General features: G+C 42.5%; 13 protein-coding genes and 4 non-coding genes across 37 annotated transcripts; 11 read left to right on the plus strand and 6 right to left on the minus strand.

Moving 5' to 3' along the window:
* Positions 1–12,494: 12,494 nt before the first annotated feature.
* Positions 12,495–37,381, minus strand: SEMA3G (semaphorin 3G). The gene is made up of 16 exons (XM_036739195.1): positions 37,140–37,381; positions 30,936–31,096; positions 30,461–30,523; positions 28,680–28,799; positions 28,048–28,138; positions 27,333–27,449; positions 26,926–27,071; positions 26,407–26,521; positions 26,240–26,309; positions 25,607–25,751; positions 24,770–25,001; positions 24,064–24,155; positions 20,807–20,848; positions 19,534–19,762; positions 18,744–18,883; positions 12,495–16,410 (listed from the first exon to the last, which is right to left on the minus strand). Exons 1-16 carry the CDS (start codon positions 37,240–37,242, stop codon positions 15,967–15,969), a joined length of 2,310 nt encoding a protein of 769 aa, XP_036595090.1. The 5' UTR covers positions 37,243–37,381; the 3' UTR covers positions 12,495–15,966.
* A 6,198-nt stretch (positions 37,382–43,579) lies between these two features.
* Positions 43,580–50,070, minus strand: TNNC1 (troponin C1, slow skeletal and cardiac type). The gene is made up of 6 exons (XM_036737589.1): positions 49,862–50,070; positions 46,626–46,656; positions 45,407–45,553; positions 44,575–44,689; positions 44,278–44,414; positions 43,580–44,055 (listed from the first exon to the last, which is right to left on the minus strand). The coding sequence occupies exons 1-6, from the start codon at positions 49,883–49,885 to the stop codon at positions 44,024–44,026; spliced, it is 486 nt and encodes a 161-aa protein (XP_036593484.1). The 5' UTR covers positions 49,886–50,070; the 3' UTR covers positions 43,580–44,023.
* Positions 50,071–59,349: 9,279 nt separating this feature from the next.
* NISCH (nischarin) lies at positions 59,350–108,467 on the plus strand. Of its 4 annotated transcripts, XR_005009110.1 has the most exons (22): positions 59,369–59,655; positions 64,516–64,599; positions 65,444–65,626; positions 79,237–79,285; positions 80,303–80,466; positions 80,975–81,070; positions 82,429–82,524; positions 84,799–84,951; positions 86,749–86,817; positions 87,499–87,684; positions 87,862–87,990; positions 90,770–90,883; positions 91,370–91,478; positions 95,437–95,558; positions 96,481–96,533; positions 97,449–97,492; positions 97,582–98,735; positions 102,673–102,847; positions 103,385–103,538; positions 104,442–104,570; positions 105,173–105,334; positions 107,135–108,467. XR_005009110.1 is itself a non-coding variant. In XM_036737866.1 (21 exons), exons 1-21 carry the CDS (start codon positions 59,557–59,559, stop codon positions 107,764–107,766), a joined length of 4,245 nt encoding a protein of 1,414 aa, XP_036593761.1. In that variant the 5' UTR covers positions 59,350–59,556; the 3' UTR covers positions 107,767–108,467. The 4 variants fall into 4 exon arrangements, 2 of the variants coding, with proteins under 2 accessions (XP_036593761.1, XP_036593762.1); XM_036737866.1 differs by having other exon boundaries at positions 59,350–59,655; positions 97,449–98,735; XR_005009111.1 differs by lacking the exon at positions 96,481–96,533 and having other exon boundaries at positions 59,370–59,655.
* An 11,514-nt stretch (positions 108,468–119,981) lies between these two features.
* Positions 119,982–181,822, plus strand: STAB1 (stabilin 1). 2 transcript variants are annotated; one of them, XM_036737776.1, is made up of 69 exons: positions 119,982–120,142; positions 124,798–124,931; positions 125,354–125,469; positions 125,830–125,915; positions 126,070–126,139; positions 126,844–126,939; positions 127,326–127,445; positions 128,016–128,212; positions 128,483–128,622; positions 133,264–133,391; positions 133,646–133,728; positions 134,617–134,754; positions 135,559–135,708; positions 137,239–137,301; positions 139,609–139,722; positions 140,269–140,322; positions 140,462–140,542; positions 141,216–141,374; positions 141,510–141,572; positions 143,341–143,436; positions 145,319–145,405; positions 145,942–146,053; positions 147,544–147,730; positions 147,891–147,984; positions 148,332–148,490; positions 149,451–149,549; positions 150,828–150,926; positions 151,105–151,152; positions 151,434–151,564; positions 152,095–152,206; positions 152,559–152,636; positions 152,816–152,917; positions 153,743–153,850; positions 154,300–154,434; positions 154,750–154,878; positions 155,046–155,102; positions 161,457–161,540; positions 161,970–162,165; positions 162,577–162,672; positions 162,835–162,880; positions 163,021–163,082; positions 163,316–163,441; positions 163,801–163,874; positions 164,173–164,247; positions 164,599–164,718; positions 165,283–165,330; positions 165,846–165,923; positions 166,097–166,243; positions 166,778–166,918; positions 167,482–167,541; positions 168,172–168,348; positions 168,563–168,649; positions 169,246–169,392; positions 170,505–170,570; positions 170,726–170,906; positions 172,100–172,249; positions 172,829–172,933; positions 175,441–175,548; positions 176,085–176,278; positions 176,553–176,697; positions 176,791–176,924; positions 177,150–177,315; positions 177,433–177,542; positions 177,725–177,844; positions 178,052–178,198; positions 179,349–179,456; positions 180,056–180,196; positions 180,408–180,521; positions 180,813–181,822. In XM_036737776.1, exons 1-69 carry the CDS (start codon positions 120,062–120,064, stop codon positions 180,867–180,869), a joined length of 7,716 nt encoding a protein of 2,571 aa, XP_036593671.1. In that variant the 5' UTR covers positions 119,982–120,061; the 3' UTR covers positions 180,870–181,822. The 2 variants fall into 2 exon arrangements, with proteins under 2 accessions (XP_036593671.1, XP_036593672.1); XM_036737777.1 differs by having other exon boundaries at positions 179,352–179,456.
* A 268-nt stretch (positions 181,823–182,090) lies between these two features.
* On the minus strand, positions 182,091–208,930 carry NT5DC2 (5'-nucleotidase domain containing 2). Its single transcript, XM_036739634.1, has 14 exons — positions 208,537–208,930; positions 203,957–204,141; positions 203,512–203,586; positions 200,345–200,400; positions 199,350–199,443; positions 196,316–196,444; positions 195,649–195,709; positions 194,992–195,094; positions 194,200–194,301; positions 192,868–192,949; positions 184,107–184,193; positions 183,706–183,846; positions 183,202–183,266; positions 182,091–182,430 (listed from the first exon to the last, which is right to left on the minus strand). The coding sequence occupies exons 1-14, from the start codon at positions 208,928–208,930 to the stop codon at positions 182,169–182,171; spliced, it is 1,836 nt and encodes a 611-aa protein (XP_036595529.1). The 3' UTR covers positions 182,091–182,168.
* Positions 208,931–212,096: 3,166 nt separating this feature from the next.
* On the plus strand, positions 212,097–219,672 carry SMIM4 (small integral membrane protein 4). The gene is made up of 3 exons (XM_036738778.1): positions 212,097–212,201; positions 216,771–216,962; positions 219,263–219,672. Exons 2-3 carry the CDS (start codon positions 216,812–216,814, stop codon positions 219,325–219,327), a joined length of 216 nt encoding a protein of 71 aa, XP_036594673.1. The 5' UTR covers positions 212,097–212,201; positions 216,771–216,811; the 3' UTR covers positions 219,328–219,672.
* Positions 219,673–240,465: 20,793 nt separating this feature from the next.
* On the minus strand, positions 240,466–362,119 carry PBRM1 (polybromo 1). 13 transcript variants are annotated; one of them, XM_036737780.1, is made up of 33 exons: positions 360,974–361,030; positions 359,869–359,886; positions 356,462–356,614; positions 355,839–355,936; positions 352,714–352,861; positions 349,654–349,797; positions 340,950–341,066; positions 335,585–335,653; positions 333,756–333,854; positions 332,160–332,245; positions 331,428–331,523; positions 328,527–328,618; positions 321,840–322,053; positions 315,731–315,872; positions 313,817–313,914; positions 311,672–311,716; positions 306,343–306,619; positions 298,098–298,203; positions 292,819–293,461; positions 285,686–285,897; positions 271,470–271,655; positions 270,546–270,703; positions 269,189–269,455; positions 263,018–263,163; positions 260,153–260,310; positions 257,863–258,046; positions 256,663–256,873; positions 255,699–255,900; positions 252,425–252,589; positions 248,759–248,914; positions 245,021–245,091; positions 244,667–244,883; positions 240,466–243,385 (listed from the first exon to the last, which is right to left on the minus strand). In XM_036737780.1, exons 3-33 carry the CDS (start codon positions 356,597–356,599, stop codon positions 243,213–243,215), a joined length of 5,118 nt encoding a protein of 1,705 aa, XP_036593675.1. In that variant the 5' UTR covers positions 356,600–356,614; positions 359,869–359,886; positions 360,974–361,030; the 3' UTR covers positions 240,466–243,212. The 13 variants fall into 13 exon arrangements, with proteins under 13 accessions (XP_036593675.1, XP_036593676.1, XP_036593677.1 ...); XM_036737781.1 differs by having other exon boundaries at positions 359,812–359,886; positions 360,974–361,012; XM_036737782.1 differs by lacking the exons at positions 359,869–359,886; positions 360,974–361,030 and adding an exon at positions 361,938–362,100 and having other exon boundaries at positions 356,462–356,611.
* A 239-nt stretch (positions 362,120–362,358) lies between these two features.
* On the plus strand, positions 362,359–375,889 carry GNL3 (G protein nucleolar 3). Its single transcript, XM_036738606.1, has 15 exons — positions 362,359–362,423; positions 363,421–363,479; positions 363,962–364,099; positions 364,258–364,368; positions 366,823–366,906; positions 367,814–367,949; positions 368,567–368,673; positions 369,522–369,642; positions 370,607–370,694; positions 371,101–371,275; positions 371,667–371,809; positions 371,900–372,036; positions 372,113–372,294; positions 374,778–374,847; positions 374,934–375,889. The coding sequence occupies exons 1-15, from the start codon at positions 362,411–362,413 to the stop codon at positions 375,032–375,034; spliced, it is 1,665 nt and encodes a 554-aa protein (XP_036594501.1). The 5' UTR covers positions 362,359–362,410; the 3' UTR covers positions 375,035–375,889.
* On the plus strand, positions 367,998–368,073 carry LOC118832441. The gene has a single exon (XR_005009203.1). It is a non-coding gene; the product is annotated as a small nucleolar RNA SNORD19 (small nucleolar RNA).
* LOC118832449 lies at positions 368,733–368,812 on the plus strand. Its single transcript, XR_005009207.1, has one exon. It is a non-coding gene; the product is annotated as a small nucleolar RNA SNORD19B (small nucleolar RNA).
* Positions 370,362–370,433, plus strand: LOC118832442. The gene has a single exon (XR_005009204.1). It is a non-coding gene; the product is annotated as a small nucleolar RNA SNORD19 (small nucleolar RNA).
* On the plus strand, positions 370,952–371,028 carry LOC118832443. The gene has a single exon (XR_005009205.1). It is a non-coding gene; the product is annotated as a small nucleolar RNA SNORD69 (small nucleolar RNA).
* GLT8D1 (glycosyltransferase 8 domain containing 1) lies at positions 375,463–398,852 on the minus strand. Of its 3 annotated transcripts, none has more exons than XM_036738608.1 (11): positions 398,704–398,852; positions 397,701–397,762; positions 381,434–381,487; positions 381,249–381,347; positions 380,416–380,629; positions 378,467–378,584; positions 378,099–378,183; positions 377,807–377,919; positions 376,569–376,735; positions 376,357–376,469; positions 375,463–376,250 (listed from the first exon to the last, which is right to left on the minus strand). In XM_036738608.1, the coding sequence occupies exons 3-11, from the start codon at positions 381,447–381,449 to the stop codon at positions 376,060–376,062; spliced, it is 1,116 nt and encodes a 371-aa protein (XP_036594503.1). In that variant the 5' UTR covers positions 381,450–381,487; positions 397,701–397,762; positions 398,704–398,852; the 3' UTR covers positions 375,463–376,059. The 3 variants fall into 3 exon arrangements, with proteins under 3 accessions (XP_036594503.1, XP_036594502.1, XP_036594504.1); XM_036738607.1 differs by lacking the exon at positions 398,704–398,852 and adding an exon at positions 398,444–398,548; XM_036738609.1 differs by lacking the exon at positions 398,704–398,852 and adding an exon at positions 398,165–398,356 and having other exon boundaries at positions 375,906–376,250.
* Positions 398,836–403,144, plus strand: SPCS1 (signal peptidase complex subunit 1). Its single transcript, XM_036738610.1, has 4 exons — positions 398,836–399,323; positions 399,897–399,956; positions 400,029–400,115; positions 402,661–403,144. The coding sequence occupies exons 1-4, from the start codon at positions 399,039–399,041 to the stop codon at positions 402,784–402,786; spliced, it is 558 nt and encodes a 185-aa protein (XP_036594505.1). The 5' UTR covers positions 398,836–399,038; the 3' UTR covers positions 402,787–403,144.
* Positions 403,145–405,304: 2,160 nt separating this feature from the next.
* NEK4 (NIMA related kinase 4) lies at positions 405,305–437,359 on the minus strand. 2 transcript variants are annotated; one of them, XM_036738611.1, is made up of 16 exons: positions 437,085–437,359; positions 430,482–430,748; positions 427,484–427,681; positions 427,201–427,308; positions 426,222–426,376; positions 425,094–425,235; positions 424,451–424,846; positions 423,546–423,599; positions 421,870–421,983; positions 419,277–419,426; positions 418,594–418,660; positions 417,743–417,861; positions 413,858–413,946; positions 409,308–409,513; positions 406,880–407,013; positions 405,305–406,374 (listed from the first exon to the last, which is right to left on the minus strand). In XM_036738611.1, exons 1-16 carry the CDS (start codon positions 437,175–437,177, stop codon positions 406,282–406,284), a joined length of 2,385 nt encoding a protein of 794 aa, XP_036594506.1. In that variant the 5' UTR covers positions 437,178–437,359; the 3' UTR covers positions 405,305–406,281. The 2 variants fall into 2 exon arrangements, with proteins under 2 accessions (XP_036594506.1, XP_036594507.1); XM_036738612.1 differs by having other exon boundaries at positions 405,314–406,374; positions 406,880–407,010; positions 437,085–437,341.
* Positions 437,360–449,251: 11,892 nt separating this feature from the next.
* ITIH1 (inter-alpha-trypsin inhibitor heavy chain 1) lies at positions 449,252–484,499 on the plus strand. 2 transcript variants are annotated; one of them, XM_036739725.1, is made up of 22 exons: positions 449,252–449,394; positions 449,910–449,930; positions 450,289–450,455; positions 451,352–451,456; positions 451,828–451,990; positions 454,459–454,569; positions 460,141–460,266; positions 460,349–460,465; positions 461,914–462,082; positions 462,209–462,334; positions 462,760–462,941; positions 463,738–463,923; positions 465,680–465,819; positions 466,647–466,807; positions 467,010–467,021; positions 468,226–468,246; positions 469,447–469,530; positions 471,125–471,238; positions 471,377–471,578; positions 472,058–472,230; positions 473,274–473,385; positions 479,377–479,505. In XM_036739725.1, the coding sequence occupies exons 1-22, from the start codon at positions 449,305–449,307 to the stop codon at positions 479,408–479,410; spliced, it is 2,616 nt and encodes an 871-aa protein (XP_036595620.1). In that variant the 5' UTR covers positions 449,252–449,304; the 3' UTR covers positions 479,411–479,505. The 2 variants fall into 2 exon arrangements, with proteins under 2 accessions (XP_036595620.1, XP_036595618.1); XM_036739723.1 differs by lacking the exon at positions 479,377–479,505 and adding an exon at positions 484,080–484,499 and having other exon boundaries at positions 449,253–449,394.
* A 7,650-nt stretch (positions 484,500–492,149) lies between these two features.
* Positions 492,150–522,569, plus strand: ITIH3 (inter-alpha-trypsin inhibitor heavy chain 3). Its single transcript, XM_036738684.1, has 22 exons — positions 492,150–492,273; positions 493,672–493,692; positions 495,350–495,516; positions 497,372–497,476; positions 499,590–499,752; positions 501,086–501,196; positions 501,827–501,952; positions 502,964–503,080; positions 505,997–506,165; positions 509,398–509,523; positions 510,001–510,182; positions 511,172–511,357; positions 511,800–511,939; positions 514,091–514,245; positions 514,717–514,719; positions 516,175–516,201; positions 516,453–516,500; positions 518,867–518,980; positions 519,665–519,869; positions 520,711–520,883; positions 521,893–522,004; positions 522,358–522,569. Exons 1-22 carry the CDS (start codon positions 492,181–492,183, stop codon positions 522,506–522,508), a joined length of 2,694 nt encoding a protein of 897 aa, XP_036594579.1. The 5' UTR covers positions 492,150–492,180; the 3' UTR covers positions 522,509–522,569.
* Positions 522,570–528,212: the final 5,643 nt, after the last annotated feature.

A 528,212-nucleotide genomic window follows, 5' to 3' on the forward strand; every position in this document is an offset into this window, starting at 1 on the left:
GGAGCCTGAGAGGAAGGCTCCTGACTCCTCAAACACTAGCTTCTGTACTTAGGTCGTCAGAAAGCTACGTTAATGGTTCAGGCCTTCATTCCTACGTCAGTTAAATCTCAAGTCTAAGTTTCAATACCTTTTAAGGAAAAAGTAGCCTGTCCTGCATGGCCCCAATCTAGGAAAAGCTAGTTCAGCCTGTATGGCAAGGCCTTGTGAATTATTGCTCCTAAATTCCAGTATTCGTATCAACACCACATTTATATCAGTGAAACGTAAAACAGAAACAACATATCACATAGCGGGTCATATTCTCTACAACACATTGAATATATTGTTGTTAAATACAAAACGTACATTAGATATATTTCATCCATGGGCTTCTAGCCGCATAAATAACCATTTCTTCCATGTTTCTGATATGTAATGCTTAGTTGCTAGCTAAATAAGAAGGAAGGAAACAAGCATATATTAAGCACGTACTATTGATCCTTACAACAACCCTGGGAGATAGGTGTTATTACTTTCCCTCTTTTATAGTTGAGAAAACCAAAGCCTGGTGCACATACCTAGCAAGTGTCTGAGGCCACATTTGAACTCAGGTCTTCCTGACTCCAGACCCTTTTTCTCAGCTATTCATGGCATCTTCTCAAAAATTGACTATTTGTTAAAAACCTCACAACCAAATGCAGAAAAGCAGAAATACTATGCATCCTTTTCAGACCATAATGCAATAAAAATTACATTCAGTAAAGGGCCCTGGAAGCATAGATCAAAAAGTAATTGGAAGCTAAATAAGAATGAATGGGTAACAGAGCAAATTATAAACAATTTGAAGATAATAACAATGAGGCAACATAGCCAAAATTTGTAGGATTCAGCCAAAATAGTACGTAGGGGAAAAAAATGTTTATCAATTAAAAAAAAAAAAGCAGATCAATGAATTGCACATGCAACTAAAAACAGAAAAACTAGAAAAATAACAAATTCAGAATCCCCAATTAAATACCAAAATAGAAATCCTGAAAGTCAAAGGAGAGATTGATAAAATTGAAAGCTAAAAAATAATTGAACTAATAAAATGAGTTGTTTATATTTTTTAAAAAATATGATAGGTAAACTATTGATTAATTTTTAAAAAGAAAGAAAACAAAATTACCCTTACCAAAAATGAAAAGGGTGAATGCACTACCAATGAACATGAAATCAGAGCAATTATGAGGAGCTGTTTTCCCAACCATATGCCAGTAAAACTGACAATCTAAGTGAAATATGTGAATATTTACAAAAATACAAATTGCTCGGATTAGCAGAAGAGGAAATAAAATAAATAACCCCATCTTAGAAAAAGAAATTGGACAAGCCATCAATGATCTCCATAAGAAAAAATCCTCAGGGCCAAATGGATTTATAAATGAATTTCACCAAAAATTCTAATACTATATCAACTATTTGGAAAAATAAAGGAATCCTACAAAATTCCTTCTATGACACAAAGGGTTTTGACACCTAAACCAATGGGAGCAAAAACAAGAAGAAAACCATAGACCAATTTCCCTAATGTTGGTTTGCTAATGTTAATGAATGTTGATACAAAAATTTAAAATAAAATACTAGCAAGAAGATTACAGCAATGTGTCACAAAGATCATACACTATGACCCAGTAGGATTTATACCCAGAATGCAGGGCTGCTTCAATATTAATAAAACTATTAGCATATTGGCCATATCAATAAGAAAAACAACAAAATAATATCAATAAATGCAGAAAAAACTTTTGACTAGAAATCATAGGAGTAAATAGAGCCTTTCTTAAAATAATAAGTAGTTTTTATCTAAAACCAAGAGCAAGCATTTTCTGTAATGGAGATAAATGAGAAGCATTTGCAGCAAGATCCAAAGTGAAGTAAGGATGTCCATTTTCATCACTATTATTCAATATTGTGCTGGAAATGCTAGCAGTAAGACAAGAAAAAGAAATTAGAGTAATAGAAATAGGCAACAAAGAGGCAAAACTGATATATTGAGAGAACCCTAGAGAATAAACCAAAAAACTAGTTGAAATAATTAACAATTTTACCAGAGTTTCAGGATATAACATAAATCCACATAAATCATCGGCATTTCTACATGTTATCCACAAAACCCAGCAGGAAGTGATAGAGAAATTCCATTTAAATAACTGCAGACATTATAAAATACTTCCAAGTCTACCTGCCAAGGCAAACCCAGAGTCTCTATGAATACAATTACAAAACATTTTTGACCCAAAGACAGATCTAAACAATTGGAGAAGTATTAATTGCTCATGGATAGACTGAGCCAATATAATAAAAATGACAATTCTACCTAAATTAATTTATTTATTCAGCACCATACCAATCAAACTACCAAAGAATTATTTTATAGAGCTAGAAATAACAATTCATCTGGAAGAATAAAAGGTCAATTATCAAGGAAAAAAATGTGAAGAAAGGTAGCCTAGTAGTATCAGATTTCAAACTATATTACAAAGTGGTAATCATCAAAATAATCTGGTACTGGCCAAGAAACAGAGTGGTGGATCAACGGAATAGATGAAATAGTGGAATAGATTGATTATATTTATAGCGGTGAATTACTATGATAAATGAAAAGATCCAAGATTTTAATTATTCAGTGCCATACCAAATTAAACTAGTGAAGGATTACTTTGTAGAACTAGAAAATATATGATAATATGTATAAAAGTATACTGAAATGGGCACATAGTTTAAACCTAAGAGGTGGTATTATAAGCAAATTAGGGGAGCATAGAAAGATTTACCTGTCAGATCCATAGATATGGGAAGAGTTTATGACTAAAGAAGAGAAAGAGAGGATCACGGGAAGTAAAATGGATAATTTTTATTTCATTAAAAAGGCTCTGCACAAAGAAAACCAATGCAGACGAGATTAGAAGGAAATCAGGAAATGGCAAGGGTGGGAAGATTTACAGCAAATTTTTCTGATCAAGACCCCATTTCTCAAATCTGTAGGGAACTAAGCCAAATTTATAAAAATAACAGCCATTCCTGAATGGATAATTTGCTAAAGGATATGAACAGGCAGTTTTCAGAAGAAGAAATTGAAGCTACCAATAGTCACCTGAAAAATGCTCTAAATCAATATTGATTAGAGAAATGAAAATTAAAATAACTCAGACATGACAGAAGAGGAAAATGACAAATGCTGGAGGGAGGTGGAAAAATAGGTACACTAATGTATTGTTGATGGAGTTGTGAACTGGTCCAGCCATTCTGGGGAATAATTTGGAACTATGACCACAGGTCTGTCAAACTCTACATACACTTTGACCCAGCAATACCACTACTCGGTCTGTATCGAAAGAGATCAAATAAAGAGGAAAAAGACCTACGTACAAAAATATTTATAGCAGCCTTTTTTTGTGGTGGCAAAGAATTGGAAATGGAGGAGATACCTATCAATTAGGGAATGACTAAAGTTCTATTCTATGGTTGTGATGGAATACAATTGTGCTATAAGAAATGATGAGGGGGGATGGTTTCAGAAAAAGATGGGAAGACCTATATAAACTGATGCAAAGTGAAGTGATCAGAACCAGGGGAACATCGGACAATAGTAACAGCCATATTATAACAGCGATTTTCTGTGAAAGATTTAGCTATTCTAATCAATATAATGATCCAGTCCAAGGACCCATGATTCAGGACCCATGATGGAAAAAAGCTGTCTATATCCTAAGAGAGAATTGATGAACTCGGAATGCAGATTGAAGCATGCTTTTTTTTTCCACTTAAATTTTCATACTTTTTTTTTTGCAACATGGCTAATATGGACATATGTTTGCATAACTTCATATGCATAGTCCATATATTGGTTGCCTTCTAAATGAGTGGGGAAAAAACTGGAGGGAGGGAGAGAATTGGGAACTCAAAATTTCTAAACAAATGTTAAAAATAAAGCATAACTATGAAAGAATGGAAAGAAAGAAATTCAGCACTGCTACCAGATGAGTCCTTGCCTCAGCTATGGCTGGGCTGGGTCCTTCATGGCTTTGTTGCTAAAACCCCACATGGACTTAACTCTTGAACCCCCAAGTTCCTAAACTCCCACATTCCTGGATGGCTCTCTCCTGACCTTTTAAAATTCACAAGGGATATAGTCTCCAATTTCCTTGACCTAAAATGGAAGAACAAATGCTAAAGCAGGCAAACAATGAAAGTTCCTATTCATGGGACCATGTCAACCTTTGCGTGGTTGCCAGAAGTAGAATTTGCCAGAATATCTATTCTATTTATCCTAGAAGCAATATGTATGTGTGTGTGTGTGTGTGTGTGTGTGTGTGTGTGTGTGTGTGTAATTTTCTTTGAGTGGTAGTAGCTTCTGGGCTTCTCACAATTCCAGATTGTGTTGTTAGCATATACCACTCCACCTCTCATTTCTGTGCTTTTGTAGTAGTTGTCCGCTGTGCCTGGAATGTGCTCCCTCCTTTCCACCTCTTGAAATCTCTGGCTGCCTCAAGACTCAGCTCAAGCACCAGCTTCTTCATGAAGGCTCCATTAGTTCCCCTCACTGCTAATGCCTTCCTCCACCAGAGGTTATCTTTTATCTGTTTTGTATATCTTTTCTATGTACTTATATATGTACATGTTTCTCCTGTTAAAATGTAAGCTCCCTCAGGACAGGAACTGTTTTGCTTTGTGTCCTTATATCCGCAACCTGTCAGTGCTCCGGGCAACTCCCTGTCACCAAAAATTGCAGAAAAGGTATCAACATATATTAGGTAGAGGGAGTTTACTCACCTGGAGTTTCCTGATAAAATCACAGGTCCAGGCCCTATCAATATCCATCTACCCCTCTATTCCCATCACCTAGCACAGTGCCAGGCACATAATAAGTACTTATTAAAACAATTGGTTGGTTGATTGATTAGCAGAGTTTACTTATTTATGGAAAAATAGGCTTCTGTATTTGTCCTGTGCAGGTAAGCTCAATAAGAATGATAGTCACATATTCCTTATTTTTAACATACATGTTGAATTCCAGCAATCTGCCCTAATTAAATGATTGCAAGAGTGTGAGACAATGGAAAATCTACCACAAGGGCTAGTATTTACTATCAGGTAGCCCAAATGTTCCAGGACATGAGTCCTTACCAGCTGTGTTAACTTTTCATCATTTTTCAGGTTGAGAGTGAGCCTTAGTCAAATAGAAGGTGAATAGAGGTCTTTAAGGGTTAGGAGTTGGGAGTTTTGGAAACTTTTTGTCCTTTTTTTTTTTTTTTAAATTAATCCCAGTTTTACTATTCAAGACATAAAACACTGAGAGGGATTCCTAGATATTCAGTAATACTGTACCAATATAGGAAATGGGTCCAATTGGATTGGCCGTAGAAGGCCTTTATAATGATATCAAGGATTGTATGATTTTATGGGGTATTATCACACAGTCATCACTGGGGAAGTCTTCCTTGTGAATACGTGTCTAGTCAGTTGTATTGGATTAATTGATTTAATATAAGAAAGAACTTCTTAACAATTGGAGTTGTCTGACACTGCCACTTAACTGAGATGTTCCAGTAGAAACTGAGTGATCCTGGGGCTGCTCCGTAAAGTAAGCTCTGAAGGCCCTTCCAACTCTTGGTATAAATGTGCAGCAGCATTGTTCTGATGCCAGACACTAGAGGGCACTGTTATCATGTGGCAAATGAGTCCAACCTCAATGAATCTGTGATCTCATCAATGTAGATATTTTGTCTTGAATTTGGTCCCTTCTCATTTTGTGCACCTTTGGTTCATGTCCTCCTTTAAATCATCCTGAGGAAAAAGAGGGGTCACAAATTGTGTACGCTATAGGATGGGTAAATGTGACTATATTCCCTGACGTTTCATCTCCTGCATTTGAAGAAGCTTATGCCTCACTTGGCATATAATGTTATGTTTTCACTGCTGTTGGATTTGTCAGAAGCAATTACATGTCTGTTATTGTCTTAAAAAGCAAATAGGTTAGAGAGTAGGACGTGGAGCAGAATGGGGCTCTACTCAATGCAAATCCATTTCGTGACCATAGACGAGCCTTTTCCCTAGGCAGTCACCTGCAAAATATGTCATCACCAACTCAGAAATACAAATAATAATCATCTCTCCCCCATATCTCATATTTACATAGCTATTGATAGCTTTCAAAGCTCTGTGCCCTACACTTAAAACAGCCCAAAGTAGGCAGGCAACTGCTGTTACCTTTGTTTAATGGGTGAGTTAACAGAGCCTTAGCAAGGTGATACCAACCCTACCTGAGAGGGCCTGCACCCCCACTCACAGACAGAGAAAGAGTACTTGATAGATCTGGGGAGGGCCCTGGCTGTGTCCTGACCCCTCCTCTTCCTCTAGGTTTGCTGTATCATGCTGCCTCGGGTCCTACCCATTACAAGTCAATAGATACTTATTAAATGCCTGCTATGTGCAAGGGAACTCCATGTCACATAATGAAAACAGGTAGAACATTACTATGACAATTTTCTTGCCGTTGATCTTATGGAAGCATTCTATCAATTATGCCTATTCCATCATGCTGAATTTAGGAGCTGGCAGCAGCACCCGTACAAGTCTCGCCAAAATTAATCCTTGGATATTCAGGTCCAAACTTGGCATGTTGGCAGCCTTAGCTACATTTGGTAAGAGTCTCATTGTGACTAACAGTCTCAGAGCTGAGTACATTTTGCCCAGAGGGCAGCATTGTCGTTGGAGGCCTTTCTCTTCATTCTAACCATGGGCTACAGAATGTAAGGTTTTCAAAGTGGAAAAAGGAAAAAAAAAAAAAACAGATATCCCCCGAGGCCCAGGGGTCCCAGAGCAGCATGACAATGTGTGGGGTGGGTGGAAAAAATGAGACTTGGCAGTCTCTGCCAACTTGTCTCTGGCCAAGACTGGCTTCTGGTCCCCACCCCAAACACGCCCCTGATAAACAGGAAAGGAGCCATGATATACAGTGAAGATCCCTCTGAGCTCAGTGTCTGAGACATCTTCTGCCATCAAAGCCGTCTCCTGTCCTTAGAGGAGGCAGCTGGGGAGACACCGGGCCCAGTCAAACAATCCCCCATTGTGCTCTCCCCGGCCTCAACCGCAGTGAGCTCCCTGGAAAGCCGGAGGGTTTGTAAATAACTTCTGTTGGCGCGGCCTGGGCTTTGTGTTTGTAGGTTATTTTTTCTTTCCGTAACAATGTCCTTCCCAGCCTAGCCTGCAGTTCACAGTATTGTCTGCAGCCCTTGGGCTACAGGAAACAGAACCAGATTCTTATCAGCCAGGGAGGGAGGTTTAGAGTCAACAAATGAGATCACGTCCATAAAGTCAGCTACTGCTCTATCATTCTCCAGTTTTTTCTCCGCCATTAGCTCAGAGACACTTGGCCTCAAAGGGAATGGACTTTGAGTAGCCCTATTAAACCTCCTAGCAAAGGTGCTTCAGACCTGGCATGCTCCAAACAGAGAAAAAAAATGTTAAATCTAGTTGTGTGGTGGCTTCCATTCCACCGATTCCCAAAGTGACTCTTTAGCAACTCCCCCTCCTCTTTCCTCTGTTTATCCCCTTGTAAAATGAGGATCCTAATGTTAGTAAGCACTGGAATGGGATATGTATAAAGAATAGAGCCATCCCTTCTGGCCCAAAATATGGACAATTGGAGCATGTTGAGTCAGACTCCAAAATTCATTTCCAAGTGAACAAAGGAAACATTAAGTGGGTTCCCTAATGTTGGTAGTATAATGGAATTGAAGGATATGGACAAAGTAAGAGGTCCCAGTGTGAGGGCAAAAAGTGCAGTATGAGTGCGATGTCTCCCTGGAGACAGCAGCATTTCCCTTTCTCAGTAGAGACTTTTTAATCTCTCCATAGGAGAAAAAAAAAAAAAACCTGTTCAGAGGAACCAAATGCTTTTCCTTAACAAAGTCCAAAAGGAAAACTAAATGACTTCAAGTGGATGCTACCCCTTAAGGGTCTTTTAAGGTAGTGAGAAGGCAGAGTGACATATAATTTGGTGAGAGGGAAGCAGGCCACAAGGGCAGTGCCCTGGTTGGGGATGTGGCTCAGGAACCGGCAGATGGATGGGACCGTTAGGCTAGATTCAAGAACAGTTGTGAACCCCTCATCACCGCATTTGTTTCCAACATTGGCCCCAAGGGCTCTCAATGGATTTTACCTGCTTCCTGCCATAGGACAGGAGCACCTGTAGCCGTAGGTCACAGGTCAATTGGGTCAGGAAAAGAGGCCCAAGGAAGGAGAACAATGAATGCCTGAGTCAGATGGGAGTCTTGGCACTTTCCCCACAATGCAGGCCATTTCTGAACAGCTGTCTCTTCTTTCCAAGAAGGAATGCCCCAGAAAAAGCTTCCCAACCACTGGAATGCTCCCTCCCACCTGCTGCTTCTGTCTATCTTCTATAATCTGACTTCTCACCTCAGGCAGGAGTACCCCAGACTAACATGGGTGAACAGTGCCTCATATACCCCAGATTTCAGAGGATAAAAAGTGGGGAGAGGGATCTTGGGAAAGCTAAAAGAAGTTGAAGAATTCCTTCTCTTCAAATTCTGCTCCCTAATCCGAGAAACATCAGTTAAAATGAAGAGAAACCTGTAGGTTTGGGGTGAGTCCCAGCACCACAAAGGGGACAGTGCCAAAGGGAATAGGTGGAAGACCAGGAAATGTCTTGAATACTACATGCCAGGGGCAGAGGTAGGGGGCTGCTTTGGAGGACACAGAAGGCCAGAGAGGTGAGGACCAAGGAAGTAAATATATTGCTCGGTCCTCCCGGAACCAAAATTAAGGATACAGCTCTGATGGTTTTTAGATAAGGATAGGGAAGGGACATAGAGCAGCACAGAAAACAGAAGATGAGAGTAAAAGACAAGTCACTGACACAGTTTATGTTTAAATCTATGTGGTGTAAAAGGAAGGGAACATGCTCACAAGGAAAATCAAGAGACAAAAAAATGTAGTATAGAGAATATCAGAGCCGGAAGGGACCTTAGAGGTGGTCCGGGCTAACTCTGATGAGGTCTAAGAGCCACCAGGTCCTGCTCAAATGAATTCAACTCAAGCTTCCTCACAGCCAAAGAAAAACAAAGTTTATTAAAGGCTCACCAAATTGGGTTGAGTCTTAAGAAATCTCACCATTTGTGACACTAGTTTTCAGAAGCAGGCCAGACTCAATCTGAGGTAGATCTGAGCACCTTCATAGAGGCAAGATGAAACTTATATACACAAAGATCATGGGAGGGATCTAGGGTGGTCCTGGGGTGATGGGAGGAGGAGTTTAGGGAGGGTCTTGAGGAGGAACTTGATGGGACTGGGGTGAGGTCAGACTCCAGGAACCAAGAGAATGGATAAGGGTGAGAAGTAGCTGAAGGCTACCTGGAGATAACAGACAATGTAGGGCTAGGCTAGTTTAAGGGTTGCAGATTTGGGTTTAGACATTTTGGTAGGATCAAGGGTGAAAACTAGCCAGACAATGGAGGGCTAGGCTAGGTTAAGAGTAACCTACAGATTTGGGCCTAGCCATAAAGAAAGGCTTATAGCCTCAGTCAAATGTTTCATTGAGTGGGAAAATTCAAGGAGAGTTCAAGGGGGCTCCCAGAGGCTCTAAACCCCATCAACTCCCTTATTTTACAAATGGAGAAACAGAGGTTAAATGATTCTCCCTTGGTCACCTGGCAGAAATGGAGCACAGTCTGGAATAGCACATATGGTAAGAGGAAGTGTAACATCGTGTATCAAGCCAACTGGAAGGCCTGGCTTCAAGTCTCACCTCTGACACACACTGGCTGTGTGATCCTGGGCAAGTCCTTTGTTCTAGGCTACAGACAAGGTGCTGACTGCATTGGTAAAGAGAATTTCCCCACCCTGAGCTCCATCACAGGGCCAGTCCTTATCCCTATCCCCGTTGGCAGAATTGGTGGCTCAGATCCAGTGTTCTTTCTGTACTGCTTACCACATTGGTGGAGAAATTTGAAAAGTACCAAAGTAGTGCAGCCATATGGGAAAATGATGCTGAGCTGAAATTAAAAGGTGAAAAGGGATAGAGGAAACAGTAATCCTAGGCCTCAGCTCTGACTGTATAAGTAGCTAGTAGAGTTGAGAAATTAAGCCTTGCTCAAAGAATGGCAGGGTAGGATTCCCAATAGAAGCCTTGAATGACCTACACGGTAGCAATTTAGTCTTCTTGTCCCTGTTTGACCCTCCTTCCTCACTGAATCAGATGTACAGTGCTTATTCCTGCAGTCCCAGTGGGGCCAGACATGTACATTTGGAAATAAGTCCTACCTAGGCTCCAGAGGAAAGAGGACCCCAGGTGCCATTGTGATAACTGGCCTGCCATTCAAGACCCTCTGTGACATAATGATGGGGGTATAGAAAAATCTGGAAAACCTTCCTTCCCCCTAACTTTCCCTGAACACTCCCACATGGTCAAATCTCTGGCATTCACCTGAGGCATTGACTTATCCCAGTAATTCAACAGGCCTTTCATTATGGCCTGTGCCCCATCTCCCAATTCTCTGTTACCTCCAACCTAGTCCAGCCCTTCATCGTCTGTTACCTCCAGATTGCTGCTTCTCACCGTTGATTGCATCTAGACCCCATTCTCCTTTGGCCTGTGGTCCAGGTCCCTGGCATTTGTCTAGGGTACCTGGCCCTTCTGTTACCTCCCAGTCACTCCAGACTACTTGTCCACTCCCATCCACATCTTCCCACTCCCTGACCATTGTATATAAGATCCATCTTCCCTCAGATTCCTCAAGAGTCTGGCCACTGGTGCTGATTTTTAGAATCATGCTAACCCTGAGATGAGTTCTAATAAAACTTGTTTTTGGCTGAAAGAAAGCTTGGCTTGAATTCATTCGAGGCAAGACCTGCATGTCACTATTTCAGGGTCTAGCACCCCTAAACCTCAACAACGACACCTCTCTCTCCCACCTTAACTTCCTCCATTCCCTTATAGGAATGTTCCAATCCAATTAGACAGGTCGACTTGTATTGTTCCTGAGCATGCATCCAAGATTCTGCCTCAGGTCTGCTGTTTCCAATGCCTACAGTTGCCTCTCTAATTTCTTTCCTTCAAAGCCCAGCTCAAGGTCACATCTCCTTGAATTGTGCGACTCACTGAGCATGCCACTCGTTTGGCACTGAGTGTTTGCTGCATTGTGTTGCTATCTTTTCAGGTGGTCCTCCTGTCTCCCTTCTTACCAGGGGCTGAACATCATGCTTCTGCACACCCAGCACAGCCCTTGGACAGAGTAGGTGCCCAGTGAATACGGGGTGATAGCAGAACACAGCGGCTGACTTGAAGGATGGGTCATTCGGAGAGGAAAAAGGAAAAAGAAGGAAAGGCTTTTCTATAAGACGCTGTGCTGAGCATTTTACAGTCATTATGCCCTGCGAGGTAAGTGTATTTTACAGATGAAGAAACTGAGGCAAATGGGGTGACTTGCCCAGGATCACATAGCTATTAGGTGTCAGAGGCTGAATTTGAATTTATATCTTCCTAACTCCAGGCCCTGTATTCTATCCACTGTGCCACCTAGCGGCTCTCCTAGGAACATGTTTTATTTACCCTCTGTCGATTTAGTTAGGGGCATTTATTGACGATCCATTACGTCAAATCGCTATCGTGGGAAGTACTGTGGCCAACACATTTTCCTGGTAGAATGAAGAGCTGCCTAAAGTCACTTCTGCAGAGATGATGACAGACCCTCCAGGAGAGCTGAGTCCTCCTTTAAGAGGCTATCTTTAGTGATGGAGCCCAGCCCCTAGCCCTTTAGACAAACAAGTGTTCTAGGCCTACCTATGTTAGTGGGGGTGTTTCTTTTCTCTCAGTTGCTAGAAAATTCTTTATCTCCTGCCCCCCCCCCCCCCCCCGCCACTAACCTACCTTTGTAGAAAACATGCATGATCCTGACTGGTATATGGGAGTTCCAGGAGCAAAGGGGGTATTGCTGTGAAGTCCTGGGTGATATGAGTCAGTGCCCGTGGCAAGGAGGGGGATCTCTGACAAGAACAACATTGCTTTGTTGATTGAGATGAAAAGCAGGTAGCTGGGCCAGGTGGTGCTATTGCAAATGTCAGGGATTATTGTGAAAGAATCTTGGGACCAAAAAGCCTAGCTCCTCCACCCTTGCAAGCATTTCTTTGAATTCTGGCCCATCCAGAGGTTCCAAGATCAGTCTCACAGATACACAGGATAGATTTTCCCAGTTTAATGAACAGTCTTAGATTCCTTGCAAACCTGGAACCACTCTTCACAGCCTCCCCTGTCCTAGGCTAGAGCACACAGCTCTCCATCCACAGGCCACTGAAATGGGGAGAGTGGCCCTCATAGAACAATATATGCAAAGAAACAAATATAAATACTATTAACCTCCTCCCCAACCCCAGAGGTTTAGCATGGCAGTCTTCCATAGGTGTCCTTCTGGAAGATTAAATAAGTTGTATCATAAAAAAAACAGGAAACATACTCCAATGGCAAAGAGCATATTCTATATATATGGTCCATCCCAACATAGAAAAATAAAATTCAAATATGTGGCATATTTACCGAACTTATTCACAAGTGAAACAATACGGTATATTTAAAGAAACAGGCTTCCAAACCAAGATTTGGTAAAAAAGACTGGTATTTTACCACTTTTTAAGTGTTAAATTTTCAGTCTACCTCCCCTCTGCTATATATGCTGTCCTCTGGCCTGACTATTGTAGGTGCTTAATAAATGCTTCTGGCCTTGACTCACCTCTCTAAAGGATGAGATGAATATGGAATTTGTTGAAGGCTGAGGTCCTACTCATCCTGTGGTTATTCATTGGTGGTTGAAATAGCCTTAGCTATAGCTCCACTCTCTCATCCTTGCCTCTCTTTGGGGTAATAGCATCTTCTACCTTATACTTTCTCTTTTCCCCTTTTCATGCCTTCTCTGTCTCCTACATTCACAGCAGGAAGGGGAAAGTAATCTAATTGACTCTGCTCTGGTCTCCTCCCTTTCAGGTTGCTTCACTCTGAAATCCAAGGGGAGACAGAAGGTGCAGATGCAATCTGCATATGGGTTTCAGAGAAAGGAGCAAACCTCCCCCCACCCCACTACCTTTTTTTTTCCAAATAGGAGGAAATGTGGGACTCATGGCTCTTCTTTTTCCCTTTTCTACATCACTGACTAATTTGTTCATCCTCAGAATAAGAACAGACTTTTCAATTTAATCCTCCCCCACTCCCCAACCGTAGGGCTGAATTACTCCTTGGATGGCTCTTTGTAGCATTTGTCCCGGACACAGACATCTTATTCCAGGATTTAGACTTCCTAACTTTTCCCTCTAAATTTGCATCTTTTAGAAAAAAACCCTATTTAAGCTGGCTCTCACACCCAAAGTCATCTTCAGAACCCCGTCCAGCAGAAAATGAGAGACCCAGGATAACAGCCTTCTCCCAAAGCTCCTGAGAAGACTCTTTGGACTCTCGTTCTTGGAGAGGGCTTCTTTTTCTATCATTACCCCACTATGGGTCTCACACTCTTTTCCTCTGAGATTCTGGGCCCTCTATATTCCTCTGGCTCTCTGCCTGCCAGTTCAGACTGTGTAATCTGTGACACTGAATTTGAACTTTTGCCTTGACAGATGGAAACCCAGTATGAGGGACCAGGCCCCAGGCTCTAGGAGAGAGGTCATATGCAAGTCAGAGATTGATCCTTTCTCTAGTCCACCCTAGTTCCATGCATATGCCTAGACTTGAGCCCCAGGTTACATGCTCAGATGCCAGGTCAAGGATTGGCTCCCACTTGTTCTCAGCTACCCCTTCCTCTGTTACACCCAATGATGTTTTTCTCATTTTCCCAGAAAAAAGGATGGAAAACCAAAATCTCCCTTCCCTCTACTCTATCCCTACCCTGACACCTCTGGATCTTTCTGCCAAGAATTCCTGACCCTCTCCATGTGGAGTGGAGAATGGAGAACCTGAATATTCTGAGTTTATACTAGCCATTGCCATAGAGAGCAAAGCTAGAGCCTAGAGGAGTCCTAGTGCCAGGCAGCAGGGAGCGCTGAAGGAGGGAGCAGGAATTTGCCACCAGGAAACCAGGAAATCCCAGGAGTAGGAGGGGAGCACCCCTGGGCAGCTTGGAGATTTTTCAATCCATCGTGCCTACCCTACAGACAACAGTTTTGCCATAATCATCTGTTTGCACATCCCCAAGAAAGCTACTTCCCAAGGCAGCCCACTCTCCAGTTGGGTCAGTCTCTTATCGAATTCAAAATCTGACATCCATCTCCCTGGCGCTTCCACCTATTGATCCTAATTCCACCCTCTGGAGCTGCATAGAATAAGTGTAATCCTTTTTCCATATGACAGTTCTTGAGATATTTAAAAACAATGTCCATGCTGCTTCTCTCCCTTGCCCCCCCCCCCAGTCCCTGCCCCCAAGTCTCCAGGTTAAAAATCTCCATTTCCTTCGGCTATTCTTCCTACAACAAGATTCTTCCTTGGCACATGCTCCACTTTGTTCATGCCCTCTCTAAAGTATAACAGCCAGAGCTGAAAACAGTATTCCAGATGCCGACTAACCAGGGCAAAGTGTTATTACATTCCTTGATCTCCTTTTTTCTGGGCACTTGAATTCTATTAATGTAACCCCATATTGTGTTAGCTTTTTTTTTTTTTTTTTTGGTAATACTGATGACTCAGTGAGAACAGGACTGACTGGGTCTTTCTTCTGCCGCCTAAAACTTGTCTCTTGTTGGCATCCAAATGGTGTCCCAATGATCAGAGGGAAAATAGGACTAAGTGCCTCAGATCAACCAGTTGCTTCGTTCTAATGGGATTCCCCAAGGGGCAAAGAAGGGGGGGTCTGGAGAGCAGTGTGGGGTCCCCAGTCTCTAGCTTTGAAGCCTAGATTGCTAGGGTGTTGTCTCATCTCTTCCACGAGCCTCAGCTATGAGAGAAGATGGATAAAAAGGCCAGTGGTAGTAGAAGCAAAGGGATGTAATAGTGTGGTACAGTAGAAAAGGCTGCGGGCTTCGGATTCAAAGGATCTTGGTTCAGACCCTGACTTTGTCACTTGCTTTTATAATTTTGAGCAATTCACTTAATCTCTGGGCCTCAGTTTCCTCACATATAAAATGAGGGATTGGATTAGATGGTCTTTAAGGGCCCTTTCAGCTCTAAATCTATGATATGTCTGATACTGAATCAAAACAAATTTCTCTACTCCCCCTCCCCCTCCCCTATCTTCCAGGCTGGTCTCTGCTGCCCCACCACCCACCTTGAGGAAGATTTGATTCTGTTAGTAGAAATTCCGCCATGAGTTTTCCTATGTTAAACAGGAATGGAAACGTTTGGTCTTGGGCCAGATCACTCTTTTTGATCTTGGCCTCTTTCCCCAGACATTGAGCCCTAGGAGAATCTCAGTGTCTCTTATCCCACCTGCCACCACCTTGACATGAGACTGGTGCCTCTGGCCCAGGTACCCTAACAGTTGTTCAGAATGGCTATTGTTTTACAGGCTGAGAAAGAAAAACAGAACCGCCCTCTTCTTTGGGCACAGCTGGAAATGTGTTTGGGAAACCAGACCCCACCTCCCAAGGAGAACAAAGGGCAGTGGAATATGAACAGGCCTCTTGGGACTTGGCGGTCCCTGGCGACACTGGCAGGAAGGGGTGCGGGCTATGGCACAGAGGTTTAAGGAAAGGGGCCTCCCAGTCCTCATCAGAAGCCTGGGGATCTGCAGGCCGGAACCCAGGACCTGGATTCCTGCCTGTTAGGCCCTGGGAGGCCAGAGATTTAATTCCCTGCTAAAGATAGGGTGCTAGACAAGATGGTCAGTCTGTGCTCCGGCCACCTCTGCCCCAGCTATACGCGTAGGGGAGGCAGAAAGCAGGGCAGCCGTGAAGTTTCCCTGTGGGGGAGCCGGGCAGTGCTGCTCCCCATCCCAGCTATCTCCTCCTCTTCTATGTAGCCTCCACCTCTCGGGGGGTCCGATTGCGTTCCCCCTGTGCTCGGTTCTTTGCCTTCTTTCCCAGCTCGGTTCCCAACCAGCTCTTGCCCTTGCTGTGCTTCCCCTTGTGTCGGTAACGGTCACTGCACCACACACGCTCACAGTACTCCTCTACCCGGGGCAGATTGGCATAGCCGATGAGCTGGAGGATGTCTTTGTACCATGTGCGGGATGGGACTGAGGCAGAATTCCTGGGGATAGACTCCTCTTCCCCATGCTCCCGGGGGAATAGGCCCTCCAGCTGTTCCACTCCTATCACCTCCAGTGCCAGCCTGGCCACAGTCTGGGCAAACCCATGCTCCAGGGTCTTACATGAGTAAGTGCCCGCATCAAGGCGATTAAGCCTCCGGAATATCAGCCCATGCTCTGTTTGTAGGATGCGTTCATCTGTCTTCACCTGTTGGGAACAGGATCAGGGAGAAGGGTGGAAAAGCAGGATTTTTGCCTATACAAATACTAGATGTCCTTCCAAATTCACCTCTGGTCCCACTGGCTCCATGAAACCCCTCCCCAACTACTCTAAACTCACACCCATCTATTGCTACTCTTCCTCACAATTCCTATCACACTTTAAGTTGCAGATTAATATTTAGCTCATTAATTATTCAAATTATTCATTAATTAAATATTTAGTTAATTCATATTTCCTAGTCATTTAAGATATTTTAGGCTTCTTTCTCCAACTCCATGGCCTAGCGTAGAGCTAATCCACAGCAGGTGTTCATACTTTTAGCTTTCCCATGAGACAGAGAAAACTCCTGCCCCAGTGACCTGACAGCCCCTGTGGTACCCTTACATAATTGCCTGAGGTACTTCCCAGACTTTGTAAGAACCATGTTTGTGCAAAGGAAGATCCTGCCTTTACAAAGGCCTCATCCAGCCCCATCTCTCAATCTTCTTCCCAAAGCTGAGCTTTCTAACTTCCACTTCTCACCCTCTGCTACCACTCCCTATAAATTCCTCACGGTGCCCTATTTGCCAGCTGGCGCATCTCTAGCCCTCCCCCAGTCCCCAAGCCCAGAGGTTCCCTTTTCTGTAATCAATCTGTCCTCTCCTCCCCCAGACCCTGTGAGAGCAGGATCAGCTAGTTCTGGAATTGCTCCTTCATCCCACCCACGCCTGCCCCTCTGAGCACCAGACTGAAGCCGACTCAGGGGCCAGCAGGCTCTTCCGGATCTGCAGGGAGGGAAGAGGGGGTCAGGACAGACAGCTGGACTCCTGGCAGGAAGCATCAGGACCAGGCAATGGAAAAAGGACAGGACCTGGAAGTCAGGGACCCAGGCCTAGTACAGAAGGGGGATGGGTGGGAGCACCTAGTGTGTAGAGGCATAGCAAGGGTGAGGAGGACCCTGTCAAAGGTCCCAAGCCTTGACAGAGAGAAGGGAAAACCTGCTGGTGTGATGAAGGCACTATACCCAAGAGGCCAGACCATGAAGTTTGAGTATCTAGGAAGGGGGTTCTCAACCTGGGGGTCTGTGAACTTGTTTTTATTTAATAGCTGTATTTTGGACTAATCGGTTTATGTCTAAATCCTATGTATTTTACTCTAAGCATTTAAAAAGATTATTCAGAGAAGGCATTTATAGACTTCACCAGACTGCCAAAGGGGATCATGACTCAAAAAAGGTTAAAAACTCCCTTAGCTAGGGGGTGCTTGCTCCTGTCCCCAGGAGAAAAACCTCCTTGGCCCACTCCTCCCCCTGACACACACACACACACACACACACACACACACACACAAACACACACACACACAAACACAAACACACACACACACACACACACACACACACACACACACAAGCTCTAAGTTCCATCCTACCTCCACACCTTTACCCACACCCTTCCCCCTCAACAGGGACTCCATTCCCTTTCTACCTCTTCAAATCTTTCAGGACTCAACTCAGGTCATACCTCAGTAAAACTTTCCCTGATGACTGTTTCAGTCTACACTGATTTCCTTTTAAAATTAACTTTACAATGCTTAACAGCCTATCCCACATATTTCCATACTTAATTCTTTGGCTGTTCTGTAATTGTAAAAATATTGCCTTTCCTAAGAAGTTTTTCTTTGAGGGAAAGTATGTTTTCTTCTCTTATTTTTCCACATAGGGCTGAACACATAGAAGGAGATTAGTAATTCATCCATCCATCCATCCATTAAGCATCTACTGTGTGCCAAGCACAGTGCTAGGCACAGGGTATACAAAGACAAAAATCAGCCTCTGCCCTCAGGGAGCTAACATTCCATTGAAGGAAAACAGTATGTATGCATTTGAGCAAAGACAGAGTAGATACACAGTAAAAGCAATTTTGAGGGGTGAAAATCAGCAACCCAGGGAGAAGGAAGGGCTCTCAAAAATGCCTCCTGTAGAAAATGGCACTTGAGCTGAGTTTGAAAGGTATTTGAGGGATTCTGAGGGGTGAAGGAAGGTGTGTATTTAGGCACAGATCACAGCACAGTACAAAAGTATGGAGGGAAGATGTTCGGTACTTGAGAGACAGCAAGTAAGCTATTTTGGTGGGCTGTCATGTAATGTGTGGTAAGGGGGTGTGATGTGTAACAAGCCTAGAGTGGTAGGTAGATCCTGAATAGTAATAGCATGTATTTCTTTGATGGAACAGGGTTACCCTGCCCTGGAGGAGGAAAGAAAGGGGGAGACACAGAAAGAGAGAGAGAAAGGGAAGAGGAGACAGAGAGGTGGATGGTTGGGTTGAAGCCATGCTCACCTGGTCTGGCTGTTCATCCTTGGGTCTCTGCACGAACCAGTGCACAGTGGCCTGGGGTGACTTGGGCCGGCATTCCAAGAAGGTGCTGTTGTGTTCTGTGCCATACACCACAGTGGCCTCCATGCTCCCCATGACATCCCCTGGAAAGAGGCAACTGGGAGACTCAGCCTGACCCCCTAAAGATCCCAACCTAAGCCCTTCCTTCTTGGCCTTCAGCCTATGGGATGAATTAAGAGCGCCCACCTTGCCCTCCCTTTGGAGATGGGCTTGGAAGTTAGAAGTGATGGGAGCTCTTTATACTTTCCAGATCCCTTTCACACTCATTCTCTCATTATCCCCTTAAATACCTCTGTGATTCAGGCAAGGTGGCTGGCTGGTATCATTCCCATTACAGAAGTGGGGAGAATGAGGCCAGCCCACATACAAGTAACTTGCTCAGGGCCACATAGTGGCCGAGCTGGGACTGTACACCTGAGTCTCTCTCCATTTCCTAGGACTCTAAGCTCCTTGAGAGCAGAGACTGTGTCCATTTTGTTTTTATATTACCAGGGCTTAGCTTGGCACCTAGCACATAGTAGGTGTTTTTTAAAAATGCATTAATGAACAGTGCTGAAGAGGAAAGAGAACTACAACCTCAGGCTGGGATGTCAGGCCCTCTTCTGTATCTCTAAGTAACAATCTCGGTTAGATTTGGGTGGAGGGAGCAGGAAGTCCACCCCCAGGAGATTCCCAGAGGAAGCTGAAGTGGATCCCTGCCCACCTCCAGGCCCTCACACATGTGTATACTCACCACTGGGGCTCTGGCCCAGGCACTGCAATGCTGGGTTGCCATGCCGGATATCTTGCCGTCGGAATCGCCGTTTATTAGAACTGGGCTGATATCGAGTGCAGGTATTGCCATCCCAAGCACAGTATGGATCTCGGGCCAGGCAGCACTCTGCACAGGCATTGCCGTACGTCTCACACTGATGCAGCCGAAGCTGGGCCACACCCAGCGGGGAACCCACATACAGCATTTGCTAGATGGAGATCAGACAGGGGGAGCAGAGGAGTCAGTCTGGTACCCAATCCAGAGCCAGGGTTCCTTAAAGTCATTAAACACTTTGACCTCAAAGGGCAATGGAGCTAGGAGACTCTGTCACGGAGGGTTAGGGAGGCAGGAGAGGTTATGGTGCTTCTGAGAGTCCATCCTCCTCCAAGAAGTCTTTCCAGATTGACCAAATAGAAACCAATGGTTCTCTCATCCCATCCTGATTGCTTTTAACTTTTTTTGCTACTTCCCACTAAAGACACATGCCCTCATCCTTCCTCCAAAATGACAGTGAGCCTATAAGCTGCCTTACAGACAGATGCCACTTTAAACAAACCTGACATGGGAAAATCCAGATTTATACAAATTATGAATTGAAGCAGGGAGAAAAGGGAATTCTTTGTGTGAGACAATGCTATGGAATGGAAAGTGTACCGGATTTGGAGTCAAAGAGACTGTATTCTTGGGCATATCACTTTCCTTATCTCGGTCTCAATTTACTCATCGATAAAAATAAGTAAGTTGGCCTGTACAATTTCTTGGCTTCCTTCTTATTCTAAATCCCATGGGTGTGATTTGTGGTATAGCTCTTTATGTAAGGTCCCCTAATGCCCTTAAAATATAGTTTGATAGACATGAATTTTAAGGACCTGCTTCCTCTCTGAAGCCTTCTCAAAGCTCTGAAGGATCTCTGCCCTCTCTCTCCCAACTCCAACTTGTCCGGGCCACACAACCCAGCACTTGGTTATATATGGTACTTTAGTTCTTCAAAGGTTTCCTGTGTATGAGTCTCTTCTTCCCAACTAGACTGTGGGCTCCAAGGGGGGCAACACAGCCTGTCAAAAGCTCAACATGATGTGAATTTTGGAAGAAAGAAAGAAAAGATAGAAGAGCTCAAGAGAAGGGGGGAAGGCTAAGCCAAGGGAGAGGAGGAAGGAGCCAGAAAGGAGGAAAAGGAGGAAGGAAGAAGAGGAAGGAGGAAAAGAAGGGGCAAGATGAAAAGAGACAGAGAAGGAAAAAACGTTCCTCTTACCCGTTTGACAGAGATCTCCATCTCGATGATGGGTGTGGGTACCTAGGGGCAGAGTGGGAGTTCAGTTTTGGGACGGAGTCTCCACCCTCCCCTTTACTCCATTTCCTTAGTCCCCTAACCCAACCACGCAAGCTATCCCACAGGGCTCTTCTTCAAAAGCTGGCTCCCAGCCTGGATTCAAATGACCACTTCTGGCTTTTACAAGGGTTCTTCCTCCTCCAAGAGCCAAGCTCTTGAAGTGAAGGCCAAGCAGCCTTCTCCAGCTGTTGGAGAAAAGTATTTAGGAGAAAAGTCTCCATTGCCAGCCAACCTCCTCCTTGCTGGACCCTGATTAGTCTTAGGCTAAGGGCCACTCCCTCCCTCCCTCTCTCTCTCTCTCTCTCTCTCTCTCTCTCTCTCTCTCTCTCTCTCTCTCTCTCCTCCTCCCCTTTCTTTCCTCCTCCAGGACAGGGTAACTCTGTTCCATCACACTCTAGCTCTCATCTCCCTTAGCTAAAAACTTGGAGGCTGGTCATCTCTCCAAGTCCCTAACTCCTCCATTCTTAATTAGCTTGTTCTAACCTACCACTCTGCCCCCAATGTACACCCCCCCACCTTTTCTTATAAGCACATGTCCAAACCACCCCCCAATACAGACTGCTCAAAAACACCATAATAGTATAATATCTTTCACTGAATTATCATCTGTGTCCAGCTCCCTAACTGTGGCTATTCCCTAAGGCTCTATCCTTAGCCCTTTCCTCTCTCTCTACACTCTCCCAGGAGGCTCATCAGCAACCATGACTTTAGTCACCATTTCTATGCAGATATCTCCTAAACATACTTTCCATACATTCCTGATATCTCTACCTGGATATTCCATGAGTATACCAAACTCAGCACTTCCAAAATGATCTCATTATCTTCCCCCACTAATTTATCCCTCTAGCAAACCTCTGTTTTTGTTGAGCACTCATCCTTCCAGTCACCCAGGTTCACATGCTCAGAGTCATGGTCGACTCTTCACTCTCCTTCATTTGCCAAATACAAGTCAGTTGCCAAGCCTGTGCCAATCCTACCTCCACAACATCCCTCACATACATGCCTGGAGCTAGATATCCCACCCTCCCCCTCCATGCTCTCCCTAGGTCGTCCCCCATGACAGCTCTAGAATACACTCCCTTCTCGACTCTGTCTCTGAGATACTACCTCCTACCCACCTTGCCTGATGGTGTCCGTCGTTAGTGCTCTCAACCACCTTAAATTATCTTCTATTTATTTATCTATATGTTGGATATCCCAATAAAGCAGAAACTACTTGAAGGCAGAAGCTAGATTCCTTTGTGTCTTTTCATCACTAAGGACTAACATAACACCTCACACTTTGTGGTGTTATTCAGTTGTTTTCAATTGTGTCCGACTCTCCATGACCTCATTTGGGGTTTTCTTGGCAAAGATATTAGACTGGTTTGCCATTTCTTTCTCCAGCTCATTTGACAGGTGAGGAAACTGGGGCAAACAGGGTTAAGTGACTTACCCAGAGTCACTCAGTAAGTGTCTGAGGTCAAATTTGAACTCTCTTCTTTCTGACCCCACTGTGCCACTTAACTACCCATAGTCTTCAGCTTATCAAAATTTTTCTTAAATGGTGCCACCCAGAGCTAGACATAATACCCCAAGTGTGTCCTGAGCATGTTAAGATACAATGGGCCTAGCCCTGGGCATCATGCCTAAGGCCACAGTCACTCTTGGCTGCCATAACATCCTGTTGACTATTATTAAGCTCCCAGTTCCCGAAAATCCTTGTGACTTTTCCAGATAAACCTCTATCTAGCCACACACGAGGTGGGCAAATGGATAAGGGTGCCCAGCCTAGAGTCAAGAAGACCTGAGTTCAAGTCCAGCCTCAGACACTAGATATGTGACCCTGGACAAACAACTTAACTCTGCCTCAGTTTCCTCATCTGTAAAATGAGCTGGAAAAGGACATGGCAAACCACTCCAGCATCTTTGCCAAGAAAACCCCAAATGGGGTCACAAAGAGTCAGACACAACTAAACAGCAACAACAAAGCTACAAGCTAGAAATGATTTGATCTGATAGGAAATAAAGTTGATTTTTTGAACTGGGAAAGTCACTTGAGGTCTCTAGGTCTCAATTTGCTGGTCTGTAAAATGAAGGAGTAAGATTGCCCTCCAAGGTCCCCTTTCCAGTCTTAAATGTAAGAGTCTATGATGAATTTACATTTATCCCTATTAAATTTCATCTTATTATATTTGGGCCATCATTTTATCATGTCAAGGTCTTTTTGGATCTTTACTGATATCCAGCGTGATAGCTATCTTTCCTAGCTTTGTGTCATCTTCAAATCTGATAAAGCAGCCCTTTATTCAAGTCACTGGACCACGACAAGATCCCTGGGGCACTCAGCTACAGACCTCCTTCCAAGTTGATACCAAACTATTAATGACTATTCCTGGGTTCTAGTCATCCAACCTGCTATCATCTAAACTCATCTCTCCATCAGAGACTTTATCAAATGTTTTCCTAAAGCTTAGATAGACTGTATCAACAGCATACCTTTGACCCACCAGGAGTTAGGAACACCTGTGTTCAAATCCAGCTTCAAACTCTTACTCTCTTTATGACCCTGGGCAAATCACTTAACCTCTATCAGACTCTATTTCCTCATCTGTAAGATAAGGATAATAATAGCACCTAACTGGGGGGGGGGGAGAGAAGAGGGGGGCCTGTTGTGAGAACAAAATGAGATAATGATTATCAAGTGCTTTGCAAACCTCTAAGCCCTATATAAATGCTAGCTATTGTTATCACCCTGTTTTTAAAAGGAAATGAGGTTAATGTGGCATGACCTGTTCTTGATAAACTCAGGCAGCCTCTTTGTGATAGCCACTTCCATTTCTAAAAGTTCCCTAACCATCCCTTTAATGATGTTTCTAGACTACTTTCCCCTCCTCTTTCTTCATCTTTCTTTCAAGGGATGCATTGTTGGGTGACATAAAACCAAAATATATTGATACAAATAAGATTTTTAAAAATATTCTAGAATTTCACTAGAAATCAAAGCCAAGCCCTCTGGCCTTTAGTTTGTAAATTCCACTATCTTCCCATTAGAAAAAAAAAATGGCACATTTGTTTTTCTCTAGGCAGCCTAGATGCCCTATAAGCTATCTTCCAGCTCTTCCATTTTGCAATGATCCTGAGCATCGTGTCCCCAGCACCCTGCCTCGGCTAACCCTACCCTGTCCACAGCTCACCTTAAACACCTGCAGCTCTTCCAGGATTGCCTCCTCAGGCTCCACAGATTTTCCAGTCTGGAAAGCTATGACCTTGAGTACAGAACCCACATCTAAGAAGCAAGAAGATGAGAGTGAAAGGAGGGAACAGGATGAGGAAGTAACAGGATAGAAAAAAGGTTCAAAGTTTCTAAGAGCCTCAGCACGGGCCTCCCCACCCAGAACTGTAGAGGACCAGACTATGCTGAGGGCATAGTCACTGTGGTACTTAAACCATCCTTTTTGGACCATTTGACTCTTTGGAGCAGTTCTTTGGTGGAGCGAGTCTGGCTCTGGGTCTGTCCTGCTACTCCTCACCGGTCTCCCCCTCTTGCCGGTCCCACAAGCTAATGTTCTCATGCTCATCTCAGAGGAAGAGAAGGGATCTGAGAGAGCAGGGGAAGGGATCCTGGGCTGGGCACCGGGTAACATGGATTTTGGATCCTCGTTCAGTCATCGACTTGGGATAAAGCACCCTCTGAGGTCCCTCCAGGTCTGGCTGTCTTCAATATATTCATTCATAGTGAGACACTGGAGATTTGATGTGCTTTTACAGCAATAGTAGGCCAAAGGAATAACTTGCCAATAGTAGGATTTTAGGCAACAGAAGAGATATGATCAGTAACACCTGTTCTGGTGGAAAGGGAAAGTCCACATAGCCAGGGAGCAGGGGTCTCAACCCACCTACCTGTGCCCAGGAAGATGACATCGTAGGCCCCATCCTCAGCCTCTACTCGGTCTACCACAATCTGGAGAAGTCGATAGGGCAGGTGAGTCTTGACAAGGATGGGACGACCATGCCGGGGCAGCACAGGTTGGAACATGAGTGGGTGGGCCCGGGTGAACTGCAGCACATCATCTGGGTAGTCCTTGGTGCTGCCAAAGGGCCGGCCAGGCTGGGTTGTGGTCTTACTGGGGCACTATGGAGCCAAGGGTCGGAAGAACAGGTGGTGGAACCAGAAAGCAAATGGACAGGAGCCAAGGAAGGGGAGGGCAGAGAGAACAGAAGAAAAAAATGAGAAGACTTCTCTCCCCAAGGCCCCATCCCACACTCCTTATCTCCCCAACTCTCTCCCTGACATAAACTTCCCCCCAACCCTGAGGTTCTTTCCCTCCCCTCTCCCTTAAGCATGGGTGTTGGGAAAGCAATATGACAGATAGCTAGCCTTCTCCTTCAAAGTCAGCTGACTGCCTCTAGGGAGTGTGAACCCCAGGCTCTGTTGAGGAGTAGGGTTAGGGTGGGGCAGGGTTTGCAGCCTAGGACTGTCTCCAGGGAGTGCAAGACCTAGGGCCATACTGGGAGGGTTGAGAGTCCAAGACAAGTACTAGAAAGTAGGAAGCCTGGGACTATAGCTAAGATTGTTTGGGGCCCATGGCCAGCCTCCAAGAGTGCAGGTACAATTTGCCATCCCCCAGTGACAGCTTTGTTAGAGTGGGGAGGGCCGTCACCCCCTCAGCCCTCCTTTCTTTTCACTTCCCTCTCCCTTCTCATCCTCCCTCTCTTTGCCCATAGACTTCAACTTACCACCCCTGGCCGAGGGAAGGGCACCTTGCCCCCATAGGGTCCCCATTGGTGCTGAGGACCATCCCTGTGGGCAAAGGGTCCATTGAAAACCTCCCAGATGTCAGCCATGTGGTACACACAGACAGCAAAGCCCTGGAATACAGCACTACCGAAGAAATACACCAATGGGTCAGTCAGGTGGTCACTCCTGAAGCTTGAGTAGAGAGGGTACTTACTGAGGATGTGGAAGGGTCATAAGAGATGGAAGATGCGAATTCCTGAGGTGGAAGAGCAGAAGCTAAGAAGGCTGCAGTCTTAGGGGCTCAGAGAGAGATGATAAACTAATCAACAAGCATTTAATGCTTACTATATGACAGAGACAGAGAAGCCTTTGTAAAGGAGAAAGACTACTGGATTTGGACTTCAACCCCAGGACACAGGAGGAAGCTGAGACCAGTCACTAACCTGTCTGAGCCTCCATTTCTCTGTCTTTAAAATGAAAGGTTGGACAAGGTAATGGAAGGCACTCCAAGGTCACCTCTAGGTCTACATCTTATGATTCAGAGAGACACACAGAGAAGGACGAAGGAACAGAGATAGACCAAGAAAAAAGATCAGGGTGCAGAGATGAGAGGAGAAGGGCCAGCGTCTTACCTGAGTGTGCTGAACAGCGCATAGATCTCTGGACTCTTTCCATCCTTGGGCCACAGCAGGAACACATCCTCTGGGAGATGAACATAGCTGGATCACAATCCTAACTGAACCCTTTCCAGACCAACCCACCAAGCCAGCTTCCTCCAGGCCTCTGCCCTCCAGCTTACCCAGTTGGTCAAAGTAGGTGTCAGCACCCCCAGGGGTAGGCACGGAACAGATGAGCCTGGCCTTCAGAAATGTGCTCCATTTGTTAACCAGCACCCTCTGGCCCCCAGCATCATTCTGGGAAGAGGGAGACAGTATTACTCCAGAAGTGGGTCCCAGGCCAGTTTGCCTAGAGCCCTTGAGGATGGAGATGGAGTAGGCAGGGTCATCCTAGGGATGGACTCCTCAGACAAGCTGGTATGATGGAGGGGCAAAGCCCAGTCTATCCCATGCCCTTAGCCCATGTTGCAGGGACAAATGATGGGAACTCAGGAGGCAGCTCAGAAACGTAGGCTCTTTTCCTGACCCCAGCCTTGATGCCTGCATCTTCATTTGTCCTTTTGAAACTGGAGGGAGGGGAAAAAAACTTGCCCATACTCCTGGGAAGAGGAAGCCAACATGGGTAGAAGTTAGGGCCTATGGCTTCCTAGGCTTTACCTCATTAATTCCTACCCACCGAACACCCCCAGCCTGGCTCTCACCACACAGATGCGGCCCACACGGCTGATGATAGCTTGGCCAGAGCCCCCATCGGGAAGAGCAACTGCCTCCGAGAAGAAAAAGTAGACCTTATCATTGTCCCGGTCAGCATTGTCGGGGATAAGGGCAGCAGCCACAAACTTGGGGTCTGCAGGGGAGAGGGCAGAGAGTTTGTAGGGGAAGAAGAGTTCTCAGGGACCAGTACTGAGTGTGATAGATATCTGCTAGAGAGGCATGGAGAACCTGGCTGAGCCCACCCCCAGAACCGAAGGTCTAAAATCCTGAGAATGGGTGGGAGGTGGGCTTCTTCCACTCCTATTTCTCCCCTTCCCCCAAAAACTCTAGTCCTTCCTCCTCTGGCCAGTCCCCAAGAGAGCTCTGTTGTTGAGCTATCCACAAAGGGGCTCACCATGCAGGAGGCTCTGGTCAGTGTCAGAGCGAAGGGCAGGTCGGGCACCACCACTGCGGAAGATTACAGCTTCTCGGCCCAGGAAGTCAGCAGTGAGGCCTGTGTACAGCTCTCCACCTGGGAAAGATGGAAAGTCAGGGGTGGGGGCACTGGGAGCCAAGGAAGGTGTGGCAAGGGGAAGGGCTTCCAAATCTGCTTCTCTACCTTGCCCTCCCCTCTCTGGATCAGCCCCATTGTTCCCCACGCACCCAGGCACTGTCCACAGCTACTCCTTAAGGATCCCCAACCTATCGGCTCTGTCCATGCCAATGACCTTCCCATTGTCCACTTCTGGACTCTGGCTCAGATCATGTCCCCAGGCTGGGTCCACTAAGTATATTCCCCTCCCCCATATTACCCCCCCAGCCTTTTCCCTCCCCCAGCTTTTCATTTCTGTGCCCAGGGACTACAGAGGAGATAGAAATAGAACCAGACCCTGTCCTCAGGGAGCTCACAGTATAGTTACATACAAGACTTAAGCAGCAAACAGAAGCAGCTAGTTAAGAGATCCCACCTAAGTGTCCCCAGAATGGCCCTGAACCCAGGGCACTTTTCCTTTTGTCCCACATTACCCAGCACTCCTTCCCTTTTCCCCCAAACGTCCATCCCTTGCTTCTGCTGTAACCTCTCCACTCAGGTTGTACCCACACCCCCATTTCCACCAACAGTCACCCACCAACAAAGGTGCTGGAAAAGGGTCGGTCAGGCTCATGTGGGCAGCGTCCCCTCCCACCCTCCACACTGGCCCGGTCCAGGTTGAACACGTGCTAAGGGGTGGCAAAGAGAATGGGTAGGGATGGTTACTGTGAAGAACCCCAGCCTGGTTCCCACATCCCACCCATCTCTCCCCATCTTCCCTACAATCCTCTCTCCCTCCCTGCTCTTCTTCCCTTAGAACAGAAAAGCCCAGCTAGCTCCTGGTCCCCTGCCATAATCAGCCAGAAAGGTCACCAGGGTTCAGGCTGATTGCGTGAAATCAGAGGGATGCTTGGAGTGGGGTCAAGGGGAGGATTGTGTTAGATCTCTCCCTACTCATCCACCACCCCCTCTCTAGGCACAAAGCCTTCCCTTCAGGGTCACCACCAACACACTCCCTCATGCCCCAGGGCTGGGTACTTCCCTTCATCTTCTGCTTAATGGAGAGCCTTCAAGTAAGGTCAAACTCTGAAGCCAGGGGAAAGGAGGCGTGGGGAATGCCATTCCTCTATGACCCCTGCCCTTTCGGGGCTTCATGGCCAGCAGAGTTCCCAGCATAAAGCCACTCAGTGCCGTTGCCCCTAGGCCTGGAGCCAGGTGCTCCCTGCTCACCTCCCCTCGATGGCCTACAGTGATGAGAGCACACATAGGCTGGAAGGCTCCGGTGCCGCAGGCCAGCAGATGGGTTCTGTTGTAAGGGTGCAGCACTCGAACATAGTTGGCACATTCAGTCTGGAGGGGAAAACAACAGAAGGATGAGGCCCAAGGAGGGGCATGGAAGTCATTGTCCATCCCCTCAACTCAAGTCAGCATAGGAAGAAGGCCAAGTGTCCAGAGGCTCAGCTCCTTCAGATCCACTGGTGCTCAGTCGCTCCCTGACTGGTTGCTGTTATGGAATGACCTAGTTGAGGAATTTTATTGGTTCTCTACTTCCTACAGGTCGAAGTACTGGCTCCTTAGCCTAGTATTCAAGGCCTTCTTCAGTCTGGCCTCCAAATCTACCTCTCCAGGCTTCTTTCTCACCCCTTCATAACTACCATGCAGTCAAACTGGATTGTTTTCCGTGCCCTGCATACATCCTACACCAGTATGGTATAGTAGATAGGGCACTGGGATTAGGGTCAGGAAGACTTAGGTTCAGATCCCGCCTTTGATACTTATTAGCAGAATGACCCTGAGTAAGTCACTTAACCATTCTGTGTCTCAGTTTCCTCACCTGTAAAAATTTGTGGTTTGGACTCAGCCTACAAAGTCCTTTTCATATCCAGAGCTATGACCTTATGGCCTTTGCTCACATTGTTCCCTTTGCCTAGAATTCTGTCCTTCCATTCTTGGCACAATCCTACCCTTCCTTCAAGGCCCAGCTCAGCTGTCACCTCCTCCATGAAGCCTTTCCTGATTCTCCCAGACCCTTCTGAATTCTCTCTTTCTGAAACTCTACAATACTTTGTCCCTACCTCTGTTATGGCCCTTATCACCCCCTGCCTTATGTCAGTTATAGGTCCTTGTTCCCCACCCCACCCCCCAGACTTGGAGCTCCATGAGAACAAAGATTAGGTTTTGTTTGTTTTTGTCTCAAGCCCAGCCCTTCGCATGGGCTCCTACCCATGATATGGACTTTGTGAATGTTGTTGGGGGCAGGTGCATGGTTGTGTGTGTTGGACTGGGCTTAGGATCATGCCCGCTCCAAAGAGCCTCTCTGTTGTCCTTAGATAGACATCTAGAGTAGTTCACTGGCCTTTGCCTGGCCTGGGGCAGGCACAATCCCCTACACTCTCTAAGTTCCTCCAGATTGCCCTTCCCTCCTCCATCGCTCTCTCCCTGCCTAGTCTGGCCCATTGTCTTCCTTGCCCAGGCAGGAAGGAAGTTAGGTCTCCTATTGCTCTGAGCTGCTGGTTCCTGAATTGGCTAAGAAAAGGGGGAACAGGGGCTCTGGTGAGGTCCTTCCTCACCCCTCATGGAGGCCTGGTCCAGAGACCAACAGCACCCCTATCTGAGGGGCAGTGTGATCAAGAGTCAGGCAGTAATCCCTTTGCTAATTGGTTGAAAGCCAGGCTTCAGTCTACACCCCACCCTACTCCCCAACACACACACCTGTGCTGTGATTGGCCAAGAGCCAAGCATCTATATCATTTGGGTAATTTTTTAAAAAATGCATGCTGGAGTTCGCATCTCCTCCACCACTGTTCCATAGTTTGGGATTCTGGGTCCTCCTTGGGACTTCAGAGCAGCAAGTGAATCTCCCTTGTATCCCTTTCCAGAAAGGCAAACTAAGGCAGGGCTTTAACTGGTGCCCCAGTGACCTTAGAATCAGGCTGTACCATCTCTGGGAACCAAGAGCTAAGAGAACTGGCATTGTAAGAGTCCTGACAATGTGCTTCACCATCACTTACCGAGGGATCCCTGCCTTTCAGGATACAGTCCTCTTTCTGGCCAGGTGGAGGAGGCCATAAGATCTGTGAACACATACAATATTGGGCTATGGGCTGAGGGAAGGGAAGGAAGAACCAGGGGGAACTCCCTTTCTAACATTTGGGAAAGGAATAGTAGGAACTTGGGAACTCACGTCATGCTTGGTGGGCAGGGGTGGAGTGGCAGGGAGAGAATGGATGGGAAGCCCTCCATCTGATCCTAAGCTTCCTGTATGAATTCAAGAATATTCTATCCCCTTTTTGGGGCCTGTTTCCCCATTTGTAAAATGAGAATGTGGGACTAGATGGTCTCTAAGGTGCCTCCCAATAAATCAACAAGCATTTATTAAGCACCTACTATGTGCCAGGCACTCTAATATTCTCCAATTCTGTGGATATTCACAGGGGAAAGGATGGCTCTTTTGACCCAGCCCTAGAGCTCAGGCTCCTGACTCACCTCCTTGGGGTTAGGCCCTGCCTGGTCCAATCGCAGGGAGTAGAGGGTGTCCCGTCCACCCAGAAAGAGCCGGTCCCGATACTCATCCAGGTACAGAGCCCTTAGATCCAATTTACCCCGAGGGCCCAGGAAGAGGGTAGAGCGGTTAGTAGCCAGGAGGTCTGTAGAGCAGATACAGGGAAAGGGGACATTACACCCAGTCCGGACCCTCTTCCCAGCCTTTCCCTTCAGTATCAGATTGCCTGGCTCCTCATCCTCCTGGCAGAGCTGTAACTAGACATTTTCTTACCTGCAGCACAAAGGACAGACTGCATATGCAGACAGCCCAGACCATCCCCTACCTTGCCTCACCTGCCAGCCCTCAGCCCAATCCCTTGCCCTGTTCTAGGATCCACCTTCTTCCCAGCCCCCATGGGGACTCCCGAGATGGTGCACTCCAGACTAGCTCAGTAAAGCGAAGTGCCTCCCACGTCAGCATCCTGGGCAAAAGGCCCAACTGTCCCACCCTAATTTTGGCCTTATCCTTCTTCTTCCCTACCCCTTCTACTCCCACTTTTCTCTTGGGAAGGAAAGACAGTTTATTTGTGGCAGGGAGTCAGACTAGACAAGCCAGAATCACTTATTCCACACTGGAATCTGCTGAATGGGGGTGTGGGCAAGAAGTCACAAGCCTGAAGGTACCGAGCACCTATGAGCATACAGACATCCCACGTGAGCACCCAAGGCAAACAGGGCAGTGTGATCTTGCCATTGCCACAGGGACCTGCCCTCTCTACTCTCTCCATACTCACCTCCAGGCCAAAAAAAAAAAAAAAAAGCACAGTTCCTGCCTTTGCTCCCAGGCTCTGGCACACTTCACACTCAGCCTGGTCTCCATTTATCACCTTGACACGCTCACTATTCATTACTCAGCTCTCTTCCTGATGGGCCTAGATGCCACCAAGGAATTGCAATCACCTTCTTCCTAGCGGTCCAGCTATCAGTGAGAGTTGGGGAGGGAATCAAACACACACACACACACACACACACACACACACACACACACACACACGTGCTGCATCTCCCTCCAACTCTCAATCAATTGCCCTGTGGGCCCAGTCATCATCCCGGTGACTTCTCAGTCCAAAACACCCCTGCCAGGCCACCGCTCCCCCAGTTACCAAGTCAGTTCCTTGAGGGCAGACACCATCTTTGCTTATCCCCAGTGCTTCCTACAGGGCCTTGCATTCAGTAAGTGCTTAATAAAAAGCTTTTTATTCTTTAATTCCCTTCTGGCTCCAAGGCTTGCTTCCTAATCTCCCAACACTCAACATGAGGACAGAGCAGGAGCCCAAAACCCCAAGCTCATTACAAAAAACATCAAGGCAAAGAAGCCCCAAAATGTGTGAGCTATAAGGGCCTTCGGAGACCCTCAAGTCTAGATGTTCAGAGGAGAGGATTGAGGCTCAGAGATCTAGAAGAGACCTCAGAGACCGTGTAGTCCAGACTCTTCCCCCCATTTAACATGATGAAACTGAGACCCAGAGAGGTGTCCATGGCCACAGAGGTAACGGCAGAGGCAGAATTTGAACCCAAGTCCTCTGACTCCGAAGCCAATGCCATTCCCACTGCACAATCTCTGGGCCTGTGACTTTCTGAGAGATGATGAGGCATTCTCTATTCAATTTTTAATGTGATGAGAAAACTAACTGTATGCATGAGGTATCTGTCATCTCCTGACTTTGAGTAGAGGGAAGATTTATAGTAAGCCAAGACTGACAATGTGCCGTGGTCACTTTTCTCAGCTGCCTCTTCCTTGTGCTGGTGACTGAGTAGCTTTATTTTTCCAAAGGTCTAATTTCCTTCCCCATCTTTGCATTTATTTCTTTTGCCTTCTGAATAAACCACAGGAAAAAAACAACAACAACAACACTTTTTGGTTAAGTCTGGAGGCCATGGAGATAGAGGACGGAAGAGACAAAGGGACAGGATGACAAAAGGAACAGAGGCCAGACCAAGGTACCTAGTTCTTGTGGCCACAGCAAGAGAAGGGTCCAGGTGTGGCCAGTCCATACAGACAGGGGGCCAAACAAGCCTGAAGCCTCAAGGAGCTGGGGTCCAAAGAGCAGGGACGTTTAGTAAGGTAGGGGAGGTGAATGCTCTCCGACCGAAGGCTGTGGATGCATGTGCTTTTCTTTGACAAGGCAAAACACCTACCCTGTGCTACCCAGGAAACTCATACTCACCTACAAGGCCTGAGCCCAGGGCTAGATTCTTTAGTGGTGTCCAGGATCACAGCCCTAGATTTCCTAGCTCCTAGTACAGGGCACATTCAATGAATAAACACTGATTAATTACCTACTGTATGCAGAACACTGCGGTAAGGACTGAGGAAGATATAAAGTTTCAATCAGATATATGGGTCAAGGGGACCTGGACTTGAGTGCTGATGCACTCTCTCTCTCTCTCTCTCTCTCTCTCTCTCTCTCTCTCTCTCTCTCTCACTCACACACACACACACACACACACACACACACACACACACACACACACACACTGGCAGGAGCAGGCTATGTGTTCTGGACATCAGGGTCCAGAGGGGTTTCCTGCCCAGTTGCTCAATGTCTCCCTCCTGACTTCCCTCCTCCTCCTCCACCTTGGCTCCTGTCTCTGGCCCCATCTCCCTCCAGGGACCAGGGGGAGGCATTGGCAATAGGGTCCCCTACCTCTGCATTTCTTACTTCCTCCGCCCCTTCCATCCAGCAACTTGTCCCACCAAACATCTGGAAAAACTTCCCTGCCTGCCAGTATCATTCTGTCTTGGGAGCAGCAATTTCACGTGTCATCTGCAGCTCCAGAGAGTAGTTCCCCATGCAGCCCAAATTCCCAATCCCACCCTCGCCCTTCCTCTCCATTTCCCACTCCCTGCCCCCACAAACATCACCCCTCCCACCATGTCCCCAGCCTCTCTCCTATACCATACCCCAGCCTCTCCTTCATGTCATAGGCCAGCCTCTTCTCCGGATCTCACTCCTTTATCACACCCCAGTCTTTATCTCATGTCAAACCTCTGCCTCCTCTTCAATTTATGATCTGCTCTGTCACATCCCAATCTGTAGTCCATCCCAATTCCTGGCCTCTCCCCTATATCACTTCCCTAAATTTTGTCTCTCATCAGAAAAGAAAAAAAGAATCAGAGAAAGCCAGGACCGGTCTCCAGAAAACATCAGAGTCAATAATATGGGCCCTGGGGGAGGCCAGGACGACTGAGCCAAGGCTGGAGTCCGGATGAGGTCTGGCAGCTGATGAAAGATTCAGGGGAGAGAGCAGCTGGACGGCGCACGGTCACAGCAGGAGCCACGACGGTTTGGCCAGCTGCAATCACAGACGGGGCCCCAGCACACCTGGTCACTTATACAGCCCAGGGGCCTTCTCCCGTTCAGAATGCTTCGAAAACCCTGGCAAGCCCTGACTCAGCTCATAGAAATCACTCTCCTTACCTCACGGAAGGGGAGGGAAGCTATAAACGATCTTTTGTTACACTCTTAGCATTCTGTCTCAGTCTCAGCTCCCATTGATAGCAGGGACCATGCCTTACCCTCAGATGGGGAGCTCTCTGAGGGCAGCCCCATTGGTCCCCCTCACAGCAAGTACTCAGTGATTTATGGAACTTGGAGCTGGAAAGGCTCTCATGGGCCTGACATTAGACATCCCCTTCAATAAACTCCAGTGGCTCCCTGTCACCTCCAGGATCAAATATAATACCCTTTGTTTGGCAATCTGGCCCCTTCTTATCTTTCTAGTCTTCTGGAATTTTATTCCTCTCTTTGGATTCTCCCAATCAGGACCACTGGCCTTCTTACCCATCTGACTGTTCCCTGGCTGTCCCCTCTGCAGCCTAGTGACATGTCAGGCTTCCTCAAAGACTCTACTCAAATCCCCCCTTCTCAAAGAGGCCTTTCCCATTACTCCCAATGCTGGTGCCTCTCCTGAGAGCGCCTTCCATAGTTATCTTATATGCCCTCTTGGCAATAAAGTCCCCTAGCTCTACATGCTTTATTCCTCCTGATCCTTCTATCCAGCAACTTATCCCTCTGAACATCTGGAAAAACACAGAGGTTTGCACATTGCTCTGTGTTTATTGCCTTTCTTTGTATTTCTAGGGTGTGGTGTAGCAGTCTCCAGGCCACATGTGGCCTCCTAGGTCTTCAAGTGCGGCCCTTTGGCTGAATCCAAACTTCACAGAACAAATCCCCTTAATAAAAGGATTTGTTCTGTAAAACTTGGACTCAGATTCAGAATTTGAACCCAGCACCTAATTTTAAATCCAGGGCTCTTTTACCTTACTGAGGGCAGCATAGAGTCTGAAGAAGCCCGTCTCTCCTTTCCTTGTTCATCCATAGCTCCCAAAGTAGTACGCAGCAAAAGCTCTATCAAAGTCAATTACACCTAAATCCTGGGACCCTGCCTGGGCCTGGGCCCTGTGCCAGCCAGTTTGCTCTCAGAAGAAAGGAGAATGTGGTCTGGGCTTATCTCAGAGTCTCCAGGGGCCCTGGGCCCCAGATAAGTCTCTGGGGGATGGGGGGAGGAATGACCGTGCCCTTGGGAAGGCCAGAGACTGGCACTATTATTGGCTCTTGCTTCTGGTTCTGCAACCTCAGGTCTGGCTGTACTGGACACACAGGATTTTAAACTCTTCTGGGCTCCTAGTGGCCAGGACAGGAGCCAAGGCTTCTGTGGGCAAGCCCCTTCCTGTCTTTGGGCCTTTTTCTTCACCTCTAAAATAAAATTCAACTTAGATGGTTTTTGAGGTCTCTTTTCTCTCTGACATGCTAAGAGTATATAAAAGCCAACTGACAGCTACTTCATCCAGACCTTCCAGGAATTTATGTGGAAAATAAGCCATTTTCTTATCCTCCCAGATCAAGAGAATCCTGTTTGGCTGCCGCTCCATAAGAGACTTAGGGTTACATTGGTTACAGAGCATCCTGGGACTAAAGGGACTCAGAAGGAGGCTAGTGAAACCCCTTCCCAGAGAACCTGGCCCAGAAGGAAGGGGATGCTCAGAGGCAGGATGGGAGCTGGAAGGGTCTCTCCAGGTAGGCATTGCAGGGGAAGGCACCAATAATTCTCTCCATGGGCTCTTCTAGGTTGTGGAAGAGTCTGGGCTCCAGGAAGTACCCAAGCTGGGCTTGGGATCCATTTCTGACTTGCTGAAGGCAATATGCTCCCATCCACCCTTTCGCTCAGCCCTGAGGGGCTTCTGAAAGCCCCGTTTGGATGGCTTCCTGCCATCTACAAGCACAAATGTCCTTTGGAGAGCAGAATATCGTGTCTCTAGGCAGCTGGATTCCTGCTCCCTCCCTACACGTCTAAAAGCCTCAGCTACAGACACCCCAACTCAAGGAGTGTTTGCATAGCCTAAGCTGATAAGCGTCTGGGCCCTCCAGCTCTGGGTGACAACGTCAGTCCCTTAGCGGGCTATTAAACTGGAAAGCCTGGTGTATTTGGCTAACAAAGAACCTGGGTTCAAACTCCATCTCTTCTACTGTCTGCGTAACCTTGGTTGGTCATTTCACCTTCAGCCTCAGTTCCCTCATCTGTAATTAATCTGACCATTAAACAGCCTGCTCGCCTATTGTATGGAAATTATTTCATAAACCTTCAAGTGTTTAGAGAAATGGGGGTGGGGTGTCACTACTCTTAGGGACTTTCAAATGCAATTTATTAACTTAAATACTTTTGTGGGAGTTTTTGAAATGGCCGGTAAATAAAAGGCTTTGCTGCCGACAACTTACAGAATATAAAGCTACGAATTTGATCCAAACGGCATTTTGTTGGGTTTCCCAAGTGTGTGTGTCCTTGGAGGGTTTGAGTACAGGATCATATCGTTAGAGCTGGAAGGGACCTTAGACATCCTCTCATTTTACAGATGAGGAAACCAAGGCCCAGAGGGGAAGTGACTGGACCAAGGTCACACAGAAATTAAGTGGCAGAGTCCGAATTTGAACTGGGGTCTTCTGAGTGCACTTTCCACTGTACTGCTGCCCAGAAGGGGTTTGAGTGCCTGAGGTTGTGGGTATCTGGGAGATGAGAGCGCATCCCTGAGGTGGTGGATACTCAGGGGAAGCGGGGTGTAGCAGGGGGCTGTCCCGGAGATGTGGCTGCTCAAGCGGGCAGGCATATGTACCTGAGTGGATGTTGGTCCGCAGAACCCGGTCTTACCTCGGTAGGAAAGTTGTAACCGGGGCACGCTGCTCTTGCCAGCTCCCAGGGTGACCAGCAGACTCCCCAGCAGCCACTGGGCAGCCAGCAGTAGGTGGACCATCCTGCCCTGAGGAGCGGTCTGTCCTGATGCTGCTGGGCTCCCTGCCTCTGGTCCTGGCCCAACCACAGGGAGCCCCGGGAGCTGAGCTGAGCCGAGCTTGCTTGGAGGTCTGAGTCTGCTGCCTCCCTCCCAGACAGCGAGTCGGCTTTCGGCTTGGGAGGAGCTGCTTTGGCAAGCAACAGCAGCCCCTTTATAAAGCATTCTTGGCCCCACCCAGCTTCTCTGAGGAGCTTGTGGGGAGGGGACTGAAGGAAGCGCTGGGAAGGGACCTGGGAGACAAATTGTCTTTGCGCTGACCACTTTGGAAGTGCCAGCAATCCTAACTATTGTTTTATACCACCTTAGGTCAGGAGCAGTACCATGGGAAGAGCCCTGGGCTGGGACGCAGAAGACCTGGATTCCAGTGCTAACTGTATTAGGAAAGGCCCGGGCAACCTTGAACAAGTCCCTTCCCCTACCTGGGTCTCAGTTTCCCTACCTCTGAAATGAGGTGGGGATCTGGATTTGATCTCAAAGGTCCTTTCCAGTTCTTGCGTTCAGAGTCCTATTTTTTCCTGAGTTTTCTAATTGTCCCCTATGAAAGTTTGACTTTGAGCTCCCTCCCTAAGCTCCCCAGGCACAGGGCCTGGAACCTGCTTCTTTTCTGCCTTCCTGCAGCTGGGAGGAGGAAGGTAGGGACAGGCAGGGATCCCCTTTGCTGCCCACATCTATCTATCAATGCAGTAAGGAGGAGCTCACATAGAGCAGAGACAGACTGACCATAGAGAGATCAAGGGCCAGGACAAAACTACCCAGGGCCCCTGAGAGAGCCTCTAGGCCTGACTCCCACCTCTCCTGTACCTCTCATATCTCCTGTAATCTTTTATCCCCAGAGAGAGTTAAAATGGAGGGGTTCATAGCCAGATGGCTCCGAGGTAGGTGTCAAAGAGCCTATTCCCCAGCCCAGCACCCAGAAACATCCCAGTTCCCCACTTAGCCAATCAATGAACCAAAAAAAATGCACTATCATTTCTCTAGGAGGGATGCAGGATCGGGTAGTCACCTTGTTTCTTTGTCCTTCATTCTCGAAGAGGACCATGACACCAGGGAGGTGATGGCCTGACATGCAAGTGAATTGGATTTAAGTGAGCAGGGCCACGCAAAGTCGCTGTCCTCCCTTTCTAGTGAGAGATGAGAGAGGGGGGTCCTGGGACTCTGGTGACTACAATGAAGACATGTCTCAGGGCACAGAGTCCTAGGTTGGGAGTCAGGACACCTGGACTTGATCTAGACCTAGCTCGGTTGATGCAATGTGATCTTAAGCCCCTTTCTCCCTCTTAGCCTCAGTTTCCCTATCTGCCCGATTAGGGGATAGAATTAGATAATCACTAAACTCTTTGAACTCTGAAACTCAGTATTCTGCGAGAATATTCATTGAGGAGGAGGCTAAGATCTGGAATAAGGAGTGGGGCAGGATCCTCTCTGTGTTCCCAACAAAGGCCTGCCCTGACTCTGGTCAGAAAACAGACAACAGCAAGCCTGGGTGCTAGAGAGAGACATAGCCCTAGATTATGCCGAGAGACTCCCCCCACCACCACACACACACAGAAACCTCCCTCACAGAGATCATCCATGAGGACCCAGCCCAACTGGAGAGACCCCCTACGCAGAACCTTCTGCACCAGACCTACTCACCAAGGCCCCCAACCTATCCCAGAGTTCCCTGCTCCCCCCAAAAAACACCCCCAAGCCACCTCTCACCATTCCCCTAAAGATCAATCGACTCTCCTCCACCCCCTTTCCCCACCCCCAGGCCCAGCCTCCAGCTGGTTCCGGAACTCTCACATTAGCAACTCAGCCTCCCCAGGATCCTTCTGAAAAATTAGAAGCTGGAGCCTTGTGGAGGATGGGAAAGAAGGAAGGGGCTGCGTACCATCTCTGGCACTCCCTTTTCCAAACACTTTGCACTGCTATTTGGTTTCCACCCCTCCACTCCCTCACCCCTACCCCCTTCCCGGCGTCTCAGTCGCCCAAGGGGATGGGAAATAATGGGTCCTCTCTGTTTGGCTGAGCTTCTTCTCCACCCACTCCCCCACACAGAGTAGGTCCAAATCCCGGAATCTTAGGATATCTGAGGGGGGTAGGGCAGGGAGAAACATTTTAGAGGTCATTTCATAGATGGAAGAACTGAGGTCTAGAAAGGGGAAGAGCCAGACAGCGAGTCCGGACGAGGTTCCAGATCTCTTGATTGTTCTTTGTCTTACACCCCTTGATGTCCCACTCCCCCACCTCCTGATGCACAGAGCTCTCACTCCCTTCCATCCCCCATCCCAACATATAGGAAGTGGTCAACTCCAGCCCTCAGCAGCCCCTGTCTCCAAAGGTCTCTGGAGCTGGTGGGGTTCAGAAAGAACAAGCAGCCAAGAGATGAGTCCTTGAGTCTTCATCTTTCCTTCTAGGCCACTTTTGCCCTTGGCCAGTAGGGTCAGCCCTGGCACGTGGCTGCCAGCATTAGGAAAGAGACCCCACAGCCTCCCCTACTCTACACTTCCTAGATTAGGGCTGTCCCAAAGTGAAATGGGCACTTCCTCTGAGGGGAGTGGGTTCCCTGTGACTCAAGGTCTTCATGCAGAGGCTATCAGGACCACTTGTCAAGGAGACCACAAGAGGTACTCAGCGCCCACTGGAGTCCCTTCAAGCATTGAAAGTTCAGCCCCTTCCCAGAAAAAGGGGCTGAACTACCGCTCTCATTGCTGGGAGCAGTGTCCAAGGCTCTCAGGCCTACTGGTCCCTTCCCTCCTAATACCGAAGGCCCTGTGGTAGACTGTCTCTTGGTAGAGTGTCCCTTCTCCTTATCCTTCTGAGCCGGGGATTCAGGACAGTAATGGAGGGTTGGGGATTAGGAGCAATGAGATATTCGGTTCACAATGAAACTTGAGTGTGAAAACCTGGGGAAAATCTGGGAGCCAAGAAAATGGATTTCTTGTCCTGAATCTGCTGGGTCTCAGTTTTCCGATCTGCAGTGAGAGGCTCAGGCAAATTGGTCTCTAAAGCCCCTTCTAGCTCTAAAATTCTCTAAAATTGAAACTTCCCTTTCCCTCCTGAGGCTTCATAATGTCAGTAGCGCCACCCACCTCCAAAATACCCATACACACACCCACACTGCCACCCACCTAAAAAACAACCACACACACAGTAGACGCTCATTAAAGAAAGGCTTGATGTGGGTTTTAGCCAAACAATGGGGTTCTGGCTCCACCAAGTGGTCATTATGAAGAGTGTAGGGGACCCAAGTTTATCCGAGCCCTGGCTTCCACTCTGACCACCGAGGACAACGGCATGTGTGTACAGGTGTATGTATTTGCATCTGATGTCCATATATGTATAGGAATCCCTTGTGTGTGTATTGTGTCCTGCACACAGGATCCACACATACATATTGGTTGTGGTTCGTTCATGAGTGTGTGTGTGTGTGTGTGTGTGTGTGTGTGTGTGTGTGTATGCACGCGCCGGCGCAGTGTGTGCGAGTTTGATGAGGTAAAAGGGTTATTGCTGTGTGAATGCTTTGGACAGCGGCCTCTCTAAGCCCAAAGTATAGGATAGACATCAAAAATTCGCCTCCGAATGCTTGGGCACAAGCCATTCTTCTTTGTTCTCTGCCCATTTCCCTGAGTCTCCTTTGTGTCTTCTGATAGCACCAGCAGTCTCAAGTCCAGGTCCACAGGGGACTCAGAAAACACTGTGTGACTTGAATTAGAGGGAGTTGATTTGGCCCAGGGTCTAAAACTGGGGCCGAAGGCTGGAAGTTACAGGGAGGCAGATCATGGCTCATAAGTAAAGGAGGACTTTCTTAAAAATCACAGTTGTCCGGTAATAATGGAATAGACTTCCCAGGTAGAGCGAGCTCTCAATCACGGGAAATATTCAAGCAGGTGGACGTCATCTTTTGGATAGGGAGTTGGGCTAGAGGATGTGCTCCAAGGACATTTTGATATTTTCAGCGCTGAGATTTTAGGATTCCATGTTTCTGCGAATTAACATAAACCCTGAAGTAGAACTGATAGTGGTGGTGGAGGGGAGGAATCTGGAAAGGAAGAGCTGGAAGGTGGGGGTGGGAAGTCTAGGCATCAGCTCCTCTCTGCCCAGCCCTAAGATGCCTGACTGGGTCCAGCTGTCTTCCAATTCCTCCAGGCTCCCCCCCACTCCAGTTCAAGAATGCCAACACTGAAGGGGCAGGGCTTCAAGGAGGGGAGGGACAGAGACAGCTGGCATTCCTGGGGCCTTGAGAAATAATGGTGGTGGAAGCAGCTGGCTGAGAGTCTAGGGAGGAGCTGGGGGGCAGGTGTCTCAAACAACTTCAGATGCTCTTCCTCTTCCCTCACCCCTCACCAGGGTCCCGTTAGGATACACCTTCCTATCTATTCTTTCTGTGCATCCACAATACCCCCCACGCATACAGGAGGCTGGCAGGACGGGCACCATTGCCCCCGTTGTTCTGAGTGGGAAAAGGGGGGAGTAGGGCTTGCCAAGGTCACAGTAAGGGCTACAACTGAACCCAAATCTCCTGACTCCCAATCCAAGGCTCTTTCCCTAAAACAGAACAGACTCTTGCTTCTGTAGGGTACCTCTTGTCACCCCAGAATCCTTCTTGAACCTCCCTTCCCACCTATGACTGAATCTCTCTTTTTTTAGACACTTCATGGTTTCCAAAATGCACTAGTCACTGTCCCTGGTTCCTGGGTGTATCATAGGAAGGGTACTGGGCAGAAGAAAAGCCCCCAGGGTGGGAGGAATTAGTCTTTTCCCCCACTTACATTTGGACCTGGTCCAATGGAAAGGGCTCTCAGTTGAGAGTCAAGAGATCTGTTTTCTAGTCCAGACTCTGCTACTAACTTGGGATGAGACCATTGGCAAATCTTTCTCTTCTCTAGGCCTCAGTTTCCTCCCCTGTATAAAGAGTGTATTGGGCAAGTGAACAATGGGGCTTCTCCAGCACTGCTCCTGGATCATAGCCTTAGAGCCTGTATAGCCCAATCCATTTTAGAGATGAGCAAAATGAGACCCAAGGAGGTTTAGTGAATGTTCATGGTCACACGGTTAGTTAAGGACCAGAGGCAGGATTTGAATGTAGGTCCTCTGACCCCAAATTTCCCCCAAACCTGACCTCAAACCTTTTTCTGTCCTAGGATATACTGTGACTCTAAGATGTCCTCCAGGTGAGGTGGGATCCATGAGAGTGAATATCAGGTCAGAACCCAAGGCGAAGCTAAGAGGGCACTTTCTGATGTGGAAGCTTTAATCAGCTGAAACTTCAAAAGCCAGCTTGGTGTGTTTAGTTGATGCCAAGCTGGATTATTCAAGGGCTTGTTGTTCATCTATCAACATAAAATTAAGTGGCTCAGGGAATAGAGCACAGGCTTGGAGTCAAGAAGACCTGAGTTCAAATGCAGCCTCAGATATTTCCTAGCTGCGTGACCCTGAGCAAGTCACTTCACCCTGTTTGCCTCAGTTTCCTCATCTGTAAAATGAGCTGGAGAAGGAAATGGCAAACCAGCCCAGTATCTTTGCCAAGAAATCCCCAAATGGGGTCACAAAGAGTCATACACGACTGAACAACTGCAACAAAATAGAATTACATCCTGAAATTCATCAGAATGAAGCAAAATTTTGCACTTGAACCAGCTCACTGGACAAGCAAGATAATCACAGATTTAGAGCCAGAAGGAACTTTAGAGGTCATTGAGTCCCACTCCTGACTTCACAGATGAGGGAACTGAGGCTCAGAGAGTTTGAGTGACATGCCTAAGGTCACACAGGTAGGGAGTCGCCAAATTGGGATTCGACCCAAGGCCCTCTTAATTCCAAATCCAGCCCACTGCCTCCTGTGTGCAAAGGCCAAGAAGGAGAGAGGAGGATGGCTCAGGAGAGCAGGCAGGCAGGGCTACACTGGGATCCCAGTGTTGAGATCCAAAGAGGAAAAATGCCCCTGCTCTCCTGGATGCTGGAGGTGGATGGAAGTGGACAAGGGTAAACTCAGGGCTAGGGAGGGAGGGGAATGAGGTTTCTTGTTTGGTCATTGAAACACAGGATCCAAGCATTCGCTACCATGTAGTCTACTCCCCTCATTTCGGAGACAAGGAAGCAGAGGCCAAGAGAGGCTATGCCGAATTTGCCCAAGGTTAAAGGGGAAAAGTGGCAGAGGCTGGCCATGCTTCTGGGTTTGGGGGTTGGAAAGCAGGGCTTTCCAGGACACCAGGAATGGTGTTCCATCCAGCTCAGGCACAGGTCTCCACCTTTTGTCTTCATCACAATGATTCCCTCAACCCCAAGCTTCCCCAAGAACTCTCCAAGGCCCTGGTGAGAATGCCAGGCCTCCTGGAAAACCACTTTATTTGCATTATTCCAGGAATCTCACTCATCCAAAGCGGGACATTCTCCAAGCTTGGGAAAGGAAAGATAGCAGGGATGGGGAAGGGGAAGGAAGGGATCTCAGTGCAATGATAGCTGAAGGGCTAGCTTTGGGCTCTGTGGCTCAGTGGTTCCAGCCATGGTAGAGTTCAGAGTGGCAGACAGCATGTCCTCAAGGGCACAGGCATGGGGAAGAGGTGCCTGAGGCTGGCGGGTACTGCCTGTTGGTTTCTCCATTCTTGGGCAGCAACATGGAGAGCCCACTATCCCACAGTCCCTCTGGCTGGCCTGGCCACTGACCTTGTGCTCAGGGGTATGCCAGGTGCCAGGCCAGATGGGGGAGGGGAGAAAAGCAAGGGAAGGGTGCACGTACATGGCTCCATCAGCGTCTCGTCTATTCCACCCCCTTCATGAATTCCAAGAACTCTGCCCAGAGAGAAGAAAAAGGAGGTTGGGTTAGAAAGGGCCAGTCAGGGGAGAAGGCAGCAGGACTAATGGGAGTCTGGAGCTTGGAGATGGAGAGAGGGAGGGAAGGGAAGAGGGTTAGGGAACAGGGACAGTTTGGGGTAGGAGGAAATGACCCATGGGACTCCTGGTTGGGACAGGAGTCCCTGGGACAGGGAAGGCCTGGGCACTGCCCCGTCTCACCATCATAGTCAATCTTGCCGTCATTGTTCTTGTCCCCATCCTTCATGAGCTCCTCGATGTCATCCTCCGTGATGGTCTCCCCGGTGGCCTGAAGCATTATCTTGAGCTCCTCCAAGTCTATGTAGCCATCTGCATTCCTGTGTCAAAAGGGTAGAGAGAAGAACACTCAAAGATGGGCTCCTCTCTATCCACCTCCTCACCGCCTTCCCAGGGACCCCACCCACCTCAGCCAAAGAGAGAGAGGCAGGACGCCCTGGACAGCACCAGCCATCCTTCAGCCTGGGCAAGGACACTCACTTGTCAAACATTCGGAAAAGGTCAGATAGCTCCTCCTCAGATTTCCCTTTGCTGTCATCCTTCATACATCGAACCATCATGACCAGGAACTCATCAAAATCCACTGTGCCACTGCCTAGGTATGGGAAGTCAAGGGGAGGCTGCGGTCACTCTGGAAGGAATGCCCAGTGGCTCTTTCCTTGGTGCCATGGGAGCCAGAGCTGGGGCTCCCTGGAAAGTATATCTTTTAGTGGGTAAGAAGTTAAGAGAAGCCTGAATTCCTGAATACTCAGCCTCGGGGGCTTACAGTTCCATCCTGTAGGGGCTGGCGGGGAACTTAGAAGTCATTTAGTCCATTGTCCCTGTTTTCAGTTGGAGAAACTGAGTCCAAGAGAGAGGTCTTATATTGCCCATAATCACATTAGTAAATAGAAGAATCAGGATTTGAATCCAAGTCCTCTGACTACAACTTTCATTTTTATAAATAGGGAAACCCCAAAAGAATTAAGAACTGGTTCATTTTTACTCAGAGTCAAGGGCAGAACCAGGATCTGACCCTATCAAGGCCTCTTGACTCCCAGGACTCTTTCTACAATCACTTCTTAATTCACACCATTGGCCTTCTTGAGACAAGACTGTCTCGCCTCTCTTGCCACCTGGGCCACTAATTCTAACAGCCTCACGTGAGGGCCACACAGGACAGGGGACTACGTAACCATGAGGGGATGGTAGAATAGGAGGGTGGAAGGTATTTTCAGGACTTCCAACTATCCCACCCTCCCCCTCCCCATCAGAGCACTCTCTCACTTCAAAGGGAGGCCCAGGGGATCAGGGTATGGGGAGAGGGCCTTACCATCCTCATCCACCTCATCGATCATCTCCTGCAGCTCCTCCGGAGTGGGGTTCTGGCCCAGCATACGCATCACCTTGCCCAGCTCCTTGGTGCTGATGCAGCCATCTTCAGCGCCCAAAACGAAGATGTCAAAGGCAGCCTTGAACTCTGCAAGGGGGAGATGGGAAGGACAGGGGGGCAAGGGATGATCTCAGAAAATCAAGATATATTCAAACTGGAAAAGCCCTCAAGGACAGAGTCCACCAACCTCATTGTACAGAGGGGGAAACTGAGGCCCAGAGAAGGAAAAGGACTAGCCCAAGGTCATCTAGATAGTGACAGAATAATAGAATTTAGAGCTAGGTGGGACCTTAAAGGATCATTGGTCACCAACTGGTGGACCATGGGCCCAAGCTATCTTTCTAGGCTTATTATATATTCATCCCCTTCACGCACACTATGGTCCAGTTAAACTGACTTTTTTGCTATTTGTCACATGTGGCCTTCCGTCACTCACCTCCAAACCTTTGCATAGGCTGTACCCCATGCCTGGAATGCAGTCCCTCCTCACTTCAAAGCTTGGCTCCAATGCTACCCTGAGGTCTTTCCTTAGCAGCACTCCTCCCCTTGCTGCTAGAGCCTTCCCCCTTTAGTCACTTTGTAATTACCATGTGTGGGGCAGCCCTGTCCAGAGTAAGGAAGACAACCTCAGACAATTTCTAGCTGTATGACCCTGGGCAAGTCACTTAACCTTGTTTGCCTCAGTTTCCTCATCTGTAAAATGAGCTGGAGAAGGAAATGGCAAACCACTTCAAGTATCTTTGCCAAGAAAACCCCAAATGGGGTCATGAAGAGCCAGACACAACTGCACAACAGCAAAAATTACTGTGTCTACATTCTGTATCTATTTCTACCTGTACGTGTTGTCTCTCCCAATAGAAAATATTAAACTCGTTTCGGGCAGAGGTGATTTACTGAGTGCCTGCTTGGTACCTAGCAAATGGCTCTCAGCTTGTTGACTGGGTGATTGATTGAGGTAGCGCAGAGTCATGGCAAAGGGTCCCCAAGTCCAGATTCATACCAAGTCTGTAGGTTATTCTTTGTCAAATGTCTCTTTAGTTGCTGTTGTGACTAATCAAATTCACGTTCATTTAAAAGCATGGATTTTCTCACTTAACAGAACCTGAGGGCCCAACCACTCTATCAGGTGGTAGGGGGAGCAGAGAAGGGGGCCACTCACCATTTTTCTGTTCTTCCGTCAGTTGTTCTACCTAAGGAAAAGGGGAAATGGGAATGAACACAGACCCGTGGGTCCATCGGGTCTTGCAGTGGGGAGGTCCTTCAGCCAAGGTCACCTCTGCTGGCCTGGCTCAGACAGTGGGTGAGTAACAATAGTCCTCTGGCCCCCTGCCCTCCCAGCTAGGCCATGTCCTGGTGAAATCCAACCTCTGCTCTCCCCACCCCCACCCCTGCCCCCACCTGCCTCCTACCACCCGCCAGGCAGCTGCCCGACCTCTTATTGTGGGGACAATAAAACCAGATCCTCCCCGACAGCAGAGGCCAGCCTGGGCAGGGGCTGGGGAGCGGGGGAGGTAACCGAGTTGGGCTCCCCCTCCCCCACGCCACCCCCGCCCCAGCCCTGAAACCAAACCCTGGGGTAGTGATGGACACTATTTTTAACAGTGGACAAAGCTAAACCTGGCGATTGTTTCCTGAAGCTAGGGGCTCTGGCATGTGAGGGAGGGCTGTTATCTGTGCACTTGTCCCAGTGGCGCCTACAGAGCCAAAATTAGCTCGGAGGTCCCTGGAGCCTTTTATGGACATGGGGTGGAAGGGACTGGCTCCCCTTTCCAGGACACCCTAAAGACCCTTCTCTCCAGCCTGGCATGACCCCAGCAGCTTGCTCGAGGGCTATGTCTCAGCAGGGATGGTCACTGTGGACCGAGGGGAGGGTCTTTAATAGGGCCTAGGCAGCAAGCTCTCCCCTCCCCAGCCTACCCCCAATGAGTATCCTCTTCCCTGGCTGGAGCTGAGATGTTCTGAGGCACCCCAGCTGCAGTTCATCCTGGGGCAAGTAAATTGTAAGGGGTCTTTATTGTACCCCCAAAGGAGAGAGAGGAAGAGGGTTAGGGAGAGGCATAGTTTGGGGTTTCCAGAGGCACTGCTTCTGGCTGTACCTAGGAGAGGGCAAGGAGGATGGTTCAGTCCCCTCTCCCATTCCCCTAGCAGGAAAGTCATGGGCAGAGGTGGGAATGGCATTTAAGGCCCCTGTGTCTTTGTGGCCCTCTGTCCTTACACCTCCCTCTTTGCTAAATCTGGGACACTCTGACTCCCTCAAGCCAATCCTGTCAGGGCAGGGACCCGGGAAACTCCAGTTCTCTCAATTCTCTCCCTGCTGGCCCTCAGTCTTCATATTGATGGGGCTCACTCCTGTTCCCCACAATCTTGGACTGCAAACCCTGCTGACCAACTCAGGACCTGGATTCTCCCATTTCTTCTGCTCACTTACAAGCAAAGAGCTATAGAGGAAAGCCCTACCCACCAGTTCAAGGGCCTCCTTGCTTGGCAGCACAGCTCATGTTTCTCCTGTCTCCCCTTCACAGTCCCCTCAGCCTTACTCCTACCCCATGCTTGTGTGGGAGGGAGTCAATGTGAGAGTGAGAAGGAAAAGGAATATGTGTAAGAGAGAGGGAATGAGCAGACGAGACAAAGAAGGAAACAGAGACACAAAGAGAGAGAAGAGAGAAAAGAAGAGAGAGAGAGAAGAAAGGGGAGAGAGGAGAGAGGAGAGAGAGAGAGAGGGAGGGAGGGAGGGAGAGAGAGTCAGTCAAGGGGAAAGAAAGGATGAAAGAGGAGAGAGAAAGACAGAGAAAAACAGAGAGTGACAGACAGAGTGAAAGGAGAGAAAGAGAGAGGAAAACAGATGGAGAGTGACAGTGACAGTAAGTGAGTGAGAGAGAGAGAGAGAGGGAGTGAGAGAGAGAGCAGAGAAAAGGAGAGACAGAGACAGAGAGGGAGAGAGAAGAGAGAAAAGGAGAGGGAGAGAGAGAGAGAGAGAGAGAGAGAGAGAGAGAGAGAGAGAGAGAGAGAGAAGAGAAAGACAGAGGAAAACAGAGAGTGACAGTGACAGTGAGTGAGTGAGAGAGAGAGAGAGAGAGAAGGGAAACGGGGTGGGGTTTGTCTCCAGGCCAGGTCTCAGATGCCAGTTAAAAGAATTCAATGCTGTGTAAGGGTTGGGCATCTCGTCTCTGCCCCTAAGCTCCCCCCCTCCCCCATCACTTATCCCTTCTACCCCCCAGACTCTGGGGCTGCTCCGTTGCTAAGCTCTGCTCTTTGTCCTCATCATCTTCCAGATTCCTTCTCCTCCTGGCCCCTCTTCACCTTTCTATCCATTTCATCTCCATGCTTCTGGGACCTTAAGATTTAGAACTGGAAGAGACCCCTCAGGCTAGGCTATCTAGTCTAACTGCCTCAGATGAAAAATCTGAGACCCAGAAAGTTAAGTGACTTGCCCAAGGTTGGGTCATCTGGGTAATTAAGTGGCAGAAGGGGGATTTCAAGCACCTTTCCTGTGCCTGCCCCTCATCTCTGCCCTGATTTCTTGTCTTCCTTCTTTAGCTTCCCTTCATCCCTGTCCCTTCATCTGCTTTCTGCCCCGTTTCCTCTCTTCCACCATTACCTCCTTGCTTTCTCATCTCTTCCCCAATCCCCACAGTCCTGCCAACACTGGAGACATCTGATCTACCCACAGGAAGGAGCCTGTGGCATGAATGGGGTCACCTCCAGAATACAGGGAGGGTCCTTAGGAATTAGGGCTATAGGTCTGGGGGCTCAGTCCAGCAAAAGGAGATAACAGGATGCCCTTGGAGCCTGCTGCTGGGGAGCTCCAGGCCAAAGACTACATTAGTAAGATCATAAGATTCAGAGCTAAAAGGTACACTTTGAGGTCATCTGATTCATCTCCCCATTTTACAGAAGAGAAAACTGAGGTGACCTAGAAAGATTTTCCCAAAGGCATACAACTAATAAGTAGCAGAATCCAAATTCAAGCATAGGACCTGAGACTACAACCCAGTGCTCTCTCTAATACAACAGTTACCTCCAAGGCACCTTGGACCTGAATGTCCTGAAGGGGGTCACCAGTAAGTTTATGCTTGCTTATTCTGAGGCACTGCTGTTGGAGCTAAGCCCTCACCCCCACCCAACCTATAGGAGTGGTCCCAGGGGAAGGGCTTCCTCTGTGTAATGAACACAAAGTCTCCCCAACCAGCTGAACCTCTTCCCAGGAAAATCAGCCCTGGAGCCAGCCCACTGACCAGGAGGGCTGAGGATGCTCCTTCTCTGGGAAATGTGCCCACTGAACAGGTGCCCACCCCCCAGGTTAAGATGGCACATCCTTGGGGATGGGATGGGGTGAGGGGGCCTTGTAGGGCAGGGAAAGCCTGGGACCTCTAGAGATGCTAAGGAATCACTCACCGCTGCTTTATAGATATCATCCATGGTGAGGTGATGACTGTGGTCCGCCTGTGGGAGAAGGCCAGTGGCAGCTCACACAAAGCAGGATACTTGTGTGAGGCTGCTATCCTGCCCTGGGTTATATAGCACCCGGTGTGTCAATCAGCATTCTTCTCTCTCCAGTTAGAAAAGGGGTGGGGAGATGCATGGACGCTGGAAGCCTTCTGGCCCTGGGGGTGGGGGTGCAAGAATAGGACTGTCACCTCTGCCACTGTCCCTTCAGGGGCTTATGAGTCACAGGGAGTTTTATCTAGGTCCTGCCTCATAGGCATCCTGTGTCTAGATATAGGGCAAGACTAGGGAGAAGAAAGGCAGAGATTGGGGGGCCTAAAGAGGCAACGAATTTAGTGGGAAAAACCCTTCAGTTAACCCTGCATTTCACCTTGGCTATTTACTGTTTAGGGGCCTTTGGACAAGTCCCTTCCCACTTGCCAGGCATCTGTCTGTTCATCGGCAAAAGGAGATTGGCTCGAATGCCCTTCTCAGCCCTGGATCTATGATCTTCTCATCCTTATAGGTTGTATTGAGATGTGTGTTTGTTGGGGAGGTGTTAGCTATCGTTCCCTTCCCCCATCTCATCTCTGTTCCCCTCACTCTTAGTTAATAGGTCTGACCGCTTCACACTTCCCATCCCATCTGGTAACTCCAGGACCTCTCTACTACTTCCAGAATCTAATACAAAATTTTGTCTGTTTTAAACCCTTCCTAAGCTGGCTCCTTCCTACCTTTCCAGCCTTCTCCCTTTCTCCCCACCAGAGTACCCTGTACTCTTTGAGCCTCCTTGCGGCTGCTCACACAACATTCCCCATCTCCCAAGCCCAGACACTCTCACTGGCCGTCTCCCATGCCTGGAATTCTCTCCCCCTTATCACAATCTCTTGGCTTCCCTGACTTCTTTGTCCTGCCCCAAATCCCACTTTCTGCAAAAAGCCTTTCCTAGTTCCCCTTTTGTAAGGTGCTTAGCACAGCGCCTGGAACGCAGTAGGAGCTATGTAAATGCCTATTCCCTCCTCCTTCCCTTCCCTTTTCCCCTCTGAGATTACCTCCAATTTAACCTGAGTATCTGTTTGTATGACTTGTTTCCCTCTTTAGACTGTGAGTTCACCGATAGCATGGACTGTGTTTACCTTTCCTTGTATCCCCAGCTTGGCACAGTGCCAAGCACACAGTAGGCAATTAATAAATGCTTGCTTGATTCCTGGGTTCATTCTCACAAGCTGCTGCTGTTTCTGAAATTCTTATTAATACAACAAACATTTGCAACATGTCTATTAGGTACAGGACGCTGACTGCCAGGGTACAAAGACAAAACCCAAAACGGTCCCTGCCCTCAAGGAGCATACTTTATCCTGTGGGAGGGAGGGGGTAGAGACAACATGTACATGGAGAAGGAGAAGTAAAAACAGTGTATTCAAAGGAATACGGCATGATTTCAGGAGTTAGAGCTCAGACCAAGGAGTGGGGGCCAGGAGCTGGGATTTCTACATCACTATCTCTCCCGAACATGGCCAAGCATAGGATTGCCTATGTACTCTGTGGGGAGAGAGAAGGGGAAGAGGGAAGAGGTGGCGGGGAGGAGAAAGGGAGGTTCAAAAAAGGCTGCAGTTTGGTTAAAGGCACAACCATCCTCTTGGTCACCGTCTCCAAGGTTCCTAACCCGAGTTATCTAGGACTCCTCTCTCCCTCACTCCCCTGTCCCATCGGTTACCAAGCCCCTTTGTTCCTCCATTTTCATACTCACCACTCTAGTTCAGACCCTCTTGGCTATTATAATAGCCTCTTGATGGGTCTCCTCTTACTTTCAGACTCTCCCCTTCTTCAATCCATCCTCCATACAGCAGCCAGAATAATTTTCCTAAGGTACAGATCAGATCATCACACTCCTTTAGCCAAAAACCTTCATTGGCTCCCTAGTACCCATACGGTATAAACTCCTTAGTCTGGCATTTAAAGTCATCTTCAATTTGGCTCCCACTCACCCTGAAACCTGATGCTCCATCCCACCTGCCTCTGTTTATTTGACCAAGTCATTCTCCATGCCTGGAATGCACTTCCGTGGGCAAATCACTGAATTCCTCTGGGCTTACCGGCTGTGGGTCTACAATCCTCCTATCTCTGCCTCTCAGAATCCTTGTCTTCCTCCAAGGTTCAGCTTCAGTGCCACTTCCTCCACAATGACTCCTGTGACCTACCCCCCCACTTGTTAATATTCTTTTTCTCCTTTTTCCTTATGCTACCCTTCTATACCCATTGTATGCCCCTCAGTAGAAAGTAAGCTATTTTATTTTTATCTTTGCGTGCCTAGTTCCAGTACTGTGCCTGGAAGGTAGGAAGTGACCATATGAAAATATGCTCCAGATCATTAGTGCTTAGAGGAATGTAAATTAAAATAACTCCAAGATTTTACTTCTTGTTGCTGTTTAGTCATTTCCGTCAAGTCTGACTCTTCATGACCCCCTTTTGGGGGTTTTCTTGGCAGAGATACTAGTTTGACATTTCCTCCTCCAGCTCATTTTACAGATGAGGGAACTGAGGCAAACAGGGTTAAGTGACTTGCCCAGGGTCACACAGCTAGTAAGTGTCTGAGGTCAGATTTCAAATCAGGTCTTCAAGGCCTGGCACTCTACCCACTGCACCACCCAGCTGCCTCTGTAAGATTTCACTTAGAAACTTGGTAATAATGACAAAGAAGGGGCACTCAATGTCAACGTTGGAGTAGCTGTGTGAAGACTGGCACACTAATGCACTCTTGGTAGAACTATGAAACAGTCCAACCATTCTTTTTTAGTTCAATTTGCAATTTTCATTTTGCAACCAAAGAATTTGAACTATTCATATCCTTTGAGCCACTGGTAGGCATGTAGCCCCAAGGAGGCTAAAGGAAAAAAGAACAAAGGTTCGATACATAGGAGCACAGTGCTGGTGAATGTTTAAAAACCATCTGGGGTGGGGGGAATGGGGCATGTGCAAGATACACTTTTAAATTTAATGTACTTTATTTTAAAAATCTATTTTTAACATAAAACTTTGAGTTCTAAATTCTCTTCCTCCCTTGCTCTCCTTTCCCCAATTAGAAGGCAAGTGATATGATATCAATTATACATTTGGAATCATGCAAAACACATTTTTATATTAGCCATATTGCAAAAAAGATATGAGAAAATTGTACTTCAATTTGAACTTCATCAGTGCTCTCTCTGGAGGTGGAGAGCAGTTTTTCATCATGAGTCCTCTGGAACTGTCTTGGATCATTGTATTGATCGAAGCAACCACGTCTTTCACAGTTGACCGTCATCACAACGTTGCTGTTACTGTGCACAATGATCCCTGGTTCTTCTCACTTTACTTTGTATCAGTTCCTATAGGTCTTGCCATGTTTTTTTGAAACCACCCAATTAATCATTTCTTATAGCACATACTACTTTATCACAATCATATGCCGTAATTTATTCAGCCATTCCCTAATTGATGAGCATCCCCTAAATTTTGAATTCTTCGCCGCCACAAAAAGAGTTGCTGTATTTTTGTACATATAGGTCCTTTTCCTTTGTTGTTGAGGTACAGACCTAGTAGCAATATTGCTGGATCAAAGGGTATGTACAGTTTTATAGCCCTTTGGGCAGAATTCCAGATTTTTCTCCAGAATGGTTGCACATCTCTTTTATGTGAGAAAAATTTCCCCACTCTACTTCTCCCTTCCCCCTTCTCCCAGTGTATCACCCTTTCTCACCCTGCCTTTTTTTTTTTTTGGAGATCATCCCAACATAATTGACACACCCCTCCCCTCTGTCTATGTAGATTCCCTCTAACTCAGTGGTGGGATTCAGCATGTTTGCACCCGGTTCAGTAGAACTGGTACCTAATTTTAGGTTTAGTTCCTCGAACTAGTTGTTGGCGAGGGTGGGGCCTGTGCCTACCACATCAGCAGAAGGGTCAGCGCATCAGCTGGGTTCCATGGAGAACCAATTGTTAATTCATTTGAATCCCACCACTGTTATTAACTGCCCCAATAATGATAAACTTGTTAAAAGTTACATGTATTATCTTCCCATATAGGAATGTAAACAATTTAACTTTGAGTGCCTCATAATCACTCTTTCATAACTACCTTTTTATGTTTCTCTTAAGTTTGGTGTTTGAATGTCAAATTTTCTATTCAGCTCTGGTCTTTTCATCAGGAATGCTTAGAAGTCCTCTATTTCATTAAATATCCATTCTTTCCGTGAAGGATTATATTCACTTTTGCTGGGTAGGTTATTCTTGGTTGTAATCCCAATTCCTAGACCTTCTGGGATATCATAGTCTAAGCTCTCCACTCCTTTAACATGGTAGCTGCTAAATCTTGTGTGATCATGACTGTGGCTCCAGGATGTCTGAATTGTTTCTTTCTGGATACTTGCAGTATTTCCTCCTGAATGTTTGACTATAATATTCCTGGGAGTTTTCATTCTGAGATCTCTCAGGTGATAGGTGGATTCTTTCCATTTCTATTTTGCCCACTGGATGTAAGCTATCAGGCCAGGTTTCCTTGATAATTTCTTGAAATACAATGTTTTGTCTCTTTTTAAAAATCATGGCTTTTTTGGTAGTCCAATAATTCTTAAATGATCTCTCCTCAATTTATTTTCCAGGTCAGTTGTTTTTCCAATGAGGTATTTCACACTTTCTTCCATATTTTTTCATTCTTTTGACCTTGTTGTATTACTTGATGTCCCATGGAGTGTCATGCAGTCAAGATACCACTTGCCCAATTCTAATTTTTAAGGAATGATTTTCTTCAGTGACCTTTTGTATCTCTTTTTCTATTTGGCCAATTCTGTTCTTTAAGGAGTTCTTTTTTTCAGTGAATTTTTGTGCTTCTTTTTACCAAGATGTTAATTCTCTTTTCATAATTTTCTTCCATCTCTCTCATTTCCTATTTTTTCCTCTTACACTCTTCTCTTTAAGTCTTCTAGGAATTTTTGTTGGGCTTGTGTCCAATTAACAGTTTTCTTTGAGGCTTCCTTGTAGAAGTTTTTGTGTTATCATCTTCTCAGTTTGTCTTGGCTTTCTCTACCACTATAGTAGCTTTTTATGGTCAAGCTCTTTTTTTTTTTTGCTGATTGCTCATTTTCCCAGTCTATTTCTTGACTTTGAACTTTATGTTAAAATTGGACTCTGTTCATGTTGTGGTGGGGAGACACTGTGCCAAGCTTTAGGCTTTTTTGTGCTGTTTTCAGAGCTAGTTCAAGGGGTGTACAAGTTTTTGGTGCTTCCAAGGTGGTGTGACTCAGGGAGAGGTGTGGTCACTGCTCTCCTGGTTTGAGCTCTGGTCTCCACCCAGGAAAGGTCCCTGCTCCCCCTGCAGCTATAAGCAGTAGTGTTCCTCTCTACCTTGGAAATGTGACCAGTACCTCTGAAGTTGCAAATCTACTCTCCTCTCTGCTTTGGAACTGAAACAAGGCTCCCTTATGAAAAACCGCCAGTGCTCCTCTCCACCCTAGAACTGTGACCCAGAATTGCATATGAGTAATAAAATTGCCAATCGGTGCCAACTGTACCCACTGCCAGCAACCATTCCCTAGTGATCTCTTTCTGGCCAGTTGTCCAAACCCCTTTACTGCCTCTGGGTTGAGAGCTCCTGAAGCTGCTGCTGTTGCTGCCCCCATGTGCCTGTGTTCAGGACAGGCCTGCACCCAGGAGTCACCCAGACCTCTCCTGCCCACCTCCTAGTTTTCTTACATCAGAAAAATCTCTCATCCTGACCTTTTATTGGCTCTGCTGCTCTAAAATTTGATTTGAGGCATTAAAGTTATATGGAAGTGAATGTTGAGAAGTTCAGCTAGATTGCTCGTTCTAATCTGCCATCTTGTCTCTGTCCCTAATCTATATCATTAACATGTTTTAAAGTCTAGATAATCAAGAATTTAACAATAAATTAAATCCTGATTTATGGTGTTTGCCTATTTCTGAGGTGTAAATGCACAACAATGAAAATTTAACAATCTGAAGCAAACTCTGAATAACTGAAAAACCAATGGAGGTCTTGAGTAAAATATCAAAACATATTCAGTCCTTCATGGTGGAAAGGTGGGGGACTACTAGAACAGAATAGTGTATACACTGTCAGACGCAATTTCTGTATATGATTTTTTTGCTTAATCTTCTTCCTTTTGTCATAAGGGAAAGAAATATGGGAAAATAACTGTGACAGAAAGACAAAGGGCATCAGTAAGTTTTCTTTCTTTCTTTTGCAGGCCTAGGACCTTCTCTCGAGGAGCTTACAAGTGTGAGGGTAAAAAGAGAAGGAACAGGCCTAGTCTTTAGTGGGGCTGCTAGAGCCAGTCAAGAGACAACTATAATATGAAGCAGAGTGTGATAGGTGAATAATAGAAGTACAGGCATACTTCTCTAGGGATTTAAAGGAGAGATCACTACTAGTCTTTAGGGAGGAAGCCTTCATGGAGGTGGCAGTACTTGAGCTGGGCTTTGAAGGATGGGTAAGAATTGACTGGTTAAGACATTCCATATGGATCCAAGTCAGAGAGAGAAAGAAGTCAGCGAGGAGTACAGTGTAAAGGAATAAGTAACAGGAGATGAGGCTAAGGAGATCTGTTGGGAACAGTGGTGGGTGGAAGGGCCTTAAATAACATGTTAATAAATCTAGACTTTTAGCTTGTTTTTTTCTGGGACAGTTATGCTGTGAGTTTTGAATTATTAACTACAATTACATTTTAGGATCAACTGTCATTTGAATTTTAGAGTACTAGTTACCTGAATTTTCTCTATTTCTGTAAGTCAATCAATAAGCATTTATTAAGTGCTTATTATGTGGCAGGCTGAGCAGTGAGGACACAAAATAAGACAAAAATCCAGTCCTTGCTCTCAAGGGGTGCCTGCAGGAATAGGGGAGGCCCCAGGCAAAGAGTTATACATTCAAAATATGCATATAGTGTAAACAGGAGGTAATCTCATAGGGAAATATTTGAAGTTAATTCTGACTCAGCTCTCAGGAGACCGCTTTTAAGGTTCAGACCCCTATTTCAAACCCTAAATTCAGTCATGAGGATGTCTTTAGCAGGGTATGAAAGAAGGCTGAGATCACACCAAGTTTTCATTTCAAAGAGGCAATGCTAGGACCTATACTATCTGCTCTTAAAAGGCCAGAAGGTGGAGGAATTAACATGTTATAATAACTGACATTTCTATACTGCTTTAAGATTTGATAAGTACACACATACATAGGTACTGTCATCACTCCCACTCTACAAAGGAGGAAACTGAAGCCTAGGGACCTTAAGTGACTGGCCCAGGGTCCTGTGTAGTATGCAAACATTTGAGGTGGTTTATAATGAGTGGGAACCATGCCTGGCCCCTGGGTACAAGTCTTCCCTCTTCTACTTACTGGCTTTAGGTCTGGCCATACCATGGGATCCCAGGATCATAGACCCAGAGTTGGAAGGGGCTTCAAAGGCAGTCTAAGCTAGCCCAACTCCCCCATTTTACAGAGAAGGAAACTGGTACCTAGGGAGGTTAAGCAATTTGCCTAAGGTCACATGGGTAGAGCAAACATTAGAGGCAACATTTGAACCCAGTGTCTTCCGAGTCAATAATCTTTCTTGATTAACCAGAGGCAGTGTACCATAACAGGGAGAGTGCTGGACCTGGAGTCAGGAAGTTCAGGCATTTTTCGGTTGTGTCTAACTTTGTTGCCCCATTTAGGGTTTTCTTGGCAAGAATACTGGAGTGGTTTGCCATTTCCTTCTCCAGCTCATTTTACAGACGGAGAAACTAAGGGAAACAGGGTTGAGTGACTTGCCCAAGGTCACACAGCTACTAAGCGTCTGAGGCTGGATTTGAACTCACAAAGAGGTCTTCCTGACTCCAGGCCCAGAATGCTATCCATTACACTATTTAGCTGCCTTGCCTGGCATGTGGGCAAGTGCTTATGTTGGAAATGGCAAACCACTCCAGTGTCTTTGCCAAGAAAGCCCCAAAGGAAGTCACCAAGAGTTGGATGTGAGTGAAACTGAAGAGGTGAGGGAACAATGTTTTTAGAGATGCTCGAGACTCCAAAATACCAACACACCAGGTCCTGCTCGAATGAATTCGACTCAAGCCTTCTCACAGCCAAAGAGAGGCAAAGTTTATTACAGCTTCGCCATATTGGGTTGTCTTAAGAAATCTCACCCTTTGTGACGCTTGTTGGGCCAGATTCCATCTGAGGTAGGTGGAATCGGAGCACCTCCATGGAGGCACGATGAAACTTACATACACAAAGATTGTGGGAGGGATCTAGGGTGGAACTGGGATGATGGGAGGAGAAGTTTAAGGAGGGTCTTGATGGGACTGGGGTGAGATCAGACTCCAGGGACCAAGAGAATGGATTAAAGGTGGGAACTAGCAGAAGGCTACCTGGAGATAACAATGTAGGGCTAGGCTAGTTTAAGGGTAACAGATTTAGGCATAGACACTTTGATAGGATCAAGGGTGGAAACTAGCCAGACAATGGAGGGCTAGGCTAGGTTAAGAGTAACCTCATCCAGTGGGAAGATTCAAGGGGAGTTCAAGGGGGCTCCCACAATCTAAACCTCATCAAAACGAGTCAACAACCACAAAATGTGCCTGGCGCTGGCACCGGGGATACTAAAAGATGCCTTCAAGGAGCTTGCAATCTAAGGAGCAAAAGCTGTTTGACCACTGGGCCAGGGGTATTGCGTGTGTGGAGACCCCCTTCTGGCTCTCAGGTTCTATGATTCTGGGAGCTGAGAATCAAGAGAACCTGGGCTGGGAAGAACAAGATGCAATGAGGCAGTGCTTGGGAATTGGGAGAGCTGAATTCGAATTCCAGCTCTGACACTTAACAAATTCATTACCTGGGCAGGGCACAACACCCTCATAGCTTCTGTACCCTCATGTATCAAGTGGGAACAAATCTACTTGTCCTATCTCCCTCCCTGGGTTTTTGTAGGGGGAAAGTCTTTGAAACCCGAAAGTGCTATAGAAAAATGATTATTATTATGAATAAGGAAGACAAAATAATCAGTTTTTTTAGGTTTGGAGGTATTAAAAAGGTTCTTTTATTGAGTTTTATTACGGCTTAAAAACTTCCCTCAGCGTGCTTCGGAACAGCACCGGGGAAACCCTTGGGCTTCAAAGCCCCTGCCAGACCTGCTGGGATTCTAAGTGGTTTCCTCTCATTATGCCTCAGTTTCCCCAACTGTAAAAAGCGCTGAAATTTCTGGTTTGGAAGGCATGAATTAACGCCAGTAGTAGGTCGGTGGCTGCTCTGGGAGGCACGGGCTGAAAGGGAGAGACGGGGTTCAGACGGTAATTGAGAATCCTTTTAGTCAGACAATCCACCTTTAAGAGCAGGGAGAACCACCGGGCGCATGCGAGACGAGGCAAAGGGGAAAGGCTCCACCACGGCCCCGCCCCACTCGTGTGCGCGTCCAATAGCTGTCAATAAAGTTGGGCGGGGCCTCCTTCGCGAGCCGGATGCAAACAAATATGGCGGCGGAAGCCGCGGCCGGAGCCGGGTTGCAGGCCTGGGGTGGCGCCGGCGACCTCCGCGGACTCCGGGGCTGCGGCGGGGGCCGGACCGGTGGCTGCGGCAGAGTCACCGGGGGAAGGAGGCGTCAGTGACCCCCCCCCTCCAAGGGCGGGCTCCGCGGGCCATGGCGGCGGCCGCCAGGGGCTTTGGGCCTGAGGAGGAGGAGGCCGAGCCAGCCAAAGAGGCGCGGATCCCGGGCTCCGAGCTGGTGGAGAACTACACGGTGAGGAGCCGCGGAGGCGGGGGCGGAGGGCCGGGTCCTCGATCAGCCAGAAGGTCAGGGGGACATCGAGAAGGGCGAAAATGGGACCCTGCCTTTCCGCAGCTCCGCATCGTCGGAGACAGGCGATCGGAGCACCTTAGCAGCAAGGGACGCGGAAGGACCCTGAGAGGAGGCCTGCGAGCCGCCGCTGGGACACGCATGCGCGTCTAGGGGCCGGGGGCGGGAAAGGGGGGAGGGGGGACGTTAAAATTGTTAATTTCGATAGTGCTCGGAAACTGATGAAAGACTCTGCCTTGGGAGGAAACTGAGGATGGTGGAGTGGGGCTCTTGGGAGGCGGGGGAATGGTCTGAATCCTCGAGGGGGTCAAGCATTTATTAAGCTCCTGCTGTGTACTAGGTACTGAGCCGTGGAGGATGCAAGAAAGGCACATGACGATCCCTGTTTTCTTGGAGCTCACTGCCTAATGGGAGGGGGGGAGAGAACGAGAGAAATGCAAGTATGCGCCGACAAGATCTAGGCGGGGTAGGCTGGGGAAGTAAACCAAGGAAAGGCATTTATTTAGGCAACATAGAGTAAGGTGTGCCCCCACCTCCACCCCACCCCCCAAAGCACCTGTGAGGTGGAAACCCTAGGTAGGAGACCGGGTTTTCACAGCCTCGAAATCACCTATCTGGGCCTAATGGTTTGGAGTTGTCGCCACCCTGGCTTCCTGACTCATTGGGTGATGGAGAGTATAAGCAAATGGAGCTTAGGCTATAAGCAGATTTTTCTCTAAATCTCATTCTTTAAACTCTCTAGCCCCTAGCCTACAGTTTAAAGCCTTTGGGACTGTTTTATCCTGAGGGCATTAATTCCTGGCCTCTCCTCCCTCCCAGGGTTCTTTAAACTGATTTTCTTTTAAACCGAGGAAGAGATCTGGAAGGCTCTAATGTGATTTCGAGGTGTGGCAGCAGCTCATTTTCATAGATGCAAGAATACTTAAAATTCATCTGCACTGATTAGGAAAGCTGCCTGGTAGAGTCTGTAGAGTTATCAGAGCTTAAATATTTGAGTTAATCATCTTCTTTCCTGGCTCTTGGATGAATCATGAAACAGCAGCCAACAAGCTTCTATCTGGTACTTTGCTATAACAGGTGGGAGATACAAAAAAAGACAAAAACTGCCTCTTCCCTAATCTCTAAGATGTTTAACTTGCTTTTCTATTTGTAAAATAGATCATAGGGTCTTTGTTTTGGACCTGGAATAACCCTAGGGCCTATCTAGACCAACCTCCTTTTACAGTTGAGGAAACGGGGTACAAAGAGGTTAGGAACCATTATTAACCTCCTTGTGGTTACACAATGTATGTGACTGAGACAGGATTTGAACTCAGTCTTCTTACTCCAGAGCCAGTGCTAGAAATTTGACCTGATTGTGTATGAAGAGTAATTTCTCATGTTTGATAGCTCAATTTTAAATCACTCTGAAGGCATTATGACTCAATTTTACTCAAAAACTTCCCAAGTGGTCTTGGTTTTATCGAGCAATACTTGTAGGCAACTTCGTTTGTGTCTCTGCAGCAAAGACCTCAGACATCAGTATAGATCAAGCTTCTTGCCTGTATGCCAGAGGATGTGGAGCAAAGACCCCAGTCTTTGATGATATTTAGAGGGGATATGGATTGACCCGTACAAGATAGTCTTTGCCTCATGTATTCCTGCTAGGTCAGTTGCAACCTGACTCAATACTGCTGTGTAGGGACTTTTCTGAAGAGGGCTGATGCTTAAACCAGAGCTTTGGCGTTTGTGTTGAGCTTACATATTAAGCTTGCCACACTGTCCCTGAAAGCAGAATGTTAGACCTTGGTCCTCTCAGGGAAGGAAACATTAACTGATTGCATGCCTTTGCCACCCTTACCTCACCTGCCACTGACCCGTCAGAATCCTGGCGTGACCTTTCTTCTGTCTGCAGAAGATCCTTTAAATATTACTTTGCGTATAATGTCCTTATAGCAGCAAAAGTTACAGGTATCGATATGTGATAATAACAGTAGCTAACATTTGTAACACTATGGGCTCCGCTGGGCAAGGCAGATTTTATTATATCTCAACTCCAGTCCCACCATTAAAAGAAAAATCTTATGTTTCCAGATTTGCTGTGACGCAAGAATAAACTGGCTGTATCACACCTCTTCTCTAGGTCTCCATTTCTTCATGGGTCTGACTTTAAAACACTTTACCCGTATCATCTTATCTGATCCTCCCAACACTGTGTAGCAGAAAGGAAGAAAGGAAGGAAACAGGCCTTTATTGAGGTCCTACTGTGTGCCAGGGACTGTGCTGGATACTTCACCGATGTCGAATTTGATCCTCCCGACGACCCCAAACAATAGATGCTGTTATTACCCCCATGTTACAGTTGAGGAAGCTGAGGCAGGTAGAATTTAAGTGACTGGCCCAGGTTCACACCCCCGAGCAGCGTCTGAGGTTGAAATTGGAGTTCAGGTCTTCTCAGCTGCAGGTACAGTTCTCTATCCCCCGCCCCACCAGCTGTTTCTAAACGAGAGGTTTGAATTAGATCTCTTAGACTGTATCGCATTGAACTTTAATAATCACAATAGCTTATACTTAAGGCTTATAAAGCACTTTGCCAAATTCTCTTTTGGGCCTGACACCAAACAGCCTTTTAAAAATACTTTGAAAACTACTACAGGCATTATTATCTCTTTTTCACATAGGAGAGGAACCTGAGGCTTAGGAATTAAGTGGCTTTTCCACGGCCACATAGCTAGGGTTAGAGACAGAATTTGAGTTTAGATCCCACCTAACTTTTGAGTCTAGTATTTTTTCCATTACACCAAGCTACTTTCCTGTCTTTAAAGTTGGAAGGGACCTAATTGCCTCAAGAAGGAAAGCCAGTATGAAGAAATGCAACATTCCAATTGAGATAAGAATATCAACCAGGCCTACTTCCTTTTGACAAGTGTTATTTTTTTAAGTAAACTTATTTATTCTTAGCATTCTTTTTTTTTAATTTTGAGTTCTGAATGCTCTCTTGCCTTTCCCCACCCATTGGATGGCAAGCAGTATGATATCAGTTATACATATGAAATCATGTAGAACATTTCCATATTAAATGTGTGGTAAAAAAAAATCAAGAAAAACAAAGTGAGAAAAAAGTAAGTTTCAGTCAGCTCCCAGAATTCATCAGTTCTCTCTCTAGAGGTGATAGCATTTTTCATGGTGAGTCCTTCAGAATTGTATTGTATCATTGTCTTGATGAGAGAGTTAAGTCTTCCTTTGTTGCAATATTGCTGTTACTATGTACAGTGTTCTCCTGGTTCTGCTCACTTCACTTTGCATCTGTATGTATAAGTCTTTCCAGGTTTTTCTGAAACCATCCTGCTTGTCATTTCTTATGGCACAATAGTATTCCATCACAATTTGTTTAGCCATTTCCCAATAGATGAGCATCTCCTCAGTTTTCAGTTCTTTGCTACAACAGAAAGAGCTGCTATAAATGTTTTTTGCACAAGTAGGTCCTTTTCCTTTTTCTTTGATTTCTTTGGAATACAGGCCTAGTAGTGGTATTGCTGGGTCAAAGGGTATGCAGAATTTGCTAGCCCTTTGGGTGAAGTTCCAGATTGTTCTCCTGAATGGTTGGACCTGTTCACAACGCCACCAACAGTGCATCAGTGTCCCAGTTTTTCCACATTCCCTTCAGCATTTGTCATTTTCCTTTTCTATCATGTTAGCCAGTCTTACAGATGTAAAGTGGTACCAGGGAGATAAAGGATGCAATGAAATCAGTATTGTGCTTTGAAATTCTATGGTAGGCAAATGACTAGTGTAAAATTAAAAGGTATAATTGCTATTTTTAAAGAGAGATAAGTGATAGGTTGAGGGAAGGGTACAGAGAGCCTTTAATGCCAGACTTAGACCTTGGACTTTATAGCCCAAGTAGAAGAGGGCTATTGAAGATGTTTTGTCTAGATAGTGATGTGACAGAGTCAGAGCTGGGCTTTAGGAAGGTTATGCTTGCTTATGTATTAGATGAATTGGTTTGAGTCAAAGTGGCTGATCGGCAAGAAAGCCTCCAAATGTGATATTTGTTTTCGGGGGCTGGGGAACTGACCAGGGCATATTCAGTTGTGGGTTGTGGAATCAAGTTGACAAGTATTTATTAAGCACCATGTGTTAGGCACTGTGCTAAGAGCTAGAGATACAAATACAAGCAAAACCAAGCAGTCTCTCCCCTCAAGGAGCTTACACTCTAATGGGTAAGACTACATATAAAAAGGAGCTGAAAAGGAATGGGGACATAGTCACCTTGAGACCATGGTGAAGTCTGGAGAATAAAGTTTAGCTGGTCTGGGCCCTTCCTCGCAATGGAGAATGAAGGATTGTTCGACTCCCCGGTTTTCCCTGACTAAACCTCCCTCCCTTTTCTTGTAACATAGGCTTGGTTTTCACGACTCTGTTATTATTCTATTTTAGAAAAGTAGAATAAATAAAATGTATATGTCTTTATCATTTTATATGTGCATGTTGTATGTAATTTATATATTTATTCAATGTACATATAAATGTGTCTATATATGTATGTGTATATATACATATACGTGTGTTTGTGTGTATGTATAATACGAAATTTAGTAATGGAAAGAAGTAGAAAAGCAGGCTGTACAGAAGCCATGTAACAACTCAGAAATCTAGGTAGATGTGCCTAGGCTATAAGTCATTTAGTCCTGGTTTGGTCTTGTTATTCTCTTCTATGGAATTGTCATCTCCAGGAGGGATTGTTGAATGTTACACCTGTTGCTCTGACCTGGATTTGGTGGAGAGATCTCTCCTTTATGTTATTGTTGATTTCCTTTTTAGGTCTATATTATCCAAGTTACTGTTGGCAGCCATCAATGGACAGTCAAACATCGTTACAGTGACTTCCACGATCTACATGAAAAGGTAACATCTCCAGAAGGTGGGAGCTTTGTTTTCTTGGATTGTACACTATTTGAGCAACTTTTCCTTGTGTTCTTTTGTGAGGAGGAAAGCATCTTTAAAAGTCTAGAGTTTATTTCTCTCTCCTTTTTTTAAGTGAAGAAAGCAACATGCATTAATCTTACTAAAGAAAAGCTACAATTAACTGGCTCCCTAAAGGTTGATCCCAGAATTTTAAAAAAAATGCTTTAGTGCTTTGAAATTTTATTTAGTTCATCTAGAGTGTATACGGACTCTTTTGAGTTCTTCACTGGATACTTAACCCCCTGTTTCTCCCCAAGGATGATCTCTGTCATTAAAGTGGGCTGGACAGAAATAACGTGGAGGGTCTGGACTTTTTGTTCTGATGTGTGGATCTCAGTCACTCAGGCTTTACCCCTGTATGCCTCAGTGTCTGCTTTTGCCCGGTACCTAGTGGTAGGAGTTTTTGGATCTTGCTGTAGTTTTTCTTCAGAGAAATCCCTTCAGCTGGGTTACTTTCCATCTAAATGTTTTAAAGGAAGCCCCAGTGCTTCAGTTCTGGAAGTTCCTGTGGGAGGTTGGGGCTGAGTTGTTTGATGTTGCTTTTGTAACTATACCTGAAGCTTCCCAATGGTGTTCCTATCCTGAAATGTGCCCGTGTTTTTAGTGATGTAGTCTATAGAATCACATTTGGGTGCTCCGATTCCCAGTGCCATAGTTCGGTCATCAGTTACACAGCATGGATGAGGGACTATGAAAGATTGGGTGATTGCTTTGCTTCAAGCTTTCGGCCCTTTTTGAGAGAACCAAAGCGATTTGATGTTAATCTCGGTGTGTTCTATTATAGCTTATTGCTGAAAAGAAGATTGATAAGAACCTACTTCCTCCTAAAAAGATAATTGGAAAAAATTCCAAAAGTCTGGTGGAAAAAAGACAAAAAGATTTGGAAGTCTATCTGCAAACACTTCTTACAAAGTTCCCTGTTGCTGCACCTAAAGTGTTGTCACACTTTTTACATTTTCACTTGTATGTAAGTATCTTTCTTACGGGATTATGGATGAGGGAGAGAAGCATCTGGTGTGAACAGTGCGGGTTGGACTAGATCTTTGAGGTCCCTCGTAACTCCTAAATTCTGTGGTTCTGTGATCTTGTTTACTTGGCATAACTCCAGGTAGCAAAGAGGTATATGCCAAATCTCACATGCTGTGGAAAGATATGTTGGCTTAACCTGTCTGGTTAGAATGATTGAGCAACGTTAAGTCTGATTTTTGAGTGTGGGCAGCAGAGATTTCTTATAATATTTGTTTCAAATTAAACAGATTTATTAAAACCACCCTTAGGATTTCCCTCGCACCACAAAGCATTCTGTGTAATTGAAGAGTGCAGCTATCCAAGCCAAGAGAATTTCTGAAAGGAGCAGAGATGTGTTTTTGAAATCTCTTTCAAATAGCTCACTTGATTTTGTTAACCTAAAAATTTAAGTGATCCTCTTAATGGGACTGATGCCTGATTTAAAACATTAATGATTCATTGTTATGGTATTGATTGCCAGACTTTTAAGGGTCAGAGAGAGCTTCCAGATGGCCTTGGTTGCATAATGATTCAGTCGTTATTTGTGCTTAGTAGTCAGAATTGAGGGATCGTTGTCAGACTCAGAGCTATTGAGATGGTGCGGGAAGAACATGAATGTTCTTTTCAGATGGAGTGGTTTTCATAGAGCTACTTCTACAAATCTAAAGGCTTCTAGAGTTACATAGGCTTTATGTTAAGAAACTATAACCATTGCTTCTCCTGGTTCATTGTTTGGAAAAAAAAATAATTGTCATTTCAATAAATCAAGTGTTTCAGAATCTTAAGCAACCACCCCACACCTCTTGTGCTTATGAGGCTTTTTGTTTTGTTTTAAAATTTTATATATTTTTCTGACTACATGCAAAAAGCTATTTTTTTAATTCATTTAAAAAAAATTTTTGAGTTCCAAATTCTTTCTCTTCTTTCCCTCCCCTTCCCTGAAAAGGCAAGCATTTTGATATAGATTGTACATGTGCAGTCATGCAAAACATTTTCATAGTATCCTTGTTGGAAAAGAAAATTCAGATCAAAAAAAAAACCCCAATAAAAAATAAAGAAAAAAAAGTATGCTTGGATCTGCATCCAGACTCCATCAGTTTTTTTTCTGGAGGTAGATAGCATTTTTCATCATGAGTCCTTCAGAATTGTCTTGGATCATTGTATTGCTGAAAATAGCTAATTCATTCACAGTTGATAATTGTTGCAATGTTACTATTACCGTGTACAGTGTTCTCCTGCTTCTGCTCACTTCACTTTGTATCAGTTCATGTAAGTCTTTCCAGATTTTTCAGAAACCATCCTGCTCATCATTTTTTATAGCACAGTAGTATTCCATCACGATCGTATACCATGCCTTGTTTAACCATTTTCCAATAGATAGGCACCCCCTCAATTTCCAGTTCTTTGCCACCACAGGAAGAGCTGCTATATCTGTTTTTTGGTACAAATGGGTCCTTTTCCTTTTTCTTTGGTCTCTTTGGGATGCAAGCCTGGTAGTAGTATTGCTGGGTCAAAGGGTATGCAGAGTTTGATAGCCCATTGGGTATAATTCCAAATGGTTCTCCAGAATGGCTAGCCAGTTCCCTACTCCATCAACAGTGTCCCAGTTTTTCCACACCCCTTCCAGCATTTGTCATTTTCCTTTTCTGTGATGTTAGCCAATATGATAGATGTGAGATGATACCTCAGAGTTGTTTTAATTTGCATTTTTCCAATTAATAGTGATTTAGAATTATGAGTTATTTTAAAAGCAATTTAGCAGTACACCGTCTTAGTTATAAATACAGACTATTGTTCTTGGAAACAGAAGGAAACTTGCTGATATTCTTTTGCTGGCAAAACTCGTATTTGAATTTTTTTATTTTTAATTTTATATTTGAAAGATGGCAGCTGTCAGCAGTTGAAATACACATATGTATATGTATTTATATAAATATATATAGCTTAGGACCAGTACAGCACATTTTTTATTACTCATAGCCTGTGGTTAACTAGTTTCCTGTTGTGAAATTTTCAGACTTCTTCTTTGAAGTAGGGTGAAGATTATAATTCCCTTATGAAAGTGCTTAACATTCATTGGTTAGTATGACATAAAAATTGATCTGGTACTTTAGGGGACAAACTTAAAAGTTATTAAATTGAAGATAATTAAAAATCAGTATAATAGATAAACAAAAATAGTTGGTTTTTCATTTTAACTCCAGCACTTATAGTGCCTGGCGCATGGTAAGCACTAAATAAATGCTTGTTGATTGATCGAAGGCTATATTATAAGAATGGACAGAACAAAACTGAGGAAAGCCTGTGACTTTGTAATCTCAGATAACACATGTCGTGCCCTACTTGATCTTTTGAGATCTCTCCTTCACTTGCTTTTATCCCTGCAATGTCCACGTGAGAAGAGTGCACATTAGCTTGGTCTGGGCCATTCTCTGCTGCTTGTAAAACATGGTTCTGTGAATGCATACGTTTCTTATTAACGTTTCACTCTTTGAATGAACCTCCATGGTCAGGCTGCGTTGACACCATCTTTGAGATCCCAGGTTTCCTTCTGTGCTACAGTGAGGCATTGAAATGGGACTCTAAGGGAGATCTGACTATGTGTCCCTAGACATTTTTAAAAATTAGTGTTTTTTTTTAAATTCTGAACTTTCAAATAGAATAAGCATTTGTATATACATAATAGAACAAAAAATAAGATTGTATGTGAAACCAAAATCTCTGTGTGGCCTGTTTTTATTTTGAAGTATATAATAATAATGCTGCTTTTAGAACTATCCTCAAGTAACCTTCTTTCTGGCCTTTCTCCTGTTCTTTTGTATTTTTTTTTTAAAAGGACATTCATATAGTGCTTTTAAAGTTCGCAAAGCACTTTACATGTTATCTCATTTGAGCCTCACGATGACCCTGTAGGTAGGGGTTGTTATCTTAATTTTACAAGAAACTGTAGTAAAAATTTTAAATGATTTGCCCAAGGTCACTCAGCAAGTAAGTGACTGAGGCAGGATCTGAATTCAGGACTTCGTATCTCCCAAGTTCAGTACACTATCCACTATGCTCCCAAGCTGCAGAATGACCTCAAAAAATGCCTCAGTGACCCTCTTTATTTTTTGTTACGCTGACTCCCTTTGCTCTCCCATCCCCCTCTGCTTCTTCTATTGGAGGAAAAAAGGGAAAACAAAACTCTCATAATAAATATACATGATCAAGCAAAACAAATTCCTAAATCAGCTGTGTCTGGAAATGAATATCTCATTCGATATTTTGAGTCCGTCAACTGTCAAGAGGGTGGGTTAAGTGAGCTTTGTAATCAGTCCTCTAGAAATGTGTTTGGTAATTACATTGATCAAAGTTCCCCAATCCTCACTGATTCATGTTTCTATATAATGTTATTATATAAATTGCCTTCCTGGTTCTACTCAATCACTCAGTAACTGTTCCCCTCTCAAGTTTCTCTGAAATTGACCATTTCCTCCTTTTTTATGGTACAGTAGTATTCCATTATATTCATGTACCATTATTTGTTTAGCCATACCCCAGTTCATGGGCCTCCCCATGATTTCCAGTTCTTTGTGACTACAGCAAGAGCTGCTATAAATATTTTTGTACATAATGCTTCATTTTCCGTGGTTTGATTTCTTTGGGAACCTATTTAGACTTGAACCTCAAACTTGTTTTTAATACTCGTTATTAAATATTTGTTCGGTATTTTGTACTAAGGATCAGTTCTTTGGAGAGATTTACTTCACCTGGCCAGTCAGTGCCAGTATAGCAGTTAACTAGAATGTTGCCTTCTGGTTGATAGAACCACACAGTTATGAGGAGGAAAACTTGATCCAGCGAGTTCAGTAACCCCTAATGTGAAAAAGTCATGCGGCCAAATGACTGTATTGGCCGCCCTGGGCTGGTTCATCTTAGTACAGGAACCAAGCACAGCCCTTTCCTTACTAAACAGCGCATAATGAAATTCATTTCTTTTCACATCCTCTCTTTACATATCTCCAAATCAGTCATCAGGTATTGTCTCCTTGGTGCCAGGGACTGGGCTCGACACAACAAATGGCACCCTGAGTGCTCACAAAGAGCATACCTTTCCACTTTACCTCCCATCTGTTATCTCTATCTTATATATGCCCTTCAATTTACATGATATCTCCTCCATTTGAATGTCTTCTTCTTGAGAGCAGGAACTCTTTTTGCCTTTCTTAGCCACTGAGCCACACTTTTTGTCACTTAGGAGAGTACCTGGCAAGTGATAAATGCTAAGTAAATGTTTGTTAACTTGGCTGATTGACTAGGCTCTCAGGATGCAGATACAGTGAATGAAACAGTCCTGACTCATGGACTCATGGGGAGCAGACATTCTAACCAAGAAGCAACCAAGGATAGAAAATAAATACAAGGTGTTTTGACAGGGAGGGCACTAGCAGTTGGGATCAGGAAAGGTTTCATCCAGAGGTGGTGCTCGAACTGTATATGGATGAAAAATGAGGACTCTGTGAGTTGGAGGATAAGGATACATTTCTAGCTTGGGGGCCAACTATTGAAAAGGTATGGAGATGAGAAAGAATTAGGTGACAGAGTGAGAAGGCCATTTTGATTGAATCACAGAGGGACAGAAGGGAACAATGAGGCTGAAAAAATAGTTTGAAACAAGGTTGTGAAGGGCTTTCAGAGCTAAACAAAGGAGTTTATTTTCAATGCTATAGGTGATAGGAAGCCACTAGATTTTGAGTAGGAGAATGACAGGGTCACGTTAACACTTAGGGCAACTCACACTTTTGCAAAGGATGGACTGAAGTGGGAGAGATTTGGGGCACTAAGATGGTAGTTGTGTGAATAGAGAGAAAGAAGGGGTTAGGTGCAGGAGATGTCGAGGTAGAAAAAGCAAAATTTGGCAACCGATTGGATATATGTAAGGTGAGAGAGAGTGAGGGGTCAAAGATAACAGCAAGGTTACAAACCTGGAGGATGAGAAGAATGATGGTGCCTTTGACAAAAATAGGAAGATTTGGAAGATGTGTAGGTTTCAGGGGAGTAGGGGAGAAAATGTGGATTCTTTTTTTGATGTATGGAGTTTGAGATGTCCCTGGGACATCCAGTTTGAAATGTCCAGTAGGCAATTGATGATTGAAGCTTAGAGGAGAGACTGGGGCTAGAGATGGGAAACTGGGAGTCATCTTTATAGAGGTGATAGTTAAACCCATGGGACTGAGGTAGAGCCAGATGGCAGAGTAGCAAAAAGGAATACAGCTGATTTCTACCCTACAACTCCTCCAGACAGATCTAGAAAATGTACCAGATTAGGTATCTCATAATTGGGGTGTGCAAATAGAAGTCTGTGCAAATAGGGGGAGTGGGTGACACTTGAACCTCACCTGCTTCTGCACTGGTCAAAGGAGGGAAAAATACACACACGTATATAGTTGGGCCTAGAAATAATCTCACTTAACAAGGAAATAGAAGAGGTGGGGAACCTGCAGCTTTGAGGCCACATGTGGCCCTTTGACTGAATCCAAACTTCACAGAAATCCCCTTAATAAAAGGATTTGTCCTGTAAAACTCAAGGACGTATTTAACAGGAGGAAAAGAAAAGAAAGGGAGGGATGAGAGGGTGAAGCAAACTAAGGAATTAGACCAAAGTAAGCAAAACAAACTCTAAGGATGTTATATATTTATCTGTCTGCTTATATCAGCTTTTTTGTGGTACCAAATAATTGGAAAAAGAGGGGGTGCCTACCAGTAGGACAATGGATGAGAAAGTTGTAGTATATAAATGTGGTAGAATATTAATGTGCTGTAAGAAATGATGAAAGAGGGTGGCTTCAGAGAAAACTGGGAAGACCTGTATGAATTGATGCAGAGTGAAGTGAGGAGAACCAAGAGAGCAATTTATACAATAATAATATCATAAAGACAAACAACTTTCAAACACTTAGGTACTCTGATCAGTATAATGACCAACCACCATTCCAGTGGACTTATGATGAGACATGCTGCCCACCTCTTCATAGGGACGTGATGGACTCAGAGTACAGATTGAGACTTTTTTTTTTTTGGACGTGGCCAATGCAGGAATATTTTTTGCTTGTCCGCACACTTTTGGTAACAGGGTTCATTCTTCTTTCTGATTTGGGAAGAGAAGATGAAAGGGAGAGAAGGCACATTGAAAAAATAAAATTTAATTAAAAAAAAAAACCAGCAGCAAGGAATGATGCACAGGCAGACAGCTCACCAATGTGGAGGATCCAGTCCTCACCTACCCACCACTGGAGCCATACCCAGAGAAGTACTGTGATTTCCCCAGACTTAGCAGGTGTCTGGGAGAAAGGGCACTCATTGGCTATTTGCTGTAGGTTTGGTTAATTCCTACGGGCTTGAGTACAAGTCTTAGACATTTCTGTTAACTTGCAAATAAAATTCTATTACGTTGAGAGAGAGAGATCAACAAGCATTTATTAGGTACCGACTATGTACTGGCCAATATCCTAAGTGCTTGAGATACAAAAGAAAGGCCAAAAATGGTCCCTGCCCTGAAAGGAGCCCACAGTCTCACAACTGTGGACAAATAGGGTATAAAGGGCGGATGGGAGAACATTGAATTGCTTGGTCCAAGAGGATTGAACTAAGATTAACATCCAAAAGTCAAAAAGAGGCTTAATGTAAGGAAACACTTCTCCACAGTGAAGGCTGTCCAGAAAAGCGGCTGGATGACCACTTGTCAGGTGTGCTACATAGGGTATTCTTATTCGTAAATCTGGCACCGAGTGGCACCTCAGAAGCCCTTATTTTATAGGGAAGGAGACAGAGGCCTAGGCAGATTAAGTGACATAATTCAGTTTGAACCAGATGGCATCTTAGTTCCCTTCCAGTTCTAATGTTCTGTGATTATCTGAAATGTCCCTGTCAGTTGGACACTACAGGTATTTTAATCCCCATTTTACAGATGAGAAAGCTGGGGCTTAGAGTTTAGGTCACTTGCACAGGTTTGAGTGGATGGTAAGTACCTGAGCTAGGTCTGAACTCATGTCTTCCTGATTCCAGGTCTAATATTCTATTTACTATGTTATGCTGATTTTCATTCTAAGAGACGTTCACTGAGCAGTTGTCCATTGTCCCAAGTGATCCATTACAATTTCATTCCTACTAACAGAAGCTTTATAAGATCTGTAAGGAGGCTGCATCTGCATAGTTGTTATCCACTAATTATCAGCCCCCCATAAGCACCTTCCTGATGCTGGTTTTGAAATCCAGCAGGGAGCTGGAAGCAATGTTTGGAATGCCCTTATTCATCCTATTCAGTGTGTTCACCGGATGGTACATCATAGTCAGGTAATAACTCTCGGATTTAGTGGGAAAACCGTGAGATCTGATGAAGTTGTATAGAGAGAAAAGAGGAACGCTCCCGTTTGGAGAGTATGATAGGAATGAAAAGCCGGGAGAGGAGATTGAGAATGAGCAGTCACATGGATAGAAAGAACCACAAGGGAGTGGTGAGACGAAGATTTGAAGAAGAGAGTACGCAGCAGGAAGAGGGTGGTTAACACTATCAAAACTATGAGAACTGAGAAAACGTCCATTAAGAGGTCATTGGTAACTTTGGAGAAAGCAGTTTGAGTCAGGTGATAAGTCAGAAGCCAGAGGAAGTGGGGGCAGCAAGCATAGACTCCTTGAAGTTTTGCTGAACAAATATATAACAATAGCTCGAGTGGATAGGGGCTCGTGTAGGGAGGTTTTTGGTTGTTTTGTTTTGTTTTTGAACAAGGAAGGAGATGAGCAAGGTTGAAGGTAATAGGGAGAAATTGAAGATTATATAGAGAAGTGGTGCTTGAGATTGTCATCTGTTGGAAAAGATAGGAGGGATGGGATCAAGGGTACATGTAGAGGAGTTAGCCTTCTCAGGAGAAAGTCTGTCTTATTGTCAGAACCTGAGGAAAGGAAGAGAGGGTGGGAGGGTGATGTCAAGAGATGGGATCAATTTTCCCCATAAATGAAGAGGCAAAGCCATCAGCTGGTGGGGAGGGGATGGAAGGAGTGAGAAGCTTGAGAGAACAGATTTTGGAGAAGTTTATGGGATCCAGAGAAAGAGCTTTGGAGTCTGAATGCAGATGGAAGCATCCTGTTTGCCCTCCTCTACTTTTGTTGTTTTGTTTCTTCTTTCTTGTGGTTCCTCCCATTATTTCTAATTCTTCTTTACATCATGACTAATGTGAAAATATGTTTAAGTAGAGCCTTTATCAGATTGCATATGCTGTTTGGGGGAGGGGAGAGGAGAGGGAGGGAGAGAAAATTTAAAACTCAAAATCTTATGGAAGTGAATGTTGAAAACTAAAACTAAATTATATTTCAAAAAATTTTTGAAAAGAAAAGTTTGTGGGGATTGAGACAAGGAATCAGGGAAGAATGTAAGGATTTTCTTGCTGCAGTGAAGGCCCAGTTGAAGTTGGATAATAGGAATTTCTGCTGTTCCCGATCATTATAATTGTATAACTTATACTGCTGTTCAGCAGCACCGTGATTCGATGAGCAGAGGTGAATGGTGGGGGTATTTGAGGACTGCACTGAGACTTGGCAAAGCATGAGGGATGATGAGGGCTCAAGGGATCTGAGAGTAGAGTACAGTTAAGACAGGTGAGCTCGCTGACTCTAGAGTCAAGGCTGGAGAGAACAGAGGTAAGTCAGAGCAGAGGTCATTAAAGTGCTGGGGCTGGAGGTTTCCAGGTCAGCTAAAGGAATGTTTGTGGATGTGATCTGTCCATAGAGTGTGGGGCCAAGGGGGAGTAAGAGAGCTTGGAACATAAGGAGACTGGGAGCCTGGAAGGTTTGAGAGCCCAGGGAGGGTCAGCGGGGGTGTAGAAGTCCTTGAGCCAGAGGCTGAACTGTGGGAGAAAGCCAGGAGGATGGCCTGAGGATTAGAACATGGCTGTCAGCGTAATCTGAGTGGGCTGGAAAGTTTGGGTGCTGTGAACTTCAAAGCAGAAGTTGTTGAGTGATTGAAAGCTTTAAAAAGCCCAGAGGAGCTGAAGAGGAGTGGTCAGAATAGAAGGGGGACGTGGGTGGGGTGGGATGGGGGAGGATGGTAGTAACAGGTCTGGAGATGTGGATTGGGAGCTAGTCTTGTGTGCCTGGTAGTTGACTAATACAGGTTTAGATGGAGAGTAAAGGTGAGAACTTTGTGCCTGTTAATATATCTTCTCCCAATAAAAAGGTTCAAGTCTCTTTTTAAACTCTGCTGGCTGTCTACAAAATTCGATGTCTTCCTGATAATTATGTCTAAATCATGCATGTATTAGGAGGCAGGCATGGTATAATAGTAGATAGGGGGTTAGGCCTCAAGAATCTTGCCCTTGATAAATATTGATTGTGCGCACATCATTTAACTCTCAGCCTCAGTTTCCTTATCTGTAAAATGGGCATCATGGTGCCTGCCTCACAGGGCTACTGTAAGGATCAGATTAGATAATATATGTAAATCAGTTTGCCAACTATACATGTGTCAGTTCTAGCTGTTATTTTTGGTTTTGTTGTTATTTCAGGGCCACGCAGGCCATTGCTCTTAAGAAGGTAGTGTCCACACCTGAAGTTCCTGACACCATCAAAATCTCAGTTCCGAACAAAAAAAATTATCTTTGCATGCAAACATTTCCTGTAAAAATTATCAGCTAAAAACAAAACCAAACCAAAAACCCAGCCAGGCTTGTTGTTTCCAAACTGCTCTTGAACAATAGGGCTCTAAATGCAGAAGATGATGAAGCCTTTGCCCTGGTAGTAGGGTCTATCATGCTTGCTTTTTTTAACTAAAGGAAAGGCATTATCTTAGTTATGATTACTAAGATTAAATACAAAGCTCGAATTATTTGAAGTAAAACATTAAAACCTTTGGTGTCACAGAACCTTTTCTGGGCAATGGGACATTCATTATTTATTTCTTCCTTCTAGAAAGTTCTGTGAAAAGATATTAAAGTTCACTTTGTCTTATCAGAAGCAAAAATTCTTTGTTCAGAAATAATATTGTCTCTTATCTTTAAAAAAAAATTTTTTCCTAATGCTATCTTCCCAGTGTATGACTAGAATATTGATTCCTCTTTGCATTTCCCTTCTGACTCCTGCATTTTTGAGGACTGCAGCTGTTTGCTAGTCACGAGACTGTTCAGAAATAACTATCTTGGAAAGAATTTTTAGTGTGGCAAACATCCTGCCAGCTTCTCATTGGGAGCTTTTCTGTCTTGTCTTCATATGCAAAACTCTTTTAAAGAAGATGATGGCTCTGCCATTAACTTGAGTCACCTTGATCCAGCGGAAATAGCCAGGTATCTTGGAATCAGAGGACCTGGGTTCAAATTCGCCCTGCCACCTGTGGGACTTTAGGCACTTGAGTTTGTTAAACTGAAGCTTCCTCATTTGTAAAACGGAAGTAGGAAACTAGCCAGCCTCCCTCAAAGCTCTAAATCTTTAATCCATGTGATCATTTAACTGCCTGCGGAGACTTGACAAGCTTACGATGGCCTCTCTGGACCCTTACGTATAAAATGAAGGTGTTATATTAGATAGTGTCTGAGGCCCCTTTCACTTCTAAAGTCCTATGATATGGCTAGCCCCTCTGCTTCTTTTTTTTAAAAATTTAGTTAGATTTTTTATTTTTAGTTTACAACACTTATACATGTTCTTGAGTTTCAAGTTTTCTTTCCTTCCCTCCCCTCCCTCCTGCCCCCCACACGGCATGTAGTCCCATATAGATTCTACATAAACATTCTCAGTAAACTTATTTACACAATAGTCAGGTTTCAGAGAAGAATTATGACCAATGGAATGAATTATGAGAGAGAAGAAACAAAACCAAAAAAGAAGACAGCAGGTAGTGTGCCTCAATCTGCATTCAGACTCCATAGTTCTTTCTCTGGATGTAGATCGCTCTCTCCATCATGAGTCCTTTGGAGCTGTCTTTGAGCCTTGTATTGCCGAGGAGGGCCAAGTCTATCAAAGTTAGTCATCACAGAATCAGTATGTCTGTGGTTGTGTATAATGTTCCCCTGGTTCTGCTCCTCTCACTCAGCATCATATCATGTAGGTCTTTCCAGGTTATCATGAAGTCCGTATCTTCCCCATTTCTCATAGTACAATAGTATTCCACTACATTCATATACCACAACTTGTCAGCCATTCTCCAATTGATGGGCTTCTCCTTAATTTCCAATTCTTTGCCACCACAAAAAGAGCTGCTATAAATATTTTTGTACATACAGGTCCTTTTCCCACTTGTGTGATCTCTTTGGGATACAGCTGTTGGAGCATTATTGCTGGGTCAAAGGGTATGCACATTTTTATAGCCCTTTGGGCATAGTTCCACATTGTTCTCTAAAATGGCTGGATCTGTTCACAACTCCACCAACAATGCATTAATGTTCCAATTTTCCCACATCCTCTCCAGCATTTATCATTCTCCTGTTTTGTCATGTTGGACAATCTGACAGGAGAGATGTGGTACCTAAGAGTTGTTTTGATTTGCATTTCTCTAATCAATATTGATTTAGAGCATTTTTTCATATGCCTATAGATATCTTTAATTTCTTCCTCTGAAAACTGCCTGTTCATATCCTTTGACCATTTCTCAATTGGGGAATGGCTTTTATTCCTATAAATTTGGCTCAGTGCTCTGTATATTTTAGATATGAGGCTTTTATCAGAGACGTTGGTTGTAAAGATTTTCTGCTTCCCTCCTAATCTTTGTTGCATTGGCTTTGTTTATACAAAAACTTCAGTTTAACATAATCAAAATTATCCATTTTGTATTTTGTAATGTTCTCTATCTCTTGTTTGGTCATGAATTCTTCCATTTCCCATAGATCTGATAGGTAAACTATTCCTTGCTCTCCCAAACTGCTTATAGTATCAGCCTTTATTCCTAAATCATGAACCCATTTTGACTTTATTTTGGTATATGGTGTAAGATATGGGTCTATGCCCAGTTTCTGCCCTACCATTTTCCATTTTGTGAAATAGTGAATTCTTAGCCCAGAAGCTGGATTCTTTGGGTTTATCAAAGAGTAGATTGCTATAGTTGTTGACTTCTGCGTCTTGTGTACCTAAGCTATTCCACTGATCTACCACTCTGTTTCTTAGCCAGTACCAAGTAGTTTTGAGGACTGCTGCTTTATAGTACAGTTTGATATCTGGTATGGCTAGGTCACCTTCCCTAGCATTTCTTTTCATTAATTCCCTAGATATTCTTGACTTTTTATTCTTCCAGATGAATTTTGTTATTATTTTATCCAGCTCTGTAAAATAATTTTTTGGTAGTTCGATTGGTATGGCACTGAATAAGTAAATTAATTTAATTAAATGAAATGAGAGCTGTGAAGGAAAGAATGGGAAAGGTGGGAAACATAACCCAAGATATGGCCTTCATGAAGATTAGAATGGACCAAACAGAAAGCAATAATTTTGTGAGACAAGAAATGTCAAAACAAAATCAGATGATTGAAAAAGTACAAGTTATAAAGAAACCATTCTCTTTCTGGGAATACGTGTAAATAGCCATGTTTCTGAATTGTTTGACATTCTATTAATGACCCCTGAGGAGCCCTGACAACCCAGTGATTCTAAAGTTGAAGCATCTCGGCAGGCTAAAGCCTAGCGTGTTATATTTGACACATTTCCTTTTACTATACCTCTCCTTCATTATTTCAAAAATCAATATAAATAGAGGAATCCCAGCTCTAGAAGGAAGATTTTTAGAATTAAGCATTATTAACAATGATTTCCAAATTGGGAAAAATGAATCTCAGGAATGCTGATGAGACTGACCCTTCAAGAAAGTATGTGAACTTTTTAGGCTTGTCCTGGTCAGGTGTGGGGAGCAGTGGTTCTCTACTTAGTGCGGTTATGGTGAAGTGCTGGCTTGAAGCCAGGAAAGGCTCTGATAATTAACTGTGTCACAATGGACAAGTCAGTTAAACTTCTCTGAGCCTCAGTTGCTCTATCTGTAAAATAGGGATATTACTGTCTGTAGCACCTATCCTACAGGGAGGATTAAGTGAGAATGTATGTAACCTTTAAAGTGGCAAGCTATTATTGGGGAAACATGCATGTTTCCTTGCAAAAGGTACAAGAATCTACCCTGTTGGTGCCCCTGTTCCTCAGCCCCCTCCCCCTAACCTTCTGGAGCATTGTATTGTTTTGCAGTGGTAGGTAACAGCTTCCTTGCTGGGCCCGCTTTCTTAGAGGTAGTAGCCCCTGGAGTTACTGTGGTTGCTGAATTGTTGCTCTTAGGGGATTTCATTTTTACCCTTTGTCTTTCAAGCAAATTTTGCAGGTTTCCATAACACCATCTGTCTTAACCTTCATTGTTTATAAGTAAGTATTTCTTACAGCTTTAAGACCTTGGCCTTAATTTTGCTTAATTTTCTAAAGTGTCAGAATTTCAACAATTTAGGGAGTTTGCAAGTATTCATTCATCTGCCAGTTTGGGAATGTCGAAAGCCAGGTGAATATTAAATTAACTAAATCTGTTTTAAATGTGGTGCGGTCCTCCCTCTTACCATCACCACCCCCTTTTTTCTTTTTTTGCAGGAAATAAATGGCATCACTGCTGCTCTAGCCGAGGAGCTCTATCACAAAGGTAAGGAAGGACTGAAAAATGTTTTAACTGGCCCTCGTAGTTGATGCATTCTTTTCTCCTAGGTTACTTTTCTTTTACCTCAGATGAGTTTCTGGACCCTGGTGACACCAGCTAAAGATCCAGTCTCCCTGAAATGAATCATTTCCCCAGAATGTTTGGACACAATTTGTGTGTTTTATCTGTACTCTACTTCTGTGGGATTCATTCCTAAATTTTTACCTTTTATGAGTTATTATTACCCATTCTTTGAAAGACAGCATTGTATAGTGAATGAATAGCCGGCTTTGGAATCAGAAGGACCCAGGTTCAAGTTCTGACCAACACAGACTGGCTTGTGTGACCATGGGCAACTCTCTAAGAACTATGGACCAAGGGGAATTAAAAATGAAAGACTGAGTTGCAGAGAAAGAGCCAGCTTGTATGGGTAGAAGGAGTTTCTTCATCCTGGAATTGCCCTATCAGTGACATCAAAGGTCCAGGACCTTTCACTATCTGTCTTCCCTTTATCAGAGCTGTGAGTGTGCTTCCAAGTTTAATTTGTGCTGTTAATGTGTGTGTCGTTTGATGGAGGGTGGTGGTGGTGTTCAGTCATTTCAGTCTAACTCTTCATGACCCCATTTGGGGTTTACTTGGCAGAGAAACTGGAGTGGTTTGCCGTTTCCTTCTCTCATTTTACAGGTGAAGAAACTGAGGCAAACATGATTAAGTAACTTTCCCAGAGTCACAGCTAGAAAGTGAGGCTAGATTTGAACTCAGGTCCTTCTGACTCCAGGGCCAGCACTTTATTCACTGGTTGTGTACAAGCAGTAAAACATAATTCCTTTGTGGATTGTAGGACTTCCTGGGCCTTACTGCGCTTGTCTCTTGTAGCTATACTTGGAAGGCATCTTTTGACAGCAACTTCCTGAGCCTCTGGTAGGGAACAGAGCAGCCAAGCAACTTGGGTGCTGCAGACTGTGCAGGTTGGTTAAAACACTTTTTCGGATAGGAACTAACTTCCTTGTTGTTGGTTTTCAGGTGAACAGCTCTTAGTGGCTGGAGAGGTTTTTGCCATTAGGCCATTACAGTTATATGCCATCACTCAGCAGCTTCGGCAAGGAAAACCCACCTGTGCTAATGGAGATGCCCAGACCGATCTGGGTCACATTCTGGACTTTACCTGTAGACTCCGATACCTGAAGGTAACTCTTAAGCCCCTCTTATGGACCATCTCCCTGTGACCTGTTTGTAAGGAGTTGGGTAATGCTGTGACTATTTAACTAGGTAATAATTTATTCTTATTATTTTGTGGTGAGATGGAGATTGCTCATGGAAGATGAACTTTTCAGCATCCTTGAACATTTTCTTACTTTTTTTCCAAGCTGATAAACTTTCTATTGGGTTTTAGAAACACAGGTTGTGCTGAGATGCTTGTGTACTGCCCCTGCTGAGCACCAGGTGGCAGCTGGAGCTCACAGTTGACCTCTGGCCTTCCTTAGCTCAGTTGGTTTATTGTATTTTTATTAAACACACAGACTTGTCTCATTTTTCATTGTGAAATGAACACTTCACAACAGAGCTCAACCAAAGCTGGTGTCAGCTTTGTTTGGAAGTCCTATGCCATTTGGCAGCTAACATAAACACTGATGACATGAACAGTTGTGGAGGATCCTATAAAGCATCATGCCTAATGAAATTCTTAATTCTAAGGTATCTGGCACAGGAGGACCTTTTGGGACCAGCAACATTCAGGAGCATCTCTTGCCTTTTGATTTGTCAATATTTAAGTCTCTTCATCAGATAGAGGTAAGATCTAATTATCTTTATTTTGGTTGTCTTTGACACAACGTAGTTTTTTACATCAAGTAGCAGACCTTGATCAGAAGGTATTTCTTGCTTTCAGTTGACAAATACGTTTTGTTAGGTATTTAACATCTTTTTTACTCTTCCCCTTGCCCCTAGCCGAGGGGTTCATGAAAGCAAAGTGTTTGTCTCAATTAACACAGGGAAAGTGAACCTGAAATTCAGCAAGTTAAGAGTAGACAAGCACGTAGCTCCTTCTGGTGCTTTGCCTATGAGGGATTTGTACACTTTTATACCATGAGCATGAAGATTGAAAAACTGAAGGGACAAACAGCGAAGATTCCTGAGGACAGATGATGGAGCCAGCTTTCTTACCTGCTTCCTGACAGAAGTGATGGACTCACTTTGCCCAGTGATGTGTACATTTTTAGGATATAGCTAATGCAGGATTTGTTTTGATGAACTTGGGTTCTTTTTTTTCTTCAAATAGAAGGAGGTGGGAGAGAGGAAATGCTTGTTAATTGAAAAAAAAAAGTTTTTTGTTTAAAGAAAAGCTGAAGGATTTTAGCCCTCCCTAAGTCAGGTTTTCACAGCTTGTCCTCTTTATTTTGTGTGAAATTTTTGATGGGATAGCGATTTCTACCATTTTGAATTGTTCACATTTATGCTTTGAGAGTTGACACTTAATAGAAGTACTTCATGTTAATATTGAATTACATAGTTTTCAGTACTTATTTGTCTAAGAAAGTCCTTTGTAAAAACTATGTAAATGTGTGAACTCCTTTATGTTCTAGCTTAGAAAATTATATTTACAAAGAAATAACAGACTAACCATGGACCAAAAACTGTGTTTGTTTCAGAGACCTGTAAGAATGGTTTATCTGTTGTGAAACATAGTTCTTCCAGGCCTGAATATTGTGTCAGGCACTCATACCTAGGTGGAAACAGGCGGCCTGACCCAGGTTTGCCAAAGTAAAGATTGTTATGAGTATCATCAGATGGGCAAGTTTGAACAGAGTGTGGCTCTGGCTACGGAGTTCTCTTCCCTCTTGTATCATCACTCAAGGGCATACTACATGAATCCAGGTGTTCTTTCAGTCATCAGTATGATTAAAAGGGTTTTTGCACTCAATCTTGTTTCTGATGGTTGGTGGTACTTTGTTAACCCCTGAGACACAGGTGCCCTCACCTTACTGTTAAATATGAGAATGGGAAGGACATCGTTGAGTTTTTAGAAAACGTTCACTTGGTGCTTAAGTCTTTGCAGAGGTGACTCAGGTCTTGATTTGGCTTCCTGCCTTCCTAGCACTGTTTATCGTAAGGGAAATTGAATTTATGAATTATGTTGTCTCTTTAAACAGATAAGTCACTGTGATGCAAAGCATATCAAAGGGCTGATTTCATCCAAACATACCTTAGCCACATTGAGTGTCCGTTTCTCAGCAACCTCAATGAAAGTAAGTTTATGCCCTTTCCTGTCCTGAAACATCACCAAAGGAATCTCTGGTCTGTTCATTCAAAGTTAAATTCAGCTGGTGCTCCATGAGAAAGTTTAAGGTTGTGGTTCAGGCAGCTGTTGTTAACAGCTCTGTTTTATTGGTGGTTGAAATAAGTGCCCTTTCCCTGTCTCTGATCTGTGCATTTAGTTTAGTGGAAAGAGCACTACACTAAGAATTTCAAGGCTTGAAAGTCCTGCCAATAATTAGTAATATGACATTGGGTGAGTCACAACTAGCTTCAGCTGGTTAATTTCTAAAAGTCTTCCCTAGCTCCCAAATTCTAGGTCAGGGCTGTCCAAAATTTGGTGGGGGGGTGGGGCAAGCATAGAAATTTACATAAATGCTTTAGTAAATGAAGCTGAGCTACCACTAACATGGCAAATCAGAATATATTGTCCATTGTTTCAATAAAAACCTAAGGTTGAACAGCCCCATTCTAGGTTACAGTGATTATATTGGTCAGTCTAACTTAAATTATTTCTCCCTAGAACTGCTTCACCATGGATATTAATTTAAATCAGTGGGTGGTATTAATAAGATACTTAATGAAATTGTGTAGTTTTTCTTTTTCAAGTGAAAAGTCTATATTGGTATTTTGTAATCATGTAACTTTAGCTTGAACCAGATTATTAAAACTAAATACTGCTAGGACTTTTCTTAGTATAATGAGATGTCTTTAAGTAAATTGGGTTATAAATGTTGTCATCAGCTTAAAAACAGCCTTAAATTACAATGTTCATTTCTCATTCTTCGTGGATTTTAAGGGAGGCTCAAGGTGGAACAAATGAGGTCATAAGATGTGAAAACTTGAAAAAGGACCAAGTATTAGACAAATGCCAAGGATATTGGCTATTAAGGGGACTCTGTTCTGACTTAGCAGGACAGGTATTTTAAGTGAATTTATAAGGTTTCTCTTCTTTTAAACTTTGAATTGGCTTATTAATTTATGAGTCCTTCTCCAGGTATAAAAAAGGTATCTTTGCTGTACCAGATTTGGGGCATGTGTGAAAAATCTTTCATTGGAGTTATATACGGAAAAGACTGCCTTTGTGTAGCAGGCAGAGGAACGCATTGTAGTGAGACCTAGATTCTAAGATTCTAGAGTCTGCCTGTGTTGACTCAAACAAGTCTCACCTTCCTATGGTAAGGAAGAGTTAGATTAGATCAGAGGTTCTGAACAATTTTTGTGTCATGAACTCCTTTGGCAGTCTGGTGAAACCTATGGACCCCTTCTCACAATCATGTTTTTAAGTGTATACACATAGATTAAAAAGGAAACCAATTATATTGAAATACAGTTTTCAGAATATTAAAAAAAACAACAAGCAAAGTTACAGATCTCGGGCTAAGAACCCTTAGATTAGGTAGATTTCCAAGATTAGACTAGTTTCCGAGGTCCCTTCCAGCTGTAAATCTTTTGAGTCTAAGTTGGGTAACTATTAGATGGTCCATCTTGCTTTATTTTGCTTTCTTCCTTTTCTGTCTCAGATTTCAAATTGTTACAAAAGAAATCTTGCTTTGCTTTCTGTAAGCATTAGAAAAGCCTTAGTGACCTTGCTTTTGTGTATTAAAGATTTTTCCTCTGTAATTAAGGATTATTCCTCTGTTCCATTGGTTTTAGGATCCAAATAAAGCCAGTACTCTCACCTTGTCTCCAAATTAGCTTTTGTTTAACTTCCGAAGTCTAAGGGGGAAGTGGTGAAGTGCAAACAAGGCTTTTATCCTATAATGGTGAATAGAGGGTTTTTGATGAAAGGTATGTCATCTACCCACTGAGCACTTGCTAAAAGGCCATGCTGCTCCAAGAGGCCATGATGCCACCAGTCACTGTAGAGTAAACTTTAGTCAGTTTGAGCCAGAGGAAGCTGTTGATACATAGCAACAAGGCCCAAAAGATTTCTTTTGTAATGATTTGAGATTTGAGACAGAAAAGGAAAAAACACAAAATAAGGCAAGATGGAACAGTCTAATCGTTGTTCATGTATTTTTAAATGCCACCCTTGTTAAACTTCACAAATAGGTTTTTTAAAAGCTTCTCAATTTATCAAGATGGCATTAGAACAAATAATTTGAAGTTTTGTTCTATTGGGAACTTCTCTCTATGCATTAGAATTTATAGAAGTCTTTTTTTTATAGAAGTCTTTAAAATTTTTTAGTGATTGTCAAAATGATGAGTTTTAAAGGGAAGCATTAACTACACATTCATAGATATTTGAAACTGTTTTTACACAGGAAGTCATTGTTCCCGAAGCATCAGAATTTGATGAGTGGGAGCCAGAGGGTGCACATCCTGATTGCCCCGTCACTGCAGTTATTCCAACATGGAGAGCATTAACCACTCTAGATATGAGTCACAATAGCATCTCACAAATTGATGATTCTGTGGTAAGAATTTTGAAATCTCCATTTAAGTCCTCAAGAGTAGGCCTTGCACAGAGTTAGATAAATCAGTAAATATTTCTTAAATAAATGGATGAATTTTGAAGAAGTTGGGTCTTTGGGAATTTTTCTGGTTTCCCAAAATTATAAAGCACATAAACTAATCAGACCTTAAGACTCCATATGTTGTTTGTATAAGTGAGAATGTATTTTAGAATGAAATAAAGTAATTTTTAAAAATATCCTTTATTTATACCCATGCCCTTACATTTCAGTCATTTTGTACACACCCTTCCAGATAGAGCCTTTCTAATACAGTGACTATAACTGACAGTTATAATATTCTATCTTAGTAGGACCCCCATACCTCCACCACAAAGGGGAAGTTATATTTCATTATCTGTTCTCTGGCTTTCATTGGTTTCTTTTAGTTACTCAGGGTTTAACTTCTCTTTAGTGATTTTTCATTTGCAATGTTATAGTCATGTGTCATTAACTTGGTTCACTTTTTTTTTTTTTGCTCTGCATCATTTCACACAAATCTTTCTTTAAATTCCTCATTCGTCACTTCTTATTGCATAATATCGTTCATGCATATACAGATTTTGAGTTTTTTTCCCCCTAATTCCCCAATCAGCAGACACTTTGTTTTCACCTTTATTGCTAGCACAGAGAGCAAACTATGAATTCTTTGGTATATACTAGACCTTTGCTTTTGTCTTTGGCCTCCTTGGGTATTTGCCCAGTAGTGAGATCCACTAGGTTAGAGAATGTGGACAGTTTAGTCATTTGACATGATTACAAGCTGAAAATCAGAACATTTGGGGGCACTTCTTCCTAGTTCTACCAACAGGGAATCGCTGTGTCTGTCTTCCTACAGCCCTTCTAAAAATCTCTCTTCCCATGTTTTGTCACCCATGTCAATTTGTATGGCATAAGGTGAAACCTCAGACTTGTTTTAGTTTTCATGAAAAGAACCAGTATTTTATCAGCACCTACTGTGTATATGTCCCAGTGCTTTTCACTGTAGAAATAACCCAAATGGTGAAGTTCTTCTACATTGATTCCAAGGATTGGATTGAGGGTAGAGGAGAGAAGTTCATTTGGTCTTGAGTGGATTATAAATCTCAAAGCTATAGAACCTACATTATCTAGAATAAATCTGAGTGTCAGCTTCCCCAGCTGTAAAATGAATTTTGAATTAAGTGATCCTTGAAGTTCTTTCCAGTTCCAGTACTCTATGTTTCTAACTATGAAGGTTAATTTCATAGGAGTGTTGGTCCCTAGCATCAGTGATTTGGAACAAGGCTTAGTTTTAGTGATGAAGAATGAGAATCGAGAAGCCTGTAGCTTCTAGGGACAAGTTAGCATGATTTGGAACTCAGTTATCCTGCTTATCCTTAAAGAGTTCTGTTGTAGTCTTGAAGTGACCAGTCTTCATCTGTGTCTTCTCTCTGCTCAATCAGAAAATAGGCTGGAAAGGTAAAGAAGCAATTATAAACAAGGTGGTTTGTCCTCAGCACTTCATGAGGGAAGTAGCAACCATGTGTGTATGTTAGAAGAAAAGCGAAGAGGGTTTGCTCTCCCATGGCAATGTCAAAATCCTCAGAAGAGGATTTTTTAAATGTACAGAATTTCTCAAGTCTTATTTCCCTTAAAACTCCTAAGGATCATAAGCAGTATCAAAGATAAGATCAATGAAAAATAATTTATGTGAAAGTACTTTACAAACTGTAAGTTGCTATGCAAATATGAACAGTTATCATGAGTATATTGCTAGTGACCATTTTTTTTCTTCCTCAGAGACTTATTCCAAAGATTGAATTCTTAGATCTGAGTCACAACGGAGTGATGGTAGTAGAAAATCTCCAGGTAATTTCTTTGAAGAAATAATTCCTCTTGTAGAAAATCTATTTTAATTTATGTTTCAAAAAACAAAGTTTAAGCATTAAAACCCTCAAGCAACAAAGAATAATTAAGGTGTACTACAGTTCTTTAGAGTTTACAGTCTTCTTTCCTCTGGGTTGTAAGGATCAAGGATTAAGATCAAGTGAAATGATTAATGTGGAAGTGCTTTATGGGAGTCCTGTGTAAAGCTAATTTAATACTTGTAGTAATTGTTCACTCTGGCATAGCAAGAACTCAGAGCTTTTGGCTAGGAGCTCAGAGCACAGATTTGCTCTGCAGACATAGACATCTGGGCTGGGGGCACTTGCTTATTTCTAGGACTGGAGGAATTGAAAGGAGAATACACATCTGAATAAACATTCTTTGTAGTCTAAATAAATAAAATGCCACACACATATGTAGGTGCTGTTGTAATGTAAAACATTGTGGTTTTTTTAAAGTTGTATCTCAGAAGACTAGAACTTATTACAGAGAAAGCTTAATTTAAAAATTTACTTAATCAAAAGGATTACTACATTGCAAGCATTCTTAAATAGGTGGTTTCCTTAATTATGAAGATGACTTTATATTTTATTTTAAAGTAACCTTCACTCGTGTTGAATTGATATGGCTCTTCTTCCTCTGTTCTGTTCTCATGGCCCATAGCACCTGTACAATCTCATTCATTTGGATCTGTCGTACAACAAACTCACATCTTTAGAAGGCGTTCATACCAAACTAGGGAACATCAAGACTCTGAATTTAGCAGGGAACCTCCTGGAAAGTCTGAGTGGATTAAACAAGCTGTATTCTCTAGTCAACTTGGACCTCAGTAGCAATAAAATTGAACAGGTGATAACTTCTTTTACAGTAGTTGCTATGCTCAAGTGATATCTCATTGTTGGTAGTGGTGGGGAGTTTAGAAAAGTTTCCTTTTCTTTCAAAAAGCACAATTTAACTGTCTTTCCGAAGTAGCATTTGCCTCGTTAAATTTCGGAGCCAAAAGGTTTTAACGCTTTCCTCTTTCAGATCGAGGAGATAAAAAACATAGGAAGCCTCCCTTGCTTGGAAGAAGTGGTATTATCCAGCAATCCTCTGAGCATCATCCCTGATTACAGGACCAAAGTACTAGCTCAGTTTGGGGACAGGGCGTCTGAGGTAAGTAAACCACTCTGGGAAACTTCGAAGTCAGTGGGGCTGAGCTGCTGCAGGTTCTTGGATCCTTAGAGCCCAAGGGAATTGCTACATGTTCATGTTTTCATTTAATATCCATTTTGAGTGTCTATACCAAGCACTCTGAACTAGGAGAAATAACGGATCCAAATGTGTTGTCCCTGCCCTCCCTGAGCTTGCAGCTGATAGGGAGGATAGAATATGAGAGGAGAGAGCACGGTGCTAAGGAGAAGTCTCAGTTCCTGCCTTTGGGAAATCCAAAAGCTGTCCTTTGGGCTTTTAGATGGTTTTTCCCAGTTCAGAGAAAGTGCCCAACTTTTAGTTTTGAGAAGTCGGCTGTTTTCTTCCGGTGTCTTCTTGCCTAAGCTGATAGCTGTGTTAGGAAAACAGCTGAAATGTGTTTTTGAGAAGCATTCTTCAGGCTGCTTTTTGCCAGCAATGCCAGAACTGAAAGGGACCTCTGGGGCTTCCATATGAGGCCTCAACCCAAATTGAGACACACAATTTTGACACTAACTTTTTTCCATTAATTCTTGACAGTATTGGAAAAAATGTTTAAAATAATGATAAAGTGTGACAACAAATAATAAGCAAGCATGATTTGATGAGCTTCACTTAGCCTTTAAAAAATCCCAAGTGACTTTTTGCTCATAAATTTCAGATTATATACTTATTTCTATTTTTGTGCCTACAAGACATTTCCGTTTGGGTATCCTGTCATCTCAGACTCAGCATAAAAACCTATCTTCTATCTTTACTCCAGTCCCTTTCCAACTTTCCCTCTCTCCATCAATTCTCTTAGGAATAGGTGTTTGTAGGCATCCTGTATCTGGTTTATCAAAAAACCTTTTAGATTCTTCTTCCTAAATATTTTATACATTTGTCTATGCCTGGGTGTGGTCCCATTGTTGAAAATCATTCTGTGTATTGTCTGCTGAGTAAAGTTCTTTATCCTTAGCCTAACATTCAAGACCATTTGCATGCTCTTTTCCAAGTCGAAGCCAAACTAGGGTACGCACACCCCTCCTTTCCCACCTCTGTGCCTTTACAAAAATCATTATTGATACCCTTTGTTTCTGCCATATCTATATGTCTCAGCGTATCCCTCCTTCCTTTCCCTTCCAAGAGTAATCTCTTATAACAAAGAATAAAAGAGTGAGGAGGATAAAAACAGTTCAGCAAACTAACCAACATATCCAGTCTGACTTCGTACGCAGCGTTTCATAGCCCCGGTTCTCCAAGTCTGCCAAGAAGTGGAGGACGGTGGCTTCTCTCTCTTCTTTGGGGCCTGCTTGGGTCATTAGGATTGCATGGCATTGTGTGGTGGTGTTTACTTCCTTTTGTATCATATGTGGTTGTCCCTTCTTCCAAGAATCATCATTTCTGAGAACACAGGAACAGTCCATTACGTTCCTGAGCCCCAAGTGTAGCTATGCCCCAGTGCTGGGTATCTGCCTTGTCTCCAGCTCATTGCTATGGCACGCCTCTGTGGTGCCTTTGTCCTACTTTCTCTGACTGAGACTTTCTCTGCCTGCCTTCCTTTCTCTGTGTGTTCCCTCACCCTAACACACCAAATCCTGTCAAGAAAGCCAAGGAAACCTTCCCAGGTTATTCCAGTTACCTTTGGATGTCACACAGTATTTGGATTTCAGTTCTCCACTGCAGTTTACCGGTGCTTAAAAGCCCTATAGAAGTGTGAAGTGTGTCTTCCCCAGTGCCAAACATTTTGTTGTCTCTATACTAGGCATTTAATAGATATTGATTGAATAAATCTTTCCATTCTGCTGCTTCTCCCTTAGTAATTTATGGGCCCTCATCCCTAATTGGTCTCCCTGCCCCCCGCCCATCCTAAACACACTTGCCAACCTAAGCCTCCTAAAACACTGCTGCTTTCTATTAAGTCTCCTGATTCCCTAGAGCATAAAGTGTAAAGTCATCTTCCTGGCATTCTTCCTCCCTACCTCCAGCTTGATTCCCATTACTCTCCACATCAGTCAGCCTAGATCCTCTTTGTGTTTTATGTACACCCTCCTCAGGCATCTCTTACCTTTAGCCACACCCTTCCCCTTCTCCATCTGCCTGGAATTCACTTCCCTTTTGCCTTCCAAATCGTACCCGTGTCTGTTGTTCATGAAGCCTTTCCATATCTCTCAAAACTGGGGCCTTCTCCAAGTAAATATGACTCTGGTAGTCTGAACTGTATAATGGAGCAAAGCTGTCATGTGTGTGTGTGTGTGTGTGTGTGTGTGTGTGTGTAAGTCTATAAGATATTAAGTCTTCCTGTGTACCAGTTACTGTACTAAGCATTGGGATTACAAATATAAGTCAAAAGGGCAATACAGCTCCTGTCTGGGAGGGGTCACAATGAAGATAGGGGGGAGTCAGGAGGGAGTCGGGAGTAGAGCCTCGGAAGAAGCCATCATGGGACTGACCTGGCCCTCCTCAGATGAAGACAACATAACCGAGGGCGAAACAAGGTTACCTGGAAGAGTTGATTTCATGGGAATCAGCAGAAATGTTTCTGTGAGGTTTGGATGGTTATAATATGTTAATGATATTATTGTCAATACTGTCTGGTTTAAAGTGTGACCATATGGTTAGATAGATATAGGGCCGGGAGGGTCTTCTTATTTGGTGTTCTTCATGGAGCCAAACAGAGTCTAGTGGTTGATTAAAGACTTGTTTAGTTTTTATTAGCATAGTACATGCATGGGACAGCCCTGAGGACTTTCACAAAATTGTTTTTCCTGTGGATTTTATTTAGGTCTGCTTGGATAATATCATTACTACAGAGAAGGAGCTTGATACTGTAGAGGTATTGAAAGCCATTCAGAAAGCAAAGGAAGCTAAGTACAAACTGAATAATTCTGATAAAAAGGTGAGTTCTATGCTGGGGGCATTCTTGTGGGGGGATGATATGGGCATGAGGGGGGCCCAAGAATATTCTGTGGCCCTGGTTTGCTATATTATCTTAGTTAATGCTGCTTACATGGCCAAGGACAAGTAATTAGTTTTGTAAAACATGAACCAATGGCTCTTCTCAGGTCTGTTCCATTCTGTTTACCTGCTCAGGAAGGACTTGAAAATTGCTTGGTGTTTTGTGCAGTTACCTCCCCACTCCCTTTGCTTGTTTTATGTCTGTTCTTCCCAATCTTTCTTTTCCCTCCTTCCCCCGTGAAATTACCAGATGGGAAAAAAGACTTTGGCATTGACCTGCACAGCTAACTTGCAAGTGTTGTTTGGTCTTTGGAAAGAGGGAAGACAGATTATGACCAAGACACCTCCACTAAAGTAGTGCTTGCAGTCCTTGGTGGTGCTAGGTGGCTTCTCCTTGTCTTTAACCCCCGCCTGCTTTCTTTATTAGATCAGTGAGGATTCCCGGCTCACTGCTGCCAGCTCCAAATCAAACTGTTCTTCTCTCCCTGTTCGTCCCTCTTCTCCCTCTCTGCCTCGGCCTCTCGGCCCCAGCCAAGGTAATCATGTATGTATCGTGCTAACGAGCAGGGCGGCTTCTGGGTACTGCTTCTCTAGGCTGTATTGGAGAGATAGATGGAGCAAGCAGTTATTGAGCACCTACTGTATGACCAGGCACTGTGCTAAGCGCTAAGGATATAAATATAAGCAAACACAACAGCCCCTCTGGCAGCTTACATTCTAATGGGGAAAAACACATAAAAGGGGGAGAGAAAGGCATACATGCAGCAGCATATTGTAGAGATAACTGGGAAGTGGCACCTTATGAAGTAAGGTGGAGACTGACCTGTCCAAGCTGGGTGACCTGGGGGCAGGACCCAAGATTGCTGGGAGCAGTGGGGTGTGGGGGAATAGGGAATGATGGTTAGCGGGTAGGAAACATGGTGAGAAGATGGCCAAAAACGTTGCTTAGTCCCCAGCAAGCTAAGGTGAAAGCTGGATATTAGTGTCCATGAAGGTTCTGCTCCAGTGGAAGGGAATGAGAGTCAGTAAGGTGAAGAAAACCTCAGTGAACTAAATGCCCTCATTAGTACCTGTCATTCCACAGTCACCCCTTCCAGGAGGGTGAGGAACACAGTGGGAGAGAATAGAGAGCATTTATGTCCTCAGATCAATTCCCCCATCTAGCTGGGACCCTGGAGGCCTGCTCTGTGAAGGAGTTCTGATCACTCAGCTGCAGAGGTCTCTGCATCACCCCGGGACCTGAAGCTGTCCTCTACTCCTGGGGTGTCAAATAGAAGACATCCCTGCTGGCCACACACTGACTTAGAAAACCACCAATTAATGTTATCTGTGGTGTTTGTGTTTGTATTGATTTTGTTAAACATTTCCCCAATTACATTTTAATCTGGTTTAGGCCATACTGGGGAGTTTTGCTGAGACTGAGAGTTTGACACCTCTGCTTTACAGAACTAAGTATTAATCTATAATTATTGAGAGTCAGCCAACGCAGTAATCATTTGTTCATTGATTTACCAGGCTGAGAGTTCTGACTGTATAATTGATGAAAAAGACAAACTTTTCCATTGCCACATATGTGCTTACCTCCATTCTGACTTACAGTTTTAAACTTCTGCATTTGTAAGACCAACAATATCCCTCTAAACTAGTGATCATCCTTTAGTTTTGTTAAAACAATTTGGTGTCATGGAGAAAGAGCACAGACCCTGCTGTGAAACCCTGGGCAAATAATTTCACTTCTTTGAGACGTGGAAAAATGGGGTAATCATGGGACAATAATCCAGCATTACAGGGCCCTTCTGAGAATGAAATGAAACGATGCATGAGAAAGCACTTTGTAGATTGTGGGGTTGGGTTTTTTTTTTTTGATTGAACTTGAGGTTTCATCTTGAACTTTTCCTGCCTTTACATATAAGCACCTCCTCTGCAGCTCATCTCCTTAGAGAGTTGCCCGCAGTTGCTGGGACAGCCAGTTTGTGGTGGAGGTAGGGCTTAAGCCCGTGTGGTCCCAAATCTGAGGGCAGCTGTCCTGCTGCCCTGGTAAAGCACACGGTGTCACAAACTGTGGGAGATGATCGCTGTCATCACTGTGCTATGGAGTTTTTGAAATAATTTTTCAGGTAAATCCCCTCAGACTTGAAATATATTCTAGAATTGAGTAAATTGAGTAGATTCCATGAGAATTTCTACTGGATTAGCAGCGTAACAGTGGGAAGACTCCAGTGGAAAAAAACCATGAGGGAAATTAGTTCCAGAGAGAAGCTCTCTTATAAACAGGAAAGAAAGCAGTCCATTTCTCTTTATCGTCATTGTTGATCTGTCTATGGATGGGTCATAATTTGGCTTGTTATGGAACAGAACCCCACTGAATGACCTTGTAGCCAAGTCTGGTTGGTCACTGGTTGGCAGCTTGTCAGTGTGGGGACGCTCATCCCCCTTGTCCCTACCCTGGGACCTGGACATAGATCACTCTTGGCCCTGGCAGAGAGTTGCCTGTTAGCTCAAACCATCTCTCACTCTTTTTATGATCTCCAGATGGTAGAGGAAAAATACATTGACTTTCCTTGCTCTCAGGAATTTCATAAGGTTTTCTCAGTTGAAGTTTTTTCTTGAGTTATCATTCCCAATATGTTATTTGTGTAGATAACAAAAAGTCAGTTATCCTTATCTGCTTTACCCAATCTCTGAACTGTGCTTCAGTCCCGAGAAAATGCTGACTTCTTTTTCTTACTGAACTATGAGTGTCTAAATTTGCGTATGTTCAGGGAACAGTTCCAACCCCTCACTGGTTTTAGCTGACTCTGCATTAAAAGCCAATTTTTTCTCATTTATGAATAGCACCTAAAAACAGCAAGTTTCAAGAACTTTACCAAAATGAGTTGCTGGTTTAAATTTAACAAACAAAATACTGACACCAGAATGGTTATTTTTCTTAGCTAGATATTAGAACTTACTTTCAGACTTTTCCCCTGGGTCTAGGGGTGTCTAATGCTTGATCTCAACATCCTACAGTAGCTGTAAAAAGTTGTTTATTACAGTCCACTCATGCACATATATTTATATCCTACATGTAATCGTAACTTTTCTGTGCATGCTCCTGAGAATTCTTGGTATCAAGTACATTTTGAATAAGCCAAAGAAGTCCATAATAGTGGCTTTGGAGGTTGGACCTGTTATTATTTCTAAATTATTGCAAACTGTTGATTAGGCCTATACATGGAGGGAGTGGAAGTTTGTCACTCTTTGGCACGTATTCTCTAGGGAGCCGTTCCCATGTTCCATGGCAATACAAAGTGATCACAATAGTGGGAAGAATTGAGAAATGGCTGTGTTACGGGGGCATTCTATAAATGGAGGCTTACGGCTTTTCTTTTTGCTATATTTATAACCTTTTTGTTTCAGAGCGTGAAAACTAGGTATGGATAAAAATCAGTGACTAGCTCAGCCTTCATTTGGTTAAGGAAAATGTCTCCTGATAGGATGCCGTATTCCAAGTGATTTATCTTGATGCGTAACTTGACTAATGTAGGATTTTTTATAGATAGTGCGGGATGTGAAGATCAGATATTAGGCACTGGGAGGCAGCTCCTGGGAAATGCTCTCTGAAAGGAGGCTCTCTCACGTTCCAGGTACACTTTCTAAGAAGACGTGGGCATTCTGGTGCTTAATTGTAATTAAAATTGACAACTCGTTTTTGTCAAGTTCTTATAACTTGCTATGCTTAGAAGCGTGCTAGGTATCTTTGCTTTACTCTCAGCTAATCTAGAAAATGCCAGGAATAAAATAAAGTTTCCGGTTGTGCTGCTTTTATAAATGAGCCTCTGTGGCTTTTGAAAACACCATCTGTTTCCATGATACATAAATCAAAAGTAAATGTCACTAGGAAGCTGCTGTGGCTACTGGAAAGGCTGGTATAAAATGTTGTGAAGAAAACAGAACCACAAATGGCAGGAGCCCTCTGAGGCTCTGGAGCTCTGCCGACCACTGAGGACTAGGACAGTCACATACTCTTGTCCTTTTTTTTCAGATGAGCACTGCTGTCATTTAATGAAGGAGATTGGGGTGGGGATGGGGGAGGGCAGTGTACACTTGTGCTAGGAGTCTCACTAAAGCTTGAGTTCCCGAAGTTTTGATAACTGAATTGTATTGATTAATTTGTGAACAGCAAATTGGATAGTCTAAGAATTGCCCTCTTAGTCCTGAAACCGGAAAGGTTGTGGGTAAAATGATTAACTTATCTACTGAAAGGCAACAGTTATCTTGTTTGAAAAATTTGTCATTAAATTCGTCTTAAATATGAAGACAGTGCTGATTAGGCATGAGAATGATTAGATCTGTTAGTGGTGCAAAATCTCTTCTAATGGATTTTAATAACCTGTCACTACCAGATGTTTGATTTGGTGTTAGGGTTATGTCCTCCGTATTATAGATAAATAACTGGATAATAGTTTTTAATTTACTCTAATGATAATTAATCACCTTTTGTGTTTATTTTAGAAATAATACATAGAAAAGCAGCCCTAGAGAGCAACTTCTCACCACCTGCTAGTGTGACTCCTAACAATCACTTGCTTACCCAGAGCTACTCAGAACCCTCAGTGTCTACACATAAAGGACAGGTAATGTGATGTTTGTTATTGGTGTAAGTGAACTCATTTTTAAAATATGAGATAATTTTGGAAGCAGAAACTGGTTTAGCTCCCAGCTGATCTCCAGGTAACCTCTTAACCACTTCCATTGTCTCTTTGAGTCTCACGTTCTTTCCCACACAGGTTTCTGTGGTAAGCACTTGAAGACTAATAAACTGTTGGCATTTCAATCTTAGAATAAGGGTCTCGCTGGGAGTTTACTGTTAACTTCTGTTCTTAAGAGTTAATGTTAGATGAGGAAGCTTCCATTGACTCAGCTAGAAATTAGCATTAATGGAGTCATTTCATGGGGAAAATATTCTCAGAAGTTTCCTTTGTAGAATGTTTCTAGAGTGTAGCCTGCGAGGACCAGAAACAAGACATCTCCACTTAGAGTTGGACATGTAGTGGTGTTTCTATCTCTGGCATTGTTGTGTCAAGTCTCCAAGTCATAGCGTGGCATAATTATTGTGTAACATTACACTTCTGCTTTGCTGCTGATATGGTTCCTGTGTTCAGGAAAAAAAGAGATGGTAGCAAAATCCTGTCCTTTTCTGTCCATGCCCTTGACACTCCTTGTATGTTACTTACTCTGTGATTCATCCTTCTCTTAAAATTTAACAAAAGCAGTTCTGTGGGATATATGCATATCCTCTTTGTCACCAGACATTTCTCTGACCACTATAGGCTGGAGCTATGCCAGATTTCTAGACTAGACCTTTCTTTCTGAAAGGTCACAAACAAAAGATAAGATGGGAGTACCAAGTAGAACAGATGCATGAATGCAGTCATAGTAAGTGATTCAGAGAGAACCTTGAGCAGTGCTGGAGCCTTGGACTCAAAGGTGACAGAATTGAATGAAGAGGGATTGCTTTTAGTATGTCGTTGACCCCTGCCTTCCTTCTTTTTTCAGGCAGCTTCTATAATGGACTCAAGGAAAAACCCTGAGACTGACAGTCCCACATGGTGAGGGGTGGTAATAAACTCAGGGTTCGGGTTGGGTGGCCCTGATTAAGTATTACTGGGTACCTAAGCACCAGTGACCAGTTGCATTTGTTTTTTAACAAATAAAAAATAGGGTTTCCCAAAGAATTTTCAGTTTTCCCTTTAAGTAAACCCAAATGAAAGTAACTATGCCTTTTCACAAGTTTCCCAAACTTGTTGACTACTAGCAGTCACTTAAAATGGAATGTCAGAGTATAAAAAGCCATAAACCAGTGCCCCCTCTGTGGCAATGCTGTTTAAAGATTAAAGATTTCATCCTTAAAATGAATCCCCTAAAAAATAAATAAAAAAATAAATAAATGATGAATTTTTAAAAAAAAATGAATTTCCTAAAACTGAATGTGTGGGATGTTTGCCAGACCAGAACCATAGTGGATCCCAAATGTGTGTACAGCTTGCATTGGTTCTTTTAATCTGTCATTAGCTCCTTTTTTTCTGGAGGTCTCCATTCTTTTCTGTAGTGGTCATTGAAATGCTAATTTTCACTTGCTTAATGTTTCTATAGTTTTTAGTGCTTTATATCTTTCCCTCTTTGAACAGTTCATCTTAACAGATCATGATAAAATTTCTTAAAGACATGTCAAGAAGTCTCGAATGGAGACAGGTATCATAGGGCTGGTTAAGATAATAGAAATATTGGCTAGTGTCCTTTGGGGATAACAAACTTAATTGAAAGCCATGGCCTTTAATTTATCAGCACTGCTACTTCAGAAGAATGGCTCCTTTGTTGTCATGGGAACACGCTTTGGATAGTTTGGGCTGGTTTGAAAAACTGTTAGATACTGGGGCCGTGGATTTTATGGGGTCCCCAGCTGTACAGGGAGGTCTCAGTTTTCAAATATGCTGCTCTTAACCGAGAGTTTTTTCCTTTTAAAGTTTGGGCCACCCAGAGGATGAAGGTGCTGTGCTGCCTGACCCAGGTAACATCATCATTTTGCCATTCACTTGCATAGCCTACACAACCACCAACCAGGATTTCATCCAGCACCTTTCTGCTGTGATAAGGCAGGTGGTGCAGAGACAGCCGCTTTCCTGGACTGAAGCAGCCAGCAGAAGGGGCCCTGGGAGTGACTGCAGAGACATTGATACGGAAGGCGGCTATTTTGAAATGGGACTTCCTAAGGGAGAGCCAGCTCTGGAGTGGAGCGCTGCCCCTGATGGAGGCCCATCGACCGAGCACCTGCACATACGCAAAGTCCTCTGGAGCTTCTCCATTCAGGTTCACAAAGGAATCCGGCAATTTGCAGGCTGTTTAGTTCTGACTGACAGTGCAGTCGCTGTCTTTGAGATTCCTCAGGAGGCATCCAAAGAAAACAGTCAGCACATCCTTTCTGCCTTGAAGCTAGTGTTGTGCTTTCCATATGGGGACCTTACAGAGTTTGGCTTCCTCATGCCAGAAGTGTGCTTAGTGCTAAAGGTGAGAACCAGTGGCCACTGCTTGTGTCTTATTTCAGATGCCTCACATCTCCAAGAGTTTCATTCTTGTTTACACACCTGCTGTTCTCCGAAGCATACACCTGTGGTAGGTAGCTCCATGCTATATTGTGTCAAGACAAGCTTGCAGGAATTTATTTACCAGCTCATGGGATTTTACCACATTTCCTCAGATGACAGTGAGATCAAGGGTTGTTTTCCTGCATATCTTGTTTATGGTGATAAAAGTGACATTTGGCCGACCTTGGGCCACTCTGAGGGAGAGACAGAATGGTCTCAGCACGGCCTGCAGCCTCCATTTTGTGGGTCATCTGAACCAGGGCAGCCAGCAGTTCATCCGTGCTGGATATTTCTAACACCTCAACACTTGAACATAGTAAAGGCAGATTTCAGTGCTTTGTCAGAAAAAGGGAGATACTCCAGTGACACCAGAAAAATCTTCAAACTGAGCCGGATTCCTCTGGCCTCAGTTCTGTTGCACCCAACCCGCCATTCCGCTCAGCCTCAAGGTTCTTTCTCCGATGGCCATGTGCTTGAACTGCTGGTTGGATACAGATTTGTCACTGCAGTATTTGTCCTACCTCATGAAAAATTCCATTTTTTGAGAATCTACAACCTCTTGAGGACTTTCCTACAGGATGTGAAGACTATAGTTATCTTCAAAGCTTCCAAAAATTTGGAAATGGCAAGAAACCACCTGTTGGACTCCAATAATCTGCAGGCAGCGAGGTAATGACTTCCAGAACTCAATAGATGGTGCATAGTTCAATATTTACACCTTACCGACCCACTGCAAGCCCACCATTGTTACTCTTTGTTGTATAATAGCTTTATAACCCTTCCCCATAAACCAGGGTTGTGAGATAGATCATTAGGCGGCCTCACTAACATTGGTTTAGTTGTTTCTTCCAATGTATAAACAAGTCACAAATGGAGTGTGTGTGTATGTGATGGAGTATGGTTTGGAAAGTCACAAATTGTAATGGGTGTGAATTTTCACAAGTCTGAATTTTAATCATTCATTTGTCACATGGCTGAACACATACCATTAGCATCATTTTTAAAAGATATTTTATTAGAAATTTATTAGAAATCTTAATAGGGAGCATCAATATAAACACTAGAACTTTCTATTTCAGTTAATTTCAGTTCATAAAGCATCATGCAACTCTTTCTGTCTGTCCCTCTAAGTCATCCTTAGCTTTCTTTGCCTCTCCATTCTTACTTATCTTTCTTGATGGTCTGTAGCATAGGCTTCATTCTTTCAGTTACGTTTTTCTCTTACCCCTCCTCCCTCCCAAGTATTCTATATACAATGGTTTTTGCAGGTCTCTCTTCCTCAAATTTGTCATTCTCTCTCATGGTGTTGTGTTCCATGATTGATTTGGCAGCTGCCCTGTTTTCATTCCATTAGTTTTCTTCCAGTTTGTTTTTAAAATTTATTTATTTGTGAAAATAAAATAATCTTGCTACAAAAATCTTGGACAGCTAGCTCCTTTTTTGTTTGTTTATCCTTGATGGAATTTTCAGAGTATAAATCCCTACTCTGGAATTATTTTGTCAGAGGTATTTTTTTTTAAATAACTTATACTAAAGTGGGTGCTATCAGATTGTACTCCGAAAAGATTCTATAAGTTTGAAACGCCACCAGCAATAAATGTATGTGTTTCTCGCAAACCCTGCCAGCATTGAGTTCCATCACATTCAATGATTTTGGCCAATTTAAGGATGCGAGGTATTACCTCAGAATTGCATTGACAGGAGTATGAATGAAGCTCATAGTCCATGAACTTGCTGATTCTTCTTTTATTTCTTACTCTGATTTCTGCCTCTGTTCTGACCTCTTAGCATGATGCTAATGATAGTGAGGTCCAAGTTACTTTAGAACTTACATAAAAGATCCCTTTGTGCATAGATAGCAGCCATGATCCTTCTTACCAAAATACTCATTAAATGGTGTCAAAGCGCCCAATATGAAGGGCTGGTCACTGGCCATCCCTCCAAGAAAAAGAGAAGCATGGTTACCATCCTTGTACTCCACATGGGCTCCAGTCTCCTCCGTTTTAATTATCCATGACTGAGATGTCAGATGATGGAAAACACAGAGAAGTTATGGGATTGAGCAACAAACAGCCTTCCCCAAAGCTAGTAGGCAAAGTCTTTGAGAGGAAGATTGTTCTTTAGTCAGAACCTTGCTTCTGGTATTGAGTCTCTTAGCCTAAATCTAGAGGCTGTGCTTGATGTAGCAACAGCCATTTATCAGGCACCTGCTGCATGCAGAGCTCCAGGCTGGCTACTGTGGGTACAAAGGAACTAAAAAGCCCAGTCGTTTCTCTCTGGCAGTTTAGATAATTCAGATTAAGATCCGAAAGGGATTTCAGATCATCTCGTCCAGCTCTCATCTTACAGACAAGAAAACTGAGACCCACGGAGATTGTATAGGAAGCAGAGTAGCTGTTATTTGTCCCAAGTCCGTCTAACTCTAAATCATTCCCTGTAGCACACTGTCTAGAGGCGTGCATCTGTTCAGAACTGATGATCTGTGACTGTGAGAGAACCATGCATCCACCATTATTGATACCTTTGGAATTCAGCCAGTTTAGAAGTGAACATACATTGCTGCTGTAGAAGAATCTCAAATCTCCTTCTCTGGGAAAGCCTGGAAGGTGTCTTACTTAAGGACTCTTTTAGAGTAATTTGGGGGCGGGGGAGGAAGAGCCTTTGTTGGAGGATGGCTGCACAGGTTGAAAGGAATCGTAGAAAACCTAGGCCCAAAGTAGAGAAAAGACTTGTCCAGAGTCTCACAGCTATTGGCAAAAACCTAGATTGCAGCAGTTTGTCCTGACTAGCCACCCAAATCTGAACTCCTCATCCCTCATGTCAAGTTACCAGATTTCTTAATTCTTCCTTCAAGTTGTCTTTGCGATTTATATTTTTGTTTCCACTCTTCTTTTACCAGCACCAGAGTGCAAGCTCTCCTTTCCTCTTGCCTAGAGTGTTGCTTCAGCTTCCTCACTGCTCTTCCCTTTCTAGTCCATCCTCCATAAAGAGACCAGATTAGTCATCCAGAAGTACGCCCCCCTACTTGAAAAGAGCCTTCAGGGATTGTTGCCTTTAATATAGTCTAACTGCTTCAGTCTGGCATTCAAACTCCTATTCACTTTTTAGTCTCGTGGTACCCAACTTCTCAGCTTAGCTTCTGCTGCTCTTCCCGTGGCTGTCTATGTAAAATACACATTCCCAGTGTTATACTTTTTCTCTGACCCAGTCTTGCACCTGAAATGTCTCCTGTTCTCCTTCCCCATAAAAGTCCTACAAGCATATTTAAAAGCCTCATATATCATAGGAGCAGCTAGGTGGCATAGTAGATAGAGCACCAGCCTTGGAGTCAGAAGGACCCGAGTTAAATCCACCCACAGACATGAGATGTTTGACCGATACTAGCTGTGTGACCCTGGGCAAGTCACTTAACCCTGATTGCCTTGCCAAAAAATAAAATCCTATTCATCCTTCAGGGAAGTTAAAGTCCTACTTTTTCCAGTAAATTATCTTTGTTCTTGTCCACTTATTGCCTATATCCCCTCATTTTGCCATTTAATCGCCCTGTACACTTCACTCTTTGATATCTTGGCCCCACCTTCTCTGCCAATTTGTAAGACCTCTGAGAGTGATGCCTCTTTATACATCCTCATTTTTCCTCCTTAGTGCTTTGCCCGGGACTTTGTTGGGAGATCCATCTTCTCTGTTGACTTGGTAGCCCGTGGATATGTGCTACAGTGGTTTTCTCTGCTAATTGCAAACTCTTTGCCCACCAGATACAGGAAAGAAAGAATGTAAGAAAAATTGCTGTAAACTGAGATGATTAATTTGGGGGTAGGTGGCGCAGTGGATAAAGTGTCAGGCCTGAAGTCAGAAAGATTCATCTTCCTGAGTTCAGATCCAGCCCCACCCTGTTTGCCTCAGTTTCCTCATCTGTAAAATGAGCTGGAGAAGGAACTGGCAAACTACTCCAGTATCTCTGCCAAGAAAACTCCCTATAGGGTCACGAAAAGTCAGACATGACTGAAAAAAATGAACAATTGAGATTGAAAAGTTTTATAAGAACCTCAGGAGGCTAGTTAATAATGCGGTTTTTGAAAATTTATATATGCGTTTTAAAGATACTAAATGAACTACAAAGTGGAGGACCGTAGGATCTTAAAGAAGATTCATTTGCTGACCATCAGCCAGTCTTGGGGATCCTGCTGCCTGTGGAGGTCCAGGCAAGACAAGCTTTTTTGTCCTCTCACACCAAATTCCTGTGAAGTGTTCTGAGGTCAGAGCAGTTTAGCTTAGAACCCTCTGACACTGCATTCCTCACATTTCTAAAGTTGGCTTTATAACTCTAAGGCTCTCAGCTGGAAACATTTTTTTCTGATAGTCCATGGTTCATTTTATCCCCTTTCATTGTGTTGTGGCCTTTTCCTTCTCATGAACAGAATCCCCTTCGGCACTTACCCACTCTTACTGTCTGTCCTTAAACTTTGGTTTCCCTGGGAAGCTGGCCTAGGGTTCTTACACAGAAAACCGGGGTCTGGTCCACCTAAAAATCCCTCATTCAATTTGCATATGCTTCATGATTCAGGGCTCAGTTTCATCTAATGTGACCTTTTTTGAATCTTTGTAGCTTTTCCAAGCCTCATTTGACTCTCTCCTCCCTGTACCCGAGTGAATTTCTGATGCAGAAAATGACGGAAGACAACCAAATTCCTTTTTACCTGCCGGTTTCCTCATCTCTTCAGTATGTGGCTGGATTAAGGGGAAGTGCGATTGTTGAATTTTTCCATAACAATGTTGCTGAGGTATTGTGCCCCAATTATTGGTCTTTGGCTTTTCATCTTGGTTGCATTCTGTCTTTGTTTTCCAAGGCTTAGGGCCAGGCTAAGACTTTAATGATTTTCTTTGAGTCAAATTTCAGAAGTTGTCGGTGAAGGCTGAGATGAAGAGCTTTGTTATTTTTAAAAATCAAAACTACAGCTGTTCTTTGCAGTTTTATAAAGTGCTGCTTTACTTCCTCCCGCTTCCTTCCCCTACCCCTAAAAACCTAAAAGAATATCTTTCTAATGTAGAATTTCAGACAGTGGGGCTAGCTAATAGGAAGTTATTTGGGGACATCATTTCCCATCTACATGAAAAATGTGCCTGGGATAACTAATCTGCTTAAATAAGACGACCAACCTTGACTCCCTTAATTGTTTGCCATTGGTTCTATTTTCAGGTAATACCTCTCTCAGTGGCCCTGGAGGTTTGGGGTAGGGGTGGAATGCTGTCAGGAAAAGAGATGGCAAATTAGGAGCACCTACAGTGAGTGCAAATCCACAAGACTTTTTTCTTTTCAGGTTGAAAATGAAGAGCTGAGGCACCTCATGTGGTCATCAGTTTTATTCTACAAAACCCCAGATGTGGAAGTCACTGCCTGCGTGTTACTGACAACCAAAGCTGTGTACTTCCTGCTAGATGACTCCATCCGGCACCATTGTGAGCCTTTGCTAGGTAAGAAACGGTGAGGGGCCATTTGGATGTCACCATCACAGAGATGGAGATACTGGGAATCCATAGGGTGCCCGTTTTCCTTTTCTTTTCATTTAGCTGTCCACACTTAAAAAGTCCTAGCCCAGCTCTCCAGATAGGGTGATCCTTGACTGAAACCTAGCCTTACCTGTTTTTCACATGCCCAGAGCAGAATGTGTTACAGCAATGTTATATCTCCCCCTGAGGATTATTGACCCTGAGCACGTGGTCTAAAGCCTTTTTACTTATTGTACTATTCAGTTGATTGTTTTTGAATTGATTGGTGACTTCCAGCCATTGACTGGGCCATTGTGACCTTGAAAACTTGATGTGAAAACTTCTTTTCCTCTTAAAGATTAGACCAGCTGATGCCTTCATTCTGCATGGGTGCTTGATCCAGGCTTTTCTCTCTGGGGGTGCTGGCTTGTTAGAGCTGGATTCAAAGCCTTGTGGGACAGAGGTCACACATACTGCTGCTGAGCGCAGAGCTCAAGGGCATCTTTGGTCAAAGCTGGTCTCATGGTGTAGAGCACAGGCAGCTAGTCTTGACTCTGCTGCCTCCAGTTGTCCTCTTGGCCTGATTTTCCAAGGTGCAATCATCATGCAAGAGTTCATTTGACTCTTAGCAAAAGGACTTTTTTTATTCCAGTTCTCAGGGGCTTGAGTTGTGTTCCCTTCTGTGCAGTTTGTAGGGCACTGAAAATGTACTTTGCTCCTGAACATGGCTTTTCCAAAAGGTAAATGTGTTGTTCTCCAAGGCACATAGACTGTTTGGTAGGTGAGTTTGAAAAAGGTCCTTATCCACGTACACCGGCCCACCCTCCTCAAAAATCTGAACTCCTTCTCCAAGAATGACTAATGTTTGTGATTTTTTTTTATGCACAGATTTCTGGAATCAGAGGAACTCTGATTATGACAATAGCCCCTTCCATCTGTCCCAGTGCTTTGTTCTAAAGCTCAATGACCTACAGTCAGTTAACGTAGGACTCTTTGACCAGTATTTTCGGGTTACTGGTGAGTGACATTTCTGCTGTGTTTATTTCTAACAAACAAATAGGTCTATTCTGGCTTCTTATGTATAACCTTATTATTATTATTAACATGTACATTATTTCTTTGTGCACATATGGATACTCTCAGCCAAGTAGCTGGGGAGGGAGGAAATGGCCATGAACTTTTGGAAACAACAGAGGTTGCTGAATCTGCCCTTTTGACCATAGTCAAAAGTCAAGAATTTCACTAGCGACCTGTCAGCAAGGAACCAAGTAAACAGAATGATAAACAGACAGACGGAATGAGCCTCGGAGTTCCCTCTCAGTAGCATGCAGGATGTTTCTGGCTCACACTTCCTAAATATATTTTAAAGAGAGAAAGCTCAGCTATTTCACTAGGCCTTCCTAACCCGTTCCAAAATATGTGTGTCAGCCTTTCCTGCCTTCAAAACTGCTGCCAGTCTCGACACTTCATATCCGAGTTGTGTAGGCTATCTCATCCTGTTGTTTGATCCCCAAAGGCTCCCTCCTAAACATGCTGCACAGGAAAGAGCTCAGGGCCTTTTGGGCAGGGGAATAGGGCTGGGCATTTGCAAATCAAGTAGCATGGACTTGTTTCCTCAGGCTCTTCGGCAGATCACATCGTAACTTGTCTGACTCGAGACAGTTACTGTACTCATGCCTTCATTCAGCACCTCATGGCTGTCCTCTCCTTGCTGGCCCGAACACCTTCCCCAGAACCAGTTGACAAGGATTTTTACTCTGAATTTGGAAACAAAAATACAGGTAAAGAAAAACTTGTATCTCCTCTTTTCCTTGAGGAAGTTAGCTTGGTGGGCTGATCTTCCTCACTTCCCTGTTTGGCATATGCATGATGTTTTGGAAAAGAAGAACAGACATGAGCTGGCAAAGACATGGGTTTGGATCCTGCCTCTTGATACTTACAAGCTGTGTGACCATGAGGAAGTTATTTAATTTCAATGAGTCTGTTTCCCCATCTGCAAACTAGGACTGATTAACCATAAAGTTAACTGTTATTCCTAGGGCCTTTGTTCCTGCTCTGCAAAGCTTCCCAATCAGCCCCTGTATGTTGGATCCCCTCTCACATCCCGCTCAAATGCCACAAACTTTCCTTCACTACTCTAGTCCTCCCTGATCTCTCTAGCCTTTGGGCTCCACACACTATCTTGGTATGTCAAGAATTTGTGATTTTTGTCAGTGTGGAAACTTTCCACCAATGCAGTTTATATCTCATCCATAACTTACATTGCAAGAATTTTCAGGGTCCTTGTTAGCCACCATACAAATAAACCATAAACTAGCACAAATAGGTAAAATGGAATTTATGCGTGACACACACCATCAGTAGGTGAGGGACCTCTCTCTCTCTCTCTCTCTCTCTCTCTCTCTCTCTCTCTCTCTCTCTCTCTCTCTCTCTCTCTCGCGCGCGCGCGCGCGCACACACACACGTTGAGGTTTAGTCTCTGCCCACCTAGGCCAAACACTGTTGTGGTTTCATGATGTGTTGTGATGGAACCGTGTCAAAGAATTCAGAATCAGACCACCTCTGATCCAAGTATGGGCATTTATTGAGATTGACGCCTCTCATGGAGCGGGCTAACTTCCAAGAGGAACCAGCTGCTTCAGAGAAAGCAAGATGGACTTTTATAGGGTAAAGATGCTATTACATTACAGAAGTTTACATGGAATATAGGAATAGGATTAATATTAAAAAGGCAGGAGGAGTTTGTTAAGGGATTAGTTAATGGAGGAAGGGTCCTAGCCTCAGTGGGACTGCGCAGGCACTATTGTAGGGTGGCCCCTTATACGGTTTGGTAGTCAAGCATTCTGGTCATGCTGCCCTCCAATTGGCTAGCTGTTGTGGTCCTGTCTGGTCAAGACAGAGGATGTAAGTGTGATTGCACACCTGTTTCACGGAAAAGGTTTCTGTTTTTGTGGGAACTAAGAGTTCAGGGACACACCTGTTGTTCTAGTGATCAGTGAGGCATAAGTTAGGATATTGAGGGGGGCCTAGGTAGGTACAGGGGGAATGAAGTTTAACATTTACTTTCAGCACTTAATATGAAATTCAGAGACATTAAGTGACTTACCCAGGGTCACACAACAAATGTAAAAGGCAGCATTTGAGCCTATGTCTTAATTAGCATTAGCCAACAGTACTTGAGTTCCTGCTGTGTGTTATGACTGTTTCAGAGTTGCCAAGTTTGTTTTTCTGCTAGATTCTAAGATTTCAGAGGTTTGGTTATTGTTTCTCCTTCAGTGCTCCCCATGTGATAGGAATTCAGTAAATGTTGATTGAATGAGCTAATGACTAAAGCCTCATTCCAAGGGCTATGGGTCACTCGGCCTTAGGAGTCATTGGTAATGAGGATTACTGATCAGTCCTGTGGAGTAGGGTTGGATTAGTTCATTTTATAGGTGGGAAATTGAAGTTCAGAGAAGCTGGCTTGCTCCACATCAGATCTAGGATGGGAACCCGGGTCTCCTGTCTCCCAAGTTCAATGTTTTTTCCACTAAGCCACAACCGAGAATCACCGGGTTGCAATGTGCCATTTGTCTTTGCAGGAAAGATGGACAACTATGAATTGATCCACTCTAGCAGAGTAAAATTTATTTACCCTAATGAGGAAGAGATTGGAGACTTGGCTTTCATTGTCGCTGAGAAGATGGATGACTTGGTAGATCGCCCTGCTCTGAATATCCTCCTCTATGTTTTGGCATTCCAAGTGAATCCTGGGGAAGGCACTTCTTCAGCCAGCAGTTCACTCCAGCCAAAGACACTCATTCTGACCAGTTCAGGTTTATTCCTTTTCGATGAGGACCATGTCAGTTATCCACTGCCTGAGTTTGCCAAGGAGCCACCAAAGAAAGACAAATACCGGTTTGCTGATGGCCGGAGGATCCGGGACCTGGACCGGGTCCTCATGGGCTACCAGATGTACCCACAGGCCCTCACCTTCGTGTTTGATGATGTACAAAACCAAGATTTAATGCAGAACCTGACCCTGGATCACTTTGGAGACACTCTGGTTACTGCCCAGGGAGCCCCCAAACCCAGGGGACGTGATGGGGGCAGGGAAGTGCAGTGGTACATCTTCATCCCAAGTGCTGAGAGCCGAGAGAAGCTCATCTCGATGCTCGCCAGACAGTGGGAAACACTGTGTGGACGGGAGCTGCCCCTTGAGCTCACAGGGTAAGAGACTTAGCCATTGGACAGTGAATAGGACGAGGACTGGGAAATCCAAGCCCATCCAGCCTTTGGCCTCCCTAGAACACTGAGCTCCATGGAATTGCATCTTCTTAGGTGTTCACTGGGTGGGGGCTTGGCTTTTTTTTGTTAACCTCTTCTAGAGATTTTTATGCTGAATATGTAAATGTTTTATGCTCTGCATCCTGGAAACCTGTATGAATTGAAAGGAGTCTAAACACTATGACATAGTGCTGTCTAGGGCTGTCTCTATTTCCACATTTGTTTCCTGTATATATATCAGTCAACCCAAACTATTCCACTGTAAATAATGGTGAGAGAAGCACTCGTGATGTCAAAAAGTGCAGTGTTGTGTGTGTGTGAGCTGTCTTTTATTGGCTGTGCTGCTAAACATTTAAGTTAATATGATTTACAGACACTTTTACATTTGTCTTTTTATGAAGTGTCAAAATTGTTTTTTATTTTGCTGCTAATCATGAACCTCATAGCAAAATTTACATGAAGGTGCCCCAAGTGTGGGGACACCGCTTTGGTGGAGGGGTGGCGCGTTCTCACTGCCCACAGGAGCGTGAATGACAAGTGGGGGTCATGACTGGCTGCGTGGGACACCTGGGCCACCCACCCTCCAAGCACCAAGTGTTGCTCTCATTGCCTCCTTTCACAATACCAATAAAGTGGAATTTGACACAGTCTTGTTTTCTTGGGTCACAGTGCTTCAGGGAGAGTCCGGCATATCTCATGAGGGAGAGCTGCGCTCTAAATGAGCCTCTGATTCCCTGGGGAGGGCAGGCCCATCCCCTCTGAACTTGAGTATCTATATAACTAGTCACCTAGAACAGTCTAGAAAGGGGCCCAGAATGGACTAGAAAAGCTCAAGAACAGCCCCTCTTCTGCACGTCCTCTCATTGCACCCTTGCTCCATCTCTTCATTTAAAATGTAGGGCAGTTCTCACTTTCCTAAGTGGACTGTTCTGGAGGCCTCTACTGAAAATGATTTTCATATAATGTGAATTTTGCCCATAGACGTGGCGGAGGGAGGCAGGAAAGGGGCTGTGTGTCCATGGACGAAAGGGGCCAGCGCACAGGTCAAGCACCCAGGACAGAGAAGCGAGATCAGGAGGAGGAACACGTGGGGACTGGAGACAAAGGTGGTCACTTGGTGCTGGGGGTCTCAAGCCAAGCCCCTGATCCAGCAGTGGTCTCTCCAAGTGTCTGTTTTTGCTTGTTTTTCCAGGATTTTTTTTTTTTTTTGGTGATGGGGTGGGAGGCCATGGAGCCGTAAGCAGAGGGGCAGGAGCAAAGTGAGAGAGAGCATAATATGGTATGGTAAAGTTAACATGGTGTTTTTAGGGAATGTAGATTTCTTCCAGAATTCTTTATAAAGTCAAAATTGCATGATATAAATTTATGTAAAGTGCAAATTAACTGTACTTGGAGTACTTCAAAGATTCATGACTTCATCAGTACTGGCATACCTTCCCTGAGGCAGTTCATAGCCCCTCTTCCATCCCCTAGCACAGGGACTCTTAACTTTGGTTCCATGAACAATCTGTATCTCAATACAATTTGTTGCCTTTGCAATCCTCTGCATTTTATTTAAAAATATTCTGAGGAGGGGTCTATGCCACAAAAAAATTGACCCCCTTCCCTGGGAAATTATTTTATAAGTTGCTTCGAGTCCAGCCACGCTGTTCTGAAGACATCTTCCATGGCCTCGTACTTAAAGCCTTTCCAGCTTAGATGGTCCAAGAGTCATAGCATCTCAGAGTTAGAAGTCATTAGTCTGTGTGAGCCTGAGCTCCACTGTCATAGCCTCTGAAAGTCCAGGGCTGTCGCCTCCATGCCACAACAAGGTGAACTTCCATGTGGGTTTACAAAGGGTCAGGGCTTTATAAGCCAAACCATGACTGTTTTTCACTAAGAGCCTACCCATCCTCCAATCTGACCTGGCCTGATATGGGACTTTCCCTCAAGATTCAGGAAAGTCTCTCCTAAAGCTGGAAGAACTTCTGTCCATATGCTTTGAGCAAGAAGAAATTTCATCCAGGCCTCTCCCTCTGCCATCTGCTGCTCGCTACCTATGTGACTTCAGAAAGTCCTTCGAACTCTCAGGTTCTTCCTCAGAAAAATGAGAGAATGGTACAGATGGCGTAGATGGCTTTGTTCCCTTCAAGCTCCAGATCTGTGCTCCTCGGCTGTCTCAGTCTGTGCCACATCCCAGAGACGGAAAGATGGGCACATTGATGCATTATGCTGAAACTGCGACTCACTGGATCATTCTGGAAAGCAACTTTGAGTTAACAAGAGTGATTCAAATATCCATACACTGGCACCCATTGATTCTACTGCTGGGTGCATACCTCAAGGAGGTCAATGGCAACAGAGCGTCCCATATGCAACAAAATATTTATAGCAGCATTTTTTGTGGTTAGTAAGAATCTGGAAACAAAGCAGAAGCCTATCACCTGGGGAATAGCTAAACTAATTGTGCAGAGAAATATTAGAGCCCAGGAGCAGCTAGGTAGAACTGGATAGAAGGCCGGGGCTGGACTCATTATGTCCTAATTCAAATCCAGCCTCAGACATTTCCTAGCTGTGTGACTCTGGGCAAGTTATTTGCCTTTGCTTCAATTTCCTCAACTGTTAAATAGCACCTTCCTCCCAGGGTGGTTGTGAGGGTCAAATGAGAGAATATTTGTAAAGCACTTGGCACATAGGAGCTTGATAAATGCTCTTTCCTTTCCTCAGCCCATCATAGGAAAAAAAAATGATGAAATGATAGAGATGCATGAAAAGGTTTATATGAAAAGAAGGCAAAGCCAAGAAAATACACACAAAATGACAATAGAAATGGAAAGTGACAACAATGGCCAAGCTTGGCCCCAGTGGAAAGATAGAAGAAAATTCCTCCTTCCATTCTTTGTAGACATTGGGTACCCTGGGTGTGGAATACTGCATATAACCAGCTTTTCTCATATGTTGATTGGTTTTGCTTTTTCTTCCTCTTTTTTTTTAAATAAGAGGGTGATAACGATTATCTCAATAGATGCAGAAAAAGCTTTTGACAAAATACAACACCCATTCCCATTAAAAACACTAGAGAGCTTAGGAATCAAGAGTTTTCCTTAAAATACGTAGCATCTATCCAAAAGCAAGCATATGTAATGCTAATAAGCTGGAACCATTTCCGATAAGATCGGGGTAAAACAAGGATGTCCATTATCACCGCTGTTATTCAGTATTGTACTAGGAAATTTAGCTTTGGCTATAAGAGAAACTGAAGGAATAGGTAATGAAGAAACAAAACTGTCACTTTGCAGATGATACGATGGTGTACTTAGAGAATCAACTCAAAAATACTTGAAATAGTAACTTTAGCAAAGTTTCAGGATATAAAATAAACCCACATAAATCATTAGCGTCTGTATATATTACTAACAAAGCCCAACAGCAAGAGATAGAGAAATTCCATTTAAAGTAACTGCAGTATTTGGGAGTCTACCAGCCAAGACAAACCCAGAAACTGTCTGAGCACAATTACAAAACACTTTCTACACAACGAGCTAAAAAATCGGAGAAATAATTAGCTGCTCATGGGTAGGCCAAGCTAATATAATAAAAATGACAGTTCTACCTAAATTAATTTACTTATTCAGTGCCATACCAATTAAACTATCAAAAAATTATGGAGCTAGAAGAAATAACAAAGTTAATCTGGAAGAACAAAAGGTCCAGGATATCAAGGGAATTAATGAAAAGAAATGCAAGGGAAGGTGGCCTAGCCATACCAGATCTAAAACTGTATTATAAAGCAGCAATCCTCAAAACTGTTTGGCACTGGCTAAGAAATAGAGTGGTAGATCAGTGAAATGGGGTAGGTACACAAGACGCAGTAGTCAATGACTATAGTAATCTAATGTTCGATAAACCCAAAGACTCCAGCTTCTGGGATAAGAACTCACTGTCTGACAAAAACTGCCGGAAAAACTGGAAAACAGTATGGCAGAAACTAGGCATAGGCCAACATCTTACACCACATACCAAGATAAGGTCAAAATGGGTACATCATTTAGACATAAAAGGTGAAACTATAAGCAAATTAGAAGTGCAAGGAATAGTTTACCTGTGAGATCAGTGGAGAAGGGAAGAGTTAAGAGATAGAGAACATTATAAAATGCAAAATGGATAATTCTGATTACATTAAAAAGTTTTTGCACAAACAAAACCAATGCAACCAAGATTAGAAGAGAAGCAGAGAGTTGGGAAACAATTTTTACAGCCATTGTCTCTGATAAATACTTCATTTCTAAAATATAGAGAGAACTGATTCAAATCTATAAGAATATAAAAGTCATTCCCCAATTGATAAACAGTCAAAAGGATGTGAACAGTTTTCTAATGAAGAAATTGAAGTTTTCTATAGTCATGAAAAAATGTTCTAAATCACTATTGATTAGAGAAATGCAAATTAAAAGAACTCTGAGGTACTACATCACACCGATCAGTTTGGCTAACATGACAAAACAGAAAAATGATAAATGTTGGAGATGTGGGAAAATTGGAACACTAATGTATTATTGGTGGAGTTGTGAACTGATCCAACCATTCTGGAAAGCAACTTGGAACTATGCCCAAAGGGCTATAAAACTATTTGATCCAGCAATACCTCTGCTAGGTCTGTATCCCAAAAAAGGTCATAAAAAGGGGAAAAGGACCCACTTGTACAAAAATATTTATAGTGTCTCTTTTTGTGGTAATTGGAAATTGAAGGGATGCCCATCAGCTGGGGAATGGTTGAACAAGTTGTGGTATATGAATGTAATGGAATACTGTTGTTCCATAAGAAATGTTGAGCAGGTGGACTTCAGAAAACCTGGAAAGACTTGCATGAACTGATGCTGAGTGAAGTGAGCAGAACCAGGAGAACACTGTACACAGTAACAGCCACATTGTGCGATGAGCAACTTTGATAGACTTAGCTCTTCTGAGCAATGCAAGGATCCAAGAGAATTCCAAAAGACTCATGGCGGTAAAAAAATGGTATCGATCCAGAGAAAGAACTATGGAGCTGAATGAAGTGTACTATTTTCTCTCTCTTTCTTTCTCATGGTTTTCCCCTATGTTCTGATTCTTCTTGCACAACATGACTTATGTGGAAATATGTTTAATATGATCATACATGTATAGCCTATGTCGGATTACATACCATCTTGAGGAGGGGGGGAAATTTAGAACTCAAAATATTATAAAAGCAAATGTTGAAAACTAAAAATTAATTAAAAAATAAAATAAGAGGGTGTTCTGGGAGGTGGTGTGGAAAGGAACACAGTGGAGAATGTAGGTTAAAAAAAATTTTTAAATTTGAAAAAAAAAAAAAAAAAAGCAGCCTTCCCCCGGGGTACATATGAGGAGGAGTCTGTAGTGATTTTTAAGCACATTGTCCAAAACAATTCCCCATCTCTAACCCACCCCTGGCCAGTTGCATTCTTCTTTAAGGCCCAGCTCAGAACCTACCTCTGTTGATCAGGTGTTCCCTCATCTACCCCATTCCCAAAGCAGGAAATTATCTCTAACTCCCAAACTAGGACTTTGTGCCTCTTCTATGTGCTTACTGCATTTTGCTTGGTAATGTGGTTATTTCTGTCTATAAGCTTTAGTCTCCCTGTTAACCTCTTAGGGTCCCAAGGGCAAAGGACGCCCTATTACTCATCTCCTTTTCCCACTTAGGCCCCTGAATGTAAGAGATAACAGTAAATATTTGTTGAATGAACTTTAGTTTTAAAATGAACAAAAATGTTAACTTCCTGTTGCAAGAACTAAGTACCACGTATTCAGATGCTGTAAGGAGGGCCTGTAATCACAGAGGGCTTTATAGGGAGATAATGTTCCCGGGGTGGACGGGGAAGTAGGGGGGAAGAACCTCAACCTACTTTTCTTGATTCTGTATTCACATTTTAGCAGGCCTTTCCCCCAAAAGAATGACTAACAGTGATAATACCAAGAACTGCAGCATAGGACCCTCATGTTTTAAGCGAGAGAGTGCATTTTGCTGTGGAAATAACCCAGGGAATAGGGATTCTGGTTCAGGCCACTAACTTCCTATGTGATATTCGAGAAGTCTCTTCCTTCTAGAGGCCCTCAGCTTCCCCTCTGGAAAATAACCGGGCTGGATAAGATGACCTCTAATATCCCGCCCAGCTCTGACTTTTGGACTGAGTTGCTATGATAGCAAGCCATGTGAACAGCAAACTCAGGGTCTCACCTTGCTGAGGCTGTGGTCATGTTTGTCATTCCTGGCTTGGCCCAATGGGCCAGCTCTAGTCCCTGAAAGCATTCCATCCTGAGCACGAATCGGGACACAGGCTGCTGAGGCTGGCCTCCTGGCCTTATTAGCCCATATGTACCAGTAAACTGGGCACCAGGCAGAAGTCCATCTTTTGCTGGGGAAGAGGAGGGGATATCTGTATAGCTCATCCCACTCTGCACAGAAACAGGCCATTTCAATAGCAGGAAATGACCCCAGGCCCTGCGTGGGGGAGGCTGGTGATGACCAAGAATTTTCCCCAAGGCCCAGCATGAGCTGAGGCCAGTTGGGAGACTGAAGTGGGAGGTGAGAAACAGATTGGAACCCTTCCCCATTCCTCTTGCTTTTGGGACAAAGAGCAGTTCAAGCTTAGGATGCTGACTCTGGGGACTCGGAGCAGTGAAAGTGGAGGAGGGAATGGGGTCTGTGGTCCAAGGGGCCTTGAGAGTGACTCAGGATGATGTTTGAGAGGTTGCACTGACCCCAAGACAAAGAATGAACATGACCACCCTGCTCCTGCCCCTCCCCCCCAGCCCCCACTCTCATAAGCATAAATACTTTAGGCTTTGGTCTAGGAAACCATGTTCCTCTGAGGCTAGGGTTGCTCAGAGTCCCTCTTCAGCTACTAGAGAGGAGTGAAAAAGAGATTATTCAGAGTTTCCCTTTTCCCAACCAAATTCCCTTCCTTTTCCTTCTGTGGTACCAGATTTCAGGGTGAGGATTTGCTTATCCCCTAATCAAAGGAAAAACTTCCTAAAAAATAGAGCTGCCTCAAAGAGGACTGGGTTAGTTACCTTGGGGGGTAATAATAGTACGACAGACATTTGCTTTACAAGCATGACCTAATTTGAACCTCCCAACAGCCCTGGGAGGTAGCTCACAGCGTGGTTGCCATTTTACGGGATAAGGAAATGGATGCTTCAGTGCTCTTTCCCCTACATCGGGGGTTCTGACTGTCTTTGCCGGCATGGACCCCTTCGGCAGTCTGGTGAAGCCTGTGGACCCCTTCTCAGAATTACGTTTTTAAATGCATAAAACAAAATGCACAGGATTAAAAAGGAAACCAATTCTACTGGAATACATTTTCAAAATATTAAAAAGGAGGGGTTTACTGTGGGCATGTGGGGGGATTGGGATGTGTGTGCATGCATATGTGTGTATGTGTGCGTGCATACATGTGTGCGTGTGTGTGTGTGTGTGTGTGTGTGTGTGTGTACTTCCTTGGGTTAGGACGGAGTTGAATCACCGGCTTACTGAACCCCAAAGAGCTATCTAGACTAGATCCTCTAGATTAGACTATCTAGAATAGACCATCCTTGAGCAGGTGGGCAGATATCCTGTAAGATATGGGTAACAAGGAGTCATCCGTGAGGAATTTACTGTCCCCTCTAGCAGTGCTTTCAGCAGTGGACAACTCTAGTCGTTGGGAGGTTTCTTTATATCAAGCCCAAACTTACCCTTCTACCCTGTGGAGCTGATTTATAAAGTATCCATCCATAGGCACTGGGCTTAACCGTAAGCAGCTGCCTCCTGGTATACCAGCTTCTCTTGGAGATCAGCCAGGGGATCTTTGCCTTTGGTCCTGGGGTTTTCAATACTCTGCCAGTCTTCCTTGATCTCTGAATCCCAACCTGAGGCCCCAGGCTCTCTGGGCTTCTTGACCCCCCTCTTCCAGGGCTCAGAGATCTGTTGTTCCCAATCCCTAATCACCTTTCCCCTTCTGCTGCTGCCACTCCAACTGGGCCCTTCCCGACTCCGCCCCTTCTCCACCCTCACTGTCTTTATGTTCTCTGGTCTAGACCTCACCAGCACATTGTCTAGGGTTTAATCACAAGCATCTCCAGGCACTTCTGTTTGGATGATAATGTTCATTATTGCCAAGTCCTGGGGCACTACAGGGCCTCCTCAATGAGATTCATATTGGCTCAAAAAAAGACCTTGCAATCTACACAGAAAAAACCAAACAGGTGAAAAACAAACGTTGCCCAGAGTTGGATGTCAATGGATTTGATGGATGTCAGTGACTTAATGGAGTCAGACTGTCTATAATTATGTCTGGACAGTCACTCCAGCTGAGCTGAGAATGAAATAGAACAGTTCTTCATCTATTTTTTTGTGCCATGGACCCCTTGGGCAGTATGGAGAAACCTATGGACCTCTTCTCAGAATCATGTTTTTAAATGTGTAAAATAAAATGCACAGCATTACAAAGGAAACCAATTCTACTGAAATGCAGTTATCAAAATTTTTTTTAAAGTTTTTTAAAAAGTTCATGGATCCCAAGTTAAGAACCCTTGGAAAAGGAAGAAGAGATTGGAGTGGAGGGCATTTAGGAAATCCTATGGTGCCTGCCATGGTCCCAAGCTGCCTCCCAACATATGAACCCATCTTTTCAACACCAGAATTCTCCCAGTAATGCTGTATGGTCTAAAACCATTAAACGTCAAAATCACTTAAGGATCCCAATCAAGGGTGACCCAGAGGTTAAGGTCAAGGTGCCCAGCATGAGTAAGAAGGCTGCCATATATCAGCAATGATGGGTTACATAAGAAATGGCATGAAAGACCTCATCAGGTCCCATAGGACCAGAAGAGGGTGTGGGCCAGTCATGTAAGGAAAGTGCCCTACTACTCCCTCACCTCAAAAATCAGAAAGTCAATAGGCAACTCCCAAATTTCACAAAAGTCCATCTCTTTCATCATACAACAAGAAGAATCCCAATCCCTCCTTCCATGACATCCCTTCAGATATTTGAAGTAAGTATTTGTTAAAGGCAATGCCCCTAAGTGCTAGGGATAAAAAGAAGGCAAAAGACAGTCCCAGCTCTCAAGGATCTCTTGCTCTAATGGGGACAACAGCATGCAAAGAACTATGTTCAGATAAGCTTTATGTAGGAAAAATTGGAAATAATCAACAGAGAGAAAGCGCTAGAATTAAGAAGGATCTGAAAGGCCTTCCTATAGGTAGGAAGATTTTAGCTGGGACTTGAAGGAAGCCAGAGAAGCTAGGAGGCAGAAATGAGGAGGAAGAGCATTCCAGACATGGGGGACAGCCAGAGAAAATGCCCAGAGCCTGGAGAAGAAATGGCAAGAGGGCCACTGTCAGATGGTAGAGGACACGGCAGGGAGGAGTAGAGTGGGGGTGGGGGAAGGTTTAGGATAAGAAGATTAGAAAGGTACAGGGGAGGCTAGCTTATGAAGGGCTGTGAACACTAAAAAGAATATAGTTGATTCTGAAGGTATAGGGAGCCATTGGAGTTTATTGAGTAGGAGCTGACACTATCAGACCTGCATTTTAGGAAGATCACTCCGACAGCTGAGTGGAAGAGAAAATGGAGTCAAGGAAGACTTTAAGGCAGGCAGACCCACCAGCAGGCTACTGTAATAATCCAGGTGGGAGGTGATGAGAGCCCAACCAGAGAGTGGTGGCAGTGTCAGAGGAGAGAAGCGAGTGTATCTGAGAGATGTCACAAGGGTAAAAATCGACAGGCCTCGACAATAGACTGTATATGATGGATGAGAAAAAAGGAGGCATTGAGGTTAACACTTAGGTCATGAGCCTGGATGACTGGGAAGTTGGTAGTGTAATAAAGAAGTTAGGAAGAGGGGAGGGTTTGGAGGGAAAGACAATGGCTTCAGCTTTGGACATGTTGCGTTTAAGCTTCCTATGGGACATCCAATTTGAGATACACAATATGTAGGTGGAGATGTGGGATGGAGCGGGGCAGAGAGATCGGGCTGGACAAGTAGGTCATCAATCCCTTCTGAATCTTCACTTCTCCTGGCTAATGGCCAGTACCTTCCATGGATCTCTGGATGGAAGGGTTTCCACTTTTCTTCTCATCCTGGAGTTTCTCTGGAAATTTCTCTGGAAATACTCCAGTTTGCTAGCAACCTTCCCAACATATGCCATCCAATACATAAGACAGATGGGACCATCATCACCTCCTTCATTCTGTGAACTTGATTGACACAATCTAATATGAAACCATCACACCCTTTAGAGCTGGATGGGACCATGGGCATCATTTAGAGACAAGAAAACAGCCAAGAGAAAATTTGACACCGATCAAAATTTTCAGTCCACCAAACCCCCCAGGGGGTTTTAATTTTAATTAAAAAAAATGTAGAACTTCACATTTATCCCTCATATACTTCCTCATGTCCGCCCCCGCTCCCTTCCTCTCCCCAGTCAGTCTGGTCTGTCTCAAACTTTTTCGAATCCTGATTCTGTTAACCTTTGGTTAACATCGAATGTCAACACTTGAGAGATCATCCTCTATTTAAAGATATAGGGAGGGGAAGGGGCTTGATCATATTCGTAAAAGCCAGTCAGTGAGAGAACTGGAAATGGAACCCAGGGGTTTAACTTCCACCCTAGAGCTCTTCTCCTTGCCCTGTTGCAGCACCTGTAAAATCCCTGCCTCACCCTCCCCCCACCTGATCAGATAAGCCTTGGAGTCAGAGCCCTGGGTTCAAATCCCAAAACCAGAAACTGCAGCCGTGTAACCTTGAGTTACTGAAGCTCTCTTTATCTCTGTTTAATTATCTGTAAAATAAGGGTATTGGACGAGATGGCCAGTTCTTTCCAGCTTGAAAATCTCTGTCGCTAGGCAGTCCAGTGGATAGAGTGCTGGACTTGTCACCAGGAAGAGCCGAGTTCATCTCCTGCTTCTGATGCTTCCTAGCTATATGACCCTGGGCTGATCACTCACCTACACTTAGCCTCAGTTCCCTCAAATGAGGATAATAATATAGCCACTACCTCCTAGAGTTGTGAGAATAAAAGGAGGCATTTGTAAAGCGTTTTGTAACAGTGAATTAATATATAAATTCTAGGTAGTAGCAGCAGCAGCAGCAGCAGTAGGCATTAGCAGTATAGTATAGTATAGGTTAGGCTAGGCTAGGCTAGGATAGTAGTAGTGGTATCTAGTATTTTGATTCGGTATTAGATACTAGTATTTAGTAGTCTCTAGTGTCTAGAGTTTAGTATCCTAAATTCTTTGTTATGAGGGATAACTTTCTGGGATAGGAGAGGGGGAGGTGAAGGGAAATTGGGAAATCTAGGCTATATAAAAACCAAAGATATCAATTAAAAATCTATTTTTAAATAGCTATAGTATATATATATACATATATATATATTTATATGTGTATATATATATATATATATATATTTTTTAAATAGTCCTACAACTCCCAATAAAATGTTAGCTAAGGTGGTGCAGTGGATAGACCACTGAGCCTGGAGTCAGGAAGACCTGTGTTCAAATCTGGCCTTGGACATGTACTAGCTGTGTGACGCTGGGCAAGTCACTTAACCCCATTTGCCTCAGTTTCCTCATCTAAAATGAGCTGGAGAAGTCAAGCATCTTTGCCAAGAAAACTCCCAGTGGGTCATGAAGAGTCACACATGACTGAAACGAGTGAACAACAAGTGTCGCCTCCCAGAGACATTTGTACTCGACAGAGGACTCTAGATGGCCCAGATGAATGACCACTCTACTGGTGGCATTTCAGGCGCTCGCTGTTCGGTCGTTGGAGGGGCAGAGGAGGTGATGCTGGAGAAATGGGGGGTGGGCTTCCTGTTGCTTCAGAACACAGTGCTCCTGCACCCCCTGGTATCACCCCTGGGGGCCGGGCCAGGCTGACTACTAAGGGCTCAGCCTCCGGACCTGCCAAGGGCCTGAGCAGTCTGTTCCTGGTGGTCAGTGGCCGAGGTTTTCCTTCCGCCTGTTTGCGGCTGATATGTAAGAGGAAATCCTGATGGGTTCCTGTTTGGGGTGAACTGGCTGGGCGTTTGTGTGTGTGTGTGTGTGTGTGTGTGTGTGTGTGTGTGTGTGTGTGTGTGATTTTTAAGGCAGGCAGCTTCCCCCTATCCCCATTCTGGATCATCTGTGTCCTAGACAGTCTCCGGAGGTTCCACTGCCCACAATCTTTCCCCCCATTCTGAAGCTGCTGAGTCCCTGCAGTGTTTGGCGATGCTTGGCCCTGGCAGGCCACGTCTCCTCTGGCTCCTGGCTCTCTGGCTGGCTGGTGTGGGCCAGGGGAAGGGAGAAAAGGTGGGTTGGGTCCGGCTGGGGCTGGGATAAAGACTGGGGCCAGTATGGGTGGTGGTGTAGAATTGATAGAGTTTCAACGATTTGGGGTCAGACTCAATGTCCTTTGGATGGAACAGAGACTAGAGAAAATGCCAGGCACTGGGAATTGTCTTTGGGAGCTTGAGGTGAATCAGGAGGGGACCAAAAGGTGGCAGCGCCTAGATGTGTTGTGGGGGGTGGTGTTGAATACAGTACCGGTCACTATTGGGCTCCTTTTCTGTTTCTCTTTGTCTCTGTCTGTCTGTCTTCTCCCTCCTTCTCTCCATGTCTCCATACATGAATTTTTGTGCATCTCTGTCTGTCTGGATGTAACTAGATCTTTGTGTTCATCTGGCTGCTGCTCTCTGTGACTACATGACTGAGACCTGTGTTTCTCTCTGTCTCCCTGACTCTAGATCTCTCAATTCCAATTCAATAAACATATATTAAGCACCTATTGTGTGCTCGTTAACAGGGATAAAATGGTAAAAAAAAACAACCCATCCCCCACCTACATGAAGCTTCCATTCCAAGAGGGGAGATCTGATCCAGAAATAAGCAAGCTGTAAAATAGGACGTGATCACTGGGGCGAGGGAGAGAGCCAGACAAATGGTGGCGGAAAATCTGCAGACAGACCGATCGCTTTTTCTCACTGTTTCCTCATGTCTTTGTCTCTCTGTGTCCTTATATCTCTGTCTCTCTGTCTCTGTCTCCATCCGTATCGCTCTCTCCCTTTCTCCACCTAAATCTGTATCTCTGCCTCTATGTCACTCTAAACTCGTATCAGCATCTTCTGCCAGTCTCTCTGTGTGTCTCTCTCTCTGCCTCAGGCTGCCTAGCCTAAGTGTGAGTATGCCCACAGGTTTATGAAGCCCCCCAGGCCTGTCAGCTATCCCCTCTTACTAGACACATTCCTGTCCCCTTAGAGTCCCCAGCATTGATGGGGCATCTACTGATTGGGGATAAACTAAGAAATTCTTATTGGTCACTGTTCTGTCTGGGCATGTGACTGTGTCAGCATCCTCCCTCCCTCCCTCTTCTGTCTCTCTCTGTTTCTCTGTCTCTCTCTCTCTGTCTCTCTGTCTCTCAGTCTCTGTCTCTCTCTGTCTCTCTTTATCTCTGTCTCTGTCTGTGTCCCTCTCTGTCTCTCTTTGTCTTTTTGTCTGTCTGTCTGTATCTCTCTATCCCCCTCTGTCTCTGTATGTCTTTCTGTGTCTCTCTCTTTATCTCTGTCTCTCTGTCTCTGTCTCTGTCCCTCTCTGTCTCTCTCTGTCCCCCTCTCTGTCTGTCTTTCTGTCTGTCTTCCTGTCCCTGTCTCTCCAAGAAGACCTCAGTAATCCCCTCTGTCAGCCGCAGCGTTCCCCCCGACCTCTGTCACGTTTGAGTTGCACCTCTATGTCACACTCTGGAATGTTCTATCATTTGTTTTTTTGTTTTTGTCTTAGCCACCGGACTGTGAATTCTGTGAAAGTAATATCCTTGTTATGCCTCCCCTAATACCTTGTGCAGCGTTTTGCACATAGGTGCTGAATATATGTTTGTTGAATAGATGAAAGGATAAAAGAAAGAAAGGATGGATGCATGAATGAATGAGTTTGTTGAATGGCCTGTCAAGTGGCTGTTTCTTTCTCCCCCTGAATCTATGCAGCTCTGTCCCTGATTCTGGGTCTATGTGTCTCTCTTTGTCCCTCTGTCTCTTTCTCTGAGCCATGGGATGTCTCTGTCCCTCTGTGTCTGAGTCTCTGTTTCTACGTGAGGCCCAAATCTCAGTTTCCCTATCTGGGGTCAGTGCGGGGGAGATGCAAAGCTTCCTGGATGAGAGTTGACCCCAGTATAGCTGGCTTAGGGATGGAATTCGAGTCTCCTTAAGAGAACAGCACAGGACAATAATAATGATTTCACATTTCTGCTCCAAAGTCCTTTCCCATCTGTCATATCCTAAAAGCCTTAAGCACCTTGTGGGATAGGCAGGCCAGCCAAGTGGGTTTATCCCTATGTGACATAGGCATTGTCATCCCTAATGGTCATAGACAAGAGAAGCTGGGGCCCAGAAGGGACAAGGGAGACTCGTCGGAGTCATTGGAAGAGCCAATACTAGCACCCTAAGTCTCCAGATTCTTGCAGCCCAGGAGGAACAGACTCAGGTCCTGCCCTCGGAGAACTCTCACGCTAGAGATGGGGGCAGCGGGAATCTGTTGGGGAAGGTATGGAAAAAGCAAGAAGCAAATACACAGAATTCGGTCAGAGATCAAAATGAGGCAGGACAGAGCTCATTAGGCACAACTAGGGCTTCAGTAGATTGAGAGGAGCATCATCGGCATGGGCTTGGGGATGCTGTAACTAGAGCTGGGCAGCTGGGACTTTGTCCCAGAACACCTGAATGTGGGAAGTGTTTTCTCCCTTTAGTGGATCTCCAGTCCACTGTCCCCCACCCTGAGGTCCTCTGTTCCCACTTCACTCAGCACCACCCTAAGTTTCTTGCCTTTCCCCTGGGGTCTGCCATCCCCTACTACCCTGGACCTGCCTGTCCGCCCTATTCTCCTTCCCCCTAGGAGTTGAGGATTGAGGGCCAGGCATATATTAACTATGTTACAGGGACTGGGGCCATACCCTCTGGGGGACAGGCTACCCCATTTCCTGATGAGACTACACCTGCCTGGGACCAACAGTCCTCTTCACTTCCTCTCTCACTGATTTTACTCCAAACAAATGTCATGGCCACTAGCCTTTGGGTGACCTAGAAGGATCCCTTCCCTCTACTACTACCACCACTTTACCGAATGTGCTTCAAGTGCTGGGATTCCTAGTTATGGTTCTGGATTCAGATAGGGTTAGTCAAAAAAGGCTTCCTGAAAAAGGTGGAGATAGGTCCCAGAAGTGTCAAACTCTCAGCCGGCAAGCTACATGGAGCCCCAAAACTCCCAAGTATGAACTGATCCAGATTATAATGTAGATTGAGAAATGGTTAGTAAAATAAACAAAGATACAACACAACATAGATAGTGTTAATCTGTGGTTTTCTAAGCCAATAGGCTATTGGAGTTTGACACCACTGGCCATATTTTGAAGGCAGGAAAATGAGTAGATTGAGGGAGCAAAAAGGGTCCAAGCAGAGAAGCTGGCGACCTTAGGGCGTCTTGCTGTATGCTCTTGGCCCCAAGATTTCTTTTTATATCTACCCTTGCCTCCCAAGTTTTCCTGAGTTAAAAAGTTAAAGGAACTCACTCTGACCCTGGGATAGTCTCTTTTACCGCCCCCCTTCCCCATCTGCCTTTCTTTTACAATAGTTGGCTGGAGGAGGGGGGAGGTATTAAGGGGAGGACAGCTGTTGCCACATCCCTTCTAGGAATAGGCCTGGAGATCTTTTCCCTAGCACAAGACTTACCCAAATCGAGGACTCAGCTCTCTCCCCAGGGTGGGGCTTCCTTAATCAGTCACCACAAGGCTACAAACCAAAAATCACATGCCTGTGTAGTCAGAGCTCACACAAGCCCCTCTGAACTCACACTTGGCCTCATGGTCTAACCTCCAGTGGATGCACCTGCACGCAGACACAGACACACACACGGACCCTCATATTCTTATTGGCCCTTTAGGTCATAGGTTCAACAGAGACCTCGTAGGTCATCTTAGGCCAATGGTGTCAAGCTCCAATAGAAATGGAGCCATTCAACTCCATAAAGATCTCCACCAGCTGCATATTGACTTAGAAAACCACATACTAACATTATCTATGTTCCATTGGCATTTTAATTTATTTTTTGCTAATATTTTCCAATTATATTTTCGTCTTGTATGGGCTGCATTCTGGAGTATTCCAAGTCTGACACCTATAATCTAGTCCAATAAAATGAAGGCCCATGTAGGGCAGGAGGAGGAATTAGGGGAAGCAGTCAGTCTATCCTCATACAAGGGAACTCAGACCCAGAGACATTAAGTGAATTGTCCCAAGAGCCACACAGATGACAAGCGGCAGAGCCAGGATTCAAATCCAGATCTGCTGACTTCAAACTCAGTACTCTCTCCCTGCTATGAAGGCTGTTTGCTTCTTACTAGGAACTTTATTTATAATTAGATCACAAGTGAGCAATGCTATTTTGGTTAGGTTACCCGGTCTAAACAGCCTGGTTTCGTCCACACTTATGGCTAATTGAAAAAGAGTCCAATGATGTTCCATTCAATCACACACATATTTACAAAAATGGTATTATATTAAAGCAGTAACATAATAATATTAAATAATATCTGGGGCTATTTGGAAAATTCTAAATTTAGTCACCGTTACCTTTAAATGACATCATAGTCTAAAGAGGAAACATTTTTAGAGCAAAATTTAAAGAAACAAATGCATAGCTTCTTACGGGGAATGGGGAAAGGCATAATGAAAGTAGTGAAAAGAGACCTATATTGAGGGTCAGGACACCCGGGTTCTCATCCTTTCTCTGCCCCTGACATTACTCTGTGACTTGAAACAAGTCCTTTTCCCTCTTTAGGCCTCAGCTCCCACTCTGTAAAATGAGGTTGTTTCAATAGATGGTCTCTAAATGGCCCCCAATGGTTCTGACTCCTAGGTGGAAATGTGAGGGGGCACTGGGCTCTTAGACCCCTCACTCCCCACTCTCTACCTCCTGTATAGGTCCAGTCCAAATACTGTAATACGAAGACCAAGTTCCTCACAAGTTCTCAATGTACCTCATGTGCGGCTTTTAAGAATCAGGCCTGCCCAGCAGGCTGGACCAAGAATTGGCAGAAAGATCCTCAGGAATGCAGGTATTAGCCTAACCTTGTTATCCCCGCTTCCCCACCAAACACCAAAAACCCTGTGGCTGGGAAGTGCCAGGCAGGACAGAGAGGAAATTGCCAGGGGCAGTGTATGGTCGGGAGGGTCTTAAGGAAAAATTAGAGAAAGACATGGCTGGCAGGGTGGAGAAAAAGGAACAATTATCTGGAGGTGGGGATCTATCTGCCCAAGAGGAAGATAGGATGGAAATCGAGGCTGAAAGCCTCAGATGAATAGGATAAGTTTTGCGGAGACATCAAAAGCCCCAATGGACAGAGAAGAGTATCCTTTCCTCCATATCCTCTCTAAAGTGGGTTCTGAATGCCCGAGGTTTCAGGCCTCCACTGCTTGTTACCCCCAGGAAGGGGGCCTTAGGGCAGGACCTCCGTTACTGACCCCTTTCTTGTCTCAGTTACACTGTGACTCTGGGAGAGAACGACATCTTGATGACTGGCTGCAGCCAGGCCTGCTGGAAAGAGGTGGAAGAAAAGGCTTGCTGTCCCGGGTACTGGGGCTCTAAGTGCTATGGTATGGGGCAGGGACCAGTGGGAACATTGCCAACTTTTTACCTTGGGGGTGGGCCCCAGACCTACCAGCTCAGTTCCCCTACAACAACAGGACCGTGACCACATAAGGCCAAGGCCATCTTACAACTGGCTCCTCTTCCAGCAGAGTCCTCTGACTGGGTCTTATGGTGGGGGTCTCATGACCTCCAGGTACTTTCAACCCCCCCCCCTCCAGGAGGAAGAGAGGGGTGGCTGGACCCTTGGCACCCACTGAAGCCCAAAGGTGTCCCTCTCCCTGGCTCATCTCCGTTAGAGTGACAGGGGGCCTGGCATCTTCTAGGGCTGGAGCCTGAGCCCTACTGAGCCTGCTGATTCTTCACAGAGTGTCCTGGGGGAGCCAGTAAACCCTGTAATGGTCACGGTACCTGCCTGGATGGGATTGGTCAGAATGGGACATGTGTGTGTGAGGTGAGAGGTTGTGGGATGGGCACTGAGGGGAGGACAGGAGTGGCTGATCAGCCCCTAGGATGGGACCATGGTGAAGCAAGAATGGAAGGATGGGAGCCCTGGGGAAACAAAGGGAGGACCTCTCAACTAGCCATTGGTCTACCTCTCTCCTCAGGAAGGATATGGTGGCTTTGCCTGCCAGCAGTGCAAAGATGGGAGCTTATTTGGTCCTGACTGCAAGTCAGGTAAGAGAGCAGGGGTCAGAGAGAACAGAAGGTGTCAAAGAGATACAGACCAAGTGACAGAGACTGAGGCAGGGATGGGGGAGAGAAAGACAGAAAGACAGAGACAAGCATGCAGACCAAGAAAAAGCACTGGACACAGACAGACATACTCAGAGATACAGAGAAAAAGACAGAGACAGAGAGAGACATAGAGAGAGACAGAATTAGAGATAGATAAACAGAGGCCCACAGAAAGTGACAGAGAAGCAGAGACAGAGACAGAGACAGAGACAGAGAGACAGAGACAGACAAAGCTAGAGACACATAAACAGAGGCCCACAGAGATTGACAGAGAGGCAGAGGCAGAGACAGGGATCAAAAGAAAGACAAAATCCAAGATCCATATAAAAAGACAGAGGGAAAGGAGATGAAAGTAAAAGATAGGAAGAAAAACACAGAGAGACTTCTCCTCCCGCCAAGCCCTATTTAGTTTGTCTTTGCCTAGTCACACACCTCTAACCCACCTATGATCCCTTGGCAGAAGGTCTTTCCCTCTTTCCCTGCTAGCCGCCCCCCCCCCCATGGCCCTACCAGGTCCTAATGGGGATGGAGTCCTGTGTTCCTATTTTCACAGAGTGCAGAGTCCCTAGTTGTCCCTGGCGGGGGTAGGTGTGTGTGAAGTGACAAGGCCTGATCCCAGGGAGATGGCATTCTCTTCCTTACAGTGTGTGCCTGTGTCCATGGGGTGTGCAAGAGTGGACCCCAAGGTGATGGCAGCTGTCTCTGCTTTGCTGGTTACACTGGCCCCCGGTGTGACCAGGGTGAGTGGCCTGGGCCAGGAGGAACTCAGGAGGCATTTTCAGGGCAGGGGGGTGGCCACAGGCATGGAGGGGAACAGAATGGGGAGGGGACAGAGTGGAGACCATGGGTCAGGTCTCAGTGATTCACACGTAGCCTAATTCTTGCCTGCCTAACAGGCCCCCACCAGAACCTTGGGGCTAGAAGGTTGCTTAGAGACCACTAAGTCCAACCTCCCCCTCCCTGTCCCCACTCCCTACTCCCATTTGCAGAGAAAAATTGAGGTTCAGAGGAAGGAGATGTTTTGCCCAAGTTGACACAATGAGTCAGTGTTGGAGTTAGGACTAGGCCCCAGGACTCCTGACCCACCCTTCTACTATTCTGCCCTGTTCTTCTGCTCTGCTTCCAGAAGTGCCTGCCTGCAAGGACCTGGCCTGCCCAAAGAACTCACAGTGTGTGGTTGCAGACACTGGGGTACCCAGCTGCAAGTGCCTACCAGGCTACCGGCTCCAGGGTAGCAAATGCCGAGGTGAGTCCCTAGACCTTCCCAAGGGAAGCCCTTGCTCCTCAAAAAAGGAGCAACCCCCCAATTCTCTACACCCCAACATGGGCCCAACTCTCACCTATGTATGCGCAAATAGGGAAATTTGACTTCAGTGCCCTCAGCCTCTCCTTTCTGCACCCTCCCTTTCCTTTCTCATATTCCTGTTCTCAGTTCCCTCTTCAACTGAAAAAGAATCCTAATTTACCGTTAGCGTGTCTCCAATTAGGCATTGGCCTGATTTTCTTGAAAGACACCATCTTCATTAAAGGGATTCACGGACTCAGCAACTGGCCAGGGAAGGGAAGGACCCTGAAATCATATCCCTATGTCATAGCCTCTCCTATAGGGATGACCAAGGACTCCAACCAGCCAACCAGAGGATGGAGAATTCATTCATTCACCCATGCATGCATGCATCCATCCATCAAATGTATATTAAGTGCCTACAAACCTGCTGCTGATACCCCAACTGGCCTCCCCACTGTGTTCAAGACAGGCTAACTCCATCTTCCTTTCCTAATAATCATGGCCCCTCTTCTTCTTCAAATCTTTCAGCCCAAGATTCCTGTTTTTCCTTTTCCTGCTCTCCTTTTGCTACATGCTCAGTCCTGGAGGATGGAGACCTTGAATGTCAGTGCAAGGCTGGTTATCATGGTGATGGGAAGTTCTGCCAACCCCTGGACCCCTGCACTTCCAACTATGGTGGCTGCCCCAGTGACACCACCCTATGCCTATATGTGGGGCCAGGCAAGGTGACCAAGGGCTCCCAGCCAGGGATACTGGATGAAGGCAAAGCTGGGAGGGAGGGGGCTCGTCCTTCCTCTCCATGCTGGAATGGCTCTAGGGTGCCAGACTGGCCTACATTCTGTATCTGGGACTCAGGCTCCAGAGTCCTATGGGAGCCAGCCTGGGGTGGGGGTGGGGAGAGCTGAAGAAGGGGCTGAGGGAGCCTTGGCTCCTTCCCTTGCCCCACTCCGAGCCACAGCCAACAGAAGGTTTCTGCTCCTCCCCTGGCTCCCCAGTCCACCTGCATCTGTCAACCAGGCCTAGTCAAGATTGGCTTCAACATCTCCGAAGGTTGCATGCCTGCCATCACCCCCTGCCGTCACTTCTTCTGTGACAGTTCAGCCACTTGCCAGGTCGATGAGCAGGGGAAGGCCAGGTAAGTATATGACAGTGAGAGTGAGCATATGGGACCGTGGGATTTGGGCATGCCTCTGTGTGTGAGCATGAGGGAATGCATGGGGGTGAGTGGTAGCATCTTAGTTAATGGTTACGATGGTGTGATTCTGAAAGCTGAAGAGTCTGTGCAAGCATGTGATCAGTTCTCTGTACGAGAATAAATGAGAAGCAGCCTCACCTAGGGGAAGGAGCACCAGTCAGAGGGTTAGAACCTTGGATCAAATCTGAGCTCTCCCCTTATGGTCCCAGCGACCTTGTAGAAGTCACTTAACCCCTATGAGCCTCATTTTTTTTATTTGCAAAATAAAGTGGCAGAAAAAAACTTTGTATTATATACAATCTCAGGTCCCTTCCAGCTCTAGGGCCTAGGACCGTGGGTAAGGCCTGCATGTGTGAAGGTCTGAACTAAGATGCCTAAGTCAATTTTATTTCATCTCGCCAAACAATTGAGCATTACTGAGTTCTGGAGATACAAAAATGAAAAAAAAAATAGGATTACTGGTGAATGGGAAGAGGGCAGAGAGGGATGGACCCAATATGGTACATCATAAATAAGTATACAGGCAGCCAAGGGGCCACAGTGGGTAGAGTATCGGGCCTGGAGTTAAGGAGTTTGTATTTTAGAATAGGTAGCCTGGTGTGGCAGAATGGCAGGCTTGAAGTCAGGAGAATCTGGGTTTGAATCCTGCTACTCACTAGTTGTGTAACCCTGGGCACACCACTGAAGTTCTCTCAGCCTCAGTATTCTCCTCTTTAAAATGGGGATGATAATAGCACCTACCCTACAGGATTGTTACAAGGATCCAATGAGATAATATGTGTGAAGAAAAGCTTTTCAAGGATGATGTGTAAATGTTAGCAATTATCATTATAATTCTTATCATTATCCTAGTGTCAGCAGGGAACCAGAGGTTTTGATCAGAGGAGTTGCACAATCAGATCTTAGGAAGGCCATGTTGGTAGTTGAATATAGATTGAAATAGGATAGACTGAAAAAGAGGAGAGAGTGAAGTTAAGGAGATGAGATAGAGGTTTACAACATAAATTGTTCACAATAGTAGTCCAGGGAAGAGACGGTGATGGTCATTGAGTAGAAGGGGATGGGTGTGAGAGGTGTTGCAGACTTACAAGACTTCCAACTGATTAGATATTAGGAGGAAGGGAGAGAAAAGAGTCAAAGATGACCTTGGAATTTCGACCCTGAATGGCTAGGAGGAGGAAGGTACCATCAACAGAATAAGGAAAGGGCAGATTAAGAGGAGACATCAGTGAGTTCTGCTTTGGGTGAGATATTCATGTGGGTCAGGAGGTCTAAGGAGAGATTAGAGCAGAGATAGATTTGGGAGCCATCTGCATTGAGGTGGTAATGTAAACCAATGGAGTGGAAGAGATAGACAGTGTCAATAAATAGGTTCTCTTTCTAGAAAAGATATAGGGGGTAGGGACAGGCCTTGGGGAAACCCCTCCCCATGCAGCATACATAGAAGACAGGAGTAGGATGAACCAGAAAAGGCAATTGAGACAGATCAGACAGATAGGAGGAGAACCAGTAGTGTCCACGATCATGGCAGTCCAAAGAGAAGAGAAAATATTCAGAAGAAGGAGGTAGTCAAGAGTAGTAAATGCTTACAGAGAAGGCAAGGAAGCCCAGGATCAGAAGAGCCTAGACAAGTTGGCAATGAAGACCTAACTGGTGACCTTTGAGAGACCAGTGTCAGCAAAATAGTCATAATGAAAAGTAATTTGAAAGGAGCTGAGGGGTGAGTGAGGGGGTGATGAGGAAGCAAGGACATCAAGTATAGACTGGAAATTCAGCTTTTCCTAGAAGAGGAAGAGAGAAAGAGGATGAAATGTGAGAGGGGTGGGTGACGGGGTCAAGAGGAAGTTTTTTAGATTGGGAAAGACCAGAGCATGTTTGTGGTTTGAGAGGAATGGGCCAGTAAAGGGATGCAGGAGAGAGGGGGACTGATTGACTCAGTAGGATCATGGAGGGAAGTGGGACAGATGAAATTGAAGGCATAGATGAGATGAAGGAAAGGTCCCCCTCATCCTCTGAGACAAACTCTATGTTTTAGCCAAATAGGCCTGTTGTCCTTCCTCAAACCCAATATCCCATCTCCCATCTCCACCTTTGTGCTGGGTGTCCCCCATGTTTGCAATGTTTTCCCTCATCACTTTGGCCTCCTGGATTTCCTGGCTTTCCTCAAGTTTTGGCTCAAGCCCTACCTTCTTCAGGAGGCTTTTCCTGCTCCCCCTAGCTACTGGTGCCTTCCCCTCTGAGAGTACCTTCCATCGACATGGTATCCATCTTGGATGTGCCTTGTAGCTTGCATGTTGTTTTCTCCATTAGGATGTGAGTTTCTTTAGGACAGGGACTATGCTGTTCTGCCTTCTTTTGTTTACTAAGTGCTTAGTTTGGTGCCTGGCACACAGTAAGTGTTTAATAAATGCTTGTAGACTGACCATCACTTGAAAGGAGTATTAGACTTCTTCTGCATGGCCCCAGAAGGCACAATCAGGAGCAATGGGTAGAAGTTGTAGAGGCAGATTTTGGCTAACAGAAGAAAAGCAATTGGAGCCATCCAAAATTGGAATGAGTCTCAGCAGGTAGAGACCCCATCACTGGAGTTCTTCACACAGAGGCTGGATGCTCACTTGTCAAGGATATCACTTGCTCAATTGTGGATCAGACTGGATGCGCTGAAGATCCTTATAAATCTGAGGCTGTGATTGTGAAGAGAGACAAGGAGACTGGGAAATAGGGGTGGGGAAACGCTGGCCATTCAAGGCCAACTGAGCCAATGGAGTTATGGCCCAATCTGGGCTGGGGAGGCAGCTGCTTGTTCAGATGTGCTTGTACGAGCATCAGGAACCAGCTAGCATTTATCAGGTGCTCTGTTCTGGTAGACTTTGAGGTTCCCAAGGATGATCCTCTTCCTTGCTGTGTCTTCCAGCTTCTTGATGATAAAGTAGCATTTGTGAAGTGCCTAGATAAAAAAGATGAAAATGAAGCTTTCCCGACCCCTGAGGAATTTATATTCTACTGAGGGAGACAATATGTATACATGTGTGTGTGTATAATATATATCTACACACACCATATGTATGCGTGTGTATGTATGTGTATGTAGAGAGGATATATAAAAAATAAAACAAGACCTTCTGACAGAGAAATGATGCACATGAAACACAGAAAGAGACAGGACATGGCCACTGTATCTATTTGTTTTGACAACTCTTGTTTGTTGCAAAGTAGTCTTTCTTCCTTTCTTCCTTCCTTCCTTCTTTTCTTTCTTTTTCTTTCTTTCTTTCTTTTTCTTTCTTTCTTTCTTTCTTTCTTTCTTTCTTTCTTTCTTTCTTTCTTTCTTTCTTATTCCTTCCTTCCTTCCTTCCTTCCTTCCTTCCTTCCTTCCTTCCTTCCTTCCTTTCTTTCTCTAGGTTTCAATGATGGGGAGGAGCAGGGAGAAGGAGGATCAGCAATAGTTATGCCAAAATAAGAAGACCATTGAAACAATTTTTAAAAACACAAAAGAAAACAGGAGGGAGTTCAGAAGGAAACACCGATGAGCAGGACAACTTTGAAAGTGATATATAGAATTGGTTACATATTTTTGTTTAAGCATGTGGTATGAAACAGAAACTCAAGAGTTTCATGTGGAATCCTCTTCTTTGTGGTCTCCTGTGTGTATGGAAATGCTCTTTTGGGGTGTTTAAGTTTCGAATTTAAAAAAAAATTAAACCCTATGAAATAAATACAAGACAGTGTTGGGAGGGGGCAGCTAGGAAGGGCCTGGAGTGGGGGAAAGGGGGGAGGAGAAGATCAGGAAAGGCTTCATGTAGATTAGGAGCTGGTGCTTGGGCTGAGCCTTGATGGCAACAAGAGATTCTAGGAATGGAGATGAGAAGCCAGTTCAAAGGGAGATGGAGCACTGGGGGCACAGAACAGCCCAAAAGTCAGTTTGGCTGAATTGTAGAGCGTGAGAAGGTGTGCGATGCATAAATAAGTCTGGAACGGTAGATTGGCGCCAGGTTCTGAAGGGCTTTACATTTCGAGCAGAGGATCTTATATTTGGTTCGATATGTGATAGGGAGCCGCCACTGAGGTTTATTGAGTAGGGGAGTGAGAAGGTCAGACCTGACCTTGAAGGGAATCACTTTGACATCTATGTGGAAGATCCCCTGGAGAAGGGAAAAATGAGGCAGGCGACCAGGATAGAAACTCCCTGAGGGCAGAGTCTGGGTCTTCTCTTCTTCATTGTAGCTTAGCACAGTGTTCTTCACAAAGGAACCCTCTATTGAGGTCTCTTGACCTGAATCTAACCAGGGAGACAAGACCTGAGTACTAGACAATAAGAAAGGTCGAAGCTAAGGAACTCTAGGTGTCAGAGAAGGGAAGACCAGTCTGGACTAGGCTGGGGAGAGTTCCCAGAAGAGGAGAGATCTGACCTGGGCCTTGCAGGCTGGGAGGAGGAATTTGAGTAGGTAGAAGCAGGAAACGGAGGAGAGCTAAGGGACAAGAGGGGTCAGAGAATGATTAAGGGACTGATCCAGAGCTAGGGGCAGCATTTTGTTAAAGCTGATTTCATATCCCCCACCATCCCCCACCCCCACCACCCACCAGGTGTGTCTGCGACAAAGGGGAGATCGGAGATGGACGCTCCTGTTACGGACACTTTCTCAGAGAGCTGGAGAGATTGAATAGCCGGCGCCCGAACCTGAGGAAGTTAACTACAGCCTTGTCCATGCTGGGTAATACCCCTCCTAAACTGACCTGAGGAGCCTGACTCCTGTTGAGGGAAGGGTCCAAATCCAGGACTCTGACTTCATTAGATGAGGGAACAGGTCTGGGTGTAGGGAGAGGAGAATGAGAAATGCAAGCAGAGCCAGGTTGTTGGAAGCCAATTTACAGGCAGAGAATAGAAACCAAGGCAGAGTGCTTGGAAGGGGAGAAAGGGTTGCCCACCCAGGCTGCGGGACCTCCTGACATCCTCCCACTTTGGCAGGTAAAGGCTGTGGGGAGATTCTGTCCAAGTCTGGGCCTTTCACAGTGCTGGTCCCATCCTTGTACCTGTCTGGGAGTTTGAATGTGAGTGCTACTGGCCCTCTGGGCCCCAGGGCACTATGCTGAGCCTTCGTGTTCTTCTGGGCCCCTCTTTCAACTGCTTCTTCCTTCCCTTATCTCTCAGAGGGGTCCAGAGTATGAACCTCTTCTTCCCTATACCCATCAGTCCAGGGACCTGAGCAATATTCCCATACCTGACATATACCATGGAGCAAAGACACTGAATGCTGGCAAATTTCCCTCCCCAGAGTTGTGCAATCTTAGCACAGTGTTCTTTTTTCTTTCCCTTCCTTCTTCACCAATAGACTTCCTGAGGAAAGTGCAGGGCTGGGAGGGGGGCAATATCCTGCCCCCCACCTCTCGGTCGTAATTCCTAACCCCCTCCTGAGAAGGCCAAGCTTTCCTGGAAATTCCCTTCCCCTCAGAGGGTGTCCATGCCTTCTGACAAAATCCTTTTTCCTTTCCTGGTGGTTTCTGAGGGCTGAGCCAGGAGAAATGAATTGCAGGGACTCCTCCAAAGCCTACATTTGGGCCAGGAACCAAAGTTCTTTCTTCCCCTGTTCCACTGGGGTTCTGGTCTCCAATCTCTTCATGGGATCATCGATCTGGAGCCAGAAAAGACTTTGAGGCTACCTAGTCCAACACCCTCATTTTACAGATGAGAAAACTGAGACCCAAAGAGTTTAAGTGACCCGTCCAAGGTCACCCAGGTAGCAAGTGTGAGAGGTGGAACCTCGAGCCAGGTCCACCCACCCCAAAGCCAGTATTTTTCCTGCTGTACTATGTTGACCCCCAGTCTTCCCATGGAGCCCCAGGGACACTGGGCCTCCAAATATATCCCTATCTCATTGTGGTCACCAAGTCTTCTTTTCTAATAGCCCTCCTAAAATCCTCTTTTTGTCTTCCATGAAGGAATCATTATCAAGATCGATATGCAAACTATACATCATTCCTGGACAGCACCTTATAAAAGATCGCCTCTCGGTCCCCTCCAAGACATTGTGGACATTGGCTGGAGAGTCAGTGACCTTTACTAGCGACAAGTATCTAGTAAGGAGGCCCCAGAGGACCAAGAAGTCTCCCCATTTTTTCTGAGCCCCACTGTACGCTCAGTCCTTGGCTTAATGCCACAGGGGATAGAAAAGGTGGGGAAGAGAAAGAACATGAATAGCCCTGGGAAACTGGCAATATGAAGGAGACGCGGGAGAAGCAGATCTGAGTCTTGCCTTCAGGAAGCTCTGCAGCCTGAGTGGGTCAAAGCTAAGGACTAAATTTGGAGATTTTGACCATAGGCACTTCTGAAGATGTTTGGAGGTGGGGTGGCTCCCTGGGAAGGCTTTGGGAAGATGGTAGGGCTTGGGTGCATCCTTCAGGGATTGCATAGAGATGTGGAAAACTACTCTGGGCTCCAGCTGGCGCCAGCAGAGTGTCAGAAGTGGTCATCAGCCCAGTGTGTTGGCAGGGGGAGGTGGAGAAGAGGCTTGGCCAGATTGCAGTGGAGGAGACTTATTAGATAGCAGAAGGAATGGATATCTGTCAGATAGACAGGATAGGGTCTCGAATGCCAAGCAGAGGAATGTGGGCTTGAATGTTGTAGTCTATGGGGACTGGGCTTGGGAACAAAAGTCCCTTGTGGTGTCTTTGCTAGGTTCTTGAGTCTCTAGGCTAGCAGATGCTAGAGACTAGGCATTGTGGGTAAGTTATACCACTTATTCTGGCCAAAGATATCCAGGGATCTGGGGGCCTTCTGAAAGGCAGGCTGGGTGGCTGGCTTTCACTGTGGGGAGGAGCTCAGGAGTCACAGCAGGGCCCTGGCTAGAGGCAAGAGGGATTTGATGCCTGATGCTTTCACAGAACTCTGGGAGAGCATACAAATACAAAGACCAACCAGGTTCGACATACAACATCATTCAGCAGAACTTGCCTGCATCCAATGGCATTTTCCATCTTGTCAGCAGCATCCGCAAGCAGCCCCCTTCATCCTTCATCCCAGGAGACCCAGAGGTGAGCCAAACCTGCCCTCTTCTCAAAGTAAACTCATCTGGGGAGGGGGATGGGGGAGAGAGTATTCTAGCCCCTGCACAGGATCATTCCTGTGCTGAAAGCAGCCAGGGGAAGGGGTCTGTGGCTCCCCCCATGAGAGAGCCTGGCCTGGTGGGATTACTTGCAAAAGAGCCTTGAATGCCAGGCAGAGGCTGCTGAGAGAACCCAGGCAGGGGAAGGAGGCGCTGGTCAGAGAAGTAAGCATTTTTTGTGATGATTTGTGTTCATGGGTTCCCGACATGCCCTCTCTGGCCCAGGGATCCAAGGGTCTTAGCGGAGGTTGGCTGAGGCAGAATGGAGTGGACCCTTAATAGAGGACCCAAGCCTTACTTCCTAGGAGCCAGGGTGAGGATGCGCTCCCCTCAGCAAACCCTAGAGGACAGAGATCCCGCTTCCTTTCCTATCTAAGCAGTTATGAAAGGTAGTCTGTGTGACCACCCACATCTCCTTATGCCTGGGCATATGCCTGTAGTGCCTGCAAGTGAGTACACATCTCTGTGTAGAACAGAATCTGGAACCAAAGGGGAAAGCTTCATCCAGAGCCCAAGTCATCTGTATCCCTAACTTCTCAGAGGCTCCATGAAGCCTATTGTCCATCTGGAGCTCTGGGTGGGGACAAACCCTCACCAAATACTCTAACCGATTTGCTAGGCAGTCCCTGAGTTTGCTTGGGAACCAGGCCCAACAGTGACCTTTGACCCTTGACCCCATGAGTGAAGATTTCTGGATTCATAAGGCAGAGAGGTAGGAAAGAGAGAATATGAGAACTGAAGGAAGGCAGGTATTTTCCGCTCTTGATGGATTTCTAGATTTCTTTTCACTAGACCCTCCCAAGAGGTTACTTCACCCACGAGATCCTTTGATGCCCTCACAATGACTTTGGCCTGAGAAGGACCCATAGCTCTCCCTATAAGTAATGGTGTATCTCTGGTCCCAAGGGGCCAGTGAAGGGGCAGAGGGAATATTGATTTCAAGTCCTAAATTTCTGCCCCTTAGGTCCTAAGGGCTGTCAGGGGTGGCAGGAAAACTAGAGTAAGCTTCCCCCTCTTGGATGTGGGAACAGGGACCTGAGTCCCCAGGGTCTGATTAGGCAAAGATTCTAGCTCCATTGTTGCCTACAATCAAGTTTAAATACATTGGGTTGATGATGCCTCTCTCTATCCTGGGACTCAGGAGAGATTAGGCCAAAGCTAAGTGAAATCAGAGAGGGAATAATGAATGTTCTCCCCAAGGCTGGTCAGACTGTGAGGAAGGATTGAAGGGCCTTCCTCATAAGCAGAAGGATTGGGATTGAACAGCCCTCTCCAAAAGTGGCCAGACCTTCTGGCCAGGAGCCCTCAACCTTCAAGCATCACCCAAGGGCTGATTCAGGCCCTAAGCGAGGAGGGTTCTCTTTGTGAGTGGCCAAACATAGAAAAAGGGGAGGTGTTCTCTCTCCAGACTACTCCAAAGCCCACCCAACCCAAGTATCTATTCAATATGTCCTTACAGAAATCCATCGGAAAGATCCTGGCTTCCATGGATGTCTTCAGTCGGTTTGAAACCATCCTGGAGGTGAGCAGATGATAGAGGGCCTCAGAAGAGGCAGCTATAGTTTCTGATTTGACAATCTAGATGGTCCCCTTCTACCCTGTTCCCCCAGATGGCTTCCAGTGCAGGCTCCATGGTCTTGGACTGTGCCTCCTTTCCTTTTAAGAAGCTCCTATTTATCAGAACTCTTGCCATCCGTTATCTTAATTCATTATTCTTAAAACAGCCCTGGGAGGGAGGCAAAACAAAGATTCTTATGTCCTTTGTACAGAGAAGGAAACTGAGACCCACAGAATGGAAGCAATTTATCCAGAGTCACAGAGAGAGACTATGGATGAACTGTGATTCAGGCTCAACTGTAACTGAGTCTGAGGTGTCTGAGCCTTCCATAGATAACCTCTTACAGTATCAGCATTGGAAAGGCCCTCCAGGATTATTTCATTTTACCCCTTTGTTTTGCACATGGGAATATTTGTGGCCCAGGAGGGGGAAGGAATGTACTAAAGTTATAATAAGAGCAAAACTGAGTCTAGGACCTGGTTTTCCTGACTTCAGGCCTTAAGATAACTCTTTAAAAAAATTAAATCTTTTGTTTTTATATCACCTTCATTTCAGAATATATCACTCCCTCCTACACAGCTAGCTATCCTTTGTAATAAGGAAGGAAAAAAAGAAAGAGAAGCAACCAAGCAAAGCTAACCCATATCAATTGAGTCTGCCAGTATACCCAATATTTCGTTCTCTTAGTCCCCCGCCTCAGCAAGGAAGGGAGAGAAGGTACATTTTTTCCATTTTTGAGCTTTCTCTCTGTCTCTGTCTCTCTTCTCTTGCCTTCTCTTCTTTCTCTCTGTCTCTGTCTCTCTTCTCTCTCTCTCTCTCTGTCTCTCTCTGTCTCTCTCTCTCTCTTCTCTCTCTCTGTCTGTCTCTCTCTCTCTTCTCTCTGTCTCTGTGTCTCTGTCTCTCTCTGTCTCTGTCTCTGTCTCTCTCTCTCTCTCTCTCTCTTCTCTCTGTCTCTCTGTCTCTCTGTCTCTCTCCTCTGTCTCTTCTCTTTTTCTCTCTCTCTCCTCTGTCTCTCTGTCTCTCTGTCTCTGTCTCTCTCTCTCTCTGTCTCTCTCTCTCTCTCTCTCTCTCTCTCTGTCTCTCTCTCTCTCTCTCTTCAGAACTAACTCACACTGCTTTTTTTCTCCTTTCTGAGCCACAGTGTCCTCATCTATAAAATGGCAGTCGGTCGTCTGTACAGCCTACCTGACAGGCCTGTTAATAAAGAAAGACCTACATAAAGTATTGCGCTACTTACTATCATTGTCTCATGGCCTTCCTTTCCTCTCTCAGCGTCCTCTGCTGAGGTGATGGCCAGGACTTCTACAGCAGCAGCCCGTCCGTTCTCGATTTGATCCTATCTGCTACTGTCTCTTCCCTGGTCTTTTTTTTTTAATTTATTTTTTATTTTTAGTTTACCACACTCAGTTCCACAAGTTTTTGAGTTCCAAATTTTCCCCCCCTCCCTCTTCTCCCCCCACCCCCATGACATGTAATCCGATATAGGTTCTACTTAGACCTTCACACAAAACTTATTTTCACAACGGTTAAGTTGTAAAGAAGAATTATATCTTCCGTGGTCTTGTTTCAAATGAAACACAAACCTGTCTGAGTCTCCCCTCTCACAAAAACAAAACAAATTCCCTTGACTTTCTTCCCCTGTCAAGATTCTTTTTTTGTTTTATATTTATAGTAAAGCCCTAAACCAGGGGTGGGGAACCTGCGGGACCACACTTGAGGACCCAGAGGGCCACATGTGGCCTCAAGGCTGCAGGTTCCTACCTCTGCCTAAACACAGTGCTTGATACATACATAGTAGGTGCCTAATAAACGTTTGTTCCTTTGTTAATGGGACCTGGAATTTCATTAGACAAGGGAACTTCCGGGGATAGGAAAAAGTGGACTTTGGGATCAGGAAGTGCTGGTACTAGCCAAGGATCCTGGACCAATTATCTGAGCCTCAGTCCCCTCGTTTGTAAGATAAGGAGTTGAATTCCTCAACTTCTAAGGTTCCTTCCAGCTTTATGTCTTTGACCGTGTGAACCCCTTCCTGTACCAGAACAGATCAGGAAATCGGGGTCCAGAGCTGGGAAGTGACATACGCAATCAAGTTTGTGGAGCTAGTAAATGTCAGAGTCTGGATTTGAACCCAGGACTTTCCCTTAGGCCATCAAGAATATAAGCTGCGTGTGGGCAGGGCCTGTGTCTTTTTCCACTTGAGTATCACTAGCACGGAAGCACAGGACTTGGGTATAAGAGGCAGATGCTTAATAATTGAATTGTTGATTCCAGAACTGTGGCCTCCCTTCCATCCTTGAAGGCCCAGGGCCCTTCACTGTATTTGCCCCCAGCAACGCTGCTGTGGACAGCCTGAGAGACGGGAGGCTCATTTACCTTTTCACTGAGGTGAGAGGGTGGGGCCTGAGGAAGGGGGTGAGTCTTTGAGAACTGAAGGAAGGCAGGTATTTTCCCCTCTTGATGTATTTCTAGATCATCCACGAGACCCTTTGATGCCCTCACAATGACTTTGGCCTTAAAAGGAGCCATAGCCCTCCCTATAAGTAATGGTGTATCTCTGGTCCCAAGGGGACCTCCCAATACTGCCTGACCCATCCCACCCTCAGGGCCATACCTCCTCCCTCCTCCCAACCTGGCTGCAACTGCCTGGCTCAGTCCATCTTTTGGGCTCCTCTAACCCCACTCACCCCAGTGAGTTTAAAATCAGCTTTATGGGAGAAGTTCTGCATTCACACCAAGCACTTTCTCCTCCATCAATGCCATTTCTGACACTCCCACCCTATCCCAGCTCACCCCCCAAATTCTGTTTCTATGCTCTCTCCCCTCATTATCCTGCCCTCCCCCAAAGACCAGCAGCTCCCTGAGGTCAGGGACAAGTCTTAACCCTTAAACCATTAGATCAAGCAAGGACTGACTGCTCCCTTTTATCCCCAGGGCATCTCTAAACTGCAGGAACTGGTGAAGTATCATATTTACAGCAACGCTGGGGTAAGACCTCGGACATACCCGTCTCCTCACTCACAGTTTCTCCCCAAGATTCCTTTGGCCCCAAACCTTTTTCAGGGCCTGCCTCCTCCAGGAAGCCTTTCTGATTAGCTCCACCCACCTCTGCTTTTTCACTCTTCAGCTGACTGTGGACAAGCTTATATCCTTGAAGCTAATCCAAACCATGGCCAACCAGGTCCTGCTCACGAACATCACAGAGGAGGTGAGCGTGGGGGCCGACTCTCCCACTGCAGACGCAAACCTGCCATATCTGTTTTATGGTTGTCCGCAGACCCCTTGGCCCTTCTGTCAGGGATGAGAGCATCAGGCTGCCTCTGATGAGGGATGTCTGTAAGCTTCTCAAGGGACAGGATGGTTCTTCCCCCTTCTTTATGTGCCTGGCACATAATGGAGATACTTGTTGGCTGACTGCTTTATCACCTCTGTTACACATGGGCAGATTTATGGACTCCTGGGGTGGCAGAGCTGGAAGGCACCTTAGAGAAAGTCAAGTCCCGCCTTCCCATTTTAAATTCAAAGAAATTGAGGTCCGTGGGGGCAAGGCTGTCCACCTGGCTTGTTCGAGGTCACACAGCAAGTAGGTAGTAGAACCAACATTGGAACCCAGGCCTTGTGACTCCCGCTTGAACTCTTTTTACTGTACCTTATAGGTCAATAATTCAAATAGAATACACAGTGAGGGAGCCCCAGGGACCATCCTCTTATGTATTGGGAAACTGAGGTGCAGAGAGGGAAAGGGACTTGGCCAGGGTCATCCAGTGAGGCAATGGCAGGGACTAGGCCCAGGTGAGCTCACAGGTCTTACAGTACCATTTTTCCTGGGGCCAGTGTAGGGGACATGGTAAATGGGAAGACATGGGAGATTTCTATCCTAGGGGCGCATCCTCTTGGGCTCTCCTGGAATCCCCTTGAAGAGCGTGGATATTGTGGCATCCAATGGAATCATCCACCTGCTGGATGGCATTCTGTTGCCTCCGTCCATCCTGCCCATCCTGCCTCATCGATGCAATGAGAACCAGTACAAGATTGTGACGGTGAGTACTTCCCAAAGGGGACCACCGGCTACCAACCATCCCCAGGAAAATGGCCTTGGCAAAGAGGAGAGCACTGCTACATAATGCTGGGCCTCAGCTGCTGAGAGCCATAACGATTGACCCTTCTCTTCCCAGGGCACCTGTGTAGATTGCCAGGCCCAGAATGCCAGTGTATGTCCCCCCAATAGCCAAGAGCTGGTGAGTGTTGTGCTGTGCGGTTCAAGAGGCTTCTCCTAGGAATACGTCTAGTGGGGCATGAGGGAGAAGGAAACCTAAATAAAGATTATATGATTATATATATATGGGGGGAGAGGTGGGAATGAAAGAAAATAGATGTTTAGTAATGGAAAAAAAATTAATATTAAATTTTTTAAAAGAAAGTCTGAAGCAAAGCCTGGGCCTGAATTTCTATGGTCATTGAAAATCATCCTCTGCTTGTGAAGGACCTAGCCTGGGTTTTAGGCCTCATTGATCTGCACTCATCTTCCAAAGGTGCAAGCTCCCTTCTCTTTTCTCTCCATTTACATGAGGATAATTGAGGGTCTGTTGGAGATGGAGTTCTAAGCCCACAGAGACAAGCAGGTTCAAGGGCTGGGAAAGTCCAGGGGTCTTGGGGTTGAGAAGAGTTTTACAGGGTAGTAAAAGGTGAAAACCTCCCCTGATCCCTGAACCCCAGCTCAAGGCCCCAAGATCCCCTCTGTCCTTTTCTCTCTTCATGCCCTCGGACCAAACCAGGGCGTTTGCTAGGAATATTTATGAGGAAAAATAATCCATAAGTTCAGAAATAACTCACTGGGGAAGGGAATTACCCAGCCCTCACTTGAATAGTGTATGAGTGACTCCTGAGCTGTGGGGGAGAGGTCTGGGTATGGCACACTCTGCTTTTGCTACCTTGTAGTCCCCAAACAAGATGGGAATCTCCTGCCTCAGAATCTCCCCCCAATCCTGCAAATGATAATAATGATAATAATAAGAAGAGAAATAATGAGGATTGTCAGGCAACCTCTCTGCCTATTGATTTCTTTGTAGCTACAGAATTGTGACCAGAGAGTAGAAGTTTGAGATAGCAGCAGCTGTCTCTGGCTGCCCCAGAGGCAGGATGTCCTAGTGGATAGAGAGCCAGCCTCAAAACCAAAAGGATCTGCATTGAATCCTGCCTTTGACACCTACTGACTGTGTGACCCTAGGCACTTAGGCTCTCTGTGCTCTAGGCAAAAAGTGTGAAACACGATGCCTGTGCATCCCACGTGGACCACAGCACTCCCAAGGGTAGCCAGAACCAGATTCAAATGTGCTTGGGAAATATTTAACAAAATGAATAAAAATATACTGCAACATACATAATGTTAATATGTGGTTTTCTAAGTCAATATGCACCCACAGGGATCTCTATTTATTTTCTATTTGAGTTTGATGCCACTGGCCTAGAACACTGACAAGTGACTTCCCTGCCATCACACAACCAGCATGTGTCAAAGATGGGACCTGAACCTAGGTCTCCTTGACTCTATGCACTATGCCAGGATGCCTCCCAATAAAGGGAATTATAGCAGTCATGATGATTGTAACTCCAGACCCAAAGAACATTGGTATGGAACTTTCCTGATTGGTGGAGATCAATACCCACTCCTTCATGAGGAGCAGGGGTATTGCTGACAAAAATTGAAGAGTTCGCCTCTCTCCTCTCTCTCGCTCTCACCAATTACACACCTGTCAGGACAGAGTCCCATACCAATGGGCTTTGGGATTGGGTTATCTAATGTTAACGATACTAGTGAAAATTTACAGAGCACTTTATAGTTTACAAAGTGTTAGGCTGCAAACCCAGAAAGGTCAAACTACTCGTCCTAGGTCACACCGTAAGTCAGTATGGGAAGAAGGGGATCAGGATGGAGAAGTCTGGTTCAACAGCGATTCACAGCTATCCCTCCCAAAACTCCCACTTCCTTTTACTTCCTCCTCCTAGAACATTTTTCCCAAGGAGTGTGTTTACATCCATGACCCAGATGGCCTGAATGTGATGAAGAAGGGCTGTGCTCGATACTGCAACCAGACTGTTGTGGTGAGTGAATCACAAGAAATTTGGGACGGGAGGACCTGGGATTGAGAACTAGGACTGGGCATGTGGAGTTGCAGATGAAATTGATGGCCCTGTTTTGTGTAGGACGCCCCCTATAAGACTAAGGAAACCAAGGAGTGGCTTGCTTTGAGTGAGCCAATCAGGAGCAAGGCCTCCACTCTCCTGATGAGGGAGAAAAGATGGTAGACAGTGAATTCTAGCCCTGATTGACAGTTGGTTTGAAATGACATTTTAAGTGAGGCTTATTCTCCTCCCACATTCTTCTGTCAGGGCAGAAGGAGTGGAGGGCAAATGGAAATACAGGATGGAGAAAGACCAGATGGGATGAATAAAGGGCATGAGACAGAGAAGGCAGAAGGGACAGAGTGAGGGGGTGAGCGGAGGGCATGCGATGGAGAAGACAGGACAGAGAGGTAGTGTATTAGAGATGAGAGGCTTTGGGATGCAGCCTGAACAGGACTGAAAGGTTGGAATGGAAGACATAGGATGGAGGGGATTAAATAATCCTAGGGATTTTATTAACAATTTTAGATGGCCCATACCATACACATTAACTAACAAAGCTCAGTCCTGGACTCTCTTCTTCCTCTAGACTATCTCGGTGATCTCTTCAGCTCTCTGGTGTTTAATGATCCTTTCTATGGGTTCAGTGATCATTTCTAGGCAGAAGACTCCCAGATTTATATGTACGTCTCTAACCCCTCTCTTGAATCTCCAGTCTTGCAACATCACCTGCCTTTTGGACCACTCAAAGTGGATGTCCCATAAGCATTTCAAAACCAACATTTCCAAAACAGAGATTATTATCTTCACCCCACCCCACACCTTTTCCTCTTTCAGACTGTTCCTCTACTATGCCTCTAGTATTGCTTGTTCACAATGTTGGAGTAATCCTTGACTCTTCTCTTGTGTTTTCCCCACATATCCATTCCATTGCCAGATCTTGTCATTTCTACCTTTATGATGTTTCTTATGTGCATCCCCTTCTCTCCACTCATATAGCTCCTACCTTGGTGCAAGCCCTCATCACCTTATGCTTGGACTATTGCAGGAGCCTACTGGTGGGTCTTTCTGCCTAAAGTCTCTCTGTACTCCAATTCATTCTCCACCCATCTGACAAGTAAACACATCATCCTTCTGCTCAATAAGCCCCCAGTGGCTCTTGAAAGCCTTTAGGACCCAATATCAAACATTTTGTTTGGCGTTGAGAGTCCTCATACCTGACTGCTCCAAACACATTTGATGATTCAGCCATTCTGACTTCCCACTCTTCCTCACTGTCCGTCTCCTCACTCTATGCCTCTTCAAAGGCTGTCCGCCATTCTCACCTCAGCCTCCTGGCTTCCCTGGCTTCCTTCAAGACTCAGTTTAATGCCCACCTTCTTCAGCAGGCCATTCCTGGGTGGTTTCACTCCAGACCCTGCTGAAGTCTTCCCGCTCTGAGATCACTTTCTATTTACACTATATGGATCTTGTATATATACTTACTCGCTTCCCAACCAACAAGCAACATTTATTAAAGGCTTACTCTATGCCAGGCACTGTTGTGAGCTCTGTGAGGACCGCAGTAGTGGGTTTTGCATTTCTTTGTTTTGCCTTTCTTTGTACTTCACGGTGCCTGATGCAGAATAGGCATTTAATAAATGCTTGTTGGCTGATGAACTAACCTTGGAGAACATCCAACCCAAGCCCTCCTTTGTAAATAGAAAAACTGAAGCTCAGAACAGGAAGGGGACTTCTCCAAGACCACACAGTGAATTAGTGTCAGAGTTGGAAATGGAATAGGGCTAGGAGGCAAGGCCAGTTACTCCAAAGGCTTATTCTGCTCCCTAGCCCTGAAGACTGGAAATCTTCTCTCTTACAGAAGCTTGGCTGTTGTAAAGGCTTCTTTGGCCCTGACTGTTCCCAGTGTCCTGGGGGGTTCTCAAATCCTTGCTACGGCAAAGGCAACGTGAGTTTCAACCATTCCCTAACAGGGAGCAATAACTAGGACGCGGCTGCTGTGGCTTTGGCTCAGGGTGTCGTCATCTGGTGGGGGGCAGGCATGTTTTTTTTCTTACCCTAGTCCTTTCAGTCAAGAGCTAAGTGGTGCCACCTGCTGAAGGTCTCATCCCTCTTTTGAGGTTCATCTTCCCCAACTACTAAGTTTGACCCTGGGTGTCAGAATTCCTACTTGCAGCTTTCCTTCTCCCTTTCAATAACCCTAATCCAGCTCTCTGACAGTCTTGCCTAACCCCCCATTCCAGGGGATGGATGGGATATTCTTAGTTCTCTGATGATGTCATACACAGCTGGCACAGCAGTTCACTATCCTCACTGCCTGGCCCCACGGATCCCTCTTGGGACAGGAGTGGAGCAGGACAGGAGGACGGAGGTTTGAACTGGAGGGGAAGGAACAGGTTGGAGATGGTCGATGGGGAGAGGAATCAACAAAAGGCCTGAGGGGCTGGGGGGCAGCCCCAGACTGAGCCTGGCTCCCCTTCTCAGTGCAGTGATGGTATCCAGGGCAATGGGGCCTGTATATGCCAAAAAGCCTACAAGGGCATCGCCTGCCACATCTGTGCAGATCCCAACCGGCATGGAGAGCAATGTGAGGAAGGTCAGAGCCCCCTGCCCAGGGTCCAGAGTCCATCCCTTCCCCCACCAAAGGAGCGGGGTCCCCTGGCAGACAGAAGGGCCAGGAAAAGCTGGGAGGGTCAAGAGACTTGGAGTTAGTCTGAAGCAGCATTTTGTAGGAGAGATACTGACAAGCTAGAGTACTCACGGGAGGGCAGCACTGCTGGGGATGAGATCAATTTATCAATAATCAATCCACACTGATTAAGCTGGGGATATAAAGAAGGACACAATACATGCCCTGCCCTCCAGAAGCTCATAGTCTAATAGCACATAAAAAGAGGCTCATGGTCTAATGCAGGGAAAGAGCTTAGGGGGATGTGGTGAAGTCACACTGGGCTGGGACATGATCTGAGGAGGTGTGAGTTTCTGGCTTGGTTTCATCTTGCAGAATGATGTTTCTGGAGATAATGAAGTCTGGGAAAGAAGCTGGGTGGGGAATGAGGAGAATTCACGGCTGCTCTCCTTAAATGGTGGAGGGTTAGGGTGGGGGGGGGGGTTGGGCGGAGATCCTAGATGTCTACCTCCCACCCTCTCCAAGCAGAGGGAGGCGGGGTACTGAGGAGGTGTGAGTTGGTTTGTGGAGTGGATGAAGTTCCAGGAAAGTAGCCAGGTGGGATCTGATGAGCACTTTTATCATAAATGCATCCTCTAAAGGAGTCAGAGATGTTTAGCCTAGAGGAAGGGAGGTTTAGCCAAGACGCCATGGCTGTCCTTGAGTATTTGAAGGACTGTTGTGGGCTCAGACCTCTCCTGCTGTGGCCAGGAGGGAAGAATTAGGAGCAACTGATGGGAGCTGTCAAGAAGCAGATTTCAGCTGGATAGGAAGGAAAGCCAACCATGTCTTAGAATTTTCCAAAGATGCCTTGAGCAGTAGTGAGATCCCCATCACTGGAGGTGGCTTAGCGGAGGGTGGATGGCCATTTGTCAGGGCTGCTGTAGAGGGGGTTCAGTGACAGGTTGGCCTAGGTGCCCACTAAGGAGCCTTCCAACTCAGAGTCTTGACTCTTTGGCTTAAGGTGAAGCAGAGAGGATTTTAGTCAGACACTAACTTCCTGCCAGTGTGTGTGTGTGAGTGTATGTATGGGGTGGGGGTAGATGACACAATGGAATGGGGGGCTTGAAATCTCCAGCCCATGAAGTCAAAGATCATGTGTGACTCAAACACATGCACATGTTCACGCAAACACATCTACACATACCTATTTGAATTGGAGAGAGAAGCTAGACAGGAAGACCTCAGGAATAGGCAACCAGACGCCAAATGGGCACGTCAGTTCCCCTGCTTCCTCCTTCCCTCTGGTCTTGAATTCCTCACTCATCCAAGGGTCTTAGGGTGGGATAACAGGGGGAGTCATCCATTGGGGGCTGGGGGATGGAGGATGGGGGAGGGGACAAGCGTGGGGTGGGGGGAGTTTCTTGCTCATGGCCCCCTTCCCTTTCTCCACCTTTCTTGCCTCCGCTCCCTTCTAGAGTGTGGATGTGTCCATGGTATCTGTGACAACCGGCCAGGCAGTGGGGGCATATGTCAAAGGGACACGTGCACCAAGGGCTTTACTGGCCCCTTCTGCAATGAGTCCTCAGCCGACTGTGGCCCCACCGGCCTGGCCCAGCATTGCCACCCCCGTGCCCGCTGTGTTACCCTCGAAGGCCGTGCCATGTGAGTCCTACCCTGTCCCTGAGCCCACGCTAGCTTTTCCATCATCTGTCCTCCCCCCATCTCTCCCACCAGCTATGTGACCTTGTGACCTTGCATAGCCTCTGCCCCCAACCAGGGTCTCTCCTGAGCCTTGAACCCTCTGCTCTCTTACTCACCTCAGGTGTGTCTGTCCCCCTGGCTTCGAGGGTGATGGCTTCTCCTGTGAGGTCAGGCATCCCTGTGACCAACCAGATCGAGGCGGTTGCTCTGAGAATGTTAGTGACCTTCCTGTCCCCCTTTCCTCAGGGCATTCCCAGCCTCTCCCTGCTGAACTCACGAGTCTGGACCTCAGACCTGTAGGGGACACAAAGACTCTAAGAGATGGGGGAGGGCTGCCCCGAAGAGAATGCCTACAAAGATGGGGAGGGATGGATGTCAACATCCAGATAGAAGAGAGAGGCTAGTCCTACCCAGAGGGAGCTGTGTGTGGGTCAAACTTTTAAGTTAGGGAAAGACCTGGGCTGCCAAGGCCCCTGGGTTTTGGTTTGTGCACAGGCTCCAGTGGGGTTGTGGAGGTGGCATTCTCTGCAGCTCTGAGAAGGGCTCCCCATGGCTCCCCTAGGCCCAGTGTATCAAGGGCGTTTCAGAGCCCCAGCGATGCGTATGCAACAAGGGCTGGAAAGGAGATGGCAAAGTCTGTGTTGCCATTAACCCATGCGAGCTGGAGACTCGGGGTGGCTGCCATGTGGAGGCCCACTGCAACTATATTGGCCCGGGACAGGTAGGGACCCTGGAAAGATGACTGCCCAATATCCTGCCCACTATCAATTGACCATCCCCAGAAAGTCACACCACAGGATAGGGCTTAGAGCCCTGGGCTCCTGCTGTCCATCAGCTTGAAGACTATAATAGTAGAGAATACCAGGATGCAGTGTTGAAGATAGAATAGTAGAACAGAGAATGTTCTAATAGGCCTCAGAACACAGAATGACAGAGCTGGGGAGGAGCCTGGAACACAGAATGTCAGAGCTAGGAGGGAGCTTAGAAGACAGAATGGCAGAGCTGGGAGGGAGCTTAGAACACAGAATGGCAGATCTGGGAGGGAGCCTGGAACACAGAATGTCAGAGCTGGGAGGGAGCTTAGAACACAGAATGTCAGAGCTGGGAGGGAGCCTGGAACACAGAATGTCAGAGCTGAATGGGAGCTTAGAACACAGAATGGCAGAGCTGGGAGGGAGCCTGGAGCATAGAATGGCAGAGCTGGGAGGGAGCCTGGAACGTAGAGTGGCAGAGCTGAGAGGGACATTCGAGCTGATCTAGTCCAGCCCCCTCATTTTACAGAAGAAACAGAAGCCCAAAGCAGAGAATAGACTTATCCAAGTTCCCATAGGTCAGTGGCAGAGCCCAGGTCCTCTGCCTCCCTCCCAGCTCTGGGTTCTTCTCCACAATGCAGCTTTCTCCCTCAGTCTAGCTGGGAAGCTAGGGCTCCCAACTATAAACCATTACTGTGAAGCACCAGACAGTAGACCAGAATAAAGAGCTAAATTAGTCCAGAGAATTGGGAGGTAACTATGATCAAGGGAGCATCCTTGAAAAAGGTGAAAGAGAAAGCTTTGGACAAGAAAAGGGAGAAGGAAGAGAGAGTCTCCATCACCACATCGCAGAGGCGAGGAAGAGGGAAGGAGGTTCTTTTGGGGGAGAGGAGGTCCACCCTGATTGGTGTTTACTGCTACCCCTCTAGAGTTCCTGTACCTGCAAGCCAGGCTTCGCAGGGGATGGTTACGAGTGTAGCCTCATCAACCCATGTCTGATGGCCCACAATGGCGGGTGCCATGTGCTGGTGAGTAGAAGGGACCTGAGGCCTGGAGGCCTGTCCCTGCCACCCTGGCTCTTGGGTAGGGTTGGGGTTAGTTAAGTTCAGTGACCAGGGCAGGGCTCTAGGACATCCATTCTATCTTTGTGAAACCCTTCCTGCGTGTAGGATCCTGTCTGCCAGCCCGTGTCCTTGCCTTTTGGAAGTGTTTTCCAGCCAACATGAGTCTCCCTCTGCTGTGTCTACCTGTGTCTGCCTGTGTGCCTGTCACTGTGTGCCTCAGTTTCTCCATCCTTTGCTGTCAGTCTGTATCTATCTCTGTGAGTCTGTGCATCTCAGTGTCAGTCTATAATGTCTTGGTGTCTCTGGTGCAAGGAATGAGGCCAACACCCACAGAGGACTTTAAGGTTGGCCAATCACTCTGATCTCGTGCCACGGCATGTACAATGACGTTGAGACAGACGCTACGGGTGTTGTGATCACCCTTCCCCCCTGTTATAGATGGGAGGCTCAGAGACACAAAACAAAGCCTCTGTCCATGTCAAAGGCAGGCTTCTAACCCAGCTCTTTCCTGATCCCAAGTCCTGGGATTTTTACATTATGTCACACAGCCTCTCTAAGGTTGGAGAGTGCATTTGTCAGACTTGCAGATGACGTCAAGGTGGGCACCAACATATTGGACAACTAGATCAGAATCCCGAAAGATCTCCAGCACTCCACCTGTGCCATCATGCCTCCTTGGTCAGGGGACCATAGGACCTTCAAGGTCACCTAGTCCAACCCCTTCATTTTACAGATGAGGAAACCGAGGCCCAGATAGATGAGGGGATTGGCCCAAGATCACACAGGCAGTAAATGAATCCAGGTCCTCTAACCCCCAAATCAGCACTCTTTCTACCACACGTTGCCTCTTTGTTTACTGAGACTCAGTTTCTTCATCTGTATGATAGGAATAATAACAATTAATTAATAAGTATTATATTATATATAAATCATACAATATTAATATGTTATATAATAATACAATTGATTAATTATTAATAATTAATTAATAAGCTATTATAACTAGCTACAGCACTTGGTTTACAATGAGGAAACTGCTTTGCAATCCTTCAAGTGGTAAAGAAAGGCGAGTTACTCTTATTGCATAGAAGCTACTCCTGAGTCTGGTATAAGTGGGATGGAAGGAGATCCCCTTCCAACTCTGAAATTCGACTGGGATGTGAATCTTTGATCGTACCTCTGTTTCTCTCTGTCTGCCTTTGAATCTCTGTGTCTCTTCATCTCGGGTCTCTGTGTCCCTAGGCCACATGCCGGCCCCGCGGGGATGGAGGACAGCCGCTCTGTTTGTGCCCGGATGGCTATGGCGGAGATGGCTTCACCTGCTATGGGACCGTCATGGAGGTGAGTGGACCTCCCCTTCTCCTTCCCTTGCCCATCTAGATTAGCCTTGGTGGGGGTTATCTTCCCTGATGGGGGAGGGTATTTGAGACCTTGGACCTGGGTGAAGGGAGGGTCAGAGCTGCTCTTCCCTACCCCCATCGCAAGCTCCAGCCACAGACCATCCCTGCCCTCTCTCTAGGAGCTAAAGAGAAATGACCATTTTGCTGAGTTCTATCAATGGATTAAGGTAGGATGGTGTGGGGAAGGGATCTTTTGAGCCCAGTTCAGCTCACTGGAGTAAATTCCAGGATACGATCTGTGTCAGGTCCAGGAACCTGCAGCTTGGATACTCACTTGTGATCTGGCTTTGCCCAGAACCTGGGTTGGAGGGAGACCTTAGGGACTTCCTCTAATTTTCTACGTGTAATGTACACCTTCAACTCGGCTGGCTATGGCTCTCATGGGGAGGCTGCAATGTGGCCTCAGCATCTACCTCTCTGGTGACCTCCCCATGTTCTCTGGTTCCAGAGAGCTGGCTTTGCCCTCCCTACCAGGGGCAATTTTACAGCCTTGGTGCCATCAGAATCTGCTATCCGGAGTCTGAGCCCTGAAGACAAGGCTTTTTGGCTGCAGCAACAACAGTTGCTTCACCTGCTCAGGTACGAGGGGAGGGGCTGCCTCACTTGGTCTAAGGATCACAGATCACAGCACTATAGCCTTAGAGATGGAAGGCACCTTAGAGGTCATCCATTTTATAGATGAGGAAAATGAGGCAAAGAACCTTCCCAAAGATCATACAAGTGGTGACAGGCAGATTCAAACCCTTGTCTTCTCATCCCAAATTCAGCACAGGGAAGTGGTAACCAGGTCTAAAGCATTGGATGTGGACTAATCCCCCAGAGATGTCTGAATTACCCTTCTACCTCTACTACCCTTCTACCCTCTTCCTCCCCCCCCCCAGTTTCCTTTCCCCTTGAGAGATGGAGGGCTAGGGATTCTCAGACTCCTGCCTTGGGGTACTTAGCTTCTGGCTTTATCTCTCCAATGAGTTTCTTCTCCAGTTTCTAACTCTCCCAGTCTTTGTCTTTGCCCTTTCTCTATCCCCGAGGAAGCACAGGCCCTCTTAACTTTTTGATACTCCCTCTGATGGCCTTTGTTGCTGTTTCCTCCCTAATTCCCCCCCATGCAGGGCTCACTTCCTCCCAGGGGCTCTTACCACTAGGCAGCTGTCTGGCCTCTTTGGACAGGAGGTGACCACCCTGAATCCACCCACACGTTGGGAGATCAGCAACAGTAGTGGGGTAAGACTTGGGCCCATTTGGCTGATTCATACCATGTTTCCCCTTCACATTCCCCAGGATTCTGAGGTGGAGAGGTGGGGTGAACCTGGAAGGAGGGCTAAGACAGGCCAGAACTCCACAGGGGGCCACAAATGGGGAGCCCTGTGGTGTGCCCTCAGAAGGAGAAGAGGAAGACCAGAGCTCAGGGTCATTGCCCCATCCTCTTTCTGTGGGTGGGCTCAGTCACTGTACTCAGAGCCCCATGGGACATAACTGAGATCCCAGGCCTTGGTGTATGGGCATCCATATATGTTTCTGCCTCTTTCTCTCTGATTCCGTGTCTGTCTAAGCTCTTTTCAATGGCTTTTATCAGGAAATCACCATTCAGAATGTGAGCATGGCGGTAGCTGATATCCTTGCCACCAATGGAGTCCTACATATTCTCAATAAGGTCTGTTCCTCTACCCCTACTCGAGCCTCCCTTGAGGATGGCCCAGGTCATGTGTTGCCAACATCGGCAGGGCTCGTTCTGATCCCCAAGTTCCTGCCCCCCAAACTGCCCAGCTATGATTCCTGAGCTAGGGGGTCCCAAGTCCAGGGCACAGCCAGCTCAGGCTTTTTGGTCCTCAGGTACTACTGCCATCTCGGATGGATGCTCCCCCTCCCCGGCTCAGCCTGAGGCAGCAGCTGGATGCCATCCCCTCCTTCAGCATCTTTAAGGAATTGTTATTGGTAAGTTGTGCCCGGAGTGAGCATGGGGGTGAGAGGGGAGGTTTGAAGATGACCTAAGTGAATAGGGAAATGAGAAAAGGGGAAGAGCCTTGGAGCTGGAGTCAGGAAATGGATTGGAATCACAGCTTGGCTTGAAAGCAGAAGTTTCTAACCTGGGGCTCATGAATCAAAAAACAAATTTTATAATTGTACTTCAGTATAATTGGTTTCCTTTGTAACTCTATGCATTTTATATTATGCATTTAAAAACATCATTTACCAAACTGCCAAAGGGGTCCATGAAATAAAAAAAGTTAAGAAGCTTTGCTTTCGAGTGAGAAAATTGGACCAGATAGTCTCTAATGTTCCTTCCAGTGCTAAGCCTATGATCCTTCATCTATGTTGTCTAGGAGGCTTTTGACCCTCAGAAATACCCAAGAGGTTTTGACTTCCGGGGGCTTCCTTCTTCCCTCCCACGCCTGTGAGCTCTGATCTCTAGGTCCTAGGGGATGTAGTGAGCAGACATTTTCGAGGAACATTGATGGATGTGGGGACAAGAAGGAGGTTTAAAAGCCATGAACCCATAGGACCCAAATTAGGGAGTCAGAAGACCTAGATTCCAGTGTATTCTTAGGCCAATTATTTCTCGTCTGTGAGCCTCAGTTTACCCAGCCATCCAATGGAGAAATGAGTCAGGCAGTGTCTTAGACTCCTCCCAGTCTGATCTGTCTGGGATTCTTAGCCCATCGCTGGATAGAGGGTTTTCAGAAGAGGACAAGGGAAGGCTTTGCCTGGTCTCCCCTCCACTGGCGGTGCTGAGCTTAGCCTCTGCCTTCTTCTCCCCAGCAATACCAGCTACTGGCCCAGATCGAGGCTGCTGCTGCCTATACCCTCTTTGTGCCCACAAATAGCTCAGTGGAGGAGTACTGCCTGAAAGCCAATCTGAGTACTCTGGTGAGTGAGTAAGCTGGACTGAGGTAGGAGGGACTCAGAACTCAGGGCCTGGGGCCATGAGGGTGGAGGGACACACCAGTCTGCACTACCACTGTCAGAGAAAACTCCAGGTAGGGATGGGTAAAAGCATGTGTCTGTACCAGTAAGCATAACCTATGGCTGCCTCAATTACCCCGTCTGTAAAACGTGAATGATATTTACAACCTTGTGAGGATCAAATGAGATAACATAAAATGCTATATAAACACTAGCTATCATTATTATGCCTGGAATTTATCTGCTTATATGTGAATATAATATGCACCTTAGCAGGATACTCGTATACACAGTCCTGCTTTGTTGGGGCACAAGGCTGAGCTGAGAGGCTGAGGACAGGGGTGGGACATCCCCACATCCCTCTGGGTCACGTGCTCTGAGCCCCGCTGCCTGTCCCCCGCTTCCTCTCCCAGGACCTAGAAACTGTGATGCGCCACGTGCTCCTTTTCGAGGCTCTCACCCCGGATGCCATGCGGACCGGGATGCACCGAAATTCCCTCCTGGGCGCCTCGTACGAGCTAATCTTCTACGTCAGGCAGGGGGACCTGGTGAGTACGATATTCCTGAGGGAGGGCCTCGAGACCCCGCCCACGTGAGGCCCCGCCCAGTGGAGGCCGGCCACACCTCCAACAGAAGCCACACTCTTACGACCACCTGCTCCGCCTCCTCTCCGCGGTGGGTAAAGAAGCCCAATGGCCTCCATAGAGACTTGTAGGTTCCGTGCATCTAGTGATGGGAACCCTGCTTCAAACAGGCTCTCCTGCCACCTGTCCTTGGACCTCCCTCAAATAGAATCGGGGATGGAGAGGGGTAAATGCGACGCCAGACTGCAGCCTTTCTCTCTCTTTTCCTCTCTCCCGTAGCCCCTGGTGAACCAGGTCCCCGTGGTGGGTCCCACGCTGAAGCCCCAGGGTGGTGTTGTGCTGGGCTTGGGAGGGGTACTGGCCGAGAGGTCCAACATTTGTCCTCGCTCTCACGAGGCTGCAGTCAGGGTGAGGACTGGGGTTTGGGGACGGGCGGGGCTCTGGAGAGGGCGGCGGGACTTGCCCACACCTGGAGGTGAGGGTGGTGCTTGTGCTGTGCAGAATTTCATCTCAGGCGGGAGCTGTCCATGGCCTGACTCCTGTATCTTTCATTCCTCTTATCCTGGGGCGTACAGAAGAAATGCGGCAGCTGTGAACGGAGAAACCGCTGTCCTTCTGGCTACAGGACCCAGGTGATTGATGGGGAGGTGGGAAGGTGTCCTCCTCTCTGTCTTATTCTTTCATTCAATGTTCTAAGTGTGTCTGTCTTTGTGTTTGTCTGTCTCTCCCTCTCTGCCTTCCTAATCCTCTTCCTTTCCCCTTCTCTCTCCCCTCTCCCTCTCCCCTCCCTCTCTCCTTCTCTTTCTCCCCCTCTCTCCCTTCCTCCCTCCTTCTCTCCCTCCCCTTCTCCCTCCCAATACCATTGAACATTTGCTGTGTCCAGATTTGTGCTAGATAAATATTCGGGACAAGGAGGGGATAAATGAGGAACTTCTGAGTCAGGCCATCAAAAAACATTTATTTATGTCCCAGGCTCTGTGCTAAGCACTGGGGATACAGAAAAAAAAGGTGAAAACACAGTCCATGCCCTCAAGGATCTCACATTTTAATGGGTTAGAGGAGGCCAAACTGAGAATCAGAAGCCAAGGCTTTAGGCTCTCAGAGCTGAGAGACACCTCAGGGGTCTCTAATCTAGCACTTCCCCAATCCCAACCCCAGCCTGCCTCAATACTGTAAAGCAGCCTCCCTAACAGAGGTCACCTAGCCTTTGGTGGCACACTCAAAATGATAGGCAACTCACTACTTTATAAGGCAGCCTGCTTCCTTGTAGAACCAACTACAACAGAACCAACTCCCAAGTGCACTTCCCATTCCCTCTCTGGGTGTTAGTTTCCCCCTCTGTACAGTAGGGATGAGGGGTTGATCTTGATGGTCTTTGAGAGTTCTGTTCCCCTCCAAACACCCTGGAAAATCATTATCATCATCATCCTCGTCCTCATCATCGTAACTGACACCATTTTAAGGCTCACAAAGTGTTTTAATACATTATCTTTTTTATCCCCCCAACGTCATGTGAGGTTGTAAGTGTAGTGATGGTCCTTTTTCACACAGAGGAGAGATGATTTGTTTAAGGTTAAGGTTATGTTAGGAGGTGCCATTACTTAGACAGGGACCCAGGTCTTCTGACATATAGTTAGTCTTCTTTCCAACACAGCATTTTGCCTTGTGGACATGGAAAATAAAGGCTAGCATAATGGAACATCTGTTAGAGTGGTTTATGAAGTGAATGAATGTAGGGTCTTGAATGCCAAGCTAATAAGTAAACATTTTATGCTGTATACACTTTGAAACCACTGAACAGGTTTGTTTTTTTAAAAATCATTCTGAATTCAACGAACACCAAATCAAAGGAACAGTTCCATTTACAAAGTAGCACCAAAAAAGGGGATTTTATATGAAACTATAAATCTCTGTTCCTTCCAGCTTTTCTTTTTGGATTATCACTGAAAATTTTTGAGTAAGGAAGTGACATAGTCAGATCTGTGTGGCAGCTAGGTGGCTCAGTGGATAGAGTGCTGGGCTGGGAGTCAGGAAAACTTGAGTTCAAATCCAGCCTCAGATACTAGCTGTGTGACCCTGGGCAAATCGCTTAACCCTGTTTGCCTCAGTTTCCTCATTTGTAAAATGAGCTGGAGAAAGAAATGGCAGAGCAGTCCAGTATCTTTGCCAAGAAAACCCCAAATGGGGTCATGAAGAGTTGGATGCATCTGAAATGACTCGACAACACAAAAAAAGTGTGTTAAGAAAATAATTTGATTAGTTCTATGAAGTGTCGATTGAAGAGGGAAGAGACAGAATACATGAAGACCTGGAACAAACTGGAGAGGACTCGAAATCTATGAAGTCAAGCTCCTGAGAAGTTCCCTCTTTCTCTGGCTCTAGATGGCACTAAAGAGCAGCAAACCCAGCCAGCTCTTCTCACAGTTAGCAAGATCAGCAGTTAGACATCAAAATCAAAGGACCAGGAATTTTGGGCAGGTGTCCAGATAAGCAGAATGCCACACCCCTTTTTGGTTACCTCCTCTGTTTCTGCCTCTCTGCACAGTAACAACAACAACTCATTAATATAGTGCTTTAAGGTCACACAGCATGGAAGTGTCCGAGGCAGGATGTGAACCCAGAGCTTTCTTTTTTTTCCCTTCAATTTTATTTTATTTTTAATTCCAAATTCCGTCCCTTCCCTCACTTTGTTGAGAAGGTCAGAAAAAAAAATAATAATAATAAAACCTTTACAAAATATGATGTCATACAAATAAATTTCCATATTAGCCATGTTTTCTTTTTTAAAAAAGCAAGAAAAAGAAATAGAAGAAAATATGCTCCCATCTGCATTCTGAGTTCATCAGGAGGTTGAGGGCATATTTCATCATAAGTCCTTTTGAATTGTGGTGGGTCATTGCATTGATCAGAGTTACTGAGTCTTTCACAATCGATCATCCTTACAATGTTGCTGTTACAACGTTCTCCTGGTTCTGCTCACTTCACTTTGCATCAGTTCTTACAAGTCTTCCCGGGTTTCTCTGAAATCATTCTCTTCATCATTTCTTTTTTTTCTGTTTTTTTAAATTTATTTAATATATTTAGTTTTCACCATTGATTTTCACAAAAGTTTGAATTACAAATTTTTTCCCCATTTCTACCCTCCCCCCACTCCAAGATGGCATATATTCTGGTTGCCCTGTTCCCCAGTCAGCCCTCCCATCTGTTACCCCACTCCCCTCCCATCCCCCTTTCCCTTCTTCTCTTGTAGGGCAAGATAAATTTCTGTGCCCCATTGCCTGTGTATCTTATTTCCTAGTGGCATGCAAAAACTTTTTGTTGTTGTTGTTGTTTTTGAATGTCTGTTTTTAAAAACTTTGAGTTCCAAATTCTCTCCCCTCTTCCCTCCCCACCCACCCTCCCTAAGAAGGCAAGCAATTCAACATAGGCCACATGCGTATCATTATGTAAAACCCTTCCACAATACTCATGTTGTGAAAGATTAACTATGTTTTGCTCCTTCCTAACCTATCCCCCTTTATTGAATTTTCTCCCTTGACCCTGTCCCTTTTCAAAAGTGTTTGTTTTTGATTACCTCCTCCCCCCGTCTGCCCTCCCTTCTATCATCCCCCCTTTTTATCTTCTTCCTCCTTCTTTCCTGTGGGGTAAGATACCCAATTGACTGTGTATGGTATTCCTCCCTCAGGTCAAATTCCATGAGAGCAAGATTTACTCATTCCCCCTCACCTGCCCCCTCTTCCCTTCCTACAGAACCACTTTTTCTTGCCACTTTTATATGAGATAATTTACCCCATTCTATCTCTCCCTTTCTCTCTCTCTCTCAATATATTCCTCTCTTATCCCTTAAATTGATTTTAGTTTTTTAGATATCATCCTTCATATTCAACTCACCCTGTGCCCTTTGTGTGTGTATATATATATATAATATATACCTACATATATACATACATAGACACACACATATGTATATATATGTATACACACACACACACACATATATATATGCATATTCCTTTCAGCTACTATGATATTGAGGCCTCATGAATCATACATATCATCTTTCTATGTAGGAATGTAAACAAAACAGTTCAACTTTAGTAAGTCCCTTATGATTTCTCTTTCTTGTTTACCTTTTCATGCTTCTCTTGATTCTTGTGTTTGAAAGTCAAATTTTCTATTCAGCTCTGGTCTTTTCACTGAGAAAGCTTGAAAGTCCTCTATTTTATTGAAAATCCATATTTTGCCTTATTTGGAGCATGATACTCAGTTTTGCTGGGTAGGTGATTCTTGGTTTTAATCCTAGCTCTATTGACCTCCAGGATATCGTATTCCAAGCCCTTTGGTCCCTTAATGTGGAAGCTGCCAGATCCTGTGTTATCCTGATTGTTTTTCCACAATATTCAAATTGTTTCTTTCTGGCTGCTTGCAGTATTTTCTCCTTGACCTGGGAGCTCTGAAATTTGGCGACAATGTTCCTAGGAGTTTTCTTTTTGGGATCTATTTGAGGAGGCGATAGGTGGATTCTTTCAATTTCTATTTTACCCTCTGGCTCTAGAATATCAGGGCAATTCTCCTTGATAATTTCTTGAAAGATGATATCTAGGCTCTTTTTTTATCATGGCTTTCAGGTAGTCCAATAATTTTTAAATTATCTCTCCTGGATCTATTTTCTAGGTCAGTGGTTTTTCCAATGAGATATTTCACATTTTCTTCCATTTTTTCATTCCTTTGGTCCTGTTTTATAATATCTTGATTTCTCATCAAGTCACTATCTTCCACTTGCTCCAATCTCATTTTTAAGGTAGTATTTTCTTCAGTGGTCTTTTGGACCTCCTTTTCTATTTGGCTAATTCTGCCTTTCAAGGCATTCTTCTCCTCATTGGCTTTTTGGAGCTCTTTTGCCATTTGAGTTTGTCTATTTTTTAAAGTGTTGTTTTCTTCAATATATTTTTCAGTATTTTTTTGGGTCTCCTTTAGCAAGTCATTGACTTGTTTTTCATGGTTTTCTTGCATCATTCTCATTTCTCTTCCCAATTTTTCCTCTACTTCTATAACTTGCTTTTCCAACTCCTTTTTGAGCTCTTCCATGGCCTGAGACCAGTTCATGCTTTTCTTGGAGGCTTTTGGTGTAGGCTCTTGCACTTTGTTGACTTCTTCAGGCCATATGTTTTGGTCTTCTTTGTCACCAAAGAAAGATTCCAAAGTCTGAGACTGAATCTGGGTGTGTTCGCTGCCTGGCCATGTTCCCAGCCAACTTACTTGACCCTTGAGTTTTTCATCGGGGTATGACTGCTTGTAGAGCAAAGAGTACTTTGTTCCAAGCTTGAGGGGATGTGCCGTTGATTTCAGAGTTATTTCTGTATAGCCAGCTCTGCCACCCCAGCACTCCTCCTTCCTCAAGAACTACCAACCCAGACCTGATGCAAATCTTCAACAGGCTCTTCACTCCTGCTCTGATCCGCCACTTAATTCCTCCCACCACATGGGCCTGGGGCCGGAAGTAACTGCAGCTGTAGTTCTGTAGCTGCACCTCCACCGCTGCCCCTGGGGTGGTGGCTGAACGGGGACCCCCAAAAGCTTTTCCCACTAATCTTCTCTGTTGTCTTTGGTGTTTGTGGGTTGAGAAGTCTGGTAACTGCCACAGCTCACTGATTCAGGGTGCTAGGGCCTGTTCTCCCTGGCTCCTGGTCTGGTTGGTCCTGCTGCCTCCCACGCTGAGCTCTGCTCCCCTCCACTCCGTGTTCGATAGACCTCATCCAGCAACCATTCAGGCTGTCCTGGGCTGGAGCCCTGCTTCCCTCTGCTATTTTCTGGGTTCTACAGTTCTAGAATTTGTTCAGAGCCATTTTTTATAGGTTTTTGGAGGGATGTGGTGGGGAGCTCACGCAAGTCCCTGCTTTCCAGCTGCCATCTTGCCTCCACCCCCCCATCATTTCTTATAACACAAAAACATCCCATCCTATTCATAACTTATTCAGCCTTTCCCCAACTGATGGGCATCCCTTCAGTTTCCAATTCTTTGCAACCACAAAAAGAGCTGTTTTAAATATTTTTTTTACACACATCAGTCCTTTTCCTCTTTCTTTGGTCTCTTTGGGGATATAGACATAGGAACAGTATTGCTGGGTCAAAGGGCATGCAGTTTAATAGCTTTTTGGTCCCCAAATCTTTCTAACTCTAGGACTAGGGCTATATTTCCTGTGATATCTGCCTCTCTCTTTTGTCATACTTTCTGTCACTTTCATGTTTAGCTCATAAGATTTAAAGCTGAAAGGGACTTTAAAGATAAAATTTAGTCATTTTACAACTGAAGAAAGGGTTCTTTCAGTCTCACTTTAACTCTGTCCTGGCTTAATTCTCATTCTCTCTCTCTCTCTCTCTCTCTCTCTCTCTCTCTCTCTCTCTCTCTCTCTCTCTCTCTCTCTCTCTCTCTCTCTGTGTGTGTGTGTGTGTGTGTCTCCCCTGAATATCTTTTCCTATCAATTTACCCCAATCTTTCTATCTTAGTTTGTCTTAGTTTTTCTGTCTCAGTTGATCACTGTTTCTGTTCATCTTGCCATTGTTTCTGTCTATATCTCTTTCTATCTGGATTTGTCTGCTATTTTTTGGTCTTTATCTCTATATCTCTCTCCCTGCTTATCTCTGTTTCTGTCTCTGTCTCTCTCTGTCTCTGTCTGTCTGTCTCCGTCTCTGTGTGTGTGTGTCTGTCTGTCTCTGTCTTTCTCTCTCTCAGTGTCTTAGTTTCTTTAGCCTGGTATACATCCTACCCTCTGTCTCCTCTGTATCTGTCTGTCTGTCTGTCTCTCTCTCTCTGTTTCTGTCTGTCTGTCTCTCTCTGTGTCTGTCTGTGTCTGTCTCTCTCTCTCTCTCAGTGTCTTAGTTTCTTTAGCCTGGTATACATCCTACCCTCTGTCTCTTTCTGTTTCTGTTTATATAGAAGTCCCCATCCAAGCTGCATCTCATCCCTCCCATTTTGATATTTCTAGAAAAGCCCCCGAGAAAGCTGTATCTACTTGGCTAATGAAATTCGGGTCACAGGCTGCTTCTACACATGTGTCAAGAAAATAGAGGTTTGTCTCAAGATCTCCCTCAGTGCTGTGATCCAAGAGGGGAAAGGGTAGTGGCTGGGGCTGGACTTGAGGAGAGGAATAATATATATTAATAAAAGACCCACAGGAATAGCCTAGGTCAGGTCTGGGTTTACCCCTTCCAGAGTCTAGTTCCTAGGAGGTAGAATTGTCACTGCCAGAGGAGCTAAGGGGTGACTGAAGACAGGGTGACTTACCCCCATTCCAGGGGCTTGGAACCTCTATCATAAGCCCTGGGCTGAGAGTGAGAAGGCCAGGGTTCCATTACAAGCCTTCGTTATTTTTGGTTGTTTTAACTAACTCTGTCTCTGTTCCCTGCTCTGAGTGAATTGAATGGGCTTGATGACCTGAGGCTTTGCCATTGGCCTCCAATATTCCTATTATAACATACCCACCCATGTTTACCTCTAGATCCCTGACTGCTGCCCTGGCTACTTTGGAACCCTTTGTGAGCCCTGCCCTGGGGGTCCAGGTGGTAACTGTTCGGGTCATGGGCAGTGTCAGGATGGCCTTCTGGGTAATGGAGAGTGTCGCTGTCATGAAGGCTTCCATGGCACTGCTTGTGAAGGATGTGAGCTAGGGCGCTATGGGCCTGACTGTGCTGGAGGTAAGGGTCTACAAAGGGGCCAGCCTGGGCAAGGTTCCTCCCTTCCTGGGCCCAGTTTCTCCATCTATGTCTTGGGAAGAAGATTCATACCATGACCACAGAAGGGTAGGGTAGTGTGTGTGTGTGTGTGTGTGTGTGTGTGTGTGTGGCATGTAAGTCAGATCCTTATCTGCTGAGGAGGGTGGGGCAGGCCCACGGGGCTCATAGTCTAATCCCAAACAGTTTGAATGGTATTCCTCAGTTGATCGTGGGGAAAGTTCTTGGCAGGTTAGGAAGGGAGAGGGGAGAATGGAGGCATTGGAAGGGGCTTCCTACCCTGATCCTAAAAGCACAAGGCAAGAGGAATGGTGGCCTTCATTTGAGTGGGGGTATCGGTAAGCACCAAATTACTCTCCTTTCTTCTTCCCCCAGTTTGTAACTGTGGCCATGGAATGTGCCAGGATGGGCTGCTTGGGAATGGGAGCTGTAGCTGCAATGTGGGCTGGAAAGGCCCCCGCTGTGACCAAGGTGAGGGACAGGGGCAGGGAAAGGCTTGGGAATGGGAGGTAGCCCGTGGAGTCCCAGATGACTAGGGTTGTGGGGAAGAAGCCTCTCCATGGCTTCATCTTGGGCTCCCGCCCCCATCCTGACTTTGAGCTGACATGTAACATTGTCCTAATTTCCTCCCAGAGAACACTGCTTCATCGTGTCCAGAAAAATGTGACCCGTTTGCCAAGTGAGTGATCCCTGATGAGTGAGGCTTCCGGCTTGTCAGGAGGACTGTGTGGGGTAGCCCTGGGTCCCATCTTGGAGGTCTCCCCTTGACCCTGAGGTGGGGGCACAGGACTGACTGAGGCTGTGTCTTTTTCCTAACAGCTGCATCAACGCCTCCTGTGTCTGTTCCGCTGGATACACTGGCAATGGCACCAGCTGCTCAGGTCCTTGGGATACCCCCAAGCAGCATTCCCCCAACCCCTAGAGACTCTTCAGTAGATAGTTCCCTGCCATCACCCTTCCCAGCTTTCTCAGATATAACCAAGGCTGTCCCACAGCTCCTGGCCTAAAAGAAATCTCAACCCCAACCTGTCCCCAGCTCACCCTTCTCTCCCCATCCCTGATCACTGTTCCTGTCCCCTAATGACTTCTCTTTCCCCTCCCTGCGCATCTGAAGAAGTAGACCCTTGTGCCCAGGATCATGGGGGCTGCTCCCCTCATGCCAATTGCACCCAGGTGGCCCCTGGACAGAGGACGTGCACCTGCAAGGAAGGCTATGCTGGAGATGGGGAGCTGTGTCTGGGTGAGAAGCCTGGGCAAGAAATGGGCTAAGACTGAAGCAGAGAGGGATTGAGGTTAGACATAAGAAGGGACTTCCTGGTGGGAGGGGTGGGAAGCACCAAAAGTAGAGAAGGGCCATCAAAGGAGATTGGGCTGTCTCCTCTCCTCGGGAAAAACAAGTGAGAGAGAGAAAGAAAGAAACATAAAGACTGAAGGGGACAGAAAAACAGACGAAGACAGTTCCCTAGACGCTTGGAGGCTGGACAGCTCCCCATGGGAGATAGTGTGAATTCTGGCAATCTTTCCCCTCCCCTGCCTTCACTTTCCCCTTTCCCTGTTCACCCTTTGATTCACTCACTACCTTTGCTTTCCTCCCCTTAGAAATCAACAGATGCCTGATTAAAAATGGTGGCTGCCATGCCAAGGCTGAGTGTGTCCCTACAGGGCCCAGCCAGGTCAGTGACCTGAAGTCTGCTGGGGCTTGAGATATCAATCAGCATGGGGAGTTGAGATCACCCAGTCTCTGCCTCTTCAAGCACCCTAGATTTCCATCTTCCCTCTGGATCTTGGGATTGGGGTGTGGTGAAAAAAATCTACTTTCCTTAGATCAGACTCTCCCTGGGTGGCAGGAAGGTGTTTCCCTCACAGAGTAGGGGCTCCTTGAGGGCAGGATTAGTGTGTTTCCCTCAGACAGGAACCCTCAACTCAAATAGTAACACTATGTTTGTGGGGGGTGGCGGTGTTGGGGTTTAGGTAGCCTGTAACTGTGGACTCGGTTACACTGGGGATGGAATCCAGAGCTGTGTCCCCATCAACCTCTGCACAAAGGTGTGTCCTCATAATACTACAGCTTTATTCTGGAGACCTTTCCATTCTATACAAAGGGAGACTGAGGTTGGGAGAGGGACAGTTAGCAATAGGGCCCAGATGCCATACTCCTCACGTGTACCTGGAAGATTTCCAGACAATGTGAAGGGAGGAGGATGAGAGGGTTCCTTCTCCAGGACTCCAGAATCCAGTAGCCCTGATACTGTTTGGGGCAAACCAGGGGTTTGGTGGGAGATGGGGGCACTGTCCTGGGGCTGGTCTCCATGCCTTGGCCCCAGCTTCCCCAGGTTAGAGGGAAGATGGCTTTGGAAGGTATGCCTCCCCTGACCATTCCACTCTTTTCTCCTCCAGGATAATGGAGGCTGCAGCCCCTACGCTTTGTGTAACAACACAGGTCCTGGACAGAGGACCTGCACTTGTGGCATCACAACCATCGGCGATGGCTTTACCTGCCGGACCAGGATAAGCCTGGTGAGGCACCTTCTTGCTGGGTCTTTGAGCCCCTCATAGACCCTGGGAGATCTCTACCTGGGCCTAAGTCTAGGGATTTCTGCTCCAAACTGAGCTCTGGGATTCCTTGCCTTGTCCCAAGCCCTCTGCTCCACTTCTTTTACTGAAGAGTCCACCCCGTACACCAGTACTGCTTTTCCCCATCACTCACATTATACCCAGGGGAGACAGCAAAGTACACTAGACACAGAGACTTGAAATCAGGAGGACCTAGGTTCAAATCCTGCCTCAGACTCTTAACTAGCTGGAAAGTCACCTCATTTCTTGGGGTCTCAGTTTCCTCATTTGTAAAATGAGATCATTGGACTGACTTCCTGCACTAAGGCTTTGATCCTATGCCACTGCCACATTCTACTAGCCTGAGTCCCACATCTTTCCTCATAAATTGTCAGCCCTAAGCTTAGGACAGACCTTGGACTGGGAACAGGCAGAGAACTAAGCCCTTGGGTATTTGGGGTGTAGAAGTGAAAAACCCCAAAGTCATCTGTGCGCTCCCCTCCCCTCATGCCCTCACTGCCTCCCCAGGAGCTCCTCCGGGACAAGGACGCGGCCTTTTTCAGCCACTACTTTATGGTAAGCAGCGAACTGAGCTTCTCCCCCTCAATGAGGCAACCATCTTCTAGCCCATCTTCTCTCCCTGCCAGGCACTCAGCAGGTTCCATGTCTTCCCCTCAGACCTACGGCTCCTTGAAGGCCAAAGTTCTTTCTCTCCTCCCTCTGTTCACCTCTCCACTGGAGGCTTCCTGAAGACAGGGCCCTCTTTTTCCCTTGGACCATGGACTCCCCAAGTTCAGGGTTGTGACTTCCTAGAGTTCATCCCTTGAGCTTTACTAGGAAGATCTCTGGGCTGGGAGTGAGGACACTTGGGTTCTAGTTCCTCTCTGCCCCTGACTCTGCCCTTCCCCTCTCTGCACTGCCGTTGCCCCATTTGTAAAATCAGGGTGTGTCATACATGCATTTACATGGTGATTGTGCTCCAAAGGTCTCTCTGTCCCCTCTGGGTTCTGGATCCCAAGCTGGGCCAATGGTACAGAACTCACGGCCTCCAGTTTCCATGACCCCCATGGTCTTACATCTCTCCCTCACAGGAATATCAGGAATTGAAGGGAGACGGGCCCTTCACAGTCTTTGTCCCTAAAGAAGATTTAATGAAGAACTTTACCCGGGTAACTCTAAGAGGAGACACCCCCCTGGGCAGGGCTAAGCTGAGCTGGGGAGGGTGAGGCAGAAGCCTGGGTAAGGCTTGGGGAATAAATGAAAAAATCTGGGGGGAGAGAACGGCTGGACATCTGTCTCAAGGATGGATGGGCCAGACCTAACCTTCTTTCTCCATCTCCAGAGAGAGCTGGCCACCTTCAGCATCCATCGGCAGCTCTTGTTCCGATACCACACGGTGGGGTGTAGGCGCCTGCTGACCCAGGACCTACTGGAGGCAGGATATGTGACCACCCTGTCTGGCCACAAGCTCCATTTCACCCAGCATGAGGTGAGGGGGCCTGAGGGAGGAGAGCCTGGGAGGAGAGGGAAGTCTCTGGAAGATAGAGGAAGAGATTGGCTTTGAAGCAGTGAAACCTGAGGCTGGAAGTCAGGAACACTAGAGTCTAGGCCTGGCTCAGCCATCAGCATAACCTTAACCGAATCTTCTTTGGAGACCTCAGCTTCCCCATCAGTAGAATAAAGGGATTGTTCTAGAATCAAGAGTTCACTTGGGGCCCATGAAATTGTGTTTTCAAAAATACAATCAGTTTTCTTTGTAATCTTACACATTTTATTTTATGCACTTAAAAACATGATTCTGGGAAGGGGTCCATAGGCTTCACCAGACTACCCAAGGGGCCCATGTTATAAAAAAGTTAATGTCTTCTGGCCCAGATGATATTTAAGGTCCTTTTCAGCTTTGACACTTTATGTCCTTTACATGAAATCAAGACTCCTCTCTGACGGTAAACAGGGTTTCCAGAGTGGGAAGTGGGGGGTAAGTCTAAAACCACCAGCACTGTGTCTCTCTTGCCCCTTGCAGGGACGCGTCTATATCAATGAGCATGCCCAGGTGGTGGCTGAAGACCAGCTTGGGGTGAACGGTGTCCTCCATTTCATTGACAAACTGCTACTGCCCCCAGAGGTTGTGCACTGGACCAACAGCTCTTCACTGCCTCCCAAGGTATGGAGGGATACCTGGGGAGGGTGGATAAGGGAGCCAGAGGTAATGAAGGTGGGAGGGGGGGCGGTTCTGGGGAAAGCCCAGACCTAGAAGCAGTCTTCTACTTATGGACCAATGAGTTTCTTGCCATCTTGGCCTCTTTCCTCCTCTGGGAAAAAAAAAATGGGTGTTGCCTCAGTCAAAATGAGACCTGGGAAAGACCTTAGCTTAAAAAGGCCATCTGCGTCCAGGGCCATCTCCAGTTGTCCTGATCTATATCTTGCCACTGGACCAAGATGGCTGCGGAGGAGAAAATGAGGTTGGTGACTTTGCACAGTCCTGCCTCATTTAAATCCACTTCACTTGCAGGTAGTGAGTGACATCACCTCCCTGATGTCATGGTCTCTTCAAGAACGAAGGACAAACAACAAAATAGGGACATTAGAACTCATAGCCTCCAGCCTGCCTCCTGCAGTGTCTGTGTTTTGTAACTTGCAGAGGTCTATAGAAACGTGAACGCTTGTTGTTTTACTTGTTTTTGTGGTTTCTTTTTTCACGACTTTGGGGGCTCCATTCATTTCCAGCAAAATATCACAGAAGCAGCTGAGAGCTGGGGCTACACCATCTTTAGCAAACTTCTGACGGTAATTGTCTGTGTGAGCTCATGTCTGTCTGTCTGTTCTAAACCAGGTGTCTGCATGGGTGTACAGATAAGCCTTCGTGCGTCAGTCTGCATGTCTAGGAATGTCCACGGTATATACATACCTGGGTGTGTATATGCACATGTAGATCTCTCTGTGTCTCAGTCACTCAAGCATTGATTAAGCATCTATTATGTGCTGGCCACTGTGCTAAACTCTTGAGGCATGAAACAGGCCCTGCCTTGAAAGAGGAGTGGACATTCTAACAGGACTCATGTGTGTGTGTGTGTGTGTGTGTGTGTGTGTGTGTGTGTGTGTACACATTTGTTTGAGCCAGATGTGCTTATGGGGGATTGAGGGGTCTGAGCCTGAGCCAAGAGAGTTTGCCTTCCTGGGCCCCCAAAATCCCATGCTTCCCCCTTCTCCCCACTCCCAACTGATGCTGCCCAATCCACTTCCCTCTGGTCATCATGCTCCAGGGGAAGGGAGGGTCCTGGGCCTCCTTGGGTCATCTCCCCATTGTTCAGAACTTTCTCCTTATATCTGTCCTTGGCAGCTGGGTTTAGTGGGTGTCTGGGTCTGGGGTCATAGCCTTGTCCTTCCCATTCTGACTAGGGTTAGGGCCTTTTTCAGACAGCCAGGGTGCTTCCAATGTTCCATGATAAGACTGACCAGCCCTTCACTGTTCTGTGGCCCACGGATGAAGCCTTGAAAGCCCTCTCCCCTGAGCGCCAGGCCTGGCTCTACCATGAGGACCATCGGAAGAAGTTGGCAGCCATCTTGAGGGGCCATGTGATCCGCAATGTCAAAGTGAGAATGGGCAGCACTGGCTACCTCCTTTCTTCCTTAAGCCTTAGCAAAACCTTACTCTTGGAGATCCCATAGGATTTTTCAGTGTTCTAAAATGACATCCTAGGGGATCTGTCTGTGCCATGGGCTAGAATGCCTAGGGCCATCTCCCTTCAGGTTTCTAGCCTACATCCCTTGTGGCTTTTGCTGAATTTTCCCCTCTGTCCTCCCTCAGGCTCTGGCCTCTGACATACCCAGCCTGGGTGAACTCAGAACAATGCATGGCTCCCCCATCTCCTTCTCTTGTAGCAAGACTCTGCCGGTAAGTCAAGAAGGTAGAATGGGATGGGGACAGAACCTAGCCAGGATGCCCCAGAAATCACAGGGTCCCCTGTCTTCAGCAGTATCCCTTAGACCCGCCTGCCTCCTCAGCAACAGTGGGGCAAGGAGAGACCGAACCCAAAGGAAAAGAACAAAGGGAAACCAAAGGGAAAGACCAGGGAGCTTACAGTCTGGAGGAAGTGGGATTTCCACCTAGGAATTAGAAAGGACTGGATAAGATGGAGCGCCAAGTTGGAGTGTGCTGGAGTAGGTGCATAGGAAGTTTGGAGGCAGGGATCCCTGAAGACTGGGAGAGGACAAAGAAGGCTTCCTGGTGAAGGTGGAATGAATCTATCATCTTGCAGCAGATGCCTCTAATATAATTTTTAAAGGAATTATTATGGTCTTTTGAATAGCATTGAAACATAGACCATCATTCAAAAAGCCCCCCACCAAACTCTTAGGAACATTTAGGGAGTTGTAGGCATAAGAGTTTTTCAAAGGACCTTTGAAGTTGGGCAGGATTTGGATATGGAGGGGAGAAAACATCAACTGGGTGAAGTGGGCACATTTCCATTCCATCCTTCCCTGCTCCAGGGTGACCTCTTGGTTGGTGAAGGGGAAGCTCGGATTGTGCAGCGACACATGGAGTTCCTGGGGGGCATTGCCTATGGCATCAACCAGCTCCTGGAGCCAGCAGGGCTGGGGTCCCGCTGTGACCACTATGTCAAGGAACAGTTGTCGGTCAGAAGAGCCAGGAGCTGATCAGGGGGTCGGAGGCAGGGTTCGGGGAGGGTGTGATGTTTATGGTGATTTGGAAGAGGACCTGCTGGAGGGATCCCTGTTGGTATATGGAGGGATACCAGATTTCGAGCCAGGAGGGATCTTTGAGATCAACTAGTCATCTTACAGATGCGGTCCAAGAAGGGACCTGCCTAAAGTCACATAGGTAATAAGTAGGAAGGCTAGGATTTGAATCCAGATTCCCTGATTATAAATCCAGTGTTATCCCCAATGTAAGTGTGTGTGAGAACAGTAAGATGGGATGGGTTTGTGTCAGGAAGGAAGTATTCTTTGAGACTTGGAGGGAACAGAGAAGAAGCAAAAGTGACTCCTATCAGGGTCAGAAATGGGGGTGGGTGGACAGGCCAGGTGAGGTCCTTGAGGATGGAGCTCGGGATCCAAGGAGGAAGCTTGCAGCTAGTTACCTCTGACCATCCTCTTTCTGGGACCTGTAGGTGTATTGTAAATTTTTATTTTCCCCTGTAAATAGCCTCTTTCCCTGAGGCTAGAGCCTGGAAGGAGCCAGAGAAAAAATGTCCAGAAAAAACATGGGCCGGGGGGGGGGGAGGTGGTGGTCGGGAAGGGGGGCATGAAGGAGACTGGGGCAGGCTGGGAGTGGTGAGGTTATTGAGATGGCCCAGGCTCACTCAGATCAGCAGAAGCAAAAGAGGGAATGGGAAGTGGTTGCAAGGAGAGGGATGCCAAAGGTGCACACAGGAGACTGAGCTGAGGTCTTTTGGTTTGTGGGGATTTCAGCTCTGTCCCTCACAGGTTCCTTCTCAGGGGAGACTGTAGTGAAAAGAGCCCTGAATTTGTATTCCAAAGCCCTGCATCCAGATCCTGGTTCTATTGCTTGTTATCTTTGTGACCTAACATCTCCGAGTCTCAGCTTCCCTCTTTGTTAAGTGAGAGAGTCAGGCTAAATGATCTCCAAGGTCCCTCTAAGTTCTAATAATCCCACAAGTACACAAGGGTGCCTGAAGGGTTGGGGCAAGTTGGTGCGTAGGGTGGAGGTGGGGAACAGGAAGCCAGGAAGGGGTCACTGAGAGGATGTGCCCATCTCTCTTCTTTAGACGTTCAGACAGTACTGTGGCTCATGCGTCATGCTGCCCCCTTGCCCCATGGGCTACAAGGATGAGGTGAAGAAAGAGGTGGATGTGGTGGGGGGAGGGGACTGGTTGATATCCAGGACGTGTGGCATGGTGGATTGGGGAGTCTCAAGAGCAGACCCAATCCCTCTACCACACTCCTCCTCCGGCTACCCTGGTGTGACTCTTTCCTGGCTGGTTCCTAGGGTGACATCGAGTACTGCTTGAGGGACAGCCCTTTGAGGAGACCTTTCTTTCTGAGATACAGCTCCTACGATCCATTTTTATTCTCCCGATTGTCTCAGAAACCCGGCTGCCGCCGCCGTTGCTTTACAGTCACCTGGAAACCAGCTTGTTGCCGGGGACACTATGGCATCGACTGCCAAGGTCAGAGGCCTCCACCCCACCCTTCTTGATTTTCCTCTGCCCTGACATCTTCAGCTCCTCAAGCTCAGACCCTCCCTGGACCTTCCCAAACCCTAAATCAGTGTCTAGCTAGAGAGAGAGAGAGATGGGGGGGCAGGGAGAGAGAGAGAGAGACAGACAGACAGACACAGACAGAGAGAGACAGTGAGACAGAGAGAGATGGAGACAGAGAGAGAGAGACAAAGAGAGACAGAGACATAAAGAGAGACAGAGAGAGATAGAGAGACAGAGAGAGACAAAGACAAAGAGGCAGAGCGATACAGAGAGAGAGAGAGGAGTGTGTGTGTATGTGTGTATGTGTGTGTGCTGGAGGAAGAGGTAGAGCTCTCTGTACAATAAGTGACCAAGGAGAACTGAGAAGCTCAGTTGGACATGGAGGGGAGAAAACATCTTAGAGAGGGGAGACAGTGGGGGTCAGGGCCAGTGGGGGCCTCCCAGAAAAGGTGCCAGGGAGAAAGGAATGCTCTGGGCTCCCCATTGCTCTCATCAGTCACTGCCTCTTGCAGCCCCTGCCCCTCCTCCCTGTTCTTGTCCTGGGCCTGTGAAGTCTGGATTTCTGGCTGGCCTGGGTGTGTTTCTTGGCACTATCTGAGGCTCAGGGTAAAGGCCGGATGATTCGGGGTTAGGCTTAGACAAAATCTGGGGCAGGGGGAATCCTGTGTGCCATCCAGAATCATCTTCCTCCTCATACTCTCTGAGTGTGAGGCCCACTCGTCCTGAAGTCTTCCCACCTCCACATCTACATTCTGCCCTGCTCCATTTTTTGGAAGAATGTTCCTACCCTAAGCTGGTGGTGAGAGTGAAAAGATCCCTGGCTTTGCAGTTGAGGGATCAGGATTAAAATCCCGGTTCTTCGACTCCCTGGCTGGGTACAGCTCCTCTCCTCAAACTCCTTCCCATCTGTACAATGGTCTCTAAGTTCCATCGTCATCATAGCTAACATCTATGTAGCACCTACCACGGCCCTGTGCAACGTGCTTTACAAACATCATCTCACTGTAACCTCACAACAACTTTGGGAGGTAGGAACCTATTTTACAGATGAGGAAACTGAGGCAAATGAAGTGACTTCCTCGGGGCCCCAACTTCTTGGGAATCCTGGAAGGGACTGCAGGGACCCTGGGGTTCCAGGGCTGGTGTCTCTTTGCTTGCAGTGTGCCCAGGGGGGCCAGAAAACCCATGTAATGGCAACGGAGTATGCAGTGATGGAGTGACAGGGACAGGGGCCTGTAGATGCAACAAGGGCTTCAACGGGACGGCCTGTGAGCTCTGTGCTGCAGGGGCATTTGGCCCTCATTGTCAAGGTGAGCCCCCTCCCCAACCTGCATCCTCCTTTCACTCAGCTCCCCTGAAGAGTCTGTTGTTTGCAAGAACAAATCCCCCAAATCAGAAATAGTCTTAGAAAGAAAATTTTTAGGTCATTCAGTAGAGAAGAGTGTGCTGCAAAGGAGGTGTGGCTCCCTTTTGTCTGGGCTCTGGAAGGTTTACATTATGTAGGATTTAGACAAGGGTACCTCTGCACGAACTGCCAAAGAGGGCAGCTTGAAAGTAAGGTAGATTGAGATGGGTATCAGTAAATATAAACATTCAACAAAACTTGGGCAAAGCCAAAATACAAGGGGAACCCAAAACAAGACCTGGGTGAGTGGACCCAAAGCATAAATGTTCTGGAGAGATCCAGGACCTGGGGGAACCCGAAATTCCTCGTGGCCATCTCTGGCATGCCTGAAGAGTTATGAAAGTCAGGATGACATTCTGGGTTCAAACAATCTCTAGTCACACAAAGTTAGATTTAAACGGTACAACAGATAAGGTTTTCTGACAATAACATATTTCCCAAGTCCATCCCCTGTCCCTGACTCTCCCTCCCTGTGTTCCCCTAGCTTGTCGATGCACAGACCATGGCCAATGTGATGATGGCATCTCAGGTTCTGGTTTTTGCTTCTGCGATGAAGGTTGGAGTGGACAGTACTGTGAGACAAAGCTGGGTGAGTGTTCCTTTTTTTTTAATTCTTTTTTTTTTTGGAAGGGGGAAGGCAGGGCAATTGGGGTTAAGTGACTTGCCCAAGGTCACTGGGTGAGTATCCTATGCATGTGTGTGTCCATGTGCTTATGAGCACTCGTTCCTTATGGAGGCACAGTGGATAGAATCCTGGGCCTGGAGTCACAATGGTCCGAGGCTAAATCCAGCCCCAGACACCAGCTGGGTGATCCTGGGAAAGTCACTTAATCTCAGCTTGCCTCAGCTGCCTCCACTGTAAGATGGTTCTAGTAATAGTACCTATCCCCCAGGGTTCTTGTGAGCCTCAGATGAGATAACATTTGTAAGATGCTTAGCACGGTGCCTGGCACATAGCACGCAAATGCTGATTTCCTTCCTGCTCCATAGACACATTCACCGACACATGCCTACATGTCTCTGACAACACTTGCACACATCTACAGATTAACTGTACATGCGTGCATGCTTTCAGACCCTTAGTGTGTTTATACACAAGTGATCATGCCTGAAGCTTGGAAACCTACTTTCTGTCTTTCCCCAGGAATGCTGTGGCACCCTTCAATGGGGGTATTACCCTCCCCCAAACTTCCTGGTGAATTATGGGGAGTGGGAAACAGATGAGGGGAAGGTGATCTTAGGCCCTTGGTGGCTCCTTCAGGCTACAGCCAAGGTCCTAGGGGTATGTGTAGATTATACATTCTGCCCCAGGCAGTGGCCACAGTTCCTTGACACTGGTTCCCCAAATCCTGCGTCCATTCAGCATTTATTAAATGTTTGGTTCAAGCAGGACCTTGTACTCGGTGCAGGGTCTACAAAGATAAATAGAACACAGATACTACTCTCAGGGGATCTGAACTTTATTAGGGAAAGAAAACATACACACACACAAACAGATACAGCATAAAGGAGAGTGGGAGACATACAGAGGTAAAAATCCCCAATTAAACACCAAAATAGAAATCCTGGACATCTAAGGAGGGATTAACAAAATTGAAAGTAAAAAAAATTGAACTTGTATAGGAGCTGTTTTTATGAAAATGAAACAATATAACAGATAAACCATTAGTCCATTTGATCAAGAAGAAAACTAAATTACCGGTATCAAAAAACAAAAAGGGTGAATGCATCACCAATGAAGATGAAATTAAAGCAATTATTAGGAGCTACTTTGCCTGATTATATGCCAATAAAACTGGCAATCTGAACGAAAGGGATGAATATTTACAAAAATATAAATTGCTTAAATTAACAGAAGAGGAAATAGAATATTTATTAACCCCATATTAGTAAAAGAAATTGAACAAGCCATTAATGAACTCCTTAAGAAAAAAATTCCCAGGAACAGATGTATTTACAAGCAAATTCTACCAAACATTTAAAGAACAATTAATTCCAATACTATATAAATGATTTGAAAAAAAAAATAGGTAAAGGAGTTCTACAAGTTCCTTCTAAGACACAAATAGGATTTTGATACCTAAACCAAGGAGAGAAAAAATAGAGAAAGAAAATTTTAGACCAATTTTCCAATATTAATGCAAAAAATTTTAAACAAAATGCTAGCAGGGAGATTACAATAATATATCATAAAGATCATGAACTGTGACCAGGATTTATACCAGGAATGCAGGGCTGGTTCAGCCTTAGGAAAACCAGCAGCAGAATTGACCATGTCAATAACAAAAACAACAAAAATTACATGATTATCTCAATAGATGCAGAAAAAGCTTTTGGCAAAATACAGCACCCATTCCTATTAAAAACACTAGAAAGCATAGGAATAAATGAAGCCTTTCTTAAAATGATAAGGAGTATCTAAAACCAAGAGGACACATTATCTGTAATGGAGATAAATGAGAAGTACAAAGGATTGAGACAGGCAAAGGTTTGTCCAGTTTGGCTTCCTCTGTTGCTAAATCTTTGCCCATCTCTGGCCTGGTTTTAGACCCTTTTTCTCACCTCAACAACCTTCATGGCTTCTGAGCTGGCCTTACTCTGTTTCTGCCACTGCTTCCTCATCTTAGTGTCCTGGTACCAGCTCTCATTCCCTCTATTCTTTCTTTCTCTTCTTCCCCTCGAGCGTGCACACACACACACATACACCCCTCCAGGCCCTATAATAGATATAATAAGGCTGGGTTTTATTCACAAGGAAAAAGGGTTTTATTGCTATCAATACAGAGCTGCCCTGGTGAGAATAAGATTCTCCCCAGTCTAGAGTATCAGTGCCTGATGGTGCCTAGGCTGGACCAGTGATTCCCCAGAACCCAGAGAAGATTCAATCTAGCAATCATTCCATTCCCAAAGCTTCTGCATTAGACATTCCCTTCTAGGAGGGAATCAGGATCAGGATCAGGAGTCTTGGGGGCAGAGGCCATGGTGAAGGTACAGGGATGGTGACTCAAACTGTTTGGGCAGTAGAAGCAAGGAGGGATCTGGGAAACAGGGACCCAGGTCACTGACCCTACCTCTGATGGGGGTGGGGTGGGGCAGATATTCAGCCTGTGTGCTCCCCACCCTGCGATCTCCATGCCGTATGTCGAGAAGACAACACCTGTGAATGCAACCTGGACTATGAGGGGGATGGCCACAAATGCACAGGTAGGTGGGACCCTTCCCCAGTTGTGGCCCTTGGAGTGGGGGAGGAGTCATGTCACTCCACCCCTGGCTTACATCAGACCTTGCCACCAGGAAGCAGCAACCAGGCTTGGAGACAAAGAGGAAGAAGAGACCAATGTCCTTCCCATAGGGAATCCATAGTTTGGGCAAGATAGAGGAAGGGTTGGCCTAGGCCCTGCCCTTGGGGAACTCACATTATGACTGAGGGAAGTTTCATACCCAGGACCAGCACATGACCAGATTATACATTTAGAGGCTGTTCCAAAAGTCACAGTGCACTTTTAAGCTCTTAAAACTGAACTTTTGGGACACCCTCTATAATTAAGTGCTCATTTTTTTTCAGGCTAAAAGTGCTATAGGTTTTCAATATGGGCTGGAGTAGTCAGGGAGGGCTTCCTGGAGGAGGTGGTCCCAGGGCTCCCTGAACAGAGAAGCATCTCGGACTAGTGGTGGATGGAGGTGCAGTTGGGATGGTGCTGTGTTTATTCACCCTGGGATGGGCCCCCTGCCTTTTCCAGTGATTGACCACTGCCAGAGTGGATACGGAGGCTGCAGCCAGCATGCCAACTGCAGCCAACAGGGTGTAGTTGTGACCTGTACTTGCCACCCTGACTATGAAGGCGATGGAGTGTTCTGTCAGGCCCGGGACCGCTGTGCAGATGGCCAGAATGGGGGCTGTAGTGAGCATGCTGAATGCATTAGCACCGGCCCAGTGAGTGGCTCTTGTTTCTGATTCTGGTCCTGTCTCCAGCTGCTCCCCCAGCCCTACCTTAGCCCTAGCCTCACTCCCCTTCTGTAGTCCCGGTCCTAGGTCCAGCCTCCTATCCCAGCCTTAGTCTTTCCCCTGAGCTGTTGAGAGGAAGGGGAGAGAAGGCCTGACGATGGGTTCCAATCCATGGCCCAGGCTTCTGCCCCTTGCTGGTCTCTCTGATCTTTTGGGAGTTCTGGGGACTAACGGGATATTAAGGCCATTGGTGTACACATAGAACACCCGCCGCTGTGAGTGCCGAGCTGGCTACGTGGGGAATGGCTTGCAGTGCCTGGTGGAGGCTGCGCCCCCTGAGGATCGATGCCTGGAGACTCCTGGGCCCTGCCACCCAGAGGCCATCTGCACTGACCTGCACTTCCAAGGTCACAGCTTCCTCTCCTACCCCCACATCCTTGTACCTTTCTTGTGTCCCCCTTCCTATCCCAGTGGTCTGACCTGTGGACTTCTGTCTATAGAGAAACGGGCTGGAGTGTTCCACCTGCAGTCTCAGGAGGGCCAGTACAAACTGACCTTCAGGGAGGCAGAGGAGCAGTGTGTGGCCCAGGGTGCTGTCTTAGCTTCCTTGGACCAGCTTTCAGCAGCTCAGCAGGTGAAGGGGGCAGGGGGCAACGCCTAGGGCATATACACAGGGGCAGTGGCTATGGTGAGCCTGGTGGAAAAATCTTGGGAGTGGGCCTTGGGGGCCAGGATAATCCTTCAAGGAGGTGAGTTTGTCCATGGATGCCGAGCAGGGCTGTGGTCTAAAGAGGGCTGGGGAGTATCTGGGTTTAGCCCATGATGGCTTCTTCCCTTTCTCACTTACTGAATTCTCCAGCTCGGGTTCCACCTGTGCTTGATGGGCTGGCTATCAAATGGCACGGCTGCCTATCCCAGTGTCTACCCTAGCACCAGCTGTGACAGCAATCACGTGGGCATCGTCATCCATACAGCCCAGAGCAATTTCAATGAGCGCTGGGATGCCTACTGCTACCGTGTGCACGGTGAGGGGTCATAGGCTCTCTTCCAACCTCTGTGCCTGGCTCCAGGGGTGGGTGGGAGCAGCAGGCGGCTCTTGCAGGATTTTTTTTCAGGGTTTAACTCTCTCATCTCCCATCCAGATGTGATGTGCCGGTGCCGGGATGGCTTTGTGGGTGACGGGGACACAGTCTGTAACGGAAAGCTGCTGGATGTCCTGGCTGCCAATGCCAACTTCTCCACCTTCTATGGGGTTTGTGGGATAGGGTTGGGGGTGGAGGCTTGCAGGTTCTGGGTTGAGATGACTGAAGGAGGGTGTTGCTTTCCTCCCTAGAGGTCTTTGAGGTCAAGGTGGGCCAATGGGCAGAGAGATGGGTGGTTTGTCCTATCAGGCCTCATCCCCTTATGCTCTCCTCCCTGCTCCCCTTCCCCTAGTTACTGCTAGATTATGCCAACACCACACAGCATGGTCTAGAGTTCCTTGGCTTCCTATCTGATGAGCTGGCCTTCAAGACGCTCTTCGTCCCCATCAACTCTGGATTTGGGGACAATGTGGTGAGTAGGGGCTGCCTTCCTTCTCCCCAGCCCCAGCGTGGTGTCCCCTCCATGGGGAGTAGAGAAGGAGGATCAGTACCCTAGAGGCTCTGACGTTTCTGAGGTAGAAGGTTGGGTGTAATGGTCATAGATGGCGTCATTGGGGTGGGGAGAGGTAGCTGTAAGGCATGCCACTGGAGAGGAGGGTGATGATGGTTTTGTCCCCAGACTCTGAGCTGGAAGGACTTGGAGCTCCATGCTTCTAATGTCACCTTTCTGAGCGTGAACCTCAGCCAGAGCACCATCCTTCCTGCCCACTCAGGCCACCAGCTTTTCATCAGTAACTCCTCTGCTGGGAACAGTACCGTATTCAAGGTAAGGCCCCTGAAACCACCAACTGGCCTCCCTATCCCCTCTCTCACCCTGTCCCCTTGTCCTCCACTTGTAAGACCTAGCCCTTCCTTCCCAATCTGCAGTAGACTCTGATGATGGTTGACTGGGGAGGAATGTGTGCCCTGAGGAGCAGGAAGTGATTAGCCAAGACCTTCCACCTGGGGCTGAAATCTATCCGTGGACCTCTAGGGTAGTGGGTTAAGAACCCCTGTCTTAATGGGTCTTTAGACTGATATTGCATTTTAAAAAGGAAACTTGAAGAAATAAGGTAAAAACAAACAGAAGGTACAGAGTCATTGCCTTATAGACCTTTAGACTCTCACCCCCAAGACCAGGGTTCTCAGTGCAGGGTTTGTGTGCCCCCCCCAGTCCCCCGGCCACACACACACCTTGGGGGGAAGAGGAGCTGATTGAGAGAGATGGTGAATATTTGGTAAATAATTATTTTATCCTTTTGAAATGAATCTGTTTATTTTCTTATACCATTTACATGCTATATTTTAGAATCTTATTTCTTTTCATGTTCACTAGGAGCCAGGGAAGGGTTTATTAAAAAGCCAAAGGGTACAGAGACCAAAAAAGTTTAGACATCCCTACCCTAAGCTATCTCTAAATGGCCCTTTTCCCATCTTGCTGGTGTCTGGCCTGGCTTCCCAAAAGGACCCTCCCATATTGCTTCAGGAGCCTCTTCCCACAGGCAGTACATTGACCCATCTCCCATCAGTGCCCACTTATTTTTGCTTCTTTTACCAACTTCCAGGTATTGGGCAGCATCAAGCCCTTTACTTAACAAGGCTCTACCCACTTCCCCCCAACTCCCCTGCCCAGGTACAGTCCATGGACCACGCCAGAACAAAACCACCCTGAAGGCTTACAGCAGCCAACACATGGGAGACACATGCCAACCTCCCATCCCCCAGTCATGGAAGAACCATCTCTTCTAGCTCAGGCACACAATTTAGGTCTGGGACCACTTGGCAAATGATTTTTCCTAGTAGACTGGCCTTGCTACTATGGGGTTTATTATCCACTTGTGCCCGAGGGAGTGGCTCCTAGTCCAGAGTCATATCTGGCCACAGCTAAATTGGGCTGGTAAGTAATGCTATAAGGAGTCTCCCCTTTTCCCATTCAGCAGGGCCCCGATGTGGTGAGAGTCAGTGCTATTGTGGAATGGGACATCATCGCCTTCAATGGCATTATCCATGCCATCGAGAGCCCCCTCACTGTGCCCCCAGAGCCGGTGAGTGCCCCCTTGGGAGAGCAAAGGTCTGGGGTGGGGCTAGTTAACAATCTGGAGCACTGAGGTCAGTGGGTGCTACAGGAAGGACCCTGATAAAGGAACTCGAGAGCAAATAGGCTAGGGAAGGGTCTTGAGTCCACCGCATATAAGGATTGGTTGATGGAACTGGGGTTAGCCTGGGGGCTTGGGGTTAGCTTGGGGGAAGGGTAGGCCCAACAGCTGTCTTCTAGTGTTTCAAGGTCTTTCAGATGGAAGAGACATTAGACATATTCCCATCTGTTCCCAATGGAAGAATCAGAAGCAATGACTGGAGGAAAATACAGGCTTAATTTAAGGAAAAACTCCCCAATAGTTAGTGCGGTTGGGCTGCCCAGGGAGGTGGTGCTTTCCATGGGAAGTTTTTGAGAAGATGCTAGATGACCACTGGGTGATCTAGATGTCTGATGAGAAGTCCCTTCTAGATCTAAAATTCTGTGATTCCTCTTCCTGGATCAAGCAGCCTGGAGGGGAGATGCCTGGCTGGAGCCTGGGCCAGTGGGCTCAGACGGCAGCACCACCCTGAGTATTCACACCAACCAGCATCTTTACTCTATTTGCAGGAGGCTCCGCTGGCAAGGACCTCCGCTTCTGTAGCAGTTGGCACATCCACTGCACTGGGGGCAGGGCTGGTTTTGGGATTGGTGGCCCTATATTTCCACTACAAAGTCAAGGGCCAAGGATTCCAGTTCCACTATTTCAAGGTAGATGGGAAAGGAATGGGTTGGGGGAGAACTGTCAAGGTAGGAAGGCCCTACTCCCCCTTCAAGCCTTCTCCACCTCTCCTCCCTCACCCTGTCCTGCTTTTAGCTTCTGTCCCCCTTTCCTAGAGGGTATTCCCACACCATTTATCTCCTCCCTCCTTCCCCTTCCACTCTGGTCTGCCACTAGCTCTCAGTCTGCCTCTGCTTCTAGGCTGAAGATGACGAAGATGACTTCTCACCCTGGCAAGAAGGACCTAGTCCACCCCTGATCTCTGTACCCAACCCCACTTTTGATGGCCATGACACCTTCTATGAACCCTTTGATGTGAGTAGCAGCAGCTGGCCTGAGGAAGGCAGGGAGGACAGGAAGGAGGGTAGTATTGCTGCTGCCGTAGCCCCCCATTCAGATACTGGGCCTCTGCATGGAGCTGGAGCCCAGAGAGAATGTGAACTGCCAAGCCTCCCTTGGGCTTATTACTTCTCACAGATGGCCTGTGTCCCCCTTGACTTCATTCTGGACTTAAGCAGTGACAGATGACAACCTGAATTTGAGGCTGCTAGCCTTATGGCCAAGGAGCCCCTTAGAAAACCTGACCTGCTCCAATTTCCTTCCTAGGACTCATTACTTGAGAAGGAGTTCACGGATACCCACGGAATCCTTGAAGAGGAGTAACCAGGGCCAGGGAGGAGTGGTGGCCCCTAAATCATGCTCTTCCCCATACCCAGCCCTGCCCACCCACCACCACCCCATTCCCCCATAGATATTTACATGGGCCTCAGTAGCCCAATAGAAGAGGGGTGCATCACCCTTATTTGCACAGCCTCTTCCTGCAGAGGCCAGGGCCAGAAGCAAGCCTGCAGGAGACATGTAGCCTACTGGGGCTACAGTTGGCCCAGGCACCCACATTTTGCTCCCTATCTCTCTCTCTCTCACACACACACTTCACCACCTCCTTAGGTCTTAAGGTCCAGCTCTGACCCAAACTTTCCTCAGGGGATTTTTTGCTGGAAACTGCCCTGGATGGGGAGGCCTGGGGTGGGGTGGGGGGTGATGGGCTCCCTACTCTCAGGTCCATCCCTGGCTAGAAGCTCTGGACCTATGTCAGCCATGAGAGGCAAGCACTAAGTAGCTGTCACTGGAGCTCCCAACCAGCAACACGTACAACAGTCATTTGACGTTTATTTGTCTTCTATGAGGACTCTTGGCTACACAGAATGGATGCTCCCCCTGCTCAACGCCCCTTATCCCCTCCCTCCCACCCCTAGGCCCTCTAGGAGATGGAGGGAAGCAGCAGCCTCCAAAGGCTGGCACCAACTTGCCTCCCCCTGGACCTTTAGACATGGGTAGTGGTTCTTTCCTCTCCTGTATTTGGGAACCAGCCAGAGTGCAGCTCTGGCCCCATCTTGCAGAAAGTATCAATGTGCTACACCCCCTCCCACGTCCCCACCCTCCCTCCAGACAGAGAGGGGCACTGACCTGGGTCTTAGGGACTCAACCTTCTCTCTCCCACAGGGGAGGGGCCAATTGCACAATTCAGCTCACAGTGGCTGTTGTACCTCAGATGGGGGTGGGGTGGGGTGCCTTTGAAAACTCACGTCACCCAAAAAATAAAGTTCTTGTGTCCAGCCTGCTTTCTGTCCTGTTCTTCCCAGGGGGATTTCACCCCAGAGGAGAGTGACTCTGCAAAGCGTTCTCAATTCTCCGGCATGCCCCCTCTGAGTGGGCCACTTTCCCCCCAGCCAGGGCTGAAGTAGCTTAGCTAGGCTTAGCTAGGAAATACACAGAACGGGGCGAAGGGTGGGTGACGGTCTGCACTCTCAGAGCTCACCCCACGAGCCCGGCTTCCATCGGGGAAGAGGCTGGTCCCATGCTGTCGGACCTGGGGCACGCGGGGTGGAGCGGCATGGGGCAGGGCGGGGCATTTCTCTGCAAGGTTCGCTCTCTGGGAGGGCTGCCACCTTCGGGGGGGCCTCAACGAATGTGCACCATCTCCTCCAGGAAGGGCGTCTTCATGCAGCCCGTGCACAGCTGGTCCATCCAGAGCGGGGCCTCGTGCTGCAGCGGCGTGCGGCGCGGGTAGAAGGTGAAGTTGACGCTGTAGTTGAGCAAGCAGCTCAGGGAGGCCATGTACAGGTCCGAGAAGCGCACGAGCCTCCGCGAGAAGTACGTGGGGTTGTGGAACGTGCGGAAGATGCTTCCGAACCGGGGGTTGAAGAGGTTCTTGGTGACAGACCTGAGAGAGTGCCCCGGGGCGGACGGCAGCCTGGTCACAAGGCCCCTCTGCAACAAGCGCCCACCTCCCGGGCCGGACCCCCTCCCTCATCTTGGCCTCGCAGCGTGGCCTGGGCAGAGCCCTGCCTCTCTGGGTTTGTCCACTGCCTGGGCTTCAGTCTGTCTGCAAAGTGAGGAATCCTGACTAGCTCAAGGGCTCTTAACCTGCTACTGGCTCAGCCGCTGACTGGATTTTTCTCTTTGGGCCTCAGTTTCTCCATTGGTACAATGAGAAAAGTTGGTTTAGCATCAGGTGTTTTTAACCTGGAGTCCGTAACTTTTTTTAAAAAATATTTGGATAACTATCTCGATAGAATTGGTTTCCTTTTTTAAAACTATGTATTTCACATATTTAAATGCATTATTCTGAGAAGGGGTCCATAGGCATCATCTAGCCCAGGAGTGGGGAACCTGCAGCCTCTAGGCCCTCAAGTGTAGCCCTTCCATATGGCCTAGAGGCCGCAGGTTCCCCACTTAGCCTGTGGAATGGGTCTATGACACATAAAAGTTAAAAACCCCTGGACTACATGAAGGCTAATGGTTCAGATTGTCCCAGTAACTGGCTCAAAGCCACCTCCCCCAAGAAGCTTGTACTGATTAGTTCTTTCCAGCCCTCAACCTGCCCCTCTCCCTCTTGAATATCACTGTGGGGAGGGGCTCCATCACTGCCTAATGACCAGCGGAGGGGGGAGGAGGAGCCTGAACTGAATGACCTGCCCACCTGATCCCTCACCTGATCTCTTGGCGTTCTTTCATCCAGGCTGCTAGCACCTGCCTTGACTCAGCATCTCTGTAGGTCTAGGAAAGAATGTTTGTGGGGATTAGTACAAGGTGCCTGGTCTGGGGCACACCCTGTGGTAGACAAGGCCTTGTCCTGGAGGATGAGACAGTTGTCTCATCAGGTCTATTGTCCACGTTGGGACAGGGCTTGGTGTTTTAGTTCCAACAAGTATTTGCTCAGCACCTGCCTACTCTGTGCAAGGTCCTAGGGAGGGGACAAGCAAATAACAGAATCCATGTCCTCTGTGGCTTACAGGAGGTGGGAGAGGTGAGAGAGAAAAGAATAAATACGAATTCAGGGCAGGGTAGGATATCCAATAAATCTGCTTATGCACAGCCCTCAGAGAAGACAACAATCCTGCTGGGCGGGGGTTCTCAGGAAGCAGCAGAGTATATTGGGAAAAATGATGGATTTTGAGACCCCACAGGCCCCTACCCCTCATGCCCCTGCTGGCACCTGCATCCTCTCCAGTAGCCCTGTGAGGGCCTGCTGCCAGGTCAGTGAGTGCATGTACTGCTCCGTGTTGATGATGTTAATTTCTCTCTCCAGTTCAGGAATGATGGCGCCTGTCCTCCAACCATGGCGTAGCATGAGGTCCTGGGCAGTGATGGCAGAAGGAAGGGAGAGAGGGAGGCAAAAATGGGGGTGGCTACGGCCAGGAGAATACACAGGAGACCAGGCCAGGCCATGGGCCCTGGTCCCTTCTGCTCCTTTACCCACGTTGTCTGCAGGACAGGAGCTATTTAAATGGTTGATGCCTGCTTGCCCAGCAGCCATTTGAGTCCACTGTACATGCTAAGCAGAGGGCTTGGGGTGGTGGGAACATGAAGGGATGAAGACAAAAGGGGTTTACTCACTGCAAGGTCACTATAGAGGTGGTCCCCAAAATACAGCACTCGGGACCCCCGCCACCCTGTCAGATGTAGGAAGTCAAACAGATTTCCCTGAAAGCAGAAGCAAGCTCAGAGTTAACAGTGTAACAGTGTGGGGACAGCCCTGGGACACTCCCTGCCAAACTCATCAATCCCCACCCCCATCCTCAGGCCCTCTCCTCTGGCTCGTGTTCTTTCATGGGTGTCAGCTCCTTTCAGGCCCTGTGATCCTGAGTGCCTGGTGGCTTTTGGGTTCCAGAACTTGCCATTCCCAGGCAGTAGCCTCTGCCCTGAGCTCTGTCACCTCAGGCTTCATGAAAAGACTGATAATTCCCAGTCCCTGAGGTCCCAAATCCCAGGGAACCAAGCTGTCCTTTCCCAAGCCCCCCTCCAGACCTTGTCAGTCCTGGGAGCAGGTCATCAGCTTATCTAAGAATGAAACTAGCATTTCTCCTCCCCAACAGGTCAACAGAAGCCCCCGTCCCCTATCCTGGGACCCCGAGAAGCTGCCTCCCCACCAGGAAGCCACAGGGAAAGTGTCCATGGGTAGGTAGAAAGATGACTTGGAACTCTCAGGGAAGATCTTCCTTAGCACCTTCAGATGGCCTGGGAGGATCTGAGGAGAACTGCCTGATGTTACTTAGTGCCACAAATCTTAACTTCTTTCTCACAAGCTCCCCATTAGCTCACAAAAGGCTGACGAACCAGAGAAAAGCTCCCCAGTGCAGGCTCTCCCTACTTATTCAATTTCTGTTCCAGAATAAGCTACAGTCAAGCTCGTGGGAAACAGGCAAGTTTTGGCTTCACACAAACCAGCCTCTGGGCCAAATGCTACATTCCAAAGAGTCAGCCCGGGCGTGGGCAGGACATGGGGTGGTGAGTGACCCAGCTTCTCCCAAGTAGCCCCTCTGCAATTCCTGGTCCCAGGGAAAGCCACCAAGCTGGCTGGAGGCCACCCAGAACACCCAGAGCACTTGTTGGCTTGTGTGGGATGTGGGAGGGGGCAGAAGCAGACATGGGCAGCCGGGCCCCTATATGCCCCATATGTGGTATAGGCATCAAATCCATTCCATCTTTCCTTCTGGGATTGCTAGGCAGGTAGAAACAACTACAGAATAAATGGAGAGAGCCTGTCTCTTCTCTCTCAGCTAGCCTGCCATTTTATTCCTCAAGGCAGAGAAATCTGGCTCAAAGTTTTCCCACACCAGCTTTCCCATGGCAAATCTAGCTCTGACCCTAACAAAGACTACTTGGACAGGCACTTTCTCTTGTCCTGTGTAGTATGTGCTCCCATGTACACACACACACACACACACACACACACACACACACCCTGTCTACCTTCTGAAAACAGAAAACTGTACTACACACTGGGATAGATACAAGTTTAGATACGACATGGTCCCTACCCTCAGAGAGCTTATAGTTGAGGAGGGAGACAAAACGTAGGTAACCATAATTTCTGCTACTATGTGGGTACATTGGAGAAACTTAAAACAAGCATTTAACATGAGATCAGAGGAGGTAAGATTGTGGCCTGCAAGGGGAAAGTAAGGGAGGGCTTTGTGGACAAGGGAGTATTCGAGGTGGACCCAGGGCCAGAAGTTTAGGGATCCCTGTTGGAAAAAAGGTAATCCAGTAGAGAAGACAGAGAAAGGAAACAGAGAAGTAGGAGAAGACCTTTAGGGTGTGTGTTTGTCCCTGAAGACAAGGGAGGAGAAAGCATCTAGTAGGAGAAGACAGAGAAAGGAAACAGAGAAATAGAAGACCTTTAGGATGTGTGTTTGTCCCTGATGATAAGGGAGGAGAAAGCATCCAGTAGGAGAAGACAGAGAAGGGAAACAGAGAAGTAGGAGAAGACCTTTAGGATGTGTGTTTGTCCCTGAAGACAAGGGAGGAGAAAGCATCTAGTAGGAGAAGACAGAGAAGGGAAACAGAGAAGTAGGAGAAGACCTTTAGGATGTGTGTTTGTCCCTGAAGATAAGGGAGGAGAAAGCATCCAGTAGAGAAGACAGAGAAGGGAAACAGAGAAGTAGGAAGACCTTTAGGGTGTGTGTTTGTCCCTGAAGACAAGGGAGGAGAAAGCATCTAGTAGGAGAAGACAGAGAAGGGAAACAGAGAAGTAGGAGAAGACCTTTAGGATGTGTGTTTGTCCCTGAAGATAAGGGAGGAGAAAGCATCCAGTAGAGAAGACAGAGAAGGGAAACAGAGAAGTAGGAAGACCTTTAGGGTGTGTGTTTGTCCCTGAAGACAAGGGAGGAGAAAGCATCTAGTAGGAGAAGACAGAGAAAGGAAACAGAGAAGTAGAAGACCTTTAGGGTGTGTGTTTGTCCCTGAAGATAAGGGAGGAGAAAGCATCCAGTAGAGAAGACAGAGAAAGGAAACAGAGAAGTAGAAGACCTTTAGGGTGTGTGTTTGTCCCTGAAGACAAGGGAGGAGAAAGCATCTAGTAGGAGAAGACAGAGAAAGGAAACAGAGAAGTAGAAGACCTTTAGGGTGTGTGTTTGTCCCTGAAGATAAGGGAGGAGAAAGCATCCAGTAGAGAAGACAGAGAAAGGAAACAGAGAAGTAGAAGACCTTTAGGGTGTGTGTTTGTCCCTGAAGATAAGGGAGGAGAAAGCACCCAGTAGAGAAGACAGATGAAGGAAACAGAGAAGTAGAAGACCTTTAGGGTGTGTGTTTGTCCCTGAAGATAAGGGAGGAGAAAGCACCCAGTAGAGAAGACAGATGAAGGAAACAGAGAAGTAGGAGAAGACCTTTAGGATGTGTGTTTGTCCCTGAAGATAAGGGAGGAGAAAGCACCCAGTAGAGAAGACAGATGAAGGAAACAGAGAAGTAGGAGAAGACCTTTAGGATGTGTGTTTGTCCCTGAAGATAAGGGAGGAGAAAGCATCCAGTAGGAGAAGACAGATGAAGGAAACAGAGAAGTAGAAGACCTTTAGGATGTGTGTTTGTCCCTGAAGATAAGGGAGGAGAAAGCACCCAGTAGAGAAGACAGATGAAGGAAACAGAGAAGTAGGAGAAGACCTTTAGGATGTGTGTTTGTCCCTGAAGATAAGGGAGGAGAAAGCACCCAGTAGAGAAGACAGATGAAGGAAACAGAGAAGTAGGAGAAGACCTTTAGGATGTGTGTTTGTCCCTGAAGATAAGGGAGGAGAAAGCATCCAGTAGGAGAAGACAGATGAAGGAAACAGAGAAGTAGAAGACCTTTAGGATGTGTGTTTGTCCCTGAAGATAAGGGAGGAGAAAGCATCCAGTAGGAGAAGACAGTGGACATTGTCAAGTGCTGCAAGGAAGTAAAGACTGAAAGGAAAAAAGGGTGATTCGATTTGGTGATTTTCAGGTTAATAGTGATCTTGGGGTAAGCGTCAGAGGGAGGGATCGGCTAAAAAACTAAATTGTAAAGGGTTACAGGGCAAAGGGGTGGTAAGAAATAATGGTCATAGTGCTTTAAGGTTTGCCAAGTACTTTATATGTTACTTCATTTGAAACTCACACCAGCTCTGTGAAGTAGGTGGCATTATTAGGCAGATGAGGAAACTGAGGCAAACGGGGCTAAGCAACTTGCCCAAGGTCACACAACTAGTAAGTGTCTGAAGATTCGAACTCAGATCTTCCAGTCTCCCAGTACAGGATCCTATCTCCTGGGTGGTCTTGTTGCTTAGAAGTATTGGGCACAGACAATTTTTTTTTTCAAGAAATTTGGCCATGAAGGAGAAGAAATAGGAGGGTCAAGGAAGACCTTTTTTAGGATCAATGAATATGTTTCTAGGGAGGCAGGAAGGAGACTGTAAAGGGAGAGACTGGAAATGTGCAACAGAGAGGTGAATTGCTGGAGCAAGGTCCCATCAGGAGGCAGGAGGGAATGAATAATAAAAAGAATAGCTAAGTGGTTCTACGCGGTGCAGTGGATAGAGCAGCGGCCCTGGAGTCAGGAGGACCCGAGTTCAAATGCAGCCTCAGACTAGCTGTGTGGTCCTGGCCAAGTCACTTAACCCCAATTGCCTTCCCCACTCCCCAAAAACCCCCACCACCAACAAAGAATAGTCAATATTAATAGCACAGGGAGGACACTTCTTGGTGAGGAACTGGGATCCCTCCTCTATGATAAGGAGGAAAGAGAGAAGGTGTAGCACAGCTGAGGGGTTTTGAGGAATGGAAAGTGGGGAACTAAGGGGGCTCACTTGCGAAAACCCCTTGTGAAATCAGTGATGTGGAGATGATGTGCAGGAGGGTGTGGGGTCAGGATGCTCCGTGGGAGCGTGAGGGGAGAGGAAAAGAGTGAGATGGGCGATGGCTAAGAGAAGCAGGGAGTTACGTGTGTGCCATGCAGATGTGGAGGCTGGCATCAGCTCTGCGTTATCCTTCCCACTCCCCTGTCCCCGCAAGCGCTGATGCTCTCTGCTTCTTCTTCCAGTTATCTTGTGTCTGTTTATTTGTGCAGATGTTCCTCTCCCCAATTTCCCGGTGCAATCTAAGCTTCCTGAGGTCAGGGCCTGCTGCATTTCTCTGTAGCTAGGATGAGGGTCTTTCTTGCACACAGTGGGCATTTTATAAATGTTGAAGTGAACTGCAACTCTTCCAGAGACATTCAGAATCTTGGGGGCAGGGATAGGGACAGGTTTAGGAATAGGAACTAGGCCTGTGATTTCACTGATTTAGGGAACACTGGGGTGAAGAATCTCCCCCTATCCATGCAGCCACCTTCTCTGCAACTCAGGGTCTCAGAGAAGTTTCTAGGGCAGTGGGAGCCCAGGGCCACCCAGACACCATAGATCAGAAGTTGGCCTTGAACCCTGATCTTCCTAGTTTTGAGGCTAGCTTTGGGGAGATATTGGATAATGGGGGTTATTTAGGGATGATGGGAGAGTGGGAGGTTGGGGGTGAGGGAGTGTGGAGGAAAGGATCCTAAGAGGGGAGCTAATAAAATATGAAAACGTATAAAACTTGGGGTCCAGTCTGGGTCTAGAGGCCCATGAAGTCACCATAAGAGAGAAGAGCTGGCTGAGAGACCAATGATGTGTCAAGGGATTCACTCCTGGTAAAGACAGAGTGAGTTTAGTGGGAGTTGGAGTAGAAGGGGTGGAAGGTTGGGCAGCTGAGAGATAGTGAAGCCCCTCAGTGTTATCAGGCTGGTGTCAAGGCCCTTGTCCTTCTCCCCCATATGTGACCAGTCTGCTCCCTCAGCCTCTGTTCTAGAGAAAGCAAACTTATCTCCTTCTCCTAGAGGTCGAAATCAACCTCACTTCTCTGAGGAGCTGAGGTCTCCTTCAGGCTTCCCGAGCAACATAAGGAAAAAGCATAATCCTACTGCCCACAGCCAATACTTCCCTATAAAGTGGCAGGTCAAAAACACACGGGGCATGCCCAAAGAGGTGGCTGGGCCAAAAGCATGGTCAGCATAGGTTACAGCAATCAATCAACCAACAAGCATAGATGAGTGCCTAATACGTGACATGTACTGGGTTTAGAAAGATGAAAGTCAAACAGTCCCTGCCCTCAAGACGCTTATATTCTAATGGGAGAAACAAGAAGTACATATAAAGGCATATACAGAATATGGAGAGAGAGGGTGAATTGGGAAAGGATTTAGGCAGAAGGTGGCACTTGAGCTGAGTTGTAAAGGAAATCTAGGTATTCCAGGAGGTACAGGTGAGGAGGGCATGTGTTACATGCATTGGGGACAGCGATGGGTGGGGCAGCATTGCAGAGGAGGCTGGTATGGTTTTTTCCTAGAGTAGGAAAAGAAGAGGAATGTGCAAAGACTGGAGAGGTGAAAAGGGGTCTGGGCAGACCTTTAAATGTTAGACTGAGGAGTTTCCCTGAGAGATCACAGGATGCCACTAGAGTTTAGTGGATGGGGGCAGGGAGTAGCCCCCAAATCACTTTGGTGGCTTTATTGAGCATAAATTGCACTGAAAAGAGACCCTGAGGAAGGCAGATCAAACCAGGAGCTATCACCACAGTCCAGGCAAGGAATGATAAGGGCCTGAAAGAGCATGACGGCTGTGTGAGTAGAGATGTGGAACAGAGATGACATATGTGGCGACAGATTGGCCATGTAGATTGAGCGTGAGTGAGGAGACAGCGCTGATAGTGAGGTTGGGAGTCTGGGTACCTGGAGGGTCAGTTGGGCTCTACGTAGAAACAGCAAGTTTAGAAGCAGGCTCGGGTTTGGTCTTGAAATATATTGCTAGACCCTATAAATTGATCTGGAGCATTCTCTGCCATTAGACCCTCCTGGGACAAAGGGAAGTTGGAGAAATAGTGGAGGCATTAGAGACAATAGCAGACATTTTTCACAGCAAAGATTGCTACAAGTAGTAAGCGCATAATATTTGGGTGGAATTTCATATTAATTTTTTTTGTCTGGACCTAATCTTTCATTGATATAGGGAACTTCTAGGCATGAAAATTTCTCCTTCTACTGATGTCCCCCCCACCCCCGCCCCGGGCAACTTGTCTGTAATTCATAGCCAAAAGCACTGAGAAACTAATTAATTTACTTGCCCGTGGCTACACGGCTAGTATGTATCAGAGGCAAGACTTGAATCCAGATCTCTCTGCCTCCAGGGCCAGCTCTCTCTCCACTACACCATGTCCATTGAGACCTCTCCCAACCCAAGTTGCCCTGGCTTCCATGCTATCTTTCACACATGCCTGTCCACCAGATGCCACTGTGGACACAAGAGGACTTCTTCTTTACCCCTTCTCTATGGTTGCGCATTTAGAACTGAAAGGGAACTTTCACTTAAGCTTAAATTATGGTAAGAAAAATATTACTAGCTCTAAAATGTTCTAACTGAATCCCAACACACATAGTACAAAAGACCAGGATTCCCCGGAATACAATTTGAGGTGAAATGGTCCAAGGAACAGGATCAGGGATGAGGTTTAAGACGGAGGACTTTTATAGTGAACAAAGGATTGGGACATCAATTTTCTGTTGGACTGTAAGAAGTGTCAGGGTGGAGCTCAGACTACAGGTCCCTCTCCAACCCAGAAATGTTTCCCTAGGCCCTGCTAAACTGTTGCTGATGGCTGTCCTTTGTGGCTATCAGATGAGTTGTATCTAAAGAGCTTTGTAAACCTTCTAACGCCATATACACGGACACTGCCATTACCTTTACCAGCAACTTTTCCAAAGACTGACATCTCCCCAGGACATACTTAAGGGCCAGGTTCTCAGGCAGAACCAGAGGCCCCTTGTGGAGCCTTCTCACCCCTGCCATGGAAAGGTCTTTCGTATCCTAACAGATTCTTCCTTCATCTCAGGGCAGGGGAAGCCTACAGGAGCCAGGTGCCTCATTTCCCATGAGGAGAGATCTGCAGTGTTCTGGTCTCCAGGAGTGACATGTCAAGCTTATCCACTAATTTTTACGCCCCTTCCTCTTAACACCCTATCTCCTTCAGATTGGAAGACTAGAGACTAGGCCCCTTGGGACTGTTGGAAGCTGGTCTTGAGTACTGGGATTTCTGAATTCCTGACCTAGGCTAACCTTGTTAATCCCCTTTGTTTAAAGCCACTCAGGTCCAGCTAAACCCATTATGAAACCCAAATCCACCCTGGGGATCATTGCTACTACTTCTGTTTGCCAACTCTCCTTCCTTCCCTGGAAGTAAACCAACCCATCCACCTGACCCTAAGCAAGGGGAGTTGGCCTTCCTATTTATTTTCCAGGGTTACATTCTGTGTGTAAACAGCCTGTTAACACTGAAGTCAGATCCTGGACCTGCTGGTTAGAGGCTGGGTTGGTGTGGCTGATAGAAGGCTAACCCTTCCAGTTGAGTTGGGGGGATCTGCAGGTCAGGCTGGGACAGCATCCTCATTTTATATGGGGATCACCTTGGCAGAGTAGACCTGAAAGTGAGTCCTTCTCCCCCAGGTCCTCCAGAAGGCAACCTTTTGTTGATCCTGCTACCATCCAGTCTCCCTCACTTCCTCTTCCCCCAACTTTGTATTCCTGACTTCAGTATCTGGCCATTCATTCTACCTAAGGACCTGAGAGTGGCTATGCACTCTATGGTCCAATCATGTCGGCCTTCTTCCTGTTCTTGACATAGAATGCTCCACCTCCCGTCCCCAGGCACTTGCATTGGCCATCTCCCATGCCTGGAATGCACTTCTTCCCCATCTTTGCCTCTTGGAATCTCTGGTTCCTTAAGACTTGTGTCAAATGGCACCCTCTATAGGAGAATTTTCCTGGTCCCACCAGCTGCTGGCGCCTTCTCCATTATAGTTACCTCATAGCTGTTTGGCATAAACCTACACAAGTCTCCACTATTAGACCATAAGCTCCTTGAGTGTTTCACTTCCATCCTGTGTCCCCAGTGCCTAGCGTAGTGCACGGCATACAGAAGGTGCTTAATAAAGGTTTATTGCTTGGTTGATTGGCCGGTCTTCCAGGTGGGGAAGGAGTAGCCAGGATTTGTGTCATGCTCTTTAAGGGTTCAATCCCAGTGGTCACCTCCAGCCTTTCCAGAAAGTCCCCAAATTTAGGAAGGATTTGTATGCCTATATGCATGACTCTTCTCTAACAGGAATGAAAAAGGGACCTCTGTCTGCTATGGGTCCATTGAGACCTCTCCCAACCCAAGTTGCCCTGGCCTCCATGCTATCTTTCACACATGCCTGTCCACCAGATGCCACTGTGGACACAAGAGGACTTCTTCTTTACCCCTTCTCTATGGTTGCTCATTTAGAACTGAAAGGGAACTTAGGGACCATTTGGTCCACTCATCTTACCTGACGATAGATCGTTCCCTTTTTCAAATGGTTGATTTTGTCCCACTGGAGTACACCACTTTCATCCAGTTTTCTAAAAGGCCTGGGGTAGAAGGAGGGGATAGATGGGGAGAAGAAAGAAGAAAAGCTGGTTGAGTCACCAGGACAGACCAGGGAACCCACCAGATATGGAACCCCGATGAGTGATTCTGAAATTCAGAAAGGATAACCAGAATAGTGCTGTTACTTTGGGAAAGCTCCCTACTGTTCTACAAAGCAAGCCCATAGAGGTTGGCCATCATGACCCTACAGAGAGACAATTCCAAAGAAAAACACCAACAAGCCTGGGAAGCACTTTCCTTCCCAATGTAAACAGGATGAAGCCGATGGGCCCACCCGACCCTTTGGGCCAAAGGTCAAGTAGCCCACAGACAGTGGGGCTGCCCAGCTGTGCCATGCATGGTGAACAGTCTGCTCTGTCAGCTGGGCCCTAGAGTCACCCCAGCCCTCACTTCCTCTTTCCTCCCAGAGCCAAAAAGGAAGAGGAAAGCAGCCCCAGCTGAGGTTGAAGGGAAGGCGGGATGGAAATCACGCTTCCCTAGATTCCTCAAGGTCAATGCTAGAACCACAAGGTTTGGAGCTGAGGTGCCTATGCCCATAGGGTGAAAGGTGGCTCACATGAGAAGTGCATAAAGGGAAATGGGCACAGTTCCCAGGGGCCAGCAGGGTCAGGTTTCTGTCCGGGGACTTGGCTACTTGGAAGAGGATTTGTGTTCCTTCCTATTCATTCCAAGAGATTGAGCAATAGGCTGGTCTCCACCCTCTCAGGGTAGGACTCAAAAGCACAGAATTCTTAGGGAGAAAGGGGCCAGGACCATCAGCCAGCACTCAGGTTGGATAAGAAATTCATATTCATTAAGCTATATTCATAAACAAATACTCATTAATTCTCTTCCTAGAGAGGCCCAGATTATCTACCTATCTATCTATCTATCTATCTATCTATCTATCTATCTATCTGTCTGTCTGTCTCTCTATCTCTAGATTCACATACAAAGGACAAGGGGGATCTTCCAGGTACCTTCTACGCAAGATAGCATTTCCTCTTTCTGAGGGGGTGGGAAAGAGGACAGAGCAGGAACCTGAGCCTTCCCCTGTGGGTTCAGTGTCTTGACCTCACAAAGATGGCATGGCCAGCCACATGAGACTCATCCTTCATGCTTACCTCCTTTCTGTCCCTCACTTCCCACCCTCCGGTTTAGAGCTTGTGGTTTTAAGAGACTCGGTTCTCCAGCAGGAGATGTTTGAAGAAGGAGAGGAAAATTGTGGACCCCCAGATAGTGCCCAGCTTACTTGCGCCTATCTGTGAAAAAGTTTGGCTTGTCAGCTCGGACAATGACTACATCAAAAAGGTCTCGCCAATCCTTGCCAACCATGTGCTTCATCCCCTTGTTCCTGAGGATGACAGTGTGCAGTAGTCGGAGGAGGAAAGGGAGAGAAAAGAAAAAAAGAATGTTTTAAAAAGAGAAGGGAAATCAGGGGACAAAGACAAAGCAACGGAGGGTGCAAAATTCCATTTCCCACCCTTCCCTGGCACCCCGTTAATTCCAACTAGATAATCGGGCTCAACTGTCAAGTGAGAGGAACCTAGTGCAAGGATCCTCGAGTGAGGCTGGGCTTTGGGCATTTCATTTTAGGAGTGGTATTCCCCTAGAGAGTCTATTTGGGCATTCCCTGGAGAGGTCTGTCCTTGTCTTCTTCTGACTCCTTTTATCAGAGCTGGTCCCTTCCCCTCCCCGACTATGGGGCTGCAGATAGGGAGGTAGGTTGGTGGTGGAGTGTAGACCTCCTACAGAGAAAAGGGTCCTTGAAATGCTTAACTATCAGTCTAGTCGTGTGACCTCTTCAGGAGGCCAAGCCACTGCTTGGCCACTCCTCAGCAGGCCATGCTGCTGGTACCCAGCCCTGAAAGCCAGGTTCCAAGAACTTTCCCAGTTCTACAGGGAGAGGCCTGATTCTCCTCCAGGATTCTGAATCCAGATTCCTTCATATTTGGGAGAACTTTTTTTTTTTTAAAAAGCCCTTATTACTTGACAGAGTTTTCATTCATTTACCAGGCTTCCCTGAGAGGGGGAGGAGACTCACACAAAGCTGAAGGGGCTATTGGTGATGAGGAAAAGCTTCTTGCCATGGTTGACGAGGCGGGTCAGGACAGCGTGTGTCTCATCTCCACGGAGTATGTACTTCTCTGGAAAAGGATGGAGGGCCAATGTGGGTTGGTCAATGTCCTGCTCAGCCAGGACTTCTTGCCTTTATGATCATAGTCCAGGGCTTCATTCTCCAAGAACCTTTCCTAGATTGGCTTAGACTGTCCTGATTCTGAGCTACTCTTTCCCTAATGTGCATTTGTAAATGAGCTACTCAGGTGAACTGCATTTGGACAGGTCAAATTATTTCTCAGGTCAGACTCCAGGTTCCCTGTGGGTAGAGGTCCCTTTTGTTCTAGAAGCACTCTTTGCTATTTCCAAAAGACTTGTGAATGGCCTGGGAGAGTCCAGAGAAAGCTTCTCTTTCTTGACTGCTCCACTGTGTTGCAGGTCAATGAGAGAAAGAGAACCCTACACACCTGGGAGAGACTCAGAGGGACCTCTGGACAAGGCGAGAACTTGCCAAGCATGGCCGACTGTGACCTCATGCCAAGTTCTACCCTTCCAACTCCCCATAAGTGAAGGGCCTGGGGAGACCTGGAACCTAATGCAGAGGCCTGAGGGCCTATCCAACATTAAAGTGGGGTCTGCTTACCCATGTCCTTCTCGATCCACTGGTACATCAGGCCCTTGATGTGGACATCTCTGATGGCATCCTAGAGGGCATGAACATCAGCTTCTAAGCTGCTAGGGCTTGGGGACTTTCCTGTCTCTGTACCAAGAGGCAGGATTGTTTCCTCTGTTTTCTCCTCATTCTGCCTCAGAAGCTGCTAAGGAACCTGGATATTTCTAGGGAACCTTAGGCCCAGACCACAAAAGGACCCAGATTTTGACTGGGGAAAAGATGTGGGACATTCATGGAATTTTGCTAAGTAGCCCATGAGCCCTCCAAGAGCAGGATTGAAGCATTGAGCCCTTTCTACCCCTAACGCATGGAGTGCAGGACTGGGGCAGAGTAGGCAAAGCCTTTTTGGTTGATCATCCTGGGGTCATAGCAGGCTCTGTTTGGATTCTTGGGCCGGTTTTCTCAGCACTGCTAGCTGCAGGGATGGCCCTGTCAGCAGTTTGGACCACTCCCCTCTTCCCCCGCCCCAGCTTCTGCCTCCAATTTAAAATGATACCCCCACCTCTAACAGGAAAAACTCCATAAGTACTGCTGGCAGGTTTTTTTTGGCAGGGAGGGGCCAGGGCAGGGCGGGGGGGTGGTGGTGGTGTCATATCCAGGCCTTCCCGAAGGCCTCACTCCAGAACTCACTCCTCACCGAGACATCCTTGTAGAGGTGAGTCTGGTCAAACTCCAGGCTATGAGCAAGGAAGTGGTCAACCACGGAGGAGAGAAGGGCCATCTCAGGAAGCGAGAAGATATCCATGAACTGCTTGAGAGAGGGGCCCTGAGGAAGGGAAGGAGGCTATATCTGAGTCACAGAAGCAGACTCTGTAACCTGCCTAGAGGCGAGGGAAAACAGCACCCATCTGGCAGGAAGGAAGGAAAGGTTCAATAAAGAGTTCAGGCTGGAGGCAACGTCAGAGGCCTCAACCCTGGCCACCTCTGCCTCTCCTCCTGAATCTAGAGGAGGAAGCTCTCTGGGCTCTTCTGGATTTATGAGAACCATCTGACCTTTTCCCAATCTATATATTTGAATTCTCCTGACCCCCTCTCCAAATGGGGAGGGAAGTGCAGATCAAAACAGTATTTATTAAACACCCCGTCTTTGGTCATCTCAGCACGGGTGTGTCCATTTCACCACTTCACTGCAGCACCTCATCATACTTGTTTTCAGTTACTTCTCCCCCTCTGGGTGTCCCCCAAGGACAGGGGCCAGGTTATCTCTCCTGCTGCTCTTTCCCATCTCTCTGGATTAAGGGTGTGTGTACACATGTGAGTGTTCGGAGGGGCCAGCCACCGAATTGCCAGTTCAATGCAGGTGTCACACACATTACCCAAGGGACTGGACAAATCTTCTCAGGTTGGAGAACAGGGCAAACTCCTGAGACAAAGGTGGAGCTTAGAGGCTCATTTGGAGGGCATGAGAAGTCTCATTTAGTTGTATTGGAGGGGAGGTGTATGGTAAGAGGAGAGAGTGCACACTTACACACTTGTGTGTACTCCTGAACCTCCTCTTCAGTTTTAAAGCCCTTGCCAACCTGGTCCCATCCTCTCTTTCCTGCCTTATTGGACATTATTCTCCCTCCTGTAGCCTGGGAACTAGCCAAAATAGCCTTCTCTCTGTTCCTGACATACAACAATCATCTCATCTCATCTCTGATTCGTTTGCACTGGTCATCCCTCATGCCTGCAACACTTGTCTTCCTTATCTTGGCCTCATAAGCATCCCTCTCTTCCTTTACAATGCAGCTCAGGCTCCAACTTCTTCATGAAGACTTCCCTGATACCTGCAACTGCTAGCCCCTCCCTCCCAAACTGTCTATATTTAAGTACCGTGCCTATATTTAAATTTACATACTATACTGTCTACACTTAGATGCACCCTTGTCTCTCTCACTAGACTGTAAGCTCACTGGGAGCAGAGTGGGTTTTTCATTCTTTGTCCTTGTATGCTCGGTGCGTACCACATAGCAAGTATTCCATAAATACTTGTTGCTAGATCTTGAGAACCATCACCCAAAGACAGGGATGGGGAAAGTCCTGACAGTAACAAAAGTCCCAGGCTAGGGAATACCTCTGTCAGAAGGGAATGAGGTGAGAAAATGATTCTCAGCTCCACTTTGTGGTCAAAACACAGGCTGTGTTGGCCCAAAGGCAGGAATGACCCCTTTCTCTTACTCCCGGGAAAGTTGCAGGGCCCACAAACTCTTAACAGGCCTGGGCAAATGTTCCCACAATCTACTAACTGCTGGTACAATATGGAACACAAAGCAGAAGATGTGGCCCTTCCTTTTAAGCCAAGAGGGCAAACACAGGATTTGTCCAATAAGACAGAGTGAAGACCAACAGAGATGAACAAAGAATTGGCTGGGAAATCCTGGACAGGCTGGCCACCAGATCATGCTCTCAAGAGCAGGGAGAGGGCCTGTGACTCCAGGGGCATTTTTCAGGTCAGGCTAAAAGAACCCTGGCCATTAGATGGAGCCTTGGGTAATAACTCAGAGGCAGGGTCAAGGGGACAGGGGGAGTTGTTTGCCACAAAACAACAGGAAAGATTAATGCTGCCAACTATTTGGCATTTCATTCCATTCTGACTTAGCTTAGTATTAGTAACAGGCTGTATAAAGCCACCTCCTAGAGCTATGGACTAAAGTTTTAGCAGCAAGCAACATCTTCCTTCTCCCACCTCACAAAAAGGGAGCAAGGGATGTTAGCTGGGGAGACTTTCCAGAGTTCTTGTCCTGACTGGGGAGGTGAAGAAGTAATAAGGCAGTTATTAACATTTCTGTTTCTAGCCCGTAGAGAGCTGCAGGGATACAGGGTGCTGGGTAGGCAAACACGTATAGAGTTGTCACCGACTTCTCAGTCTGCATGGGTTACGGGCTAAGAGCAGCTCTAGGATACACCAGTCCATCTTGCCTTATAAGGTTTCCAGTTTGGTTCCCCAAATGTGCTAAGGTCCCAAGAACAAATCTGAGGACATGTATTTCCTGGGAAGCTTAGTCAAGCTTGAGAAAAGCTAAGCCTCCAACAGTATTTGGCCTCTCCCACCTATGGGTATTTACCCATAATACCTTCCTCCCCAACAGAAGGCAGAAAAAAACAGCCTGCGGCTGTAGTAAGTGCCCCCAGATTCCACCAACACAGACAGGCCAGGCAGTCTGACCAAGTCCTCAAAGCTTTCCACTTTGATTGAACCACTGCCATGTATTATATATCACATTCTTAGTGGGGAAAATGATAATACTTTAGCTCCTTAAGGTCAAAGGTAAGGACTATACTCCAGATGTGGGAAAGGGCATAGGTTTTTTTTCCCAGGCCCAACAAGGACTTCCTTCACGGTCACTGTACTTGGCCCTTAAGAAATCAACAGAATCAAAGGACCCGGGGAGCAACTTGCCTCCCCACCCCCCAGAGTTCTGGGGATTAGTATTAGAAATAGAAATAGCACACTGGTTTGACCTAGCCCCTCCCAAACCAAAGTAGGACCACTTTTCAGGGTGGGTGGAGGTTGGAAGGGACATTTAAGCTTCCAATATGGCTTTAGACACGAGCATGAGAAAGAAAAACTACTTCATCTCCAAATCTTAGTTTTCTGGTCCAATATGGAGACATAAAAAGCACAAGCAGCTTTCTGAGCCTGGGGAATTTTGAATCCCAGGTCACACGGGCTTTTTTGTCTCCAGTACCTTGCCATAGAAGTCACTCATCTGGTAGAGTGGAATGTGCTGGGTTCCCCCATACAAGTCAATAACTTCTTCATCAGGAACAGGCTGGAGACCCCTGTGGGGAAAAAAGTTTTCTATTTTTAAATTAAATATTTATTGTATCTTTTGTTCTTACATCACTGAAATCTCTCTCTATATCCTTCCCTCTCTGAGAACCCTTCCTTATAGCAAACTTTTTTTTAAAGAGAAAGAGAAAAAAATCAACAAAATTACTTGATACATTGGGAAAAAAATCTGACAATATTGTGCAATAGGAACAAAGTTTTCTATTACCACCTCAGATAACATGAGCCAGGGTGGGTTGGTTCCTGAGCAGGAAGGCCACCCAAGGCTCAGAGCTTCCTCTCCTCAGGCCTTCCTTTAGCCAGGAGAAGGAAGCTTCATGTAGAACCTTCCAGCAGAGGAGGCCAGCATGCAAACCCATGCACAAGCTGGGCTGAGGCTGTGTTAGAAAAATGAAGCAGACCAAGCTCATATGTGTGTGTGTGTGTGTGTGCACACGCGCGCGTGCGCGCACGCATGCGTGTGCGCACATGCATACCCTGAAGACGGAACATTAGCCACACATAGGAGTAGTATTATGAATGTAGAAGGCCCTGAGTCTAGATGTAACCGCCAGGAAAAGTGAGCATCAGATGCTTAAATGTTTTAGAATGAGCACTAGGTTTGGAGTCAGAGGGGCTAGGTTTGAATCTTGCTTCTACTACCCCTGTGGTCTCAGGAGGGGCACTTCCAGGAAGTCCAGAAGATTTCCTTCTCTGTGGGATTGAACCAGATAATCTCCAAGGCTCCTTCCAACTCTGAGTCCTACTTTCCTGTGACTAGTCAGTTTCTGGCCAGGAATTTCCCCAAAGGCAAGGAAGATCACTCCTCCAGCAACCACGACAAGCCCCCGAGGAGAATGTGTAAAACCTAATCCAAATCCCAGGCCTGAGAACAAGACCTTTCAAACTGACCTGTAGGCTGTTCCCAACTGGACGTAATGGAAAGCGTCAATCTTCATCAGAAGACTCTGGCCAAGGAAGAGAGGCAGCACAGATCTTAATTATCTACCATAGTTTTACTGGAGAGTTTATTTTTAAAAGCCAGACTCTTTGTTAAAGTTGCTAACAAATCCCTTTCTAGTTCACTTATCTGATGTCGTCATTGGTCCATTCAGATCCCTATTAAGAATCTCTCCTGCTCTGGGAAGTAAGGGACTCACAGAAGAAAGAACATGGTTCTCTGGGGGATAGAGAGGAACAGACAGGGAAGCCCAAGCAGGTCTTTTATTTCTCAGGGGCCTTATTTCTCAAGCCTGACTTTTGAAAGATAAATGTTCTCGTGTAAGTCATCAGCCAGAGAAGGCAGGCCCCCACAAAGAACAGCCTAGTGGAATAGCAGGAGATAAAAAGGTACATAAAGCAAGAGAGAGCCCTTAGGCCAGAGCAGAGGAACTCTGGAGAGTCATCATTCTAGGGCTGGGGCAGAGGAAGAGGTCATAGTGCTGAAGATGTGGAGCAGACCAGCCACCCTGCCAAGAACAGTGCTGCAGCCCACTCAGCTGCTCCTCGATGTCCATCAACAAAGGGCATTTAAAGCATCAGCTGGCTCTAAAACTACTCTAGATTATTCTCCTTCCCACATTCTGTTGCTGTTGTTTGTCTTTCATTTTGGAAGAGGACCAAGGACATCATGGGGTGCTGTCTTAGCTTGCAGTGAGTTGGATTTAAGTAAGGAAGAGTTGCACAAAGTTGTCAGCCCCACTCTCTCTTCCAGAGTCACTGAAGTCCAGTGGCAAGACAAAAGTCAGGATGACTGGCAACAACCTGGGATGCAGTGGATGACCTTGGCATCTTTGATGTCTGACCAAACTCTAAATGGTCCACAGTGCCTGCTTTAGTCACTATAATGACCTTTGGAACAAATTGTTCTCATCTGCCCATTCCTCTGGGGGAACTCTTCACATGCTTGGGGTAGATACCCCCCTAAGTCACTGATGGGTTTGACACCTGTCGGTAACCCTCAACCTGGCTCAGCCCATCGGCTGAGATGGTTTTTACTGGGGAGTGGCTGCTATCCATGCTACAGCTTCTTGCAGCCACAGATGAGAGTTTGGTGCCAGGCAGACACCAAAGGTGAATGAGCAGCCCTGAAAAGGACTCAGTGAGCCCTCATACCAGAGGGGCTAGTCCTCTCTGAACACCCTAGATACCCCTTCTTCCCACATTGTACAGTTTAGGCAAACTGGCTTTTTGGCTATTTTGAACAAATAATGCTCCCCCTCCTATCCACACGCTTGTACTCATTTTCTCCCAGTGCCTAGAATGCTCAGCCTCCTCCTGACTCTTGGCATCCCTGGCTTCCTTTAAAGTTGGCCTCAAGTGGTACCTTTTCCATGAAATCTTTCCTAATCCCCCAGATTCCAGAAACTCTTTTTTCCCTTCCTAAATTACTTTCAAATTAAAAAAAAAATACTTATAGTTGTACATGTTAGTTTGTTGAGGGTAGAAATGCTCTATTTTTTTGATTTGTACCCCCAAGGCCTGGTATGTAGCAGGTACTTAATAAATGCTTATTGGTTGATTGAACATGGAAGATATAGGGGCAGGAAGCAAGTAAGGTACCTAGGCTTTAAGCTTCATACTCCAGTGCCCTAGTCCTTGGTCTGTTCTCAAGCAGGGAGAGTAACCATTTAATTGTTCTGTTAGGTGGACCTCTCAAACAATGATTGGAAAATCCACATGCTGCATTAGTATCCTCAAGTTTTAATGCAAGAGAATAAGAAGACTACTAGTATATTTGGTGGACCCTCAATGGAAGAACATGAGTAAGAATTATGCATGAAAAGGAGGCATAGAAGCGGGGGGTGATTTATTTCCCTGACAGGGGCGCCCACCCCAATGAAATCTAGGCTCTAGGTGTTCATGTGGAGGGGTTGGCATAAAAGTCAATCTCCCGAATGCCTGAGTCACCTCTTTGTATTTGGTCAATGACACAAAATGCCAACATAACTCACCTTCTCACTCTCTAGGCTAAATAACGAGATTATCGGATCCTACCACTAACTTCTTTCCTGCTCTGTTTAGCTTCGGAAAGAGCCAAGGACTGGGCACGTGTCTGAGGTCCTGCCTGCTCCTCCTATCCCACCCTCAACATATGCACACAGATGTGCAGAAAGAGCTTAAGGCTGTGGTCCTGAGAGGGAGGACCAGCAAGCTAGTATTGAGAAAGGGAAAGGAAGTTCTCCCTAGGGCCCTGGGGGGCTGTGGAACAAACATCAGAGTCTGAACTCTGAGCTATCCTGGAATTTCTGTGGCTTGATTTGTAGAGAAGTCCTTGAGGCTGATGATCAACCTCTAGCTGTCACTGACAATAAAAATATAAGCATCCTTATTCTAGCCTACCCTAGTTTAGGCCAGATATGAAGCTGAAAGATCAGGACAATGGACAGATTACAAGGGCAGCTCCCCTAAGAGAGAACAGTGGCTATAAAGACACTTGCCAAAAACGCTTCCTATGACTTACACACACACACACACACACACACACACACACACACACACACACCCAGGAGGATCTGGAAGATTCCAGATAGGAATCCACTTATCACACTGCACATTCCATTCCAAGGTATAAACTATCTAGGCTCCAGACAAGTTCCTGAATTGGTTGGATGTCAGTAAAATGTGGGGATGATGACAATGATGATGATGACACCCTGAAGTACACATACACACATATGTATCTATATATGTCTGTATAGCTGTATATCTAATTTTAAGTTTTGCAAAATGCTACATATATGTATATGCATATATAAACATATAGTATATATACGTATATAGTATGTATATATACATATATGTGTGTGTATATATACATATATGTATATACATACACACACACACACATATAAAATCTCATTTGATCTGCAGAACAACTCTGGGAGGGAGATACTATGGGTATTTTTCTCATCATACAGATGAAAAGACAGATACAGAGAGGTTGCCCGTATCTTGCCCATAGTCACATAACAAGCAAGTTCCAGAGATGGGATCTGAACTCTGATCTCCTCTGACTCCAGGGGCCAAGTTTTGCTCTCCAGAACCTCATGGAAGATGCATAGATCCTGCTTACTCACCTTTTGCACATCATAGTGTAGGCCTCGAATGGCGAAATCTGGGATGTAATCATATTTTCTGATCTCTCCTGGGTACTGTATGGGGAGAGGGGTTAGTAGACACAGCATGAGTCCAGGACAACAATTTCAACAGCTTAAATACAAATTGGTTGGGATGGGGCTACGTGCCCTCCCGCTGTAACCATAGGGGAAGAGGCGGGGGGGGGGCACAGGGCAAAGGCAAAGGGTGCTGCCTTCAGCCAGGGAGGCAGACGCTGGGACCAGAATCCAGGTACTGTTTTGCAATACCGATGACCACATCTGAGTGCACAAGGGAAGCACTATGGACTTTTAGGGACAGAGGAAAGATGGAGGTGGATACTGACTCGGGCATGAGAAAGAAAAAGAGAGAGAAAGGCCGAGAGAAAAAGAGAGATGGAGAGAGAAATGTTCTCAGTGTTTTTACCTTATACTGCTGTATCAGGATCTCTCTGGCTGTGTTGAAAATCATGGAGTGCAACGAATCTGAGTATTGAGCTAAGGTATAGTCATAGTCAAACCCGTATACCTCCACATCCCCCAGGCTGATCTCGTTGTTGGCATAGATTGCGGCAGGGTTAAGGAGATTACAGACTTCGGGAGGAAGGAGGTCTAAAAGAAAGGAGGAAACAGGGTGTTTGAACCTTTGAGAAGGCTGAGGCTTAGGACTATTTAATTCCTACCTCACCTCATCCCCCAGTTTCTCCTGCCTCTTCTAGAAAGATATGTTTATAAACCTGCCAACAATACCTACTCAGTCCCTTCTTGATCCTGCCCCAAACGTTTAACTTCTACCCATCTTAAATGACTATGATAGCTTTTCTTTCTGCTTCTAACATGGATGCTAAAACTTAGCAAACTAATTAAAGGATGGTCAGGCTTACTTGTTTTCTGGCCTTCAGAATCAAAAGGTCCTGAGTGGCCACATGATTAATAGCTCATTGGTTTGTCTAATCTTCCCAAATACCTGCCCTCATTTGACCTCTGGCTCCCTCTAATCAGGATAAAGTAGCTGGCTCTAATTTTCTCATAATTTGGGACCAAACCCAGAGTGTCTCCGAGATCCTTCCTGGCTCAAGCACTTTCCCAGCTTTGCTTAGCTTTGCTGGCATTTTTTGAAGAGGCCATAGACCTCCTTCCACTTTCCACCCCTCTACATTCTCCGTCCCCCCGCCCAATCTCCAAGAAGCCCAGATTTTAAAATGTCTAAGACACATCACAAGAGAAGGTGGAAAGCCAGCACTGTTTGACATTATTCTGTAGCTTGAGTTTGGTCCTTTTGATTTGTGTCCTTATTTTTCTCCCATATGGCTTCCCTAATCCCCTGGAGATACTGCACACACGGCTGAAGTGGTATTTAACAGGTAGAGTATGGATGGAGGTGAGTGGCTAGCAAGAGAGTTTCCTCTAATTCGATTTTGTTCTAAGAGTCTCCCAGCCAGACCCCTCCTTGATCACATTTCCCAGTATCCAGGCTGGCCAAGAACATTGCTAATTAAGTCAGTAGGTGGGTGTGAGAGATGCCTGGCTTTGCTGGACTGTTACTCAGTCCCCAATCTCCCTGAGTCTAAGTGATGGCAATCTGGCCCCTTTCTCAGTCCCCAGATGGGCACTAGAGGAAGCTTTTGCCCCCTGGGTTCTGAAGACACACAGGGATGCAGCCAAAAGCTTGGTCTGTATAAAGCCTGATTTGCAAGCTGCTTGGGCAGTGGGTGTTTTGTTGTCTGTTGCCTGTGCTCAGTTGCAGAGCTGTGTGTAAGGTCAAATTTCCAGTGCTTACTCAGCACAGTGCCTGGCACATAATAGGCACTAAAATACTTTTTCATTAATTTGCTATTCAGACACGAACAAGACATGAAGAAAAGACAGAAGATGTGGCTTACAGGCTTGTTTAGGCAAGACAGACTGCTAAAATGTAACAAGGGTCAGTCTTAACAGGTACGTAGCTTTTCTATTCACTGGTCCCCCAGATAACCCAGCTCTGGGTCTTACAGCATTTATACCTATACTCGCAAACTCGTTCTAAGTAAGATGTTAACTTTCGACTACAGTAGTTTAAGTGTGTTTTGGTCCAAAAGTTTGACTTGTGGTGGGGGGAGGGCTCGGATCTTCTCCAAGCCTAGCTGAGAAATTTATATGGCCTACATATATTCCAGAGATTGAAGTATTTGTTCCTTTCATTATAGTTGAATCAAACATGGCTCTCAGGCCTTAAGCCACAAACATTTCTACTATATCTGTACTTCTACGGAGAAAGGGCTGGCAGTATTCAGCTGGATGGCATTAAGAAGTGCAAAAGATTTTCAAAGTCTTTTTTGCCCCCCTCCCCCCTCAAGTCTTACAGTTAAAGGGTCAGAAATAGAAACGTTCCAATTGCAACATATTTGTACGTCTTTGGAAGACGTATAGAATGGAGGAAAAAAGAGGAAATAGAGCTGCTTCTGAGTCCCTCTGTGCCTGGTGGAGGCATCCTTTCCTCAGGAAAACCTTTATTTTCTTTTCAAAACTTTTCCTAGCCCCAGGAAGCTTCAGATCATCTGACACACCATAGGCTGATAAGGAGATGGAGAGCCCAGAACAGGCATATCAGGCCCTCCACTTTTACGTCCCATCAGTGTCTTTAATTGGTTCCTCAAAAACAGTGTTAAAAGGGCGGTTAAGTTTTAAAGGAACCATATGTACGTAGTTGCCCAAGCAATGTTACAGTGTTTGGGGTTTTGAGGTTTAATTAGGACATAGGTTAAGCAATGTTGAATGGGATGACCTTAGTTGGCATATGCTTCTTTCTCTCCAGCCCAGTTCTTTTATTGGGCCCCTCTAGCAGGCCCATGAAGCTTTACCTAAAAAAAAAAAAGTTACCTGTCTGTACTCTGTAGGGTATGGTGTGAAATGCCTCAACTGGTCTAGAATGGTACCATGGGATGCTAGTCGTGGTTATGCTGGGCTGGCATCTGAACTGGGAACACTTAGTGTATCACATTTATCCTATTTTCCTTTCCTTGGGAGCTCCAAACCAAATTCAGTGTTAGAAGCATTAGCTGTTTAAATAATGGGAATCCTTTCATCTCTAAGAGTCTGTCTACTTTTCAGAGTATCTTCCCATATCACTTGAATCTCACCCCTATGAGGGAGACAAGGTCACTATTCCATCTCCATCTTTGCTCCTCAGAATCCTTATCTTCCTTCCAAGAAGCCCCTGGAGCTACCTCCTCCTCAAACCCTTCCCTGACCCACCAGGTATTAATGCTCTCCCACTCCTCAAAATCTTTTGTGCTTGCTAGTCTTCATAAATACAGTATCCCCCTATAGAATGTAAGCCCCTTGAGGTCAGACCCTTTCATGTTTCTTATCTTTGTAACTCCAGCCCTAGAACATGGTCTTGTATTAGGTAGGCACTTGAATGATGAATTGCATCTTACACAGAAATGGGCAAGAAGGGGAGAACGAAATTGTCCCAGAGGTTACCCAAGGTCACACAAATAGTTTTTCAAGAGGTGGACCTGGTTCTGAATCTGATTCTGCTTGGATCTAAAGGGGATGGTAGAAGGGTTCTGCTCTAGGAATCAGGCATTAACAAGGAAAGGTGCAACATTTGCATCTCTGAATGCCTTGAACCAATAATAGCATTTAATCAGCCTCAGCCTCAGTTCTAGGTCACCAAATCAACTTATCCCAGGTCCATAGCCAGGGTCAGCTTCCTTTCAGACTGTAGTAGCAGCTCCTCTATATATTCAGCTGAAAGCAAGTGTCAGCCTCTACACATAGCCCTCATTCTGCCTGCCAACAGTTTCTCCAAATGTCTTACAGATATCTATCAATTCTTTTTATACCCAGACATATTCCAGATGGCCATTAGATAGTTTGGTGAGAGAATATAGGCTAGTGTTGGGAGGGAGAATAGTTGGTTGACTTGAGTAACTGGAAACTGGATTCTCTAGGTTAGGGGTACAATCCTAGGTTAAAAAAAATCTAAGCCATGTTTAAAGTCAGTGTTCTTATCACCAGGTTAATCGCAGGATGACATCATGTTAAGCAGGGTATCAAACTTCAAATTCACTTGTATGTGGCAAGAGTCAATTCTTAGGTCCAAACAAAATTAAATCTATGTTTATTCTAGGGGCTCAGGCTTTCCCCATCATCCCCTTTCTACAAAGGATATCCAAGAAGTTCCAGAAAGAGATTAAAGTACACAAATATATGACCCTCTCCCCTTACAAAAGAAGATTGGAAAGAGAAGGTTTGCAAAAATTCAAGGCTAGACAGAAATCAGGGCAGTCTGGATTTGTTTGGAAGAGACACCAGGCTACACTACGTGTGGACCTTCACCTCTAATCCTGTGGCTTTAGTTTATACCATCAGGATCTACAATGAACCATCTGCATGCAATCCTGTGTTTCCCCAGAGACCCTCGGCAGGGGGCCAGAGAGCTCCAGAAGGGATCGGGAATAGGCTTTTTTTTTTCTTGTAAGGTGAGGTGGGTAGGAGTAGGGGGGAAGAAAGGGAGCAGCTCTCACCATAGTCTTCCGCCTCTGATGGACCCTAAGGAAGCTTTCTGTGGGGAGGTCATTGAGGGATTCATGACCACTTGGAGATCTGGTGTACTATGTGTGGGGGCCTGGGACTTAGAATTGTGGAGACTGTAGGTAGCTATTTTGATAGCCCCGGGCCCAACCCAAGCCTACCCTATTTTGAGCACACATTCCTACTTAAATCGTCCCCAATCCTACTATACAGACAGGGAGTGGACCAAGGAGACACAGTCACCTGGGGCATCTTCCCCTAGGGATGCTTTGTGACCTAGGTCATCTCTGAAAGGGGCCTGTGAAAGCTATACCAGTCCAACCCCTTCATTTTACAGATGAGGACATAGAGGCGCAAAGAAATTTGCCCAAGACCACCCAGCGAATCCTGGCAGCGCCGAGACGAGAATGCAGTAGGTCTCCTGTCTCTCGGTCCAGTGCAGTCTGTCCCTCTGCCCTCCAAAACTCTACCTATCCCTACTCTTACCGTGGACCAGCTTCCTCATCTCCCGGTACCTAGACCACAGGTAGGCGCTGGGCTCGGGAGACTGGGCGGCAGGGGCTGAGGCGGCACTGCGCAGGGCAACCCGGTCAGGGGATGAGTAGGAGGTGTTGGCGACGGGACAGTGGGAACCCGGGCTGGAGGAGCCTGCACAGGCGGGGCCGGGGGCCGAGGGACCGCAGCCCTGGCAGGAGGAGGTGGCAGCCGCTCGCTGCCAGCCAGGGACGTCGTCTCCCCGGAGCCGTAACCAGCGGCACCCCACCGCTCTCAATCCGGCGCCGGCCATTCCCCCTGCCCGGCAACCAGCTTCCCGGCCAAGCGCCCGGTCCGGCTCCTGCCTCGGCCCCGCCAGCTGTGTTCTATTCCGCGGGGGCCGCATGTTTCCTTCCCACAGCCAGCCAATGGCTGCTTCGCCGGCCTTCCAGTCGGCCAATGGCCGGGGCCCCTGGCCAGGTGCGGACTGCTGGGGAGGGGCCGCGGTCCCCTCTCTCCCCAAGGCCCCCGCCCATTTGAGACAGGAAAGGGGGAGTGGACCCGACGGACCGCGGGGGCCGGATACCGGCAGCCAGACCAGAGCCAGTGTTCCCGCACCGCTCCGGCTAGCCCCCGGAATGCCTCTCCAGAGAGAGCCATGTACCCGAGCTCTCCCACCGTACTTGGCACACAATAGGCGTCCAGGAAACTTGTTGAATAGAATTGAGCAGATTTTAACTGTAGCTGCTCTCGTTTCGCCGCCAGTGAGACTTAAAGCTACTAGCGTGACTTCACAGCAGCAAGGTCACAGCACCCGAGAGATGGAATTCAATTCAGTTCGGTTTGACCTGCACCCACGAAGCGCCTCTAATGCGTGTAAGGCTCTGTGCCCGAGAACACAGACTATGATAACGGTCTCTGCCTTTAAATTACAATCTAAGGGAAGGGACTTTAGAGTTAGTCCAACCTCATCCTCTTTTGGAGAAGGCTCCAGTCTTGGCTTTCTTTGGTCTGCTGCTTCACAAGCTCTCTGTTAGAAGGTCCAGAATTTGGTTCGTTGATGATATCAAATAATAATAGCTAACATTTATAAAGGGCTTCCTTCCTAAAGCACATCCCTTTGGTTCATTAGTATTGATTGTAATATAGAATATTATTGAATATTGAATGAATATATTTATATAGGGCTTTAACTATGTAATGACATATCCCTTCTCCAGCAACTTCCTTCCTTGACTTCCCCGACTTGCCCTAGACGCTTTTTAAAAAAAAAAAAAAATCCCGACCATGCATTCTGTTAGTCTGCATTTATTTATCTTCTTTTTAAGTGTTCTGAAAGTCACTTTGATGTGCCTTTTCTTTGCTCTGCCTCTGCTGAACTGTGCGGGTCACCTTTCATTCAAAACATTCCCATCAAAAAGCATCTGTGATGCTGCACCGGATGCCTGGCAATACAATGGGATTTAGCTACATGATTCCTGGCTGCTAGGTGTACGTGCCCTTGGGTGTACACCAAACATTTTGCACTGGGGAAAATATGCAAAGGCACACATGCAAAAGAATGAGAACACCAAGTAAACAAACACACAGAAATAAGGAATTTATGTTGCTTACTGTGTGAAGGGTAATAGCGTTGTTTGTTGTGGGACCTCGAGGCTATTAAGGACATAGGGATTACTTACCATTTAGTTTCCTGTTCTCAAATTTCATCTGTGAACTTACTTTGCCAGTTTTGCCACCCATAGAATATCCTTTTTATAGATCTTTAGCCTTGGGAAAAGCTGGAAAAAGAATGTCTCTGAGGCTCACTTTTTTTTTTTCCTGCATTCCACCATCAGCTAAGGTGATTTAATCACTCTGGAATCAAACCAATTGGTTGGGAAACTGAGGCCCAGACAGGGAAAAATCCAAGATGACACAGAAAATTAATGGCAGATTGGAGACCAGAACCCAGTGTCCTGATTGGCAGTCCTAATGCTGTTTCCATTACTCCAAAGTGGCTTACAACTTTCCTCCTCCTCAGAATTCCTTAGAGGTTTGCTCCTCCACTGTCTTTAAGATTTACAAAGGTGCTTTCCCCACAATGACTCCCTTAGGTATTTGGTATACTCATCATTTTCATATCAGAGGAGAAGGGGCAAGAGAGTTTAAGTGATCTTAAACCAAAGGTCATATAAGTACGTTAGTGTAAAACCCTGGGAACTGAATCTTCTGATTGTAACACGATTCTCTTCACCACCTTGCACTGCCTTCTGCTATGCCAAACTACTCTGCTTTTCTACTGTTCTTCATACGTCAATTTCCCGACACCATACCTTTGCCCGGGCTAATCCTTATTCTGGAATATGCTCCCTCACCATCCCTGCTGGTTAGCATCCCTGGTTTCCTTCGAAACTCAGATCGAGCACTACTTACACGAAGGCATTCTTAACCCTCCCAACTGCTTTGTGCCTCCCCGCCTCCCCAACCTCTATTTGCCGTTTATATACTTGTACAGGGTGACCCCAAAGTCTAAAACTTTTGTCTTTCCTGATAGTGTAAAAGCTCCTTGGGGGCAGGGACTGCTTCATTTTTGTCTTTGTCTCTCCAGTACCCAGCTTAGTACACGATGTATGGTAGACACTTAACAAATGATTGATGGTTGGTCGAAGGTATGTAGATAGAGCAGTGAAAAGATAGTTCTTTCCTATATGAAGACCAAGAGTTCTAAGCACTGCCCAGAACTGACGCAAAAGGTTTCTGAAATCTCCTCCCAGCTTAGTCCCATCCCCAAACTTCACTCTGAGACGACTTCTTCTTTACTCGTACTCTACTTGCATGTACATAGCTGTTTGCATGTGGTCGTCCTCATTAAACTATGAGCTTCGTGAGAGCAGGAACTGTCTCTTGCCTTTTCTTTGTATCCTCGGCAATTACACGGCGCCAGGCATGTAGCGCTTAATAAATTCTAGTAGACTGACTCTCCCCAATTCTCCAGACCACTGCTTCTCTAGCCCTCCTCAGCTCCTCCCTTATCCTACTTCAGCCCAGCCCCTTTATGCTCTAGGCCCGCCTCTTTCTCCTGCCCGGGCCCCCTCACCCTTAGCTCAATCCCCTCCTTTCTGCCCTAGCATTTCCTTTCTGCTCTATCCGTCCCTTTCTCCAGTCTCAGCCCTTCCCTTATTCTGGCTCAGCCCCGCCTCGTCTGCTCAGTTCCTGGCCGTCTCCTGCTATAGCCCTGCCTTTGACACTCTAGCGCCTCCTCCTCCCGCCCCTACTTCAACCCTCCCGCTGCCAAGCCCCGCCCCCTCCACAGTAGCCCCGCCCCTCACCTACTCTGGACACGTCCCTTTCCAGCCTCAATCCCACCCCTTCTGCCCTAGCTCCTCCCTTCTGCTCCATCTTGCCCTTTCTCCAGCCTCAGCCCTTCCCTTATCCTGGCTCAGCCCCGCCCCTTCTGCTCGGTTGCTGCACTTCTGCCATAGCCCCGCCCCTTTCCCACTCCGGCTCCTCCTCATCCTGCCCCTGCTTCAACCCTCCCGCTCCCAAGCCCCGCCCCTCAGCTTCCAACTTCCGCCCTGTACGCCGCTGGCCGGGCCTTTTCCCGCCCACTTTCCCAGCAGCCCCCCCCCACGCGGCCTCGGCCTTTCCTGCCGAGCTTGGGCCGTCGTCGCGGACTGTCCGCCCGGCCTGCTCAGGTGAGGGCTTGCGGGCAAGGGCCTCGGGAGACTGGCGCGCCGACCCCCCATAAGCTGGTGCTGCGAGGCCCCGGCGGAAAGCGGCCCGGCCTTTCCCCTCCCCAGAGTCGGGCGGCGGGGTTCTCAGTGGGCTCCTGCCCCAGCCGAGCCGGGCAGCTGCCAGCCCCGGTCCCCGGTCTGTCTCTCCTTTCCGCCTTGTGCGTGCATTCACACGGCCGGGGTGCCCTCAGAGCGTTGCCCTTCTGGAATCTCCCTTGCTTTAACACCTCGGTCAGGTGGCACGCTCCCCCCGAAGCCATCTTGGATCGCCCCCACCTGAAAGTGACCTCCCGTGTCCCAGTGGTTTGCGATGTCATTGAAATGACCACCCACCCATCCCGTGCAGCTCTGTGTCGTGACTTCCCTAGAGTGCTTTGGTTAGGCCTCTTCGTCCCACGTATACTTTAGTAACTTTTTAATAAAAATTTAGTGAATTTTTTTAGTAAATTTTTAGGACCCGGTACTGCTAGGTTGATCAGTGAACCCCCGAAATGGGCGTATGATAACTGGTTCCAGCCTAATGGAAATTTGATTGCTGATGCGAATAATGAGACAACTTAGGGGGAATTACTTACTCCCACCAATCGGGACCGAGTTATATGTTGTGTACGTATGTATGTGTGCAAGGAGCTGAGCGGTGTTAAGGGATACAGTTTCAAGCCAACATTGATCCTGAGTCTTGTCTGACTCTTCGTGATCCCATTTGGGATTTTCTTGGCAAAGATCCTGGAGTGGTTTGCCATTTCCTTCTCCGGCTCATTTTACAGATGGAAACTGAGGCAAAGAGCGATGTATATGAAATAGGATTTGAACTCGTCTCCCTGATACTGAGCTCAGTACCAAGCTGCCTCCCTAAAGAGGCCAGGAGTAGCCTGTGTTGCTTTTGTAAAATCATACTTCACTTTCGCAATAACCTCATGCTTCCTCCTGAAATAAAAATTAATCTTATTTTTAAAAAATGAACTTGATAAACATCAATAAAAATGAGCATTTCCATATGAAGAACAGAAAAAGAGGGCTGCATATGAAACTGAATGTTACCTAGAGATTGTTTCCTTTAAAAAGTATACATATAATTTAACAAAGTAGTACCAACATTACCCTGCTTATCTGGGCCTCTTCTGAACTTCTGTTTTCTTCCGTGTATTTTAAAAATGTTTCATTAATGTTCTTTTTTCGTTTTTACATCTCTGTCACTCTTTCCTGCCTGCTCACCCCGCTCCTCCCAATCCCCACCAGCTCCTTTACTGGTTTCAAGTAAGTATAGTTAAGCAAAACAAATTCACACGTTGGCTGTGTCTGTAAATATATGTCATTCTGTCATTCTACTGACCTTTTCCTGTTTGCTAAGAGGTGGGAAGCATTCTTTATCAGATGTTTTCTGGAGTTGTAATGGGTCATTGGATCAGAATTTTTAAGTCTTTCAAAATTGTTTTCCTTTTCTGATTGCTTTGCTCCACATCAATCCATACAAGTATTCCCAGGTTCTCTCAATTTGTCCCTTTCATCTTTTCTTATGGCATAATAATATCCTAATACATTCAGATGATATTGCCCAGTTGGGGTGTACCTATTATTTTTTTATAGTCTTTTATCCCCCAAATTGCTGTGATAAATATTTTTTGTATGTATGGGGCATTTTCATTTTTCTTTGAATTTTTTAGAGGAAATACCTACATACAGGTAATTGTTGGTCATTTTTCAGTCATGTCCGACTTTTGTGATCCCTTTTGGGATTTTCTTGGCAGAGGTGCTGGAGTGGTTTGCCATTTCCTTCACCAGCTCATTTTATAGATGAAAAAACTGAGGCAAACTGTTAAGTGACTTGCCCAGGGTCACACAACTATTAAGTGTTTGAGCTGGATTTGAACTCAGGTCTTACTGACTCCAGGCCCAGCACTCTATCCACTGTGCCACCTACCTGCCCAGCTGCTACAGGCATTCTTGGGTTAAAGGGCATGCATGATGACTTTTGAGATAAAATTTAAAATTACTTTCCAGAATGGTTGAATCAATTTACAGCTCCATTAACAGTACATTAATATGTCTGTCCTCTGAAAGTTCTTCAACAACTATTTTTTCTTTCTTGTTATCTTTGAAGATCTGATGGATGTGAAGGAACCACAGAGATATTTTAATTTACATTTCTCTTATTAGTGCTTTCCCTTGAGATTCTCTACCTCCGGGTGAATTTTGTTACTTTTTTTCCTAGCTCTATAGGGTAACCCTTTGGTAATTCAATTGGTGTGCCACTGAATAAATAAATTTGGGTACTATTGTCTTTTTTACTATATTGGCACAGTCCAGCATTTAACTCTTTATTTCAGGGAAGAATGTTTTGTAGACGTATTTATGTAATTACAGTGTGTACCTTGGTTAGGTGGACTTGTATTTTATACATTCTCATGATTTTGAATGGAATTTCTTTTTTCTACCTCTTTCTGTGGGATTTTGTTGTTAACGTGGAAAAAAGTTGATATCTGTGTGTTCATTCTATAACCTGCTACTCTACTGCAGTTTTTGTTTTTGTTGTTTTTTAGATGAATCTAGAGTACCCTGAGTAAACCATTGCAAAAAGTATCTGCAAAAAGTAATAATTTGGGGATTTTTGCCCATGCTTAATTTTTTTTTTACTACAATAGTTAGCATTTCTAGAACTATATCAAATGATAATGATAGCAATGGATATACTAATTTGAGAGGCTGTTAGTTTTTCTCCATTATAGATAATGACTTCTCTTGGTTTTAGATACAATTGACCATATTAAGGAGAGATCCATTTATTCCTTTACTTCTTAATACTTCTCAACATTTTTTTATATAAATGGGATTTTTACTGTTTTTCATTTTTCATATAGATGATTATGTTTGTAGTCTTCCTAATTTTGAACCAACCCTGCGTTTGTAGTATGAATCCATTCTGGTAATAATATCTGACCTTTTTAATCTGTTGTAACCTCTTGCTAATATTTTATTCTACGTTTTTGTGTAGCTATGCATTAGATATATTGGTCTATATTTTTCTTTCTCTGCTTTATCTCTCCTGATAAGGCATCAGGATCATAATTTGTCTCATAGGATGTTTTTTCTCTTTTTGAAAAAGTTTATATAATATTCAAATTAATTGTTCTTTTAATGTTTGTTATAATTCATTTGTAAATCCAGCTAGTTCTAGTCTTTTTTTACTTTTATAAGTTTTTTTTAATGGCTTGTTCAGTTTCTTTTTCTGGGTTTGGGTTATTTAAATTCTGTGTCCTGTTAAATTGTATATTGTATATTTTTGTAGATATCCATTTTACTTATTAATAATTTGCTGACATAATTGAGCTTCAGTTTCTCTTAATTTATCATGAAATTTCCTTTTTCACTTTTGATTTGGCAAATTTAATTTTTCTCTTTTTACTTTTTATCAAATTAGCTAACAGATTGTCTATTTTTTTTTTCTTCAAAAAAAAAAAACCCTAGCTACCAGTTTTATTTTTCAATTTAATGGTTTTTGTTTTCAGTTTGGTTATTTCTGTGATAAAAATCTATCTTTTTAACACTTAATACTCCTTTTTTTAACAAATGTTGCTATAAGTCACGGAATGCTCAACTCTGAAAAATAGTCAATATAGGTGACCCAAAGGGCAATGGTGAGACAGATTCTTTTTTGGATCTGGAATCTCATCAATGTGGGTTCTCCTTTTAATGGTGCACATCACAAACCATCCTCTGGTCCTCATCCTTTCCTAAATGTCAACATACTGAGGTCCGTCCTTCACATCTTTTGACATTTCATAGGTACCACGGGCTGACCATTAGTTATGCTTTGCTCCTGCTGTGTGAATAGGCCACCTACATTTCTGGGTTTATATCTCTCTTGACAACCTTTTAATTTTATTTTTCAATTCAGTGGCTTTTGCTTTCAATTTGATTACTCCTTCTGCAATCGCATCTATCTGTTTAACATCCATACTCTTCTCAATGATATGTTGCTATAAATCATGGAATGCCACAACCTCCGAAGAATCCAAATTGTAAGTGAAGAAACTGAGGCCCCAAGAAATCGTAGCTTTGCCAGGGTCGTTTAGCTACCTAGTTACAGAGTTAATTACAGTTTAGTTTTGTCTTTTGCTTCTACGTATCCCTGTATCCTTTGTAAAATAGGGTGCCCCAGACTGAATAGAACACTCCAAATGTGGCTGAACTGGCTCAGAAAACAGTGACACCGCTCTTCACGATACCCTGCTACTTCTGTTAGTGCTGCTTTAAAAAACAAAACAAAACAAAACAAATTGGCTTTTAGTGTTGTAGAAAGACGATGGATAGACTTGGTGATCAGGGGAAATGGGCTCGTCTTTGAAATTGAGGAGCTGGGCCCGAAGCCTCTGAGAACCTCCTGGGTCTTGAAAGTGTTTTGTGAACATGAAAGCTCTAGAGAGGGAGCCGTGAGGCAGGATCAGTGAGCTTCCTTGTAAATTAAAAGCTGAAAAATTAGAAGCCGAGGCTGTTGGAGGAGCAGCACAACATCTTCCTTTCCATCTGTAGTTTCAGTTGGTTCCCCACGAAGTCTGGCTGATGCCTTGGAGATGTTCACAAGGAGACAAGTGAAGAGACTTCTGCAGAGGGTACCTGGACAACAGCGCTTTGGCGTCTATAGGTTTCTTCCTTTCTTCTTTGTTCTGGGAGGAGCAATGGAGTGGTTTATGATCAAAGTCCGAGTTGGCCAGGAGACCTTCTGTAAGTGGATGTAAAGATGGGTACTGGGACGTGTCCTTTGGTTTGAGCATTCAAATTCAGATCCATCGCGTTTACAAAGTGCTTACTGTATTAGGCTCTGGGGTGGCTCATAACTTGTCATTTAACAGGCTACGATAACAGACCTAGGTGTATGCATGGTAGTCTGTCAGACCAAACAGAAACAAAGTGTTCCTGGAATAGTTTCAACTTTGAGACAGCACAGATGTCTTGTGGGGCCTGGCCTTCCTTTTAAAATTCAGAGCACCAGCCCTGTGCAGCGGTGCCCTGGTATAGAAAATTGTGTTTTCAAAATCAAATCTAGGATTTTAGTCATTCTGAAGTTCAAAGTCTCAGCTCAAAGCTGCCTTTAAACTTGCCTGGATCATGTAATCCAGACTTGCCTTCTGTTCTGTGTTGATTTGTTTTGCTTCTTGTCTACAGAAGTGTCTGCATGAGACCATACAATCAATTCTAGAATAATATGTGACATACGTGGCCATATCCACACTTGTGGCCTGCCTGACATCCTTCTATGTTGTATAGTTGCAGCTTCACATTTCAGCTACATGGTTCAAATGATCCAATTAATTAGGCCAGCGTCTCCCTGCTCACCTAATAAGTCATGCTTTTTCCTGCTCTCGGTGCTGTCTCACCGATCCAGTCAGCATTTATATGAGTGCCTTTTGGGGTCATGACACTGTGCCTGGAGCTATAAACAGGAGACGAGAATGAAGCCGACCTTGCCCTCAAGAGCTTACATTCTACCGGGAGAAATATAACATGTAAACCAATAAACGTACATGATAATTGGAGGAACCATCACTAAGAAGGCCATCAGGAAAGGTGGCCTGGAACAGAGTTTTGGAGGAATCTAAGGATTTTAAGACTTGCACCTGAGGAGGGAGCACTTTCCAGGGATGGTAACAGCCAGGGCAAAGGCATCGAGGTAGGAGGCAGACTTCCAAATTCTGGTAGCCACAAGTAGGCCAGTTTGGCTGGAGTGTATGAAGGGGAGTAACATGCATTAAGCCTAGAAAAAGGCTGGTTTAAATGCCAAGGTGAGGAGTCTGAATTTTATTGTAGAGATAACAGAAAGTTCTTGAAATTTCTTGAGCAGGGGAGGGACTTGGTCAGATTTGTGCTTTAAGAAGGTGGAGGATGGATTGGAGAGGGGGGATGCCATACTCTGAGAGTCCGAAAGCTGTTGTAATAGTCCAGACCAGAAAGGATAGAGGCCTGAACTGGGGTGATAGCCATGTGAGTGAGTGAGTGAAACAAATGCAAAAGCTGTTGTAGAGATAGAATCCGAAAACTTGGCAATTGATTGGATATAGGGATGAGGGAGAGGGGACACATTAATGATTCTGAGGTTGTGAACCGGGATAGTTGAAAGGTGGGTAGTTAGTTGAGAGGAGGGTGGTGTCCTTATCAAAAATAGAGAAATTTGGATGAGGAGTGGGTTTTTTTTTTGAGAGTTGGAGGTGGTACAGTAATGAGTTCCATTTTGCATGCATTGAGTTTAAGATACTCATTGGATATACAGATGAAGATGTTTAGTAGTCAGGTGACTATTTAAGACTGGAGCTCAGCAGAGAGACTGGGCCTCTATGTCTATGTTTATATCTGTTTCTGTATCTCTGAGAGTCATCTGCTTAGGGACAACAGTTGAACCCGTGGGAATTAAGATTACCGGGAGACAAGGTTCAGAGAGAGAAAGGAAAAAGGCCCAGGACAGAAAATTCATTGGGGAACATCCACAGTAGGGGTGGGACATAGGTGTTCATCCAGCAAAAGCTGTTATTTACCTCACTCAGAATCCCTCTCACTTCCAAATGCTAATACAAATCCTGCTCATCCTTCAGGGTCCCCGGATTCCTAAATAACTCCAGCCCTTATTCATTTCTCTTTCCTTTCCGCTATAATGGAGCCTATCTTTGGTGTTATAATTTAGCACTTTATATGTTGTATTATATTATTCTCTTTTGTGTTGGTCTCATATCTCCAGCTAGACAATAAATTCCATGAGATTAGTCATTGTAACTTCTCTGTCTCATAGCACAAGCAGCTCCTCAACAAATGCTTATTGATGAAGTGACATTATCTTTAACTCTCTAAGGCATAATGCAGAACCCTTATTAAAATTAAATTTATCTTTATATAGAATAGAGACCAACCTCTAGTAGTTTGGAAATAATCAATTGCCTGTAAACATTAATTTTTAATTCTTGTGAGTTTGAAGGATTTTTTTAACTTCTCATTTATTTTCCCAAAAGAATAATCAGAATTTTTATTCTTCCCAGACGATGTGTATCGAAGAAAACAATCAGAGAGACAGTACCAGAGAAGGGTGGAAGAAGAATCTTGAGAAGCATGAATGATAGAGCCTTAGTTTTCAACGAAATAAGTAACCTGAACTAAGTCAAATGTGGATGTGAAATGTTACCACTTGTGGGGCTTCCATCGTGTTAGATGCCGATTCGTTGGTGCCCCCTTGTGGCCAGATCATGGATCCTTCTCCTGTTCAAAACACCTATGTGAAGGGTTTTCTAAGTATTTTCATACTTCGGTGTTTCCGAAGCAGCATAAGGATTCTTCAGGAGGGTTGTCAGAGCAAACTGAATTAAATGAATGTGTTTTAGGTTATTATATAACAATAATATTTAAACTACTTCTTGCTGAAATCTTAAATAAATTAAATCATGAACAAGTATGATACCAGCATTCTTTTTTTTAGAGGGAAAATAAAGCATGACTATCTCAAGATTAACTGAGCCAGATAAATATTTTGCATATTAAAATCCTACCTTCTACCAATCTTTAAACATTTCATCTTACTGGAAACTCTTGGGTTTTCTTTGTCTTAGTCATAATCTACCTTCAATAGCTCCCTTTTGCCGGAAGGATTAAGTAAACCTCTTGGCTTGGCATTCTAGGCCCTCCATACTCTGGCTCCAACCTACTTGTGCAGCCTCATTTGACATTACTCCTGTTCAGGAACTTAATAGTTCAGCTGCATACCCCGTCCACCGAGAGTCTTCAAACAGTTGCTGACCTCTTCTCTCTCCGTACTCTTTCACTTGGTAATCTCACTCTCACAGCTTCAGGTGCCGCCTGTGTTCAGATTGCTCCCAGATGTAGTTCTCTAGTCCTGACTGCTTCTGAGTACTGGACCCTCACCTCCAACTGACTAGAAGATAACTCCTTTAGGGTGTGCTGCCAGCTCAACAAGTTTGACATGCTTCAAATGGCATTTATTGTTTATACTTCCAGGGTCAAATCTAAAAACCCTCTGTTTGGCTTTTAAACCTGACCCCTTCCTACCCTTGCAGTCTTTTTTACCTCATCTCCAGTATTCTACAGTTTACTGGCCTTCACTCCAGGTCTTTTGTCCACCATGCCCAGGATATTCTCCCTCCTCATCTCCACCTCCTGGCTTTCCTAGCATCCTTCCAGTCTCATCTCAAATTCCATCTACTGCAGGAAGCCTTTTGCTGGTCTGCCATAAACAATAGCGCCTTCCCTCTGAGATTATCTTGAATTTATCCCCTATAGATCTCGTTTGTTCATAGTAATTTGCATGTTACCTTCCCCATTAGATTGTAAATCTGAAATCTGTTCTTACTTCCTTTTTTTTGTCAGTGATGTTTTCTCCCATGTTCAACGCCTTGATGTTAACTCCTTTCCCTCGTCTCCAGTCTTCCCAATTCTACCTCCCATGTGTCTCTTACATCTGTACCTTCTCTATTCCCACTGCTACCTCCCCTAGTATAGGCCTTTATTCTACCTGCCTGATGTAAGCAGGTGACTTCTTGTAGGTTTCTGTCTTTATGCATTGCCAATCTCATCTTTATACCTGGCCTGGTCCTGTTATTCTCCTGTTTAGAAATCTTTAGCAACTCCCTATTGTTTGAGTAAAGTCTACATTTCTTAGGTTGTCATTCAAGGCTCTCCATAAGCGGGCATCATCCCATTTTTCCAGCCATATCTCACTATTTCACTCTCCTTACTGTATGTTGCAGCCAGACTGGACTACTCCCTGTTTCTCATCTATGCTTTTTTTTTTTGAGGGGGGAATGCAGGACAGTTGGGGTTAAGTGACTTGCTTAAGCTCACACAGCTAGTAAGTTTGTCAAGTGTCTGAGGCCGGATTTGAACTCAGGTCCTCCTGACTCCAGGGCTGGTGCTCTACTCACTGCACCACCTAGCTGCCCCCATCTATGCTCTTCTTAAAGGTTCAAATCTCAGGTAGCAACTGCCTCTATAACTACGATAAGCACTGATTAATCACTATGTACCAGGCACATAAGCATTGGGAATATAGATACAAGAAAAAGAAAGCTATTTCTTGCCCTCGAGGAAGAAACACCCAGCAGGGAGCTGAGACATTGGGAAGGGGAAGGACAGGCCCCTTTGGAGGACATGGTGTCAAAGTCTGGGAAGTCAGAAGCACAGCCAGGAGGGAATGAAGGTTGGCCTTGGAAGGAACTCGCCAACGGGAGAAGGGGGCCAGCATGGGGACAGAGGTGTTAGGGTAAGAAGGTGGCAGGGGTAGAGGAAGGTTGCAGAGTGAGGCAGCCTCAGGTGCTGAGGGGAGTTCTCTGGGGAAGATGGAAGCTCAGGCATAGTGGTAAAGTCCAGGAAGTCAGAGGCAGAGCCTTTGGTTTTACACTTGGCATTGAATGTGTTTTATTATTCTTATCTGTGGCTGCATCTTATTTCCCTTCAGGATGATGAGCTCCATAAAGGGCAGGACTTTGTCCTATATAAACTTCGCAGCTCCCCCAGCACAGGTCCTGGTCCACAGGTGCCTGATAAACAGGTTCAATTTGAACTTTCTTTTAACGGATAACAAGGAAAGGCTCAAGACCTTAAAGTTTCTATGACAACTTTTTGAAGGATCCAGAAACCCTAGGTTTTTATCTCTAAATTTAAAAAAAAATTACTTGTTTTCCATTTTAAAGAATAACGTTTTGTGGTTGTGTCACCTCAGCGTAGACGAATCTAGCTTGGGAACTGACCAGCAAAAATGACTGCATTTAGGAAATCACATAACTATTGGCATTTCAAGTGTACTGTGAGAGAAAAGAATTGAATCATGGGAGACCTTGTTGGAGACGAGTAATCATCAGTTAAAAAGGAATGAAAGGTAGTATGATGTGGTAGATAGAGAGCTGGCCTCAAAGGCAGGATGACCTGGCTGTGAGTGCCACTTCTGACACACATCAGCTGTGTGGCCCCAGGTGCGTCACTTAACATCTCAATGTCCCAGACAACTCTAAGAAGGTACCGGCCTGCCTCAGTAGGAGTTTCTTCTCTCACTTGTTCTCTAACCCAGTGAAGTCACAGGTCCAGTCTCCCAGTCCTTTCACTCCTGTATAGTTTTTACTGCAGAAAGGTCTCCGTACTTCTCATGGCGTAAGAGTGGCAGCCTTTTGTAAATAGTCGGCATGTAAATATTTGTTAAATTTATTCCGATTGACTATCACATTGCTTGTAGGTACTCTTCTAAGAAATTTCTCTTCTTTCCTTCAACCCTTCCTTCCATCCCCACCTTTCTCTCCACAGATGATGTTAACTTCTAATTTTCCCAAGATAGGCAGCATCCAAAGTGAACTTCAGCCCTCCTCTCTAAAACTACATCCTTGGCCATCCTCTCTTTGCCAAGGCTGGTGCCTCCTCCTATGGTCTTGGTCATGGCCCCTCCCACCTCTGTTCTGCTGCTCCATTCAACAGTCATCCAGTTAACAGACATTTATTAAGCACCAGCTGTGAGCAGAGCACTGTGCTAGCCATTTGCAGAGCTAAGACATGGTTCTTGTCCTCACTGAGCTCAGAGTCTGGTAGGGTGATAGGACACAGAAATAGATAGCTAGAGAAGTGTGACAGAGAGGTATAAAATAAGAGTGTGTGTGTTGACAGCTGAGGGAAGAGTTCAGGGGCAGCTTCAGAGAATCAGTGGAGTTTAAGGTGGGAGTTAACATATATGTGAAAGAGAACATCCCAGGGATGTGGAACAGTGTGAGCCAAAGCACAGAACCAGAATAGTGCCGGCTGCGCTCGTGGAGGATATGGTTCAATTGGCTGGAACATAGAGTAAGTAGAGAGGAGTAATATGAATTAAGTCTGGAAACATAGGGGAGGGTCAGATTGTGGAGGACTTTGAAGACCAGAGAAATTTAATGCATTAGTCAATAATGAATTACTGATGAATTTTGAGCAGAAGAGTGATGTCCCCAGATCTCAGGATCACGAAGATTAATTTGACCACTCTCTGGAGGTTTGGAAGAGAGAAAGCATAGAGGTGGAAAGGCCTATTAAAACTCCACTCATATTTTAGGGATAAGATAGACTGGGAGTCAGCAACTATGATATTTCTGGTGAGAGAGAGGACCACCAGATCTTAACTCTGTTTTGCCATTGGGTCCCAGGGTCTTCCAGGCCTTAGCATTTGCCTTGGCCTCTGGGGACTGCCATCTGACCTTCCATTGCACCCTGAGAACTCTTGAGCCTTTATACCCCCATTCAACCCTTAGGAATTTGGGGCTTTTCCATCTGCCCTGAATTTGAATGCTTTTAATATGTTGTCACACAGTTAGAATGTGAGATCCTTGAACGCGGGGACTATTTGTGCTTTTCTATTTGTATGCCCATTACTTGGCACATAGTAAATGCTTAATAAATGCTTATTAATTCATTCAGAGACTGCTGCAGTAGACCCGGCATGTGGTAATGGGGCCTATACTAAGGTGATGGCAGTGGGAATATAGAGTATGGAATGAATGCAGGAGATATAGTAGAGATAAAACCAATAGGATATGACAACTGAGGAGAGGGATATGATATGTGAGGAGAGGGCAGAATCAACTTTCTAAGTGAATGGTGGTACCCTGAACAGATATTGTGAGGTCAGAGGGAGGAGGAGGGTTGGGGGAAAGGTACTCTGCTTTAGAAAAGCTGGGATCGAGGTGCCAGTGGGATATTCAGATGTCCTGTAGTCAGATGTCCTGGATATACAGTTGTGGAACTAATCAAGGCTGGAGAGGGAGATCTGGGAATCACTTGTATTATTTCCAAGGAAGAGAATGAGAGGAGAGAATAGTACTGATAACAAAATCTTAGGGAACATCTTCCAAGGACCTAAAGAGGATGAAAAGCCAATGAAGGAAACAAGTGCGTGGAAAGAGACGTGGTAGAACTAGGAGAGGGAGATCTTTGAAGATAAGGGATGAAGGATATTCAGTAGGTGAGGCAGTTGGACAGTTTCACGTGTTGTGAGAGATCCAACAAGGCCGTGGATGTGGTGATTAGAAGGTCACTGGTGATCTTTGAGGGAGGAGCGGTCTTGCCCTTTCATCTTCAATCTCCCTTTCTGTTGGCTCCTCTTCTGCTGACATCCTCAGATGTCCCTCATCCTCAAAAGTTCTTCCCTTGAATTTGATACCTTCTGGGGCTATCATGTTGTTTCTTTTCTACCTCTCGAATGCCAAAGCTCTAGAACCTTCAGTTCTTCTCCCCGCCCCCCACCCCCCTCCACCGACCTTACTCAGTCTCTTGAAATTTGACTTCTGTTCCTCTTTAAAATAAAAACAATACAAAATATTTTATTGATGCCTTTTGTCTTCATATGAATCATCCTCCCATCTCTGAAGGAAGGGTTATTTCCTATTATCTTCTCTCTGGGATTTTCAGTGTTTTGGGGTTTTTTTGTTTTTTGTTTACTCGGAGTTCTCCTTCCTTTTAGTAATCTTTTCATTACGTTGAATTACCCCTGATGTGTCTTTTCATCCTGCTTGTTTCCTTTTGCATCAATTCATGCGATTTTTACTGTTTTTCTGAATTCCTCACATCTGTCATTTATTACTATGCAGCAATATTCCATCATTCCAATATTACATTACATGAATACAGTGATAGGGACTGGACTTTTGGCTTCACTGGTACGAAGAAGCAGGCCTGGCATCTTCTTGTCTTGGAGCCTAGAGACTGGTGACTTGCCCTAGATCACATAGCCAGTGTGTGTCAGAGGTGGGACTCGAACACAGCTCTTTCTGGCTTCAACGCTGGTTTTCAATCCACTATGTTACTGCCTCACCTATCCACATACCGTCATTTTTTTTTTCAGCCATTCCACAACAGGCGGGTACCCAATTTGTTTCCACTTTCATGCTACTTCAGAGCGCCTAGAGGCAGCTAGGTGGTGCAGTAGATAGAGTTCTGGGCCTGGAGTCAAGAGGTCTTGAGTTCAAATCTGGCCTCAGACACTTAGTGGGCAAATCACTCTACCTCTGCCTCAGTTTCCTCGTCTATAATAAGGGGATAATAACAGCACTTAACTCGCAGGGTTGTTGTAAGGATGAAATGAGATAATAACGGTAAAGTGTTTACATAGTGCCTGGCATGTAGTAATTGCTAAAATTTAGCTATTATAAATTCTGCTTCCTTTGTTTTTATCTGATTTCTTCAGAGTATATACCCAGTAAAGGGAGTCCTCTTCCAAGGGTATTACTGACTGATTTTTCTTGCATAATCGTGAATTGGTTAGTGATTAGACCACTGTACAGCTCCCACAGTAGCGTACCAGCATGCCAGTCTTCCCAAAGTCCCTCCATTGACTGTCACTGTAGCTGATTTTCATAATGTTAGGTGAAAGGGATCTGGAGCACATTTTCATGTGGTCATTTATAGTTTGTGGTTCTTTGTTTGAAAACTTTTTTGACCACTTACCTATTGGGGAATGGCTCTTAATGTATATTTATGTTTATCTAGACTATCAACGGTAGTATCCGATGCATGTGTTTTTCCTACTCTGTGATTTTTCTTGTCTTGGTTTATTTTACTCATACAAAAGCTTTTAAACTTTATTTTATCCAAATTGTCCATTTTTGTTTTTATGATGCCCTTGATTCCTTGTTTGGTTGACAATTTTCCCTTGGCCCTAGTTGTGAAAGTTACCTGATTTGATTCTCTTCTAATAAAAATATGGTATGACATTGAATGTTCAGGTCACAGATCTATTTTTAGTTTTCTAGTTTTTTCAACACTTCTTGACTAATTCATATTCTTATGTTTATTGAGCACTGGACTAGTAATCTCAGTTGTTTTTGTTTCTTATTTATCTAGTCTGTATCACTGATACACTTTTCTTTTTTTTCTTTTTTAACCAGTATCGGTTTTGATGACTATTCATTTATAATATAGTTTCAGACATTCAACAAGCATTTAATAAGTTTGTGTTGTGTGCTAGATGCTGGGGATACCAAGAAAAAAAAGAAATTGTCTCTATTCCCAGAGAACTTAAATTCTGTGAGGGAAGACAACATATTCATATCTAAGTATATGTGAGTCTCATACAAAGCAGACGAAATTGAATAGGAAGATACTAGTTAGTACCAGAGGGGTCCAGAAAAGACTCTTGAGCTGAGTCCTAAAGGAAGTCAAGGAATCCACCAAGAGGCGGTGGAAGGAGGAGGGAGAGCATTCTAGGCATGGGCGACAGCCAACGTAAAAGCATGGAGAGGGAAAGTGGAGTGCTGAATGGGAACAACCAGGAAGTAGGTCAGTATGGCCAGATTATGGATCACATAGAGGGCAGTGATGTATAAGGAGATGGGAAAAGTCGGGCAGGGTCAGGTTGTGGAAGGCTTTAAATGCCAGACAAAGTAGTTTATAGTTGAACCTCTCGGTAATAAGGAGCCACTAGAATTTGTTGAATGGGGGGTGGAGGAGAGGGGAGAAACAGATATTATCAGACCTTTATTTTAGGAAAATCATTTTGACAGATCAATCGGAGGAAGATCCGTTAAAAAGGCTATTGTAACAGTCTAGTGGAGTGGTGATAAGAGCTTGAACTAGGACAATGGCTATGTCAGTAGAGAAAGGGGAGCCCTTCCTTCTTCTTCTTCTTCTTCTTCTTCTTCTTCTTCTTCTTCTTCTTCTTCTTCTTCTTCTTCTTCTTCTTCTTCTTCTTCTTCTTCTTCTTCTTCTCTTCTTCTTCTTCTTCTTCTCTTCTTCTTCTTCTTCTCTTCTTCTTCTTCTCCTTCTCTTCTTCTTCTCTTCTTCTTATTCTTCTCTGCTTCTTCTTCTTCTTTTCTCTCTCTCTCTCTCTCTCTCTCTCTCTCTCCTCTCTCTCTCTCCCTCTCCCCCCCCCCCCCACCCAATCTAAGAAACCTAAGAATGTAGACATAGAAAGGACAAGATCTGGCACCTTCCTGGAAATGGTGGTGGAGAGGTGTTTTGGATGAAACCGAGTTTACAAAGCTTGGGGTCTACGAGGATGGTAGTACTCTCAACATAATAGGGAACTTTAGAAGAGGGGGAGTTTTGGGGGGAAAGAAACATGTCCAAAACAGAACTCATCTGAGAACTGGTCATCCACTTTACAATTTCTAATAGACAGTGGCTAATGTGGGACTAGCATTCAGGAGAGATGGAGATATGGATCTGGGAATCATCTGCATAAAGTTGATCACCAAACCCTGGAGCTGGCAAGGTCAGCAAGGGAGAGTGTAGAGAGAAAACAAAAGAGGCCCAGGACAGAGCCTTGGGCTACACGTACAGTTAGTAGGCGTGACATGGATGATGAACAGCAAATGAAACTTAGGAGTGGTTGAACAGGCAAGAGGAAAACCAGAAGACAGCAATGTCACATGGAGAAGGTCATCCATAGTGTCAGCTACTGGAGAGAAGTCAAGAGGCATGAGAATTGAGAAAAGGTCATTAGGAGGCTTCGGAGAGGAGTTTCTATTGATCAATAAAGTCAGAAGCTTACAAAGAGACTGAGGCAAGTAAAAGTGTAGGCTCTGAGCACAGACAGTTTTTCAGAAGCTTTTTTTTCCAGACAGCTCTTTAGAAGGGGAGGATTTACACACACACACACACACACACACACACACACACACACACACGCACATATGTATGTATGCATACATATACATATATGCACACATATAGAGAAAGCTATTGAGGATGGTAGGATCTAGTGAAAGTTTTTTTTTTTTAAAGGAAGGAGACTTGGGCTTGTTGGTAGGTATCAAAGAAGGAGCCAGATAGGGAAAGCCTGAAGATGGGGTGGGGGGAATGCTAGTGGGGGTGGTATGCTGGAAATGGAAGGGATGTGCTCTCTCCAAAGTAACTAATGATCATTGCCAAATCCAATGGCCTTTTCTCAATCCTCATTCCTTTTGACCTCACTGAAGTCTTTGACACTGTTGATCATCTTCTTGATGTTCTCTTCTCTCTAGGTTTTCAGAACACCACTTTCTCCTGGTTCTCCTCTTACCTATCTGACTGTTCTGTCTTCTTTCCTGGGTCCTCTATCCACACGTGTCCTTCAGGGTTCAGTAATCAGGCCTCTTCTCTTCTCTCTCTACATTATTCAATCATCAGCTCCCATGGATTTAATTATCATCTTTATATTGATGATTCTAAAATCTACCTCTCCTGCTCCAGTCTGCTGACCTCCAGTCTCACATCTCCAACTGCCTTTCAGAATCTTGATGTCCAGACATCTTAAACTCAATACATCCAAAACTGAACTCATTTTCAGTTCTCCTAAAACCTCTCTCCACCCTTTACCTTCTCTGCTAATTTAGAGGGCATCCTCAGCCTCCCAGTTCCTCAGGCTCACTGCCTCACAGTCCTCCTGGACTCCTTATTATCTCTTATCCCTATATCCAAGCTGTTGCCAAGGTCTGTTGATTCCACCCTTGTAACATCTCTCTAATATGCCCCCTTCTGTCCTCTAACACTGCCCTCATCCAATTGCAGGCCCTTATCACCTCGATCATTGCTCTAGCTGGGGGGGAGTCTGCCTGCCTCATGTCTCCCCTTACTTCATCCTCCATTCAGCCACTTAAGTGATTTTCCCAAAGTGCAGGTCTAATTATGTCCACCCCTGCTCAATAAACTCCAGTGGCCCCCTGTTGCCTCCCTGAGCAAATACAAAATGCTCTGTTGGACATTCAAAACCCTTCATAACCTAGCCCCCTCCTACCTTTTCAGTCTTCTTACACCTTCCTCTCTGACACATACTCTTTGTTCCAGTGACATTGGCCTCTTGGCTGTTCCTTGGGCAAGACACTCCATCTCTTAGTTCTGGGCATTCTCTCTGGCTGTCCTCCATGCCACAAATGTTCTCTCTTTTGCACTCTGATTACTGACCTTGTTTCCTTTAAATCCCAACTAAAATCCCACCTCCTACTGTAAGCCTTCCCCAACCCCTCTTAATTCCAGTGCCCTCCCTCTGTTATTTCCTATTTATCCTGTGTGTAGCTTGCTTTGTATATGTTTATTTACATGTTGTCACCCATTAGATTGTACACTCTTCGAGGGCAGGGGCTATTTTTCGCCTGTTTCTTTATCTCCAGCATTTAGAGGTGTTTGACACATAGTAGGCACTTAATAAACATTTATTGAATTTAAAAGTACTTATAGGTGTTGGTTTTGGTAGGAAGGGCCACCTCACATAAGACTGCAGTAAAAGAAGAAATTGTGTGTGTGTGTGTGTGTGTGTGTGTGTGTGTGTGTGAACGTGGGTGGTTGTAGCAATAATTTGGCTAGCAGCTGCCATGGGGGGGTGAAAGATCAACACAAGCCCAACAACAAGGGCACTGCCAGGAAAAGTTCTTTTGATCTACTTTACTAAGGAAAGCAACGGTAAGGGGTTAACAATCTTACTTTAATCCAACATATACATATAAACTCACTTAGTTCAGGAGGAAAAGCCAGCAACCCGAACTTCAGAGCAAGTACAAATTACAAACATACACAATATAAACAGACCAAGTCACAATTCATAGTTACCAGGAAAGCATCAACATCTGGGTTAACAAGCCGCAAGACTCTTAGAGTGGCTGCCCAGAGTGTCCACATCAATACTCCTCCAAGAGTGAGAGCCTCAAGCAAACAACTCTGTTCTTTTTTTTTTTTTTTTTTTTTGCTTTTTGGCAGGGCAACTGGGGTTAAGTGACTTGCCCAAGGTCACACAGCTAGTACATGTGTCAAGTATCTGAGGCCGGATTTGAACTCAGGTCCTCCTGACTCCAGGGCCGGTGCTCTACTCACTGAGCCACCTAGCTGCCCCTGTTCTCTCTTTTTATACAGTCTTTGTCATCAAATGAAATCTGAGCTACCACAACTTAGCCTACTATTGGCTCTGGTCTTAGCAACTCCCCTTAGGGCCCTGGGGGCTTCACACTCACATCAGTTTAGCACCTAGTAATTAAGAGTTTGGGCCTGGGGCTTTGCACCTAATAAGGTTCAATAAAAGACAATTAATTTAGCATTCAAAAAAGTCCCACCTTAATTAATATTACACTGGTGTGTGTCAAGAGGTTATGAGAGGAGGAGGGAGAGAGTGAACTTGTGGCAAATTACCTTAGTTTTCTTGGCAAATTATGAGAGGTGAGAAAAGGTTTGGAAGAGCCTCTGATTGAGTGGGATTGTACATCAATTAGGGAGGAGTACAAGAGTGCCTTGCTTTGATAACATGAATTTGTAGCAGGCCCAGTCACCGTGCTTCCATTTTTTTTAAAGTAGCTTCCTCTCCCCTGATTCCCCTCTAAGGTTCTGCCCTTGGCCCTCTTCTTTTGCATGGTTCTGCACCTAAGCCACCCAATCTATTCCTGTAACTAACACCTCCTTACAGGGGGCTTGCATGTGTACATCCATCCGTGAGCTCCAGCCCTACTTTCAACTGCCTGCTGACGGCTCACTGGAACGTCAAACTGAACAGCGACCATTCTGAATCCATCTTTTTCAGAGACCTTTCCTTCTCCCTGACTTTCCTATTTCTGTTGATGACACCATTTGCTAGGTGTTAGAACTTGTTGCTTTTTATGTATCCTCCTCCCTCACCCCCCATATTTCATCATCTGCCAAGTCCTGTTTCTACCTCTGCAGCTTGAGGTATTGGAAAGAGCACTGGGCTTGGTTGGAAATTCTGACCCAAAACTTATTAGCTGTGAGACTGCCCTGCCTCAGGGGCATGGACTTCCACGTGGCTTCCATGGTTAGTGTGCTTTCCTCCTCAAATTTTGAGAATAATTTATGGAGTATGGGTTCTAACAGGTCTTTGAAAGTTTGATAAAATTCTTCGGTGAATCCGGCAGGACCACTTTTCCTTTTTGGTAGCTCCATGATAGCCAGATTGATTTCCTTTTCTGAGATTGGGTTATTTAAGTTCTCTATCTGAGCTTCTGATAGTTTGGGTATTTTATACTTTGGAAGGTATTCTGAGATTTTTTTGGTGCATGTTTGTGTGTGTGTTCTCAGTTTTGCTGGCAGGTAACTGCATAATATGTTCTGATTATTCTTTTTTTATTGCTTTTGGTTTTGCTGTGATTTTTACCTTTCTCATTTCTATCTTACTGATTTTTCTGCCCTCTTTAAAAAAATCAGATTAACTAAAGATTATTAATTTTGTCTCTTGTTAAAGAACTGATTTTTAGTTCATCATTTCAATGCTTTTTTTTTGTTTCCAGCATCTATATCCCTCAAATTTTTAATAGCTCCTCTTTTGTAATTATTTTAGATTTATTTGTTGGCTTTCTAATTTTTTAAGTTATGTATTAAGTTCATTGATCCTCTTTTATTCTATTTCATTAATGTATGTTTGTAAGGATATGAGGTTTTCCCCAAGTACTGCTTTAGCTGCATTCCAGAAACTTTTATATGTTGTTTCATCATTATAATTTTCTTTTATATAGTTATTGTTTTTGTGATTTGTTCTCTGACCCGCCCATTTAGGATTTTTTTTTTATCTTTTGTTTGTGGTCCCTGAACCAATTATTATCATTGCATTGTAGTCTTTAAAGGATCTATTAACTATTTCTGCTTTTTTACATTTGTTTGCAATATCTCTGTGCTGTAGTACAGTCAATTTTTATAAAAATTCTATGTGGTGCTGAGAAATATGTGTATTCTTTTACTGTACTTGGCTTCCATGGGCTGTGCCTTAGGGTCGTCTCCCCCTTCCTTCTCCAGTGCAGACCTCCCAAGTCCCTCCTCCCTTCCCAGGGCCTCCCATAGGGTTGCCACAGTTTCTTTACAAGCTCCCGTTCCTCCTGCTTTCTGTGAGCTTAGCCTTCTGAGGTCTCGAAGGATACATCCCGCCACCTGCCATGAGGTTAGGACCTCAAGGGAGGATCCCATCAGTGGCCTTGTCTCTAGCTGATACTATGCTTTGATTCTTCTTTTTTTTTCTATTTTAAAATTTTTTAATATTTTTATTTTTAGTTTACAACATTCAGTTTCACAGGTTTTGGGGTTCCAAAATTCCTCTTCCTGCCTCTCCTCCCCCCTCCCCCCCAAGAAGGCATATAATCCAATGAGAGTTCTATATTTACCTTCATATTGAACTTATTTACATAATAGTCCAATTGTAAAGAAGAATTATAACCAATGGAATAAACCATGAGAAAGGAGAAACGAAACCAAAAAAGAAGGGAAAAAAAGAGAGCAAACAGTTTGCCTCCATCTGCATTCAGACTCCATAATTCTTTCTCTGGGTGTGCATAGCTTTTTCCATCATGAGTCTTTTGGGGCTGTCTTTGAACCTTGCATTGATGAGGGGAGTCAAGTTTATCAAAGTTAGTCCTTACAGAGACCATGTGTCTGTAGTCGTGTATATTGATCTTCTGGTTCTGCTCCCCTCACTCAGCATCAGTTCATGTAAGTCATTCCAGGTTGTCATGAAGCCTGTCTGCTCCTCATTTCTCATAGCACAATAATATTGCATTGCAATCATACACCACAATTTGTTTAGCCATTCCCCAATTGATGGGCATCCCCTTGATTTCCAATTCTTTGCCACCACAAAAAGAGCTGCTATAAATATTTTTGTACATATATTCCTTTTCCACTTGTGTGATCTCTTTGGGATGCAGCCTTAGAAGTGACATTACTGGGTCAAAGGGTATGCACATTTTTATAGCCCCTTGGGCATAGTTCCAAATTGCTTTCCAGAATGGCTGGATCATTTCACAACTCCACCAACAATGTAACTATGCTTTGATTCTTTAATAGCATACACACTCCCTTCTACTCTATGCATCTCAGTGGTTTTGAACCCCCAGATAGCAACGTACGAAACCCCAGATAGCAACCTACAAACCCCAGCCTTTCTCCCCAGTTACCTCCTTCCTTATTTCCATACACATTAAACCCTACTTTGGCAATGTCTACCCCCAGATCTGCCCATCCTTTTCACTGTGCCCTGTGGAGTGCTTGCCTCATAATTAAAAAACTTACTTTCATCTTAAACCTTTTCCTTTCTCACGCCTTATATCTTGTGGCCCTTACTGACACCTGGACGCCACTACTTCCTTTACCATCCTTTTAAAAACTGGATGTATTTTCTCTCATACTGCCTGATTCACTGATTGTGGTAGCAAAGTCACCTTTGTTCTCCATTACCACATTAAGACTTTTTCTCCTACCATACTTGGCAACCTCTCCTCCTTTGAGGATCGTGTCATCTGAATTTATCACCCAATCTAGATCCTGGTTGATAGTTATTTATTGACCCCCTAGGAATCCTCCTTTACTCACTGCAGTGCCTGGCTCACAATCTCTCTCTTCTCACCCATCGCTGCCCTGATTCTACAGGCCCTCATTATACGTATGGTTGCTCCCTCAAATACCCAGACTTCCCAGTTCTTCAGTATAGTCACATCCCATGATCTACTCCTTCACCAAGTCGGCCACCCAGAGATGGTCATACCTTTGACCTTGCCATCACATACAAGTGTTCCACTTATATGCCCATAAGCACTGAAATCCCTGTACGGGGACCTAATCTTTTCATCATTCCTTCTTTCCCTATGCCTTACAGCCCGTAACCCTGTTCATTGTCCTCTCCATGACCTTCATTTCTTTCCGTAGCTTCTGCCCTGGCAGTGCTCTCCTCTCTTTGACCCCTTGGTGAACCAACTTGACTGGACACTGTTTTCTACTTTCAGATGCCACTGGCCCCTTGTCCTATCACTGATCATGTTCTGGCAACTCCCCTAACTCTGGATTACTCTCACCACATGCCACCTTCAATCGTATTCCTGTGCTACTGAATGGAGCTTGTGGAAAACTATGCCCACTGGGTCCGTCTCCTCATCTTCACTGAGGTCCATGGCAATAAAGCAATCAATCTTCTCCTTAATTAAGTTACTACCCCCTCTAACCCTTTTTGATTCTCCTAGTTTCCCCCACCCCTTAGCTGAAGTTCACAATTCATTTCTCCCCCCAAAATTGGGGATATTTATTGTGAGTTCCCCTTCTCTTTATAGCATCACCTTCACTCTTGTCTCAGATGAAGAGGTAGCCCTTCCTCTTGCCAAGGCTAGCCCCTCTACTGTACCTTGAAGTGATTTTTACTTTGAAGGAGAGCATTTCTATGAATATAGCAAAACACAGAGGATCGTTTATGACACCATGAATCTCCATTTCACACCAGTTTTTTTTAAAAAGTACGCATTTCATACATTACTTTCAAAACTTGTCTATACTTCCATTTGTACTTCCTTCCTTGTTTATTTAAGATTTCTAATGGTCCCCTTTTTTGAGGGACATTCCTTAAACTCCCCCTTTTTACCTCATCCTTTCACAATTAAAAACTAACAAAATAGAAACCCTTGTAATGAATAGGCATAATCATAATTAGGCATAATTAGGCATAAATAGGCATAATTACTCTATACAATAGCTCCCAAAACTTCCCTGTTTTCTGTGCATTTGAAAAAATGTTTACATAGCCATCCCTTTCTTGCATCAAATCCCTCTTCCACCCAATTAAAAAGCTGAAAAATAAAAACTTTTGTAACAAAAAGTAATCAAAATGAATCCACACAATGGCCATGTCCAAAAACATGTGTCTCTGTCTGTACTTTGAGTGCATCACTTCTCAGGCAGGAAGTGAGTAACATTTTTCATTATAGGTCCTCTGAAGACATGGTCGTTGCATCGATCAGAGTTTTTAAGTCTTTCCAAATGGTTTTTCTTCTCCTTGTATAAACTGTTCTCCTGTTTCTGCTCATCTAACTCTGCATCAGCTCATACTACCTAGAATTCTCTGCAATTATCTCGTCCTTATTTATCGTTCAGTCTTCTATCACATTCACATGCAACAACTTGTTCAGCCATTTCCCAACTCATGGGTATCCCCTGGAAGGGAAATCCCCTTAAGAATGTAGTAATCCTTTAGGATCAGGCAACTTGCTCTGCTTGAGCATTTCTCCTTATCTTATACTACCCTCCCTCATAAGCTCCCCTCTCCCTATGCCTACTAGTTTCCCTGTTGAGTTCGATGTATTTCTACATAACCAAGTTGTGTAGATGATTGAGGTTCTTATGATGCCTGCCCACACACTCCAATTAGAAGGAAAAGCAAATTCCAAACCTTTCTTGCTCCTTTTTATACCAATATGCTATTTTACCCCTTCCCCTCTTACAGCCCTCAGAACTGAACCTATCCACTACTACTTTTTTTTTTTTAACTTGCTTAACTCCATTAATGAAGACGTTAAGGTTCTGAAGGGACACTTGTTTCTTTTCTATATATTAGAATCTTAGGATTACATCACTGTACAGCTCCTTCCAACTGCTCAAATAACTTTTATCTTTCTCGGTTTTTCTGGCCTCTTGCGTGTTTGTATTTCAACGTTCCTACTTGGCTCTGGTCTTCTCATCCAAAGTGCTTGAGAATCCTCCGTTCCATTCAAGGTCTACTTTTTCCCCTGTAGGATTATACTCATTTAGGAAGGCTAAGGTATTCTTGATCACATTCCCATTGTCTTTTCTTTTTTGGAATATTATATCCAAAGATCTCCTTTCACTTTCTGTAGAAGCTGTCAGGTCTTGTGTGATCCTTATTGTAGTTCCTTGGTACTTGAACTACTTTTTTTCTGTGTGCATTTTATTTTTCCTTTGATGCTGGAACACTGAATTTCAGCTGTAACACTCCTAGACCTTTGAGGTTTCTTTTAGGAAATGATCAATTCTATCTTCACTTTACCCTTTGATTCTGTTAGCTCTGGACAGTTTTCATTTATGACTTTAAATATAGTGTCCAGACTCTTTTTTTTGGGGGGGGGGAGGTAGTGTGTGTAAATCTTGGTATTCAGGGAATCTGATGATTCTTATCTCTTTGACCTGTTTTCCACTACAGTTGTTTCTGTTATCAGATTTCTTACATTTTCTTCTATTTTTTCAGTCTCTTGATTTTGCCTTAATATTTCTTGTTGTCTCACAGAATCGTTGATTTGTTTGGTCTAATTTTTATAGGGAGTCCATTACTTGGTTTATATCTTTTCCTTCTAATCTACTTGTTCTCCTAATTTTGTCATTGAGGATTTCATTTCATTTTTTATCTCTTGCTTCATTTCTTCTAGATATCCATGTAATCCTTGTGGAAAATTCACGTTTTCCTTTGAAAGTCCTTTCATGGAGTTAGCATTCTTCTTTTGGGAGAATCTCTACAATCACACTGATTTTTGATATTGGCCTGCATCTCCTTTGGCTCGCTTATCTCTCCCTGAGGCTTTTCGTCAGGGCCAGGCTCTTCCCCCCGTGCGCTTTTGGGTGGAGGGGTTAGTCCTTGGTGTCCTGGATTCCCCTCTTCCCAGGCTGTTAGGCCCTTTTAGCTCTTTGAGATTCAGAATGTTGGATCCTCAGCATCCTTTCTGGTATCTCAGGATAGAGTACTAGGGACCTTGTCTGAGTAGTGCTCGGACTAGTCATGGCTGCTCTGTGGGGCTTACAAGGAGAGCTGGGTAGCCTGCTTAAGTTCAGGCAGCCAGGCTGGCCAGAAGTTACGTGTACATTCATGATTTGATTCCCGTCTGTCTTTCCTAGCAGATTCCCTTTCACATATCTTTAATCTCTATCTTCTGGCTCCCTGCTACTATCCCCACCCCACCACCTCTCCCATTCTTAAAAAAGCCATCCTCTCCCCTGAACCCACCATCTCATCTAGGTATTGCCCCATTCCTTCTCTCTTCCTTGGCTTTTGAGAAGGCAGTCTACAGTCGGGACTTCTATCTCCTTTCCCATCACTTTCTTTTTTTAAAAACCTTTGCAGTCTGGCAAATGATTTCATCATTCAGGTAAAATTGCTCTTAACAGTATTCTCTTAACTGTGAAATTTAATGTTTTTTTTTTTTTATCTCAGTCCTTATTCTTGACCTCTCTGCAGCAGGTAGCACTAGATAACACTCTTCCTCTCTCAATTTTGGTGACCCTAGGTTTCTCTCAAGGCTCTGTCCTGAGCCCTTTTCACTCTCACTTGGAGATCTCCTCAGCTCCCACTAGTTCAAGCAGCATTTCTAGGTAGGTAAGGTTCCCCTAGCTACAGATTCTCTCCCCATTCTCTCTCCTGAGCTCCAGTCCTGGACTACTCATGGCCCTCTGGACATCTCAAACTCAAGTCTCCTAACCCAGTCTTTTGCCTTAGCTTCCAGACCTCTGCCTCTTGGCTCCCTTCGAGACTAAGCTCTAATTCCAACCTATTCAGGGGCCTCAGTCTCCCCTTCTAAGACTGCCTTCTGCGTTTGTCTTGTCATTTACGTGCAATCTCCTTTCCTAGAATATGAACTCCCGAGGGCAGGGACTATTTTTGTCCTTTTATAAAATTTCCACGGCTTAGCCCAGTACCTGGGACCCATAGTAAATTTAATAAATGCCTACTGATTGACAACCACAGGAGCCCCACTTTCCTCAGCTTAAAATTTGCACTGCTAAATCAGTAGGGTTGTTGAGAAAGTACTTTGTAAATTCTAAAGAATATCCTGCAGCTGGTAGAGAGTTCTTAGCAGCCTTCCCAATTCTCTACCACTCCTCTCCAAACTCCCACCTTTCTACTTCCATCCTAGTCCAGGACTGCATTACTTTTCACCCAGCCTTCCTTCCTCTAGTCTTTTATAACAGTGCCTTCCCTTAGTCTATCAACATGTTTGTCTTTAAAAAAAAGAGCCGAATCACTTCTGTTTTTGAGCTACCTATTACCGAATGTGTTAAATTTAGTCTACACAATCTGGCTTCGGAACACCTTTCCTACCGTATCTCAAACTGCTTTCCTTCGTGTTACCAAATTCCAAACTTAGGATTTCCCATTCTTACTTTGCCTTTTCCCACCTCTACTTTTGTTTATCATCCCCAATGCCTGGACCACACTCAGACACTACCCTTCCCCCCATGAATTTTAAAATTCCTTTTGACCCCCAACTCTGGAGCCATTTTCTCCATAAAACCTTCTCTGCTTCCCACCAGCTAGAAGTGATAACTCTGCCACCTCCAATTTCTCAGGGCATTTTGCCTGGACCTGTCCTTTGCATTTATTACATTTATCCCTTACTTATTCATGTAACATACCACATCCTCTCTCATGTAAACTCTGTGAGGACAGGGAATGTTTTATTTCACCTGTCTACCCAGGCCCCAGCACAAGATTTTGCTGGACAGAATGGAGTCTAACCTGCGGCAGAGGGAAATACTGCAGGGATCTGTGGGAGAGAAAAAAGACGTCTCGTCTGACTATCAGCCACCAACTCTGACTATGTTATTGTGCCGAGCTTGAAGACTGGGCTATGATGACCCTCTAGTTTATTTGGTTACAATGAAGTCTGTTTTAGAAGCATGAAGTCTCTGAAACAGACAGGCTAAGGATGTCTCACTACTGGTTTGGCCAGAAGAAAAAGCACCTGCTTTAAAACGGCAGCCACACATCGAGGGGTCAGAGTAACTGCTGAAGGCTCCAGCACCAAGGCAGCCTTGGTTAGTGAGTGATGACATCAAAACACATTTCTGGTCTTTGTCTTCTCTGCGCAGATGGCTGTTTCCTTTCACAGTGAAAACATTTAATGAGATCTCATTAAAAGGTAAGCACTATAGCAGTTCACCTTAAAGAGCAGAACAATAAAAATATATGTTATCATGAAAGGCAATGTGGTCCAGCAGATAGAGAAGTCTGACCTTAGAATGAGGAAGTTTTGGGAGCATAATGACTAGCTGGGGGAGCCTGGGCAAGTCACGCTTCCTTGTACTCCAGACAATTGGATAAGTAAGGTACAGAAAAGTTGATTTTCATCAGTGGAGGGAACTTTCACTTGGGGAGTTCCCTATACTGCAGATGAACTCACACGTCAACAGTAGCAAAAAATGATTAGCAAATGCCTGTTGCTGTTAATTTATCACATTTTCACAGGTTTTAGATTTGGAAGGGATGGGTCACCTCTAACCCTCTCATTTTACAGATCAGGAAACTGAGGCCCAGGTTAATTGACCTGACTGTCTTTAGGCAGTAAGTGGTTTCTGAATCTAAATCTAATGCTCCTCATACTACATGACATTACTTCTTAACAGAGCAGAAAATCTGTAAGATCAGAGTCGTATTCCCCCAACATCTGAAAACACAGTCTGGCAATCCTCTCAAAGGGGCCATTCATTTTTTTTTTTTTTTTGCCTATGACAAAAATGATCATTTTTATTTTTCTCTGCAGGAAAGAATCCTACCATTTTTCCTGGCAACTCATTTTAATGGCCATGAGACTATCAGGCAATGTTTTATCTAACCTAAGTCCTTTGTATTGCAACTTAATCCCATTTCTTCTTCCTCCATGGTGAAGGTTATTACATGTCCCCCAAAGCAATCTCTTCACGTGAAGCCATTCAAGTTTGTCTAAAAAGACTGAATTTCTATTCTTACAGGTCAATAGCATTCACAATTCAACCAAGGAGTTCCTTTGGTTTGGCAACAAGATTGCAACTCTTTTTTTGGGTCAAGAAAAATCATTTCCCCTTTGCTTACTTTGTACATTTCCCGAGTAAGGAGGGGTAGACTATAGTTTTCTGGTTTCTCTGTTTTCACGATACATTCCCTCCTGAGACTGGGGGTACACGAAAAGATAGCTCCAAACATTTTGCTGCTCATTATATTTAATAGTTTTTAAAGCCTCCAACTTTTTTTGGATATCAAGGAATCACATGGACTTTGCAAAGTGATATGAAAAGGAAGAACTGGTTGAATTTTACCAATGCTAACAGTTTCCTTTAAAAATTGTTGCTGTAGATACACCAAAGCCACACATTCTCATCCATATGTGAGTGGCGTACTTCACCTGCTACAGCACTATTTTTTATGGATAACATGCTCTTTTTACCCTAGAACTGAATTTTAGCTTCTCTTCTACTTTGAATTACAACCTCTACTTAGGCCTGTGTTTCACATTCTCTTACAGCCCCAGGCTGGGTTAGGAATCTCCTGACTGCCGGCTCCTGTGGCAGCAGTGCTGGGCACGCTGGGTCAAGTCTCACTAGGCCAGCACCAATCAGCGCGCAGCACCAGTGGGTCGTGGTGGGCCTTCTTTCTCATTTGCTATGTCCTCCTGTACGACGGGCACTCCCGAGGCCAGACTCCGAGTCTTCGTCTTTGTGATCACATTTCAGGAGCCATTACATCGTTGAAACTAAATTCTGTCAACAAAATCTTAATGGAGCCATCAGACCTGATTAATCTAAATCACTTTGCAAACTCCATTTTTATTTGGAATAAAAAGCTTCAGATGAACAAAATGATGGTACATACATATTAAGACTGGTTACCACTTTAAACCCTTTTGATACAGAGGTAAAGATAAACCAACCATGACTTAACCAGGTCTGAAAACGTTTAAGCTGAAAAGTCACCAACACCAATTTTGAGATTTTGCACAGGTACTGTTTTTGTTTTTCTCTTGAAGGGGAAGGGGTTTGTGTGTGTGTATGTGTGTGAGATGCAATTAATGGCTTTCAACCAGTTAACTGAAAATACATACACTATTTTAATCTATATTCTTACTTTGCATATAAACCCAATTTTCTCCCATACATACTTGCACTTTAAAAATATTACAATGCTGTTTAGGCCAACATATTTTCCACAGCCATACAAACCAGAGGTTCTAAAAACCACAGTAAAATGTGTGGTTATTTTATTATTTTTTTAATCACTTGAATTAGAAAAAAAATTTTTTTTGGTTAGGTATGAAATTCTAGACTGCAGACCTCAAATTCTATCTCCTAAATTTCTACTGACATTCTCCACAGAAATACACAGAAAGACATGATTCTAAAATAAATACACAGTTAAAACAAAACAAAACAAACAAAACTTGATCGGGCCCACACGTAGCCTCAATGGCACTGCTCTGCATGACCTTAAAGGAGACCCAGGGTTGATTTGGTTAGTTCTTACAGTGACAATGAAGCTGGTAAAGGGGTTGAAACAGGAGTGCTCCCAGCTTCTAATGCCTTCGATAACAGCAACCATTCCACTGGCTGAAATAAGTGTTTTTAATAGACTCCCAAAAGGAGTCTTATCCAGGCCCCAAATAAAATAAAAGTAAAACAAACTTAAAAAATAAATAAATAACTTAACTAAAATTAATTCCAGGCTCTTTGGTGTAATTTTGTTAATGTCTAGGAATAAAAGAATCCGATTTTAATATACAGTCCATGATGGTGGTTGGATGGCTCAGATAAACAGAGAACTAGGACATGTTCATTATCTGATTCAGTTCAATGTCTTAATCTTTGTGGTGAAAACAGCAAAAACTCTAGTCACTGAGATGTATTCTAACAAGACAGCAACATAAATTTTTTAAAAAAGTGTTTGAAATTACTTAGAAATACTTGATGAAGATTTAGATCCAGTGGTTGACTACGGCAGTTATGACGGCCTACTGTACTTAAGTATATATAGAGACAAAAGAGTTTCTCTGTTCTACAGTCATGATTTAATAAGAATGGCATTTAGACATTGGGGTAATTAATGCCTACTAGAAAAAAATAGGAGTTTTTCTGGGGTTATATGATAAAACCACTCTCAAAAACACAAATACCCCCCTCCCCCCCAAAGTGATGTGATGTAGTCTATAGCAGCATGTGAAAGCTTTGTCCAGCTGCCTGGGCATTTTCCTGGATAGATGCTCTAAAGGTAAGCTGCCACCTGAAGAATGTTCACTATAAGGTTAGACAGGGAATGAAGTATTTCTAAACTTATGTGTATGGGATCTGTGTGGCCTTTCAGAAAGCATTTTCTTAAATAGTGATTTTCCCCCAGCGCTAAATGCACTTATTACCCCCTGAAATTCAAAAATTTAAGCTAATATTAAAAATATTTCTGAAACAGAAAAGTTGCAGCTCATAAGTTTTTGGCTGAAAATGTGTAGCAAGTCCTAAATGGTAGGAAGTTACAACCTTGAAACTTGGGAGAAAAAAATGCCACGCATAGGAATGAAAAATGGAGGGGGGGGCAGGGAAAGGATTGTGAGTAACTGATTCTCATAATTTCACTTTCAGTGTAGGTATCAACTATTACACACTGCTGTATTTTATTTTTAAAGCAAGGGTTTTATGTTTTAAAAACCACCTCCATCTACCATAACACTCCAGTGTGAACAAATGCTTTTTAACATATGGATTTGAAAACTTCACAGGAGCTAACAGAAGATGTGGAGACAAACTGTGAATTCTTTTTAAACAGCTGAAAATGTTCTATGCATTCACCTGTTAAGACTCAACAAGATTATGTATGTCTTTGTAAAGGTCAATTACTACCCAGACATTTAACGAAGCACAAGAAAATATGCTTGCTGTACTGGACTGGTCTAGGGCAGAAGCACAAGCTTCAGAAGAATGCCCAGTGCCCCATTAAGCAGCTGCTGATCAGATTGAAGTCTCTACAAATCTGTTGAATCTCTAACATTTCTTCTTAAAAAAGCATTTTAATTCACCTGTAAGCAATGGTTTCTGCTGGAAGTGCCTTAAAACACACAGGCACGAGAACAGACATACCTTTTCTACAATGTAAACTAGGACTAACTTCACATTTCATTGTCATTTTAAACTAATTTGTAAACAGTTGTTTTTTCATGGTTTTTTTTTTGGTCTGTTTTTCTTTTATAAAAAAAAAAACCCAATGGTATCAGACTCATGGCAACAAGTAAAAAGATAACTCCATGTCTACACATACAACCAAATATGAAACTGGCTTTCAAACAAAGGAAACATATGCAAAAAAATCTTTGTGTATTTGATAAAGTCAACTTAATATAACAAAAACAAATTGAAATATGCTTATTAAAAGTGTCCTTATATAAAAATGGTCTTGCAATGTACAATAAAATGCAATAAAAATTATTGTTTTGTTATCCCCCCCAGTAACTAAAACAGCTATTGTTCCACAAAACTCTTTTATGTTTGTATCAAAGAAAGTAATTTATGCGATTAAACATTTTCTATGTTGTATGCTTGGCGAATGTTAAGGGTATCTCGAAGCATCAAGTCACGAAGGCGCCAGAGGGCATCTGCCATGGTGGTGTGGGCCCCTTTACTTTTCAGCCAGTGGGAAGGAAGGCGGCTTTCTTGTTCTTTTGATAGATGAACATCTCGTCTTCGGGCTGAGAAGTAAAACAGAGTGATCACCTAACCCTGGTTTTCATTTTCTTCAGGTTTACTACATTTATTAAAGCAGGGAACAAAGTTTGTGAACTTTCACTGTAGAATATTTCCAAACCCATTTTCTGTACCACTTGAGTTGGTGTCCATTACAGCAAACTCATTAATGTTCCTATCACCTGGCAGCTGTGTGATGAGGAGCAAGTTACAACCTCTGAGCCTCAGGAGCCTTGTCTGCGAAATGGGGGAAATCACAATTCACATTTCTATGCAATTTGAAGCTGACAAAAACAGTTTTTTTCTCATTGTTCTGAAAAGTAGGATAATTAAACTAAGGTTTACAGAGGTTAACCAACTTGTCCCAGGTCACACAGCTAGTAATTGTTGGAACTGGGAACTAAAGCCAGATCTCATAACTGAGTCCAACACTCTTTCTACTGCAACTTGTTCACTACCTGTCAAAACCCAAACTTTGGAGTGTTGTGCTAAGGAAAACATTTTGTAACCTTCTAAGTGCTACATAAATAGGTTATTATGATTCCCATTAATAATAGTAAAAAAATCAATGTAGTTCTGCACTATTTAAAAAACAAAGAGCTTGAATACTAAGTGAAGCTGATAATCTGATTATCTGTAGCAGTTATCACTTTAGGATTTCAAACTAATGGTGCTGTTCTATTCTAAGAGAGTGTAAGCTCCTGGAGGGTGAGTCCTGTGTTTTCATTTTGCCTTTCTTTGTACATCCAATGCCAACCAGAGTGCCTTGCACAGAGCAGGAAACAACTAACTGCTTGTCTGATTCTGAGGATTGGGGAAAAACACCTACTCAGCCTTCCCTTAAAACTTGGCAAGAAAGGAAGGATTAGCACATTCTCCTTGATTTAAGCTTCCTGGGTTCTCACTGTAGATCAGGTTAACGCTTTTATACTATGGTCAGTGACTCCTGAAGATACACACATACACATGGTAACATTCAATACAAAATGCAACACTAAAGTCAGGCAGAAAGAAAATTTCATTGTGCTGTGTAGTACTTACCTCACATCACGAAGTTCAAGGCCTGTAGCTGAAACGTTTTGGGATTTCTTTGTACTTTTCAGTGGTTAGTAAGTATTTAACCAAAAGTCATTGTATGAATGAATGCCTCTAAAATTTTAACACCAAAATATAAACTACCGATTCACATGCCGTATAAATTGCTTTGAAAGTGAAAATGCCACGAAATGAAAATGCCAAATCCAAGCAGGCATTAGCTTTGGCTGGTGGAGATTCTCTAGTCTTACCTGCAAGGGTCTGGTCCCACTTGCTAATACTGTTTGATTCAGCACTGAGCCCCTCAATGTATTTCAGGTAGGCCTCTGAGTGCAGAAGCCGTTGTGTCTTTGGTGGGGGAGAGACAAACATTGGCGTCGTCGGCTGCTGCATGACGGGCTGGCCTGCTGGATTCTGGCCGGGATATGGAGGTGGCGCTTGCTGGCCTGGGGGCCCAAGAATTCCCATCTGAAATGAGACATGACCAAGGAATGAGCATATCTGTCTTCACACAGAAGAAGGTTCAGCACACAGGGCACAAAGGCATGCACGCACTCAGATAGGCACAACTCTGAACATTGGGGAAACCAAACTAAGTGATTTACCTGTTGTCCATAAGGACTCCCTCCCGGTGCTGGAGGTCCTACAATGGGGGACACTCCTTGGCCCATCACACCTATATTTTAAAATGTAATTAACACAGTTAGAGGTTCACAGATTACAGGGACAGACAAATCACTCTTTGATAAGAGATTACAATATTTATACCATAAGTTCCTATGCCTTTTTGTTTTTATGGCTATGTCCACAATACAGTTGGTACAGCTTTATACAATATTGTTTAATTTTGAGGGATAGTAACTGAATCTGCCATTTCTGTGGTATAGGGAACTCTTGGTAAGGAAACTCCTTTCTGTGGATCTGGAATTGGGGTGAGCACTGTTTTTTCTTTTTTTTGCAATTGAAGTCTTCTGGAAGGCAGAGAGGTGGTGAAGTAGAAAGAACACCGGCCCTGGAGTCAGGAGGACCTGAGTTCAAATTTGGTCTCAGATACTTAATAGCTATGTGACCCTGGGCTAGCCACTTAACCCCGTTAAAAAAAAAATGTCTTCTAGAGTTGCCCAGAACACAGAGAAGTGAAGGGCCTTGTCCAAGGGTCCCCCAGCCAGTGTGTGTCAGAGATGGGGCTTGGACCCAGGTCTTCCTGGTTTTGAAGGCTCCTATTTCAATGAATAAAAAGAGTGACTTAAATTTGAACTTAAATATTTATGTTCTGAACCTTAATGAATGCTTAAAACCTTCACAAATCCTCAGAGTTTTTCCCCCAAGGGGATATGGCCCGAGGGAACCTTTATGTGTAAGGTGTCTTCTGTTTGACAGTACAACCCTCAGATCTAGGGTTTTAATACGTGCAGTAAGTAATGGGTGATACTGGCATTAAACTTAAGACTGTATAAAGTGCTAAAAGAGGAAGGAAATTATATATGGATGTGTAAGTGAAAAGTGCTACAGAAATCCAAAGTCATATCATCACTATTATTATTATTCAGCAGGGCACCCCAGTGGAATATGCAAAAATATACCAGAAGATGAAAATATTGGCTATATCATTATACCGGTATATAATTATAATGAGCACTGACTGGCACCGAAAATATTTGCGTCTTACATATTTGTGCTGTCACCAGGCATTAGGCAAAGCATTGTTGCTATGACTGAATATTCAAAATTACTAAGGGCCTGATAAAGGCAGACTTTGGGATACTGTTGTATTTATAACATCTATGGCAGTAATCTATTTTTTAAGCTCCTTTGGTGACCTTTCACCAGCAAGTCTTGTCTCACAGGTATCTGTTAACATTCTTGTCAATCTCAGTCCAGTTTTTCAGACTTGTTTCAATCCCTAACTCACCCACTGGCTTTTCTGAACGAACAAGGACTCAGTTCCTGTGAGAGCTCTCACTTTTGGTCCCTTAACCTGCTGCACAGATGGTGTTGCATGAGATTGTCTTTCCCTGGACATTCTTATTCTAATTCACCCTGTTTTACACTGAATGCAGATGTTTCTGCGGGGATGTAGGGAGGCCAACTTTCCTGTGATGTCACTGGCTAGATATTGTTTTCCGGTAGTATTTGGGGCTCTTTTTTGTTGTTTTGAGGCAAGAGAGAAAATAACTATGAGCTGACTTGAGGTTGCTTACATGAATCTGCCACAAATCTTGGCACAGACCATGCCAACGCCTACTGGACACCAGCATTGACTGTGCCATAGAAAGGCTTTGCAGGCTAAAGCAAAACCAATCCACTTTTTGCCTTCTGTTTCCTTGTCGCAGATATTCATGTTGCTGTTGCTAACATTCAAGGTGGTGGCCAGAGAACATGAGTTATCTCCATAGCACTTTAAATTTTGTGTGTATATGTCTCATATAAACTTGCTCATCTAGCACATTAAGAATCATGCTATTATTCTCATGAAAAGTCTTATTACATGTAAGAACCGTGACCTATTATTTTAAGTCTATATAAACATATCCGCTTTTAAAAAATTCGTTAAGGAGGGGCATTGGGAAGGGGAAGCGGCAGAGAAACCTTGACCACTGATCACAAAGTGTCTGCTTGTCACAGATGCTGGTGTTTTTGATAGTTTCTATTAGGATGTGGATAATTGGATAATCTGGATCAACTTAACAGCAGTTAACTACTGAATCCACGAGGCAGCTATAAGGTGTGGTTAAAAAGTAATGACATCAACTCTTCAGGCTACATGTGAAAATGGGCTACATAACTTCACACTGTTGGTACAGTTATACAGAATGAAACATCTCCATTCCTCTCTGGTAGCACTTCCCTAGCTTTCACTATTTTAATGACTCCTTTAACAACTCCCAGCCTTTTAAGTATCTTCAAGTATCCCTTTTTATTTAAAAGAAAAAGCTATAAATTTTTTTTCACCATCAGCACCCAATAGTTCTTGGGGATTCTGGCTTCTCTATAGATTTCAAGCTTTTAGTGTAAAAAGGCCCTAGGAGTCAGTACATCTGGATCACATATCCCACAAATGCTTAATGTCATCTCCTTAGAACTGTTTGGAGCTCAGTAACTCTCCCTGAGACTCCCCTTGAAGGTATGTCACTTAATTTTCCTAAAGCTTCAGGGAATCCTAATCTAAAGAGTGTGTGTGTGTGTGTGTGTGTGTGTGTGTGACAGAGAGAGAGAGAGAGAGAGAGATGAACATAGTAGATATTTAATAAAATTTCGCTATATTTAATGATCAGATTATTAGCTGAGTTTATAGCTTATAATTATACATAGTGGACTAACTTTATAGGGTAATAAACTTGAGCTGGAAGGGATCTCAGAAGCCCCCCTATCTTATGGATAATGAAACTGAGTCCTGGATGGTTAAGTGACTTGCCCAAGGTCATCCAAGTGGGATTTGAGAGCTAGTCCTCTGTTGAGAGGTGCCCAGCTGCCTCTGGATTCATTTGAAAGTCATAATTCTCAGAAGATAAAACAACCAGATGGCCAATCTTCCTGGGTCAGAAAGCAATTTATGTACTTTTCCTGTCACCTAATACTTCCAAAACATGCTCTTTGAATCTTTAGGAATTCTTGTAAAAAAGGTCAAGCTGAATAAAATCATTTTGGTATCATGTTGCTACCTAAGATGCTAACCAAGTGAGTCAGCACACAAGCTAGGGTATTCAGTTTGCTGGAATCAACTGAGCTAAATCCAGCTGGGACTCAGGATCTCCCTTTTCTCCATCCTTCAGCTTAATTAATATTCTTTCAATCTATTACAAAATGCTAATTGGAATTTCTGAGGCATTGCTATTTTCGGATGATTCCCCCCCCCCATTTCCTTTCACAATTGCCCCTCTCACAATCCATTTAGAAGGAGCAGACAAATAGGAGAGGGAAACGGTGACTTTCTTCTGTAGTTACTGAGAATAGCTCCTGTGAGATAAGAACTGCATCAGTAAAGAACTGCCATCAGAAAGCACCAAGTCCTTTCACAGAAATAAGGCTCTGGAGAATTTTGGTCATTGTACAGTCTTTCCTAGGCCAGCCCCTGGTAGGACACAGGTTTTAGATGAGTTTTTCCACTCTGCCCAGTTTCTGCTGGGCTTTGTACTGTGCTGCTCCTTTTAAATCAGATATTTTTATAGGGACATGCTCAGTATCTGCAGCAACATAACACTGATTTTCCTGATGGGTATTACTAGCATCTTCCTCAAGGGTGTCTGAAGAAAAAGGGGCAGGTATTCCCTAAAATACCTGGCAGTAAGAGGAAGATGAAAAAATGAAGATGAGATAATGAGTGAATGAGGATGATTTCTTACCCGGTGGTGGGATGCCTGGGATGCCTGGCATACCTGGCGGAAGGTGGTGGGGTGGGGGCACCCCAGGGTGAAGTGGCTGCATGCTGCCCATGCTAACAATGCCATCAACTGGCCCCTGCAAAGGTGGCAGGACTGGCGGATAGCCACCTATCATGCCTTAAAGGACACAACAAATTTCAAACATGCATCAATAACATGCAACATGATCTAAATAATTAAAAACAAAAAACCCCCCAAAAAAACACGTGCACTACTAATGAAAAGCACCTTTAGTACTGCATGATACAACAGCAATTAGTATCTTGCAATAATGAACAAAATAAAAAGTTATAAATATGAAATACACCTTTCTGGATGAATTAGTACTTAGTATATTATTATTTGTTGCTGTATGTTCATCCTGGGTGAAATACACTGTATATTCTTAGTTAAATATTAATAAAAATTAATAGTACCAGCCATACCAAGATCACTACTACTGCAAGCTGTTCATACATTGCAATCAGTTCTGCCAACTGCAGTCCAGATTAAACGGCATAATACTGACTTCACTCAACTCCATACGCGCCTGCATGGTGCTATCATGCATAAAAATGAGGGCCTGCCTACATGGTTATGAAGTACTCTGTGTCATGAAGCATGGTTTTTGCAGCATATAGCAAGGGTCCTACCCCAGGACAAGGTAAGGGTCAACTCTCACACCAGAAATTTACACCTGTCTAAATCACAAGACCTAATAATAATGAATTATTTCTCCTTAGACTTTAAATCGTGACAAATGAAATAAAACAAAAACCTAAATTGAAGCCCCAGGTAGCTGACTGCCCAATGATAAAAGCACTGGGAGAAATGGCTGGAGAGTGAGAACTCAGATGAATGGGGGGAAAGTTACAAGAAGCAGAAGTGACTCATAAGTGCCACTTCCAAGTTTATGCATGAACCTGTCATTTCGGCATTAAAGGAGAACATTTTAAATAAGGGAAAGGGCCTCTGGGGACAGAGGATTCCGTTCCTTTATTCACAATACTCATCTTTGTGTAAAGTATTTTCTGTTGGCTAGGGAAGAAGGTTAGTGAACAAAATATGAAAATATTTGGCAAGCAACAAGGATGAAGAGAAGAAAATGTCCTCAGAATGGCAAGGACTCACTTATAGCAAAGTCTTTAAGGAGACATAAAAAAAAAAAATCAACACTTTTTTTTTTCAGGTTGCCCAATCTCTCTTTTCTAGAATGATTAACACAATGTTAATAACGGACTCCAGAACATTCCCCACCCAATACCCTCGATTCCCCCAAATAAAGCCACCTACACACCATAGCCTCTTCTGCAAAAGTGAGGTTCAAGGGAGCCTGTAGCTAAGAACACTACTGCCAAACCTCATTCTTACAAAACAGTGCTATAGGTTTTTAAGTGTTTGTGGAAAGAATGAGTGGGAAATTCAAGCTTTTTAGAGTTTGACCAATCAGACAAATTCTTAAGAAATGAATGATAAATTTAAAGAGTCTTTTATAGCTATTAAATAACTCAAAATACTTATTACCAAGGACCAGGGTCAGTCAGGGCTCACAGAATTCACCTTGGCCAACTTTATCGGTTGGCCAAGGAAATCTTGAATTAGTTGAAATTGACTTAAATTAATGTAAGCAAATTCATTTAAATGGCAACATTTCGGAACTTTGTAAAGAATTTGAGTCTGAGTTGTATAATTTCAAAAATGCAAAGGCAGAAAAATAAAAGATTACTTAGGAGCAAGAAGAATCACTTTCTAAGAGGTGACACAATGCTACCACACTACCAGATGCTCCTTCTTGGACTAAGAAGATACTAATGTAAAGAGTGCTGTAAGGCTTTGCTTTCAATTACCTAAGCCCATCTGAATGCAAATTTCATGGGCTGCAACTAAAGAACTGTTTACAACTTAACTGAAATATATACGTGAAGCTTTTTCATTAAACTGTACTTTGGCATTTACTATCCCAGTCACATTTGTTCAAATGAGCTTTGGTGTTTGTAAGCAAAGCTAGTCCCAGGCAACAACAAATCCAAGATGGCATCAGGTTGTTAATGCCATTTGTAAGACCGTGAAAAAGCATCCTTTTAACAGCATGAGGCACTGGCAAATGACACCTTATTTTCTTAGTGGATTAAAGGTTGGTTATATTAGAAATCCCATCTGACCTGCTCCCTCCACACTCCTGGGGCCAGTGAGCTCAGAAAGCACACTCTTGCTAATGGGACCAGGGTGTTTTCTAGTTGAGGATATCTGTTTTTGTCCAGTGTATGGCTATTCTCCCAGTCTATAAAATCTATATGACTAAGGTACCTTTGGACTTGACGTTGTTATTCCCCAACAGGGAGCTAAAATGCTGCAGCTGCTGTTCTTTAAAAAAAAAATCCACATTAAAAAAAAAAAGTTGTTTGTATTTCTTTTGCGAATGTGTCCTTAGGCATTTTAGCCAAGGGCACGATGCTAAAATTTAATGCATAAAATAAAGGCAATTTTGACATTAATGAGGGAATGATTTCTAGAAACCTCAGAACCTTATTAACCAAAATGGGCCATGGAATAGAGCAAGCAACTATGCAACTTGTTAGCTTTACATCGGCTATGATAAATGCAATCATTTCAAATGCCATGATTCAAATGTGCTTTGGTGAGTGCAATTACTGACTTAAGCGACAGTGTTTGAGAATTTTGCCATCACAAAGATGAAAGCACCAATGGAAAAATGTTACCCTGTACGTATCATTCCATTTTAAAAAATGAAAACAACAACAACAAAAAAGAAGCTGAGACTATATTGAACACCGCTGCCTTAGAGTTACCACAAAAAGGGAAAAAAACTGCTTGCCTGACAGCAGAAACACGGAATAGCTGAAAAGGTACCTCGTCTTCTATCAGAAAGTTCTAGGGAAGCTGTTACAGACTTCTGAAGTTAGAACATGCTAAACAATAATAAATTAAGAAACAGCCAAATTTGCTATGGCTATAAGAACCAGAGACAACACACACAAGCAACCACATTCACAATTAAAAAAAGTATGTGACTGGGATACTAACAGAAAATGCAGTTTAATGCAATAAAATAGGAAAGCATTACAGAGTGGGCGTGATGAACTGAACACAGAATATAGATACATATTCAATTTAGCAGTCATGCACATAACTGATCAGGAAAGGATTTAAAATCAAAGTCAAAAATCCTTTAAATGATCAGTGTTTTAAGGATGGCTGCAGTAAAACAAGGCCAACTGAAAACTGGTATGAAATAGGGAATGAACCACACTACTCTGAGTTTAATTTGGCAGATTTTTCTGAAAGGTTTTTTAGGACAGTGCTCAAGGTCTAGTTACCTTTTTGCTTACAGCAAGGATAATCTGGGGCGGAGAATATTACTAGACCATCCCCACAGCCAAGGCAGAATTGTTCCCTATGAATTCTCCAGTGTTGGGCCCAGTTCCGATGTTTATGGGGAAGGTATTTTCTGTGTGGGAGAGGGCAATAGAGGAAGACACGGATGATCTCAAACTTTGAAAGTAGACTGGTCATGAGAAAAGGCTGGAGGAGCCTAAGGCTCATTTGGAACTGGAGGGAAAAAAAATGTGATCCATTATGAAGGAATTTCTTAAAGTGGAAAAAAATGGTCTTAGCTCCTGCTTTTACCTGCAACAGGTGTCAACTGCTGATTGAGCATCGCCATTGGTGTTGGTGGCGGCACCACCCCCATGAGCGCCCCCGCGGGGGGGCCCGCCCGGGGAGAAGCACTCGGCTGCGGTTGCTGCGCTGCGCGCTCTCTCTCCTGCTGCTCAGCAACTTTAGCTGCCCGCTCTGCAAAGGCATTTTAGATTTTCAATTCTGCTTTTAACCCAGGAGTTCACAACACCATCCATTTCATTCAACAGGACTAGCAAAACACAGCGACAGTTTCATCTAATGGAAAGGCACAGAGCAGAGGCCCGTTCTCAACCCAGGATACGGCTGATGTCGTTGGGTGGGTAACCTAGTGGGCATTCCCAGCTTTCCTAGCTCGTCGTGAGAACTTGTCTGCAAAGATTTCAAGAATGTTAAGACTGCAACACACATTCAGAAAGCACAGGTTTTAAACATGTCACCAGCATAACCAATGTAGTTAATCAATGTTGATGAGGCACCCTGACAATGAAAGCGCTAATTGTGATTACTCTGTTATTAATGGCATCACGGATTGTTTAGAATTCCAACAAGAAGCAATTCCATGGCCCATTATAATTTTTGGCACAATCAATACTTGGGTTTTCATGATTCCTTGTACCCAGTCTTACAGAGACCTGGGCTCATTGGTGTCCTGGGAGATAGCAGCTGAAGAAAATTAACTCTGTAAGGGAAGAGTGGCTCACTGCCTACTTTCATAAGCTTTCAGGTAAACCTGATGACTAGATCATACATTCTGATGAAGCAAAAAGGGTTGCGTTAATAACTAAACTCCAGGGGAAAGAAATGATTCCTTGTATACTTTTCTGCTGTGGTGAGATTTTTACCAAAAATAATCACGTTTCTTGAGGCTTAATTGTTCAATAGTAAGATTAAATTACCCCACAGAGCTGCTCCTCAAATTAGCAGATTCTAGAAATCAATGCTGTACATCACCTAATGTCCAGGAATAGCAATATCTCTGTTCAAATTCTCTGAGGTCAGACATTGTATGCAAGGTGAGTATGTTCCTTCAAGCTGATTTTTCTCTCCAGTTCCTGATCCTAACAGCTGTTTTTCCACATAGGCCCACCTGCAACTAATAGGCTAGATACAAAATACGGACTCTTCATTTGATGACTATGACTGGCTAGAGACTGTTCAATGCTTTCAATTCCTAAAACTCCACTGATTCTGGATTTATAATGCTTTACAATACAGGTGAGATGTTTTCCTCATTTTTCACACGGGTAAACTGAAGCAGAGACATCTGGCGACTTCCAATGATACAAAACCAACAGCACCAAGGGGAGGAGATTATGAAATCTTGAATTCTAATAGTATATTCCAGTCTCCAGACACTGACTCTCCAACATGGAAGCTCAAAAGAATGATACTTGAGCTAGGGCAGCAGAAAATTTATCTCCATGTTACACATGCTTAAGGAAAACAATGAAGTGAAAACGCCAACACTTCTTTAGTTTTAAGAGGGTCAAAGCTGTAAGAGCCAAGGTTTCTCTGCCTATGCCAGAGTAACTACTTATTAATGCTCGAGTTTAAGGGGCTAGTGGTTTCCTGAAAGGTCTTCTAAATAATAAGTTATAAGACAAGGGACATCTGAAATCTAGTTATGGTTGAGGCAGTTTGAACACTGAATACTAAGAAACTAGATCCACAGAGTAAATGGGAGAAGAAAATGCTGGTAAAAGAAAAGACAGAAATTCAGGCTTAGATGTAGATTAAGTTTCTAGCGGAATGCACCAGCAGGCTCTTCTTAGGTGGAAATCAATCAGTACTGCTAACCTACTTACCCTGGCTGACCCCTAACGGAGGACCACTTCTAGTTGACTTTGACATGCTAAAACCCAAGAAAGTTTGGTTTTTCTGACTGAAACACTACCTGAAGATAATACCATTAAATTCTGAGTGATTCCAGACTCCCCTTAAATTCTGGATCCTGAGATCCTCTCTCTTGTGCTTCTCTTTCTACCTGTCTACCAGTCACTGTTATCTTTCTCCCCCCTGCATATCCTGAATGATTTTGCTTCTCTTCCCACAGGACAATCCTTACAAGTCCCCATTTTCTATTCTTGTCCAACCCCTGCTAGTACCTTATGGCCTTAAATCCACCAAGTCCTGTAGGTTTCCAGATTCCTATGTTATAATCTGTTTGGAGTAAATCAACCTGGACTAGAAGGTACACTATCACTTTTTTGGTATTCTTATGGAGTCTTCCACAAAAAGTCCACAGGATGGATTTCTGACCAAAGCAACTGAATAAAAAGGCAGCTTTAAACAAGCCATCTATTTTTTTACATCTCCTGCCAAACAAACAAACAAATAAATAAAACATTGCCTTGACTCAGCTTATCCAGCCTGTACCTACAGAAGGGAAGCTTGCTCCAATTCCATATAATGAACTAATACGCAAAATTCTTGGTGGCAAAAATGAAGCCATGGGCCAAAGTCAGTTCAACCAGCTGGCCTCACTTTCTACTACTTCTCTCTTTTAAAACAAAAGACACATCCCACAAGTACTTGCTTCTCAGTTAAGACACCGATCCTAGAAAGCTGACTCACTGCCCCCCAAAAAAGCAATTTCCAAGTGGAATAAAAGAAAAATAAAGATAAGTGAATCTCATTATAGAAATACTAGTAATCTTAACAAGAAAACATTTATACATTCAGAAAGGATATATGCTAAAACCTGCCTAAGAGACCACCCATTTTGGCATGGCATCTGCCTAAAAGGCTCAATACTCCCAGTCTAGAGTCAAACAGAGGTATCTAGATCCTGTAATATATTTTGTAATGTATTTAGTAGTTTAAAAAAAAAGACATTATGCTTCAGGTGGTCTCCTTAAGCAGGTTTCACTATGTTTATCTTAGAGGCTATATCTGACATTCTTTAGGACACACAGCTATTGTATCCTCCCCCCATTTTCCCTATTAGGGGCAGCTGTTCAGGGTACAAAGAAAGGAGGAAAACTTGCCTTTTTAGAAAGGCTTTCTGTATCTTGACAACTTTGGCTGAGGCAAGTGGAAGGAGAAATGAATAGATTTGGATTAAGTAAAACGGCTGCACTGTCATCAGATCGGACCATGCTGGATGTGACCGTGCTGAATGTGTACTTATTACTTGAGATAATCCTCAAATAGAAAAATTTTGTATTTCTGAGTAACACACAATGACCGAAGGGTAAAAATATGGGTAAGTGGTTTTAGAAAAGGTGTGATCAGATGAAAAATTTGACTAAAGTCTATTTACCTTCATATTCTGCTTTCTTGGTTGTCTCTAGGTTTCTCCACTCTGTTCCTACAAGCCTACTGAGCTCTCCGAAGGAGTAGTCCGGATGCTGAGCTTTAATCACGGCTCTCATCTCGCTGCTAAAGAGGATGTAGCCGCTCATGTTGATCTTCCTTTTGGAGCCTTCCTTCTTAGAGCTGCCCTTGGCAGACTTAGGAGTAGACTGCAAGACAGAAAACCCTGAATCGTCTACAATGCAAATGGAGTTTGTTAACTGCCTAAAGTTCCTGGACTCCAGAAAAACATGGTTTGTAGTTACTCTTGTGGACTGATGTTACAGAGATGACAGGTGTCAAGCTGACCATTTTCTTGAGGGGAGAGAGGGGAAGAGCCCAAGCATAAATAGTACTTGGTACTTGTTGTAGTATGTAAGAGATAAATTAATATTCCACTGGACTCAAGCATTGCAACCTGTAATAGTGACCTCATAATTAGGGCCTGAGAAAATTCTGAATGGAAAAACATCATCAATAATCATCTCAAAACACGGCAAGATGAGTTTTCCAAACAAGGGCAGGCTAATGGAGCACAGACAGTAGGAAGTGGGTGGCCAGTCCTATGGAAAGCCAGAGAGGAACAATGAAATGTCATGCCTTAAAGACAAAGTAGGACAGATATTCCTATGTCTTAAAAAACTAGTGCTGAAGGTTTAAAACAATAGGGAAACTGAATCATTTTAGTTCATTTTTGTCTTGGTAGCTTACTATATGAAAGCCCAGAAAGTCCTATCCTGGAGAACCAAAGATGAAATCCTATAACAAGTTTCTTCTCTCCAATAAGCGATTTTCCATTCTGACCCCCTCTTTTCCTCTCCCTGCACCTCCCATTTCCCTCCACCCAAGGAAGGGCTTTCTTCCACAATTAGAAAAACAAAGCAACCCTATTCCTTCTGCTTAGTGTGTGGCCAGAAACATGTTATTTTCACCTGTGGGGGAGTGTAGGGCATAATGTCCAGATCGCTGGCCAGTGGAGTCTGAAGCTGCGGCAAAGAGGGGGCTTCAATGACCTCCCCCTCCTCTTCTCCCATTTCCTCAATATCATCCTCTCCACCTTCCAACTCAGCAAATTTTGCTTCTAGCAATTGAATCTTCTTCTCCAGTAATGGCGAGGGCTCCTTTTGTGGAACTATGGGTTTTCTGAGACAGAGAGAAATAGCAGAAAAAAATAACAGAGAGCACAGAGCATAACAGGCTCCTCTCTAATTTCCTGCTTTTTACTTCTAGACAGATATTCTCAAATCAGAAGGCTACACTGTAGAGGAAACGCTGTTTCAGATACTAGCTTAGACTGTCATATACCATATAAAGCATTTGCTTTTCAAACATTCCGTTAGGCACCTCAAAGTTTTGGGGGGGCAAAAACCTTACTCCCCTAATAACAATGACATGGAGAGACTATGTATTGCCCACCCCAATCCAGTCTCATCCTTTTCACTTTTTGTATTGGGCCATCCTTCCTATGGCAATTAAGCCCAAAGTTGGGTCTTGATTGCTCAAAACAATGAGAATAATCTTCAGAATCTATATGGAACCTTTACAACTTCTTATATCAAGATTATTACCTCATGGCCAAAAATGTTAATATAATCTTAAGATACATTAGGAGATGTGTGATGGTCAGGACTGGGGGAATGACTGTTCTCCCTGTATTCTAGTCTGGGTCGACCACATTTGGGATATTGTATTCAGGTCTTCTGAGTGTCACATTTTAGGGAAGGGCATTAATAAATTGGTGAGTGTACAAAGAACAGAAAGGGAAAGAACAGACTGGCTGTCTTCGGGAATCTGAGGGGCTGTCCTGTGGAAGGATTAGAGTGGGCTGTAGAGAGAATTTCTGTTGGGAGTCAGGGTGCATGCTGGACTCCGGAGATGGCCTCTAATGTTCCCTGTAACTGATGGTGTGACTGAACTCAGCTGAAGCAGGCTGCTTAAATACAGAAAATAATTTCCTTTTCCTGTTTTATTATTCCCTATTTCCCTACTTTATTTTTCTCTTTTAAGTGTATGTATACTATTCTGTAAAATCAAGAGTCACTCAAAAACAACTCTGACTACATAATTTTGATGTTAATCTACTGTTAAAAGCCAAAGAAAAGGTTTTTCCTTTAAAACGCTTTGTATTTTACCTGAAATAGTAGATTTCATCATCTACCACTTTAGCAGAGAGTGAAAACCTCTTCAGCCCTTTGAATTTCTTCATTTGTTTGTCACTCTCATTATAGCGGCTCTCACAAAGAAGAACATCATTTTCTGGTATTTCAGTTGGCCTGCAGGACAGGAAATCCTTGAACGACAACACAGCACACTTTCCTGAAAAAAATAAGTAGGTTAAATCAAGCACATCCTGTAGTCATGTGGAACACTGCTATCTAAAAAACCCAAGTATTTCTATGCAAGCAGGAATAATTCTGGCCACTTAGCATTGTTACGGCAACCATTTCTATAAAGCACCTTTAGGAAGGGGCAGCTTTTGTTACCATGTTAGAACAAGTGAAAACTGAGACTAAGAATGTTGCTGAGGGCCCACACCTCAATGTGTCACCAACTCAGGGCTCCTTTGTTATCACAATCAGGGAGGAAGGGAAATTGAGCTGTACATGCAGGGAGGCAGCAACCACTGCCAATCACTTTTCAGAAAGGCATCAGACTCTCTCGCTCTGAGGCTTTCTGGTGACAATGGATAAAAGCAGGGCAACCTAGAACTTCTGGCATGGTACTACTGTTAGAACACGGGCACCTTTTCCGTAGGCAATTCCAAGGGAATAGTTAAGGGCTCAGGAGGTCAAGGACGTAGGTGTCAAAAACCTAGTGATATGGAGTCGTCATATCATGAGCCCTTTGATGCTCTCTGTACCTAAGGCTCTGAACAGCTTATGGCCCAGCCTAACACTCAGGCATGTGGAAACACTATACCTCTTGGGGCCCTCTCCTCTAGGCAAGAAATCTGTGTGACAGACAGTGTGGCTGAGAGCAAGGAGAGGTCAGGGGGCTTCATGATTACTGGGGGTGCTTCCCATATATCTGAGTTTATGTTTCCTGTGTTGCATATGTCCCTAGGGAAGTCTTGTGTGTTGGGCTATGCTACAAGCTGCCTCAGGCAGAGAGCTGGACAAAGAAACTGAGGCAATGATGAGTGCTGGGTTCTTGACACTGCCCAGATTCTTTTCAGTGTGCTTATGTTAGTTTGGAGTCCCAGCATCTTGCCTCCAGACTGACATAACACAAATAGCAAGTTTCAGAGACCTTGAGTAAGTCTAAAGACATCAAAATGTCTCATTTTGTGAAAAATTTTTTAAAGCGATAATTCATACTAAGGACAAAGTTATAAACAGGTGAGGAACTCATCTAGCAGCTACTCAAAGTGTTTTAGGACTTCATACTCCCAGCACTTCCACTCCCTAGAGGTCTTTCCATTTTATCAGAAATTAGTTATCTAAGGGGTGGAAATGGGAGTTCTACCCTCCTACTGGAGACTATATTTGAAGAAGAGAGGCCCCTCTTTGCACTCCTCTCCAGTCTTGGGGACACATATGCCATGCATAGCTGTTCCAAACAATTCCTGTACATATCAAGAACTGAAAGAAGAGCTAAAAAACCAATGAAAAAAGATATTTCTATTGAATAAAATGAAGCATTTCATCTTAGGAAAAACTGGGGAAAGACACTGGTCCCTCTGGAAAAAAAATTCATTTGGGATCATAGAAATTAAATTTATATCCAATAATGATTATATTTAAAGGAACAGTTAGACTGCATCTCCTATAAAGTTAAAATTCCTAATAGTTACTTCCTATAGAAAAAGTTATTTTTGAAAATGGTAGCTATGATAAGAAATGAGTTGCAGAAGCAAAATAAAGAAAAGTTTTGACTGGCACACAGCAGGTGCTTAATAAATTCTTAATTCTCTTGCCCTTTTTACCAACCTCTGTTATAATGAATTTCCTTTAAAATGAGAAAAAATAACATGTTTAATATAAAAAAGTAATGAAATCTATATGTAAAATCTACCGTTAAAAAAAAAAACCCTTTGTTTGATGATAGTTCCTTTTTTTTTTTACTTTAAAGTTAAACACAATCAAATTTAAAACATATGACAACCCCAAAATCTATTCCAATGGATTTAAAAGGAGGGATGTAAACTGTGAAAGAAAACCCAGATTATCAATAAAAATGTCCTCAATGCCAGAACCTATTAAACTAGCTACAGTAATGTTGGAATAAAAGTGAAGAAATTGAGAAGAGCAAAGTCATGTGAGCAGGCAAGAAAAGCATATTAGGGTGAAGACCCAGTAAGTTGACTATCTGAAACCAATGACACTGGCTGGCTGTCTCTGACTTTTTGGCAACTATAAAAACGATTTTGATAGAGACAACAAAAGCTCTGGCCCATCAAGACCTCAAAGTGTGAATACTTACCCAGGATACATGTCATAGGACAAGTTTCTTCCAAATTGCTCAGAAACACTTCTTTTTTGTAGAACATTTTTGTTGGCTCATGTTCTGTTTCTTCAGGGTGAATGAAGATGGGGCCAAAGAAATAGGCAGCACCGTCCCGGACCCATAGCTTTTCAATTCTACAAAGAAGAGAAGTTTCCAATAAAGTAGGAATCAGATTATATTTGGAAAGGGCTAATCTATTAAACTAAATTTTAAAAAATCAATGATCATTTCTATGCAGATGATTCTAAGATCTGACTTATCCCTAACCTCTTGCATTTCCAATTACCTAGTGGGCATCTCAAACCGAATGTCCTATATAGGCCTGAAACTCAGCACATTCTACATAACCTCTGAGCCTGTTCATCATCTTCCTCTCTGACACCCTCATGTCTCTAGGGTTTTGTGATACTGCTCTCTCCTCCTACTTGTCTAACTGTTTCTTCTCAGTCTCCTTTGCTGAATCTTCCTCCAGGTTAGGCCCACCACCATGATGCCCCCTAAAGCTCTGTCTCATCCTCCTGCACCATCTCACCTGATGGCCTCATCAGCTTCAATGGACAATCATCATTTCTATGCAGATGCTTCTTGGATCTATTTATCTAGCCCAACCTCTTTCCAGACTTTCAATCACATCACAGTCTGCTGGACATTTCAAACTGGATGTTCCATAGACATTTCAAATTCAACATGTCTAAAACAGAACTCATTATCCTCTCCCCAAAAGCCTTTCTTCTTAACCTTCCTTACTGTTGTCATCTGTCCAGTCACCCAGGCTCACAACCTTGGTATCATGCTTGATTCCTTACTCATACTCATTCCACATAACCAATCTGTTTGTCAAATCTTGTCATTTATATTTTCACAAAATTTCCTGAATATGTCACCTTCTCATGAAACCGCCACCCTCACTGAGGCTTTCCTGACTTCGTGCCTGGAATACTGCAATGTCCTTCTGGTTAGTCTCCTTGCCTCAACTCTCTCCCTATTCTGGTCTCTCCTCCACTCAGCTGCCAAAGGAACCTTATTAAAACATAGGTCTGATGATGCCATCGCTTCTACTCAATATATTTCCAGGAGCTCCCTGTTATCTCCAGGATCAAATAGAAAACCTTCTATTTGCATTCTTCACAACTTGACCCCTTCCTACCTTTCCAGTCTTCTTATACTTCACTCCCTACCATGTATCCTATGGCACTGGCCTTTGCCATCCAATCAATCAACTAATAAACATTTATTAAGTGTCCACTAGAGGCAGGTAGGTGGCACAGTGGATAGAATACTGGGCCTGGAGTCAGGAAGAACCGAGTTCAAATCCAGCGTCAGACGCTTATTAGCTGTGTGACCCTGAGCAAGTCACTTAACCTTTGTTCGCCTTAATCTACTGGAGAAGGAAATGGCAAACCACTCCAGTAGCTTTGCCAAGAAAACCCCATAGTAAGTCCGGTCCATGGGGTCATGAAGAGTTGGACATAAGTGAATGAATAAACAATAACCAAGTGCCTACTATATACCAGGTACTATGCTAAATGCTATATATACAAAGCAAGCTAGATACAGGCTAAATAAGAAACAATTAACAGAGGGAAGGCACAAGAATTGAGAGGAGTTGGGGAAGCTTTTCTGTAGAAGTTGAGATTTCAGTTGGGATCTAAAGGAAACCCAGGAGGTCAGTAGAGCAGAGAAGGGAAAGAGTTCCAGGCATGCAGAACAGCCAAAGAGAATGCCCAGAGCTGAGAGATGGAAGTCTTGTCATAGAAAAACCAGGAGGCCAGTGTCACTAGATTGAAGAGCATGTGTTGAGTAAGGTGTTAAGAAGACTGGAAAGGTGGCAGGGGGTAGGTTATGAAGGGTTCTGAATACCAAACACAGCATTTTGTATTTACTTCTGGATGCAATAGGGAGCCACTGGAGTTTATCTGTGGAGGTGGCAGGTGGGTGACGTGACTGGACCTGGCTTTAGGAAAATAACTTTGGTGGGTGAATGGAGGTTACACTGGGGAGAGACAGGAGACAGGGAGACCCACCAGAAGGTCCCTGCAATAATTCAGGCATCAGGTTATGAGGGTCCTTTGAACAACATAATCCATCTCCCAGCTCCTTGCCTTTCTGCTGGCTGTTCCCTATTTCTAGAATGCTCTTTCTCCTCACCTCTGCCTCCTGGCTCCTTCCACAAGAAGCCTTTCTTGGTTCTCCCGACCACTAGTGTTTTCCCTCTGGGATTACCTCCCATTTACACTATATATATATCTTATATGTAAATGGCTGTTTGCATAATGTCTCCCTCATTAGAATGTGAACTCCTTGAGGGCAGGGACCATATTCTTGCCTTTCTCTATGTCCCTGGCACTTGGCCCAATAAAATTCTTAGTAATTGGTAAATTCTTAGAAATGAAAAAAAAGTCAGTATCTCTTGAATATTCAGATGCTAGGCACCATATAGGGTGATTTCAGTGGCCACTCTTATGATGGAAAGAACTTTTTCCTGATTTTTAAAAGTAAACATGTAAATATGAGCACACATTGATGAAAGAGAACAGAATATTCAGCAGCTCCAACTAAGAATGGAAGTTTCCTGGCTCCACTTGATGCAGTGATGTCTAACTGCTATACCTTGGGCTGGACAGTGCTATAGCCCAGATTCCAGGATATGGCTGCAAAAGAGGCTAAAAACCTTTCACATAGGCTGCCACCTCAGGATTCAAATGACCTCGCAGCTCTGCTTTTTAAATCTATACCATATTCCTTATTACCAGTCTATTTCTCAATGGACTGCTGATTTTTTTTATCCATAATATTTTTTACAGCTATGTTTTTCGAATAGGGAAAACTCCAAATACTCACCTGCCTACTCGAGGCCGCACTAAGCCGTGAGATTTTATGAAAACACAGTCTCCGACCTTCAGCCACATATCATTGTATCGAAGTTGTTCAAAATAGTGGCAGCCTGGCTCCCCATTAGACATTTCTACTGGAACATCTTCTTTCTCCTACAGTAAAAGATTCAGTTAAAAGATGATATGAGAAAGGAAAATGAACATCAAAGGAAATATTTAGGGATGTGAAAAGGAAGGCAGATTTTCACAGAATATTAACTGAAAAAATTAAACTTCCATCATGGATATAAATGTTGAAGTTAGTAAACCAAAGAGCCAGTCCTGAAATCCATCTTGCTATTAATCAAGATTTTTAAACGTCTTGTAGTACTGGACACTGAAACTTTGTTATAACCTGCACTAATGTATCTGGAGGCAGCTAGATGGCTTAGTGGATACAGCGCTGGGCCAGGAGTCAGGAAAACCTGAGTTCAAATCTGCCCTCAGTCACTTACTAGCTGTGTGACTCTGGGCAAGTCACTTAACCTCTGTTTGCCTTAATCCACTGGAGAAGGAAATGGCAAGCCACTACAGTGTCTGCCAAAAAAATCCCATGGACAGTCTGGTCCATGGAGTCATGGAGAGCAGGACCCGAATAAATGACTGTACAACAGTCATTAACAACAGTAACAGCGGTGTATCCACTTTAAAGTTACAAATGAGATCGATATAAAGGCACTATCACAAGGTGATCTTTCAAAAACACACATGTAAATATGACTACAATTAACTAAAGGGAATTAAGATAAGTCCTATTTTAGTGACAAGACTAAGATTATAGCTAAGCATAACAGAAAAAAAGAACAAATTTAACAATGGTGACTTTGAATGAACTGACTTCACTTAGAAGAAAACAGGTTCTAGAATGGATAAAAAGGTAAGATCCATAATATGTTGTTTACAGGAAAACACTTAAGGTTTGAAATGAGAGGTTGGAAAAAGTTTATTTTATGTCAGCTGACTCCAGAAGATGAGGAGCTGTAATTAAGATTTCAAAGATGAATTAAAGTTGGAAAGCTGGGAGATAAGCTTGACAATTAAAAGAAACACTGACAGTCAAAGTATATTATCTACATGTATATATACATATTTGTACTCTCTGCCTCCTGCCAAATAGCACAGAACTAAATTTTTAAGGGAAAAGTTAACTGAAATGCAAAAAGATCTGGATGAAAAATATTAATTTTAGGAAATTTCAGTATCCTTTTGGGTTATAAGTCAAACTATATATACATATATACACGTAACATATGTGTGTATATATACATCTATACATATATCTATACGTATATGTATACACACGCATTTCTCAATCCTCATTCTCCTTGACCTCTTCGGTTTCAGGACACAGCTCTCTTCCAGTTTTTCCTTCTACCTATCTGACCACTTCCTCCATCTCCTTTGATGGATCCTTCTTCAGAGCATACCCTCTAAACCACAGCTGTCCCTCAGGGTTCTGGCCAGGCCCCCATGTGGCCCTGGCCCCCGTGTGTTCCTCCTCTTGCTCTCACTTCTCTGTCCCTGGCCCCCTCCCTCCAAGGTGCACATCCCCTTCCTCTCTCTCTTCCTCACCTTTGTGGGCAAATTCATATTGCTTTATATCGGGGTCTGCAGAAAGTCCGCTTATGGGTAAAGTGAGGTCTGTACAAGGAAATGGCAGTTAAATGAAATGCCAGTGTACAGGTTCTTCTTGGGGAGCCAAGTAATGGAGCTAGCAGAGTTGGCTTTATCGTGCATCCAACAGCAACAAGAAATGTCATTTTATGGGACCTTTGGTAATCTGGAATCATGGTACTTATGATCGGCATAAACAAGCAGTGGCAAGGATCTGGAGGGCCAGGACATCCAAATCCTGACTCTGCCATTTTATCCTGTGTGACCGTGTACAAGCCATAACCTGTCTAAGCCTCAGTTTCTTCCCTGGTAAAATGAAAGTGTTGGATTGGACAGCCTATCAAATCCCTTTCAGCTCTAAATCCACGAACTTATGAAGAAAGACTGTTAACGTCCATGCCAGATAATAAGGAGATAGAGAAATTCTATGAAGATCGTACTAAGCATTCTGCAAAGAAAATCAACATATGCTTTACATACTTGGTAATTTCAATGCAAAATGAACATAGGAGAAGGTGATAAAAAATATACTGGAAAATATGGCTCAAGATCAATAGGCCAAAGGCTGTAGATTACCCAGATATCTTGTATATGTAGTTATCATATATAAATATACATAAAATTTATGTAGTTATCATAATATTTTCTTTTAGCAGAAGACAATCAGAAGGTACTAGGTATAGAAAGCACTAAATACCACACACACAAAAAGAAGTTATATTGATAGGTTGCCACACTGGTTGCCAGGGTGGGATTTGTTTTTGAATCAGTTGTTTGTGTATAGTTAGACTTCCAGCTTGTATGAACAACAATCAAGCTCAACACCAAATGAATGAAGAAAAATGAAAGGATGATATGGCATGCAATCAAAACAGCACCACCTGACCTACTTAAACATGCTACTAAAGAAAAATGAGAATGGATAAAGAAACTGACACCAAAAGACTCACATATGATAGACAGAGTACTGGATATGGAACCAGAGGCCCTGGGCTCAAAGTCTGGCCTATGCTGTTGAGAACCAACTCAAGCATATCACTCCCAAAACATTTAAGGATGATAAAGAGATGAAAAATGGAAAAGATCTGTCAAGATTTTGATAACAAACTATTTTCTCCACTAATGGTAGTGAAGACAACTCATTTGAATTTTAATCACAGTTCACAATGTGCTATAGAAGGAAGGAAGGAGAAATGTTACTACAGAAAACAAAGAAGGGAAAAACAGCTGGACTAAACTATACGCAAAATGCACATTAGAGGCAATATAATTTTGAGGGCATTGAGGGATCCATTCCCAAGCACAGTGGGATACTGTTTCTTTGTGTTGATAGTATAAAGACATGGTAAACAAAGAGTGCTATGAGGAATCTGAGGAGGGCCAGATCACTTTTAGTGAAAGGAAAATCAGGCATGAATGTCTTCATGGAAGAAGGGGAACTTAAGGTAGACTTTGAAGGAATAAAGATTTTAACAGGTCAAGTTGTAGAGCGAGCTTATTTTAGGACTGGGGGGGAAGGGCCGAAATGACTTGAACAACTGCACAACGGGAGAGGCCCAAAAAGATGCAGGTGTGATGAGTCCAGCCTGGCGGGAATGTAGATTGTGACAAGAAATGAAGGAAAATTAAAGGTGCAAAGACAGGTTGGAGTCAGATCGTGGCTCTTTGGCAAATCTTTGGATGCCATGATAAAGAGTACATTTATTCTATAGGCAATACAAGCGACTGAAGGTTTTTGAGAAGGAAAGTGACATGGTCAGATTTGCATATGTGGAAGATTATTTTGGCAACTATGTAGATCACAGGACAATAGAGACCAGAAGCAGAAAGAACCATTACGAAGACGTCTCGGGGGTGAGGGCGAATTCTTAACTTAGCACAGTACCTGGCACATAGCTGCGATTCTTCAGTTATTTTTCAGTGGTGTCTGACCCCATTTGGGGTTTTCTTGGCAGACACTAGAGTGGTTTGCCATTTCCTTCTCCATTTCATTTTATAGACAAGAAAACCGAGGCAAACAAGGTTAAGTGACTGGCCAGCGTCACACAGCTAGTAAGTGTCTGAGGCCAGATATGAACTTAGGTCTTCCTGCCTCCAGGCCCAGTGCTCTATTCACTGTGCCACCTAGCTGCCTGGGTGGTTAAAAAATTCTGGTTTATGATCTGACTGAATACCAAACTCTTGACCCTAATTATTAAGAAAAATGGCAATTGAGAGACCACAAAAACAAAACTTGTTACAAATGTAGTTAAGCAAAACAAATGCTTGAATTAACCATATATATAAAAAAAGGCCTCAATCTGCACTGAGTCCATCACCACTTTATCTAGAGCTGGCAGTATGTTTCATCATGAGTCATTTCGAATTGTGGGAGGTCATTTATTATAGACTGGAGTTTCCAAGTCTTCAAAATTGCTGGAAAATGTATTCACATAGTACGGCTACATAAACGTTATTTGTAAAATCATAAAGCCAAGAAAAGCCACTTTAAAGAATAGATTCTCCCCATGACTATCTCCTACTGCCTCTTATAAGCACAAAAACATAACTTGCTTGACACTGTTGTTGAGAGAATGTTTCTCAAGGAAGAGATTTCTGGGGATCATTTCATTCATGACCCTGACTCTGGAATTGTACTTAAGTCAGTTAAAATGTTAGAAGATTCTGCCTAATTATAAAAAACTCCCGAGAAGGGCTGATAGTGGGATACTTGCTTTCTTAACTGTGGGTGGGGGTGGGGATAGGAGCAGGAGGAGGTGGAAGGGTGGGAATTTAGAACTGAAAATAAAATAAAAATTGAATGAAAAAATATTGCCCAATAGATTTAGGCTAACATCTCATATCAAATACTCAAATAAGCTTAAAATGAATTCATGACTTTAATATTAAAGGTCATACCATTAAAAAAAAAGAAATTAACAGATCAGGTACTTTTCATAGTTATAGCTAAGAGGAGAGTTCTTAACTATGTAAGGGATAGAGATGATTACCAAAAAAAACTACAGGAAGTTGAAATGCTTTTGCATGAAATAATCAACATAACTAGGATAAGAAAGGAAACGGTCAATTTGGAAAAAAAAACTTTTTACACCAATTATCTTTGATAAGAATCTGTTATTTAAGATATATAGGAAACTAACAAAAATACTGCAAACATATAAAACCAAGAGTCATAACTTAATGGAACTGCAAACTATTCATAAGCTTGTAAAAGATCTAAATTGCTAATACTAAGAGAAATACAAATAAAAACAATCCTGAGGTTTTCATCTCATTTCCAGCAAACTGGCCAAGACAACAAAAGATGGGAATAGTCGATGTTGAAAAGGATGTTGAAAGACAGGCACACGAATACACCATTGGTGGAGCTATGAATCGGTCCACTAATTTCAGAAAGCATTTCAGAATTATGTTAAAGAGACTAAAATGTCCATAACTTTAGCCTCAAAGACCCTAAATGCCAGGTGTATACCCCAAGGCATATGATGTATGGCAGCTAGGTAGCACAGTGAAGAGAATCAAGGCTGGAGTCAGGAAGACACAAGTACAAATTCTGCCTCAGACACTTTTTTAGTTGTATGACCTTGGACACGTGGAGATATAAAGTAGAGATATATAATACTACCTACCTACCAGGGTTGTTGTGAGATCAAATGAGATATCTGTAAAGTGCTTATTAGCATAGTGCCTGGCACATTGTAGGCACTATATACATGCTTGTTTCCTTCCTCCCCTTTGCAAGGAAGCCTAAGATAGAAAGGCTTTTTTTGTAGTAACAAATAAGTAGGAACAAAGTAGATGTCCACTGACTGGGGAGTGGCTAAATAAATTGAGGCACATTAATGTAAAGTAATACACTTTAGCATTAAAAACAAGGAATATGACGAACTCGGAAGAGGCATGGGAAGACTCATGTGAAATGATGCAAAATGAAGTTTTTCCAGGAAAACAATACATACAACAACAACAATGTAAATGGCAAGAACAACAAAAATGAAACTGAATGACGTCTAGTTATAATGCCCAAATGTGGCCTTGGAAAAGAGGTGCGAAGATGTAACTCCTTCTCTTCCTTGGAGTTTTCAGGGAGTGGAGGTGAGGAGAGGAATGGACTGTGGGTATGGAACAGAACGTAAACTGCCAGACTCAGCTCATGTGTTGGACGGCTTAATTTGTTGCCTCTTTTTTATTCACTGTTGTAAACAATAGCTCTTTGAGTAGAGGAGGGGGAAAGCGACATATATAAAAATAAAATTATTTTAAAAACAAAAAAATCAATAAAAAATTTAAAAATACATTAAAATTTATAAAAATTTAAGCAAAGGAAGCTATAGATCAGAGACAAATTACTGATCTCCAAACTGTCTTTCATTGTTAAAATTAACCTGTAGGATTCCTAGGAACACTGTTTAAATTCTTCTTCCTTGTTCACCCCTCTCATTATGGGTAGGGACACCATAAAGAATTGTTTTATGAATATTTTTCTTCTAAAATGTAAAACTCTTTGTGACTTTTTTTCCCATACCTTTTCCAGGTTAAGGAAATTGTCTGCTCCTTTACTGTCCTCTGAAGTTTCAGTGTGTTTCTCATCATCCAGTTTGTCTGTATTTGCAAACACAGAAGCAACACGCACCACAGGCAGAGGCACATCACGTGGGATAAACCTAACGGAACTGACAGGCATGGTCCACAACTTAATTTTCTTGAAAGATTTTGTTTTGGCAGAATATCGTGACTCACAGACATAAACATCTTCATCTCGAAAAGTTTCTGGACACAGTTTAAAGTACTCCTGTTAAATAAAGCAACAGCATTAGATTATTTAATGAAACTAAATTACTAAGAAACCCAAAAATGACTAAACACTAAAAGCTATTTTTCTCTACAAAGACAAAAAATGAAAACAATCCCTCTTCTCAAGGATCTTCTAATTTATTATGGGAAATAACATCCATACATGACAACGTAACGAAATACAGAATAAAAATATACAAAATAAATATAAGGTGGCTAAACACAAAGTTGTTGGGGAGAGAAGGCTGTGGTAACAATGACAAGTAGCTCACATCTACATCTATTTAAAGTTTGCAAAGCACTTTTCTCACAACTACTCTATAAGGAAAGGAGTCTGATTAATATAATCTTTAAATTATAGATGAGGAAACCAAAGTTCTGAAAGATTAATGATTTGCCCATAATCACTTGGTATTAAGGAAGGGTTCTGACTCAGATCCCTTAACTGTAGGACCCTCCTGCCTCTCAAAGTCATGACTGACCCCACTGAGACCTCCTTTGACCTAGCAATAGCCTGGTGAAGTGGCATTCTCTCCACTGTCCCACACTGCCTCTAGGCCTTAGTATCCTGATCTGTATAACAGGAGTCAGACTGGATCTCTAATGTTCCTTCACACTTTACATGCTATGTCTGCTCTTATGGTCTTTTCTACTCTCCTTTTCCCCTAGCACTGGGATACAGCAAAATGAGAATCTAAATACAGACAGATCCCTAAGAGTTAATTTCAAGTTTTTCTTTGAAAATCTCTTCTTCAACTGAGAAAATATACCAGTCTGATTAAACATTTTGTAGCTGGCAATTATATGAAAAAATTAACATTCACTCCACATATAATGGTTAATTCTTTCCTTAAATTTTTATATGTGGTCACACAGACTAATTTCAATTAGATTAATGCACGGTTCCTCCCTTCCAGAGAGAGAGAGAGGGAGGGAGGGAGAGAGAGAGAGAGAGAGAGAGAGAGAGAGAGAGAGAGAGAGAGAGAGAGAGAGAGAGAGAGAGAGTGTGTGAGTGTGTGTGTGTGTGTGTGTGTGTGTGTGTGTGTGTGTGTGTGTTTCAGGTGATGAATCTGGGGGTAGTAACTCACCTTAACAAACATGACTACACATTTGCCTAGGATTTTGCTAACAGGTACTTTGTTGTAATAGTCACTTTTAAAAACTTCTTTTTCCAAAAATTTTCGTGTAGCAAGATGGAATGTTTCGTTTGGCCGATAAAACCAACAGCCACACAACCATTTTTCACCTAAAATAAATAAAAGTGAAAAATACCACATTAAAGACAAATGTTAGAAAAAGCAAACTAATCTATTAATCTTTTTGAGACCCAAACCCAGTAATGAGAGCCTGTGTAGTCCTTAATTTCATTGTCATTGCCTGCCCAAAAGAGTTAAGCTAGCCTTTTACCAAATTTCTACAAAGAGGTAAGCAAGGAAACAGCAGTTTAATTATACTATATGCTAGAAGTTTGGCTGTCCTAAGAAAAGTGTTCTGACGGGTCTCAAAGGAAGAAGCAACTCAAAATGTGAGTGGGTTAATCTTGTATCCTCCATCTCTGTTTCTTAAAACATATGGACTCTCTTTACATTCTATTACTTCCACCCACAGTAGCTCTTTTCCTCCTGCTTGCCAATCCATGCTCCTCTCTCCTCTTCAAAACCCATTTGTAAACATTCTCTTCTGAAAAGAAGCCTTCTGGCTAGACCTAAATGGTGAGGTAACATAGCTTATTCAATATTTTCCTGTAAATAGACTGCTTTTTAAAGTATTCCTTTCATGCGAACATTATTTCAACTTGACTGCAAACTCATGGATAGCAGGAATCATGTCTTTTTTTTTTTTTAAACTTGCACACTCTGGAGCAGGTGGGTCCAGGGTTTTACAAACAATGGGTGCTTGATTACCATTCAGTGGTGGATTGTGCAAAGGTTTACATCTACTTAAATTACATATGCTCCCAAAAAATCCCATGTCCCTCTTCCTGACAGCCCTAGTGAGATCTTGGTACTCACCAGCAGAATCTTCCCACAGTCTTTCAATGCAGACTATGTGTGGTTGGAGGTTGGCTTCTGCTGGCTCCACATAGACATAATCCCCAACGTGGTACATGCTGTTCTTGAAGCTACAGTCCTGGCTGTACGTTCGATGTAAGATAGAGAGGCCTGCTCCTCCAGAGGAGTCCTCACTCTTTTCAGCTTCTTATTTCACAAAGGAGAGAGAAAAAAACCATTAAAGAGAAAGTTGAGAACAGCAAGGGCTTTACTTTTATATTTACATTGCATATGGTGTTTGCTTTTAGTTTCCGATAGATATTTTTTCTGATATTAAAAATATCCCTCTATGTCTATATCTTGAAGGTTTTTTGTTTTTTTTTAGCATAAATGGGTATCATACTTTGTTAAAGATTCTTTCTTTGTGTATTGAGATAAATCATGTAGTTTAGTGCCTTAATGTGATGATACAGATTGTTTTTCTAATACTAAACCATCTTTGCATCCCTGATATAAAAAAAACCCAACTTGGTAATAAAAAAATGATTTCTTAAAAAAAAAAAGATTTCTTGGATAAGTCACTTGTAATCTGTTTGAGACACTTTTGTTTCTAATTTTTGAATCAATATTTATTAATGATGTTAGCTTATGGTTTTCCTTCTGTATTTTATCCTTCCCTGTTTTAGGTATTAAGACTATATCTGTCTCATGAAAGAATTCTAGTAGGGCGCATTCTCAGTTTTTGAGAATAATTTTTGAAGTAGGGGTATTAATTTTGCTTTAAAAACTTGAAAGAATTTTCCTGTGATTCATCAGGACTACTAGTTTTTTTTTAAAAACTTTACAGCCGGTTTTCTATTTCTTTTTCTGAGACTGAGTTATTTAAAATCTCTATAAGGTTGTCTGATAATTAAAGGTATTTTTTTTGTTGTTTTTGTCAAGGTATATTTTTAAAGGCATTCCTCTATTTCTTCTGTGTTCTCAGTTTTCTTAGCATATGACCGAACATAATAGGTTCCAAGTATTCTTTTTATTTCTTCAGGTTTTGACTTCACCTTGCTCATTTGTTATTTCATTCGATTTTCTGCTCTCTTGTTTTTAATCAGATTAGCTAAAGGTTTATCAATTTTATTAGTCTTTTCAAAGAACCAGCTCTTAATCTATTATGTCTACATTTTTTTTTTTGTTTCTAGTGTATCTATTTCTCCTCTAGTTCTCAATATTTCTTCTTCTGGGTTTCTTTTAGGTTTTTTATTTGTTGGCTTTCTCATTTTTTAAGTGCATATTCAGTTCATTAATCCCCTCTATTTTGTTAATGTATGTTGAAGGGATATGATTTTCCTCCTGAGGAAGATTTAGCTACATCCCAGAAATTTTGGTATATTGTTTCTTCATAATCATGTTCTTTCACATAACTGTTTCTATGATTTGTTCTTTGACCCATTCATTATTTAAGATGTAATTTTTTTTAAATTTTTTTTTGAGGGAGGAAGGTAGGGCAATTGGGGTTAAGTGACTTGCCCAAGATCACACAGCTAGCAAGTGTATCAAGTGTCTGAGTCCAGATTTGAACTCAGGTCCTCTTGACTCCTGGGCCGGTGCTCTACTCACTGCACCACCTAGCTGCCCCAAGATTTAATTTTTAAATCTCTATTTGGATCTATCTTTGTTTGTGGTCCCTGAACCAACGACTATATTATTGTGTTGTGGTTTATAAAAGATGTATTTACTATTTCTGCTTTTTCACATTTGTTCGCAATGTATGTGCCACAATGTGATCAATTTTTGTTAAAATTCCATGTAATACTGAAAAACACGTATATTCTTTTGCAGGTATCATAAGTCAAAAGCTTTAGCTTTTCCAGCAATTTGTTCAGTTCTATATTTTTCCTTTTATCCTTCTGTTAGACTCATCTAAAACTGAGGAGGCTACTCAAAGACCTCCTGTCACTATAGTGTTACTGTCTATGCAGTCTTACACCTGTTAATGTTTCCTATATGACTTTGGATGCTAAGACATTTGGACCATATAAATTGATAGTTGTTTGTCTGTGGTTCCTTTCAGCAAAATGTAGTTTCCTTGTCTGTCCCTTTTTTCTCTTTTTAATGTTTGTTTCTGCTTTGTCAGACAGCATGTGTGTAACTGTCTTTTGTGGGGGGGGGGCATGACTTAATGTATAATAAATTTGTTTCCATCCCCATAGTTTTATTCTGTCTACGTCTGTCTTTGTTTTTTTTTTAACTGTGTTTCTTGCAGGGAATAGATTGTAAGGCTTTGTTTTCTTATCTAATCTGTCGCTTCTTTTTGCTTTATTTGACTGTTTAATCTATTCACATTAAAAGTTATGAGAGTAAAAAAAAAAACTAAAAAAAAAAGTTAAGAGAGTTTGATTCATTCCATTGGTCATGGTTCTTCTCCACAACTTGACTAGTGTGTAAATTAATTCAATGTGAAGTTATACATGGAAGTTATATGGGATTCCATGCCGTCTTGGGGAGGGAGGGAGGGAAGAAAATCTGGAATTCAAAATTATATAGAATCATGTGTTGCAAACTAAAATAAAAAGGAAAAAAAAAGTTATGAGAGTTGGGTTTATGTTTTCCTCCATTTGTCTCTATGCAGCTTCAGTTCCTTTAGCTTAATCTTTTAGGATGGCCCAATTCTTATTGGCTCTCTTCCCCTCTCCCCTAATCCCTGCCTCCTCTTTGCTCCTCCTTTCCCTTTGGGGTTTTACTTGTTTGCTCCTTCTTCCTTCTATCTATTTAATTCTTTCCTTCTTTTTTCCTTTTCAGTTGAGTAGATTTCCCCTACCTCTCCTCCCCTTTAATTAGTCTTGTTTGTTTCTTCAATTTCATTTTCCTCCTTCATCCTCTTTACTACCCTTCCCCCCTTTCTGCCCACTCTTTATTTTCCAGTTTATGGCCTTTATGTTTATCTACTCCCTTCCTATTCTCTGCGTTCATGATGCAATCAAAACTTCCAAGATATCCCTTCTAAATCCTCCCCTCTAAACAATTTCTGCCATTTTATTGTAGATCTTTCTCCTTAATCTATTTCCCTTCTGCCTCATTCCCAGAAAGATGCCAGTTCTTGCAGTTGACAGCGAGAACACTCTCTGATGGCAGGACCTCCCATCCCCTCATGTCCTTGATCATACAGTCTACTAGTGAGTTCTACGCTTTCCCTGGTCATGTTGCTTCACCATTTTTCTTAAAATCTCCTCCATGAGTCCATGCCCTCCTACTCCCTTAGTATCAGTAGCCCCCAGAAGTTCCTCTCATTCTAAGGCAAGATGAATGGTATTTTCAAGCATCAAAAATGTGCAACTTCTAAAACAAAGTTTCCATCTCCCTTCACATTAGTTTACCCCTTTCTTATTTCGGTGGTCTTGGATATAGGAGAAGCAAATAATCTCTTCAGGTATGGTTTTCCTCCTAAAAATGTTTCACATTTCTCTTTATTACTGAATATTTATCTTTCATTCATTAAAAGCTATGCTCAGATTTGTAGGGCGGGTCACTCAGCACATTATTCCATTCCCTTCTGAGTTTTCTGGTGGGTTCATAATAGTCTTGTGTTACTTACATCTCTTTTCTTTCGTATTTGAAGGTTTTTCTCCTAGTCACTTGCAGAATCTGTTTTTTTTCTCATTGGAATGATTAAATTTAACCACTACGTGTCTTGAAGTTTGTAGCCTTGCTTTTCTTCTGGAGGTAATCTATGGATTCTTTTAACGAGTACTTCATTTTTTGTGTTCAGAAATTCTAGGCAGTTTTTTGTAACATATCTTGCATTATGGTATTCAAGTTTTTTGATCCATTGTGTTGGGAGACCTATAATCCTTTAGTTCTCTCTCCACATCCTCTTTGAGATCAACTTCTTTTTTTGATAGAGAACATGCTTTCTTTTAATGTTATTGCTTTTTGCTTCTCCTAGACTGTCCTTCACTTTTGTGTGTCTGCTTTCTCAATCAGTTATCATTTGTTTCTTGATTCATCATTGCAAATTCAAGTTTTTTTTAATTCTGCCAATTATTTTTGCTCTTCAGGCCTTAAATTCTGCTCTCACAATAGTCATTTCTCTTTTAAATCACTCAGGAACAGCAAGTTGTGGTTCCATTTTCACCTCATATTCTACAGGGTCATCTGTCCCATCAAGTGTTGAATTGTTTCTCTTTCTTTTGTGGTATTTATTCATTGATGCTTGAACTCATTTATGAGACCTGGAATCCAAATATCCTTCTGCTGTTAATGTTTTCTCTATTGATTTATCTATTTATGCTGAAAGTCTCTGAGTTTTCTTTCTTATGAGATCTTTGGTTATTTCAGTCCTTCCCCCCACCCCGCCATTTTCCCTTTATTGCTCAATTTCTGACTCTGTCCCCTCTGGTGGTGGTTTCCCCGGGAGCTGAATCTCATAGGGTTTCAGCTTCCTCCCATGGTTTGCCAGCATAGATCACTGCTCCATGACTTTTGGAGGGACAGATCTGGCCCCACTTGGATGCTGGGCTCTTACCCTCAAGCTTAGTGGAGTGCCACACAGGTTTCCTCTGTATCTCCCACACCGCACCCCCCCCCCCACCCCCCCGCCAACCTTCCAACTCAGTGATGTTCTGGCCTCTTCTTTCTGCTCCTTGGTTCTCTGTCCCAGCAGAACAGAGAGAGCACTGCCAAACTGATGCTACTGCAGCCTTGGCTGATTTTTATTCTTTGGAATTTGGATCTCCCTTCTCTATAAGGAAGAGAGGAGCAGGAGAGGGCTTGGGGTATAGGTTGTACTCTATTTCTTTTTTTCCCTTTCAATTAAACAAATATTTAGGATTTTATTTTTCTCAATTACATGTAAAAACAATTTTTTAAACATTCATTTTTAAAACTTTGAGTTCCAAATTCCCTCCCATCCCAGCCTTGTTGAGAAGACCAGCAAGCCCTGGTTATACATGTATAGTTATGGAAAACATATTTCCATATTAATCATATTCTGAAAAACACAGCCCCCCAAAAAATAAAAAACAAAAAAACAAACCCTCAAGAAAAATAAAGAAAGTAAAAAAAGTATGCTTCAATCTGTATTCAGACACCATCAGTTCAGCACAAGTCCTTTAGAGTTGTCTTGGATCATGTATTGTTGAGGACAGCTAATCATCTTATGATATTTCTGTTACTTTCTACACAACACATTTCACTTTGCATTAGCTCATGTAAATCTTTCCAGGTTTTTCTGAGTGCATACAGCTCATCATTTCTTATAGCACAAATCACAAAGCACAATTTGTTCAGCCATTCTCTACTTGATGGGCATACCCTCAATTTCCAATTCTTTGCCACCAGAAAAAAGCTGCTGTACATAAATATTTATGTACATACATATCCTTTTCCTTTTTGTTTTTTTATCTCTTTTTGAATACAGTCCTAGTAGTAGTATGGTTGTACTCTATTTCAAACCTAGATATGTGTCTTGCCCCTTTCCTTCTATTTCTTTACTCTCTTGCAGAGACCTTTTTATTTTTCAATTTTAAAAAGTTTCAGTTCTAAATTCTCTCCCTCTCTTCTCCATCCATTGAGAATGCAAGAAATGATACTCATTATATATGAAGTCATGCGAAACATTTCCACATTAGCCATGTTGCCAAAAAAATAAAAAGGCAAGAAAAAGAAAGTAAAAAAATGCTTCAATCTGCACTCAAGAGTTCATCAGTTCTCTCTCTGGAGGAAGACAGCATTTTTCATCATGATTCCTTTGGAAGTACATGGATCACTGTATTGATCAGAGTGGTTAAGTCTTTCACTGTTAATCATTATTATAATACTTCTGTTATTATGTAGATTGTTCCCCTGGTCCTGCTTACTTTACTTTGCATCAGTTCATATAAGTCTTTCCAGGTTTTTCTGGAGTCATCCCCTTTATTACTTCTTACAGCACAATAGCATTGAATCACAAATATACATCCAACTTGTTTGGCCATTCCCCAGCTGATGGGATGCCCTTAGTTTCCACTTCTTTGCCACCGCAAAAAAAAACAAAACAAAACAAAACAAACAAACAAAAAAAAAACCTGCTATAAATATTTCTGTATATATGGGTCCTTTTCTTTTTTCTTTAATCTCTCTGAGGCACAGCCCTGGTACTGCTGAGTCAAAGAGTATATGCAGCTTTATAGCCCTTTGGGCATAATTCCAAATAGTTCTGCAGAGTGGCTGGACCAGTTCACAGTGCAGTAGTGTACCTATTTTTCCACATCCCCTCCAGCATTTATCATTTTCCTTTTCTACCATGTTAGCCAATCTGATAGGTACGAGTCAGTACCTCTAATTATTAGTGACTTACAGTATTTTTCACATGACCATTGATAGCTTTGATTTCTTCTGAAAACTGTTCATATCCTTCAACCATTATCAACTGGGAAACAAATGGCTCTTATTTTTATAAATTTGGCTCAGTTCTCTATATATTTGAGAAATGAGACCTTTATCAGAGAAACTTGCTATAAAGATCCCCCTCCCCACCTTGGTTTCCTGGTTTTTTTCCCTTCTAATTTTGGCTGGATTGATTTAATGTAATCAAAATTACCCATTTTACCTACAATGATATTCTTTATCTCTTGTTTGGTCATAAAATCTTCCCTTATCCATAGATCTGACAGGTAAATTTTTCCATGCTCTTCTAATTTGCTTATATCACCCTTTACGTCTAAATCACATACTCATTTTGAACATATCTTGGTATATGGTATAAGACGTTAGTCCGGCGGTGGGATACCTGTGGCCTTCTAGATCCTTGGGTGTAACCTTCTGACTGAGTCCAAGTTTTACAGAACAAATCCTTTTATTAAGGGGATTTTTTTTCTGGTTTCAGTCAAAGGGCCACACTTGAAGATCTAGAGGACCACCATGTGGCCTTGAGGCTGCAGGTTCCCCACCCCTGCGTTAGAACAGACCTAGTTTCTACCAGATTGTTTTCCAGTTTTCCTAGCAGTTTTTGCGAATAATGAGTCCTTGCCCCCAAAGCCTGAATCTTTGAGTTTATCAAACACTAGGTTACTGTGGTCATTTACTGTGTATTGTGTAACTCTTTTTTTTTTGCAGCGGGAGGGGGGGGGAGAAGGCAGTGAAATTGGGGTTAAGTGATTTGCCCAAGGTCACACAGCTAGTAAGTGTGTCAAACGTCTGAGGCCACATTTGAACTCAGGTCCTCCTGACTCCAGGGCCGGTGTTGTACTCGCCATGCCACCTAGCTGCCCCTGTATTGTGTATTTTAAGAGAGGCAGCTGGTGGCTCAGTGGACAGAGCACTGGACCTGGAGTCAGGGAGACCTGAGTTCAAATCCAGTCTTAGACATTTCTTGTGTGTGACCCTGGGCAAGTCACTTAACCTCTGACTGCCTGACAAAATGGATCCACTGGAGAAGAAAAGGGCAAACCACTCCAGTTTCTTGGCCAAGAAAACCCTAAGTGGAGTCATGAAGAGTCAGACATGTCTGAAACAAGTGAACAACATTAGATATCTAATCTATTCCACTGCTGAACCACTCTGTTTCTTACCCAGTATCAGACTGTTTTGATGATAGTACAGTTTGAGATCTGGTACCAACAGGCTGCAGGCATACCTTATTTTATCATGCTCTGCAGGTACTGTTTGGTTTTTTTTTAAACAAACTGAAGGTTTGTGGCAAGCCTGTGTGAACAAGTCTCTTGGTGCCATTTTCCCAACAGCATGTGCTCACATCGTGTCTCTGTGTCACGTTTTGGTAATTCTTGTCGTATTTCAAACTTTTTCATCATTATTACGTCTGCCATCTATGATCAGTGATCTTTGATGTTACTATTGTAATTGTTCTGGGGTGCCACAAACCACGCCCATATAAGAGGCAAACTTGATTGATAAATATTGTGTGTGTTCTGACTGGACATTCCCCCATCTCTCTCCCCCTCCTTGGGCCTCCTTATTTCTTGAGACACAATAATTCTGAAGAATATCACATAAACTTAGCTGATAAAGCAGCAGCAGGGTTTGAGAGGGCTGACTCCAATTTTGAAAGAAGTTCTACTGTGGGTAAAATGTTATCAAATAGCATCACATGCTATAGAGAAATCTTTCATGAAAGGAAGAATCAACCGATGCAGCAAACTTCATTATTGTCTTATTTTAAGAAACTGTCACAGCAACCCCAGCCTTCAGCAACCACTACCCTGATCAGTCAGCAGCCATCAACACTGAGGTGAGACCCTCCACCAACAAAAAGATTCTAACTTGCTAAAGGCTCAGATGATGGTTATCATTTTTTAGCGATAAAATTTTAAATTAAGGTATGTTTTTGTAAAAGACATAATACTACCGCATACTTAAAAAGATTATAGTATAGTGCAAACATAACTTTTATATGCACTGGGAAACTAAAAAATTCATGTGACTTGTTTTATGGTAATCTTTGCTTTAGTGTGGTGGTCTGCAACCGAACCCGCAATATCTCCAAGATATGCCCATAGTGCTTTGGCCTACCTATGAGTAATTAATATTTCTCCAATTGTTTAGATGTATTTATTTGTGTGAAAAGTGTTTTGTAACTGTGTTCCTTTGGTTCCAGTGTGTGCATTGGCAGGTAGATTTCCAGGTATTGTATACTGTCCGCAGTTATTTTAATGGAATTTCTCTTTCTCTCTCCCCTCCTTCTGGGTTTTGTTAGTATTGTATAGAAATGCTGATGATTTATATGGGTTAATTTTACAGTCCTGCAGAGATTTTTTGCAGCTCAGAACGCAACCAGAAGATATGGAAAGTCTGAATATTAGTAAGAGAAAAGGGATGATAGAAGGGGAATTGCTCTTATGTGTTTATTTTGGGAACCAATTTCTTCTGTATTGTGGAAATGGCTGCATCCTCCTGTCAGAATGTAAGTTGGTTGAAGGAGGCTGTTTTTGCTTTTGTATTTGTATACCCAAAGCTTAGAACAATGCTCTGCATGTAGTAAGCACTTAATACAGGGTTTCCCACCTAGTGTATGACTATCTTCAGAGGGTTATGAGAAGCCTGTTAAAGAAGTATGGGGAGTACTTAGCAGATAACTATATTATTCTACTGAAATATTCCAAAAGTAGTAGGGTTAGTAGAAAAAATTGAATTGTGAAGAAGCAAGGTATGAGTACGAAAGTGAGGGAGCACTATAGTACGTCTGCAAAATCTGAAAGAGACTGCAGATGGTCTAATACCTACTGACCGGACCAAATGGAGTTTTGGATATAAAGATCTTTTAATAGTAAGCTAGGGAAAAAAATCAGTGACAGTGACCCAGTAAAAGACCAACTACCTGATTTCTGCAATAATCTGGAACACTAAAGTGATTTCCAATCAATAAAGTCACAAAATTGGTGGCATAACCTTGAAGAAGCATATTCCATCTTACCAAGCATGCTCACACTTCCATTTATAACTACTTATGTCTGTGAATTAGAACTTCCTGTCTCATTCTCAAAGAGGCAGCTCAACATGATACGTGGCTCTTTCAATAACCACACTGAGACTAAAACTGTTAGGTGCCAAGGAACAAAATCAAGAGTCTCAAATTAATTTGACTGTTCTGAGAAACATCTAACAAAATTAAGAAACTAAAAATTTTATGTACTTAAGTTTTCTTTATGAAAAATTAATCTCTTATTTCTCATATTAAATAGTTTACTGAAAGCCAAGGGGTAGAGGGACAAAAAAAGGTTGGAAACCCATGGGTCAATAAATGCTTTTTTCATTCATGATTGTAAAACTGCCCTATAAATTGATCTAAGATTTATCGCCTTTTAGTATTGTCTTTATATAGGCTGTTGTAGTCATTCTCTTAAAGCCCAACTCAAAACCCTGTAAGAAGTCTTCTTTGATCTCCCCATTTACTAATGTTCTCTTCTTTTAGACCTTAAAAACATTTTTTAAGGGAGAAAATCACAAAACTGTGCTACCTAGGTCTGCTACAACTTTATGTTACATAATTTCAACTGGGCCCTCATGAACCTGAGGTGATCCTTTAACACCTCCCTAAATGAGTCACTCTATCACAATCATCACAGTGGCTTTCAATCCCTCCTCAAACTTTACACAGCCTCCACTTCTTCCCACCTCTCAGCTAAGGATTTTGACTCATACGTATTTCACTGAAAAAGCAAGGCCAAATCGTGGAGAGCTTCTCCCCTCATCTTCCCCCATCACTCAGATGCCTTCTATAGCTTTGTCTTCCTTTACCCAGGTCTCATTGAAGACACAGCTCTTCTGGCCAAGAAACCCTTTATGTGCTCAAGTGATCCCATTCCATCTCATCTTCTCCAGGAGATTACCACCTCTCTCATCCCTGTTCCCTCTTATCTTTAATCTCCCTTCAATCAACTGTTTGCTTCCCTATTTGCCTCCAAACATACCCATGTCTCCCCGATTGTCCTATGTGCCCCTCCCCTTCTTGAGGGGGACCTTCTACAATAGGTGCCTCCATTTCCTTTCCTTTCATTACCTTCTTAACTCTTTTCAGTTCTGCTTCTGATCTCATCATTCAAATGGAACTGCCATCTCCAAAGTTACTATGATTTCTTAACTGCCAAATCTAAAGGACTTTTTTCAATCCTCATCCTCTTAACCTCTGACATTACTGATCACTCTCTTCTCCCTCACACTTTCTTTTCTGTAGGTTTTTGTGATAATATCCTGGTTTTCCTCCTACCTGTCTGACTGCTTCTTTTCAATGTCCTTTGCTGGATTCTTGTCTATGTCAAGCCCACTAATGGTGAGTATCCCCCCAGACTCTGTCCTGGGCCCTCTTTTCCTCTCCTTCTATACTATTTCATTTGATGATCTCCTCAACTCTCATGGATTCAATTATCTTCGCTACGATGATTATTCTCAAAGATACTTATCCAGCCTGAACCTCTCAGCTAACTTGCATTTCTAATGTCCTGGTGGATCTCAAACTCCAAACTGAACTCATTATCTTTCCCTCCCAAACCCTCCTCTCTTCCAAACTTCCCTATTACTGTTGAGGGTACCACCATGCTCCCAATTATCCAGGCCACCAACCTAAGTGTCATCCTCAACTCCTTAATCTCTTTCATTGCCATTCCCTCGCAGTCCCATTCCAATCTGTTGTCAAGGCCTGCTGACTTGACCTTTGTAGCATCTCTTGTATACTCTGCCTTCTCTCCTCTGACAATGGCACCTTACAGGTCCTTATCTCCCTAGACTTGGACTATCACAATAACCTTTTGGTTGGTCTCCCTGCCTCAAGCCAGCCCATCCTCCACTCAATTGTGAAGCTGATCTTCCTAAAGTATGGGTCTGATCATGTCACTCCCATATTCAAGAAACTCCAGTTGCTCCTTATCAATTCCAGGATCAAATATAAAATCCTTGGCGTGGCATTCCAGTGACACTGGCCTCCTTGCTGTTCCATGAACAAGACACTCCATCTCAATTCTCTGCCTTTTTACTAGCTGACCTCCATGCTTGGAATTCTCTCCCTCCTCATTTCTACTTCCTGACTCCCTTCAAATCTCAGCTAAAATGATAACTTCTAGAGAAGACATTTCCTGATCCCCCTTAATTCTAGTTTTTTCTCTCTGTTGGTTATTTCCAACTTATCCTGTATATAGCTTGTTCATACATAGTTGTTTGCATATTGTCTCCCCATGATATTGTAGAGTGCCTGAGTGAAGAGACCTTTTTCTGCCTTTCTTTGTATTTGTAGCACTCAGCACAGTGCCTGGCCCTTAACAAATGCTTCAGGACTGACATGCATTATTTTGCATTATAGTTATCTATGCATCTGTTGAATTTCTTGTGAGCAAGGATCATGTCGACTAAATTTTATATTTTCATTTAATGTCTAGCACAGCCCTCTATATGAAGCATAGTAGGTATTTAATCAGTGTTTTCTGATTTGAAATGAAAATGCTCAAAGTAAACAACGATTGCATATAGCCTTTTCATAAAACAAAAACAAACCAAAAAATCCACAACACTTCTCTTAAGCCAAGCTCATTCATGACTAAATTATACATCGACTTATTTTAAGGTACACAAGAAAGTCTCCATACTTCTAAATGTTTGGTTTCTAAAAAACTCACTATCCCATCAGACAACCTATCTATTCCAACTCCACAACAGTTACTGTTGGTGAATCCTGTGAAAAACCATCTTGTGTTCCTTCTGGATCTACTGCTGGGATTTACTAACAAAAGATTCTCACACTTGGCCAACAATAATTGAGGAGGCCAGTGTGAAAACAAAGATGTCTTTTCTAGATAATTGTGTTATATAAGCTACTCAAAAGAATGATTCATTTCCAATTTAAAGATAATACAAGAGTGAAGATCTGCCCAATGATTAAAGATCAACTAGCTCTAGACATATGTTATCTTCAAGTGCTTAAAATTTTTCTGTAAGCAATGATAATCAATGCGAAAGTTCAGAATAATTTTAAGGACCTCTTTTTTGGTAGCACTAAATAATTTCTGGATGAAAAATATGCTAGGCTTAATTTAAACCATACAACTCAGTAGGAAGTGTAGTGTCGCAAAGGAAGCACTGCATTTGCAATCAGGGTGCCTGGGTTCAAATCCAGGCTATAGCACTTACAGGGCAGCTTGTTTTGGCCCCTATGAAGCTCAGCGTCCTATAAAATGAAGAGGTGGAACTAGATGACCTTAAAGCTCTTTCTAGTTCTAAAACTATGATATGATGACCTGGTTACATGTACTATGTGTGAGAACATGCTAGGTGGCAGCCATGAAGATAATTTAACTAATAAATGACAAATCAAATTTCTCCAAGATTAGCTGCAGACCACCCTCCTGAAGTCCTCCCCTGATGCCTCATTGTGGCATGGAGATGACCCTGGACTGGCAAAAATGGCTTTAGTGGAACACAAGTTCTGAAGGACTCTCTATCAAGCTGAAAAGGCTCAGAATAATGAACTGTTTGTCATTTGGGAATCAGCTTAAGGTCACAGAATTGTGTCACCAGGTTGGCTATAGAGGGATGAATTTTTTTAGCCAAAACGACTCTTTAAGACGTTCTAGGAGGTTGTAAAACATGATGATAATAATAATAATGGTGATGATGAATAATAGCATTTATATAGTGCTTTAGGTCTGAAAAACCCTAACATGTTGACTCATTTGATCTTCACAATAACTTCGTGAGGAAGGTCCCCCATTTTAAAGATGAGGAAACTAAGCAAGACAGAGGTTAAGTGACTTGTTCAGGATCACACAACTCATGAATGTCTGAGGCAGGACAGATCTACCTGACTCTAGGTCCCATGATGGAACTCTGCACCCCTTAGCTACCTAAATAGTGGTAGCTGAACTTTTTGGACAGACATAGTCAACTCCACTGTTCAGGTGCTCATGGACCAGGTCCCGAGCTTCTCCTCTTGAGATGTCATATTAGAATTTCCATCAAAGGCTATGCTGGAGCAAGGAGAAGGAATCAACTTCAGGCGAATTAGTTTTGCTCTTTGCTTAAGTAAAAGTTATTTGGGTGGAAAGGCTGAAGTAATGGGCTAAAAGGAAATCTGTACATTCCAATCACTTATACTAACTCATGATTCTAGTATAGAAAAAATACTGCAAGTTGACCATAGCACAAATCTGTCTGTAATGGTTACAAGTCTGACCAAAAAAACCCTTCAGTCCTTAACTGGTTACAAACCCTGGCAGATGGTAGCAAGCTCTGGCTGATGTGGCTAAAACAAAATTCTTTATGATAAATATTCAGTTAAATGAATTTTTTTTTTAATCTGCACATGAGCAAGATTCTGTCTCATTTTTAAAAAATTAGAAAAGCTACTCAAATTCAAAGTCTTGGTAGAAATACAAGCGAGTATATGATTTACTTATTTTGGAAGAAACCTTATGAAAAAGGAAGAGTGTGTAAATGCTTCCTAGCCCTATTCAGAGTTTTAATTGCTTGTCAGTCTACAATATTAAGAAGTTCTAAGTTCTCTTGTAAACTTACCATCTTCTTTCCTACAGAGACAGAGAAGGTCTGCTATGTTGTACCTAGATTTCTAAGCCTTTTAATCCCTATGAAAAAAATCTCACAGTGATGATGAGGAAACATAGTTCCTCTTAATGACCTCTGTCGTAGGAGACATATTTTAAATTATGATTCTTCACATTTACAAACAGGATACTTTGATACAGAGGGATTTAACTACAAAATAAGCACCGTATTTCTTGGTCATAAAAAAATGAAAAGAAACTCACCTCTCTTTTCTTCTTCCCGTTTTAATTTATCTTCCTCTATTTCTTTGGGTAACTTTTCCTTTTTCTCCTTCTCCACATCATTATGGAGATGCTTTGTTGTATAACTGAGTGCTGGGGAGAGAAGGATCTCTCCGTTCTTGCAGAGTTCGTCACGGATTTTAATAAAGAATTGCTGAAGCTCTACTGCATCTTCATATATTTCTGAATCCGTCCTGGAAGATCACAGGGTACATTTTCAGTTGAATTTTTATCATTACTTTTCCTTTCCTATCTTTTCTCATCCATGTCAAATAGCATTAGAATGAGCATTTATTTTGAGTGATATTAAATACAATTCAGGGACAGGGAAATAATGTGGACACATTTTGAAAGTATTGCTAAAAAAACGGCTCTTACCTATTTAACTACTATTTGTAATGTGGTCTATCCACTTCATATCATATATGGACATATCTAGCAAACAGACAGATGGCCTCTCAAGTTGAAAGGAGAATTCAAATTCAAATATTCAATGGTAAATCATATGTTTTCGTTATTATGAGGTTTTGTTATGAGGCTTGAGAGGGCTTTCGGTACAAAATACACCAAAATCCAAACACACCAAAGCTAAGCATCTAAATGTTTGTTACACAGGACATATACTACTAGATTTTACATAATTCTCACTAAATAGCTAACTTAGGCTCTTTGACTCTATAAATTATCCCTTAATTAGGGAGCAGATGATAAAGTGAGCTTGTAACCTTTCAACCTTCCTTGTTTGTAACACTGGCTGTGTGGGCTAGTGGCATATATAGTGATATTCAAAAATGTGAGTTATAAGACAAAGAATTAGAAGGGGTTCTGATAAGTTATATTAGAAGGGGTTCTGATAAGTTATATAACTTCAAGAAAGGCAATTTATTTCCAAATACCAGTTTTCATTTTAGTTTCATTGTTGTTAAGGAAAAATAGTGTCTGGACAACTGGGAGGTTGTGAGAGTCTCAGAAAGGCTAAGTGACTTGGTCCATGGTCATATCACCATAAATGCCAGGCTTGATTCACACCCAGGTGTCCTGACTCAAAGTCCTATTCAACACTATGCTATCATGTGACCTCTAGCAGTCTGCTAAACTTTTTGTGGCATCAGTTTCCTCATATAGAAAATGAAGTGGCTGATATAAATATAAATGCACTTTGAACATTAGGTCATGAAAGTTATCCAAAAAGCTAGCTGCTAGTCCAATATTCTATTATGTAATTATGGAATCATTTTATCAAGATATAAGGAAAGGACACTTCTGTGTCTCTGTATCATCATGAGAGGAGCTGGGGGGTGGGTAGAGAGGGGAAGGAGAGGCTTGTTTTTATTAGCTATGACAGTGCTGTTCCTGGGACAGGGACAGTAGCAATGTACACAACAGGGTTAGGTCACAAGTGCCTCTAATCAGAGGAATTAAAAAAATAAAACTACCACTAAGCTATTACTTGAAACTTAAACTGTTTTCTTAAGAACAAACAGAAGAGTATGGTAAAGAACTTAATGAGGTTTTGCTTGAAACACAATCCTTTCTGGATACAGAAGTAGTGATCACTTTTAGAAACACTGAGAGTCATGTTTTTCAGGATAAGTGTTATGGGTACATATAAACGCCAAATTCACCTTTCATGCATGTTTTGGGTATTCTGAAATCTAGTTATCAAAAACATCAAATGGATAACTGCAGGTACATAGTTTGTAGTTTTAAGTTAAAAACTAATTGTGTATTCAGTGACTACATCTCAGAATAGGCTGGTAACTCTAATAGAAGAACTCTTGTGCGTGGGGATGGTAAAGAAGCTTTCTTAGTGTAAATGGCACCAGGTGATCAACAAATGAATGTTTAAAAGAAAGCGAGTAGAACAATGAGCTAGCTTTCTGTGGGAAATGGTTGTTTTTTTTCATATTCAAAGGAAAAGTGGAATAAAAAGGTAAAAATAAAACACCCGATTCTGTATTCTAAGGCAAGCATTTTGGTTACTTTGTGGGAAACCTTTTCAAAGGAAGCAGACAATCTGAAAAAGAAATGGTAGATTTTTTAGGGTCCTTGCCATACTTCCCTTGTCCCTGAGTTTCTGTGTATTACGCAGGTCTTAGCCGTAGAACTCTCAAAGCAACAGGGTGGAGCACTTACCCTGAAGCAATGCCAGCAGATGAAGGTGGAGAGTGGTCAACTATATGAAACTACAGATCAAGCAGAAAATACTAGACATTTTTCTGGAAAGTAATGAAGGGTTTCCTCTACGAGTCACCCTTGTACTTTTACAAAATGCTACAGTTATCTCATCCAAGTATCAACTCTGCCAACGTAATGAAACGCAGAGGGCCAAATGCCTTTAATCACCTACGTTGGTCGTCATCTTTTAAAACCTTTTTGTTCTACTAAATTCATTTTTCAAATCGAATCATGAAACTCCTTGACTGAGCTCTGAATCATTCCCCTGCTTGACCAACAGACATCTACGGAACGTCCGCTGCGTGCAGGTGCTGGGATGAAATCCCGTAGATGGAGAGTGGGAGATGAAGAGTTTACCAGCTAGGCGGTGAGCAATAAGGAAGATAACCGCGATAAAAGTAACTAGCTAAAAAGGACGCCTCAAAGCTAGGAAAGCCCGCAGCGCTCCTCAGATGCTACTTGTTGCCCAACTATGCATTTATGGATGATTCTTCTAATACTGTACCAGACGACTAACAAGAGTCCCCCTTTCCCTTCTTCTCCCTGAAGAACACGTTCTAGTTTTACTAGATTCACGCAGTCTGTGGATTTCACCTCCCTAAAAACTGTTATGTCATCGTACAAATCTTCTGCAACGAGAACATCACCGAACAAGACGATTCAGGAGATGCAAAGAAGCGACGCAACAGTCTGTGTGTCTAAGTGCAAGCAATCTCTGAAAAAACCTGCTAGCAGCAATTAGCTTGGAAAACACTCGTAAGCTGCTGAAATCTACGGGGGAAAGACCCTTAAATTAGGGACAGGGATCCACATCCAGAAAAAGAAATACGGAGTGAGTGAGGATCGAAACATACTATTTGCTCTCTTTTTCGTTTCGTTTGGTTTTTTTTTCTTTCTCATGGTCCTTCCCATTCATTCCAATTCTTCTGTACAACATGACTAATGTGACAATATGTTTAATAAGAAGGCGTATGTAGAGCCTATATCAGATTGCATGCCATCCTGGGGAGGGAGATGGGAGGGGGAGAAAATTTAAACCTTATGGAAATGAATGTTGAAAACTAAAAATAAATACATTTAAAAAAGAATAAAAAAAGAAATTGGCGTCAGAAACTTGTGACTCCTGTGCCTATTAACAGCTTTGTTATGGGAGGAAACCTGAGCTTCAGCGTCTTTGTCCGGATGAGATCAGGGGTTCTTAACTTTCCTTGCGTCTTCTTGGCAATCTGGTAAAGCCTGCGGACTCCTTCTCAGAATATTTTTAAAAATAATGATGATAATAATAGTAACTAGTGTTTACACTGCGCTTTACAACAACCCTGAAAGCTAGGTGTTATTATCATTATTGCTACTATTCCCCAGACAGGTCAGGTGACACGTTCAGGGTCACAGAGCTATCTGAAGCTGCATCTGAACTCTCGTCTCCCTGACTCCAGGTCTTGCGCTCTATCCGCTGCATCGTCTAGCTGCTTAATACATAAAATAAAATAAGATTATAAGCGTGACTAATTATATTGAAACGATGTTATCAAAACATTAAAAAATGAAATTTATGAGAGTTCATGGACACCTTGAAATCTATCCATAAAGGGGAGGCCACAGACCCCAAATTAAACACCTTATACTGGATGATCTTTAAAGTTCCATCTAGTTCTAACCCATATGTCAAGGTTTTCAATCTACTTAAATAACACAATGTAGTAGAGGGTGAATGTTGGAGTCAGGAAGACCGAGATCAAATCCTGTCTGACACACGCTAGTTATTTATTAGCAGGGGTGTCATCTTCCTCTCAGTGCCCCAGGCAGATCTCTACAAGTACATTTCAGGTAAACAGCAGATCTGCCTCAGTGGAGGGAGTTCCCCACACTGATGAAATCCTAGCACTAGCACGACAACCTCCCTCCAAAACAACAACCAGCAAACTCTTACCAAAACCCTAATGTAAGAAAAGTCTCGGCAAGGAGGTATTTCCTATAAAGTGCAAAAAGCAGCAGGTTATCCCAGTGAACGACTGTATCATTCACAGATGTAAAGGAAAGACAATCTCCGGAGGCAGCCTCTAAATGATCCAGAGGGCATTTAGCCCATGTCACACCTGAACAGGGATGCCCTCTACGACATCTCTAACAAGTGGTCATCCAGTCTTCACTTCAAGGACAAACTACTACCTCTCCAGGGCTGGACTCGGACTCAGGAAGAGAGGAATTCGAATCCTACTTGAGACCCTGGACAAACCACTTAACCTCTGCGTGTCTCAGTTCCCTCATCTGTAAATGAGGATAATTAACAGCGCCACCTCCCAGGGTTGTTACCAGGATAAAATGAGATCATATTTATAAAGTGCTATATAAATGCTAGCTATCACCACTATCACCAGCACGACCATTATTACTACTACTAGACAGCCAACTCTATTTTTGGAAGTTCATTCTCTTTTCTATATAACAGCCCATTATCTAAAGAAAGCAATAAATATAATATTTAAGTATCCTTTAGCTCAGAGGTTCTTAAATTAGGCTCTACAAACTTTTAAAATAAATATCTTGCTAACTATGTTTCAATGTAATAAGTTTCCTTTTTAACTCTTATGTATTTTGTTTTATGCTTTTAAAATAATTATTCAAAAAAAGATCCACATGTTTCACCAGACAGACTTCCCAAGGGGTCTATGACCTTCAAAAAGGTTAAGAATCTCTGCTTTAGCTCTTTACCAAGAATTCCTCTCTCCTCTCTCCATCAAAATATGCTGAGAAGCCACATGGAGCACAGGAAAGGATCTTCAGCCGAGTCCTAAGTCTGAGATCTGCCTCTTGGCGTTGCCTCTTCTCAGCTCTGTGACTTTGGGTAAGTCCTTTTCCTTAAATGGCAAGTCCATACTTGGGTTCAAAAAATCAACTGCACAAGAAAGACTTGAGTTTACATGAAAGAAGATCTGGTGATCTTAGGATCCACCACTAACCAGGCTGCCTTAGAAGCTGGTGGGCTCTCTCCACTGGAGCAGCACTTGTTGGGGATGTTGTCGAGGGGTGTCTTGGGCAGGTTGGACAGCCTTTGTGCTTCTTCCAGGAGCCTCAGAACATGCCAGCTTTTCTGGCTGTCATGTCCTATTGCTGTTGTTGAAGATGGTGACACTAGTATCTATCACATGGAGTACCTAAAGCACTTTATAGACATTATCTCATTTGAGCTTCAAAATAACCATCTGAGGAAGGTGACATGGTAATATTACCTCCATTTTATGCAGGAGGAAACCGAAATGCAGAGAAGGTTAAGTGGCTTGCCCATTATTAGACAGATGGCAGATATCACAAACAGGATTCAAACCCAGGGCTTTGTGGCTCTAGGTCCAGGGCTCTTTCCACTATACCAGATCTAGCTCTGCCTCTTTCATTTTCTATTTGTGCAGCTGATTTAAAAAAAAAAAAACTCGAAGTACTTCATATTTATCCCTATCAAATTTCATTTTGCTGGTCACTCATTCTGGTCCAAGGCTCCTAATCTGAAGTCTGTGAAATTGTTTAAAAAAATATTTCCGTAACTGTTATTTCAATACAATCGGTGTCCTTTGTAATCCTTTGTATTTTATATTATGCATTTAAAAGCATTATTCTTAGAAAGGGTTGCAACAGATTAGCCTCCCAAAGAAATCTCAACACAATGGAGGTTAAGAACCTCTTCTATATGGAAGAGATCTTTTTAGATCCAAAGTATTAGTTCTCCTTCCTCACTTCTTGCAAGTCTGAGAAACATTTCAATTTATGACTCACCAATGTTCAGCAGCTGTGAAACTCAGCTGGGGAAAAGGGACTTGCCCAAGGTTATACTGCCAATTAGAAGAAGGATCCAGATTCAAATTTAGGTTTTCTGATATACCACATAGACTCTAGATACTGGAAGTGACATTGAGTAATGATCTCTAAAAGATCCTTAAATCTTATATTTATTGCTTCATTTAAATCATTTAATGAACTCATGTCAGTATGAAGTACACTAAACTTGGCTCTTAAAAAAATCTGTGGAAAAGAAAAATCTTTTATAGTGAAAAAAGACTACTAATTTTAGTCTAATTTTCAGAGAACACTGCATTAAAGCTTATGATATATTCTTATACTGTTAGCTTTTCAAGCCCTACACAAGCTGGCTCCAATCTTTCTTTCCGGACTGAATGGACATTATTCTGCATCCCACACTCTGTGATCTGGAAAAAATGGCCTCTTCTCTTCTTTTTACCCAAAGCAAGCCCCCAAACCTCCTTACTTAGACTTCACAGAGTTCTTCTCTTCCTTTAAAATGCAGCTTAAGCAATATTTTCTGCATGAAGCCTTTCTTGATTCCCCCAGTGGCTAGCGCCCTCCCTCCCAAACCATCCTGCATATGTTTGTATTTATTAGCTTAACATTTATGCTGCATATATTTTATAAGTACTTGTCTCCATTGAAACGTAAGCTAATTGAAAACAAAAATTGCTTCATTCTTTGTACTTATATTTCCAGTGCCCAACAAAGTGCCTGCCAAAAGTAGGCACTTAATACATTCTTTTCAATTGGTTGTATTTAATTAATACAATCTATGGGATATATTTTTGGATTTGTATTCGGTGAATTTTTAAAAGGCATTTTGTAAAATGGCTTTATTTTAGCTCCCACGTAAGAGAAATGTTTCTCCTTAATGCTTGTTTTCTGATTTTTAACTGTCCTTTCTAACATTAATCTCACCATAAGAAATATGAACTCTGTTCACCCTCTTTTCCTGGACAAATTACAGTTGTCCTCCAAATTTACAACCGGAGTTTCAGAATAGAATCCCTCCATCAGATATGGGTGCCAGAACTCTCTTATCTTCTAAAGAATATGAAACAAAGTTACACAAATGCAGAACAATTTGCTGCCCTCTGAATAAAACTTACTTGTCTTCCAAAGGAAATAGTCTAACTTACCGATTCATTCTTCTTGCCCTTTCTAGCACGTCAAACATCTGTTCTTGAAATAAGTCCAGCCTGCGATAGCGATTATTTTCAACATTCTTTCTAATTATATCAAAAGTCAGAGGGGGTTTGTTTGGGAAACTAGGATCCACAGAAGGGATTTCAGCTAAGGAGTCACTGTAGCACCTTCCCTCATCATCCTGATGGCTCATTACAGACACAAAAAGATTGTGGATAAGCTCCTGGATAAGGAGTGTCACGTTAGGAACATGAGAATCCTCATCGCCTTCTATGTCCCTTCGAGTTTCAAGCAAGACCTTATGCAGGACCAAGGCGTCTTTGTAAATCAGGGATTCAGGCTCATTGTACGTGCAAGCATTATTGAACATCATGACAAAGTCTTCAACCATGGAGTCTATGTCTTGGTACTTGTTAGCCATCATGTGGCTTCTGATCTTTTCCATGTCCACGGGCTTTTTGATGGTCAGATAGTAGTCTGGCAGCTCTGATCTGGAAGGGAGTCTCAGAAAGATGGCGCTGAGGCGGCGGCCCCGCTTATCTGTGTAGTTCTTTACCGCTTCATACACCTCATTTAGTTTCTGTTGCATTGGTGTCATGTATTTTGACTTTTTAGGAGAAATGCCACTCTTTCTACCTAAAAAAACAGTTTCAAAGGTTACATGAGCAGTAAAATATTTCCATTTCTCCCACAGCCTACCCTTTCCCTGCTGTGGCTCAAGTACCTGAGTAAAGATAGGCTAGATAATTTTGGGACAAATCTGATTATTTCGATCCCCGTCTTTTACCTACTGATTATTACCTTCACAAATACATATGCCCTATGTTAGTGGTTCCCAACATTGGAGTTGTTGCAAGGAGCTCAAGAAACCATATGCAAATCCACAAATAAACCAAAATACCCCTATGGGCTAAAAGTACTGCAATATATACAATATTATTTTTCAAATATATATATACTACTGTGATTAGAAAAATACATTTTCATTTAAAAGCTTTACTGGATTCACAGTAGCTTTCTGTCATTAAGTATTTTTATACTATTTGTACTATTTATACTAATTGTACAACTACAAATATATAAGGATTAGTGAACTTCTTTGATGTACAAAAAGGATGTTCATTCAAAAAGGTTGGGAATTACTTTCCTAAATGGTTTTGCTGCAGAAAATTCTCAGTTAAATGAAAAATAAAGATGCTAGGATGGAACTCCCCCTTCTACCAGAAGAATATGTATGATAGTGGTCAGTGTTAGCTGCCCTACTACTGAAGGTCCAGGAACTTTCTGACAATTCTTACAAAGTTCGAGACAGGTAGGAGGAGTGTGCAGAGAACTGGGCCACATGAAAATGGAACTTTCAATCTTGACTCACTGGTTTACTTACAGATTAGTTCCTTTTCCTCTCAAAATGCCAATTTTCTCCCCTCCAAAATTAAGGATAACTCCTCCTCCCATCTACCTCTCATAAGCATGTCAAAAAACTAAAGATGAGGTCAGACTGATCAGTGATCTGAGCTGGTCTGAGAGGTGTCACACAATAATGTATTCATGTTACAAGCATAGCTCTTGGTGAGGAAATCTCCCTCTCTCTGGACTTTTATTTCCTTGATTTAAAATTTTAATTTGTAATGCTTCACTACTTACTAAATCTTCCATAGATTAAAATTGACTCAATTAGGAATAGAAGTTTATTACAAATGACGTATTTGTAAAATACTGCCAAAAAAAATTTAAAAAGCACATGTTCTCTGTATTCTATTACAATATCTCGGTGATAACTTTAACCTTAATCTAAGTTAAAGATTTAATACTTTCATACAGGAGATTTTAGACATAGAGCACAGCAGGACAATTAATAAAGGGCTTGAAATTTTGACAGTTAATCTCTTCTGTAGTTGATCAGAATTCCAAACTGGTTACTTTTCAGGTTCAGTGAAAAGCACAATGGCTTTTCAAAAACAATGACATGCTCTACTGACGACTCATTAAGCAGTGGACTTTTAAAAAGTTTTATGGTGAAACCACATAAATAATAACACCAGCTAGCATTTATATAGTGCTTTAAGGTTTGTGAAGAGCTTTACAACTTTGTGGGGCAGATGCTATCATTATCATTCCAATTTTACACGAGGTTAAATAACTTGCCCAGGGCCGAATGGCTCGTATCTAAGGCAGGATTTGAACTCAGGTCTTCCTAAGTCCTGTGCTCTATTTATTGTGTTAACTAGCTGCCCAATGAACACATATTGGTTATATGTGTTTTTAAATCTGGGCAAAAATGTATCTGTAAGCTACATAACACTATCATAAAATAATGTTTGGAGATTTTCTTTACCTGACATTTTTCAGTTTTTAAATTATGAAAGTTCCAGGTTTTTAAAAAAAAAACCCATCATTCAAACATATTGATTAGAAACATTTCACACAGTATTATTCTGTTATATTACTTGATAACTGAAAGTATCTTTTGCTCTTAACTTTTTCCTACAATAAATCAAGATGAAAGAGATATTTTTTTTGCTGAATCATTACCCTGTTCCTGCCCCCTAAGGGTGGTATTATTACCTAAGGCTCTTTCCTGGGCCCTAATCTCTCTTTTCTTTTTAAAATAAAATAAAAATTTAAAAATAAATTAGCTTAATTTAAAATTTTATCCTTTTAAAGAATAGATGTTTTATTGATTATCTTTTTCTTTTAAATATTTCTATCACTTCCCAGTGAATCCTACTCCCTCGCCACAAAGCATTTCAGCTAAGAAAACAGAAATCGAATTACTCTGCTATCTTGAATTGCAATTTCACATTACCGACTTCCTGCTGGGCATTTCTAACCTAGATGTTCTATAGGCAATTCAAACTCAACATTTCCCAAATTATATTTATATATATACATTACCGACTTCCTGCTGGGCATTTCTAACCTAGATGTTCTATAGGCAATTCAAACTCAACATTTCCCAAATTATATTTATTATACAGTCACTATATTTCTTTCCAGTTCTTCCCCTTCCCTGTCGCCCCTGCCAACAAACCACCATCCTTAAAGTTACTCAAGTTTGCAAGCTTGGAGTCACCCTTGATTCTCCTAAGTCTTCCTATTTAATCAATTGTCATGTCTTATTTCTACCTCTACAATTTAAGTCCATCCCCACAACACTCTTGCTTCCAGTATCCCCTCTCTCAATTCAACCTTTACACCGCTGCTAAAACAGTTTTCCTAAAACATGTCCCTGACCCCTATTCAAAAATCTTCACCAGCTCATTGTCTTTAACACGACACTCAAACACTTTCTAGCCAGCTAGTTCTAGCTTCCTTCCCTTCACATGCCAATTGAGTCACACTGGCCTGTGGCCTCGACGTTTCTGCACTAGGTGATCCTCCCCATGTGCAATGTCTATCCCTCAAAGCAGTTTCAGTAAGTGCCACCTCCTGCAGGGGTCTTCCTGGAACTCTCCAGGTGTGTCTCTCTAATTCTCTTGACATAGCGTATCTCTCTTCAAACCCCCAGAGAAGTGAGCTCCTCAGCCTTAGGGGCAGGGGCTAGTTCACCTTCCATTCTTGTATCCCCAGTGCCTAGAACAGTAAGTACTTTTTATAAATGTTTGTTGAATTGAACTGAGGAGGCAATGCTCCAATGAGGCTATTATTTCTAAGTTAATTCAGAATCACAGAAGCTCAGAGCTGGACAGATCTTAAAGCAAACTAGTCAACGCTCTCCCTGAGCAACGACTGTCTCACAATACAACCAAGGAGTCTTCCAGCCTTCAGTTTGAAGACATTCATAGGGGGTGAACCCTTCACCTCCTGAAAGAGCCCATTTTGCCTGACTGTTTGGGAGTTGGTGGCTAAATCAAACATAAATCTGCCCCAAATTCCTCTTCTCTGTGATAGCTGTTCTAACACAGTTCTTACTTTATGCAAGTGGTCTGTTCCACAGACTTCTTTGTCAAGTAATTTTAACACAATGTGCATTTACATAATGTGAATTTCCCCATGGATGTGAGGAAGGGAGGAAGGAAAGAAAAGTAGGAAGGGGGCTGCATGCCCGTGGAGGGAGGGGACTGGCACACAGTTCAAGGTCGGGTCTGGGGACAGAGAAGTGAGAGCAGGAAGAGGAACACACAGGAGCTGGGGCCATCTATGTGGGCATCTGGCTGGAATGAATGGGAAGAAGACATGGGGAAGGTGGAAATGGACAGAGGAGAGGATGGATAACAGAAAGAGGGCAGAGAAAGACACAAAATACCTGAGTGTGAATGGACAGAAGATGGACATGTGGGGACCAGACATGTGAGTGGGTAAGCGGAGAGGGGCCAAAGTCCCCTCTCTCAGTGCTGAAGGTCTCAAGCTAAGCCCTCAATCCAGTGGCACTGGTCTCTCTGCACCTCTGTTCTTTTGCTTTCACTTGAAGGTTTTTGGGTATTTTTTTGGTGGGGAGAGGGGGTGGGAGGCTGTGGAGTGCTGAGCCAAAGGGCAGGAGCAGAGAGAAAGCACAGTACTGTATGGTAAAGTTACCACAGGTTTTTTTTGGAATGTCAATTTCTTTCAGAATTCTGTATATAAAGTTGAATTTGCATAATGCAAATTTACGTAAAGCAAGAACTCTCTGTACTTGAAGACAGTTGTCACTTCACTGAGTCTTCTCTTCTCTAAACTTGACTCAAGAGATTCAGTTCCTTCAATCCGTATGGGGCATACGTTCTAAGGCCTTGCTGACCTTGGCTGCCCTCCCTTCTGGGGACACTATAGCACAGTAATGTCCTTCCTTAAGTGCAGTATCCCAAAGAGAACACAGCACTCCAGATGTAGTATGACCAGGCTCTTAACTATCAGGACTATCATACTAGGATTGCTTTAGTTTTCATTGTATATTGATTACAAATAATCAACCTCTGAAATTTTCAGCCTAAGAGCACTAGAGACAATTTTAAATCTGATTGATCATAAATTAAAAAAGAAACATGAGTTCCTGCACACTTGTGTATAATCACAAACAAGAAATGTCCATCTTTATATGTAACAAACACCCATAGTGTATGAGAAAGTAAACTGAAGCCATACGGCATTTTTTATACCATTTCCTTTTCCCTACCTACTCTTTTCAGCTGATTAAATTTAGATTAAAAAAAGAGTGAGGCCAGGAGAAGAATGGTCACTTAAATGCTAGAACGCTAGTGACTTCAAGAACTATCAATTACTCAATGTCCTTTCAGTAAAATGGTGATATCTCATTAAACACAAAACGTCATGAATACACACAATTCTGCCTTACTTAGCTTGAGTTTGGGAGAGGCCATGTCATCATCCTCAGGGAGTGGGCCCAGCTCTTTTCTCTTATCTCTGAGCATCTTCTCCAGAATATGGGCATCATTATACACCTATTTCCAAAACAACATCAAAAAGAAAAAAAGTGTTTAAGGGATCTGACACTATGCTAACTATTCCAGCAACTGCCTATGGGCAACACAATATGTTCTTGTGCTGAACCACATTTATGCATGTTACACTTCTCAAAAGAGTTTCTATTCCTTTGGGTCCAAAAAGTAGCAGATTAAGTCCAAACAGAAAGTATAGATGAAAACTTTGCTAATGCTGAAAAAACTGACACCTTGAATATATGTCATATACTAAAGTCATACTTGACATGACTGATGGTAGTTAGGAGGTAAAACCACATACCATGTGGCAATATAATTGATCTCTACTACCATCTGGATGGTCCTATTTCCCCAACTACTGGCACAGCTTAGGTGACATTCCCAGATATGGGGATGGTATGCTCCTGTCCCTTCCGCCTCACATATCCCTCCATTATAGAGGTCCTGGTATCCAAAGGAATAACGGTAGCTAGCATCCATATAGTGCTTCAAGGTTTGTCTCACCACAGCCCTGTGACGCAAGTGTTCTCATTATCCTCATTTTAAAGATGAGGAAGCTGAGGCTGCGGTTAAATGATTTGTTCAGGGTCACAAGCTAGTTAAGTATCTGGCATAGGATTTGAACTTGGGTCTCCTTGATTCTCAGCACTTCAGCTACTTGACCAGAGCTAGAATGGACCTCAGAGGTCATCTAATCCAACCTCTTCATTTTTAAACCTGAGGAAACTGAGGCCCTGAGACCTAAATAACGTGCCCAAGATGGAATCTGAACTCAGATCTTCTGACTCTGGAGCCAGGGTTTTTTCCATCGTACCACATGGAACTATATCGAATACAAAACAATAGCCACTTCTGGCACTAACTTACAAAGCCCGTATCTAGCCTTCTGCCCAGCATTCGAAGGCTCTCAACAATCCTGTGCCACCCTATCTTTTAGCTTTCGACTATACTGCTACCCAATAGGCCCGGACTCTCCCCTGCCCACCCATCACCACTTATGCTGTGATGGCCATGCTAACCTGAAATGTCTTGTCTTCCCTTTCACCTGCTCAATCTTTACCATCATTTAAACCTGATTCAAATGCCATCACCAGAATGCAAGTCTCAGACCTAATTTCGCAGCACTTTTTTTTTGGATACCTCTATTATGCACTACTATGTATTATTATGTATTACATTTATTAAGTGCCTACTTTGTGCCTGGCACCATGACTGTGTTAGGCAGTGGGGAACAAAAATCAAAATGAAACAACCCTTGCCCTCAACGTGCTTACACTCCTTCAGAAGTAAACAACATTACACATAATTACACATAAGTAAATATAAAACACATCCAAAGTAATTTGGGTGGGAGAGGAAGAGGTGTAACATGAATGGCAGTTTGGTGACACCAGAAAAGGGATTCCAGAGGGCACAATGGAGGGGTAGGGAACAGGGTCACCCAAGGAATGGGGCTGATGTGGATGGGCAGGAGGGAGGAGCCAGTGGGAGTCAGGACAGGGAGCTGCAGCCTAGCCTGTGCACAGGGATACTGAGCAGAGCCACAGGGCAGCATGTTGTCAGAAGCTAAGGTGCCTTGGTCTGTTGCATCTCTCCAGGTTGGGGTCCTATTCCTCTAGTGAAAAAAATTCTTGAGTGGAAGAACAGGGCCCTGTCAAAGCTCAGCCCACATGAGGTACTTGGTGTTTGCTGCTGTTACAGAACGCCTTATCACACACCATTATGAGAAGTGCTAGAATGCAAGATTCTGTTGACTACTGCTTTGCTTTTACAAAAGTATTTGATCTGGTAGAACAAAATGCAGCCCTGAAGGTTCTCCTCAGATGGGGTATCTCCAAAGCACATAACAAATCATACAGAACAATGACAGATGGGACTACAGTAAGAATTCCATTCAGCAATAGACTGAATACTGACAACGAGGAGGTGCAGGACGACCCCAATGTGTTCATAGGCTCAGGTGATTGTAGACCTAGAACTGGAAGGGACCTGAGAGGTCATCTAGTCCAACACCCAGGAGGAGGAGACTGAAGCCCACAAGGTTATAACCAAGGTGACCAGCAGTAGAGCTGAGACTGAACCCAGACATTAGGACTGCAGACCTAGTGCTGCCACTGCTGCCTGCCAGGGTCATGCAAGAGGACCTACAGAAAGTCCAAACAAAAGAAGAATTCCCTATGGATGGTGAGTTTCTCCTAAATGTCTGCATTAAGCCCCAAAGCACTAAAAAGCTTCACTGGAAAACACAGCAGTGGGAAAGATTGTTTTAAACATCCACGCTGCATAAAAAAGTGGGTAAAAGATGCAGTCTTTGGAGAGGTAACCTGTTGAATTAATATGTCCATCTTGTACAGGTGATTCAGATAGACAGTAAGTTGGGTACAGAACAAAGTAGGATAGGAAATCAGACTGCACTGCACTTGAAAAAACTCAGTTTGTCAATAATTCCCTGATGGCTGCCACAAAAGCCAGTCTCTTTAACTCTAATATTTTCCCAGTGATAAAATACTGACTGCAATCACAGAATGCCAAAAACAATTTCTACAGGAAAGTGGTGTAAAAGATGTTATCAAGGGCAGGTATTACTGGAAAGGTAGTGGACCAGTCACATAGTGAGAATGAAACACAACAGATGGACAGACAAGGTGGCGCCCTGGCCCCACCAGAATATTTTAAAAAATAACAGCCATGACAACAAAAAAACCAAGAGGAAGGCTGGCAGTGGGTTGGCTAGAACTTCTATCAAAGATTTTTCTATGGAAAACATGGAGAAGAATCACACAGAATGAGAAGGTGTGGAAAGGCTATGATCTGTTCCAGTAGAGGAAAGTACCTTTCCCAATAAAATCACAGATCCCAAATAGCAAAACTTAAAGACCTTTTCAGGTCCCTTGATTAAGTGGAGAAGTGGAACAATAAATAAACCTTACCTTCCAGGCTTCTTCTGCTATGCTGCATTCTGAGTAAGAATTAACAAAAGCGTTGTTAAAGTCACAGAACAGTAGAGTCCACTTTATAGAGAGTGGCCTCTCCCCCTTGGCTGACACTAATCTGTTCTTCTTTCTAAGGTCTATGGACAAGTAGTGTCCAAGGCACTGACAGTGAATAGGAATGATGGTATCATAGGTGCCCTTTCCATGATGTAATCCTTTATGCCAAATCTAATCTATCATCTGGCCAAAAATGGGGGAGAGAAGAAAAAAGAGATTTATAAATTCTGTGGTATCTCTGGAAGAATGAAAGTAGATACAGGAGATCAAATTATCAAACCAAAGGAAGGAAAAGGAACTTTCTCTTTGGTGTAATTGCAAAGATTTGAAACTTATCTGTTACATATCAAAATCAATAACTTTGGGAAAGAATATGCTTTCAACTTCTGTGTAACCATTGAAATCTTATCGAATTGTCCTTTGAGAAATGTAGTCATTAGAACATGCCACACTAAAGCTGAATGGTTAATCCAATTCAGGATTCATTCTCTAAACACAGGGTTTTACACATAATTGGGGCTCAGTAAGTATTTGTTGAATGAACTGACTATAAAAGTAGAAACTGTCTTTGGGTACATTCAGAGGGGTGGTATGGTCTCCTTTTGAGATTATGGGATAAATTTTAATTCCATGTAATAATTCTATTCCTTATAATTTTGGGCAGAATAAAGGGAAATTGCTAGTCAACTGAGTAATTAACAGTAGGAACAGAAGATGCCATTTTAAGGCCTCTAAGAGAATCAGATATTCTGATCTATAAAGGATTTCAGAACGAGCCAAGTTAGGCACAGAGGAGTTAAGTAGAATGCCATATGAGCTATGTACCATCCAAAAAACATGTAGTTTTATTTGCATTTCTAATTACCCTACTCTGATATATTATTTTTGTATGGTATAAATTCTTTTCTCTTGTAGTTAGCCCTTAGAAAATGCCATTCTTACGAGCTTATATGTATAAAGACAGTGGAGAGAAGGAGAAGTGAGGCAGATTCTAGAAAAGGACATCAAGGTATGAGACCAGCATCAAGAGAAGGTGAGAAGTAATTGGGAAATTCTCAACCAAAGAAATCAAACAGGATTAGGAAAAGTGGGAAATCTAGAGACAGGCAGGCCTTCAGCTAGGGATGGGGCTGGAGGAGGAAGAACTCAATGATCAGAGAAGGCCTAGAAAGTAGTGAATGGTGAAAGTCCTGAGGCCAAAGTCAAAAGCCCTCTGAATTGGCTCTCATGGGGAAATGGAATCCTGAGAAGATGCCAAAGATAAGCAAGACCTAAGGCCCAGGGCTGACTCCTTCACATAAATGAAACTTCTGCCGATCCTGGATACATACCCTTGATAGGCCATTATGGCTAGACTGTCCATGGATTTGTCTAAAACCTTCTTGAATTTTGAATGTTTTCAGCTTATACCACTTATCAGAATAATGAATGCCTCAATTTACCACCAAATGTGTAGCCTTTCAAGAATGAAAGGAGATAGCAACGTTAGTCAATTTAGGAGTTCTTCTAGCTGAGGAGGGATGAGAAACTGAAGAATGAGATTCTGAAGACACAAAGGAAAATAATTTCAACGAGGAAGAATGAGAGTTGCCTGGATGAACAAAGGGGTGAACAGAGAATTCACATGGCAATTCATATTTTTAAACATGTATACAAGAGATGGAAGCAAGGAAAAGTAACAGAAATTGATCATGCTATTCATAGTGATCAGGGGATAAGATTACTGCTCAAGTGGATGGATCAGTGATCACTGGCAAGAGAAGGTGAGTTGCTCAATTCTGATTTTTTAAAATCTGTTTTCTATTGGCTAAGGAAGAGTTGTGATCTAAGGATGGTAGAAGTACTTAGCTGCCCTTGATGAAACTGACTCACCGGGCCGAATCATAGTCCTGAAAGAAAGTACAGAAGTGAATGCTGCGCAGTCAATATCAGAAAGATTGTAGAGGAACAGAAGAGAGATCTCCAGACTGGAGAAGCGCAAATATCATCTCCATTTTTAAAACAGGAAGGAAACAGCCAGCAAACTACAGGCTAGTAAACCTCACTCTGATTCTTGGAAAAATGCTAGGACATGGAGTTATCCCTCACATATCACAGGAGTTAAGGGCATGGTGCTCCACAATCTGGAAAATCCTTGTAAAATTTTTTGGCCCTCCTTTCGTGACAGAGAAGTTGTCTGAATTATTATGGCATTAAAAGATAAAATATGTTGATTTTATAAAAAGCCATACCTATATTTTATGCATTTCTGAGTTTCTAAACTTTTTCTGTGTTGTCTACTGGCCTTCATGTGTCATCTGCAGCTTCAGTAAAACTCCCCCAAAATTCCCAGTTAATTTCTTATGCCAACCCACAATATACTGAAACTGTGATGGGGAAAGTCACAATGTAGAAGGGATAACTGTACTAAATGACCAGTTAGTGAACATTTAGAAAAGGAAGTAGTGATCACTAAGAACAGTATGGTTTCAGCAAAAACTAACCTTATTTCCTTTTTTGACATGGTTACTAAACTGGTAGATCAGAGGAATGTTATGTTTATAGTTTACCTAGACTTTAACAAAGCATTTCATGAAGAGGTGTATGCTCTGTACAACAGAACAGTTAGATGGATTCAGAACTAGCTGAATGGTCCAAGTGAAAAAGCAGTCATTCACTAGTTTCAGGTCAACTTGGAAGGAGGTCTCCAGTGGAGTGCTTGGACCTGTGGTATTTAACATTTTTACCACTGACTTAAAGGCATAGATGGTATCCATACAAAATTTTCAGATGCCTCAACCCTGGGAGGGATAGCTAACATAGCAGGTAACAAAGTCAGGATCTAAAAAGATGATAACAGGCTGAATCTAATTAAGGTGAAATTTAATTGGTACAAATTAAAATCTCACCTATAGTTTAAGAAATTGACTTCATAAGATGAGACAGCGAAGGTGTAGTTAGAAAGACGTTTGGCTGCAAAAGACATAGGGGTTTTAGTGGACTAAAAACTCAATGTGAGTTAACCGGCTGATGTGACCAGCCAAAAAAAGTGAATGTGACCTTGGGCTGCATTAAGAGAAGTACAGCTTCCAGGAATAAAGAGGAGATCATCCTCTGTATTCTACCATGTTCAGACTACACCTTGGAGCACTGTGTTCAGTTCTGGCTGAACAGTTTCTAAGGTGGAGACTGATGAACTGAAGAGCATAATGGTGGACAGCCTCAAATCTATGCCATATGAACTGTCTGAAGGAACTGGGGATATGTGGCCAAGAAAAGAGAGGCTCAGTGGGGAATGATATGCCTTCAAGTATCTGAAGGGATATGATGTGGAAAAGGAAATAAGACTCTTTCTGCCCTGAGAGGCAGAACTTGGAGTAATGGGTAGAATTTGCAAAGAGGCAAATTAAGGCTTGATGTCAGGCAATCTTCCAAACAATTTGAGCTATCTGAAAGTGGAATGGGCTGCAGGAGACTGTGGGCATCCCCCTCCCTGGGCGGCCTCAAGCAGAGACTGGACAGCCACGTGGGTGCTGGAGCAGAGATTCTTTTTTTGCCTATGAGTTGGCTTAGAAGGCCACTGAGGTTCCTTCCAACTCTGAATTTCTGTGATTCCTCTTCATTATTTGAGTTAGCCTTCTCCAGTTTCATTTTGGTTTTCTTAAACCAATTGTTGCTTCATATTTCACTGAACCAGGGTTACAACTTCGATGTTTGTTAGCACTGGTCATGTATGTTCTAGTGAGGATTCCTTCATGTATGGGTTGGACTAGATGACCCCTGAGGTCCTTTTATCTCAAATTCTGTGATATGTGTGTCTGATAAACTGATTGTGGCTGATCTATACCTTATACCTTCAGCAGCTGGCTCTTGTCTTGTGAAGCAATCTTTAAAATCCCAATCATTTTGAAAAGGGTGGTCCAACTTTATTTTTACCCTCTCATTTAAGTCAAGTTCTGTTTTCATTTTTATACTTAAGGTTTTCACAACACCAATCATCAAAATAACCCTAGTCATGCATAACCTATAAGTAGCCTAATAGCTAAATATGAAATAGATAAGCAGAGAATCCATAGGAACATTAGGATAAAATTTTTTTTAGATATTTTTGCAAAGAAATATAAAAAATTCATATCCTTTGACCCAGTGATTATACACCTAGGTACATATTCCAAGGAGATCAAAGACAGAAACAAAGTCCAATAAATATCAAAATATTCAGAGTAGCATTTTTTTGGAGCAAAGAACTAGAAACAAAGCACCACTGTTTGCGGAATGACTGAATAAACTGTGGTATATCAAAATAATGAATATTGTGGAGAAAGAAATGAATGAAAAATCTGCAGAAGCATGGGAATTGCATGAACTTATAGAGAAAACGTACGAACTTATGGAGACTGAAATGAACAGAGCTAAAATAATAATGTATAGCACTACAATAATGTAAACAAAAAAAATCACAAGAGAAAGCCAAAGTTGGAGCAAATGAAAGCCAATAATGGTCCTGATAACGAACAGGTAAAGAACACAGCTCCCTCTCTCTGCACAGAGAAAGATAAATACCAGAGAAGAATGTTATATATACATTTTCAATTGCAGCCACTGTGTAGAATTGTTTTTGCTTAACTTTTTCCTTTATCCAAACTGACATTTCAGTTTGGAGAGAGTAGCACTTTCAGAACTGAATAAACAAAATTTTTGTTTCCTTTTTAATTCAGGAGTAGTTAGGATAACCACTAAATGGAATGACCTAAAAAAATACAATTATAAACATTTTCATAGTACAAATGTTTGTTTTATGGGTCAATGTGGCCAAAAAATTTGTAACTTTGTAGCCAACCTTCTGGTGATGAATTTTTCTGCACTTATTTAGGTTGGTCTTCAGATGGAACAAAGTCTATCACTAGGGTTCATATCTGAAGCTTCGTAGGATCTGCCAGAACTCATACCCTGCTGGCAGAATCCTGGGTTGCCTCTGTGCCATAAGAAGGCAATGAAAGAGGATTTTTGTGGAGGGCCTATGATCTGCTCTGGTGGATAGAATACCCATAATGATGAAATCATAGTTTCAGAGAGAGAGAGAGACTGAGACAGAGAGAGAGAGTGTGTGTGTGTGTGTAACTGCCCTGAAGCCCCAAAAAGAAATGTGTTTGCATGGTATGAACAGTACCTGTGAGCCTTCTTCATTATAGTGTCTGGCATTTCGAAACATCAGTTTCATATCTTCCATCATTGCCTCTTCTCCTGCATACTTGTCATTACGGATGTTATGTTCAATAATTTTTAAGTCCATTGGCTCCAAGATGATTTTGTAATAATCAGGGTAGTCCTTTTTGGATGGCTTAACCATAAACAGATCACAGAGTCTTCTGCCTGTACCTGGCTCTCGAGCTTCAAGAACAACGTTGAATAAAATTTTCATTCGCTGCTTCCTTATGTTCTTTTTACTGTTGAGGGAGCAAAACAATAGACAATTTAATTTCTTCTTTTCACAAGGGTGGAAATTGAAATGGCACTGCTTTCTTTCTCTATCTGGTAGGCATTTCATAATGATTATGCCTCCCTTTGCCATATATGCCTATAAACAATGCCACATACTAAGTCAATACTTTGGGAGCTGTCAGGGGAAAGGCAACTTTTAACAAACAGGCACAGCAAATTTCTAAAATAGTTTACAAAAGGGTAGCTATGTTAGAAGCCAACAGATCTCTAAATTAATGGATCTTAAGGAGAGAGATTTGTCTTTACGACACTTTCCAGTAAGTCCAATGTTCATGAAGAGATGTGACCTGACATGTAGGAAGAATAAAATCTTTTAGCAAGTATTACCCAATTTTAGCTTTGAAGACTCATACAGCAAAGCTGCAGTTAAATTGAGTAATGTTCTTTTCCTACAAATATGCTTAACATTTATCAAGGAACCACAATAGAAAGAGAAAATCCCTGATACCTGAGGTCCTCACTAAGACTTTATCATCTTGGTTGTTGCTAAGAAACTTGCTTAGTTCACGTCTACATACTGGATTAGTGTTTTCCAACCAGCATATGTGGGAACATGTTTCTCTTCTTCCCCTGTGTGAACTTCTGCCTAGGCCAATCCTCTTTCTCATTCTATGTTTCTGACCTACAACAATCAATCCAACCTTAAGAAGTTAGTTTGGGATTTTTGGGGGTGTAGGTGGTATATGGCTTATCTAAGCCTCTTGTGGTGGTTGGTGCCAATTTGTTATTAATGTGTGTGGAATTCCCACCCCACAATTTCATTTCCCCTCCGGTTATGAAGTGATGAACTTAGAAACTGATATGGAGTAGTGTTACACCAGGTAGCAGAATTTAGACTATAAAGGACCTTAGAGAACATTTAGTCCAACCCCTTCATTTTACAACTGAGGTCTAGAGAGGTTCAGTGACTTGCCGAAGGTCACACAGTGAGTTAGTGGCAGAGTCAGCACTAGAACCCAGGTCTCCTGCTTTCCGGTCCAGGGCTCTTATGTCATAAGCCTTTGGTGGTGAACTCCCAGCTGGACTGGAACCAGTAGCCTCCAAGTAAGCAGCTGAGGCAGATAACCTAAAAGTAAGAAGAAATGGCTGTGCAGAGACTTGGTGGCAAATGTTTTTGTCTGCTTCCTACTCTATAGTTCAAAAGTTATCCCTAGGAACAAGCTATGTGGCTAGGAGAGTCTATCCATCTCTAAACAGACTTCACCCACTGACACTCTGAGTTATGAAGCTTCTAAGTGTTAGAAGTTTTCCTCTCAAAAATTCAACAAGGCATTAAAACAAACAAGCAAACAATCAGGCAAAGACATTTCTGTGCTCACATTATGATTCTACAATACATTTGAGTGTCTACTGACTCCTTAAAGCTAACATTTTAAAAGATAATGGCAAACTGGAGCAGGTTATCTAGAAGGAAAAAAAAACCCACAGTCTCACTGTTTCTATTTAAAGAATTACTGTTGTGCCCTGATGGTAGGTGCATTTTCCCTCTGATCACTCATGGCTTTTATGGGCTTCTGGAGCACTGTGGCATTAATTTTATGTCTCTTAAAAAAAAAACCCACACAACTTTGTTAAGTGATAGCTCTTCTTGAAGGCTTTGTCTAGAACTTCAGTGTAATTTTGGAAGCAGTTTCCATTGATAGGTGTGATGAATCCAAAGAGACATCTCATGATAAAGACATGGTAGGAATAGTTTTCCCATCCCAAACTTTTAGCAACTAGACAATGAGAAACTTTACACATGACCTCAAGGCTTAATTTTAATTAATTAAGGTTATTTTGACCCTCAGACTTTATAAAATAGGCCTCCAGGTTCAAAGCTGAAAAAAGCACAATGTAATGTCTGTAGGTCCCATGTCACAAAATTCAAATGTTTGACTTTCTGAGAGTTCAACTTTAAAGTGAACAAACTCAAGAATTCCATTTTGAAATCATAACCAGCTCAAAATAAAAATCTCTTAAAAATCAACTTAGTGTGTGTTTGTTTCTGTTGTTTCAACAAAAGCATTCAAATGGGAAGAGATAATTTCTCATTTTTGGTTGACTGGCATCTATCCCTGGATATCTATACACCAAATCGCTAACGAGCTAGAGCATTGGAAATAACTTTTTCATTTGGGGACTTTATCAACTTTTAAAGAGTGGGAGGAATGGTTTTTAAATAAATCCGGAAGCAACTGTAACAAAGTCAGAGCGTTTGCATTTTCCCAGACATGTAGCTATACAGCAAGCTTAACTGAATCTTTTACATTATGCTATAAACATTGAGAAGTCTGACTACTCTTGGCTGTCGTCAGATAGACAACTGATGGTAGATGGTCATTTTGTCTCCAATGACTGACACCTGCAGGCAGCATTTAGTGAGACAAGTCCCAAATCTGAAATCAAAAAGGACATAACCAGGAAACTACTTTAATCTGATGCTTAAAACTCAATTTGCTATAAATTTTTGTACATTAAAAATACTACCCTCCCCTCCATCTAACTCACTTGTTAGTACAGAAGATGTGAGATAGTCCTAAATGTATTTTAGATCTTTTTTCCTGGTGTTCTATTAGAAGTTTATGATAAATAAGCCTGCTTCATGGCTTTCAAAGACAAACTAGTCTTGGGAAGCTGGACAAAAAGAATGGTTGCTTACAAAAGTGGATGCTTTTCTATCTTTCCTTACCAGTTTTCTTTTCTTCTTTTCATGCATTCATGATACCCAATAAGAACTTAAAAATAGGACTTCCTTATGCTTTCCTACTTTTCTGAAGTTGAAAACTTGAAAATGAAGCAATTGACTACAGGGAGTGGCTACAGCAGCATTCTGTGGAAGAACTCAGATGTGCAGTCAGGAGAGCAAGGTATATCCTACTGGCTGGGCAATCCTTGCGAAGTCATTTAACTTTCCTGGATCTCATTTATAAAGTGCGGAAATTGTGGCTGTCAGGCATTTTGGATTCCATGGAGAAAGAAATCCTGGTGTACTTCCTAGCATAGTGCCTAAACAACAGATGCCTAAATACTTTTAGCGATTTCCACACAAATTCAAGATACTTTGTAGGTATAAGGGGTCTCGTGAAACTTTTATGAAGAATAAATAGATGAGTGCTGAGTGTCACGAGTGAAAGCATCTAAAAATCTAGGGGAAGTCAATATTAATCTTGGCATCTTGGAATATAAGTAAAATGCTTGCTTCCCCTTTGAAGTTCACTCTTAATTCATAACAGTGTTGGAGAGATATGATCTTTTTCTCAGTTAAAGGAATATAATTTAGTTTACTGCCTGACATAACTTATCTGCTCTGTAGATAAGTGTATGTGTGAGTTGGGAGGGAAGAGGAGATTAAGAGAGTTTTAGCCCAAAGTAGTACACAAATACTGTTGCCACACGATCTGCTTCTAGGTACTATTCCCATCACTCCACAATCATAGTTAAACTCTTGATTGTTTTTTCTATATCCCTTTGCTCTGTCTTCTCACCACCAAGTCTCTTCTGAACCAATCTAATTGGGCTTCAGCTATTACCGGTCAAGTGACTATCAGTCCAAGTGGGAGCTTTACTCTCATTCTGCAGGACTGATTTTTAACACTGGTGACTCTCTGCTTCTGTTTCTACAATACATGCTTTTCTGGCTTATCTCACATCCATTCATTCAAAATTCAACACTTCTTTATGTACCCACTCATAAGCTCAGGACACACCTATTTTGTTTTTTTCTCTCTCTTGAATACTGACTTCTTCTAACCATAAACTCTAAACATCATTTTACTCTCCTCATTTTGTGAGGAGCTCATCTGTTCAGTGGTTTCAATGAACATTACAATGAGAACAGTTCTAAGATGTTATCATCACTCCCTACTTCTCCAGCACTGATCTTGTACCTTCTTTCACATGAACATCTAAGTTTGAGTATGTCTAAAACTAAGTTCAAATTTTATTTCTGCTTTGCTACCATCATCAACAGACCTGAGTGCAATGCTTCAAACTCAAGAGCCACTTTACACTTCTTGCTTTCCTTCACCTTCCATGCTAAGGGCTGACAATTATACTACCAATTTGTTTAGATCACATTTTAGAGCTACTCCACTCTTCCATTTTCAAAGCCATAATCTAACTACTTCATCATTTCCCCACTCCCCTTCCTTCCATCTCTATTCAGACCCACAAGCAGAACAAAAATCACTCTCCCCGCAGTTTCATATTTATTACTATTCTCCTTCTCAGAAGCTCACAGTAGATCTTAAATGCTGTTCTAATCAACATAAAAACCCTGGGCTTTGAGGCCCTCTATCAAGTTATAACCAACCCAATAATCAGTTACTGCCTGACTTGTGCTCATCATTTCAGATGAGCAAACTTCCTCTTCCCCTTTACCTTCCTTACTCATCAACACTTATCTCATTTGATGACACCTTCCCAGACAAAACAGATCTGAGTATAGGAACTAAATCAATTGTTTCTTTACTAAAAATCTACTATGCATCCAGCATACTTAAGGCTGTATTAAGGGCAGCTGCCTTTAAGGGCAGTATTTCACTATGCTGCAAAAAACTGAAACATCCTGAATTTGTCGTTTTAAATGGACCTTATGTTGTCTGTTAATAGGCATTTAAAAAATAATTTTAGAGGATTTTGCTATAATCGTTCTGCCAAAGTTTTGCTTAAACAAAACAATATGATATTCTACCACTGTGGAAAAGTTTGAGAACAACTAATGTAGGGGATACCAATGAAGAATAGTCCTTGCCCTCAATAAATTTACTAACAGATAAGGCATTTTGAGTTCTCTTGGTAAAGCTAGTGACAAGTTCCTGGTCTAGGTGTCCTGTTAAACTGTGTTATTTAGGACACTCTTTACACTCTAGAGGTGCTACTGCTTTTTGTTAAAATAGCCTGGTGCTAGTTAAAAATAAAACTTTACGTTTCCCTGTGCACCTAAACAATGGTGACCACACCCCAGAAAAGGTTAACCTTTAGAATACATTTATGCATAAAAAATGTGTGCACACCTGGATAGCCTCCTGAGGCCCAACATCTCATTGTCATGAGTGTTCCTGGGAAAGCAGAAACAAACATTTTACATGTGGAAAGAAACAAAATAAGCAAACATCAGAGAGACATATATAAACTAAATGTGGCTAAGAAGAAGGCAAGGGGCTCTTCGTCCCCAAAGGTTAAAGATAAAAGGGGTATTTGGAAACCCTTCAACATCGAAGATCAAGCTTTATCACTGGTGTTCTGGGGAAGGAGAGGAGGAGCTTCACTGTCATGAAGGGCAGAGAAGATCGCATGTAACTGCACTTGTACTCCAGCATTAACAAGGCAGTAAGGCAGACATAGAAGCACACACTACAGTTAATCCTCAGCTATGGCAGCACTTAGAGAGTTTATTAAGCTCTGTGAATACATTCATGAATTACTATCAGCCTGGTGAAGTGAGTGTGGAGGCACACCTGCCAAAGTAATCAAGCTCCTAAAGCAGCTTGTCATGCTTCTCTTTTCCTGGAATACGCCCCCTGCTCCCCCCCCCCCCCCAAGGATTAGCCTGTCTCAAATATTTAATTCACCTTACATTAATTCAAGTTGCATTTTATCTCTGAATTTCTAAGCTATAGCTTTTACTGCTCCAGCATATAATCTATATTTGTTCTGCTTTCTTATTTATGTTTGTCCATTTATTGGATGCATCACTTCCTGAGGACCCCGGATAGTGACAAAAACTTTCTTCAGAGCTAGAATCATTATCCCCAAAGCACACTATTCAATTTTCTTTTACACATGGCTTAATGGCAAAGAAGTTTATTTAATTTGTTGGAATGAATCCTGTAAGCTTCAAGCCAATAACACCTGTAGTTTATGTGGCTCTGTCCTGGGTTGGGTTTGCTTTGGAAGTTTTTAAAGACCTCTCTTTTCCTTTAGTATTGGTAATAAACAGCATCATTATTTATTGCCTTCATTACTTTCTCTGCCTGAGAAATACTTATCTTTGTTTCGTTAGAAAACACAGGTAGTGATGTAGTATAAACTGCACTCACAGATATTCTTGATTTGATGTTTCTGATCTTGTTTCACATTTTCTACCCTTCCTCCTCATATAAGCAATTAAGAACTCCATAGGCCAGAAGTGGTGATTATCATTTCAAGATGAACTGACTTATTTAGCTATGGCAGTCTATCAAAATAAATGTTATTTTCAAAGCAAAAGTTTTTTTCCCCAAATGTTAGTATGAGGAAACAGATTGAGCAGGTTCTCATTTTTAAACTGACTAGATTTGATCTTACGTCCTTCATTAAAGAAGCATATGTAGAAAATCATGTAAGCATCACCAATTTACTCCTTTCAATTCACTCTACTGGGCTTCATGATCAACCACATTTTCTTCTGTACATTTGGCTTACTCTTTTATGAATTATCCCATAAACTGCAGGGCCTGCTGTGTGGAAGAGCCTAAGCTGGTGGAGGTTGAAGAGAAAAAGCATTTCACACCACTGGAATCAATCTGAGAAGCCCCAAAGAAATGCTCTAAGATAACAGAGCTGGGGGGATGGTGAGGTAGGGATAGACCTGTTCAAAGTTTTACAGCCAATAAACACCTTTTCCAGAAACCTCCTCAAAAGAAGAAAGCCAGGCCAAGAAAAGTCAAGGCTGAGGTTATGGAGAAAGGCATGGATTTTCTGTCTTAATGATTTCATGAATTGCATGAAGACATAATTTAGTATTCTGTGATTTGACATCTTAAAAATAAGATCAGAATAATAAGGAAAAATAAAAACTTATTTTACTGAAAACAGTCCAGATGTTCTTAACTAATTTTAATTAGTATTAAATTCCTAAGGTCTTTGTAGGGCCAGGATTTAAAATCTAGAAAGAACTACTTTTGATTCTTCTATGGCTTCCTAAAACATTAATATCTTGCAAATATGAAAAGGAAAGATATAAATATATTGTCACTTTAGCACAGCGTAGGAGCAAGTAGAGTAGTGCTTAAGAAAGCAATAGTAATGTCCAATTTAAAACTGATATTCTGATATGACAAGCTGTCAAAGAATCTAAGTGGATAATTACACAATTTATAATCAATAGCATATTTTCCTTCCTTAAGCAAAAAGACAAGCTAAACAAGTGAAGGGAAAAGAGTCTAAGAGAAAAGTACCTTTTCCTTTTGGCACTACCAGTATCAGAAGTGGCTGAAGAGATCATGCTGTCGCCGTCCTCAATGTCGTCTCTTCTAGCAAGCTCCTTCTTCTTTGCCTGAAAGAGAGCAAATCCCTGGAGTCGGGCTCATTCTACTAAATGCTCTTGGAATACATGAATAATAAAGAGCTGCAGAGATCGGATTCACACCGAAAGATACAACTACAAGTCAGATGCATGAATATTAAAGCATCATTAAAAATTTTCAGTAACCACAAATTAACGAAAGTCTGCCAGACAAAAAAGTGGGTCAAATAAAGGATCTAAATATTTAAGGAATCAATGCTAGCCAACGGCATTGAAGACTATAAAATACCTGAACTAGCCTCTTAAAAGTTTTAACAAATGAGACCTAAGATGCCAGCGCTTGCTTCCTCGGGTGGCCATACTAAGCGGTACTCTGTTCATGCAACTTTAAAAAATTCTACGAGGGCCTTTTATTTCTGAGGGGCAGTCCAGCAGAAAACAATGGAAGTCTGGAGAGAGAGCTGAAAGAAGATCCACTTTTCAAGCAACACATGAATTTTTAAAGCTCTTCTGCCAAACAGAGCAGAAGACCTAACCAGCAGGCTGACAGACATAAGTATAGTGCTTAACAGCAAACAAAAAGTTCATAAAATCTGTGCTGGCCTTTGCAATTACCCTGTTGTCCACATTAAATTCTTTCACTCACTAAACATTTATGGAGTGCCCACTGAGAGTACAGCATTGAACTAGGTATTGAAAACATAATAAAACATGGTTCCTGCCCTCAGGGAACTTATAGTCCATAAGGGAGAGATAAGATATGGACAGAAAGGGATAGCGTAAAAAACTATTCTTCAGGAGGGCCTGGTATCAGAAGGCACAGGACCCTTGCAGTTGGAGACTGCAGGACCCTGACGACAGAAACCACATCTTCTCTAAGTTTCACGTAGCTTCACCGGAGACACTTACTATGTTTTTGTCTTGTTTTCTATTGTAATTATTGTGCTATGAAAACTCAGATTAAGGAGTGCTCTCTTTTAGCTGGGAAGGCTTCATGGAGGATGTAAAATTTGAATTGGATCTTTAAGTACGGAGAAGATTTCAAGAAGTGGGAAATACATTCTAAGGAATAAAGATAGACACTAAAGTGTGGACTATACTGGGTGAATAACAAATGGTCTGATTTGGCTGGAACATAAAATATTTTTAGGGAAGCAGTATGAGATAAAATAGGAAAGTTAAATTGGAATTTTGTAAAGGCCAGAAATGCCAAATGGACTATATTTGGTAGACCTGAGGTGGTCTTTGTCTATTAATTCTCCAAGATTCTCCTAGGAGTCAAGGCCCTATGGAAAAAACAAAGCTGTGAAATATGAAAAGTTTGTTTTTTGTGTTCCCAATCTTCCTTTTTATTCCAATGGTTATATCCCATCCTTCCTCTCTAGGTATCAGTGCTGTCATGTTCTCTCTACTCTCCTGCTAAGTCAATTTTAAGGAAATGATCTGATAAATGAATTTACAACATAGGATAAATGTTTAATAGGGTTTTAGTATTTTAAAAGGGATAGATATTAACAACAAGATAAGAGCATTGAGTCAAAGCATGAAGCTTTAAAGGTGGAAGATTTCAGGTACCAGTGAACCAGCAGGAAGGCTTTCTAAATATCAACATGTAGAAAGACAGTGTCTGGCACCCACTTGTATGCATGGCCCTGTCTGCTGTATCAGTGATCCTTGAGATTGTACTGCGACTATGAGAAGATGGTCAATAGGATTTGTGTGTAAGATGAATAGTCAAATAACGTGTAATTCACATCTCCAAGAAAAGAAAGGAGGCACATCTTTGAAAAATTATTTCCACGGAATATAACACAAACTCACCCAAATACCATTATAACTTACTTACCTGCATAACTTGTTGCATTTTTAGAACTCGTTTGTAGATGGCTGAATTGGGAACATTATAACGTTTGGCATTTTCAAACATTAAATTTAGATCACACTCCAAATGATCTAAAGTTTCATATTCTTGGTTCTTTAGCTTGGTTCTGTGAAAGAGAGACATATGACTTCAATGGCCTCATGGAGGCCAGCTACTGTGAAACATCCTTTGTGAAAATCTAACACAAATTCCTAACAGAAGGAGTCTGAGATCTGGAATCAGAAGAATAAAATTTAAATTCCAGTTCTGTTGTTATTCACTGTGTGTCTCCCTGGGCAAATCACTTACACACTCCAGACCTACTTCTGTAGTCGTACGATGAAGGTGGTGGCCAAGATGAGCTCCAAGTTCACTTTTAGTTTTATTACCAAAGTACACTAAGTATATTCTCAATCTCTGACCTGGTCCCTCCAGCCCTGACCTTGGGGCTGTGCTTTCCTGACTGATGAAAGCCTATGACATCCAGCTGGCTGCCTCCTCTCTCCACTCCTTTCTCTGGGAACAATGAGATCAAATCAACATTACCATTCCTGGAAAGTACAGGTCACCAGCTGCCCTATGAGTTCACTCACCATCCTGGTGACTTCCCAGACAAAAACACCCCTCCCTGGCCCCTGCTCCCCTATCTCTGTTGTGTTCCCCTATTAGAATCCAAAGAGCAAGGACCATCTTGCTTTTTGTATTTGTATCTCCTGGGATAAAAGAAGTACTTGGTAAACACTAAATGCTTTTTCGTTCATTCATGATATTTTGGGGATAATACCAACTAGAAAACTGGAAATGATCTAGAGGCAAAACCACCTACTTCCCTTTCTGGTGAGTGACGCCCTTTTTTGAGAAACAGAACTGATTTAAGAGAGTTTTGAACTGTAGTAGCATGTCCAGTTATTACACTAATATGGATACTTCTAAGAGGGTATTTCATGTTTCTGTATAAATTAAAGCACATGCAAAGAAAGGCCTTGGAAGTGAATTCCAGGAGTAATGAATTTTCTCTAGATTTCACCAATATGAAAATGTGCAGAGAAGTTTTCCTATCTTAGTTATCAAACCCCTCCCCTATTCTTAGGATAAACATCTTTCATTAGTTAAGAAGCTACCGAATAAGTGTTTGTTGGATGAACGAACTGAAGCGTGACGATACTCCATCCATTTGTATTTATTATACTTGGAATTCAGACTTCTGTTTCTTTCTTAAATGACTCCATTAATAACACCATGAATGGCTCTATGTACACTGTACTATGAAAGGGATGATGTGGGAGAGAGAAGGATTTGGAATTAGAAGGCCAGTTCTGCCACTTCCCAGGTATGGAAAGCTGGACAAATCACTTTTCCTATCTGGACATCAGTTTGTCATCTGCAAATGAAGGGAATTGGACCACATGATTTTAAGGTCCTTTACGGCTCTGACATTCTGTGACTCTAAGTACCTTATGGTTGTCCTAAAACCACACAGAAAATCTAGTTTAAATTACATATGCATGCGAACATGTGTGTACGTGTGTTTATATACATACAAAGGCTAGATTTCTAAATTCTCCTGACTGAAACATACATGTGCTAACTTTACTATAATAAGGTAATTAAAGTAGCAAAAAGAATGTATTATAGGTATTTCACAAAAGTGAATGTCAGTCTTCTAACTTGATCATTAGAATAATATTATCTAAGTGGTTCCCCGACTGATAAATGGCCAAAGGATATCAACAGGCAGTTTTCAGAGGAAGAAATCCAAGCTATCAATAGCCATATGAAAAGCTCCAAATCACTAGTAACAGGAGAAATACAAATTAAAGCAATTTGAGGTTCTACCTCACACCCACTGGACTGGCAAACTTGACAAAAAGGAAAAAAAATAAACGCTGGAGGGGTTTTGGAAAACAGGTACATTAAGGCACTTTGGTGGGGCTACCAGAAAGTGATTTAGAACTATGCCCCAAAAGCTTTTAAGCTGTGCATTTACCCAGAAATACCATCAACACCAAAGAGATCAAAGAAAGAAGAAAAGAAGTTACTAATCATAGTAGCTCTTTTTGAAGTGGCAAAGAACTGAAAACCAAAGGGGTGCCCATCAACTGGAAAATGGCTGAGCAAATTCTGGTATATAAATGTAATGGAATACTACTGTGCTTTAAAAAATGAGAAGAGGATGGTTTTAGGGAAACCTGGGAAGATCCTATATGAACTGATGCATAGTGAAATTAATAGAATCCAAAGAACAATTTATAAAATAACACTATAAAGACAAATTTGAAAAACATAAAAACTTAATAACACAATGATCAATCATAATTCCAGAGACATGATATACAGTACCCACCTCCCCAAAGAGGTGACTGAGCTCAGGGTGAGCATAGATTGATTTTTTGGATACTGCCAATACTGGAATTTGTTTAATGTGACCATGCATATTTGTTACAAGATTGTTTTTTTTCCCCCAAGGGGGAGGGAGGAAAAAGTGGAAGGGTAAGAAAACAGGGTTTCGCTCACTGAAAAAAAAATAAAATTCAAAAGAAGGATAATATTACTTATTCTATAAGTAACTGCAATTTAGTTTGCCATTCAAAAAAAAAAGCTATACAATTTCCATGTGATCTATAAAACAAATATGAACTTTCAAGGGAGTATATCACATCAAAGAAAAAAAATGCATAAATTCAACCATGAGTTATATTTTGCAAATTAGGGTTAAATAATATCTTTGGTACTTACTCCCACAAATACATAAGAATGAATTTTGCAAAACATCAAGTGCTCTCCACATCAGCAGGGGACAAAGGCACAGAATTTTATGTGTCACACAATTTCAGTGATCATCTCATTCAAATCCCTCATTCTACAAATGGAGAAAGTAAGGCTCGGGGAAAAGAAGTTTCTTTTGAGATGAGTTCATATAGCTAGTCAGCAGCAGAGGCAGAACTTGAATCCAGGTAGCCTGACTTTTATCTGAGTGTTCTTTATCCCACAGCTTACTGCTTTTCAACTAATTATTGTTCAGTCGTTTCGGTCACATCTGACTTTTTGTGACCCATTTGGGGTATTCTTGGCAGTGACACTGGAGTGGTTTGCTATTCCTTTGCCAGTTTATTTTACAGATGAGAAAACTGAGACAAAGAGGGTTAAGTGACTTGCCCAGGGTCACACAGCTAGTACATGTCTGAGGCCAGATTTGAACTGAGGAAGATGAGTCTTCCAGACTTCAGATCCTGCACTCTATGCACTATGGTGCTATCTAGCTGTCCCTACTATTTATTAGGTATCCGCTAAATTAATGTAAACTATGGGTGAAGGCAGAATGGGAACACCATTAGAGAACTAAACAACTCTATTCCATAAACCTAATGATGCAGCTGATGGGTCTTCCAATCCCAGCAGGGACACATGTGTGAGGGACATGGCGGGTGCATCACTGCTTAACTTGGCCCATGCCCACTATAACATGCGAGGAAGCATTCTGGCACTGGATAGGAGGTTGAACTGAATCACCCCAAAGGTCCCTGGTAATTCTGAGATTGTCATTTACCATATTTCTCTCCTCTCAACTTCTCCCCACCACCCCAACCCCAACCTGGCACATTTAAATCTTATAGATGTAGCAAAGAAATATAGTATAATACAGAAGTATAATCAATATAGTATATAGTATAATCAATCAATAATATAATATATAATATACAATCAATATAGTATAATAATGTAAGTATAATCAATATACTTAGCCCCTTTAAAATAAAACTCAAGCTCTAAACTACCCTGAAACAAGAGCAGCCACAATCTATACCAAGAAGAAATTTTTCTGACACAGTATATCTCTGTAATTGTGGTGAAAGCCCTTTACTTAAGAGTCAAGAAGACTCGGGTTCAAATTCAGTCTCTGATACCTACTAGTTGTGTGACTCTGGACAAGTCACCTTAACTTTCCTCTGTCTCCATTTCCTCAACTGTAAAATGAGGGAGTTGGACTTGATGGCCTTGAAGGCCTCTTTCAGCTATAAATCTGGGATCCTCTGCCCTCCAGTCACTTAGTAGATACTGTGCTAGGCACTGGGGATACAAATACAAAGAATGAAGCAAACCAAGTTAGTTTCCTTACCCAGAGGGTACAATGAAAAAACCACCAGCTGCAGAGTCAGAAGATCTGAGTTTATATCCAGCTTCTGACACTCACTTCCTATGTGTCCCTCCCTTTACCCTCCTGCTCCAACCCTTCAGGTGGGCCCCCAGTTTCCTCATCCATAAAAGGGGGTTGGGCTGTACAGCCTCTGGGGTCACTTCCACTTCTGAGGCCATGATTCTAAGATATTGATCCCCACAACTGCTAGTGGCCTCCATCCCAAACTTTAACTTGACTGCTTTCTATTTCTTTTATTTATATTCACTACGTATGCATTAGAATGTAAGACCCCTATGACTGTGGATTGTTTCATTCTTTGCATTTGTATGTCCAGGACCAAGCATAAGGGCTGATGCACAGAAGGTGCTTAATAGATGTTTGTTGATCATCTGTAGAATTGGGATAACAAAACCTGGGGATCCTACCTCACAGAGTTGTGAAGTTCACATGAAATAATGAAAAAAACTTCCCAAATTTTAAAGCAGTTATTAAATTTGCAAAAGTTTTCTAGGTGAGGCAATGACAAGTAATTACGGCTAAACAGTTAAACTTGTGTTATTTCAAGTTAGAACATTTGAATAAAAAGGGCTACAGAAGATCAGTCCTCCTTGTGAAGGATGAAAAGAGACAATTAACAGGCTATTTCTCTGAAGGTCTACCTGCTACTATCTTTTTTCCAGCAGGGAAGTAAGATGGGGTGGTTTAGGGGTTTCTAGGGCACTTCTCTCATAAACAGTAGGTAGCCTGTATTTTCATTTCATTTTAAGAGGGTGCCAAGTACACTGATCGTATACTATTTCTGCATAGCATCTCAAAAGCATCTCAAAGCTTTCAGAGAAAACATCCTAAGAACTGAATTGCTAAAGAAAAGATAAGTTATAAAGAAAAAAATCTTGAAAAATCATATTACCTAATTCTGATTTTTGGAATCCGAGTATTTGAAGAGTTGTTGCATTAATAATTCCCAGAAGATTGGACATTTGTCCTAGTGGGTTCACGTGAAGTTTTTAGCCCTTTTGATTTGTTTTAGGAAAGCCACTCAATATTTAACTCTGATGGACACTGCAAGATCTGACTCTCCCAAATGACAAAGTCCAAAACAGACTTTGATGAGGATGAAATTAAGGAAGTATTTTACTTGGACATTGTATCTTTTCCGTTGCTTTGAATGTTTTTACATATATGTTCCTTAGGAATTTTCATTTGCCAAATACTCAATAAGCTTGTACCTTAAACCTAAGTGAAAAATGGAAGTTAGACAGAAACTGTTTCTCAAATTTGGTTTTGGGAAATACATCTATTGTTGTTTGTCCTTCGTTTTTGAAGAAAAGCATGACATTAGGAAGGTGATGCCATGACTTGCAAATGAACTGGATTTAAGTGAGGGAGGACTGTGCAAAGTCACCAGCCTCATGAACTCGGGACCTCAGTTTGACTGAGGCAATGCCCATTCAGTGATTTAAGGCTAGGTAAGAAATGAGGCAAATGGGAAAAGCTGAGTTAATTTCTAAAAATGGTTTACACATATATAGTCTAATGTATAGAATGAACATAGATAAATGGTCATAATAAGGAATTAACGATCCGAGAAGGAAAATCGGTCTCGCAGTTTGGTCAGTTCCAAGACAAATGACAATTACACTCAATTGTTCATTTTTCAAACTCTGCCTCCTGACCAATTAAATACTCAGAAGTAATCTTTACTTGTACTAAAATGAATTGATAACTGTGCTGAGAATGCCATCAATCATTTAACAGACTGCATTTCTCATATGGAAAAGAGGAAAGATATTTCACATAAACCCTGAGAAACTTCCAAATACCTTCAACCCAAACATCTTTAACTTTTTGTAACTCCTTCCAGGAAAGAAGACATATACAAAGGTTCAAGCTCAATCAAATGCACTCACTTGGAAATAACTAAAGAAATACCCAGATAAAGACTTGTCCTCTTACCTTATCTGCTGCAGGGAAATGGGCATTTTGATTTGCTGATAATAATCAGGGTATTTTTTCTTCGAAGGCAAATGGAAAAACGGTTCTGCTATTAGCTGTCCTTGGTTATTCCGACAGCTCCTAACAGTATCGTACAGCTGATAAAGGGGATTGGAAACATCCATAAAGGAAGTAATACTCTCTGCTTCTGACTCCCCTTCTTCATAACGAGCTGCTAGAAAGACAAAAAAGAGTGTTTTTGAGGATTTTTTTTGGAAAATGAAATTTTTAAAAATCCCTTAAAAGTACTTTGTTAACCTGCATAACCAAGGCATGTATTCTTAAAGAGTAATTGGTTTCAAAAACTAGCTTCTCGCTGCAATTATTGATAACCCCAGGAATGCTTAACAGTGTGGGTAATAAAGTCACTTACACTGTTTCCCAAAGGATCGATGCTCAAGGTCATGAACACTAGGAATATCGATGATCCAACCACACCCCACTAAGTCTGTTTTGCCCATTCATTTGATGTCCTTGGACTGCTGTACTTTGGGTTCATGCCTGCTTTTTATAGTTTGTCTCCTTGATGTCACTTTTTATTGGTGCCAGGGCACCTGAGGAGTCTTCTTTTTCTAATAAGCTTTTTTAGTCTATAGGCTAGGAAAGCAAATAACCAAGTTTGTTAGAATTGTTTCACAATGGGGCTATGAGTGAGGGGCAGATGGGCTCTTTTATGAATAAACTATGTCTGATATAACGCACGAATCCTGTGCTGGTCTCTACTATGGCAACCTTTTCCTCTTTTGGCTGACTCTCAGGTTCTCCCTTATCTTCAATCTCTCTCTAGTTACAGTCACAAGTTTATTCCCTGATGCTAACAGACATGCCCCAAACTCCCAGATCCTCCTATCTCCTAGAGGCATTCCCCCTAAAGGTTTCTAGAAAAAGCTGCCTATGCTTGTCTTGACTTCCTCTCCTCTCACTCTCTTCTAAATCCTCCGCAATCAGGTTCTTCACTTCATTCTACTGAAATTGTTCTCTCCAAATCTTGCTTGCCAATAGTGATGACCTTTCTCAATCTTCCTAACCATGCTGTTATGCTGGATACCCTCTGCTCTCTGGGCTTTCACAACACTCCTTTCTATTGGTTCTTCTCCCATTTGACCACTCCTTTTCAGCCTTCTTTGCTGGCTTATCATCCATACCCTATTTCCTAACTGCAGTTCTACCCCAAGGTGCTGTCCTAGACCCTTTCTTCCTCTTTCATCTCCATAAAGAAGAATCTCAGCTCACTATATCCAGCTTTCAGCTTTCTCTTGAACTCTAGTCATCATCACGTACTGCTTATGGGATACTACAAACTGAACATCCCATAGGCACCTCAAATTCAACACATCCAAGACATTATTTATTTTGCTCCTGGCTCCCCAACCTTTCCCTCTTCTAAACTTCCCTATTTCTCTCAACAGGGTGGCCATTATTTCAGTTGGTGTCTCCTTCAACTCCACTCTCACTTACCCCCTCTGTTCAGCTGCTAAGTCTTCTCATTTCTATCTTCCCAATATCTCTCACACTCGTCTTCTCTCCAATCACACAACTGAACTAGGGTGGCAGTGGTATGAGTAGAGAGAAGGAGATGGATGTGAGGTAAGAGCTCATCACCTCTTACCTGGACTATTAAAATAGCCTCAAAACAATCTCCTGGCCTCTAGTTTTTCTCCCCTGCATTCCATCCTCCATGGAGCAGCCAAAGTCATTTTCTTAAAGTACAGGTCACAATGTCAGCTACTCAATAAACTCCTATTACCCCCAGGATCAAATATAGATTTTTATGTTTGGCATTCAAAGCTTGACACAACCTGCCACTAACCTACTTGAGAGGCACAATACTGTAGTGGATGACAAAGTGTAGTCAACTAATGAGCATTTATTAAGTTTCTACTGCAAGCCAAACACTGGACCAGACCAGGAAGATTCTAGGACAGAAGTAAAGCAGTTCTACCCTTAATTATCTGGCGAGGGGTGAAGCCACAACATAAATGGGGTGGGGGAGCCTGAAGGCACTAACAGTCAGAGGGAATCAGGAAAGGCTCGAGGTAGGTGTTGCCGCTTGAGCTGAGCCTAGAAGGAAGAGAGATTCTGAAAAGTGGGGGTAAAGATGGAGGACGTTCCAGACAGGAGGGACAGTCAATGCAAAGCCCAGAGACAGGATGGGGAGTTACTTGCATGAGGAGCAGTAGGAAGGAGGGTCCGAATGGACCATGTTATACTATGAAAGGGAGCGTGTAGAGATTGAAAGGTAAAAATCACTAACATTTATACAAGCACTTTAAGGTTTGCAAAGCACCTTCCATGCACCATTCTCATGAGCCCCACAACACCCGTGTGATGTAGATGCTGTCATTATCCCCATTTTACAGATGCAGAAACAACAGTCCAAGGACACTAAACACATGGGCAAGGCAGACTGCGATCACTGATGTTCACATTGTTCATAACCTTAAGCATCAGTGTTTTGGAAAACAGTGTAAGTGACTTATGAGAAAACCAGAGCCAAGAGAGGGTGAGTGACTTGGGTTATGTAACAGGGTCATACAGGTAATAAATACCTGAGGTAGCATTTTAACCCATTTTAAATGAGTAATTTCCATGCAAAAGACTAAGGGTTATAGAAAATTATACGGTTATCTTTTTTTTAAGTTTTAGTTAATTTTTTTTAATCTCCTAGATTCACTTCGTCTAGGAAAAGTGGTTTAGAAACCCAAAATTGGAGGGCTAGATAGTAAGTACAAATTTTCTTGTTTTAGATTGTGAACTCCGTGAGGGCAGGGCCCGACTGTCTTTTGTCTCTGGATACTCAGTGCTTAGCACACTATGTGCCACAGCCTGGCACGTAATAGGCACTTTGAATAGTGTTGGATGGTTTACTCCACACTCATTCAGTTTCAGACTCAGCTCATTGGTAGCATTTGTCCAAGGTATCATTGCTTACCAACAACTACTATTTCTTCGGCTTTGGGATTTACAAGCAAAAAGCTAAGATTAAGAAACATGTACACATATGCCAGTAGAATAGGAGATGAAGAAGGAAGAAGAAACACTATTAATACTGATAATATACAAAACGCCTAAAAGAAGGCTAACTTACGTTTTTAACTAGACTGTATCAACATCTCAATAATAAAGAAAGAATTATATCAATCGGGTTTATTTGGTAAAATGTTACTAACCACAATGGGGTCCAAATGAAAGCCTAACAAACATAAATCATAGATCAGTTTTCAGAAGGCTATTTTATTAAAATAAGAGAGAAGTTTCCAACATATATGTCACTAACTCACATGTGTCACTTTGGCAACATTTCCATTTTCTGTCAGCACTGGGAGTTGACAGGCCAAAACTAAGAAATTTTACCAGATTTCTACATGCAAATATATTCTGCTTTCCTTTACTAGTATATCTCTGAAAGGTTCATTGGTATATTTTCCTACACAGGTTAATTAGAGGGTAGAAGAAGGCCACCGAGTAGAAATGATAGGAACTCTTGATTTAAAAGTGTACTGTTGAAGACATTGATGCAAATATACTTGAAATTCTCAGATGATGAGGGCTAGGTAGTATTAATGTATATCACTCATGGAAGCCAGAAGCACAATTTTTATCATATATAGCATGCTCTTATGTGTTTCCCTCCCACATACACACATATGTATTATAATTGGATATGTTGTGTAAATAAAAGAATAAAGTCAAAGAAACCTGATAAGCTACTAAGTATGCAAGAAAAAAGGCAACAATTAATTTTCAGTATCCATGCTAATAGGTGTTAGAGGAGGAGCCTTAACGTTCGTTTTGAACAGAGTATAATACTCTGTAAATTTGAAATTCCAGCAAAACTACAAGATGGTATTTTAAAGGCCTGATTCAGAAGTTAGAAGCTGTCTAAGTCATCCATTCCACTTTGTTGCTGTTCCTCAATGGATCTTAAGAATGAATTGTATCACCTCTCAAACTAATACAAAGCACCATTTTACAGTGGAACGGGCCCTCCTTTCTCTGAACTTGCCGATTCACATCTTTCCTAGGTAAGGTTATAATTATTTTGGCCTAATTTTTTTTTTTACAGTTGGAAGCTAGAACAAAAGATCTTGTTTCCATCAGAAGATGTACTTAAGCTCAGCAAGTGACAATATCAATAGCAATGTCCAAAGATCCTGGCAAATGTTTCTAATTTCTGTAACCCACTGTCAAGTAATTCAGTTTTCTGAATGGTAACAGTAATTAATGGTTTATAGCTCCCCAAAAGGGGGGCACTAGTTAGAACATCCTGTCAATCAATAAGTCAAGTAGCATTTATTAAGTGCCTACTATATGCCCAGCACTGTACAAAGGCATAAAATAGGGAGATGTATGACCACTAGAGTGTTTGTCATCATCATGAACGATGTCCAGCAGAGTCCAAATGAAAGAGAGATTGTCTACGAATGTTGAAGTCCTCTAAATCTTCCTGTTTGTGGATGACCTTATTCTGGAAGCATCAAGCCCCATAATAGGGCTGTCTCCTAAATGAGATCCATAATAACTCCAAGGAGTTTGGACTAAAAATCCATGCAGGAAGAGCAAAATGAATAAAGAATGCCTACTGTTTGGACTGGATAGAAAACCTGAGGCTGGCTCTCATGCATCAGTACAGATACCTTGGACAAATGCTACCAATGAGCTGAGTCTGAAACTGAACAGGAGGAGCAGAGTGGGCCAGATTGCATGGCACAGTACTTTTAATACAAGTTTCTTCCTTAAAAAAAAAAGGCCAACTTTCTTAATAACAATATTTTTCCAGGAATGTAATATTGTTCTAGGCAATGAAATATTATAGTTTCCAAAGAGATGAGGCTGAGGATCACTCAAAGGTTAACGGAGAGGTGCATGGTAAATGTGAGCAGCCTGCAACACATTATAAATAAGGAACTCTTCCAGAGAAAAAGTGTCAAGGATGTGATTAGAGAAATATATAAGTAGAAAAAGAAATGGGAGTGAGAGTGAGGACTAACTGACAGGTGGATTTTGTGAGGTATAATGTCAAGAAGAGGAGAAGATAGAATACTGAATGAAGTGCCTAGGAAGGCTTTACAGGAGTAGGTGGACAAGAGCTGCACTGGATGGGCAGCCATGGAAGGGCTGTGGTCTCTTTCACTGGACGGAGTGTCTGCATTGATGGGACCAAAGATTAATTAGTGATGGGGACTACGAAGTGGAAGAGTGAAATGGGATGCAATCTGGGAAATCTGTTCAGGTATGTCTTAAATTTTTTAGAATAGAATTAACAGGTATACTAGATGATTCATTTGTTAGTGGTCTCTCTTTCTTGAATCACAGGTTAGGATTTGGAGCTTTAAGAGCCCTTAAAAAGAGATCACCTAGTTCAACCCACTCATTACAGATTAGGGGTCCAGGGAGGTAAAGTCACATATGTGCCAAATAGCAAAGCCAAGATCTGACCCTAAGTTCTTTGTCAGCAAATACCCATCTCTGTACAACAGACAAATGCTGAATCTCTCACATTCCTTGGCTGGGTCCTCTAAAGAGGACTGAAGTTTGAGTTCTGGCTCTGCAACTCAGGAGATTGTGACTTTGGGCAAGTCATTTAACTGAGGCCAAGAGATGTTTTCTTGTAGGTAACATGAGGAGGTTCAACTAGATGATCTCTAAGGTCCCCAAAGCTTTAAATCATATGATCCTTCTGCACTTGCCAGACTGTAGTATTTATATGCATGTCTTATTTTCCACTAGTAGACTGTAAGCTTCTTAAGGACCAGAACTAGACCTCGTGTCACCTTTATATTCCTAGCACCTAGGACACCGTCTTAAGGAAATCATAAGATCACGGAGAGAGAACAGGAAGGGACCACAGACAACACTAAGTCCCAAACTCTTGTTTTACAGATGAGGCACCTGAAGTCCAAAGACAGAATGACTTGCCTACAATCACCTTAGGAGTATGTGACAGGCAGAATGTGAATCCAGACTGTTGGACTCCAAACTCAGCAAGCTGTTTGATTCTAAATTTCAATGTCTGTTGAACTGAATTACAAATACAAATATCAAGGGTACAAATTTTAAAAATCTAAAACTCAATTTTAAAAGTAAAACTGTCAGACGATAAGATATACCCGCACAGCTGTTCTGTTTAGAAGTTGTTTACTTTAACACTGAACCCACAATATTAATTTTTATTCCTTTGGTTGGGTTTCTTTAAAGAATACTAGCAATTTAAGGTATTATGCTGATTGCAGGCAACAACACATTAGACAGTCAGGAGAAAATGATGTGACACTGGAAATATAACTAAACTACTGGAGATTCTAATATGATGTGAATTTCTCTATATGAGATTCTGAGTGCTTCTGAGATTTATCCAATTAGCCACCATACTTTGTAAATTAGGATCTATGTTAGGGGAATTTTTTCTGTCTTTATCCAGCGACAAGTCTCAAAGCAAAATAAAATACAAACTTTCGCTACTTTCACCAATCATAGCAGTTACTTGAAGTTTAGTCAAAGAGTCTATTTCTAAAACTATAGAAACTCTTAACAAAGTCATAAGCACACAAAAAAAACACAAAGCACTTAAAGCAAATTGGGACAATTTCACTCATTCAGCAAGATTTCCTAAAGAAAGGTTAGAATTGTTCAGGATTCGGTTCCTACCAGCTAAAGCGGCATCCTCATCACTTTCTGAGCCGTACTGGAGTGCCATAGTTATTGCTGATAAACGACCCCCTTGGACTGCTCTTTTATTACTGCAAATGAAAATGAAAAATAAGGACAGGAGAAAAAGTTAGGGTAATTAGCTACTTTTTTAAAAAAAGATATCACTCAAAAATATATATACAAATTTGTATACATACATGCATCTATATGCCCACATATATATGCCCATATATATATTCCTCTTCCTAACCACCACTTGCACTTATCTTTATATTTTTTAACATCCACCATCTAAGAACTGTGGGGAAGCAAAGTGGCACAGTGGATAGAGTGCTGGGCCTGGAGTCAGGAAGTCATCTTCCTGAACTCAAATCTGGCCTCAGACACTTACTAGCTTTGTGACCCTGGGCAAGTCACTTAACCCTGTTTGTCTCAGCTCCTCATCTGTAAAATGAACTGGAGAAGGAAATGGCAAAACTACTCCAGTACCTTTGCCAAGAAAAGCCCAATGGGATTATGAAGAGTTAGACACAACTGAAAAAGAACAAAATGTAAGAACTGCGGTCAAAGCTGAGACAGTAGACGATTTTTTAGTATGACATTATTCTGATTAGGTACCGGTAAGAGAAATCGCTACAATACAGAAAATAAAGGGTCTGGGGGAATCTACAGTAGATAATACAAACTTGCCACCTGACTCCCTTCTAGTACAGAACGGCAATACTTCTAATTTTCAGAACAAAAAGAACCTGGCTATAAGTGTATAGAAATTCCTCACTGAGGAAAATGACGTGCCATTCTTCTAGCATCTTATTCACTCAAATATACACATTATTTTACAGTTTGTCTCCTTTAAACAAATTATATTTTGGGAGTTTATATTCTGTCATATCTCTGTTGGTTACTGGCTAGTATTAATAACTACTCTCAATGGCTTCTGCTTAGAATTTTTTTTCCTGTTAATTATTAGGCTTTTGCTTGTTTTTCTAATTCAAAATATGAGATAAACATTTCTAAGAGGTATAATGGTGTGATGGATAAAGCACTAAACTCCCAGGCAGGAAGGCTTGGGTTTAAGTCCTTTCATAGATACATAGTGACTCTGGGCAAGTCACTTAATAGCTCAATGCTTAAGGCAACTCTCTAAGACTACATGTAGAGAACAGCTGCAGATCTGCATTTTGTTTCCTCACTGGGAATTTTTCACAATAATGAAATAATAGGTCTAGACCAAAGGTAAAAAAACCCTCCAAAACAGAGCAAATTGATTAGTGCTTGAGGAAAGAACCAAAAAGACATTTATCAGTGTTGAATCATGCTTATCCAGAGAATATATATCAATAACAAGAAATGCAACAGTCTTTTTCTTCTTTTAAGATACAATTCCATTACGGGTCTTAACGCATAAAGCTTTAAGGTCTTCATGAAACACATTCCCTCTTCATATCCTTAGGCATGTAAAAACATGTTTTAAAAGAGTCATAGTTGGTTTTCATGAAGTATTTCCTGATCTCCCCAAATACTAGGACCTTGTCTCCCAAACTAACTGATACTGAATTACTTTGCAATGTTTTTATTCATTAACTTTATATTTATGCTGTATATATTTCTATACATACTTGTAAGCTTATTGTGAGTAGAGATTGTTTCTTTCTTTCTTTTTTTGTACTTATATTCTCACAGGAACATGGCAGGTGCTTAATACTTACTGATTCATTAGGAAAAATTCAATTAGTGATGGATTAGGAAGCAAAGGATTTGAAACAGATAATCTTCTGTTCATCTTATTAAGCTTATAAACAACATGCTATTTAAAAAGCTTATACTTTGTCATTTTCACAAACAGCAATTCTTTTGACTGAAATGAGGGTATCACAGAAATATCCTTATCTACAGGTTAAAGGACTACAAGAAATAAAAGAAAATTATGAAGTATATATTTTTTTTCCACAGAGATACGTGTAGTACACAGCAGTAACTTGCTGTTAATAGAAAGCAAACAGATTTCAGCTTTGTAATATCAACAAAGGACAGTTTGGTGGCACAGTGGATAGAGTGCCAGGGCTGGAGCCAGGAAGACTCATCTTTTTGAGTTCAAATCTGGCCTCAGAAACTTACTAGCTGTACGACCCTGGACAAGCCACTTAACCCTCTTTGTCTTAGTTTCCTCATCTGTAAAATGAGCTGGAGAAAGAAATGGCAAACCTCTCCAATATCTTTGCCAAGAATACCCCAAATCGGGTCATGAAGAGTCAGACACGACTAAAACTACAGAACAACATCAATGAAGGAGAGTAATTAAAAGCCTTAAGGCCCTTTATCATAAAAAATCTTAAAGTCCAAATTTGGGGTCTTCTAATCATGGTACCTCAATGCTTTCTGGGAAGCCAGTAATTTAAACCATGGAAGGATTAATAATATTTTTTATACTTACATAGTACTATCTACTTTTAAAAAGTCTTTTTCATTGATGTCTTTGCTTTTATATAGCATTCTTTTTTGAATATATTTCTACCCCTCTCCTACTCAGTTAGCCATCCCTTGTAACCAAGATTAAAAAAAATGAAAAACAAAAAACAGTGCAGCAAACCAAACTAACATACTGACAATGTTTGACAACATATGCAACATTCCACACACCTAGTAGCCAACCTCTACAGTGAAAAGGAGGGAGGTGTAATTTCTTGATGTTTCAACGGAGCCAAGGTTGGTCACAATTACACAGCATGCAATTTCTTTGTTGTTGTTATTTCTATTTAGGGCTACATAATTTTCAAAGAAATTCTATATGTATTCTCAAAAAGTTCTCACAGCAGTAATGATTCTACTTCAAATTAGTATCAGGCAAAGCTATTGAGATTTTGCAACCAATGTGCAATGCTCGATTATTTCTCTTACCGATAATATTTGCTGGTAGGATTTCTCTCTTCACTAAGGCTGCCCTTACCCTGTGAAGAACCTGTCAGCTTGGCTGCAGCCAAATTGGATGGAGTCCTGTTCAGAAATGAGACAACTGAGAGGCCCAAGTCCCAACTGATACAATAAAGAAATCATGACACTCAGCAAACAAGAAGTCAGAAAGCAGTGACAAGAAGTCATGATGGGCAGATAAGAAACCTTAGAGACCATCTATCTCAACTTTCTCATTTTATAGATGAAGAAACAGACTGAGCTGTCTCAGCTTACCAAACTAGTGAACAGCTGAGTCAGGACTAAGTCTTTCTACCTTTCCACAGTACCTACCTAGACTTGGGTTAACAGAAATGGGTTAATAACGTGGTGGCAATTGTTTTTTTTGCTAGTACCATTTTTTTTTTCCCCAAGAGACTGTAAAGAGATGGTGATGGATATATAGAGCCATGGGAGGTGTCACTGGAAAGATACTGAGTGTCAGCGGTAGAACTCTCATTTAAATTATAATAATGTCTCTGCAAGAAGAAGGGACTGTGGGTAAGTTATATGGAACTCCATCCAAATCCCATGATTAATTTTATAATTATGAAATGAAATGTGAATGCTTTTTTTTTTAAGAAAAAAACTACATTAATCTTCCTGAAAGGTAAATATACCAGATTATAAAAACCTAAGACCCATTTAGACCCCATGTTCTGAGGAAAACTTTTTACCCACCTTATTCGAAGGCTTGACTTGGCCATTTCAACATGTTCAATTTCTGCTTTTTTCAAATGAAATATTTTTTTAATTGAATTTGCATCCTGTTAAAATAAAAATTATTTGGTTTAGTAAGTAAATAAAATTTTTATAAGGTAAAACAAAGTCTCATTCCTTCTTCTATAGCACACATTACATGAAGAAAAGTCTTCCAAGCCACATTCAAACTAATGCTCCTCACTGTTTTTACAAGGCCACCTGATCCCCACTCCAAGCCTTCACAAAACTGTCACTGATTCAGTGGAGCTATACAGACCTTCCTGGATCTGTCACAGAAAGTATGGCATACTAAATAAAAAGAAAGTAAAGCATTGAAAATAAATGGAATGAAAAGGTAAGATAATATAATAACCAATACTCGTTTACCTTAGACTAAAAGTGGAAGGTTATGGACCTTTTCAGTTTGGAGGTTATACATGTCAGCAGAAAGGTTTTTTGGGTGAATACAGAGGCTCAGACCAACTGTAAGCTATTAGCTTCAATATCTAAAATCCAAACTAACAACTCATTCTAGGAACAAAATATTTTCTCTTGTCTTTAAATTATGAAAATTAAAGCCAACTTCTTCATTCAAGGCAGTGGTCACTACTAAGACATGATGTTGTATAATAGGTAGCATTTACATACGCTTTAAGGCATACAAAGCACTTTACAAATATTATCTCAATTTATCCCCACAACAACCCTGGAAGGTAGGTACTATTATTATTCCCATTTCATGTTTTACAGATGAGGAAACTGAGGCAGGCCAAGTGACTTGGTCAGGATCACACAGCTAGTATCTAAGGCTGGGTTTGAACTCAGGTCTTCCTGATTGCAGGACTACACTATCAAATATGGTCTCTGAATCAGATGTTTTTGTTTTTCTTTGTCACAAGGGAAGGTATGGTTTGGAGAGAGGTAGGTGGGAAATGATTATAACATAAAGCCAAATGCATCAACAAAACTCTTTTCTTAAAAAGAATAAGAGCATAATTTTCTGTTAGCTATAGCAGCAAGTAATTCTAAAAATAAAACTATAAAAATGCCTTAATAAAGACATCATAGGACTAAAGAAAAGAAGCTCATAGCTCTAACTTGATTCAACTTTGGAGATTTCTTTTGATGTCTTTGAAACTTATTGTCATCTTTCCAATAAGAACTGCAGGTGTTAGGATCAGTGTCTTCAAGATTGGAGGCTTTACCAAAAATTTCTCCAAGTCATCTTGCTATGCTTTGCTGATAGGCATGTTTGTCAATTCCAAATGAACTTTCATTAATTTGGAGTGAATCTATAAAGGCCTCAAAGAGCTTTAAGGACTTGCCCATAGTCATCTTCCTATGATCATAGCCAAGACATGTACCTACATCTCTCTTGATCCTAAATCCAATGCTTCCTCCCCTCCCCCAGACTTTGCTACTTTTACTAACTTCAAACCAAGGAGATAAGACAACTCACATTAAAAGTATGCTATATGAACTATTCAACACATTTACAACTTACTTAATAACATGAAAGTCAGAAAGTGGCAAAAAAGACCCCCCCAAAACCCTAACGACCTATTAGAAACTAACCTTGAATACTTGAGACCCAGGTTCATTGTAGGTTTTGGCATTTTTAGCTAGGAGATCTATATCCTTTGCCATTGCATGGATACTTTTATAACTCCCATTCTATGAAAATAACAAAACAGGCAATAAATGTTAGAGAAAGTTACTAAGAATTTTAAAATCGATTATATATTTTAAAACTTCAGTGGAGGCCCAAATCTTTAAAAAAAACACTCAAATAACTAACATATGCAATCATTTAATCTTATCTTATTATTATGGGCAATTAAGCAAGTTTTTAATCATTTAAAGCAAAACATGATTCAGTTTTTAGACAATACGAAGCAATATGCAGATTGTCTGTTTTTTTAAAAAAGGCAGAAAATAGGAAAAGGAGAGGATACGCATAAGCAAAGGCAGAAATGGACAGGGTTTTTTCTGGAGACAAAAGAGACTGAGGTGTTAAAGAGGTTTGACTATGCTAAAAGAAAACCCAAAGAGACTGGCATGGTTCTCATAGCCCTTCTACATCTTAGTCAGTGGGTTTCATGAGTGGCTAGGCTAAAAAAACGGATCACCTGGGTATCAAATTTCTCATAGGGAGCCATGCCAAACTTAACTGGCTAGGTCTTGGACAAGAGATACCTATTTTATCCTCATGGGTGTACTTGAACTTTTCCCAGTGCCTTACCATGAGTATGTGCTTCACTGACAAAGTCTTTGGGAACACAGGGTATCTCCGTGCCATGACGAGGCACTTGAGAAGGGCTACTGTGGATGTCACTGTCATAGTAACAATATTAAAAGCTTACACCTGTGCAGCACTTTATGACTTACAAAACGCTTTCCATACTCATCTCTTTTAATCCTCATAACCACTTTTTTGTGGTGGATAGTAAAAATTTTTTTATCTCCAATTTACAGAGCAGGTATCGAGTCTCAAAGAGGTTCAATGATTCCCTAAGGTCATGAGCAAAGCTGAGACCCAAACCCAGGTCTCCTGCCTCCATCACACCAGAGAGTCATTCTCGATTCTTGAAGAGCAGAGTGACATGGTGGAAGGTGTGTTTTACAAAGATCAGCCAAGTAGTACATAGGATGGACTGTAAAGAATCTGGAGCTAGAGAAATATACGATAATTCAGGTGTAAGGTGAAGAGAGCCTGGATCAATATGGTGATAGAAACAGCAAATCTAAGACATGTCTGGAAGGAGGAACCATCAGCTTGATGACAGAATGGATATGTGACTCAAAGAGATACAGATCTGGGAATAACTTGTGAGAAATCAAATTTGATGCTTCAAGGTATAAGCCAATTTTATAGGGTCACGAAAAAACATCCTTCTCCTAGAAATGTGAGAAATCCAGGATGATTAGGGAAAGGGAGACCGCATTCTTCTCAAGATCAGGCACTGGCTGTGGATGACATAGTAAGTAGGCCAGTATTTTAAAATACTGTGAAAATTTCTGTGCTCCCAAATAAGTCATAACCAATTGATTTTATTATCAAATATTAGTCAACTACATAGAAATAATAGAAATGAATTTTCCAAGTCATAAATGACTGTGATTTGTTTTATTTTTGGTCAAAGAGCAGCATTTATTCTGTCAATGAGAAAGTCTTATTTTCTGGAGAAGCAGAGAGTAGATACTACCTCCTCAAAAGCTGTAATAAGGTAACATTGCCCTCATTTGTTTACATTACATAAGCCACACACTACAGAAGCATTTCCTTCTAAATATATTTTTAAGAAGTGATTCTGTATTCTAAGCCCTTCCCTCAACCTCTCCACAAGTCCCTGGGCAGATGTACTCGGAATTACACTACATACGGTACATAGACTTCTTCATACCTGTATCTTCTGAGCAATAGTCTTAAGATCAATGGGCTCCTTAATTATTGCATAATAGTCAGGATATTGCTGGAAAATAAAATACACATATTAAGCTTCAAGCAGTCATTTAAAGAAAGTATTATTCCACAAGGCCAAATGAGCATTTGTTTCCACAAGATGTTGAAGAGCAAAGATCCAGAAGGCACCCCAGCATTCTATCTGAAGCTATAAAGCAGGCCTGCACAACCTGTGGCTTGCGGATTGTAAGTGGCCTGTGGGCATGCCAAAGGATTTTGGGCTGCCCACAAAAACTGTAGAGAATGTTTTCTTCTACGTTTTTCGTGGACTGCCCAAAATCTTTTGGTGTGGCGCAAGAGGCTCATGGGGCCTGTGATGAAGCTTTTGGATTTTAATATACTATATAAAATATCCATCACACAACAATGTACAAATGAGGAATTTGGAGATCCTCATGAAAGTAGTATAATACTTTTTATCCCAAATTCAGAGTTGTACAACTTAAAAATATAAGAACACAAATCATCCATGCAAGAAGATAAATGGGGGAAATTCTAGAAAGGCTGTTTACACAACATTCTTTTACTGCTGTACTTACTGTGAGTAAAATGGATTTTTTAAAACTTTGAACCTCTAAGGTTTTTAGGAAAGGTGAAAAAGGCCTTCTGTTAGTTTTATGCTAAATTAAGTGTTTTTGATGAAAAGAGGATAATAATATGTAAGCTGAACCCAGTTACAGCTTTTGTGGTCATTACTGCTCTAATAATAACAGATGAGGAGGTCTATTTAAAACATATAAAAAGGATCAACCTTAAGAGTCAGGAAGATTTGGATTCAAATCCTGCCTCTGACACACACACTAGCTGTGTGGCTGTGGGTAAGTCAAGAATTTCTCAATGCCCAAGCCAACTCTACAACTAAGGCTGAGATAAGTTGCAGAGCTGTAGCAGCGGAGGGAGTTTCTAAGTCAGGAATTCCTGACACTGATGAAATCACATATTTGGAGCAAAAAGCAAAAAGGGAGACTAGAGCATAAAACAGAGTTTCAGGCCATGAGCCCTATGGACAAGACCCAGAGGTGATCTCTCTCTGACTCAGAGCTCCCGCTGTACCTGTCTTGGGGCTCTTCAGACTTCTAGCAGAGGCTGGAGATGCGGTGGAAAGAGCACTGAGCTGGCTGGCCTGCCTATGCTCCAGGCCCACAGGTGACACTAACCAAAGAGATAAAGCCTATTTTACCAGGCTGAGCCTGTTTCTTCATTTTAAAATGAAAAGACTGGACTCAATGACTATTAAGGTCCTTCTAAAATTCTATGATAATTTTCTCTTGCAGGTCTTTGTGTCTGTCTTATCTTCTCTCCTAGAAGCAGAGCCCTAGGAGCAGACACTGTCTTCTGGGGATCCCTGGGAGTCCTTCTCACAGCATTGTGCTCAACAAATATTCGACAAATGTTCACTATCAGTAGAGCTAACCGTTTGATTCCCAGAACAGAGAGGTTTTTGATTTATTTTAAAACACTACTTTCTATGGATCAAAGGCACTAAAAAAAGACAGTAAAAATAAAGCCATAGAATGAATGTCTATTTCTGTCCTTTTCAATGGTTTATTTTGTTTCTAATCCCTTAATGTGGGTGTTCTCCTAGGGTCCCCCTGAGCCCTCTTTACCTCTCTACACTCTCCCACGATGAGTTTATTCTCATGGCTTTAGCTACCACATCTATCTAGATGAATTCCAATCTGTATCTGCCATAAACACCTCAAACTTAACATGTCAAAAACAGGCCACTTAAACTTTCCAGCTAAACCTGCTTCTAATTTCAATTTCCTTTGTTTGGAGTTCAAAGTCCTTTATAATTTGACCCCCTCCTGCCTTTTTGGGCCTCTTACACCTTATTCCTCCTCCCCCACAAAGGACACTGGACTCTCTGCCCTTACTCAAACAAGGAGCCCCATCTCCTGTATCTGGGTGTTTTCACCAGCTGTCTGCAATGCTCTTCTAGCTTATTTACGTCTCCTGGCTTTCCTTCATTTCTTTAAGTCCCAGCCAAAATCCTACCTCCTACAAGAGCCTAGTGTCCCCTCACTTTGCCCATATATTATCTCCAGTTTATCCTGTATATATCTTGTTTGTAAATAGTCATTTGCATGTTGTCTCCCTCATTAGACTATGGGCTCCTTGAGGGCAAAGACTGTTTTTTTGCCTGTCTGTAGCACTTAGCACGTGGTAAGCATTTAGTAAACAATTATTGACTCTTTCTGTGGTAGCTCCATTCACTTGGGTTCCCACGTCTGTTATCCTGGGCTCATCTCCTTTCTTACATCTAACGGGTAACCAGGTCCTGCCAACTCTAACTCTTGAATTCCTTCTTTCCTCTCTATTTCTGCTGGTTCCATCCTAGTACAGAGGCCCTCATTACCACCTGCCTGGACAATAACAATAGCTTCCTAAAAGGTTTTTCCATCTCCACTCTTTCCACCTTTCAATTCATTAGACCACTGATTAATCCTTATGTACAAATTTGGTCATGCCATTCTTCTACTCAAAAATTTCCCATGGCTGCCGCCTAACCTCTGCCTGACATCTAAAGTCCCACAACTTCACCCCCTAGCCCCACCTTTCCAGTCTGATACTGTTCTTCCCTGGGGGAGTCTATGTTCCAGGGAAACCAGACACTTTTCTGGCCAATCCCTTCTGTTCCCCCTCCCCCCAATATACTCTGTGCTTGCCCCTTCTTTTAGGCTATCCCCTGTCCTTGCAAGGCCCTTCATCCACTGGAGTTCTGTCCCTCCTTTGATGTTCCCCTAGTGCTAATAATAAACTGAAGTTACACAAAAATCCCAAAAGTCACACAATTAACAGAGTTTAGGGATAGAAAAAAATGTAAAGGAAGGAGGTTTAGCAGTAACAGATTTTAAACTACATTGTAAGACAATACTTATCAAAATTGTCTGGCTAAGAAATGTATAAGAAATAGAAAGGTGGGTCAGTGGAACAGAGTAGACACACAATACATAGTAGCAAATAATTATAGGAACCTTGTGTTTGACAAACACAAAGCGTTAAGCTTCTGGGCTAAGAATTCATTATTTGGCAAAAACTGCTGGGAAACCTGGAAAGCTATATGGGCACAGACCAGTATCTTACACAATTTACCAAGATAAGGTCAAAATGGATACAGGCATCACAAGAATATTAGAAGAACATGGAATATATTACCTATCAGACTTAATGGACAGAAGAACAATTTATGAATAAACACGAGATAGAGAGCATTGTGAGGTATAAAATTGATAATTTCAATTACATTAAATTAAAAAGGTTTTGTACAAATAAAACTAATGTAGCCAAGACCAGAAGGAAAGCAGAAAATTGGGAAAAAATTTTTATGGACAATTTCTCCGATAAAGGTCTCATATCTCAAATATATAAAGAACTTTGTCAAATTTATAAGGATAGCAGTCATTCCCCAATTGTAAATGGTCAAAGGATATGAAATGGCCATTTTTCAATAAAGAAATCAAAACTAGTCACATGAAAAAATGCTCTACATCATTGATTAGAGAAATACAAATTAAAACAAATTTGAGATATTATTTCATACTTATCAGATTGGCTAAAATGATAGGAGAAAACAACAAAAGTTGAAGGAGATATGGAAAAATTGGGACACTAAGTCACTGTTGGGTGGAACTGTGAACTGATTCAACAGTTTTGGAGAGCAATTTGGAATTGTGCCCATGGGAAATGGCTGAACAAGTTGTGGTATACGATTGTGATAGAATACTACTATGCTATAAGAAATGATGAGCTGGTGGATTTTATGAAGAGTGAAATGAACAGAAACAAGAGAAAGTTGTACACAATAACAGCGATGTTGCTCTAAGAACTTTGAACAACTAAGTAATTTTGAGTATTACAAATATTCAAATCAATTACAAAGGACCTATGAAGGAAGATGCTATCCACCTCCAGAGAAAGAACTGATAAACGGAAGTACGTATAGTATGGTTTTACATATATATAATGTTTATACATACACATATATACATGTATATATACATATATACATGTGTGTGTATATACACACATATATGTATCTGTGTATAATGGTACACTTCTCTAGAGAAGGATAAGGAGGGAGGGAGAAAAAAAAGTGCATAGCAGAGAACAAAAGAAAATTTAGAAGGAAGCCAGAAAAGCAGGGTACCTTTAAAAATGATGTATAGTACTCATGTTATAGTTAAAAAAAAAATAAACAGTGTGAAATGGTAATTCATGGTTTTATACTGAATCTTCTTTTTATGTTGTGCTGTGTACATGGAAATTTTTTTTTTGTCTTTATCTATTTAACTTCAAAATGAACAGAAAATTAAAAAAAAACAACAAAAAACTAGAGCTTAGGTTTCCTTTTCAATCACATGAAAGAGAAACAAAAATTGAGATTATTTGCACTTTTTGCTATCTTGGTTGATTCAATTAAATGAACAAATGTCTTACTGAGTGCCTCCTACATTACAATCCCATGGAAGAGGAGACCCCAACATCAGCCTTCCCTAAATCCAGGCTCTGGTCTGATCATGGTCCTTGTACACGTTCCTCCTCAAGCTCCTTAGCCCTGGCTCTAACCTACTCCCAAAGGCCCCTAACTTCCTAGTCAAGACCTCGAGCAAGCTGCTTTGGCCTCTGTATACTACCAACCAAGGTAAAGGAACAAACAAGAGGGAAAAAAAAGGGGGCAAAAGGTTTTGGACTAGATGATCTCTAAGGCTTTTCAGGCTCTGACTCCTGTGAGCCATTGTCTCCTCCAAACTTGAGCCTTTCTTCAGGACTAGAGAACAAGGAATTGCTTTCTCTGTCCTTGTCACCTTTTAGTTTTCTCTAATGTTTCCTTCTACTTTCATTAAAAATACAGTAACAAAAGGAAAACAATAACCAAAAATTCTCCACATGCTTAAATCTTCTTGCTTCCTTTCCATTATTGGGAAAATAGGCATAGCCCCCTTTCTTTTATTATTCCTTCTATATGAATGCTGATGTCACGTATACTTTTGTAGCTCTCAGATATAGTCAGTCCTCCTGAGGTGAGCTCACTTCACTGGTGTGGAGTTTTAAGGGCACCATATTTCTAAATCATGCTCCAGATACTTGGAAAGTGTCCATCTTGTTCAGAAAGCACCTCCTTACTCAGAAAGGTCTTTTCTGATGCTGCTTCTTTCTCACTTACCTGGTGATGGGAAAAAATAAATGTGATGAACTAGCTTCTGTTTGAAAGCTTTCCTCTTTCTTATTTCAAAAAGGGCTAGGACTCTTACATTTTTGTATCAACAAACTTAAAAAGTCAAATGTCTTCAGTTGCAACTCACCACTTTTGAAGGAAGTTTCTGAAAAAGCTCACTTATGAGACGTCCTGATGGGTTTGTAGCTATGGCTATGGCTTCGAGAAGCTGCTCAAGGATCTCTTTCAGGTAACTTGGAGAAGACTGGCAAAGACAATAAAAATGAAAGTGACTTTGTGAGTGCTGAGAAATCTAAAATCAGTTCTGAGCAATCTGTAGTTACTAAACATGTCTGATTCATGGAGCATTTTACAATACAGGATATAAAAATTTTTATGCACGTTTAGAGAATACATTGCAGAACTGTTATACTCACATTCTACCAGGTAGAACCTTATAAAAAAAACTATCTTTTTAAAATTTTTATTTATTTATTTTTAGTTTTCATCATTCATTTCCAAAAGATTTTGAGTTCCAAATTTTCTCCCCATCTCTCCCCTACCCCCCACCCCAAGATGGCATGCATTCTGATTACCCCTTCCCCCAAGCTGCCCTTCGTTCTATTAAATGAAACTATCTTGTAACCAAAATCTTTTATTGCTTTAGTAAATAAGCCCTCTCCCTCATATTTAAAATAGATTTACATTATATTGAATTCTGTTCCAAGGTAAACTGAGTTATGACAAAATAGTAATGTCAGAAAAAAGGAAATGCATACTCTGAAGGAATGAAAGCCTAAAAGAAATAAACCTTCATGACAATCTGTTCCTTTTCTATCTATTGTTTATGATCCAAAGATAGTTGGAGTCATGAATGCTATGAAGAATTAACTCCCAAATCTACTCTCAAAGCTGGCATTAGGACTTCCTACTTTTCTTCTTATGTCTTGGCACTTTGATTGTTACCTGCATTTACCACAAGTCAGTATATATGTGAAGGCTAACTACCAGTTTGTCAGTAAATAAACATTTATCATATGTTCCAGGCACTGTGCTGCACACTGGGGACACACAAAAAGGCAAAAGACAGTCCCTGCCCTGAAGGAGCTCACAACCTAATGGGGGAAACAAGCAACCAAATATGTACAAACAAGCTCTCTCTTTCTTTCTCTCTAAACAGATCTATCTATATCACTCACACACACACTAGAATCCAGATGGGAAAGCCTTCATGCAGGAGGTAATCATAATGGCTAACGTTTATAGAGGACCAGGCTCTGTGCTAAGCACTTTATAACTATTATTTCACTTGATCCCTATAACAATCCTGGGAGGTAAGTGCTATTATCACCCCCATTTTACAGATGAGAGAGCAGAGGAAAATAGAGGTTAAGTGACTTGCCCAGGGTCACACAACTACTGAGCGTCTGAGGCTGGATTTGAGCTCAGAGCCTCCTGACTCTAGGCCTGGTGCTCTGTGCATTAAAGCGCCACCTAGCAACAGCTATGTTATGATGATTTTAGTCTTGGTGAACTACCAAACTCCAGCTAATGCAGCTGATGAAAGGATACTAGCAAATTTATACATTATATTCCTGTGTGGACTTCTACTCCCAAAGCTGACTCTCTACATAAGAGCTTCTAACTTGATTGAGCCTCTTAGCACAGGAAAGCATATATATGCCTTAACACAATCCAACTTGCTCCTACGCACTGAAGTCCTCTTCGATTTAGCTCAACCGTTTCTGTCCCCACCCCATTTAAATAAAAAACGAAACAGAACTTCCTGTGTACCATTTTACCCTGAATGTATAGATCATTTCTTTCCACCTCCTCAATCTAGCTTGAATAAAGTGTGAGTAGAGTCTATAATTGGTATGTTCAGTGAATCTATAACCCCCTACTATGTAGTAGGATATTATTTTCTGTGTATTTGGGGGCAGGCTGCTAGCCTTAAGGAATCTGATAAATTTTACTGGGGGATAAGACATGTGCACTGATAAGAAAAGACAGGGTAATTTCTGGAGCACTAACAACTAGGAGGACTGAAAAGGCCTGGGCCGATCCATGAAGGATTCTAAGAGACAGAGGTAAAAGGAGGGTACATCTCAGGTGAGGGCACAGGTGACAAGAGATGCCAAGTTGTATTCAGGACAAAGTTAAGTAGCCAGTTTGGCTGGAATGCAGATTGTGTGAAGAAGGGGAATGTAACATTTCTAAGACTGGCAAAGTAAGTGGAAGCCATAGTGTAGCAGGGTTTAAATGCTTGGCTGAGGAGCTTATATTTTATCGTAGGGGCAGTGGGAAGTCACTCAAGATTTCTGAGCAGGGTATCTGAAGCCAGTAACTACCTTCTCCTTTCTGGGTTTTTCTAACACTGCTCCTTCCTATTTGTTTGACTGCTTCTTTTCACTCTGCTGGATTTTCATCTGTATCAGAACGAACAAATGGAAGGTATCCCCTTAGGCTGTGTCCTCGACTCTCGATCCTTTCTCTCTGTCTCACTTGGTTGGGATGTATGACCTGTTCAGGAGGACTAGCACCTCCGGCATGAGGGCTTGCCAAGCCCCTTTTAGGGCTGCTCATCAACTTTTGGTTTCCACCTGATTCACTCAACTCTCACTTGTTGCTCCAAGAAGCTGTAGCATGCCCAGCGGCCATACCCATGTAAACTGTCTCAGCAGACAGGCTAAACCAGGCTGAGGGTAACCGACAGGCCTCAAACCTGGCAGTGAGTCAGGGGGACGTGAAGAACTTCCCCAGTGGAATGGGTAGATAAGAACAATTTGTTCCAATAGCTATGAAGGCAGTTATAGCAGGTGCTACAGAGAGCTTAGAGCTCAGTCAGACATCTAAGACACCAAGGTCTTCCCTCCATCCTGGACCAAAGCCAGTCATCTTGACTTCTGTCCTGCCACTGGACATTAATGACTCAGGAAGAGAGAGTGAGGCTAATGACTTTGTAAAGCTCAAATTCATGCACAAGTCAAGACATTAACTGTGGTGTCTTTGAAAACAAAGGACAACTATCTCACTTGGTAATCTCATCAGCTTCCACAGATTCAATATTTTCTCTATACAGACAATCGTCAGGTCTACATGCCTAGCCTTAGACTTTCTCCAGAGCTCCGGAGCCTACTGGAATTTTGAACTTGATGACCCATGGACACCTCAAACTCAACAGGTCTAAAAAGAACTCATTATCTTTCTTTCCAACCACACTCACTTTACACATCCAGTCAGCTGTCAGATCTCGTTGCTTCTACCTCCGCATCTTTCACATACATCACCTCATCTCCATTCACACAGCGACCACCTCTCCCTTGGACTACTGTATTAGCGTCCTATTCAGTCTCCCTAACACAACATCCATCCTCCCCACAGGTGACAAGAGATGTCCTGAAGTGTAGGCATGACAATGTTGTCCTTCATTCACACTCCAGTGGCTCTGTTACCTCTAGAATCAAACAGAAGCTCCTGAGGTCCTTTAAAACTCTCACCATCTGGGCCCTTGCTTCCTTTCCTGTCTTCTACATCACTATTCTCTACGTCATCTATAGCCCCACCACAAAGGCTTACGTGCAGCTCCTTGCATATGGAGCTTCACCTTCTCTGGCTGCTGCCCCAGGCCAAGCATGCTGTGCTCTCCTTTCTTCTCCACCACTCCCCAGAATCTCTGGCTTCCTGTGAGTCTCAGCTAGCTGCCATCTTCTGGAGGAGAATCTCCTAAAGACTAGAGATTTTCTCTCTAAGACTGCTATTCATCTATTCTGAATGGACCTTGCATATGCTTATTTACTTATAGGTGGTGTTCCACATTAGAATGCAAGTTTCTCTCCATTCTGACTACTAGATCCAGCATTCAGGTGAGTGAACTGTTAGATGAGCTGGTCTGTGGGCCCAGAGATAGTCTGTATAACCTTAGCAGTTCTCTGGCTTAGAAGGGACCGCTACTAACATTAAGACGTAACACTTTTTCAATCTATTTATTTTAAACTTAAGATACCAAAAAAAGGGGTCATCTCTTTCTCTTTCTCTCTCTCTCTCTCTCTCTCCATACACTTTAGTACATGAAAAAGGGGATATATATGAAACTGTGAATTTCTATTTCATGCTGCTGTATATATGTACATGGATACATACATATATATGTACACACACATGCATATATACATATAACACATCATCAAAACTGTTCTGCTTTAAATATAGAACCTATGCTGGATTACAGGTCGTCTTGGCGGGGAAGGGGAAGGAGAAGGAGGGAAAGAAAATCTGGAACACAAAAACCTGTGGAATTGGATGTTGTAAACTAAAAATAAGAAAATAAATTTATAAAAAAAAAAGGCTGTGAAATAGTTAGATTTATTTTGTCTAGATCAGAAGCCACATCACAGCTTGAATTAAAATCATGTATCATTCAAAAAATGATGGTTTTTAAAGGGATGACACCAAGGGGTTTCTGCTTGGTTTTCTCCTTATCACAATTAATAACAGAGCATGATTGTGGCAGATACTCTAATTTCTGATGAAATCATACATCCATTTTGCAGAATTAGCATGTATATCATGATATACAAAATGTTTATGTTATAAAGAATCCACTGGGGGGAAAAACTGTACTGCTTGTCTGTGCCTTTTTCTAACCTTCCTTCAGTTTTTTCCGCTATGCATTTAAGAAAAGGTTTAAATGGCCTTTTTTCTTTTTCATCAGTATTGTCATGGTTCTACCCTCCCTCCCAACTAAAAAATCAAAAGAAAATAAACCCTTATAACAAACAAGGACAGTCAATCAAAATGAATCTGTTCAGAGGCCATGTACAAAAATGTATGCCTCCTGCACTGAGTCTATTAGTTTCTGTCAGGAGGTAAGTAACATGTTGTAACCTAGGTTCTCTGGCGATATGGATAGTCACTGCATTGACTGGTATGCTTACATTTTTCAAAATGGTTTTCCTTTACAACGCTGTTCTCCTTGTATAAATTGTTCTGTTTCTGCTCACTTCACAATGTATCTGCTCATACCAAAATTTTCTGCAATTGTCTTTTATTTCTTATGGTACAATAATATTCCATTTCACTCATATACCACAGTTTGTTCAGCTGGTCCCCAGCTGATGGGCACCCTCTTAGATTCTAGTTCTTTCTTTCCTTTTAATCTCCCCTTTAAGATCAGAAAGTTTTTTGCTTGCAGCTATTCTCTCTCTGGTATTATCCTCCCTCTTGTCCTTTTTCTCTCTCTTATTCCCACTCAATTCCTTTGAGTTTGATATATTTCTACATTAAACTATTCAAGAGAGAGAGTGTATGTGTGCATGCATGTTCAACTCTCCTTTCTTTCTGATAAAGGTAAGGCTCAACTAATGCCTGCTCCCCTCACTCTTTTTTCCTTATTTGTATACTTGTCTTTTTATGCATGTGAATTATGAGAAAAAGGAAGCTCCCCTACCTTCTTCCTTTCATATTTCCTTTTTTCTTCCCTTAAAACTCCTTACAAAAAAGCCCCCTACCCTCAATGTCTTATGTTTTTCTTATTTACCTCCTTCAATAATCTTTGAAGACATAAATGGCTGTGAAGGGAAACTTCTTTATTTTCTCCTTCTTAGAATGTTAGCAGAACATCATCACATAGTCCCCAGTTGCTCAAATAAAATTACGTATCAAGGTTTCTTTCGACTTGCATTTGCATTTCAAAGTTCCTACTCAGCTCTAATCTATCAGAAATGCTATAAAGACTTCTATTCCATTAGAAGTTCATTATTTTGCTTGTAGCATTATATTTAGCTTTTTTGTTATTTTGGTCATAAGCCTTTATCTTTTGCCTTTTGGAATACTGTAGTCAAAGATCTTATCTCACTTCTGGTAGAATTTGCCATGTGTTGTGTGATTCTGACCACAGTTCCTTGGTACTTATTTCTGCATGAATTGGAGCATCTTTTCTTTGATGACAGAGTTCTGATTTTGGCTATGACATTCTTGGGACTTTTCCTTTTGGGGTTTCTTTCAGGAGATGATCAATTCTTCCTAACTTCACTTTACCCTCTGGTTCTAACAGATTTAAGTAGTGTTCATTTTTGATTTTATAAAATATGATGTCTTGGCTTAAAAAAAAGAAGATACTGGTATTCATGGTGTCTGATAATTCTTAAATTATCTCTCCTTGTTTTGTTTTTTAGGACAGGTGTTTTTGAGATCAGATTTCTTACATTTTCTTTTTTTTTAATCGTTTAATTTTGCTTTAATACTTTTTGCTGTCACATGAGATTACTGAATTCTGCATGGTCTTATTTAGTTTTCAGTCTGCCTATTACTTGGGTTGGGTTTATTACTTTCTCTTCTAAGCTATTTATTCTTCTTCCAATTCCTTCCTCCAGAGTTTTGATTTCATTTTTTTATCTTTTGCTTCATTTCTTCTAAGTAATCATGTAGAAAATCCATTTGTCCTTTTAGTTTCTGCATACAGTTCTTAGAGAGTTATTTTCTTCTTCTTTAGGAACATCTCTAAATTTATATTAATTTTTGACACTGGTCGGTATCTTCTTTAAGTTATTCATCTCTCCAGTTTCAGTTCTAAATTAAAGCTTTGTGCCAGGGCAGGCTCTAACCTCTGCTGCACTTCTGGGAGTGGGGGTGGTTAGCCCTAGTTAGTTGCACTCTAGATCACCTGAGTTCCTGCTCCCAGAGCTCGGCTCCTCAGGATCTTTGAGGTTTACATATAGCTTTCAATCTTTAGGTCTTCTCTGTACCTGAGAATAGGGTGATGGGGATTATGGAGTCCTGGCGTATCCTGGTCTGAGTCATGACTCCCACTAGACACTGCTGCTCTGTGGACTTCCAAGCACCCTATTCTGGGTTTACAACTACCCTGGGGTTTTCTCTGGGAGGTTCTCTGCTCCCGATACCTCCAGACACATAATCCAGTAAGCTACAGGTGTATCTAGCCCTCTTTTGGTTAAACTGAGAGGCCACTGGCTTGTTTGTGCTTGTGGCCCCCTTTCCTATCACCTGTGAGCTAATGGCTAACTTTCTGTATGGTTCTCATGTGGAAGAAGTTTCTTACTGTAGTTTCTTCTTTCTTGATCATCATTCAATCTAGCAGAAATTTCATGTTTTTGCTGGAGTTAGGTGTGAGGGAGCTGGGCAGTCTGCCTCAGTTTAGGCAGCCACCTCATGTCCAAGGAAAAACACTTTCTAAAGACCTCTTAAAGGGTTATTGTATTGAATAAGCTTACAAATCTTATGTTCAAATAAAAAGGATTTGCCCAACTACAGAGCAGTGAGGACCAACCATCAAGTAGTAAGCAAACAGTTTTGCAGGGTGCAGAAGTTACTGAATGGACCAATGACACAGACTGTATGCAGTGCAGACCTGAGTTACTTGAAGCATATGTTTTCCTTCCTCATGTGCTTCCCTAAGACGGACTGGTAAAAGTGTAATCCTGGTGTGGATCATGATATATTTTATTATTTATGCATCTGCTTTAATATATATCTATTTGCCTTAAGTAAATGGTTGTTTTTTTTAACGTAAGGTCCTACAAGATAGGGCCTATTTTTGCTTTTTTTTATGTCCCAGTGTGTTACACAGGGCATGGCACACATTAATAAATGCTTGCTGGCCAACATTAAGACCTGTGCCTTGGGAACATCACTTTAGCAGCTGGCATGTAAGAGGAAGAGGCCAGAAGTAGAGGCTGAATGAGAAGTGTATCCCAGGTATTCTTCGCAACATAGGGCCCGCAAAAAATGTAGACAATGTAGAAGAAAGTTGAAATGTAACGAGTGCTTGGTCTGTGCTCTGCTTAACCCGCCTTCCACTAGTCACTACTGTGCCATCATGTAACTTGGCAGGTATGTTGCCACTGTGCACTCTCTCCTGTTTGTCATGTGACCCGCAGCAACCAACCACCATCAGTCTGTCTCAAAACCTATCCGCAGTCTGAAGAAGTCTAGCCTATTTTATTTTGGCCCCTACCTACTGCCAAGTTGTGCAGGTCTGTAGTAGAATGTCAGCTGCAAATGTAAGAGGCATGACATGCCTCTTTCCAAGTCAATAAAACGTTCAACATGTCACCCCACTTTATTTTCTCCACAAGAATATATGAGATGCTTCATCAAACATTTTGCTGAAGTCTAGGTAAACCATAAGTAGATCATTCCCTTCTTCTATGTGATTGGTAACCCTTTCCAAAAAAAGGCTGTAAGAATCAAGAGTACTGAACAAATGTATCTAGTAAAGAAGACCTCCCAGTCATGAACAGACAGTCTGGCTGAGCAGCCAATGAAGACTTCCTGCCTTTCTGTCATGTCAATCTCTGCTGACTAGTAAGTGATTTGTTTTTCATCAGAATTTGCAGTTGTTCTATAGCTTATTCACATGTGAAAGCTGGATTAAAGCTGTCAATTCCCACCTTTGAATATGCCTTCTGATGTAGGGCTGGCTAGCTGCACCCCCTTTGGAGAGCATTATCAGGGGTGGTGAACCTGCGGCCTCGAGGACACATGGGGCTTTCTAGGTCCTTGAGTAAGGCCTTCTGAGTTCAAGTTTTACAGAACAAATCCTTTTATTAAGGAAATTTGTTCTGTGAAGTTTGGATTCAGTCAAAGGGCTGCACTTGAGGACCTAGAAGGCCCCATGTGGCCTCAAGGCAGCAGGTTCAGGTGTTTCTTCCACACTGGATAGAGATACTAAAAATGTCTCTGGCTAGGTAGCTTCTACTCACCAGTAAATTTGTTATTGAAATTTCAAAGAAAACACTAGATGCTCATGGTATCACAACAGGAAACATCCTCCTCAGAACTGCTTTTTTTCTAAGAATCCCACCCATTAATGGTTCAAGCTATTTACTTACTACTTCAGACATTGTCCCTTGATTGTCATGCCCATCCTCCTCCTCTTCATCCTCATCTGCATCTCCTTTCTGAACAAATTCATTCCTTGTGCGGAGGTACAAATCCCAGAGTTTACAGGCAGCTTTAAATTCCGGAGAATCTGGCTGTGCACAAGAGAACAACATACATACACACAAATGACCTTGACAGTTACATTAAACACCTCCTGTGTGCTCTGCACAGACCACCATTTTCATATCATATTTCTAAAAGGCTAAATAGTCTCTGAAGTCAAATCCCTTGATCAAGAAGTGGGCAATCCCTTTTTGTCAAAAATTTATTTTTGTTCTGAGCTTAAATGTAAAAAAAACCATTTCCATATATATATACAGAATAGAAATGGATCATATTTGAAACTCTGTGTTTCTGTTATGTACAGCTTGCTTTTCTCTTAAAATATGTAAGTTCAAACTGTAGCTTTCAAAGCTGTCTTGCTTGTCTGTGTTTCTTTCTGACCTTTCTTCTGCTCTCTTCTGGGCACTTTTTAAAAAGACATTTCAAAGACCCTTTTAAAATTTTTGTTAGCCCATCCTTGTCTTCTCCCTCTCACCTCCCTCTACTGGGAAAAAAAAAAAGAAAATAAAGTCCTTGTAACAGAAAAGCAAAACAAATTCACTGGGCAAGTCCTATTTGTTTAGTATAAGATAAAAGAGTATTTTATGTGCCAATTTAAATGATAAAAGCTCTTTCCTACTTAAGTTATTCTGGTATCTGTATTTCCAATTTAAAGCAAATGCTGGACAACAAAGTATTTGCCTAAATTTAACACATAAAACATCATTTAAAAATCTCACTTAAGTAGCATTCTATGCGATACCTATTTAGCAATAAGGGTGAAATAATTATACAGAGATTTCTTTATGTGGATAATAAAGCTATATAGTTACCTGACAACTAAAATATTTCAAAAATCTAAAAGACCCTTCAGCTCGAATACTTGGATGTGTAAATGCACAGCATCTTTATAGACAGGTGGCAATAAAAAATGTTCACTAGGTCTCCTTGGCCCACCTAATGAACAAGGCAAGATGTGCTGCTATAAAATAAACTCTAAGCTAATATGGATTTTAAGAGTGTTGAACCAAATTATCTAAAAAGTTATAAAAGGCCAAAGTGGATGAAAGGGTATCTCGAAGAAAAAGAAAGAAAAAACTGGAAAAACCTAAAGTTAGCTAACAAGGGTAAAAAGAATATATTCTTTAAGAAAGCTAGGCGGTAGAAGGAGTGGGTTCACAGAAAATGAAAAATGTCATGTTTCATGAGACAACAAAATGATGGAATAATAAAATGGCTTAGTTTATTTCTTTTAAGATAAAAAGGAATGCATAGGCATAAGTCTCCAAATCTTACTAAATGCTGAACAAGGGCAATCTTTTAAAAATGTGTTAACAACAACTTACTAAACCATCTGTGTATTCTCCTCACAAGCTTAAAGTTAGGCCATGGGGTCAAATAAATAAGCAGAATTTTTGCTAACTTCATGGGTCTTTTCCTCTGCTCTCTCTACCCAATATTTTTGTCTGTGGGCCAGTCGTATCTCCCTTTTGGAAGTCTTCCCTTTTTCCTTGGTGGCAGTATTTAGTCAACAAAGAAAAAAGGAAATTTCAAAATCTATACAAACCTGAATAAGCTATGCTAGTTTTAGATCCAGTAGGCTTTTCCAAATATAGATCACTTAAACTTCTGAGTCTGAAGTTTGACATGAACAAAAGCCTAGTGGGGGTGTCCCTGCGGCCCCTCTCAAATTAGGAGGGCTGGATCTCTGAGAGGAGGCGCCTCAGGTGCCTGAAAAAAGAATTCTCTATATTATCAGTTAGAAGAATTGGTACCAAGACTCTCTTATTGCTCTGCCAAGTATTTTGAATTGGTAGCTTGAGGGAATTAAGTCTTAGGGAGTTTTCACAAACTTTATACACAAATGAGACCTTATGAAATACATAGTGGCTCACAGGTTTCCCACCCCTGAGCCCTATATACACATCATTGTAACTCCTCAACTTCTGAAGGCTGATCTTCTTTTCCACCCAACCTTCTCTGGCCTGGAGTGGCTAAAACCCAAAAGATCAGGCTTGTCAAGGATAAGCCTGATCTCTAAGAGGAAGGAGGCCATGTGTGCACCTGTCATTAATTTGGGTACATTCTGCTCCAGGATGGCATTTCCCTTGTCCTCTTTATTTCCTTTGTACAATACTCAGAAACTAGCCACTCGATATTAGCAGTTATAAAGACTGATCTTTTCCACCCATGATTTGACCAAGAACTTGACTTAAAAACGGCAACTTTAGTTCTCCTTACACACCACAACTTGGGGTTAATTATAAATGTGACAACCAACACTTATAGTTGATTGTACAGGTTATCTCCTAATTTTTAGAGAATCTGATTTACAAAAATCAAAGGTTCTTTGCTTTACCAAAAGACTCACTACAAATTTTCTTTCAATTAGATATGGCCCAAAAGAAAGCAGTGACATAGTGCAGAGAGGCCAACTTTGGAGCCATCCAGACTAAACGGTTCATGATAGCACTGGGACCATCGGGGGGAAAATTACTTAGTGTCTCAGTATCCTTGGTAATTCTTTAACATTAGAAGCTGTAAAGGAGTCAGTGATCTGTATAGGTGGGGAGAGGAAGAGGAAGCAGAAGCCAATCTAGTATCCTCAAACATTTGCTTACAGATCAATTACTTGAGGATAAAAATATACAGAAAAGTTTAAAGGCAAGGTGTTCAGTCACTGTCCACAGAAGACCATTTCAAAATCAATCATCTCAAATTATAATGGAAATCAGTGAGAAAATATCATTTGAACAGCACATGACTTGTAAAAAACAAAACTACTGCATATAATGAGGTGCACCTGTATTCTTTAAATCGCAAGTGCAATATGGAACCACAAGATCCACATGGCCAAAATATTCTTTTACACAAGTAGGACTATTATCCCCCTTAGTGGACAAAATACATTTTGGCTTTCATAAGGAAACATCAATTCAGACTTTCAAAAACTGCTGCTTTCTCACCTTATAATAGGCCTTGGCGTTGTTAAAGAGCAGCTGAAAATCAGCAGTCAGCAGGTTAACATCATCATACTCTTCCATTTTTAGTTTTTGTTGAATTTTCATCAAGTCGATGGGCTGAGAAACCACTTCATAATAATCTGGTTGATTTCTGTCATAATTTAGAAGTGTTACATGTACAAATTAATCCAAAATCTACAAGTAAAAACATCCTTTGAAACGTTTTCTATGGAATTTGTAAACAGTATTTTAAATGAAAAAAATCTATTTCAAATAAAAGACAATAGGAAAGATATCAATTTTCATGTCTCACAAATTACTATCAACATCTTAAAGAACATAACATCCTCTCACACAGCCCGATGAGACTTAAGGGAATGTATGTTAGCCCATCACTCATCTCCCCTGTCGAGGAAAATAAGTGGCCAAGCTAACAGTAGCTTTTTCAGTGTGCAAGTGTGGTCAAAAAGTCTGATTCAGGCCTCACTGCTCTTTCTAAACCTATCTTTAGTTCATAGCTGCAGGACTTTTTACTGTAAAACACCCTTTACTGAGTGCTTACAATATGCATGACATTGTGTTGGAGCACTGAAAAAGATACAAAGGACTAGGTAGGCATCTGCTCTTAGGGAGCTTCTCTAGTCTAATAAGGAATAAGTCAGGTGAAAAGGGTATACCTAGTACATACCAAAAACCAAACAAGTATACACACACAATGTATAATACATATTTTATGTATGTATATGTACACGTATATATGTATACACACATTCAGATGGAGACAAATACAATTTTGTATGACACCATTTGTATTAATGCAGTAATTAGAATGCTCAGAGACAGATTTATCAGGGAAAAATTTAAGGACAAAAAAAATCACACTGGTTCAGTCAAGTCCTTATTCTGTCTGATAATGGCACTTCTCATGTGGTCATTACTCTCTTTGAGTCTATTTATTATCTTTTAAATTTATTTTGAACTTAACAAACACCCTGAAAATGGACATTCTCAGATACATAGAACAAAAAATGAGTATTGTACACTGATTTACTGTTTAAGTATAAAAATAAGTCCCATTTGTAGTTTTCAAAGCTGTGCTGCTGGTCTCTGCTTCTTTTTGGTCTTCCTTCTTTTCTCTTTTGTGCACTTTTAAAAAAGATGTCTCATTGACCCTCTTTTCTATTTCCATCCCCTTTTGCCCTCTCATCCCCTTCCAATAGGGGAGGGATAACAACAAAGAAAAACAAAACCTTTCTAACGAATAGGCATAGTCAAGCAAAACAAATGTCCCCATTAGATGTTATGAGGTTCATTTCAAAGCCTGAGGGATGTATTCCAAATATCTGAAATGTATCCCTTTTGAATCCACATTCTCGCATTTTTCTAAACCCTCTTTCAGCTAATAGGACTCTCAAATTAGGAGGGTTGTATCTCTAAGAAGAAGAGCCTCAGGTGCCTGAAAACAGAATTCTCTATGATATCAGTGGGCACAAACCTCAGTTAGAAGAATTACTCTGCCAAGTATTTTGAATTGGTAGCTTGAGGGAGTTAGTCTCAGGGAGTTTTCACAAAATTTATACACAAATGAGACTATGAAATACATGGTATATTAGAAAACATAGTCAGCTTGGAGTTGGAGGACTTATGTTCAAAGCCCACTCTGCTCCTGACAATGTGTGTGACACTGTGTACACCACTTCTGTCTCTGAGCTTTATTTCCCTACTTGTAAAACTAGGAGGTTGGAAGAGCTGGTGCCTAATGTCACATCCATCTCTACAAGTTCCTAATTTAATGGTATTACTTGTAATCTCATGGTGCTTAGCTTTTTGGAAGGAGGATTTTTGAGCAGAGCTCACAGAGGCACTTCCAGTTGGGATTTTAAAGGTTCAGAGGTGAAGCAATCCAGTCATATCTGGGAGACTGTACAGGATAGAGCACAAAGCCTAGGGACAAGAGTCATAAGGAGTGAGCGCAGTGTCTTGCACATAGTAGACACTGAAAGTTTGATAAACTGAATTTTGCTGAGAGGCAATGCGGCGTAGGGGATAGGGCACAGGGCCCTAGACTTGCAGTAGGCAAGACCTGGGTTCAAGTCCTGCCTTAGACATTAACTGGGTGACCTTGGGCAAGTCATTTAATTTCTTGGTGATTGGTTTCTTCGCCTGCAAAACAAGGTGGTTGGGCACAATGGGATCTAAGGCACTCTGCAGTTCTAAATCTATGATTCTATGAATTGAATAAAGTTAGATAAAAAATGCAGAAGTGACATCCTCTCGCCTTCCTGCCACTTTTAGGCCATCCACATCTTTGCTCTAAGCTACAGTCTTGTTTCAAGATGTGCTTTCTGAACCTGGAAACAGTTACATGAACCGATGCAGTGAGGGGAGCAGAACCAGGAGAACACCGTTCATAGTAACAGCCACACTGTGCGATGACTGACTTTGATAGACTTGGCTTAGATCTAAGGATCTAAGACAACTCCAAAAGCCTCATGATGGAAAATGCTGCCCACATTCAGAGAAAGAACTGTGGAGTCTGAATGCAGATTGAAGCATACTATTTTCACGTTTTTTTTTTCTCTCTTGTGCTTTTTCCCTTTTGTTCTGATTTTTCTTTCACAATATGACTAATGTGGGGGCAGTTAGGTGGCGTAGTGAGTAGAGCACCAGCCTGGGAGTCAGGAGGACCTGAGTTTAAATCCGACCTCAGACACCTGACACACTTACTGGCTGTGTGACCTTGGGCAAGTCACTTAGCCCCAATTGCCCTGCCTTCCACCCTCCAAAAAAAAAGTATCATTCATACAATATGACTAATGTGGAAATAGGTTTAACAAGATTGTACATGTATAACCTATATTGGATTGCCTGCTGTCTTGGGGAGGGAGTGAAGGAGAAAAATTTGGAACTCAAAATGTTACAAAAATGAATGGTGAAAACAATTTTTATATGTAACTGGAAAAAAAATACTATCAAGGGAAAAATGTGCTTTCCTGTTTCCTTGACAAATGAGCTCAACACCTCTTCTCAAATGCCATTTGGGATCATTTCTCCAAGAAACAAAGTGGCAAATATTTTAAACACTGAATGGCAATGTATTTGTTCCATCAAAGCTATCTTTGTTTTACCTTCTTTTTGGTGCCCTGATAAAGAGTTCACACAGGAGCCTGCCCTGCTCATCTTTGTAGTCTCTTATGGTGTTGTAGAGCTCATGGCACACAGCAATCTAAGAGCAAAATAAAGAATGAAAGCAATAAAATAATAGTATGGTGCTGTGGTGGCAAAGGGAACAGCTAGTACTTTTCAATAACGAGTTATTAGAGCTGAAGAAGTCACGAGTAAGGGCAAAAACAGATGGATTCCTAAGAAAAGACTTTATGGCCCAAGGAAGTATAAGTCTGAAACATGTTTTTTAATACTTTTTATTTATTTTTGGAAAGATTTTTTTGGTAAGACTTCTAAAAATATCCCACAATGGGTAATAAGCTATATATTAATAATCTTCATTAGTTAAATAAGACTTAGAAAATATTTTTGAAGTCTTTTGAGTAAATATATATTTTTTGAAAAAGAAAAGCTCATATATCAATAAACTTCCAATAAAAAGAAGTTGAAGCAATCTCTCCTCAGAATACCAAGCAAGGATGGGGAAAAACAGTCCTTAAGCTATAACTTTCTCTATTATTCAAAGAGATGCAAAGAAATCATGGAGAATGAAAATGGTTAAGAATGTCTGACCAAGGTTACTCACTGGATCGACAGTTGGGAGATTAGAAAGCCGTCTCCTTTTCCTGCTTGGGCCTGGTGTTGGTACAGAGTGGTGACCATCATCAAAATCCCCACTGATGCTGCTGGAAGGAGATGTAGCCCTTCGTCTCTTGGAGCCCATTGAATCCAACTTCTTCTATAATAAAACAATTAGCAATGTTCTTATATTTAAATTTAGGACTTGGGAGCAAAGCCCTCTGGGGACCACTTGCTACCAAGCTTTTGATTCATTTAAGGCACATTATGATAGTTGTAGAAAGTTTAGCAACACCCAAGTCATTCCAATGCAAGTTGCTGGGCTATATTACTGAAAAGCCTCATTGCAAGAACAATGCTTTTAATTAAAGGCAACCTTCAGCTGCACATCAATTGCAGTGGGGCAGATATAGTAAAAGATCATTAACTTGGACTTATTCAACCAAGGCAAATGAACAGCACACACATGACTACAAAGGACTACAGGATATTTTATCTGCTTAAGAGGACCATTCTCAAGTTCTTTAGCAATATCTATTTACATACCAAAACTCACTGAATTTTACCTGTTTATTCAAGCAGGATCAATAGAATTATCCACAGAAGCACAGTTTGGCTTGCTATTCATACTTGGAAGTATCGAAACTGTACCTCTTTTAAAAGTCTATAATTCAGATTGACCTTCCTCTCTGAAACCAAACTAGTAAGATTTTACTGTATTCATGAATTCTGGAACTAAAGATTAAGGATCATTCGCCAAGAGGGTGAGACCCAGGAATACAATGCTCAGTCTACAGTGAGGAGTCTAGAAACTAGCATTGTGCACAAGCCTTCCAAAAGGTTTTAAGACTATCATTCTCTAAGGAGATTAAGAATGTAGGCAAGGCATGTATCAAGAATGAAAAAACAGATGGACAACCCAAATGCTCCAACAGTACTCTCAAGATGTTAAAAGGTGGCCTCTAGATTTATAGAGAGACATGGATAAGAATCACAAAGGATGAGACAGAGGTATGGGGTGGGTAGGTGGAGGGACGGTACACATATCTAGGTATCTCTCCCTATTCTTTCCTTCTCTCCAAACAAAACTATACAAATGTTACCATTTAACAAACAAGCAAACCACTGCTATCATTATTATGGTGCATGGAACATGAATACAAAATCATGTTAAGAACAACCATGACTTGGTTGCTTAAAACAAAAGTCAATTGTTTATGAATCAAACAAAAGGCAGTGACATCTAGTTAGGAAAAGTTGAAAATCAGCAACAGCTTGGTTCTACTCTCCTACTCTCAAAATAAAACACCCTTCAAAACCACTATGTTGTATGGCCAAAATTTAAATGGTAAACTGTGCAGAGATCATCTCAAATCTATATTTCTTCTGATAATTGCATTCTTTTGCCATTTGTCCACTGATGAGACTTTTATAGCCATGCCCCCACCTAGGGCAATCTTCCAAAAGAAGACCAAAGTACAAATGCCATATTTCACAAATATATTACATTATTATATTATTTGTACTTATTGGGAAGTGAAATTGTGTTGGTCTTTTTTTTACTTCAGGCCTTGGGAATGACCTTTGAGGGTCAATAAGTTTTACCAATTGTTTAATAATGGAAAATTCTAGTTAATGTTCATACTTGTAACAAATAACACGGTCATTTATTGTAATTTTTTACCCATATAGGAAGAAGAAATTAGTAGCATTTGAATTTCTCCTTAACTTTCAGGGCTGTTGCTAGGTACCAGTCTCTAACATGGGAGTTGTAATTATTAACTATCTCCGCTAAAGATAGAAGAGGCTGACAAATTAAAAGAGGGGTGGGGTTGGGGATATTTCATATTTGTTTATTTCATTCAATTAGAAGATCCCAGTGTCAACTGAGATTCCAACGACCCTGTTCTAGAACTAAAGATTCTAGACCACTTGTTCACATTTGATTTTCCTGTGAAACTAGGAAAAGTCAGAACATAAGGAGAAACACCTTGGTTGCCAATAACATCGGGGAAAAGTGCTGTTAAAGTTTCTGCCAGGCTATGAGCCAAGCCTTCTACTGGGTTCTCATAGGAGCAAAAACTAAGGGTACAAATTATCAGTTGAGGAAAAATGTGCGATTCTGACACTCTTCACTTGGATGAAAGTCTATACATTGAGTTTTTATTGTTTGTTTTATCTGCCCAAAGTGATATGTAAAGGTATGTAAAAAAATAACACAATAGTACTTGTTTCCTGTATACCAGGTCTACTGTTAGGTGTGGAATTTTTAAATGGGCTAAAATGTATTTCATATATTTAGGCCAAAGATACAAAGTTTAAAAAAATCTGATAAACTATTGATATATTGTAAAAATGATGAAATACTCTTGATACAATCCACTAACAGCAATCATATGAGTTTGATGAAAGTGAAGAAAGGGCTCATTAAATGAAAGGTCAAAAATGAGCAGTGAAGGGTGAGCATGGGAAGACAGGAATAAAGGAAGCGGGTGTGTAAATGACCAGTAATTTACCAGATTTACCAGAGTACAACCAGCGCCTCGAAAAGCCAGTCTCCTCATAATGTCTGAAGGCCAAGTTAAGCTAGTGGGAGAAGGCAGAGCTTTAGAAGTGCTGAATCGGCAAAGGTGTTACTATATTCAAAACTGAAAGAGAAGAACAGAGACAGAAAAGGGAAAACAAAAAGGAAGGGTCAGAAGAAGTAAATAGGAGTGAGAATAGATAGAAAGCATTTAAGTAGAACTGTTTAAGAGGGAGACAATGGAAAGTTGGAAAAAGGAATACTAATACCTATAAAACAAATTCCTGCAAAAAGATTTTCTTCACAGAATAACTAAAAATCTTCAGTCACCAAGAGGTGTTTGGATCAAATTAGTTTTTTATCAACTCTCCTACTGTACTTTTTATGATGTAACTATTTAAGTATACAAAATAGTATTTGAAGCCTAAATTTAAAAAAAGGGGGGGATGGGAATGCTACTTAAGGATAGCTTCCAAGCCCTTACTTTCTGAGAATACTTTCCATAAGCATCTTCAAAAACCATAAGAGTGTTTATGAAAAAACTATGTATGGAAATGAAATTAGTTGAAAGAGTGGCTATTTATGTAGTTGGAAAAAAATTTGGAACACTTCATCAGTGTTGTTCTCATGATACAAGAGGGAAATTTCTGGAGCTCAGTTCTCAATGTTAAAACAGCCTTGGCTGTAGTCATAAACCTGGAGGCTAAAACAGTCTACAATGGGCTAAGATGGAAACATGCTACTGTCGTTTACCACCTGTTCATAAGGACTGCATACCCTGGGGACAGGGAAACCTAGTACATTTTGAACAGCTTGAAAATTTTTGAACTCACCTGTATAGCTATTAAAACTTGATATCCTTCAGAAGAAAATAGTTATATTTTAGATACCTCATATGTCTCCAAAAGCTTTACAGAAGATAGTTAAAGACTTTCGAACCACTAAAACGTGACAAATCATGCCTTACTGATTTTTTTTATTCAAAGCACCTCTTCAGACAACACTCATCAATTATTTAAATAAGCATTTTTCTTAACAAAATAGATCTAAGAATTGTATTGACATCCTTGCAGGGCATAGTAAATCAAGAATCATAATGAATATTCTCATGAAGTTCATGTGATTCTTAATGGGATTCACACAAAACTTAACAATTTGCTTTTTTCACCCCTGAAAAGGGCCAGGCCTCAACAAATTACAAAGAAATGATAATGAATACCATTACTCTCATTTTCCAAATACAACACAGAGCAGGAAAAAAGATTCACCTGGGATGTGGGGAGTACAGATAAGGTACCTGAATAGTAGAGAAGGTTATTGGGTAAGGTAAGGAGGGGAGGCTAAACTGTCCAAACGTAAGTAGATTATAACATAGATTAGTTTAAGATTTTTACGTTTCTGTACATTTTTTGACCTTCCCGAGTTTCCTCTGTAGTACCCGTCAATACTCATTCTTTGGATTATTTTTCATAAGAATTTACGAGAGCAATAGCATAAGATAAAATAAGAATTAAGTGTTAGGAAGATCTGCGTTCAAATCCTTCCTCTAACATTTAACTACCCGTCAAAACAAGGATTCTCTCAGCACCCTTAGGCAACTCCCTAAGACTGTAAGTGACAAGATCAGTAGCTGACCTGCAACAGTGGAGAGTTGGTACCCTGAGACAGTCTCATACCAATGAAACCAAACAATAACCACAAATGCAATAATTCACACAGTTTATATGTCACCATATAAAATTGCATATCTTTTTTTCTGTTAAAATATTTTAAGAAAAAGTAAAAGCATGTAGGCAAATGTGAAAAGCATTCAAGAAAATCTAACTTTTTGTAATGCTGTAAGTCTTATATGTTGAAACAGCTGGCCAGGAAGTAAGGAGAAAAAATCCATCGGAAAACACTATGGTTTTAAGAGTTTGAAAAGTGCAAAAAAAAAAAAAAAAGCTGGGGAGAATTCTGGTTACAACATCCCCATGAACAAAAACAAAAGGATACTGTAATGACGAATGAAATTCAGAAGGTAAAATGAAGGATTTTTGACACTGGACGAACTGGAGGAGACAACAAAAGACAATTACTTGACACCATAAATAAAATGCCAAAACAAGGGACACAATACGGAAGTAGTCCTGGGCCCAACTGGTTATTAAGGAGGGAATTTCAAGAAGGTGGTGACGGGTTCTCTTTGGAACTCTGAACTTTCGCAGAATTTTAGCTCCGTTTCGCACCTCCTCTTTGTTTAGCGAGGTACAGAAGTGGGGTGCAGGGCTCCCCGGGAGACAGGTCCCTCGCGGCCGCTGACTGCGCCTCCCACCTTGGACAAGCCCCTCTCCACTTGCCCCTCGGTGACCCCAGGCAGGCATCCTCTGACAGCCCCCGGCCCCGGCGCTGCCAGGACCCCAAGAAAACTGACATCTGGAGAGCAGTGGAGGCTCCCCGAACTCAGGAGAGCCGGGACCCCGGGGGGCACGGCCCGTGGGTGCGGGGGCGCCGGGGGCTGCCCTGGGCTAGACTGAGCCCGCCGGGCCGAGCACATCCCCACTTTACAGAGCCAGAAGACAGAGGCACCAGAGACGGGGCGGGGGGGGGGGGGGCAGGCAGCCGAGCCTGGGAGGATTAGGGTGGGGGGCGTCGGGAAGAGTTAGGAAACTCAGGAACTTCGGGGGAAGGGGATCCACGTCGGCGGGGAGACGGGAAGGGGGCCCTCTTGAAGAGGGGGGGACCCCGACCTCGGCTGGGGGGGTGGGGGATGGGGGCCCCGTCCTCGGCGGGGGGCCTTGGAGGACTAGGGGAGCGGGTGGGCGGCAAGGGGCCCCCCAGTTTCGGTCGGGCTCCCGGGGGCCGGGAGGGCTCCCTGTCCCTGGGGCCGCCACACAAAGGGGCCCCAGTCCGAGCGGACCCGGCCTCGGCGACCGCGGCCTCCTCGGCTGCCGCCGCTTCCCCGGAGCTCCGGCCTTACCCAGCTGCTCCGCCGCCTGCAGCCCCTGCCGCGGTCCCCGACCGCCGGCGCCGCGCCCCGTCCTGTGGCCGCCACGGCTAAGGCTGGCGCTGCCGCTGCTCGGCCCGCTCCTGCTCTCAGACCCTCTCGGCTCAGGTCCGACTCCGCTCCAGGTGCCGCCGCCGCCGCCGCCGCAAACCCAGCCGCACGGCCGCCAAGCGAGACCGGCCCCGCGCGACCGTGCGCGTGCGCGCGCCCTGGGGTGAGGGGGGCAGGGCCGAGCCAGAGGGAGAGAAGGGCGCGGGGGCGCGAGCGGCTCCGAGAAGGAGCGAGCGCGAGCCCAGCCAGGTTCTGGCGCGGGGCGGGGCGGGGCAGGAGGCTCAGGCACAGGCGCGCTTTACGGCAGCGTCTTCACGTCGTGACGGCTCTGCGCTTCAGTCTGCACGTGGCGTCTGAGTCGGCCGGACGTGGGAGCTGCTTTCTCCTCCGCCACCATGAAGCGGCCTAGTGAGTGTTTGCTCTCGGGGTGCCCGGGGTTTCTGGGCCTCGAACGTCCGCCTCCTCGGTCTCCAGCCTGGCCCCTTAGCCTGCGGCGTTACTTGTTCCTCTGGAGCCTGGGGTGGGAGATGCGGGGTGCGGGAAGCGGCCTTAGGCCTCGGAGGTTGGGGACGCTGGGGAAAGCCCTGGAGCGGGAGGCCGGCTAACCCTGGGCTCGAATCCCGGCGCCTTCTCCCCGGTATGTGGCCTTGGACAAGGAGCGGACAACGAGGAGGTGGGCCCGACGCGCGACAACGTCTGCGGCCCCGCTCGGAAGCCCGGGGGTGGGGGGGGGGGGACGTCTGGGCAGCCGTTGCAGCCCTGGGAGCGAAGGATTCCTTAGTAACCTGTATGAAGCAGGGGCCGTGGGCTGGGGGAATGACAGTCTTTAAATTCGCAGTCCGTCTTCCTCGCAGTCCTGCGAAGGCGGCGGCGCTAGGGAGGAAACATCCGAGATAAAGGGAGGTGCAACGTGGTCACACCGCTAATAAGTGCGTGCTGCCTCTGTGCAGAAATAAATTTGTAAGCCCCCGAGTTACCAGTAGGGGGAATCGGCAAATAGAATGAAAATTAGAATGAGTAGAGGGCTAAGTGCTGTGGAGTCAAATACACGACTCGTTTTTATTTAGGATGGAGGATGGCTTAATCAGGGTGGAAGGGCCTTGAAGGGTTGGGAGGGGGAGATCGGAGATGATCGTAATATACATGAAAAGGGCAGCATGAGCAAAGACATAGGAGTGGGAAATGGAAATTAATCTAGTCTGTCTGGGTTTAGGGTCCCCCTAATAGAAAATAGATTTCTTAAAAATCACAGATTCATGCTTTAGGCCTTTTCCTAGTGATTTGATCAGAGCCTTATATGGTGGTCAGGAAGGACGTGTGTTTTATGTCATTTAATTATAATTGCTGATTCTTTGTTCCTTAGGAGCCCTAGTTCTGACCTTATGAATTTTTTTTTTGTTCCTAGAATTAAAAAAAGCAAGTAAGCGCATGACATGTCACAAGCGGTTTAAAATCCAGAAAAAGGTGGGTCTTCTGCGTAAGCTTTTGGATATGTATTTAGGCTGAACTTATATCCTCTACAACAACTTCGAGCAACTAATGGGCTTGTAATCATCCAAAAAATTGCTTTTGGCAGGCAGTATGGACTAGGTACTGGATTAAAAAAAAAACCTAGAGGCATAAATTTCTATTGGCAAATATTTTTCGGGGGGGGGGGCAGGAAATCTCATCTCTGGTGTGAGAACTTTGTGGGTCCAATGTGTACATTAGGTGTGGCGGTGATGACCAGGTTTGATATGTGAAAGCCAGATGTTAATGGAGCTTCTACCATCTGCAGCCACTTTGGACTGTACTTGTTGCCTTAATAAGAGTTCAGTTAATACCTTCAAAATTCAGTTATGTTTGGAATGACTTGGAGCTCAGTAATATGTTTTTAAAATTATTTTTGTTGACTAGTTATAACCTTGGGAATTTTTAAACCAAACTAAATGGCTTTCTTAAAATAGGTACGAGAGCATTACCGAAAAGTGAGGAAGGAAGCCAAGAAACGTGGTCGAAAAAAGCCAAAGAAAGATCCTGGTGTGCCCAACAGTGCCCCCTTCAAAGAGGCCCTTCTTCGGGAAGCTGAGCAAAGAAAGCAGCAGGTAAGACTGAGGTCAGAAAGAGGCAGCGCTTTGCTCGCTTTTGAGAGGCTTCGTATAAGCATTCTCATGAAGACTGGAGTAGATGTTCTTTTTAGAAAGAGGTAATAAAAATGTGGTTGATGATCCTAAACTTTTTTTTTTTTTGCCTGAGAGAACAGCTTGAAGAACTAAAGGAGAAGCAGAAACTTAACAAACGTAAGGAGCAAGGACAGAAACGAAAACGGGATGAAAACGATGTTGCTTCATCAAAGACAGAACCAGCAGAAAGGGTAGGATTGGTTTTACTTTTGAGGGGAGAAAGTTGGGTGCTCCCATCCAGGCCAGCAGCACTCATTCACCTACTAGGTTGTGGGTGTACCACATATACTAGGTGGTATCTCCCCTTCAGATAGACTTTCTTATGTCTGTCTGTCTCCTTACTAAGCATGGCATGGTGCTTTGCATTTAACAGGTGTCTAATACCTGCTTTTTAAATTGAAATCACAAAGATGACCGTGCACAGTATGTAATTTGTAACTGTTTTATTTTTGAGCTTGCAACCCCCTTAAGCCCTTTCCATCCAAATAATAAAAAGTGTATGTAAATGAAAAAAAATGGTGATTTAGCACTTGCACTTGATAGTTGGCATCATATAATGAAATGATAAGAAAGCTTGATCATCTACTAAAAAGAAAATTGACTCTGGACACACAGAGGATCTGGTTCAAATTCTGTTTCTTCCATTAGCTGTGGAACTCATCAATTCACTTAACTTTCCTAGGCTCTGGCTTTTGTATCCATAAAATGAAAGGGTTAAACCAGATGACCTCTGAGGTCTCCTCCAGCTATATAGATTCTATGAACTACTGATAGAAATGCTTTCTCATCTTTATAAGAATGCTTTCTTTATGCTTGCAGTGAGGATATTGCTTGGTTGCAGGCTTTCACAAACAATTTCTAGACACAGCTAGTTGGCGAAGTGGATGGAGCATTGGACCTGGGGTCAGAAAGACCTGAGTTCAGATCTGGTCTCAGAAATTCCCTAGGTGTGTGACCCTAAGCAAATCGCTTAACCTCAGTTTTTCAGCTGTAGATGTGATGTCCGTACGAGTGTTTAGCACATTGCCTGGCACAGAGTAGATGTCATATAGATGTTTATACCCTTCTCTTTCCTTTCCTACAACAACATGGGTGTTTCTAGGCACCTAGTTGAGTAGTTTCCCAACTTTAGTGTCAGGAGCAGTTGGCTCGGTAGAGCAGAACACAGCTGTCGAGTCTGTCTTGTAAGGAGACTTTCATACATTGCCTTGAAAGATACCGATGACTCGTTTAGTGTGATCATTGATGCTGAGCACAAATATAGATGTATCTATTTTCACCAAAGGTGGCTACCATTGTCGTGAAGGGTGGTCTTGTACAGAGTCCAAATGGAAGAGGGATTTCCTGTGCATAAGGGATTCTTGTTCTTTCCTGGGTTAGACCGTTTTGACATGCCATGTAAGGACCCTTTATCAGAATAGTGCTTTTAAATGCATAAAATAAAATATATAGGCTTACAAAGGAAACTGATTATATTGAAGTAAAGATGTAATTTTTTCCTCATCGTATTCATGGGCTCCTTGGAGGTTGTCTGTGTACCCCCCAGGTCAAGAGCCCCTGCTTTAGATAGTAAGGTCCTCCAGATGATGAATGTTTTTTTTCCCCGATACTGTGATCAAGCATCAGAACAATATAGGGTCTCCTTGGTGAGCTCCACAGTTGATCCAAAGAAGTTAGCCTAACAGTCCTCATGGAAAATACCTACTTTCTGGACTATGACATGTTAGCTACAGGCTTCGTAAATGAAATAAATGCCGGACATATATTTAGGGAAACCTGGGTTAAAGTCCCACTTTGGTCAATTTATAACTGACTAAGGAAGTAATTTTTCTGAGCCTTAGTTTCTCAATCTGTAAAATGGAGGTTATAATAGCACCTACCTCAGGGTTGTTAGGATCAAATGTGACAATGTATGAAGAGCGCTTTGCCAAATATGAGGCTCTAGATAAATGTGAGTTTTTATTATTTAGGAAATTATGGGTGGATTATAAGGTAGGCCCAGAATTAAAAACTAGAAGTGAGCCATATGACATTTAGCAAATTATGCAACAGTCCTAAGTTGGTCCCTACAACAAAAACCCATCTTTTAGATTACATCAATATACTCCTTGTAATGTTGTATGGTTGTATCTCAGTGTTGGGCATGTAATAAATGTTTCATAAATGCTCATTAATAAGCTGTAGCCTAGAGGACAGTGGAGATATATTGAAGGTGAGAAGGCTGCAACCTATTTTTTGTCATGTCATATACCAGAAGTGACATGAGAAACCATCAAGAAATACGTGATTAGGGAAGGATATGGGCTGGTTAGCAAGAGCAAGGACTGAACAGTGGTACGCCGGTAGTTATGTAATATAAACTAACCTAGAAGGCCTCAGCAGAGAGTCTGTAGGAGAACGTGGTAGGATGGGAAAGAATCACACAAGATGAGATGACATGGAGAGGTGGCCTTTTGGACTGAAGGAGAGAATGCCCACTTATGAGATCCTATGTCGATTGAAATTACGGGGTTAGAGGTTAACTTCTTACAGGGTCACCATATGTTATTGGAAGAGTATTAACATGCAAGAGTGAAAATGATCAACCTTTTCATTTTATTTCAAAGTTCTGATTTTTGTCTTGTTTTTCTCTCCTTGTCGTTTAGGAATTTGTGGGAAGAAAGGCAAAGCTATCTTGCAGGACAGTCAAGCAAGGTTCAAAAAAATCATTTTGTAGAGAACTTCAAAAGGTATTTTTCCCCTCCTAATCATTAGATTAGAAGTGACTTTTAAACGTTCATAGGATCATACATGTAACTGGAAGGGGCTTTTGACTTGGCTATGCTTAAAAGACTAGAGAGGCACATTTGTTTCTTGTGCTTGTTTCCCCAATTCATAAAATGGGGCTGATATTTCTTCCTCTTGACCTTTATAAAGGTTAAGTAAAGGAAGTAAATTTAGTTTTTCCTTTCTAATTTATCCACCACATAGGTAGACCTGTAATTTCTTTGTTCCTTACTTTCCACCAAGATCAGGAGAAAAACTCTTTAATACCTGAGAGCTTCCTATTTGTAGGTTTTCCTGATTGAATAACTGCTTTCTTGACTGACATTTAAAAGGTTTGTACTGACTTCTATGATGTGGAAAAGAAGTGAAAAGTTTTCGTATCCATAATGGGATATCCAAATATTTATAGTATGAATGTATTCTCGTCCCACCCAAATAGAGTCATCTTAAATGGAGAGTCAAGTCAGTAAGGGATGGAAAATTGAGAAAACTGAAAATGTGTTGTAATTTAGAGAGAAAGGGTTAGAAGAGCAGCTCTCTATTCCTAAGCATATTGTATCTAATATCTTGTTCAGAACCCACTTATTGAGTCGAAGTAGATCATAAACTTGGTATGCATAAGGAATCTGACATGGCAGTCAAAAAAGGTGATATGATTTTAGGCCATATTAACATGAATAGAAAGGTCTGGCCATATTCTAAATTTAGTCTATGTCTATAATATTTGGCTCTGGCATTGTTTTAATCAGAACATTAGTCAAACTGGATCAACTGAAGGAAGGGGAAGGGGGGAGGGTGGTTCTGTTGAAAATGAGACTTGGACATATTGCCCTCCAGGCATTTGTGTATTTCTAACCTTTCTTCCCATAGGTGATTGAGGCCTCAGATATTCTACTGGAAGTTTTGGATGCCAGAGATCCGTTAGGATGTAGATGTCCCCAGGTGGAACAAGTCATTACGCAGACAGGAGGGAACAAAAAACTGTTGCTTGTCTTGAATAAAACAGGTGAGCCACAAATTTGCTCATTAAAAATGACCTTTAAATTCTAGATGTGAGGTATGAGGAAAACATCTATCAGTCTGAAATACCATTGAAGACTGTAAGATCCAACTCTGACCTCAGCCTAGGCAAATGTTCATTCTTTTTAGTTGCCAAAGATGATACTACCCAACATCATGGTGATGTTTAGTTTTTGGCATGCTGATGCCTACAGAACTTTGTACTCTAAGTATATGTTAAGCTGATTTATTAATTTTTTTTCCTCATTGACTAGGTAGGTTGTCCAGATTGGGGATGACCTCCTATTTTATCCTTACCAGTTAGCAGATGGCATTTGAATAGAGCTCAGTAAATGGTTGTTGATGGTATGTGAATTCTCGACATCTTCTTTATGTTGAAAATTGTTGGACAAACTTCAGCCAAAATATTTCTTAGAAAAATTACTAAATGTCAGGAAATCTGATACTTGGAACCCAAACTCACTTGGGACACAGGTCTTCAATTATTCTTGGGACTAGAGTCTTTATTTAAGGATGGTGCCAAGGTCAGAATCTAGATAAAGGGTAAATGTCTTACTTGACAATCCCCACATTTTAGCATGTAAATTTTCTTACTGCTTCCAGATCTGGTGCCAAAGGAAAACTTGAATAAATGGGTCCATTGTTTGAAGAAAGAATTCCCTACAGTTGTTTTTAGAGCCTCAGCATTTGAAAAGGAAAAGCTAAGACTGGTAAGGGTACTACCTCTTTGTATTATTGGGAAGATCTTCAGTTGTCTGCCTGATTGTTGTTTGGGTTGAAATGTGATGAACACTGAAAACTTGATGGAATTGTGAAGATTACAAGATCCAACTCTGATTTCACCCAAAGAGATTAAGATTAGAGAAATTCTGATTTCTGTCAAAACCCGGCAGTTTTCTGAAACCAGCTATTCTAACCTTATTCACGATGGTACTGTTGTTATTGTCTACTGTCTGAGTACAGGCTTGGAGATTAGGTGGGTTGTGGAGAAGACAGTGGTAACTTATAAAAGGAACCCTAGAATTGTATGTCATCAATCATCCACAAACAGGGAAAGGCACCAGTCAGATTGGCTTACTGAGGAAGAAGAATCATGACTATATGAAACTGTTTGAGATAGGTTATTCTTTTCCATTTTGCAGTGTGTTATTGTGGAGCGGGGGGAAGTGGTGTGTGTCAGAGAATTAAGTGCCTTCTGTGTGACAGACGCTGCTAAAGCACTTAAAATACAAAAAAGCAAATTTACAAATATTTCATTTGATCCGCCCAACCACGGGAGGTTGGTACAGTGATTATCCCTGTTTCTCAGTTGAGGAAGCTAAGGCAGAGAGAGGTTAAGTGATTTACCCAGGGTCACACAGCTAGTAAGCGTCTGAGGCTGGATTTGTGTGCAAATCTGTCTGGCTCTAGGCCTAGTGTTCTGTTCCCTGCATCACTTTTATGTCTAGATGTCTCTTCTCTGCTTTATAGTAATTTTTCCCTTGCTTAGAATGTTTACCATTCTAGACTAGAGAGATTGACAACTTGAGAAGGTAACTAACTTGTTTGAACTCTGAAGCCAGGGAAGAAGAAGCTGGACCTCAGCAGGCATGGCACGTGCTTGGGTGGAAAGAGCCTTTTGACACTCCTCAGTGATTTTTGCAAGACTCAAAACAAGGCCATTCGGGTTGGTGTGATTGGTGAGTTTATGCAGTCATAACTAGCAACTTTTCCATGGAAACTAACATCACAAAAAAAGCAGTATTTTGCTTTAAAAAAAAAAAGACTGGAGTGAAGGGGGGGCAATGCTTGGAAAGTAGTATCTACAGTGTGGATGTTAACTAGTCTCATGTAATTGTTCCTTGTTTAGTTTAAAAAACAAACCATTTGGTACCTCAAAAAAAAGCTAATAACTGAAATTGATTTAATCTGCCTTATTTTTTAAAAATCAATTTTATTGATATCTTTACTCTTCCCCTCCCATAGCAAATCCCATATAGCAAATAATACATTTTAAGGAAAAAGAGGAAGAGAAAAAAATCAGCAAAAACAATCAGTACCTTTTTCAGTGTACTACCCCTCTGGACCATAGTCCTACCTCTACAAAGGAGTTGGGGTAGGGTTTTCATGTCTATGTAATTTTGCAGCATGTTCCATTTTGATTGTTTTGTGGTTTTTTCCATTGACATTGTGGCAGTCATTGTGTATTTTGTTTTCGAGTTCTACTTACCTCACTGTGCTTCACCTCATGTAAATCTGTGCTTCTGTTTTCATCTTATTTGTCATATGTTAGAGCACAGTAATATTCCATTATATTCATGTTCTTTGCTACACAAAAAGTACTGCTACTCCTCTGGGGTTTAAGACTAGTGTTAGAATATTTAGGTCAATGAGTATCTTTCCTGACCGTTGTTTGAGTGAGAAATGAAGATAGAAATGATCTTACTATTAAAGTGAAGATATGAGATCCAACTCTGATCTCACTCTGGGCATGATTCTCCTGATTGCCATCCGAATATCCAGTTTTATTTCTTACTTCAAAAGATGTTTTAGTCAGTGTGAGTATTCTTTACATAAATGCAGATAAACTTTCTATGCCATGTGTATTTCTGATTAGTTATTTACTTGGTAAATGATGACATTTATATTTCTTTCCATTTGAAGGTTTTCCAAATGTGGGCAAAAGCAGTATAATCAATAGTTTAAAACAAGCATATGTGTGTCATACTGGACCAGCCATGGGTCTTACAAGGTAAATGTCTGAAAAGTGTGAGAGATCTTGGGGATATTCCATGAAGAAAGTTGTAACTTTTTTGGCATGTCCTTTTAAACTGGACATGATTAAGGAGATCAGTTAAAGGGAGATTTCATCTATTATGTTTTGGTAGAACCTGTTCTCATTTAGCAGTTTATCTGGTTACAGGAACACCAGAAGACATGGTTTGTTTTCCCTATAAATGAGACTTCATTTTCTGTGTGAAAATACTTATGGGTTTCAAATGTCATCCATTCATGAAGCATATGATGACAGACTGGATCTGATGTTCTGTGTTGAATTTATTCAATCCAACCCTGAGCTTCATGTTTGCTTAGGTTTTCTTTCTCTCTTAATTCTTTGAAGGTTTTAAAATGTTCTACCCATTGGTGTTCTTCTTTAGATCCATGCAAATTGTCCACATTGACAAGAGTATCACGATGTTAGATAGTCCAAGTATTATTGCATCTCCTTCTAACTCTGCAGTTGCTCTTGCTTTGAGAAGTCCCACAAATATTGAAAAAAGAGATCTACTTGATTCAGTAACTACAGTCGTGGAACACTGCAATAAACCGCAGGTAACATCGTCTTTCCCAGTTTTTCTTGTATCCTCATGAGTGATATAATGCAGTCAGAGCCAGAGATAGATGTTCTTGGAATCACTTGATTGAAGACATTGGGTAATTGTAGGAATTGGTTTGTTGACTAGATGAGGATTTATTCAGTAATTTTGTTGTTGAGGTGTTTTTTTCCCTGACACTGAAAAGGCTCTGACTCTTCATTTATAAGGAAATGAAAAACAGGACTGCTTGGCCATCCTGTGTAACCAGGTATTGCATTTCCTTTTGTCTTGCATACCTGCATAGCTAACAATATTGTACTTGGTTGGTTTTAATAACATTGCCACCTTAAACATCTGGAGAAAACTTATGCGGAGCCAGATGAAGATGATTCGCTTTCTTGTTTCAGCTAATGTTACGGTACAACATCCCCAGCTATAGAGATTCTCAAGAATTTTTGACTCTGCTAGCACAGAAGAGAGGGATGATGCGGAAAGGCGGCCTACCCAAAGTGGAGGAGGCTGCTAAATTTTTCTGGTCTCATTGGACAGGGTAAAGGCTTCATTCCAGCTATTGAAAACTTCTTTTAGGGTTGTATTGGATTAGCTATTGATTATTTTTATCTCTTTTTTTATATACTAGCCCAAAAATGAGTTACTATTGTCAGGCGCCTCCATCATTGACTCTTCCTCCACATCTTACTGAGAGTATTGTAGGAGATATGCAGCAGGGTCTTAATCTAGAGGAGCTGGAAAAAAACAACGTGGGTACCATTAAAGGTTAGTAAGAACCCGTGCTTGTTTTGTTTGGATTTCATGCTAATCTATTAAAGAGTAATTAGATTTCTTTTCCTAGCCATCAGGTGTCCCAGGTTTTCAAGCAGCATGCTATTCCAATGCACTGGTCTAACTAATGGCATAACAGAGGAGGGGGACGTGCCTGAGGAACCGCTGAGACAGGAAGAGAATGAAGATGAAGAGGAGGATTTTCTAAATGAAGAAGAGGATGAGGACAGTGATGATGAAAATGATGTTGATGTAAGCTTGGTTTTAGAAATTCTTCAAGTTTTAAGCAACCAGTGTCACTTTTGAAATTGTAGGATTCCAAAGGAAACTTTAACTGGCTTTGTTATGTATCTCTCATGGAATGAGGGAAAATGCATGAAAGATACTGTAGGTGTGGGCAGCGATGGAAAGATTTATCTTTGCCACTTATTCACTGGGACACTCAAATAAGAGCCCTTGGTCCCTTCCATTTGCGAAATGAGGAGACTGGATTATAGAACATCAGAAGACACTGTCTAGTTTAGGAGTTTTTTAGCCTAGGTATTTGGGTACATCTCAGGGTATCCATGAACTTGGGATGGGGGAAAAACCCATCATTTGTACTAATCTAACTGAAATTGAGCATGTCGTTAACTTGATAAGCATAGGCAGCAAAGGTGTTCTGAAAGGGGTCCTTATCCTTCACCAGATTGCCAAAGTGGGCAGTGGCACAAAAACGTCAAAAACAAATGATTTGTAGTTTAACCTCAATATAATGTGCCACATTGAGGTCATCAAATCATTGCTTGAAGACCTCTAGACCCTCCCTCCCAATACTTTTTTTTTCCAAGGCAGTCTATCCTGTTTTGGAGATGGCTCTTCTGTTTCTTGCTCTTTTTTTGGGCCAAAGTAGAAGAAATGCTTGAAGATGGCTGTTAGGTGCTCCCTAGGCAAGCCTTCACTTTTTCAGACCAAGTCTCCCCAGTTCCTAAAGCCTTGATCTCAAAGTCTTTCCCATTTGGTCTCTTACTGTCAACACTTTGCTAAGACATGACACATAGAAGTGAATGTAACACTGGAGAGGTGGGAGGACTAGCCTCTAGCTAGGCTATCCCCTTTTTAAACTGAACAGTGTTGCTCTTGAAGCAGCTAAGTTGGCCTTTGCTTTGGGGGCAGTTTTACCACTCTGTTAATTCGTGGAGTTTGCAGGTCAGTAGATCTTTTTATTGAACTGAACTCTTATCTAACATGTTAGCTGTCCCAATTTTAGAAGTGCTAAAATAGCGTAGGACCAAGTGAGGTTTCATGGGGCATCTCACTAGAGACCTTCCAAGATGATAATGGAATGATGAGTGACCACTGTGTTTTCAAATCCACCTAAATATTCTGTCATCTAACTCACATTCCCTATCTTGTCCACAAAAAGAGCAGGAAAATCTTATTAAAAATACCTTGTTAAAAATCTGGGTATGATAGAAGTATTCCCTCGATCCATCAGTCTAATTACCCCAATGCTGTCAAAGTAAATGAAATTAGGCCAACGTTACATGAAGCAAGCCATGGTAGCTCACCATCATTTAGAATAATACATTCTAGAATTTTGCTAGGAATCCAAGGCCTTTGATTTTCAGATTGTTCCTCCTCCCTTTTTTTTTTCCTGGGAGGGGGGAAGGCAGGGCAATTGGGGTTAAGTGATTTGCCCAAGGTCACACAGCTAGTAAGTGTGTCAAGTATCTGAGGCCAGATTTGAACTCAGGTCCTCCTGACTCCAGGGCTGGTGGGTGCTCTACTCACTGTGCCTCCTAGCTGCCCCATGTTCCTCCTTTTCATCCCTTCCCCATGTGGCCCCCCCATTTAAAAATTTTAAAATGACGTTTCTCCTTCACCACCCCTGTGGTGCCTCTTCCATTCTCTTTGATTGTGACTTGGCAGTCACACTTGCCATGTCTTTTGGTACCCTGGGTTGTAGTTTATTGGCCTGGTGACTTGCATGCATCAAGGAGAGCTCAGTGCCATTTTTTCATACTTGTTCTCAGTAGCAACTCCCTTTTGTTTTTGTCTTAACCTTTTGCAGTCTAAAGATTCTTAGAGAAAGCATGTTAAGAGCAGAGTAGCTCTGTCTCCTCTCTCCATTGTTCCTTATTTAAAAGTTTTTCTCTTATACTTCATTCAATAACCTTTGCTCTTTCTGAAAATGCACAAGTTTTAAGTGAGACAATAGGCTGTGACTGCCTTTCTTTTATATTGCGAGTTCCAGACTTCTTTTACATCCACCGTGAAAAAATAGGTGGTTCTTGCTCATGAGAATTGGGTTGAGAATAGAAGTTTCTACTTGTTTCCTCCACCTAACCTTTTGAATTGTGGAAATTATTATAGATCAAATAATTATTGGGTGTTCTACTTGAGGTAGAAAAATAGCTCTGTGATATCCAGATAATTGAAATCCTCCATCATAGTTATGTCCAGAGCTTGGGATCTGTTCCCCAAACTTCTCTCTCATCCACTTGGTCTGTAGCAAAAGCTCTTGTAACAATGTACCTTCTGTCTCTGGTAATCCTCACCCAAACAAACTCCATCATACTTCTCCCTGGCCCCTTATGTGAGTTTATCTTTATATAAAATATTACTCTTCTCTCATCCCACTTCTCATTCTTTTTAACCTTTTGAATAAATTAATCTTTTTAATTTCTCTCCTTCCCTGTATCATGAGCTCCACTGAGAGGTACCAACTGAACCTTTAATATATTTCCTCACAGGAAAGAAGCAGATTAGGGACCAAAAGACTTAAAGTTGAAGAAGTACCATTGGAAGAAGAGCTCCAGCCAGGTATGTCAAGAGCTAATGGGTCCTACTGTTTGGAATACCAGGATTTGGTAGACATTTTCACCAAGCTGTTTTCTCTCTTTGTGAAGGTAAAAAGTTTGGTGCTGGAGCAGAAGAAAAATCTTTTCATGTGGATAAGATGATAGAGGAAGACGATGACACTTATAATTTTAATACAGATTATGTTTAATGAAACCTAGTCCCTTACGAACTTCCTGAACTGTTGTTTAACTTGATTGTGGAATTATCTTGATACAAGATACTGTGTGTGTGTGTATATATATATATACTGCAGCAAAAAATGGGTTATGGTGTGAGAAACATGTACAGTAATAAATATTTGTAAATATGTAAAAACTTTTGGACAAATGGGTAAACAGGATGTCCATTTTTTTTCTTTTGCAGACGTGAACTGTGAACTGATGAAAGACAGTACTTGTTATAAAATAAATACTTTGTCACCCCTGACTCATTTGTATCATTTAGGCTTCATAATAGTATCCTAAGGCATAATCCCTGTTTCACAAATCAAGAAATCGAGGTTCAGGTTAAGTGACTTGTCTGACACTGGCACAACTGGTCCTAACAGAGTCATTCTTAAGGCCAAAGAATAGATAATTTGAAGATAACTGTTTTTGAATTTTATTTTTAGAACAAGATGAAAAACCATCGTTAAATAATGATTTAGTATTGGAGAATTCTAACTTAAGTCACCAAAACTAGGAAGCATAACTTTCTAAAAGAAACAAGAAACTAACTTAGCATATTCTAAAAACTAACTTAAAATAGAATGTAAACATGCTTCAGGTGGGTTTCATGCAAAGTAAAGTGTCATGTACAAAGCCACAGGTTACAGGAGTAGAAAAACAGCATTTAACTAGCTGCAAGATGGCCCATCAGTCCTAGGGAAGGTATACCATTCCCTCTGCTGGTCAAATTCTCTCTGTAGTAGCAACAAAAATTAACTATTAAAATACATTTTCTCAAGTAAGGCAGGTGTAAATTGGCATTCATATTATAGTTGAAACTTATGAGAAACTTGTTAAGTTGACTCTAAGTTGATTTTCCCATGTTGCACACAAAAATTCTCAACATCATATGGAAGACATTTTCCCAACTAGAATTATCCTTCAGTGTTTCCTGAGAAGAAAATGGTAGTCATCCCAGCCCTGGTACCAAAAAATAATAATAATAATAATAATGGTAGTCTATATTTTACTCTGCATTTGCAATTTCTCCATGTCTTCGGATTAGGCTGAATTTTCCTGTTGGATCTGGAATATACCATTTTTCCCAAATGTCAGCATAAGAAGCAGTTCTTCCCCATGGCTTAAAGTGTCCGTTCCAGTGGAGTAATTTAGCAGCTTTCACAAACTGAGGTGAATATCGCTTTCCAGCACTAGAGCCTTTCATTAACAAAACAAAATAGACACACATCAACAATTAAATTGTTAGTAACTAAAGACAGGCTTGCTGTCAGGGGTTCTGAAATTTTAAAATGGGATTACTTACCGAGGTGTCTGACATTCCACATGGGGTCAATATTCGAATGTTGTTTATAAAACACTATAAGTAGGGGGGGTGTTGTGATGCTTCCTGCCAATGTTCTACTATATAATTCTTCTCTAGAGGGACAAAGAAAGAGCCATTAAGGTAGTATAAGCCCCAGGTGCTGAATTAATTTAAATGCTCACCACAACTCTCTATATTCTCTATATACTTACTCTACATTAAGTTTCATCCACTTTTCCAGTTGATAAGTAATGTTTTGTTGTTTCCATTCTGTTAAATTTGCTACGAAAACCCCAGGATTAAAAGAGCAGGTACTAGCTTTCATGGCAAGATTTCGAATCCTTTTTTTCTTATAGTCCAGAAATCCAATATAATTATACTGTGAACAGAATTAAGATGCAGTTTATTTAAACAGAACAATGAAGAAGTTTTTTGTGTTAATCACTGACCCAACCAACAAAAGGAACTAGACGATCAGTATAATCAACAGGTACACTGTTGAAGTATTGTACTGTCAAGCCTCAAACTAACACTGAAAACATTCCTGAGAATGCATAACATGAAATTCTGTAAAGAGAGGAAAGAAATGGCCTCCTAGGCAATTACTACTAATGCTCTTAGACACAAAATACTTTAATGAAAAAGGTAAGAAATGTTCTAAGAATGAGCATGTGGGTGGAAGATTTTCACAGTGGTGATGGTGGTGATTCTTGAAGTCAGAACAGCATACATGTGAAAAAGGAAATAGAACATTGTGCTTAAGGCTCTGGTGACTGCCATTTTGCTGACAACTGGTTTCAATAATTAAAGCTGTGTCTTTAGTTACTATTTAACTTAATTTTTTAAGATTTTATTTTATTTTTTAAATTTATTTTTAGTTTTCAACATTTATTTCCACAATACTTTGAGTTACAAATTTTCTCCCCAGCTCTACCCTGCCCTCCCACCCCAAGATGTCATTTATTTCTGATTGCCCCGTTCCCTAGCCTGTCCTCCCTTCTATCACCCCACTCCACCCCCCACCCCTTTCCCCCTTTCTTGTAAGGCAAGATAGATTTGTATACCACATTGCCTGTAATATCTTATTTCCCAGTTGCATATGAAAACTTTTTAACATTTGTCTTTAGAACTTTGAGTTCCAAATTCTCTCCCTTCTTCCCTCCCCACCCACCCTCCTTGAGAAGGCAAGTAATTCAATATAGGTTATACATGTATTGTTATGCAAAACATTTCCTTAATAGTCATGTTGTGAAAGACTATATTTCCCTCCATCCTATCCTGTCTCCCTTTATTCAATTTTCTCCTTTGACCCTGTCCCTTTTCAAGTATTTGCTTTTGACTGCCTCTTCCCCCAGTCTGCCCTCCCTTCTATCATCCCTCCCCTTCCTCCCTACTTTCCTGTAGGATAAGATACCCAATTGAGTGTGTGTTATTTTAATGGGTGATTCACCTGATTCCCTGGTCCATGAACAATAACTTTCGCAGAAGTTGAATCACAGTCTTCTGAAAAAGCAGCTGCATGCCCAGGCTTCAAAGGTGTATTATAAAGGGCAAGAATATCACCTAGAAGAGTAAAAGGAGGGGCCTCAAAAGAGGCCCTGAATGCACCAAGTTTTCAGTGAAAATAACTCATTTCCACCCATAGTTAACAAGTGTCCTAACGATTTAAAATGAAATTTCAGCCAAGTTCAGTTAGATAGATTAAAAGGGGTCGGTTGAGAGCATGAGGGGAAAAAAGATACCTTGTACTATTACATCATCATCCATATATATGGCCTTTTCTGCATTTGGAACCAGGCTAGGTAGGTAGTATCTGGCAAAGGTTAGCTGTTAAAAGAAGAGATGCATATGGCTTGTAAACATTAATATAGCACTGTAAAGATGGAATGCTAGTTTTCTAAGGCTCTTTGTGCAGTGGTCTAGGGCTGGTCCCAGGAAGTTGCCTCTGTCACAGTCATGACAAGTTATTTGTGTGTGTGTGTGTGTGTGTGTACACATACACACAGCAACCTTCAGCAACTCCATTAGTTTTGTACTGCCATGAAAAGCTCCAAGCCCCCGTGTCGTGTGAACCCCACCAGTCACTGTGTCCCAGATGGAGAGTACTCACTGGCTTCACGGAGTCCACCTGTTTAGGATCCACCTTTACTTTCCCTTCCAAAAGCTGAGGGTCAAAATCCACAATTTTGTATTTGATGTTTTTCAGAGAGCCGCTATTGAGCCAGGATCTGACGGCGGTAAAGCACCAAATGTCGTGTCAGTCTCAGTGTGAAAATGATCGTGTTTCAATAAAAATCAGACAGATGTGTTCTGTTCTTCAGGAACAGTATCAAGCATTTCAGTAAATTCTAACAGGCCTGTACAGGAGACAGAGTTCCATCTACCTACCTACCTATAGTCTAGAGCCCTGAGAAAGTCCAGGGGTTCTCATGAAGGAAGTAGTCTTTTGGGGGGGGGGGGGATAAGGCAGGGCAATTGGAATTAAGTGACTTGCCTAAGGTCACACAGCAAGTGTGTCAAGTGTCTGAGGCCGCATTTGAACTTGGGTCCTCCTGACTGCAGGGCCGGAGCTCTAGTCACCGTGCCACCTAGCTGCCCCACAAAGTATTCTTAATAGAGAGGGAACACTGACTTGAGGCAGAACCTGAGTTCAAATCCCATCTCATGCTTACTACCTTGTGTTACTACCTTGGCAACACCTTAATAGGCCTCACTTTTCTGTAAAGTGAGGGGACCCTTCCATGATGCCACAAATCTGGGGTTCGGCTGATTCCTGCAGTAAACACCTGCCAGTCTCCGAGTCTACAATGTGACAGGCCCCAAGAGGAAACTGTGGTCAAGAGCAAACTCAGACCTGAGATACACTGGAGGCTCCTCTGGTCCTCCTCTCACTGACTTCCCAAGTGAATTTGATCAAGTACCTTCCCCCTCTCTGGGTCTCACCTTCTCTAAAATGCGGGGCTCAGCTTTTATCTGAAAATTAATAATGTGAGGAAAGGCAAGTGTGTGAATGCAGACAGGCATCTTAAGACTGAAGTGTAAAATAAATAGAAAAATTTTAAATATGAAATCATGCAAAGTAAAGGAAGCTGAGACATAGTGCCTAAAACAACGTAAATACAAAGAACAATGGAAACAATTTAAAATAAGTGTAAAACTGCAGAGAACCAGTTTGGCCCCAAAGAAGAGTTACAAGAAGAAGCCTCTTCCTATTCCTTTGCAGAGATGGTAGGGGGTGGGAAGTAGTGGTCTCATGGGTATGGAACATTATATATGGCAAATTTTGTCCATGTATCAATCAGTTTTACCTTCAGATTGTTTCTTTTTAATGTAAAGAGTGGCTCTGAGACAGGAAATGGCCCAGAAAAATTGAGGCAATGTAAATGCAAAGTAAAAATCTATTAAAATCTTGGGGTGGAGGCAGAAAGGAAACAGATCAAAATGTTAACTACCAATTAATTTCTTCCTCTGTATATTCAACACACCGCCTCCTAAATATGCTCTCTGACCCAGGAGAAAGTGAGTGCAAAAGCATCTACAATCCCCAAATAAGTGTCTTCCTACATTTATAATTAGTTTATAGCACACTTTGGGTACTTGGTACATGCGATTTTAATAGTTTTAAAGTTGTTATTTGTTCCTGAGCTGAGTGGGGGGGCTTCGGGGACATTGTAGAGAGTGCCTAAGATACCATGTCAGGAGTAACGGGTGAGAATCCGGCTACCAGGCAAGTCGTGACACTGGGCAGGGCACGTATCTGAGCTTTCATTTCCTTACTCTGCAATGTATCCTAGCATTGTGTGACATTCACAGCGTTATGGTGAGAAAAATGACTAGAAAGAGCTACTTTAGAGTAAGAGTGAAACATTTTCCAACTTAGATGAGCTTTTAGTTTTTCTTTACTAAAAGTTTTTCTTTAAGAGAAAGCTCTGTCATTCAGGACCTCGGCCTCAAGCAGGGACTCTGTTTTATGCTTGCATACATTAGGTGGTAAGGCCTTACAGGTCTTCCCAATTCCTCTTCTGCCGTATAGTTTTAACAACTGAGACAGGAACTTACCTGAGATGGTCTGTAGTATCATTCAAAGTAACAATGTAGAAAACCACATTGGAGCGGGTATTATGGTAAATACTATTCATCACTGCAATTGTGCCACCAAGTCTGTCTTCTGATGCTGCGATGACTACAGGAATCTCCCCTTCACTCCCATAGATCAAGCTTTCAGGAGCATTAGGCACAAAGGCTAGTGGCTGAAATCCCACAAGATTTGGATCTGTGGAGGGCAGAGAGGCAAGGGCAAAGGGAAGCAAGTATGGTCAATACCACTGGATACAAACCCAAGAAATGGAGAGGTGTGGAGGATGGAGGAACAGGAATCCTCCTTACAAGCTGCTACGGTAGTCTTGTTTTTCTTTCTTCCGGCTTTCTATTCTAAAGCACTAATCATCTAAGCCTAAAGGAAAAGGGATGTGGACAATGGACTTTGGCAGATCTGAAAACCAATTTACTGGCTTATTTAAGCTAATCGAGATTGTGCTGAAGGGTGTCTGTGGAAATCAGATATGAGGAACAATCCTATGCTTATTAATACACATTTAGTGTTTTAAGATCTGCAAAGCCTTTTCCTCACAATGAGATAGGTAACACTCCATTTTAAAGATGAGCAAACCAAAGCTGTGAACAGTGAGTACCTGCCTCCCTTTTTGCCAAAGTCTATAAAATCTACAGTCACAAAAATTTCCTCTTCCTTTCCCCTCCCTCTCTCCTGTAGAAGTAACTTGGCAATGTAGTAAGTAAAAGATTATAGAACTATCTTTTAACCCACGTATGAATGGAAGAGAATAGCAGTTTGAGTTGTGATTTACTTTAGAAGACCAATAAGGTCACTGTACCTGAGACCTCCCTTTTCAACAAATCACTCAGACCAAGGAAGTTATGATGCAAAACTAGTAAAAAGAGAGTGACAGCAAGGACTAGGATGATGATGTTCACTAAAACAAAAAAAGAAAAAAAAGTTAAATGTCTTCTTTGCTATTTAACCAGTTTCAAAAACCTACAACTTGGAGATAGCGTGTACCTTTACGGAATGACATTTTTCCTTTCAAGCTTAAAAGAATGTTACTTCATAAACCTGCAAGAGAAAAACATTAAAATTACTGTGTGCACCTAGCCCTAACAGTTAAATTTTCTGGTGGCATTTCCACAAAGTTCAGCAGCAAAGATCCCAATCTGCATTATTTCTATAACTGATCTAATGTCTAAGTATGAGCTTGAAGTGCTGCTCCAAAGGTAAAGTCAAACAAAAAAAAGCAGGCTCAGTATTAAGCGATTCACAATATTCTTTGGTGTTACATTGCATTTACCTTAAAATTCCAAGTCCTCTACTTTATATGTGGTACTGAAGTACAATTCTGTTATATGTCCTGTTAACCTTCAGGAAACTTTCACCCAAGTAAATCGTATCAGCTGCTATGCCGGTGATTCTGGTCTATGCTTTGTTGGAGTGATAAAAAAAAAAAAAAAGGGGGCGGAGCCAAGATGGCAGCAGGAAAGCAGGGACTTGCTTAAGCTCCCCCCCCAAATCCTTTCAAACACCTGTAAAAAATGGCTCTAAACAAATTCCAGAGCTGCAGAACCCATGAAATAGCAGAGGGAAACAGATCTCCAGCCCAGAAGAGCCTGGAGGGTCGCCAGGAAGGGTCTATCGCATGGTGCTGAGAGCAGAGGGCAGCCCAGCATGGGCCGTGCCAGGACAGACCAGACCCAGAGTCAGCCAGTCAGAGAAGGCTTTGGGGCCATGAAACAATGAGCTGTGGCAGTTAGCAGACTTCTCAACCCACAGATGCCAAAGAGCAGGTTAGGGGGAAACTGCCAGTGGAGTTCAGAGAGGTCTGGCCACCAGCTTGGGGTGGGGGGGTGTGGGGGGTGGAGAGGAGGTCTTGCAGTGGTGGCAGTAGTAGCAGCAGTAGGAAGCTCCTGAGGCTAACTCCAGAGCGCCAGCATCAGCGGCTTCTGGAGTCCCTGGCTCACATGGTGGGAGGAATCTAGCAGCAGATTAGAGTGGGAATGCAAGGAGCGCTTTGTGGGCACAAAGGCAGATTCTCTTGTTGTGTCCTGCTTGGATTTGAATTGCGGACCTGGTTGGCAGTTCTTGGGGGAGAGGAGCGCTGCTGTGACAGAGCGTGGGGTGACGGTGGAGTATAAGTAGCTCTGAAAACAGCAATGCTTGGACCCTAAAGCTGGGGACAAAGTACTCTCTACTCTACAAACAGTCATATCCTGACAAAAAGGTCAAGGGTCAAGTGGTTGGCTGGGAACATGGCCAGGCAGCGAAAACGGACCCTGATTCAGACTCAGACTTTGGAATCTTTTTTTGGTGACAAAGAAAACCAAAACATACAGCCAGAAGAAGTCAACAAAGTCAAAGAGCCTACATCAAAAGCCTCCAAGAAAGATATGAATTGGGCCATGGAAGAGCTCAAAAAGCATTTGGAAAAGCAAGTAAGAGAAGTAGAGGAAAAACTGGGATGAGAAATGAGAGTGATGCAAGAAAACCATGAGAAACAAGTCAATGACTTGCTAAAGGAGACCCAAAAAAATATTGAAGAAAATAACACCTTAAAGAATAGACTAACCCAAATGGCAAAAGAGCTCCAAAAAGCCAATGAAGAGAAGAATGCCTTGAAAGGCAGAATTAGCCACATGGAAAAGGTGGTCCAAAAGACCACTGAAGAAAATACTACCTTAAAAATTAGACTGGAGCAAGTGGAAGCTAGTGACTTTATGAGAAATTAAGATATTATAAAACAGAACCAAAGGAATGAAAAAATGGAAGACAATGTGAACTATCTCATTGGAAAAACCACTGACCTGGAAAATAGATCCAGAAGAGATAATTTAAAAATTATTGGACTACCTGAAAGCCATGATCAAAAAAAAAGAGCCTAGATGTAATTATCAAGGAAAACTGCCCTGATATTCTAGAGCCAGAGGGCAAAATAGAAATTGAAAGAATCCACTGATTGCCTCTTTAAAAAGGTCCCAGGAATTAGAGGGGGGGCGGAGCCAATATGGCAGCTGGAAAGCAGGGACTAGTGTGAGCTCCCCGCCAAGCCCCTGCAAAAACCTTTAAAAAATCGCTCTGAACCAATTCTAGAACTGCAGAACCCAGAAAATAGCAGAGGGAAGCAGGGCTCCAGCCCAGGACAGCCTGGATGGTCTCTGGGTGAGGTCTATCCCGCATGGAGCTGGGAGCGGAGCGGAGCAGAGCCCAGCGTGGGCTGCGCGGACCAACCAGACCAGGAGCTGGGCGGAGCGGGCCCTAGCACCCTGAATCAGTGAGCTGCAGCTGTTACCAGACTTCTCAACCCACAAACACCAAAGACAAAAGAGAAGGTTAGCGGAAAAAGCTGCTGGGGACAGAATTTAAAAAGGAGTTTGCGGTTTGGCCACCGCCCTGGGGGCAGAGGAGGTGGGGCAGCTACAGAACTACAGCTGCAGTTGCTTCCGGCCCCAGGCCCACCTGGTGGGAGGAATTAACAGAGCAGGAGTGCAGAGCCTGCTGAAGATCTAAGTCCAGTCCAGGTTGGGGGTTCTTGGGGAAGGAGGAGTGCTGGTGTGGCAGAGCTGGCACATCCCTCCAGGCCTGGAACATAGTTCTCTTAACTCTACAAGCAGTCATACCCCGCTGAAAAACTCAAGGGTCAAGTTAGTTGGCTGGGAATATGGCCAGGCAGCGAAAATGCATCCAGATTCAGTCTCAGACTCTGGAATCTTTCTTTGGTGACAATGAAGACCAAAACATACAGCCAGAAGAAGTCAACAAAGTCAAAGAGGCTACGACAAAAGCCTCCAAGAAAAACATGAACTGGTCTCAGGCCATGGAAGAGCTCAAAAAGGATTCGGAGAAGCAAGTTAGAGAAGTAGAGGAAAAATTGGGAAGAAAAATGAGAAAGATGCAAGAAAACCATGAAAAACAAGTCAATGACTTGCTAAAGGAGACCCAAAAAAATACTGAAAAATATACCGAAGAAAACAACACCTTAAAAAATAGATTAACTCAAGTGGCAAAAGAGCTCCAAAAAGCCAATGAGGAGAAGAATGCCTTGAAAGACAGAATTAGCCACATGGAAAAGGTGGTCCAACAGACCACTGAAGAAAATACTACCTTAAAAATTAGACTGGAGCAAGTGGAAGCTAGTGACTTTATGAGAAATTAAGATATTATAAAACAGAACCAAAGGAATGAAAAAATGGAAGACAATGTGAACTATCTCATTGGAAAAACCACTGACCTGGAAAATAGATCCAGAAGAGATAATTTAAAAATTATTGGACTACCTGAAAGCCATGATCAAAAAAAAAAAGAGCCTAGATATCATCTTTCAAGAAATTACCAAGGAGAACTGCCCTGATATTCTAGAGCCACAGGGCAAAATAGAAATTGAAAGAATCCACCTATCGCCTCCTCAAATAGATCCCAAAAAGGAATCTCCTAGGAATATTGTAGTATCGTGGAAACACAATCAGAATAACCCAAGATCTAGCAGCTTCTACATTAAGAGATCGAAGGGCTTGGAATATGATATTCCGGAGGTCAATGGAGCTAGGATTAAAACCAAGAATCACCTACCCAGCAAAACTGAGTATCATGCTCCAAGGCAAAATATGGACTTTTAATAAAATAGAGGACTTTCAAGCTTTCTCAGTGAAAAGACCAGAGCTGAATAGAAAATTTGACTTTCAAACACAAGAATCAAGAGAAGCATGAAAAGTGCTAATTTGACTTCATCCTTCCATTCAAGTTCAACAAACAGTTCTCCATTTGGTCTGCCATCTTTGTTACAGATGAAACAAATGCCTTATACTCCATTTTGAATTTTGCATTCTAAGAAGAATTGGACTTCATTTGCTAAGCAGGACCCAAGGACCAGAGCAAGCAGATCTTCACCATGAAGACTTTTCTGTTTTTGGTGCCCAGCATCACTTTGTCTAATCAGTAGTGGAGGCTTGATACCTGCCTTTGGCATGGCTATGAAGAACTGTGCTATCAAGTAATCTTGTATAATTATAACATATGTAATGGAGATATTTTGTTGGTTTTTTAAATTTTTTTTTGTGAAGCAATAAGGGTTAAGTGACTTGTCCAGGGTCACATAGCTAGTAAATGTCAAGTATCTGAGGCCAGATTGAAACTCGGGTCCTCCTGACTCCAGGGCTGGTGTTCTATCCACTGTGCCACCTAGCTGCCCCAGAGATACCTTGATAAAAGAGAGCTTTTAATGCTCTATCTACAGTTTGCTCTACTGAGTCAAAATGTTCTTTAAATAAACAATAAACCCAGAAAAAAAAAGATCCCAAAAAGAAGACTCCTAGGAATATTGTCGCCAAATTCCAGAGTTCTCAGGTCAAGGAGAAAATACTGCAAGCAGACAGAAAGAAACAATTTGAATATTGTGGAAACACAATCAGAATAACACAACATCTAGCAGCTTCTACATTAAGTGATCAAAGGGCTTGGAATATGATATTCTGGAGGTCAAAGGAGCTAGGATTAAAACCAAGAATCCCCTATCCAGTAAAACTGAGTATAATGCTCCAAGGCAAAATATGGGTTTTCAATAAAATAGAGGACTTTCAAGCTTTCTCAATGAAAAGACCAGAGCTGAATAGAAAATTTGACTTTCAAATACAAGAATCAAGAGAAGCATGAAAAGGTAAACAAGAAAGAGAATTCATAAGGGACTTACTAAAGTTGAACTGTTTTGTTTACATGGAAAGATGATATGTGTAATTCAGGAGACCTTTCTCAGTATTAGGGGAGTTGAAAGGAATATAGACAGAGGGCACAGGATGAGGTGAATATGAAGGGATGTTATCTAAAAAATGAAATAAATTTAAGGGGTGAGAGAGGAATATATTGAGAGAGGGAGAAAGGGAGAGATAGAATGGGGTAAATTATCTCACATAAAAGTGGCAAGAAAAAGCAGTTCTGTTGGAAGGAAAGAGGGGGCAGGTGAGGGTGAATGAGCAAATTTTATTCTCATCGGATTCAACTTGAGGGAATAACATACATGCTCAATTGGGTATCTTACTCCACAGGAAAGTAAGGAGAAGGGGATAAAAAAAAGGTGGGGGTGATAGAAGGGAGGGCTGATATGGGGAGGAGGTAATCAAAAGCAAACACATTTGAAAAGGGACAGGGTCAAGGGAGAAAATTGAATAAAGGGGGACAGGATAGGATGAAGGGAAATATAGCCAGCCTTTCACAACATGAACATTGTGGAAGTGTTTTGCATAATGATACATGTGTGATTCTATGTTGAATTGCTTGCCTTCCTAGGGAGGGTGGGTGGGAAGGGAAGAAGTGAGAGAATTTGGAACTCAAAGTTTTAAAAGCTTATGCTTAATTTTTTTTTTTTTGCACACAGCTGGGAAACAAGATATATAGGGAATGGGGCATAGAAATCTATCCTGCCATACAACAAAGTGAGAGGAGAGGGGATGGGGGGGAATGGGGTAAAAGAGGGGAGGGCTGACTGGGGAACGAGGCAATAAGAATATATGCCATCCTGGTTGGGGGGGGGGGGAGAGAGTAGAAACCGGGAGAAAATTTGTAACTCGAAATGTTGTGGAAATCAAGGTTGAAAACTAAAATATTAAGTAAAATATATACAGGAAAAAACAAGCAAAAAACTCCACCATCGAAGGAAAGGAGATCAAGTAAAGAATCAAACAAAAAAAAATTATGGAGGGAGCAGGAGGTGGTGCAGTAGAGATGGAGGAGAGCAAATTCAAAAAAAGTCCAGGTGCTGATATGCCTAGATTCACAAAATATAATACCCCCTCCTTATGAACCAAAGAGTTGTGTTGCTGTGTGACACTGCTGGGACCAGCTTATCATATGGCTGAAGATGGAGTTTCCAGTTTGTGTACTTTTTGCTTTTATGCACAGGATTCCCATCAATATTGAGTACCTGCCTTATGCCAGGATGCGCTGGCGATATGGATATGAACAACATCGTGCGCTCATGAAGCTCATAACTTAGACTAGCTGGGGAGATGAGACTCGCTCATAAATAACAATAGGGGCAATACGTAATAAACACAAGAAAATAAGCAAAATATTCTGGGAGTGATGAGATCTCGTGTCCCTTCCCAAGCAGTTACAAATCTTGCGGTATTTTTCTTCCTTATTGTTCGCGCTCAGTATCCTTTCTACCATCTCATGTACATGGGGGGCCCCAAGGCTCCACCCTCTGTACTCTCTTCCATCCATACTCATGATTTCATCAGCTCCCATGTATTCAGCTCTTATGCAGCTGATTCCCAAATCCATATGTCCAGCCCACTTCTTGCTCCTGAGCTCTACCCCCACATCTCCAAATATTTGCTAGACATTTTCCACATGTATATTTCCTCGGTATCTAAAACTCAACATACAGAAAACCAGTCTGTCAGTCAAACAATTTTTATTATGCATCTATGATGTGTCAGGCACTATGATAAGCACTGGGGATACAAACAACAACAACAAAAGCAAAAGCCAGTCCCTGCTCACAATCTAATGGGAGAGACAACATGTGAACAACTATGTATAAACACGATACATGCAGGATAAATTGGCAATAATAAATGGGGAAGGCACTAGAATTAAGAGGGATGAGAAAGGCTTCCTGTAGAACGTGGGATTTTAGCTGGGATTTGAAGAAGGTAGGTGGTGGACATAAGGAGAGAAGGAACATTCCAGGCATGCGAAACAGCCAGTGAATATAACTGGAGTCTAGAGATGGAACATCTCATTAAGAAACAGTAAGAAGGCCAGTGTCGCTGGATCATGGGAGAAAGGTATAAGAATACTGGAAAGCTGGGCGTGGAGTGGGGTGAGAAGGTAGGTTATGAAGGCCTCTGAAGGTCAAACAGGTTGTTTGTTCCCGGAGGTAACAAGTTGTTGGTGTTTACTGAGTAGAAGGGTGATAGAGTCAGATCTGTACAGTTGAGCGGAAGAAGGATTGCAGTGTGGAAAGACTTGTGGCAGACAGCCCAACCAGCAGGTTACTGCAATTGTCAGGCATAAGGTGCTGAGGGGCTGCACCAGAGTGGTGGCAGTGTCGGGGAGAGGAGAAGGCACGTGGGAGAGATATCATGAAGGGAAAATAGGCTTTGGGGAGTAAGAGACAGGGAGAAGTCAAGGATGACACCTAGGTTGTGAGCCTGAATGACTGGAAGCATGGTGGTGCCCTTGATGGGAACAGAAAAGGTTGGAAGGGAAGGGTTTTGGACTTGAGTTTAAGATTTCTATAAGACATATAGTTTGATATTAGGGATCAGCACTGGATAAGTAAAACTGACAATCAGCAGCAGCAGAGATAACTGATTCCATGGGAGTAGATGAGATCACGAAATTAAAGTCTGAGAAGGTACAGTCAGATAGGTAGGAGGAGAACCAGGAGAAAGCAGTGCCATGAAAACATAAGAGAGAATAGTGTATCAAGGAGAAGAAGGTGATGGACAGTGTCAAAGGCTAGAGAGAGACGTCAGTAAAGAGGAGGAATAAGAAAAAGACAAACTAATTATCTGTCCCCCAAACCCTTCCTCCCCAACTTCTCCATTTCTGTCAAGGGCATGACCATTTCCAGTCACCCAAGTTCATAACTTGACCCTTTAAGTCTTACACTCCACACAACCAATCAGTTTCCAAGATGTGATTCGATCTCCTTGATGACTCTCATCTCCAATCCTTTTTCTATTCACATCAGAAATACCTAGACTATTGCAATAGACCCTTAATTGGTTTCCTTGTATCCTGTCTCTTCCCCCTCCAATTTATCCTATACAGAGCTGCCAAACTGATATTTCTAAAGCACAAGTCAGATAATGCCATTCCCTTGCTGAAGAAACTTCAGTAACTCCCACTGCTTCTAAGACAAAATACAAACTCCTTTGGTGTGGTGTTTAAAGTCCTGCAGTCTGCTTCCAATCCATCTCTAGTTAAAAATTATTCTCCCTCAATCTACATTCCAATTAAACTAACCCACTTGATATTTCTTGTATGTAATAGCCCCTCTCTTGTCTCTGAATCTTTGCATGTCTGCCCTTCATGCCTGGAATGCTCTCCTCTCCCATCTCTAGTGCCTGAAAACTCTAGCTCCTCTCAAGGCTCAACTCAGATGCCACCTCATTCAAAAGGCCTTCCCTCTCTCATCTCTCTCTCACTCTACACACAGACAGACAGACAGACAGACAGACACAATTTTATTTTCAGTTCCAAGTTTTTTCCCTTCTCCAACCCCCTTCTTCATTCCACTAAGAAGGCAAGAAATACAAACCCCACTACAAATATGAAGTCATGCAAAACTAATTTCTATATTAGCCATGTTCTGGGAAAAAAAATAAAAGAAAAAGGAAAAATATGCTTCCATCTGTACTCTGAGTATATCAGTTCTCTCTCTGGAGGTAGATAGCATGTTTTATCCCAAGTCTTTTGGAATTGTGGTGGGACATTCTGTTGAGTAGTTACTATGTCTTTCACAGTTGACTGTCTTCACAGTATTGCTATTACTGTGTACGTTCTTTTGGTTCTGCTCACTTCAACTTTGCATCAGTTTATACAAATCCTCTCAGGTTTCTCTGAAGCCATCCCCTTCATCATTTCTTACAGCATGATAGTAATGCATCACAATCATGTACCATAATTTATTTAGTCACTCTCCAATTGATGGGCATGCTCTCAATTTCCAATTCTTTGCCACCACTACAAAAAAAAAAGAGAGATGCTATAATTTTTTTTTTAATACATGTGTCCTTTTTCTCTCTTTGCTCTTTTTTGGGGTATAGACCTAGTAGTGGTAGCCTATATGAAAGGATATGCACAAATTAATAGCTTTTGGGTTATATTTCCAAATTGCTTTCCAGAATGGTTGGACTAGTTCATAGTTCCACCTGCATTAATGTACCTATTTTTCTATACCCCTTCAAACACTTGGCATTTTCCTTTTCCATCATCTTAGCCAATCTAATGGGTTCAAGGTGGCACCTCAGAGTTGTCTTAATTTATATTTCTTTAATCATTAGTGATTTAGAACATTTTTTATATGAGTATTGATTTGATTTCTTTCTCTGAAAATTGCCTTTTCCCATCCCTTGACCACTACTTTGTACTTATTTTGTACATATCCTGTTGTTTATGTGTGAAAATGTTGCATTCTTCAGAAGGATGTCTGCTGTGAGCACAACTATATCATTTTGTATTTGTTTCCCTCAAACCCAGAGCAATGCTTGGTCCACAGTATATGCACAATAAATGCTTGAAGAAATATATTCAATTAGGAGAAAAATCTAGTTGTAAATATATACGGCTAGAACTAACAAAAATAGGCATTGGTGACATGTCCATATATTGAAAGAGAGACCAGTTGAAAACCTGAGAATAGAGAATGAAAAGGCTAGAAGGCAGAAATATACCCAATAGTGAGAATGATTTTTGAATACAAGAAGGCCTAACCAACCAGGCGAAAAGGTGCCTCCTTCTGTTATAAACCTGAATCCTAAGAACAAAGAATTTAAACATGCCTATCAAAAATTGATACAGTTGTATGTAATAACTTAGGCAATACTTTTGAGATGGTTTGATTCTGTGACAGCAATGATCATGCAGGTGTGCTTCTACTGACATGAGGCTGATTCAAACTGCCCTACCTTAACCACTTGAAATCAAATTGAGCTTGTTACCTAATCTTTGGTTGATTCTCTATCAGTTGGGTGATGGAGTTCATGTTATAAACATCTTTTTTCATATATCTCTTTCACTGTAATTTTTATTCTGTGGTTTTAAAGAATGGATATTAATCCACAGAAACATGCAAAAATTGTAGTTATTAAATAGTACACTTCAATAACTATTAGAGATATTGCACGCACGCGCACACACACACACACACACACACAAAGTTGGTGTGGAGAAGTGAAGCATTTCGTATCATTTAAAAAACCATAATGAAACATGATTAGTCACATGGAAGCACAAAAAAAAAGTACAATGGAAAATGAAAAACACCAGGAGATGACGAACTATTGCTGGAAAACAGCAATTTGTCCTTAGAAAACAAATACCTTAGAGAGACTTGGCAGCTAGAGGGATTTGTTACTGATTCCTCTACAGGTGGCACATGCTTCTTGGCTGGAAGAATAACTTAAAAAATAGCCTCTATTGCTATGAAGCAAAATATGCTTGTCTTGAACAAAACAATACAAAAACTGCATTGGTGGACCTAAGATTTGACAAAGGTAATTTTTACTGATGAAACTCACTTTTCATTCTGGATTATACCAAAATCACTGTCAAAGTGCAAGTGAGTCTGTAAGATCTGGGGATCTTCGTGAGACTAAGACATCCGACCCCAAAAATGTTCTGGAGATTTTTCACTTTCAGTGGGCCTGGAAGTCTTTTCCCCATTGAGATAATGGGGAACTCTGATAAACATAAGCAGAACTGTTCCAAAATTATAGAAATCCCCAAATGGAATGCGGAAACAAATGCTACAAGTTGTGAACGTTTAAGAAATTTATCTGAGATGGAGATAAACATGTTTCTTTGGCTTGAGAAATCCTTTGATTTAAACCCCAGTGAAAATTAATGAGACTTAAAAAATTGTATTGTTCATAAAACATACACGTAATATGTAATGTGATGAAAGTGTATTTTTATGATGAAGAATTAAAAGAATGCATGGTAAAATCTTGTGAACTCAATGCCAAATCCTGTAAAAAAAGTGACTGTGGCAAAAAAAAAAATTCAGTAAATTAAACATTTTTAATGTAAAAGTCATAATGTTTATTGTATATCAATAATTTAACTATTTTGCTTTATCCCAAGTAATCTGCATGCAATTAAATGCTAAACCTCAACAATGACCATATGCACTGCATAACTGTCAGGATTTTTATTTGAATAGGATATTCATTTGAATAGAAATCTTCACAAAAATGCTATACTTATCTTTAATCATGGAGATAATGCTACAGGCTCAAAGGCTATGCCAGTGGAACACCAGCTCTCACTGGAAAGATACTCATCAGCATCTACATCAGGCTAAATGCTATATGATGAAATTCAATAGGTATAAACATAAAGTTTCCTCCCAGTGAATCTGACTGAACCCAAATGTAATTTGAAAAAGATCTGAGGATTTTAGTGGACTGCAAACTCAATGAATCCACAGTGTGATGTTACAGAGCAAAAAGCTAATGCAACGTAAGGCTGAATTAAGGGAAGAAAACTGTCCGAGACTAAGATGGTGATATCTCTGTTATACTTGGCCCTGATCAGAACATCTGGAATATCCTGGTATAGGTCTCAGCACCTTTTAGGCTGAAATGCAACCAGGATGATGAAAGCAAATTTAGGATGGATGTAAGGAAAAATCTTCCTTATAATTAGACTGACCCCAGAGTAGAATGGATGGCCTTGGGATGTCAGAGGTTTTCACCTCCCCCAACCCCCAACCTGACATGTTCAAGCAAAGTCTTTATTTAATTGTGTAGGGGGTTCTTGTTCAGGTGCAGGTTAACTTAGGTAGCTACTGAGGTCCCATTCAATTTTGAGATTCAGTGATGCTGAGTATGGTCCTAGGAAAAGCCTTCATCTGCTTTTCTGTGGATCAGCCTAAGAAAAGAAAGGCTCAGCATCAGAAGGTTAGCCACTAGATAATTTCTTTGGCAATAGTGACCTATGAAACACATGAACATAAAATTTCAAAATGTTCCTCAGGCCCAACAGTGGCAGAGTGCAAAAAGTGGTGAGAAGGTGCTAAGGATCAGTTTTTAGACCGTCAGTCAACAAGCGTTAATTTAATTGTCTCTACTTGATGTAATATCTTTGCCCAACAAACAACTAGTGACCTTCCTGGAAGAAATGAGCCACGCCCAAACCAAGATTCTTAAAGTAAAAGAGAAAACATAAAGAAGCTGAAAATTAATGGGAGGCTCACTCACATGCTTTCTCCAGAGACATAAAGGGCATGACGGAGCTAGTTTGTACACTCAAATAATATAGTTTTGAAAACACATTTTTCAAAAGAACAGCAGACTAGAGAGGACCCTATGAAAACTGACATCCAAATCTCTGAGTTAAAACAACTGAGGATTTACCTCATACCAAGTAAGTTGGAAAAGATGACCAAAAAAAAGAACAGTCAGTGTTGCAGGTGCTTATAGGAAGACAAATTTAGAAACTTTTGGTAGAGCTGTCAAATGGTCCAACCGATGGGGTTAGCATTGTTAGCAATGATGATTGTGTATGTTAGCAACAACTGTGTTAAGCAACAGCTGCTAGACAACGAAGAACCACCTGATTGTGCAAGACAAATCACTTTAAGGTGAACCTGGGCTCATTACGTTTCAGTAATCAGGTGATGGTGGTTTGGATCAGATTTAGGATGCTCGTTAGTACTTTCTGCTCTATATAAACCCCATGTTTCATTACAGTGGTGTGCCTATCTCCCTTAAGGGGTGGGGCCCGCTGTGAGCATCACCTCAAATAAATGCCCTGGCTTGCTTTGGAGACAGTCTGAGTCTGAATTCTTTCAAGACATATGCCGTCACCTCACCACAACTATTCTGTAGTTCAATATGGCTTTGTTCAAGAAAAATGACTAAACTGTCCATACTTTACGACCCAGCAACTCCATTAGTGGGCACATACTCCAAAGAAGTTAAAGACAGAAACAAAAGTCCAATACAGATCAAAATATTCAGAGTACAAATCTTTGCAGTAATGAAAATGGGGCGGGAGAAGTAGGTGGGGAATGGCTGAAAAACATTTAGTCTATGAATGTAGGGGGATGTTATTGTGTGATAAGTGCCTAATATGAGGAATTTAAAGAAATATGGGAAGATTTGCATAAACTGATACAGAGTTAAATAAGTAGATACAAGAGAGCAATATACATAATGGCTATAATCAAATGTGAACAAAAGAAATCAGACTCTGAGTAACAGAAAAAAAAACCTGCAAAGATGCCTAAGAAGAGTTCATGAAACAGCTCTGCCCCCACCTCACAGCACAGAAGTGGACTTTGAGGGTGAAATATTCTATATATTTACTGCCAGAGGTAGTCACTGTATTGGGTAGTTCTGCTTAATTATTTTTCTTTGTTACTAAGCAGGGTTCAATATGGAAAAGAAAGTAGAGTTGAAATGACTGATATAAAAAGAAGTAATCATTTCTCCAATATGTCACTGTGAATCCTCTTAGCTATTGGTGTTCTCTCTATTCAAATTATCTTATATTTACTTATTTATGTTACTTATTCATGTTCCTCAAAAACATTTTTGTTTTATCTTCCAATCCCCAGCAACTAAGTGCAAGACCTTACACGACGTGGTAGGTGCTTACTGAATTAACAAATGTCCTCTGAAAGTTGCGAACAAAGCATTATTTTCCATACTTTGGAAATGTAACATCTACCTTGGCATGGAGAACTGCCTATCTTGTTATCTCATTACTACTCTACCGTTAGAAAGTTACTCTGTGCCATGGGGCAGAAATATCCTATCTGTGCCATACACAAGAGGAGCATCATTACTAGGGAGAACCTACGGGCCATTACTGTTTAAATGGTTTTATACAGCAAAAGGAATCTGTTCCTCTTCTGGATTTCTTTGGTTAGCAATTATTCTTCAGTGACAACTCATATTTATGTAGTGCTTTCCTTCCCACAACCCGCCGAAATTGAAAAGGCAAATATTATCATACCCATTGTACAGGTGAGAAAACTTGAAGCTTGGAGAACTCAAGTAACTTAGACCAAATCACAAAACCAGTAAGAAGTGAGACTTGAACTCAGGCCTTCTGACTCCAAGTTGATGTGCCTTCCCCAACACCAGGGGCAATGGGAGATTGCAGGGGGTGAAGGAGTTTGTTTTTAAAAATATTGATAACCACTTATTATTACTGATTTACTTTGTAATTCTATGCAACATACTTTGTGCGTTTAAAAACATCCTTCTGAGAAGGTGTGCATAAGTCTCACAAGACTGCCCAAAGGGTCCCCTGCCCTATCCTCAACACTCAAATGACCAACTCTTAGACTACCTACAAAAATAAAACACACAACAGGCCCAAAAGGCCCACATGGAAGACATTCCTATTTTTTTAGTTACGTAAGTCAGAATAAGAATATTACTTCGTGACCATGCTAGAGGTAGCTGGGTGGCACAACGGCCTGGAGCCAAGAAGTCCTCAGTTCCAATCTAGTTTCAGCTGTGTAGGATCCTGGGCAAGCTGCTTAACCTCCGTCTGCCTTGGTTTACTCATGTGTAAAATTGGGATATTAATATCATCCACCTCCCAGGGTTGTTTTCAGGGGGATTGAATTAAATGAAAAATTTGTGAAGCACACTTGGTACACAGGATATGCTTAATACTTTGTCCTTCCATCCTTGTTAACTGTTTGTTGTCCTCTCTCTTTTGTCCTTTGCAGCTAAACTCTTCAAAAAGGCCATTGACAGTAGATTCCTCAACTTTTTTGCTCCCACTCTCATCTTAACCCTTTACAATCTACCTCATCATGCCACCGAAGCTGCTCTCTCCAAAGTTAACAATAATCTCATAGTTTTCAAATCCATTGGCCTTTTCTCAGTCCTCATTTTCCTTGACTTTTCTGCAGCTTCTGATGCTGTTGATCACTCTCTTCTCCTGGATCCTCTCTTCTCTCTAGGTTTTCAGGTCACTGCTTCCTCCTCCTACCAATCTGACTGCTCCTTCTCTGTCTCCTTTGCTGGATCGTCCCTCAGGCTTCAAATTTGGGCCCTCTTCTCTTCTCCCTCTATGTTACTTCACTTGGTGATCTCATCAGCTCCCATGGATTTAATTACCATCTCCATATGGATGATTCTCAAATCTGCCTATTCTGCCCCAAACTCTCTGCTAACCTCCAATCTCCCAACTGTCTTTCAGATATGTCAAACTGGATGTCTAGTAGATGTCTTAAATTCCGTGACTAAAACTCTGGTTGCAGGACCTTATCACCTGATTACTGTACTGGCCTGCTAGTGGGTCTACTTGTCACAAGTCTCTCCCCACACCCATCTACCCTCCATTCAATCACTAAATTATTTTCCTAAAGTGCAGGTCTGATCATGTCGCTCCCTACTCAATAAACTCCAGGGGTTCCCTGTCACCTCCAAATTGCTCTGGCATTCAAAATTCTTCATAATTTAGCCCCTCCTACCTTTTCAGTCTTCTTACACCTTACTCCCTGACACATACTCTGATCCAGTGACATTGGCCTCCTGGTTGTTCCATGGACAAGACAAGTCACCTCTCAGCTCCAGGCATTTTTTTTCAGTGGTCCTCCATGCCTAGAACACTTTTCCTCTTCTGTTCTGCTTACTGACCTCCCTGGTTTCCTTTAATTCCCAAATAAAACCCTATCATTTACTGGAAGCCCTCTCCAAGACTTCTTAATTCTAGCACCTTTGCTCTTTTAGATATTTCTTATTACTTCCCATTTATCCTATCTTTTCCATTAGATTGTGAGCAGCTCTTTGCCTCTTTTTGTATCCCCAGTACCTTAACACAATGCCTGGCATGGTTTTTGTTGTTAAGTCGTTTTTCATTTGGTTCCAATTCTGCGACCCCATCTGGGTTTTCTCAGCAAAAATACTCCAGTGGTTTGCCATTTCCTTTTCTGCTCACAATGAGGAAAATAAGTGTCTGAGGCCACATTTGAACTCAGGAAGATGTGTCTTCCTGATTCTAGGCCTGGTATGTTATCCACTTTAACACCTAACTGCCCACCTGGCAAGCATTAGGTGCTGAATAAATGTTTATTGTTTCCTTCATTCAGTACACATTTACTGAGTACCTATAGTGTGAAATTTGTTACATAACAAAATTCCATTGCTAGGAAAGATGGCTTTCCAAGAAACTTTAGCAAATCAGTATCTTTTTTCCAATTTGACATTTCAGTAAGCATTATATCTAAAGCATTTAATGAAGCATTATAAATCACTGATCTGTACATTGAATTTTGAAATATAATATAGGATAGGCTGTGCAAAAAGGCAATTCTATGGTAACAGTTCACATTTATATAATGAAGATTCTTAAAATGTAAGAGTACAAACACTATTATCCTTCAGCCCAGGAAAGGAACTCAGATACTATACCAGGATCATGCCACTGACAGATGTCAGATACCGCACTCGCCAATGTTTCCTTTCACACCATGGTTTCCCTCTTCTTCAACACAGAGATGCCATCAGGGCAAGCTGAGAATACACTATTTACAATGATATGTGGTCCCTCAGTACTGTTTCTTGGAGAACTTTAAGCGATTTACCTGTTTACAGGTAACAGTCCTGAAGGATGAAGAATTCCTGAAGCTGAGAGTCGTGCAGTTATCTATAGAAAGCCAAGAAAGAACATTGGACTGTGACAGGTGGACTCATCTGCCTTAAGTCTGGGGCTTCCCTCCCATTGGGCAAGAGGATGAAGGTCCCTCTGCAGTTTATCAAGTCTTTCGGCGGTGGACTTTTGGGACCCCCGTCCGAGGCTGCGCTCTCAGAGGTCCGGAGGTCCCCAGCGTGGGTCTTGCAGAAGTGCGCAATTTACTTCCTTTCTCCAGGCCTTAGTTCCCCCAGCTATACATCGGGAAACGGGGCGGAGAGGGAACAAGGAGACCACAGGGGATCGCTGGTTACAGCTCTGACATTCTGGGAACCCAAGGCCAGGGAAAGATCAATGGATCGTCAGCCTCCCCAAGGCCCAAGACCCTCCTCTGCTTGGGGTTGGGGGGCCGGGCACCTCCTTCGGGGTGGGGGAGGGGCCTCGAGTCCTCCCTTGGGAACGCCGACTCTCCGAGGAGTCCACGGAGGGGAAGGAGCCTTTTCCTGGGGGTTCCTCTGGAGCCACGAGTCCTTTCCCCGTGTGTACCAGGGCGACGTGGGGGGCTTCCTGACCGAGTGGAGGAGGCTGTGGCTATGCCAGCCTTCTCCCTCCAGCCTGGTCCGTCCCAGCCACAGCCCCTCGACCTAGATCACCAGCCCGACCCAGAGACCCAGCCACGACACCCCACTTTCTCACCTGCGACCTGTGGAGCCGCCCTCGAGCCCGAGCCTGGACCCGCCCCCAGAGCCCGGCCCCGCCCCGGCCCTCCCCGCGCGCACGAAGTCCAACCCCCGCCACCTCAGCGCGGGCCCTCCACAGCTCGCCGTTCAGAAGGGCTCGAGGCTGTACTGGATACTGCCTGATAGATAAGGGAAAACTCCTCTCCTAAACCAGAAGGAGACATCCTGGCGTCCCCGACCCTCACCCATCGCATCCCTGAGCCCCTTCCCTCGCACCTCATAGCCACGGCAACTGCGGCTACGGCAGCGTGAGTGCTCCCTCTCGAGCAGGCAGCGTGCTCGGCTGCCCGCACTGCGAGGGGTCCTCGCAGCAACGAGGAGACTGTTGCCATGGGGACGCGACGCGAGCCAGTGGCCGTTGGGCCCCCGAGTAGCTTTCAGGATAGAGTCCGGTGTCCGGGGCTGCAGCACCCCGCTTGGAGCCGGCGCAGACGGCGACTCCTCCCCGAGGACGCAATGCCTCCCTCCGGCAGGCCCAGGCCCAGCCACCACCGCCAGCGCCGCAGTCGCGCCTGGTCCAAACCAGCTCTGAAGGCACACGTGGCTTAGCGATGGGGCGGGGCGGGCCGAGCGGGCCGAGCGGGCTGCCCTGCGTGGTGAGGACATCCGCTTCCGGGATCCAGCTCTCTGCGCACCCGGGCCGCGCCACTCGGCCCCGTTCCCAGGATCCGCCGCCGCCGCTGCCGCCTTCGGCTCTGCCAGGCCTCTCGTCCGGCGTCGACCTCTGCCGCTCCCGGTCCAAATCCCCGAAGCGCGGTTCCTCGGCGTTCCTGCAGCGCCGCCTGCCCCCGAAGGCAGTCATGTTGGACGGATTGAGCTCTCTGCCCACGCAGATGGTGAGTGTGCCCAGCTTAGCGCTTCCCAGCCCGAGCAGAAAGCGAGAGCCGCAGCTTCGTGTGCCTGGCGCCGGGCCTGCCCTCGAGCAGCTGACGTTCTCTCTCTGACTGGACACGGGACGGGGGGGCGGCCTGAGGGCTCTTAAGGCTCCGTACTTTTGGGGGCGGGGGGGAGGTTTGCTTTGCACGGCTTGAATCCTTTCCCTCCCTCGGTCGTCTCTCCTTCGCATCACTTGGCCCCCGCCCCTTTTCCTTCGCTCCTCAGGTTCTCCGGGTTTTTCCTTCCTTCGCCTGTACTGCTATCAGCTCATTTGGAACCTCTCTGGGCCACGTATGATGCCTGCTTTTTGCAGTCGGCCACCCTGGGTGTCCGCTAATTTAGGATTTCGTGCAAGCCTCCAGTTCTTCAACCAGCCCATCCCCCCACCCCGACATTTCCTATGTTTCCCCGTTTGAATGCTGTTTAGCTATATGGCTAATCTGGGGCAAGGTGCAAAATCCAAGTATCTCGTAGAAAGTGAAGGGTTGTTGAAGAAATGGTTGACCTTTCTTTTTCTCTTTTCATTCCTGTAGGATTATAAGGGTCAGAAGTTAGCTGAACAGATGTTTCAAGGAATTATTCTTTTTTCTGCCGTAAGTATCCGTCTTGATTCATTTTGCTATCCTCAGCTTAGCTTTTCCTAATAAGACCTGTCTCTCTCCTAGGTAATTGGCTTTATCTATGGATATGTGGCTGAACAGTTTGGTTGGACAGTCTATATTGTTATGGCTGGATTTGCTTTTTCATGCTTGGTAAGAAATGCCTGCTTGGATCCCGGGCTTCTTATACTTACATGGTGTTAAGGTACTTCTAAATTCTGATGGAATTACTTCTTCCAGTGGAAGAGTGAGATGAAACTCGGTACTGGCCACCTTCAGTTTCTCCATTACTGTCGTTCTAAGATAGCCTAATATCTGTCAGTCCCCACCTGCCACATAGATGCTGTGCTGTACATCAGAATAAATCCCCAAACCAGATTTGGCTCCACCCCAGACATTATTTTTTAAATCATGGGCTTGAGTGCCCTCTTTAACATGAGGCCTTTCTGGAGGTTTCTTTTCCTCCAAATTATCTTGAATAAACTTATCTATATGTTGTCTCCCCAGGGTAGATTCTTCACTCCTTGAAGGCAAAGACTTTTTTTTTCACTTTTGTCTTTGAATCCCCAGTAATTATTGTGGTACCTGGCACATAATCAAACCTTTCTGCACTTTTTGGTGAAGGGACAGCAAACAGATGAAGCTTTTAAATATAAAAGACTAATCCCCTAAACAAAAACAATTTAGCTAGAATAGTGCTGGAGAATATCTTGCAAGCTATTTAGGCATAGGTACATGTGTATATGCAGTTTAAATGTGCCATGGGTAAATGTGCACGTTTTGTGTGCATGGAATGGTATAAAATGCTTCCTTTCCTTCCATTTAGAAAGTGCATCTATTTCTACAGTCAGTCAACAGATATTTATTAAGCACCTGCTGTGTGCCAGACATTGTACAAGGTGATGGGGATACAAAGACAGAAATGAGACAGTTCTTGTTCTCAGGGTTTTCCCATTGGTCACATGGTGACACACATACATATCAGTATATGTAAAATAAATACAAGGTAATGGTGGCGGGGGGGGGTGGGGGGGTGGGGGGGGCACAATATCAGCTAGGGAGTTGGGAATCAGAATGCCAGAGGTAGGAGATCATATCTGAGCTAGAGAAGTTAAGTGGTGGAGGTAAAGGGGAAGTGCATGCTGGGTCTGGAGGGTAGCCTATATGAAATATAAGTGGAATATCGTGTGTGGGGAACAATAAGGCGGCCATTGCGGTCAGGCTGAAATGTACAGCAAAGAAGACTAAAAAGGTAGGTTGGAACCAGGTGGCTAAATGCTAAATAGAGGAATTTGTGCTTGATCCTAGAAGGCATGGGGAACCACCAGAAGGTTCTTGAACACTTAATGTTTTGCCATATTTGGAGGCTGGATTACAATGGGAGAGATGAGGTGAAGAGACCAATTAGCTGGCTATGGCAGTAGGCCAACAAGATGTTATGAGGGCCATAATTAGGATGCGAAGAGAAAGAATAGAACAGATACAAGATGTCACCAACTGATTGGATTTGTGGAGTGAGGAGTCCAGGATAACTAAGGTTTGCACACCTGTGTGATGAGAAAGGTGATGGTGTATCCTCAGCAGACATAGGGGATTTCATTTGGGGACCAGTTCAGAATGTCCAGTATGCAGTTATGGGGATGGAGATAAGGATTGAGGTTAGGGCTTAAAATGATACAAGGATTTGGGAGTCACCTGCATAGAGATGATAATTAAACTACAGGAGCTGAGTCAGAGTATAGAATTTTAAGGAGGCCTAGGACACAGTCTTGAGATATACTCAAGAGCAGGATATGAATAATTATACAACAAAGGAGACTGAGAAAGAGTGGTCAGACGGGAGAAGCAAGAGAAAACTGCCATGAAAACCCAGAGAGGAGAAAGTATCCAAGATGATAAAGTGGTCAACAGTTTCAGTTAATCCAGAGAAGTCAGAAAGGAAGGAGGACTGAGAAGCAGCTATCAAATCATATTTGGCAGATAAAGAGACCACTGGCAGCCAGTTGAATGATGAGATTACGAGCTATACTGTAAGTTGCTGAGAGGAAGTGTGGAAGAAATGGTGTAGACAGCTCTTTTTTGGAATTTGATTGTGAAAGGAAAGAGATATAATTGGACAACAGTTTGGGGAGATGGTGAGGCCTAATGAGGTTTGATTTTTTTTTAAGTATAGGGAGATCTGGGTAGGTTTGTAGGTAACAGCAAAGGAACCAGTAGAGAGGAAGAGATTAAAGATTTGAGAAGATGGTAATTGAGTAGGGGCAATATACAGAAGACAGGAGGGAGTGGGATCAAACATACAAGTAAAAGGGTTGGCTTTGGTGAAAATAGCCATCTCTTCATCACATACTGGAATAAAGAAAATGGAAGATGACCAGGAAAGAAGAGGGAGCTTATAGTGAATGGCTTCTGCTGAGATGTGGGGAGGAAGAGGTATAGGAGGCTGAGGAAAGAATGGTTTTGACCAGCCCCTAGAGAGCGAGTCAGAATAGAAAATCAGTTACCCTGACAGTCACAGTCCAGAAGGCATCAAAACAACTTTCTTCTTACACCTTATTAAATGAAGCCCACATTCCTGTACCTCTACAACAGGAACTTGGAGTCAGTTATAAATTAGTAGAGGAACACTGTAGACCAGTGATCCATGTTGTTTTGGACTGTTGTATAAGGTGTACATTTTCTCCCTCCTCTCATCAAGCTGACACTTCCTCCGTGGCCCATATATCGCCGACACCCCCTCAAATGGCTCCCTGTTCAAGACTCAGGCTCAGAAGACAAGAAACCAGGAGAGAAAAAAATAAAAAGGCATCCTAAAAATAACTGAAACACAGTATGTGGTTCAACCTTACAACGCTCATTCTGTTGTGTGAAATAACTTGTCATATCCAAAATGCGAAATAAAACTACCAATGTTGTTATTGCAGAGCTGTGCTTAGAATTTGTTATCTACTAAAACAATTGGGTTTTGTTCATAAACAGTTTTGGCTACTGGATTCATAAATTTCCTGTGAAATGAAGGAAAGAAAAGTACTTGTATGGAATGTGCTTGGCAAATGTGCAAATTTTGTTTGAAGCCCACTAGTATTTCATAGATTATTGCAATTAACTATTTTATACACTCCATTTTGAATAATTAAAACAATTCTGTGCTGTTTTTTCAATAAAACAAAGCTACTCCAATACTCCATTGATTAAAGGGTCTTTTGTGCAGTAAGTAGGCAAGAATAATAAGCAGTTTTTACTGGTACTGCTTTTGTGAATGAAAGTAGACCTGTCTACCATTTTTGTGGCTGACAATTCAAAATAAAGCTTTTTAAATGTCTTTATTAACATGTAGCTCCCCCTCCCCCAGAAGGCAGTAAGTGGTAGTAACTTTAAATGGTCAGCAGTCATTCTTAGTAATCTACTAATTATTCTGAGCATTAACTAGGTGGTATTCTAGGGTCTATGACTTAACTAAAAAATGCTGCTTTTATAGTACATGTCTAATTGCTAATTAACCAATGTCATTGGCATATAGGAAGTACTGCAGCCATGCTTTCTCTCATGTGAGCTAGAGAAATTAGAAAGCTAATTATAGGGAGCAGGAGGTAGATGGATGGCATGGGGTTCAAAGTGTAACAAGGAATGGACAGTTAAAAACAAAGACTTCTGTTAGTTAAACTTCATTTTAAGAATGAGCTAATGGTTAGGAAAGTAGAAATAATTATTTTATTTTTATACTATGGTAAAAGTCTTTAAATCAAACCCAACAAAACCTCTTCAGTTTTTCAGCCTTAGCAACATCTGGTTCTAAAGTAGTAAGAACAAGAGTCTTTACAAGTGACCATCTTCAGGTCATCTTACTGGCAGTGGACTAAGGATTCTCTTCATAGAATACAAAAAGGATACCGGTAAGCTGCAGAGCAGTCAGAATGGTGAGGTATCTACACAACTTCACTTTTTAAAAAAACTTTGCATTAAGTACCTGTGTGCAAAGCCATGCATTAGATGCTGGGGAAGATAGTGCAGTCTGTCAGGACGCTTAGTCTGAAGAAAAGACCTGGAAGAAGACATAGCTGTGTTCATGTAGCCTACAGATCGTAGAAGAGAGAATAGTAGTCTATATAGCTGCCAAAGACAGATTGAGAACCAACAGATAGATGTTATAGGTAGGCAAATGTCATTTCCATATAAGAAAGCTACAGCTGGATTGAAAGAATAGGCCTCATTGGCAGGGAGTTCTCATGCTGGAATTAAAGGAAAGGCTAAGGGACTACCTCTCAAGAATATGTAGAAAAGACTTCATGGAGGGAACTAGATAACATGATCAGAAGGCTGGAGCTGGAATGGGCCTTGGAGAAGACCTCTAAAAGAAGAGGGGATTCCCATTCTAAATCCTGGGTCCAGTGACCCAGGAAACAGAATTAGTAACCTTACTCTCCCACATAAACCTAATAAAGACATTGTTAGAATGAGCAAATCATCAAAAGGGAAGAGTTGGAGAAGCTGGGTATTTGGAGCTGGAAAGCACCTTTTAAGAGCATCTATTTCAATTCATTTTTTAAAACGTGGTAAGGAAGCTAAGATGAAGATGTGACAAACTTCCTAAGGAGGTTTTACTATAGTAGCAAGTAAACAGTAAAATGACAGTATAGCGTGTTAATGCATGGATTCAACTATCCCTGTTCCCCATTTCCTCCACATTTGATGCTTTTACCATTACACCATAACGCTTCCTCCACAAGGTATGACAATAGAACTAGTGCTATTAGTAAAATTTAGGTCATTTGTGTCACAGTTGTGGTTTATAAACTGTAAAAGTATTAAAAGAATAACATATTGCAAATCTGCCTCTGAGATTTTTACTATGTGTAAGATACAGCTTATGAAAATCCAGTATAATCTAATACCACTTGGCTTCAGGTCCCTAAAAGGAGCAAAGTTGTCATATTTATGAAATGAAGAGCCACACTTTGATATGGCAGACTCTACAAAGGCCCAGTTAAGGAAAAAGTGGAACTTGAAGGCAATGCGGTATTTCAATGTCTCTTACAGTATTTAAAGTGGTAATTTCCAAAATCTACAAAAAAGAAAAATGTCTCCAAGTCAGTATTAAAATGTTAGCATTTCTCTAATGCATTTCCCATTTACTAACGTATTAAGGCTTACAAAGATTTTTCCTTACAAGCCTTCAACATAGGTAGTTTAAGTATTCTCTCTGTTTTGCAGTAAATGAGGAAACTGATAGGGTAATGGTCACATGACTACAGTGTCAGAAGCAGGATTTGAACCCAAGTAATCTGATACAAGTCCTGTGCATTTTCCACTACACCGAAAAATTACTTAACAAAATTTATTTTATAAAATGCTATTTATTTACTTCATAGTAATTTTACCTGTTGTAAAAAACAATTACTAATATATACAAAGTAGACCTTTAAAATATGGAGGGATAATAAGTGTCATGATACAAAAAAAAAAAGCAACCAAGTAGAAGAAGAAGAGAGACTATGCAAGAAAGCTGAATTCTCTATTTTAAGAGACAAAATGCCTCAAATTCAGCTCAAAAGCAACTGGATTTTACTTACAAATTATTTCATTCCAAAAGGAATTAGTACTCAGGTGTGTTTTGGCTGATGAAAAGATGAATTAAACAAAGCCAGTATATAAATATACTGAATAAATAAGCCAAAAGCACAACTTAAATAAGTTCAGTTCTGCAAGTATCTTGTTCAAACTAAATGCAATTAATTTTTAAACTTGTAAGTGTATAAAAATTTATGTACAGCTCCATTCTTCAAATTTATAAAGATCATGCATTGTTGACTTCAAATTACCAGCTACCACTGTTAGTGTTTACTAATATCACCACCATATGCTTATCATCAGGCATATTATGTAAAGACATTTGTTTTGGCAGTTTGTTACACTGCTATAGCCACCTAGAGAATGCTTGTTCTTACACTGATGGTACTGCTCTGGTAGATTTGGACTATTTTAGAAGAAATCCTGAATACACAATGGTTTCGGGCTGTTTAACCAAAACAAGTTTCATGTAAAACATGAAATACTTTGCCCACAATGTGGTACCTATTTATTCATTTAAAAAAAAAAAAAGCCCCTTCCTAAACCAGTGAAACTGGTCCTAAACCACACAGCACTCATTCGTATCCATTTTTATACTCCGGCAAAGCACAAAAATCCCAGAAAAACAGGCATAGCCAAATTCAATGGCCACTGATCTGATATGTTTGGTTGAGGTAATCCTTTCGGGGGAAAAAACCAAACCACTTTTAAAAATAGTACTTCACTTCTGACAAAAGAATAGGACAAGTGCTCAAAAATTCACATTTTCCTCAAAAAATTTCAGCAGTCGAGCTTTCGTGCTATAATTTACATATTTTTCACCCAAATGCTCCTGCAAACGCACCTATGTGAAACAAAAGAAAAATCATTATGAAAAATGTGCATACCAGATGACATTATTACAAATATAACCCAAAGTACTACCAATTTCGACTGCCAAATTTGGGGATGGGTTGATAGCAAAAGCTAATTTTACAGCTTTACTTTAAGACATACAGAGAAGCAATATAACAGTAAATAGCAAGCTGGCCTCAAAGTCAGCATGAACTAGGTTCAAGTCTCACTTCTGACATATATTGGCTATGTCACCGTAGGCATGCTGCTTCACGTGCTCTACGTTACTTTACAAGACTAAATTCCAAAGGATTCCCTATTCTACTGAAATCACTGGTATGGTCTGTGTGTGTGTGTGTGTGTGTAAAAATATTCATATCAATTCAGTCTTGACTGTCACTACATGCAAGGTGCTATGTTCTGCAGGGGGAAATAAAAATTAGTTCAGGGTAACGTTCCACTAAAAGTTTATGTAAACTTATCTTTAAGTAGATCATCCAGAACTATCCTCTTACCTCTCTCTTTAGTTCGTCATCTTCTTCCATGAGATCATACACTTGCTCTAAAAGCTTCACTCCCAATCCCTGAATTACATCAGCTCTCAATACTTCAATCATTCTTCTGATCTTTTCAGAACCAGACACAACTGCTAAAAAATAATAAGAGATGGGCAATAGTAACCTCGATATGTACACTCCAAAACAAAAAGAATGCAATACATTTATCTTAAGTTTTACATAAAAAGTACTTTCAGCTTTAATGAATTATTACTTCTACTTATTGAGTACAATTTATAGAGGTCTAGATTTGAGCTCTGTTCACATTGGAAATTTGTACACAAGTGGTTTTATGTCTTATTGAATGAATGGAAAATTAAGTACTTGCACTGTGCTGAGCACTGCAGATAGAAACAAATAGTGCCTGCTTGTGAGGGGCTCAAATTCTACTGGGGGAGACAATACATACAGAAGATTTCATCTGTAAGCCAGATGGAAATGACACAAATAAGACATAGTAGTCCTCTTTATAATGCTTCCAGTGGTAATTATAACCCCTAGTTACCAGATCCAAAGGAGATGAGCCTCACTTTAAGAAAATTAGATAAAATTAAAAATCAAATCAGGGAGGTGAGTTATATTACAAAGAAGACTCTCTAAATCAATCAATCAATAAGCATCTATTAAGGGCTAACTTTACGTGAGGCACTGTGTTAAATGCTTTGGAAACAAAGACAAAAACATGGTCCCTATCATCAAGGAGCTCACATTCTAATGGGTGAGACAACCTGCAAAAAGCCATATACAGAGAAGATATATAATCCCAGTGGGGGTAGGAGGAATGGAGTCAGGAAAGGCTTCTTGTAAAAGGTGCAATGTAAGTTGAATCATGAAGGAAGCCAGGAGGTGGAGGTGAAGAAGGAGAGCATTCCAGGCACGAAGGACAGTGTAACCAGAATGGTGGGGTCATCTTTGGGGAAGCTCTTCACCTTTCCCTGGTGCCTGCTGCTTCTCCTCCGGGGCAGGAAGCCCAGAGACCCATGCCTGGGAGCAGAGAACTTCCTGTGTGATGATTCATGGGGCTGGCTGAGAGGAGGTATTAACTCCAGAGCCATGCCCTATTGGGTGTTAATCTAGTCTACATGGACATGAACCTCCCAGGGTCCTAGGGGGAGGGGCCAACTCAAGAACCAATCGGCCCTGGTCATTCAGGCGGCGCTTGATGATGTCAAAAACTCTAAGAGGGGAGAAGACAGCTTGAAGATCCCTTTTCGGTTGGAACGGCAGGGGTGGCAAGTGTGACTCTGGGCCAGCCTGAGCTCTCGAGCTCTTGGGCTGAACCTAGATGTTGGTAACTATGAATTGTATTGGGTCTGTCTGTTGATATTTGTAATTTGTTTGTATTTTTTCTGAAGTTCAAGGTGCTGGCTTTTTCCCCTGAACTAAATGAATGTGTCTGTGTGCTCCCCTGAACTAACTGAATGCTGTATTAAAGTAAGCTTGTCAACCCCTTCACTGTGCTTTCCTTGTTTAAGCAGATAAAAAGAACCTGTGCTTTCCCAGCGGGCCGGCAGCCTCCTGGGTGCTGGCTGTGGGTGGATCTTATGCCCCCACAGAAGCTGCTAGCCGGATTGTTAAAACAGACAGCCAGTGAAAAGCGCTGGAGTTGGGAGATGGAGTGTCCTGTGTCAAAAGGACACAGCAAGAAGGCCAGTGTTGCTACATTGTAGAGTATATGCATGGGAGTAAGGTGTAAGAAGACCAGAAAAGCAGGAAGGAGCCAGGTTTTGAAGGCTCTAAATGCCAGAAAATTGAGAGAAAGAGTGTCAGACAGACATAGTTAGATCTTTACTTTAGGAAGATCACTTTGGTGGATGAGAGGAGGATGGACTGAAGTCAGCAGAAACTGCAGTCAAGGAGATCAATCAACAAGCTATTGCAATAGTCTAACCATGAAGTGATAAGACCCTGTGCCAGGTGGTTGCTGTGAGTGGAGAGAAGGGGAGATATATGAGCTATGTCAATAGGCTTTTATGTGGAGTAAGTGTGAGAAGGTACTCAAGGGTGACCTCTACGTTGTGAGCCTGGGTAACAAGAGGATGGCAGTGCCCTCAACAGTAAGATGAAAGTTATGAAGAGGGGAGGGTTTTGGGGGAAAGATAAATTCTGATGGGTTCACCACAGGTTCCTTTAAATAGCAAGCTCTCCTAATATATCTTAAATAGGCTACTATTTACAAAAACCCAACTTTTCAGAGAAACACCTACTGCATAAAGCATGGAATCAATGGTACATCTTCACTCAAACAACTGGATTAAAATTTCATCTGTAAAAGGCAGAAGCTTTACAGTTTCATGTTAATACTACTATTAAACTACTTTGGCTTTCAAGTATTCTACCTCCAACAGATACTTTCCAGTTTGCTTCAAAAGTTACAGCCACAGACCTGGAGAAAGTTCTTTAAGCCTAAGTTCCTCTGAATCCTCTTCAACCTTCCCATGAAGAATTAGTGTATCTCTGTATTTTCGATGAAGTCTAAACTCTGAGATAGGAAGAAGTATTGGAAGATTCTCACAATTTTCTTTAGAGTCCATTTTTAGTGTTTGAGTCATTAGCTGTACCAGATCATTCATTTCATTTGTATGGCCTTTCCTGAAAAAGATTGCATTTATAATTAGTTTGGTCTTAGGAATTTTCATTAAAAATATAACATACTCATGTTCACTTTTTTTGGCTTTAATTAGACTTTAATGATGTTTTGGGGGATTTTTTTTTTCCTATATCACGTTTCCATCAATTTGCCTCTCTCAGAGAGTCATTCTATATAACAAATAGCATTTTTTAAGGCCAAAAAAAGGTGAAAAACCCAGCATAACTGATCAGTACATAAAGTTTGAAAAATATGTGCAATGTACAGTACTCATACAGTATTCTGCAAAAGGATGAGAAGGAAGTGTCTTCTCATATCTCAAGACATAATTTTTCTTTATATTTATGCAACATTTACTTATTTTTTTGTGGTTCTTTCCATTTATATTTATTATGTACATTGCTTTCTTGGTTCTGCTTACTTCGTTCTGCATCAGTTCATATAGATCTTCCCATGCTTCTGTGTATTCATCACATACATCATTTCCTACAGCACAGTAACATTCCATTACGTTCATGTAACACTTTGCTTAGCTATGCCTCAAATACTACCCCCACCCCAATTCTTTCCTATCACAAAAAGTGCTGTTATTAATATTTTGATGTATAAGGAACATTTTTCTTATTAATGATCTCCTTGGGGTATAAGCCCAATAATGGAATCTCTGGATCAAAGCATATTGACATTTTAGCCACTTTATTTGCATAATTAGAAACTGCTTTCCAAAATGGTTTTTCCTAATTCAAAGCTCCACCAGCAATACAGAGTATGTCCATCCCACATGCCCTCCAACATATACTATTCCCATCTTTTGTCATCCTTGTTAATTTTCAGGGTATAGGGTAAAAACTCAGAATTGTTTTAACATTTCTCCTATTGTGAGTGATTTGGATCATTCTTTCATATTTTTAATAAGCTTGCAATTTTGGGGGGAACTGTTCATATATTTTGCCTACTTGTCTATTGAAGAATGACTACAGGTCTTTAAAGATGTGTGTGTTTATACACACATGTGTTAATTGTTTATATATCTTGGATAACTTAAGATTTCTCTTTATCAAAGAAATTTGGTACAAAGTAGGCATCTTTTACTCCCACAATTCTTGGAAAAAATTCTAGGGTATCCTCATTATATATGATGCTAGCTTTTGGTTTTAGATACTTTTGATGATATTTTAACACTTTGTAGGGTTTTTAGCATAAATGAGTATTGTACTTTGTCAAAGGCTCTATCTAATGTGCTGAGACAATCATATGGCTTTGGATATTTTCGTTTTCAAAATAATTATGTTGTTTTCCTAATGTTGAACCACCCTTGCATCTCTGTTATAAATCCAACCCAGCTATGATGAATTATTTCTTTGATGAACTGCTGTAGTCTATTTTTATTTAAAATTTTTGAATCAATATTCATTAATGATATTGGTTTATATAGTTCTTTTATGCTTTATCCTTCCCTGGTTTAGGTTTTAAGACTATATTTACCTCACAAAAGCACTCTGGCTTTCTTTCTAGAAAGGTTTTAAATGATTCTTTTTTGTCAAAGTCCATTTTTTTTTCATTAATGATTTGGCTCAGGTTTGATGGGTATATCACCTTGATTTGCAACCTGAGCTCCTTTGCTCTTTTGAACACATTCTATTCCGTTTTGCTATTTCTTGTGGGTGTAGAATAATTGTGTTATTCGAATTTCTTTCCCTTTATATTTGAAGTCGCTTGCAGAACTTGTTTCTCGTTGGAATTATTAAATTTAAACCTATGTATCTTGGAATTTACAGCACAGGGTCTTTGCTTGGAGACAATCTCTGGATTCTTCTGATTGTCACTTTGTTTTCTATATTCAAAAGTTCTGGCCAGTTTTATTGTATTATTTTTGGTATTATTGCTTAAGGTTTTTGACTTGTCATATAGGTCTTGGGGACCTATAATCCCCAAGTTGTTTCTGTGCAGAGTGTCACAGAGATAAACATTTTGCTTGCACGATCACCTTCTCTTTTTAATGTCACTGCATTTTGCTTCTCTTCTTTCAGACTGTCCTTTGCTTTTGTGTATATGCATTCCCAACCCATTATTATCTCTTTTGTTTCTTTGGTCACACTTACGACCATGGATGCAAGTTTTTAAATTCTACCTATTATTTCTGCTGTGCACAAAGAATTATGAAAGCAGAAAATAAATACAACTTTTACAATTTGTATTTCTTTTTCAACCTATTCAGAAACATAGTGTTGTGGTTCCACACTCCCTTAGGAATCCACAGGATCTTCTTTCTCCTCAGGTGTTGTTATTTATTCATAGATGTCTGGACTCAGCTATTCTCAAAGCCATATTCCCTTCTGTTATTAATGTTTTCACTGTTGGTTTATCTGCTTTTGTTCAAAGTTTTTTACTATTCTTCCCCCTGAGATCTATAGTAATTCTATATTTTTTTCCTTATATTCCCTTATAGCTCATTTTCTGACTCCTTCCCCTTCAATGGAAGTTTCCCCATGGGCTGGTCCCCCATGCTATCTCAGACTCTTTCCATGCTGGGCAATTCATATTTCACAGGCCTCAGTCTCTGCCCCCACTGACTTCTTTGGGGGTGAAAGAGCTGGCCTCAAGTGGACACTGGACGCTTTCTTTTGCTTCAGGCTAAGTGGAGTGCCTCACAGCCATACACCTGTCCTGTCCCAGTTCCCTCTGTTCCTCAGTTCTCTGGCTGAGCACAGCTGAGCTACTTTACCAGCCCAAGTAAGTTTCTGCCTTTTGATTCTCTCCCACTGAGAAGAAGCAGGGTAAAGGCAGAATAGAGTTTCACTGCAAGCCCATGAGTGGTCCATGAAGTCCTGTATAAGGGATATAATGAGTGTTGAGTGGACAAGTTAGGAGCCAAGGATTACTCTTCCCTGCTGTTAGCTCACTGAACTCTTACCTCCCTAAGGTTCTTGGTTTGTCAGACTATGAAGACATTAAATTGTTTTATCTCTTGCACATAATTCCTATATTGGAGAGTTTTGAGAGGTCATGAGGATCAGAACAAATGTCTAATCCTCTACCTCGTTGGTTATGTGACCCAGAACACTCATGTTTTATTTTCAAATCAGAATTAATTTGAGACTAGAATGACCAGCTTTTCAAGGAGAATTTTAAAAATTGCAGTCTACTTTCTTCATGGCCTTTCCCAGTCTCCTTGGTGAAGTGGGACTTTGGGTCTAGAGTCAACAGTATGTGTATGTATCTGTGTACACACATATTTAAAGACTTACTAGTACTAAACACTACAGGGAAACATACAAGGGGGTAAAGGAAACCTTACAGAGTTTTTATCAGTTAATATGGCCCTATATGGATTCACAGGAACCTGTCTTGTACTTATTAAATAATGTATATAAATCCCCTCACTTCACATTGCCAACCCTTTTTCTTCTCATATTTTTTTCTGGAGTCATCTTCCCAAGCTAGATGTTAGATCAATTTTTACCGTTTATCCAATGGATTAGAGGTTTAGCAAACTACTAGTGTCTGACTTCTTTTAAAATCTATTTCTTCAACTATAGGTCCAGGTGTGGGGGCTTCTATCCCTTTTATACACTCTACTCCCACTGGCCTGACTCTGGGACGTCCAGCCTGTAAAGAACTTGCCATTGCTTCCCTCGTCAGTCTCTTTGGATTATGAAATTGAAACATTAAGCTAAAGGTATATGGTAGAGACAGAGCCATATGAATAGGATAATTTAGGTACAATTATCTGAAGGCAAGGAAGAAACCAATGACCTTTCATGGTCCTATGATTACCATTTCCAATTTAATACTTGCTTTTAAAAATTTTGTAATCATTGTCATAGATTTTTTTCTACATCAATATTCAAGTAAAAAACTAGCAGCCTGGAAGTTTTATAATCAAAATGACCAAATTTGGTCCCAGAGAAGAAATGAGAAAATGCAGCTTTCTCCTTTTAGGGGTAAGGGGTAAGAACTATGGATGTAGAATGTTGGAAAAGCTATAACATGATTTATGTACCGTTTTTGATGAATTTTTTTTTAACCTTTGTTACAAGAGAAAGATTCCTGATAGTGGAGTGTGAAGGGTGATATTCAGGAATGAATATGATATAAAAGCAAAAAGCATCATTAAAATGTACTTTTATAAAGCTGCCTTGTTAGCAAGCTAGTACAAAATTGCACTAAATTTACTTCTGCAGTATTGTAGAAAAAAGACCCTTGGTCTATGTGAATAAAAGTACACAATAATCAGGTGCATTCACTAGTATGCATAATTAAGACAGAACACAATTTAAAAAACATAGACTTGCACTGGCATATTTGGATTACTCTATGAAGGGAGGTTAAAAAAATATACCTACCCTTCCTTGGAATCTCCATCTGACTTATCAGTTGAACTTGTAGAAGAACTTAACTCATCCTCAGACAGACAACGAACTAATTTCTTTTCCTATTAGGAAAACAAAATTCTCAGTAATTACATATCCAAAATACAATTAGAAGAAAGTCTTAAGCTAAAGCCCCATATATCTATCTAGCTATAATTTAACTCCTCTGACATAATTCATTACTTCTATTGGTAATACCACTGTTCATCCAGACTCCCACGTTTGAAACCTTAGCGTTATATTTGACTCTTCCCTCCCTCATCTTTCATATCCATTTTTACCTATGCAATCTCTCTTACATTCATCTCTTACTTTATTTCCACTGCCACCATTCAGGCACAGACATTCGGCAGTAACACTCACCTGGACAATTACATTTGCTTCCTTTCAGGATTTCCTGTCTCTACTTCTCCTTCCAAACCCTCCTTCACACTACTTTGCAGCTAATCTTTATGCATAGATCTAGTCATATAAAAAATCTGAAGTGGCTCCCTATTATCTAATAAGCAAAGCTCAGAATCCTTAGTCTGAAATTCAAAGCCCTCCACAAGCAGACAACATTCTACCCTTCTAGCCTAATATTGGTTCCCCCTCCAAACACTAGATTACAGCCCAACTCAGTGACTTGCTGTTGTAAATAACCTACATTCTCCTTCCTCCGGGCCTCTGCTCATGCTTTTTCCGATGCCTAGAGTTCCTACTCATCTTCCCCCCCCCCCCATCTTTTAAAGCCTAAAACTCACAGGGTAACTCCTATGAAACCTTCCTTATTTCCTTGGATTTCATATAACATTTTGTTTTGTTGCACCACCTTAAGGGAGTTATGTAACACTACATATTACAGTTGTTTGCATTTGTGTATTATTCCTCTAGAATTTAACTTTCATGAAGGACCACATTTTAACTAACCTCAGTAACTGCATAAGCCCCTAGGATAGTGCTCTATAAACAAATGATTAACACGTAATAAATATTTTTTGAAGAAGACAGAAATTACTCTGTAAGCCAAAATTCTTTACTAGATTGAAAACTAAAGCCGTTCTCACCCAGATCACAAGGGAAGCCTGAAGAACAACATGCTGAGATCCCATAGTGCCTCAGGGAAAAAAAATCAACCCTAAAGAGAAGTATCCTTTTCACACAAGGAAGAATAATTCTACACAGTGCTCAAATCTTTCAGTGTGACTAGCACTAACAACATGGGCCCTGGCTTATTAAACTAACCATCAAATTCGATGCAAGAAATGGTCATCAAAGTTTGATTATGATGCAAGAACATCCGGTAAGTAGCTCAGAAGGAAGACTGAAATGTATTAAGTGCAGCCTGTGATTTGAACTAATTAGGGCTTAGGTCAGTCTGAATTAGGGAAACCTCTTAACAATTTTTTTAAAGAAATGAAACTTTATTATTTTCAAATATAAGTAAGTTGTTCTTCACCATAATGTGTACTGTCAGTGATTAGGATTATGGCAAAAAACTGCTCTTTCCCCTATGTGTTGTTATTCAGTAAGAAAAAGTTTATCACAAGTCAGGAAACCTATATTTATCCTTTTCTACCACTACATGACACTCATGCCTCACAAGTATGGAAAAAAAAATGTCCAAGTTCTATTACAAACATACCAGAAAGAAGAATGTACAAGAGATTGGTAATGAAATGAAAAAATATGTGATTTTTTTTTTGCTAGTTAGATGCGTATATTAGGAGTGTGTGTGTGTGTGTGTGCGCGCACGCGTGCTAAGAATCAAACTAACAAAGTTACTACCTTGGGTTACTTGTTTTAGTGATAAGCTACCAGCACATGAATTTGTTGTGTCTGAATATATCCTAAAGTTTGTTCCCTTAGTTCCAATATCATCACCTTCAATAAAAAAAAAAATTATTAAGTGCCTACTATGTGTGGGAATACAAAGACAAAAATGAAACAGCACCTGCTTTCAGGGAGTTTATATTCAATTGAAGACAAAAACATGTACACATATAAGTATATGCATAATCCAGGGTTTGGTTAGGGCCCAGGGCTGGCCTGGTGATTTCACTGGCAGAGGGAACCCCCCCTAATGCAGGGTAGCAACTTCTCTGCCGCTCAGTGTTTCAAAGGTGGCTCAGAGCAGCCAGTCACCCACCAGCATGAAGCGGAGACAAGATTCTGGCTTGGCTCTTCTGGCTCTAAGGTCAGCTCTCTGGGTACTTGGCCATATAGTCTCTGACTTACATGGCGCTCCTGCCATTCAGGTTTATCCAGTAAAATGAAGGACCAGAAGCTCAGGACTGTAATAATATAAAATAGATATAAGGCAACTGGGGGCCACAGGGAAGGCATTAGCAGCCAGGGAGGGGAAGGATCAGGAAAGACCATATATCAGGTGGTACTTGAGGTAAAAGGGAAGCAAAGTATCCAGAGCTTCCTAAATGAGAGGGCAGACAGGCAGGGGGACAGCAAATCCGAAGGCAAGAGTATTGTACACAACAAAAAGCAAGGAGGTCAGGTCTGCCTGTGCCTCAGAGAGTGAGAAGAATGTATATATGACTACGAAGGCAAGTTGAAGCCACATTAAAGGGTTTAAATGCCAAACGGGAGTTTCTATTTGAGTCCAGAGGCAAAAAGGATAAATTGGAGTTTACAGAGTAGGGGAATGACATGGCCAAACCTGCACTTGAGGGAAATACTGGGCAGCTGTGTGAAGGATGGACTGGAGAGAGGAGGAAGTGAAGCAGGGGGCCAGTGAGGGGACTCTGCCATAGGTGAGGTAAGAAGCAATAAGTGGCCATATGAATAGAGAGAAAGGACAGAGGTATGAGAGATGTTGGAAGGTAGAAATGATAAGAGTTGGTAACTGATGTGATATGTAGGGTGAGAGTGAGGAGTCAATGGGAATAACAAGGTCATAAACCTGGATATTGGTGTCCTCTATGAAGATAAAGAATTTTGAAGAGAAACATAATGAGTTCAACTTTGGATATGTTGATTTTGAGATCTCCATAAGATATCTAGTTCAAAATATGCAGAAGACAGTTGGTGATGTTGGAGTGGTGAGAAGAAAGACTAGGGCTGGATATTTAGATTTGGGGATCATTTATATAAGGATGATAATCAAATTCATGGGATCCAAAGAGGTCACCAAGTGAGAAAGTAGAGAGAAGGGGGTCTGGAGAACACCTCAAATTATGGGGCTTAACATGGCTGATGATCCAGCAAAGGAGACTCAGGAGTGGTCAGACAGGAGAATAAGGAGAGAACCCAGAAAGAAGACTGTATCCAGGAGGACATACAATCAGTAGGGGCAAATGCTGTAGAGTGGTCAAGAAAGATGGGGATTGAGAAAAACCAATCAGATTTATCAATTCAGAGGTTAGAAACCAGACTGCAAGTGGCTGAGAAAAGAGCATAGGGGAAGGACAGGTAACAAGAGTAGACAGCTTTTTCTAGAAGTTTAATTACGAAGAAGAGAAATTTAATAGCTTAAAGGGATGATACAGTCTAATCTGTTTTGTGTTTTTTTTTTTAAGGACAGGGGAGACCCAGATATGTTTGCAAACACTTGGGAATGAACCAATAGATAGAAAGAGACTGAAGATTTGAAAAAGAAGTGATTTTGGGGGCAATCTGTAGGGGAAGACAGGAAAGGATGAGATCAACGTTTGGCCCTGACAAGAAAGGTTACCTCTTCTTCATCAGAGACTGGAGTAAAGAGGAGAGAACTTCTAAATATTATTTAAGAAACTCTTTTTATAGACAGAGAAAAAGCAAACTTTATCCTGATCTCTAACAAATGGAATTCTCATTAATGAGGTTTTACTGTAGAAAAAATGAATTTAAACATTTCCAAACTAAGGAATGTGGCTTGTGGCCTACCTGAGAGGTATCCACATCTGGAGATAACTGATAAGTAACTATGGGCTCATCTTCTATGTGCAACTTCATTCCTTCTCCAGCATCCAGAGAGCCTCTTCTCACTGAAGGACCTGAAAAAGCTATCAAAGACCCCTTGGCTTAAAACAGTCAGGCAGAGTAGGAAGGAGCTAGGAGAAAGAGCACTGGCTTTGGACTCAAAGAATCACAGACATGGAGCTGGAAGGTGCCTTAGAAGCCATCTAGCACAACCCCTTCATTTTACAGAGGAGGAAACAGAGACTCAGAGAAGTACAGAAAACTCAGATCTGAGTATCTGGCATGACATTAGCCATTTGGTTATGAATAAAGCAGTTAACTTCTGAGTCTTGGTTTTCTTATTTGTAAAATGGGGATATTTATACTACTCATCTCAAGAATCCTGCTGCACTCTGTAAAGCACTACATAAATGTTACCTGTTTAAATATCTTGCTCATTTTCTTAATAATCCCTAGCTATGGACCACTCTCCCCAATGGCCTTAACTCTCCATTCATGTTCTTGAGCACAAAGGGTTGAATGTAGACAAGTTAAGATAGAGTTTTAAAGTGGAACTACAATAAAAATTCACTTGAAAAACTAACGTTATGCATACTTAGGGGACTATATTTTCCCAAACAAAAAACAGGTGTGGACTATGTTAAGACTAAAGTTACTTTGTAGTAGTCAAAATCCTGAACTGGATCTTGAAAGTTCCTATACCTCATCAAGTGTGATTTCTTTTCTTCTTATCTTCACACAGAAAAAAAATAAATAGATGTACTCCCTCCCCCAACCCTTCACTCCAGGGTTAGGAGAGGAAGAAAAGATCTTACCAGCGGGAAATATCTCTTCCTGTGACCGCTTTAGTCTCCTCCTTTCTCTGGCGGACAAAGGTCGATCCTTTTAAGGAATGAGAGTTAAGAATTAACTCCATCACTAGCACATGAAAATGCTCTGCACTAGCCTTCAAGGGGCACTTTGAAAGCAGCTTCTTTCAGTGTCAAAGCTAGACACACATACTTAGGAGGCTTGCACAACAATAGTTTTCAAAGCACTAAAAAATTCTACCTAATCTCCCTTAATTTCCAATTTTTACATTGGAAGTAGCAGATGAGCCAAGGGAGCTGCCTGCCTGCTCAACAAAGCAATCCCAGAGGCTCCCATTCTATCATTTGCCAATGTTCTTTCTCATTATGGAACTGAGATACCTTTCTATCTTTCAGTAAACTATTCTGCAAACCAGGGATAGGACAATAATAGTACATTTTCCCACAGCGGCTTAAGGTTTATGAGATGCTTTTCCTGCAAATACTGTGAGGTAGGTATGGTATTAATAGCATCGTTTTGTCGCTGAAGAAACTGAGGATTGTGCAACTTGCTTAGGATCACACAACTATTAAGTGTAAAAGCGGGGTTTGACTCAAAGTCTTTGGCCTCAGTCTAGTGTTCCTTCTAGTATATTATGCTGTCTTCAGCTCCACAGGCAAAGTCAATTAAAAAAAAAATTCCTGCAAACCTTGGAGGATGTCATCTCACTGCTTCTTGAACTGTCCACAGACACCATCACTTCTGTGCCATGTTTATCAGCATCCCTATGTGTCATCTTCTCAACTACTTTACTAGCAATAGGAGGGGAAGGCAAAGGTCTAGGAGGTACTTCCTGGAACTTAAAAAAAAGAAAATATAAGTTCAGTTTCATATTCATTTTTTCCATTTTCACTTCGCATTATAATCCCCTAAAACTGTTTTCCAAAAGCTTGCTTTAAAAAGTTACAAATCTTTATATTTTTACAAAAATAATCTACCCAATATTAGCCATTCTCTAAGTAGCCTAGAAGGAAGAATACTAGAGGAAACTCTTTCAAGAAGTCATCTCCATTTAAGGAGAAATTTAATTATCAACACCTCACTAAAGAGAATTGCACATTTAGCCACCCTGGCCTACTCTCTTGTATACCCAAAATGATCCTTCCATCTTCTGCCAAAGGGAAACACTTCCCCTACTATGTGTAACTGGTTCATATTTTAAAACTAATTTCAGCATGTCATCTTTTCCAAATATTTCCTGCTCTTCTGTTGATAGCCTCTATGTATCTTATGGGCAACTGTTAATTTAATTGAATCTAAAACAATTTACCCAAAGCCTATCATAGGTGAGACAAGTTTCTTACTTCAAGAATTTGTGATTTTATCAGTGGAGGTGCTGTCTCCTCTGATTCAGTTCACAATCCCTTTTTATCCTAATAGAGGGTCTTCAAAGAGTTGCCATGCCTCCTAGCAGTACCACATTTCAAACTGTATCACAAAGTGATAATCATGAAAACAAGCTGGTACTGGCTAAGAAATACAGTGGCGGATCACTGGAATAGATTAGGTGCACAATACATAGTAGTAAATGACCAGAGAATCTAGTATTTGATAAACCCAAAGATCCAAATTTTGGGGGTAAGAACTCAACATTTAACAAAAACTGTTAGGAAAATTGTAGAATAGTTTGGCAGAGAACATCTCACCCCAAGATAAGGTCAAAAGGGGTAGATGATTTAGACATAAAAGGTGATATCATAAGTTGGGGAATGTGGAAAAACATAACTGTCAGATCTACGGATAAAGGAAGTGCTTATGATCGTAAAAGACATAGAAAGGCTCATGGGAAGTAAAATATATTTTGATTAAATAAAATTAAAAAGATTTTACACAAACAAAACCAATGTAGCCAAAATTAGGAAAGCAGGAAACAGAAAAAAAATATTACAGCGAGTTTCTTTGATAAAGGCCTCATTTCTCAAATATATAGGGAACCAAGGCAGATACATAAAAATAAGAGCCATTCCCCAATTGATAAATGGTCAAAGGTTATGAACAGGCAGTTCTCAGAAGAAAAAATCAAAGCTATCAGCAGTCACAGGAAAAAAATGCTCTTATTCACTACTGATTATAGAAATGCAGATTAAAACAACTCTGAGGTAGCACTTCATACTTATTCAAATGAAAGAAAAAGAAAAGGACAAATACTTGGAGGGGTTATGGAAAAATAGGGATACTAATGCACTGTTGGTGGAGCTGTGGACTGGTCTGATCATTGTGGAGAACAATTTGGAACTATGCCCAAACGGCTGCAAAACCGTTGGATACCCTTTGTTTGACTCAGAAACACCACTACCAAGGTTTGTATCCCAAAGAAAAGAAAGAAAAGGAAAAAGGATCTATTTGTACAAAAATATTTATAGCATTTTTGTAGTGGCAAAAATTGGAAATTAAGGAGATGCCCATCAATTGGAGAATAGCAAATGTGGTATATCACTGTGATGGAATATCAATGTGATGGAATACTATTGAGCTGTAAGATGGTTTCAGAAAAACCTGGGAAGACTCTTATGTGAAGTGAGCAGAACCAGAAGAACATTGTACAAAGTAGCAGCAATAGTGTGAAAGACTTAGCTACTCTAATCAATATGATGATCCAAGACAATTCTAAAGGACTTATGATAAAAAATGCTATCTATCTCCAGAAAGAGAACTGATGAACTCTGAGTGCAGATTGAAACATATTTTTTTCACTTAAAATTTTTTTTTGGTTTTTATGTGTTTTCTTTTGCAACACGGCTAACATGGAAATGTTTTGCATAACTTCACGTGTATAATCGATATCATATTGCTTCCCTTCTCAATGGGGTAGGAAGGAGAGAATTTGGAATTCAAAATTTTTAAAAAATATATGTTAAAAATATTTTAATGTAATTGGGAAATATTTAAATAGGAAAAATAAATTTTAAAAATAAATTTAAAACACACACACGCATGCACGCATGTGAATATATTTTAAAGAGTTGCCATGACCAAAAAATTTATCTTTCTGAGGCCACCATGGTGATGAGCCTCTAGAGACCAGGCTGGTCCTCAGATGGACAAACCCCAGTCCAACACCAGGACTAGACGTGAAATATTTTCATCTTGGAGAACCTATCAGAGCTTCTTTTCTGCTGAAAATACAAAGTGTCCTTCACACCATAATGAAGGAGTGCAGTATATAACTTCTGTGTAGTTATGAAAATTTCCCTGTTAAATATACATGACAAATAAATTATCCCAAAGAAGTTTCTGCCTACCTGTCCACCATCTCTACTTCGTTCAACTCGTTCCCTTCTTTTCTGCCTTCGTTGCCGGGAATGGAAGGGCTCAGACACAGAACTACAGGGCTGTAAGTATGGGTTGATTCTATCCTAAAAATGAAAAAAAAATTCTTGTATCCATGGAATGAAATAGGATTTTAGTCTTCTAAATGGCAAAGTCTTCTCAGTTCACATCCAAAAAAGTGCTCCTGGGGCTTAGAAGGAACAAATTTCCCTTGGCACATGCAGAAATTCTGAAAATAAATGTCTACTCTGGACTACAATCAAAACAATACCAGTCTATTCTATCCCAATTCAGAATTCTTTGTTTCTCTTTCCCTAATTAAAAGAACAGATTATTCTGGACTATTTGTTCCCTGAATGCCACTTTCCATCCATCTCCCACCTCTGTGCACTTGCATAGGACCATCCTAGGAATGTAATCTGTCTTCACTTCAACACCAGAGAATCCTTATGTTTCTTCAAGGCTTAGTTCAAGTGTTTCTGATACGCTCAGCTATTAGTGCTCTCTCTCGCTCTTGCTGTTTCTCTGTCTCTCTTTCTCTCTCTTTCAATTTCCCTCACTGTGGGTGTACATATTCTGCCACCTAGTCAAATCCCTGCTCTCTAACGGCAAGAAAAATTTTATTTCTGTCTTAGTATCTTCAGCATTTAGCACAGTTCCATTTTGGGCCAAGAATTTTCTACAACTTTTTAATGGAAAAAATAATTGTAAATGTGTGGTTCAGCAAAACACCACTTACTCTTTTAAACTAAAAATTTAGCTCCTGATAAAAACCAGTGATTTGGCTGCAAATATATAACCTAATTTCAAAAATTTAATTTAATTAATACATAAAAAACCTTCTTTCAGTATTTCCATGGAACAACTTTAAGGTGTAAAAATCTCCAGATGCAGAGGATTAAATTTATAGTTATATAAAGAATCAATGCATATGTTATCCACAAAAAAATGGATGAAAAAATGCATTTCCCTCCCTTCTCTGCAGAGGGGGGAGCTATGAAAGTGGAACTGTATTTACTCTGAGACTTGGCTGAGAAATCGCTTCATTTTGATAAACTAATTTTTTCTCTTTTTTCTTTTGTGTTACAAGGAAAGGCTCACTGGTAAGAGGCAAGGGAAAATGCATTCAGAAATGAAAGTAATATAAAAACAAAATATATCTCTAAATTTACAAATGAAAAATATGTTTAATTGAAAGACAACAAATTAAAATAAAATAGTCTTGTACCAAATTTACTATTACGATGTCTATGTTTTCTAATAACTAAGACTATGGGGCACTGACCGTTTGATAAAAAAAAAAAGTTTTTTGAAAAGTAAACAATTCAACAGTAATACAAGGTAAGACTGAGCTATCAAGTAAAGATAGCATTTAACCAACAATTTTAGATTTACTAGAAACCAACAAACTATGAAACTGTAGGAAAAATATCTTCTATTCTTTGTCTCTTTTGTCACTGCACTCAATATTAGGTAAAGAATAGTCACAAAAGATGAAAAGCTTGAGTGGTTTTCACACAACTTATCAACTGCTTCACCACAAATTAAATGAGATCAACTCAGCCGAACAATTTCTAAAGGGAGAAAAAAACATAATTTATCAGTTGGAGCAAGTAGGATATGTTCACTAGAAGGTTTAGAGACTTACCAGGACAACAGGAACAAATGGTGCTAAGAGTTTTTCAGTGGAGTCCAATCTATCCTGAAACAAGAAGGTTCATTTTCATGGTCAAACAAAACCCAGAGAAATAAGCAGCTTAAAACTAGTAACAAAAGTAGCTCTCAAAACTTACGTGAATGTAATCTGACAGTCAAATAAGGAATAAGGATGATAATTTCTTCTTCAAAGTCCTTGGATACCAATTTTTAAAACTCTTTTTCCTCACTATTCCACTTCACCTTGCCAAGCCTTAATCTTCTGATTAACTTCTTTGTCTTTTTTTTTTCTGGAGGGGGGTAGGCAGGGCAGTTGGGGTTAAGTGACTTGCCCAGAGTCACACAGCTAGTAAGTGTGTCAAGTATCTGTGGCCACATTTGAACTCAAGTCCTCCTGACTCCAGGGCTGGTGCCACCTAACTGCCCCAACTTCTTTTTCTTAATTAAAAAATATAATCAATCTATTTTTGACTATACATCTTCTCTAAAAGCTGACCAAAACTTGCCCAAATGGAGGTGAAAATGCACTAAGGACCAAGGAAAAATAATGTTAAAAAGTCAGAATTAGCTAGTGAGGGACTGTGCAGGAGGGAAGGAGGAAAGGATGATGGAAAGGAGGTAAGGAAGATGGGAGAGAGAGGGAAAGAGGATGGAAATCTAAGCAATTGCTGGGAGTTTATTCCTCTTCACTACCATCGGTAGTAGAGAATATAATAAAGATAGCTAAGAGTCCCTTCGGTCCAAATCTCTTATTTTAGTTTTTATATAAAATGGTGTATGGAATAGCTGATTTTCTTTTAACTTCTTTTTAAAAAAACCTACATACTTGTATTAGATTCTACTGGTATGTCCTACTGTATTCTGAATCCAAGAGCTAACACTAGCCAAAAGGCTCACCTGGTCCACTGGCTTGAGGTCCTGGTGTAAAGGCTGCAGGAGTTTCATCGTGTCATTCTCTTCGTCAGTGATCTCACCAGAAGTCTGAGAGGGAGCTAGATTTTCGGGCTTCGTACTAAGTTGCTGTCCCTCTTCCTTCACTGGGGCCACATTAAATTTAGCTTCTGGCTCATCAGAAATATTGGAGTGTTTCAGTTTGTTATCATGCAGTAAGTTGTCACTCTCTGAGTTGTTCCTTTCATGGCCAGGCAAGATGTTAATATCCACCTTGCTGATTGTTGCTAAAGAGTCTCCAGGGCCGTGCCTATCATTCTTGTTGGAATGGCTTTTAGGATTTGCTATTTCAAACTGGCAAGCATCCATGGGTTTATCCTGAGATAAACATTTTTCTTCAACCTGCAAACATGCTTTAAGAATTACTATGGTACTAATATCTTAAGTGTGCTAACAATCCACATTATTTAAAGTGTTCTAAATAAACTTCATTACCATGGTATCTTTTGAATGTGGTTTCAGAATTAATTCTTTTTTTACAGGGCATTCTTTAGAAAAGTACAAATATTTCACATAAACTGATAGCCTGATTTAACAACCTATTATTTTAACAGTTGTATTAAAATGCATCCTTTTAATGGGAACATACCTCTCTAGGTGTCTTAGGTGGCTTTGAGAAATATTGCTGAGAGATGATCTTTTCAGGGTCTGATTCAGTTTTTACTGAAATAACTTCAGCAGCAGGTCTGGTTTTAGGGTTACCATTTTTAACATGGCTTTTGGAAGTTCTCCTTCATAAAGAGTACAATATAAGAAATACATTAAAAAGTTGTTTCAACCAATGTGGCAGGATTCAAATATTTATTAAGTGCCTACTAGGTGCCATACTTTGTGCTAGGTGTGCTGAGGAAACAAAGACAAAAAAAGAAAAAAGTATACTCTACTGGGGGAAAAGTGTGCACAGATCTGAAAATACAAAATACAGATAGTCTGACTGGAATGTAAAGTATACGAGAGAGAGGGAACATTAAAAATGTACAGGTGTATTAGACGACATTAAACGAGCACACCCGCCACACCACCATTCCCATCTTGGGGGTCAGCTTCTCAAAGTCTGTCTGTAATCTTCTTAAACCCCGCAGTGGGCTAAGACCTAGTGTGACATAGCAGAGAGCACTCTAGACTTGGAGTTGCAAGGAGTGGTTTCCAATCTCTTCTCTCTGTGGAACCAATCAACCTCTCAAAGCCTCAGGTGCATATATTTAGTGCTAGAAAGGATCCCCTAAGTTGTCTAGTCCAACTCCCTCATTTTCAGATAAAAAAACTTGAGGCTCAGACTAGTGAGCCGTCCAATATCACAAAGACAGGAGGCATGCCCATCCCTTCAAAATTTACTATAGGTTACACTGTTAGAGAGAGACCAAAGCTACAGATCTGGGAATAGCTGTTTGGGGAGAAAAACAGATATGAGACAAAATGGGAGTTTATGAAGGATCCCTCATGGGGTCCTTCAGAGGTCTGAAAATAACTTATTAGATATGAACAAATCCTATGCAGCCAAACAATTTAGTCTTTGTCTTAGCCTTTTAGTTTTTCAATATTAACAAATATAGACAACAGCCAAAAGTTAAAAGACAAGAAAATTTAGTACCTAAGTCATTTGCTATAAAGATTTGATTTTAGACTCCTACATAGAGAAATGTTAAAAATATAGACGCTTTACTTTACTGCAACCATTAACATTTTAGCCCATATTCTTGTATGGGAAATATCTTACGCCTTTGTGACCTCCAAAAACAAAGAAATGTGGCGTTTTATGTAGGGCTGCCTAAGTATGCTTCTCACAGAGGGTCTTTCCTCAGGCTTCTTGCACAACATGGTTCTTATCAGTTCTGCCAGCTGTGGGCTATAGTCCTTTGGCATTGGTGGCAGCTGTAGGGAGAAACAACAGGACAATATGACTCTATGTTGGATGGAATAAAGGAAATAATCACCAACAGTTTCCAACATGCATTTATAGCCACCAAGCTAACCTAAAAAGGGTCATCTGTCTAAGGTGGCAATGGCTAAATTGTTTTGGATGGAATGATAAGTCCGAATATTTATAATGTCAAAATCTTTACATCTAGCCTATAGTTCAATAAGATAATAGGAAGAGATGAGCAAGTTATGTGGTGAGGATCACGGATGAAAGATGGAGAGCCACCGTGGTCCCTGTGGTAGGGGAGCCTCACCTTTACCCAGCTTTGGTGCAGAGGATATTATGTTAAACCACTAATCATGAGATGCTATGATACTGAGAGCTTGCTACAATGACATCCACACAATATAACATTTTATGCAATTTTCAACTTAGGAATAGATATAAGTCGTATTGTAGAGCAAAAACAGGATCAAACCCATGAGGTGGATTATTTTCAATGGCTTTAATATCTACCTAATATCAACAGTTTTTTATGGACCAGACACCCTCCCTAAGTTCCACTGATTCTGTATTGTTGCAGGGTAGCTGTTTTCAAAAAGCCACCCTATAATATTTTTCTAGAGCCATTAAGCCAGCCTTGCAAACTGATACTAAAAGTATTATCTATTTTTCCTACTCTGAGCTCACCTTTCTCCATATGAGGTGCATAATGTTTTTTCTACTCACTCAACACAAATTAATACTTACCCTGGACAAGTGGTTATTTGCAAAGTCCAGCTAAACAGATCTTGTTCCCAACACTAAATACAATCAGTTCCAGACTTGTTTTTACCTTTCCTTCAATAATTCGATAAACTAAAGAATTCATGTCTTTGGCGTTGAAAGCATGTTTCAGTGTAGCCATTTCATAAACACAGCATCCCAAAGCCCAAACATCAGACTGGAAAAAGAAAAAAAAAAGTGTCAACATGGTTTCACCCTATGCTTCTTAATTTTTATAATAAAAGACAATTTTCCCTATACATATTCAAAAACCATTCTCCCCTTTTGTTCAATCTGGCTCTAAAAGTATGAACAAGAAGCAGGGTAAGTTGATAATGCTAGACCTTCCCCACCTTATAGTTGTAGGGTTTGTTTGAGAACAGTTCAGGACTCATGTAGTACGGTGTTCCGATGAGTGTACTGGCCATGTCATATTGATTTTCTAGCACTCGGGCAATCCCCAGATCGCCTACTTTGATGATGTTTGTTCTTGTTAAGAAGACATTCTGAGTTTTCAGATCTCGATGAAGGATGTGTTTTTCATGTAAATACTGCAAAAGAGAAAGAAAACTTCATTAGTAGCACATAAAAATCCAATTTCCTTTAGATCATTCTTTTGGAGTTCTTTGGCTATAAAGACACAACAAAACTTGTCTTTGTAATCATTATTATATGAAAGGCTTAATGTGAACCCTTCAAAAGTAAGAAAATCAAGTCCCATACACGTTTCCCCCAAAGTTTCCAACATTTCTAGGCATTTAGATATAAGACATGACTTTTCTTTTCAGGTAATAAAGGACAATGGCTTTTAAAAAGTCACCATTTTAGTATTACACAAACTCAGTTAAAATCATTCTATTTCTTTCCACCAAAGGCGGGAAATACAATTTGTATTGGGGTAGATTTATATTTCAAGACAGCAGCATAGATTTAGAGATAAAAAGAACCAGAGGAATCATCGAGTTCATTTTTAATTTTACAAAGGAAACGAGAAAATAACTTATCCAATGCCATACAGGTGGTAAGCAGCAGAAATGCTAAGACTTATGCCTGGGGTTTTTTCTAAGCCACCATGCTGCCTCTGTTCTTTCTGTTTTATAGATCAGGAAGCTGGGGCACAGAAGTTTAAGTTCCTTGCCTGGCTGACACAGATAGCCAGTGTCAGAGTCACAACCAGAATTACCTGGAACCCAAGTGTTTTAATTCTTGGTCCATAGTTATTTGCATTAGACTCAAGACAGTAGAGGGAAGTAGAAAGAAAGATGAAGTTAGAGTCAGGAAGACCTGTGTTCCAATCCTATCATTGATGCTTTCTGTGTGACAACAGGCAAGTCACTTAACTTCTGAACCTCGGTTTCCTCATTTGTAAAACAGAGGTAATAATATCTAGAGGACCTTGCAGGGTCACTGAGAAGCTTAAATGAAAGTGCTCCACAAACGTGAAAGAGCGCTATACATGTGAGCCTCTGATTTTATCAGATCAAAACGTCCAAAATCAATTCTTTCTTGCCAATGTGGGCTGTCCCTCTGCTGTCTCTGCTGCTCTGTTTTCTATGAGCTAATTTTTTTAGTCCGGCCATGGACAGACTGACTGTAGAAGAGAGCTGTGGGGATCTCTTCAATCACTCTCCAAGCAGGGCCACAGGTTCATTTCTGTTTATAGTGCTCTTGAAAATCTACATGGGCCATCCAAAGAAAATTTGCTCAGATCCAGAGGAGTTCTTCCACAGTTCGCTTACTTTCACATTTGCTTCTATTAAATATAAGCTTTTTTTTTCTATTCCTAAACTGCTTTATCCATCTGTAGGAGGGAGCCCGGATTGTTATACTTTTATCTGGGTTAATTAGCATCCCAAACCTTGCTACCTTAAAACAAATCTTTTTTAGGGGCAGTGGATAACTGATAATGAATCTACTCATTATGTGGTGATAGAGACCCAGTCATTTCTATCAGAGGAAGTTTTATTCCTAAGATGAACTGTGTCTGAAATCTCTCCCTCATGTTATCTTCTGTGACCTGAAAAGTTATGACTATAAATTTGTTCAGATAGAAATACCACTGGGATAGCAATGCAAAAACAGTTTTCTATGGTAAAAGTGACACCTAATATATTTGGCATTACTGGGAAAAATTAACAGTTCTTTTAAGTGCTAAAGTGCCCTTTATTTTAAAGGATGGAAATATTTCTAAAGCATAGTATACATATTTCCAATTATATTTCCAATACAATTAAACATTAACAATCGTTCCTTCATGCCTGATACTATCATTAGGAACACTGTTTCCTGCATCATGCATTCCTATCCAGAGGCCACATAAAATAGCCTGAGACTGCTGTAGTTTCTAAGTATGGGTGGCAGCAGTAGGTGCAGGGCAGACCGCACTGGGTCTGGAATCAGGAAGACCTGAGTACAAATACAGACTCAGGCACTCACTAGCTCTGTGACCTTGAACAAGTCACTTCACTGCTACTGGCCTCAGTTTCCCCAACTGTAGAATGGAGATAATAATAGCACCCATTTCCCAGGGTTGTTGTGAGGATCAATTGAGAAAGTATTTCTAAAGCACTGAGCCTAGTGCCCAGCACACTGCAGGTGCTCTATAAGTGCCAGCTGGTTTTACTTCATCTTGTTTTTATAGTTTTTAATCTCCTTTTTAGCTGTTGGGTGCTATTTCTAGCTAATGTTCAGTGTGCCTGTTGCTAACAGCCTTCCTCTGCCACCTTTCTAAGTTTCTGCCTCTGATCTGTTGGACAGAGGGAAATCAGACTAGTCAGACAAATCAGAGTGTACTAGAAGTGTGTCTAAATTAAGAATAGGTTCTGAGGGAGGGCTTTTGTAAAGAGCAGGAGGTTTAGGTCATGGGCTTTATGATATCTAGTCTGACCACTCATCTCCCTTAGTACATGAGGCAGGCACTCAATAGGTGTTCCTTTCATTGAATTTTTTACTAACTTTCTGGTTCTTGGCAGGGCTCCTACTAGCTGATGTTGCTGGACAGAAGCATTACACACATTGCTGTACTTAGGAAGATAGCTCCCAAAACAAGACTCCAGCAGTTCCCTTGTGTTTCCTTTAAAGCCAAGTACCCTGAGGGTTTAATAATTTGTGGCTCAGAAAGTGTGTTGTTTTTTTTTTTTGCAAAGAATTTTAAAAGCTGTACTTGAACTGCAGCATAAACCAAGTGTTTTTGCCATGATTATAAATATCCTTGTTTACAAAATAAAATTTTAACTAGTCTTCCATGCATATTTGATAAAATTGCAATTCAGCTGAAAGCTTCCACAAAAAATAATTTGAAATTCTAAGGTTATAAAGGACCCAGAAGATGAGAGGCCACCACATTAATACCTGCAGGGCCATAGCGATCTGAACAAACCACTCCACCACCTGGTTCTCAGGTAGAAGTTTGCCCTTCTGTTCTTTGAGCTTTCGATAGAGATCCCCTCCTTCACAGAATCCCATAACTATGTAGAGCAGGCCATCTCCTCCTTCCCAAGACTCTCGGTAGGTAACAATGTTGGGGTGCTTCAGCTGAGACAAAAGCTGGGCCTCTTGCTCAGCAGCTTTGCGCTCTCGGCTGGAGGCATTTCGGAGGTTTAGTTTTTTGATGACATACTGCAAAGAAAACACATTTTACACATATGTATTCATGTACACATACACATATGAACACACACATACTATTTCTAATCCTCCTAAGCGTTTGTAAGGTGCTAAAACAGAGTTTATGAAACCTAGCTTCTAAGACAATTTCGTTCTAAAAATAAACTATGCAACAAAGAAACTAATTCACATAGCACAGGGGTGGGGAACCTGTGGCCTCAAGGCCACGTGGCCCTCTAGGTCCTCAAGTGTGGCCCTTAAGGGCCTCAAGGCCACAGGTTCCCCACCCCTGACATAACACATCTCAGGTGGGGAAAATTTATGTATATTGCATAATAATGACAGTGAGAAAACATTGGAGCTTCAAAAAGAAATTGTTAAAAAAAAAGATTCCAACTTGACCTATCACTAGTTCCATTACAATGTATACTATGTTATTGTCCTTTATGAAATGTGAACTTCTACCCAAGTCCTCTTCAGATGTCTCACAATAGCGTGGAGGTCGTGACCCCAGGTTCTTGGAAAGCAATGCCACTGAAGAACAAGCTCTGGCAAATCCTGCTGAAAGTGGAAAGGCTTTCTTTTAGAGCCTTGTGGCCATCTTCCTATCTGTCATATGAGGAATTTATGTTTAGAGGGGCTCAAGAAAGGACTGGCCACTCTAGTGGTTTGAGCTCAAGGAAGGTTTAGTCACCAAAGCAACAGTGGTTATGCTTGCCCATAGGAACTCATGAAACCATGTACCAAGTCATGGAGGTGGTTGTGATCTGTCAGTGGAGGGAAAACTGTGAAATCAGAGAACCTTGAGGAAAATGCATAATTCCTTAATGCTGGATATTTTCTATTTTAGTTTTCTAAAATGACAAATAATTGTGATTACATATGAATCAGTCATGCTTTATCATCTTATATGATGCAACTGATATTACTATATATTTGCAGAGCAGTTTTAGTTTTTGAATTTATTATTTTATTTTTCCCCAGCTACGTGTAAAAACAATTTTTAACATTTGTTTTAAAAACTTTGAGTTCCAAATTCTCTCCCTTCTTCCCTACCCCCACCCCCACCCCATTGAGAAGGCAAGCAATTCCATATAGGCTATATATGTGTAGTCATGCAAAACATATTTCCATATTAGTCATGTTGTGAAAGAAAATAGACCAAAAAAAAAACATCTCAAGAAAGATAAAGTAAAAAACAAATTTGCTTCAATGTGTATTCGGACACCATCAGTTCTTTCTCTGGGGATGGACAGCATTTTTCACCATAAGCCCTTCAGAGCTGTCTTGGATCATTGTATTTCTGGGAAGAGCTAAGTCATTCACAGCTGATCATCTTACAACATTGCTATTACTTTGTACACAGAACAATTCACTTTGCATCAGCTCATGGAAGTCTTTTCAGGTTTTTCTGAGAGTGTCCTGCTCATCATTTCTTATAGCACAAGAGTAGTATTCCATCATAACCACATACCACAACTTTTTCAGCCATTCCCCAATTGATGGTCATGCCCTCAATTTTCAATTCTTTGCCACCAGAAAAGATCTGCTATAAATATTTTTGTATATATAGATCCTTTTTTGTTTTTTGCCTCTTTGGGATATATATATATATATATATATCCCATATATATATATATATATACATATATATTAGTGGTACTGCCCTATGGGCATAGTTCCAAACTGCTCTACAGAATGGCTGAATCAGTTCACAACTCTACCAAGTGTACGAATGTCTCAGTCCCCACCCCTCCCCCCACCCCCTGCCGCCTCATCCCCTCCAACATTTGTCATTTTCCTTTTCTGTCCTATTAAGTCATCTAATAGGTATGGGTAGTGCCTCAGAATTGTTCTAATTTGCATTTCTCCACTCAACCGTGAGTTACAGCATTTTTTCCATATGACTATACATAGTTTTGATAACTTCATCTGAAAACTGTTCATATCTTTTGATCATTTATCAATTTGGAAATGGCTCTTATTTTTATAAATTTGATTCAGTTCTCTACATGTTAGAGAAATGAGGCCTTTATCAGAGAAACTTGTCTTAAATTTTTCACAGTTGCTATTGCTAACTTTTTCCCTCCAGCCTGTCTCCCCGCCCCCCTTTATTCTATTCCTTTTCCTTTCACCCTGTCCATCCTCAAAAGTGTTTGGCTTCTGACTACCCCCTCCCCCAACCTGCCCTCCCTTCTATCACCTCCCCTTTCCCCTCCTACTTTCCTGTAGAGTAAGATAGATTTCTGTACCCAATTGAGTGTGTATGTTATTTCCTCTTTGAGCCAATTCTGATGAGAGTATGGTTCACTCACTCTCCCTCACCTCCCCCCTCTTCCCCTCCACTGCAAAAGCGTTTTCTTGCCTCTTTTATGTGAGGTAATTTACCCCATTCTACCTCTCCCTTTCTCTTTCTCCCAGTACATTCCTCTTTCACCCCTTAATTTTATTTTTTAGCTATCATCCCTTCACTCACAACTGTGCCTGTTGTCTAGATATACTCCTTCTAACCGCCTTAATAATGAAAAATCTCTTATGAGTTACAAATATCATTTTTCCCATGTAGGAATGTAAACAGTTTAACCTTATTAAGTCCCTTATGATCTCCCTTTCCTGTTCTCTTTTTTATGCTTCTCTTGAGTCTTGTATTTGAAAGTCAGATTTTATATTCAGCTCTGGTCTGTCAAAAATGCTTGAAAGCCCTCTATTTCATTGAATGTCCATTTTTTTTTCTCCCAGAGCATTTTACTCTGTTTTGCTGGGTAGGTGATTCTCGGTTGTAATCCTAGCTCCTTTGCTCTCTGGAATATCATATTCCAAGCCCTCTGATTCTTTAATGTAGAAGCTGCTAAATCTTGTGTTATACTGACTATGGCTCCATGATACGTGAACTGTTTCTTTCTGGCTGCTTGCAATATTTTCTCCTTGACCTGGGAGCTCTGGAATTTAGCCATAACATTCCTGGGAGTTTTCATTTTAGGATCTCTTTCAGGAAGTGATCAATGGATTCTTTCAATTTCTACCCTCTGGCTCGGGAATATCAGGGCAGTTTTCCTTGACAATTTCTTGAAAGATGATGTTTAGGCTCTTTTTTTGATCATGGCTTTCAGGTAGTCCAATAATTTTTAATATATCTCTCCTGGATATTTTCCTAGTCAGTTGTTTTGCCAATGAGGCATTTCACATTGTCTTCTATTTTTTCGTTCTTTTGGTTTTGTTTTATTTTTCTTGATTTCTCACAGTCATTAGCTTCCATTTGCTCAATGCTAATTTTTAAGGAATTATTTTCTTTTCTACCTCCTTTTCTATTAACCAATTTTTTTAAGGAGTTTTTTTTTTTCAGTGAATTTTTGTGCCTCTTTTTCCATTTGGCCAATTCTGCTTTTTAAGGCATTCTTTTCCTCACTAGCTTTTTGTACCTCTTATGCCATTTAGCCTACTTTGTTTTTTAAGGTGTCATCTTCTTCGGTATTTTTTTTGTGCCTCCTTTACCAAGCTATTAACTCATTTTTCATGGTTTTCTTACATTATTCATTTCTCTTCCCAATTTTTCCTCTACTTCTCTTACTTGATTTTCCAAATCCTTTTTTGATCTCTTCCATGGCCTGAGACCAATCCAAATTTTTTTGGAGGCTCTGGATGTAGGAGCTTTGATTTTTTATCTTCTTCTGAGTGTGTGTTTTGATCTTCCTTGTCACCATAGTAACTTTCTATGGTCAGATTTTTTTTTTCCTGTTGGTTGCTCATTTTTCCAGATGATTTCTTGACTTTTAACTCTTTGTTAAAGTGGACCTCTACTTCCAGGGTGGAGGGTGCACTGTCCCAAGTTTCAGGGTTTTGTGCAGTTGTTTTCAGAGACACTTCTAGGGACCCTTATATTTTCATTTCTTCCAAGCTGGTATGATCTAAGGAGAGATGTATTTACTATTCTTCTGTGTTCTAATCTGTGAGGGACCACAAGCACTCTTTTCTGCCCTAGAATTGTGAAGAAGGTCCCAGCTCCACTGTGACCACAAGCTCTGGTGTGCTAGTGCTCCTTCTCACCCTATGACTGCCAACCAAGACTGTGACTCAGATCCGAGTATGGGCAATGCAATAGAGTCCTACCCTCAGTGCCAGCAAAGAGACCTCTGTAATCTTCTTCTGACCAGTTATTCAAACCCCTTACTATCTGGGGGCTGAGAGCTCCAGAAGCAGCTGCTGCTGCTGATTCAGTGGTTCCCAAGGCCTGCTCCTGGTTTTCTGGGGCTGCATCTGTGCTGGCCCAGCCTGACCTGGACAGTGCTCCACTCTCACCCAGGTGTGACAGACCTTTCCTGCTGACCTTATAAGTTGTCTTTGGCTGGAAAATTATTTCACCTCGTTCTTTTGTGGGTTCTACTGCTACAGGAATTGTTTATAGCATTATTTAAAGGTGTTCAGAGAGGTTTGAGGGAGAGTTCAGATGACTGGCCACCTTTTCTCCATCATCTTGGCTCTGCCCTTACGATTACAGTTTTAAAAGCCCTTCTTCATCTAATTCTTTTAAAAATACTTTTTATTCTGAACTTATCGGCAAAAATGAGTATTTCCAATATAAGAACATAAAAGAGGATTATATATGAAAGTATAAATTTTCACATCTCTTGATTTTTTAAAAAAAAAAAGGTACATAATAAATTGAACCCATTACTTTCAAAACTGCCCTGTTCGTTTGTACTTCTTTCTGAACTTCTTTCCATACTCCGGTGTGCATTTTAAATAATGTTTTAATGGCTCTCCTCTTTTTTTTGGCATCATCATGACCACTCCTCCTCTACCCTCTTCCTCCACTGCAACTTTAACACCTGCTGTTGATCTAACATTAGGAATCCCATCTGGGGTCAAATTAATTCCCTTACAGAAGAAGAGCCTCTATAAGTCAGAGATATAGACTCCAAGAACTGTCTCTCAGCTCTTCCTCCCACTACCCAGTCTTTTAATTCCGATTTTCAGCCTGAATCCCCACACTTTTAATCCTTCATCTGTGCTCTTATCCCCTTACCCTTTTCTCAGCTTGGCCACTGGGTTCCCACTTAGCCCACCTCCCTCCAACTCCTCTTTTGCTGGTACTCAACTCTTTATTAGGGCAGCGAGGTGGCAAAGTGGATACAGCAGTGAGACTGGAGTCAGGAAGACTCCTCTTCCTGGGTTCAAATCTGGCCTCAAACACTTACTAGCTATATGACCCTGGGCATGTCACTCAACCTTGTTTGCCTCAGTTTCCTCATCTGTAAAATGAGCTGGAGAAGCAAATGACTCCAGTATCTTTGCCAAGAAAACCCCAAATGGGGTCACAAAGAGTCGAGGCATCACTGAAACAATTGAACTCTTTATCTCTGCACCTAGAGATCTGCCACATCCTCCGATAAACAGATACAAGGTCCAAGGTCTCCACCAAACCTTCTAACTGGGACTCCTACCATGGTTCTTCCTTTCTTTATGCACCACTTCTGTCCTAAACCCCACTGTTCAATCATGTCCACCAATTCTCCCAACTTGGCTTCTGTCCCTTCCTTCATTACCATTCTCCACCCAAATGTCACCAGCCAATGGCCCCATTCCACAACTTCACCCTGCTGTCATCTCTGACCCTTCTGCAGAGTTTCACTTTGGGTTCCCTTCCTCTTCCCCCTCCACACATATCTTAATACAGATAATAACTGCTAACAGCCCTTTAAGGTTTGTAAAGCACTTTACATCTATCATCTCATGTATTCCGCACAACGACCCAATGAGGTAGGTGGCATTACAGATAAGGCAAATGAGGCTGAGATGAGTGACTAGGCCAGGGTCACACAACTATTAAGTGTCTGGGGCAAGATGTGAATTCGGGTTTTGCTGACTCCGGGTCTAGCCCTCTATCTGCCCTCCTCAGCCCCCAACCCCTGGCCCATTCCAATTCCTCTAGCAGAGGCTCACTGCCATCTTTGCTCCTCAGGTGGCACTAGGCTCAATACCCCCAGCCCAGCCCCTTCCTTCGTTCGCCGCCCAGCTTCTCACTCTCCTGGCCCCACCCAGCCCACCCCGCATTTATTAAGGCCTACTAGGTGCAAGAAGCTGGAGATACAAAAAACAAAACAGAGGAAGAGCATGCCCTGCCCTTTCAGTCTTCTTTAAGCAGGGACACACACACGTGGTAACTTGAGGAAGAGGGAGAAAACACCAGCAGCCCCAAGGGCTCTGTCCACAGGAGAAGGACCAGGACCTGAGCCCTGAACGCCGCTCCCTTCCTCTCGCTTCCCTTCCCCCTCCCCTCCCTTCTCCTCTCATCCTTTCGCCCTCCCCTTCCTCCTCCCCACCTGGCTCCCCGCCCCCCTCGCGGGTCACCTGCTTGCCGTCCTGCCGGTGCCGGACAAGCGTCACCTCCCCGTAGCTGCCCTTGCCCACGGCCCGCAGGAAGCAGTAGGCGGCCAGGGGCATGGTCTCCGTGGGCGACGGCGGCGGCTAGTGGCCCGAGGCGCCGCTCATTCCCCGGCAGGAGCAGCGGGAAGCCTAGGCGCGCATTCACAGGGCGGCAGAGGCGGCTGGGCCTAACGGGAGCCCAGCGGCCGGAGCGAAGCCGACGCCGCTGCCATAGCGATCCCTGGCCCGCCACTGCGCATGCCTCGGAGGACCAGCCATCGAGAACAGTCGGGACGTTCTCCCCCCACCGGTGGCCAGAGCGTCTCCTGGGCTCGTTGGCCCGAGTGTAGCAGGGCAGTGCCCCCTTTGGTGGGGGGAACGCTACGCACTTAAGAGAAAAAGGTGGTGAGATTGTCCTTCCCTGGTGCTGTGTCTTGCCAAAGCTTTGTAACCAAGATTAACGACAACTTCTCCAAACTGGGAGAATCTCTGATTCTCCCCGAGACTGAAGGAGCAATGGGGGCAGGGGGAGAGCAGCCACGCCTCCAGACCCTGTGGGGGCCCATTGCCCATGGATCCTCCCCCATCCCCATCTCCACCTTCTACTGGAAGCCTTCCTAGTCCTCTTAACGCTGAGGATCATCTCCCTTTCATCCTGGCCTCAGTGTGTTAGTCCGTAGTAGTCTGCAGCTTGGCTCCATTAGGCTGTGAGCTCCTGGAGGGCAGGCGCTGGCTTTCAGCCTTTCCTTGTATCCCTAGTGCTTCCCCTGGCACCTAGGAAGGTGCTCAATAAATGCTTATTGACCTCTTGATTGACTGTCCTCTGCCTCTCTTCCACTTCTCCCTCCTAGCTACTAGTGCCTTTCCCTTGTTGGGTCATTTTGGTGCTTTATATATGTTTTATTTAAACGTAACTACATGTATATGTGTATGTGTTGTTAATCCTGAAAGTTGGTTAAAGGAGGCAAACAAGCTAGGTCATAGAAAAATCCATATTGTTTATTATTGTCCCTTAAAGCATAGCTAAGCTAGCTTACTTGTATGTACAAGGAGTCAGAGCACAAGTTCTGACTGTCTGAACAAAGAAATGAGAAAACTTATATACATTATTTTTAGCAGACTCAGCATGTCTGTATTACCTCACTTTTATGACCCCCATGTACGTTAATTATGATATAAGACAAGGATTTTCCTTAATGGAATAGATTGTAAATACAGTAAGTCAGATAGTTGACAAAGTGTCAATTGAAATTACAACCCAGGATCTCTGTGTTTAATTTGCCATTAAAATTCCATAACATAGTATATATGCCCATAAAATATTAAGATAAGGAAAAGTCACATAATTCAAGATTGTTCCTCGGGACTAAAGGTCTCATCCTTAATGGCCATGGACAGAGGAAAGGAATGCTCCATCTGGGTTTGTTGACATAAGATAGAGGAATTCTGAGTTTACTCAGAGAACAAAGAGACTGTTAGGATCAGGCTTTTCTTCTGGTTAATCAGTTCAGACTCTGAATCTTATTGAAATTAGAAAAATGATATAAAATGGTATAAAATGTTCCACATTATACATATATACATAATATACATATATACATATATATTTAGACACATACATACACCTACATAACAAACACACATATACATTAAGTTTTGTACCATGTTCTGTTTCCTCCCCCCCCATTAGACTGTAAGCCCCTTGAGGGCAGGGACTACTTTACTTTTGTCTTTGTATCCCCAGAGGCCACTGCAGTGTTTGGCTAAATGATTGCTTGAAAATAATCTCAAACAACCCTGAGACTGATGTCAGTCCAGGAGGTACAGGAGACCTCTCAAGAATGAAATGCTGAAAGCACAAAGGGAAACAATTGTGGGGAAGAGGAAAAGGGGGGAGTTGTCTGAAGAGACTGTGTGCAAACAAAGAGAACTCACCACACCAATTAGATTTTTTTACAGAAAGGTGTGAACAGAAAAGGGAAGCAAAGGATGGTAGCAGGGAGAATACCAAAGTATGGTAGTGCAGTAAAAATAGTGTCAGGGATTGCCCAAACTCAGAGACCTGCCCTGTGAGCAGGCTCCAGAAACTATTTGACAGCGTTGCTTTGATAATATACTACTGCCTCTCCGTGGCTGCTGTCTCTAGGACAGAGACATTCTGCCTCAGTTTCCACATTTGTAAAATGAAGGTGTTGGATTAATTGGCCTCTAAGGACACTTCCAGCTCTATCTATGAGCTTATGATATTTCCCTCTCCATATGTAACATTTTGATATGAGAGCCATTGAGGCCACCATTTGGTCTAAACTGACCAACCTTAGAATTCTAGGTTCTCAGAGGTATTTCAGCAGACCAATCCTTATCTGAAGCAGATATCCTTTTTAGAACAGTCCCAACAACATTTCTTCACTGAAGTAAATTGTGTTTTGTTTTTGATTGCTCGGATCTACTTGCCTAATTGTTTTGTTGCCATTTTGACATAGCCTTCACAAACCCTCCACAATGTACTTTTCCTGTTGAAATGAGAATAATATATAAATATAAGTTCATCCTTTTCTAGTGGTCTAGGCCTAGGAAGTAGGCCTCATGACCGATATTTAACCTTGTTCTATGAATGCTTACATACAGCTAGATACCAGACGTGCCACACGCGCAATCACACGCTTTGTCCTTGGTTTTGCTTCCTGAGATGAGCTGGCCACTCTCCCAGTAACCAAACATCCTGGGATAACGAAGATGTGTTTCGTATGTGATCGTGTCTTATAATTGGCGTGGTGCCTTCTTTGTCTGAAGGAGAACTTAAAATAGGGCTCTTCCATTCAGACTTTGGAGTCTCACCCATGGAGTGGATGCACTGCCCCAGGGTATTTCCCAGTCGGGACTCTGGAGGCTGAACGGGGGACTCCCCAGCTGCATGATCCAGATGTAGTTGTCCTCCCCAATTTGGTGATGTAAGTAAACTTTCATCTATACCTGTAAGCAATAAACTATAATCTTTATTCTATAATCCTTATTTGTTGTGTGAGCGTGTATTATTGTAAGTGCTATCCAAACTGAAAGTAAATTCAGCCGCGGTACGTTGCATTGCATTGGCAATATACCAGTCTTTGTTCATGTATTTTACAGTCTACAATCCAGCTGGAGCAGACTACTCTCAGTCCTCCACTATGCCCTCTTCTGTCTCTCTTTGCTCACACTGTCCACCTGAAATCTTTGTTTTCAGAGTCCAACCCAGATCCTACATCTTTCCATGAATGAAAAAGTGAAAACAATCTTTCCTTCTTCAGATTTCTCAAAGCACTTTACCTGAACCTCTGTCCTTATTTACCTCACGCTTATGTCTTAATTATCTGTGTATTTTCCCTTCCCCATCTCCAGCTCCTGTTATCTGTAGGGTCTTGGTTCTCTTTGAGAAGGAAGGACAAACACAACACCAATCTGTAGGGTTTGCAAGAACCTTTAGAGAACAGGGTCTGTGTTACATCTACCTTTGTATCCCTAGCAATTGAAATGATAATCTTACATATGGGAAGTGATGCTTAAATATTTGTTGAGAAGTCATCCCATATTACTTTTGAAGGTTACAGTAGGCACTATAAAGATAATTGCATATTCATTGATCCAGTGCTCACCTTTAGCATTCATGTATCCAGGGGTGCTTGGGTTTACTCAAAGTCGTTTTAACTTATTACTTCAAATGCCTGTTTCTCATTCTGGTAGGAAACAACTGGGAGAGTGAATTCAGGCTCACAGCGCCGTTCTCTGAAATGTAATCCCCTATTACTGGTTTTAGAAACTTAAGCTAAAAGCAGAATTTTCTGTCAGTGGCCCTGTGTCCCACAAAATGGTTGCTCTATTTAGAATCATCTCGAGATTTTTGCTGTCTTACAAAAAACAAAAACAAAAAAACTGAGTAGATGGACAAAGGAATCAATGATACTTTTTTAAATCCTAAAATAAACTTGAATTGATTATTTTGAAATTACCTACATTTCCCAGTGTATCCTTCTTCTTCCAGTCCCCCTCCCCCCCCACCTCCAACCATCCCTTATAATGAAGAATAAAAATGAGAGGGTAAAATCTCAGCATAACTAACCAACATATCAAAAAGTCTGATATTTTATACAGTGTTTCACACTCATAGTCTCCCACTTTAAGAAAGAACTATCTTCCCATATCTCTTCTTCAGGGCCAAACTTAATCATTATTATTCTACAGCATTAAGTTTCAACAGACATTTTTATATACAATTTTTTTTTTTAAAAATCCGTTAAGCACATGCAGGATACCTAGTTTGGCCAGCCAAACTAGTTCTCTCTCTCTCTCTCTCATTCTCTCTCTCTCGTTCCCTTGCTCTCTCTCTCTCTCTCTCTCTCTCTCTCTCTCTCTCTCCCTCTCTGTCTCTGTCTCTCTCTCTCTTTCCTTTGTGCCCTGGACCCTGGCTCCTGGGAGGCCTTGCCATATTGGTGCCAGAGTTAGTGTGGTCATCTGATTGGCATTAGCCCTACCACAGCTCAGAACTCCTAACTCAAGTGATCCACCAGCTTCAGACTCCTCAGAGGCAGGGATTACAGGTGTGTACCACCATGCCTGATCATTACAAGCTATTCTGATGAATCATATTGGAAATTTTTATACCCTAGGAAAAGAATCTGGGTAAGGCACTAATCGTTTTTTCAATCAAAAAACCTCTATCAAGTGCTTATTATTCATCAGTAAACATTTATTAAACTTCTACTATGTACCAGGCACTGTACTAAGCACTGTGCTAGCCCTGGGAGTTGCAGAGCTCTCAAGGAACTCAATGGAATACTTGGAGTTGGGACTAAATTCAAGCAAGCCACATCAGCCCCAGCACACTGATATACTCAAGCTTGTAGTTCAAGTCTTAGCAAGCCATCTGGTGGCTTGTGTAGGGGTTACACCCTGAGTGGCTATACCAGCCTTGCTCCTGGAAGATAAGTGGGTTCTGCTACTGCCCTTTACATATCTGTCTTCTTCTCTCTGTACATGCAGAGCAGGTACCATTGTTGAAATAAGAAACCTTGGGCTACATAGTCATTCAACAAACATTTATAAAGCATATCCTATATGTGACACCCTGAGCTGGAGAAGGTAACAAAAATCACATGAAAAATACCCAACCTCGTTGGTAATAGAAGAAATGCAATTTAAACCAAATTTGAAGCACCATTAACTCAGCAAAACTCACTGTTGGAAGTCTCATTTATTCATGGTTGGTGTCACAAGTTGGCAACATTCAGTAAGGGTTATAGAAGTGTTCTTGCTAAAAGATTTTTTAGGGAGAAGGAGGAATCTTTGATCAGCTATTGGGATTATAACCCAAAGAAATATGCTAAAAAGAAAAATAATTTATACCAAAGATGTTCTTAGCAGCTCTATTTATAATAGGAAAATTTAAATGGCAATTTTGCAAAAGCAAAAGATGATACATTGATATGGAATAATATAGAGTTATTAAAAATGAAAATTATATGGACCATGTTGAAAAAAGTAGGAGTTGGGATAGATTAAATGACAACTGAGTAAAAGTATCTATATGTACATTAACCAAGATTAGGAGAGACACAAATAGTTCAATGTTTTATTAGGATCTTTTCCCTGTAAAATTGCTTTAATTTATGTCTATTTTGTAAAAATAGGCTCTCTCTCTCCATCTACTCCTTTCCATTCCTGTTGCCCAGCTTCTTGTTTTCTTTCCTGGACCACTGTAATACCCTTCTAATTGACCCCCATACCTGTAGTCTCTCCCCCTCCAAACCATCCTTCCAGAGTAATTTTCCTAATGCACTGCTCTGATTATGATATTTCCCTGCTCAGAAACCTTCTTTATTTGCTCCCCATTACCTGAGTAGAGGAACAAAGGAATCAAAGATACTTTCAAAAAATCTTAAAATAAAGGCCCTGTGATCTAGCCATGATCTATTATCTTCAGTGTCATTTCCTGCTGCTCCTTTACACCTATCCTACTTTCTGGCCAAATTGGACCTACTCACTCTTTCCTGAACATACTCTATGCTTTCATTATTTGTCTTAGCTCATCATGCTTCTTCTGCTTGTAATGCCCTTTTTTTAGTCCCCTCACCTCTCTAGTGGGATTATTGCCTCCTTGGTTTCAGCCACTATAAATCTATTAACAGCCCCCAAATACTTTAATTTTTTGGGTAACTGCTAGATCAAACTGAACTTGTGATAAAATTTAAAAAAAAACATAGGTTTTTTTTTTATATGAGCTGCTATTAAGCTAGGTCTTCTGAATTTGTTCAGTTTTTTTTTGTTTTTTTAAACCTAAGTGTAAGATTTTCATTATTGTAATAGGGTAGTTTTTCAGTCAACTTGATGACCTTACCATGTGGTGAGACTTTTAGTGGGACTTTCAAAAGTGCCTCCCTACAAATGATTTGGATATGTCCAATGGCACCTTGTTGAGAGGGCAAACAATATCTCCCAGGAGTGGTTCATTAACCAAGGCTACCCCAAACATGAATTATTGGGTTTGGAGCCATTCCTTGGTACCTCTGGAGGTTGTATTTCTTTGATAGGGGCTGCCCCTGGGATGAATTGCTTGGTTCAAACTCAGGAGAATAGATTCTGTTGAGAGGCACTCTTTGACTTCATCTATAAAAGGACTTGATAAGCTTTTTTTCCCCTTAACTTTTTCCTTTTCCACTTCTCAGGAGAGATCCTGAGGTGTGAAAGTTGATGAGGTAGGGTTCCCCTCTCTACACTCCAGGACTATTAATGGTAACTTTGGAAATCCATGTGATTGAAGCAGATGTGTGCTCATCTATGAAGTCTAATTGGGGACTGTCTGGATAATATTGTTCCTGAACTCTAACCTTCTAGTTGGGGTGGGGTCAGGGATTTCTTAGGCAGATTGTCCTAGAAATCAGCCTTCTATCAAGAGAAGGGTAGCTCCAGCTTTGGGAATCAATTATCTCAATGGTACTCCAAATTTTTAGAGTCCTAGAATCTAGTCTTCTATCTGAGCCATTTGCCTCTTAGAAAGAAATGAAGATTGTACATGTGTAATCCAGTGCTTCATGAAGTAACAACAAGAGACCAAAAACCAAAGTAAGGAAGAGCCTGGACTTTGTACTCTGCTATTACAATGAGCCATTCTAACAATGTAAATCAAATGAAAAAGTGAGGTGTTTATTATCTATCAAGTCTAAAGTATGTTATCCACTTGGGGAGAGTCTAAATCACAGTGTGATATTGCAAATATAGGAGGAACTACACGGGCCCTATGGGAAAGAGGGGCTCCCTAAAATTTTGGAAGTTGCTTCACTGCCAACTTCAAATTTAGTTCCCTTCAAAACTACAGGGTAGCACTGAATCTGAGAACTTTAGGACAGTCATGGAAAAGTAGGACTGACTGGAGAGGGAAGAGAATTGTATTGATTTTTGTGTGCCTTTATGAGTTCCTTTATGTGTCTTCTGTATTTGTTTATATAAGTCTTTTGAATTTTCTACTCTTTCTGTGTGGTAGATAAAGGCTACCTTGTACTGTATCTGATTCCATTTGTTACCCTGAGCAGTGGTAATACCTGTGATATAGATATGAGCTATATTCAGTGATTTTCCAAAGTAAAGATTGGGGAAGGAGAGAGTAATAACAAGTTAAAGAAAGAGTGACTTTTGGGGCATAACCCCCTTTATCAAATCCAGTTCATTTAAGCCCAAAGTAGGGGATTCTTTTAAAATCATAGAATTTTAGAGTTAGAAAGGACTTTAAATATCATCTAGTCAAAGCCTCTTGCACAATTGAGAAAACTGTGTCTCAAGGAGATTAAATGATTTGCTCAAAATTATGCAACTATTAAATTTCGCCCTGATTCTGATTTTATATTATGATATGTTAGCCATCCCTCCCAGTCCTTTGTCACCTACAAATTCTATTAGCATATCTTCATTAAAATTATCAATTAAAAATATCAAATGCAATAGGGCCAAGAACAGAGCTCTGTGGAACACTAGATTATCAATCCATTTATCAATTGGATTGATAATCTAGTCAAAGCAAAAACAAACCTATTTAATTGTACTGTAATCCAGCTTAGCTCTCTCCATCTTGTCCATAAGGATATAGAAAGACTCTTAAACACCAGGTACATGCTATCAATAGAGCAGAATGGTATGTTGGAAAGAGCATTGACTAGTCTGGGAATCAGAAGATCTGGGACTGAGTTCTGGGTCTAGATAAGTCATTAATTCCTCTGAGTGGAGAGGAGTGCTAGTATTTGCAGCTGCAGGGGAAGGGAGGACCTTTCTGGGTAAAGAACAGAGTACAGATCACAAGAGCAGTGACCATACCTTTCCTTGGATCATACCACTTTGAAAATACTGAAAACTGAAAAAGACCCCTAGAGCTAACTTTGAAAAGAGCAGCATGAAAAAGTCTGATGCTTGGGATGGTGCCTTCTCATCCTCAGGTGAGTAGAGACCAATTTTAACATGATTCAAAGTCAAGAAATAGGATAGAAAAATGATCAAACAACAACAAAAAAAGAACTTGACCATAAAAAGCCACTACGGTGGCAAGGAAGACCAACATATAAACTCAGAAGAAGATAACAATGTGAAAACAGCTATAAGCAAAGCCTCAAAGAAAAATGCTAATTAGATACAATCCAACAAGAATTCCTAGAAGAGTTTAAAAAACAGATAAGAGTGGTAGAGGAAAAATTTGATAAACAAATGAGAATGATGCAAGAAAATTATGAAAAGAAAATTAGCAGCTTGGTAAAAGAGACACAAAAATACTAAAGAAAATAACACCTTAAAAATAGAATTGTCGTTATAAAATGTGAATAGAATTAATGATGTTTAATGAAATAGAGGACTTTGAAGTATTCCTGATGAAAGGACCAGAGCTGAATAGAAAAGTTGACATTCAGACACAAGACTCAAAAGAAGCATAAAAAGGTAAATATGAAAGAGAAATCGTAAGGGACTTAGTAAGATTAAACTATTTTTACATTCCAATATGGAAAGATGATTCATGTAACTCTTAAAAACTTTATCATTATTGTGGCAGTTAGAAGAAACCTATATAGACAGAGAGCATGGGTATGAGTCAATTATATTGGGATGATTGAAAAAAAAATGAAGGAGTGAGAAAGAGGTATGCACTGGCAGAGGGGGAAGAGGAAAAGAAGAATGGTGGAAATTATTTCACAAAAAAGAAGCACACAAGGAAGAACTTTTACAGTGGAAGGGGAAAATGGAGGGAGGGTGCAAAGCTTGAACTTCTCTCTTATCAGACTTGGTTCAGAGAGGGAAGAATATTTATATACATTCAGTTGTGAATAGAAATTTATTTTACCCAACAGGGAAGTAGAAGGAAAAGAGGATGAGAGAAAAGGAAGGGGAGGGGGGCAATAAAAGGAAGAGTGGATTAAGGGAGGCAGTGGCCAAAAACAAAACAGGTTTTTAAGGAGTGACAGGATACAAAAGAGAGAGAGAATAGAAGAGAAGAAAATAGGATGGAGGGGAATACACTGTTAGTAATCATAACTGTGAATGCAAATGGGATGAACTCACCTGCGAAACAGAAGTGGATAATAGGATGGAATAGAAATCAGAATCCAATAATATGTCATTTACAAGAGACACACACAGTGGGCTGGAGCAGAATCTATTATGCTTCACCTGAAGTAAAAAAGGCCGGGGTAGCAATCGTTATTTTGGACAAAACAAAAGTAAAAATAGACCTAATTAAAAGAGATAATTAGGGACACTACATTTTGCTAAAAGGTGCTGTACACAATGATATTAAGCATTTTTATAGCAAATTTCTTAGATAAAGGCCTCATTTCTCAAATGTGTAGGGAACTGAATCAAATTTATAAAAATAAGATCCATTCCTCCAGTAATAAATGATCAAGAAATATGAACAGGCAGTTTTTAGAAGAAGAAATCAAAATTATAGTCATATAAAAAATGCCCTAAATCACTATTGATTAGAGAAATGCAAATTAAAACAACTCCAAGTTATTACCTCATACCTATCAGAAAAAATGATAAATAAGGAGCAGCTAGGTGGCGCAGTGAGTAGAGCACTGGCCCTGAAGTCAGGAGGACCTGAGTTCAAATCCGGCCTCAGACATTTGACACACTTACTAGCTGTGTGGTAACGGGCAAGTCACTTAACCCCAATTGCCCTGCCTTCTCCCCTGCAAAAAAAAAATGATAAATGCCATAGGGAGGCATAGGAAAATAGATATGCTAATGAACCTGGTGTTGTGTTCTAGTTTAATTATTCTGGATCACAATTTGGAACTGTGCCCAAAAGGCTACAAAACTGTGCATTCCCTTTGACCCAGCAATATCACCACTAAGTCTATATCCCAAAGAGATCAAAGAAAAAGAAAGAGGACCTATATGTACAAAAATATTTATAACAACTCTTTTTGTGGCAAAGAATTGGAAATTGAGAGGATGTCCATTAATTGGGGAATGGCTGAAAAAGCTGTGGTATACCATTGTGATGGAACACTGTTGTGCTATAACAAATTATAAGGGGGATGGTTTCAGAAAAGCCTGGGGAGGCCTATATGGACTGATGCAAAGTGAAGCGAACAGAACCAGGAGATCATTGTACACAGTAACGGGAATATTGTAGTGGTGATCAATTGTGAGAGACTTAGCTACTCGGAGCAATACAATGATCCAAGCCAACTCCAAAGGACTCATGATGAAAATTGCTATCCACCTTTAGAGAGAGAGAGAGAACTGATGAACTCTGAGTGCAAATTGAAGTACAATTTTCTCACTTTATTTTTCTTGCTTTTTTTTTTTGCGACTTGGCTAATACGGAAATATATTTTACATGATTTCACACATATAATGGGTATCATACTGTTTGCCTTCTCAGTGGGTAGAGGAGGGGCTGAAAGGAGGAATTTGGAACTCAAAAAATTTTTTTAAATGGTAAAATAATTAATAAAAACAAAATTAATTCCTCTGAGCCTCGATTACCTCATCTGTAAAAAGGGAAAAATGTTATTCTGAAGAAATTTATCAACTTTAGCATACTCTGTAAATGTGGGCCATGTTGATGATAACCTTTCCCTTATCTTTGATAGTGATCTTTTCAACAAAGGTTTAACTTGAAAGTTTACTGCAGACCCAACTCCAGTCACCTTATCAGAAAATATATTTGAGGCTTGAGGGTTAGTTGACCTCACTCTAGGTCTATTGACAATTCATCCTTTCCCAGAATCTGCCCCCGGGGTTACAAAGTACAAGACTAACCAAATACAGAAACAAACAGTGCCTTTCTCTCACTAATGTTATCAGAAGTGAACTATGGAGATCTGACCAGACCAGTGTCTCCACTAAATCCTGCAGAAGGACTAGCTCTGCCTGCAGTAAAGAGAATTAGGGTCTATGGATTCTTCAAAGAGAATATTCTGTAGAAACAGTGGTATGGCTATCATTCCAACAAATGTAGGTGGATTATGAAGGGAGCCAAAGGGATCAGCCTGGGTAAAATGAGATCTATTTATAGAGTCCTGAGCATGGTACCTAGCACATAGTAGGTATGGCAACAGCCCACCTATTAATAGGATTATCGCCTTGCTGATACAGGTACTTGTTCCCTCCCTCTACTCCCTCCCAGCTCAAAATTGATTTTGCATTTCACCCAGCCCTGTGGACTGCACATCACACATGAGAGGACACTGTAATAAATACACGTCGAAGTAAATTCAATATGAATGTCAGTCTCAAGTGACAAAGATTCGTAGACATATTTGACTTGGTGGTAGAATTAGGACTGGCGTATCATCAGTGTCAAAGCTGACTTTTAGAGAATTTAAAAAGAATTTTAAAAGTTTTTTTTTTAAGCTATCACCACTTATTGAGAACTCACTATATGCATGAGAATGAACCAGGTCTCATGGAATTTCCACAGATGGTCTCAATAGCCACCTTGTCATTAATAGCAATTTTACAGAAGGTATATGTTCTGATTTTACTTGAGGTCAATAGAAGGCAGAGGTTGGGCAACCTCTGCAGAAGGAAAAAAAATGTAACTGTCGAATTCTGATTTTTTAAACTTTGGAATATTTGCCTTTGTCTAATGTTTAATCTGTGTTTCCACATCACTGTATTGATCAGCAGTTTGGGAAGAGTACAACATCAATGTGTGTCCCTCAAACTGAGGCTGACTTACAATATGGAGCGTCAGATGCTGTTGTGCCTTTGCCTGTTATCCCTCCCTGGTCTCATAGCATCAGGCTTAATAGGCCAGCCCAGGAGCATTGGGGTATGTAACCATATTGTATGAATTAGCCACTCCTCCCGTTATGCGGAGGGTAGTGGATGGGTTGCACTTGGGAATAAAAAAGGGTACAAATCCATGGTGCCCGAAATAATGGGTCCCCCTGATGTGTAGCCTTATTCTGCTAGTGTTGGGGATATGAGCAGAGGGCCAATATGAAATAGACCAGATGCCCATGTTGAATTCTTCCAGGGAAGTAAAAAACATTAGTTGAGGGGAGGGATGAAAATACACACTCATTACAAGTTGTTAAGTCCACTGACCACAACGATTTCTTTTTCCTGAAATCCTCCTCCCCGCCTCCCAACACTGTCTGTCACAATTACTCAGGAAATTGTCTTTTTTTTATCCCTCCTTTGTATAAATATGAATTTTCTAGATAGACACCAAGGAGATAAAAAGGGACAATGATCAAGAGGTTCTATTGTCACATTGTGATCAGATTATTTTTATTGGTAGAGTTCTCTTTTCTAGTCCTTGAACTTGCTTTTATTTTGCAGAAGAGACAGACTCAGGGAACTGTAAGTAAACTTCTCATTCCCCGCGGTAGGTTGGTAGGTTGCTGTGGGTTTTTGCCCCAGGCTTTACTAATAGCATGCAAATTCTGAAATGTTTAACCCAGCCACTCCTCTCATGCAGATGAGAGTTTGGGGCTCCTTCCTGGGTGATAAATAATTGGTTGGCAAAGGTTTGGCTTCTGATTTAGTCTCTCTCTTCCCTGATGATTATCTTTAAAAATCTGAGGCGCTCAGTGATTTCAAAGATCTTAGGTTTTTTTCATCAGAACCTATGGAACTAGATAAAAACCAAGCTGAGAAAGGAGTTTTGTCAACTGCTCCGAGACCTCAATACCAAAGCATAATCATCTTTCATCTACAGATTGTCAATGGAATAGAAATTCAGAGTATGAAAGTTAACTGCAGAGTCACCTCCCGATTCGCTAATTATGTGATCACCAGCCAAGCCATCAACCATGGCAGCACTGCCCAGGAAATTGTCTTCGATGTTGAGATACCCAGGACAGCCTACATTAGCAATTTCCTCCTGTGGGTAATCCCTTCCCCAACTTGTTCTGTGAAGCAGAATGTGCAAATCTACTTGGTATCTATCTAACTAGGGACCATCCCTAGGTCTTAAGAATCTCAGGGGACCCATAAACCTGAATCTGCAGCTCCTAAAGCCAAAGATAATAATTTGATTTACTCTATCCTTTTTTTTTTTTTGAAAGTTTTCTTTTCTCTAGATAGTGCTAGCCTTAGGGAAAGAACCAGAGAACCTTGTACAAAGTCTTTCTTTGGCAGAGAAGGTCTCTGCTATTGGGTTCCTCTAACAACAACAACAAAAGCCTATTCATTACAGAACTAATATTTGAGGAAGAAGGAAAAAGGGACCAGGTTTCCTGGCTTAACTCTGGCCTTGGCCTTCACATTATCACAATGCTTACTGATTACTAAAAGACACATGAAAACTATTGTAATCTTACTGCAGAAAGACCTGAATTCAAATCTAACCTTAGACCCTTACTAGTGGTGTGACCCTGGGAAAGTCACTTAACCTCTGTTTGCCTTAATCCACTGGGGAAGGAAATGGCAAACCATTCTAGTATGCTTGCTAAAAACCAAACCAAACCAAAAAACCATGGACAGTATGGTCCACGGGGTCATGAAACTTTGGACGTGACTGAACAATAAGAGCAGAAAGTAAGAGAGGATTTGACCACATACTCCTACTCTTCAAACATTTACCTGATTTGTGGACTAGAGTGACTTTTCGCTTAAAATCTGCTGTGAGAAACTCTAACATTCTCCAGATCAGGATATGTTCAGGTCAGCGGAGGCTGCATACACTCTGATCAGGATGGAGAGGGTGCTTCTGGGAAGTTATCTGCAGGCATCCATTCAGGAACATGCATTTTACTGGTGTGTCTTTTCCTTCTTAACAGTACAGTGGATGGAGTCCCGTATCCAGGAAATATCAAAGACAAGGTGATTGCATGGAAGCAATACCGGAAAGCTGTTGTTCGAGGAGAGACTGCAGGTCTGGTAAGGTAAGCTCTTGCCCAGACTTCCTGTATGATACATGTGTTTGTGTGTGTATGTCTGTGTCTGTGTCCTCATGTATGGTTGGGGGGATATACCGGGGCAGAGCTGGGCTGCAGAATTACCTGTGTATACCAATAAGATCAGGGAGCTCCTCCAGAACCCTGGGCATTGAAATTTGCATTACTCATTTAGTTCCTGATAAGAAAAGGAATCTATAAGGAATGAAAACATCAGAGTTTTACTAGAAGAAAAATTTGACCTAATCGTGCTGGATTCCCAAAGTAAGGCCACTGAGTGAAAGGCAATGTGAATTTAAGGGTGATGCTTTCAGAGTCATGAAAGTATAGAGATAAGTTTTCTTCCTTTTTTACCCTAGGGCCTCTGGGAGGAAAATGGAAAAATTCAACATTGCAGTCAATGTCGGTGCCGGCAGCAAAGTCGGCTTTGAGTTGACTTATGAGGAGCTATTGAAGCGACACTTGGGAAAATATGAAATTGTCATTAAAGTTAAACCAAAGCAGCTGGTCAAACAGTTTGAGGTAAATCTCCCTGGGACTGACTCTCAGCATCGGGAAAGTGGACCAGAAATGCTCTCTGGACCCATGGCCTGTCTCTTGTTGTACCTCTTACAGGGTAGTTTGGAAGAAGGATCCCTAAATAGGCAAGTAGGGAACAGGGTGCTAAGACTAGCTTTGCCATTTCCTCATTCTGCAGCTTTGGGCAGGTCCCTTGTCCTATCTGAGCTCCAGTTTTCATATTTGTAAAACGAACGGATTGGAATAGATATTCCCTAAGGGTCCTTCCAGCTCTGATGTTGTCAAAATCTTACTACATCTTCAACAGAGGTCATTCAAGTAAAGATAGGTATAGTTAAAAAGGATATCTCTGCAGCATTGTGGTATAAAGGAAAGACTGTAGATTAGATTTAGAGTTGGAAGACTTGAGCTTAAATCTAGGCTTTGCAAACTACTTTTATGACTTTGGGCAAATCATTTAACCTCCCTAGGTCTAAGTTTCCTCATCTGTAAAATGGGGGGAGAAGGGGCTTGAATCAAACACTTCTGAGGCATCTTCCTGTCTCAGATCCTATTAATTGCTCAAGAGGAACTCCTCAAGAACTTTTCCCCTGGAGGATGAGCAATGGGGACCGAATCTTGGACATTGGACTTTGAGCTTGGCTTTTTGATAGTGGGCTCCATGATCCTTGGTGTGGTGGAAAGGCAAGCAAGGTCTCACTCTGGTTATTTTGTGGCTCAAAGGATCCTCAGAGTAGGGTGGAGTTTAGTACCTGAGAACCAGTTCCTTTTGATGTTCAGCACAATTAAACCATGACAAGGAGAGGAAAGTTTCACATCTAACTAAAAAATAACCTACTGCTGGGTCCAAGGGACTGGAGCAATGCACCCACTCCTTCCTAAGGGTCCCCTCTGCTCTAAACCCATGTGGTCTGCACCAGTTTCAATCCTGGGGGGAGACTAACCTCTAATGAGAGGTGCTTGACTTATTTTCTCACACTCCTCAGCTTCCTACCTCCAGAACCTTGGGGAAGGTCAATTTATAGCTTAGCTGTTGGTTCTTATCTAGTTTTCTTCAAAGGGGAAGTAGAAAGGTTCTCAATTTACAATATAAATCAGGTATGTATTTCCTACACACAAAAGAAAGGCTAACAGACACAAAAGACTCACAGTGTACATTGATAGAACAACTTTAAAAAGGATTCAGTAATTTAACTTATAACTGCTAGTATATTTTCTTAGGAAAATGATACTTAAACCACATCAGAACATAAAGCAGTTTGCAGGACTTCTAATCAGGCATTTTAGATTTCACCTCAGCTCTGCACTGTGCAAACAACTCCTGATCTATGTCTTCCTGTTAAATGAGCCAGGCTTGGATGAATTCTCTTGTTGGATGTCATCTTTTCCAAGAGTCCTGAAGCATTTGTGGGAAACTCTTCTCCCAGTCTCCAGTCATCTCTGATCTGACTAGACCCAGTACTTTCTGACTTCTGGGATTCATAAGGTTTCATTTAAAGCTGGGCACATCCATTGTTCACACAAGATGAGACTAATAAAGAAAAAACACAAAAGAGGTAGCCCCCAACCCAGGCTCAGGCTTTCCTCAGCAGGGCATAAACTCAGGATCTTATGATGAGCAGGATGAAGGACAGGTCAAACTCCCCCTTTGCCCTTCACGGTAAAGCAGCTTGAGACAGTTCTGACAGTAGAAAGGGAAGAAAGACTTGAGGCTGGGGTCATCCTTTCTTAAATATCACCAGTTCTTTCTGCCTACCAGCCAGTAAGGGGACTCTTCCATCACCTCAAAGCACAAGCCCTTCAGTACTGAGTCACACATGGCTGGAAGCAGTTTGCAAAACATGCATAGGGTCAAGCAGAAGCAGGAAGGGCGATTCTGAGCATGCCCCATGGGATGGCCCTTGTTATTCATGTACCAACGATAGGAGTTTTCCTTTGTAAGCACATCTCTGACCATGATAATGAGACCCAAGAGCTGGGATTAATGCCCTCTTTAGGTCTTCAGCAACTGTTTTTCAATGATTATACTGGAATATCAGTTGACTTTGAAAGATGCGATTAGGTTCAGGGTGAGTCTCTGCCCTGTCTATCCCAGAATCTTAGAATTTTAGAACATTTCGGCTTGAAGGAACCATAGAGATCTCCTGAGTCAATATGTTCATTGTACAGAGTAGTGAGGCCTAGAGAAGATGAATGACTTGTCCAAGGTCATACAGAGAATTAGTGGCAGAGGTGTGTCTTTAACACAGGTCCCACACTTTCCAATCCAGTGGATTTTCTACCACCTCTGTATATGGTGCTGAGTGAACTGTTCTTTGAATATGTTAGGGAAAAGAGCGCTGATACCTCTGCCATTCATTAAACTTGTTTCAGATTGTATTTCCATGTTTTCCTGGGAACTGTTATGTTTGGGACAGAGGTGGATGGGGTGGGGAGTCATACTATAATGTTTTTTTTTTTAAACTTTGAAGATTGAAGCAGATATCTTTGAACCACAAGAGATCAGCATGCTGGATGCTCAAACATCTTTCCTTTCTGGGGACATGACCCAAGTTATTGAAAAATCCTTCTCTGGAAAAAAGGTATGGTGAGTGATTCAAAAATACAGGCTTATATTTTCATCCCCGGCCACTTCTCCATTAGGTCTTTAAAAAAATAATTCTGCCAACAGCCTCCTTAAGATATAGTCTCAGAAGGAGGAACACTGAGCCAAAGGGTATAAATATCTTTATAAAATATATTATCTGAATGAAACTACACTAGTGATTATTAACAGAAAGAAGAGACTATATCCCTTAACTTCAACAGTATGGTACTAACATTGACTGTGGCACTTGACTAGTGTTTTTTTGTTTCGGTTTTTTGGTTTGTTTTGTGTTTCCTTTTTTGACATTATTGCAATCACAGTGTATAGTATTTTGGGGGACTGTTTTCTTTATTTTTAACTATTGCAGACAAGTCTTTCCATGTTTTTCTGATTTTTTATATTCATTATTCCTTATGGGGTAGTAATATTCCGTTCCATTAACATACCAAAATTTGCACATTCAGTGCACAGTTGTTTTTTACACATGGAGTTATTATTATCACAAATAAGGTTGCTATGAATATTTTTGTAAACAGTGTTTTTTTCCTTATTGTCAGTAACCTTTTTGGATATGATTCTGTAATAAGATATCTGGGTCAAGACATGAACAATGTAGTAATTTTCTTGTACAATTTGGTAGAATTCACTTGTAAATCCAACTGGTCGGGGGGATTTATTCTTAGGGAGTTCGTTGATGGCTTGTCTACTTCCTCTTCTGTTAATCTGGGCAGTTTATATTTTTGTAAATATTCATTCATTTCACTTGGATTGTCAGATTTTTTGGCATGTAACTGGACAGAATAGTGCCTAATAATTTCCTTAATTTCCTCTTCATTGGTGGTGAATTCACCCTTTTCATTTTTGATACTGGTAATTTGGTTTTCTTTTAAAAAAATAAAATTAACCAATGATTTATTGGTTTTTTTCATAAAGCCAATTCCTAGTTTTATTTCAATGTTCAATGGCTTTCTTATTTTCAGTTTTATTAATCTCTCCTTTGGTTTTGAGGATTTCCAATTTGGTGCTTAATTGTTTTTTTTAATGTGTTCTCCTTCTAGTTTTGTTTTTTAGTTGCATGCCCAATTCATTGATCTGTTCTTTCTATATTTTATTGATGTTAGCATTTAGAGATATAAAATTTCCTTGCTTTGACTGCATCTCATAAATTTTGGTACATTGTCTCATTGTTGTCATTCTCTTTAGTGAAATTATTTATTGTTTCTGTAATTTGTTCTTCAACCCATTCATTCTTTAGGATTAAATTATTTACTTTCCAATTAATTTTCAATCTATGTTTCCGTGGCCCTTTGTTCAATATTATTTTTATTGCATTATGATCTGAAAAGGATACATTTAATTTTTCTGTATCTGGTTGTGAGGTTTTTATATCACAATACATGGCAAGTTTTTGTGTAGGTGCCATGTAACCACAACTCCATAATATTTGAATTGTTTCTTTCTGACTGCTTGCAGTATTTTCTCCTTGACCTGAGAGCTCTGGAATTTGGCTGTAATATTCCTAGGAGTTTTCATTTTGATGAAATTTCATTTCATCTCTTTCAGGAGGTGGTTGGTGAATTCTTTCAGTTTCTATTTTACCCTCTGAATCTAAGATTTCAGGGAAGTTTTCCTTGATAATTTCTTAAAATATGGTGTCTAGGCTCTTTTTTTGATCATGACTTTAAAATAGTACAATAAATCTTAAGTTATATTTCCTCAATCTGTTTTCCAGGTTAGTTGTTTTTTCCAATGAGATAGTTTACATTTTCTTCTATTTTTTTTCATTCTTTTGATTTTGTTTTATTGTTTCTTGTTGTCTCATGGAGTCATTAGCTTCCACTTGCCCAATTTTAATTTTTAACAAATTATTTTCTTCAGTGAGGTTTTGTACTTCTTTTTCACTTTTTAAAAATTCTTTTGGCTTTGTTTTACTGTTTCCTGATGTCTCATGGAGTCCTTAGCTTCCACTTGCTCAATTATAACTTTTAAGAAATTATTTTCTTCAGTGAGCTTTTGTATTTCTTTTGCCATTTGGCCAATTCTACTTTCTAAAGAATTTTTCTCTTAAGTGTATTTTTGGGCCTCTTTTACCAATTAGCTTGTTCTGTCTTTTAAGGGGTTATTTTCTTTAGTATTTTCTGCTTCCTTTATTAAGCTTTCTGAGTCTTTTAATAACAATATTTTACAGTTTAACAAATATTCTTCTATTTAATTTCTTTTGTTTTATTGCTTAATTAGGCAAAATGGTTTCTAATAATTTCCCTTGTGTCCTTTTCTTTTGGATAAGTTCTCTATTTTCATGTTTGATATTAGCAATTTGGCTTTCCTTCCTATCAGATTAACTAGTAGTTTATTTATTTTATTAATGATTCTGAAAAATCATCTCCTATTTTCATTTTTCAATCCAATGGTTTGTTTTTCATTTTCAATTTTGTTTATGTATTCCTTGATTTTGAAAATTTGTGTTTTTGTGTTTGAGGTTTTATGATTTATTTCTTTTTCAATTTTTTAGTTATATCAACCATTCATTAATTTATTCTTTTGCATTTTGTTGATGAAAGCTTTTTGAAACATAAATTTTCTCCTCTAAGAATTGCTTTGCCTGCATCCCAAAAATTTTGTTATGTTGTCCCATTATTGTGATGTTCATTAATGGGATATCTATTGGTTCTATGATATGCTCTTTGATTTATAAATTTTTTATGATGAAATTATCTATCCCCAGTTTATTCAGGTCCTTCTTTCTTATTCATCTTTTTATTAGATTTGTCTAGGTCTAAGAGAGACACACTGAAATCTCTAACTATTATAGTTTTACTTTCTATTTCCCTCTGTAATTTGTTTAACTTTTCCTTCAGGTAGATAGTTTATCATTTGGTCCATAAATATTAATTTTGACATTATTTCATTACCTATGATGCCTTTAAGCATAATGTAGTTTCTCTGTATATCTCTTTTAATAACTATGTCTATTTTTATTGTTGCCTTCTATGAGATGATGATTGCTTTTTTGATTTTATCTGAAGCATAACAAATTCTCCTCTAGTCTCTCATTTTAGCTCTCTATGAATATTTATTTCAAGTGTTTTTCTTATAAGCAACATTTTTTAAAATTCTGCTTTCTAATCTATTCTGTTACCCCCACCTGTCTTATGAGCGAATTCATATCATTAACATTCACTGTTATGACTGTAATTGTGTATTTCATTTCATCATTACTGAATTTTTTCTTCTTTTTCTTCTGTCCCTATATTTATAAGATAGAAGGAAGTTAAGAAGGAGAAGAGCTCTGATGATCACTATTAATCCAGTGTGATGGTATAGGTCAGACCAATCTTACACCTCCTGGACAGTCCTCCTGGCACTGGAGCCAAGGTTCTGAGGTGGTCTTATTTCCTACTATGGCTGCTAGTGTTCTGAAGAGTGTTCAGCAGGGCCCTGTATCCCTGCAAAGTGACCTATGGGGTCTAGTTCTGTTCTGATAGGCCACATTCAGGATTTAGCTTTAGGTCCCTGATTGTTATAGCTTGTGACCCTACCTGCACAAAACACTGGCTGACTGGTTTCAGGTTGGTTTGTTGAAGCTCTTGCTGGCTTCCTTGCCCTGGTTTCTTTCCCTACTGCCAACAGCCTGGCCATTTACCTACTTATATTGACTTCCCCGGAATTGCTCTTTTGTCTGGCTTCCAGCAGGGTGAATTCATACTGTCTTCCCTGGTTTGAGCTCTCTTCCTACTTCTATTGGCTTCTGTGTTTCTTTGCACTTGGACTGGGTTCCTTGGGAAGACCCTTCATTTTGCCTTTTTCCAGTTTCTGGTTGTCTTTTGGGACAGGTACAGACTGGGTGGAGGAGCTTATTTCTGATTCTTTTCAATTTCCTTTGCTGTTGGTCTTTCTGGGATCACATTTCAGATGTCACCATTTTATCCAAAAGTCCTTGCCATATTTTATTTTTTTAACTCTTTTAGAAAAGGCGGAAATTCTGGCCTAAGACCAGCAAAAATTTCTGCTCAGGCTTTTCTGTCTTGTTTCCTCAAAATCCTTTCTCCTGAGACCTCTCATCTCCCAGGTCTTTAAATGATTATTCACTCAGTAAGTAACAAAAAGTTCAGGGTCCCTCTATCTGAAAATTCTAAATTGCTTCCATTCCCATATGTAGATCAAAATGTAGTGAAAAATACAGGTACAATGCCAAACCTGAAGCAAGGTCATTGTCTCCGCCACTTATTTAAATATATTTCTAGCCCCTTCATATACAGATGTGGCCAGTCAGAGTCTGCAAAAGACTTTGCTATACAACATTTACTAAGGTTGAATGGTCTTTGCACTTCTGATACAAATTCTACTTGATCATAATGAATTTTAAAAATAAATTGTCGTCTTCTATTTTTCAGCATTTTATTTAAAATTCTTGCATCCATATTCGTTGATGATACTGTTCTACAGTTTTCTTTCTGTGACTTATCCTTTTTTGATTTGGGAACATTTCACTGTGCTTCCTATTGCTTCTGACGGTATATCTTTCAGTTTGAGAATTTTATTTCTCATAAATTCTATTCACATTTTCCATTGCTTTTTTGTGTGTTGTTAATTCTTATAGTCAATTTGTCTGGTTGTATTTTTATTAATAGTAGGTGACATTTATATAATGTTTTAAGGCTCACAAAGAACTTTGCATAATATATTATTTCATCTGAGTTTCATAATAGCTCTCTATAGTAGGTGCTACAGTTATTAGTAGTTTTAAAGATCAGGAAACTGAGGCTTAAACTGGTTAAGTAACTTAATACAGCTAGTGGGTGTGCAAGGTATGACTTGGTCCTGCCTGATTCCAATTCTAGAATTCTCTCCACTGATCATATGTTTCTTGGATTCCTTTCTGGGGTCTTTGCTGAAGTTAATTTTTTTTTCTTCTCCTCTTAGTAACTTCTTTTTGGTATATTTTAAACCATAATTTTTTTTTGTGTTGGAATTCTCCACCCCACTCCTGACAATGTACAAGTCTTTTTCCTTTAATTGTCTTTATTTGAAAGCCTCTTTTGAGGTTCTTTATTTGTCCCCTTTTTCTTTCCATCCCTTTATTGTGGCATTGCTATCTTTACTCAGGCAGGGGTTATTGTGCAACTCTTTGACAACCTTTCATTCCACTATCTTGCCAGAAGTTTCTCAAAATCTTGTTTTTAGCAGGGCTCTGTGGGCAGAACCAGAGCAGTTTGTAGATGCCTCTGAGCATCCAAGGGACACCATTTGAAGGAAGCATTATGACTTTTGCAACTCCTAGAGCCCCAGCTCTGTTTACTTTTTCCTCTTTCTCTTCCAGATGAGGAGAGAATCCAATGGTCTCATTGAAGATGTAGGCAAATATTTTCATCTACTCAGCCTTCCTGAAGCTAATGTTTCTATTTCCTTTTCATATTCATGTAGGGGGAGGAAACTTTCATCACTATTAAATACATGAGCATGTCTTAAAAGAAGGGGGTAACCTCTTGTTTCCTTTGGGGGTATAGCAAAAATTCTAGCTGATAATAATGGTTAAATAAAACATTTTTGAATTGAATGATTTCAGGGTCATGTGTATTTCAATCCTACAATTGATCAACAACAGACCTGCCCCACTTGCACCCAATCCTTGTTGGATGGAGATTTTACTATAAAATATGATGTGAAAAGGGACACAGTATGCGACCTGCAGGTAGGTTCCCCTTTAGGATATGAACTAACAAATAGATGGGTGTGTGAAATGAATTCCTCAACTTCTCTCTCTTTTGATTCAGGTGGTCAATAAATATTTTGCACAATTCTTTGCACCAAAAAACCTGAAGAACATGGTCAAGAATGTAGTTTTTGTGATAGACATTAGTGGATCTATGGCTGGTCAGAAAATAAAGCAGGTGAGTGACAGGCTTTGAAGAATTGAAAAGTTTCATCAATTAACCCTGACCCACACACCAGAAATTTTAAATAACCAGACCAACTTCTTATCCATCTGCTCTGGGTTTTTCTTGAAAGGCAGAGTTGGAAAGGTTGAGTTACATCACTATTTGGAAGCAGAGTGGAAAAAGCATGGATCACGAGACAAGTTTTCATCCACTAACCAGCTGTATGACTTAGGGAACTTTTTCAACAACTCTGTGCCTTTGTTTCTTCATCTGAAAATAGTAATAATAATGACTGTTCTACCTACCTCACAGAGATGCCATCCATGGTAGTGGAGCTATCACTCCTAGAATTTGACCTATGCGAGGCAGGCATAAGATGACAGAAAGACCAGTAAGATATGCTACTTGCCTTCACAGAATATGCTGTTGAGTGGGGACAAATAAGATAAACATACAAATAGATTATGTATGGGTTAGACTATGAAAACTCCATAAGGGGATACAAAATGCTGAGATCACGGAAGTAGATGGCTAAGATCATAGGTGGCACAGCGGAGAGACTGTTGGACAAGGAATTAGGAAGAACTGAGTTCCAATCCTGCTTCAGACACTTACTTTAGCCATATGACCCTTCATTAGTTAACCTCTCTCAGCTTCTTCATCTGTAAAATGAGTGTAATCATAGCACCAAGCGCTCGGGATCAAAGGAGATAATATCAATACAGCATTTTGCAAACCTCAAAGTGCTAAATAAATGCCAGTTATGATCATTATTGCGCCAAATAGAGAGAGAACTTCCAGTTGGGAGGGTCAGGGTAAAATGATCATCTGGAGGGAGTCTGGACAGATTGGGAACTCACAGTATGGAATTTCCCTCTGTGGACACAACTGTACGGTGTTAGAGTTACATCGAGAACACCACTAGTTTTAAAGGCAGGAGCTGAACGCAGATATTCCTGAGTCTAGGGCCGGGCTCCTCTATACTATATTGCTACTCTATGACACTTTCATTTATGTCTGGGAAAACAGAGATCAAACTACGTCTTATACTTAACCCCTTCCCTGCCCCAGGACTCCCATTCATGTTGAGCAGCAAGACATCTTCGTTCTTCTAAACATGGCTTTTTCTGATTTTTCTCGCTATTCCATTTACTCCACACAGTAGCCTTTTTCTCCCTCGGGAGCTTCTTAGCTCTCTCTACTCCATCCAGCCTGTCTTCCATGCCATCCTTCATCATTCAGTCACCTGGTCCATCCTTGTTTATCTGCCCCCTGGCTGGGGTTGATGGGCATGGCTTCCATGACTTCCATTATCTGTGACTGAAAAGAGGTGCTGCTGCTCAGGGGTGCTTCCCCGAGGTCACTCTGGGCACCCCACTCACAAATATACCTCCAACAGCTTTTCCTATCTTCTCAAGCGTTAAGTCCCGTCTTCTAATAAGCTCATTTCTTTCTTCTAGACGAGGCAGGCTCTCCTTAAGATCCTGGATGACATTAAGCCAGATGATTACTTCAACTTCATCCTTTTCGGGGGCCACGTAAGAGCATGGAAAAATTCCCTCATCCAGGCCACGACTGCCAATTTGCAGGAAGCCAGAGCCTTTGTGCAAACCTTCGGTCTTGCAGGCGGTAAATGCTGGTGGGGCTTTGTCCTGCGTTGCTCCCCGTACCACATGACACTCAGTTATTTTCATCCTTTTCTCCTTGAAACCAAACAACCAACTTGGCCCCTTTTCTATTTCATCTCCAATGCAGCAACAAATCTGAATGGTGGCTTGCTAGAGGGAATTAAGATCCTGAATAAAGCTCATGAAGTTGACCCCAGGCTCAGAAATAACGCTCCCATCGTCATCATGTTAACAGATGGTGAACCTACTGTGGGTAAGTCCCCAAAGGCCTCATAAAGCAGGCAAGGCAATTTGTGAAGTTCACTTAAACGTTGAGCAGCTACTGAGTGCCAGGCTAGGGACCTTGCTATCGTAGTGGGGAGACAGAGGAGTGAACCCTGGTCTGCACCCATAGGAGCTTGCTGTTTAGTGACTAATAATAATGATGATGATGATGATGATAACTAGCATTTATAAGGCATTTTAAGGTTGGCCAAGCACTTTGTAAATATATTCTCATCCTCACAACAACCCTGCGAGGTGGGTGTTTTGCCATTTTACCGATAAGGAAACTGAGGCAGACAAGCTGAACAGGACCCAGGGATGAAGGGGAGGAGACAGGAGTAGAGAGTCCCCACTGCGGGGCGGGGCGGGGGGGGGCAGTGTTATGACTTCGCCAATTTTTATGTTCGAACAAAGGGGAGACCAATCTTACCCAAATCCGAATGAATGTCAAGAATGCTGTTCAAGGCAAGTTTCCCCTCTACAATCTGGGCTTTGGAGAAAATGTTGACTTTAACTTCTTGGAGGCAATGTCTCTGGAGAATAATGGGGTAGCCCGCAGAATTTACAGAGAAAATGATGCTGCCGATCAGCTACAGGTATGTGATCCCCGGGGCTTCCAAAGTCAGGAGCTTCTGGCCACAGGCAGTGTGGGTTACCCTTGTGCTGGGAAAACCAGAGCAACAAAGCATCGTAGAATGTGAGAATGAGGTAGGGGCTTTGGAGGGTGTCCAATCCTCTCATGTTATGGGGGTGGGGGGGTGGGAACTGGAGCCGAAGTGTGAGCGAGGTCATATATTGAGATAGTGACAGAACTGGGACAAGGGGTTTTAGTGCTGGGAGAAGTAGCCTGTCTCATAGAAGCCACCGAGCCGGAGCAAGCAAGAGAGAAATCAGGCAGATGGCCGGAGCATTCTCTGTTTCTGTGTCTTTTGTAAATGAAGGTGCCTTGTTATCAACTCCTCCCAGAAAACCAAGTATAGAAAGCTGAAAAGTAATTACTTGAAACTTCACCTGTGGTATGAAGGAAGTACTATAGTCCTGGAGCTATCACTAATTCGCTCTGTGATCCTGGGAAGGTCACCTCACTGCTGACCCTCGGTTTCCTCCTTGGTAAAAATGAAGGCTTGGATGAGACGGTCACTTCCAATTCTAACATTCTGAAATCTATTCCTAGTCATTGGCATGGTCCTAGGAACGTTCCTCTCCCAGAAAGTCCTCTGAATCCCCCAGCCTTGCATGAACACAGACAAGGGCCTAGATTTTTTTTGTGGTTCAGAACAGTTACTCCCTCCATTCAGAAACTTGAAAAAGGTGTGAGGAGTGGGGAGGAGGTAAGAGGGCCTTAACTGCATGAGGCCTTTTCTCCAGAGCAGCTTCTTGTGTCTGCTACAGGGCTTTTACCAGGAAGTTGCCAACCCCCTGCTCACAGATGTGGAATTCCAGTATCCCAAGGCCTCCATCGAAGCCCTGACAGAGAATCGGGTCAAGCAATTCTATGAAGGCTCTGAAATTGTGGTAGCTGGACAACTCACTGATGGTGGAAAGAAGAGCTTTAAAGCCGACGTGACTGGCCGTGGTGTGAGTAGCCAAAAAACATAGATTTAGAGATGGAAGGGACCTTAGACATACCAGGTCCAACTCCTTTGTTTTACAGTTCAGTTTTACAGAACTGAGGCAGATATCAGTGAAGTGACTTATTTAGAGTCACAGAGCTAGTAAGTGTCTGAGACAGGATTTGAAACCAGGCCTTGCAGGCTCCCGACCCAGTGCTTCCTCTGGGCAAACATAGCGCTTCCTCCCTTCTCCCCAGCTTCAGGAAAGACTCAACCCGCAGACCATGAAGCCCACACACGGGCTGCTCCTTCCCCAACCCTCTCCCTGGAAGGCAGCTGAGCCACATTTCTCTTCCCAAGGATCCCAGGCACTCAGACTCCACCCCCAGCCGTGCTCTGGCCAGAGAAGGCACTCCACATAGTGAAGCTAGCACTTTTTGTGTCTGGGCCAAGCAGCACAAAAAACATCCCCTCAAATTAACATTTAAAGTCACCTTCATTCTGTAGTGAGGGAGCCCTTGGGGCAGTGTGAGGCTGATGCTGGAGGAAGCAGAGCCCTTGGAAAGGGCACCAGCTGGTAGTCTCCCAGTTTAACTAATTACTCTTGCTCCCTTGTGTCCAGCTCAGTTGTATCTCTCCTGCTGATGGAGCACAGGTGCTCTAAGCGCTCTATAAATTTCAGCACCCAGGAGAAAAGCCCAGGTTATAGGAGCTAGAAGGGCCCTCAGAGACCCTGGCACCCCCTAAACGCTGGTTTTCTAGTAGTGAGAGGAAAACCTAACCTAAGCCTATCCATAGTGGAGAATAACAGCTTCCCTACATCCTCCAAACATAATATTGTACCTGGAAGGGAAAGGAGAGGCCTCACATCTTTTCCCTGGTTCACTTTGAAAGTATTGGGGAAAAAAGGCGAGTTTCATTCATTCAACTTCATTCATTCATCTGCTGAGCCCTGAGCACTTAGAAGGTGTTAGTGCCTGGCACTGAATAAGCACTTAACTAACGCTTGTTGACTTGGTGGTGGTGGATATGAAGAGGGATAAGAAGGGTCCTTGCTTATCATCTAATTAGAGAGCCAAGATGTGTGCACACAGAAACTTAGATAACAGTGCAAGGGCCACCCAAAAGCATTTAGGTGGCTAATGGGCAGATAAGGGTTGCCTGTGGTGAGTACTATACAATGCACTCAGAGGAGGGAGAGGTCATTGCAAACTGGGTGGGGCGGGGGAAGGTCGAGAAAGGCTGTACGGAAGGGGTAGACATGGGATTGGGCCTTCTTGGTAGGCTGAGTAGGATTTAGATTGGTTTTGATAAGGCATTCCAGAAGCAAGGAATAGTGCCAACAAGACACTGAAGCAACAACCCGTATTCCAGTTTGTGGATCAGTGAAGAATTTGGTCTGGGTGGGAGTGGAGGTTTTGGTTTTCTTCCTGGAGCACAAGGAAATAGGCTTGGGAAGGTAGAGCAAAGCCAGCTGCCCCGTGGTATAATGGAGAGAGCCATTGTGTGACTGTTGGTAAGTCACTGAACCCATCTGAGTCTCAGTTTCTTCATCTTTAAAATGGGCCTGATAATACTTATGCTGTCCCTTATAGGATTGGTGTAAGTAGTGGGATGTGAGACACAGATGTGAGTTCTTGTTATTATTGTAGAGGGCCTCGTATGCCAGGGAAAGGGATTTGGTTTTGCACAAAGACTTGAGTTCAAGGGCTAGGCCAGGCTCTGACCACTTTGTCCCCAGACTTCACCCAGTGCATTTTTTTTGTCCCCACAACCCACAGGCAGGCCAGGATCTGGTAACAACATGCTTGGTAGATGAAGAAGAGATGGAGAAAACTCTCCGTGAGCGTGGTCACATGTTTGAGCAACACATTGAGAGGCTCTGGGCTTATCTCACCATCCAACAGTTGCTAGAAAAACGGTAACAGCCACAGTCCACTCCTGATTATCCACAGAGCAGAGCAATAACCCAGATAATCCAAACATCTTTTCTATTGGGCTCCAGGATACCTGCCGTGTTTTCTTTTTTCTTCTTTTTGACAGACTTGACTTTTGCCATTGTGTTTTGCTCAATAAGTTAATATTAATCTATTAATCATCCATAATCATTGAGTACCTTTCATTTTAAAAAAATGTTAAAATTAGCTTTTGTTTCCTAAGCATTGGGGGAAGATAGCCCAGAATATTTTAGGTGATAGTCTGAGATTTTAAACTGAAAGGGGATAAAACATGACAGAAGTAACTGAATGATGATTAAAGAAAAAGCAATCCATGAGATTTACTAGTATTTGGCATGGAATCAAGAACTACTATCCCAGGTGTACAGTATTCATTTATTTGTTTGACAGGTACTTATTAAGCATCTTATTAAGGACGTGGCTAGGTGGTTCAGTGGACAGAGCACTGGGCTTGCAGTCAGGAAGATCTGAGTTCAAATCCAGCCTCAGACATTTACTAGCTGTGTGACCCTAGACAAGTCACTTAACCTGTATTTACCTCAATTTGCTCAGCTGTAAAATGAAGATAGTTATAGCACCTATCTTGCAAAGTTGTTGTAAGGACTGCATGAGATAATGATTACAAAGCGCTCAGCATATACACGCTTATTCCTTTCCCTTCCCCACCTCCCTAGTGCTAGACACCATATTAGGCATAGTTCTCTCAATGAGACATCTGTATCTCTCCACCCCCTGGGTCAGAAGTCCTGGGACCCCTGACACAGAACTCAGACCTGCTGTTATCTCTCAGGACAAAAGCAAACAGTGAGAAGGAGATGAATGACCTGTCTGCCAAAGCCCTGGAATTGTCTCTGAAATACAAATTTGTGACTCCTCTTACCTCCATGGTCATCACCAAGCCGGGAGACCCTGATGACCAGCTTGCCATTGCTGATAAGCCAGGAGAAGAAGGTATGGAGGCTTCTTCTGGCTATGGGATGAGGCCGCTCTCAAAGGGTATTCAGCAAGTCGTCACTGCTGCTGGTCCAAAGCCAGCTTGGCCCATATGAAGCATCTCCTAGAAGATACCTCATCTCTGCTTGTTAGTTTACAGAAGAAGCAGATTTACTTAAACTTTACTCATTGTTTTAAATGCTTGATTTTCTCTCCATAGAGATGGCTGAACGTAAGTTCCTGATGGCATGATTCTTTTGGGGGTGCTTTTTATGGGAGTGAACTATGTATAGCTTCTCTGGCTTGAGAAACAATTGATGGGTGCCTGCTTTCTGGGGGAGTGCCGTACCATTAAGCTTCAAAATAAACTGACACACAAGCCCTCTTTCTTTCCTTCATGACCATGCATGGGATATGAATTGGAGTCTGGGGGTGCTTCGTCTCAGTGCCGAGTCTTCACCAGTTATCAGTAGGGGTGTTTCCATGAGCTTCCACGTTTTCTTGTTTTCAATCCCTGATCTTGTATATTTCCTAATTCATCACCAGAATTTTCCTATAATTCTGCAAGCTCCATTCTTTCTCATTCACCTAGGCTCTGGGCTTCCTTGTTAATATTTATGATGAAAATCATATTAATTCCTTGCATGCATGCCTCTCTAAGCATGTTCACATCCATTGTATGATTTTTGCCTCCATCACACCTTTGGTGAGGTAAGTGAATTAGGCGTCATTATTATTATTATTTGGGGGGCAGGTAAGTGGCACAGTGGATAGAGTACCGGGTTTGGAGTTGGGAAGACCTGAGTTCAAATCTGGCCTCAGACATAAGCTGTGTGACCCTGAGTAAGTCACTTAACCCTGTTTGCCTCAGTTTCCTCATTTGTAAAATGAATTGGAGGAGGAAATGACAAACTACTCCAGTATCTTTGCCAAGAAAACCCCAAATGGGGTCATAAAGAGTCTGACACGACTGAAATGACTGAACATCCTTATTTTACAGGCAAGGAAACTCAGGCCCAGAGGGGATGACGTGATTTATTTGCCCAAGGTTATATTCAGAATTAGTGAGTAGATCAGGATTAGAATATAGGTGCTGTAATTCACAACTCAGGGCTCTTATCACCACACTTCGATGCCTCAGAAATTCAGAAACCCTCCTTTTGTTGTGACAATGAGGCCTGGAGGGGAGCAGTATTGGAGCCTTGAAGACTCGGGTCTTGGGCCAAGGCCTCTCAGATCATCACACACAGAGCTGCCCACTTACGTAGGTCCCAAGGACCAGCTGGGCCTCTTCCCTCAATGAGGTTTTGTGTTACACCTGGCCCAGATTTTGGAGAGCCCTTTGCCTCATGGCTCACACATGGCGGGGGAGAGGGACATGCTCTTTCTCCCTGGACATACGGTGACATATGCATTCTGTTTTGTTTTATCCACAGTGCAGAAAAAGCCGAGGAGGAGTAAGTACTGAGCTCTCCCTGGAATGACCCCTGCCGTCTGTACAGAGTCGCCCTATCCCTTCTCCCCTGGCTCCTTCTGCAACTCATAGGGGGATCCAGGGCAGATGCTATTAATGCGACAGAAGTAGTCAAAGTGCTGCCTTTCCCCCGGTTTAGGGTTTTTGTTCCCAGACATCAAAGACAGACATTGTTTCAGGGGTCAACAGAGCCGACCAAGTAGTGGGCACCATTGAGTACCACTTCCCCTAGGGGCATCGTAGGAACACCCTCTCCCTCAACATGTCCCCAAGAAGGTCCCTGATAGTGGAAAAAGAGAGGAAAGTTCCTCTACAGTTGTCCAATGGTAGGGTTTCTTCCAAAAAGTCATTCTGTCCTGCCCTGACAAATATTTGTATGGGAGGACGTCCTTCCTCTCAAGGGCTGGCTGGGTTAAACAGTCTACACATTAGAATAAATATGCATAGTCAGGCAAAACTAATTGCCCTATTGGTCATGTTCATCAAATATATGTCTTCTTCTGCACCCTGTATCTGCCACCTCTCTGTCAGGAGATGGGTCCTCTGGAATCATGGTAGGCCACTGAATTATGGCTTTAAAGTGACTTGTTTTCCAGTGTTGTTATTGTATAAATTGTTCCCCTGGTTCTGCTTACTTCACTATGTACTAGTTCATATAAGCCTTTTCGGGTTGGTCTGAAACTATGCCTTTAATCATTTCTTATGGCACAATAATATTCCATTAGATTCATGGTAATTACACATATGCCGTATTTTATTCAGCCACACCTCAACTGATGGATGCTGTCTTCCCAGCCAGTCTTTTGTTACTAGAAAATATATATATACATATATATACATGTATATATGTAAATGTATATATATATATATGAAATTTATTTATTTATAAAAAGATATAATATACAAATATTTTTGCACATATGGGTTCTTATCTTCTTTCTTTGATTTCTTTGAGGGGGTATAGACTTGGTATTTCTGGGTAAAAGATTATGCATGGTTTAGTAACTTCTGGGGCATTGTTCCAAATTGCTTTCCAGAATGGCAGGATATAACTCCACCAACAGTGTATGACCACCAATTTTCAAAGCATGTTATCCCCCAACTCTTAGCACAATGACTGACACACAGTAAGTACATAATAAATGTGGATTGATTGATTGGTTGGTCAATTTTTTCCGGGCAGCAATCATGCTTCCAGCTCAACATCTCCCTCCTAAGCTGCGGGGTACTCCTCGTCCTCAGGCTCCTCCAGCCCATGTGACCGGTGGTAAGGCCATTCAGCTTCTTTGACAAGTTCTATGGAAAATAGCTTGAATAGGGAACAAGTCCAGAGAAGGGTCCCTAGGGAGGCTTGGACACCCTCCACCTGGCAGCGCGGGCACATCCCAGGCTTCCCGGGCTCTGGCTACTCCTTATCTTTCTCACCCTAGAGAAGCAGCAATTCAGAAGTCCCTCCAGGTTGGTGGGCTGATGCCTGAGTCCCCTCTGGCAAGTCCACTGTCACAAGGCCCAGGCCCTCCTTTCCAGGTCAGTTCAAGGCTCTTCCAGGCTTCTGTGGCCTTTTCTTCAGGCCCCCATGAGTGCCACAAAAAGTGTTGTACTTGTGTCAAACCCATGGAAACAAACGCTAAGACAGAGACTCAGATAAGGGCACCTAGACAGTAAGTGACGGAGCTGGGACTGGAACCCAGGGCTCCTGATGCCCAGAATGAGGTGGGTTACCCTCTCTGGGCTGCCTCTTTCTTCAAGGGTATGCCTTATCCAGCTTTCTCTTAAGAGCAGCTTTCTCCTGAGAGGCAGCTATGTGGGATGGTCCATAGAATCTCGGCCTTGAAGTCAGGAAGATCTGAGGTCAGATGCTACCGCAGATGTTGAGTAACTGGCAAATCGCTGAACCTTTCCTAGCCTCAATTTCCTCGTCTGTAAAACGGGAATGATAATACCACTCCCTGCACAGGGCTGTTGTAAAGCTCAAAGGGGATAATCATTGTGTAAGTGAATTTACATATAATATATATACATAAAACATACATATACACACATACATACATGTGTATGTATATATATATACATATATGCACACACACACATATATATGCATATATACACATATGTGTATATATCTCAAAGAGCTATATAAATACTAGCTATTATTCAGAAAGAGATGCATCATTCCTTGTTCAAGTCATAAAAATAGACAGCTCTTTAAGTTTTCTAAAGCCTTTTAGGGCTGGGGACTGCAGAGAAAAATGGGAATTTCAGACAAAAGGGAAAATGATCAAACTTCACAGTTATAAGAAGTCTTAGCCAGTCACTGGGGGCCCCAATATGGGACTGGTCTTAGCTTGCCTCGGCTCCCTCCTTCTGCATTCGCTCACTTTGTTTTCATGGTCGGCCTTCCCTACAACCTTCAAAGCGCCTTATTTCTGGGAGCCGCTGGACAGGAAGCCGAGGGTAGAATTAGTGGCCCAGAGATGCTGAAGACAGTAGGAACTTTTAACAAAGGATTCAGCGTTCTTATCCATCTCAGAGAATCCCAGATTTGTGACTGTTTTCAGTATCCAACTTGTTTCATAGGGGCCATCCCTTCACATGGTTCCCAGGCATCTTCTGTCCTTGTGTTCCTGACTGCTACGTCCCTGTTCTGACTCTTCTTACAGGCCTCGAGGCCGCAGGTTCCCCACCCCTGGTTGGGGCTATCAGCCATGCAGAGGAGGTTGGGAATAGAGCTGTACTCTAGATTACTTCCCCTTCTGGCAAAATGGTGCCCAAACAGGCCAGACTCTCCTCTATACCTTGCCCACCCCACCCCCCAAATTTGCTTTAGATACAAGAATTCCTAGTTATACTTCTGCCCACAGTTGATGGAGACCCACACTTCATCATCCAAGTGCCTGAGAAAGATGATGCCGTCTGTTTCAATATCAATGAGGAGCCAGGTGTGGTGATGAGCCTCATCCAAGACCCAGACACAGGTTGGGACTGATGTGGGCCTGGGGCTGAGGGTGGGGGTCACATAACTTTGTGATACTTGGAGAGGGGAAATGTGGGGAGTCAAGTAGGAAGGGACTACATATGTAGCTCATTGGGAACTCTATACTCTTTTTTCCCAGGGATCACAGTGAACGGGCAGCTCATTGGCGATAAAAATCATGGCAACGGGAAGAACAAAAACACTTATTTTGGAAGGCTCGGGATTATGAACCAGATGACAGGATTTACATTGGAGGTGACACCTCAGAACATCACCTTTCACCCTGGCATGAAGGGATCTGTATTTTCCTGGCTGGACCAAGTCACACTGAGGCAGGAAGGGTAAGGTAGCCCTAGCTCACTTGAGAGAACAGGGTACAAGATTCTCTCTGGGTAGTGGACACATTGTCGACATCCTCCCTCCCCAGAATTCAAAAGACAGTGTTCACTCCACTGACCTTTGCATTAGGCACAAGAGGGGCGGCAACCCAAATAGAGGGCTTAGTCCCTGCCTTCAAGGGGTTTGTGGTCTAATTGGAAAGCTAGGAAGCATGTGTGCGCATGTTTATACAGATAGTAGTCTCAAAAACATTTTAGAGGTTTTCTGATCCATGTGTCTGTCCATGACCCCAGCAGGAATCACAGGATCATAGGATGACAGACATGATCCGGTCCAAATCCCACATTTTACAGATATGGGAACCAGGCACTAAAGTTCAATAGTTTGAACTAAGGTTCAAGGTCATATAGCTACGAAGTGGCAGAACTGGGATTTCCATCCAGATTCTCCAACTTCAAATCTAGGGCTCTTTCCACTATAGGGTGACGGTGACAATCATCCCCACTCGGAAACTGATGGTTTCCATGGACAATGGAGCCACCATGGTTGTTGTCTTGCACCACGTGTGGAAAAAGCATCCTGTCCACCAAGATTTCCTCGGGCTATATACAGTGGACAGCCACAAGATGTCACCACGGACACATGGGTTACTGGGTAGGATTCTAGGCTTCTCTTGTTTTGTGATTCTTGGGATGTGGATGAGAAAGGGCAAATGTAAAGCAGCCTCTGGAGCCTCTCACTCTTATTATCTGCAGAAAATTCTCGTGTTTCCTGGGACGTGGCTGATACCATAACAAGTTATTAATTTCAATTTATGCTTAACATTGAAAAGCAGCATCTTATTTGCTGAACTTCCAATTCTGGGCAAAACTTGTATCCTAGCAAGATCTAAACTGAGGGACAAATAACAGGGGAAGTGTCAGCAGTGTGAGACTGTAAGGGCCAGTGATTTCCAAAAAGTGACAGTTAATGGTCCATATGGTTTCTCCAGTAATGTTAATGTATGCAGCAGGATAATGGCTAAAGTTTTTTCTGGCATAAATTATGCAAAGATTCTGTGGCCTAAAAACTTTGGTCAGTGCAACCTCATATCTCCATAACTTTTTTCCGTGGGCTAAGAGTCACTAGAGCCTATTAAAAATAAGATATGATTATTTCAGGAGTCTTGTTGGCCATGATTTTACTCCAAGGTGGTATACTGAATTATCAATTAATGATAAGATGTATTTGATGCTATTTTATGTCCCCAAATTCACCAAAATCAGATAGCCTGAGTTATTATGGCATAGTCACAAAATACCAAGCAGCTAACTTGATAGCAAGACCCTATTTCACTTAAAGAATAATTTTCTTCTGCTCACTGATGTGTCACCCAAAGCAACCCAATTTTACCCACTCAGCACTGAGGCTCACCCTTTGTCACGGTGATTTGAACTGTAGGAGTAAGAGGCCCCACAGGGTCTAGAGCTCTGCTGGAGTGGTCCTTCCTGTGAAAAGCCAGAGACCCCCTAGTCTAGACTAAAATTGATGGTCCATGGAGTTACTTCCAGAAGGTAGGTATACATTATTCTTCCCTTCCTTTCTTCAGCAAACATTTCTTGAGAATCCATTCTATGCCAAGGCTCTGTTCTGGGTATCTCAATCTTTCATTTTTCAGAAATTAGAAATGTTAACCAATCTGTGATGGAACTTTGCAGGACAGTTCTTCCATTCTTTTGACTTTGAAGTTTTTGATGTCCGGCCAGGCTCTGACCCCAAGAAGACAGATGCTACAATGTTGGTGAAAAATCGTAGGCTGGTGGTCACCAGGTAAATACATTTGCAAACACTGCCTTTGGGGAATCCCTTTGTGCCTTTCAGGGTCTCCAATATTGTTAGGACAAGGTCATACAAGCTCCTTTGAGGTGATTGGGCCTCCTCTCAGGATGAGTGTCCAGAAGCTAGGGCCCAGACTACTTCATTCCTCTAAGGGCAAAAGAACTTGAAAGGCAGATTCCCTCTACTCCACTCCCACCCCTTCCCAGACTTCTGGGGACCAATATGTCACATCCCTTAACAAGAACAGTCACCTTTCAAGGTAGCCAGCCCCAAACATCTCAAGAGTCTAATAGTCTAGGGCCCTAGAGATGGCAAACTCTGTGTAGAATATGACCACAGCTTCCTCAGGTCCCCAAATCACTATGCACAATCTGGCCTGGGAGAATCTTATTCCTTCACTCTATAGGCCAAATAATCCAGCCAGTCTTAGGCTAAAAACTCCACGTTACACTCTCAACCATTTTCTGTACTTTGTTTCTAGTTTTAGCAAAGATCTCCTTCTCCTTTCCCCTCTCTACCATTACCACCTCCCACCCCAATTGGGAATACAGTGAGAAAGGCTAGACTTACAAGGGAAGAGTGAAGTTCAGAACATGCCAAAAAACAAAGTACAAGAAATCATAGTGCTGAAAAGTTATGTGACTATGTAAATTAAGTAATTAGCTATTTAAATTACTATGTGACTAGTAAATTGACTTGTCAGGTACACTCTTCCTAATTAACACTAGCTTCTTTCTCCCCACGGGAATGTGAGTCTGGCCATCACAGCCTCCTGGCCTCCTTCCTATTTTGGTTAGAAGTCATTCCAAACAATATACATTTACCTTATGGTCCCCACTTCCCAATGATGTCTTGCTACCAGTTGATCTCTGCTCACCTTTCAGCATGCCTTTACTAGCTAGATGACAGGATTCAAATTAGTACTGCATCCCTAGCTAATTAATAGATCATAATTATGCCTTGCTGGCCACACAGCCACTGTTGCTAAATCAAGTCTGATGCCTAGATTATGACAAGCCTTTCCATTATCAGTTTTACCCTTAAGTTCACCAGAAAACCCCATCTCTTCTCATGCCTTCTTTGATCTTTACAATGTAGGAGCTTTGATCTAGTCCAAGAAAGAAGGAATTTCAAAATTAGCTAACCAGCAAGCATTTGTTGGATGTCTTCTGTGTGCAGTGCTCTGGACTAGGAATTGAGAAAGCTCCTAAGGAGGTGGGGGCAGCTAGGTAGCACAGCGAATAGAACACCGGGCCTAGAGTTAGGAAGACCTGAGTTCAAACGTGCCCTCGGATAGTTACAAGCTGTGTAATCCTGGGCAAGTCACTTACCTCTGTTTGCCTCAGTTTCCTTATCTGTAAAATGAGCTGGAGAAGAAAATGGCAAACTGCTTTAGTATCTTTGCCTAGAAAACTCCAAATGGGCCCACAAAGAGTCGGATAAGACTGAAACAAATGAACAGCAACAACTGGGGAGAAGTGACAAGTCACAGGAGAGAAGAGCATCTCCCTTTCCTCAAAAATAACAACGAAACACCAAAAAGAAACAAAACTACCTGAAACCATTAAAAGAATGTTTTTAGGGAAAAAAGGTGATAAAATAAAAGTTTCAAAACAATGAAAACATATTATGAATTAAAAGAAGCTGAAAACAACATCTCCAGAAGAAAAATATGCTAGAAAAAAGAAACACAGCAACAAAAGTACCCAGAACAAGCTAGAATCTCTTAAAGACATGATATAATGAATAGTATAGACACTGAAGGAGTTCATGTATATGGGAAATTAGCAAAAATACAACAAAATTAGATAAAAAGAACTGTCTGATCATAAATTTAGGCCTATAATTGTAACTCTAAAATTAAGACCTTAGCTTCCATCTAGTCCAAACCCTCATTTTACATATGAAGAAACTGAGCCCCAGAGGGAAACCAAGGCCAAGAGAGGTTAAGTGACTTGTCCAAGCTCACCCAGGTAGCAAGGGGGCAGGCCTGGAATTTGAACCAAGACTGGGAGTTGAATCAAAATCCTCTTACTCTAAATGTAATCTCTTTTCAAGTACACCAAAGAATGTCAAGACATGATGGAAAAAGTTTAGGAATTTAGAAATCTCCATGGCAAATATAAGCAAAACAACAGGCTCAGTGAAAAATATAGTTATTTAATTTGAGGTCAGGATGAATGAAATATCAGATGAAGCAAAAAAAAAAAAGGGCTCAGAAAATGACGGAAAAGGATTTGGAATCAATGTAGACAAAAGTGACATCTGTAGAACAGAGTAAGAAGGGAGAATATTTAAGAACTATTGGCCTTCCCAAAAGCTGTGAAGAAGAGACTGACTCATCACTATATTTCGGGAAATCATTAAAAATTTCCCATAAATATTTAAAAAGTACAAATTTCAAATCAAAAAAATTTACAGGACGCCAACAAGGGTGAACCCGAAAATCCAAGCTTCAAGCTTATAATTACAAGGAGACAATATAAACAGTCAAGAAAAAAAGACATTATGCATCTGAAATTACCAATTCATGTTGTAAAATATTGTCCCCAAAGTTATCAAGTCAAGAAAAACAAGAAACACAAATATAGAAGAAGCTTGACTTTCATGTTCCAAAATATGAAATGTAGGACTTTGTCCCCAAATCAATTTCCCTGAAAAAGCTAAGGATTCTTTTAAGAGAAAAAAATGTGATCATTTTAAGTCTACATGAATTTGATGAATTTATGATGGGATGGCACAAACATAGATCAGCTTTTGAGATTAAAAACCAACAAAACTACTAGCTATGTGACCTTGGGCACTTAACCCCAATTGCCCTGAAAAAAAAGAATTAAAAACCAACAAAACTACAGAATTAGAAATGAATCATTAAAAATTAATGGGTAATTTACAAATCTGATTACACTAGTTACAACTATTTGCTATGTCAAAATTTTCTTATGTATATGGAAATTAAAAACTACAGTAGTATTATTTTGGTTAACAACCACGTGGCAAATAGGTTTGAGAGAAGGAAAATAGAGAAAAAGGGAGCAGAGGAATAAGTTGGTTTTGGATATGACTGAATACTCAAATGATAGAGAAAAAAGAGCAGGTTAATATGGGAAAAGGGCTGGAAGTAATACCAGAATGGCAATCCTATAGCAAACAAGGTATGGGGGAATAATGAAGAAACTGAGTGTTTGTGAAAGATAGTTTTGCAACTTATAGTTGTATAAAATATAGGAACTTTTTTGCATTGTGTATGCATGTGTTAAGGTTGGGGAAGGATTCATTTATTTAAAATAAGAAAGATTACATTCTCTTTTCTCAAAAATGAGTTAATTCAATAGAGTAAGATAGAAGATAAGTCAATTTGAACAGTTACAACCTTCAATTTGATTGAACAAAGTCCTACTTCAAAGTCACATAATGGTATAGAGATAGCCCAGAGTTCTCTAAGGTTATGCCAGTGGAGAATTACATTCGGCAAGTACAGGTCTATAAAGGACGTGATTAAGAACATCCAAATCAAATCTAAAAATCTTTTATTTTTTAAAAGTTTTGTTGAGGTTTTGTTTGTTTTTTTTTATGCCCCAGTCACTGCCCAGTATATCATCTCCACCCTCTGACATTGAACGCTCCCTTGTAATAAAGAAACATGGTTAAGCAAAACCAATCAAGAAGCTGTTGGGAGGGTGGGGTTAGTGGATAGAGCCCTGGACTTGGAGACAAGGAAGACCTGAGTTCAAATCTTACCTCAGACACTTATTAGCTGTGTGACCCCAGACAAGTGAATTAACCTCACTCAGCCTCAGTTTCTTCATCTGTCAAGTGAGGATAATAATAGCACCTACTCTGCAAGGTTTTTGTGAGGATCAGATGAGATAATACTTGTTATATGCTTTGCAAAATCAAAAGCTCTATATAAGGGTTGGCTGTTATTATTTTAGGGTTATTTTCCTTTCCATTACTATAGTCTGTGTAAATTAGCAGTTCTCAAACTTTTTGACTTCAGGACTACTCTACACTCTGACAAATTATTGAGGATCACAAAGAGCTTTTATTTATATGGCTTATATCTATATTTACTGTATTAGGATAAAACTAAGTTTTAAAAATATTTATTAATTCATTTAAAATAACAAGACCATTACATATTGTCATAAATAATATATTTGATGAAAATAACCATAATTTCCGAAACAAAAACAATTTAGTGAAAAAAGTGGTATTGTTTTACTATTTTTTGCAAATTGTTTTAATGTTTGACTTAATAGAAGACAGCTGCATGCTCATATTTGCTTCTGCATTCCATCTATTGCAACATGTTGTTTTGTTTGAAGAAATATGAAGAAAATTTGGCCTGAGATAGGTGGTCAGAAAAGAGAGGAATGTTTTAATAGGCAAAGGACATTTTAGCATTATTGTGAAAATAGTTTTGATCTCATTGACTTCCTGAAAGAGTCTCGGAGATCCCTGGGAGTCTACAGACTGTATTTTGGAAAACCGCTAGGTAAATTCTTATCTTGGTTCTTCCTACTTCATTCTGCTTAATTTCCTGCAAATTTCCCCAAATATTTCTGAAGTTCCTCATATTTATGGTTTCTCATTTTGCAACAGTATTCAACATCATCTGTATACCACAATTTGTTCAGACATTTTAGAATCAAGAAGTATCTACCTTGTTTCCAGTTCTTTGGTACCACAAAATGCGCTGCTATGAATATTTTTTTTGTTTCTGTTTTTTTACTTCCTTGGGATTGTTGTAGAAAGGATATGAATATTTTGGCAACCTTTCTTGCATAATTCCAAATTTGACATATACTTTAATTCTTGTTGACTTCAATGCAAATCTGAGGATAGGAGAAGACAGTGAAAAAATAACATGGTTCGGCAGTAGTAAATGAGAGAGCTAATGGCATATAGACTATACAAAAGCATCACCTATATATCTTGAATATTTTTTCAAGAAGAAAATTGGGAGACAATACACGTGATGAACGCCAAGTAACAGCATAAAAAGGAAATTGATTACATTCTAATGGGCTATAAATGACTAATCACTTATGTGGTAGTCATTTCTGAATTAGCCATCTATGTATAATCAGATCACTAGCTTGTTAGAGGAATGATAAAAATCGCTATCAAACTAGAAGAAGAAAAATGAGACAAAGATATATCCATCAGTTGAACCAACTCCAATCTGATCTAGTTAAATAATTTCTTGTTGCTGAAAAATGGCAAATGGATAAAAGAACAGGACTATTTACATGGATATGTTTACATCTACGTGGACCATTCATATTTCTTGAGAAAGTTTAACTAATGAAAATCAATTATCACAATGAGGCCCAAAATTCTGAAAACCTCATCAAGAAAACTCTTGATTTCATTCCAAGCAGAAAACTATGGAACCCAAGAACAATACCAATTTAGAGTGTAAACTCATTCACATTTGGTTTTGTCTCTGCAAAGTCTAGCACAATGCTTTGCACACAGTAGGTGCTTAATAAATATTTGTTGTATTGAATTGTAACATCTTGCAGAGGAGGAAGATGGATGATTGTGAACAGTATCTTTTCATAAGACAGCAAGAAGTAATGAAAAAAAAATTAAAAGGAAGTTTGGTGAGATAACCAAGAAAATAATCCTCAGGATATTTAAGAATGAAACTGGAAAGAGGATAATAAACATAAGAAAAAAAGGGGAAAAATCTTTCAAGATTTTAAAAACAAATATCTTTTCATCTTCGATGACAGTGGAGATGTTATATTTGAACTCTAACATCACAATCCCTTATAGATTTGAGTTGGGAGGATAGGCTAAAATTTATAAAGCTTTAGGTAATGCCTTAAACTCTGGAATTACAGTGATGACTTCAGAAAAACATGAATTTAAAATAGACAGCATTAAGAGAATAGCTCAAAAGGTTGCTATGTCATAGTCTGACCAACTGATATTCTGATCCATTTGGTTATTTTTATTCAATTTGTTAAGCCAAGCTCTTTTAAGTGGCCATAGATCTCATTGAAGGATACCTATTGACTCCTGGAGCTGACAGCTGAAGCTCATTCTCTTCCAAAGCCTGGGAACCAAGGGCTGCCCTCACCACCACATCCCATAAAAGTGATGTTCAAGTAAGTGAAGAATTTAGAGATGTGGGAAATATAGTCTTCTAAAACTATCTATGAGCTACTTGTGGTTGGATCTTCCAGACAGCCTTCCAAGTCTTAGGATAAAGATTACAATTCTTTGATTTTACCAGTGCCAGAAGGCAAGCAGCTCTGCTACATATCATACAGGTTAAAATTTCAGAACATGCAATGATACAAGTGGATTTTCATTACACAGTCTCCAGAATATTCTCACACTCATCAAAAATATTGTATGTAGCAACAAAAGAAACCATGATAAGGGACTTTGAAAGTGGTCGTATTAAAAATGAATTATTTGGGACAGTGAAGAAAGACATTTCGCTGAGTGTATACAGAAAAATTTGAGCTCTCAGTCTTCCCCTGACCCTTTGCCAGAAGCTGAGGAAGAATTACAGTAAAGTGAGATTAATGAGGTCTGAGCTGATGTTGGTATGGCCACTAAGTATTCAACACTACAGGGAGTAACATTCCCTATTCCTACAGAAGCTCTTTGGGCTTTGGAAAAATTGAATAATAGCTCAACTATGTGCAATTGGAAAAACATGTAAAAATTAAAATATAATTTAGCCAACATGTTAAATACAGTGCTAAAAAACTTGCCAAAAGGGACTCTAAAAGATTCAGCATGTTATCCTTTTTTCCTACTATGTAAACATCCCCATAAGGAGGTAATTTTAATTCTATGGGTTTTGTTCACTCATTGCCTGGGTGTACATGCAGTATAAGAGAAAGGATGCTTTGTTCTTGCTCTAAGAGTCCTCTGCTACAAGTTATAGTAAGAAAACTACAGATGGATGTAATTAGAAAGATTGAATTAGATAATGGAGATGAATTAACAGCAGACTTCCTTTGCAAAATGTCTCCAAACAACATGTCCATAAGCATAATTTTGCTTTAAAGGACCTGAAGGAAAAAGAGGAATGAGAAAGCTAATTAGGGGTCCAGTTGAAACTGAAGCCACTACTGACTAAACTCTATTACCTACACTGATAATGCTAAGTATTGTAAGATCAGCTTTTTTTTGAGGGGGGAAGGCAGGGCAATTGGGGTTAAGTGACTTGCCCAAGGTCACACAGCTAGTAAGTGCATCAAGTGTCTAAGGCCAGATTTGAACTCAGCTCCTCCTGACTCCAGGGCCAGTGCTCTATTCACTGCACCACCTAGCTGCCCCAAGATCAGCTTTAAAAGCCCAGGTTTTTTAGTATGAGACAACTGAAATCATTATACATGAAGGCAGATTGTTCAGAAAAAAATTCAATAAAAAACCAATATCACATCTTACCTGCAACAACACAAACCCTAAAACAACTTTCTTTTTTCATCTTAAAGCTAAAACATTTTAGGTAATATTTTAGGACATTATTTCATATAGTGACACAATCCATTTTTGTTAGTCTCAGAATTTCCCATAATCCTCAAAACTGTACACAATATGGCTAACTCTAGGTATTCTTAATGACATAAAGAAAGACCATTCTTTCTCCTAATACTTCCCCTCCCAAGACAGGCTAATCTGTCTAACTGGACCTTCAGTTACATTTTTAAACTTTAACAAAAGCAGGAAGTATGTGCATTGTTTAACGAATTTGTTGAGGTGAGAGTTATTTTCCTTTCTGAAAACATCATTTCTGCCTGGTAGGTGGTAATGAGTATATATTCACTTTGGGGACGAATATTAGCCCCTAAAGAAATCTAGGGTGCTTGAAGTCGACTATTCAAAACATCTTTTAAACTCTCGAAGCAGTCTGGGATTTCTACTTGAATTTGTTCTTTTGTTAACAACATTGATGTTGTACCAGATTTTTTGACTTTGAAAATATGAAATATATTTAGTAATTTTCAGCAATGCATGATTGCTACTCTCACTTTGGAAATGTAAGTTTAAACCTCTTTGGAACAATTAAAAAAATTTTCTCAAAACTGATTAAGTTACTCCCTTCCTCAGGTCAAATGCTTATAATCCCAGACTGAGTTTAAAGTTAATGTCATCAAATCAAAGCTGATAACGACCAACTGAAATGTTGAGAAAGAATAATTTTAATGCTGGGTTTTTCTATGGAAAAAAACATAAATTCACATAGGATAGTCATAATTCAATTTGTAATTCTTAAGCATGCTAAGTAATTTGCATTGCTACTGCACTGGTTAGCACACAGCAAAGATGGATTATAAGTTTGTTTTACAAAATAAAATCTGTGGCCATTAATAAGACACAAAGTGAGTTGTTACTGTAGTTGCAACCATAATTTTCAGTCAAGAGGAATGACTGGTTACGAAGTAGCCTATTATGCTTCTATAAAATTATTTATACTAGCTCCACATGGACAGTCAAACATGAAAATGAATGGATACTCCTGAACATACATAGATATAATATCAAGGAGTCTTGAGATAATTTTTATTAGTTGTGATTGTTGAAAATAGGAAATGCATGTTTCTATAGCATAACCATATGTTTAGGGTAGTATTACCACAAATACAAATACCTAACAATTTACATAGCAACAAAGAATTACATTCCTCTTATGAAAGTTTTATAAGTATTTTTATTAGTTCTAATTTCTCTTAAAAAAAAGAATGCAGTATTTAAGTCTCAATGTAGTCAGCATCATGTCATCTTGAAATAGAAGCAGTAGAAAGAGATTGTCTTCTAGATGAAATTCCTCTTTCATTTAACCTTTCTTCTTCCATGACAGTGTTCACAGTTAATAGAGAAACATTGCTCATGGAGAATGAGCTGGGACCAACATTTAATAGGAGTAAGAGAGGGAGCTGGGCTGTATTTTAGAATTTGTGCAGCATCTTCAGTGAACCTAAGCTGCTCCCTGATACACAACTCCATAATTTTTAATGCCAATATCCTCCTGGTGATGACGTGTGGTTTCAAAGAGTGGAGCACCACAATCGTAAAATAATGAAAATTGCTGTCAGTGGGAAGATTCATGATGATGGCAAGTAGGCGTCAGGATGTTACTAGTGGTGACTTGTACATAAGAAGTAGCCCAAGTGATGCCATTCAGAGAAAATATGATCAGAAAATGAGGTGGGCCAGTCATATTACAAGAGTGAGAGATGACCGATGGACAGCCTGAATTCTCCAGTGATAGCCACAGAATGTTAAAAGACCTCATAGAAGACCTGAAGGATATTGGACATTCTCTATAGAGAACTTCTAGAAGGAAATGAAATGAACAAGAATTCTACAAAAATAAATTATGGTCTCCACTATTGGGGGTGAAGATTCCACATTGAAACAAGGCAATTGTAGTATGCTTAATATGCCATTGACTTGAGGGAATATCAGCATTACACATCTGTGCGCCTATTAGCTTAACAACTAAATTTATGAAAAAAGATTTTGAGCTTCAGAATTAGCTATATTTTAAATATTATATTAATGCCCTTTGTTTTTACATCACAGAATGAACTCTTTCTTCAGAGAACAACTAAACAAATAATATAACAATAGAATGAGAAATTAACCATGAGAAATTAAAAATATAAAGAGTACTCAAAAATGCAGAAAGATGTCTGAAGGGAAGTAAAGAAAGCAGAACCAAAACCACAACATATATAGTAATTACAACTGTGTAAATAATACGAAAATAACAGAAACAAAATATGAAAAAATATACAGAAGGAAAAAAGTTCAGAAAAAGGCACAAATAGGACATTTTTGTTACTATCTTATTAATATAACTCTTAAAAACAAACTTTGACAGAAGCTAATAGTTTCATGTATAATCTTTTTTATTCTTATTTTTACATTTAAATGTTTATCTTTTTAATGTTTTGCTAATTTAATATTAATTAATTTAATATTAGTTAATATTAATGCAAAAACATCTTTGAAGGGAAATAAGAGAAGAAAGTAGTCCTTATTCTTGAAAAGCTAGGGAGCTAGCTAGGGAGACCAGATCAGTATATATAAAATAACTAGAGAATAATTATAATTATCAGTCAAAATAGTAACAGATACAAAAAGTTATAAAATTTGTATTAACTACAGTAAGGAACATGGAGTGTGGAAACCATTGCAGTTTGTTGTTGAGTAGTTTTTCAGTTGTGTCTGACTCTTTATGACCCCATTTGGGTTTTTACTGGCAAAGATACTTGAGTGGTTTGCTATTTCCTTCTCCAGCTCATTTGATAGATGAGGAAACTGAGGCAAACAGGGTTAAGTGACTTGCCCAGGGTCACACAGCTAGTGAGTGTCTGAGCCTGGATTTGAACTCAGGAAGATGAGTCCTCCTGACTCCAGGCCCAGCACTTTATTCACTGTGCCACCTAGTTGCACTATTACAGTGGTGTAGCATTAAACAAATAAGACTTTCCTTGGATTCTATGTAGGTCCTGAAAGGAAATAATGAATATGTATTGGAATGAAGAAGGAGATAGGCTAGCATCCTAGGGTTTTTGAGCCTCCACTAGCTACGCCCACTAACTCACAGACTTGGGTGGGTGAAGAGAAAACTACTATACTCATGCATGGCTGGGGATTCACCTTTCTTGGGTGGCTTATAATTAATATACTTCTCCTTCTAGGGGCTCACAGAAAGACTATAGAAAGGACCCCTGGCTGGGCAGTGATGTTTCCTGCTGGTTTGTGCATAACAATGCTGACGGGCTGATTGATGGCATCTACACTGACTACATCATCCCCAGCATATTCTAACTCCGATATTTGGGAAAATCTTTTATTCTCCTTAATGAGTTTATTGTTCTGATCACATAAGAGTCACCTCTTAGCATTTGTACTTGAGCTTAAATGGGAAGAAAAGTATCTTCAGCCTATGGGATGGGGCTGGATGGAGCAATGGTCAGCAGTCCAATATGTACACATGCCTTCTGACCTCACTCCATTCTACTTTTAAAATTAGGTTTCTCCCTGATCTCTTTCTAATTCTGTTATGTAATTACAATTGATATTTTGTGTGCCTCATTAAACAATAGTTTTATTCTGCTTCTCAGCTGTGTATATTTAGGGAATGGGGGAGTGGTTATGGGGAAGATTGACATCTGAAGAGCCAAAGACAACCCATAAATGGAACTTTAAAGGTAGAGCTTCAGACATAGCAAAGCTGGAAGGAAGGAAAGAAGGAGACAGGAAAGAGAATGGAAGGGCTACCAGAAGTCAGAAAGGCAAGGTACCTGGGACCTACCCTCCCAAAGGGTCAGCATCTTTATATTCATGGAGCCATCAAAATTGATTGTCTAGGGACTGGTGAGAGTTTAAAAAAAATCAGACTTGTCCAGCAACTGCCCTCTTTTCCTATCATCTCTGAATCCTCTCTGTTGTTTTTTTTTTAAATGGCTACTTCAATAACTGCATTCTCCCTGCTCCAAGGGAAAATGAATGGGTATGGAATTCCAACAAATCCCTCTCAAAAGTGGGTTTCTAGGGGCAAAAAAATGATTTCAAGGTGTTCTTACAAAGAAACCCCATTATACCTGTGTAGAAGTTGGTTTGTGAAGCTTATTTCACTCCTAATATCCTCTCCAAATGAATTTGAGCCAGAAAAACCACTAAGTAAAGGAGTCAAAGTCATTGTCTTCCATCTTCTGGCCTACATGCTTGTATTTATTATTTATAACAGAGCAGTAAAATTATTTTGGCTTTGGTGTTATTTGAACCCATGGCTTAAAGTCTATACAGACTGGTTATGATCCAAGGGGATGATCAAAAAGAAAAAAGAAACAGTTCCTCTTTTTTGTCCATCATGTCCCCCACCTAGAGTTTGCTCCTGGAAAATCTCCAAATATGGTCATGTCTAGTTTTCACAAATATAGATAAAAGGGTCCCCACATCTTGTGCAACCATTCAAGGTAGCAAAAGCGTATGGATAGAAGATAACCTTTGCTTCACCCCCACAGAAAATGTAGAAAACAGAGGCCTCATGGTAAAACAGTGTGGGATATTGGATAAAATGCTGGACCTGGAATAAGAAAGAACTGGGTTAAAATCTGGCTTCTGACACCAAGTGACCACTGGCAAGTCACTTAACCTCTCTATGTCTCAGTTTCCTTATCTGCAGAATAAGTATTTTCTGATAAATCCTCCCACCAGGTCTTACACAGCACGTCCCAGACTCATGTCATGTCATTCTCAATTCAGGGATTCTAAGAAGGTCCTGATGACTACCCCACCCCCTCTAAATATTTCACTCCTCCTAAAAGTTGCTTTGGGACTGCTGAATGAGAAACAACCCTTTCTACTGAACTCATAGTATTCAAATAACTCACTTAAATAGTGTGTGTGTGTGTGTGTCTGTGTGTGTGTGTGTGTGCAAGGTTCACATCTTTTGCCCTGTTCCCCACCACCCCCATATTGTGGCTTTGCTCTCCAGCTGCAGGAGTCATGTGGTTGATCCTTTTTCTGATTAATAAATCCTCTTCTTGCTTTAGAATAAACTCTCGAAGTTAACTTGGGGTTAGCCACAAGGACCTGCCAACACTGGTGCTGCTCAGGAAATCTCTGGATAGAATATTTGATTCTGGTATTTCACTGTCTTGACAATCAAAAAGACAAAAGGGAAGAGGCTGGAAAACAGTCTGTTGTTCTCTTATTTTTATAGAGCTGGCTACTGCAGCAAGAATCTGCCCTATGGAGTTCTATCTTGGGGGTACATCCAATCAATATAAAACAATCAAAACCATCCCCTGACGTTTCAATAAGGCCCTAATGGGCATACCTACAGTCTTCTTGGGAAGGTGTTTTCCCAACTGTTGACAAAGATTCATCAAATCGGAGATTCCCCTGGCTAATCCTTTTATACTGTGTTTAGGCTAACAAAAATTTTTCTCTTCTCACGCATGCACTAGTCAATAGAAGCAAATACTTGAACTTGCCAAGAAAGTTGATGATTAAAGATTGTTTGAGTTTACAAAACTGAACACTTTAAAAGATGTTTCAAAAGATCATGTCTTACAATACAAAGATAATAGCTCTATAAATGGAGTTCTAAGAAGGAGGTCATTTAAGGTGATTTAAGGCAGATGTAAATCCCTGAGCTGATAAATGCATGTTATTCTTCCACATATCTTGAAGTCTTTCCTGACCATCTGACTAGGGCTGGAAGGAAGCTGGCCTCAAAGGATCGGTGCGGTGTGGCAAAAAGGACAAGAGGAAAGGGAATCAGTGGGCTTTAGTTCTAGATTCTCAACTAACTTATATGTCCTTGGGGAAAAGTCCCTTCCTATCTTTGGGCCTCAAGCGTACCATCTGTACCATCTGTACATGGGGAAGTTTTACCATCTGTAAAATGGGGAAGTCAGACTACATGATCTTTAAGGTCCTTTTCAGCTCTCACACTCTATGAGCCTATGATTCTAATCTATCTACAAGAATCATTAAGCACTTACTATGTGCCAAGGTAATTAGAGAAGGAGGGTACTAACAATTGGGGGGGGGGAATAAAGAAAGGCTTTATGTAGGACATGATGCTTGAGATTCATCTTGAAGGAAGAGAGGGAATTTTATGAAGTGGAGGTGAGGAGGCAGCAAACTCCAAGTATGGGAGACAAGAGAAAAGACACAGAAACATTAGATGGAGTGCTGTGTGTATGTTACAGAGAGAAGCTCTGTTTGACTGGATTATTGAGTGTGGGAAGTGCTATCCAGCATTAGCTGGGGGGTAAGCTCCCTATTACTAGGAGTGTTCAAGCAGAGACCAAACAGCCCCATATCAGGTGATCTGTGAATGAGATTGCTACATGGAGTGGGAGGTTGGACTAGACTTGGCCCCGAGATCTTGTGACTCTATTTCCATTTGGGATACCCAAAGGAGACCCTGCTCCAGGGTCTCTCTCATCTCCAATTCATCCTCCACACAGCTGCCAAAGTGATTTTCTTAAAGCACAGGCCTGTCCATGTCACTCACTACTCAATAAACTATAGTGCTTCCATATTGCTTCAAGAATAAATATAGACTGTTTAGAAAAATCTTTCATCACCTACTATTCACTCCCATTCCTGAAGGAGTTTCGGATCCTTTGTGAAGGCCAAGAAGATGACGAATAGGATGACTTCATTTCTATTTTTTTGTGATGGTGGAGAGAGGACCAAACATTGGTGGTCCTGTGATGATGATGATGATGACGAGGATGGTGAGGACAACTCACATTTCCATAACACTTTAAAGTTTCCAAAGCACTTTCCTCACAATAACCCTGTGAAGTAGGCAGCACTTATATTATTATCCCTATTTTACAGGTGAGAAAACTGAACCTCAAAGAAGTTTTAACTTGTTCAGGGGCGTATAGCTAGTAAGTGTTGGAGCCTTAGGAACTTGGGGCACCATTAGGAGAGAAAAGAACTTAGAACTGGGAGCCTGGATACACTGAACTCCAACTTCCCAGATTTGCTGAGGGCTAGCTCTGTCCCCTTCAATGTTGCTCTGACCACAGCTATGCTTCCGTGCTACACTGTAAACAGGAAGGTGGCCTTGAATCCCATCCAGAAATTAGATTTGGCCTTTTGTTCCCTCACACTCTAGGAAAACAACCACTCCTCCTTCCTGAGCAACAGAACACAGCTCCTGGCATCCTTGTTCCACCCTGCTTCCTGTCTTCCCAAAAAACTCCCAGACCAAAGATGCCCAACTGGGAGCATCCTGTTTTCTGGCCTTAGAAACATAGAATGACAGAGCTAAGAGTACTTTCAAGATTCTCTAGTGGAACTCCCTCATTTTACAGAGGGAGAACTGAAGCCCAGGTTGGGAGAAAGGCTTGCCTAGGGTTACCCAATTAGTAGCTGTAATATCAATTAAGTTGGGTGTCTTTGATTGAGTCTTACTAGATGCTAAACCCCAGGCCCAAATCCCTATCTACTAGGTGCTAAGCCTATGTGGGTGTGAAGCCCTCAGGGTCCTAAGGGGAGTTGCTAAGCCCAGAGCCAATAGTAGGAGCCTGAGTTCTGGTCACTCGGATGACATTTGACTACGGCTAAAGAGTGTATAAAAAGAGAAAACAGAGCTATTTGCTTGGGGCTCTCACTCTTGGAGGAACGTTGATGTGGAGACTCTGGGCAGCTGTAGTTAAGAGCCCCCCAGCTTGTAAACCCGGATGTTTGGATTCTGTTAAACTCTGGTAACTATGAATTGAGATTTGAATCCACCAAGGTCTGTCTGTTGGTGTTTGTAATTTGTTTGTATTTGCTCTGAGGTTCAGGATGCTGGCTTTTTCCCCTGAACTAAGTGGATGATATTTGTATGTTTGATTAAACTGAGATTACTTTCCTTAGTAAAGCAGATCAAAAGAACATGCGTTGGCAGTTTTCTGTGTGCTGGTTGTTGGCGGGTCTTACCCTTACAGCAGCTGCTAGCCGAATTATTGCAACAGTACCAAAGACTAAATTCAGAATCAGTTCTTCTAGCTCCCAGCCCCAAACTCTCTCTTCCTGCACCGTGCCTGAAGTCTCCCTTTGATTTGGGCATCCATTCCTCTTTGGGTTCCAGATATACCCTCCTTAGTTTCTGGGCAAAAGTAAGACTTCTTCTGGCAACCTTATATTCTCTCTGTTGGCTGCTCCCATTCTTGGTCTCTCCCCCAAGTGTTGCCACTTGGTGCCACGTCATTCTGAGTCTCACTCTATCTTTTTGTTTGCCTCTTTCTAAAAAAGGCCTCAACTCAACTCTGGCATCATCATTCTATCTGAGTTCTACCTTCTTGTATCATGTAGTGGGGATCCAGCACAGTATGCAGGAAACCAATTGGCTTTAGAGTTAGGAAACTTGGAATTCAGCCTGAGCTCTTATACTAAATATGTGTGACCTTGGGCAAGTGGCTGAGATGCCACCAAGTCATACCTCTGCTCTGAGATTCAGTTTTCTCAGTAATGATATTTATATTGTCTACTTCACAGGCTTGTTGGGGGTAGGGGAACACTTTGTTGATACTTATCAGCTTTGCTACCTCAGACAAGTCACTTATTCTATCTGAGCCTTAGTTTTCTCATCTGGAAAATGGAAATAATAATACCTGTATTATCTACCTCGTTGGATTGTTGTGAGGCTCACATGAGTTGATAAAGCATTTTTGCAAACTTCAGTGTCCTAGATGTCAGCTGTAAGAATAATAGTAATAACAATGATAAACCTTATTAATTAACCTTGTTATTGTAACCATGTCCCCAATTCAGGAGTTCACCATCCATATCAACATATTAAAAGTCTTGCCATCTTTTCTAAGATGGTCCTGTTGCTCTTCCTTATTTTCTTAATATTTCGGATGCCATGTTCAACTTCCATTTTAACTAATGTAACCCTTGTATAGGGTCATTTTAAAAAGTTTCCAATTGTTCCCCCTCCCCAACAATCTCTTATGACAAAAAATAAAAAAGAGGAAAAGAAAAGCAGTTCGGCCAGACTAAGAAAAAATCTGATGTTATTTGCAATGTTTCACACATATGCCTGCCCCCACTGCCAACCTCTGCACAGAAGCAGAAGAGCCTTTTCATACTCTTTTTTTGAGGCCATACTTGACCATCATACTTTTGCAGTATTCTGTTTTCATTGTTTTGGGGTCCTTGTTTCCATTTATGTTATTGTAGTCATTGTGTTATGGATATAGTTTTCTTAGTTTGACTTATTTCATTCCGCTTCAGTTCATATAAGTCTTCCCTTGATTCTCTGATTTTATCATATACAATGTTTCTTATGACACAGAAATATCCCATTACATTTATGTACTTCAAATTATTTAGCCTTTCCCTAATTGATGAGCATCTACTTTGTTTCCATTTCTTTTTTTTTTTTTTTGCTGTTTGTTTCCATTTCTTTTGCTGCCACAAAAAGGGCTGCTAGAAATATGTTGGTGTATATGGGATCCTTCTTCTTGTCATCTACCTCCTTGGAAGTATATACCTAACAGTAGAATCTTTGGGTGAAAGGGTATGCATATTTCAGTTTCTTTATTTGAATAATTTCAAATTACTTTCCAGTTCACGGCTCCACTCATAGCCCATTAATATGGTCCTCTTTCCACAAGCCCTCCAACATCGGCTGTTACGATCTTGTCATCTTTGTTAATATGTTCGGCGTTGAGTGAAACCTTGGAGTTTTCATTTGAATCTCTCTTATTATTCATGATAAAATGAGTTTGTATTGATTATATCACCATATTTCCCCCGTATCCTTCTTCCTCCCCTCCCCATACTGCATAACAGATATTTTTTAAAGACAAAAAAGGAGGAAAAAAGTCAGCATACGTGATTGATACATCGAAAAAGTTGAAGATTCTGTACCACAGTTATGGAGCCATCACCTTTGCAAAAGGGTGGGCTGGAGTGTTTTCTCCTATCTCCTCTTTCAAGCCATGTACGTCCTCCATAGTTTTGCAACATTCACTTCTGATTTTTTGTGTGTGGCTGCTCTTCCTATTTACATTGCTTAGTCATTATATGTATTATTTTCTTGGTTCTCCTTACTTTACTCTCTGTCAGTTCACATCTTTCCATGCATTTATTTATTCATCAAATTCATCATTTCTTACAACACAGTAATATTTGATTACATTCATGTACCACAATCTGTTTAGCCATTCCTCAATCAATAGGTATCTACTATGTTTCTAATTCTTTGCTATCACAAAAAAGTTTATTATAAATATATTGGTTTCTATGGGGACATTCTTCTTATCAATGGCCTCCTTGGAGTATGAGCCTAGTAACAGAATCTCTGGGTCAAAAGGTATGGACATTTTTGTCCCTTTATTTGCGTAATTCCCAGTTGCTTTCCAAAATGGTAGTACTGATTCACAGCTCCACCAACAATGCATGAGTGTGATTCTCTTCCCACAATCCCTTCAACAGTGACTATTCCCATCTTTCATCATTTTTGGCCATTTCCAGGATGTAAGGTGAAACCTCAGGGTTATTTTGATGTGTGTTTCTCTTATTTTGAAAGATTTAGAACATTTTTTCCTATAGTTATTAATAGTTTGCAATTTTTCTGTTGAGAACTATTTGGTCATATTTTTTGACCTCTGATCTGTTGGAGAATGGCTTTTGGTCTTTCATATGTCTGCTAGTTGCCTATATGCCTTACACACCTCTTTTCAGTAGAGGTGTAAACTAGCTATTTTTGTACCCGGGGCTGTACAAAGTATAATTGGGACAAACTGTACAATAGAGACTCAAGCCAGGATGCCAGCAGAGCTTCTAAGACACACCATCAAGATAAGACCCCAAAGATGGAGCGAGGAAAAAGTGGGTGGGGCCAGGGAGAGTGGGACCATCCCTTGGGATGCTGTGATGAGTGGAGCTAAGAAGGGCAGCTTCCTATTTTAAAATTAATTCTCTTTTGCTGGATGCTGAGCTCTGTTTTTTACACTGTGGGAAGCAAATACTTTTAGTGCCCTTTAAATTCCACATCCTAATTATCACTCCATTATTCATCCATAACCCACTTTTTTGGGGGGAAGAATATTTTACCACAAAGTCAAGTTGCAATGCTTCCTACCTGGCAGTAGTCCATATCACACCCCAAAAACTCCATTCCCAGAATATGTGGGGTGGCCACTTTTCCCATTTCCTGCCCGGGGAGGGTTCACTGGGCTGGCTGCCTAATATGTTACTGATTGACTCTGGGCAAATAGCAGATTCCCATATCAGGAGGTGGTTGCCCTGGGGGCAGCTCAATCCTTCATCATGGCTGTTACAATCAGGCTGTACATCTCCCTGGTCCTGCTCTCTGGCCTGGGGACCTCTCACTTTTTGATAAACCCTCTCAGGAACATCAGGGTGAGTCAAGAACCTCTGCTTTCTGAGATCTGGGCTATGCTTAGGGTTTTGATAATAAACAAGCATACGTTCCAGTGCTGATAGGCCTTTGGCTAGGCAGGCAGGCAGGCAGGTGGGGAATCCTTAAGGTATTTACTTCATGCCTCCCGGACTGCAATTGCTGCCTCTCAACCAGACTCCCAAGGGAATAAATCTTACTAACTTCCATTGGTCCAGGCATGAAGGGTGTCTCTAGGTCAGAACATCATTCTGGGCTTCCAGGCTCCTGAGATAGTCAGCAGGGTCTAGTGAATTAGAAAACAACAGATCTGGATTTGAGTCCTAACTCCACTACTGACTTCCCTCCTGAGCTTGGGCAAGACAACTTCTCTTCTCTGGCTCTCGATTTCTGCATCTGCAAAAAGGGAATAATAACATCTGGTCTGCCATCCCCCCAAAAAGGAGCCCCTTGAAATTAAAGTGAAATCTTGAGAGAAAGAATTCACAAACGAAAGAGATCAAGGGGTGCTGGGAAGATTAGGTTGGGCGGAAGTCTCTAGGTTTGACAAGGACACAAATTGAGATTGATTGTGACACCAGAGAGGACCTTCTTTCCAGATGTTGTCTTATAGAGGGGAAAGTCTGAAGAGCACTAGAGAATGATGGGGGTATTGGTGGGAATAGAAGCATGAATGAGAAAATTGGGAAAAAGAACGGCCTTGGGGATCTGTCTTCAAAGGCCAGAGTTATATCTACGGTGGGGCCCAAAGGCCAGGGTGGGAGCTTTAGAGGGTACTGACAGCCTTGCCCTAGTTACAGCTCTGGCCTCTGAGAGCAGGATCCCAAGGCTGCTTGACCTCCTCCATTTTCTACTCCCTTTGATGTCCCAACACCCTGTTCCTTGTTTATACCCATTCTCAGTGGCAGCTTGAGCATGCCTTCTCTCCCCTGTATCCTGACAATGGAGAAGGCCCAGGGAGTGTGGTCCTGCTGAGAGTCTTCACACTCAGCTTCTCACCTGTCTAGCCCCCCCACCTCCCTTTCTCCCACCCCTCACCCAGGGTTCAGCGATTTTGTCCTAGGATCTTTTTCTTCCTCTGGTGGTCACATCCCCAGCCCCCTCACCCCCAGCTAGTCCCTCTGTGCTAGTAGCAGAGAGATTTTGAGGTGTCCTAGGGCATACTTCCTCCTCCTGCATGAAGCTGAACCCAAGGTAAGCCTCCCCATCCTACCTAAGGCACAAAATGTCTGATTTACAGCTTTATGAGAGGCCCTAGGTCTGGGCTGAGGGCAGTGCTTGCTTCTCAAGCCACCCCCCAGGGTCCCAGCTCTGTGATGGGTCTGAGGAAAGTCACCTTGGAAAGTCAGTTACCTTTGGTCTCTCCTTGACCAAATTTTTGTCTATTTCTGTTTTCACAGAAGCGGAGCCTCCCAGATACGGTAAGTGCTTTCATCACTTTCAGGGAAGGTTACTCAACCACCAAAGGTACAGTATACAGAATACTACCCTAGGGCAGCACATGTGAAATGTCAGGGACTCACGGATGACGCAGTAGGGCCCTACACAGGATGGTAGCACAGATCATATGTACCACACAAATCCAACAGGGCCCTGCCCTGTACAGCATCCAATAACTAACTACCGACTCCACACAGGACTTTTAGAAATCCCTTCCCTTTCTAGGTTTTACCTTCATCCGTAAAATGAAGGGCTTAGATTAGTTGATCTCTGAGACTCCTTTCAGCTTTAAATCCTATTAGCCTATGACTGATTCCCATCCTCCATCCACCCACCCATCCATCCATCCATCCATTCATCCATCCATCCATCCATTTGCTCATTCATTCATTCATTCTTCATCTACTAAGTGTCCTGGGGATACAAAGAATAATAAGACAAAATCCCTGAGCTCAGGGAGCTCCTAGTCTAGTCAGAAGGATAAATCTCGCCTTGGAAGGGTTAACTCAAGGCATAAGGTAGGATATGAGATAAAAAGAGATATTATTTGTGAAATGTTTTATAAACTCTAAAGCATCATCATCATCATCATCATTATCAAGCATCAGAGGAGGGATGTAAGCTATACTTGCTCGGGGCATTCTGGGAAGACTTCCTAGAGAAAAGGAATTGGGCCCTGAAGAATGAGGTTCTTATAATGATTTAGGGAGGGAGTATTGCTTTTACTGGGCCCTGAAGTGCTCAACTGGACTTCATCTCCTAGGGGCTAGGCCTGTGGGAGAGAAGTCTAGGGTGAAAACACGAAAGGGTCCAAGAAGAGTATGGACAGATTGCTGGGTGTCAGACCCCATACTGGGTTAGAGAGAAACAGGGGATATGAAGGGTTTGGTGCCAACCTTTGGAGGTCTGACATCCTGAAAGATAGCACTGTGTCCTTTTTGGTTGTTCTCTACTATCCGTAAAAGAGCTTCAGTTTGGGTCTATCCCAAGGAGCAAAATCTGTAATAATTCCCTGTTTTGTTTCCCAAGTGAAGTTTAGATTTTTTTAGCTTGACCTTCAGGGCCCTCTCCAACCTGGTACCACCTTCTAGACTTATCTCCTAGTATTCCCCCTCCCCCTCATACATTCTAGGCTTCAGTTAAACTAGATGGCTCTCTGCCCTCCAAACACACTGTGAAGTCTCCTGCCTCCCTGCCATCATGAGCTCATGATGTTCCTTATTCCTGGAATTCCTGCCTTCCCCTTCTTTACCTGTTGAATTAATGCCCATCCTTTAGAGACCTGTTCAAATGCCACCTCCTCCAGAAAGCCTTCCCTGATCCTCTGGCCAGTAATAATTTTTCCCTTTGGGCCTAACATGGCACTGTTTATACTTCTCTGGTGCACTTCTGTATTATTAAATATTAGTTTTATCTGTGTTGGCATCTTATCCTACTAAACTGTAAGCTCCATGAGGGCGTGGTAACTCCCTCATTACTTAATGCAGAGTTTTAATCAGGTTTTGTTAAATGTTGTCGAATCCCACCACCCATCCTGGCTCCTGAATGGATAAATTAATGAGAAAGTATTTGTTAAGCATTTCCTACATGATGTGATGGCTCAGTCTTGCTATTCTTTCTTCTTCTCTCCCTGGGCAGGTTGTGAATGGCATTGAAATATATAGCACCAAGATCAACTGCAAAGTGACCTCCCGCTTTGCCCACAATGTGGTCACAACGAGGGCTGTCAACCATGCAGACACTGCTAAGGAGGTTTTCTTCGATGTAGAGCTGCCCAAGACAGCTTTCATCACCAACTTCACCATGTGGGTATCTGTTAGTTGCTGCTCCCTGTTCAAGGAGGTTTCTCCATGCTCTCTTTGATCAGACTAACCCCTCCAGGCCCTGCCATACCTGGCTTGGCTCTGAACCCCTCAGTGTCGCTGGAGCTTAGGACATCTATATCACTTTACATCACTTCCCAAGGGTTTTGTTTTTTTATTGTCTTCCCTATTTGCTTGCACATCAAATTAAAGCATCCTTATTCAGTTCATCTTATAAGCCCAACCCTTAGACAGGAGATGAAGGACCTCCAGAAATAAGAGAGAACTTAAGACTTAAGAGAGAACCTTTTAGAGTGAGGCCATACCCCGTGTCTCCACCTCAGATTGGGGTGTCCCTGGGGCAGGATGAGTCAGTTTCTGCTTCCTTGCCTCTCCTCACTTTCCTCGTCCCCAGTCTTTAGCAGTGAGCTCAGTAGACACTCAATGCATGTTGCATACACACACTGAGGTGGTTGCAAAAAAGAATAATAAAGGCTAAAACTGGGGCCCTCAGGGAAATGGGATCTTTTGGACAGAAGCCTAAGGGACACCCACAATTAGGGGTGTGAGATGGATGATGCTCCAACAAAAGAGACAGAGAGGAATAGTCAGGTAGGTAGGAGGAGAACCAGAAAAAAGGAGTGTCATGGAAGCCTAGGGAGGAGAGGGTATCAAGAAATAAGGCATGAGCAATAATGTCAGAAGATGTCAAATGGTCAAGGAAAGTGAAGACTGAGCAGGGCCATTTGAGTAATTGATTGGGGGAAAATTGTGCATGGTGAGGAGGTGAAGGCAGCCAGTATAAGAAACACTTTCTAAAAGCAGTGAAGGGTAAAAAAGATAAGACGGCAGGGTCTACGGAAGATTTTTAGGGGGAATTGTTTTTGTTATTTAGGATGGTGACTGTGTTTATAGGTGGAGTGGAAGGACCTTGGAGAGAAAGGAAGGTCTAGAGAGAGGGAATGAAAATGACAGAGAGGTGATGAATGAGGGAGCAAGTTCCCAAAGGAGAGAGGAGGGCACAGGATCATGGGTGCCAGTGAGTGGTGAGTGAGCCTCTGGAAAGAGGCAGAACCTCTCATTCTTTGAGCCTGGAAGGAAAGAGGAAAGAACAGATAAAGACACTGAATGTAGCAGAATGATTCTCCTTGGACTTCTGTTGTTTTGTGGGACTGTCAGTGTATTTGGAGATTGGCACACCTGTCCATGTGGGGATCCCATTTTACAATTAGCTCTAAGCATACAGCCAAGTCCTTTGGGTACTTGACTTTGCTCCTTCTAATTCTTCCTAGAAAGCAAAACTAGGACACATCACCAAGGTGGGAAGTTGGAAAACTAGAAATTATGTCAGTTGTGACCCTGGGCAAGTCACTTAACCCTGACTGCCTCGAAAGAAAGAAAGAAAAAAAGGAAGAAAGAAAAGAAAAGAAAAAGAAATTCCATCAGCCATTTGGGTAACACAAAACTATTCTGAACACTCCTTACATCAATCATCTTATTGATCCCTACTAGCTTCTCAAGGGGCATGACAGGATGTGGAAAGACTCTTCTGCTTCAATACAACTAAATGATGGCCCAGGGAGTCTTCAGGGCAGGGGAGTTGAAGTTGGTCAAGTTAAAAAAAATAAAGCAGAATTGACAACTGATTGAGGGACACTTTTATGAACTGGCAAAAGAAGTGAAAATGTGTTGATTAGTCCCAAATATGTTGCTTCCCCTGCCCTTCCACCACTGTAACAAAAGAATGGTAACATCCTCTTCTAAGAAGCAGTGTTAGCAGAAAGCCTCAGGGACGTGAGGCCCTGGACACTGGAAAGCAATAGTGGACCTTGATTGCTACACATCTTCTTCCCAACAGTACAATAGATGGTGTCACCTACCCTGGAAACGTGAAGGAAAAAGAAGTTGCCAAAAAACAGTATGATAAAGCTGTGTCCCAGGGCAAGACAGCTGGCCTGGTAAAGTAAGTGGAGGCTGGGCAAGGAGGGCATCTGGTACGGAGGCTCCCTGAAGTCTGTTGTGATAAGAGCTGAGCAGCGTGGGGTTGGGCTCCCTCCAGACCCTTTGGCCTGGACTGGCTCAGGTCACACTTCATCCTTTGTCCAAATTCATCCTCTTGTGGCATCCTCTTTCTTCATCTGGCCTTGCTAGTTTCTGACATACATACATATACACACACACACATACATACACATATAACATGTGTATCTACATATATGGATATACATATATGTACCCATATGTATGGGTCGAAAAATATGACCCATTTTGTAAAGCTCTTAGTGTATTTGCTATACTGCTATCCAAAATGCTTGTGTAGGTCTACAGTCCCATTAACTTTTTCTCTATGAAATTGATGATTTTTGTTATTTTTGTCATTCTAGTGGGCAGCATTTTCATAACTATTAGTGAATTGGGGCATCTTTTTATTTGGTTATAAGTTTGTGTTTTCTTCTTAAAAATCAAAATCTCACTATTGGACAGTGTGTATTTTTAATCTTACAGATATTTATCAGTTCTCCATAGATTTTGGATGTCAGAATCCAACATATTTCCTGCAAATATTTTTACTGATATATTTCTTTTCTTTTAAAGGTATTGTTTTTATCTTGTAAAATCTGATCTTTGAAAAATATATTCATTTTATTTTTTATGATTTATTTTACTTGTTTGATTGACACAAATGTTCCACCATTCCACGGCTAAAATTCTTTTCTTTTAGTTTTAAAAATGATTTTTAGAATATTTTGCTGATTCAATTAGTTTATTATATGTTAGATTTTTTTTTTGTTTTTGCCGTATAGCTGTCCAGTTTTCCTAGATATTTTTATTGAAACAATGATTCCACTGATGGATTCAGAGTGCAGATTGAAGCTTCTTTCTTTCTTTTTCTTGTCCCCCACCCCCACCCTCAGCACATGGCTAAGCAAGAAATTTATTTCATATGATTCCATATTTATAATGAGTTTTGTATTTCTTGCCTTCTCAATGGTTGGAGAAAGTGGGTGGGAGGAGAGAGAATCTAGAACTGAAATATAAAATAAAAATGAAAGAACAACAAAAAAAGAAAGAAAACTGATTCCATTCCCCACTGTCCCAATATGAGTTTATCAAAATACTAGTCTTTTACATACATCGGATTATATTTCTCAGTTCTCTCTTCTGTTCCAACAATCTATTTCTCTGTTCTTTTTCCTGTACCAGATAGATTTTGTAATTATCGCTTCATAATCCATTTGAAGATGTAACAGGGCATGCTTGATTCTCCCACTTCTATGGCTCTGGCTTTCAATTCTATCCTGGGCTTGGGCTTCTTTCAGAAGATATCCTAGGTGTTGGGGCAACTCAGAGTTTGGGAGTCTGGAATTCTGGGGCTCTGAAAGTAGAAACTTCCCCAGGGGAACAAGAAAGGATGATGCTGCTTTCTTCTAGAGTTCCAGGATTAGAGAATTCTGGAGTCTCAGAGTTAGAAGGGTTTTCAAAGGTCATGGAGTCTAGCCCTTCCATACAAAAATTCCCTCATTTAACATCTGCTTAACATCATAAAATCAGAATTTATATCTGAAATGAATTTTAGAGACAAACTAGTCTATCTCTTTCATTTTACAGATGAGGAAATTGAGGCCCAGAGAAAATAAATCATTTGCCCAGGGTTGCAAATGAATTAGAGCTAGGGTCAGGATTTGAGCCCGGTTGACTGAGTTCTAAATTCATCGCTCTTCTGGTCTGAAAACTCCCAGTGTGAGGAACTTGCCCGCTTCCATGGCAGTCCATTCCATCCTGTGATAGTTCTGATCATTGGCCAGCTCTTTGTCACCTGGAACCAAAATCTGCCTCCCTGTAACTTTTACCTATTTTGTCTAATTTTTGACTCTCTGGGTCTACACAGGGGCCTTTTCCACAGCACAGTCCTTTAGGAACCAGAGAGTAGTGGTCATGTCCCCAGTTAAGTCTGCTTTTCTTCAGGTTAATCAACCCCAATTCCTGCTGACTGGGGCAAGGGGTGAGAGGGATGCACATGTGCCCTTCAAGGCTGGCACTAGCATGCTTTGTCCCTGTCTCTTGTCTTTACCCAGAGCCTCAGGAAGGAAGCTGGAGAAATTCACTGTGTCTGTGAATGTGGCTGCTGGCAGCAAAGTCACCTTCGAACTGACCTATGAGGAACTGTTAAAACGGCAAAAGGGAAAATATGAGATGTATATTAAGGTGCAGCCCAAGCAGCTGGTCAATCACTTTGAGGCAAGTGCCTGGTGTGGCGATGTAGCTTCAGAGGAAAGCAAGGGTGGGGCAGGGCAGAGCTGCTGCCCAGAGGCTACAGGGGAACCAGGGACACGCATATTTTTGCTGGTGGACCTTGGGGATGGAACTTGGGCAGCCCCAGAAAGGTGCATTCAGTAGGGGCTGGGTACAACCGAGGGTCATGGACAGAGGAGCCAACGTCCTATTCAAGAGCCAAGGGGACCAGGTGAGCACCAGAGATAGGTCTTCCAGATTGAGATCCAGAACATAAATTAGGTCAGGAGAGAAGGGGAGGGCAGGTAGGAGGCTGAGAGAAGTCCCCACAACAAGGTGAACTGAACATAATGCCAGCTAGGGGACTATCTGAGGGCCAAATGTCTGGCCTCCAAAACTCACTCCTACCCCCTCCTCCCACACCTCCCTTCTAGCCTGATCCAGGCTCACAGGTGAATATCTGGACATTTCATTTTCTTACTAAGTCCATGGTAAATTTATTGGGAGTGAGACCTGAGGATAATTCCTGTTTAATGGATAGGACCAGAGGTGTCCCTTCCTCCACTGTTGTCCCAAGCAAAACCTTCTTGCTCTGTTGTTCCTCAATACCGTCATCAAAGCCTATCCTCAGGAAAAGATCAAAGCTCATTCATCCTAAGGTGTCGGTGCTTCCCAGGTATATTCACATGCTAACAGGGATCAGAGCTAGATGCATCATAGGATTAGAACCTGGAAAGAACCTTAGAGATCATTTAGTCCCAAACTCTCATTTTACAGGTGATGAACTGAGGTCCAGAGAGGTTAGGGATTTACCCGAGGTCACACAGCTAGGAAGTGGAGGAGCTAGAATTCAAACCCAAAATTCCATAATTCAGGAATTCCATATCCAGGGATCTTTTTCCATGTGTGTGTATGTGTACATAATTACACACACATACATATGTAACCACATATACATATAGATAACCGAAATCAATCTAGCACCTTTGCATATATTACCTCATTTGATATACTCTGTGATAGATTGATTATTAACCTCATTTTGCAGATGATAAAAGTGAGGCTGAGAGATATTGAGTGCTCGTAAGTCACATACAGCTAGTCAGTATCAGAGATGGGATTTGAACCCAGGTTTCTTGTCTCCAAGCCAAGTGCTCTTTTCATTATCTCATGCCGTCTTTGACTTCAAGGCAAAAGCATAAAATTCTAATTGCAGAATTTTGGGTAGTAGCCAATCTGTGGGGTAGGTTTTTGATGGTACTGAGACTTTCTTATTGTTCCTGGAACTACACTAATTTGGCCTCTTTTACCTTCCCCCTCTCCTTTCCTGGTGTTGTAGATTGTGGCAGACATCTATGAGCCCCAAGGGATCAAAGAGCTGGATGCTGATGTTTCCTTTATCACCAATGACCTGATGGATGTCCTCACAACGTCCTTCTCAGGAAAAAAGGTACGGCAGACCATTAAGTGCCTAGAGTGCATGATACATCCATCTATCACTGTCTCCATCTTACCATGAGGATGCAGGGAATTCTGGTTTCAGGGCTGGGGACTCAGAAACTTTATTCACAGCATAAATTGTAGGCACGATCTGCAAAAGGAAAGACTAAATCAGGAGAAGGTCCCAAGTAACCTGCCCAAAGTCACCCAAAGAATGAAGGAAATGGGGCCAAAATTCATCTCCTAACTGCTGGTCCAGGAGTTGTTTTTTCTTTTTCCATTAGACCTTGATGCTTCTCATCAACTGACTAGGGTTTTGGGATCCTAGAATCTCAGAGCTGGAAAGTAGCTCAGAGGAACTCTATCTCAATCCTTATCTAATGTAGGAATCTACTGTATGACTTTCCCAGCAAGCAGCCATACCTTGCTCTCCTTCTCCCAAGGTAGTTATTGCTGGACAGATCTCAGTGTTAGGACATTCCTTATATTGAACCAAAGTGAACCTCCCTGGAACTTGTACCCATGCATCCGCATCATGTATGCTGAACATTGAATCACTGGCACAAACTCCTAAATGCCAGGATGGGTATCCTTCTAACATTTGACATCACATGACAAATCTGTCTTCCCTCCTTTTCAGGGCCAAGTGTCCTTCAAGCCAACTTTTGATCAGCAACGTTCATGTCCAACTTGCTCCACTTCTCTCTTGAATGGGGACTTCATAATAAGATATGATGTGAACAGAGAACAACCTGGAAATGTGCAGGTAAATCCTATAATTAATATATAGGCTGTTAAAGAATCACTTATCAAGTGGAGAACCGAGCGTGGTTCTCAGAACTCTAATGGAATCATGAGGAAGGGATCACTATGGAGGAAAGCATAATGTCAGGTTGTGAGTCTAGCCAGCCTTTCTACTACCCAATCACAGCTTTCCCCACTCATTGATGAGGGCACCCAGGTAGCCACATTTTCCATTAATAATGACATTGCCTAAGACAAACTCTTTACACTGGGCTCTTTCCCTTAGAAGGAAAGAAAGAAAGAAATAGCCAATCAATAAATCAACAAGCATTTATTAAGGGCTTACTATGTGCCAGGCACTATACTCATTACTAGAGACATAAAGACAAGAGTAGAACAGTCCCTGCCTTCTAGGAGTTCACATTAAATTGGAGGAGACAACATGGACATAGATAAATATATAAGAAGGGAATACGAGGGTTTGGGAAAGGCAGATGGAGGTGAAGACACTAGCAGTTAGAGAAGTCAGGAAAGTTTTCATATGAAAGGTACCTCATAATCTGAGTTTTGGAGGAAACCTAAGAGGCAAAGGTATGGAGGAAGTGCATTCCAGGAACAGAGATGGGAGATGGAGGGGGGTATGTGGGGAACAGTTAGAAGGCCAGTTTGACTAAACCATAGAATGTGTGAAGAAGTCATATATAATAAATCCAGAAAGGGCTTGTGAAGGGCTTTAAATGCCAAAGAAAAGAGTTTGTTCCTAGAGCTGATAGGGAGCACTGGAGTTTATAGAGTAGGAGAGTGTCATGGTCACGTCTGCTTTTTAGGAAATAACTTTGGCAATAATGTGGAGGCTGGGTTTGGAGAGCAGAGATACTTGAGTCAGGGAGACTAATTAGCAACTGTTATAATGGGCAGGTGGGAGGTGATAAGAGCCTGAACTAGAGTAATGAGAAAGGGATTGAGGCCAAAGATATTGTGGAGGTAGGAACAATGAGATTTGGCAACCAATTGTGTTTGTTTTGTTTTTCAGATTGTCAATGGATACTTTGTGCACTTCTTTGCTCCCCAAAACCTCCCTGTTGTGCCCAAGAATGTGGTCTTTGTCATAGATGTCAGTGGGTCCATGTCTGGTCAGAAGATGGCTCAGGTACACAATCGTTCTATAGAAGACTCCAAGGGAAGGAGAAAGTGACCCAAGCGGGAAGGACCTGTCATTTATTGTGCTGCCTGAAGGAAGCTGTTAGGGACATCCACTCCTTCATGATAAACCTGGGACATACTTGACCAGGCAGATGCTATCACCTGCTCTGCTCAGCTGGGGAGCAACAAGACACATCTTCTCCCTCCCTCAGAGAATCACAGAATCTCAGAATCTAAGAGTTGGAAGGGATTTTAGAAGTTATCTAGGACAATGCACATCTGAACATGAACCTCCTGGACCACATGGAGACTCCCAATGACTTACTGCCTATCAAGGCAGGATTTTTAGGAAGCTTTTTTCCTTATATCAAGCTTAAGGCTGTCTCTATAACTTCCACCCATTGTTCCTGGTTCAGGCCTCTAGGGGCCAAACAGAATAAGGTGGTACATAGTGAGTGGAGGGCTGGACTTGGAGTCAGAAAGACCCGTGTTCAAATGTAGCTTCGGACACTCGCTTAGCTCATATGTAAAATGAGAAGGTTGGACCAGATGGTCTCTAATGGCCCTTTCAACTCTAAGTCTATGAACTTTACATTTATCCCTTCTAAATTTTATCTTCTTCAATGTGGTCAGTCATTAAGGCCAATCAATCCTAAGTTACACTCAGAGCATTAGCTATTCCTCTCAACCTTGGGTCCTTTGCAAGTTTGACAAGCACATTATCTATTCTTTCATCCAAATGACTGATGAAAATGTTGATCAGCAGAGGACCAGGGACAGACATCTTGGACACACTATTGTAAATCTCCCTTCACCTTGACATTGATCCATTAGTCTCTACTTTCAGGGTCAAATAATTCAATGAGTTCTAAATTCCAGGTATACTAGGTCTACAATATTCCCCTTATCTCCTAGTCTACTGACCCTGTAAATAAAGAAAATAAGGTCGTTCTATCATGGCCTTTCTTGACGGCCTGTGCTGACTCTTACTGATCACCTCTTCCCTTTCAATTTGTTCACAAACCATCTCTTTTTTCTCTCTCATTTCTTCTACTTTTTTCTCTTCTTTTTTCTTTCTCTTCTTCCTTACATCCCTTTTTCCTTCCTTCCTTTGCTCTTTCCTTCCTCCTTTCCTTCCTTCCTTCCTTCTTTCCTTTCCTTTTCTTCCTTTCAAAATTTTGTCAGAATTTAATATCACTAGCCTAGAGTTTAAATAATCCATTTTCTTCTTCCTCTTTGAAAACCAGGATGTTTAGGTTTTAAGTCTAGAATGTGAATTATCATCAATCCGGACCTAATTGTTTTTATATCAGGCTGGGAAAAATCTGCCTCCTGCTATAGGGCTAATTTTATTCCTTTCCACTAACCCTCCCTCCCATAAGGGACACAATGCACCCATTTCCTGCCTTTAGAAAATTCACTATGAGAATAGAAGAGCTTGAGAATGGTGGTATGAAAGAACCGAGGTGCTATCATCAGCTTCTGGGCCAACAAATTTTATTCTCCACCCCCTACCACCTCTGCTTTCTGGGCAGAAGAATAATGTTTAAGAACACCAAACGTGGACTCCGCCATCAAAGAAGAAGATGTTTCCTTAGCCCTTGCCCTCCTTCCTACCGAATTCCCCCCAGTTACAAATATCTTCACCTAATATAGAAAATAATTTGTTCAGAAAATGTTATGAATGAAAAGATGAAGGAAGAGCTAAGTAACAATGGGTAGTAACCACCAAAAGAATGAAATTCTCAATTATAAATATGCCCTCCTTAAATTCTTCATAACCTTTATCCTTGACCCATTCATTCCCAGTCTGACTGTCCAGCCCTATATTACTCCATTTTATTGCCCTATCACCTTGGGTCGAAGGCAAGGGAGATTTTCTCTTTTGTTTGTCACATATAAATGTGCAATCATACTTCAGGGTGTCCAACTCTCACTTCAGCATTCCAAGTGAAGTTTGCTGGCTGACTGCTTTTGTATAAGGGACTAGAAAAAAAGGTAGACAATACAGACGATGCCAACATAAGACAGCCCCTCCCCCATCCCAGCCCAGCTGCACCTAAAAGTATGCATGTCGCCTTAAAAAGTTTTTATAGTTGCATTGTTTTATGTTTGTGTACTTTTAAAATGATTGCTAAATTTGAGGAAAACAAAATTGCTTGCATCTAAAAGAAAGAAAGAAAATCACGATGTTTGCCTACCTCTAGTCTTGAAGAACTTCTCTCATTTTCCATGATTTTTTTTTTCAAGACCACTAACAAGGACTTAGCAAATACCCCTCCCAATTCTTTTACTAGCCTGGGATGTAGTTTCTCTGAACCTAGGGATTAACATCATTAAAGGCAGCTGGGAGTTCTCTTATGATTTCTTCCCCTATCTTAGGTTTTAACTCCTGTTACTTGTTTTTTTTTTTTTTACTAACTTTCTTTTTCAAAAATTCTTCCTAAGAGAAAGAACAGAAGCTAAATAAGAGTTGAGTAGTTCTACCTTCTCTTTGTGTGCATTGTCATCACCATATGCTCCCTAAGCACTGCACATATCTTTTCTTTGATCTTCCTCTTGATACCAAATTTTTAATAATAATTGACACATACAGGATCTTAAACTTTGCAAAATGCTACACATACATGAACTCATTTGCATCTTACAACAAGTCTTTGCGGTAGGTACTATTATTGTTATTTTCAGATGAGGAAACAGGCTCCAGGAGGTTAAATACCTTCCCCAGAGTTACATAGTTTAAGAAATGTCAGAATTAAGATTCAACCCTAGGTTGTCCTGACTCCAAGTCAAAATTTTATCCACTAAGCCATACTGGTCCTGGTATTTTAAAGAATAGTGCCACTCTTTGTATCTATCTAGCAGTTTCTTGCCCATGTGTCTTTTAAATAAAAAAAAACAAAACCTATCCTCTCTCTTGCAGACAAAGGAGGCACTTCTCCATATCTTGAATGATGTAAGAGAGGATGATTTCCTGAATTTTATCCTGTTTAGTTCAGATGTGTCCACTTGGAAAGAAAATATGGTCCCAGCCACTCCCGAGAACCTCAGGATGGCCAGAGAGTTTGTACGTAACTTTCGGGTCACAGGAGGTAAGCAGCAGTCAGCACAGTTGGCCAGCTTCATGTATCCCCATCCCACCCCCAAAGGCCCCCTTTGTCATCTTATCATCTGTCCTCCAGATCTGAGCAGGGCTTGGTTCAACAGTCACAATCATCTCTGTGTGCTAAGTCCTGCTGCCTCTAGCTAAAGTAGACCTGGCAAAGCCTAGGGTTCTGGGAAAGACTTCCAGGCTCAAGTTCCCTCAGCCAAGAAGGGACCCTCGCCCAACTTCTGTATAATAGCATCGATTCAGTAACCATCCCTATCTAAATGTCTTCTGCCTCCCTTCTGGAGCCCCATGGCTTCCTGGGTCATGCATAGAGAGAGCTAGTTATGGAGAAAAGAATGAGATCATATGATAAAATGGTACAATATGGTAGAACTGGATGGACCTTGGAGACCCCCTCATCCAAGGGTTCTTAACTAGAATCTGTGAATTTGTTATTTAAATAACACTTTGAAAATTATATTTCAATATAATTGGTTTCTTTTGCAATCCTGTACATTTTATTTAATGTACTTAAAATATTACTCTGAGAAGGGGAATCCATAGACTTCACCAGATTGCCAAAGGGTCCATGACATCCACAAAAATGGTTAAGAATCCTCTAATTTTAAAGTTGAAGTTGAAGCCCAGAGAGAGACACTTTCCAAAAGTCAGGCAATGACTTGATGGCAAAGTCTGGTCTCCTGATTCCCTAGTCCAGGACTATTTCTGTTGCCCCAAACTGACCTGCTTGAGTCTCGGAGTAGGACGTGTCATGAGCCTAGAACATTGATGTTACCTGGGTCTTCCATTAGTGGTCAGGAAATTGGCAGATATATCTGCCTTAGGATGGATCTCAGCTGGGCTCCTGGCGATAGACCCTGATTTTTATAGAAGCTACCAGCTGTCACCAGGCTGGGTACCCAAGAGGGTCCCCAAGGCTGGAGAGTACCTGGCCTACTGATTTCATTGCCAGTATTCCGAGATGATAGGGCAGTGCTCAAAGATGTTTTTAAGGCCTTCCTTGTTTAGGTCAGGTGGCTCAGTAAGTTAGACCTCAGGCCAAAGGCATGGGTTTAATCCTTACTACTTAGCTTCCCTTTAATGCAATGTCATCTCTTGTTCTTCCACCCCTCTAATGTCTCACTTATAGGTGCCCTTGGTCACAAAGGGAACCAGGAAAGAAAATTTAAGTGAGTCATTACAGGGCCCATAGTTGGAGACACAACTTAGAGCCCATATCAAACAATTAATTAAGCCACAACACATATGCCAAGCATATACTATGTACCAGTCACCATGCTAGGCACTGGGGTTACACACACAATAAATAAAACCATTTCTGTTCAAAAGGAGTGTATGTATCCTGCCAAGGTTGGGCGTTGTTCCCATGTTCAAAGTCCATACGATCTGACTTTTGCCACTCATTCGTTTTGTGACTTTAGTTAAATCTTTTTCTCTTCCTGGGCTTCCATCTCCTCCATAAAATTAGGGGCATGTCTAAATGATCTCTAAGAGGCAGGGTGGTGTAGTGGATAGAGCACTGGGCCAGGCAGGAGGCCTCGTTTAAATCCTGCCTCAGACATTAGCTAGTTGATCATGGGCAAGCCACTTGGACTCTCAGTACCTCTGTTATCTAATTTGTGAAATGGGAATAATATTTGCTTGACCTTCCTCACAAGGTTTTTGTGAAGAAAAGTCTCTGGGAAACTGAAAACACTATATAAATGTGAGTTATTATTTCCAAGTCTAGGATTCTAGTTCCTATGACTTATCCCATTCTCAGACCCACAGTGCCCAGAACCCTGTAAGTCATCGCTTTCCAGGGACACACTCCAAAAGGAACACATCTGAGACCCTCTGTCTCCTGGCCCTATAAATAGGGGGCTGATTTTAGTCTCTCACTGGATGCCAGGTCTCTCTACCCGCTCCCATCTCTCCTTTCCCAAGGGTCAGGCAGATTCCCAGCCACCCACTGATGGAGCCAGGCAACCTGTTTGTCCTTAAGCTGCCTGGGAGCAGGTGGTCCTCTTTGGTGGCCAGCTAGATGTGGCGCCTTTGTCCTAGAGGGGCCATGCTTGCCTGACTCCTCATGGTTCTTTCCACATAGCCTCCTAAGTGATTCTATTTTTCTGAGGAGTAATTATAATAATAAAACTAATAAATTTCTAAGTAAGAATACCAACAGCTAGTACTTACAGCATTTTAAAATTTGCGAAGCCCTTTATCTTATAGCTTCAAAGAGATTATCATCTGCTCCTTGCTTTCTGCCTCCGAAGGTCACGTAGTCCCCTCATCGGTGCCCACCCTACGAAACTTTTGGTTGGATTCCTCCACCAACCAACTTTCACTGGAAGATCTTGGTGGAAGTATATCTCTAGAAATGTCCTTGGAACCAAGGCAAGATAGATGAATGTGTGAATGAATGACTGCACCTTAGTGCTTTGAAGAAAATCCCCCAAACTCAAATCTTTCCCTCAGTCATAATAGTGTTATTTTAAATTAATTTTTTTCAATTAATAAGCATTCATTTTCTTTCTCCCTTCTCTACCCACCTTGGGGAAAAAGAAAGCTTTGTTGTACGTGTGAACAACCAAACCAAACAAAAAGCCTCTGGGATTTTGTAGGTATGGGTATGAAGTCTACCAAGGCAGATCACACTTCCTTCACTACTTTATCGATGCCTTCAAGAATTGTTACCACCAAAAAAAAAATCCTTCAGTCTGTGGCCAGCCTGATGATGATATCAGAATTTAACGAGGCTGGTACTCAGGCCACAGACATGTACTCTATTACCAGGTCTATTCTCAAAACCTTTCCAAAAGGGTAATACCTGCCTACCCATTGGAGGTAGCTTACCTCCATGACCTGATGAAATGTCAGTGGAGGACTTCCCATCTTCCTCCAGGGTGGAATAATTACCATTATAGTGTCTCACACTCATAGAGGGTTTTTTACATTTTCCCAAGGCACCTATACATCCATTATTACTTGAGAGCCTCACAACAGCTCAGTGACAAAGTTAGGCACAAAGATTTTCATTCCTATTTTAAAGATGGGGAAAAAGAGGCTCACAGAGAGTAAGCTGTCTAGCTTATTATTATTCATGGCTGTGTAACTTATTAGTAGGGGATTTGGGACCAGATCCTAAATCTTCTTGGTACTCTATACATTGCAAAGGAGAAGACCAAAGAGCTCTCCTTCAATGGAATTCTGTCTGTTTGTCTGTATCACAGCGACCAACATTAATGATGCCCTTCTCAAGGGCATTGAGATGATAAACAAAGCTCGAGAGACAGGAATTGTCCCAGAGAGAAGTACATCTATCATAATCATGCTGACAGATGGGGAAGCCAATACTGGTAGGTGGCTGAGCAGCAGAAAAGGTGGGAGGGATAAAGGATCATCTGGTGAATTATGGGGATGAAGGGGCTATTGACAAAGAGACTCATGCTCCCGGTGGGAGGAGGTCTCACAGTTGTTACAGTACTGCAACTCATAACTTGGGATTTGGGAGTAGCACTTAAGTGAGCCAAAATATAAAATCATTTGGGACAGCTCCTACCTCTTGCTGTCTCTTTGGTTTCCTCAACCCCACAAGGCCAGTAGCTTACGTCTCACTTATCTTCTGTTCTTGAGACACCCTGAGTAGAGGAATTTTAATTGTCCAAGGGATGAATCAGATTCTCTGCTAAATACTGCCTATCTCATCCAACTAAAAACAATTTCCTCAGTTGTTTTCCATAGCCCTTTCCCCCATTCTTCCCCCACTCCCCCAACTCACCCCATTGTGCCCAGTTCTGAATCCAGGTCTGACTCATCTGTACTCCCTCCTTCAGGAGAAAGTAGAGTTGATAAAATCCAGGAGAATGTGAGGAACGCTATTGGAGGCAAGTTTCCCTTATATAATCTTGGCTTTGGCCATGATGTCAATTATAACTTCCTGGAAAAGATGGCACTGGAGAATCATGGGTTGGCCCGACGAATCTATGAAGACTCTGATGCCAACCTACAAATGCAGGTACAAGTCAAACCCCACATCAGCAATAAATATTCCCCCTGCCCCCAGCATCTTGGGCACGAGAAACAATCGTTCTATGCTTCTCATTTCTACTTCTAGAATTTTTTGATTCTAACCTCAAAGTCTAAAATACTATGCATCTGACTTCTACGATCTTATGATTCTAATGTACAAATCTAGTATTCCATAAGAGATAGACTAGCATCATGGTCAGAGATGTGCCCTGGAGTCAGGACGACTTAGATTTAAAGCCTTTCTCTGACACAATAGCTTGTGTGACCAAAGGTAAGTCATTAAAACCCTCAGTGCCTGGACAATCATAAATTCCAGTTGAGTCGCCGTTCTATATCAGTGTGGGAGTTTTTACACTGAGAGTTCCCTACAACAATTAAATAATAAACTGAGCCTGTCACATCCCCTTACCCCAAGAAGACCCCAAGACTCTGTGACCTCTAGATCCTTTCATTCCTATTTATAAGTCTAAGATTCCATGGTTCATTCTTCTGCTTCTAAGATCTATAACATTAATTTACAAGCCTAAAGTCTAAAATTACACCATCCTAATTTCTAAACTAAAGAGTCTATGATTTTTAACTTTCACCTCAAAGACCTTATGATTCAAATTCAAATTTGAATTTTGAATTTCGAATGTCCAATCATCCTACCTTCCAGTCTAAGATTCCATGAGTATAATTTCCAAGGCCAAGTTTCCAAATTGTTGGGAGCTCCTTGCTGAGGAGCAGCAGGGAGGTCAGGCCTGCTAGGCTACTAAAGAGAGCTATTCCCATCATGACGATATCCATAAATGCTTAGCAGGGCTGCCTTCCCTATTTCTCATTCACAAGGTCACAGTTTCTCTCCCTTGTGTGGTTAAAAGCTACGTAAACATTGAGGGACCTTCTATCCTTGATATTCTGAGAGACTCATTGAGCCTGCCCCAGGGCCCTGGGTATCAGAGGTAACTATATTCTAATTCTTATGTTTCTCAGGGTTTCTATGATGAAGTGGCTAACCCACTGCTCACCGATGTAGACTTGCAGTACCCACAGAATACCATCAGCGACATCACCCAGAACAACTACCAGCATTTCTATGATGGCTCTGAGATTGTGGTGGCTGGGAGAGTGGTGGACTTCGAGACAAATAGCTTCGTTGCTGACGTGAAGGGACATGGTGTGAGTCACTGTCTAGATTGGGGGCCTAGTACTGGGCCCCTCCTAATCAGACGGGAGATTGTCCCACTGTGGCATCCGACCTTGGAAGCTTACCAGTTTGGCATTTGGTGCTTAAGATGCTTTCTTATGGATGGCACAGACCCTAGTGTTAGGAAAGTCACTAGCTTCATGACCACCAATCTCTTAGCTTTCTCCTATGGAAATTTGGGAACTCAATGGCAATCACCTCTCTGTATGAGTTAGAAGGTGCAGAAGCACTCTGTCCCCATAGCCAGCCCTGGAAATAAACATATTAAGTGTCTCATCTAACCAAAGGGTTGGCGTGGGACAAGAGTTAGGTCTACTGCCTTGGGTCTTGATCTTCTGCTGAAAACAATACCCCACTCCCACATTTCTGCCAAGGCCAGGATCCCGCCCTTTATCCTTTTTCCACTCTCCCCAGGCCTTAAATGACCTGACCTTCACAGAAGAAGTGGACCTGAAAGAGATGGAGGAAGCCCTTAAGGAGCAAGAATACATCTTTGGGGACTACATTGAGAGACTCTGGGCTTACCTCACAATTGAACAACTCCTAGAAAAGCGGTAACCCTATTCATACCTCCCTCTTAGCCAATACTTGGAGGCAATCCTGAAGTTGGTGTATTCCCTGGCTCAGGGTCTCTCAAGACTCTTGAGTTCACTTAGACAAGGTCTGATTTTTGGAGCTTCCCTTAGAAGATCAATATGGTCTTTGGCTCATTATGCCAAACATTTACTCTGAAATAATCTGCAAATGCACCTTGTGTCTAGGTTTACACAAAGGTAGTTAATAGGTTCCCCAGCTCCTGTATAAGCACACTAGGTAACATATACATATAAGAAGACAGTTTTTATTTTGCCTTAGAGAAAATTCAGAAGATTTAAAGCACTCACTGGGACCCATAAAAAATACAGAAAAAACAGAAAGCATTCACTATAACCCATTAGCTCCCCTTAGGAGAGAACTGACCATGAGGCTGTTAGCATGGCAACACTGATTTTCTGCTGAAATCTCTCTCTTCCACAAAATTCTATACAGTCCCTCCCAGACTCATGATGCTACCTCTTTATTTGGGTTAACCTCAGAAGACCAGATAGGCAAACAAACCCCTTTCTACTGGACCTGCAACATCCAAATAACTCATTATAATAGTGGGGAGTGGCAAGATCTTGATGTCTTGTTCAATTCTGTCCTGGTTTTATGCTCCTTGTTTCTGCTCTACCTGTGAGGGCCATGTGGGCAATCCTCTCTCCAAGGGGCATATCACTAAGGAACCCTTTTTTCTCTCTAAAAATGTGTCCCCAAACTCTTGAACTTGGAGCTACTTCTAAGACAACCCCAAGGCTAATACTGCCCAAGAAATCTTCCTTCTCTGGCAAGATTCTGGAAGCAAACTGCCTAGGAAAGCTTCCCTCCTCTAATAAGGAGGCACTTGGAGGGATATAGTCCGTCATTGTCCATGAATTCTCCTTGGTCACTTGGGCTAATGTATGTAGCTTCCCTGTGTTTCTATCCCAATATAATTACTAACGGCCCCAGTGAGGGATTGTGTACATACACAGAATCCATCTACCATCACCCCTTTTCTAGGCCCCTTTCCCTTTTTCTCCTGCCAGACTAAGGTACAGTCTTAACGCTGCTCTTCTCTGAGAAGTAAAAAAGTGAGAAGATGCCAAAACACAGTGTGTCAGTGATCTTCACTAGGCCAGTACACAGACGTGGCTCCCCTTTGACATGAAAATCATCTGGGTGTGCAGCCTAGGTCACTGAAAATCAGTCAGGAGTTATCTTTTGTCCTTTTGACAAGGTGTCAACAGGCAATTCATACTGTCTATGGGGATCTGCTTTCCTAACCCTAGATGACGACTTAGCACTCTGTAAACTTAAGGGCAGATAGATGACCCAGTGGACAGAGTGCTGGGCCTGGAGTCAGGAAGACCTGAGTTCAAATCCAGCTTCACACACTAGCTGTGTGACTAGCAAGTCACTTAACCTATATTTGCCTTAATCCATCAGAAAAAGAGGGGCAAACCACTCTAGTATCTTTGCCAAGTAAACCCTATCAACAGTATGGTTCTTGGGGTTATGAAAAGTCAGACATGACTGATCACAACAACAAACTTATCAAGTTGACTGGGGGAACTTCCCCTCCCATCAATTTTTTGTGCTAATAATTACCAATTAGTGGTACAATATAGGATTGATTTTTTTTGATCATCTTCCCAGCTAAGGCTTCCTCAGTTTCTCAAGTACTTCCTGGAATCAAATCCTTCTCTTCTTGCCCTCACCCCATGCCCCAGGTACTGAACCCACTTGGTAGGGACTGAGCTAATGTCCAGATCTGCATTGGCCTTACCTTTTTGGCTCTGTTTTAGGAAATTTACTTTCAGTAGCTAGTGTTGAACTGAGTCGAGGTCCACAATTAGACCTCTAAGGGCAGCATCCTGAAGATCATCATCTCTATGCCTATTTTCAGTTATTTCAGAGCCCAGGCACTGTTGCTAGGGAACCAATCCATCCTGGAGTGGTCATGAATCACCCATGATCTGTGTGGCCTCAGAGAGTTCACATTCTTATGCATAAACAGGACTCATGCAAATGAAGCAGCTAGGGAAGGGGGAAACAGGGAAGCAGTTACATTAGCATTGGAGTGGGAAGGGAGATCTGGGTTGCACCTGTCCAGAGGGTTCATCTCTCTGCCCACTCTCTCACAGGAAGAATGCTCAGGGGGAAGAAAAGGAGAAACTGACAGCTCAAGCGCTGGATTTGTCCCTAAAGTACCACTTTGTAACACCACTGACCTCCATGGTGGTCACCAAACCCGAAGACAATGAAGATTCAGAGTTCATTGCAGACAAGCCTGGGGAAGGTAGGGGGCCCGGAGACCATGCTTGGCAAGGACCTCAGACCAAAGGGACCAGGAGGCTGGCGTGGGTGGACCCAGGGTTCAGATAGGCTTCGAGTACTCTACAGACTGGAGACAATGGATTACAGTGCAAAGGGTCACTGGTCTGGAAATAAGAAGACCTGGGTTCAAATTTCTGTGGTATCATTAATTCATTGTGGGACTTTGGGGAGCTTACTTGGCCATTGTGGGCCTCTGTTTCCACCCTCTGAAATAAGGGTGTTGGACTAGGTGACCTCTAAGGACAGTTCCACTGTATAATGCTTTGGTTCTAAGCTATATCTAGTCTGAGTTTATTCATTTTCAACAGAAATGAATCATATCTCTGTTCATTCAAAATTTGGGAATAGTAACCCCCTTAGGTCTCTGTGCAGGTGGCTCCCTTTGACTTCTCTCTTTTCTTTTTCCCCATCACTTGGTTGGCTGGGAAAACAGAAGGTAAGTTTTCAGACCTGCTGTTGGCTGGGATTTGCTAGGGGATCATGGGGAGAGGGAGGGAATGGGAAAGAAATAAGAAAGCTTCTCCCAAGCAGTATCCAGGTTTCCCTGAGCCCCTGTGCTGCTTGGTCTCTGGGTCCACACCCTATAGCTCCAGATCCCCTTGGCATTGCCAAAGGTGAAATTAAATATCAGAGGCCTCTGCTGTGGTATCACTGCTATTACTCACCTCTGTATAGTGATGGAGCATAGTAGGTCAGGGGACCTAGTCCTAGATTTGTCACTAACTTACTATATGACTATGAGTGAGTAATTTCCCTTCTTTTGGCCTCAGTTTCCCCAATTGCAAAATGCTCTACCCTGTTGACGCCATAGGCTGGTTGCCATGATCCAGTGAGGCAATGGATGTGAAAGAACTTTGGCAAATGTAAGGGATTATTTACCTCCCCCTGCCAACATGATAAGTTCATGTACTAACAGCCTAACATTCATGGCCCCTACTGGGGTACTAGTCCTGCTCCTAACCCCCAACTCAACAGTAGTGTTATGAAGGGGATCCCAACCTCCTTCCCACCATTTCCCAAAGTTTATCTCATAGGTGGCTCAGATGATATGGCGTGAGGTCCTCATGCTCAGGGAAACTCAGAGAGGCTTTAGACCAAGCGCATCACAGCATCTGTGTTATGGTAGGAAACCTGAGCTGGATGACTGAGTTGGAAATGGGAGGGAGAGTGTGGAACTCTTTCCCAAATAAGACAGAGTGAATGTGGTAAAGTGAGGCTATTCCTCCTGAGGTGACATTTGGAGTCTGAAGACTTGGGTTCAAAGGTAGACTGTGCCAGTTACGTAGTCTGACTTTGGGCGATTCACTTAATTTCTCTGACTCTCAGTTCTCTCATCTTTAAAATGAGGTGATGCTACTGGTACTACCTACCTCATAGAGCAGTTTTGTAAATTTAGGGCTATAGACATACGAACCGTCTTTATCAAGAGCCAGGAACATGAGCCTCTAAAATCCTTCCCTTGGGAGTCCAAGGGCAGGAAGAAAGGGGTGTAAGCAGATATTTCCCATAGACTTTAGTGATGGAAGGACCTTGGAGATGATCTAGTTCAACACCTTCATTTTGCAGGTGAGGAAGCTGAGGCCTAAAGACATTCTGGGACTCACCCATGGTTACTCACTAATGAACGTCCGAGCTAGGATATGAACACAAGTCTCACCAATGCAGTCAGAGCTCATTTTACCATTCATTTTATCATTTTACCATTCTGTATGATCTCTCTCCTTTTTAGCATTCCACTTTTACCAGAGATACCTTAGCTCCAATGGTCTGGCCCAAGTCCCAACTTTGAAGGGATCATAGAGAGTCCTGGTAGACAGACCCAAGGGTGGACCATGAGGCCTGGAGTAAAGCTCTAAAAACTGCTTACAGCTGTCTTATCTTTTCTTTACAGTGAAGGCTGATCAAATCTCCCATGCCTGTGAGTATCCTATTCTGCCAATATTAGGACTAGGATTAAATAAATGATTTTTCTAAAAAAGTTAGTGACCAAGGCTGAGGGTGGGATGGGTGGGGAGGCACACGAGCTATCAAAGGATATTCATCTCTCAAAAATTTGTAAAAACAATGTTTTCTTAAGCATCCAAGTCTGGGCATTAATGTCAACACTCTGCTTGGGGACCAAGCCTTCCTCATGTAATGCTGCGCTTTTCCTCCTTTTTGCCTTTTCAGATGCAACCCAACTCAATTACCAGCCTCCATCCAACCCCTACTACTTTGGTGAGCCTCAAGTCTTCTCTAAGGGCTTGGATCCCAGCACCAGCACCAGCACTAGTCCCCTGAGAAAACTCCTTCCTCTCTCTGGGCCAGCATGAGAAACTTAGGGACAAAAGAGCACACACATAGGGAGCTAGCGGAAAGGGCTCTGGGGGAAGGGATAAGGTTGAAGAAGCCTAGAGGAAAGGGAAGGTGATTTGAGGGCAGAGGTAGATTGAGGTCTGAAGGGAAGTTAAGGGGAGAAACTCTTGGTCAGAGAGGAGGAAGAGACACCCAGAGCGGGAGAGATTTGGAAGCCTGAGGAGAGGAATCTCAAAGAAAGAGGTTGGGAGAAAAAGATGGCCCATGGGAGAAACCATAGGAAAGAGACCTCGGGGGATGAAAGGGAAGAAGGCTTTGGGTGAGAGGTCTTAGGGATGGGGAAAGCTGATAGAGAAAGAAGGGTGACTAGGGAGAAGTTCTGGGAGAGATGAAGATGAAGAGGAGGTCCAGAGAGACGGGAAGGGAGATGAGGGGAAGAAACAGTTGGGGAAGAGGCTGGGAGGAAGTGGTTCCCTCCACTGGGAGGGAGGAAGAGGTACAGGAGGCCCCAGAAAAGATTAGCTGAGCCCCCCACAGGGCTTTGTACCTCTCTCGTAGCAGAGAGCTCCTATCAGAGCTATGGGGGGGGGTGGCCATTAAACTGTAAGCCACCCTACATTAGATTGGTAGCTTCTGCAGGATGACAACTGGTTCGGTTTTATCTTTTCTTTGGTTCATTATGACGCACAGTATCATTCATATAATAAAAACCTATTTTTTTATGAAACATGGAAGTTTTTTTTAGGAACATAGGAGTCAGAAGGAAACAAAGGAAGAGTTACAAAGAAACCCTATGTGAAGGAGGGGAGAGATGGGAAAAAGAGGGGGAGGGGGAGCACCAGAGAAGGAGCAAAGAGAAGGGGGAAGGGAGAGAGAGAAGCAAGGAGGGAAGATTCAGGTATTATATTTTAGATTAAAAATAGTATAAAACATGAAGCATTCTCCTACCCCCAATATCCGAGTGAATAATGATAATAGCATTTATTTAACATTTACTGTGAGTCAGGCACTGTGCTAAGCACTTTACAATCATTGTTATCCGATCCTCACAACCATGCTGGGAGGAATAAGCTATTAATACCTTCATCATACAGATGAGGAAACTGAGGCAGAAAGGTTAAGTGACTTTCCCAGGGTAGGTGGCTAATGACTTAGGCTGTATTTGAACCCAGGCCCAGCACTCTGGAACCCAGGATTTGAACTCAGGATTTTGACTCCAGGCCCAGCACTCTGTGTACTATGGTACCACCTAACTAAAGACAGAAGTGAACCAAAAGCTGGGTTGTCCTATGTTACCAGTGACCCCAGGCTGGTAAAGCCCTTATCCCTGGAGCAGCAAGCACCCTAGCATACCCAGGATGGCCTGCTAGCATAGGTTCTTTCATCTGCTTTTAAAGGAAAAATAACTTTTAAAGGGGTCGACAATCTTCTTTAATCACATTCATTAGTTCAGGGCAAAAGTCAGCACCCTGAATGTCAGAGAAGATACAAGCAGAGAAAAATACAAGCACAAAGATCAACAGACAGGGTTCCAGCTGCCTAACCAAAGCAATATTGCTATATATTTTACATACACCACTGGATCCAGGGATCACAGACCTCTGGGTAGTCAGGGGCTCTTAACAAAACAGCTACTCAGAGTCCCGTCCAGGGAATCATAAGATCCTTCTTATAAGTGAACCCCCAAGTCAAAATACCACCTCAGAGTATACATACACTTCTCAGAGCCAGAAGGTATCACAACCCTCGTGACTCAGTGCCTAATTAGACATTATCAAAAGATGTGAAAGCCTTCCTATAGGCAAGCCTCCCCATAAACAAGTTCCCTTCCCCAATAGGCTCTGTGACTTGGGATGTATTACAGCTGTGAGCTGGGCCAGAGCTCAAAGCAGGTCATGGGCCTGTTAATGGATGGGGAAGATCTTCCTATTCCATGAAAATTGCAACCCCCTCCAGAACAATGACCCTCAGTACCATCCCGGGGCAAAGCTGGAACCATAGACCCACATCAGGGCCTTTGAGAGGCTGAGTGGTACAGCAGAGAGATTGCTGGACTTGGAGTCAGGAACGACCTAGTTTCAAATATTGTTTCTGATACTTCTTGACGGTGCAGTCAAGTAACATCTCAGAGTCTCAGCTTCTGTGTCTGGAAAATGGTTATAATAGTACCCATATTGCCTCCCTCTTGTGGTTGTCATGAGGCTCCAACACGATAATGCTGGTCAAGAGCCTTGTGCCCTGACCCTCCCAAGTGTCTAACCCATGTTCTATCTACCATGTCCTGGCAGTGGATGGAGATCCACACTTTATCATTGAAGTGCCCCAGAAGGATGGTGCTCTCTGCTTCAACATCGATGTACAGCCAGGAGTGGTGCTGAATCTCATCCGGGACCCAGACACAGGTGGGAACTGAGGCAGAGGAAGGCGGGGGACAGACAGACCACATGTATGCTTCTGATATGATCCATTGGACAGCTGTAGAGGAGGCTGCCCCGTATCAGCTGACAATAACAGGGCCCCTCTGAGGGCATCTGGGTCATCTAGTCCAGTCCCGTTACTAAGTGGAGGGAGCTGAGCCCTACGATGGTTAAATGACATGCCAATAATAATAATAGCTAGTGCTTAGTAGGGCTTTAACGTTTACAAAGTGCTTTATACATGTTATCTCATTTGACATACTTGGGGTCACATAGGTAATGTCAGAGACAAGACTGAAGATTCAGTCATCTGACCTGGGACTCAGCGCCCTTTCCATGAGTCAGTTTGGTTTCTAGGTTAGAAGTAAATTGAGGGTTAGAGTCAGGGTTGTCTGTGGCCAGTCAGTCAGTCAATAAACATTTATTAAGCACCTACTACGTGTCAGGCACAATACTAAACACTGGGGATATAAAAAGGGGCAAAAACTCTGGGCAGACAATATGCCAACAACTTGTACAAGTTAGGCAGAGATCAGGTGTCAGTTTGAGGCCAGAGTTAGGGGTAAGTCTGCCGTTGGAGAAGAGTTACTATCTCTGGAAGACAGCCTAGGGTCAAATGCTGAGGACCTCAGTTCACTCACTCATACTCCTCATTCCACTGCTGCCCAGGCATCACAGTGAATGGGGAGATCATTGGAGAAAAGGATCCCAGTTCAGAAACAAAGAAAAAGAAGTCATACTTTGGGAGACTTGGGATCGTTGACCCTCAAATGGACTTGCAGATTGAAGTGACACCACAGAAGATCACCCTGTGGAGTGGAGGCAGGAGAACCAGCTTTACCTGGATGGACACAGTCACAATCACACAGAATGGGTAAATGATTTTCCAAATGACTCAGAGCCTGGCCTTCCAGAAACCCCGAACGATCCCTAAAGAAAAAAAATAAGCTATAGATCATAGAACCTTAGATCTGGATGGAGCCCAAGATAAACATCAAGCTGAGCTTCTCTATCTTACAAATGAGTAAACTGAGACCCAACACTTACCCAAGGTCAACAGAGCTATCTTTAGGAAATAACCCCAAATTATACTCTGAGCAGCAGTACAAACAGAAAATACAGCCACTTTCAGAAGGGTTTGGGCAAGTCCCTGGAGGGTAGATCCCAGATGAGGAGCTGGGGTGTTAGGGACTGATTCTTAAATGGTCTCATCAGAGACAGATTTAAAGGGGTGGTCCAAAGGAACTTTTCTGGTTCTGACAAAAGTAATAGATGAAGCTGAAGATTGGAAAATGATAACCACATGACAACAACAAAATAACAAAAATAATAATTTCCTGCATTTGCAGGAAATCTAGAATACTAGCTGAGACTCACTACAACCCTGTGAAATGGTCAGGGCAGGGACTATTATCCTGCCTTGGTATTATTATCATGAGGCCTAGAAAGGGAAAGTGACCCAGAGAAAGAGGTCAAATTGTCTTCTGATCCCCAGGCCAACTCTCAAACAAATCCCTTAACTGAACTCGTTGTGCACCTGTGTCTCATGCAGGATGGACATTTTCACTCTAAGGTGATCTCAGAAGGTTTCCATGGATTCTATTTGTACCCAGCTCTATCTTTAATTCAGTGCTATTGCTTCCCCTGAATTAGACTTCAGAAAGTGTCTGGTGACCATCCCCCTCAATACATGCCAAATCCTTTTTGTTTTTCAGTTTGTCAGTGACCATAAACAAGAAGAAAAACATGGTGGTCTCAATTGGAGATGGAGTCACCTTTGTGATCGTCTTACATGAGGTGTGGAAGAAACATCCTATCCACCAGGACTTCCTTGGTCTATATACAGTTGACAGTCATCGGATGTCAACAAAGACACATGGACTGCTGGGTATGAGTCTGAGCATTCTTTAGAGCCAATGTCCTTGACATTTTTTACATCATGGTCCCCTTGGGCAATCTGGTGAAGCCTATGCCCCCCTTTTCAGAATGATGTTTTTAAATGCACAAAATACATAGGATTACAAGAGAAACCAATTATATTAAAATAGAGTTATCAGAGCTATACATTTAAAACTCACAAACTTCAGGTTAAGAACTCCTGTTTTAGGAGGATCCAAGTGCTGAGTTTGAAATAGTCTTCTGTTATTACTCGCATCATTTGCAAGTAATGATAATTATGATCACACAAAAATCTCCTCCAGTAATTCATCATGATGGGCTCTCAAAGGCTGTGCTGGTGGATCACAAATTCTGAAAAGCTCTACTGAAGGAGGGAGGCTTTGAATACTGTCCTACTGTTGGACTGTGCTTGTTGTTCAACTTGAGTTTGGAAAAGTCGGTTGGCCCCCAAATGATGACTTTTGTTTTCAGCCACAGTAACCATGAAAACTATCTACTAAGATGTTGAAAGGGGTTGCAATTGTCATCCATGGAAGAAGCAGCCACTTTGTTAAAATCACAGATCCTTAAAATACTGTTATTGCTATGATAATACTACTTTTGAAAGAATATTATTTGGAACACCCCCCAAATAATAATAATGACAATTATGATACCACTTAAGTACTAATTAATTATTTACATAATTATTATTAATTAATTATTATGTAATTAATTACATAATGTGCTCATTTCCAAACCACATTTATGACCATATTTCATTTGATTCTCACATCCTGGAGAGCCAGGTGGGGAAAAATATTATTCCTCATTTTATAGATGAGGACATAAGAGCTCAGAAAAGTGAAGTCACATACCCAAGATCGTACAGCAGATCTGGTAGAGCCATGAGTATAGAGTTCTCTTGCCTCCTAGGCTAGCATTTTACCTATCGTACCAAAATGGACATTTTAGGGAAATAACATAGGTTTTGATACTGTGAACTTTCCTCTTTCTAGGACAATTCTTTCACCCTTTCGACTTTGAAGTTTTTGATGTCCGGCCAGGCTCTGACCCCAAGAAGCCAGATGCCACAATGATAGTGAAAAACCACAAGCTGATAGTCACCTGGTAATTAGGATCTCCTAAAAACCTAATTCTCCTATAGATCCTGTGCATTTCTGATGACTGTCCCTTGGGCCACACAGAATTTGCTATGAGGCCTCTAGATCACTATTTTCATGGTTTAGGGGTTTCTTTGGGGTTCCTTTCAGTGAGAGGCCATGGAGGCATGTATGGTCCATGGAGACGTCTGAGCCCCAGAACGAAGGTCAAGGGGCTCATGCTTCTGCTATCCTGCGCTGGGATCAGACCACAACACAGGATCCCTTAAATCCCTCCCCTGGACAGATCCACTTTTTTGTATATGACCCTGATATCTCACAACCTTGATCAATTTTACAATTGATCATTTTTCTTCCCAGGGGCTCACAGAAAGACTATAGGATGGACTCTGGGCACGGCACCAAGGTCTCCTGCTGGTTTGTCCATGACAATGGATCTGGGCTGATTGACGGCGTCCACACTGACTACATTGTGCCTACCCTATTCTACCACAGTCCAACTAACTTCTAATCAGACAAAAAGGCAAAAGACTGGACTCCAAGAGAGCAATAAAGAGTGGTTTGGCCTTTTGTGTACTGTTGTAGTCTGTGAAAAGGGGGCTAGCATCGATGGAAATTATAGAAATTTAGATGCTTAGACATAATGAGAGATTGAAATAGGAAAAAAAAATAAAAAAATAAAAGCCATGCTCTAAACCTAGAATCAGAGAATTTCAGAATTGGAAGGGATCTTTAGTTTGACCTATACATGAGTAAGAATCCCTACTCAGCAAGTAGTCATCTAGCTTCCAAATGAAGACCTCCAGGGAGAGGGAATTCTGCCTGCAATCCGGTGGGAGGTGAGGGAAATCCTTCTTTGTGGCATTTCTTATTTTCCCTTTGTTCCTCCACCCATTGGCCTGCTGCATGGTTTTTTGTTTGTTTGTGAGGCAGTCGGGGTTAAGTGACTTGCCCAAGGTCACACAGCTAATAAGTGTCAAGTGTCTGAGGCTGAATTTGAACTCAGGTCCTCCTGACTCCAGGGTAGGCATTCTATCCACTTCGCCACCTAGCTGCCCTGGTTTTTATATTTTTTCAAAAAGTGATTGTGCATGCTTTTCATTCAGTCATTGCCCAGTATATACCTCACCACAGTTCCCTCCCTTGCAATAATAATACTTTTAAAAAAGCTAAATAAAAAAGATGCCATGACTGCATCTGATAAAACATGCAGTCATTTACACCTACAGTTTCTGCATCTCTACTGAGGAGGGGGGGGTATGTTTCCTCACCTGTCCTCCACAACCAAGAATGGCCATTCATTGCGTTGAATGTGAGTTTGGCTACTTATTATAGTCACGGTGTGTGTTGTTCTCCTAGTTCTATCTTCTCTGCATCAGTTCATATTTTGCTGAATTTCTCGTATTCATTGTTCCTTAGAGGTTTTGTTTAGTTGTTTTGTTTTTGTTCTATTTTATGGGGGTAGGGGGAGGGTTGGAGGTTTGTCTGGACCTATGAATTCCTTAGCTTGGGGAATTTCTTGGTGCAGTAACTACCAACATTGATGCAGATAGTAGATTGTGAACTCCCTGAGGGGAGGACACTGTCTTTTGCCTTTCTTTGTATTTCCACAGTTGTAAGGCGCATAGTCAGTGCTTAATAAATGTTTATCAACTGACTATTCTTAGAGAGTAACCTGAGGTACTGAGAGGCTCAGTGACTTGGCCTTGATTGCACAGTCAGTAAGTGTCAGAGATAAGACTTTTCCTCAGGGCATCCCAGTGTGGAGGTCAGCTTTCTATCCCATATGCCAAGTTGCCAATCTCATCGTTCCTTAAGGTGTGAAATAATTACTTCATTCATATGCCGGTTTGTTCAGCCATTCCCAAATGATGAGTGTCCACTTTGGTTACAATTTTAGGTTACCTCAACATAACTACAAATATTTTAGTATATATGAGATGTTTCTGTCTTTGACCTTCATAATATATGTGATCACTGGGTAAAAACAGATAAATGATAGTAAACTCAGTGTTTTTGCCAGTAAATCAATAAACATGGACTAAAAGCTAACTATATGACAGACTCATGGGGCAGCTACTTAGTTGGTGCAATAGATAAAGTACCAGGCCTGGAGTCAGGAAGACCTGAGTTCAGATCTGGCCTCAGAAACTATTTGTGTGACCCTGGACAAGTCACTTAACCCTGTTTGCCTCAGTTTCCTCATCTGTAAAATGAGCTGGAGAAGGAAATGGCAAACTACTCCAGTGTCTTTGCCAAGAATACAACAAATGGGGTCATGGAGAGTCGGATACAACTGAAAAGACTGAGAAAATCCGCAATATGTCCAGATTCAATGCTAAGTGCTGAGGGTACAAATAAAAAAAGTGAGAGTCTCTCCCCACAAGGAACTTACATTCTGTGATAGGGATACAGTGTATACACAGATAAATAAATATAGGATATATATAATATAAATAGTTCTTGGTAGGACTAACACCTGGGGGTATCAAGAAGGGCTTCTTGAAGGTGTCATTTGAATTGATCCTTGAAGGCAGTTAGGAATTCCAAGAGGCAGAGATGAAGAGGAAGAAAGTTCTAGCCAGGGGGGTTATAGCCCGTGCAAAGGCAGCCTGCACAGAAGGAGATTAGGTATGTTGGGAATCGCAAGCTGGGCAGTTTGTGAGCCCAAACCATAGAAAGAAGAGGAAAGTATAACAAAGCTGGAAAGATAGGTTAGGACCAGATTGTTAAAGGCTCTAAGGAACAAATCTATAATTATACACTAGGCAAAAGGGAGGCCTTCAATGTTTTAGTTTGTTTTTTTAAGGAGGGGTGTGATGTGGTCAGCCCTGTGCTTTTGGGAAATCACTTCAGCAGCTATGTGGAGGATTGGTTGGAGAGAGAAGAGTCGGGTTAAGGAGGACAATTATGAAGCTACTGCTGAGAGGTGATGAGGGCCTGGATTAGGAAGGCTGAATTTACTGTGAGAAAAAGGACAGATGATAAGGGTGTGGAGGAGGTGGCGTCAATAAGATTTGGTAACTGAATGTGGGAGATGAAAGGAGAGTGAAGATTCAAACCTGTGTATCAGAAAGAAGGGTGGTGTCCTTGACAAAAATAGGGCAGGTAGGAGGGCTAGTGAGTTTAGGATAAAAGGTGATGATGTTTCTCTTTTCATTTTGAGATGGTTAAAGGGCATCAGGGTGGAGATGTGAAGCAGACAGTTGGAAATGTAGAACACATCTGAAAGGCATTTGCATGGAGATGATGGTTGAAGCCATGGGAATGGATGGGATCAAGAGGGAGCGAGGAGAGAAGAGAGGTGGGGGGACAGAGCTTTGGGGTACTCCAATGAATGGAGAGGATAAATCTGCAAAAGAGACTGAGGATTAATAGGAGAACATGTGTCCAAGGCATCTCATAACTATTTAACTACAGGGGCTGATGTTTCTCTCTTCATAGAATCCTCGTCTGTTGTACCCACCTGGGCACAACTCTGCTGAGTGGGTTGTTCAGGTGGGCTCCCAGGCTCGTGCTCCTCTCCATAGCATGACTCATAGTTGCCATGGCTAGCTCTCCTTTGAGTCCACAGTCCAGTCTCCTTTGCTATCTGGGGCCCTATTCCTCAAAGCTTCTTTCTTCCTCAAACACCTGCCTTTCTGGGTCTATGTCTGTTTGGAGTGTGTCTCTTCTGCAATTGTGCCTGGAATTCTCTCAACCAAACTGCTGGATAGAGTGTCTCCCTCTGGGCAAGTCGCTGCTAGATGCCATGGCCAGTGGGGGTGGGGGAGGAGAGAGACCTTCCCTCCCCTCTGTGCCACTGCAGGAATCTCCTCTGCAAAATCACCCCCCCCACCCCCCCACCCCACCCCCCCGCGCAACTCTACATTCCCTGCTGAGCTAGCAACTCAGCCTTTTATTGGTCTTCAGAGGCTTTGTTGGCTTTCTGCTCAATCACTATGTCCTTTCTGATTTACTCAAGGGACTTATTTGTATCTTCCGAAAGCGGAGCCTATAGGTACCTAGGTGACGTACTAGATAAAGTGCTGGCCGTGGAGTCAGGAGGATCTCACTTCAAGTTAGAACTCAGACCCTTACCAGCTGTGTGAACCCGAGGCAATCACTTAACCCCGTTTGCCTCCGTTTCCTCGTCTGTAAAAATGAGCTGGAGAAAGGAATGGCTAACCACTACAGTATCCCTGCCAAGAAAACCCCAAACGTGGTTACAAAGTGTGAAAGGAGTGAACCCCAAAGAAGGTGGGGTCGTTACCCATTAAAACTTCACTAAATGCCTTCATCAGCTGAGTTGTATAAATGGGAGAGAATTCCATTCATCATCCTTTACATGTAATAAAATATCTGCTAAGTGGTTGGGGCTCTACCTCTCTTCTTGAACCCAGAACCTCTTCCAGAAAGTGCAGAAGCTGCTTCAAACCCAGAGGTTCTGGGAATTTTTTTTTAAGCTTGATGAGTTCCCCAGAACTGTGCACCCTGGGACTGTCAAAAGAATGTCAGCAGCAGTTTCTAACTCAGGCCTCCGGAGGTGTAGCTTAGCTCATTCACGGGCACGGAGCTTGGGATCCGTGGGTGATGGAATTCATGAGGGTCGATACTCTCTCCAGTTCCAGATGGCCTGTTGCTGGCTACCTCAGCCATCAGACTGCAGTGTGAATGAGCTCAGACGCCAGCCCAGGCGAGGAGTCACGCAGCCATCACACTGCCTCGGGAACTCCTCTTTCTGACCTTCACTCTGTCACTGTTTCTGCTCCTGCTGCCTTATTCACCTTCTTTTCTCACTTTACAACCCGAAACCTCTGTTGTACTATGCTGTGGGAGGCGCAATTATTCAATCAACAAACATGGCCTACTAAGCGCTGTGTTGTGTGATGGGAATACAAAGACAAAATAGAAACAGTACCTTCCCTCGAGGAGCTTATAAGAATATAATGGGGAAAAATGACATGTACTCATATACAAAACACATGCACAGCATATTCACAGTAACTGAAGGGGGGAGACACTAGCAGCTGAGGAGATTTATAAAAGATTAATAAAGAATTTGTAAAAGAAAGAACTTTATCAGTAAAACTTGCTGCAGACTCTCCCCCTCTCCCCAATTAAATTGTTTCCCTTCTAATCTTAGTGACATCGGATTTGTTTGTGCAAAACCTTTGTAATTTTATGTAATCAAAATCATCAATTTTTCCTCCTGAGAGTCTCACTATCTCTTGTTTGGCATCGAACTCTTTCCCTGTCAGTGGATCTGACAGGTAATATCTTCCAAGCTCCTCTTAATTTATTTATTGTGTGACCTTTTAGATCTAGGTCATGTACATCCATTTGGAGATTATCTTGGCATGAGGTGTGAGGTGTTGGCCTAGAAATAATTTCAGCTAAACTGCTGTCCAGTTTTCTCAGTAGTACTTGTCAGTGAGTCCTTATCCCAGTAGCTAGTCTCCAGATTTATCAAATAGGCTACTAGGTCCTTTTGCTCATGTGTATTGGATAACTAATCTGTTCCACTGAAGGACCTCTCTGTTTTTTAATCAGTATCAAATTATTTTAAGAATTATAGCTTTGTAGTATAGTATGAGATAGGATCCTGCAAAGCTCTCTTCCTCATCACTTCTCCCCCTGCCCCCTTATTTCATTTGAGATTCTGGGTCTTTAGTTCCCCCATATGAATTTTCTTCTGAATTTCTTCACATGGTGGCCAGAAGAAGCCATACAAGGACGCTCTCAAAGTCTCTCTTAAGAACTCTGGAATTGATTGTGCGACATGGGAGACACTGGCACAGGACTGCTCAGCATGGCATACCCACACGAGAGAAGGTGCTGTGCTCTATGAGCAAAGCAGAACTGAAACAGCTCTAAGTAGATGCAGGATGCACAAATTTAGAATATCCACCCCAAATATTCACACGGACTATTTGTGCCCCTCCACTGTGGTAGAACATTCCAAGCTTGTACTGGTCTGATTAGCCACAGCTGGACACACTGAAACTTGACTCTATAATAATAGTGATTTCATTTTGGTCCTCTGAGAACGGAGGACAACAACCGACCTTGAATTTGTTCTAGTTCTATAAAGTAACCCTGTGGTAATTTGGTATGGCACTAAATAAATAAATTAATTTAGATAGTACTGCCATTTTTATTATCTTAACTCAGACTACCCTGTGAGCAATTATCATTTCTCCAATTATTTAGGTCTCTATTTCTGTAAACAGAGG

This window comes from Trichosurus vulpecula, chromosome 9 (genome assembly GCF_011100635.1).
Source record: "Trichosurus vulpecula isolate mTriVul1 chromosome 9, mTriVul1.pri, whole genome shotgun sequence".
In the NCBI taxonomy this organism is placed as follows: domain Eukaryota; kingdom Metazoa; phylum Chordata; class Mammalia; order Diprotodontia; family Phalangeridae; genus Trichosurus; species Trichosurus vulpecula.

Bases quoted from the DNA above. Each gene is read 5' to 3' on its own strand.
- SEMA3G (XM_036739195.1), bottom strand. From the start codon at position 37,242: ATGGTCCACCTACTGCTGGCTGCCCAGTGGCTGCTGGGGAGTCTGCTG. The intron at 30,524-30,935 runs GTGAGTCAGGAG...ATGTGTTCACAG, and splicing joins CAGGGCCTAACCCCAAGGAG to ATCTTATGGCCTCCTCCACC. The intron at 16,411-18,743 runs GTGAGCATGGCT...TGTTCCCAACAG, and splicing joins AGGATGAACAGCCAGACCAG to GTGAAGACAGATGAACGCAT.
- TNNC1 (XM_036737589.1), bottom strand. From the start codon at position 49,885: ATGGATGATATCTATAAAGCAGCG. The intron at 46,657-49,861 runs GTGAGTGATTCC...CCTTTTCCTTAG, and splicing joins ATGATATCTATAAAGCAGCG to GTAGAACAACTGACGGAAGA. The intron at 44,056-44,277 runs GTGAGACGGGGC...CTCTCTGGGCAG, and splicing joins CGGCAAGATTGACTATGATG to AGTTCTTGGAATTCATGAAG.
- NISCH (XM_036737866.1), top strand. From the start codon at position 59,557: ATGGCGGCGGCCGCCAGGGGCTTTGGGCCTGAGGAGGAGGAGGCCGAG. The intron at 64,600-65,443 runs GTAACATCTCCA...GTTCTATTATAG, and splicing joins TCCACGATCTACATGAAAAG to CTTATTGCTGAAAAGAAGAT. The intron at 96,534-97,448 runs GTGAGGGGTGGT...TTCCTTTTAAAG, and splicing joins GAGACTGACAGTCCCACATG to TTTGGGCCACCCAGAGGATG.
- STAB1 (XM_036737776.1), top strand. From the start codon at position 120,062: ATGCTTGGCCCTGGCAGGCCACGTCTCCTCTGGCTCCTGGCTCTCTGG. The intron at 148,491-149,450 runs GTAGGGACCCTG...CTACCCCTCTAG, and splicing joins ACTATATTGGCCCGGGACAG to AGTTCCTGTACCTGCAAGCC. The intron at 162,673-162,834 runs GTGAGGGACAGG...ATTTCCTCCCAG, and splicing joins AGGCCCCCGCTGTGACCAAG to AGAACACTGCTTCATCGTGT.
- NT5DC2 (XM_036739634.1), bottom strand. From the start codon at position 208,930: ATGCGGCCCCCGCGGAATAGAACACAGCTGGCGGGGCCGAGGCAGGAG. The intron at 199,444-200,344 runs GTCAGTTTGAAA...TTTTCCCCACAG, and splicing joins CAGTTGGGAACAGCCTACAG to GGGTCTCCAGCCTGTTCCTG. The intron at 182,431-183,201 runs GTGAGGGATCAG...GCACTCTCTCAG, and splicing joins AAAGAACGCCAAGAGATCAG to GTCTGTCACCAAGAACCTCT.
- SMIM4 (XM_036738778.1), top strand. From the start codon at position 216,812: ATGTTCACAAGGAGACAAGTGAAGAGACTTCTGCAGAGGGTACCTGGA. The intron at 216,963-219,262 runs GTAAGTGGATGT...TATTCTTCCCAG, and splicing joins AGTTGGCCAGGAGACCTTCT to ACGATGTGTATCGAAGAAAA.
- PBRM1 (XM_036737778.1), bottom strand. From the start codon at position 359,018: ATGAGGAGACTGGCTTTTCGAGGCGCTGGTTGTACTCTG. The intron at 341,067-349,653 runs GTAAGTAAATAG...TGTCTTTGCCAG, and splicing joins AAGGGACAATGTCTGAAGTA to TCTTCTCCAAGTTACCTGAA. The intron at 298,204-306,342 runs GTACTGTTCATA...TTTTGGAAATAG, and splicing joins ATAATGAAGAAGGCTCACAG to GTGTATAATGATGCCCATAT.
- GNL3 (XM_036738606.1), top strand. The intron at 363,480-363,961 runs GTGGGTCTTCTG...TTCTTAAAATAG, and splicing joins GGTTTAAAATCCAGAAAAAG to GTACGAGAGCATTACCGAAA. The intron at 364,369-366,822 runs GTAGGATTGGTT...CTTGTCGTTTAG, and splicing joins AGACAGAACCAGCAGAAAGG to GAATTTGTGGGAAGAAAGGC.
- GLT8D1 (XM_036738608.1), bottom strand. The intron at 376,736-377,806 runs GTGAATCACCCA...TTCTGTTCACAG, and splicing joins TTCATGGACCAGGGAATCAG to TATAATTATATTGGATTTCT. The intron at 376,470-376,568 runs GTAAGTATATAG...TTGTCCCTCTAG, and splicing joins TGGATGAAACTTAATGTAGA to AGAAGAATTATATAGTAGAA.
- SPCS1 (XM_036738610.1), top strand. From the start codon at position 399,039: ATGGGGCGGGGCGGGCCGAGCGGGCCGAGCGGGCTGCCCTGCGTGGTG. The intron at 399,957-400,028 runs GTAAGTATCCGT...TCTCTCTCCTAG, and splicing joins GAATTATTCTTTTTTCTGCC to GTAATTGGCTTTATCTATGG. The intron at 400,116-402,660 runs GTAAGAAATGCC...CCTCTCATCAAG, and splicing joins GATTTGCTTTTTCATGCTTG to CTGACACTTCCTCCGTGGCC.
- NEK4 (XM_036738611.1), bottom strand. From the start codon at position 437,177: ATGCCCCTGGCCGCCTACTGCTTCCTGCGGGCCGTGGGCAAGGGCAGC. The intron at 430,749-437,084 runs GTGACCCGCGAG...TTTTCTTTGCAG, and splicing joins ACCGGCAGGACGGCAAGCAG to TATGTCATCAAAAAACTAAA. The intron at 426,377-427,200 runs GTAAAAACAAGT...TTCTCCCTACAG, and splicing joins ATCGAATTATTGAAGGAAAG to CTGCCACCAATGCCAAAGGA.
- ITIH1 (XM_036739723.1), top strand. From the start codon at position 449,305: ATGGAGCGTCAGATGCTGTTGTGCCTTTGCCTGTTATCCCTCCCTGGT. The intron at 465,820-466,646 runs GTAACAGCCACA...GTTATCTCTCAG, and splicing joins CAACAGTTGCTAGAAAAACG to GACAAAAGCAAACAGTGAGA. The intron at 473,386-484,079 runs GTAAATACATTT...TTCTCCTTCTAG, and splicing joins CGTAGGCTGGTGGTCACCAG to GGGCTCACAGAAAGACTATA.
- ITIH3 (XM_036738684.1), top strand. From the start codon at position 492,181: ATGGCTGTTACAATCAGGCTGTACATCTCCCTGGTCCTGCTCTCTGGC. The intron at 499,753-501,085 runs GCAAGTGCCTGG...CTGGTGTTGTAG, and splicing joins AGCTGGTCAATCACTTTGAG to ATTGTGGCAGACATCTATGA. The intron at 506,166-509,397 runs GTAAGCAGCAGT...TCTGTATCACAG, and splicing joins TAACTTTCGGGTCACAGGAG to CGACCAACATTAATGATGCC.